At 44.8% G+C, this 576,716-nt stretch overlaps 5 protein-coding genes, 1 non-coding gene and 1 pseudogene across 29 annotated transcripts; 4 read left to right on the top strand and 3 right to left on the bottom strand.

Moving 5' to 3' along the window:
* Positions 1-8,045: 8,045 nt before the first annotated feature.
* Positions 8,046-27,505, bottom strand: P2RY2 (purinergic receptor P2Y2). 14 transcript variants are annotated; one of them, XM_038005493.2, is made up of 7 exons: positions 27,339-27,505; positions 26,346-26,551; positions 25,644-25,737; positions 25,172-25,306; positions 17,977-18,146; positions 15,985-16,173; positions 8,046-9,835 (listed from the first exon to the last, which is right to left on the bottom strand). In XM_038005493.2, exon 7 carries the CDS (start codon positions 9,829-9,831, stop codon positions 8,698-8,700), a length of 1,134 nt encoding a protein of 377 aa, XP_037861421.2. In that variant the 5' UTR covers positions 9,832-9,835; positions 15,985-16,173; positions 17,977-18,146; positions 25,172-25,306; positions 25,644-25,737; positions 26,346-26,551; positions 27,339-27,505; the 3' UTR covers positions 8,046-8,697. The 14 variants fall into 14 exon arrangements, with proteins under 14 accessions (XP_037861421.2, XP_072875326.1, XP_072875361.1 ...); XM_073019225.1 differs by having other exon boundaries at positions 25,644-26,551; XM_073019260.1 differs by having other exon boundaries at positions 15,985-16,078; positions 25,644-26,551.
* A 76,358-nt stretch (positions 27,506-103,863) lies between these two features.
* FCHSD2 (FCH and double SH3 domains 2) lies at positions 103,864-422,376 on the top strand. Of its 2 annotated transcripts, XM_008020056.3 has the most exons (20): positions 103,864-104,708; positions 106,433-106,530; positions 168,170-168,215; positions 241,489-241,565; positions 257,795-257,939; positions 265,993-266,126; positions 269,690-269,744; positions 270,602-270,730; positions 337,287-337,409; positions 354,818-354,913; positions 367,626-367,742; positions 369,760-369,864; positions 390,119-390,280; positions 408,139-408,273; positions 415,555-415,638; positions 415,758-415,935; positions 416,241-416,461; positions 417,490-417,619; positions 418,157-418,239; positions 420,248-422,376. In XM_008020056.3, the coding sequence occupies exons 1-20, from the start codon at positions 104,688-104,690 to the stop codon at positions 420,329-420,331; spliced, it is 2,223 nt and encodes a 740-aa protein (XP_008018247.1). In that variant the 5' UTR covers positions 103,864-104,687; the 3' UTR covers positions 420,332-422,376. The 2 variants fall into 2 exon arrangements, with proteins under 2 accessions (XP_008018247.1, XP_072875313.1); XM_073019212.1 differs by lacking the exons at positions 103,864-104,708; positions 241,489-241,565 and having other exon boundaries at positions 106,458-106,530.
* Positions 318,422-320,616, bottom strand: LOC103248008 (large ribosomal subunit protein eL15-like; annotated as a pseudogene).
* On the top strand, positions 388,468-388,574 carry LOC119626675 (U6 spliceosomal RNA). Its single transcript, XR_005242822.1, has one exon. It is a non-coding gene; the product is annotated as a U6 spliceosomal RNA (small nuclear RNA).
* A 7,351-nt stretch (positions 422,377-429,727) lies between the features above and the next one.
* Positions 429,728-443,714, bottom strand: ATG16L2 (autophagy related 16 like 2). 2 transcript variants are annotated; one of them, XM_008020050.3, is made up of 18 exons: positions 443,421-443,714; positions 441,160-441,259; positions 440,153-440,252; positions 437,517-437,590; positions 436,968-437,219; positions 436,721-436,786; positions 436,313-436,426; positions 435,160-435,222; positions 434,455-434,563; positions 433,910-434,015; positions 433,079-433,149; positions 432,732-432,803; positions 432,498-432,618; positions 432,034-432,139; positions 430,841-430,990; positions 430,578-430,625; positions 430,365-430,466; positions 429,728-430,047 (listed from the first exon to the last, which is right to left on the bottom strand). In XM_008020050.3, exons 1-18 carry the CDS (start codon positions 443,536-443,538, stop codon positions 429,960-429,962), a joined length of 1,860 nt encoding a protein of 619 aa, XP_008018241.2. In that variant the 5' UTR covers positions 443,539-443,714; the 3' UTR covers positions 429,728-429,959. The 2 variants fall into 2 exon arrangements, with proteins under 2 accessions (XP_008018241.2, XP_008018242.2); XM_008020051.3 differs by lacking the exon at positions 435,160-435,222.
* Positions 443,715-462,978: 19,264 nt separating this feature from the next.
* Positions 462,979-502,738, top strand: STARD10 (StAR related lipid transfer domain containing 10). Of its 3 annotated transcripts, none has more exons than XM_008020048.3 (7): positions 462,979-463,720; positions 475,491-475,810; positions 498,069-498,216; positions 498,824-498,927; positions 499,574-499,691; positions 501,702-501,754; positions 502,323-502,738. In XM_008020048.3, the coding sequence occupies exons 2-7, from the start codon at positions 475,604-475,606 to the stop codon at positions 502,566-502,568; spliced, it is 876 nt and encodes a 291-aa protein (XP_008018239.1). In that variant the 5' UTR covers positions 462,979-463,720; positions 475,491-475,603; the 3' UTR covers positions 502,569-502,738. The 3 variants fall into 3 exon arrangements, with proteins under 3 accessions (XP_008018239.1, XP_008018238.1, XP_072875285.1); XM_008020047.3 differs by lacking the exon at positions 462,979-463,720 and adding an exon at positions 474,992-475,134; XM_073019184.1 differs by lacking the exons at positions 462,979-463,720; positions 502,323-502,738 and having other exon boundaries at positions 475,501-475,810; positions 500,329-501,756.
* A 2,269-nt stretch (positions 502,739-505,007) lies between these two features.
* Positions 505,008-572,969, top strand: ARAP1 (ArfGAP with RhoGAP domain, ankyrin repeat and PH domain 1). 7 transcript variants are annotated; one of them, XM_008020032.3, is made up of 35 exons: positions 505,029-505,149; positions 525,219-525,301; positions 530,640-531,190; positions 543,846-544,012; positions 544,601-544,668; positions 545,264-545,394; positions 545,496-545,639; positions 546,358-546,427; positions 546,704-546,824; positions 547,306-547,508; positions 547,916-548,022; positions 550,485-550,684; positions 551,981-552,066; positions 553,541-553,723; positions 554,789-554,963; positions 556,083-556,217; positions 558,349-558,484; positions 558,794-558,896; positions 559,779-559,974; positions 560,236-560,287; positions 560,399-560,562; positions 560,691-560,903; positions 561,226-561,331; positions 562,015-562,162; positions 562,252-562,338; positions 562,425-562,493; positions 562,783-562,900; positions 564,120-564,233; positions 564,451-564,596; positions 565,140-565,172; positions 569,389-569,471; positions 570,204-570,254; positions 570,440-570,503; positions 571,745-571,894; positions 572,365-572,969. In XM_008020032.3, the coding sequence occupies exons 3-35, from the start codon at positions 530,682-530,684 to the stop codon at positions 572,380-572,382; spliced, it is 4,350 nt and encodes a 1,449-aa protein (XP_008018223.2). In that variant the 5' UTR covers positions 505,029-505,149; positions 525,219-525,301; positions 530,640-530,681; the 3' UTR covers positions 572,383-572,969. The 7 variants fall into 7 exon arrangements, with proteins under 7 accessions (XP_008018230.2, XP_008018223.2, XP_008018227.2 ...); XM_008020036.3 differs by lacking the exon at positions 565,140-565,172; XM_073019167.1 differs by lacking the exon at positions 525,219-525,301 and having other exon boundaries at positions 505,056-505,149.
* The last annotated feature ends 3,747 nt before the right edge of the window (positions 572,970-576,716 follow it).

The raw sequence follows: 576,716 nt of genomic DNA, 5'->3' as shown, positions 1-576,716 counted from the left end.
GAGAACTTTCATCCTAGCAAGGAGAAACAGCACAAATAAACTATGATGTGAGTATGATTATTACCACCCTCCTTTTTTTTTTTTTTTTTTAATTTGAGATAGAGTCTCGCTCTGTTGCCTAGGCTGCAGTGCAGTGGCGCAATCTCAGCTCACTGCAACCTCCACCTCCCACCTCCTAGGTTCAAGGAATTCTCTTGCCCCAGCCTCCCGGGTAGCTGGGATTACAGGCATATGCCACCATTGCCGGCTAATTTTTGTATTTTAGTAGAGATGGGGTTTCACCATGTTGGCAAGGCTGGTATCAAACTCCTGAGCTCAAATGATCCACCCGCCTCAATCTCCCAAAGTGCTGGGATTACAGGTGTAAGCTGCCATGCCTGGCTGGTTACCTCCTTTGTTTATGATGAGAAAACAGATACCCAAGGTCGCCTGATTGATGAGTGGCAGAGCTGGGACTCAAACGCAAGTCCCTCTGACTCTAGGGCTTGTGTGCTTTTTGTGCTGTGAATGAGGGCATCTGGGTTTATGTGGAGTAAAAGCTTGTGGGTGAGAGGTGTGCAGAGATCTGAGAGGACGGCTTAGGAGGCTGGCTGAGGCTTCCCATCTTACCTCTGCTTCTGGATCCACCCAAGGACCCCGAACTCAGGCCTTCCCTTCCACATGACTTCAACAGGAGTCAGACACATCTTACCTACAGACATGCTGGTGGGATCCAAATTACAGGCATCTAGGGTGTGGTGGATGAACCCGAACTTCTTCCCAGATGGAGTTCCTGGGATAACCGGCTGTGCTAGTCACACTCCTCCAGGGCATGGAGTGCAGTTATGGAGGCTGTCCTGTGAGAAGACAAGGACTTCTAGGGGCATTCAGAGGGCAGGGGTCTCTGGTGAGGGTGGGGTTACTGGAGTGGGGTAGAAGAAGGAGTTAGGGGTGCCCAGTCTTTGGAAAGGGCATGGTTATACCCCCCCATGCCCTTCCATGGCTGCCTTGGGCAGATGTGCTGTGTCCCTGAGGCTGAGCTGGTGAGGCCGAGGACCCTGTGAAAAGTGGTCTTCCACAGGAAAAGGGATTGCTCGGCAGGGAATGATCTCTACCCCTGGCTGGGGGTGCAGGAGACAGACATCATGGTTTGCGTCAGGCACCGTCACCTTGTTGGCAAGTCAGGGCATGTTGGCAAGTCACTGTGTGCAAATTGTGTTCTCTGTTTCCATTGTCAGCTCTCCCTGCCCTGGACCCTCATGGTCAACAGCCTGGCTGCAGCCGGATCATTTTCCTATCACCCCATAGGCAAAGGTCTGGATCCCAGCTCCCGTTTCCTGGCACTGCTGCCGGCTCTGGCCACCAGGGGGAAGCAGAACAGCACCAACCAACCTGGGGCCCGCCATAGACTAAACATCCAGGGCAGAGCACAGAGTGGACTGTCCCTGTCTGCCTCCCTTTGCTCCCAAGGATTCTGGGGACAGGGAGCAAAAGGGGAGGGTGATGGGGAGTGGGGAGGGAAAGGGAGTCAGAGTGGGAGGGAGGGAAGGAGGGGGGCGCCACAGAGCTGGTAGCTGGACCCTCTCTCCATTCGCATCTCTTCCTGCCATTACACTTCCATCTCCGGGTTTTAGTCTGACTCCTGGCGGCCCCTCGTTGCCCACCTGTGGCCTGGCTACCCACCTGCAGCCCTCCTGTCTCCGAGTGTCCACTTGGTACCTGCCAGGACTGCCCCTTGCCCCTCACTATCCTGCCTTGAACAGATGTGATCACTCAACACACACATAAACACACATGCAAACACACAGAGACAGCACGCACTGTGTGGACTAAGGTGGCAGGCTTTTAATTTCCTCCCCTACATTTTACAATTGCTTTGGTCACAAAGGCAGGTCTAACAGTTTCATTCCACAGCAGAGAGGAGGGGACTTTTCATGTGGCTGCTGATTTGGAATTTGTTTCCAGGACATAAATCTGAGGACACATGGGGTAAAATAGCCTGCTTTCTAAAGAAACTTGGAAACAACTGGGGTAAGACATGTTCTCAGGGTTCCTTACCCCAGCTGTCTACACACCCCAGCCTCACTCTACACACTGAACCCTGGGCTCCATGGATTCAAAGACATCTTTGCAGCTGTGAGATCTCAGCCAAGTGTGGGGTGTGCGGTGGGAGGGGGATAGGCTTCTACACCCCCAGCAGGGTGTGCAGGAAAATCACTCAGGGAGACCGGGGTATCAGTCAGAGTCCCAGCAGGAAAGTCGCTGCACACTCCAATCAGGTCATTTTGGGATAGCTTAGTGGAGAGACTATTTTTACAAAGGTATGGACTGATGTTTGGAGGGTTCTCTGCAGGGGGCACTGATGGCCCAGGAAGCAAGGTCAACAAGAGAGGGCTATAGCATCACCAGGAAAGACACATTGGTCCCTTTCCTCCCCAGCCTGCCCCAACACCTAGAGGAGAGAGGGACCCAGAAGAGGAGTGAGGAGGGTCCTCACAGCACAGGGGAAGAGGACAGGTGAGCGTTCCATTAAGCAGGTGATGGAAATTTTAAACCTGACTTTGTTACCCAAAAGTGACTCAAAAGTTTGGAGTTTGCCAAATGCACAGTTTATGGATGGGAAAGGAAAATCACATGTCACCGAGCAGGCAGCATGGGTGGGAGGAAAATCAAACAGTTGGGTGTTTATGCCTCACTGCATTGTTGCTGTCTAGTAAACTGGGAAAAGAGGTATCGGTATTACCAGTTCAATTTTCCAGATGAAGAAACTGAATTTGCAGTCCCAGAATTGGTGATGGCTGAACTGGGCCAGAACTCTGCTCCTGCTTCAGCTGCCCTATGGTCCCCACCCTCCCCTTTGCCCCAGAGCTGCTGCTCTGTCACCCTGAGTTCAGTCACAGTCAGTGTGGGCTGCTATAACAAAATGCCACAGACTGGGTGGATTTGAAACAAGAGACATTTATTTCTCACCATTCTGAAGACTGGAAGTCTGAGATTGGGGTGCCAGCATGGTTGGGATCTGGTGAGGGACCTCTTCCAGGCTGCAGACTGCCAGCTTCTCATTATATCCTCACATGGTGGAAAGAGGGTGAGGAGCTCTCTGGGGTCCCTTCTGTAAGGGCACTAAACCCATTCAGGAGGGCTGCACCCTTAGGACCTGGTTACCTCCCAAAGGCCCCACCTTCCAATACCATCACCTTGGCAGTTGGGATTTCAACATATGGATTTGCGGGGTAGGGGACACAAACATTCAGTTTCTAACAGTCACATTTGGTAAAAATGGAACTCAATGGGGAGAAAGGTTTTAAGGTCAGGCCCATGTACTGGGCTTACTCTAAGGTCAAAACCTGAGCTGCACCTCTCCACCCACACTATTCGGGCCCCAGGTGCCCATCCCAGGAAGCTCAGTGGCGAGCTCTCAGTTCCAGGAGGCACAGACTGGAGCTAATGAATTTGGCTGAGGCAGCGGGAGCAGTCAAAGAGCCCTGGGCTTATGTCTACGCTGCACACTGACTGCTGTGTGACTGCGTAAGGCACAGCCCTCTCTAGGCCACCAGTCCCACTAAGCAGCCAAACAATCCCTAGGGTCTCTGCCAGGAGGGAAAACTGATTCCAACTGGTTGTGTCTCCCAGGAGTCTCATGAGATGTTTCACAATGGCCTTCAGGAGTTAACAGCCCCAGGAAATGACATCAGGGTGGGGAGGTAAGGAGCAGGGCCAGGAGGCGAGGAGCAGGGCAGAGAGGCTTGGAAATCAGGGGCAGGAGATATTTTGGGGCAGGCGGGTCCCCCACGTCACTGCTGGACAATTGTCCAGGGCAGTCATTGTGCTGGGAGTGGAAAATCCTTTTCTGACTCCATCTGCAAGGGCTGAAAATAGTCCATGGCTATGGGTGGAGCCCCCAAGGACAGGGGGTAACTGGCCCTGCCTGGCCCATTGTTTCTGGCTGGGACAGGGCTGAGACTGACACCTGAGCTGGAGCCAACACAGAGGCAAGCCCAGGAATTCCCCCATTGGAGGAGGAGTGGCCAGGCAGAGCCAAGTCCTATCGAAGATGGGGAAAGTGAGGCCCAGAGAGGGGCAGTGACTCTCTGAAGTTGCACAGTGTATTAGGGCAGAGGAGGATGAGTTTGACTCGGGCTCAGTTCTCACCCCAACCCTTCACCCCCACAAGCACACCCCTCACCCTGGTCACTCCTGGCCAAGCCTCACCCTCCACCTTGCAGGAGGCAGGAGCCCCAGACATGGCACTGTGTGGCGGCAGCGGGGTCACTTCACTTCTCTGGTCACTTGATGCTGGGGAGAAACACTGCCTCCACCCTAGTCCTCAGAACCGGGGGCCTGGAGGGTCTTGGAAATGCCTGGGAGGTAGCTGTTGGTTGTGCCTTCACTGAGGTGGGGAAACTGGAACAGGGGAACAGGTCTCCAGGCCCCAGAGCGCAGTCCAAAGAAGGCAGGCAAGTGGCCTCAGGTCACACAGCAAAAACTCACCATTTACTGCCTGCCCTTGCCCAGCTCCAGACCAGTCCTCTGCTCCTAGATCTCTGGACTCTTAGTGAAGTGAGGGGTGGCTGCAGAGCACCATGGTGCATACCTCAGTCAGGGAGAAATGGCCACCCTGCTGCCGTGGGAGGGTAGGAGCTCTCTAGCCTGAAGTGGCAAGGTCCTGAAGCTTGCTATTAGGGGGGCCTTCTTCCTCCTCTCCATGCTACCCTCCCACAGCTGGGTACCTGGACAAGGTTCTGTAAACAGCACAGGCCCATGGTCCTGAAATCCACCCACTGCCAGGCAGGGCAGAGGTGGCCCCACACATTCCCCCAGGACAGACCTGCTTCCCTCCTCCCACATCCCACGGAGGGGGTCCCTGGAGACGTATGGCCCACTACTGCTCACTGGCCAGGCACACTGTCCTTTCCTTCAAAACATGTATCCCAGTGTGGTTACGTACTAAGTGATGTCAACTCCATGAGGGCAGGGCCCAGCTGGTTTGCCTCCGTAGCCTCCTGGCCTGGTGCCAGGCATATAAATGCTGAGCACACACCGGGCACTGTGAGGAGGACTTTGTGCATAATAACGTGGGGAAGCCCCACAGTGCCCTGCGTGGAAGGTGGCATCTCACTTAGAAATGGGAAAACAGGTACTGCAAGATTAGGTAACTTGCCCAAGAGACCCCAGCAAGGAAAGTGGGGACAATATTGACACTGAGGTGGTCTGGGTGGAGCATCTGTGTTCTGACATCCTTGCTACACCGCCTCTGTCATCTTGAATCATGCGAGGGGCCACTTAGAGAACCTTCTGCCCTGCGGGGTTGTGAGCATCGTGGGGCACTAGAAAGGGCATGATTCTGGCCATCGGGTGACCCTGGACTCACTCTGACTCACTCTGATGGCCTGGTTAACCTGGAGCAAGTCCTCACTTCTCACACCCTTCTGTTTCCTCATCTGCTAAATGGGATCATAACATCTACTTCACAGGGTTTCTGTGAAGCATCCACCATATAACAGAGATGAGAGGGTCCTGCAGAGTGCGTGGGACATGGGTCAATACACGACTTCCCTCCCCCATGTGCCTGATTCTAAACAGAGCAGCCCAAATCTGCCATGACAAGGGTGGCAGAGAGGTAGCTTTGGTGGCTTGACCTGGAGTAACCGTGTGTGGATAACATGCTGTTTAGGGCCTCTTCTAACCTCAGGGTGTGAAAGTGGGGATATCACCTGGGGTTCCCCCATCCCTCCCGGGCCCTGGAACACCTGTCACCCAGGGCAGAGACCACTGTGTGCCAGGGACCCTGCCCTGATGTCATGCAGTTCATTGAGAACAGCTGCTGCAGGCACATCAGCAGATGTTTACTCCCTGACACTCAACTCTCTACCCTCCCCTTCCTCCCATCCCTGCCCTGTCCCTGGCCTCAGCTCTATGGCTCCACCCCAGTCACCCTGGGCAGGAAGAGCTGGGCACGTGCCCTTTCACAGTGGCCTTCATGAGTCAACAGCCCAGGAAGTGATGTCAGGTTAGGGAGGTGTGAAGGGGGCAGGGAGTACTGGAGGGTAATAGGAGATATTTTGAGGGCAGGCAGGTTCCCCCACGTCACTGCTGGACAATGGTCTGGGGCCAGGAGTGGAAAATTATGGTCTTACTTGGGCTGAAAATAGCATGAGGCATCAGGGCAGGAATCTCACCCACAAGGCGAGTGGCCTGGGCCCTGAGCAGCAAGGTAGGATGTGCATACCAAGGGGCCATGCAGTTCAACTGGGTTCCAGAGGTGGGGCTCTGGGCCTGTCCCTGGTTCGCCCAGGGTCTCCAGTATCCACCCCGACCTGTGCCTGCCACAGGATTAGATGGTGAATAAGCCCCTCCTGTGTCCTTATGGAGTGGCTCAGGCCTGCAGGAAAGGCTGAAGGGTGGTTTGTAACAGGCAATCACTAAGAAAGCTCAAGAGGGGCCGGGTGCGATGGTTCATACCTGTAATCCCAGCACTTTGGGAGGCTGAAGCAGGTGGATCACTTGAAGTCAGGAGTTTGAGGCCAGCCTGGCCAACATGGCGAAACCCTGTCTCTATTAAAAATACAAAAATTAGCCGGGTGTGGTGGCGCATACCTGTAATCCCAGCTACTTGGGAAGCTGAGGCAGGAGAATTGCTTGAACCCGGGAGGCAGAGAGTTGCAGTGAGCCAAGACTGCGCCACTGCACTTCCAGCCTGGGTGACAGAACAAGACTTTGTCTCAAAAAGAAAAAAAAAAAAAAAAGCTCGGAAGGACATCGGCTACATTAACAGAAGTATAGAACCTAGAATGTGAGAGGTGAATAGCTCACACTATTCTGGGCAGGTCACCCACATGGCACAGTGCAATCATTTGGGTCATGGTCTGTGATGGGTCTCTGTCACATGAGGGCGCTGTGGAGTCAAACTCCAAATACAGCAAGCTTTGGAGATGCCCTACCTTTCACAAGGCAGAGTGGGAAAGGTGGAGAGGTCAGAGGAGGCAGGCAGAGTGGGCCCATAGAGCGAGGGCTCTCCCAGAGGGAGAGGAGTGAGTCCCTGTCCTTGAGATCAAGAATGAGACCTGTCAGCTTTGCCGTGTCCCCTTCCAAAGGCTAGGGCAGGGCCCTGTCCAGCTGAGCTCCACACATCAGCCCCGAGTGGTCCTGGCTAGACCCAGAACCTATCATAGGTGAAACCCATCTCCCCCATGCTAAGTCCTGACCCAGCCTGAGCAACACCCTGCCATTCTGGGATTTTCCCAGAAGGCAGAGGATGGACAGGAGGAGGAGTGAGTCTCTTTCATATTTATCCACAATGCAAAGGAAGCCTTAGGGTCAGGGCAAGGAGGGAGCCCTAACTTGGCCTCCTTGTGACCCAGCCCCAACCCTACCTTGAGCCTGGACCCAGCTGTCCAGCCTGCTTATGGCTCCTGCACACCCTGCCCTCTTGCCCCATGTCTTTGCCTGGGATGCATCCTGCATGTGGATTTTCTTCTGGTGAGATGCTTTTCTCAGAAGCTACAACTCAGGAGTCTCCTACTCCAGGAACCCTTCCCTGACCCCCTGGCTCACAGCCCCATCCACTTGGCATTATCCTGTGGTGTGCTAGAGTGACTTGTACCTGCTTCCAAGAACCAATTGTTAAATTTTCAGGAATTTTACAAGGAAGCAGACATCATGTTTATAGTTTGAATTCGGCCATAAGAGTTTTTGCATCATGAAACTGGGCAGTTCTACAAAGAAGGGGTTCCCAGTTAAATCAGAGCTCCAGTTAAATGGTTTAACATTTACCAGCACATGACTGGCCATCACCTAAACTGGGAAATCTCAAAGACTGGGACTGCACCTGACTTCTCTCTGTGCTCAGCACACAGTCAGGCACAGAAGCCAACTGGCTTTAAAGTGGGGTCTAGAGAGAGGATCTGGGGTCTAGAGAGAGGATCCCTGAAAGGAGACTACTCCTGAGACAGCTAGTGAGAAGGTAGGTGGCAGAAGGGAATGGGTTGGAGAAAGGACCCTTGTGTGGCTGGTGAAAGCTTCCCCACCATATCCTCATCCCCCAAGCACACAATAAGGCACAGCTCAGCAGGCAACACAACCTTTAGTATAAGTTACAGCCTCACACTGGCTCCTAGCCCATGGGAGCCTCCAGATGGGTCTATGACATTAGTCCCCAGATGTTCATCTCTTGGGCTGGGGGTACTCCTTAGAGCTGAGTCCACTGTGGCACCCAGTCCATTCCAGACCACTGTGCAAACTCAGCCCTCATTACTTACCAGGGTTTTCTGGCCAACCTGTGACTTGGCCGCCACCCCAGGTAGCTCAGCTACAGACTCTGGTATGTGACCTTGGTAAGCCACTTTCCTCTCTGGGCCTGTTTCTCCATTTGACTTGATTAGGCTAGACTCCAACCTAGGTACCTTGGCAGTACAGCCAGCTACTTGCGTGAGAGTCAGGCCAGGGGTGTCATTGACCTTAACTCTCGCCTTTCTTGAAACTTAATTCCCCCAATTCATACACACAAACGGTGACTAGGGGTTATGGGAACAGTTGACTCTGGACCACAGAGCGAATATCCTGAGCCCCTGTCAAATGACGGAGCATGGGGTCATGGCTTCCTTGGTCATCCAGCATGAGTCACTGATGGTCCATATCTGGGGAGACCGTACAATCTGCACAAGCCCTGGTCCCTGCAGCTTCCCAATATAAACCTGCGCAGGCTGAAGTGTTCTGCTCCTACAGCCTAATGTCTTTAGTGTTCTCGCTACCAGCCGGTGTGGACTCTGTCCGCCTAGAGTCCTCACTGCTGCCCAACCCATCTTCTATCCTCTGCATGTCAGTTCTGTCGGATCTGCGCAGGCCCAGCCTGCGGCGAGCCGGGGTGGCAGGGCTGGGGTCAGTGGGTGGCTTGGCATCTCGGGCAAAGCGTACGAGCCTCTGCCCAGCGAGGAAGTAGAGCACCGGGTCAAGGCAACTGTTAGCACTGGCCAGCGGCCGGGTGATCTTGTAGGCCATGTTGATGGCGTTGAGGGTGTGGCAGCTGAGGTCCAGCGAGCGGAAGGAGTAGTAGAGGGTGCGGGTGACATGGAAGGGCAGGAAGCAGAGGGCGAAGACCGCCAGCACTATGGCGATGGTGCGCACGGACTTGCGCTTGGCCCTAGGCAGGCCGCCCGAGGTCCCGTAGGCCGGCTTTAGCAGCCGCTGAGCCATGAGCATGTAACAGACAAGGATGATGGCAAAGGGTACCGCGAAGAGCAGGCCCAGCATGACTGAGCTGTAGGCCACGAAGCGGCTGAAGAGATCGGGCGCCGAGGTGTCGTGGCAGGTCACGCGGCCCCCACGTGCGCTGGTGGTGACAAAGTAGAGCACAGGGGCCTGGCAGGCCAGCACCAACACCCACACGGCCCCGGCCACCCGGCGAGCGTAGCGGGCCTGGCCCCAGCGCAGGGAGCGCAGAGGGCGTAAGACGCCCAGACACCGGTGCACGCTGATGCAGGTGAGGAAGAGGATGCTGCAGTAAAGATTGGTGTAGAAGAGGAAGCGCACCAGCTTGCAGAGCACGGTGCTAAAGGGCCAGTGGTCGCCGCGGGCGTAGTAATAGACCAGCAGCGGCAGGGAGGCCGCATACAGTGCATCAGACACAGCCAGGTGGAACATGTATGTGGTGGACGCATTCCAGGTCTTGAGGCGGCACAAGAAGATGTAGAGCGCCACGGCGTTCAGACACAGCCCAAGCACACACACCACGCCGTAGGACACAGGCAGCAGCACGTACTTGAAGTCCTCGTTGAAGCGGCACCTGTAGCCCAGCTCATCCCCATCCCAGGTGCCATTGATGGTGCCATTCCAGGGGCCCAGGTCTGCCGCCATCGCCCTGCAGGGAAGGGAGGGGTGAGGCCATCAGGGTTGTGGCTGGAGCGCCCCTAGGGGACCTGACACAGCCACCTGACCAGGGCTTCGTTGCCATCTGACTTGGATCTGGATCTGGAACCTCCAAGCTTTGGAACCTTGAGAATGCATGAGATCCATGAATATCAGGATCACACAATTGTCAAACTTGAGAACAGGGGTAGACGAACTATAGTACAAAAGCCAGATCCAGTCTGCTTTTGTAAATTCAGCTTTATTGGAACAAAACTGTACCCGTCTGTTTACAAAGAGTTGAGTAGTTGTGATAAAGAGCATATGGCCTGTGAAGTCTAAAATATTCACTATCTGACCTTCAAAAAAATTTAGCTCAAGCTGGGTGCAGTGGCTCATGCCTATAATCCTAGCTACTTGGGAGGCCAAGGCAGAAACCAGGTGCTTAAGCCCAGCCTAGGCAACAAAGTGAGACCCCATCTCTACAAAATTTGTTTTAAAAATTAGCCAGGCGTGCTGGCACTCACCTGTAGTCCCAGCTACTTGGCAGGCTGAGGTGGGAGGATCATTGGAGCCCAGGAGGTTGAGGCTGCAGTGAGATGTGGCCACACCACTGCACTCCAGCCTGGGTGATATAGCAAGATCCCATCTCTGGGAGAGGGGAGGGCGGGGGGGGAGGTGGTGGATAGTTTTCTTACCCCTCTCTAGAACCTCAGGATCAGAGTTTTAGATGTAGGATTCTGAGCCCTAGAATCTGAGGATCTGGGGGTGCCAGAGCAGGCAATTTTGAGTTCATGGGAAGGGGCCTTTGAGGCTGGCTGACCCCCCTGATGCCTGCAGAGGCATTTATGGCCGGTGGGCATCCAACAGCCCCCTGCAGGCATTACAGAGTTCTCCCCAGCTAGTTCTCCCACTCTGTGGGAGGCTCTGGGTGCACGCCTAGTGTTCTGGTATTTGAGCAAGTATTTCCAAAGATCTCCCTCTTCAGTTATTCCTTCACTTTTTCATCTTCCTCTATTCTGGCAATTTCTATATCTATCAACAGCCCCTGAGCCTGTGAGGCTACCAGGGAATCCCCCTGAAGTAACCCCCACTCCGAAGAGTCTAGGGAAATCTGGGGTGAAGATGGGGATAGGGGGCCAACGGGTCGTCTTCTGTGTGGTAAATGCAGCTTCTTCTATGCCTATCCAGTTTCTCTCTGCATACCATCAGTATCCCCCCCAACCTTGTCCCCACTGAGCATATAACACACCCATGGGGACTGACCATCCAACAGACAGTGAGTGCCTAGGGAGCAGCTTGTCCCCTCCCTCTCCTCCTCACCCCTACCCAGGTGACCAGTTAAGAGTTCTCTCGCAGCTGGGAGGTAGGGGACAGACATCCTGGCCTGGAAGACAAAGACGTGCCTAACATCCCAGGAGGCAGGTTGGAAATCATAGCAGGAGTCCTGGGTGGGCAAGTACGAGAAAAACACAAAGAAGCACTTTCTAGCAGTGTGAAGGGGAAGGAGGAGCTAACATTTTTCAAACCCTACTACTAAGCCTGCTTTATAAAAGTTATTCACTTAGGCCAGGCGTGGTGGCTCACACCTGTAATCCCAGCACTTTGGGAGGCTGAGGCGGGCGGATCACTTGAAGCCAGGAGTTCAAGACCAGCCTGGCCACCTTGGAGAAACCCTGTCTCTACTAAAAATATACACACACAAAATTAGCCAGGTGTGGTGGCAGGCGCCTGTAGTCCCAGCTACTCGGGAGGCTGAGGTGGGTGGATCACCTGGGCCCAAGAAGCGGAGGTTGCAGCGAGCCAGAATCACCCCACTGTACTCCAGCCTGGGCGACACAGCAAGACTCTGTCTCAGAAAAAAAAAAAAAGTGACTTCACTTTATCCTTACGATGTGTTCTGGGGGCCAAGTCACCATCCCCAGTTCTCCAATCACGAAGCTAAGACACAGATCATGTAAGTTATTTGGTCAAGGTCATGCCACTGGGGATGGGTTGCAATTCCTGTCCAGGTCCAGTCCCTGGAAGTGGCTGTGGGATGGTGGTAGTGAACTCCCTGTTTATGGGAGTATGCAAGTGACTCTCTAGCAGAGGACGCAGAAGGGCTTGTGCCTGTGTCGGGGTATGTCTGGGAGGATGGAAAGGGCAGATGAGATGTGGAGTCCTCTTCATCCTGAGAATCTGGGGCCATATAATTCCCTTCATTTTTATTTTATTTATTTATTTTTAATTTTTAATTTTTAGATGGAGTCCCCCTTTTTCACCAAGGCTGGAGTACAATGGCCTGATCTCGGCTCACTGCAACCTCTGCCGCCCAAGTTCAAGCGATTCTCCTGTCTCAGCCTCCCGAGTAGCTGGAGTTACAGGCACGTGCTACCACGCCTGGCTAATTTTTGTATTTTTAGTAGAGATGGGGTTTTATCATGTTGGCCAGGCTGCTCTCGAACTCCTGACCTCAAGTGATCTTCCCGCCTTGGTCTCTCAAAGTGCTGGGATTACAGGTGTGAGCCATCGTGCCCGTACTAATTCCCTTCATTTTAGATCCTGGAGTCCTGAGGGACTGGGGGACTCTGCAGGGCCTGCAACATCCACTCCCATAGACCCTGAGCTGCTTTTCCAGCCCTGGCTTCCCAGAGGCAGTTCAAGGCCCAGGAGGTTGAGATTAGGGGTGCTGGGGGTGTAGAGATCCTTCAATTTCCCTTCTTTTTTTCTTTCTTTTGTTTTTTTCTTTTTGAGACAGATTTTCACTCCATTGCCCAGGCTAGAATGCAGTGGCATGATCTCAGCTTCCTGCAACCTCTGTCTCCTGGGTTCAAGCAATTCTCATGTCTCAGCCTCCCAAGTAGCTGGGATTACAGGTGTGTGCCACCATGCCTAGCTAATGTTTTTGTATTTTTTAGTGGAGATGGGGTTTCACCATGTTGCCCAGGCTGGTCTCGAACTCCTGACCTCAAGTGATCCACCCACCTCAGCCTCCCAAAGTACTGGGATTACAGGTGTGGGCCACGGTGCCCAGCCAGTTTCCCTTCTTCCACCAAGACTCCCAGATCTTCTCTGTCTCCTGTTGTCAGCAAATGTGCACTCAGAAGCAAGTGGGCCTGCACCCTTGTTCCCCCTGCCATGGACACGGATGGCTCCCCAGGAGCCAGCACAAAACCAGGGCGATGAGGCCAGGAGAAGCTTATGTGGTACCAAGTTAAGAAGAGACAGGTAGAGGCTGGGGCTCTGGCAGGTCAAGTGGCTGAGACCCATCTTACCCAGGGTCAGGACAGTTCCTGCTGCCAGCTTAGTTCCAGGCTCTACCTCTTGTTGCTGGAACCACTGCACTGGCCTCCCTCCTCCAGCCCCAGTCCCACCCACCCACCCACCAAAATCCAGAGTGGCCTTTGTCAAATAAAGCATTCCTCTGTTTGGAATCCTCCTGCTGCTTCTACCCTCTCTCAGGAGAAAGCCCAGACCTCAAGTCTGGTACCTGAGGTTTTCATAACTGAGCCTCTGCCAACCTCACCCACCCCAACCCCTGTGACCTGCAGTTTCCTGGATGTGCCTAACACTCTCCCCTCCCAGCCTTAGTTGCTGCTGCTCCTTCTACCTGGAATTCATTCGTGGCCCTCATCTCCACCTGTTGAACTCACGGCTCTTTATCCCTCAGTGCAGAGAACACAGTGATTAAGAACCTGGGCGCTGGAGCCAGACTGCTTCTGCTTTCTCAGCTGTAAAATGGGACAGTTACTAGAATCTCCACCACAGGACTGCTGTGAAGGTCGAGTCATTTGTGTAAAATGCCTGGAATAGAGCCTGGCACATAGTAGGCACACGGTGGTGTTATGAGTGCCAAGGTTCAGCTAGTGGTGGCCTTTTCCAGAAACCTTTGGCCACAGTGGAGGTGGGACTGGAGGTCCTGACTGGAGGCTGTAGAGGTGAGTGTGGTGGGCCAGGGAAGTGACACTGAGACCCAAGAAGGGGAAGGCCTTGGGCCCTGTGAGGGGAGGGGCCCTGCAAGGGGAGAGATGTTTGCGAGGGAGGCTCTGGAGACTGTTCCCTGATGGAGGAATGGTGGGGAAGAGGAATTCAGTGTCAACCATGGCAAGTGTGGGGATGGGCACAGCCTGGGTCCATCAGGTCTGGAGCTTTGGAAGGCCAGCTGAGAGTCACTGACTCACAGAAGCTGCAGGACAAGCAAGGAGAGGCCCCTGTGTGAGACTGAGGAGCTATGGAGGAGCCACATTCCCTCCCAGGACAGAGCCCCACCTGGGTATCAGTAAGCCGAGGTTCGAGTCTAGCTCTGCCACAAAACATCAGGTGACATCAAGCATTTCATTCCTTCCTTCCTTCCCAAGTATCAGACACTAGTCAAATCCCCTAGCCTTGACAACTGCAGCCCCAAAATGTCCCTGGGAGGTCCTCTGCCCCACTTGGACAGGGAGGGGGCTTCCTCCATGATCTAGACACACATGCCCAGTCTTGCCTTCACTCCATTGCTCTGTTCCTGCCTCAGAGATGAGGCCTGACCTCCCTCCACAGTCAACATAAACATCTCATCACCCTGCATGAAGAGTTTCCTGTTAATCCGTAACGGTGGAATCTCTGACACTGAAATGACGGGTGGAGACTTCCCTGTCTCCCTTGAACTAAGGGAGCTGCCCCTTCCACCTGTTTTAAGACATCCTGGCCCCCACCCTCCCAAGCCAGCTGGGGACTCCATCACCATGGCCCTGGGCCAGACTCACCCCGCCCACCCTCTCGTTCTATAGGCTGGCTCACTAACCTGTGAGTACATCTTTCCTAGCCCTGCCTTAGAGGGACAGCCAACTTCCCAGCCCCCTCCCTTAAGTCTCCCTTCTGCCTCTCCTGATCCTGATGCCCCTGGGACGGATTCCCCTGGGAGCCCCAGGCTCCACCTGACTATCCAATGCGCACCAGCCCTGTTGCGCCCCAGTCTGGCTGGCCCTGCCCCAAGGAACTCCCAGTCTGGAGGGGAGATGTGAGCCTTTAAGGACCCTTCCAGGCTCCCCTGCCTGTGTTCATTCTGTTCTTTCTCACTGGAAAGCCTTCCCTGAACCCACCCACACTGCACTCCATCGTACGTCCCAAAGGATCTTCTAATCTCTGAAGCTCTCCCTTCCATCACCCCTTAGGATGTTTCTCAGCCAGTTGGTAATTTGTCCTTCCATCCTGTACCCCAACACATTTCAGGTGCTCTTTGAAGGCTGGGTCCATCTGATGCTTTTCTCTGTCCCTATCATCCAGCAGGAGGCCCGACCACAGGAGGATTACAGGAATGAGAGAATGAATGAATGAATGAATGAATGAATGAATGAATGAATCAAGCACAAGAGGCTATGGGGGCCCAGAGGAGGCACACACAGGCACAAGCCCTCTGCAGCTTCTGCACACTCCCATAAACAGGGAGTTCACTACCTCCCTCCTTCAGCCACTTCCACTGTGGGATGTACCTGAATAGGATTTGCAGCCCATCTCCAGCGGTGTAACCTGGATCAAATTACTTACAAATTACTTGCTTCTCTGAGGGCCTCTCAAGGACAAGAATGCTTAAAGGTTTCTTAGCTGCTGACCCTAAGTAACCAGGGGACAGCCCAGCCCCTCTAGGGGTCCTGGCCCACCTGGAACCTGCTTATGTCCCTAGACTGTCTCTCCTTCAACCGCCACAGGAGCCCGGGAGACTCTGCCTTTCTCTGGACAGGTCAGGGAAGTGCCAGCGGGAGGGGACTGCACATGGGCGCACTGGAGATGGGTTGGCTGTCTGAGACCTGCCACAGGTTTTTATCTGGCTCAGAACCTGGGTCAGTCTGATTAGGATTCTCCACCCACCCTGCTTTGTAGGGGCCAGACCTGGGCTGAGCAGCTTTCACACAGCATCGTCATCCCCCATCCCCACCCCTTGGTAGATATTGCCATAGAGGTTAAGCTATTTGTACAAGGTCACACTGCCAGGCATTGGAAAAATTAGACTTGACACCCAAAGCTATCTGACTTCAAAGCCTGAATTCATCACAGCCTGGGATGAGGGAGCAGAGCAGGGCACCTGCCTTTGGATCCCCTTGATCTAAGCCAGTTCAGGGCAGACACAGGCACAACAGCACATGCACCCGCCCTCACCTCCCAGCCAGCGCACCCGCCCCCCGCCCCCCACACACGTACCTGACCAGCCCCCACTCTCCAGGTCAGGATGCTCAGTGCCAGCTCGGGTTCCTCACTCATGAATGCACACGCCTGGACTGGGCTGCAGGGAACTCTGTGGGAAACAGGAAAAACAGGTCCCCAGGCCTGGGGCCACGCCTAGCCTCCAGCATTTTTCTGGGCAGGCAGTGCTGTTGCCGCAAGGGGCTCCTGCAGACAGAGGGAGGTAGAGAAAGCATGGTCTCAGGGTCATGGAAACCCAGCCAGGCCAATTCCCCCCAGGGCCACCTCCTCTGTGGTAACCGTAACCAGAAGGAGACAGAGAGGTGGCCTGGTGTTTGTCCTGGTCTGAGTGCCCTCTGTACACCCAAACTGCAGCTCATGTGTTCCAGGAATGGGTTATTCACAGCCCCTTTCCCCAGGCTGCCTTTCACAGAGTGGTGGCCCTGCCTGGAGGAAAGTCTCCCCCATGTCCCGTACAGCTGAGCCAAGCCTCCAAGCCTTCAGTGTCCCTTCCCTTGGTCCTGGTTCTGTGCTTTGGCCCCATAGTAGGAAAAGTCAATACCCTCTTTGCCCAGGGTGCATTGTATTGTCCTTCTGCCAACACACTTTTGCCTAAGTTACGTCTTTCTAGAAACCCCCTTCCTCCCCACTCCTACCTCTAAGCATTCCTCCGTAGGTGTTATAAACACACATATGCCACACCTGAACACACACTGGCACAGACACACCAAGACACATAGATACACAAAGGCATGCAGAGTCACACTCAGGTGTACATGCAGCGGACACATACGGATGCACACACACACACACACACACACACACACACACACAGAGTCTAGACCATCAGGGCCTAAAACTGCATTTAGAAATCTCCTGTGCCACATATACACCATGGAATACTATGCAGCCATAAAAAAGGATGAGTTCATGTCCTTTGCAGGGACATGGATGAAGCTGGAAACCATAATTCTCAGCAAACTATCACAAGATCAGAAAACTAAACACTGCATGTTCTCACCTATAAGTGGGAGTTGAACAATGAGAACACATGGACACCGGGGCCTGTTGGGGTTGCAGGGCTAGGGGAGGGGTAACATTAGGAGAAATACGTCATGTAGGTGACAGGTTGATGGGTACAGCAAACCACCAGGGCATGTGTATACCTATATAACAAAACTGCACGTTCTAAACATGTAACCCAGAACTTAAAGTGTATGTGTGTGTGTGTGTGTGTGTGTGTATGAAATCTCCTGTGCGAAACCCTCTTTCACAGAGGAGGAAACAGGCTCAAGCCTCACAGTAAGTCAGGGACAGAACCAAGACTAGAGCCCAGCCCTCCCGAATTCTGGCTGTGGTTTTTATCTCACCTTGGAGCCCCTTGTGCACACCAAGCACAGGGTTTCAGGGAGGGGACAGTTGCCTGGTGGAGGGGACCCTCTGTGTGGGCAGGTCTCACCCTCCACCAGCACCTCAGATACCTCAAAGGAGAAATAGAACATGCAACTCCTGAGTTTTTCTTTTTCCATCTTCATTTCCCTAGGATGGAGGAGTGGGCCTGTGACAGCTGAGCCCAGGTCCCCAAGCTGGAAGTGCAGTACAAGGGTGTGGGGATGTGGGAGAGGAGATGGGGGCACTGCAAGAATACCTTGGGGATAGGGCAGGGGTGTTCATGGGAAGTGCCTCTGGGCCACTGCTTACTGAGTGCACCTTGCCTGGTGGTCTCAGACTGACAAGGCCGGTGGGCTGGTAGCTCCCCGCTGATCTACTCTAGAGACTATGACAAGGTGAGGGAACGTCAACCTTTTCACCCTGCTGCACCCAGGTGCACGCCCTGTCTCCTCCTCCTTAGAAAATGCCTTGACTCAACAGGCTAAAGTGGAGAATATCACTTTCTCCAAGTGGTTCTCATTTCTGAGAAGGGCCCCCACTATCTTTCCAGGTTTCAAATCTCTGATACAGCCTGGGAAACCTCCCTCTTCTCCACCCTGCTAGAAGCCCACCACTCACCAAGTCCTGTTAGTTCAACCAGTGAAATTCCTCGGACATGCACCACATGGTCCCCACACTGCAGCCTGAGGCCTGTTTTCCGCAGTCCACAGCACCAGCCTCCTCACTGGCCTCCGTGCCTCCACCCCTGCCCTGTCTGTCCACCTTTCACACTGCGGTCATGTGGTTTCCTAAAACACAAATCCAACCACATATTGTTGAGTCATGTTCGTGGCTCCCTAGTGCCCTCAGGCGACTGTCCCAGCTCCTCAACCTGGCACTCAGGCCCTGGCTGATCTGGTCCCTGCTATCGCTCCAGAAAACCCATCCTCTCTGCCCTTGCCCTCATATTCCTGTCTCAGGCACAACAAAAGCAGTCCCATGGTCATATTGTTGCTCAGAGACAGCCTCCCTTATCATCTAACACCTATATCACCACAAGAGTTTAGTGCTGTCCCTGTGCCAAGTTCTGTGTTAGGTGACTTCATATACCTCTTCTCGTTGAATCCTGAGAGACTCAGAGAGGCTAAATAACCTCACAGCTCACAAAGCTAGCAAACGGCATAGCCACTCTGGGTTGTCTGACTTCAGAGGCTGTGCCCTTGACCACTACCTCCCACCCTGCAAGGCCCAGGCCCTCTCCCAGGAAGCTGCCTGACCATCCCTTTTTGGCCCCACAGCTCTCTGCCTGTCTGCTCAGTTCTCTGCCAGAGGAGTGGCAGGGCCCAGGATTTACTCTTTTCAGTACTTTTCAGTACTTCCTTTGTGTGAGGAGGTCATGGTGGTTATTGCATCCATCTCACAGGTAGAAAAACTAAGGCCAGACATACTGCCCAAGGTAATTTATAGATTCAATGCCATCCCCATCAAGCTACCAATGACTTTCTTCACAGAAGTGGAAAAAACTACTTTAAAGTTCATATGGAACCAAAAAAGAGCCTGCATTGCCAAGACAATCCTAAGCCAAAAGAACAAAGCTGGAGGCATCACACTACCTGACTTCAAACTATAGTACAAGGCTACAGTAATCAAAACAGCATGGTACTGGTACCAAAACAGAGATATAGACCAATAGAACAGAATAGAGCCCTCAGAAATAATACCACACATCTACAACCATGTGATCTTTGACAAACCTGACAAAAACAAGAAATGGAGAAAGGACTCCCTATTTAATAAATGGGACTGGTAAAACTGGCTAGCCATATGTAGAAAGCTGAAACTGGATCCCTTCCTTACACTTTATACAAAAATTAATTCAAGATGGATTAAAGACTTAAATGTCAGACCTAAAACCATAAAATCCCTAGAAGAAAACGTAGGCAATACCATTCAGGACATAGGCATAGGCAAGGACTTCATGTCTAAAACACCAAATGCAACGTCAACAGAAGCCAAAATTGGGAAATGGGATCTAATTAAACTAAAGAGCTTCTGCACAGCAAAAGAACCTACCATTAGAGTGAATAGGCAACCTACAGAGTGGGAGAAAATTTTTGCAATCTACCCATCTGACAAAAATCTGACAACTTTTACATTCTACCCATCTGACAAATATCCAGAATCTACCAAGAACTTAAACAAATTTACAAGAAAAAAATCAAACAACCCCATCAAAAAGTGGGCAAAGGATATGAACAGACACTTCTCAAAAGAAGACATTTATGCAGCAACAGACATATGAAAAAATGCTCATCATTACTGGCCATCAGAGAAATGCATATCAAAACCACAATGAGATACCATCTCACACCAGTTAGAATGGCAATCATTAAAAAGTCAGGAAACAACAGGTGCTGGAGAGAATGTTGAGAAATAGGAACACTTTTACACTGTTGGTGGGATTGTAAACTAGTTCAACCATTGTGGAAGACAGTATGGCGATTCCTCAAGGATCTAGAACTAGAAATACCATTTGATCCAGCCATCCCATTACTGGGTATATACCCAAAGGATTATAAATCATGCTGCTATAAAGACACATGCACACGTATGTTTATTGTGGCACTATTCACAATAGCAAAGACTTGGACCCAACCCAAATGTCCACCAATGAGAGACTGGATTATGAAAATGTGGCACATATACACCATGGAATATTATGCAGCCATAAAAAAGGAAGAGTTCATGTCCTTTGTAGGGACATGGATGAAGCTGGAAAACATAATTCTGAGCAAACTATAGCAAGGACAGAAAACCAAACACCACATTTTCTCACTCATAGGTGTGAACTGAACAATGAGAACACTTGGACAGAGGGTGGGGAACACCACACACCGGGGCCTGTCATAGGGTGGGGGTAGGGGGGAGGGATAGCATTAGGAGATATACCTAATGTAAATGACGAGTTAATGGGTGCAGCACACCAACATGGCACATGTATACATATGTAACAAACCTGCGTGTTGTGCACGTGTACCCTAGAACTTAAAGTATAGTTTTAAAAAAAGAAAGAAAGGAAAAACTAAGCCCAGAAAGGGGTAGCTCAAGGTCTCACCCAAGGTCACCACTGAGCCAAGGGCAGAGCCAAGCCTAGCGTGTAGACCTCTAACCCCCTGATCTGGTCCTGCCCCTAACCCAATCTGGGTCTTTCTCTTTGTGGTTCTAGGCTAGTGAGGCCAAAATCAGAAGGAGGAACTGGGTAGCTCCCAGGGCACTGTGGAATTTCCAGGGTGGTTGGATGACATTCCAGCTCCTCCACTAGAGTGGCTCTGGAATGTGCCTCCTTGGCTGGTGGCAGACCCTGTCTAGTCTGGTAGAGGAGAATGTCCTGTCACCTCTGTGGAGACCCCTGCTGCCTGTCTCCACCAGGGGTGGGGTGCTGTGAGGGAAAACAGAGGGCCTAGTCCCAGAACCTCATTAAGGGGGCAAGAGAGGGCACTAGGCAGGTGGGAAATCCCAGTTCTGCTCTTCCCAGTGGTAAGACAAGTCTCTTAACTCCAAAACCCAGAACTCAGTTTCCTCTCAATATCAGAACAGTACCTGCCTCAGAAGGTTGTTGAGCTGGTTAGATGATTTAGGCTCATTTTATGAAATAGTAAGAGAGAATATTTCAGCAGGTAAAGAAGGCATGGAGGGTGGGGGTATCTCAGAAAGACAAGAAGGGCAGGAAGCTTTGCAGGAATTATGGGCTGCAGGAAGGTCACAACCAGAATAACCACAGATCAGGTCTCCCACACTGAAGGCTGTCCTCAGGGGGAAGGCAGTCCAGGGATTCCCCAGCAGAAGCCAAATAGCCACCATACTCTTTCACTCACCCACCCTTCACAAAGGTTGTCACATCTATGCCCATCGCTGGGCAGGGCACCTGGGGACTCTGAGGTAGGTCAGATCTCAAGGAATTCACTGTCAATATCAGGGGAGGCACACTCAGAAATAGGCGATGATAACACAAGGTGATCAGGCCTGGAGGAAGCCAAGGAGGCTACCAACAGGATTGGAAGGGTGATGAGGGAAGGCTTCCTGGAGGAGAGGGCACCTGACTTGCATTTTGGAAGATGAGGAGTCAGGTGGTTGGAGAGACAGGATGAGCAGAGTGAGGATGAACAAGAGATGACATGACACGTTTGAGGAACTGCTCTTCATCTTGGTGGCTTGAGGGGAGTGGAGAGGGCAAGGCTGGAGTGCACAAGCTGAGGAGCTTAGAAGTCACCCTAGCCCCTCCTCAATGTCCTCCAAGGGGCTGAAGGCCAGCAGACCCCCTGCCTTGCCTGACCTGCTTCTGCACCGGGAGCACCAAAGCTGGTCTGAGGAAATGGCTAAGGGGTAACCTCAGATGCTATCAGCCGGTGCCGTTGTGGTGTAAGACCTCCCCTTCACACGGCCCTTGGGCTCTCTACCCCCTCCCAGATGCTCTCTCCTTCTTGGGAACCCCCCTAGGATCCTGGCTGTGGAGGCCACTCACCAGGGCTGAGCTCAGAGCAGCATCTGAGTGGGTAAATCTCAGATCAGCCAGGCTTACAGATCGGAAAGCCAAGACCTCTAAAGAGGAAGGGACTTACTCAAGGTCTGGTGTTCTAATTATTGTCAGTGTGGGTTTGACCACCTTACCTCCAACCCAGAGCAGGACCCCAAACCACCCATCTCACCTGGATCCCAGCACAGCCCAGAACAGGGCTACAGAGACATGCTGCTAGATTAAACAGGCTCAGAACCACAACATCCTGGACACCACCCCAACTTATCACAGCCAAATGCCTCCAGATTCAAGAGGCAAGAACCCTGAGTTCAGGCTCTAACTTGGAGCCACCTGTGTTGTGCAGTCTTGGTGAAGTCAGCCCCCCTCTCAGAGCCTCGGGTTCTTCAGTGGTCAGATGGGGAGAATCACTGCTGCATGGGACAGCCCATGAGGAATAAGACAAGGGGACAGATGGGTGCACCATGGCACTAGCAAATCATGAACTGTCCTAATGTGGAGGCTGTGTCTGCCTGTCACAACAGGGAGACACTGAAATTCAGGAGCCCACGACACTGCTCGGTAGGTAGGCCCTCCCAGGTGTCCCCAGCAGAGGGACAGAGGTCATGGTCAGAGCAGTCAGGCAAGGTCCCTGGAAGGGGAACTGTGATAAGATTTGAGGAGGAGCAGGAAGGGTCCAGCTTGGGAGGAAAGAAGGTGGATGGAGAATCCAAGGTGGAAAGGGGGATGAAAGCATCGACCAGGAACCACATGAGCCTGTGATTCTGAGATGGCCCCTCCAGGTGCCTCCAGGATTCTGAGTTCCCTGGTTCTCACAGTCTAATTCCAAGAGGCTCTGGTTCCGGGTGTGGGCTCAGTGTTTCTTCAATTCTATTACTCGTTGCTCCTGATAGCCTTTGCTTTTGAGATTCTCAGAGCCACAGGAGTCTGGATTCAGAGTAAGAAATCTTAAATCACATTCCCAGGAACCACAAAGTCCCAGCAAACACTTGCCAATGCTCTGGTGCACCCGGCCTCAGAGGGACCTCGGGAACTCAGACTCAGATCGCACTCTGCAGGACCTTTGAGGAATACCCAGTCAGGCTGGGGAAAAAGACACAGGAGGGACCAAATCCACTTGGGTGAATAAACCATACAAGGCAAGCCCAGGGGTTATGGAGCACACAGCAACTCCTACCTGGCCTGGGGGAGGTGGTCAGGGAGCACTTCTGCAGAGGAGGGGTCATCTGAGCTGGAAACTGATAGATGATTAGGAGTTTGTCAGGTGGGCAAAGAGGGAGGAGGGCTCTGAAGGCAGGAGAGGCATGAGCAAAGACTTGGTGGATGAAAGCGTGACCTGCTGGGAAAGGCCGGGAGGTCTTACATGGCTGCTGTGGAGGGTGAGGTGGCATGGAATGCATGGGAGCCTGAGGAACTCACATGAAAAGGCTCAAATGCCAGGCCGAAGAGCTTGGCCTCTATTCTGAGGCCAGTGAGGAGCCATGGAAGGCTTAAGAGGGGAAGGACATGGTGAGAGCCGATCTTTACAAAAATGGTGCCACATGGAAGGTAGATGGGACAGGGAGTCCGCAGGGAGGGAGACCAAGGAGGAGACGACAATATGGTGGCACCCTGAGAAGAGCAGGTCCCTTGGCCCTAGATTTCCTGCGACAGCCCAGCCATGGCAAGAGTCCCCCTCCTACAAGCCAGGGCTGGGGCATTCACCAGGAAGCCAGGTCCACACCCAGAGGCTCTCCTCAGACCTGGGGAGGGAAAGGCCACGTGAGCTCCAGAAGCCTGAGGGAGGTCCCTTTCCCTCACTCCAGCACCCAGACCTCTCACCCAGGAGCTAAAATGAGAGGGACAAGGTACCAGGGCAGAGGGCTAAGGAGTTGTTCCTCGGGGCCCAGGCTGCTCACCCTCCTACCAGAAACTCCTGCTACTCATCTTGGACCAGGAATGACTCAGGCCTAAGAGATGGAGTGATGGGGGTGGAGGAACTCCTCTGCTCCAGAACCAACTGTGGCGCTCCATGGAGAAAAGCCCCCCTTCTACTCCATGCCTACTCCCACCTCGCCACTCATTTCCCACATACCCACTGGCACCTGCCCTGAGCCCAACCTGGGTGTTGGGGACAGAGAGAGAAAGCAGGGATGGCTGAGCATAGTCCTACAACTGGCCTCTGGATGAGTACAGAGGTCACAGTGGCCCACACAGCCAGCCTACTCCTATCAGGGCCCAGTAATAAGGACAGGACAGGCCTGAGGACCCAAGGGCAACCAAGAGGAAGGTGTGGCCCAGAGGGTATACCAAGCAGGCCTACACGAAGCAGTCTGGGGAGAGGCAGTTTGGGCAGAAGGCTTGAGGGGCAACCCCCACTCCCCTCACCAGATTGACAAGGCATCTCTGGTCCTGTGGGCAGGTCTGGGCAGGCGTTATCTTATCAGCAGTTGGATAATCTGGCCACAGGAAAGCCCCAAACACAGGTTCCCAGGGCAGAATTCAAACTCCTCTCAGCCTGGAAGCCAGAGGACCAGGCCCGACCCCACAGGGCTCTGTCTCAGATGGGGAGGGCTAAGCTGGCACGTGGACTGGAGCCCCAGGTTTCACCTCAGCTTGATGACCCTGGGCAAGATACAATCCATGCCTCTATTTCCTGATCTGCAAAATGGAGATTCAATTCCTGCCTCACAGGTCTACAGGAAGACAAAATGGATTGTTGTAAATCATTACTAGTGAAGCCATCTCTGCAGAGCGGGTAGGGGAGGAAGGCATTCAGTAATTAAATTTCACTAACCAGCACAACCCCTTGCTATTGCGCCCATGTTCTCTTACAGTCTTCAAAATGAATTTCAGTCTATGAGTATCACATTCCTTCTCCAAGCACTGCAGTTGAAGGCTTATAAAGCTCTTCCCCGGTCACTATCTTAATCCTCGTAGCAACTTTGCCCTCAAAGAAGCAAGGATCACCATTCTCAATTTACAGATGGCAGAACTGACACCTAGAGAGGGACAATGGCCTCTCTAAAGACTATAGCCATTAAGTCAAAGCTCTCATGGGGTCACTCATGAGGCCCTGGTGATACCCTCACACCTTCTTAGAGCCTTATGCATCCAGGGCAGGAGGGAGACAGAAGCAGAGGAGCCACAGCCTCACTACACAGCCCAAGTTTGGTAGTCATTTCTGAGGGTTACCCACGGGGATACCTAACCCCTCTGACCAGACTCCAAGAAAGCCCAAGACAGGGAGAAAAGGAGAGAGTGACAATCCTTTTGTGCCAGGGCCTCCCCACACACATAGTCTCCCACGCAGGATCTTACTTGTTCTGGCCTCCTTTTAGAGCCTAGCAGGGCAGGAACCGGTCATCCAACAAGCTGGGAGCAGAGCTGGAATGAGATCAATTGCAGGTCCCCAGATTCCTCAGCAGGAGCATCTGAAGGCTCAGGGAAAAGTGTCTGGCCAACCGGCAAGGACTCAATTAGGGTTTAAACAACTCCTGGGACAGTTCTAGTGTTGACATCACAAATGCCCTGACCTTCCTGCACTTGGCACTACTTGATCCATTCTCCATCCTGCAGCCAGAGAGCTCTTTCTGAAATGCCACCTGACCATGAAACTCCTCTGCTCATAAATTTCCATGGCTCCTTATTGCCTTCAGGATAGAATCCAGGTCTTTAGCCTGGGCACTCTAGGTCCTGCAGTGTCCCAGATCACACTGTTCTGGCAAACTGTGCCACCCACTTTGATAACCATATTCTGGTTTGCCCTTCTTTGTAGTGACATGGAGCTCACCTGCAGCCAGGCCTTTACTGGAGAAGCTGGGGCCAGAAACAGGGGATGGGGGCTGCTGCTGCCCTCTCAGTTCAGCTCAGCCCTGTGCAGGATGCTGGCAACACAGAAATGAGTCAGACCTAGTTTCTGCCCTCCAGGACCCCCTAGACCTGAGAAGAGGAAAGGAGGAGACAGACATAGATCATGACGGTCCAGGTGGGACCAGGGCTGTCAGCACCAGGACTGTAGGGGCCTAGAAGAGGCTCCAACCCTGCTGTGGGGATCAAGGAAAGCTTTCCAGAGGAGGGGCCATCTGAGCTGGGTCCCAAGTCTGGGTAGTTCTCCAGCTGAGGAAGGTGCGAGTAGGAGGCTTATCAGGCAGGGAGTGTAGAATATGCAACAGGCCCGAGGCAAGAAATGAGAGACTCCAGACAGCTGCTGCGTGGTGAAGAATCAGGCGCGAGAGGTGGCTGGAAAGGCCGGCAGGCCCCAGTTATCAGAGACCTTAAGTCCCAGGCTACAGGGCTCAGGCTTGGTCCTGTGGAAGGCTTGTGCCCTAGGGAGGGGCACATGTGGGATTCTGGTTTTGGCAGGCTCCCTCCAGGGACTGACTTCCCATCCCCAAGCTGTGAGCCTGCCCATGGGGGGACACTGGTACTGAACATGACACACTCATCAGCTCCTCAACAGCCCTCAAATCCCGTATCATTAGTCCCTTCTTACAGACGAGGCCACCGAGGCTCAGAGAAAGGACGGCTTGCTCAGACCACACAGTGGCCAAGACAGGATTGGAACATAGATCTCTGAGTCTCCAGAGCTCTCTTGTGGACCTGTCTGCGCAGAGAATCTTCTTCCTCCCACTTCCACCAGCAGGTAATAAACTTGCCTGGGTCCTCATCCGGATCCTCAAAACTCATCATTATTTCAGCCTAGATCGAAAACAAACCAGGCAGATCAGGCTGTGGTCCCGGGGAAGCTGGCGATGCCATGCTGAAAGGAACAGCAGCCATGGACCCCACAGATCCCGAGCTGGCAGTGCTCGTCTCCAGCAGTCCCTGACCCTTGGGCTGCACTCCTGGAGGACCCCAAGAGGGCCACTGGCAGCCTTCGGGTTGCAGGGTGGGGTATCGCCTTTCTCCTGACTGACCCTTCCTACCACGGCATTTGCCAGATTTAAAGTCCTGAGACAGAGGCTTTACTGTCCTTCCTCCCTACTCCCTCCTCCCCCGCCCACTCCCTGCAACTGCCCCCTCAACCTTACCAATGGTAGGCGGCCACCCAGAGTGACCCTGGGGGCAGGACAGGGGGCAGGGGATCTTCAGGGGTTCATGTCTCTGGGCACCGCCCACCGCCCCATGCCACGGGGACGCTCACATCCGAGCACACACAGACAAGTTCCGCAGGCTGAGCCAGTCGCCCCGAGGGGCGCACACACTCACCCGCCAACACGCAGACTTCGCGCACAGTCTCCTCGCAACGGGGCGTCCATCTACACTCACCGAGACCGACGCTCCCGTGGAGACAAAGTTCAACCACGGACCCACAGGCGCGTTCAAGCCGCCCAGTTATGCGCTACACGCCGGCTCGCAACGGTGCCTCGGGGCGACAGCTGCTCCACAGCGCCCTCCCCTGCCCCGCGCCCAGTCGGCACCTGCGCCAGCGCCTGCCGCTTCCCCCGGCCTTTTGCAAGCGCCCTGTTCCCTCCAGGCACCGCACCTCTCGCCCCTGCGCTGCGCTTCTCCGCCCGGCGTGCCGTCGCCGCGGCTCCCGGGTGCCAGTGCCTGCGTCCAGCCGCCGCCGCAGAGACCCACGTGCCTGGGAGCCCAGCTACCCACCTCCCTGCGCTGTTCCCCACCCCCGAAGCCGGGCCAGGCAGGGGGCGGGGCGGACCTTTGACCAACCCTGGCACCGCCTTCAACCCGCCCGGGTAGATACCTCGCCACCCGCTCCGGGACGCCGCCCAGCGACACGGCCGCGGGGTCAGCGCGTCTGTACCGGTGCTGCAATGGGAGGGGCGGGCGGCGACGGTCCCACTGCCGGGCCAGAAGGAGGCCGCCCGGCTCCCTCACGCTAGAAGGGAGCGGGTGAGCAGAGGTTTTCAGAGACGCCCAAGTTTTGCCAGGTCAGCCCGGCGCCTGCGTGGCCCACTGCTGGACCTTTGCGCCCAGCCGCCGCGCCACCCTACCCCTGTTCCGCCCCGCCCCAGCCCGGCTGGCCAGGAAGGGACCTGCTCGGAGAGACCTGCTCGAAACCCCAGGCCGAGGACGCACCTCCCTTGCTTGAAAGTGGGGGTAGGGGATGCCTCTCCTCATTACCCTGGGAAGGAAAGCAGGGTACTCAGGATCCCACCTCTTCCGTGCTCCCCACTTTCCCTGCCTTAATCTTACCAGCAGCTCCCTGAACTCCCCACTCTCTGGCCCGTTATCTTGAGCTGCTTTAACTCTCTTCTCTGCCGTCCACGTCCACCCCACTCTAATGGCCTTCCCTGGTCGGGCTGCGTGTCTGACCCGTTCGGAGACTGTGAGCTCCCGAGGGCGGGAACCAGGTCTACCTTCTTCCTGCTGCTGTCCCAGGTGCTCAATCCTTGAAGGTGTGAATGGATGAACGAATGAGCGCCCCCCCCCCCCCATCATTTCTGGTCTAGGAATCAGGAATGTAGGTTCCTACCCAGCTTCAGCACCGACTCTGGGAGACCTTGACCCAGTTCCATTCTCTCTCAGGGTCTCCTTTCCTGTGAAGTGGAGTAAATCACTCGGGTGGCTGGACAAGTACAGAGGAGGCCTCTTCCTGTAGCCAAGGAACTTGCCCAGGGCCCTTGGGGCCTTGGGCCCTCTTGGGATCCATATCAGCTGACTGGGCCTGGCTGCCATGAAGGGTGCTGGCTGCAGCCGCACCGGGAGCAGGAACAGAGTGGACACGCAGCCCAGAGGGGCAGAGCCGCCTCTGCAGTCCCGCTGGGACCTTTGCTTGGGAGACACAAAGGCCCCTTGTCCAGCCTCCTCTGCCTATTGTCTCAGCTGGGCCGGGCACCTTCCAGGGACCTAAGTATCCTCATAGCCCAAGCTATAGGGCCTAGGCCTTCAGGTTCCAGTATGGGGAAGACCCTTTAGGCACTGGAACTCCAGCCAACCCCTTCTTTCTCTCCCCTCTTCCAGAACTTCAAACCTTATACTGTCATGCCCATTTAGCCCAGGAGAAACGAGTTTCTTTGACGCAAAGTTGAGGACCCAGCCTCGACCTTCGCCTTCAGCAGGCAAATCTGGTTGGTGGCCTGCCTAGGGCTCTGCCCCTGCTCTGGCCCAATTCCCTTACTTTACAGCTGAGGAAACTGCATCCCTGAGACATATGGCATTTCAGCTACCACACAGGTGGCTTAGTGAGGTCTTAGGAGCAGAGGAAGGGGTCTAGTCCTTGAACCCCATAGCCTTGGGTTTAGATTCCAGTCTTGCCTCACCTGTCCCATGACTCATCTCTGAGCCTGAGTTTCCTCTTTTGCAAAAGGGAGTAATACTAATATCTCACTTGCTGGCCTGTCTTAAGTTTTTTGAGAAAGGGCCTTGCTCTGTCACCCAGACCAGAGTGCAGTGGCATGATCACAGCACACTACAGTCTCTACCTCCCAGGCCCAAGGGATCCTCCTACCTCAGCCTCCCAAGTAGCTGAGACTACAGGCACATGCCACCATGCCGGACTAATTTTTAAATTTTTTTGTAGAGATGGGGTCTCCCTGTGTTGACCAGGCTGGTCTCAAACTCCTGGGTCCAAGCAATCCTCCTGCCTTGGCCTCCCAAAGTGCTGGAATTATAGGCATGAGCCCCAGCACCCTATCCTTAAATTCTTTTTTTTCATGGTTTTATTCATCATCCCAAGCTGTCTGGGCTCAAGGGGTTAGTATCCCATGTAATGAGGGGCTAGAAGTCTCGTCTCCTGACGTCCTCCCCAGGCACTCCCATCGCTGGGTTTTAGAGGTCATCAAGTCCTGCAGGCTTCGAATCTCCCAACAGAGTCCCGCTTACCTGGGGCTGCCTGGGGAACCCCCATCCCACTTCAACTTGAACACCTTTGCTTTTGTATTTTTATTTATTTATATTTCTTGGCAAGAATTTGTTGTAAACACATAGAAGATTTTGTGGCTGAAATAATGTAAAACCATTGATCAAACCGGAAATTGAGATACAGCCAGCATCACACAACAGGCTCATCTGAAAGGCTGGAATAGCATCGAGGGAGTCTCCCTGGAACCAAGCAGCCAAGGCCAGCTAATGGTAAAGGCCCAGGCACAGTAATGGTCCCCTGGAGGTGGGTAATGGAGCCATGGGGGCAGGAGGAGGGTTCCATTAGCAGTGGCAGGTCAGGAGGGGAAGGGCAAAGTTCCAGCCTCGGCTTCTCCCATGTATTAGGAGGCTTCCTGTCTCTCCAGCCCTGAGAAGGTATTTGGCTAATTCAGGCCTTTTCATCCTCCTCCTCTCATCGCCCCTGGGAAAACTTGCTCTGAAAATGCATGCTGGGGATGGAGCCCCTGCCCTGGCCCAAGCTCCAGTCCCCCCTTCCCAGGCTACAGTGGTGTCTCTGTTGCCCCTTGATGCCATACCCTGCCTTACACTCTCTGGTGGCTCTACCATCCACTGGATAAAGCCTAGCTCTCCAGCCTGCCACTCCAGCCTCCCTGTCTCTCTGCCTCACCTCTCACTTCTGACCAGCCTCCTGTTGCCGCTTACCCCTCCCTCTGCACCCCAGTGCCCTTGCTCCTGGCTCCCCACCATGGCTCCTCAAAGACCCAGGCTAGGTGCCCCACCACCTACCTTGCTGTTATCGCTATCACTGCCTGTCTCTCCTTCTAACAGGGATCTCTCTGAGAGCAGAGCCAGGGTCCATTCTGTTCACAATTAAATGACCAGCACCTAGCACTGCCTCTGAATTTTTTTTTTCTTGAGATGGAGTCCTGCTCTGTCACCCATGCTGGAGTGCAGTGGCATGATCTCAGCTCACTGCAACCTCTGCCTCCTGGGTTCAAGTAATTCTCCTGCCTCAGCCTCTCAAGTAGCTGGGATTACAAGTGTGCACCACCACACCCCGCTAATTTTTGTATTTTCAGTAGAGACAGGGTTTCACCATGTTGGCCAGGCTGGTCTTGAACTCCTGGCCTCAAGCAATCTGCCTGTCTTGGCCTCCCAAAGTGCTGGGATTACAGGTGTGAGCCACCGCACCTGACCCCTGTCCCTGAATACTTGTCACAACATATTTCTTATGAGTGAATGAATAAGAACTCTATTTAGTGGTCACCTTCTTTGTGCTAGTCATTAAGTTTAAGGTACCTCACTTAATCTTCTCCAGAACCTTGTGAGATAGGCATTATTTTATCTCATGTGACATGTAGAGAAACTGAGGTTCAGAAAGGGGAAGTGAATGTCGAAAGCCACACAGTGAATCTGCAGTGGTTCTCCTGGCCCCGGAACTGCAGCCTGATGGGATGGAAGGCCCTGCTGAGTTCCCAGAGTTAATGGCTGGGCCATGGCATTGGGACCCACACTGGCAGCTCCAGTTACACAGGGCTGGGCCGGCTCTAGCAGCCTTGTCTGCCTTGCTCCCTGAACTGCTGCATTGGCCTGCACCATCCTCCCTTCCCTTGCCAGCCGGGAACTGTGCTCCTCAGGTTTCCTGGGTAGGGTCCAGGGCTCTGATGCCAAATGCAGCCTGGAAACTCTGGCTTTCGGCATGCCAGGATGCAGGCACCCAAATGAGGCCGCCTAGGATGCAGGAAGTTTAGTCCAGGCCTGGGCATGCCTCTGTTCATTTCCCTTCAAGCAAGACCAGCTAGACCAGCTACTTAATCTGCAGGACCCAAGGCAAAATGAAAATCTGGGTCTCTCATTCAAAAATTAAGAATTTCCAACAAAAGAATGAAAAAATAAGAAAAAGTTAAGAATTTCAAGATGGTGATGGCAGAGTATTTAATGCTTCAAATCATGGCCCTCACTGTCCAGATCACATGCCCACGAAGTCAGCCCTCTCCTCAGGCCTTGGTTTCCTCATCTGTCAAGTGGGAGAATGGTAGCCACTGGCCAAAAGAGTGAGGATGAAAATGAGGTGGGAGCTGGTGGTAGGAGGTCCAGTGAACAGCATGAGGATCAGGTAAGGGTCTCCGAGTTCATGATTTGTCATCTGGGTCTCAGCAATGGGTGGCAGACCAAACTCCTTGCCAGGGCATTGATTGCTTACAACAGCTCTTTTTCACAGAACCAAAAAACTAAAAATTCATGAAGCAAAATAACTTGCTCAGGGTCACACAGAGACTCAGTGGGGGAAGCCAAGATCAGAGTTCTGTCCTGGCTCTTTGCGAAGCTGGTGCTTTTTGTGATCCAGACAGGAGAGAGAGAAGGGCAGGAGGGAGGTGGGATGGGGACAGGCTGCTCAGGACAAAGAGGGCCACTGTGCAGACACAAAGACCTGACCACAGAGGGCCCTGTGGGGGCTGGGACAGAAAAATGGATGGAACTGTGTGACTCTATCTGTGGTGACTGGGGCTGCTGCCAGGAGCTGCCTCCTAGACCCTCTCTGGTCGTGATGAGGGTTGGGGAGGGCGTTGGCCTACAGGAACCAGGAAATGGGTCAGGGAGGAGAAACAGACTCAGAGATGGGCCCCTTCCCCACTCCCCAGGCCTCTGACCCCATCTCCCCACTGGGCAGCCTGCCAGCTTATGGAATCTTCCACACACCTTCCACCACCCCACGTTCCCCTATCTCAGTGAGGGTGAGGCTCAGGCAACTAACTGTCTGGCAGTCCCAGCCTCACAATACTTCTGACCCTTCCCCATCACCGGTGGCAGGATGAAGCAAACACCCTCAGTGCTGTGTCCTTCAGGGCCCTGTGTGACCTGTCCTGCTGACCTTTCTTCACTCACCCGTCTCCACTCCTCCTCAGCCTCCCACGCTGCAGTCACATGGAACGTCCCACTATTCTCCAAACACTCTGTCCTTTCACACACGCGCCCCCGTGTTGGCTCATGCTTTTCCTTCTTCCTGGGGGGCTGTTTCCCCTGCTCCAGTAGGCTGAAATCTCATTTCTCCTCCATGAACCAGCTCAAATGCCACCTCCACTAGCCAGCTTTCCTTCATGCCCATCGTTGGGTTTAGCTTCACCCATCAACCTGTTAATCTACAAACGTTGGGTTCACCCACTCTAGCGGTGCTCCTCCCACACTGGCTTGTGTTGTAATTGTTCAAATCCGTAAAGCCTACCGAGAAGAAGAGGCCTTTGAGCTGGGCCTCACAGGGCAGGTGGACTTCACTAGTGAATGGCAATGGTAAGCAAGTGACAGGAGCTCAAAGAATCAGGGATATCAGCCCTATCTCCAAAATTGTATCTGCATCAACCAGGTTGCAGAGTTCAAATAGCAAGGAGTCTGTAGTTCAGAATGGCAAGAGTTGAGTGTGTAGGGACATTGTCAAGGGATGAAATTAAGAGGTTCACCAAGGCCAAGCCATGAAGGGTTTTATAATGCCATACTAAGGAATTTTTTTGCTTGCTTGTTTAAAACATACTTGAATTTATTTCTTAGCTCTATAGTTTACTAAGTAATTAAGTTCTGGCTTTTATCTTTACTATTTTCTCCCTTTTAGTTACCTTGGATAGCTTTTCTGTTCTTTTTCTACAAGCTTATTAAAGTGAATGCTTAGGCTGGGTGCAGTGGCTCACGCCTGTAATCCCAGCACTTTGGGAGGCTGAGATGGGTGGATCACTTGAGGGCCAAGAGTTTGACTGGCCTGGCCAACATGATGAAACCCCATCCCTACTAAAAATACAAAAATTAGCCGGGCATGGTGGCACATGCTTGTAATTCCAGCTTCTCAGGAGGCTGAGGCATGAGAACCACTTGAACCTAGGAGTTGGAGGTTGCAGTGAGCCAAGATCATGCCGCTCTACTCCAGCGTGGGAGATTGAGTGAGACTCTGTCTCAAAATAAATAAATAAATAAAGTGAATACCTATTTTGTTGTTATTCTTTTTCAATAATGTAAGCATTTTTAAGGCTCTCATTTCCCTCTGAATTCAGCTTTGTCTACATTTTGATATGTAAAGTTTTCTTTATCATTGTTTTATAACTAGTAGTAATTGAATCTGTAATTACTCTTTGACACAACCAAAAGTCTTTTAAGGGAAATATTTAGGTTTTGGAGTTCTTTTTATTGCCTAAACATGCTATGAGTTTCTAGTTTTGTTGCAGGTATATGGGGGAAGAAAGTTTAAATTAAAGTCTGTAAAGAAAGGGTAAAGTCTGTAGTTGGTGAATATTTTATTTTTTAGAATTTACTGTTCATGCATTTCATGGATATTTTTAAATGAGGTGTGTGTTTTCTTTTATAGATTCACCTCTTGATATTTTATTTGCCTAGTTGTACTACATACGTACTTAATACACATATATATTTGAAAATAATTTTCTCTATCTTTCTCCTTCCTTCCTCCCTTCTTTCCTTTCTTTCTTTTTTCTTTTCCTTTCTTTCTTCCTTCCTTCTTTCCTTCCTTCCTGTCTTTCTTTCTGTCTTTCTTTCTTCTTCTCCCTCCTTCCTTCTTTTTCTTTTCTTTTCTTTTTCTTTCCTTTCCTTCCCTTTCCTGTTCCCTTTTTCTTTCTTTCTTTCTTCTTCTCCCTCCTTCCTTCTTTTTCTTTTCTTTTCTTTTTCCTTTCCTTTCCTTCCCTTTCCCTTCCTTCCTTCCTTCCTTCCTTCCTTTCTTTCTTTCTTTCTTTCTTTCTTTCTTTCTTTCTTTCTTTCTTTCTTTCTTTCTTTCTTTCTTTCTTTCTTTCTTTCTTTCTTCTCTCTCTCTCTCTCTCTCTCTCTCTCTCTCCCCCCCCTTCCTTCCTTCCTTCCTTCTTTCCTTCTTTTCTTCCTTCCTTTCTTCCTTCCTTCCTTCCTTTCTTTTCTTTCATTTGCCCCTCTTTTTTGAGACAGGGTCTTGCCCAGCCCAGCTCATTGCAGCCTCGACTTCCCAGGCTCAGGTGATCCTCCAAGCTCAACCTCCCAACTGGAACTACAGGCTGGTACCACCACACTCCGCTAATTTTTTATATTTTTAGTAGAGATGGGGTTTCACCATATTGCCCAAGCTGGTCTCAAACTCCTAGGCTTAAGCAATCTGCTTGCCTCAGCCCCCTAAAGTGCTGGGATTACAGGCATGAGTCACTGCATCCAGCCTCAGTATTTCTTTTTTCCCTATATAACCCAGCAGGCTGAAAATGATGTGTCTCCCACTACTTTTTTGTTTATATCAATCTTCCCTTCTATTTCTATTTCATCTATTTTGGTGCTCTGTTATTCAATATATAAAAGTTCATCCTCACTATGGCTTACATATTTTTATAGATAGAAGTGCCCCCCTTTTGTCCCATCTAATGCTTTTAACCATATTTTAAAACATTTCTTACATCACTACTACCATCCCCTGCTTTATTTCATTCGCATTTACCTCACATAGCTTTGTCTGTGCTTCCAAATGTAAACTTGCTATGCTATTTAACTTTTTGTTTAAAATTTGGAATGAGTAATATGTGGTTCAAAAATTTTATAATATAGGAAAAAAAGATATTCAGAGAAATGTCTCCCTCCATCCCCCATCACTCAGTTGCCTGGTTTCCACTGCTCCCTTCACTCTTTACCTGGAAAGTGGTTTTGTTAGTTTATTGTGTATCCTTGAGTTCCTTTGTGTGAATACAAACGTTTCCAGTTATTTTCCTTTTTAATTTTTATTATTTTTTACTTTTTTTTAAATATAGAGTCTGGCTCTGTCACCCAGGCTGGAGTGCAGTGGCATGATCTTGGCTCCCTGCAGCCTCCACCCTCCAGGTTCAAGCGATTCTTGTGCCTCAGCCTCCCAAGCAGATGGGACTACAGGCTTGCACCACCATGCTTGGCTAATTTTTTGGATTTTTTTCTTAGTAGAGACGGGGTTTCACCATGTTGGCCAGGCTGGTTTCAAACTCCTGACCTCAAGTGATCCGCCTGCCTCAGCCTCCCTCATTTTCCTTTTTGAAAAAACACAAAAGAGTATCATAAAGATACACACTGACTCTTGCATGTTATCACTTAACAGTGTATTTTGGAGATCTTTTCAAATCAGTGCATTGGAAGCTTCTTCATTCTTTTTAAGGACTGCCTAGTATCCCATTGTATAGTCATACCATAATATATTTAACCAGTCCTCTGTCGGTGGACATTTGGGTTGTTGCCAATTTTTTGCTAGTACAAACAATGCTGCAATGAATAGCCTTGTACATATTTTTTTGCTTGGGTGTAAATATATGTAGGAAAATTTTACAGAAACATCATTACTCAATCAAAAGGATTGTGCTTTTGAAGATTTGGTAACTGTTGTCAAATTGTCAGCCACTGGGATTGTATCCATTTACCCTTCCACCAGCAATGTATGAGAGTGCCTGTATCTCCATAGCCTCACCAACATTGTGATATCAAAATTTTGGATTTTTGCCAATCTGATAGGTGAAAAGTCATGTCTCAGTATAGTTTTAATTTGTGGGTTTTTGTTTTGTTTTGTTTTGAGTGCATATATTCATAACAAAAGTATAATTTACGATCTATTTCCATTTCCTTTTCCATTACAGTTATGAGTTGGTTAAAGACTGGGATGCTTTCTGAGAAATGTGTCATTATGCTATTTCATCACTGTGTGAATGTGAACACAAACCCAGATGGTATAGCCCACTATGCACCTAGGCTATCTGGTATAGCCTATTGCTCCTAGGCCACAAACCTGTACCTGTACTGATTACTAGAGGCAATTATAACACAGTGGTAAGTATTCGTATATCTAGACATATCTACACATAGAAAAGGTACAGTAAAAACACAGTATTATAATCCTATGTTGTATATGCAGTTCATCATTGATCAAAACATCACTATGCAGTGCATGACTGTATATCCTTTAGCCATTTTTCTACTAAGTTGTTGGTCTTATTGATTCACATTAGCTTACTGTATTTTAGGAAGATTATTCATCCCTGTCTGTGACCTGAATTGAAAATAATTTTTCCTAGTCTGTCATTTGTCTTTAGGTTTTACTTAGTGTTTAGTCCATTTTCTGTTGCTGTGACTGAATACCACAAACAGGGTAATTAATGAAGAATAGAGATTTATTTAGCTCATGATCCTGGAGGCTGGGAAGTTCAAGAGCATGGTTCAGTCATCTGGTGAGGGCCTTCCTGCTGCAACATGACATGGTGAGAGGTATCGCATGGCAATACAGAGCAAGAATGCTAGCTCAGTTCTCTCTTCCTCCCCTTACAAAGCTACCAGTCCCATCCCGTGGGCCCCACCTTGATGACTTTATCTAACCTAATTACCTCCTGAAGGCCCCACCTCCAATCAACAATGAATTTAGGGATTGAGTTTCTAACACATGACATTTGGAGGACATGTTCAAATCATAGCACTTAAGTTTGTAACTTTTCTTAGCATAGAAGTTTTAATTTTTCTGTGGTTTAATTTATCAATCTTTTTTTTTTTTTAAATTCAGGGTCTCACATTGTCCCCCAGCCTGGGGTGCAGTGACATTTTCTCAGCTCACTGCAGCCTTGACCTCCCAGGCTCAAGCAATCCTCTCTCCTCAGACTCATGAGTACCTGGGACTATGGGTGTGCACCACGACACCTAGCTAATTTTGTTTTGTTTTTTGTAGAGACAAGGTCTCACTATGTTGACCAGGCTGGTCTCAAACTCCTGTAATCAAGTGATCCTCCTACCTCAGCTTCCCAAAGTGCTGAGATTACAGGTGTGAGCCATTGCACCTGGCCAATCTCTTCTTTTATGGCTTCTGGAGTTTGAGTCGTAATTAGAAAGGTTTTTCTACTCCAAGATTTCTTCCCCATGTGTTCTTTTAATACTCGTTTTTCTCTTTTTTCACATTTATCTTTAATACATATATTTGGATATTCTGTATTATTTTAAGTATTTCTTGTAAGAAGCATATTATGTAGTTGAATTTTGCTTTTAAACATGAGAAAATAAAAATATTGGCCTTCAATAACTTAGCTTAATTTATTTATTTATATTTCATAATAATGTGGCCTCATTTTACTTCATTTTTGTGCTTCCTTATTGCTTTATTTTTTGTTCTTTGCTATACATTTTAAGTTTTTCTTGCTTTTAGCTTCTATAGTGATTGTGAAGGTGAAGATCAAGTTTGTAATTCTTTAAACCTTTTTTTTTTTTTTTTTTTTTTTGAGACAGGGTCTCACTCTGTCAGCCAGGCTGGAGTGCAATAGAGGGATCTCAGCTCACTACAGCCTCCACCTCCCAGGTTCAAGCAATTCTTATGCTTCAGTCACCCGAGTAACTGGGATTACTGGCACATGCTGCCACACATGACTGATTTTTATATTTTTAGTAGAGATGGGATTTCACCATGTTAGCCAGGCTGGTCTCGAACTCCTGGCCTCAAGTTATCCACCTGCCTCGGCCTCCCAAGGTGCTGGGACTACAGGCGTGAGCCACTGTACCTGGCCTTTTTAAATCTTTACATTAGTCAACCACATATATTTAAATGTATATTTATCAAATTACCAAAGTCAGTAGAAGGTGCCGTTTTTTACACTGTACTGGCTGTTTTTAATGGATCTCTACTTTTGTCTGCATTGTACAGATGAGGAAACTAAAGCTCAGCAAGTTTAAGTAGTTTGCCCAAGGTCACCCTATATATATATATATACACACACACATATATATATATACACACACACACACACACATATATATATACACACACACATATATATATATATATATATATTTTTTTTTTTTTTTTTTGAGACAGATTCTTGCTCTGTCACCCAGGCTAGAGTACAGTGGTGCAATCTCGGGTCGCTGCAACCTCCACCTCCTGAGTTCAAGTGATTGTCTTGCCTCAGCCCACCGAGTAGCCGGGATTACAGGCACATACCACCAAACCCGGCTAGTTTTTGTATTTTTAGTAGAGACAGCGTTTCTCCATATTGGCTAGGTTGGTCTCGAACTCCTGACCTCAGGTAATCTGTCCACCTCAGCTTCCCAAAGTGCTGGGATTACAGGCATGAGCCACCGCGCCCAGCCTAATAATTTTTAATGATCTCTAGGTGATAAGAAATTAGCAAGCTTAAGCCAGGCAGGGCCACCCCAGGACTGGAGTGGAGGAAATCTCGGCTAAACAACAAGGCTGAAAATGAAGGAGGGGTGAATTCCTCAAAGTAAAATCCCCATGACCTCATAACCCTTCATATGGAACTCTTGGATTTTTGCCAGTCTGATAGGTGAGAAATCATAGCTCACTGTAGTTGTGGTTTGCATTTCTCTTATGAGTGAGACCAAGCATCTTTTCATATATTTGAAAGCCATTTGCATCTTCATTTCGATGAACTGCCTATTCATATCTTTTGCCCCCTTGGGAGGCACCTAGCAAATAACCACCATATCAAAGCTTCCCGGATTGTTTGTTTGTTTTGAGAATACCAAAAAGATGACTTCTAGAGTTTTATTGTTTCTTACAGAAAATCATTTCTGAGATAATAAGCTCTTCTTCTGAACCTTCAGGACAATTTTCTTCCTGCCGGTGCTATGAAATCTTCTCACAGATTCCATACTGATTGTTTTTGTTCACTCTCTCGATCAGGCAGAAATAAAGCCAGGCCAAGGATTGCTCCTTGATCCTTTCAACCTTATGCCATAAAGTTTAATAATTCTGGAAGTCTCAATTCCACCATTAGACAGCCAGTGTAGACACAGAAAAAGAAGCTGACCGGGGTCGATTAGGGGAATTTTCATCATCATTATCATCAATAATAGCTGGCACTTAAACACACTCTTTGTATGTAAATTCATTTATTTATGTGTGTGTATTTGTGTATATGTATACACTAAATACATATATGCTAAATTTAATCACACACATAAATTTAGTTCTCACAACATTCCTGTAAAATAGGTACTTTAACCATTTCCATTTTACAGATGACCAAGGTGAGGCACAGAGAGGTTATATAACTTGTACAAGCTCACACAGCTAAAATCTGGTGGAACCATAACTACCCACATGATCTGATCCCAGAATCCATGCCCTCAATCATTCTGACCAGCTTGGAAGAGAATTCTTGTGTTGTTAAGGTATGGCCAAACATCCATCTGGTCACTGCTGCCTCCGAGTCTCTGAGACTGGTGTAGGCAGTGGAGATTAGTCTCTCTTATTTACTTTGGGAGCTTCAGTTCTTTGTTCATTAATTCATTTAATCCTCTGATTCATTCAACGAATATTTACTGAGTGCCTACTATGTGTCAAGTCCTGTGCCAGGTGTCAAAGATACCAAGATAAATTAGATATGGTCTTTGTCCTTGAAGACCTTGCGGTAAAGAGGTAAAGAGAGGTGGGGGATAAGACATGGTCAGTTAACGACACAGATGACACATGCTGTTCTGGTTCCGAAGGGAGTAACTGGCAGTGTGTCGTCTAAGAATGGGTTTCTCAATCTGGCCTCATCTACCATCTAGTTAGCGCAATTTCTCCCTTGCACTTTATCCTGTGATGTTCTCTTATCTTTAGTTTCTAAAGCATCACTGCACGCTTTTGGATTTCTGCATATCTTCTTGAGCATTTTCACAGGGTATGGAGATTAGTCTCATCAGTTGTATCTGCTGTCATTTTTTTATTATCCCAGAAAAGTGGCCTGGTTCCTGCGAGTAATGGGAAGCCAGGGAAGGGTTCAGAGTAGGACAGATGGGCACTTTAGAAGGACCACTCCAGCTAGAATGTGGAAAATAGACTGAAAGGGGGAGGTGAGATAGGCAGCCCAGTCAGGAAACTGCTCCACTGTCCAGGTGGAATTATCTGAGCAAAGGCTGCGGCTGGAGGAGACAGGAGGGTATGGATTCAAGGAATATCAAGCAAATGGAATCAAGGGGACTTAGTGATTCAATCAACAATGTTTAATTAGCACCTATTAAGTGCCAGGCACTGTGTCAGGTGCCCAGAATACAGCAGGGAACAAGATAGACATAGCCCCTGCCTTCATTGCATCTAGATAGGGAAATGGACAATTGGAGCCTTTACAATAAAAGATGATAAACAATGAAACAGAGGACATCAGGGCACTGCAGGGAAACAGAAGGGAGCACATGACGGGGCATGAGGGAGGAGTCCAGGCTGATGCCTGGATTTCTGCCTTGGCTGCAGGAGTACATGGTGGTGCCATCGTCTGAGCCAGAGAATCCAGGAGCGCAGAACTCTATGGATGTCTCTCTGGCACCCCCCTCCAAGCCCAGGCCAGGGCAGGAGCAGGGGAGGTGGTGAGCAGAGACTGTTGAATGAATAAATGAATGTGGGCATGTGAATACTCCCCAGCCCCCAGCCTGACCCTGAAAGAGGAAGATGGGGAGTGGTCCTGAAAGAAACTAGACGTTTCAGGAAGCCCAGTGCTTACTCAACACCCACAAACCGTCAGCCTCTTCCCAGTTACCCAACAGGGCATATGAGGCAGTTGTGATGCTGCTGATGTCCAGCAAGGCGAGCTGGGCTGCCCATGACTCAGTGTATCTGGGGCCTGGACAGCAGGCAGATTCAGCATACCCCTGGCTATTCTGAGGCCACCAGCGTGGGCCCCAAAGGCTATTGGAGGCCTTCCTGGAACTGGCAGGGAAGGAAGAATTAGCGCTCCAAAGTCCCTGGGCATGTGTCCCTAGAGTTGGGACCCTTCCTCTGGCTCCTGCATTCCTGAAGTGTCCCCCTGCCTCATCACCAAGCTCCCTGGGATGGGGCTGGATTTGTTTGCTTCCATCCAAAAGCAGAAATTGATAATTATCTTCTGTGTGCCCAGTGCCCAGCTTGGACAACCCCTTTGCCCCAGCACATGATAGAAAATTTCTCCTCTTTGTCATTTTACTTTTTTTGTTTGTTTGTTTGTTTTGAGATAGGATCTCTCTCTGTCATCCAAGCTGGAGTACAGTGATGTGATAAAGCCTCACTGAAGCCTCAACCTCCTGGCCTCAAGTGATTCTCCCACCCCAGCCTCCCAAGTAGCTGGGACTACAGGCGTGCACCACCATGCCCAGCTAATTTTTCTATTTATTTTTTTGTAGAGATGGGTTTTTGCCATCTTGCTAGGCTGGTCTCAAATTCCTGGGTTCAAGCAGTCTGCCCCTCTCAGCATCCCTAAGTGCTGAAATCACAGGCATGAGCCTCTGTGCCCTGCCAGGAAATGTTTCTTTAGTTCAGAGAGAGCTGTACCCTAAGTCCGGGGACCAGGCTCCCCCACCCTCAGGAGAAGGAAGGTTCATCGAGAGCCACATAAACACCATGTCCTTGGCATGTGGCCAGGATGCCCATGGTTACACCGTGAATGGGTGGACCTAGGCTCTGACAGCCTCTGACCCAGGGTGGGGAAGGCACCAACCCACTGCTCCGCCTCTGCCCCTGTCCACTGTCCATATCTGAGTGTCCTGGAATGGGAGAATCTTTGAATCTAAAGGATAAAAAGGCCCTCTGTGGTCTTGGTGTCCACCTGCCCTTTTTTCCTGTCTTTCTAGTCCATTCGTTCTCCTTAATAATCATTTACCCTCCCTCAAAAAATTGTCTTCATTCCCATCTTCTCCCTCCCCTATGAAAAAGGGCATATGAGCTTCTGTACCCCATCAGGGGCTTGGGATTGCCACTCGGTAGTTCTCCCTCGTGCATATAAATGAATGTGTCTGCCTTTTCTCCTATTCATCTGCCTTTGGTCAGTTGATGTTTCAGCAAATATTCAGAGGGCAAAGGGGAAGTTTTCCCTTGGCCCCTAAAGTCACTAGCCAGGTGTCTGCTATCAGCATGGGGTTTACATGGAACTGGCAGGGAAAGACTTCTGTGGCATCTTTGGCTCCTGTCGCTGCTGGTAGGTTGCAAAAGGGCCTAATGCAGGTGCATTTGTGTGTGTGTGTGTGTGTGTGTGTGTGTGTGTGTTTAGCTTGTGTTTATTTTATCCATAGATGTTTATATTGGTATGTGTTACTCTATGTAATTACACATATACATACATAATAGCAAAATTTATAAGTATACATAAATGGATATTTTATGTGTATATGTGTGTGTGTATACTTTTTTTTTTTTTAGATAGGAGCCTCACTCTGTCACCTAGACTGCAGTGCAGTAGTGTGATCTCAGCTCACTGTAACCTCCACCTCCCAGGTTCAAGTGATTCTCCTGCCTCAGCCTCCTAAGTAGCTGGGATTACAGGCACACACCACCACGCCTGGCTAATTTTTGTATTTTTAATAGAGACAGGTTTCACCATGTTGGTCAGGCTGGTCTGGAACTCCTGACCTCATGAATTGCCCCCCTTGGCCTCCCAAAGTACTGGGCTTGCAGGTGTGAGCCATCATGCCCGGTCACATACATACATTTCTTTTTCTTCTCACATATATGAGGAAATGCCACCAGATTGGCAGACGGTGCTACAAATTTATATGTATAAATATCTAGATTTTAATTTTTATTTATCTATTGATGCATATAATTAAATATGTAACATATTTCTTATATACTTAAAAATAGAAATCTTTTATTTGTGAGTGTATATATATTTCTAGTTTTTGCCTTTCCTTGTGTCTGTACCATAAAACACTCAAGTGACAGGCAGTGCCACACCATTTCTTGAGAGCAGGTTCTGAAACCCTGAGTCCCCACTGACCCTTGTTCTTCTGGTCTCGTGTGAGGACACAGCTGTACACTGGACTCTAGATGTCAGAGCCATTGGTTCCCATGGTGTCTCCATGAGGTTGAGCCCCCACTCTAGGAGAAAACAGCTGTTTCTGGGTGAATGGGGGCAGCAAAACCCAGATGGAGCTGGTAGTATCAGGCGGTCTCACATTCAAGTCCTATCTGATTGCAACTTCTCCAAGCTTCTAAGAAGAGAAGGGAAGGGGCTCTTCTCGGCTTGTGCAGTCATACACTTGTCAGCCGAGGCTGTGACCTAAAGGCTGGTTCAAAAACTCACATTGCTCCTCCCTTCTGAAGAATCCAAACTGACCTGTTCAGGCTCTGATCATAATGCCCTCAGCAATGGGAACTCACCTTAACCTAGGACCTGAGACCAGCCTTCTTCCTGAGACCTGAGACCTGAGACCAGTTACTTCCCCAAGGGTCTACTTCCTATCTTCAAGGCCACAGAGCCTTATCTTTCCCCCACAGCCCAGAACAGCCCACGAGAGCCAGGGGAAGGGGTGGGGATGAGGCCCCTGCCATCCCTGAGAGATGAACAAGTGAGCAGTAGCTCCTTTCTCCATGGCCACAGTTAAAGTGTCATCACATGCAATCACTAAACTATCAGTGGGGCCACTGAAAGCCAAGAGACACTGAAAGGCAAGAGACAGGCCATTCTGCCAAGCAGGAAGCTGAAGACTGTTTCGAGGCAGTGTGGTTAAGAGCACCTCTGCTAGATACTAGCTGTGTGACCCTAGTCACACAGGGTGTGGATTTTCTTGCTGGTAAAATGGGGTAATGATGCCTGCCTGGTAGGTTAGTGTGTGGATTAAATGACTGTGTGTAAAGAAAGGGTCAGCCCAGTGCATACTAGGGAGGTGTTCAAGGAATCCATGCTTTCCCATGACAGCGTCAGAGGCTGTTGCCACAAAGCCACACACACCACATGGGCTCCCCAGGTCCCCTTCTAGGCAGCCCATGTTTCCTGCCCAGGCTAAATTCATCCAGGCTGATGGCCAAATGCAGCTCTGTTAGGAGGGGAGAGGCCCACTCCACCCTGGGGATTGCCCCATCACGTTGGCTGTGCCCATCTTGTGGGCTCCCCACACCTTCAGGTCTTTTCCACCTGAGAGTGAGCTAGGGCTCTACTTCCTGCCCTAGAATCATTTATTTGTATGACTCTTCAAGCAAGACGTCACGCGTTTACTGAAATTTCTCAACCACCTCCTGGGAACAAAGCCCTGGCAGGGAGATCCAGGGGCCCAGAAGAAACACAGAGAGTAGGGAGTGGGAGAGGGGCACACGGTTCAATTAGTTCTCAAGTATTAAACAAAGGATTTTGTTTTTTTCTGATACTAGAAATAACACCTCTTCATTGCAGAGTATTTGAAAAATACAGAAAAATATAAATCAGGAAATAAAAAATCCTGACAGTCCTGATTCACACAGGTAACTGACATTAAGATTTGTTGTGTTTGATACTAGGGTTTTCTAGGCATTTTAACCTAGTCATAATGTATAATACAATTGTGTATCCTGCTTTTTTTCATTCACCATAAAGGCACAAAACATTTTCCTGGGTTTTTACAAGCCAGCCAGTTAAATTATACCCTGTTGATTTCAGCTCATCATTCTGACAAAATTCCTTAACTTTCATTGGGATTTAGCTGTGTCTTCCTAGGATAGCACTGTGCTAGGTGCCAGCCTGGAGGAAAAGGAAGAGGGAGGAGAAAAGAGGAGATAAAACCAACGCCAAGGAGATTCTTGCTTTCTGCCCCTTTCCTCCTCTCATGCTAAATATGTTTTTCAGTATGGGAATGCCAGGGCAGCCACCTGACTCCCAGGATCACCTGGGCTCACCTGAGGTTCTGAATCGTTCTCCTGCTCGCTTTGCACACCCAACCCTAAAGTGAAGAGATCTCACTCCCTGCTAGGAAAAATGCCTTCCTCTGTGGGGGACAGCCCTGCAGACCCTAGGCAGCAAAGATTCTGCTCCAGCCACCCTGCTCCCACTCAGGTCCTCTGCCTACTTGTCACATGGCTTGGTTTTCAGGCCTCTGTAGCCTGGTCACCCTCTCTTGACTCAGCACATACCCCAAGGTGTCAGAAAGGTCCTAGAGTTCCAGTTGGGCCTGGCTGAGTTTGGAGCAGGGCAGGGCAGTCCCCTTCTCTGTTTTGGATGCTATGCCTCTGTTAATGCAGCCTCCATTTACATTTGTTTGTTTGGCAGCCTCTGCCTTAGCTTGTGTAGAGCTTGTGGTCAGCTCAAACTCTGAGTTCCTTTTTGTATCATTGTTGGTAAACCAGTTCTCCCATAGCCTGTGTTTGGACAATCTTTTGAAGAACCACATGCAAGCCTTGATATATTTCCCATTTTAAATATTTGCATTGATTTTGAGCACCCTTCCTGGCTTTTTGTCATGGGTGAACCTGATACATGTGCACCTTGTCTTTATCCAACTTGTTGGTGAAATAATTACCTCAACCTAGCCCAAGACAGAAACTCCCTTCTCACAGGCCCTGGCCCATAACCGGAGCCATAAGTTTGATCAGCTTCCTAAAAGCCTGTGAGGAAATACCACCTTCTTTAAAAATCCAGTCATGCATTAATATTAGCCCAAAATAATTGAAATCAGATACTCAGACCTAATACCTATACATGAATGCTCATAGTAGCACTATTCACAATAGCCAAAAGGTAGAAATAACATAAATGTCCATCAACAGATAAATGGATAACAGAATGTGGCATTCATACAATGCAACATTACTCAACCATAAGAGCAGTAAAGTTCTGATACTGCTACAACATGGACAAACGTCAAAAAAACATTGTGCTAAGTGAAAGAAGCCAGATACAAAAGTCACATATTATATGATTCTCTCAGAATAAATAAATCCACAGAGGCAGAAAGAAGATTGGCAGTTGCCAGGGGCTGAGGGGTAGGGGAAACAGAGTGACTGCTTAAGCAGGTTTTCTTTTGTGGTGATGAAAAGGTTTTAGATGGGCATAGTGGTTCACAGCTGTGATCCCAGCACTTTGTGAGGCTGAAGCTGGCAGATAGCTTGAGCCCAGGAATTTGAGACTAGCCTGGGCAACATGGTGAAAAATAATACATAAAAATATAAAAACTAGCTGGGCATGGTGGCGTGTGCCTGTAGTCCCAGCTAGTCAGGAGGCTGAGGTGGGAGGATCACCTGATCCTGGGAGGCGGAGGTTGCAGTGAGCCGAGATCACACCACTGCACTCCAGCTTGGGTGACAGAGACAGACCCTGTCTCAGGAAAAAAAACCAAAAACATATATACACACACACACACACACACATATATGAACTAGAGGTGGTGGTTGCACAACACTGTGAATGTGCTAAATGCCACTGAGATGTACGCTTTAAAACGGTTAATTGTATATTATGTGATTTTCACCTCAATAAAAAATGATTCGCAAAAGAAAACAAATTCAATTATACATTCAACCGACAACCTTGTGCTGGGTATTGAGAACATGGAAATGAATCAGAACTGGTTCCTGCCAGTGCTGGTCGAGCCCATAGCCTTAGATGCTGAGATGGGGCAGTTGAATCCAGAACTTGAACGCTGCCCTCTGAGATTTACCTGTCGGGTGGGTTCTCTCATGGGTTCCCACCATGCAGACTGCCAGGGGGTACTGCCCCTTCCACCTCAGTGATTGGAATGCATCCTTTGAGTAACTTTGCCATGGAGAAGTCTGACAATCACTCCCTCTGTCATGTGATCAAGCCTGTTATCAATGTGGTGAGTCATGCTGCTGGAATGTTCCCTTGATATAATGCAATGAGAGTGGCACTTCACCTCTGTGACCTTCCTCTCAAGAACTCAACCCAGTCTAATCATGAGAAAACCAACAGCAAAGCCCAAATCGACAGTCTGCACAGTACCTGATGATGAATACTCAAAACTGTCAAGATCATCAAAAACCAGGACAGTCTGAGCAACTCTCCCAGACCAGGAAGAAAGGATGGAGGCATGATGTTTAAGTGTAACATGGCATCTTGGATGGAATCCCGGGACAGAAAAAGGACATTAGGTAAAAACGAAGGAAATGTAAATAAAGTATGGATTTTAGTTAATAATTTACTAATACTGGTTCATTTGCTCTGGCAAATACAAGATGTTAGCAGTAGAGGAAAGTGGGTGAGGATATATGAGAATCCTCTGTACCAGCTTTGTGACTTTTCTGTGCATCAAAAACTATTCTTTTAAGAAGTTTCTCTACTTGTTCCAAAATTTTGTTTTAAATTATTATCCTTAAAAACTGCATCCTTAAAATGGCTGTAACAGGTTGTTCAGATAGAGATGACAATGGGGACATGAATGGGGTAGAGTGTGACCTACTAAACAGTTTGGTGTGTAAGGTATCATTTGTCCTCCGGGTGCTAACTGACTCCAGGGAGAAATATAGGGCCTTGCCTGATCTCCACCCTCCCCTTCTAGTTCCTGACCTGCCTCTTTTTGATAGGCTCCTGACTTGGGGGCATCCTTATAGACACCAATATCTTCAATATCTTCAAAAGTCCAGACTAAGAGAGTCAGGGTCTAGCTGGGCACAGTGGCTCATGCCTGTAATCCCAGCACTTTAGGAGGCCGAAATGGTGGATCACCTGAGTTCAGGAGTTCAACACCAGCCTGGCCAACATGATGAAACCCCGTCTCTACTAAAAATACAAAGATTAGCTGGGTGTGGTGGTATGTGCCTATAATCCCAGCTACCCAGGAGGCTGAGACAGGAGAATCACTGGAACCTGGGAGGCAGAGGTTGCATTGAGCCAAGATTGCCACTGTACTCCAGCCTGGGCAACAGAGTGAGACTCTGTCTCAAAAAGAAAAAAAAAAAAAAAGAGTCAGGGTCTCTCTTCTGTAGCCATAAGATCCCACAGCAGTTCTGCTTCCCACGTCCTGTACCACACATCTTCCCCAGGGCACTCACACCAGGAAGAACTTCAGATGAGCCATTTCACTGCCTTCCCACAGGGGTGTGGCCTCATGGCCCCATGGTTATGTTCTAAGTCAACAGTAGAATGACATCTTAATCCAGCATAATATCCACTGATGCTTCCACCCACTAGCCAGGGGCCATTTCCTCCTCTGCTGAGTAGAAAAGGTTGGTACATAAGGGTATCACAGACACCATCCATTTGCTCAGAAGGGCATCACCATGCCTTCAACTGGCAGGACAGTGGTTAAGAGGAATGATTTGGAATAGACAACCCTATATTCAAATCCTGATTCTATCACTTATTTATTCATTTAAACCCTATGACTCTCAGTTTTCAGAACTGTAAAATACAGGTAATAAGGGTCTGGAGTATTGAAGGTACTGGTAATTTGGAATGTCGCTGGCAGAGGGTCTAAAAGTCTCTCCTCTGTGGTTTCCATTGTTTACCTTTTGAAAGTTGAATCTCCAGGCTGGTACAGTGTCTCATGCCTGCAATCCCAACACTTTGGGAGGCTGAGGCAGGCAGATCACTTGAGGTCAGGAGTTCAAGACGAGCCTGGCCAATATCATGAAACCCTGTCTCTACTAAAAATACAAAAATTAGCTGAGTGTGGTGGTGCACGCCTATAATCCCAGCTACTCGGGAGGCTGAGGCAGGAGAATTGCTTGAACCCGGGAGGGGAGGTTGCAGTGAGACGAGATTGTGCCACTGCAGTCCAGCCTTGGTGACAGAGTGAGACTCTGCCCCCCCGCCCCCGCAAAAAAAGTTGAATTTCCAGTCTCCTGGTGTTTGTGTTCTCTGTGAGTCCTCGAAGCTCTCCGACTGGTTCTGTGAGCACAGTAGTGGGCTCCGCTGTGGTCAGGGGTGCAATTCAGCTCAAAACTCCTCTGGAGCAGCTGGGGGAAGGCCAGGAGGGTCTGATACTTGCCCATCCTGACATTTTCACCCCTAACCCTCTGTCAGTGACATTCCCTGTCATGTCATTTACCTGAAGGTTTGTGAACCTCTGGCAAGTTGCGGGGAGGCAGTGAGCAGGGGAAAGCAGCAGGGATTCACTGGCTCACCAGCCTCCCTTCTGTTCTAACAGTGACCAACAGTGGAAAGAGGAGGAAAGCTATCAATGCCATTTTGGGGAATCATATTTGAATGATTACCTTGTGCCAGGTACCTTGTGTCTCCCTTTCCCAAGCCCTTGACTCCCAGGTCAAGTGGGAGAAGTCTTATAATTCTTTTATGTCTCTGAATCTTGTCTCCATAATCAAACTAGAAATTACACATAGGACATATTTCCTTATCTTCTTGACTCTCTCTATCAAATGTTGACCTACACACCTATAAATATCCCCAGAGAGATATATATCATTCCCTGGGTAAGGAAAACTATCATTGCCATTGTCAGTAGTGAGACTCCATAATCACTATCAAGAATCACTACCTTTACCACACCATCAACCATCATAGCAAATCCTGCTCTCCTCACGATGCCTTTAATGATAATTGTAATTTATGGAGCACCTAGTATGTGTCAGATACTGAAACAAGGGCTTTCCATGTATATCTTAATAGAATTACCTAAAGTCCATGTTCTTAATAAACAACCCTGTTCCAGCCCTGGTCCAGGAGTGTAAAATCCTCCTTTTGCTGGGAGCATTTGCATCTGCTGTTGCTGTGTTTTTGCCACTGTGAACACTGCACACAGACAGGCCCTAGAAGATCATACCAGGGTGTGTGAGAGCCCCTGGGGTAGCAGCACAGACCTGGGAAACTGAGCTGGGCACCAAGCCTGCCAAAGGTCTCAGCTCTGCCTATGAGCTAAGGGCTGGCCATGACCTTGGAACCAGGAGCTGGCATAATCAGAAACTCAGTGAGACTCCACTAGAAGACCGGGACTTTAAAAAGTGCTTCAGTCTCCTGTCAAAACTCTTGGATGGAGCCGATGAGAAGTCCACAGGCTGCAGGGAAATGGCACCTGCTCCCAAAACCACAAGTCCATTAGTGATACAGAAGCCAGCAAAGAAAGAGAGAGAACTGGCTGGATCCTGAAGTCAGTTGGGGGAGAGGAAAGGATGACAAGGGATTTGCCTATGGCCAGACTTGACTCAGACAGGTACTGGTGAGGAGACTGTCACAGAGGAGCGCTCAAGGTCTTGCACATGCCTGTACCCAGCACTCCTTTATATTCTACAGGGCTGTCATCAGGTGACTCATCACTGAAACTACCCCATGCCTATCCCAGTGCAAACCTGCCTGGAATCAGGCACACACCTACAGAGGCCAGGGAGGTCCAGGAGGTCTAAGACATGAGTCAATGTGACACGAGCTCCTGGAGCCCCCCAGTGTGCCAGACATTAGCCCTTTCGTTGAAGGACTGTGAGGAGGCCCAGGCAGTACACCAAAGGGCAGCCGGGGTGCTGGAGCACTTGGAGGTCTCAGGGCCACTACAGCTGTGCCATTGTGTACTGACTGCACATCAGCCCCAATTATACCCTGGCACACAGCACTATGCCTAGTACATAGTAGGTGTTTATTGAGCACACAAATGAGAGGATGAAAGGTCCCTGCCCTATAGGCATTCACAGTCTAGCAGGGGAGACATGGCACACTGCAAACCCATGAAAAATCTTCCCCAGTGGTAGCCTTGGATTTTGGCCATTGGATACCTTGTGGTAGCGAAGTACTTCCAGGACCAGGTGGAGGGTGGTGCATGGTGGGTGGTGTGAGCACAGGCTGCAGGGGAATACTGTGTGCATGCATGCACAGGGCTCAGCTGACCCAGGAGATCTGGTGAACCACATGACTCAGGACAGGGCGGCAGGCTGAAGGAAGGGTGGGGTGACCTGGGAAAGTGCCAGTGAACCCACAGGGAGCCAGTCTCAAACCTGCCTTCCTGCTTCCCTCCCTCCATCCAGTTTACTGCTCCAGGCAAAGGCCGCTGCAGTTCACAGACAAGCAACAGCTTTGATGGCATCTGAAACTTAAGTCATAAAGATCAAAGTGGGATAAAGCTAGAGTAAGTTTCTGAGTACCAAAAATAAGTAACATCTCAGAGATTACGTTAAAAAGTAGAGGCAGCTCAGTGCAACAGAAGGAGCTTGAGCCTCAGCATTAGACAAATCTGAGCTACAATCCTCCCTTAGCCATTCTAGCACCTACGCTTCGCAAGCCTCAGTTTCTTCTTTAATCTGGGCGCTGGAGGTGGTGTGTGTAGGGGTCCTGGCTCATTTAGCCAGGGCTCAGTGAAGGGTAGGTAGGTGTGGCCCTGTCACAGTCACTGCACAGTCCTTGACCATAGCTGTGAAGGGCTCTGGACAACCAGATGCTAAATGCCACTGGGACCTGCATACAGGGAGAAAGTCACTCATCTCTTCTAATATTGGAGATTGTGACTACCTACTAAAATTGCCCCAAGCAACATTCTCTGCAGAGAAGAAAGAACAATGTGGTGTGACTGGTCCTTCCAGCCTCAGTGGAACAGCCACACAGTATTTCCCTCTATCAGCTCTCCTCCTGTATCAGGTTCTTGGCCAGGGCGAGAGGGAATGAGAGGAGAGGAAGATCCAGTCCCTGCACCCCCAGAAATGTAGAATCTTGCAGGGCCAGATTCTCATGAGCAATGGCATGCCATGATGCCAAGCCTCACCAGGTCCAGGCCACAGCCGGAGCTGCCGAGTTCAGGCTGTTTGTGTGGTGACCTCTCAGACTTAGTCACTGTCCCCACCACTCCCGGCTTTAGTTGCATCATTGCACTCTCACTTATGCCACTAATATTCACTGAAGCCTGCTCTGTGGTAGGGCCCAAATACAACAGAACGTGGCCTCCGCCTGCATGAAGCCTCAGTCACATGTACCAGTCGGTCCCAGTGAAAGGGCAATTCATTCTTTCCTGTTTTGTGATTGTGTGTCTGCCTCCCCACCAGACCATGTGCTCCATGGAGCAGGGGCTGTGTCTGTCCTGATCCCTGTCGGCTGTGTCCAGAGCCTGCTCCAAAGCCTCCTCCAGAGAGGGTGCTCCGTTGACTGAACAGCTCCCTGAGGAGGAGTGTGACTGACAGCACCCTGGGAACCCAGAGGAGGAAGTCACAACACTAAGGGATAGCCAAGAAAGGGCTCCTGGCAGAGGCTGTGGGTAGAGTCTGTACAGGACAGAAAGAGGCAGGGCTGGAACAAGCAAGGGTGTGGCAGTAGGAATGAGGCTGAGCTTTGCAGGAGTTCTGGGGAAGAGGGGTGGCAAGGTTAGCTGAGTGCAGGCCGGGAAGAGTTCAGGTGCTGCCTCTTGGGGTCTTGGGGTCTCTCTGCCTCTCTACATAGCTCTTAGTTTCCCCTAATCCCAGGGTTCTCACTTCCTCATCCCCTTACCTTCCAACAAATCATCAAGAAGTCCATGGATAAGGGACCCTGAGGGCAGCAAGGGAGGTGGCGAGAACTCTGGTTGTCTGAGTCTAAGACCTTCCTCTGATGAAGACCCAGCTCCAATTACCTTTCCCACCTAGCATGGCCAGAGAAAGTACAAGACGCCCAGTCAAATTTGAATTTCTGATAAACAGTGAATAATTCTTTAACATAACAGATATGTGGGACATATGCTTATACTAAAAAGTTATTCATTGCTAATCTGAAATTCAAATTTAACAACATATACTGTATTGACATTTGCTAAACCTTGCAAACCCTCCCCTTTTCAGTATCTGTCACTCACCCCTGCCCTGAACCCCCAGGAACAATCAGAGGTTGTGGGCCCCCTGAAACATACTCAGTGAAACAGAAATTCAGAGCTGTGAGGAACACTGAAGCTTATCTAGCCCCATTGCTCCCCACATAAGTGGACTAGGAGGCCGAGGCCCAGAGGGAGCAGGCACTGGCAGGTCCTTGGGCACCTCTCAACAACTTGACTGGAATTTGGGCCTCCATGACAGCAGGAGGACCCTCCGTTGTGGCCTTCTTAGGAAAGGCCAGGGACCTCCTGTTCATCATTCTGGGGCAAGGCAAGGCAAGGAGTCTCTAGGTTTCTGCCCTGACCCTGGGCTGTGGTTTCCTGGATCTTGACACCCCCAAGTGAGTCACCTCCACCTCCCAGGCTACATCTGACGCAGTGCCAAGGCCCTGGGACTCCTCAGCTCTTACCTGGCTCCCAGGCTGGAGAAGTCAAGTGGGCAGAGCTGGGGTGGCTCTTGGGCAGGACTTCGCGGGAGGGACTAGACCTCGTGGGAGGCTTATTTACCCGCAGTCCTCCTCAGGCCCCAGTAATGGCCCAGTCAAGGGCAGCCCTCAGACACCCAGTGGTGCAGCCAGGAGCAGTGGCTCCTGCCTGTAATCCCAGCACTTTGGGAGGCAGAAGTGGGCAGATCACTTGAGGTCAGGAGTTCAAGACGTGCTTGGCCAAAACGGTGAAACCCCGTCTCTACTAAAAATACAAAAATTATCTGGGTGTGGTGACGGGAGCCTGTAATCCTAGCTACTTGAGAGGCTGAGGCAGGAGAACTGCTTGAACTCGGGAGGTGGAGGTTGCAGTGAGCCGAGATCGCACCACTGCACTTGCACTTCAGCCTGGGTGACAGAGCAAGACTCCGTCTCAAACAAAAAAAAGGAGAAACTCCCAACGGTGCAGCTAGAGCTGAGGAGAAGGTGGAGTGCCTGGTGGCAGGGTGGGGTACATGGGTCATGGGGGGACGTAGACTTGATTAAAATCATTCAGCCCATCAGGCCTGCAGGGGTCTTCTGTCAAGCGGCCATTCCCCGCTCCCCACTGAAGGTGCCCATCCCTCTGGGCTCTGTTTCTTCATCTCATCTTTCCATCGTTATGTATTAGTTTGCTTATTGTCAATGTCTAGTTCAAACATAAATCCTGTTCACTGTTTCGAGATCATAGAACAGTACCTGGCTCAACAAGCTTTGTGGAAATTGCCCTTACTGCATTTCACCTTGTGTGGAACATGGCCCCTGATGCCACAGTCCCCCACCATCCCATGAGCATCTCAGCATCTGCCAGGAGACTGGCTGTGTGCAGAGCTTTGTGTTCCCCGAGTCCAGGCTCCGGTTCCCTCCTCTGATTACAGCCCAGCCTGGGTCCTGGGACTGAGAAAGTAACAGCACAGGGTTGGGATGAACTGATAGACAGTGGGTTTAGGGCGCTGCTCAGGGTGGGGCTCTCACCTGCCTGCCCCAGTGCTTCCACCTGAACCACACAAGCCCATAGCACCTAGGCGTGGCCCAGGAGCTCAATCCCAGGCCCACACTGAGCTGACCCCTCCCAGCCAATTGGGCTGAGGGTACAGCACTGAACCAGGAGCTGATGACCTATTTGCCTTGGCTTGTGACCTGCCACATCCCTAGGCCTTGCTGGGCCTGGCTCTGTCTGTCTGTACAGTGATGGCTCCGGGCTGACAGTCTCTGAGGCCTGCCAGCTCAGCCCACCCATGGCTTCTTCCTACCCCTTATCTACCTCTACACCTTTGTGCCAGCCATTCCTGCATTACCCTGGGGGTACTCCTGACCCAAGGACCTTAGACCCTCCCCTTCACCCTAGTCAGACCCTTTGCTGACCCTTCTCTGGGACCCAAGTCCTGGTCCTATCTGTCCTGGGGACCATGGACAGTTGGTGCCAAAGGGCTGTCCCCAGGATATTTGGGATACTTTAAAGTCATCCAGTAAAATGTCATTCAGGGAAAATCTATCCACATTTACCTGGCTCCAGCCCTCTAACCAATCCCAATAGCTCCTTTGGGATGTCTGCTCCCCTGACAGGTCCAAAGCTGAACTCTTTATCTTTCCCCAGACCTGCTCCTCCTGTCTCAACCTCAGCAAGAGCATCACCAACCAGCTGGTCACCTGAGCCAGGAACCCAGGAGTCACCAAGCCTCCTCTCACTTTCTGCCTGCCTTCCTTCCATCCTTAACTAAATCCTGGCCACCCCTCTGGGCTATCCTGGGGACTGTCCACCTCTCACCTTCCGCAGAACTGCCCAACTTCATCCTTCATCTTTTCCTCCTGAACCTCGAAAGCAGAGGGCTCTTTGACACCGCTGTCTGCCTTCAGTCCATGCTTCATGCAGCAACCAGAGAGGGACCCTGCTGGCAACACACCCAGCCTTGTCACTCCCCTGCTCAAAACCCTTCCATGGTTCCCACTGCCCTCTGGATAAGGTCCGGCTCCTTGGCCTGGCATTTGAGGCCTTCCAGGCTCTGGACCCTGCCAGCATTATCAGCTCATCTCATGTGGCTGTTCCACTGGTGGCCAAGCATCCTCCAGCTCTCAGCTGTGGCTCACGATGTTCCCTCCACCTAGGAGGCCTCTTTTCTTCCAAATCTTTAGGTTCCTCCACCCTGAATCATCTGGAGAGTACGCTGTGGGAATCAACTCCTTACTTAGGAAGGCTGGATAAACAAGGCTTTTCTCAGGGTGCATGTGTGTTTTTAGACTCAGTCAACATTTATCTATTTATTCAGGTACTCAGCCTTTCAAAAAGGATTTGAGGTGGGCTATTCAATATTGATTGCATGCCACCATGTGCAGCAAAGCCCAGTGTGTGCACACACACACTCATTCGCACACAAGGCCAGGGCACCATGAGAACCAGGAACCAGGCAGAAGCTTGCAAAGGCCTCATGGGGCCAGTGTGAGTTAGGATGAGGCACCTGGATTCAGAGGGAGGCCCGCCTGGCTCAGGGTAACACAGACAGATACGGGGTTGGGGGTTCAAATCTGGGGTTTTCTGAGCCCAGTTCACAGGGCTGCCCCTGGAGGACTGAAGCCCGGCCCTGTCTTTAAAAAGTTCCTTGGTTATATGTAGGCAGGGGCTCTGGAAAATTAAACAAAGCCCACCGGGCAGCTCACCTTCCCCCAGGGTGCTCAGTACCCCATCTTATTTAGCCCCCTAGGGTCAGGGAGGAAGCAGGACCTGGAGATGGGGGGAGATTCGGAAGGATAGGAGGTAGTAACAGAGGCAGCAAAGGTTGCCGGCTGGGGAAGTAGACCCATAGCTTCCCTCCATGGCCCCTGCTTGCATTTCCTTTCACTTTTGCCTATGTCAGCTTCAAGATCTGTTCCTCTTTTCTTCTGCAACATTGCTGGCTGGGGGCAGGCTGGGGCGAAGACTGTGGTAGTTGCTCAACCTCTAGGTTCTCATGGGAGAGAACCTAGGCCCCAGCCAAGTGGCAGCCCTGTGGGCACCACAGACTCCAGAGTTCCCAGCATGCTTTCCGGCCCTTTTCTCCTCCTCTGTACCCGCAGCTAGTCTGTGAGCAGGTATCACCACACGCTTTCCGCGGGGAGGAAACCAAGGACCAGAGCATTGGTGACAGAGCAAGGACTCCATCCCTTTGTTCTCAGAAGCTAAAATCCTCCCTCTAGAAAGTATCCCAGGTGTGGTTTGGCATGGTGGCTCACACCTGTAATCCCAGCACTTTGGGAGGCCGAGGCAGGCAGATTACCTGAAGTCAGACCAGCCTGGTCAACAAGGTGAAAACCCATTTCTACCAAAAATACAAAAGTACAAAATTAATAAAAATACAAAATTAGCTGGGTGTGGTGGTGGGTGCCTGTAATCCCAGCTACTTGGGAGGCTGAGGCGGGGAGAATTGCTTGAACCTGGGAGGCAGAGATTGCAGTGAACCGAGATCGCGCCATTGCACTCCAGCCTTGGCGACAGAGTGAGACTCGCCTCAAAAGAAAGAAAGAAAGTATCCCAGGTGCTATCTGCTTGTATTCTCTGATAGCCTGGCACAGTAACTGAGTTCAGAAATATGTGTTGGCATCAGAGAGGGCCGCTGAGAAGGGGCCTCACCTCTCTGCACCCTCCAGGCATGGAGGCACCAATACTCAGTCTTGACCTCCATGGGTTGTTTTAAATCCTGGGCTCCTCTGCAGTTTCACACATGGGGCATGGGACATGGAGGCCAGCTCGGTGGGACTCTCCAGGCAGTGGGGAGCATGGACGGGGACAAAGATTCTAGTTTCATCTTTTGCAGCCAAAAGGTGGGGCTGGCCTGGCCCACTTCTTGGTGACCCTAACTGACCCCAACACTGAGTGGCTGGGAACTGACCCAGGCTGAGCTGAGGCAGCTGTCAAAGCAGCCCTAAAATTAGCCCCAACAGGGATAGGGAGGGGGATCTGGCCCAGGCTTCAGGCTTCAAGATGGAAGAGATCAGCCAGAGTTTTGGCAGTGACCTACCTGGAGGCTGGGAGGGGAGATTCACAAGCTAGGATGAATATTGTTCAGAAGGGGGATCGACTGGCAGGAGGTGCCCCTGCTAGTTTCTTGGATCCTATGTGGCTCCCAGCCCCAAGCCCTTCAGAACCCTGAGAGGAACCAAGGAGAGACCTCACTATTTATGTTCTCCTAGAACAGGACTGAGGGGGCCAGCCTGTCCTCCCAAGGCTGAACTGGATAACCTCACACCTTAGCATCAGCTCCCAAGAGCAGAGGAGGAGCCAGGAGGCGCGTTAGCCTGATGGATAGAGGCGTGGATTGGAGACACCTGGGACAGGCTCAAAGCCTCATCCTGTCCAGGGATGCAGCTCCACCGACTTTCCTCTCCTTTGCCTCGGTGCTCTGAAAATCTTATTTAAAATGCAGAGCCTGGCTGTGTGGTACCTCATGCCTATAATCCGAGCACTTTGGGAGGCCAAGGAGGGAGGATCACTTGAAGCCGGGACTTTGAGATCAGTCCTGGCAATATAACAAGACCCCACCCCGTCTCTACAAAAAACTTAAAAAAAAATTAGTTGGATGTGGCGTCACGTGCCTATAGTCCCAGCTACTTGGGAGCCTGAGGCAGAAGCATTGCTTGATCCTGGGAGTTCGAGGCTGCAGTGCGCTATTGAGTATAATTGTACTACTGCACTGGAGCCTGTCACTGACAGAGCAAGACCCCATCTCTGAAAAAAAAAACAAACAAAATCAGGGCTAGTCGCAGTAGCTCATGCCTGTAATCCCAGCACTTTGGGAGGCCAAGGCGGGCGGATCATGAGGTCAGGAGATGGAGACCATCCTGGCTAACACGGTGAAACCCCGTTTCTACTTAAAAAAAAAAAGCCAGTCGTGGTGGTGGACGCCTATAGTCCCAGCTACTCAGGAGGCTGAGGCAGGAGAATGGCATGAACCAGGGAGGTGGAACTTGCAGTGAGCCAAGATCACGCCACTGCACTCCAGCCTGGGCGACAGAGCAAGACTCCGTTTCAAAAAAAAAAAAAAAAAAAAAAAAAAAAAAAAAAAAAAAAAACAGATCATGATTCAGAAGATCTGGGATCAGGTATGAGATTCTTCAAGATTCTAACAAGGTCCCAGATGGCCTGCAGATCACACTATGAACATGAAACTCATTTCCCGGGCAGCTTGGGTGGACCCCAAGGCCAGGGCCCCGTCTTCTCCTGTACACAGGTATCCCTACCACAGGTAACCCCAACTCCCATCTGCAGTACAGCATGGCATGAGCATATGGGCACCGAATATACTAGGTGGCTGGCTGCTTTATTGTAGGTTCCTGCATGGGCAGTAGGTGTGTGTGGTAGTCCCTGGACCTCTGTGTCTACTGCATGTCTCTTGTTACATGTGCAAAAAGTGTACAAAGATGCACGTATACAATAATGATGAAATAAAAATAGCTAAAGTTTAAAAAATAGCTAATCTTTATTGAGCACTATGCCCAGGGAAAGTACTAGGAATGTTACATTCAGTATCTTATTTAATTCTCATAACAACCCCTGTGAGATGAGAAAACTGAGGCTCAGAGAGGTTAAGTGACTTGCTCAAAGTCACACAGCTGTTAAGTGGTAGTCAGGACTGGAATATGCATGCACACCCGTGCACCCAGTGCACCCATCTTGGTGCCTGTGAGCTTGTGGGCATGTGTGCTGTTGAGTGGGCACAGGTGATGCAGGAGGTGAGCAGCAGCAAGGATGGGGTGGGTGGGGTAACAGCCATGCACGATGATTCAGAGTGTGAGCTTTCCATAGGTAGGGAGACAGGAGACCCAGGTGGAGGGAGACACAGGCAGGAGCCGGCAAGTCTGGGCTTGAGTCTTCATGCTGCAGGGTCAGCTTTGACTTCTTTCTTTGTGAAATGAGTGTGATAATATTTGCCTCATGAGGCTCTGCTATGAGGAAGAAATGCGATAGTAACACAAAGTGTGCCACGCGGGCCTGCCTGGCACAGAGTAGGCACTCAAGATGTGTAAGCTGGTCCTTCCTTCCCCTAGGGACTGAACTGCTTGGGAGTGACTTGTGCCCTGACTGGTAGCAGCCAGCTCACTGGATTAAAGGAGGCATCCTGGGGAGGGCTGGGGATGAGTGGTGCAAAGGCATGGAGGGTGGAGGGGGTTGCAGCTGAGGGAGCACCCAGAGAGGGACCGACATTGGAACACAGCTCAGAGCCTGGCCCACCACCTTTGCTTGGCAGAGACAGGAGAAGCTGCAAAGCTGGAGATGCCCCAACTGTGAAGATGCCCTCTCAGGAAAGCAAACACCCTGTCCCTTGACTCAGCCCTCAGCTATGCCAGACACATCAGCCCTCACGGTCTTGCAGGCCATGTCCACTGGACACCAGATCTCCTCTGGGCTGGGCCAGACAACATTTAGGCTGGGCCTTTGGAAGCGCCCAGTGACTCACTTACCCTTCCTCCACCCACAACCCGATCTTGCTCCTGGAGTTGGAGTCCCTCTGAGGCTGCCCACACATGGGTGGCTCCCAGAAGGCAGAGCCGTGAGGCATCACCAGGCAGACCCTTATCCCTCAACAAATCCACTGCCTAAGCCCCTCCTCGTGGGTGGTGAGCTGCCTCCTGCAGGGCTCTGTAACAAGCAGGTGGTTGCCTGGGTGAGTGTCAGTCTCACCTGGGACCCGGAGTGGAGGGGCACTTAGGTGGATCCCCCAGGCCATCCAGAAGCAGGTGCTGGGAGTGGAGCCCCAGGCACAAAGTTGCTGAGAACTGGCTTGCCATGGGAGGCTGGGTTAAAGTGCTGGAGGACCAGAAAGCTTACAGCATCCACCTCCTTCATCTTCCACGTGAGGAGTCTCAGCCCAAGAGAGGGCCATCACCAGGCTGGGATCATCTGCAGAAGGCACAGATCCCACCTCAGCCACCCATCCACGTTGCTGATGCGAGAACGTCCCAGAGGTAACTGTGGAAGGGTGGCTCTGGCGCCTCCGTGTGGCAGCAGGGGAGAAAGGCAGGGCTGGGCAGAGGTGGATGGGCATCTCTGGGTGGGGTGAGTCCAGTGTAAGATGCGCTTCCTGGGTAATAGGGTGAGGGCTTTCTCCACTTATACACCCTCCATCTCTACCGATCACTCCAATCCGGTATCCACCTCCCCCACCAGACCGGGAGCCGCCACCAGACCGGGTAGGGCAAGGTCAGATCCATCATATCACTACAGCATGCTGGGAGGGCATTGTGAGGGTTTGAGGAAGTGGTTTGAGTGGAATTGAATTCAGTATAAATGAAAGGAAACAGTGTGGAATGTGGACAAAGACAAACAAAATGTTCATCGAATCAATGTGTGTAAAAGCAGAAACTGTGTTGGTAATTGTTGAAGTGTGTGATGGGGGCACAGGGGTTCATTATACCGTTCAATTCATTTTTGTGTGTGTTTGAAATATTTTGAAATGAAAGAATTAATAGAAAACATAAAGGTCCAGCAATAGAAATCTAAATAAGTTGTGATGCAGCTGTGCAAAGGAATAATGTCTACAGATATTAAAAATGCTGCTGTTGTTTTTTTATGTTTAATTATTTATCACAACTTTATCGATATGTAATTTATATACTATACAATTCACCATTTAAAGTATACAATTCAGTGGCTTTTAGTAAATACACGAAGTTTTGAACCAGGACAGTCAATTTTATAGCATTTTCATCTCCCCCTAACAAAACTCCATGCCCATTAGCTGACAACTCTTCATTTCTCCCCAGACCTCCCCACACCCCCCAGCCTATACATTTACTTTCTGTCTCTATAGATTTGTCTATTCTGGATATTTTATATGAATGGAGTCATACAATATGTGATCTTCTGCATCTGGATTCTTTGATTTAGCATAATGTTTTTAAGGTCCATCTATGTTGTAGCATGTATCAGTACTTCATTTCTTTTTCTGACTGAATCATATTTCATTGTATGGATATATCACATTTTATTGATCCATTCATTCATTGGTGGACATTTAGGTTGTTTCAATTTTTTAAGCTATTATAAATAATGCTGCTGTGAACATTCATGTACAAGTTTTGTGTGTGGACACATGTTTTTATTTCTCTTGAATATATACCTAGCAGTGAAATTTCTGGGTCTTATGGTAACCTATGCTTACCCATTTGAGGAACTTCCAAACTGTTTTCCAAAGGTGCTGCACCATTTTACATTCCCACCAGCATTGTATGAAGGTTCCGATTCGCCACACTTTGTTATTATCTGTCTTCTTTATCCTAGCCTTCCCAATGGGTGTGGCACATGTAATTTTTAATGACATGGGGAAAATATCCATGGTATAATGTTAGATTTTTAAAAGCAGTCTTTAGAACTATTCATACAATGTAATCTCAACTCTGTAAAATTCATATGTCTACAGAAACCAGACTCAAAAAAAAATCTACCAAAATGTTAATATGATTATCTGTGACAATTTGGGGTGATTTTTATTCTTTCCTAAATTTTTTACAATTTGGACATGTATCGATGGCATAGAAAACCAATATTATAAAAGAAGGTAAAGAAAAATGATAAATATTAATAGAAAGGTAATGCAAGTAAATTAAGATAAACATGAAAATATATTAAATGAAGCTGATTAAGGATCTGTGTGCAGGACCACGGCCTGGGCACTTGGAGGAGTATGGTTGGAGAAGCAGAAGAGTCAGGCCATTGATTCTGGGGCATGAGGGTCTGCAGAAAAGGAGCAGTCACTCTCACTGGGAGTGAGGCAAGGCTTCATTGGAAGAGGCAACTCTACAACTGGCTGCATCTGAAACAAGTGGAGAGATGGGCAGGAGCTGGGGGCATCCCGAGTCCAGATATACCAGATGCAACCCTGATCTCTGTGCACACAAGCCACTGGGGTTGCAGCAAGGGCATCAATATCTCTAAAGGCACAGACAGGGGACTGAGTGAACCTGGCTCTGCCCTAACTTGAGGTGACTGACCTAGCCCTATGCATTGAGGATGAGTCTCCTTACCTTCAAAATGGCCCTGATAACCTCTCTTGAGGGTTGTTGTGAGGCTTGAGTGACATAGGACTGTGCAGGAGTTCCGGCACAGGCCTCTCCCACAACAGGTGAGTGATTTGCTGCAAGGATACAGGGAGAAACAAGCTAACTCTAATGCTGGGGTGATGTCAAGGGAGGTTTGGCGGGGAGCAACCCTGAGCTGGGCTTTGAAGGATGGAGGCTGGTAAAGGAGGAGCTATTCCAGGCAAAAGTATCTGGGATAGGCCTGCTTGGAGGTGGGGTGCTGGAGACGGGGGTGCCCAGCCTGTTCACAATAAGGAGTAACAACAGTAAAGATACAAATAGTCTCCTGGGAGAGAGGCCAAGCCACCTCGTTATCTACTTTACCAGCTAAGCCCAGAGAGGGTGGAGCAGGCCCAAGGTCGGCTGGGGAGATCCTGGCCTCAGCTTTCCAGCAGAGGGCTCTTCTGCAGAAAGTGAACCCAGGATAGGAGGCTGCCATGGGAGTCAGGGATTTGAACCCCAAATTTCAGGTGGTATCTGAGCTCTGTGTGTCCTTCCTACGCACCTCTCAGGGAAGTGGCTTTCCTGGTATCATGGAGTTGGAATAGAGGAAGGGAATAGTTTTATTTTCTTCTTTTGCTGCTCTGTTTTTCCCAGTCCTCTACACTGGGCAAGTACAAGCTTTGTTATTGCAGAAAATGGCACAGGCTGCTGTTGCTGTTTTTTAAAGAACATTTTCAGGATGAGTTTCCTAGACCTTGCAAAATGTCAGTGTTACAAAATCCTGCAATTTATTGTCAGACATTTCTGGATAAAGGTATCTGGAGAGATATAGCAAATATAGCAAGGTATTAACAATTGATGCTTGTAGGCAAAAAGTATGCCATTGCTCATGATACTACTCTTTCAATTTTCCATAGATTTAAAGTTTTTAATGTTTTTTTGGGAAAAAAAGCAACATATAAAACCATACACACAATGGGAACCAAAAATTGGAAAGAGAGAACACCAAACAATAAAACAAAATCTTTGTGACCTTGAGTTAGGCAAAGATTTTATAAATACAGTATCAGAAACATGATCTATAAAGGAAAAATATTTGTAAATTGGACTTCATCAAAATTAAGAACATTTTCCTTTTGAAAGAAACTATTGGGAGAATGAAAAGACATGCTACTAACTGGGAGAAACTATTGCAGTACACATATCCAAGAAAGATTTGTATCTACAATATAGAAAGAACTCTCAAAACTCAATAATAAGAAAACAAACCACCCAATTATAAAAAAAGAAAGGAGGCAAAATATTTGAACAGATATTTCACCAAGAAGGTGTATGGATAGTAAATAGGTACATGAAAAAATGTTCAAACATATCATTACCTACTAGGAAAATGAAAGTTAAAACCACAACGAGATACCACTACACATCTATTAGAGTGGCTAACATTAAAAAGACTGACCATACCAGGTGTTGGTGACAATCTGAAGCAACTGAAACTCTCACACACTGCTGGTGGGAATGCATAATGGGGGAATCACTTTGGAAAACAGTTTAGCAGCTTCTTAAAAATTAAAACACAAACCTTCCATATAATCCAGCCACTCCACTTCTAGATATTTACTCAAGATAAATCAAATCATATATCCAAAGACTTATACACAAATGTTCAAAGCAGCTTTATTTGTAAAGCAGCTTTATTTGTAATAGCCTCAAACAGGAAACAACCCAAATGTCCATCAACAGGTGAATCGATAAACAAATTGTGGCATAGACATGCAATGGAATACTACTGAGCAAAAAGTAATGAACTGGTCGATAACTTCTGGAATGGTGGCATGAGCAGCTCTGCAAACCTTCCAGACCTTCTCTCCAGCAGAACAAGTAAAACTGCTAAAAGTTATACATACATAATTATCTATTTATATCTATATTGATATCTATTTATATCTATATTGATATCAATATAGATGTATGTTCCTGGGAATTGTCCTAAGGGCATACAGCAGATGAAGAAACATTTATTCAAGAAAACCTACTAAATTTCAGTAAGAATAGTAAGACTCTGGGACATTTGAGCTACAACTCTCTCCTTCCCTGACCCCGTGCACCTCCAGCTCAGCATGATGGAAACTCCACTTCAGGCAGATGAAGCCAAGAATGCGGGGCTCCTTCTTCTCTGAGATCCCAATCCTCTCAGCTCTGTGTTGCTGGAAAAATTTGTTAGCCACCGGCAAAAGAACAAAGTTGAAATCTTACTTTATTCCATATGCAAAAATTAACTCAAAATGGATCAAAGACCTAAATGTAAAAGATAAAACTATAAAACTCTCAGAAGAAAACATAGGGGTAAATCTTCATGACCTTGGATTTGGCAATGTATTATTATTATTATTATTTTTTCTTTGAGACAGAGTCTTGCTCTGTTGCCCAGGCTGGAGTACAGTGGTGCAATCTCGGTTCACTACAACCTCCGCCTGCCAGGTTCAAGCGATTCTCATGTCTCAGCCTCCCAAGTAGCTGGGACTACAGGCATGTGCCACCACACCCAGCTAATTTTTGTATTTTTAGCAGAGACGAGGTTTCACCATGTTGGCCAGGCTGATCTTGAACTCCTGACCTCAAGTTATCCACCCACCTTGGTCTCCCGAAGTGCTGGGATTATAGGCATGAGCTCCCACACCTGGCCTGGCAATGTATTCTTAGAATACCAAAAGCACAATAAAGGCTGGGCGCAGTGGCTCAAGCCTGTAATCCCAGCACTTTGGGAGGCCCAGACGGGCGGATCACAAGGTCGGGAGATCGAAACCATCCTGGCTAACACGGTGAAACCCCGTCTCTACTAAAAAATACAAAAAATTAGCCGGGCGAGGCGGCGGGCGCCTGTAGTCCCAGCTACTCGGGAGGCTGAGGCAGGAGAATGGCGTGAACCCGGGAGGCGGAGCTTGCAGTGAGCCGAGATCGCACCACTGCACTCCAGCCTGGGTGACAGAGCAAAGACTCCGTCTCAAACAAACAAACAAACAAACAAACAAAAAACAAAAGCACAATCAACAACAAGAATGTGGGGAAATATTTGCCAATTATATATTGGATAAGGAATTTGTATCTAAAATATATAAAGCATGGTTATAGGCTGGGGGCTATGGCTCACAACTGTAATCCCAGCACTTTGGGAGGTCGAGGCAGATGGATCAATTGAGCCCAGGAAGTCAAGGCTGCAGTGAGTGATGACCATGCCACTGCACTCCAGCCTGATAAAGCAGAACCCTGTCTCTACATAAATAAATAAATAGAATAAAAAGACAAAGATACCAAGAACCAAATGTAATGAATGCACATTGACTGGATCTTGAATTCCTCCTCTATACTCCCCAAAACTCCCCAAAATAGCTGTAAAATCAATTTTGGGAAAGTTGGGAGAAATAGGAGTATGGGCTGGATATCAGATGATAGTACGGAATTATTGTTTTTCTTACTATTATGATCGTGGTTATGTATGGCAAATCTTTGGAGCTGCACACCCAGGTGTTGGGGGTCATCCAGTGTCATGGTATCTGTGACTGCTTTCAAATGGGTTCAATTTTTTTCTTTGAGACAGGGTCTCACTCTGTTGCCCCAGCTGTAGCGCAGTGGCGTGATCTTGGCTCACTGCAGCCTTGACCTCCCAGGCTCAGGTGATCCTCCTGCCTCAGCCTCCTGAGCAGCTGGGACCACCATGCCCAGCTAATTTTTGTATTTTTAGTAGAGACAGAGTTTCGCCACGTTGCCCAGGCTGGTCTTGAACACCTGGGCTCAAGCAATCTGCCTGTCTCAGCCTCCCAAAGTGCTGGGATTACAAGGATGAGCCACCACACCTGGCCCTAGTTCAAATTTTTAAAAATGACAAAGCAATGAAGCAAATAAGACAAAACATTAATTGTTGAGTCTAGAAGAACGTATGGGTGCTAACTTGCTTATTGTATACTTTTTTCCTTTGTATTTGAACATTTTATTTTTAAAAAAATCAAAGGGAGGCTGGGCACAGTGGCTCACGCCTGTAATCCCAGCACTTTGAGAGGCTGAGGTGGGTGGATCGTTTGAGGTCGGGAGTTTGAGACCAGCCTGGCCAACATGGTGAAACACCATCTCTACTAAAAATACAAAAATTAGCTGGGCATGATGGCGCGTGCTTGTAATCCCAGCTACACGGGAGGCTGAGGCAGGAGAATCGCTTGAGCCTGGAGGTGGAGGTTGCCGTGAGCCAAGATCACACCACTGCATTTCAGTCTGGGTGACTGAGTGAGGCCGTGTCTCAAAAAAAAAAAAAAAAAAAAAAAAAAATCAGAGGGAAACATGAAAAAACAATCACCTGCTGGGTACACAACAGAGCTTCTCTGGGTTCAGGAAATGTAGAAAGAAGCCTGAAGTTGGGGGGTGGGCAGCCCATGTGGGGCCAAAATCTGGAGCCCTTGAGCTTCCCCCTAGAAGGAATATGCCCAGGGTGACTGGCAATGGGGAGGACCCCCTTTACCTGGCATCAACCCATGCCAGCAAGGTGCAAATAAGTGGCTTTCTATGCATTTTCTCATTTAATCCTCACCACATCCCATGAGTCAGGTACCATTATTATCCCCATCAGCTGAGGAACCTGAGTCTAGAGTTAAATATCTACTTAAAGATCCTTCTCCAATCTAAGGGCTGTGCCTGGGCTTCTTGGAGGCCAGGGAAGTCATAGGTTTGTGTCCCCTCAGATCAGCCTGTGGACAACCTGACCTAGCTCCTGCCCTGGGGGAAGAGGGGAGACTTTCAGGAACCAGGACCTCCACTAGGTAACCAGACCCAGAGGGAATGGGGTTGGAGTTTGAGGCAGGGGCTTTGTACCTGCCCAGACATTGAAGGTCAAGAAAGGAGGTAGGTGCATGGCAGGGAAATTCACACAAGCTGTGTTGGCCACAGGTACCCAGGGTTGTGATCTTTCAGACCTCGTATTCTGGCACTTCCTCTGCTATCCCCCCTCCTCTCCACACCTGTCACCCTCAAGCTTATACACACAAGCTCACTCTTCCATGCCTTCGCATAGGCTGTTCCCTGAGCCTGGAATACCCATGGCTAACAAGATGAATTACTATCATTCTTCAAGACCCATCTCCAAGTCCCTGGCTCTGAGCTTCCTCCCCAACCCTACTTTTTTCTATTAGATTATAATTGATTCTTGAGGGTCCCCAGGCCTGCACAGGACCCGGCCTAGGAGACAATGAGTGTTATATTGATGGCAATGCCTGTCTTTCTTGGCCCTGCGGTACTCAGGGACCTCCCTCGGCCCCGGACTTTCTGCTGTCACAACCTCCACATCCTGAGTGGTCACTCTCTGTGGGTCTTCTCCCTTCACATCTGGGGTCACAATTTCTTCTATATTCCCAGTGCCCACCATGGGGTGGCTCAGAGGTCCCACAGCGAGTGAAGGTTTGTGGTTGCATCTCTAGAGGGACTCATGTCACACTGACTGGACACCAGGTGGCGATGTCAGCCCAAGTAAGGGTTGGGAAGCCCCAGGCCCTAAGCCTCTGGCTCTGGTACAGCCTGGCACACAGAGATGGGGCGGAGTTGTCAAAGCCCCAAATTCCAGAGCTGCTTCTCCTCACCCCATCCAGTGCGCTCATGCCTGATTTTAAAGCATAGGATGTCAGGGTTGGATTGACAGTAGGAAGCCTTCAGTCCCCAGATGCAGAGAGGAATAGCCACCTTCACGAGTCCACACAGCTGAATCAAGAGAACTCAGATCAGAGGGGTCTAGGTGGGCAAGTGGCCAGCTAAGCACCAGTCATTTCCTCCAGACTCTGCCACAAAGGACTGTGTAATGGGACAGCCCCTTCCCTTCTCTGAGTCTGCATCCTTCTGCCTCATGTTGGTAGTGAGAGCTGAGAAAGTGGCCAGAGTGCCAGGTTCTGGTCCTAATTCTGGTTCTCGTGTGCTGCTGTGGCCTGTGCTTACTCCCCTGAACCTAAGGGACCTTGACTGTGAAATGGGGGCTGGACCCAAGAGCTCTGAGCTGCCAGGACTCCAGGATCTTCACTGGGTAGGAGAGGCCTGCGTGTGGGGCCAGTCAGCATCTTGGCCAAGGACAGGCTACTCTGGGAGCTGCCAGACGGAAAACATTTTCCGGGAGCCGGAAGGGCTGACAGAGCCAAGGGCCAGGCTGAGCAACCACAATGGACCCTTGTGTAGAGGTTTAGCTTGGACGCACCCACAGGCCCAGCCCCTGGGCTGGGGTGGACACTGCTTTCTGATCTGCTTCCAAACTCAGCTCCTGAACAACCCAACCTAGGTCTAGAGACGGGAGCATAAGATGGGCTCATGGTCCAGCTCCAGAGTGATGCTCACAGGCTTGGTGCCAGTGTCTGAATCTCTGGCATCAGCCTTTCTGGAATCCTCTTGCCTAAATAACCTTACACAAAATTCAACACCCAGCTCTCCAACCAGAAAGGAGCTCCAAGACCGCAGGGAGCAAGTCTTCTCCTCAAGCCAACTTAGGGACAGTTGGACCAGCCTGGACAGACAGTTGGACCAGCCCGGTTTGCTGAAGATCCTTGGCTAGGTGGTCCATCTGGGACACCTGGGCTCTAGTCCTGGCAGAGCCTTAGTTTCCTCTTCTGCTCATGGGAGGGAAGGAAGATTTTAATACTCGTTTAAGGGGACACAGATACTGGGGCGGGGGGGCTTCAAAAACATCTACACAACCCACCCCGCCACCACTCCCCCGCCCTGCCTCAGGAAGGATTCCACCCAAACCAATCCAGGCAGACCTGACTCATCCTCCCCTCTTCCTGCTCCTCCTGGAGCCTGAGGCTCTGCGCTGCCTCTAAAGCAGCCCTTGGGAAGCCATTCCAGACACCCTGTGGGCTGCACCAGTTTCCCCTTCTCTGGCTCCATGGTCTTGTATTCATCGCTCCTCAGGGAATGGGGTCCTGCTGGCCTAATGCTCACAGTCATCTCAGAAGCTGCTGCTGGGGTCTGTGATATCACCAGGCTCCCCAGGGGATGCTACGTCAGCCACCTCTGTGAGGTTCAGCAAACTGTCCTAAGCATGGAAGGAGATGATGCACATGAAGGGCCTGCACGTAAACTCTACTGCACCATGTAAAGCACAGTACTAGGATGAAGTGCTAATATTTACAAGATGGAATTAAAAGAGAAATGCAAGACTTTGTACTTGGATGGAATAAAAAAAAAAGGTTGAGGTCTCAGATGAAACGAATCCAGTGGGATGTGGCCAGCACAAAGGTAGAATTGATGTCTGGATGCATTAGCAGAGGCAGAAAGCCTCTGGACTCACTCAAGCCTGCTTTCACACCCTCATGCCTGTCTCTAGAAGCAGCCCCTTCAGCTCTGAGACTACCTTTTGCACACTGAGCTAAGACCAGCCTTTCGGCCGGGCGCGGTGGCTCAAGCCTGTAATCCCAGCACTTTGGGAGGCCGAGACGGGCGGATCACGAGGTCAGGAGATCAAGACCATCCTGGCTAACACAGTGAAACCCCGTCTCTACTAAAAAATACAAAAAACTAGCCGGGCGAGGTGGCGGGCGCCTGTAGTCCCAGCTACTCGGGAGGCTGAGGCAGGAGAATGGCGTAAACCCGGGAGGCGGAGCTTGCAGTGAGCCGAGATCTGGCCACTGCACTCCAGCCTGGGCGACAGAGCGAGACTCCGCCTCAAAAAAAAAAAAAAAAAAGACCAGCCTTTCGTGACATCCACATAGTCTCCCTTGAGGCACAAAGGGAGCTGCCCCATGGTCTTGAGATTGCCCTATTAAGCTGGGAGGACAGTGGCTCTGTGTCTTCTCTGCTCTGGGTCTGACACCACCTGGGCAGGGCCTACAGCCCTGAAGCCATTCTTAAGAAATGTGAACAAAGGTCCAAAGAAGAGCCAGTTGGGAAGTCGTGGATTCCTCCACTGGTGGGGTGGACCAGAAGCCTAGGACACACCTCATGTCAGGGCTGTGAGAGTCTATAAATTTCTAAATTGATCTGACAATCTGACGTTCTGAAGCCTGAAACCACTTGGTGAGAAACTCAGCAAGCCAGGAGTCATGTTTTTTGTCCATCAGCTGTTTATTTTGTGTAGCTTTATTGCTGAGTGTGGATCAATAGACTTTAAAATAGAAAGAAAGAAAAAAAGAAAGAAAGAAAGAAAGAAAGAAAGAAAGAAAGAAAGAAAGAAAGAAAGAAAGAAAGAAAGAAAGAAAGAAAGAACCTTTCAGTGGGAGGCAGGGCTCTGCTGTCCAAGGTCACTTCTGTTTATTTTTGTCACTGGGACAACTGGGCGATTGGGAGCCAGGGCAGTGCCTGGAATTTACTCCTGGTTTCCTCCTCCCTACCACGTCCTTGCATTGTCAGCCCTGGGTCCTAAACCCAACCCAGCCTGGGTAAGAACAACAGCAACAGCACAGGCTGTAGAAGCGGGCAGACCTGGGCTGGAGTCCCTGCATTGTCATCTAATATCTGTGCAGCCTTCAGCAAACTGCTTCGCACTTCTAAACCTTTGTGCTCTGATTTACTAAATGTGAGCGAAAACATCTGCCTCCAAGACTGTTGTGGGGATTAGAAGGAAGGTGTGTCACATCAGGGCCCTGGTGCATAACAGGTGCTCAGTAAATGTGAGCTCCTTTCTCCTTCCCCTCCCCTCCCCTTCCCTCCCCTCCCCTCCCCTCCTCCTATCCCTCCCTCCTCCCTCCCTCCCTCCCTCCCTCCCTCCCTCCCTTCCTTCCTTCCTTCCTTCCTTCCTTCCTTCCTTCCTTCCTTCCTTCCTTCCTTCCTTCCTTCCTTCCTTCCTTCCTTCCCTTCTTTCTTTCTCAGCGTCTTGCTCTGTCACCCAGCCTGGAGTGCAGTGGCTGGATCCTGGCTCACTGCAGCCTCTACCTCCCTCCTCAGCCTCCCGAGTAGCTAGGACTGCAGGCACCTGCCATCATGCCTGGCTAATTTTTCTATTTTTGTAGAGACGGTTTTTCACCATGCTGGCAAGGCTGGTCTTGAATTTCTGACCTCAGGTGATCCTCTCGCCTCGGTCTCCCAAAGTGCTGGGATTACAGGCGTGAGCCACCACGTCCAACCTTCTCCTTGTTCTTTCCTCTCTTCGGGAGACAGTGATGCAGTGAGAAGTCCTAGACTGGGTGGGGGTCGGGACACCTGGGGCTGCTGGGAAGATTTTGCTCCCTGGCTTTGTGACCTAAGGCAAGTCCCTGCCTCTCTCTGATGCTCATTTCATTAGCTAAGAAATAAGGCAGGGGTACCAGATAGTCTCTCTAGGTGCCCTTCCCTTTCACAAGCCCTACATAGGGTACTGTCTGGCTGGGTTTTACTTACCTGAACATGGTTGGTAAATGATTTGGCGTGGAAGGCAGGACCCCTGCCCCTGACACACTGGGTGACCTAAAACATCTCCCCTTCTCCTCTAGACCTTGGTTTTCCCATCAGTGTAATGGATTGGATGCTGTGGGCTCTGCAGCCCCTTTGATTCTGATTATCCAGAATCCAGTGCTTCTCATGGGGTCAGGTAGGCCTAGTCAGGCCCCTGTTTCTGGGCTCCTCATCCATCCATGTACCTACAGCACAATCACAGGTTTTACATTCTCCAGGGTGGAATCCACCCTGTCTCCAACCTCATGGTCTTTCCTTCCACATCTTATCCGAGACCATGATTCCATTCCCCTCTCAGCTCTCAGTGTCCCACATGCCTCTGAGTCTCTTTAAGCCTTTCTTTTCTGAAATCCCGGGGTTTCCTCCAACAGGGAATCACCTTGACCCCTTCTGACTCATTTCACAAGAATAGAAAGAGTGCTTGCCTGAAGCAAGGTCCCCACATAATGGCACACATCTACACGTGCACCACCTGCCTTCCCACCACCACAGAGGCTTCCCTTTCCTTGAAGTTCTGTAGAAATGCATGGAGCAGGTTGAGCTGGAGGGCCAGAGGACTTCTGCGCAGTGCACATACTTGGAGAGGTCTCCAGGGCACTTAAGAGAGTCCTGTGCTTGGGCATCCTGAGCTCGAGCCCAGGAGGTAAGGCCCTCCTGGGTTGGTCTGGTCCTGGACAGCTGGCAGATGGCAGGTTCACACCATCACACCCATTGTGTGGGCTATAAAGGTCACCTGGGGTGGTGCATGGCATCATACCTGTTGGCAATGAGGCCTGTGAGCAGCGTCACTGAGGGGCTGTGCCCAGATACTGCCCTCTAGCTGGAAGAGACCTTCCAGGGTGGAAAGGCCCAGTTCACTCTGCCAGACCTGGAGGGGGCCTGCCCCATCCTGGATCTGATTCTCCTAGAGGGGCAGCCAGGGGTAGAACTCAGAGTTCTCCTCCCCACTGGGACTGCTGTTGGCTGCCCTGCTCACCAGGAAGCAGTGGGAGGAGGCTAGGGAGGTCTTGCCAGGGAGTCTCCCTAGAGGATAGGGGTCTCCTCTGGGCACCACTAGTTTGGACCCTGTTTATCATGGAGTAGCTCACCACATTGTGCATGGTGGTCAGCATACTCCTTGGACCAAATGCTCTTAGGGAAAGGGACTGGGTCATCCTGACCCCCAGGGCCCATTTAGGGCTTGGCACAAAATAGATGCATAAAAGCTTCTCCCATCTATGCCATGTTTTGAGTCTTCCCAGCACGGACCCATAAAGTCCCTAGCAAGGGACCTCCTTCCAACAGAAACAAAGAGGCCTTAGAGTGGGTAGTCCTTACTTCTGAAGGATGGAATGCTAATATTAGCCTAGGGACAGCTCCTAAGGGGAAGTAGGGCCTTTGGAGTGGGATGGAAATAGCCCATGGCATACCACCAATCCCTGATTATTTTGTTTGTTTCATGGTCCCAACCCACTCTCTGCGTGGATCCCAGTCCCCAGCCCACCTAGACAGGCTTCCTGTGAATGGCTGGGTTTCTAGGTGTTTCATTTCAGTGTGAGGCCTCTCATGATTTCCTCCTCCTGGGGGTGCTTTCTTCATCCCCTTCTCCCTGGAAACGCTCCTGACTCCAAAGTCCACTGACTGTGGGACACAAAAGTGACCTTTCCTCTCCAAGTTCCCCAACAATCCCAGTTTTTTTTTTACTTTTCAGCCTAGCCCCAGAGTTATTGGTGCTGTTTGTCTTATCTGTCTCAGGAGGTTTTTCTAACAGAAAGCAAATACCAGCCTTGGCAGCCTCAGTTTCTCCACCTGTAGAATGGAGATAGTGATTCCTACCCTTCCAGGTGGATGTAAGCATTAAATAAAATGAGTCAACTCAGAACCCAGCACCAAGTCATCTCAGTTGTCCACACACATGGCAGGTAGTAAGGCACAGCCAACCTGCACCAAGATGCAGGAGCCTCAGAGTTGGGGTTCTCAGCCCTGTAGAAAAGCTCCACTAAGCAGCTGAGCAACTCACCTCACTACCCAGGCACAGGGAGGAGTAGCCTGGGAATGTGAGAGACCCAGAGGAGGAGGCAGGCACATTATAAGGTGTCCAGCTAGGGGGGGATTGAAGACCCCTGACCTCCACTGGGGACCTGTTATGTGCCGCACCCTCTGCTAAGTGCATCACAGGCTATCACAGGCACTCACCCCTAGTTCTCAGGATCCTAGAGAAGTTACGGTCGAGACTGACTCTTTCCACTGCCCCTGTACTATACCAGTGATGTCAGTGTACCTAGAGGCAGATGAGTGTTCATTTATAGATATATCATCCCAGGTGTGGTGCTCTTTCATGCAGTAAAAGTGAATGTACACTGTAAGGTGATAGGGAGAACGTGACTTTAAAAATATACTTTATTTTGAATTTATTGATTGATTGATTGATTGATTGATTGATTTAATTTATTTGAGATGGAGTCTTGCTCTATCGCCCAGGATGGAGTGCAGTGGCATGATCTCAGCTCACTGTAACTTCCACCTCCCAGGTTCAAGTGATTCTCTTGTCACTTGAACAGCCTCTGGGGTAGCTGGGATTACAGGTGTCCGCCACTACGCTCCGCTAATTTTTGTATTTTTCATAGAAACGGGGTTTCACCATGTTGGCCGGGCTGGTCTTGAACTCCTGACCTCAAGTGATCCACCTGCCTCAGCCTCCCAAAGTGCTGGGATTACAGGCGTGAGCCACCACACCCGGCCTGAAATAATTTTAGATTTATTAGAAAAGTTGCAAAGGCTAGGGGCCTTCTCTGGGGACCTTCAGTTTTGGGCCCTGCTTCTCATAGACTAGACAGCCACACTGTGCGTAGCAGTCAGCATACTTCCCAGCCCAAGTGCTCCCAGGAAAAGGGGACTGAATCTTACACCATTATACCCCTCACCCAGTTAGCCTCTTAAATTACTATGCTATGTTTATTACAACTAAGAAACAGTAGCACATTAGTATTAACTAAACTCCACACTTTAATTGCATTTCATCCATTTTTCTAGTAACGTCCTCTTTCTGTTCCAAGATCCAATTCAGGGTACCACATTGCATTTAGTCATCATGTCTCCCCACTGTGGTCTGTGACAGGAGAAACTGACTTTTTAAGTGATGGCTTCCTATGGGATAAAGAAGAGAAGGCTTTTTTTTGTGTGTGGCTTCCTTCACTTTCACTTTCACGTCACAAAATTCCCATCAGACATGTGCTTTCCCTGGAACCACCCAGCCCTGTTCTTCCATCCTGATGCCCCACCCAGCCCTCAGGCCCTGAACACCCGTTAGGGACTCTCTGCTATCTCCTCTCTCTCCCTTGCTTCCTTTTCTTACTGGAGGATTTTAATTCTGCCCTATTACTCTGTATGCACCATTTAACACAGTCTTTAAGTATATCAAAGGCTATTATTCTAAGAATTATAAAACACCTGAAATTTTAGTTTTAGTCCCATTCTCTCCTGGAGGCAAAAACTTTATGCTCTCATGTGAGTGAATGGGGGTAAATCCCCAATTCAGTATTTCCCCACATTCATCCCCCTTCTCTCTTCCCTGCAGTTCTCTCATTTCTTTTGGGAGCACTGCGGTTCCAGGGAAGCCAACTCCAGTGGGGGGAAACATGACCTGGGCTTGACCAATCAGTGCATCCATCCTCCAGCCACAGTGATTGGGTAAGCTGTGGCCTTGTGACCCAAGATGATCCAATCAGAGTAAGTCTCAGGACTTTCGCAGGCACTCTGGTTCAGATGCTCTTTTCTCAGGTTCCTGGAGGCACTCCAGTAGAGATGGGAGGGCAGTGGCCACTGTGTTACTGCAACTGGTTGTTGAGGAATTTTTACTTGTTGAGGCAGACACATGGAACAATTCTGCCTTTTTTTTTTTTTTTTTTTTTTTGACAAGGTCTCACTCTGTTGCCCAGACTGGAGTACAGTGGCACTATCATAGCTCACTTGCAGCCTCAACCTCCTGAGCTCAAGTGATCCTCCCACTTCCGCCTCCCAAGTTGCTGGGACTACAGGTGTATGCCACCACACCTGGCTCATTTTTTATTTTTGTAGAGATGGGGCCTCACTATGTTGCTGAGGCTGGTCTCAAACTTCCAGGCTCAAGCAATCCTCCTGCCTCGGCCTCCCAAAGTGTTGGGATTACGGGTGTAAGCCACCATGCCTGCCTGCTTTTTTGCTTTTATTTTTTCTTGACACTTTCCTCTTTTTGTTAAACGTCATAGATAGAGGTTTTTCTTTTAAATAACTTCAATTATTTAATTGGAGTTCAATTATTAAAACTCAGACCAGTCTAGTTTAAAACTTCAATCTCCTATCCAGTTAATGGCATTCCTCCTACCTCAGCCAGGCTAGAATTGTGCTTGAAGGGCTTGCTGTGGAATGGGGAATGGCATGCCAGTTACACACTCTGCTGTCTTTTCTGGCCACTAGCCCCTGGGGGTGGAGAAGCAGCTTGGTGAGATCTCCTGCTGGCCTGACTTCACTCTGCAGGGGAAAGGGCTCCCTGGCTTTACTCTGGTTCTGTCTACCCTTTGTAGCGTCTGTGATGTGGTGGTCTCCACAGAGGTGATATGTATAGTTCTGGGGGGGTTCAATCCTACCTTGGCCCCCTCATTGCCCAGGACTCCCACAGATATGGGCAGCCTGGCCTTCCTTTACCCTGCCATCTATCTGTCCCCTAGCCCCTCCTTCAGGTCTGGGGGCCCACTCCTTGGCCCCATGGCTGCCGGCTGGCTCTCTGGTTCCTGCCCCTCCTTTAACCCCTATGCTCTTTCCCATGGAGCCATGCGAAGTATGAAGAACTGACGGGGTGCCTCTATTTTCCTCCCAAGCCCACCATACCCTGGTCTTGACAAGCTCTGCTGACCCAGGCCCCTCCATGGGGCTGCTACTTTCAGAACTCTCTGGTCCATTATTTATATTCACAAATGACCCCAGCCTCACAAGAACACAGGCCAGGTCCTCCCTGCTCACAGCCCTGCTTCCTCGCCACAACTTTATTTCCACAGCAGCACAGGATGAGCCTGCAGGGTTCGAGCTCAGTGAGCATGCCCGGAGAAGCTCCTCCCCTTCTTGCAGGCAACCCTCAGCCTCTTCAAGCATCCTCTTGGTTGCCTCCTCAGCCCCACATTTGGCTTTGACGAGGAAGAGAAACATGGAGATTTGGAACCACTGCTGGTTGAAATGTAGAAGCATCAGCATCCAAAGGGGCTAGGGGGGTGCTGGTGGAATTTTCCATCTGGACCCCTCTCTCACTTCCCCTGCCTTCAGAGACAAGTCCCGTCTCCACATCGTTGATCCTCCCAGCAGTAGGTTGGCCCCTGCCTGCCTCAGCTCTGAGATCCCCATCTCTTGTAAAGGGAAAACAATGATGCATTTACTGAGCTTCTTCAGAGGGCATCTGCCACAAGGTGGCCTTCCTGGTCATGATGAAAATGAGTGCCAGAAAGTTTCAAACTCCTGAGTCCTTGGTGTCCCTTAGTTTGTCCTTCAATCTGACCACATGTTCAGGGTCCTGTGAGGTGCCTGCAGGTGCCAATCCTCTTGCTGACCAGACTCTCCCAGTGGAAGGGAGTATCCCCAGGGCTTTAGCCCCCGGCTTCAGGCTGGCTCCAATAACCTTCTGTTAGTGCTGATCTCCTGCCTGCCCCACCCCCGTCCTGCAGGGTCTCAGATTCAGGAGGCTGAGTGGTGTCTGCATTCCCTCCAACTCCCCAGTTAGCACTGGCTCCTCCAGCCAGAACTCTGTAGTTCGCTTATATTCTCTGAGGACTGCCCAGCTCAGCCCCACCTTCCTCCTTTCAAATCACCTTACCTAATGGGGAGAATGTTGGGGTAGTATCATTCAGGATTCTGACGAAAACAGATGAAAATGGAAGGAGGTTTTATTTATGAAGGGAGTATTTACAAAGTGTAGGGGAACAGCAGAGTTGTCACCACCTTTAGGCTTGAATGGCCAAGAAGACAGAGCAGTTACCGGAATCTGGAATGAGAAAAAGTCACAGAAAATCTGCCACTTTGAGAGGGGCAGTTGAGTCCAGTTGAGGGACAGGGCCAGCCCAAGCGAGTATCACAAGAAAAAGCAGGAGTAAGTCCGGGCACAGGGGCTCACGCCTGTAATCCCAGCACTTTGAGAGGCCAAGGCGGGTGGATCACCTGAGGTCAGGAGTTCAAGACCAACCTGGCCAACATAGTGAAATCCCGTCTCTACTAAAAATACAAAATTAGCTGGGCATAGTGGCGCATGCCTGTAATCCCAGTTACTTGGGAGGCTGAGGCAGGAGAATCGCTTGAACCCAAGAGGCAGAGGTCACAGTGAGCCAAGACCATGCCATTGCACTCCAGCCTGGGCAACAAGAGCAAAACTCCATTTCAAAAAAAAAAAAAAAAAAAAAAAGCGGGAATAAATACCCTAATCTCCCTCTCCTCCCTTCCTCTCATCTCCAGCTGGGCCTCTCCATTGGCCAAACCCAACCCAAAGCCAGAAGCACAGACTGTTGTTAATTAAGGCTGTAGTGGTCATCTTCCTATAGAGAGCAGGGTGGGAAAGTGTAGGAAATGGAAGATATCCAGCACAGGACATCCAGTTTCCAGGGAATTCTGCTTTTTTTCAGAAAATGAGGTTTCCCTATAAATTACATCCACAGATATCTCTTCTAGCAGGACCAGATTCTCCATACTGTGGTCAAGCACATCTTATGGCTCATAGCACACATCTCTTCAATCTTAGTGCATATTGGGAGAACTTTTCTCCTTCCTGTTATCCTATGAATTTTGGCCTCTCCTTCTCACTGCATATTCCTTAAGTGGCACTGGTCATTCTTGTGTAGGAATTGAGGGATTGATTTGCGGCTCTCAATCCGTGTTTGATTCTTGCTGTCAGAGCCTAAAATCTCTTAATTTTTCCCACTTCTCTCCCTCTCTCCTACCACCATCCTGTAACATTACAGTAGGAAGCTCTAATCACAATTCAGCATCCTCTTTTTATCCCTGCGGCTGCATTCCTGCAAACGTTTCTCTGTTTTGGTAGTATGTGGCCTTGACTTAGGATTTCAGTGCTTGTCTGGTAGCCAGCCCTGCAGCAGCAGATCCAGCTCCAGGAAATCCTGTCTCTGTAGCTAAGGCCAAAAGGAGAGGGAGTGGGGACCCAAATCAGCCCAGGGTATCTGCCTCAGTCCACCTCACCCCTTCCTGGAGACACTGGTTTCTTAATAAATCATGTGTCCTTCAAGGCTGGATTAAATATCAGTTTCGAGCCTGGGTCACATAAGGAAGTTTGGGGTTTTTTTGACATCAGTCCCTGAGCTCACTGCACAGGGTACGTGTCCTCATTTTTCACTGACTGCTGTTTTGCCACTCTCATTTCTGCTATCAGCACCTTGATTTCCTTTGAGAGACTTTCCCATCTCTACTCTCAGTTCAAGGAGTTCGTACGTGGTAGACCCCACATTCCCAACTCCAGAGTTGGGAAAATAATCCAGTTACCTACATGAGACTGGTACTTTCCCCAGAACTATTGGGAAGGTCGACATTTTCTAGCAGGGCTGATGATGTCAAGATGCAACTCTTGGAAGTTACTTTTCTGCCACATGGGGAGAGTAACTTGAGAGGGAAGCCAACACAGAGGAACAGAGAGTGGTGAGATGGAGATAGATTCCTGGTGACTTAACCTGTGTGCCTGGATCTAGCCATACCTGAAGCTAGCCATACTCCTGGGTTTCATATTATGTGAGCCAATAATTCCAAAATCCCCTTTTATGTTTGGGCTTTATTTGATTTCCTTAACATACTAGAGGTGAATTTCCATGATTTGCAACCCAAAGAATCATAATTAATACACCTTCTGAAAAATTCATTCTTAGGTCAGAATGCTGACCTCAAAGATATAACTTCCCCCTGGCTTTGCAACACCAACTCTGTTTCAGCTGGATCAGCCTGCCCTGGTAATTTGGCAGTGATGGAGAGGGAGGCTCACATTTAGTTCTTTACATAGGGTAATGATTAATACCCAGTTTCAGCTGAGAATTGAATGGCCCATCAAAAAACTTGGGCAGGAACTGGGCACGGTGGGTCACACCTGTAATCCCATAACCCCAGCACTTTGGGAGGCTGAGGCAGGTGGATCACTTGAGGTCAGGAGTTCGAGACCAGCCTAGCCAACATGGTGAAACCCCGTCTCTACTAAAAATACAAAAAATAGCTGGGCGTGGTGGCACACGCCTGTAATCTACTTGAGAGGCTGAAGCACCAGAATGGCTTGAACCCCAGAGGCAGAGGTTGCAGTGAGCCGAGATTGCACCACTGCACTCCAACCTGGGTGACAGAGTGAGACTCTGTCTCAAAACAAAAAACAACAAAACCTTGGGCAGGATGCTAAAATGCAGTCGAGGTGTGTGCCTCCATTTACACCCCTCACCAAAGAGCAAGACTCAGCACTTCTCTTAGAACTGCCCCAAAATAAATCTTTACCTCAAGGCCTTAGTGAGGAATGGTTATTGTATTGTAGATTCCTGTCTAGAGATGGAGGAGTGTTTTACATCAAACAGTCCACAGCAACTCTCTCTCCTCTCAAGCAACCCCAGTCTCCTCTCCTCTCCAGTGACCCCCACCTCCACCTTTCCTGCCCTCTCCCCACACTACCTTTTTTTATGGCACAATTAGCTCTGGGGTTCTCTTCCTTACCCGTGATATATAAGGCTGTGATCTAGCATAGGAAAGGCCATCACCCTGACCCTGAACAAGACTTCGTTCTCAGCAAACCAAAACCCTGCAACCTACCTAGGTATATTTTCCTTAAAAGGCATGGAGGAAGTTGCAAATTTTCTTTTCATTATGGTAATATCATTATATAATTTCAGATCTGAATTTTTGTTATATATGAGAACAATGACTTGATTTTTAAATAATTGTACATGACATGGATGTCAAATTACAATATAAAATAATTTTTATATTGTAAAAATTATAAAATATACAATATAAAAATTACAAATATACAATATAAAAATATATAATTTTATATGGTAATATTTTTTATATTGTATGTATTTATAATTACAACATCAAATACTTTTTTAAAATTATGTACCCAGAAGGAGAAATATTAATTTGAAGCCATATTTTTTCCAGCTTTACTGAGGTATAATTGAGAAATAAAATGTGTATATAATCAAGGTGTACAATGTGATATTTTTACATAGGTACACATTGTGAAATGCTTACCACAATCAAGCTAATTAACATATTCATCACTTTACAGAATTACCTACATTTTCTGAAACATATTTTTTTCCTGTCATGTGTTATAATTCTTTAGAACCAAATATATAACACACTGCTAAATCACCCCCTTAACTGGAGATCAGTTTATGCAAATTACCTAGAGTCCTTTTAACACATTATTTTTCTGTTTAAATTCGTCATTTTGTGCTGTCACTTGCTCCCACAACTCTATAAATGCAGTGGATCCCTCCCGTCCCTTGCCCCAGCTCAGCTTTTGCTTTCTCATGGCCTGCACTGACTCAGGCACCTACCCACTCCCTCTTTTCTGAGTCTTCCTCCTTCATCTTCTGCTTCCAACAGCTTAGCTTCCTCCTCAGATCTCAGATTCAAATTCCTCAGAGGAATGAATGGCTGGCCCACTTAATCCCTGTCTTCCAGTTTGGGACCTGAGCTTTTTGGGTTGGACCAGCTCTGAAATCTCCAGCAAGTCCATAGTTTAGCTGCCCTGAGGCGTTCAGCTGTAGATAAGGGAGGTGGAGGCTTGTGGAACCGGGTGAGAGGAGAGCCCTTGAGCAAAATGGCTGGCATGACAAACACTCTGGAGCTTGGTCCATTCAGAACTGGGGGTGACTGTTCCCTTACCACATCACACTTAGAATGTGGGCTCCCATTCCAAATCCCAAACCAGGAGAAAGCCCTGGACTGAGTGGTACCTTCCTGACCAGAGGAGAGAGGCTAGAACAATAAGGGAACATCACCCATAGGGACAGGGGAGGGAGAGAAGGGGCTGCAGAGGACATAATCTCCATCTTTACCAGCAGACAAGGTCTCCAAGCACAGAAGCTGAGCTGTTACTAGTGGCCTGGAAGGAAGTATCAGAACCAGGTATGGATGTTACAAGGATAGCAGACTCCATTTCAGCTTTTAAAATACTTTTCTCACAGTCAGAGCTGCTCCATAACAGACCAGGCAACCTTTGAAGGTAATGAGCTATGTATTTTGGCAAGGTTGTAATGGACAGAATTCCTATAAGGTTGCAGTCGGTTGAACTTTGAGGTCTTTGAGGTCTCTTTCAGCCCTGAGCTTTGATATTTGGAATACTTAGTTGAATAAATGAAGAATGAATAACTACTTATTCTTTTGTTGGTTGAATGAAGGTTGATTTGTTAGAGAAAGTGAATGAATGAATGAAATTAGTAGTTCCAATTAATACAGAATGCTTGATTGAATGAAGACTGGTTCATTCACTCATTAGTTGAATGAAGGTTGATTGGTTGGTTGCAAGAAAGAATTCATAAATGTAGGTCATAGATGAGCAGGCTGCTTAAATGAAGGTTTGGTGGCTGATAGGATTCAGTTCCTTGGCACTTGCTGTCTTCTCTTATCTTGCCCTTTATCCTGCTTTTCTTTCTTTCTTTTTTTTTTTTTTTTTTTTTTTTGAGACGGAGTCTCGCTCTGTCGCCCAGGCTGGAGTGCAGTGGCCTGATCTCAGCTCACTGCAAGCTCCGCCTCCCGGGTTTACGCCATTCTCCTGCCTCAGCCTCCTGAGTAGCTGGGACTACAGGCGCCCGCCACCTCGCCCGGCTAGCTTTTTGTATTTTTTTTTAGTAGAGACGGTTTTTCACCGTGTTAGCCAGGATGGTCTTGATCTCCTGACCTCGTGATCCGCCCGTCTCGGCCTCCCAAAGTGCTGGGATTACAGGCTTGAGCCACTGCGCCCGGCCTGCTTTTCTTTCTTTTCCTTCCAAGTGTAGTCAAGAAGAAATGTTTTAATTTGTGTGCTGGGTGTGCAAAACATTGCAGACTAAAGATTCCTTTTGCATAACCAAGTTTGGTTGACCAGGCACATGCTTATGGTGACTGGTCTAACCTGCTTCTGAACTAATGGGTGATCTTAATTTAACCTCTTGGCCTAGGGAGTGGAACTGAAGGTCACAGCTGGAGCTGGGCCTCACGTAGGCTCCCTCATGTGTAGGCAGAAAATGCTGTCTTCTCTGTGGGTGAGCAAAGGTTGCCTATTTGCAAGAAACTATTTTCCCAAACATTCTTTCAAAGTGCCTAAAATTCCACCAGTAGAATTACACCTTCTTTGCACAACAGCGCTGAAAGGCTGTTGAAGCAGTACATTCCAGCAACCTTTTGCTCAGATTGTTGTGCCTTTGGAATAACTGTGATCGTTGGTGAAATGCGAATGGAGTCAGGGAAGGGTTGCATGAGAAGCCCTTAGTGGCTGGATTAACCAACTGTTGTCATCAGCTCCTTTGGTCAATTTGGTCTATTAGCTGAGCTCAGTGCTCCTAATGGGGAACGGAGGAACCTGGACCCAGGCTGGATAAGCTTGGTAGAGAGAGTGAACAGGAAATAGCCTGAGCATTTGAGTACTATCATGGGCTGTAGACCTAGGCAAGGGGCCATAGTGGAATCCCGAAGATGAGGCGCGGCTCCTGAAGGGGACCCACGAAGGAAACCTAAGTAAGTAAAGAGGCCCAGAGACTTTCCCTCCCATTTCCCAGGGTTGTCTTGAGCTGGCTTGGGTGCAAAAAGGAATAATATACTTTCCTGGTCCCTGTCACCCTGCCCCACCTCTGGAACTAGAGAACCAAATAACTTGAGAACTGCATGTAACTTGTGTGGTCCCTCCACCAGCTTAAGGTAAAAACTATGGTCAAGTTTTTTCCCCATTAATTGCATGAGCTCCACAAGATTTTATCAGCAGGAAGTCCAATATGGCCCTCTGGAGGCCTTCCCCCATCTCACAGGAGTGCTCAAAACCCACAGGGACTAGACTAACTCCTTTCCACCAAAGGCACTGTTGATCCCCAATCTTGCTCCATCTTACTGTTCAGAGCCCTAGCAGCCATGAACACAAGACCCCAAAATCCAAGCTCTCATTCACACTCCTGAGCTCTGGTAAGTTTCACCAGGAGGAAGGTCCAGAGGGGCTTCTAGGTCCTCAACCCCAGAGTTAAGCCTGGCCACAAGTCCAAGGCCCCCATCCTTGGAGGCTCAGGGGTTCTTTCCTTCTGACAAGTGGGGCTCACTGGGGATGGTCATCTTAGCAGCCAGATAACTTTGAACCTCACAAGGAAAGTGACTGGGCCTTCTTCCATTTGTGCCCTGGGGTTCCTTTGTCCATGTCCCACTCCTCCCAAATATGTTGCCTTTTTCTTCAGCTCTGCATCCCATTTGATATTGGGAGCGGTGGCCTTTGTTGGGTCACAAAAGGTCCTGTTTTGTTTTTCCAGGTGCTATTTATGTCTGATAAACTCAAGTGGTGGATAGAACAGAGAGGGCCTCCTCCAAGGTGACTTGCTAAGTCCTCCTCTAAGGACGAAAGAGAGAAGCTTCCTGCCCCTGTTACACATGGCCTCCTCCCGGTAAGTACCCCAGAAAGGAAGTGACTTCAGTGACCATTAGTCAGGGACTTTTATACTATGCCACTGGGTTCCTCAGAAAGGACCTCTGTGTGGGGCAAGACAGGGAGAGGGAGACCAAGAGAAAGTGCCCTCACACACACATGAGCACCCCCTCAACACACACATACATGCACAGTTATCAGCCCCATGCGACCTTACCTGCCCTTCTTGCCTCCAGTTAACCACTACCAGCTCCTCACCAAAGGCTTCATGTAGCCTTTGGGTAACTTTTCCTCTGATAAAAGAACCCTGTAGCTAAAATACAGTTTTTGTTTTGTTTTGCTTTGTTTTTTATTGAGAGACAGGGTCTTGCTCTGTCATCCAGGCTGGAGTGTAGTGGTGTAATCATAGCTTACTACAGCTTTGAACTTCTGGGCTCAAGTGGTCCTCCCATCTCAGCCTCCCAAGTAGCTGGGACTACAAGTGTGCACCACTGTGCCCAGCTAATTTTTTCTTAAATTATTATTTTTGTTGTTGTTGTATAGACAGGAGTCTGCTCAGGCTGGTATCGAACTCCTGCGCTAAAGCAATCCTCTGCCTTGGCCTCTCAAAGGGTTGGGATTATAGGCATGAACCACTGCACCTGGCCAAATATGCTTTTTGAAAAAAATAGCCAGGCCAACCACAATGAGATACCACTTCACACCCATTATGATGGATATAATTTTTTGTTCAAAGAAAAATTACAAATGTTGGCAAGGATGTAGGAAAATTGGAACCCTAGTGCACTGCTGGTAGAAATGTAAAATGGTGTAACCACTGTGGAAAACAGTTTGGTGGTTCCTTAAGAAGTGAAACAATGAGTTACCATGTTGATCCAGCAATTTCCTTTCTAGGTCTATACCCCCCAAAATTGAAAGGACACTTAAGCAGATACTTGTATACCCATGTTCACAGCAGGATTATTCTCAATAGCCAAAAAGTGGAAATAACCCAATTTTCCATCAACAGATGAATGGCTAAACAAAATGTATATCCATAAGGTGAAATATTATTCAGCCTTTAAAAAGGAATGCAGTACTGACACATGTACAACATGGATGAATCTTGAAAACATTGTGCTAAGTGAAAGAAGCCAGATACACACAAAAACAAGTATTGTATGATCCCACTTATATGAAGTACCTAGAAAAGGCAAATTCATAGACAGAAAGCAGAATAAGAGGATACTACGGGTAGGAGGAAGGGGAATGGGGAGTTAATGTGTAATAATTACAGTTTCTGTTTGGGATGATAAAAGGCTTTGGAAATGGGCTGGGCGCAGTGGCTCACACCTGTAATCCCAGCACTTTGGGAGGCTTAGGAGGGCAGATCACCTGAAGTCAGGAGTTCAAGATCAGCCTGGCCAACATGGTGAAACCCATCTCTACAAAAATACAAAATAATTAGAGGGGCATGATGGCAGGTGCCTGTAATTCCAGCTACTCAGGAGGCTGAGGCAGAAGAATTGCTTGAACCTGGGAGGCGGAGGTTGCAGTGAGCCAAGATCATGCCATTGCGTTCCAGCCTGGGCAACAGAGCAAGACTCCATCTCAAAAAAAAAAAAAAAAGCTTTGGAAATGGATAGTGGAGCATAACATTGTGTATGTACTTAATGACACTGCATTGTATATCACTGTACATCTAAAATAGTTAAAATTGTAATTTTTATATTCCACATATATTTTTATCACATATACAAAATATCCACGCCACCTTTCTCTGCCTCAAGCAGAGGGAAAGCTTTCCATGGAGCTTTTTCCCTCTTTGGCCAAGCAGTTAGATGGGACGAGAGGCATGGGAGCATCCAGCCAGCACCTGCACACAGGAGCAGTCTCTTCTACTTCATCTGCCTACAGACTGTCCTGACCAGACGAGCCCTTAGGGTTTACAGAGTCCACCTCTTCATTGTACAGATGGGAGTGTGATCTGCCCAAAGCCATACACTTTCGTGACTCACTGCCTCATGCTGTCTCTCCCCTGGGCTGGTATGCTGGGAACAGACAACTTTGGGGCAGGGCAGAGTTTCTCTGGGAGGTGATGACATATGACCTCCGGCCTCTGAAGGCTCCTCAACTGGGCTAGGGTGGGCACCAGGCCACTGAAACCTAGGATGGTCTCACACCCAGATGAAGACATAGCCACCTCCACCTAGATGTGATGGGGACACCTCACCTACTCCCCAAGCATTTCCTTAGTCCCATTCCTCCCTCCCATCCTGCCCTGTCCTCCCATGTGACATCACTCCTCTGGCCTGTGTCCCCAGAAGACTCTTTAGGGTAGAGAACGACAAGATAGGACAAACTGATAGGCCTGGATGTAGGGTGCCCAGATTCGTTTATCTGTTCAGCAAACTGTCCTTTGCAGGAAAAGCCTGCCCCCAGTGCTGCTGAGTGTTGACTTGGAGGGCAGGCATGTCTGAGCCCTGAGGTCAGGAGAAAACTTCCTACTACTCCAGGTGCTTTTCCAGGTCTAGAATTCCTTGGCCAAGGGACAGAGCTTCAAATCTTTTCCCAGCAAAGTGAGAAAGATGTCATCACCACAATGTCTGAATTAACAAAGGCAGCTGGGAGCCAGGAGGGAGAGATCAACAGAAAGTTAAGATGCATCAGTGCAGGGACAGAGGATAGTACAGATGGCAGGTTGGATAAAGGCCCTGAGCCTGCCTGGGATGGGGGATCTGGGAGAGCTTCCTGACAGAGGGAACTCCTAATCTGAATTCTAGGCAATCTATAGAAGTTGGGCAAGTCCAAAGGATGGGAGCTGAGGAAGGTCTAGTCTGTGAGGTGGTTCTGGCATTGTCTGGGGGCCCTATTCCCTGAGACCCCAGTGTGAGCTGGGATGGGGAAGGGGGTTATAGGAGAATGTTGCTCTAGGTTCCTGGCAGTGCTGTGGGGTAGGAGGGTGGATGGCTGACAGTGAATCTTAGAGGAGAATCCCACACAGGTGAGGGCTGGGTTCCCTGACCCCCCACTATCCTGGGAGGAGCCTTCCTGGCCTGGGGAGGAGGGTCTCAGCTGACAGCCTGGCTGGATCTAAGTACTCTCTTTGGCCTGGTGGCTTTCTTCCTGATGACCTTCAATCCCACTCAGGCCACCCCCTTTACATCTGCCTGACACCCGCCCTCCCGGAGGCTCTACTTTTCCACCCAGGAGCCCCCGGCAGCACTGGGCCTCAGTGGGGATGGTGTGGGGGTGTGGGGTGGGTGGGGGTGGCCGTGAGAGGGCAGCTCAATCACAATTTGGAATCCTGACATGTGAGAGCCAGAAGGGACCATAGGGATAGTCTAACTCATACTTCCCATTTTACAAATGAATAAACCGAGATCTAGAACGAGACACAGATAGGGAATTGTTCATGGCTATTCAGTGATTTGGAAGCAGAGACAAAATTAGAACCCATGTCTCTGATCCCAACTGAGATCCTTCTTTCTCTACCCAGGACCTTACAGGAAGGAAACAAGAATTTTAGCTAGAGCAATGAGTCTCAAACTTGATTAAGTCAGTTTGAGACATGGCATTGACGTTAAATGTGGTTCCCTTAGATTCTTTGGAACGAGTCTGCTGATAAATCCGGACATGGACACTGATGCTTAGAGCAGCCTCTTTCATAAGATGCTGTGCATTCCAGTCAAGCCAGAATATTTTCATATTAACGTGTTTAGATTATCATTAAAGTGAACGTACAAAACTTAAAAAATTCAGGTAGCATATCTGCAGACATCCATGAATAAGGCTGGAAACTCTCACGAAACTGAGGAGATCAGTTTGAGAAATCCTGGGCTGAAAGGTCAGTCAATCCCGGGGAGTGAGTGGGACAGATTGGGTTTAAGGTGCAGTGTCAATTGTGATGGGGTCCAGTGTGGGGCTGGACTCCTGCCCTCTGCCCACCCCATGCCCCAGCCCTCCTCCTCTGAAAGGCAGGCCTGGGAGCGTCCTTCCTGTGGTTTCGACCATCTGGGAATCTGCAGGTCACAGACAGCTCAGAGCTGACCTGGGCTGGACCTGCCTCTCTGGAACTTGAGTCTTTATCTGTAATATGATAGTGTGGATTTGCCTGGCGGGATTGGAAGGGATAGGATGGGGAGAAGGAGACAGAGACGGAGCTGTCAGTGCAAACTGGGCTGTCTTTTTCTGGTAGTTGATAAGTCAGCAGCTGAAAAGATATTCTTACTTTGTATTCTACTTCTGAGATGTTATCTTTCAGAAATCATGCTAAAGGAAAAGGCATGGCTCTAGAAAGGACTGATAATCACAGCTTAGTTATACCCTGAGCTGACCCCTAGCTGGCAGCTTACATTTTTGTCCGCAGATAATCAGCTGGTCCTTGTGGCAACCCTGGGAGATGGGGACCCTCTGAGCTCCCTCAGGCCCATACTTCCTCTTCTTCCAAAGTGATCTCAAGGTGTTATTACTGTCTGTGTTCCCATCTTCCCACCATCCCTCCCCCCACCCAACAGATCTGAGCCCCTCCAGGGTTGCCTCCTTTCTATTCTGTATCCCTAGAGCCCAGCAGCTCACCTGGACCATGGGAAGCACAGAAATAACTGGCTGAATGAATCAAGAGATCAAGTGCTCTCCCTGAGGCCCTGTAACATCTCTGCATCTGACTGCCCAGAAGGAAGCAGAAGTGAGTGATAAGTCTGGGGAACCAGAGCTTGCACACCATAGGCCGGAGCACTAGCCTCTGGGGAAAGGCAAGGCCAGCTGACCTTGGTGAAGTTAGGACCAGGGATGAGGCCACCTCTTCTGGTTCACCCTCTGCTGGCCTCCCAGCTTCTTTGGCTCAGCAACACCCAGGATTCCGGGCATGTTTGCCTCTGGCCTTCTAAAAATACCCAGGCCACCCAGCACCTCCCAGATGTCTGAGCGTTGAGTCTGTGATTTCCCTGCCAGTAATGGGACAGCCCTAGGGTGGGCAGGCGGGGGTGGCTCAAGCAGCTCAAGCCACTTCCTCTGCCTCCCATTCCCTAGCCTACCAGAAGCTGGACCCAGCCCTGCCTCCCATTCCTTGCAAGGAAAAGGAAGGTAGAGGCTTGACCGTCTGAACTAGCAGACCTCAGAGATTGTTGACTCCAGTCTCTTCTTGGGACAGATGGGAGATCTGAAGTCTAAGGATTGCTCATGGCACTTGTGCCATTAAGGTCCTCCTCACCCCACTCCCCAGCACTGTGTTCATGCCTGCTGCTGTCTCACTTCCCACATGCTACTTGGAGTCTAGGTCTTGGAGCCCAATCTGACTTCCCCCATGCAGCTGAAAGCTCCTGACAGCAGTGATGGGGAGGATCCCTGTGGTCTCCATGGTGCCTGGAAGAGTATTCAATGAAGAGCACACCATCAGTAAATGTAGATTGGATTGAACAATGTAGTGGCAGCTGGGGCAATGGGTGGAGCACTGGGCTGGAGGACAGAGCCTCTGAATTCTATCTAGCCCAGGGTCAGCCACTGTGATACTATGCATCCTCATCAATTTCCCTGGACAAACCTGTTTCCCGTGGGCTGGATAAGATGGTGTCTAAGGATTGAGCCAGCTCTGCTGACCTGAAGCTGCAAGCTGATGCCCTGCTGGATATTCCTGTCCCTTCTCTGCTCCACTATGTGTCTGGGAGAGATGGTACAACCCGTAGGTTCCATCAGCTCCAGGTTCTCAGCTTCTGCTCCTCCCTCCATGCTTCTGAACATTCCACCTCTTGTCCTAGCCCCTGAGGCCCAGCTCTTCCAATGGTGCCACTTCCGCCTCTGCTGCTGGGTACCCAGGGGTGAATGCATACCTACCCCCCTCACTAATCATGTGACCTTGCGTAAGGTATTGCCCTTTTCTGGGCCTCAGTTTTATCATATATAAAATGGAATAATAAGGCCTACCTTAAAGGAGTGTTATGAGGATGTAGGATATTCCATAGCTCAGATGTCAGGTTATATATTGCCTCCTGTAGAAATTCTCCCCTGTCCTCCCAAGGATGGCTCAGATAGCGTTTGTTGCTGGCTCCTCAGTTCTGACTTTCCTATGTCCACACTATGTGGTCATTGGCTTTCTATGCATCCATCCCCCACCAAGCTGTGGGCTCCTCAAGGCCAGGAGTCTCCAGGACCCAGTACAGGATCTTTACAGATGAAGTGCCTGGGAAAGTTTTTTGACAGGCAAAGTGGGTGAATAAAGTCTCAGAGAAAGGCAAGGGGTTGTGCAGAAGTCAGGGAGTCTGAGTAAGAAGTGGCCTGATTGACAGGGCAAGTTCTGGTGGTAGGAATATTGACAGCTGCTTGGAGCTCTTCTGCCACTTCCCTGCTTGGTGAATTCATCCTTCATGATCCCAGGAGAGCATCTCCTTCCCTGAGAAACTTGGTCATTCTCCCCTCTGGCACATTATACACTCCACTGTAGGGGTTCTTTACATGCCTTTCTCCCTTCTCAGATGTGAGTTCCCTGAAGGCAAGACCCTGTTGGATCTCACAGCACCAAGCACTGGATCTGGAAGAGTTAGTCAAGGTTCTGGAGCAGAAGGATGGATGGAGGAAATAATTTCTGAATTGAACTTGGAGTTGAACTGCCTGATCTTTAATGCCCTTTCCAGCCTTAGGGATGACAATGAATTACCAACATGAGAAAAATGGAGGGGCAAGTTGTTGTCGTCCTTCCAGAGGCACCCTCCAAGCGTGTGTGGGTGAAATGTGAGCTGGAGAGAGGATTGACAAAGAGCAGTGAAAACATATTCCTGGACCCCATTCTTTTTTTTCTTTTCTTTTTTTTTTTGAGATGGACTTTCCCTCTTGTCACCCAGGCTGAAGTGCAATAGCACAATCTTGGCTCACTGCAACCTCCGCCTCCCAGGTTCAAGCGATTCTTCTGCCTCAGCCTCTCGCGTAGCTGGGATTACAGGTGCACGCCACCATGCCCAGCTAATTTTTGTATTTTTAGTAGAGATGGGGTTTCACCATGTTGGCCAGGCTGGTCTTGAACTCCTGATCTCAGGTGATCCACCTGCCTCGGCCTCCCAAAGTGCTGGGATCATAGGCATGAGCCACTGTGCCTGGCCTGAATCCCATTTTTATGTCTAGATTTTTCTCTCTGTTGAAGAATTGCTGCAGAAACCAGATTCTAAGTATAAAAGGCCTCTAAGTATCTAAGATGATCCCCAAAACCTTGATGTGAATCCATTTACTCATACTTTACATTCTCACTTTACACTTTGAGCATGAAGCCCATGGTGATCTGGTTGTGAAAGGTTTAAAGGTTAATTGGCAGCCAATGTTGGGGGTGAGAAGTTGCTGCTGCAGACAGGCAGGTATTCACCAAGGCAGCAGAGAGAGGACGCATCTGCCAGGCTGGTAGAAAGGAAATAGAAAAAGAAAAGAGGCCAAGCGTGGAGGCTCAGGCCTCTAATCCCAGCACTATGGGAGGCCAAGGCGGGTGGATCGCTTGGTTGCAGTGAGCCAAGGTCATGCCACTGCACTCCAGCCTGGGTGACAGGGCGAGACTCCATGTAAAAAAAAATAATAATAAATAAAATAAAAATACAAAAATTATTCAGGTGTGGTTGTTCATGCTGTGGTCCCAGCTACTCGGGGGGCGAGGGAGGGGAATTGCTTGAACCTAGGAGGTGGAAGTTGTAGTAAGCTGAGGTCACACCCCTACACTCCAGGCTGGGTGACAGAGCGAGACTCCATCTAAGAAAGCAAGCAAGCAAGCAAGCAAGCAATTATATGGGCAAAAGCAATGAATGAATGAGAAAGAAAGAAAGAAAGAGAGAGAGAGAGAGGGAGGGAGGTAGGGAGGGAAGGAGGAAGGGAGGGAGGAAAGGAGAGAAGGAAAGAAATAAATTACATGGGCGAAAGCAACTAAAGGTAGCACGGATCAAAACCTTTAAGTTCAGCATTGGGTACATCACTGCGTATCTGCTCTTGGCAAATTCTTTTCTGGGCCTCAGTCTCCCCATCTGTAAAATGAACAGGTTACACCAAGGGCTCTGAGGGCTTATGATTCTCCAGGAGTTTCCTTATGTGAGGCCTTTCTGTCCCCAACCATACACATCAGATGAGGTATCATCAAGGTCAAGACTCCAGTTTCTAGGGTTTTTGGGTAATCAGGCTTTCCTGCCACAAACATTCCTGCCACAAACCTCCCCCTAAGGAGCCTGTCCCTAGGGGGAGTTCGCTACTGCAGCTGTCTGGGCTGAGCCCCCAGGGAGAAACAAAACTCTACAGGGTCTGGTGCAGAGGCTGTGGCCCGTGGTCTCCTTGCTGCCTAAGGAAGATATGAAAAGGAAGCCTGGTTCTGGGTGAAACGGAAGTGTCTGAGGTCTGACAGTTGCTCTCAGCGTGGTCTCTGCAGCCAGGAGGGAAGTAAAACTGTCTGGGCATCCGGTAGCTTTTACTGGGAGAGTCCATAGGACAGTGACAAGTGGGGCCTGGTGCAGGCCTGTTCTCTGGTCCAGAGCCCTAGCTTAGGCCAGGGACAGTCCTTGGAGAGAGGCTGGCCCAAAGATTTGGAGGGAGGGCAAAGGAAAATGCTCTGAAGCTGGTTCACGACCTTAGGCAAATTTCCGTGCCTCTTTGGGTCCAGTTTCTCCATTTGCAAAAATGGAGTTTGGGCTAAATTTGCCTGTGCAATAAGGGTTTCTGGAATGGTGGGCACTGGGGATACAGAGACAATTTGGTCACAGGGAACCTGGATTGTTACCCTGCTGGCAAGGGACTCACAGCCTGGTGGGACATAGTTACAGAATCATGGGTTAATTGTGATTATCAATGCATGTATAGGTGCCGAAAAGCTGCGGACATAGAGCACTAATTCAGCATTAATCCAGAGATCCAGGGAAGGATAAGCAACTTGCCCAAGGTCATATATCTATTAAGTGGTCTACCTGGGGCCAGAGTCTTGAAAGGAAGGGGAATTCAGAAGAGGACATGGCTAAATAGAAGTCTAGAAGACTGGTCTGCTTATGCTTGCTGCTATCACCAAGATCTGAACAAAGTTATAGAGACCCAGAGGAGTGGGGATTAATTCTCACTTAGGAGAAGGAGGAAGACCTCACAGAAGCAGGGGTTTTGAGCTGGGGTTTAAAGGGCAAATATGAGTTTATCAAGTAGAGAAAAGGTAAGGGAACAGCATATTCAGATGTATGATGTTGCTAAAAAGAGCCTGATGAGTTGCTGGAAAAGTTGTGTGTGTGTGTTTGTGTGTGTGTACATATATGCGGTATGTTAGGAACAAACAGTACCTAAAATGGGAGGACTGAGAGATGAGGTTGCATAGTCTGGCTGGAATCACACAGTAAAGGGCCTTGAATGTGTTTGAAGGGCAGTGGACAGCCATCAGAGGGTCTTGAGCCGTGGATGCATGGTCAAAATAGCCTATTAGCAGGCTTGCTCCGGCTGCTAGGAGGGCAGAGGACCAAAGTACAGGGCAGAAGCCAGGCAGAAACAACTGTAAAGAGGCAGTGGCAGAGGATTGAGGGTGTCAGGTGAGTGTCAGGCCTAGCCCCTGTCAAGAAATGGAAACTTTTCAAGAGACTACATAGGTGTGGATGAAACAAGAATTGAAACCTGAGCCCTGCTGTGGCTGTGGTCTGGGCAGGTGCGGTAAGCAAGGGAAGTGAAAGGGTTGGGGTGACTTCCAGTTGAAGGAAGGAGGGGGATGGCTTGTGGGGGATGCTAGGGGCCTGTCCTTAGGCTGGAGACCTGTTCCAGGACGGGGCAGGGTGAGGGGCTATGCCTGACCAAGCCCCTGCCTCTTGCTTCTGCCCTCAGAGATCCCACTTTCTTCTGCCAGGCCTTAACTCTTTCTCCTGAGATATTCCTTCCCTATTCCCCACCCCTCCCAATGTCCCATCCCATCGTTTCTAGCATCCCATGGATACTGCGCAGGTCTCGTAGGCCCTCCAGCGAGCCTGCCCCGAGCAGCTCAAGTTCCTTGGCTTCCCCTACACCGACCTGCACTGCTCATGCTGCCTGAGCAGTGGTCTGACCATGTTTTGCCTTGAGGCCTGATTTGTTCTGTAATGTTGGTTCACCAAAGTAGTCACTGTTACTTCACTGTCACCTCACTGTAGGTGCCCCTGTCTCATCTTACTCTGCCCCCAAGAGCTCTTGATAAGTCAGAATCAGACCCTCATGCGCCCAGAGAAGCTAGTATTGAGTATGCCTAACCAAGAGCATGAACATGGGGAGGGGCTGTTCATGGGCTACGCTGGTGGGTTCTTTGTTCTGGGGCAAGTCTTGATGTGATTATGTCTGTTTTTTTCATTTCTTTGTTTGTTTGAGACAGAGTCTTGCCTCATTTGGAGCTCCTGGGCGAAAATGATCCTCTCACCTTAGCCTTGTGAGTAGCTGGGGCCACAGGCATGTGCTGCCAAGCTTGGCTAATTTTTTATTTTTTGTAGGGGTTATGAACCATGAGGGGTGAATTACTTCCTGCTGGTCCCCAAATACCTGACCCTCCACCTGGATCTGCCCATTCAGATCAATCATCTCCAGGTGCAGGGTCAGGTATTTGGGGACCAGTAGGAAGCAGTTCACCCCTAAGAGACTTTAATGAGGGGACTACTGTACTGAGGTGTGGGCAGGGTAAGAGAACAAACAAAAGGACGCTGAGGCACCCGCCCAGAGGCTGGCAACAGTGGAAAAGTCTTACAGCCCAGCACTCAAAGGGGTCAGGAATCATGTCCAGACCCAAGTGGAAGCCAGATGGCAAGAAGGTCTGATGAGGCAGCCCACAGGGGTCTGCCTCCTGGGGCACAGTGCAGGGTGTGGGTGTAGGTGCAAATGGAGACTAACGGTCTCCAGATGTGGCTGAAAGATTCTCACCCAGATGGAATATCTGGAAGATGCCTCTGGCCTTGATGTAGTCACTTCTCTGTGATCAGTGCTGGTTTGGAGAAGGTTTTTCCAGTTGCCCCAGAGAGAAAAGGTGAAGCTTTACTTTCAGAGTCATTCGGCTACCATCTAGAAAGCACTTTCTGGTCTTGATGGTGACAGACTAGAGTCTGACAGAGGCACGTGGGCCTCAAGGGTACCGAATTATACCAACATACATAGTGACGCAGGCCTAGAGGGAGTCAGAGCTGTGCCAAGGGTAAACAGGCCCAGGGCAGAACATAGTAGAACATGGTGGAGGGGAGATGCCGTGAGCTGATGTTGGAGAGGTACACAGCATCCATATTATGGAGTTAAGGCCATACAGCTAGGGAGCAGCAGGGCCAAAGGTCCAACTGGTCAGTCTGAATTGGAACTTGACTCAAGCTCTTAACCAAGACCCTAAGCTGATCCTGCAGAGAAAAGAGAGAAGTGTGTTAAAAGCAGAGGGAACCGCATATTCAGATGTATGAAGTTGCTAAAGAGCCTGATGAGTTGCTGGAAAAGTTGTGTGTGTTGTTTGTGTGTGTGTACATACATGCTGTGTCTTTGGAACAAACGGTACCTAAAATGGCAGGACTGAGAGAAGAGGTTGTATAGGCTGGCTGAAGGGCCTTCACACAGTGAAGGGCCTTGAATGTCAGGTTAAAAAGCTTGGGCTAAATTTGGAGGGCAGTGGGCAGCCATAAAAGGGTCTTGAGCAGTGGGTGCATGGTCAAAATAGCCTATTAGCATGTGCTAATATGCTGATGTGCCTGTTTGTTTGTTTGAGATGTGCAGCTTCTAAGTGCACATCTACTTGGAAGCTGAGTGCCCAGCACGCAGACAGGAAAGGTACTAGAGTTAGTGTGACCAAGCCCAGGGTGTCTTGTCTTTCAGACACACCCCATCCTCTCCTTATGGACCACTCACTCACAAGCCTCCCCCGGGTCATAGGCTCAGCACAGCAGGTGCTGAATATAGGCTGAATATGAGCAAAGGTCAGGCCTGTGCAGGCCCTTAGGCACATCCTTCCTTAGGTTGCTGACTGGGTCTTGTATTCCATGACCTGGCTGCCCACTCTTAATGCTCCACTGTTGTTAAACCTCTGGGTCTTCAGACCTTCAAATCCATCCATCCAGTATGCCTGCTGGGTGCCATAAACAAGATCTTCTCCCAGAAGTCTAGGGGGATGCGGACATTGATAGGATGAGTGAGATAGCCAATATTTGTGCCCACTACAGAGTGTGATAAAACCATAAAAGACTACTGCTTTTTAAGATTGTGAGCAGGGCCAGGTGCGGTGGCTCATACTTGTAATCCCAGCACTTTGGGAGGTCAAGCTGGGTGAATTGCTTGAGTCCAGGAATTCGAGACCAGCCCGGGCAACATGGCAAAACCTTGTCTCTACAAAAAACAACCACGACCAAAAATTAGCTGGGTATGGTGGCATATACCTGAAGTCCCAATTACTCAGCAGGCTGAGGTGAGAGGACTGCTTGAGCCCAGGGGGTCAATACTGCAAGCAAGCAAACTGTGATCGCGCCACTGCATTCCAGCCTGGGTGAGAGAGCAAGACCCCATCTCCATCAAACAAACAAGAAAGTAAGACAGAAGGAAAGAAGGAAGGAAGGAGGAAATTGTGAGCAGACATTCAAGAGGGCCACCCAAGGCTATACCATCTACCTAATTTCACACGATTCTCTATCCAAGAGAGATATGGATAGAGCCATGTTTCCAAACATGGCTCAGGCCCATTCAGCTCGTGGTTTTTGCTCTCTCTGTCCCTCCATGGGAGTGCCTGCCTCCCATGCATCAAGGCCCACTTCCAATATAGCCCTTGTGGGCCCCTCCTTTAGACAGAAGCAGTATTCCCCCACTTGGAACAATGACAGCACTTTGATTTTGTGCTTTGGAATTACTCAGACTCAAACAATCATTAGGGAATTCTATATCTTGTCTCTCCATCTAGATTGAGGGTACCTATTAATTCAACTTTTTATTCTCCCCTCCTAAAATACTACAGGTACAGAAATCATTTGCTCAGTTAAACGGTGGCAGCCCAGTTCCCATGAGGAAGGGCTGTAGCCTACCTCTTACTAATTGTGTGATCTCAGGCAAGTGATTTAGCTCCCTTCTTACAATCAAGATAATTGAGTGTTGTGAGAATTAATGGGTTAACACAGTCAAAGCCCTCAGAGCTGTGCCTGGTATCCCCTAAGCATTCAAGAAATGTCAGCTATTATTATTACAGCTATTATTAGGAGCCAGCCGGGTATGCTTATAAACAATTTCCCACACCCAGCAAAGCTGGAGCAGACACACACACTGGCTTAACCCACAGCCACACTTGGAAATGGGGGAGGGTAGGGAGTTATAACTTTATTTTAGAGATGAGCAGAGGCTTAGAGAAGTCAGAAGCATTCATTCATTTTACAGGCATTTATGGTGTGATTTCCACATGTCAGGTGCTGCCTCTCCTCCCACTTCAAATTTAGTGAATCCTCAGAGCGGGGGCTGGAGGCTAAGGACAGAGGACTGTGTATTTTAAACAAGCACCCCCTGGTGATTCTCAGCTTAGGCAAGTTGGAAAGACGATTGGATTCTAAGGTACTAAGGCAAGCATCTCGTCATGTTCCAAGTTTGGACCTGGGTTTTATGGGGGATATCATCTTTTGGTGGCAGATTAGTTTAGCAGTTAACAGCACAGACCCTGTAGCCTGGATAATTGGGTATACATCTCAGTTTGCCACTGGCTGCATGACCATAGGCATACATAACTTATCTGTAAAATGAGGCTAGTAATAGTACCTAACTCAGAGTTGTGAGAATTACGTTAGTTTTTTTTTATGCGAAGTGCTTGGAAGGCTGTCTGCCACATAGTAACTATTATAAAGCATGAGCTATTATTATTAATGTACACAGTGTAGACAAGCATCAGACAGAGGGCCGGGGGTGGTAGATTTGACGCTTCCTACCCCACGATTGGCTCTGCCTGCAGCGTTGGCAGCGTCTGTCTCTTCAGGGAGGCTCGCCACCTGCTCCCTTCTGCTGGAAGAGCTTTCCTGAGCTGGGGAATTCCCTCCCATGGCGACCGACAGCAGCTCCTAGCATTCTGATGCCATGTGCTCTGCCCACAGCAGCATAGTGAGAATTAGATCATGTCCTGGGCCAAGGCTGGACTGGGAAGACAGGCAGGTGTAGGGGTTGGAGGTGTCCACTTAGGAAGACTGCAAATGGGAGGAAGAGTGCAGACCCTTGGGAGCCTCCTCTCCACAACCTAGGCCAGCTTTGGCTGAGGGTGGTACCTCAGACAGGGGAAGGGCAGATGCCCACGGAGGACAGGCAGGATGCCAGGGTGTCTGCCAGCCCTTCAGGACACTCATTTTGGCCTGCTGCCCTCAGGCATGGAGCAAGCAAGTGTATTTTGTTTTGGCATTAACTCAGCAGGCTGTGGGAAAACAGGCAGGCAGGCATCCCGAACGGGGCCTGCTCCCTTCACAGGCCCGCCCATGGTGGTGACAGAATTGCCACTTCTGAATCCTGCTGTCCCTCTCCCACAACTCTCCTCTCCCTCCCCTGATCCCCGCCTGGCCCTCCTTACCCAGTTCAGCCTGAAGGGTCCTCTCCCTGAAAGGGGCTCACAGACTTGGTAGCATCCTGTACCTCCCAGGCTAGGCCCTGGAGAAACTCCCTGGTGGAACTCCTGGTGTTACAGATGAGAAAACCTGGGCTGAGGGAGAGGCAGGGACTTCCCAGGTCCTCACAATGAGTAAGGAGCAGAACTAGGATTCTAGTGGGGCTCAATCTCCTCCATGGAAATTCCTCTTTTTATGTTTTATTTTTTAACTTAGAAATAAAGGCATAACAAAATGACGGGAAACTGAAGGAAAACTCAACAAAGGAAACACATTTGTGGGCTGACACAGTTGCAGGCACTTTACATAAACATTCCTATTTGATTCCCACTGCAACCCTGCAAAGAGCCATTATCTCCCTTCTAGACAAGGAAACTTGGCTGAAAAGAGGTTTCAAGACTTGATCAAAAACTCTAAGCTTGGCAGAAGAGGAATCAGACATCTAACCCAGGTTTGCTTGAGCTCAGACCCCTGTAACCTCACCCCTCCACCAAATGTATTTTACTCATTGTTGCCTAATTACAGCGCAGCTCATGGCGGAAGGTGCTGATCAGCGTTCAATACAGGCGGTCACTCAACCTTCCCTGATGTGTCCCAGGATCAGCAGTTACTTGTTTATGTGGCTCCTGAGCCCTTTGCAGTTCATATACCTGTTATTTCATTTAATCTGCACAGCCTTCCAAGAGGAAGACAGGACAGAATTTGTTATTCCCATTTTATAGATGTAGAAACCAACGTTGAGAGGACAGTGATGCGCTAGAGGTCACACTCAGTGAGTACCTGGCAAAGATAGAATTTGCAAGGTGGTTTCCTGCCTCCTAATGTCAAAACCATGTGCCTATCAGCTCCTATGATAGCCCTGGCACTGGCTGCTCATTCACCGTACACCCCCACCCCTGTCATCCAAAGTTGTAATATTCCCTGGCAGAGGCAACACTTGACAAGATAATTCCTGGTCCTAGTGCCTGCTTCTTGGGGACTTGCCTCTGGCCTTAGAAGATCTCTGCCACCACCTAGTAGGATCTGGGTCCCTATGACCCTCCTGGTCCTACATGTTTCACTGCTGTGACCTTGGTCTCTGTATTGAGATTGGGAGCTCCTGGTGGGCAGCTCCTCACCCCAGAGACCTGCTCATGACTAAGCCCAGGATAAGGGCTTGTTGAGTGACACTATGGAATTCAAAGCCTAGTACCTTGAACAAACTCACTGTGTGTCAAGGAGAGCCCCTGCTCTTTTCTGGACCAATCTTGAAGCCTCATTTACCTGTTCTGGGATTCTGTCCTAAGAACTGATAGTGGAAGAAACAGGCACGCTCTCACATCAGGCTGGCAGGAGGTTGGTGTTGAGGGAATTAGCTCAGGGAGCAAACGCATGGGTAGGGAAAGGTGACTGGGGTAGGAAGGAGATGAATGGGGATGGGGTCCATAGATCACGCTGTCTGCCACAGCATCCCCAGCTGGACTTGGTGGGGCTCAGGCAGGGAATAGCTGGCATCCAGACATGCTGACAAGCATTCCTGAGCAGCCTGTGTCAATGCAGGTGGGAGCTAATGACACAGAGGAAGACAGAGTAGAGAGGGCTGATGGACCCCAACTGCAGGAACGGTCAGGGATGCCTTGGTGCAGTGTGGGCAGGGGGACTGGCAGCTACTTTCTCTGAAGAAAGCCTTTGATGGAGTCAAACTGTCCTAGGTGTGTGCTCTGGACTGGGAGTAGTGTGCTACTCATATTCTGGCCATGCTAAAGGGCTGCTGTATACTTTGTCTCCCTGCCAGTTTTCCCAGGAGCCCTGGAATATCAGAACAGCTGATCTTCCAATACCCATTCATATACCTGCTCCAGGCCAGTTTTTGATCCTAGCTCTGACTTAACCTTAGAATCATATTCCTAACGAAATGGGAGACTGCACTGCAGCATGCTGGAGGGAGAGCACAGCTTTAGAGCCAGGGGCCAGGCCTCCCTTTCCTTCACTAGCTGTGTGACCTTGGGTCACTTCTGAGCTGCAGCCTGTGAAATGGGGTTATATTATGTATTATGAGGTTATATTATATATTATGTATCATTATATTATGTATTATGAGGAGTTGTTGTGAATGTTGGAAACAATGTAAATAACATGCCTATTTTAATGTCTGGAACATGGAAGAGGCAAAATAAATGGCAGCTGTTATTAATTTCTTTTCAGAGTGAGATCCCATCTGTGGCCTCTTTGATGGAAGGGAGCCAGAACCTGCTTGCACAGCCCCAGGGACAGGGAGCTCACTCCCTCCAGGGGCAGCTCTGCCTGGAAAAGCTCCTCCCTGAGATGCAGCTAAGACCTGTCCCAGTTTTGTCTCTGGGGCCATAGTGCATGCTGCTCTGCACCATTTCCCCAAAGAATCTCAAGCAATGTTACTGGCAACACAGCACGTCCCTGCATTGCATGAACAAGGCTCTGAAAGTCCCCAGCCCTGTTCAAAATGGTACATTTCAAGTCAGGCTTACATAAGTCACAGAAATCCCTTCCCCGGTCCCCTAGAGTCTGGAACATAATGGATTGTATCCTCCTGGGTCTGCTTATTTTCCTGGGTTAGGAACTCTCCCAATTCCCTTGAACATTCTTCATACAGGAACATTCCTCATCGAACAACTGGGTTATGGTCTCAAGTCTATCATGTCAGGGTAAGTCACTTATGTTCACTGAGCCTCCAGTTCCCCATCAGTAAAAATGAAGAAAATAATACTATCTCACAGGTAAAGATTAGCTTGGAAAAGTAATATGAAAGTTTAGGGTTTGGAAAAGGCACTTGGTAAGTATTAAAACAATTTTTTAAAAAAATCACATTTTTGAAATAGGAGTCAGTAGGTAAGCCCATCTGGTATTGCCCTTAGCTCTTTATAACACTTCCAAAGGAAATCATTCCAGAAAGTCAATGCCACTCCTGGCTTCAGAATGATGGCAAATCAGGTAGAGGATGCCCTCCTATATGCATAAACTAAATCCCCAGGGTCTGACTTCTTCTGTGAACAGCCTCCTAAGTTCTAGGCTCACTCACTTATCTTATTCTGCAGGCTGGCACCAAGGCCCAGAGAAAGCCCACTAGATCCATGGTAGAGGCTGGATCTCATGTCTCCCAACATCCAGCACCATTATACCCCAGTGCTCACTTCCTAAGAAGAGAGGTGAAGGGAGGATAATCTCTGGCCCAGACCAGTTGCACCCAAGACTAGGATTCAGCAAATCTTTGTTAAGCACTTGCTATGTGCATGACACTGCATCTGGGCCAAGTACTGTGTTACCCCTCTTCCACTAGCCAAGTGTCATTCAAGGAATGGTTGGTCTGGAACTCAATCTTGGTGAAGGCTGATTCTATCTTGCTCATCTCTAGAACCCCAGTGCCTGGCATAGGCTTGGAACAAAGCAGGACCTTAGCAAGTATTTTTTGAATGAATGATGAATCAATAAGCACTTACTAAGCACTACATGCCAGGCCCTGTGGTAGGAGAAATTCTATTTAATACAGCAAGCCTATGAGGTTAGCATTATACCTCCATTTTACAAGTGAGGAAACAAGGCTGAAATAAGTGAATTGACTAGCTCAAGCCTTCACAAAAAATTGGTGGTGGAGCTGAGACTGGAGCCCAGCCTAGGTTACTGTGGCCTGGGCTCTAGCTGCCGCCTCACAGCTGTCAGGGCCCTAGGCCTCTATCCACCTGTCCCCTTGCCCCAGGCCTTCCCTGATTTAATTAAGGATTCTGGTGAAGGGCTAACTTTTGAACCCAGAAATAGCAAGACTAGTCTCCTAGTTCATACACAGCTCTAGATTAATCTTACTCAAAACACAGCTCTATCACTTTTCTGTACAAGAATCTAGCCTAACTCAATGTAAACAACCTGGGTTTAAGTTCCACCTTTTCAATTTCTGGCCATGTGGTCACCTGGGAAGTTACTTGTCTCTCCAGGCCTCATTCACCTTCCTCTTAGGCCTGACTGCACTTCTGAGAACAGCTGTCTGGGATCTCAACTTCTGAAAAAACGGTGGAGTAATCCAGCTCAGCCTCCACACAGCCCCGTGACTCAAAAAAACTCCCTGGGCATGGGGAAGAGGTATTCCTCTTCTGAGGACCCCAAGGGAGGCCGATAACCCTCCCTGTAGATGGTCTGAACAGAGCAGGAAGGTTCATGTGTGGTGGTGGGGTGCACTGCTTAGATAAGCACCCTCACTGGCAGATAAGGAAGCCCGAGCTCACCTAGCCTGTTAGGGGTAGGCAAAGTGGACTGGCACCCAGAGATCCTGACTCCCAGACAAGGGCTTCCTCTATGGCCTCTCCTGCCTCCTCTACTTTTCCTCGTGCCTATTATCCTGCACCTGTTTCTTTTTTAAAATAACCCATAGAACCCTTCCTGACGCAGAGATTCTAGTCCTGCTGTGTAACCTTCAGAAAGACTTCCCTCTATGGGCACTTGCCTCCCCGTCTGTGAAATGGGGGCCTCGGCCTTAACGTTCTCTCGGCTCCCTCTCAGCGCAGAGTCAGTGATCTTTGACTTGAATGCCCTGCAGTAGAGTGCCGCCGTTTCCTTTGCAGAGCAATTGCCTTTCCGCCCTACAATCGCAATGGCCTGGCACCTGCGGCCAGCCGCAAAGCGACTTGTCCTTGCTCGTCCCTCTTGCGCACATCTAGCTGGTAGGGAGAGTGGGGTGTTGAGGGGCTGAGAGGAAGCAAACGCCAGAATTCTGTATCCCACAGGGATGCTGACCCCCTCCCCACTGCAAACATTTCCCTGCGAGCGTCACCCCCCGCCCCCCGACACATACACTAACACACTGCAGCCGCAAAGGCGGGCAGGAGACGGGGGCGGCCTCTGCGCGTGCGTCGGCGCCGAGCCCTCTCCCGCCCACGTGCGCGCCCCCGAGCGGAGACGCGCGCTGGGGCGAGCTGGCGGGAAAGCGCGCGGGAAGCCCCCGGCTGGCTCTCAGCGTGGGGGAGGGAGGCCAGGAGGCGTCTGGAACGTGCCACTCTCGGAGAGAAAGGGGGGATTTTCGCGTGGCGCTGGCGTTTCTACACCTCCCACCCGCCGACCAATCCGTTAGCTCCCCCCTTCCCCTGCCGCGGTACGAAGCCCTGTGCCGTGGCCTCGCTCCCTACCGGCAGCGCGGACCGGCCCCTCGAACCCCGCTCTGGACGGAGCGGTACCCTCAGCAGCCGGAGCGGGGCGCTGCGCCGCGCGGCGAGGCCGGAAATTCCCGCGGCCTGAGTGGTGGAGCCCTAGCCGGGAGCGCGGCACCACCTTCCTCCTCCCGGGTGGGCGGGGGCGTTAGGCCCAGCGAGGGCCGGGCCGCCTAAGTGGGTGGGGTGGGGGCCGTTGCGTCCGCCGGGAGCGGCCCAGCAGGCGGCGGACGGGGAGCGCGGACAATTCTGCTGCGGCTCACCCGCCGCCCGGCCGGTTGAGACCCTCGCGACCCCGCTCCCGGGGCCCCCGCCCCTTCGCCGTCTCCGCCTCCTTCCTCACACACCCCCGGGCCGCCCGGGCCCCAAGCCTTCCCGGCGCTCCTCCCCCTTTTCCTCACACTCGCTCTCTGGCTGGGGTCCTCCTGCCGCCCGCCGGCCTGCTCCCTTCGGGGCAAGTCCTGCTTCTTAGGCTCTCCTTTCACACACGCGCGCGCTCGCTGGGCCGTCCCCTCCTCTCCGGCCCTCCTCCTCCTGGTCCTTGCTAAGGCTGCCGTCGGGGAGGATTGATGTCCCTTCAGCATCATGCAGCCGCCGCCGAGGAAGGTAAGGGCGCAGTTGGTGGGCTTTGGGGTTCAGAGGGATGCGTACTGGGAACGCGGCTGGGGCGACCGCTGCGCCCCCTCCCCCTCCCGCAAGGGGCCGTGACCGCCCTCGCCTTGGGCTTGTCACCGACTTGCTGCCGGCTCCAGGTGGGGGGCGTGCTCGTGAGTTGCCTTTCCGACAGAGGGGCCGCCGGGGCTCGTCCCTCTTCTACGCAGGAGACCCCCAGACATTTCACAAGAGTTTCGGGTGTGCATTTGTGTGTGTGCGCGCGCATGGCAATGCTGCCCGCTGCAAAGTGCATTCTCCGGGCTGCACCGAGGGGGAGGCAGGGACGCCCCGGCAGCTTTGCAGAGCCTTGTGCGTGTGTGATTGTTTAGTCTGCACCAGCTTTGAGCCCTCCAGCCGCTTGTCGCCAGCCCCGCCCGTTTGCAAATTTGCGGGGGATTTGTTTCTAGCCTAGCCTTAGGGTTTGGCCTGCTTTTCCCACGGGGCGGCCGAAAAGAAGTTGGAATAGTCACCGCCTCCCCACCCCAAGGGAAAATAAATTAAGGATTGACGGGTCCTGCCTCGCTCCCGACTGAGGGGCGAGGAGGCTGTAGTGCTGTCTTCTGAAAAGCGAGGACCGGGCCCCGGAGGTGCGTGGCGTGTGCACTGCGATCCGGGGTTGGATGACCAGGGTGGGAGTGACGGATGCACCCTGCTTGTCATCAGCCTCCCCGCTGCGCCCTTCCCCAGCTTTCCCAGGGGTCGAGGCTGTGTCCTTGTCTTTTTAATCCTACAGATGGATACTGAATGTCTACTCTGGGCACTGGGTGGATGAGGCCGTTCTGTCCTCCCCTCGTGGGCAAACATTTGCCTAACGCCTAACTCACCCGTGTCTGCTGCCTCTGCTTTCTCTCTTTCCTAATCCGGGTTTCTCCATTTAAGTGAGTCATTTTCTTTCGAACATGTACCCCCACCCGTCCGAGTGGTCCCACTCCTAAGGCCGAGATTCCAGACCCACCGTAACTTCGCACCCTGGGGCCCGGCCTGGCGGGCGAGGCTCTCTGGCCAGCAGGCATTTGCTGTTCTCGCTGTTTGAAGTGGAGCCTCTACCGGGATCGGCTTGCCGGGGTAGTTTAAAAGCACTGCATATGCTGGAAGGTCACTTTTGCTTTCTCCTTTGTGAGAAAGAGATTGTGATTTGATGCGCTGTCAGCAAGTCGAGGGCATCATTCTGAGACAGTGTGCTTTTTCGCAGCCATTATGGAGTAATTTATGTAGTCGATTCATGCATATTATCATGATTGTGTAAATATTGGTCATTGGGTATCAGGCACTCTTAGGCTCCCAGCCCCCATCCACACTCTGCTCGCCTCTCCTGGTGGTTAAAGTCTTTGAATCTTTTTTAGAAATAGAAGACAGCCTCTTTTAAAACTCTAGGAAGACCTAGACATGGATTGAGCTTGTGTATGAAATGGAATGACTGGCAGTTTATTTTGCATGTCTTTAGTTTGTAATATTTATAGTCGTGTATTTTCATTAAACCTCTGTTCAGGCTATTTGGCTTTAATTTTTCATTAAGTAAGTATCTTCAGTAAATAAAACTAGATGGCGAATAATAGATTTATGGCCTTCAGGGGAGAGGCGAGCAAGAGACATATTCTGACAGATGTATTTTCCTTAAGCAATTTTTTTGGGTTAAATTTGTAAAAAGACCTTCATAAATATATGGTGTATTTTAGGTGAAAGTTACCCAAGAACTGAAAAACATTCAAGTTGAGCAGATGACAAAACTTCAAGCCAAACATCAAGCAGAATGTGATTTGCTTGAAGATATGAGGTAAGGCTATAGTAAATAGTTCAAGGACTTCTATTTCTCTGTTTCAAAGAAGCTTTGAGTTACCAAGCCCCAGGAACTGATGATGGAATTTCCTTTTGGATTTCCTGCTTTAAGGCTGTTAGAACTTTGACTCAGCTGGAAATTAGAACTGGAACTAACACAATACAAACTTTTTCCTTCAGTAGGGGACCTATAATGCACACATAGTATTTGGAAAAAAGGACCTTAAAAGTCTTATTAGTCAAATTATAATAATTAAAGATTCTTGTTTAAATAATCTTTCCATGGAACTGTAACAATCATTTTATTGACCTTAACAGTTTTACACAGTTAGATTTTTAAACCAACACTTGTGGTTAATGGTTAATATCTGGGGGTGAGCCAGTCAACCCCAGATGATTATATGCTCTCACTGGGTTAGAACATGACAAATACAACTTTGTCTTTGAGTGCCAAATTTAGTGAGAAGTGTGTTTATCATATTTTGTTTTATTATTGAGGTTACTCATATTCATAGTCAAGATAACTTTGAATAGCTAAGACATCTTGCTAATATTGTGAAAATCAGTATCTTTCTTCCTAGAGGGATGGATGACTTATTTTAATGAAAGAAATACCACTTATTTAACAGTCTTTTAATATAGACTGACAGTTCAACAAAGATATTTGTCTAGAATGGGAGATGATTTGCATGGTGAAACAAGAGTGGCTGCAATTCTTATTTCCCTTTTGTAATACATTTATCAAATTGGAATTGGGTCTGTAAGCCTTATCAGTTACCTAGTTTTCTGGTAGTACACTTCATGTTGGTTTCATGAAAAATATTAACTCGATGGTGTTATCATAAAATTATGTGTTTGGATTGCTGTTTGTAGCCCAAAGATTTTAGTTTTAAGAATTTCCTTTTTTTCCTCTCCTATATTTAGGCACTATAAGCATTTCTGTTGTATACATGTCGTTAGGGTTTCTGACTAAGGCATATAAATCTATTCTCATCCAATCTGGATATATCAAGATTGTTGTTTTCTGACTGAAAATTACAATTTTAATTCTGTATTTGTCTTTCCCCCCTTGTTATAACCATAAGAAAATATTTAGACTTAAAAATTCCTATGTGAGGCCATGCGTGGTGGCTCACACCTGTAATCCCAGCACTTTGGCAGGCTGAGGTAGGCAGATGACCTGAGGTCTGGAGTTTGAGACCAGCCTGGCCAACATGATGAAACACTGTCTCTACTAAAAATACAAAAATTAGCCAGGCATGGTGGCATGCGCCTGTAGTCCTAGCTACTCGGGAGGCTGAGGCAGAAGAATTGCTTGAACCCAGTAGGTGGAGGTTGCAGTGAGCCAAGATGGCAACACTGCACTCCAGCCTGGGCAACAGAGTGAGACCCTGTCTCAAAAGAAAAAAAAAAAAAAATTCCTGTGTGAGATAGCTGAAACTCTTGATGTGGTTAAAAGTTTAAGGTTTTTAACTTATTAAGCAAACTAAGAAATCTCTAGATGAAGAAAGTAATAAATTTTCAGAAGCAGTTCAGGAAGGCAGAATTAGTGTGTAAATGAAGATCCCGTGTGGGGTATCGGTGGTCAGTGGTTGTAATAACTCCTGTTGATTGTGTCTTCTAAAGACTTCTTGATTGCATTTTGTCTGCATTTTTCCCCTATTGTCTGTAGCTTGGTACAGGAGCTTATGGTAAAGAATATGGACACTGCAGTCAGACAGTCCTGAGTTTGTGTCCTGATATCTGTGCTGACTTGTGGAAAATGAATTAATCTTTATAAACTTAATTTTTCTCATTTGTAAAAAGAGGCAATAATGGCCTCTGTTCCCCAAGGTTGTATAGATCAAATCACAATGCATGTGAGATATGGCACACATCTAAGCTAAGTTGATATAGTCTCTTGCTCCTGTTCCTGTTGCTTAGTTTGTATTATTGCTGATCTGTCACATTTGGCTTGCATTATACTAGTATCCTAATTATTGTAGTGGTGTCCTTATATCTTCCATCTCCCATCTCTCCTTTTAAATATTTCTTCCACATTACCACCAGTTAGCTTTCTAAAAACATTATTATAGATAACTCCTCTGTGGCCTTCTAGATAAAGGCCAAACACCTTGTCATAGTATATATAGTTCTCTGCAACCCAGCTGCAAGCTTCCTTTCCTGGCTTGGTTGCTACCATTTCATGCCCATGCATCCTTCCTCTTTCTTCCCCCAGCTCTGGTCGCTCGGGACATCAGGTTGTCTAATTGTGCAGTCTACATTCATACCTCTGTGTATGCTGTTGTCTTTGCCTGTTGGTACCTTTCCTCCCACTTTTTCACCTGACAAATTCTTGATTACCAATAACTGCAAGTTCCTTGTTCTCTGTGATCTCAAAGGATTTTGATTTTTGCACATGCTTCTGGCATCCTCCCTCAGGTGAAGTCTTTGAAGTTATGGGCTATTACTCATTTTTGTATCTTTATACCTTGTCAAATGAATGTGACTGGCCATATTTAAATGTATCTTATTTTTTCTTGGGTGAGATACTGTATATACTCTGTAGGGGGCTATAGGGGCCTCTGTTGAGCTTGTGTTATATACTTTGGTTCATGTGATCACTTTAAATACACTATCCTGTTTGTTGTAGAGTATATAATATATAAAGGCAGAGATTGTTGGTGCTCCAAGGATTAACAGGTTATTTGTTTGAAGGAGTTAGTATGTTCTTCTATCTATATTAACTTAATGGAATGAATCCTTTCATTCCCATAGAGTTGTGAATAAGATACTGTATTACCTACTAAAACAAGGGTTTAGGTTTCTGATTTGCTTTTTTTTTTTTTTTTCAAAGATAATATTGAAAAAGTTGAAACTTGCCTTCTCTTGGTATTCATGATAACTTCAGTTGCCTAAGGAAGGAGGTGATCTGGCTTCTCTTGTCTGCTCTAGCAAGTGGAATGATTTTTTAAAAGTTCATTGGAAATCTCTGAACTTGGGTGTTTTTTGTTTGTTTTTGAGATGAAGTCTTGCTCTGTTGGCCAGGCTGGAGTGCAGTAGTGCAATCTCAGCTCACTGCAACCTCTGCCTCCTGGGTTCAAGCAATTCACCTGCCTCAGCCTCCCTAGTAGCTGCCACCACACCTGGCTAATTTTTTTGTATTGTTAGTAGAGGCTGAGTTTCACCATGTTGGCCAGGCTGCTTTTGAACTCCTGACCTAAGTGATCCTCCCGCCTCGACCTCCCAAAATGCTCGGATTACAGGCATGAGCCACTGCGCCTGGCCCCAACTTGGGTTTTTATATAAATTAAGTTGTAAAGGATCTTGCTTGCTTTTCCTCTTTTGAGATTAGTGCTCCTTCTCACCAGTGCCTCTTGCCAGTTTTATGCTCAATTTAAGTTAGTATGAATTCACTCAGAAATGTACCAATAGCTTTTTATTCTTAAAGAAATTAGTAGTAGATATATATATATATATATTTAATTTGAGGCAGAGTCTCACTCTGTTGCCTAAGCTGGAATGCAGTGGTGTGATCTCTGCTTACTGTAACCTCTCCTCCCAAGCTCAAGCGATCCTCCCATCTCATCCTCCAGGGTAGCTGAGACTCCAGGTGCGCGGCTAATTTTTGTATTTTTTGTAGAGATGGGGTCTCACCATGTTACTCAGACTGGTCTTAAACTTCTGGGCTCAAGTAATCCTACTGTCAAGCCACTGTGCTCAGCCTGAGAAAATATCAAAAGTTTTTATGACATTGAAAAAAGTTAAAAATAAAATACACAGCATATTAGACTGTAAATAGAATTTTATGCTGAATTTTATCTATTTCTTCCCCCTTACGTCCCTTCTTCTTCCTTTCTTTCATTTTTTTTTTCTTAAGAGACAAGAGTCTTGCTCTGTTGCCCAGGCTGGAATGCAGTGGTGTGATCTTAGCTCACTATGTCCTTGTCCTCCTGGGTTCAGGCGATCCTCCTGCCTTAGCCTCCTGAGTACCTAGGACTATAGGCATGTGCCGTCACAACTGGCTTATTTTAAAAACTGTGTAGAGACAGAGTTTGTTTGTTGCCCATGCTGGTCTTGAACTCCTGGGCTCAAGTGATTATCCCACCTCAGCCTCCCAAAGTGCTGGGATTACAGAAGTGAGCCACTACTGCTGCAACCCACCTCCAGGGTCCCCAGTTCTTATCTTTTGGAATTTCGAGGGGAGGAGACCAATTATGATACCGTTTTTCTCCTTTGTTCTCCTCCCCTTCTTCAGTTCATTTGTTCTGTGGATGGCATTTGGAAGCTAGTATTTTGGGAATGAAGTGTGAGATGAAAAGACAACTAATTTGTTGTTAATCGGGACTTTCCATGCTTTGGGGAGGTTTTATACTGATGTGTTTTCTGTTGACTTTTGCTATCAGCAGTAGACAAGTAGTCTACTTTCTTTTTAGTTTATTATTATATTTTTTTCTCTTTGCTTTTTAAGACCACTTACAATAAGTTTCTACATACTAGAGTCTGTGTACTTTTCTTCTTAGGATTGTTTATCCTATGCTGTGCTGAGTACAGTCAGTTAAGAAAATTTTTTGCAGTGACCCAGAATATAAAGAATTACCTTCTTAGAAGACATTTTAAGGAGGTCTATAATATGGAAAAATTATTGAATTTTAGTCAGGTGAATAATATGTATGTTCATTTTATAGATGAAAGTGGAAACTGAGGCACAGTGAAATGAAGTGAATTATATTTGTGAGGACTCTAAGCTATTTGTCCTGATTTCCATACTACCGTACTGTCCCATGTATCTGTGTTTCCCAAGCTTTTAACCAAGGAATTCATCATGAGTCCAGTTGTAAAAAATATTTTGCCTATCAAAAAGTGTAATATATTATCAGGAGTCTGGGTGCGGTGGCTCATGCCTGTGATCCCAGCACTTTGGGAGGCCGAGGCGGGTGGATCACTTGAGGTCAGGGGTTTGAGACCAGCCTGGCCAACATGGTGAAACCCTGTCTCTACTAAAAATACAAAAATTAGCTGGGCATGGTGGCACACACCTATAATCCTAGCTACTCTAGCTACTTGGGAGGCTGAGGCAGGAGAATCACTTGAACCTGGGACGTGGAGGTTGCAGTGAGCTGAGATAGTGCCACAGCACTCCATCCTGAGCGACAGAGCTAGACTCTGTCTCAAAAAAAACCCAAAAACCAAAAAACAACCCTCTCCCCAAAAAACAGTATATTATCAGGGAACAATTTGTTTTCTTATTTTTTTATACATTGAGCTGTCAGTCAGCTCTAAATCACTATTTTCAAACCGTTAATGTGAGTTTAGCCAAAGTCAAAGACACTTAAAAAACTTTACCCCAGAGAAGGCTGAATATGTGATTTCTTATAGATGTTCTGAAGAATTGAAACTGGCTCAAGAAGCACCTGTCCTGCCTTTGCAGACATCTGGTGGTCTAGAGACCTCAAATGAGGAATTACTGTACTGCGTGTTACTTTCTCTGAACTGTAGATTCCCAGGAGTCACGGGAGGTTGGATTCCGAGGTCTGTTTATGGATGTTCTGAGATTTTTTTTTTTTTTGGAGACAGGTTCTCATTCTGTCACCCAAGCTGGAGCGCAGTGGTGTGATCATGGCTCCCTGCAGTATCGATCTCCCAGACTTAAGTGATCCTTCTATCTCAGCCTCCTGAGTAGCTGGGACCACAGGCATGTACCACCATGCCTGGCTAATTTTGTATTTTTTGTAGAGACAGGGTTTCACTATGTTGCCCGAACTGCTCTTGAACTCCTGGGCTCAAGTGATCCTCCCACCTTGACCTCCCAAAGTGTTGGGGTTACAGGTACAAGCCACTGTGCGTGATGCTGAGACCCTTTTTCAGTGTCTCAGAGACTTAGAGGTAATCTAATCTGGTCTAGAGTTTTTTTTTTTTTTTTTTTTTTTTTTAAAGGCTTTATTTATATACAATGTACATACCATTAAGTTACCATGATGCGACTGCATATCGTAGATGATTACATATCCCATTTAAAGTATACCATTCAACTTTTTTTTTTTTTAATAGGGTTGTACAATCATCATGCCAATTTAAAATGTTTTAGTTCCCCCTAAAAGAAACTTGGTACCCGTTAGCAGTTGCTCCCCATCACCCTCTCCAGCCTTAAGCAACCACTTATCTACTTTCTGTCTCCACAGAAATGGAATCTATATAAATGGAATTCTGTAACATTGTAGTTTCTTGTGACTGGCTTATTTTGGCATAATGGGTTCTTTTTTTTTTTTTTTTTCTTTTCTTTGAGACAGAGTTTCTCTGTGTCACTCAGACTGGAGTGCAGTGGCCCAATCCCGGCTCACTACAACCTCCACCTCCCGGGTTCATGCAGTTCTCCTGTCTCAGCCTCCTGAGTAGCTGGGTTTACAGGTACCTGCCACCATGCTCAGCTGATTTTTGTATTTTTAGTAGAGATGGGGTTTTGCCATCTCAAAACCTCAGTGAGGTTTAGTAGAGATGGGGTTTTGCCATCTTTTGACCTCAAGTGATCCACCTGCCTTGGCCTCCCAAAGTGCTGGGATTATAGGCGTGAGCCACCACGCCCAGCCTGGCATAATGTTTTCAAGATTCGTCAGGTTGTAGTATCATTACTTCATTCCTTTTTATTGCCAAATAATATCCCATTGTATGGATATGACACATTTTATTAATCCCTTCATCAGTTGACAGAGATTTGGGTTGTTTCTACTTTTTACTATTATTAATAATGCTGCTGTGAACATTCATGTACAAGTTTTTGTATGGATATATGTTTTTCTCTTGGATATATACCTAAAAATGGAATGTCTGGGTCATATGATAACTCTGTTTAACTTTTTGAGGAACTTTCAAACTGTCTTGCAAAACAGCTGCTCCATTTTATATTCCCACCAGCAATAATACATGATGGTTCCTATTTCTCCACATCATGGCCAGTGCATGTTATTGTCTGTCTTTTTGATTATAGGCATTCTAGTGGATGTGAAGTGATATTGTAAGTGGCTTTGACTAGCATTTTTCCAACAGCTTATGATGGTGAGCATTTTTTCATATGCTTATTGGCCGTTTGTATATTTTCTTTGAAGAAATGTCTATTCAGATGCTTTGCCCATTAAAAAAATTGTTTTTATTGAATTTTAAGAGTTCTTTATAACTTACCAGATTTGCAAATATATGATTGGCAAATATATGCAGTATTTTTTTCCCATTCTATGGAAGGATCACCTGAGTTTCTTTTCTTTTCTTTTTTTTCTGATACAGTTTCATTCTGTCACCCAGACTGGAGTGCAGGGGCATGATCATGGCTCACTGCAATCTCCACCTTCTGGGATCAAGCAATCCTCTGACCCAGCCTCTGGAGTAGCTAGGACTACAGGTGCACACCACCATGCCCAGCTAATTTTTTTATATATATATATATATTTTTTTTTTGGTGGAGATGGGTTTTGCCATGTTGCCCAGGCTGGTCTCAAACTCCCGGGCTCAAGCAATCCACCTGTCTCAGCCTGCCAAAGTGCTGGGATTACAGGCATGAGCCACAGTGCCGGTCCTCACCTGAGTTTTTTATGTGCACTTAATTTTGAGAACCACTGGTAATGGAAAGAATAAGAACTTCGAAGGTAGGCCATAGATTGAAACCCAGCTCTGCTGCTTATTAGCTGAGTAATCTTGGACAAGTGGCTTAGCTTTTCTGAGCTTCAGTATTTTATATGTGTGAAACAAGATTAATATTGACCTTTTTGCTTTTCTGTGAAGTAAAATGAGACAGGTGAAATGCTAAGAATGGTAGGTATTTAGCATTGGTAGCTACTGTTATTAGTGGAAAACTGAAGTCCAGGAAAAATTTTGTCTTATTCAAGGCATAAAAGGAAGTTATTCTGTTTCATGAATTATAAGAAGCACATTTTTTTACATTCTTACATTTCTGAAATCAAGATGCATCTTATGGTTCTTTTAGGCTGTGATGCAGTTGTCATTGCCTCTTCATGCATGGAACTTGTGGGATGGGTATCAGCAGGCTTGTAAGAAAATCCCAGAGACAATGGTTGGAATACAAATGTTGGATCACCTGGGCTTTTTTGATAGCATGGAGGATGGTAATTTGTGGAAAAATATGGATATCAATGACTGGTTAAAAAAAATGATTCAGAAGAGTTCAACTCTGAATATGACCCATTTATGCACTAGTTTATTTCATTTATCTTTTTTTATTATGCATAGAAGTAATATATGCTAAACTCTGACTAAATAAGTTTAAAATAATTCTTTTAATAAGTATAAATAAAAATTCTAAGTGACAGGGTATTGTGTTAATTGGCAGCATTTTTTCTTAGCAGAATATAAAATAATGTGTCTTGCAGTTAATGGTGTTTTTATTTTTTAAACTCAAAAATTTTATTTTTTTTGGAGACACAGTCTTGGTTTGTTGCCTAGACTGGAGTGCAGTGGTGTGATCTTGGCTTACTGCAACCTCTGCCTTCCAGGCTCAAGCGATCCTTATGCCTCACCCTCCTGCATGCCCAGATAATTTTTGTGGTAATTTTTTTTTTTTTTTGAGACGGAGTCTCGCTCTGTTGCCCAGGCTGGAGTGCAGTGGCACTATCTCGGCTCACTGCAAGGTCCACCTTCTGGGTTCACGCCATTCTCCTGCCTCAGCCTCCTGAGTAGCTGGGACTACAGGTGCCCGCCACCACGCCTGACTAATATTTTTTTTTTGTATTTTTAGTTGAGACGGGATTTCACCATGTTAGCCAGGATGGTCTCGATCTCCTGACCTCGTGATCAGCCCACCTCGGCCTCCCAAAGTGCTGGGATTACAGGCGTGAGCCACGTCGCCTGGCCTAATTTTTGTAGTTTATATGAGATGGGGTTTCACTATGATGGTTAGGGCTGATCTCCAACTCCTGGCTTCAAGTGATCTGCCTGCCTCGAGCTCCCAAAGTGCTGGGATTACAGGCATGAGCCACCATGCCCAGCCCTCAGTGATGTTTTAGATATGATGAAAACTGGAAGTAGTAGATCAGGTACTGGACTCTGGTATTTAAAAATTCATTCAGCAATCATAATTGCTTCTCAATTAGTGTTCTTTCAAATTAGAACTTAAAATGTTGTAAATCTTGAGAGGGAGAATTTTTCAAAAACTGAGAGCTGCAAGAAAAAAGATCAAGTAGGGCTACACTTAAATAACGTTTCTTTGAGAGAAGAAAGAAAGAAAATTACCTGATTTTAAAATTAATAAAAGGTAATATGCAACTTCAAATGACTAAATAAAATTTAGGTTTAAATATATACTTCCATATTATTGTCAGTTATGTTGGGGGAGAATAAGAAGGAGATGCTAACTAGGCAGAGAAGGAAATATAGTTTGAGAGGGTCTATTTAATTAAACCTTTTTTGTCACAGACCACTGTGTACTTGAATTGAAAGAATTAGGGTTTTAGTAATACCTCTTCCTATTGGTGACTGTTGGTTTATTAGCTCATAAGCCATTATTCATAAATCTTTACCTGCTCCTAAAATTTAAAGATTCTGTTCTGAATGGGACAGCCATTGCAGCCCACTGCAGGTGAAGATATTTTATGATTCATAGACATGAATGGAGGATACTCTCCTGAACTTGATGGTATTAAACTAAGGACTAATAATGAAAGTTACTTATCTCTAGGGTTAAGAATAGAAATGTTACTCTGGCACCGTAACATGTGCCTGTAGTCCTCGCTAAGGCAAGAGGATCTGCTTGAGCCCAGGAGCTTAGGGCTGCAGTGAGCTATGATAGTACTTGTGAGTAGCCACTACACTCCAGCCTGGGCAAGTTAGCAAGACCCTATCTCTAAGAAAAAAGTATTGAATAATTTTTGTGTATACTTTACCTTCACCTGGTCTTTTTAGCCACACCCAAGTATATAAATATAAGAGATTATGAAGGTAATTTGTATGGTAGCATAGGTGTGATATACTGGAACAAGTGCTAGTTTAGAGCAGTGGTCCCCAACCCTTTTTGGCACCAGGGACTGGTTTCTTGGAACGCAGTTTTCCCATGGACTGCGGGCGGGGTCGGGGGGATGTTTTTGGGATGATTCAAGTGCATCACATTTATTGTACACTTTATTCCTATTGTTGTTACATTGTAATATATAAGGAAATAATTATGCAATCCAACATACTGTAGAATCAGTGGGAGCGCTGAGCTTGTTTTTCTGCAACTAGACGGTCTCATCTGGGGTTGTGGGAGATAGTGACAGATCATCAGGCATTAGATTCTCATAAGGATCATGCAACCTAGATTCCTTGCATGTGCAGTTCACAATAGGGTTCGTGCTATGAGAATCTAACGCTACTGCTGATCTGACAAGAGGCAGAGCTCAGGTGGCAATGTGAGCAATGGGGGGCGACTGTAAATACAGACGAAGCTTCGCCTGCTTGCTTGCCCGCCACTTACCTCCTGTTGTGTGCCCCAGTTTGTAACGGGACACGGACTGTTAGTGGTCCATGGCCTGGGAGTTGGGGACCCCTGGTTTAGAGGCATGCAACCTGGGTATCAATTCTAGTTCACAAATTATGGCGCCTGGCTGTAATTTGTTTTGTAATTGAGAACATCAATTTAGAAATTTACAGTCTCTGGCTGGGCGCAGTGGCTCACGCCGGTAATCCGAGCACTTTGGGAGGCTTAAGTGGGCAGATCAAGAAGTCAGGAGATCGAGACCATCCTGGCCAACATGGTGAAATCCCGTCTCTACTAAAAATACGAAAAATTAGCCAGGCGTGGTGGCATGTGCCTGTAGTCCCAGCTACTTGGGAGGCTGAGGCAGGAGAATCGCTTGCACCCAGGAGGCGGAGGTTGCAGTGAGCTGAGATCACACCACTGCACTGCAGCCTGGGCGACAGAGTGAGACTGTGTCTCAAAAAAAAAAAAAAAAAAATTATAGTCTGACTTATTCTTTAAAGAGTAACCTGTGGGTTGAAACCGGAAATTAACCTCAAAGATAAACTGCTCAAGTGATGTTACAGAATCTTTCACCACGGTTAGTAGTCCTAGGTACCTGCCATCTTTCTGTATGTTGGTAATAATTCTCCTCATGATTGCTGGATAGTTTCTGCAACTCCAAGTACTATATTTTCATATAACAACTTCAGGTAGAAGAAGAGGAGGATGGGACAATTTAGCCTTATGCAAATTTTTCCTACCTTTTTCCCTCCTTCCCCCATCTCTGTTTTCTTCCTTTTTTTTTTTGTTCCACTAGGGAAGAAATTTTTACAAAAAATTATCTCAATAGACTTTCCCTTATATTTCATTGTCTGTGTTTGCTTCGTATGCTTGAGCATGCCTAGCTGCAGAGGAGGCTGGGAATGTGATCTTGGAAGTGGGTCCTTGCCTACAAACAGAAAGGGTAGTGGTGGCAGTAATGTAGCTTTTGCCACATTATTGTTTTGCCTGATTTGCTGCAGGGACCCATTGCCAGTTTACTCCTAGAGGTTCCCATAAAAGTATTAAAAAATGCATCGGGGTTAGATTATGAGGGATATCACTGGAACTCCAGTTGTCCCAAGCCAACTGGTAATTAAAGGCTCCATAGAAATCATTTGTATTCCCCCTTCCCAACTCCTTTTGAATTAAATATGTGAGGTTAGGAGTAGATTTTTGTATTTTCCATAAATAGTGGGCCACTACGCCAGTGGCCTCTTAGGATTCTCCTCCCAATCTTACCACTTTCAGTCTTCTGATAATTTGGAGAAATGGTGGTCTAAGGGCCCTCAGGCAATTGTGTTCTTAGTGAACTCATTTTTTTTTTTTTTTGTTTTTTGAGATGGAGTCTTGCTCTGTCGCCCAGGCTGGAGTACAGTGGAGTGATCTTGACTCACTGTAACCTCTGCCTCCCGGGTTCAAGCAATTCTTCTGCCTTAGCCTCCCGAGTAGCTGGGATTACAGGTGCATGCCACAATGCCCGGCTAATTTTTTGTGTTTTTAGGAGAGATGGAGCTTCACTATGTTGGCCAGGCTGGTCTCGAACTCTTGACCTGAGGTGATTCCTCCCCCGCATTCTGTCTCGGCCTCCCAAAGTGTTGGGATTACAGGCTTGAGCCACTGCACCCAGCTGTGAACTTCTTTTTACTTCTCAGGTGAAAGCATTAGTGAAGTGACTAAATTGAAAAGAGGGAAGGCCATGTAAAGTGTTTTAATCACCCTTAGCTGAATAATTTGCCCCTTAATAATTGATGATTGACAATTTACTCTTGAGAGTATCAAGTCTGAAGCGGTTTATCTGAGGAGGCCCGAGGTGGTAAGTCAATGGTTTTCTTTTTTTTTTTTTTTTTTGAGAGGGGGTCTCACTCTGTCTCCCAGGCTGGAGTGCAGTGGCACGATCTTGGCTCATTGCAACTTACGCCTCCCGGGTTCCAGTGATTCTCCTGCCTCAGCCTCCCGAGTAGCTGGAATTACAGGTGTGTGCCCTACGCCCGGCTAATTTTTTTGTACTTTTAGTAGAGATGGGGCTTCATCATGTTGACCAGGCTGGTCTTGAACTCCTGACCTGAAGTGATCCGCCCACCTCGGCCTCCCAAAGTGCTGGGATTACAGGCGTGAGCCACCGCACCTGGCCAAGTCGATGGTTTTCTTTGTAAATTCTCCAGATGTTCATTTGAGCCCCACAGATGCCATTCCGTGTTGTTGGTATCAGTCTTCAGGGGTGATCTGATGCATAAGCAGGAGTTATTTTTCTAAGTCTGGTTTGTGATCTTGGCTTTTCAGTAACTAATTTGGGATCTAGGCACAGAAACTTGTAACCCTGTCCTTTGTCCCGCTGCTGCAGATATTCTGTCAGTGTTGGTCAGGAGTAATTTATGGAATCTTAGCTGGTATTTTTGTTAATTTCATTTTGTTGTGTCCTTCCAGTGTTCCTTGATCATGCTTTATTTTAACATTCCATTTGATCTTTTTGGCATTCATGTGGGAATCCTTTGTCATCCAGATGTTTTCTGTTTTGTGAGCTTTGAAATAATCCCAATTTAAAAAGAAAATGTTATTTCTGGTGTTATGAAAAGTGTTACCATGTCCACAGAAACAAGTTGGAGTATATAGTATGTATGTCTCCTGACTGTATTTTAGTGATAATTGTTTTTCCTCTTACTGGTGATTGGAGGATGGGAGCAAGGGACAGATACTTTTTTTTGTTGTTTGCTTTTGAAACAGAGTCTTATTCCATTGCCCAGGCTGGAGCACAGTGGTGCAACCTCGGCTCACGGCAACCTCTGCCTCCCATGTTCAAGAATTCTTGTGCCTCAGCCTCCTGAGTAGCTAGGATTACAGGTGTGCAGCATGATGCTCGGCTAATTTTTGTATTTTTCATAAAGATAGGGTTTTGCCTTGTTGGCCAGGCTTGTCTTGGACTTCTGGCCTCAAGTGATCCACCTGCCTTGGCCTCCCAAAGTGCTGGGATTACAGACGTGAGCCATTGCACCCAGTCTAAACTTTTTATTGTATATTACTTTTTGTGTGTTTTGAGTTTTAAACTGTGTGTATATTATGCTCAAAACTAAAATTCAATGATTCAGTAATACTGGTAAACATTTTATTGCATATCTGTTAAGCATAACAGATATTTAACAGATGTTGTAAAAGTTCATATTCGTTGATGCTAAAACGCCATTTTTGGCTTTTAATTAGTTTTTAGTGAAGCTATTTTCATTATTAATAGACTTTAAAATGTATTTCTAATATATAAAAGTATTAAGAATACTTGATTTACAAACTTTTCTTCATAAAATGATTGGTTTCCAGTTGGTTGTAGCACAAAGTTGGGAAAACAAGCTTTATGTACTACTGTGTTCCTTTCTTTCTGTATTGTGGAATTTTTTTTTTTTTTTAGAGGGAGTCTTGCCCTGTTGCCCAGGCTGGAGTGCAGTGGCATGATCTCAGCTCACTGCAACCTCTGCCTCCCAGGTTCAAGCGATTCTCTTGCCTCAGCCTCCCGAGTAGCTGGGATTACAGGTGCCCACGACTACAGACGGCTAATTTTTGTGTTTTTAGTAGAGATGGTAGAGATGGGGTTTTACCATGTTGGCCAGCCTGGTCTTGAACTTCTGACCTTGTGTTCCGCCCACCTCGGCCTCCCAAAGTGCTGGGATTACAGGTGTGAGCCACCGCACCTGGTCGTGGATTATTTTGTCTTGAAACAAGCAAACATGTTAGATAGTTAGAGTCTTGCCTAATCTCAAATTTCATTTTAGCTGCCTTTATCCAAAGGTTTTATATCATAGCCATCAATTTAAACATTGTTTCTGTTGTAAAATGTAGTTTTGCGTTAGCCAACTGTCTCTATGGAAGAATTGTTTGCTCTGTTTTACTAAAAGAAGTGTTTTATATAATAGTTTTTCTTAGTTACATTGAATCAGTTGAAATTGTTAGTATTCCATTTTATTTATTTCTTCTTTTTTTTTTTTTTTTTTTTTTTTTGCATTTGTTAGCTATTCCTCTGTTTTTAAAGTGGTCATTCTAAGATATGATATTATGTTTTTTGTTTTTATTTTTTTTGAGACAGGGTCTCACTCTGTTGTCTGGGCTAGATTATAGTGCTGTGATCATGGTTCACTGCAGCCTCAACTACTTAAGCTCAAACAATCCTCTTGCCTCAGCCTCCTGAGTAGCTCAGACTACAGATGTGTGCCACTATGCCTGGCTAATTTTTTAAATTCTTAGTAGAGACAGGGTCTTACTATGTCACCTAGGCTGGTCCTGAACTGTGGAGCTCAAGCAGTCCTCCTGCTTTGGCCTCCCAAAGTATTGGGATTATAGACATGAGCCACCACACTTGATCTACACCATGCATTCTTAATTTATCACTGTCTAGTTAGAGTTAATATTGTACCATTCCACATATGACCTTACAATGGTCTAATTACAGTTATTCCATCCCAGACTTTGTGCTGCATACTTTATAAACCTCATAATGTTAGTTTTCTTTAAACAGTGATCTTTTAATAAGATTAAGAGAAGGAAAAAAAGTCTTATATTTACTAATCCTGATCCTTCTTTCCTTCCTGAGACCAACATACAGGTTTGAGTTTCCATCTGTTGTCATTTCCTTTCAGCTTAAGGAACTTCCTTCAGCGTTTCTGGTGCAATTCTGCAGCTTTTGACAATTCTCTTAGCTTTCGTATATCTGAAAATGTCTTTATTTCACCCTCATTTTAGGAAGATATTTTTGCTGGATGTAGAATTCTGGGTTGGTCACTCCAGTGTCTTCTGGCTTTCATCATTTCTGATGAGAAGTTAGCTCTTACTTATAGACTTGTTCACATCTGTGGAATGTGCCTTTCCTTGCTCTAATAGCTTTTTTTCTCTTTATCTTTGGTTTCCTACAGTTTGAGTGTAATGTGACTAGTATAGTGTCTGTAATTATCTTGTTTGGGGTTCATCATTCAATGGTTGATGCTTTTTATGAAACCTGGGAAACTTCTGGCCATTATTTCCTATTTTTTTGAGATAGAGTCTTACTATGTCGCCCAGGCTGGAGTGCAATGGCATGATCTCAGCTCACTGCAACTTCTGCCCCCCTGGTTCAAGTGATTCTCCTGCCTCAGCCTTCCGAGTAGCTGGCATTACAGGCATGCGCCATCACGCCCAGCTACTTTTTGTATTTTTAGTAGAGGCGGGGTTTCACCATGTTGGCCAGGCTGGTCTCGAACTCCTGACCTCTGGTGATCCACCTGCCTCGGCCTCCCAAAGTGCTGGGATTACAGGTGTGAGCCCACTGCGCCCGGCCTGTTATTTCTTCAAATATTTTTTTTCTGCCCCATTCTCTCTTCTTCTTCTTCTTCTTTTTTTTTTAATTATTATTATTAGACTTTAAGTTCTAGGGTACATGTGTACAACGTGCAAGTTTGTTACATATGTATACATGTGCCATGTTGGTGTGCTGCACCTATTAGCTCGTCACTTACATTAGGCATTCCTCCTAATGCTATCCCTTCCCCTTCCCCCAACCCCACAACAGGCCCTGGTGTGTGATGTGCCCCATCCTGTGTCCAAGTGTTCTCATTGTTCAGTTCCCACCTATGAGTGAGAACGTGTGGTGTTTGGTTTTCTGTCCTTGCGATAGTTTACTGAGAATGATGGTTTCCAGCTTCATCCATGTCCCTACAAAGGACATGAACTCATCCTTTTTTATGGCTGCGTAGTATTCCATTGTGTATATGTGCCACATTTTCTTAATCCAGTCTATCATTGATGGACATTTGGGTTGCCATATGTAGAAAGCTGAAACTGGATCCCTTCCTTACACCTTGTACAAAAATTAATTCAAGATGGATTAAAGACTTAAATGTTAGACCTAAAACCATAAAAATCCTGGAAGAAAACCTAGGCAATACCATTCAGGACATAGGTATGGGCAAGGACTTCATGACTAAAACACCAAAAGCAATGGCAACAAAAGCCAAAATAGACAAATGGGATCTAATTAAACTAAAGAGCTTCTGCACAGCAAAAGAAACTACCATCAGAGTGATCAGGCAACCTACAGAATGGGAGAACATTTTCGCAATCTACGCATCTGACAAAGGGCTATTATCTAGAATCTACCAGGAACTTAAACAAATTTATAAGAAAAAATCAAACAGCCCCATCAAAAAGTGGACGAAGGATATGAACAGATACTTCTCAAAAGAAGACATTTATGCAGCCCACAGACACACGAAAAAATGCTCATCATCACTGGTCATCAGAGAAATGCAAATCAAACAACAGTGAGATACCATCTCACACCAGTTAGAATGGCAATCATTAAAAAGTCAGGAAACAACAGGTGCTGGAGAGGATGTTGAGAAATAGGAACACTTTTACACTGTTGGTGGGAGTGTAAACTAGTTCAACCATTATGGAAGATAGTATGGAGATTCCTTAAGGATCTAGAACTTGAAATACCATTTGACCCAGCCATCCCATTACTGGGTATATAACCAGAGGATTATAAATCATGCTGCTATAAAGACACATGCACACATGTTTATTGCAGCACTTTTCACAATAGCAAAGGCTTGGAACCAACCCAAGTGTTCTTTTTTTTTTTTTAATTTTAATTATACATATGTTAAACTGCTTGATAATGTTCTATGTTCTTCAGATTGGATAACTATATTGATCTGTTTTCTGGTTCATTGGCCCTTTCATCTGTAGTTTTCAATCTGTTGTTAAGTCCATCGAGTAAAGTTTTCATTTCTGATACTGTACCTTCAAGTGACCGAACATATTTACAATAGCTGTTTTAAAGCTCTTGTGTGCTATTTCCAACATTAGAATGATCTTGTCTTTTTTTGGTTGGCTGCTTTCCTCCCCTGATTTTGAATCATATATATCTATTATTTGCATATCTAGTAATTTTTCATTATTTGGACATTGTGATTGATATGTTATTGAATGTCTCATTGTGTTGTTTTTCTTTAAAGAGTGTTGAGTTTTGTTTTGGCAGAATGAAATTATTGATTCTTTCAAGATTGATTTTGTGTTGTGACAAGCCTAACTTTTGTCCTTTGTTCTAACACTGGGCCTTTACTCTAGTTTATGATTTTTCTGGGGTTTTCACTGAATGCCTGAGTGCCCAAGGCGTGTACAATGTCTCTCCATTCTGAATGGACTGGAATTCCAATGTCTCCCATCAGAGAGCAGCCTTTGGTATCTGTTCAGCTCTCAAGCCTATGACAGCAACTCTGCTAGGCCTCATGGAGTCCTGCCATGGCTTACATGTAGCCCAGTGCTCTGCCAAGGGCACTCAAGGAACCCCCATGCAGACTTCTGGGGCTACCTCTTCTGCATTGTTGCCTTCACTCCTGGACCCTGTCCTATAAATTCTAGCCACTTCCATATGCCAGGACCCTGATTCAGTGAGACCATCATGCTTGGGCTTAGGTTCCTCCTTCCTGTGGTGCAGTTGGGAAAGCGTCACAGGCAGAAAGCTGAAGTGAACATGGTACACACCTCCTGTGCTGCCTATTGTTTAGTTGCCTGAAAATACTAGAGTTGTATATATCTTGTCTAGTTTTATGGATGTTACCTGGGGAGGGCTAGTCTGGCATCAGTTATTTTATCATGGCTAGAAGTAGAAGTCTACTTCTTAAATGTATTGGAGGAACATTTTTAGCTGTCTTTAAATATATAATTAAGATGATGTATTTATACATACTTAATATTATATAATCTTAATCCTCTGCTTTTGGATACATGAGTTTGGATGTTCCATATACAACTGTAAGTATGCTGTACCACAGGAACTTTTTTTTTTGAGACAGGGCCTCACCGTATTGCCCAGGCTGGAGTGCAGTAGCATGATCATGGCTCACTGTAGCCTCAATCTGTTGGGCTCAAACAGTCCTCCTGCTTCAGCCTCTCAAAGAGCTGGGACCACAGGTGCATGTCACTATGCCTGACTAATTAAAAATTATTTTTTGTAGAGATAGGGTCTCACTGTGTTGTCCAGGCTGGTCTTGAACTCCTGGGCTCAAGCAGTCCTCCTACCTTGACCTCCAAAAGTGTTTGGCCTCCCAAATTGCTGGGATTATAGGCGTGAGACACCAGGCCTGGCCTTAGAGCATTTTTATTACCCCAGAAAGAAGCATTTTACCCCTTGGCTGTCACCCTTCCCGCTTTTTGTCCATTTGCCCAGGCCTAGCCAACCACAGATTTACTTTCTGATTCTATAAGTTTGCTTATTTTGGATATTTTATGTAAGTAGAATTATATATGTTTGTCTTTTTGAGGCCAAGGGTTTGAGACCAGCCTGGGCAACATAGGGAGACCTTGTCTCAAAAAAAAAAAAAAAAAAAGAAAGAAAAAAAACAGGGATTGGTGGCACTTGGTTGTAGTCCAGCTACTGGGGAGTCTGAAACGGGAGGATCACTTTAGCCCTGACGGAAGGACAAGGTTGCAGTGAGCTGTGAGTGTGGCACTGCGCTCCAGGCTGGGTGACAGAATGAGACCGTGTCTCAAAAAGAAAAAAGAAAAAGAAAAAGAAAGGAATCAAATGAAATTTTCATACTATTTCCAAGCAGTAAGAGTGCCTATTTAGACATTTATTTCCTCAGCCCTTATTAGATCCTGGGAGGAATCTATTGAACATAGAATCATCTTTCCCCTGGTTTTGATAGCTGTCCTCAATTTCCTTAAAAGTAGAAGACAGGTATCTTTCACTCAGGATTATTTTCGATAATTGGGGGCATAGCATTTTCAGTGCCCACCGTGTCCAAACACTGTGGCTGGAGTATGTAGTATCTTATATCAAGAACTACTACTAGAATAGGCTGGGCACGGTGGCTCAAGCTTGTAATCCCAGCACTTTGGGAGGCTGAGATGGGTGGATCACGAGGTCAGGAGATCCAGACCATCCTGGCTAACACGGTGAAACCCCGTCTCTACTAAAAAATACAAAAAAAAAAAAAAGCTGGGCGTGGTGGCGGGTGCCTGTAGTCCCAGCTACTCGGGAGGCTGAGGCAGGAGAATGGCGTAAACCCAGGAGGCGGAGCTTGCAGTGAGCTGAGATCCGGCCACTGCACTCCAGCCTGGGTGACAGAGCAAGATTCCATCTCAAAAAAAAAAAAAAAAAAAAAAGAACTACTACGAGAATAGATATCAAAGAAGAAGTGTAAGACTCAGTATCTCTGTGCATGTTTCAGTCTAGCTGATTAGTACTGGAGTGGAAGAAGGTACATGGACTGGAGCTTTCTGTTTTTTCATATCTGGGATTATTGAAAGATTCTGTGAAACACTGGACTATTAGAGATCTCTGATATTTATATCTGGGGTTTGGGTTATATTTGAGATATTTCCACAGTTAAAAATGCCTTGTCTGTCTTCTTTGTCTTAGGACCAGACAGTTTTATGGTGACTACCAAGGAAGGATATAAAGTTTCTGAATAGAACTAAAGTCTTGCTATGCAGCATGTTTTTTCTTTTCCTGGTGAAGTAATTATGTTTATTTTTAACTTTTTGGTAATGTACCTAAAATAAAATATATGCCACAGATAGCTTAGAATCAGCTCATATTGGGTAGTAGAAATGTATGTAATCTCATAATACTTTGTATTAGTTGGTAAACTCTCTAAGTAAAAATTTCTTTTTATATGTTTAAAAACAATAGGTTACAAAAGTTATTGAAATGCTTCTTACCTAGAAAATAAGTTGCTGTTAGTCAATTTTATTGTTTCACTTTACATAGTTATTTGCATGAGTATAAATATGCTTCTGAAGAGACACAATAATTCTAAGTTTACTTTCAGGAAAATAACCAGGTTTCCAAAGTTCCATTAGTTTATAGAATTTTTAAAATGGCTTTGACAATGACTTATTTTATTTTTGTGTCTTTTGTCATTGATCCAGATCTAATTTTGATATATTGTTATACATGTATTAAAATTAAGTCTTCAAACCTCCTATATGTTATACGTCAGCATTGTTTTAACAAAGGAGAAGGCAAGAGAAAAGACTTAAGTGCTTAATTTTATGTGAGTAACTCTGTCAGGCACAATGCTGTGAAAGATTTATGGTGTGTCTTTCAAATGTCTAATATAATTCAAAGATAAGATGTGTCTTGGACGCAAAATATTCATAAGAAATAATGTCTTTAACTTTCATAAAATACTCATATACAAATTACGTTAACTTTTATTTGTGTCTATACAAGTAGAAAAGTCATTTGATTAAAATGTTTGATTTGTGTCCTATGCCGTGATCTCAAAGGAATGTGTTTCACTTTAGTGAGGAATTATCTGACGAATGTCTCCCCCTTTTTTCCTGGAAAAGAAAACTAGGCATCTTAAACTGGGTCTTAAATGTGATATAGATGAGAACATTTAAAATCATGGTGTTCAAAGGTGAATTTGATTATATATCACTTGACAAGATTATTTTGGCAACTTGATTAATATTGGTGAATCTGAATGGAAAGTAATTTTTTTTTTACTTGAAAATGCAGTCTTAAAAAATATGCAGTCTTAGTTGGGGGTTTTAACCCTTTCTTCCCAGCTGTTTTTTTTTTTTGGTCCGTTAAGGTATTTTACTTGTAAGTATGTATTGCATCCCTAGGAAAAGAATCCCGGGATTTTCCCTCTTGTGTGTTTTTGTCTTGCGTCTTTGTGGTCTATGATGCCAACTGGTGTTATCAGTACAGTTAAACCAAACTGACAGGATGGGAGCAGATTATTCTGCCACTTTTCTAGATCTTTGAGTTGCACATCAAATCTGGGGCTGAGCACTCCAGTTTAACCTACCTGTGAGTTTCACAACATTTTTCCCAGCTGTGTGATCATCAGTGATTTCAGTTTCGCCGGTGTAACCATACTTTATCATCATAGTTAGAAACAGGACTCTGACTTTGGAGCACAGCCTAATAAGAACCTGCCTCTTTTTTTGGCATTGTTGATGCTCAGGAGAGCATCATTCAAGACATTCATGTGCCCCATTGTGGTAGTGCAGAATAATGGCAGAAAAAGCCCCCAGCTGTTTTTTGTGTTCCATGATATCAACACTTTTGAAAAATGAGAGGACATAGTAATCTTCTGTTGTCTTTCAATTTTTACTAAATTCACTTAAGCACTATGTAAAAAATGTTATAATAAAAAACACTGAAAGATTTCCATGACTCTCTTCATATTAAGGCCTGTTCATGACAAATTTAAACTTTAATTTCTTTATGATAAGATTATCTCTTTTCAGGTAACTCAGTTTGACCACCTTCTTTTGATTTATAGCGTATCAAGGGCTGAAAGGCAAAGAAGTTTAAAGATTCCATTTTATTTGAGTCAGTTGGCCAGCACCTGTAACTAGAGAAAAGGCAGCTCTGTTTAGACTGTGTTTGATCAGTCTGAGAGGTGATACACTCTCCAGCCTCTGTGATGTTTTCAAGTGGTGGAGGGGGATGGTTATGCAATTAAAAAGGTCGTATAGTTTATTCAAATTCCTGAATATTGCCATTACAGTATGATGACATTGTCTTTGAAATATTTTGAATTCCCAGAATTAAACATAGCTTATTCAAATGTAGATGCTAAGAACGCATTATAAAAGCAAGAGTCACCTGTGCACTTTACATTACAGATGCCTAGGCCCTAATCCTAAGATTCTCTGTTGGTAGATTTTGGGAGAGGCCCGGGCATATATTAAAAGCCATAGCAGGTGATTCTCACTTGTAATTAAGGATGAGCACTACTTTTCCAGGAGTTATCACCATTTAATATGCATTGTTTAATATGCATTTCAGATATTTTTCCTGACCTCAGGGATTCCAGGAAATACTGGCTTGGCTAGGAGATACTGCAGGAGAGGTGGAATTCCAAGATGTATAAAATTATCGATTGGATAGTCAACCTTGAATTTTCCATAGGTCAAAAATGTCAGTGAAATAATTGGTGATTTAACAAATTTATTTTATTGTGTACCCCAGTGGATGATAGATAAAGAGAGTGGTGGTTTGGCTTGTTTATAAGGTGTTTTTCTCCCTTCTTTAATGTGTATATAATTCAATTTAATTAATTGCAGATTTATCCTTCACCTATGTATCTTTTCAAATTAATTATTTTGAGTTTTTTTTTGATGAGACAAGGAAGGATGAGGTTACTTACAGCTTTATAAATGTTCAGTGTTTAAGATAAACTACGTGTACTCTAAATGTAACTGCGTTGTAGAGTATGAAAACATTCAGCAATGAGACTAAATGACATTTACTTAATCTGCATATCTTGTAGATTCTTTCTGCATGTAGTGGAACAGCCACACTATAAAGCTATTGTTTGTGCTCTTTCGAAAAATGTAATCCACTTTGGGATGGCAAATTCATTCTTTACGAATTTCACAGAGTCCAATAGAGACTTTTCTTCTAAGTGTCTAATAAGTACCGTCTCCAAGGCATCTGAGTAATATATATCCTAAATCTTGCCATGCCTTCATAGGACTGTATTCATCCTCTTAATAAACTATGCCTTTCTTTTTCCCTCATTAACACTAGTTTTCTACTTTTGCCTATTTGATTTAACAGAGGAAATTTAAGCCTCTATTCCTTAGCCATGCACCTCTACTTCAGGCCAGTTCTTACAAGTAGCCATTCCTGTGTTCTGAAGAGCAGATCAAGAAAGAAGATGGTTAAGTGGTGTTATCTCTGTGCAGGTTAGTGCAGTCTGCCACTGAGGGGATGCCTATATACCTGCTTTCCTTGTGGGGTGTTTTTCTCTGGGGCTATCAGGGTGTACTCAGCTGCAGCAGAGTCTATGTCTTGATGTTTCTTCTGATAGTCTGAGCCTCTAATATGGGGAGGTTTTTGTACCTGTAAGAGGTTGGAGGCATTTATCAGCATCATTATTTTTCTTTGATGAAAACATAAAATTTGATTCATTTTCTTACTTGATTTGGCTTTGAGCTACTTTTTTTTTTTTTGCCTTTTAAATTAACAACAACAACAACAACAACAACAACAACAACAACAACAAAAACTCTGCTATTAAGAAAACTTACAGGAAAAAACCCCACTCTCCTAAACAGATAACTGCTTCTTTCTTGGTTTTGCTTTAGATTTGTCTATATTGATTATGTATGTTTTTATGTCGTTGCAGTCATATTGTAGATAGCATTTTGTGTTGAATTTTTTAATGAAACATTATATCCTAAGTACTTTTCAGGTTAAGTACTATCATAATTATAATTGTGTGGTTTTCAAACTGTATTCCCTAGACCATTGGTATCAATACCATCTGGAACTTATTAAAAATGCAGTTTTGTAGGCTTGTCTCTCATTTCCTGCATCTGGAACTCTGGGAGTGGAACCCAGCAATCCATGTTTTAATAATCACTTTTAGGTGATTCTCATATATATTAAAGTTTGTGGACCACTGTTATAAATTGTAGCTGTTGTTTACAGTGGCATTTTTATTGTTTACTTACCTTACCTTGCAATATCTAGATGTAGACATTTTTTTTTGACCCTTAACAATTACTGATACTTTGTTAAGACTTTATTGTCTTAAGCTCTACAGGTTGTTTTTCTGTTTATAAAATGTTAAACATCTATTATTTCATTTAAATCTTAGCAACCCAAGAGGCAGATATTATTATTTACTTTGTATAGCTGAGGGAACTTAAGCCCAGAAGGATTTACTAATTTGTCTAAGATCACAACTTTTAATTTTTTATTCTTTTAAAGTTATATATTTATAATGCTTTAATCTATGAGGACTTTTCTGGTATCCTCCCTTCTCGTTTTCCTTTTTAAGTGTCCTTCATCTGTGTAGAGTTGAAATAATGGACTATCTGGTTTACTGGGGTGTGGACAAAACAGTATTTGAAATACGAGATGGGGATAAAATTGCATTCACCAGAGCTCCTTCCGGGATAAGTATGAGAGGAATAGGCAGAAGCAAATAATCTTCTTGGGAGGGGTGTGTGTGTGTGTGTGTGTGTATGTGTGTAAGAGACAGAGTGAGATCCCATAGGATATGCTTAATTGCTTTTTAAGGAAGTTGAGTAAATTAGGAATATATTTTTATAGGATATGCAGGTTTGGAGACAGAGCTAAATTGCTGAGAAAGAGAAGAGGTGTGAGCTTTCAACAAGTAGCTCTCTGCCTCTTGTCTAAACAAACATTGAACAATAACAAAAATATTGACTTGAAAGGTGCCAGATTAGATTTCGTGGGGAGCCTATGTTTTTGACTCTGCCTGTGTGTTCCCATAACATCCAGTGCTGTTAGAACATCCATCACATCATATGTTAATCATTTTTTTTGGTATATCTTCCTCTCCAGATTGTGAGCTTTTTGGGAGCAAGACTGTCTTTTATCTCCATATGTTTCTTTTTTAAATTTTTGTTTTATTATTATTTTTTTAGACGCAATTTTGCTGTTGTTGCCCAGGCTGGAGTGCAGTGGCATGATCTTGGCTCACTGCAGCCTCCGCCTTTGAAGTTCAAGTGATTCTCCAGCCTCAGCCTCCTGAGTAGCTGGGCTTATAGGCATGCACCACCACGTCCGGCTAATTTTTTTGTATTTTTAGTAGAGATGGGGTTTGACCATATTGGTCAGGCTGGTCTCGAACCCCTGACCTCAGGTGATCCGCCTGCCTTGGCTTCCCAAAGTGCTGGGATTATGGATGTGAGCCACTGCTCCCAGCCTATTTTCGTATGTTTCTGAGCCTGGTATAAGTTACTGAAGAAACGTTTGCTACTGAATGAGACATTGTTGACCAATTAATATTTAATAGACTTTTAAAATGTACATTGTTCTTAAAAGTCAAGTTTTATTTTCCTCTGTTTACATAAAGACCATATGCTACATTATAATATGTAATTTTCCATAGTTCTGTAAATATACAAGGATGTAAATAAGTGTCAGATATGGCTTGCATCTGTGTCCCCACCCAAATCTCATCTTGAATTATACTCCCATAATTCCCATGTGTTGTAGGAGGGACCCAGTGGGAGATAATTGAATCATGGGGGTGGTTTCTGCCATACTGTTCTTGTGGTAGTGATTAAATCTCATGAGATCTGATGGTTTTATCAGGGCTTTCCGCTTTTGCATCTTCCTCATTTCCTCTTTGCCTTCTGCCATCCATGTAAGATGGGACTTGTTCCTCCTTGGCATGATTATGAGGCTTCCCCAGCCACGTGGAACTGTAAGTCCAATTAAACTTCTTTCTTTTGTAAATTGCCCAGTCTTAGGTATGTCTTTGTCAGCAGCATGAAAACGGACTAATACAGTGTTCTTATTTACATCCTTGTATATTTATGGTACTAATTTTTAGGATAAATTAGGATAAATTTCTAGAAGTAGAATCGATGGGTCAAATATTGTATTCTGTTTAAATGGCTGTCTAGGCCAGGTATGCTGGTTTACACCTGTAATCCCAGCACTATGGGAGGCCAAGGTGGGAGGATCACTTGAAGACCAGCCTGGGCAACATAGTGAAATCCCATCTCTACAAAAAATAAAAAAAATTGGCCAGGTATGGTGGCATGTGCCTGTAGTCCCAGCTACTTGGGAGGCTGAGCCCAGGAGATTGAGGTTATAATGAGCTATAATTGTGCCACTGCCTTCCAGTTTAGGTGACAGAGCGAGACCCCATATCTATTAAAAAGCAAATCTGTCATCATAGGAGATTTTAACATACCTCTCTGAAGTGGATATATTAAGCACATAAAAATTTGAAAGTATATAGATTTGAATTTCATAATTAATACACTTAATGAGTTACATATATACAGAATTCTATATCCTATATTAGAGAATATGCCTTTTTTTTTTTTTTTTTTTTTTTTTTTTTGTGAGGCAGAGTCTTGCTCTGTTGTCCAGGCTGGATTGCAGTGGTGTGATCTTGACTCACTGCATCCTCTGCCTCCCAGACTCAAGCAATCTTCCCTCCTGAGTCTCCTGAGTAGCTGGGACTATAGGCATGTGCCACTGTGCCTGGCTAATTTTTGTATTTTGTGTAGAGACAGGATCTCATCATGTAGCCCAGCATAGTCCCGAACTCCTGAGCCTAAGTGATCCATCTGCCTTGGCTTCCCAAAGTGGTGGGATTACAGACATGAATCACCGTGCCTTGTCCTTTAGAGAATATGCATTCTTTTCAAACAGAAAATTTAATTATGTATATATTAGCCCATAAAAGGAGTCTCAAATAATTCTGTGGAATTGATATCATACATTTTGTGTAGTATGTGGCTAAGAGAGGGCTCAGGAACCAAATGTGGTTTTCCCCTAGCTGTATGACCTTGGGTAAGTTACTTAACTTACGTGCTTCAATTTTCTCATCTGTAAAACAGATATGGTAATAGTGGTCTCTCAGAGTTGTGAGGGCTAGCGTTCAGAACAATGCATTACACGCAGTAAGGGCTCAGTTAATGTTTGCCATCATCATTATAGTATCATCATATTCTCTGATCACATGCAATGAAAATAGAAATCAGTAATAAAGAGATAAAACATCCTCTTCCTCACACCAAAAAGAAAAACCTTCATATATACCATTCAGCAGTAAAAATGAGTGAATTATGGATGCACACATCAATGTGAGTGAATCTCAGAAACATTCTTAGTGAAAGAAGTCAGATACAAGAATATATACTGTATACTATATACTGAAAAGTTCTAAAACAGGCAGAACTAATTGGTAGTGGAGGAGAAATCAGTACAGTGGTTTCCTCTGGTGTTTAAGAGTAGGAATTGACTAAGATGGGGCATGAGGAAACTTTTTGGGATGATAGTGCCATTCTATGTCCTTTTTTTTTTTTTTTTTTTTTTTTGAGATGGAGTCTTACTCTATCACCCAGGCTGGAGTGCAGTGGCACAGCCTCAGTTCACTGCAGCCTCTGCCTCCTGGGTCCAAGCAATTCTCCTGCCTCAGCCTGCCAAGTAGCTGGGATTTCAGGCGCCTGCCATCACATCCGGCTAATTTTCGTGTTTTTAGTAGAGACAGGGTTTTACCATGTTGGCCAGGCTGGTCTCAGGAATGCCTGACTTCAAGTGACCTGCCCACCTTGGCCTCCCAAGGTGCTGGGATTACAGGTGTGAGCCACTGGGCCTGGCCCCATTGTATGTCTTGATAGGCATTTGGGTTACATAGGTATGTACATTTGTCAAAACTCAGAAAATGTATATATAATATGTATGCATAGTTTTACATAAAAAGACTAAGCAAATATTGGATGCTTGTTAACATTGAGCATGCTGAAATATTTAGTGGGAAGAGTATTATTGTTTACAATTTGCTTTAAAGACACCAAAAATGAGGTGGATTAATTAATGGCTAGGGAGATGGATAAATGGATAGATATATGTGATAAAGCAAGTCTAATAGAATGTTGTGGCAGAATCTAGTGGCAACTATATGGATGTTAGCTATAAAATTCTTTGCTATGTGATTGAAAAATTTCCCAATAATCTGTAGAAGTTTTCTTCCCATCCCCCTACTTGTGCTTGGAAACTAAAAACAAACAAAACCACTACTGACTGAGTTAAAGTAGAAATTATAATGAGAATTACTAAATACCACACAATGAAAATGAATGCCCTATATAAAAAAACTTGTAGGGTATGATTCAAAAGGAAATTTATAGCTCTTAATGAATTTGTTAGAAAATAGGAAAGATTGAAAGGTAGTGGGTTCATCTCAATAAATTAGAAAAAAACCCAAAATATGCCTAAAAACCTAATAGGATGGAAATAATAATAAAATATAAATCCTGGATTATTATGTAGTATTTAAGAATGTGGACCCCTTGTAGTTCCACTAAAATTTGTTTATATATGCACTAGTTGATATTTTTTCAATTTTTGCTTTTATGAATAAAGCTGCTATTAAAATTCATATGTAAAAACAACAAACAAAAAGAGTGTGGACTCTTGAACCAGATTGCCTGATTTCGAATTCTTAGTTCTCCACTTCCTACTTGTCCAAACTTGGTTACTTAACCCGTCTGGGTCTTCTTAGCTTCCTTTTCTACAAAATGAAGATAATGATAGAATCAAATTCCTAGGTTTGTGAAGATTGAATAAATTAATATGTTAGTACAATGTAGAATGTATTTGTTATAAGTGTCCAATAAATACCAGCTTCTGTTATTAATAAGTGGAAAGATAAATGGAAAACAAAAATATATAATCAATAGGCCAACAGCTAGTTTTTTGAAAAGACCAATATGATACAGAAAACTCAGAAAAGAAGAGTAATGAAAATCAGTATGCTAAAAATGAAATAGAGATATAACAATAGTGATTTTTTTGGGGAAAAATGGAAAGGTTTTACATGAAAAAATATAATTACTCTTACCAAAGAATAAAAGAGGAACTTGAATTGATCATGAAACAATTTGAATTCATAACTAAAAAAAGAAATATGGGCCAGGTGCTGTGGCTCATGTCTGTAATCCCTGCACTTTGAGAGGCTGAGTTGGGAGGATTGCTTGAGACCAGGAGTTTGAGACTAGCCTGGGCAACATGGCAAGATCCTATCCCTAATATACAAATAAAAAGTAATTAGCTGGGCACGGTGGTGTATGCCTGTAGTCCCAGCTACTTCGGAGGCTGAGACAGGAGTTTGTGCTCAGAATTTCAAGGCTTTAGTGAGTTATGACCACACACCTGCACTCCGGCATGGGTGACAGAGTAGTGGGACCCCATTTCAAAAAAAAAGAAAGAAAGAATTATGACTTTTGATAATGCACTATGCCCAGAAAAGACATTTTTGCAATTAAGTTTTATCAAGTCGGATAATACTTATTTTATGGAATGTGTCACAGAGTAAAAGAAGCACCCAGCTCATTTTATGAATCTTGTATAACTGTGATGTCACAATCATAACAGGACAGTACAAGCAATCAAATTATAGGCCAGTCTGCCTTAGGAGCATAAGTAAAACTATCCCCAACAAAAATTTACTAAATAGTATCTAATGGTATATAAGAAAATTAAGTAACAATGAAGTTGGGTTTTTATAAAAACTTCAAGGACAATTTAATATTAGAAAATCTAACATTAACAGATTGAAGGAGTAAAACCATAAGATCATCTCAGTAAAGATTCAGTATCCAATCAGAATAAAAACTCTTATTAGCAAACTAGAAATAGAAGGGAAAGTCTTCAGTCTGAAAAGAAGGCATTTATTAAAAAATCTGCAATCGTCATATTTAGAGGTGATGTTTTAGGGGTCTTCTCATTAAACTCATGGATAACACAATTATGCCCCCTGTGGTGGTTACTTTTATGTATCAACTTGCCTATGCTGTAGTACCCAGCTATTCAATCAAATGTTAATCTACATGTTGCCATGAAGGCATTTTGTGAATGTGGGTATCATCTACAGTCAACTGACTTTAAGTAAAGGAGGCTACCCTCAATAATGTGGATCTGCCTCACAATTAGTTGAAAGGCCTTAGGAATAAAACAGGTTTCTGGAAAAGGAAGAAATTTTGCTTCAAGACTGCAGCATCAACTCCTATCTCAGTTTGGCAGCCTGCTGGCCTGCCTTACAGATTTTGGACTTGTCAGCTCCTACAATTGCATGAACCAGTTTCTTAAAATAAATATCTTTATGTCTTTCTGTCTAGCTATCTGCCTTCTTTCTCGCATTTTCTCTCTTCCCTATTTTCTCTGTTTCTCTGAAGAACCTTGATGCATGCAACCTTCAGTGCCAGAAGACATGAAAATGACACGAGTATAGAGTTGGAGAAGAGATATAAGATTGTTTTCATTTAAAAACAGTGAGATATGGTGGACGTGGTGGCTCACAGCACTTTGGGAGGCCAAGGCAGGCGGATCACAAGGTCAGGAGAGCGAGACTATCCTGGCTAACACAGCAAAACCCCGTCTCTGCTAAAAATACAAAAGAGGTGCTGAAGAAGCTCTTCCATACCCTGGCACTGGCTGCATGGTGTGGAGATTCTGCGTATCAGGGAGGGAGAGTGCTGTGATTGTGAGACCTTCCACTAAACTAAGTGCTGTGTCAAAGGGGAAAGCAAAACTGGGCTAAACTTAGCCAATGACCACCCATGGAGGGAGCATTTAGACCAGCCATAGTCAGAGGGGAATCTCCCAGCCCAGTTGTTGGAACTTGAATTTCAGCATGCCTTGACACTGCAGGCTAAATTGCTCTAGGGCCTACATAAACTTGAAAGGCAGTCTAAGACACTAGGACTCCAATTCCTAGGCAAGTCTTTGTGCTGAGCTGGGCTCAGAGCCAGTGAACATGGCGGGGCACATGACCTAGTGAGACACCAGCCATGGCGGCCAAGGGAGTACTTGTGCCACCCCTCCCTCAGTTTCGGGCAGCACAGCTTGTAGCTTCAAAAGAGACCCCTTCCTTCCGCTTGAGAAGAGGAGAGATAAGAGTAAAGAGGACTTTGTCTTGCATCTTGGATACCGGCTCAACCACTGGAGGATAGGGCACTGGGCAGAGTCATCAGGCCCTTAGTCCAGGCCCTAACTTCTGGATGACATGCAGACACATCCTGAGCCAGAAGGGAAACTGCTGCCTTGAAGGGAAGGATCCAGTCCTGGTGGCATTCTTTACCTGCTGACTAAAGAGCCCTTGGGCCCTGAGGAAACAGCAGCAATACCTAGTTAGTACGCTGTGGGCCTTGGGTGAGCTTCTGTGATGTGCTGGCTTCAGGTGAGACCCAGCATATTTCCAGCTATGGTGGCTACAATGAGAGACTCCTGCTTGAGAAAAGGAGAGGGAAAAGTGAAGGAGACTTAGTTTTACACCTTAGGTATCAGCTTGGCTACAGTTGGGTAGAGTACCAAGCAGACTCTTGAGGTCCCTGATTCCAGGGTTTGGCCCTTGGACAGCGTTTCTGGACCTGCCCTGGGCCACATGGGAGCCTACTACACTGAAGGGTTAGTCCCAGGCCTGGAAGAATTCACCACAAGATGACTGAAAAGCACTTGAGCCTGAAGTGAACATTGGCAGTAGCCTTGCAGCACCCTCGGTGGTTCTGTAGTAGTGATGACCTTGGGGAGAAGCTCTTCTGCTTGTGGAAAGATAAGGGAAGAATAGGAAGGACTTTGTCTTATAGTTTGAGTGCCAGCTTAGCTGCAGTAGAATAGAGTATCAAGTAGATTTCAAAGGTTTTTGACTCCAGTACCTGGCTCCTGGCATCTCTGGACCTGCCCAGGGCATGGGGGAAATTGCTACCCTAAAGGGAAGGACACAGGCCCAGCTTGCTTTATCACCTGCTGATTGTAGAGCCCTAGGCCTTGAGCAAGGAGACCAAGTGCTGTGAGAAAGTAAGGGAAGAGAACAAGAATCTCTGCCTAGTAATATAGAAAATTCTCCTGGATCTTAACCAAGACCACCAAGGCAGTACCACTACAAGTTTTCAAGAAACATAGCATTACTGGGCTTGGGGTGCCCCCTAATGCAGATGTGGCTTAGATTACAACACCCAAATTTCTTCAAATACCTGGCAAACTTTCCCAAGAAGGATGGGTACAAACGGGTGTTTCTTCAGATGCCTGGAAAACTTTCCCAAGAAGGACGGGTACAAACAAGCCCAGACTATGACGACTACAATAAATACCAAACTCTTCAATGCCTGGACACTGACAAACATCCACAGGCATCAAGACCAAGTCTTGGCAACATGGCGAAACCCCGTTTCTACTAAAAATAGAAAAACTAGCTGGGCGTGGTGGCACATGCTTGTAGTCCCAGCTACTTAGGAGGCTGAGGTGGGAGGATCACTTAAGCCCAGGACGCGGAGGTTGCAGTGAGCCAAGATCACACCACTGCACTCCAACCTGGGTGACAGAGTGAGACTCTGTCTCAAAAAAAAAAAAAAAAAAAAAAAAGAAAAAAGACCAGCTTGGGAAACATGACCTCACCAAACAAACTAAATAAGGTACCAGGGACCAGTCCTGGAGAAACAGAGCTATGTGACCTTTCAGACAGATAATTTGAAATAGCTGTTTTGAGGAAACTCTTAAGAAATTAGAGATAACACAGAGAGGACTTCAGAATTCTATCAGATAAGCTTAGCAAAGAGATTGAAATACTTTCAAAGAATCAAGTAGAAATTCTGGAGTTGAACAGTGCATCATCATCTCGTAACAGCAGAATTGGTCAAGCAGAATAAAGAATTAGTGAGCTTGAAGATAAACTATTTGGAAATACACAGAGAAGACAGAAGAAAAAAGAATAAAAATGAAGCATGCCTACCAGATCTAGAAAGCAGCTGCAAAAGGGCATATCTGGCCAGGTGCGGTGGCTCATGCCTGTAATCCCAGCACTTTGGGAGGCCGAGACGGGCGGATCACGAGGTCAGGAGATCGAGACCATCCTGGCGAACACGGTGAAACCCCGTCTCTACTAAAAATACAAAAAACTAGCCGGGCGAGGTGGCGGGCGCCTGTAGTCCCAGCTACTCCGGAGGCTGAGGCAGGAGAATGGCGTAAACCCGGGAGGCGGAGCTTGCAGTGAGCTGAGATCCGGCCACTGCACTCCAGCCTGGGCGACAGAGCCAGACTCTGTCTCAAAAAAAAAAAAAAAAAAAAAAAATACAAAAAAAGAAAAGAAAAATTAGCCAGGCATGATAGCGTATGCCTGTAACCCCAGCTACTTGGGAGGCTGAGGCAGGAGAATTGCTTGAACCTGGGAGGCAGAGGTTGCAGTGAGCTGAGATCATGCCACTGCACTCCAGCCTGGGCGACAGAGCAAGACACCATCTCAACAACACCAACACCACCACCAACAACAAAAAGGCAAATCTAAGAGTTATTGGCCTTAAAGAGGAGGCAGGGAGAGAGATCAGAATAGAAAGCTTATTCACAGGGATAACAACAGAGAACTTCCCAAACCTAGGGAAAGCTATCAGTATTCAAGTATAAGAAGCATGTAAAACACCCAGCAGATTCAACCCAACGAAGACTACCTCAAGGCGTTTAATAATGAAACTCCCAAATGTCGAGGATAAAGAACAGATCCTAAAAGCAGCAAGAGAAGAGAAACAAAAACACATAATGGAGCTCCAATATGTCCAGCAGCAGACTTCTGTGGAAACCTTACAGATCAGGAAAGAGTGACATGACATATTTAAAGTGCCAAAGGGGAAATCTTTTACCCTAGAGTGGTATGTCTGGTGAAAATATCCTTCAAACATTAAGGAAAAGTGAAGACTTTTCCAGACAAACAAAAGCTGAGGAATTTCATCAACACCAGACCTGTCTTACAAGAAATGCTAAAGGGAGTTCTTTAATCAGAAAGAAAAGGACATTAGTGGGCAATAAGAAATTATCTAAAGATACAAAACTCACTGGTAGTAGTAAGTACACAGAAAAACAATATTGTAACACTGTAATTGTGATGTATAAATTATTCTTAAGTAGAAAGACTAAAAGATGAACAAATTAAAAATAATAACTTACAACAGCTTTTAAAGACATATCGAGTACAATATGATATAAATGGTAACAACCAAAAGTTAAAAATAGGGGGACAAAATTAAAAGTGTAGGTTTTTATTAGTTTTCTTTTTGCTTGTTTGTTTATGCAGTCAGTTTGTCCTCAGTTTAAAATAATTGGGTTTTACAATAGTATTTGCAAGCCTTGTGGTAACCTCAAATCAAAGGTCATATAACAGATACACAAAAAATAAAAAGCAGGAAATTAAAGCACCCCACCAGAGAAAATCACCCAAAATAAAATAACACCCCAAAATAAAATAACAGGAGTAAGTCTTTATCAGTAACAACATTGAATGTAAATAGACTAAACTCTTCAATCAAAAAAGACATAGAGTGGCTGACTGGATTGAAAAAAACAAGATCCAGTGATCTGTTGCCTACAGGAAACACACTTCACCTATAAAGACACACATAAACTGAAAAAAAAAAAAAAAAAAAAAAAAAAAAGGATGGAGAAAGATATTCCATGCTAATGGAAGCCAAAAAAGAGCAGAAGTAGCTATGCTTATATCAGACAGAAACTTTTAGAAGAGACAAAGAAGGTCATTATATAATGATAAAGGGGTCAATTTAGCAAGAAGATGTAACAGTTGTAAATATATATGCACCCAATAATGGAGCACCCAGGTATATAAAGCAAATATTAGAGCTAAAAAGAGAGATAAGGTCTTCCAGACAGAAAATCAGCAAAGAAACATCACTCTTAATCTGTACTATAGACCAAATGGACCTAGTAGTTATGGAACATTTCATCCAATGACTCCAGAATACACATTCCTTTCCTCAGTGCATGGATCATTCTCAAGCATAGACTGTCTGTTAGGTGACAAAGCAAGTCTTAAAACATTTAAAAAAAAAAAATAACAAAACCCTGAAATAATAGCATGCATCTTCTCTGATCACAATGGAATAAAACTAGAAATCAATAACCAGAAAAACTGTATAACCACATGGAAATTAAACAATATGCTGCTCAATGACTAGCAGGTTAATGAAGAAATTAAGGAGGAAATTTAAAAATTTATTAAAACAAATGATAATGGAAACATGACATACCAAAACCCATGAGATGTAACGACAGCAGTATGAAGTGGGAAGTTTGTAGTTATAAGTACCTACATCAAAAAAGAAAAAAAGTCTTCAAATAGATAACCTAAGGATGTACCTTATACAACTGACAAAGCAAGAGCAAACCAAACCCACAATTAGTAGAATAAAAGAAATAATAAGGTCAGAGCAGAAATAAATAAAATTGAAATGAAGAAAACAATACAAAAGACCAACAAAATGAAAAGTTGGTTTTTTGAAAAGATAATCAACAAACATTAGATAGACTCAGGAAAAAAAAAAAAAAAGACCCAAAATCAAAGATGAAAAAGGAGACACTACAGCTAATACTGCAAAAATTAAAAGGGTTATTCATTGGTACTGTGAACAACTGTATACCACTAAATTGAAAAATCTAGAAGGAATGCATAATTCATAGACACATACAACTTATCAAGATTGAACCATGAAGAAATCCAAAACCTGAACAAACCAATGACAAATAACAGGATTGAAGCCATAATAAAATATCTCCTAGCAAAGCCAAGCCCAGGACCCAATGGCTTTGCTGCAGAATTCCACCAAACACTTAAAGAAGAACTCATACCTCTCTTGTCAAACTATTCTGAAAAATAGAGGAGGAGGGAATATTCCTAAACTCATTCTGTGAGGCCAGTAGTACCGTGATACCAAAACCAAAGGTACATCAAAAAAAAAAAAAAAAAAAAAAACTACAGACCAGTATTCCTGATGAATACTGATGCAAAAATCCTCCACAAAATACTAGCAAACTGAACTCAGTAATACATTTTAAAAAAACATTCATCATGATCAAATGAGATATATCCCAGGGATGCATGGATGGTTCAACATATGCAAATCAGTCAGTGTGATACATCATATCAAGAATTTTGAAAAACCATATGATCATTTCAGTTGATGCTTAAAAAGCATTTAATAAAATTTAATATTCCTTCATGATAAAAACTGTCAATAAACTGCTTTTAGAAGGAACATACCTCAACACAATAAAAGCCATGTAAGATAGACCCACAGCTAGTATCACACTCAATGGGGAAAACTGAAAGCCATTCCTCTAAGATCTGGAACATGGCAAGGATGCCTACTGTCACTACTGTTATTCAGTGTATTACTGGAAGTCCTAGCAAGAGCAGTCAGACAAGAGAAAGAAAGAGCATCCAAAGTGGAAAGGAAAAAGTCAGATTATCCTCGTTTGCAGATGATTTGATCTTATATTTGGGGAAACGTAAAGACCCCACTAAAAAATGGTTAAATTCAGTAAATTTGCAGGATATGAAATTAACATACAAAAATCAGTAACATTTCTATATGCCAACAGTGAACAATCTGAAAAAGAAATTGAGAAAGTAATCTCATTTACAGTAGCTACAAATAAAATGCCTATGAATTAACTAATGAAGTGAAAGGTCTCTGCAATGAAAACTATAAAAGAAATTGAAGATGAAAGAAATTGAAGAGGACACAAACAAATGGAAAGATATTCCATGTTCATGGATTGGGAGAATCAATATTGTTAAAATATCCATAGTTTCTATAGCAGTATACAGATTAATTGCAATCTTTATCAAAATACCAATGACATTCTTCACAGAAATAGATAAAACATTTCTAAAATATATATGGAACCGTAAAAGACCCAGAATAGTTAGCCAAAGCTATCCTGAGCAAAAAGAACATAATTGAAGGAATCACATTACCTGGCTGCAAATTATACTACAAAACAGCATGTTACTGGCATAAAAACAGACACACAGGCCAATAGAACAGAATAGAGAACTCAAAAGCAAATCCATACATCTAGTGTGAACTCATTTTCGACAAAGGTGCGAATAACATACATTGAGGAAAGGACAGTCTCTTCAATAAATGGTGCTGGCAAAACTGAATATCCATATGCAGAAGAATGAAACTAGACCCATATCTCTTACCATATATAAAAACCAAATCAAATTATGTTAAAGACTTAAATCTAAGATCTCAGTCTGTGAAACTGCTAAAAGAAAACATTAGGGAACCTCTCCATGACATTGGACTGGGCAAAGATTTCTTGAGTAATACTCCAGAAGCACAGGCAACCATAGCAAAAGTGAACAAATGGGATCATATCAAGTGAAAAAGCTTATGTACAGCAAAGGAAACAATCAACAAAGTGAAGAGACAACCCACAGAATGGGAGAAGGTGCTTGCAAACTGTTGATCTTACCAGGGATTAATAACCAGAATATGTAATGAGCTAAAACAACTTCATAGGAAAAGATCTAATAATCTGATTTAAAAATGGGCAAAATATCTGAATGGACAGTTTTCGAAAGAAGTCATTGACATATAGGCATATGAACAGGTGCAACATCTTTGATCATCAGAAAAATGCAGATCAAAACTACAATGAGATGTTACCTCAGTTCAAAGGGCTTTTATCCTTGCCAGTGTTTGTAACAAACACTGGCAAGGATGTGCAGAAAAGGGGACCTTCATACAGTGTTGGTGGGAATGTAAATTAGTACAACTATGGAGAATAGTTTGGAGTTCCCTCAGAAAACTAAAGATACACTTGCCGTACAATCCCTCATCACAGTGCTAGTTATATATCCAAAAGATACCCATGTCGATTTCTGTACTGTTCATAGTAGCCAAGATTTGGAAGCAACCTAAGTGTCCATTAGCAGATAAATGGATAAAGAAAACATGGTACATATACATAGTGGAGTACTATTCAGCCATAAAAAAGAATGAGATTCTGTCCTTTGCAACAACATGGATGGCACTGGAGACCATTATGTTAGTATAATAAGCCAGACACAGAAAAGATAAACTTTGCATGTTGTCACTTATTTGTAGGAGCTAAAAATGAAAGCATTTGAACTCATGGAACTAGAGAGTAGAAGGAAGGTTACTGGAGGCTGGGAAGCATAGTAAAGGTGTGTGTTTGTGGGAAGTGAGGATGGTTAATGGGTACAAACAATTAGAATAAGAAGTAGTATTTGATAGCACAGTAGGGTGACAATTGGATTGTTTGTAACACAAAGCATAAATGCTTGAGGTGATGGATACCCCATTTACTCTAATGTGATTATTACACATTGCATGCCTGTATCAAAATATCTCATGTCCTCATGTATATATACACCTACTATGTACCCACAAAAATTAAAAATAAAAAAAATTATCCAGGTGTGGTAGCTCATGCCTGTAATCTCAGCACTTTGGGAGGCCGAGCTGGGCGGATCACCAGGTCAGGAGATCGAGACCATCCTGGCCAAAATGGTGAAACCCTGTCTCTACTAAAAATACAGAAATTAGCTGGGTATGGTGGCACATGCCTGTAATCCCAGCTACTTGGAAGGCTGAGGCTGAAGAATTGCTTGAGCCCAGGAGTCAGAGGTTGCAGTGAGCTGATACCACGCCACTGCATTGCAGCCTGGCGACAGTGAGATGCCATTTAAAAAAAAAAAAGAATATAGCTTTTCTAATAAAAAAAAAATAGAGATGTGAAGTGGACTATAAAAAGTTGACTCCAGGATATCTGGTGGTAGAGTTTTAATTTTCCACAGTACAGGTATGTGTTGCTTAATGTCAGGGATATATTCTGAGAAATGCATCATTAGGTAATTTCATCCTCGTATCAACATCTTAGAATGTACTTACACAAACTTAGAGTGCATAGCCTACTGCACATGGAGGCTCTGGTCAGTTGTTCCTAGGCTACAAACCTGTCCAGCATGTTACTGTACTGAATACTTTAGGCAACTGTGATACAATGGTAAGTTTTTGTGTATCTGAACATAGAAAAAGTACAGCATAAATATGGTATTCTAGTTTTTTGGGACCCCACTTGTATATGTGGTCCGTTGTTTATGGAAATGTTATGTTACTGTATTTATTTATCAATAAGTAAGTTTCATGACACTGCAACAATGTTAAATTCTTATCTACTGTTTTGCTTAAAATTGTAGTATTCTGACCTATTGCAGTGATTCTTTAACTTCCTATAACAGTTTGCACTTCAGGGTTCTTTAACAAGGAGAATACCGATTTAAGAGCCCAACTGGAGGAAATTCTTGTTTTTTTCTTCTTTTCTTTTCTTTTTCTTTTTCTTTCTTTCTTTTTTTTTTTTTTTTGGAGACAGTCTCACTCTGTCACCCAGGGTGTAGTGTAGTGGTGCCATCATAGCTCACTGCAGCCTCGATTTCATGGGCTCAAGCAATCCTGCCTCAGCCTCCCGAATAGCTGGGGATATAGGTTTATGCCACCATGTCCAGCTAATTCATGTGCTTTTTGTAGAGATGGGTTCCCACTATGTTGCCCAGGCTGGTCTTGAACTCCTTGACCAAAGCAATCCTTCTGCCTTGGCTTCCCAAGGATTGTTTTTTATGTTTCTCTCCTCAACTCCTCTGAGGTCCAATAAGGGAAATTTCAAGATTTTGTGAAATTATTTACTTTTGGCCTCACTTTTTCTGTGAACCACAGATGTTCTCCACACAATTTTTAAAGGTCATCCCAGTTCTCTGATTTTATGATTCTGAATACTTCTAGAAATCCTTGGATGCAAATATTAGCTTGTATAGAGGCCTGTGAAGATAGAGGCCTTGCTTCTACTAGGTATCTTCTATAGATATCTTATTTATCAGATACTTCATCAGATTTATTAGAGACCTGAAATACAATGCTTTTTCTTCATTCAGATTTAATAGATTCAAATATTATGGTTAATTCTGCCATAGACCATTTATTCAAATATTTTTAAATATAATTTTTTGTATGATTGTGTAAAACTTAAAAATAATTAATATAATTTGAATTTATTAACACAATTATGTAAGACACCTATTGTGAGTTTTTGTACCACATATTTGTAGCCTAATAATAAACATTTATTGAGTTCTTTACATTTTTCAAAGAACTTTTATATCCATTTATTTTACTTAATCTTCAGAACTACCTAGTAAGTTTATTTTGTAGATGTAAAAATTGAGGCTCAAAATGTTGTAAAGATACTTATCCAGTGTTAGGATTAGAAAGATTTAGGTTTTATGATTTCTTCTCTATTCCCTTTTCACTTCCCGAGTGTATCTTTCTTTTGGAGTTCTTCCCTAGGAAAGTAATGTTACCAAATAAAGAGCCTGGTAGATTCTGGGGCATGGCAGTGTCTTATATAGAGGGTGTATGGTAGACAGTGGAAGGGAAGGTAATAAAGCAGGGAGCTAATGTAAGTGATTATTATCCTGTTTCATGGTCCTTATTCTCTTTATCTTTGGCTTCATTTTTATCACCACCTTTTATAGCACATTATTGTGGAAAGAGTCTTAGACGAAATTGATTCTGGGTTCTTATTCCTAAGTCTTCGCCATACCTAACCAGATCTACTTAGTAGCAATTTTATGTGTGTCTTTTAATTGCCCTGATTTGTACTTTCCTCATTTATGGAATGGAAATAACCTATTCTGGTTACCTGATAGAGTTGTGAAGTCAGGTAGGATAAAATGGGAAAGGACTTTGAAAAACTTGAAGTACTTTACTCATGGGGATTATTATTGTTTTTACGTGACAGCCTCTGTGGCTTGGTCTGTTGATAGGCTGCTTTGAAATAAATGCATTCATTTAAACGTATAAAACTGTATTGTATAATATATAATTTCACCATTTGGTACTGTAGCTCTCTTGCTTTCAATTAGTAAAGTTTGCTGGGCGCGGTGACTCACGCCTGTAATCTCAGCACTTTGGGAGGCCGGATCACTTGAGGTCAGGAGTTCGAGACCAGCCTGGCCTGGTGAAACCCCGTCTCTACTAAAAATACAAAAATTAGCCAGGTGCAGTGGCATGCGCCTGTGGTCCCAGCTACTTGGGAGGCTGAGGCAGGAGAATGGCTTGAACCCGGGAGGTGAAGATTGCAGTGAGACGAGATTGTGCTACTGCACTCCAGCCTGGGTGACAGAGCAAGACTCTGTCTCAAAAATAAATAAGTAAAGTTTTGGCCAGGCATGGTGGCTCACGCCTGTAATCCCAACACTTTGGGAGGCTGGATCACTTGAGGTCAGGAGTTTGAGACCACCCTGGCCAACGTGGCGAAACCCCATCTCTACTGAAAATCCAAAAATTAGCCGGGCACGGTGGTGTGAGTCTGTAATCCCAGCTACTCTGGAGGAGGCTGAGGCAAGATAATTGCTTGAACCTGGGAGGCAGAGGTTGCAGTGAGCAGAGATTGCGCCACTGCACTCCAGTCTGGGCGACAGAGTAAGACTGTGTCTCCATAAATAAATAAATAAATAAAATTTGTACCATCTTTTCTGTTTAGGAGAAGCAAAGTAAATGATAGTATATGTGCTATTTAATTGTACCAGTTGCAGTGTGCTTAGTGTTTCTCACTAATGCCAAGTAGCAGGCCAAGTGAGCCAGACTGGAATTAACACTGTTGGCCGCTAGCAACTATATGATAGCCTGCATTTAAGATGAGTTCTGTGCACAGTGGGGAAGGCTGACATTCAGGTCCGTGGGAGGTGTTTAAAGGGTTTAATAACAGAAAACATTTATTTGTGTATTAGTATTTGCACCGGGAGTGTTTATTACGATGTTAGGTACCTTGTTTCAGACATTGCAAAAGAAAAGGATACAGGAGTGCTTTTAAAAAATTTAAAAGCTGGCCAGCTGCTTTGAAATAAATGCATTCATTTAAACGTATAAAACTGTATTGTATAATACATAATTTCACCATTTGGTACTGTAGCTCTCTTGCTTTCAATTAGTAAAGTTTGCTGGGCGCGGTGACTCACGCCTGTAATCCCAGCACTTTGGGAGGCCGAGACGGGCGGATCACGAGGTGAGGAGATCAAGACCATGCTGGCTAACATGGTGAAACCCCGTCTCTACTAAAAAACAAAAAACTAGCTGGGCGTGGTGGCGGGCGCCTGTAGTCCCAGCTACTCGGGAGGCTGAGGCAGGAGAATGGCATAAACCCAGGAGGCGGAGCTTGCAGTGAGCTGAGATCCGGCCACTGCACTCCAGCCTGGGCCACAGAGTGAGACTCTGTCTCAAAAAAAAAAAAAAAAAAAAAAATTTAAAAGCTGTTACAAAACTTCTCTGGAGGAGGGTTTGCTTGGTTCTTGGGACTTTTAGAAGAATACCACATAAAGTTAATGTGACTTGCTAATAATTAGATTTAATGAATATCTAGAAAAATTTACATAAATTTAAAATGACATGTAGAATGCTGATTGACAATCCTCTTTTCCTTTTTTTGCATTTCTTTTTTCTTGAAAGTACATATATTTTTTCACTTGGCAGTAATAATATCTGTATTGTATGTGTAGGTTTTATAGAGGTTCATTTTAGTTTAAATGAACTTCTATGTGTTGGCATAAAGCTAATGTTTGGGGCTACAGACGTGTTTGAGAAAGGTACAATTGTAGATATATTCAATGTACTATAGTTAGCAATAAGACAGATATGTGCTTTGAGAGTACAGAAGGCGGCAGATACTTGGTTCACCCTAGGGATTCAGGTAATGATTTCTGAAAGAGAGGATACCTAAACTAAGTCTAATTAAATCTTACAAAAATGGAAGCAGGTTAAGTTTTCAGAAACATTGAACTAATTTATTTTTTTCCGTGTTTTGCGGGTTCCGAAGTAGTAGTACTTAAAAGGATAATATTAATACTTGTAATTTGGGATTTACAACTTTTATTATGTTTTATTTTTTCTTAACCTTACTGAGACAATTTACATACAATAAAATCCATCTACTTTAAGTGTACAGAGTTGGATGCATTTTAGTAATTATATGTAGTTGAGTGAACACCACTACGTTTCCATCATCCTACAAAGTTTTCTTGTGCCCTTTGATGCTTCAGCCTCAAATAACTGCTGATTTATTTTCTGTGATTGTAGTTGTGTTTCCCAGAATTTCATATAAATGGAATCATACAGTGGATACACTTATGTTTGACATTTTCTACTTAATAGTGTAATTTGCTTTTTTAGTGTAATGTTTTTGAGATTCATTCATGTTGTGTATGTTAATATTTAATTTTCTTTTTTATTGCTAAATAGTTTTTCTTAATAAGAGTATGTCTTAGTCCACTTTGTGCTGCTGTAACAGAATACTTGAGACTGGATAATTTATAAAGAACAGAAATTTATTGGCTTATAGTTCTGAAGACTGGGAAGTTCAAAATCAAGGCACCAGCATCCGGTGAGGAAGCTCTTGATGCATTATCACGTAGCAGAAAGGCAGAAGGGCAAAAAGAAAGGGGAAAAAAGGGGGCTGAACCCACCCTTTTATAATGGCATTAATCTCACCTCTATGAGGGCAGAGCCCTCATGGCCTAATCATCGCTTAAAAGTCTCAGCTTGTAATACTGTTATAATGGCAGTTAAACTTCAACATGAGTTTTAGAGGAGACATTCAAACCATGGCAGAGTACAACGGCAATTTGTTTATTCATTCATCAGTTGATGGATGTTTCGTTTCATTGCTTTCAGTTTTTGGCTATTATAAATAATGCTGCTATATACATTTTGTACACATTTGCGTATGGATCCTTCTGTGGATATATGCTTTTATTTCTCTTGGATAAGTACTTAGGAGTGTAATTGCAGGGTCCTTTGACAAATGTGTGTTAAATTTAAAAGAAACTGCCAAAAATTTCCCCAAAGTATCTATATTATTTAGCATTCCTCTCAACAGTGTATGAGCATTTTACTTGTACCAAATCCTTATCAGCACTTGGAATTGTTAGTTTTCTTTTCTTTCCTTTTTTTTTTTTTTTTTGAGACAGAGTCTTGCTCTGTTGTCCAGACTGGAGTGCAGTGGCGTGATCTCGGGTCACTGCAAGCTCCACCTCCTGGGTTCATGCTATTCTCTTGCCTCAGCCTCCCGAGGAGCTGGGACTACAGGCACCCTTCACCACACCTGGCTAATTTTTTGTATTTTTAGTAGAGACGGGGTTTCACCATGTTAGCCAGGATGGTCTTGATCTCCTGACCTCATGATCCACCCGCCTCGGCCTCCCAAAGTGCTGGGATTACAGGTGTGAGCCACCGTGCCCGGCCTGGAATTGGTAATTTTCTTTAGTCATTCTAGTGGGTGTTCAGTGGTATCTCATTTAATTTGCATTTCCCTGATGACTAATGATGTTAAGCATCTTTTCATTGTTACAAACTATTTGGATAAGTTTTTAATGAAGTGCCAATTCAAATCTTTTGTTCATATTTAAAAATATGCTCTTCAGCCTGATGGCCTGCAAACTTGAATTGTAGCATTGGATTTTCTCTGGGTCTCCAGCTTCTGGCCTAATCTGCAGATTTTGGACTTGCCAGCCTTCATAATCTTGTGAACCAATTCCTTGAAAGCAAATCTGTTTCTATACATAGACACAATATATTGTTTTTCTGGAGAAACTTACTAATACATTGGCCTTTGGTGACTGGCTTCTTGTACTTAGTATAGTGTTTTTGAGGTTCATCTGTGTTGGAATAGGTATCAGTGTTTTTCTTTGTTTTGTTTTGTTTTGTAGTGTTGTGTTTTTTTGGGGGGGGGGGGCGGGTTGTGCAGTGGCTCACATTTGTAATCCTAGCACTTTGGGAGGCCAAAGTGGGAGGATCATTTGAAGTCAGGAGTTCCATACTACCCTGGGCAGCATAGTAAGACCCTGTCTTTACAAAAAATAAAAAAATTAGCTGGGCATGGTGTGTGCACCTGTAGTCCCAGCTACTCGGGAGGCTGAGGTGGGAGGATCTTGAGCCCAGGAGGTGGAGACTGTAGTGAGCCATGATCGTATCACTGCACTCCAGCCTGGGTGACAGAGTGAGACCCTGTCTCTAAAACAACAGCAACAAGAATATAGCCTTTACCTCCCTCAGTAGTTCCCACCTCAGTACAGAGTTATCACTCCTTTCTCTGAACTTAGATGTATAATATTTTAACTTTAACATTCTACAGATGAATAAACAGTCTAGCACTTATCTGATTTGTCCAAAGTTGCTCTTATGGAATTTATTTTCTGTGCAACTGAGATGGCATTTATCTGCTATTTTATGTGGCCTTTTTATGAATAAATGTCATGTTTCTTCTTCAGGTTGGAACTAAACCTCAGGGTTCTTTGAAACCCCAATTATCTCAAATGTTTGCTGGGAACAGGGATAATGATAATGAGCATCGTATTGAGGTAGAGGAAGGGGGCTGGTTAGTGGGTACTGGCTTAGGGTTACTTTTTAAAGAAAACATAAGCACATTTTGGACATGCAAAATATTAAGCTCAGAGCTTAGACACTTGGTAAAAAACAAGGGTCTGTGTGAGGAGAGCTCTGAGAAAAGGGTTATCAGACAGAAGCCGAATTTCTCAAGAAGGACCTCTAAACAGCATTAAGGGGGAAAAAAAGTCCCATGTAGAACCATCTAGAAAAAGAGCAATGCCCAGTATTTGGGAGAGAGAAACGAATGATAATAGCACCAGATTTAGAGTCAGCTACCCAGTAGATTCGAATTTCAGTGTTACCACATCTAACCTGCGTTGCCTTGGGCAAATTATTTAACTTTTCTGTGCCTCAGTTTTCTCATTTCTGCCTACCTAAGGACTGTCATAGGAAGATTAAATAAAATGCATGTAGGTGGAGCATGGTGGCTCACACCTGTAATTCCAGCACTTTGGGAGGCTGAGGTGGGCGGATCACCAGAGGTTGAGAGTTCCAGACCTGCCTGACCAACATGGAGAAACCCCGTCTCTACTAAAAATACAAAATTAGCTGGGCGTGGTGGCGCGTGCCTGTAATCCCAGCTACTCTGGAGGCTGAGGCAGGAGAATCGCTGGAACCCGGGAGATGGAGGTTGCAGTGAGCCGAGATCGCATCACTGTACTCCAGCTTGGGCAACAAGGGCGAAACTCCGTCTCAGAAAAACAACAACGGCAAAAATACCCCCAAAAACATAACAAAACAAAAAACAGAAAACGGGTAAAACGCTTAGGTCAGTGCCTTCCTCTTAAGGCACTCTTTTAATTGTTGTTATTAATATGAGAAGGGTTTTCTTGAGAAGGGAGGAAGGGACGCGAAGAGGAATGGTCCTTGGTACGTTTTGGTGACAAGGAGATGGGATTCTGAAACAGAGGGTGTGTTCACAAAGAGCTGGAGTGAGAAGGGTGGTGGGGGCAGCACATGTTTCCAGTGAGGAATCGCGGGGCGTCACAGCCACTGTAGGAAGCGGAAGGACTGAGAAGTGTCAGGCCAACAACATGCCTTCCAGGGTGCGTCAGGGAAGGCAGCCGTCGAAGATTAGCGCTTAAATGCTATGAGTGCTTTTATGACAAATGGCATATCTTCTGGGGAAACTTAGAGTTCGGGAAAGGCCTCATTAGTGGGGGACGGGGATGGGGCAGAGGCGGGTTCCGACAGCCCCCTCGGAGTGACCGAGAGGCCAGTGAAGGAAGATGAGGTGGGAAGAAAATGGTGGTGTCACCTCTCCCCCGGTTTCCCTTCGCTGTCTTTCTAGCCACAGCCCCGGCTGGATCAGCCACTCACTGGAAACCGCGGGGAAACAGCCTTTTTGGTCCGGCTTGACAGCCCCAACTGGACCGAGGGTGCAGAAGAGCCAGGGTGGCGAGCGCCGCAAAGCCCAACGACTGACTGCTCGGGGTGCCCGGGCCGTATCAGTGTTTGACAACTTTGTGACTGGATAATACTCGGTTGTATGTATATACCACATTTTATTTATCCATTCATCTGTTGATGGATGTTTGGTTTTGCTTTTTTCTCCCACTTTTTGACTGTTATGAGTAATGCTGTTATGAACATTTGTGTGCAAATTTTTGTTTAGCATTTGTTTTCTCTCGAGTATATACCTCGGGTTGGAATTGTTGTGTCATATAGTAATACAGTGTTTAACTTTTTGAGGAACTGCCAAGCTGTTTTCTGTAGCAGGTACATAATTTTATGTTCTCACCAGCAGTGCATGAGGGTTCTAATTTCTTCACATCCTGGCCCGTGCTTATTATTTTCTTTTTTGTTTGTTTGTTTGTTTGTTTTTGTTTTATAGCCATCCTAGTGGGTAGGAAGTAGTACCTCGTTGTGTGTTTATTTTTGGAAGCAGGGTCTTGCTCCATTGGCAAGGCTGGAGTGCAGTGGCACAATCATAGCTTACTGCAACCTTGAACTCCTGGGCTCAGTGATTCTTCCACCTCAGCCTCCTGAGTAGCTGGGCAATAGGCATGTACCACGACCTCCGGCTAATTAATTTTTTTATTTTGTAGAGATGGTGTCTCACTATGTGGCCGAGGCTGGTTTTGAACTCCTGGTCTCAGGTGATCCTCCTGCTTCAGTCTCCTGAAGTGTTGAGATTACAGGGGTGAGCCACTGGCACCTGGACTTAAATTTTGATGAAGTCCATTTTACCTGTTTTTTCTTTGTTGTTTGTGCTTTTGGTTTCCCATCTAGGAATGCATTGTAAAATCCAAGATCATGAAGAATCGCCCCTGTGTTTTCTTTTAAGAGTTTTATAGTTTTAGCTGTTACATTTAGATCTTTGAGCCATTTTAAATTTTATATTTGAAATGAGATAGGGATCCACTTTCATTTTTTGCATGTGGAAATCTTGTTTTCTTGGCACCATTTGTTGAAGAGACTATTCTTTCTCAATTTAGTGCTCTTGGCACCCTTGTTGAAAATTAGCTGATCATAGATGTTTATTTTTTTTTTTCTGGACTATCAATTCTGTTCCAATTAACCATACTGTAAACAAACTAGACCCAATAGTTACGTGTAGAACACTCCACCCAATGAAGTAGAGTGTATATTTTTCTCAAGTACACATAAAACATTTTCCAGGATAGATCATATGTTAGATTATAAGCAATTATCAGTTAATTTTAAAAGATCAAAATCTTATAAAGTATCTTCTTTACCTATAGTGGAATGAAGCTAGAAATCAATTAATAGAAGGAAATGGAAAATATGCAAATATGTAGAAATTAAACATACTCTTAAACAATGAGTAGGTTAAAAAAGTCATTAGGGAGATTAGAAAATACTTGGAGACAAACGAGAACAAAAAAATATACAATACCAAAACTTATGATATGCTGTGAAACTAGTATTCAGGGAAAACTTACGGCTGTAAATGCCTGTGTTAAAAAAGAAGAAAGATCTCAAGTTAACAACCTAGCTTTATACCCTAAGAATTAGAAAAAGAGTAAGCTAAACCCAAAAGGAAAAAATAATAAAGGTTAGATCAGAGAAAAATGATATAGAGTAGAAAAATGATGAAGAGAATCAATGAAACTAAAGATGGTACTTTGAAAAGATAACAAATTGACAAACCTTAGATTAAAAGAAGAGCTGGACACCATGGCCTATGCAAGTGTAGTCCTAGCTACTTGGAGGCCGAGGCAGGAGGATCACTTAAGTCCAGGAGTTTGAGCCTAACTGGGATAACATAGCAAGACTCTGTCTCTAAAATAGATAGACAGATAGATCGAGAGAGACAGTAAATGTGTACAAACAGAAAATACAGTGGGAATGCTACTACCTTACAGAAACCAAAAGGATTATAAGGGAATAACATGAATAATCTTCTTAAAAAATTAGATAATTTAGGTGAACTAGGTAAATCTTAGAAAAACACAAATTACTAAAACTAATTACAGAAAAAAATAGAAATTCTCAATAACAAGTGAAGAGATTGAATCAGTAATTAGGGGAAAAAAAAAACTTCACAAAAAATACTAGGACTAGATGGTTCCACTGGTGAATTCTACCAAACAGTTAATGATGAATTAACACCAATCCTACTAAAACTCTTCCAAAAAACAGAAGAAAAGGGAATGCTTCTAACATATTCTGTGAGGCTGTTTCTACCCTTATACAAAAATCAAACAGATACACCAGAAGAAAATTACAGACTACTATTTCTTGTGAAGAGAGATGCAAAAACAAAAACAAAAACAAAAACAAAAAAAACTAGGAAACTGAATCTAATAACAAATCATTAAAAGAATTATCTACCATGACCAAGTGGGATTACACGCCTGTAATCCCAGGGAGCCACCTGGGAGGCTGAGGCAGGTGCATGGCTTGAGCTCACAAGTTCAAGACCAGCCTGGGCAACGTGGTGAAACCCCATCTCTACAAAAAAATACAAAATTTAGCCAGACCTAGTGGTGCATACCTGTAGTTCTAGGTATTTGGGAGGCTGAGGTGAGAGGATTGCTTGAGCCCGGGAAGTCGAGGCTGCAGTGAGCTGAGATTGTGCCACTGTACTCCAGCCTGGATGACCAGAGTGAGACCCTGTCTCAAAAAAAAAAAAAAAAAAAAAAAAATTCTGTCAGTGAAATACATCACATTAATAAGAGGAAGGACAGAACCACATGATTATCTCAGTAGAGGCAGAAAAAGCATTTGACATAATTTAGCAGTCTTTCATGATAAAAAAGACTCAGAAAACTAGGAATGGAAGGAAACTCTGTACCCCAAGCTGGAGTGTAGTGACACAGTCTAGGCTGGAGAAACATCCTTTACATGTTAAAGGGCACATATGACAGGCCCACAGTAACATTGTACTCAGTGGTGAAAGACTGAACACTTTCCCTATAAGTTCAGGAAGAACACAAGGATACACCTTTTTACCATTGCTATTCTCTTATGGTTTGACTTTCTATAATTCTATCTGGAAGTGGTCTTTGCTTTCTTTTCTTTTCCTTTCTTTCCCTTTCCTTTCCTTTTTCTTTTTCTTTTTCTTTTTCTTTTTCTTTTTTTCTTTTCTTCTTTCTTTTTTTTTTTATTTTGAGATGGAGTCTTGCTCTGTCACCCAGGCTGGAGTGCAGCAGCGCAATCTCGGCTCACTGCAACGTCCGCCTCCCATGTTCAGGTGATTCTCCTGTCCCAGCCTTACGAGTAGCTGGAATTACAGGCGCCCACCACCATACCTGGCTAATTTTTTTGTATTTTTGGTAGAGGCGGGGTTTCATCATGTTGGCCAGGCTGGTCTCAAACTCCTGACCTCGAGTGATCCACCTGCCTCGGCCTCCCTAAGTGCTGGGATTACAGGCGTGAGCCACTGTGCCCTGCTTGCTTTCTTTTTTAAATACAAGAAGTTTAAAAATTCATTTTAAATATTTGGTTACGTATTATCTCTTTCATGGCAGCTTGTTGCTCATGAGTGTCCTTTCACTACCGTGTTTTTCCTGTTCTGTTTTTTTCTTCTCTTAAAAATTTTACATTTGTTTAGATATCTTATTCCTGCTTCCTTTATGGTGGTTTATTTTTGAATGAGAAGTTTTTTTCTTTTTCTATAACACTTTAGGATATTAGATATTGGTAGCTCAGGGTTGTGTCTTTCAAATTTACAGCAGTTTTCTTTGTGAGCAGGTTTAGTGCATAATTAAATTTTTTATTTTTAATTTATCCTCAGCCAGTCAGTGAAGATTGCTGCTGCAGGCTGTTCATAGTGTAGGCTCTCTCACTATCTTTTTGCCACACCAGCAACTCAGTTTCTGCCAGCGTGGCTTGTTTGTGTAATTCCTTATTTAGTTCTGTCTCCTCTACTTCTTCAAACTATGAACAGGAAAGCTTCCTCTGCAAGCCCATGTTCCCTGCTTTTGTTGTTGCAAATGCAGAATTTAAGTTTAATACCTCAGGAAGTATGCTTGTAGGAAGGTATTCCCACTTTGAGTTTTGGAGCCTTGTGCCTTACCTTTCCACTCTTGTTCCAGATTGTCTCTCCTTTTGGCATATCATTCCCTTATATGTCCATACATATGTTTCCTAGTTTTATTGGAGATCGTATTTCCAGTTATGTTTCTTACTCTCTTTGTTTCTTTTGGGTGATTTCTGACTGGAGGAGAGGGGAGATTCTGACTTTTCTTTGTTATTTGAGACGAGAAGGACTTAAAATGTATTTTTTGTTAGTGTTTTGCACATTCATTTACTGAAAATGTTAAAACTGAATTAGATTTCATATTTATAAGCTGTGGAATGTGATATTGTCACTTATTTAGCAAATATTTTTAATAGCATTTGCTGTGTGCCAAGTTTATCCCAAGTCCTTTATAAATATGTACTTAATTAATCCTCATAATGATACTATGAGGTAGGTTTTCTTTTTATTACCATTTTATTGATAGGAAACTGAAGCACAGTCAGGAAAGTTAACTTGCTCAAGATCACCTAATTAATGTGAAATAAGAAGACTTCTAGTTTTCATTCTGTAACTATAGCATTTGTGGGCCTTGGCGTCATCTGTTTATACTGTATTCAAATGAATACTTTGAGAGCAGGGTCTGTGTTTCATTCATCTTTATATTCTCAGTGCATATTTAGTAGAATACATGAAATCCAGAAGATATTCAATGGATGTTAGAGAAGTAATATTTTTTATTAGGAGCCAAATAATTTGCTTTCTGCCAGACTTACATGGCTTCAGTTGTTTGTTCTGCTTGTCTTGTTAAAAAAATTTTTTTGTTTGTATTCTCAGGTCATCATTTTAGTGCTATTGCAATATTTACTGTAATAATACCTTTACAAACAGCTACTGTATTCCAGAACAAAATTAAGAGATTTCTTTATGAAACAATTATCAATTTGCTGGTAATAAAAGCACTAGTTCCCTTACACAAGTTTGCTGCCCATGCTAAAAATATTTTTATATACTAATATTAGGTATATTTAAGCAGTGTCATTTATAAAAGTATTGTAGCAAAAATGAAGTGGTCATCTTGTTTGTTTGTTTTTGTTACTGAGCTTTACTCCATTTAAGAATAAATATGTTACTGTTTATCCATGATCCCATTGATGGACAACTGGACTGTTTTTGGCTATTTATGACTAAAGATGGTATAAATATTTTTGTACAAGTGTTTTTGTGGAAATGTTTTCATTTCCCTTGGTATATAACTAGTATTGGAATTGTTATATCAAAATAATTGTAAGTTTAATGTAAGACCAGACTTTTCCCCAAGTGGTTGTACCATTTTACATTTCCACCAACAACATGTTAGAGTTTCATTGCCCTTTATCCTCATTGCTATAGTTCAGTCTAATTTTTACCATTCTGGTAGATTTGTTTGTTCTTTCTTTCTTTTTTTTTTTTTTTTTTTTTGGTGCGGGGAGACAGAGTCTCGCTCTCTAGCCCAGGCTGGAGTGCATTGGTGCAGTCTTGGTTCATTGCAACCTCTGCCTCCGGGGTTCAAGTGATTCTCTTGCCTCAGCCTCCCGGGTAGCTGGGATTACAGATATGCGCCACCACACCTGGCTAATTTTTGTATTTTTAGTAGAGACAGGGTTTTGCCATGTTGGTCAGACTGGGCTTGAACTCCTGACCTCAGGTTGTCCGCCTGACTCAACCTCCCAAAGTGTTGGGATTACAGGCACGAGCCACCGCACCCAGTCCTATCTTTATTCTTAACATTCATCAGCCAGGTGTGGTGGCTCACGCCTGTAATCCTAGCACTTTGGGAAGCTGAGGCGGAAGAATCACTGGAAGCCAGAAGTTTGAGATCAGCCTCAGCAACATAGCAAGACCTCATCTCTACAAAAAAATTTTAAAAAATTAGCCGGGTGTGGTGATGTGCACCTGTAGTCCCAGCTATTTGGGAGGCTAAGGAGGGAGGATGACTTCATCTCATGTGTTAGAGTCTGCTGTGAGCTATGATTGCACCACTACACTCCAGCCTTAGTGATGGAGCAAGACCCTACCTCTAAAAAAGAAGATGCTGGAGGATCTCAGAGGAGGTATATCTGGATCACAAGTGGAATTCAGGAGGGCTTCTCAGATGAGATCATATTTTCAGCTAGGTTTTTTTGTTTTTGTTTTTGTTTGTTTTTTTGAGACTGAGTCTGTCGCTCAGGCTGGAGTGCAGTGACACAATTTCAGCTCTCTGCAACCTCCGCTTCCCAGGTTCAAACCATTCTCCTGCCTCAGCCTCTTGAGTAGCTGGGATTACAGGTGCACACCACCATGCCTGACTAATTTTTTGTATTTTTAGTAGAGATGGGGTTTCACCATGCTGACCAGGCTGGTCACGAACTCCTGACCTCAAGTCATCCACCTGCCTTGGCCTCCCTAAGTGCTGGGATTACAGGTGTGAGCCCCCACGCCCAGCCTCAGCTAGGTTTTAAAGAATGAGGAAGAGTTAGGCCAAGTAACAGGGGAGGAAATTCCAAGTGGAAAAGACCACATTTGCTAGAACATGAAATCATGAGCCTACTGGTCCTTTTAAGAAACTTAACTGGGGCATAACGTGTGAATGTGGTTTGACATTCTATAATTCTGCCTGGAGGTGGTATTTGCTTCCTTTTCTTTTCTTTTTTTTTTTTTTTTTTTGAGATGGGGTCTTGCTGTGTGGCCCAGGCTGGAGTGCAGTGGCACGATCTTGGCTCACTGCAGCCTCCACCTCCCGGGTTCAAGTGATTCTCCTGCTTTAGCCTCCCGTGTAGCTGGGATTACAGGCAACTGCCACTACACCTGGCTAATTTTTTTTTTTGTATTTTTAGTAGAGATGGGGTTTCACCATGTTGGCCAGGCTGGTCTCAAACTCCTGACCTCAAGTGATCTGCCCGCCTTGGCCTCCCGAAGTGCTGAGATTACAGGCGTGGGCCAGCGCGCCTGGCCTAAAAATGTATCTTTACATACAGATTTATACATGAATGTGGATAGCAGCATTTTTGTCCATAATACTCTAGATGTGGAAACCCAAATGTCTATCAATAAATGAATGAATAAACAAATTGTGGTATACCCATAAAATGGAACATTATTCAACCATAAAAAGAAATGAAGTATTGATATATACTACAACTTGTATAAACCTTACAAATGTATGCTGAGTGAATGAAGTCAGACACAAAAGGTCACATATAATTTCTTTCGTATGAAATATCCAGAATAGGCAAATTTGTAGAGACAAGAAATTAGATTAGTAGTTGACAAGGGAGGAGAAGAAAGGGGAATGAAGTGTGATTATTTAATGGGTCTGGAGTGTTCTGGGGTGATGAAAAAGTTTGAAATTAGGGAGAGATGGTAGTGATTGTACAACATTTGTGAATGCACTAAATGTCACTGAGTTGTTCACTTTAAAACAGTTGATTGTATATTATGTGAATTTCATCTCAATAAAAATATGCATTATACATATGCACATAGTTTACATTCAAATAGTACAAACAGGAATGTAGTAGAAGGTCTTCTACTGCTGCTGCCAGTTTCTTCATGTGGAGCCCTTGTTAGGCTAGTCTCATGTGTAATATTTTAGGGAGTTCTGTCACAGTGATTTCTAAGGGAACCAGAGTAGGCATTTTTGCACAGGATGGATTTTCACATGAGGAAATGCTGTAATTGAGAAGTATTATAATTACCATAAATATATGTGTGTAAACGTTTTTATTTGAAAAGATAGTATACATTATTCTGTACATTTTTTGTTTAACATTAGATCTTCCTATCAAGTTATCCCAACACAATTTACTGATAATGCATCTTTTTTTCCCTCAGAATTTTCAGTTACTAAATTTCTAGATACATTTAGATATATTCCTGATTCCTAACTTATGTTTTATTATCTCTGTCTACTTATGTTCCATTACCAAGCTATTTTAATTACTGTCACTTTAAAATTTTTAACATCTGGTAAGGGTAGGCTTTTTTTAAAAAATATTACTCTTTCTCAGAATTTTTGTGGCTCTTTTTACATGCTCATTTTTCTGTATGAAAATGTTTATCTAGTTAAAGAAAAATACTGTACTTTTGGATTAATGGCAAAGTTTTTCTCAGTCTCCCAGGCCTTGGCAATCACTAATTTACTTTTTGTCTCTCTGGATTTGCTCATTCTAGACACTTTGTATAAATGAAATTCTAAAATATTTGGCCTTTTGCATCCGTTTTCTTTCACTTATGTTATTGAGGTTCATCCATATTGTAGCATGTGTCAGTGCTTCATTCCTTCTTATGGCTGAATAACATTCCATTATATAAATATATCACATCTTGTTTATACATTCATCAGTTGATGGACATGAGGGTTGTTTGCACTGTTTGGATATTATGAATAATGCTGCTGTGAACATTCATTTACCAGTTTTTGTGTGGACATGTTTAAGTTTTCCTGGATAGACACCTAGGAATAGAATTGTTGAATCATATGCTAATGATGTGTTTAACCAGTTTGGGAATTCCCAGACTGTTTTCCACAGAACCTGCACCATTTACATTTCCACTAGCACTGTATGAGAGTTCTGATTTCTTCACATACTTGCCAATACTTGTTATTGTTTGTTTTGTTATAGCACCCATTAATATTTTTTAAAAGTTTTATGAGACATTGATTCAGAATTTTAGCAAATGCCTTTTCATCTTATATGGAGATTATCAGGTTTCTTTTGCTGTGCTGTCTTGATATATAATGATACATTATAATGAATAGATTTCCAAATATTTGTTATGTGAATTTTGAGTAGTTGGTATCCCAGATTTGTTTTTTTGCTTTAAAACAGGAAATTAGTTGGTAGACAAGTAACTTTTTACTAAAACTAAAAATGCTACTGAGAATATTTAAATTAGTTGATATGCACATCAAGGGTACAAAAGCTATTCCTTTTTCTTGTGGACTCATTTTAAATGTCCTTATTTTAAAATGAGTTATGTATAAACTTAAAAGGGTAATACATAATTTACATATTTCCTTTTGTCTTTTGTGAGATACAAAAAATCCAATCATCTACAATATATAGGTAGGATTTTTAGATCTTTTAAAAATGTTTAAATGGTAAAAATGTGAGCTAGTTCATTTTAATTAGTGTCTTTTGCTCGGGTATTTGTAGTGGGTAGCGAGATAACATTTGGTAGTGCTGGTCATAATTTCTTAGTCCAATTTTTTTTCATTTATTTATTTATTATAATACTTTAAGTTTTAGGGTACATGCGCACAATGTGCAGGTTTGTTACATATGCATACATGTACCATGTTGGTGTGCTGCACCCATTAACTCGTCATTTACATTAGATATATCTCCTAATGCTATCCCTCCCCTCTCCCCTTGCCCCCGACAGGCCCCGGTGTGTGATGTTCACCTTCCTGTGTCCAAGTATTCTCATTGTTCAATTCCTACCTATGAGTGAGAACATGCGGTGTTTGGTTTTCTGTCCTTGGGATAGTTTGCTGAGAATGATGGTTTCCAGCTTCATCTGTGTCTCTACAAAGGACATGAACTCATCCTTTTTTATGGCTGTGTAGTATTCCATGGTGTTTATGTGCGACATTTTCTTAATCCAGTCTATCCTTAATGGGCATTTGGGTTGGTTCCAAGTCTTTGCTATTGTGAATAGTGCTGCAGTAAACATACGTGTGCATGTGTCTTTATAGCAGCATGATTTATAATCCTTTGGATATATACCCAGTAATGGGATTGCTGGGTCAAATGGTATTTCTAGTTCTAGATCCTTGAGGAATTGCCACACTGTCTTCCACAATGGTTGAACTAGTTTACAGTCCCACCGACAGTGTAAAAGTGTTCCTATTTCTCCACATCCTCTCCAGCACCTGTTGTTTCCTGTTCTTAGTCTAATTATAGAAAAACAACATGAGTGTAAAAAAAGTATGTGTACATGTTTATGAATTTGCATTTTTTTGAATAAAGGACTTTATTTTTTCAAGCATTATGTGTTTACTAAAACACCAGAAATTATGGAAAGCAAAAGAAGAAAGAAAGCCTGTAATACCATGACCCAGTTTCATTACTATTTTAGTATACACACACACACGCACACACACACATATGTATATATACAATCATGCATTGCTTGATGATGGGGATACATTCTAAGAAGTGCATTGTTAGGCAATTTTGTCATTGTGTGAACATCATGGAGTACACTTACACAAACCATAGCCTACTACACATCTAAGCTATATGGTATAGCCTATTGCTCCTGGGCTACAAATCTGAACAGCATGTTACTGTACTGAATACCATAGGCAGCTGTAACACAATGGTAAGTATTTATATATCGAAACATATCTAACTATAAGAAAGATACAACAAAAATATGGTATGAAAGATTAAAAAATGGGCTGGGCAGTGTGGCTCATGCCTGTAATCCTAGCACTTTGAGAGGACAACGCAGGAGGATTGCTTGAGGCCAGGAATTCAGGACCAGCCTAGGGAACATAGCAAGGAATGGAACAATAACAACAATTAGCCACACCTGGTGGCATGTGCCTGTAGTCCTAGCTACTTAGGAGGCTGAGGTGAGAGGATCACTTGGGCACCGGAGTTCAAAGTTAGAGTAAGCTATGATTGCGCCACTGCACTCCAGCCTGGGAGACAGACGGAAAAAGATGAAAAATGGTATTACTGTGTAGGGCACTTGCCATGAATGGAGCTTATGAGACTGGAAGTTGCTCTGGGTGAGTCAGTGAGTGGCATGTGAATGTAAAGGCCTAGGAAACTAATGTACACTGCTGTAGACTATTTATTTGTTACACTGTACACTTTAGGCTGCACTAAATTTATTTTAAAAACTTTTTTTTTTTTTTTTTTGAGACAAAGCCTCACTCTGTTGCCCAGGCTGGAGTGCAGAGGCGCGAGCTTGGCCCACTGAAACCTCTGCAGTGGATTCAAGCAATTCTCCTGCCTCAGCCTTCCGAGTAGCTGGGACTACAGGCATGTGCCTGGCTAAATTTTGTATTTTTAGTAGAGAGGAGGTTTCACCATGTTGGCCAGGCTGGTCTCGAACTCCTGACCTCAAGTGATCCACCTGCCTTGGCCTCCCAAAGTGCTAGGATTACAGGGTGAGCCACCATGCCCGGCCCAAAAACTTTTCTTTCTTCAGTAATAAATAAATTAACCTTAGCTTACTATACCTTTTTTACTTTATAAACTTGTAAATTTAAAAAAAGCTTTTTGACTTTTGAAATAACACTTAGCTTAAAACACACATTGTACAACTATATAAAAATATTTTCTTTATATCTTTATAAGCTTTTGACTATTTTTACAAATTTTTATTTTTTTGTACTTTTAAAATTTTTTTGTCAAAAATAAAGATACATCTATATTAACCAAGGCCTACATAGAATCATCAATATTATTGTCTTCTGCCTTCACATCTTGTCCCATGGGAGGTCTTCAGGGGCAGTACCATGCATGGAGCTGTCATCTCCTATGATACAATGCCTTTTACTGCCTGAGGCTGTTTTACAGTTAACTGTAGGACTTTATATAATTGGAATCATACAATATTTGTGTTGTTTTGATTTACTTACTTCACTTTGCATAATATTCTTAAGGTTCATCCATATTGTAGCATATATCAGATTTGTCTTCCTTTTTAAAGCTGAATAGCATTTCATTGTATATAACACATTGTATTTATCCATTCATTTCTTGGACACTTGGATTACTTCCCTGTTTTCATTTAGGTTATCTAATTTGCTGGTGTACAGTTGCTTATAATATTCTTACAATCTTTTTACTTCTATAGAACAGTAGTAGTGTTTACCACTTTCATTTCTGATTTTGGTAATTAGTGTTTTCCCTTTTTTTCTATAAGTCCATCTAGGTAAAGTTTGTCAATTTTGTTGGTCTTTCTGAAGAACCAACTTTTGGTTTCATTGATTTTCTGTATTATTTTTCTACTATCTTCGTTTATCTCTTTTCTAATCTTTATTATTAATATTTCCTTCTTTCTGCTCACTTGGGGTTTAATTTGTTCTTTTTCTAGTTCCTTAAGCTGTAAAGTTAGGTTGTTGATTTGAGATTGATCTTTTGTGTTTTTTTTTTTGTTTGTTTTGAGATGGAGTCTTGCTCTCTTGCCCAGGCTGGAGTGCAGTGGTGCTGTCTTGGCTCACTGAAACCCCTGCCTCCCAGGCTCAAGCAATTCTTCTGCCTTAGCCTCCTGAGTAGCTGGGACTATAGGCATGCGCCACTTGCCCGGCTAATTTTTGTATTTTGAGTAAAGACGGAGTTTTGCCATGTTGGCCAAGCCTGTCTCCAACTCCTGGCCTCAAGTGATCCACCCACCTCTATCTCTCAAAATGCTGGGATTACAGGCGTGAGCCACTGCGCCCAGCCTCATCTTGTAAAATAATGTAGGTATTTGAAGCTATAAATTTCCCCCATAGCACTGCTTTCTTTTCATATTTACATTTTGCCCACACATAGTTTTCTTTAGTTTTACCATTTTGACCTTTAATTCTTTGAACATCTTTAAAACCATTGTTTTAGTATCTTTGTTTAGTAGATCTGCCATCAATTCTTTTTCAGGGACAATTTGTATTGGCTTATTTTTCCCTTTGAATGGGCCATACTTCTCTCCTTCTTAGCATGCCTTGTGATTTTTGTTGAAAAGTGGCGATTTGAATGTAATAATGTGGTAACTCTGCTCTCATTTTTTTTTTTTTCAAACATCAACTTGAACCAGAATACCGGAATTGTGGTAATTCTGCAAATTAGATTCCCCTCCTTGCCCAGAGATTTTTTTTTTTTTTTTTGATAGTTAAAAAGTTTTTAAATGTAGGTAGTCTGTACTGAGCTGTACCTGAGGTGTTAAAATCAGGTCTTCTGAAATCTTTTGTGAACCTGCACCTTCCCGTGGGCTTCTGTGGTGACTTTCCAATTTCTCCCTTAAATATGGTTGCTTTAGAATGTCTTCAAGATCTGGCTCTCAAAAGGGGAAAAAGAGAAAAATTAAGGGAGAAGGAAAAGGCGTCAGTTCTTTGAATCCTCTGAAAGTCACTTCAGTGAGAAGGAGAGGAACTTGCATCAATGCTGAGGGAAATGCAACAACAGTGGTCACCCCCTCTCTTTCTGCACCTCCATGATCAGAAGTGGTAATCTGAGGTCAGAGCACAGAGCCCCAATATTTTAAGTCAGGGTCCTTTTTGCCCACCCTTCCTGTGGTAGCTATTTGCAAGATGCTCCAGAAACATATGCATGATTGCCTGCCATGGTTTTAGGGGTGGGAGGTGGTGACTGCCACTGTGCTAAGGGCTGAAATTGGCCAAAATTAATCATAATTTATCATCCAAGGCTTCCCCTGGATGTTGCAAGCCTTCATGACTCCTAGTTCCAAAATGGTTACATGATTCATTCTGCGAGTGCAATTGTTACCTAGCCTGGGAGTCAGATTCCTGGTGTTGACTAAGCTGCCATCTTCCCAGAATCCTCTCTCATTTTTTAACCTTGAATCCACTGGAGACTTTTTTTTTTTAAATAAACATTTAAAAAGATAATATAGTCTTTGTTTTATTGTATTGGCCATTTGAAGCACCCTTGAATAAGCATGAATCTTTATGTTTAAAATGAGACTTCTTCCTTTTGTTATTTTGAAATTAAGAAATTAGTTATTTATTCAAAACAAATATAAGATCTTAAACAGTTATATTTTTATATAAGAAATCAAATCTTTTAGTGAATTTAAATGATTTTTAAGGTGAGAATTTTGGTTTCTTGCCTTTTTATTTCAGTGCTTTCCTTTTTTTTTTTTTTTCTACTTCTTACTCTCATGTCTTTGCGCTGGTGCAGTGATTTTAAGAGCACCGATTCCTGGCACATACTGGTAAAGTCTTTAAACTCAGGATATTCAAGGTAAATTGTTAGTAGTACCACATTTTGTTGACTCTACAATGCCTATGTTTGTAAGGCACACTGTTATTTTATATACCATTAAGATAGAGGAAAATACTGCTAATCGTCATTAAAAGATGCATTCCAGTATCATAAATGTTAATATAGGTAAAGGATGTACTGGCTAAGTGCATTGACTCATGCCAGTAATCCCAGTGCTTTGGGAGGCCAAGGCAGGAGTATTGCTTTGAGGCCAGGAGTTCAAGACCAGTCTGGGAAACCTAACAAGACTCCATCTCTACAAGAAGTATTTAAAAATTAGCCAGATGTGGTGGTGTGCACCTGTAGTCCCAGCCACTTCGGAGGCAGAGGTGGGAAGATCTCTTGAGCCAGGAATTAAAGGCTGCAGTGAGGTAGGACCTCATTTACTGCTGCACTTCAGCCTAGGCAACAGAACAAGACCCTGTCTCTAAAAAAACAAAACAAAACAAACAAACAAACAAAAAGGGTGTACTTTAGAATCTTTGAAATATAATACATATATGGAAAGTATGCTCTCATCATTCCACCATTTTGAGCATTTTTCATATTCAGAAGCCAATCAAATTTGATTTTCACCTTGTTTTCATTAGTTCCCTCTTACATTGGTTAAGTTCAGTAAACATCTTTAGTGCCTAATATATAGTAGCTATTCTTGTAACAGTAGCCAACATTTATATAGATTTTACCATGTGGTAGGCACTATTTTGAGTGCTTTATGTATTTCAAGTAACTAAATTTTATAATATCCTTATGAGGTGAGTACTGTTATTATCCCCATTTTAGCAAGGAGGAAACTGAGGAAGAGAGAAGTGAGGTGATTTGGCCAAGGTCATACAGCTAGTTGGTGGTAGAGCTGGGGTTTGAATGTAGATCCTCTGACTGTAGAGACCATGCTGTTAGCAGTATTCCTAAGGACATAAAAGTGAATAAAATATTGACCTTTCCCTCACATATCTTACCAGGCAGTATTTGAAGGTGTGTTGATAGATTTACATGAAATTATTAAGTTATCCTTCTGATAATTAATTTTTCTTTGTATTTTTAGGACATTCAGTCAGAAGAAGGCTGCTATTGAAAGAGAGTATGCACAGGTAAGGTTGGAATTGGAGGTCCCATTCTAGGTATACTTATTTTCTGTGGCTTAAGGACAGAAATGGTTGTTGGAGACAAGCCATAGTATCCCTATGCCTTCCTTTTCTTGTTTTTTTTTTTTTTTTCTGAGATGGAGTCTCGCTCTGTCGCCAGGCTAGAGTGCAGTGGCGCGATCTTGGCTCACTGCAACCTCCGCCTCGCAGGTTCAAGCAATTCTCCTGCCTCGGCCTCCTGAGTAGCTGGGACTACAGGCATGTGCCACCACGCCCAGCTAATTTTTGTATTTTTAGTAGAGACGGGGTTTCACCATGTTGGCCAGAACAGTCTCAATCTCTTGGCCTTGTGATCCGCCTGTCTTGGCCTCCCAAACTGTTGGGATTATAGGCATGAGCCACTGTGCCCAGCCCTTTTCTTGTTACTTCTCTCTCACTTTGATCCCCCACTTTGCTCTGTTTGAATCGTTATAAAGAAGGTTGTAAACCTGGAGGAGATATTATTTATAATATTTGTAAAGTATTTACAAGTATGAATATTGATACTTTTTACAAGTATGTTGATTTATTCTTTTTTATATGCCCCATTCTCTGCAGTTTATGGAAGGTTAATTTTTCATCAGGCATTTGGTTCTCATTATGACTGTGTTGATAAAGAGTAATAATGCTTTCAGTGGATGACATGGAGCTTTTCCTAGGAAAATTGAAGCATTTCCTTCTTTAATTTTACTTAGACCTTTAGTGCAGTCCAGATTACTAAATGTGACAAGAAAAAATTATGTTGATATATCATTTTGTGGTTGTGTAAGAATTAACAACTACTCTTTCATGTACAAAGATAATTTAATACAATTTGGAAATTTTGACCCTTTAAACAATTACTTTATCTGTGGGGTAGTATTCTAAAATTGTTACTTACTTCCGCAAATTGTAAAAGTTGTCTTTGTAGCAAAAATTTTAAAATATGGGAGATTGTTAGAAGGAAAAATTAACATAGAGTAAATTTTCTACATGGTAACCACTATTGCTGCTACTATTGTTATTCTCATTATAAATAATGAGAGATTGGGGCATGACTCTTTTAGGCTTTGTCAGATTTTTTAATAAAATTCTAATTTCATTATAGTTAATTTGGTAACTGTCTGCCTTTATTTTGGATTTGATAATCTTAGAAGAAAATCACCTATTCCTTGAAAGCTAGACAGAACTAATTAGTTCATTGGTTCAATCAGTAGTTGTTGAGTGCTTATTATGTATCAAGTGCTTTACATAATGAATAGCATCAGTTTTAATATTTCTGTTGAATGCTTTTTCTTTCTTTCTTTTTTTTTTTGAGATGGAGTCTCACTCTTTCGTTCAGGCTGGAGTGCAGTGCCGCGATCTTGGCTCACTGCATCTTCTGCCTCCTGGGTTCAAGAGATTCTCCTGCCTCAGCCTCCTGAGTAGCTGAGATTACAGGCACACACCACCATGCCCAGCTAATTTTTTTGTATTTTTAGTAGAGACAGGGTTTTACCATGTTGGCCAGGATGGTCTCAATCTCTTGACTGTGTGATCCGCCTGCCTCGGCCTCCCAAAGTGCTGGGATTACAGGCATGAGCCACCGCACCCAGCCGATTTTTGTATTTTTAATAGAGACGGGGTTTTGCCATGTTGGCCGGGCTGGTCTCGAACTCCTGACCTCAGGTGATCCACCCACCTCGGCCTCCCAGAGTGCTGAGATTACAGGCGTGAGTCACTGCACTCAGTATTGAATGCTTTTTCTATGCCTGTATAATAAATACTAGTAATGATAGCTGACATTTATTGAATCCTTTGTACCATGCTGTATTTTATGTATGTTATCTGGTTTGATCCTCTCAAACCTGTGAAATAGCAACAGTTATGATGCCCTTTACAAATACACTCTCATACGTGTAAACATACACTACATATATATTTATAAATTTGAGATGAAAGTCTATGATACACTATTTTAGCCAAGTGCAGTGGCACATGGTTGTAATCCCAGCTACTAGGGAGGCTGAGGCAGGAGAATTGCTCGAGCCCTGGAGCTGGAGATTGCAGTGAGCTGAGATAGTGCCATTGCACTGCAGCCTAGGCGATGGGAGTGAAACCCTGTCTAAAAATAAATAAATAAAAAGAAAGAAAAAAAGTCTATGATGTACTTTAAAAATTTTAATAGAAATCAAAACTTTTATATGATATAGTCTTCTGTAACAAGATTTAAAGTTTTTTTTTTTGTTTTTCTTTTTTGAGATGGAGTCTTCTTGCTCTGTCACCCAGGAAAAACCGGAGTGCAGTGGTGCAATCTTGGCTCACTGCAACTTCCGCCTCCTGGGTTCAAGCGATTCTCCTGCCTCAGCTGGGATTACAGGTGCCTGCATCACACCTGGCTAATTTTTGTCTTTTTAGTAGAGACAGAGTTTCACCATGTTGTCCAGGCTGATTTTGCACTCCTGACCTCAGGTGATCCGCCCACCTCAGCCTTCCAAACTGCTGGAATTACCATACCCAGCCTCTATATCTTTAAATAATATGCTTATAACTGACTCTTTATCAATTCTAAACATTATCACTTGATTACCTATAATAAATGAGAAACTTACTATGCTGTTCCTCTCCAGCCTACTTTTTTCAATATAATCGTGGCACTATTTTAGTACCTTTGTTACTTTTGTAACTCTAAATGATATATTTAAACTTGCTCTTTTTTTTTTTGGTCAAATACATATATGCACATAGATATTTATGCTATGTATCTGTGTGTAAATATGTATGTATGCAGGTACAGTGGAATTACATTTTACAGAGTGGTCAAAGTCAAATTTACTTGAAAATTTTCCTTTCTTTCTTTTTTTTTTGACACAGAGTCTTGCTCTATCACCCAGACTGGAATGCAGTGGTACAATCATAGCTTAGTGTAATCTTGAACTCCTGGGATCATGTGATCCTCCTGCCTCAGCCTCCTGAGTGGCTGGGACTACAGATGCGTGCCACCATGCCCATCTAGTATTTTTATTTTGTAGGGAAAGGGTCTTACTTTGTTGCCCAGGCTGGTCTCAAACTCTTGGGTTCAAGTAATTCTCCTGTCTTGGCCTCTCAGAGCACTGGGAATTAGAGGCATGAGCTACCACGCCTGGCTGAAAAATTTATTTAAATGTCTCTCACATAGAGTATAGCTGGTTTTGTTTATACAATCCTATATAATAATGTATGTAAACTATGTAAGGTATCTAATAATGCATTAAAAAATTTTTATAAAGTAATCATATGCAGAAATTAAAATGCTCCAGTGTGTCTCTGCTTGGGACAATCAAGCCCATTTATAGAGAGCCAGTTTACTGCCTGTTTTTGTTACTTATCACATTTGCCCTTTAGATGATCCTTCTCAGTTCTTACTCTTTAATGTTTTCCCAATTAATTTTCAACTTATTTCCTGAGTTATAGACACAGATATTTCTATCCTCTTTCTTTGGTTGTGTAAACATTGTTTTTACTTCTGGTCAATAGTAGAGAAACCTCTGAAATAATTAACATATTCTTTCTGTAGATTTTGCCAGTATACATTGATTATTTCAGGCTTATTTGCATTTCCTGTATGAGGGCAGGATGTGGTCAGAGAGGACAGTTGCATTATTTAAATTATTTACTTCTAGACCAGGCGCAGTGGCTCACACCTGTAATCCCAGCACTTTGGGAGGCTGAGGTGAGCGGATCACGAGGTCAGGAGTTCGAGACCAGTCTGGCCAACATGGTGAAACTCTGCCTCTACTAAAAATACAAAAAAAAATTAGCTGGGCGTGGTGATGGGCACCTATAGTCCCAGCTACTCGGGAGGCTGAGGCAGAAGAATCACTTGAAACGGAAGGCGGAGGTTTCAGTGAGCCGAGATGGCACCACCGCACTCCAGCCTGGGCAACAGAGCAAGACTGTCTCAAAAAAAAAGAAAAAAAAAATTATTTATTTCTCTTACCTCTTTTGGCTTAGTGTAGAGTTAAAATTTTGGGGGATAAATTTTAAAAAGTTGAAATATAGCCTATTTGTAGTAAGATGGAGAAGTCCTTAGTACACTGATAAATTTTTGTGAACACACTCATGTAACTGTTATCCAGATTAAGATATAGAACATTACCAGCAGGCCAGGCGCAGTAGCTTATGCCTGTAATCTCAACACTTGGTGAGGCCAGAGCAGATTGATCACTTTAGACCAGGAGTTTCAGACCAGCCTGGACAACATAGTGAGACCCCATCTCTATACAAAATAAAAAAAAATTAGCCAGGCGAGGTGGTGCATGCCTGTAGTCCTAACTACTTGGAGACTGAAGCAGGAAGATCACTTGAGTCCAGGATTTCAAGGGTGCGGCTGTGATGGTACCACTGCACTCCAGACTCAGTGATAGAGTGAGACCTTGTCTCTAAAAAAGAACAATCCCCTATCCCCCAAGAACATTATCAGGGCCCCAGAAGCAGTTAATATTCATACCTTTCAATGGCAACTGGTACTTTTTTTTTTTTTTAATCAGAATAGTTGTTATTTTTTGGATTTCTGATTCTTGAACTTAAGTGGTGTCATAGAATATGTACCCTTCTGTGTCTGATTTCTTTCATTCAGTATTCAGCTTTTAAGCTTCATGCATGTTGTTGCATGTAGTAGTAGTTCATTCTTCTTTACTTTATTGTGTCCACTGAATGAATATATCACGATTTATACTGGTGAAGAAAATTCCTATTGTTTTTGTTTTGTATGAGTTTTGACTAGGGCTTCTAAGCAAAGGTTTTATACATGTCTTTAGGTGGACATATGAACATATCTCTCTTTGGTATATGTCTATGAGTAGAACTGCTGGGTCATTGGGCATGTGGTATGTTCTACTTTAGTAGATACAGCCAGTTTTCCTAAGTGACTGTACCAGTTTACGTCCAGCAATGTATGAGAGTTCCAGTTGCTTCATATCTTTGCTAAAGTTTAGTATTCTCTAAAATTAAAAAGACTGACATTTTGATGAGTATATAGTAGTATCTCATTTTCTTTTTAATAAGCCTTAACAAAATTGACATATACATACAGAGAAGTGTACAGGTCATAATTATGTAGCTTCAGGAATTTTCAAAGCAAACGCATCCATATAACTAGCACCCAGGTCAAGAAACACATTAACAGCATCCCAGAAATTCCTCTTGTTCCCTACTTTTACTGCCCTCACTCTTATTCAAGGAATCTACTATACTGACTTAAAAAATAGCTTTATTGTTATGTAACTGATACACAATAAGCCACACAATTTATAATTTGATAAATTTTGGCATGAATATATATACCTGTGAAACTAGCATCACAAGCAGGATAATGAACACATCTGTAAGCCCCCAAAGTTTTCTTGTGTATCCTTATAATCCCTCTCTCCCTGCTGGCTTCTTCATTTAGCATTAACTATTTTGTACTTTATGTTGCTGTGTGCATCAGTATTTCATTTCTTTTTATTGCTGTGTAGTATTCCATTGTATGTATGGATATACCACAGTTTATCCATTTTCCTGTTGATGGACCTGTGAGTTATTTCTGCTTTTTTGGATATTATAAATAAAGTTGCTATAAACATTTGTGTATGGTTAAGTGGTTTCATTCCTCTTGGGTAAGTGGAGTGGAATGGCTGAATCATTTTTAACTTTTTAAATAACTGCCAAACTGTATTCCAAGGAGTTTGTTCCCACCAGCTGTATATGTGAGTTCTAGGTGCACCACATCCTCCTCAACAATTAGGTATAGTTAGTCTTCTTAGTTTTGATATTATGGTAGATGTGTAATAGTATTTATTGTGGTTTTAATTTGTATTTACCCAATATCTAATGATGCTAAGCATCATTTTCATGTGTTTATTTGCCATCTGTAGTCTGTGGTGAGATGTTTATTCAAATATTTTACTGATTTTTTTAAAAATTGGGTTTTCTTAATTTTTAAAGAAACATTATTAAAGTTTTCAAACATGTGAAAGTAGAAAGAATTAGCATAATGAACTCTTTTTTTTTTTTTTTTTTGAGACAGAGTCTCGCTCTGTTGCCCAGGCTGGAGTGCAGTGGCACGATCTTGGCTCACTGTAAGCTCCGCCTCCCAGGTTCATGCCGTTCTCCTGCCTCAGCCTCCCAAGTAGCTGGGACTACAGGTGCCCACCACCATGCCCGGCTAATTTTTTGTATTTTTAGTAGAGGTGGGGTTTCACTGTGTTAGCCAGGATGGTCTTGATCTCCTGACCTCGTGATCCGCCCGCCTCAGCCTCCCAAAGTGCTGGGATTACAGGTGTGAGCCACTGCGCAGGGCCTAGCATAACAAACTCTTATTAGCTATTACCCAGCTTCTACTAGTATCAGTACATTACGAAATTTGTTTCATTTATAGCTTCCCACCTGCTATCCCTTGCTGGTTACTTTAAAAAATACTTTTGGGAGGCCGAGGTGGGTGGATCATGAGGTCAGGAGATTGAGACCATCTTGGCTAACACGGTGAAACCCTGTCTCTACTAAAAATACAAAAAATTAGCCGGGCGTGGTGGCGGGCGCCTGTAGTCCCAGCTACTCGGGAGGCTGAGGCAGGAGAATGGCGTGAACCCGGGAGGTGGAGCTTGCAGTGAGCCGAGATTGCGCCACTGCACTCCAGCCTGGGGGACAGAGCGAGACTCCGTCTCAAAAAAAAAAAAAAAAGAAAAAATGTTATGTATACTTTTAATTTACATATCATTAATGATTCATCTATCTTAAGTATATAATTAAGTGATTTTTAGCAAACATACAGTTATGCCATAATCAGCACAATTCAGTTTTAGAACATTGCCATTATTCCAGTTCATTTCCTGTGCCTGTTTGAAGCCGGTCTCTACTTTTATCCTGAGCCCAAGGTAACCATCAGCTTTATGTCCTATAAAATTGCCTCTTCTGGACATACCATACAAATGTAATCATATGGTATGTCTCCTTCCTTGTCTTCTTTCACTTAGCAAATTTTTTTGAGGTTCTTACATGTTTTACCATGCATCATTAATTTATTCCTTTTTATTGGTGACTAGTGTTTCTTGGCACGGATATATAACATTTTGTTTATCCATTCACCAACTGGTGAGCATTAGATTGCTTCCCATTTTCCCATGTTTCAAATTTGGTTAGGTGTAATGCTGCCTAATAACCATATTAGTCTTTATTTAGACATGTTTTCATATTTCATATTCTAGTCTTTATTTAGACATGTTTTCATATTTCTTGGGTATGTACTAAGAGTAGAATTGTCAGGCCATTTGGTGATTTTATGTTTAACATTTTTTTGTTTGTTTTTGAGACGGGTTCTCACTCTGTTGCCCAGGCTGGAGTAAAGTGGTATGATCATGGCTCACTGCAGCCTTGACCTCCCCGGGCTCAGGTGATTCTCCTGTGTCAGGCTCCCAAGTAGCTGAGACTACAGGTGTGCACCACCATGCGTGGCTAATTTTTGTATTTTTAGTAGAGATAGATTTTGCCATATTGCCCAGGCTGGTCTCGAACTCCTGGACTCAAACGATCCGCCCACTTCAGCCTCCCATTGTGATGGGATTACAGGTGTGAGCCACCATGCCTGGCCCCCATGTTTAACAACTTTTTCTTTGTTGATTTTATTTATTATTGTTTTTTGAGACAGTCTTGTCAGTGGTGTGATCTTGGCTTACTGCAAACTTCTGCCCCCTGGGTTCAAGAGATTCTCATGCCTCAGTCTCCTGAGTAGCTGGGATTACAGGCATGCACCACCACTCCCAGCTAATTTTTGTATTTTTAGTAGAGTTAGGTTTCGCTATGTTGGTCAGGCTGGTCTTGAACTCCTGACCTCAAGTGATCCGTCCCCCTTGGCCTCCCACCATGTTTAACTTTTTAACAAATGATCAAACTATTTTCCAAATTGACTGTATCATTTTGCATTACCCCTTTGCATTGTGTTTGCGTTCTTGTTTTGCAATGCATGAAGGTTCTAGTTGTAGTAATGTCCTAGCTAATACCTGTCATTGTCTGTTGTTTCTGATTATAACAATCATAGTGGCTATAATCAATCATTATGAATGGTGCCACTGTGAGCATTCTTATATGTATCTTTTGGTGACTATATGAATGTGTTCTATTGGGTATTTATCTAAGGAATGGAATTATTGTGTCATAGGTTATGTGTTGTTCAGCTTTAGGAAATACCATGAAATGGTTTTCTAAGGTGATTATTGCAATTTACAATCCTGTGAGCAGTGAATGAGAGTTGTTATTGCTTTAAATCCTCACCTACACTTGGTTTTGTCTGTGGTTTTCGTTTTAGCCTTTCTCGTGAATATATGATGGTAAAGAATTGTGGGTTTGATTTACACTTTCCTGATGATTAATGAAGTAGAGAAACTTTTAATATCTTGACTGGGCATTTAAATATTTTGTGTTATTAAGTGCCTGTTAAAGTCTCTTCTTGGCTTTTCTCTTACTGATTTATGGTCTTTCTTTCCCTGCCTTCCTCCCTCCCCACTGTCCGTCCATCCATCCTTGGGACAGGGCCTCACTCTGTCACCTAGGCTGGAGTGCAGTGGCGTGATCCTAGTTCACTACAACCTTGAACTCCTAAGCTCAGGTGATCTTCCTACCTCAGCCTCCCAAAGTGCCAGGATTACAGGCATGAGCCATTGTGCCTGGCCAGTTTATACTATCTCTTTGTACTTTCCAAATTTGACTCCTGTGTCAGATGTATGTATTACACATACCTCTGTAATTTCATGTGGAAATGTTTTGTTTGGTAGCTTTTTATCTGTTAATGGTTTCTTTTGATGAAAACGAGTTTTTAATTTTAAGGAAATATGTTTTTTTCTTTTATATTCAGTGCTCTCTTTATGTCCTACTTAAGGATATATTGCTGTCCTAAAGTCCACCCTAAGTGTATTACGCAGTATTATGGAATTTTTATTGTTTAATATTTCACATTTAGTTCTATGGTCTTTCTGAAGTGAATTTTCATATATGGTATTGTATTGGGGTGAGGATTTCATTTTCTATATGGATATTCAGTTGAGGAATCATATTTCATGCTTGCACATATTTTATACTTGCACACATAAGTCCTTGCACATACAGAGTTTTATTCTATGATTTTATGTAGTCTTGCAAGCATATTTTATGCTTCCTCAACTGAAAATCCATATAGAAAAGTTTATTTCCCCTGAGTGCACTCCAGCACTGTATTGAAGTGATATTTTGTGGCACATTAGTTAACTGTGTATGTAAGTCTGTTTCTGGACTTTTTATTCTAGTCTACTGACCTATCTTTGAAATATTTTTTTCCCAGTATGACATTGTTTTAAGTACTGTGTCTTTATAACAATAAATCTTGATATCTGTTAGTTTAAGATCCTATACTATTATTGTCTTTGTATTTTCTTATACATTTTATAATCAGTTTGTTGATTTCCCCCATATGCTGCCTGATATTTTGATTGGACTTGGTTTGAATCTTTAAGTCAATTTAGGGGGAACTGACATCTTAACAATAACAAGTCTAGGGACTGTGGATGTAGCAATACTCAAAAAAGAAAAAAAAAAAAATCCTTGCATATATAGGGTTTTTATTCTTTGATTTTATGTGGTCTTCCGGTTAAATACATTAACTTCTTTCTCTTCAAAGCCACTTATATGGCATTATGGCCAACTGGAAAAGAATGACTTTTATAGAAAAAGATCAACTTTATAGAATTATTATGAGGGGTATATGTTGTTATCCTCTATGCAAAGGATTGACTGACTAAAAAGATTGAGTATTTGTGAGGTTTACAGATACAGGTGAGCCGTCCCAATAGAAAAATGTTATGAAGGAAATTAAAGTGAGATTGATCGTATGACAGCAATTTGAAAAATTTTACCTCAAGCACATGGAAAGTAAACTTGTATTACCTCTTTAGGGCAATGTTAGAAGAAAGAAAGAAAATAATATTGCAAAACCTTACTTGTATAAGTGGAGGGATTCAAGCAGTGAACTTTTTCAAGTTGCTTGGCAGTTTCAGTTTCCTACAAGAGTATTAATGTTTTATTTTTAAGTATGGTTTGTGAAGTTCACTTTGTAATTCTCCAGAAGTAACAGATGTATTGCATATCTGTTTCTACAAATAACAAATGTATCTGTGAAAACAGAAGTCATATAAGAATAACTGAGCAACATTAAATATTAGGAAAGAATCAAGTCTGGCTTCTGACTGCAATTAGCTAACCACTGAGATGTTGGTAAAATCATTTGCAGTACTCAAACTGAAATTGCTACAGGCAAGTTCTGTGTATTAAAGTACTTCCTGTAGTCTTTGGCAGAATGCTGCTAGTGAAGGAAGGATACAAAAGGTTACTGTGGCTGGAGAGAAGGAGCAGGAAAACATTGTGGACTTTCAGGGCGGCTCCTTGCTTAAGGACAAACACAGAGTAAACATAGACATGTTGGCAAATACCCTGTGGTATTTATACTGTTGCACCTAAAATTTGTTGCTATTTTTATTCTTTTAAGAAATAAAATTATGAAGACTTGGGCATACTGTACAAGAAGTTAGTGTTATGTGCATGTGGTGGGGGTTCTTTTTTGGTGAATTTCATCTGCTTAGAATCTTAAAAATGTAGCTTAATTTAGCTGCGTGTGGTTAGCTTTCTGTCTAATGCTATTAGAGATTAATGGTGAATATATTTGGAGCTTTTCTTTCTGCCAGTCTTCTTCTATAGAACAAATAAGGTGACAGGATAACTATCACGGTAGAAAGTCCACCAGCGCAAAATTGAGTATTATTTTCTGTGTCCTGTTTTGTAAATTACTTTTAAAAATCTTATTATTTTTATTTTATTTTTCCTTAGCTTATAACAGTGTTTAGAAATTCATATAGAAAGAAGAACAGATGGATTCCTCTCTCAAAATGTTGGTACAGTTTGATTTTTAAGATCTTAAAAACATCATTGAAGGAAGAAATGGTAGCTATAATTAAATGTTAGTGCTCTTGAGGACATAGATTTGCTAGTAAGTTTCACCTTTTCATGGCTGTTCTGTGGCACTTCTTGTAAAGGTGTTGAGAGGAAATCATTGTTGATGCTGATCCCCATTATCCTCCCCTAACCGTCTGTTTCTGTGTTTGAATTTAGTGGTTAGGCCAGGATAAAATGGGGTGGAGAGAGGGGAGCATTCAAACTAGATCTATGACTTTGAACCTTTTGTGTGTGAACATGCCTGTTTTTATTTTGGCTCCTTTTATACAGGACATATTAGTCTGCATATGCCTTCACTCATTTGTTGTTTACCTGGTCCCACTGGTTGAGTTTGAGTCCCCTGCCCTGACCACTGATCAAAAAATATGATTTTTTAAAGGCACCTCTGGCTTAACCTCTCTATATGAGTTTATGCTGTGGACTCTTTCTCTGTGTTATGGGTTAAAGAACATGTATTAAGATCGTGTGTTAGGCACTGTTCTAAGCACTTTACATAGATTAACTCATTTATGTTTTCCCAGTAACCTTTTCGGGATACAGTAGTTACTGTTATTCCTATTCTACAATTGTGGACACCAAGGCAAGTAACTTAGAGTCTTCCTGTGTTTCACTCCATCCATTTCCCTCCCTTCAAATAATCTACTACTGGACACTTTTTTTTTTTTTTTTTTTGAGATGGAGTCTCATTCTGTCACGAGGCTGAAGTGCAGTGATGTGATCTCGGCTTGCTGCAACCCCCGCCTCTCGGGTTCAAACGATTCTCCTGCCTCAGCCTCCCGAGTAGTTGGGACTACAGGCGCGCACCACCATGCCCAGCTAATTTTATCTTGTATTTTTAGTAGAGACACGGTTTCACCATGTTGGCCAGGATGGCCTCAAGCTCCTGACCTCGTGATCTGCCTGCCTCGGCCTCTCGAAGTGCTGGGATTACAGGCGTGAGCCACCGCGCCCAGCTCTGGACACATTTTAAGAGAGACATTGGCAGTCTGAAGTGCATCCAAAAGAAGATGACCAAAGATGGTGGGTGGGTTGAAAATGATGCTGTTTGGGAAATCGAAGAAACTGCATATTTTCAACAGCCTCCATTATAGATTTCATGCGTATGCATGTGAATTGAGTTTGACTAGTTTTTTGTAAATCTGAAGTGCAAAACTAGGAAGGGGGAGTAGAGAGATCAGGATGACAAAAGGTATTATCTAGTTAGAGCAGCTCCAGAATGGAAGGGACTGTGTCTTCCAAAAGTGTTCCAGTAAAATAATTGGTAGACCATCTTTTAGTAATACGGTAGGAGGCATTTATGTAAAACATTTTTCTCCTTAAAGGTTTTTGTTTAGGTGTTTCCAATTGTTTATGGTATTATAGGACAAATAAAACGTGTGAAGGCCCTTCCCATCTGAAGGATGCCAGTTCGCAACTTCTGCTTTAATTGTTCTAGGTTTTACTTCTGAATCAAACTAAATTCTTAGTTTTCAGACCACATTATTTTCTCTCCCAGCAGACTGCTTTTACTGAGGTATACTTAAACCTCACTTAACTGACCACTGAGGTGTTAGTTAGTTATTAAGTGAATGGTGACTCTCTGAGGTCACCATTCAATACTGTATATGTACATTCTAACTTTCTACCTGGTCTTGATCTATTACTCTCTGAGGTCACCATTCACTTAATAACTTGTTCAATTTCATGGTTTTTTAAAAAAATTTGACATTTAGTCTGGGCATGGTGGCTCACCCCTGTAATCCCAGCACTTTGGGAGGCCAAGGTGGGCAGATCACTTGAGGCCAGGGGTTCGAGATCAGCCTGGCCAGCATGGTGAAACCCCATCTCTACTAAAAATACAAAAAAATTAGACAGACACGGTGGTGGGCACCTGTAATCCTAGCTACTCAGGAGGCTGAGGCAGGAGAATCGCTTGAACCTGGGAGGTGGAGGTTGCAGGGAGGTGGAGGTTGCACTCCAGCCTGGGTGACAGAGCGAGACTCTATCTCAAAAAAAATAAAAATAAAAAACCCTGACATTTATCAAGTATCTACTTTATGACTGGCATGATGCTAGGTGCTAGGGATGTCAAGAGAAGGTTGGGATATATAGGCTGTTTAGTGCTAGAATGTTATCAGTAAAACAGAGTGGTATGAGATGAAACTGAGGAGCAGACAGGACCTGTGCCATGTAAGAGGCTTGTAAGAATTAGCCTTATGAAATAGGCTACACTTATAGGGATATTGTTCTGGAGTTGCTTTCCATGTCATTAATAGACCATTATATGAAAGCTAGGAACATCTTTGTTTACCCTATATTTTCTTCTTGGGACAATGAAATTCTTGTTACTGATAACTGTCCCTTTTTACTTTCGCCACCTGGAGATTCAGTTGAATATTCAAACCCGTATATGTACATTCTAACTTTCTACCTGGTCTTGATCTATTACTTTATGTAATTTTCTGTGACTCTATTTTTTTACATATTTATGTTATTGTTTTATATATAATCTGGTAAGTTATTTAGATTCTTTGTGGAATGAGACCAATATATCAATTATGAATCTACATGTTTTGTTTACCTTGCTGGTACCCAGAGTCATTTGTCATTTGTTAATCTGGATGTCTTGCCTTTCTTCGGTTCTGGAAAGAATTTAGTCATTATTTCTGCAAATATTGCTTTTTCAACATTATTTGTATCTATCTCTTTAAAGTTTTAATTGTTACATCTTGGGTCCTCTTAATATGTTTTCCATGTCTCTTGTTTTTTTCACATATTTTTAATTCTTTGCTCTTGGTGCTATGTTCTGGATGAATTAACCAGTTTGAACTTCCAACTCACAAATTGTCTATTTAACTGTGTCTGTTTGAGGGTTTTATCTTATCCATTGCTTTGTTAGTGATCATATTCCTTCTAGGATTTTTGATTAGTTCTTTTTAGATATGCGTGTATGTATGTATATATGTATGTGCTTATACCAGTTTTTGTTTCAGTTCTTTGTGTTTTTGTAATTTCTTATTCTTTTAAAAGTATAAATTATTTTTAAATTTCTCTTTGGATACTTATTTTGTAGTCTTTTATTTTTGAGACAGAGTTTTGCTCTGTCAGGCTGGAGTGCAGTGGTGTGATCTCTGCTCACAGCAACCTCTGCCTCCAGGGTTCAAGTGATTTTCCTGCTGCAGCCTCCCAAGTGGCTGGGATTACAGGTGCGTGCCACCACGCCTGGCTAATTTTTGTATTTTTAGTAGAGATGGGTTTTCACCATTTTGGCCAGACTGGCCTCAAACTCCTGACCTCAGGTGATTCGCCCACCTTGGCTTCCTAAAATTCTGGGATTACAGGTGTGAGCCACCATGCCTAGCTTTTTTTTTTTTTTTTTTTTTTTTGAGACGGTTTTGTTCTGTCATCAAGCTAGAGTGCAGTGGTGAAGTCATGACTTATTGCAGCCTTGACCTTCTTTACTTAAGCCATCCTCCTTCCTCAGTCTCCCAAGTAGCTGGGACTACAGGCACATGCCTGGCTCTTATATAGAGAGGTTAAGACAGAGGTGCCTTTAAAAAAACCTTTTTTTTTTAATTTTTTTTTTTTGTACTTTCTGTAGAGATGAGGTCTCACTATGTTGCCCAGGCTGGTTTTGAACTCCTGGGCCCAAGCAGTCCTCTTGCCTCCGCCTCCCAAAGTGTTGGGATTAGAGGCATGAGCCAGTGCACCTGGCCTGAAGTCTTTATAAGAGTTTTATGTATCATTAATTTCATCTGTACCAAATGTGTGTTCCAATTGTTAATTTTGTTAACTGTATAAAAACTGATAAAGCTTTAAACCAAACATATATAAAGGAATCTAATTTTAGTTCAGCTTGTGTTTTCATAATAACTTACAACTTTTTTTTTCTCAACTTTTTTTTTTAAGTTCAGGGGTATATATGCAAGATGTGCAGGTTTGTTACATAGGTAAATTCTGTGTGCCATAGTGGTTTACTGCACAGATCACCCAGGTATTAAACTCAGCAGCCATTAGTTATTCTTCCTGATGCTCTTCCTCTGCACCCCCCCACACCCCCCACCACACAGGTGTTCAGTGTGTGGTGTTCCCCCACCGTGTGCTTTCATTGATCAACTTCCCACTCACAAGCGAGAACATGCGCATAATAGCATATTTTTAAAGAAGAAATTATTTCTTCATTCATTTATTTTGGGTACTGATATGGTTTGCCTGTGCCCCCATGCAAATTTCATCTTGAATTGTAGTTCCTACAATTCCCATGTGTTGTGCAAGGGACCCGGTAGGAGTTAACTGAATCATGGGGGCAGTTTCTTCCATACTGTTCTCATGGTAGTGAGTAAGTCTCACAAGATCTGATGGTTTTATAAGGTGAAACCCCTTTCAGTTGGTTCTCATTCTCTTGTGTCTGCCACCATGTAAGACATGCTTTTAACCTTCTGCCATTGTTGTGAGCCCTCCCCAGCCATGTGGAACTGGCAGTCTGTTAAACCTCTTTTTCTTTATAAATTACCCAGTCTTGGGTATGTCTTGTCAGCAGTGTGAAAATGGACTAATACAGGTACCTCATAAAGGTCCTTGTAAGACTGTTCTAAATGATTTCATGTGAAATGATTTTGTAATTTCAATTGCTGGAATATTGCTTTAAAGCCTCATTTTGAGAGGTAGAGTTTTTTTTTTTTCATTCCGCTCATTTTCTCTATGCTTATCCTTCTCTGTCTGATGGTTTTGCACCTGTCCCTTTTCAGGTCCTAAGTCTTCAACGAAGAACCAGGTCTTATAACAACGCTTCAGGCATCTTGAACATGATGATATTGGGGATATGGCAGACCTACCACTGAACCAGTGGGGAAGTTCAGTTGTTTTTTATTCAATTTAAGGGCATGCATATTTCCTTCCTTCCTTCCTTCCTTCCTTCCTTCCTTCCTTCCTTCCTTCCTTCCTTCCTTCCTTCCTTCCTTCCTTCCTTCCTTCCCTCCCTCCCTCCCTCCCTCCCTTCCTCCTTTCCTTCCTTCCTTCCTTTCCTTCCCTCCCTCCCTCCTTTTTATTATACTTTAAGTTCTGGGATACATGTACAGAACATGCAGTTTTGTTACATAGGTATAATGTGCCATGGTGGTTTGTTGCACCCATCGACCTGTCACCTATGTTAGGTATTTCTCCTAATGTTATCCCCCACCAGCCCCCCACCCCCGACAGGGCCCCGATGTGTGAGGTTCCCCTCCCTATGTCTTTGAGTTCTCATTGTTCAACTCCCACTTATGAGTGAGAACATGTGGTTTTCTGTTCTTGTGATAGTTTTCTGAGAATGGTAGTTTCCAGCTTCATCCATATCCCTGCAAAGGACATGAAGTCATCCTTTTTTTATGGCTGCATGGTATTCCATGGTGTATATGTGCCACATTTTCTTTATCCAGTCTATTATTGATAGACATTTGGGTTAGTTCCAAGTCTTTGCTATTGTGAGTAGTGCTGCAATAAACATACGTGTGCATGTGTTTTTATAGCAGAATGGTTTATAATCCTTTGGGTATATACCTGGTAATGGGATCTCTGGGTGAAATGATATTTCTGGTTCTAGATCCTTGAGGAATCGCCCCACTGTCTTCACAATGGTTGAACTAATTTACACTCCCACCAACAGTGTAAAAGGTTCCTATTTCTCCACATCTTCTCCAGTATCTGTTGTTTCCTGACTTTTTAATGATCGCCATTCTAACTGGCGTGAGATGATATCTCATTGTGGTTTTGATTTGCATTTCTCTAATGACCAGTGATGAGGAGCATTTTTTCATATGTCTGTTGGCTGCATAAATGTCTTCTTTTGAGAAGTGTCTGTTCATATCTTTGGCCCACTTTTTGATGGGGTTGTTTTTTTTTCTTGTAAATTTGTTTGAGTTCTTTGTAGATTCTGGATATTAGCCCTTTGTCAGATGCGTAGATTGCAAAAATTTTCTCCCATTCTGTAGGTTGCCTGTTCACTCTGATGGTAGTTTCTTTTGCTGTGCAAAAGCTCTTTAGTTTAATTAGATCCCATTTGTCAGTTTTGGCTTTTGTTGCCATTATTACTTTTGGTGTTTTAGACATGAAGTCTTTGCCCATGCCTATGTCCTGAATGGTATTCCCTAGGTTTTCTTCTAGGATTTTTATGGTCCTAGGTCTTATGTTTAAGTCTTTGATCCATCTTGAGTTGATTTTTATACAAGATGTAGGGAAGAGATCCAGTTTCAGTTTTCTACATATGGCTAGCCAGTTTTCCCAACAACATTTATTAAATAGGGAATCTTTTCCCCATTGCTTGTTTGTCTCAGGTTTGTCAAAGATCAGTTGGTTGTAGATGTGTGGTGTTATTTCTGAGGCTTCTGTTCTGTTCCATTGGTCTATATATCTGTTTTGGTACCAGTACCATGCTGTTTTGATTACTGTAACTTTGTAGTATAGTTTGAAGTCAGGTAGCGTGATACCTCCAGCTTTGTTCTTCTTGCCTAGGATTGTTTTGGCAATGCGGGCTCTTTTTTGGTTCCATATGAACATTAAAGTAGTTTTTTTCCAATTCTGTGAAGAAAGTCGGTGGTAGCTTGATGGGGATAGCATTGAATCTATAAATTACTTTGGGTGGTATGGCCATTTTCATGATACTGAATCTTCCTATCCATGCGCGTGGAATACTTTTCCATTTGTTTGTGTCCTCTCTTATTTCCTTGTGCAGTGGTTTATAGTTCTCCTTGAAGAGGTCCTTCACATCCCTTTAAGTTGGATTCCTAGGTGTTTTATTCTCTTTGTAGCAATTGTGAATGGGAGTTCACTCATGGTTTTTCTCTCTTTGTCTGTTATTGGTGTATAGGAATGCTTGTGATTTTTGCACATTGATTTTTTGGCTCCTGAGACTTTGTTGAAGTTGCTTACTAGCTTAAGGAGATTTTGGACTGAGATGATGGAGTTTTCTAAATATACAAGCGTGTCATCTGCAAACAGAGACAATTTAACTTCCTCTTTTCCTATTTGAATACCTTTTATTTCTTTCTCTTTCCTGATTGCCCTGGCCAGAACTTCCAATACTATGTTAAATAGGAGTGGTGAGAGAGGGCATCCTTGTCTTGTGCCGGTTTTCAAAGGGAATATTTCTAGTTTTTGCCCATTCAGTATGATATTGGCTGTGGGTTTGTCATAAATAGCTCTTATTATTTTGAGATACATTCCATCGATACCCAGTTTATTGAGAGTTTTTAGCATGAAGCGCTGTTGAATTTTGTCAGAGGCCTTTTCTGCATCTAATGAGATAATCGTGTGTTTTTTTGGTGATTGATTCTGTTTATGTGATGGATTATGTTTATTGATTTGCGTGTGTTGAACCAGCCTTACATCCCAGGTATAAAGCCGACTTGATCGTAGTGGATAAGGTTTTTGATGTGCTGCTGAAATCCAGCATTTTATTGAGGATTTTCGCATTGATGTTCATCAGGGATATTGGCCTGAAATTTTCTTTTTTTGTTGTCTCTCTGCCACGCTTTGGTATCAGGATGATGCTGGCCTCATAAAATGAGTTAGGGAGGATTCCCTCTTTTTCTATTGTTTGGAATAGTTTCAGAAGGAATGGTACCAGCTCATCTTTGTACCCCTGGTAGAATTTGGCTGTGAGTCCATCTGGTCCTGGACTCTTTTTGGTTGGTAGGCTATCACTGCCTCAAATTCAGAACTTGTTATTGGTTTATTCAGGGATTCGACTTCTTTCTGGTTTAGACTTGGGAGGGTGTATGTGTCCAGGACTTTATCCATTTCTTCTAGATTTTCTAGTTTATTTGCATACAGGTATTTATAGTATTCTCTGATGGTAGTTTGTATTTCTGTGGGATCAGTGATATCCCTTATATCATTTTTTATTGCATCTATTTGCTTCTTCTCTCTTTTCTTCTTTATTAGTCTGGCAGGCAATCTATCTATTTTGTTGATCTTCTCAAAAAAACATCTCCCGAATTCATTGATTTTTTTTCTGAAGGGTTTTTCGTGTCTCTGTCTCCTTCAGTTCTGCTCTGATCTTAGTTATTTCTTGTCTTCTGCTAGATTTTGAATTTGTTTGCTGTTGCTTCTCTAGTTCTTTTAGCTTTGATGTTAGGGTATCAATTTTAGATCTTTCCTGCTTTCTCTTGTGGGCATTTAGTGCTATAAATTTCCCTCTACACACTACTTTAAATGTATCCCAGAGATTCTGGTACATTATGTCTTTGTTCGCATTGGTTTCAAAGAACATCTTTATTTCTGCCTTCATTTTGTTATTTACCCAGTAATCATTTAGGAGCAGGTTGTTCAATTTCCATGTAGTTGTGTGGTTTTGAGTCAGTTTCTTAGTCCTGAGTTCTAGTTTGACTGCACTGTAGTCTGAGAGACTGTTATGATTTCCATTCTTTTGCATTTGCTGAGGAGTATTTTACTTTCAATTATGTGGTCAGTTTTAGAGTAAGTGTGATGTAGTGCTGAGAAGAATGTATATTCTGTTGATTTGGGGTGGAGAGTTCTGTAGATGCCTATTAAGTCTGCTTGGTCCAGAGCTGAGTTCAAGTCTTGAATATCCTTATTAATTTTCTATCTCCTTAATCTGTGGAATATTGACAGTGGGGTGTTAAAGTCTCCCACTATTATTGTGTGGGAGTCTAAATCTCTTTGTAGCTCTCTAAGAACTTGCTTTATGAATCTGGGTGCTCCTGTATTGAGTGCATATATATTTAGGATAGTTAGTTCTTCTTGCTGCATTGATTGTTTTATCATTATGTAATACCATTCTTTGTCTCTTTTGATCTTTGTTTTTTTAAAGTCTGTTTTATCAGAGACTAGGATTGCAACTCCTGCTTTTTTTTTTGCTTTCCATTTGCTTGTTAAATATTCCTCCATCCCTTTATTGTGAACCTGTGTGTGTCTTTGCACATGAGATGGGTCTCCTGAATACAGCACACTGATGGGTCTTGACTCTATCCAATTTGCCAGTCTGTGTCTTTTAATTGGGGCAATTAGCCCATTTGCATTTAAGGTTAATGTTGTTATGTGTGAATTTGATCCTGTCATTATGATGCTAGCTGGTTGTTTTGACCATTAATTGACGCAGTTTCTTCATAGTGTTGATGTTCTTTACAATTTGGTATGTTTTTGCAGTGACTGATACTGGTTGTTCCTTTCCATGTTTAGTGCTTCCTTCAGGAGCTCTTGTAAGGCAGGCCTGGTGGTGACGAAATCTCTCAGCATTTGCTTGTCTGTAAAGGATTTTATTTCTCCTTTGCTTATGAAGCTTAGTTTGGCTGGATATGAAATTCTGGGTTGAAAATTCTTTTCTTTAAGAATGTTGAATATTGGCCCCCACTCTCTTCTGGTTTGTAGGGTTTCTGCCAAGAGATGCACTGTTAGTCCAATGGGCTTCCCTTTGTGGGTAACCTGACCTTTCTTTCTGGCTGCGCTTAACATTTTTTCCTTTATTTCAACCTTGGTGAATCTGACGATTATGTGTCTTGCGGTTACTCTTCTCAAGGAGTACCTTTGCAGTGGTCTCTGTATTTCCTGAATTTGAATGTTGGCTTATCTTGCTAGGTTGGGGAAGTTCTCCTGGATAATACCCTGAAGAGTGTTTTCCAACTTGGTTCCATTCTCCTCCTCACTTTCAGGTACACCAATCAAACGTAGATTTTGTCTTTTCACATAGTCCCATGTTTCTTGGAGGCCTTGTTCATCCTTTTTATTCTTTTTTCTGTAATCTTGTCTTCTCTCTTTATTTCATTAAATTTATCTTCAATCACTGATATCCTTTCTTCCTCTTGATCAGTTTGGCTATTGAAACGTGTGTATGCTTCATGAAGTTCTCGTGCTGTGTTTTTCAGCTCCATCAGGTCATTTATGTTCTCCTCTACACTGGTTATTCTAGTTAGCAATTCATCTAATGTGTTTTCAAGGTTCTTAGCTTCCTTGCATTGGATTAGAACATGCTCCTTTAGCTTGGAGGTGTTTGTTATTACCCACCTTTTGAAGCCTACTTCTGTCAATTTGTCAAACTCGCTCTCCGTCCAATTTTGTTCCCTTGCTGGTGAGGAGTTGTGATCCTTTGGAGGATAAGAGACATTCTGGTTTTTGGAATTTTCAGCCTTTTTGCGCTGGTTTCTCCCCATCTTTGTGGATTTATGTACCTTTGGTCTTTGATGTTGGTGACCTTCGGATGGGATCTTTGAGTGGACATGCTATTGCTTTCTGTTTCTTAGTTTTCCTTCTGACAGGCCCCTCTGCTGCAGGTCTGCTGGAGTTTGCTGGAGGTCAATGCCTGACCCCGTTTGCCTGGGTATCATCAGCGGAGGTTGCAGAACATCAAAGATTGCTGCCAATCTTTTCTCTGGAAGCTTCGTCCCAGAGAGGCACCTGCCAGATGCCAGCCAGAGCTCTTCTGTATGAGGTGTCTGTTGGCCCCTACTGGGAGGTGTCTCCCAGTCAGGAGGAAGAGGGGTCAGGGACCCACTTGAGGAGGCAGTCTGACCCTTTGCAGAGCTCGAACGCTGCGCTGGGAGGTCCGCTGCTCTTTTCAGAGCCATCAGGCAGAGACGTTTAAGTCTACTGAAGCTGCATCCACAGTTGCCCCTTTCCCCAGGTGCTCTGTCCCAGGGAAATGGGAGTTTTATCTATAAACCCCTGACTGGGGCTGCTGCCTTTTTTTCAGAGATGCCCTGTCCAGAGAAGGGAAATCTGGCAGTCTGGTCACAGCAGCCTTACTGAGCTGCAGTGGGCTCCACCCAGTTTGAACTTCCCACTGGCTTTGTTTACACTGTGAGCATAAAACTACCTACTCAAGCCTCAGCAATGGTGGATGCCCCTCCCCACACCATGCTCGAGCATCCCAGGTCAATCTCAGACTGCTGCTGTGCTGGCAGCGAGAATTTCAAGCCAGTAGATCTTAGTGTGCTGGGCTCCGTGGGGGTGGGACCTGCAGAGCCATACCACTTGGCTCCCTGGATTCAGCACCCCTTTCCAGGGGAAGCGAATGATTGTGTCTCACTGGTGTTCCAGGTGCCACTGGGGTATGGAAAAAAAGAACTCCTGCAGCTAGTTTGGTGTCTGCCCAAATGGCGGCCCATTTTGTGCTTGAAACCCAGAGCCCTGGTGGGGTAGGCGCTGGAGGGAATCTCCTGGTCTGCAGGTTGCAAAAACTGTGGGACAAGCGCAGTATCTGTTCTGGAGTTCCTTGGGCTCAATCCCTTATGGCTTCCCTTGGGTAGGGGGAAACATTCCCCGACCCCTTGCACTTCCCAGGTAAGGTGACGCCCCACCCTGCTTCGGCTCGCCTTCCGTAGGCTGCACCCACTGTCCAACCAGTCCCAATGAGCTGAACCAGGTACCTCAGTTGGAAATGCAGAAATCATCTGCCTTCTGCGAGGATCTCGCTGGGAGCAGTAGACCAGAGCTGTTCATATTTGGCCATCTTGCTAGCAATCCTCGCCTATTTTCTTTTACTTCTATTTATCAACAGTTCTGTGTAAGTTCTTGTTCCTGGCAGCTGTTGGTAGCATTTTTTCAGCCTCCCTTCATGAGCACGGGACTCTCACTATAGTGCCTGATTTCAAGCTATGAACCTGACTCCTGATCCCTGTCCCCCACTGTGAGCCCTTTTAGTTTCCTTTACTTTGCAGGAGCCGAACTTTCCATTACCTTCTTCTTAACCTTGAGTTTAGTGTATTTCTAATACTTCAGTCTTGCCCACAGCTTTGCTTTTCTGGTCCAGGGGAAATAGTTATCTTATTTTCATGCCCATTTTTGTCTTATAGTTTTTTCCTTTTTATTTTTTAAATCTCTCATTCATAAGTGTTTTCAGTTGGATGGGTGGACAATCCATCAAAGCATGAAGTAATTACATGGTCTTCATGCAAAGTCTTTCTTAGATAGCCTTTATGGCTCCTTCTGGCTCTGACATTGTATGATATACTGTTGATTATTTCCCCTAGAAAACTTTCTGACTGTAATGTGTTCCTTCATTGCCTGTGAGAAGGAGCCCAAGACAAATAAAACTTTTATTTATCCTGGTATTTTTCCACGCTCCTGATATTAGAATGTTTGAAATGAAGTTATACAAAATGTCTTCAGATAAATTATGAGTTCTTGGGAAATTATGTTTGAATTTGCTGGTGACAGATAATAGTAAGAAGAAGGTAGAAATGAAGATATGAATAATGCTTCAATTTCCTAAATGCCAAAATATGGTACAGTTAGACATTTGTTTAAACTTCCTTGTATGGGTGTTACTTTCCTGAGGTTTAACTTTAAATTAGGGGCTACATTTGCATTCATTCAGTGAATCTGTTGGGTGACTTAACTCCTTATACAACAGAGTCACAGAGGTTAGGGCTAGGCTTCTAGAGGTGTTAGTCATCTCTGATAGCAGTATGTTCTACCTAGCTTTTAAAAAGAACCTTTTAGTAAGGATAGGAGGTATACGGTAGAGGACTATATAATTTGCTTTTGTAACAGGAATACCTGAGAATGTACTGATGACCATGTAAACAAGGTACAGTTTAGGGTAGGATTTCTGCAGATATAAGCAAAGTTTTGGTACAACAAATGGTTAATTTATCAAGTGTTCTATTAGTCAAGGATTGTTTGAGAGTATGTTAAAACTGTTGTCTGTTCCTTAACTGTGGATTTTCATTGTCTTGGGAGGAGAATCCCTGCTTTCAGATTGCCAGAATTTTGAAAGTGTTGACAGCGAGGAGGGGAAGAAAAACCTCACAGAACATTTTTAGTAAAATTCATTATTAGCCGGTTTCTCAGGACTTCATTTAGTACCAGGATGCATAAAACTTGAATTTTCATAGACTAATTTTGCTTTTCCTCTTACCATAGAAAGAAGATTAGAAATATTGGTTGACCTTCAGCAAAATAAACTTAGTACAAGGCAGAAGAAGTTAGAGTGAAGGGTAGGGAGCATTCCTCGTTTTTAGGGATAGTCACATCTGACATTTATGTTTATGATTTATGAACTCTTTGAAGTGCAGTGTGATGGCTCACACTTATCTGACACAATGTTTTCTATAGCCTGTCCAACAACTTCTTAATCCTAGAAAACCTAGAAATTAATTTTTAAAATTCCTTTTTTAAAAAGGAAATAACTTTATAATGTAAAAATCCTTTTCTGTTATGGGGGTTAAAAAAAAAAACCCATGGAGGGTAAATAAACTATAGGTCACACAGTATAATGTAAAGTCTTCAACCATTGTCAACAGACTCTCTATTTTGAAATCATGTTGCTTTCATCCCAAGTGGTTTGCTTTTCAGTATTTGAGCTAGACTTATCTTATGAATTATAGTGTGCATTGTCACTGAAAGTAGTCTTATTTTCTTGTTTAAGTTTATATCCATGTTTGTTGAATTGAGTACAGTTCAGCAATGGTATAGTTTCTTAGCTTAAAAACTAAAATGGGATTATTTATTGAGTCTATTTCACCTTATTTTATAGAGGGTAGCCTATCAGTGTAAGGACTGTGGAAACTCATATGCAATTATATTTCTGATTGGTAATTGATCCAAAAAAAATGTAAAAGATTATTTATCCTGTTAGAAAATGAGATAGAGGCTGGATGGGATGGCTCACATGTGTAATCCCAGCACTTTGGGATGCTGAGGCAGGCAGATCACCTGAGGTCAGGAGTTCAAGATCAGCCTGATCAACATGGTAAAACCCCATCTTGACTAAAAATACAAAAATTAGCTGGGTGGGTGGTGTGCGCCTGTAATCCCAGCTACTTGGGAGGCTGCAGCAGGAGAATTGCTTGAACATGGGAGACAGAGGTTGCAGTGAGCCAAGATCGCACCACTGCACTCCAGCCTGGGCGACAGAGCAAGACTCTGTCTTAAAAAAAAAAAAAAAGACAATGAAATAAACCTAAAAAACAAGTAATCGTTATCAGGGAATGATTATATAGCCAAGAAGTTTTGTTAAAAATAAAGATCTTGAAGCCTGTTCCTAATTGTACTATGTGTCTAATTTTCTATCATGTGCTATACTAGTAGTATTCAAATCAAGAAATTAGTCAGTTTGTTGTTTAGATAATTGATGGGCAAATTGTGGTGACAATTTAGCCATATGCATGTCACATTGAGTATGTTACAACTGGGATTTTCCTTTGTTGATGGAATGTTGATATATATACTATACCATTTAATGTCTGATTTTCATATCTCTTTATGCTGTAATAACCTCAGGTGTTAATGCCAGGTTGCTGTGGCATCAGCCTGGCTAATTTTATGACATAAAACAATAATGGTCCCAAACCTTTAAAGAATACAAAATTGGCCAGGCGTGGTGGCTCACGCCTGTAATCCCAGCACTTTGGGAGGCTGAGGCAGGCGGATCCAAGGTCAGGAGATCGAGATCATCCTGGCTAACACAGTGAAACCCCATCTCTACTAAAAAATACAAAAAATTAGCCAGGCGTGGTGGTGGGCCTCTGTAGTCCCAGCTACTCGGGAGGCTGAGGCAGGAGGATGGCATGAACCTGGAAGGCAGAGCTTGCAGTAAGCCGAGATCATGCTACTGCACTCCAGCCTGGGCGAGAGAGCAAGACTGTCTCAAAAAAAAAAAAAAAAAAAAAAAAAAAAAAAAAAACAGAATTGGCAGTCCTGGAGGCTTATGTGTCCCAGGCTCCTCTTAGATCCCTCAAGAACTGAGGAGAACCCACTCCCTATATAGCTGTGGGGCATGATACATTGTTTGGGAAGCTCTTATTTAAAGGCTTAGGGATTGAGCTTGATTAGTAGATGTACAGAACCATTTGAGAATAAGGGTTTTGTTGATGATGAATAAACTGGGAGTTTTGACATGTCTTGTGGTGACTGATGTAGAAAGGGAAATGGACCCTAATGGAATAGTCCTGATGGTCACATAGAAGGAGGTAGAATATTCCCTATTTAGATGTTTTCTCCTCCCTCCATCCCTTCCTCCCTTCTTCCCTTCTGTCCTTTCCATTCACCTATATCCTTTTTAATACAGTTTTCTGGAGAAGGCCTACCTCCATTGACTGTGAGGACAGGAAGCAGACAAGTAAGCTGGAAACCCCCATAATTACCACAGTAAGGAAATCCTGGTGGAATGCTTTAAGTTTCTCTTCTGAAGGAGATTACCTGGCTGTTTTTTTTCTTCCTTGTGATTCTCCAGCTTCTGTTTTGCTTCTCCTAGTGGCCTCAGTGCCCATGCTTCGAACTTGTATACTGTGTGCTAGGTACTATGCCAGTCACTTAAAGACATGATTTCATTTAATTTTTTTAAAGTTTTTAATTTTTTATTATTATTATACTTTAAGTTCTAGGGTACATGTGCATAACGCACAGGTTCGTTACATATGTATACTTGTGCCATGTTGGTGTGCTGCACCCATCAACTCGTCAGCACCCATCAGCTCGTCCTTTACATCAGGTATAACTCCCAATGCAATCCCTCCCCCCGCCCCCTTCCCCTTAATAGGCCCCGGTGTGTGATGTTCCCTTTCCCGAGTCCAAGTGATCTCATTGTTCAGTTCCCACCTATGAGTGAGAACACACGGTGTTTGGTTTTCTGTTCTTGCGACAGTTTGCTGAGAATGATGGTTTCCAGCTGCATCCATGTCCCTACAAAGGACATAAACTCATCCTTTTTTATGGCTGCATAGTATTCTATGGTGTATATGTGCCACATTTTCTTAATCCAGTCTGTCACTGATGGACATTTGGGTTGATTCCAAGTCTTTGCTATTGTGAATAGTGCTGCAATGAACATACGTGTGCGTGTGTCTTTATAGCAGCATGATTTATAATCCTTTGGGTATATACCCAGTAATGGGATGGCTGGGTCATATGGTATTTCTAGTTCTAGATCCTTGAGGAATGGCCATACTGTTTTCCATAATGGTTGAACTAGTTTACAATCCCACCAACAGTGTAAAAGTGTTCCTATTTCTCCACATCCTCTCCAGCATCTGTTGTTTCCTGACTTTTTAATGATTGCCATTCTAACTGGTGTGAGATGGTATCTCATTGTGGTTTTGATTTGCATTTCTCTGATGGCCAGTGATGACGAGCATTTTTTCATGTGTCTGTTGGCTGTATGAATGTCTTCTTTTGAGAAATGTCTGTTCATATCCTTTGTCCACTTTTTGATGGGGTTGTTTGTTTTTTTCTTGTAAATTTGTTTGAGTTCTTTGAAGGTTCTGGGTATTAGCCCTTTGTCAGATGAGTAGATTGCAAAAATTTTCTCCCATTCTGTAGGTTGCCTGTTCACTCTGATGGTAGTTTCTTTTGCTGTGCAGAAGCTCTTTAGTTTAAGTAGATCCCATTTGTCAATTTTGGCTTTTGTTGCCATTGCTTTTGGTGTTTTAGGCATGAAGTCCTTGTGCATACCTATGCCCTAAATGGTATTCCCTAGGTTTTCTTCTAGGGTTTTTATGGTTTTAGGTCTAACATTTCAGCCTCTAATCCATCTTGAATTAATTTTTGTATAAGGAGTAAGGAAAGGATCCAGTTTCAGCTTTCTACTTATGGCTAGCCAATTTTCCCAGCACCATTTATTAAATAGGGAATTCTTTCCCCATTTCTTGTTTTTCTCATGTTTGTCAAAGATCAGATGGCTGTAGATATGTGGTATTATTTCTGAGGACTCTGTTCTGTTCCATTGGTCTATATCTCTGTTTTGGTACCAGTACCATGCTGTTTTGGTTACTGTATCCTTGTAGTATAGTTTGAAATCAGGTAGCATGATGCCTCCAGCTTTGTTCTTTTGACTTAGGATTGTCTTGGAGATGCGGGCTCTTTTTTGGTCCCATATGAACTTTGAAGTAGTTTTTTCCAATTCTGTGAAGAAACTCATTGGTAGCTTGATGGAGATGGCATTGAATCTATAAATTACCTTGGGCAGTATGGCCATTTTCACAATATTGATTCTTCCTATCCATGAGCATGGTATATTCTTCCATTTGTTTATGTCTTCTTTTATTTCACGGAGCAGTGGTTTGTAGTTCTCCTATGAAGAGGTCCTTTACATCCCTTGTAAGTTGGATTCCTAGGTATTTTATTCTCTTTGAAGCAATTGTGAATGGGAGTTTATTCATGATTTGGCTCTCTGTTTGTCTGTCACTGGTGTATAAGAATGCTTGTGATTTTTGCACATTAATTTTGTATCCTGAGACTTTGCTGAAGTTGCTTATCAGCTTAAGGAGATTTTGGGCTGAGATGATGGGGTTTTCTAAATATACAATCATGTCATCTGCAAAGAGGGACAATTTGACTTCTTTTCCTAACTGAATACCCTTGATTTCTTTCTCTTGCCTGATTGCCCTAGCCAGAACTTCCAACACTATGTTGAATAGGAGTGGTGAGAGAGGGCATCCCTGTCTTGTGCCAGTTTTCAAAGGGAATTTTTCCAGTTTTTGCCCATTCAGTATGATATTGGCTGTGGGTTTGTCATAAATAGCTCTTACGATTTTGAGATACGTTCCATCAATACCAAATTTATTGAGAGTTTTTAGCATGAAGGGCTGTTGAATTTTGTCAAAGGCTTTTTCTGCATCTATTGAAATAATCATGTGGTTTTTGTCTTTGGTTCTGTTTATATGCTGGATTATGTTTATTGATTTGCGTATGTTGAACCAGCCTTGCATCCCAGGGATGAAGCCTGCTTGATCATGGTGGATAAGCCTTTTGATGTGCTGCTGGATTCGGTTTGCCAGTATTTTATTGAGGATTTTTACATCGATATTCATCATGGATATTGGTCTAAAATTCTCTTTTTTTGTTGTGTCTCTGCCAGGCTTTGGTATCAGGATGATGTTGGTCTCATAAAATGAGTTAGGGAGGATTCCCTCTTTTTCTGTTGATTGGAATAGTTTCAGAAAGAATGGTACCAGCTCCTCCTTGTACCTCTGGTAGAATGCAGCTGTGACTCCATCCGGTCCTGGAGTTTTTTTGGTTGGTAGGCTATTATTGCCTCAATTTCAGAGCCTGCTATTGGTCTATTCAGGGATTCAACTTCTTCCTGGTTTAGTCTTGGGAGAGTGTCAGTGTCCAGGAAATTATTAATTTCTTCTAGATTTTCTAGTTTATTTGCATAGAGGTGTTTATAGTATTCTCTGATGGTAGTTGTATTTGTGTGGGGTCGGTGGTGATATCCCCTTTATCATTTTTTATTGTGTCTATTTGATTCTTCTCTCTTCTTTATTAGTCTTGCTAGTGGTCTATCAATTTTGTTGATCTTTTCAAAAAACCAACTCCTGGATTCATTGATTTTTTGGGGGGTTTTTTGTGTCTCTATCTCCTTCAGTTCTGTTCTGATCTTAGTTATTTCTTGCCTTCTGCTAGCTTTTGAATGTGTTTGCTCTTGCTTCTCTAGTTCTTTTACTTGTGATGTTAGAGTGTCGATTTTAGATCTTTCCTGCTTTCTCTTGTGGGCATTTAGTGCTATAAATTTCCCTCTACACACCACTTTAAATGTGTCCCAGAGATTCTGGTATGTTGTATCTTTGTTCTCATTGGTTTCAAAGAACATCTTTATTTCTGCCTTCATTTCGTTATGTACCCAGTAGTCATTCAGGAGCAGGTTGTTCAGTTTCCATGTAGTTGAGCGGTTTTGATTGAGTTTCTTAGTCCTGAGTTCTAGTTTGATTGCATTGTGGTCTGAGAGACAGTTTGTTATAATTTCTGTTCTTGTACATTTGCTGAGGAGTGCTTTACTTCCAATTATGTGGTCAATTTTGGAATAAGTGTGATGTGGTGCTGAGAAGAATGTATATTCTGTTGATTTGGGATGGAGAGTTCGGTAGATGTCTATTAGTTCGCTTGGTGCAGAGATGAGTTCAATTCCTGGATATCCTTGTTAACTTTCTGTCTCGTTGATCTGTCTGATGTTGACAGTGGAGTGTTGAAGTCTCCCATTATTATTGTATGGGAGTGTAAGTCTCTTTGTAAGTCTCTAAGGACTTGCTTTATGAATCTGGGTGCTCCTGTATTGGGTGCATATATATTTAGGATAGTTAGCTCTTCCTGATGAATTGATCCCTTTACCATTATGTAATGGCCTCCTTTGCCTCTTTTGATCTTTGATGGTTTAAAGTCTGTTTTATCAGAGACTAGGATTGCAACCCCTGCTTTTTTTTGTTCTCCATTTGCTTGATAGCTCTTCCTCCATCCCTTTATTTTGAGCCTATGTCTGTCTCTGCATGTGAGATGGGTCTCCTGAATACAGCAAACTGATGGGTCTTGACTCTTTATCCAGTTTGCCAGTCTGTGTCTTTTAATTGGAGCATTTAGTCCATTTACATTTAAGGTTATTATTGTTATGTGTGAACTTGTTCCTGTCATTATGATATTAACTGGTTATTTTGCTCGTTAGTTGATGCAGTTTATTCCTAGCATCGATGGTCTTTACATTTTGGCATGTTTTTGCAATGTCTGGTACCGGTTGTTCCTTTCCATGTTTAGTGCTTCGTTCCGGGTCTCTTGTAAGGCAGGCCTAGTGGTGACAAAATCTCTAAGCATTTGCTTATCTGTAAAGGATTTTATTTTCCTTCACTTATGAAACTTAGTTTGGCTGGATATAAAATTCTGGGTTGAAAATTATTTTCTTTAAGAATGTTGAATATCGGCCCCCACTCTCTTCTGGCTTGTAGAGTTTCTGCCGAGAGATCTGCTGTTAGTCTGATGGGCTTCTCTTTGTGGGTAACCCGACCTTTCTCTCTGGCTGCCCTTAACATTTTTTCCTTCGTTTCAACTTTGGTGAATCTGACAATTATGTGTCTTGGAGTTGCTCTTCTCGAGGAGTATCTTTGTGGCGTTCTCTGCATTTCCTGAATTTGAATGTTGGCCTTCCTTACTAGGTTGGGGAAGTTCTCCTGGATGATATCCTGAAGAGTGTTTTCCAACTTGGTTCCATTTTCCCCCTCACTTTCAGACACCCCAATCAGACGTAGATTTGGTCTTTTCACGTAATCCCATACTTCTTGAAGGCTTTGTTCATTTCTTTTTCCTCTTTTTTCTTTAGATTTCTCTTCTTGCTTCATTTCATTCATTTGATCCTCAATCGCTGATATCTTTCTTTGAGTTGATTAAGTCGGTTACTGAAGCTTGTGCATTTGTCATGTATTTCTCCTGTCATGGTTTTTATCTCTGTCAGTTCGTTTATGGCTTCTCTGCATTGATTATTCTAGTTATCCATTCTTCCATTCTTTTTTCAAGATTTTTAGTTTCTTTGCGCTGGGTACATAATTCCTCCTTTAGCTCTGAGAATTTTGATGGACTGAAGCCTTCTTCTCTCAACTCGTCAAAGTCATTCTCCGTCCAGCTTTGATCCGTTGATGGCGACGACCTGCATTCCTTTGGAGGGGGAGATGCACTCTGATTTTTTGAATTTCCAGCTTTTCTGCCCTGCTTTTTCCCCATCTTTGTGGTCTTATCTGCCTTTGGTCTTTGATGATGGTGATGTACTGATGGGATTTTGGTGTGGGTGTCCTTTCTGTTTGTTAGTTTTCCCTCTAACCATCAGGACCCTCAGCTGTAGGTCTGTTGGAGATTGCTTGAGGTCCACTCCAGACCCTGTTTGCCTGGGTATCAGCAGCAGAGGCTGCAGAAGATAGAATATTGCTCAACAGCGAGTGTACCTGTCTGATTCTTGCTTTGGAAGCTTCGTCTCAGGGCTGTACCCTGCTGTGTGAGGTGTGGGGTGTCAGTCTGCCCCTAGTGGGGGATGTCTCCCAGTTAGGCTACTCAGGGGTCACAGACCCACTTGAGCAGGCAGTCTCTCCATTCTCAGATCTCAACCTCCGTGTTGGGAGATCCACTGCTCTCTTCAAAGCTGTCAGACAGGGTCGTTTGTGTCTGCAGAGGTTTCTGCTGCTTTTTTGTGTTTGTTTGTTTAGCTGTGCCCTGTCCCCAGAGGTGGAGTCTACAGACACAGGCAGGCCTCCTTGAGCTGCTGTGGGCTCCACCCAGTTCGAGCTTCTCAGCGGCTTTGTTTACCTACTTAAGCCTCAGCAATGGCCGGTGCGCCTCCCCCAGCCTTGCTGCTGCCTTGCCGTTAGATCGCAGACTGCTGTGCTAGCAATGAGGGAGGCTCCGTGGGCGTGGGACCCTCCCGGCCAGGTGTGGGATATAATCTCCTGATGTGCCCGTTTGCTTAAAGCGCAGTATTGGGGTGGGAGTTACCCGATTTTCCAGGTGTTGTGTGTCTCAGTTCACCTGGCTAGGAAAAGGGATTCCCTTCCCCCTTGCGCTTCCCAGGTGAGGCGATGCCTTGCCCTGCTTCAGCTCTGGCTGGTGGGGCTGCAGCAGCTGACCAGCACAGATTGTCCGGCACTCCCTAGTGAGATGAACCCGGTACCTCAGTTGAAAATGCAGAAATCACCGGTCTTTTGTGTCGCTGGCGCTGGGAGTTGGAGACTGGAGCTGTTCCTATTTGGCCATCTTGCTCCGCCCCCTAAAACCTCTTTTTATAAACTACCCAGTCTTGAGTACGTATTTATTAGCAGCGTGAGAACACACTAATACAACGGCCCACCGCAGCTTCAATCTCTTGGGCTCAAGCAGTCCTCCCACTTCAGCCTCTCCAGTAACTGAGATTACAGGCACTTGCCACCACGCCCACATGTCTGTGGTCCTAGCTACTCTAGAGGTTGAGGTGGGGGGATCACTTAAGACCAGGAGGTCAAGGCTGCAGTGAGCCATGATTGTGCCACTGCACTTCAGTCTGGGTGACAAAGCCAAGACTCTGTCTGAAAAAAAAAAAAAAAAAAAAATATATATATATATATATATATATAAAAAACCAAGAAAAGATCCTTTCTCTCTCTCCTCCACCCCCTCTGTTTATTTCCCCTGCCTCTGTCCCTCCCTTCCCTCCTGTAGTTGGAATACTCGTTATGTGCCTGGGATTCTTGAGGGTTTTCCAGATTTAGTGCTTCTTCCCCTATCTGGATCAGGCTATACTTTGATTCTTTTTAAATCCAAAATAGACAGGAATTTTAGGATACCAAGAGACAGAGACTACATTGAGGGGTTTACATGCCCATCATTCGCTATCAAAGGAAATACCTAAATGGTATTTAAATTTCTTTTTTTTTTTTTTCTAGCTCCCTGTCTGCATGTTGGAATGTTTAATCATTTTAAGGGTCTGGGCAGTGCTGTCTTTGCTTACTGAATGACTGGGGAAGGAAAATAGAGAAGTAATCCCAGTGGGTTATGTTCAACCATCTAGAGCAGAGATTGGCAAACCTTTTTTTTTTTTTTTTTTTTGCAAAGGATCAGATAGTATTTTATGCTTTGAGGGCCATATGATCTCTGTCAAATTTACCAGCATTGCTGTTGTAGAGTGAAAGCAGCCATAGACAATTGGCAAACAAATGGATGTGACTGTGTTCCAGTCAAACTTTATTTAGTGAAACAGATGGCAGGCTAGAATTTGCCAACCTATGCTCTCAAACTATCTGTTGTGAGGACTCTTCCCCGCTCTTCCCTTAAACTTTATAGATGGACATTTTTGTAAAATACAATAAAAGTGAATTATTGGATGAATAAAAACATACATGGTTAAATTTTTATATTACAGCCAACAAATTACATTTCAACATATAATCATGTATGTATGACATAGGGAGAAGGAAAACAATTAGAAGAACTATAAATGTTATTACTTGAAGGTATCTTCTATCCTATTAATATAGAGAATTGCTGCTATAGCCATAACTTTTTTGTCATTCTGTAATACTAACTAAACACAAAGTCGAGCAAAATTGCAGCTCTCCATTTATTAAATGGCTATACTGTAAACAAACATTGTATATATGGATATTTAACAATTTTAATATGACATAAATTTGCTTTTTGCTGTCACTTTATCTGATCTAGGTTGGATTGATGACAGTACTACTTACAAGAGATAACGTATTTGTATACTGCTCCTATATTTTGTTTTAACAATACTCAGATTAGAGAAACCAGATTTAAAAATATGTTGCTGCGAACTGAAGATATTTAGATTTAAAAGAAATTTTAGCAAGCTCAGGATATTCATGTCTAACTTTTTTCCAAGGTGAAGCAAGTGATTTTTTTCAGAATTCATTTTCTATCTTTCATTAGTAGTCAATTCCAATAATTTATCCTGTGGAATTATAGTTAAATTTAAATTATCTCTCAATGAATAGGTTTTAGATCCACAAATTTCTTTTATATGAATCTTCTTTTGGTGGAAAAAAATTAAAAATGTTTTGATCAAATTTGTAAGGTTAGTGATAATTTTTCAACAAATATACAATACCTGATTATACCTACTTCATTGAAAATTATGGAAAAAAAAAAAAAAAAAGAAAAAGGCTGGGTGTGGTGGCTCACGCCTGTAATCCCAGCACTTTGGGAGGCGGAGGCGGGCGGATCACTTGAGGCCGGGAGTTCGAGACTAGCCTGGCCAACATGGTGAAATCGCATCTTACTAAAAATATAAAAATTAGCCAGGTGTGGTGGTGGGCATCTGTAATCCCAGCTACTTGGCGGGCTGAGGCAGGAGAATCACTTGAACCTAGGAGGCGGAGGTTGCAGTGAGCTGACAGCATGCCACTGCTCTCCAGTCTGGGTGGCAGAGTGAGACTCCATCTCAAAAAAAAAAAAGAAAATTATAGAATATGTCCTAAATATCTGTTGAAACTCTGATCTTTTCATGCTGTTAGCATCTTTTTTTTGCCCTTTGATCTTATTGGTCATTGAGAAATACTTGTATGGCTTTCTTACAAGCAGGTATGAAGATTATTAAAAATACTGAATATATAAGACAAATAAATCCGACTGTCCAATTCACATCTTTAAAATATTAGGACCAAACTCTTTTATCTTTTAGAAACACTAAGAATTCGTTTCATTGTTCATTTTCAACTGTGTTTCTCCTTGACAACCATGGAACTTCAGTTTGTAGTAACAGCAGTGAACAATTAGTTTCGTATCCTCTCTCAGTGAAGAGAATACTCTCTAATACATTGCATTAGCCTTTAAGTAATTCACAATTACACTATTAATTGTCACTAAACGTACTGTTTAGACAGGTGTTTTTTAAAAAAAAAAATACCAGGAGTTTTCCAATGAAGGAAACAATGCATTGATTTACACTCTGAAGTAAACGACTTAATCTGGATAACTGCTCCAGAATACTTTCTTGTCATTACAATTGCACCATCAGAATATACTGTTACATAAAATTTAAACTCCAAATCATGTTTATTGACTTATAATTTTTCATAGATTTGTACAGTTTGGAAATCATTATGTCTGACAGTGAAGCGGAAAAATAATTCTTCCTTCACAGCACCATCATGTTCAGATCACACATATACCAAGGAAATGCCATACTCTCTTTACATTTATTAAGTTTCAATTAAAAACACGTCACTAAATTTCTTTGTTCTATGAATTGGTCTTCCATGTCATTAACCAGTTCCTGAATTCGTCAAACTATGGTGTCATTGGAAATTGGTTCTTTGTTGCAGATTCACTGAATATTTCCAAGCAAACATCTTTGGTGGAATTTTTCTTTAATGTCTGTGTGTGTGTGTGTGTGTGTGTGTGTATACTGTATTAGCATCCTGAAGAGCTATTGTATAAAAAAGCCTGAAAACACTAATACTTACGTGAAATAACAAACATTTGCTTCTGTTGGCTTTGCAATTCACTACTTTTTATTTCAAATTATTTTTTTGTTTTGAACGTCTGTATGTTTTTTGCATAAATGCTACTTGGGTTTTGTTGGTTTTATAGTTTCATAACCAGTACATCTCTGCAAATAACCCATAGTGGTTTTAAACTTTGCTGCCAATCATACTTTTGTGTAAAATAGTATAAAGTCATTGGTCTTTAGTTATTTGAAATTACTTTCATTGTTGTTTGGTTTACTACCTCTGCCTCATTTAGAGACGTTTTATCTTTTTTTGCCAAAGAAAGCCCATTAAGCTTTTCCTGATTGTAAATTAGGTGTAAAAATACCTATTTACTTTCTTAATGTAGCTAAAAATGTTAAATTATAAATTATAGGCTGATTAAAATTTAAATGATGACACAATGACAGATTATGAAAATATGCTTACATTTTCTCAGATTTAAATTTTTTATTTTTTTATTTTTTAGAGCTGGAGTCTTACTCTGTCACCCAGTCTGAAGTGCAGTAGTACAGTCTTGGCTCACTGCAGCCTCAATCCCCTGGACTCAAGTGATTTTCCCTCCTCAGCATGCAACACCACTGGCGGCACCATGTGTGACACCATGTCCTGCTAATTTTTAAATTTTTGTAGAGACAAAGTCTCACTTTGTTGCCCAGGCTGGTCTTAAACTCTTGGATTCAAGTGATCCTCCCACTGTGGCCTCCCAAAATGTTGGGATTACAGGCATAAGCCACTGTGCCCACCAAGATTTTTAAAATATTTCCATTTTAGCTGACAAACTAACTGATGTCAGATTGCTTAAAACTATCTAAATGCTTACTCTCAATTTCTGTACTTGCCTGTTATGTATCAGTAACAATCAGTTGGCGGACCTTTGTTCTAATCTAGAGACTAATAGAAGGCCATTGTAGCAAGAAGGGGTGTTCTGACTCTTATGTTACTTTTCTTAGAGTAGATATTCTGGGCCTTTGGTAAAACCTAATTATAGTTTTCATTTGCTGTATTTGAGGTTCAGTGGGACAGTTTTTTCCTCATATTTGCGAATGGAGACATAATGATCAACAAATATAAAGGGACTTTAAGCAGGCAATTTGCAGATGTACCCATTATCTCCCCATGTGGATACGGAAAGGCTTGTTTAAGGACAGCAGCCTTAGTTTATGTCTTATTTGTTCACCTGATACTGAAAAACCATTATGGGGGCCTGGGTTCGTATGTCTATTTTATGATTACTCCAGTGTTCTCCCACAAAAGGAATTATTTAAGAGCCTTATATATTCAGCAGCTATAGTTCAAATCCGTTGTAATAAAGGTGACCCATCCCCTATATGTTTATAGTAATCTTTCTTTTTTTGTTTTTTGAGACGGAGTCTCGCTCTGTCGCCCAGGCTGGAGTGCAGTGGCCGGATCTCAGCTCACTGCAAGCTCCGCCTCCCGCGTTTACGCCATTCTCCTGCCTCAGCCTCCCGAGTAGCTGGGACTACAGGCACCCGCCACCTCGCCCGGCTAGTTTTTTGTATTTTTAGTAGAGACGGGGTTTCACCGTGTTAGCCAAGATGGTCTCGATCTCCTGACCTCGTGATCCGCCCGTCTCAGCCTCCCAAAGTGCTGGGATTACAGGGTTGAGCCACCGTGCCCAGCCTATAGTAATCTTTCTATATGGTTTATAAATGTACATATATGTCTGTATATATCTCTATATCAATCTAAATATATCTTTTTCACTTATTTCTACATATCATTGAATTGCTTAATGACTTTTTATGGAACCTTGGAGCTAGAAGTGGAGTGAAGGTCATATGGTCCAGCCCTCTTTTTAATATAGAGGCTGGCAAACTAGGGCTGTCTTGCCTGACACTTGTTTTTGTAAGTAAAGTTTTGTTGGACCATGACCACACCTGTTTGTTTACATATTGTCTATGGCTGCCTTCTCACTATAATAGTATATTAGGGTAGTTACCATGGAGATCTTATGGCCTGCAAAGCCAAAAATATTTACTCTCTGGCCTTTTACAGAAAAGTTTACTGACTTCTTTTTTTTTTTTTTTTTAATTTATTTATTATTATTAAACTTCAAGTTGTAGGGTACATGTGCACAACGTGCAGGTTTGCTACATATGTATACTTGTGTCATGTTGGTGTGCTGCACCCATCAACTCGTCATTTACATCAGGTATAACTCCCAATGCAATCCCTCCCCCCTCCCCCCTCCCCATGATAGGCCCCGGTGTGTGATGTTCCCCTTCCCGAGTCCAAGTGATCTCATTGTTCAGTTCCCACCTACGAGTGAGAACATGCGGTGTTTGGTTTTCTGTTCTTGTGATAGTTTGCTAAGAATGATGGTTTCCAGCTGCATCCATGTCCCTACAAAGGACACAAACTCATCCTTTTTTATGGCTGCATAGTATTCCATGGTGTATATGTGCCACATTTTCTTAATCCAATCTGTCACTGATGGACATTTGGGTTGATTCCAAGTCTTTGCTATTGTGAATAGTGCTGCAATAAACATACGTGTGCATGTGTCCTTATAGCAGCATAATTTATAATCCTTTGGGTATATACCCAGTAATGGGATGGCTGGGTCATATGGTACATCTAGTTCTAGATCCTTGAGGAATCGCCATACTGTTTTCCATAATGGTTGAACTAGTTTACAATCCCACCAACAGTGTAAAAGTGTTCCTATTTCTCCACATCCTCTCCAGCACCTGTTGTTTCCTGACTTTTGAATGATCGCCATTCTAACTGGTGTGAGATGGTATCTCATTGTGGTTTTGATTTGCATTTCTCTGATGGCCAGTGATGATGAGCATTTTTTCATGTGTCTGTTGGCTGTATGAATGTCTTCTTTTGAGAAATGTCTGTTCATATCCTTTGCCCACTTTTGGATGGGGTTGTTTGTTTTTTTCTTGTAAATTTGTTTGAGTTCTTTGTAGGTTCTGGATATTAGCCCTTTGTCAGATGAGTAGATTGCAAAAATTTTCTCCCATTCTGTAGGTTGCCTGCTCACTCTGATGGTAGTTTCTTTTGCTGTGCAGAAGCTCTTTAGTTTGATGAGATCCCATTTGTCAATTTTGGCTTTTGTTGCCGTTGCTTTTGGTGTTTTAGACATGAAGTCTTTGCCCATGCCTATGTCCTGAATGGTACTACCTAGGTTTTCCTCTAGGATTTTTATGGTATTAGGTCTAACATTTAAGTCTCTAATCCATCTTGAATTAATTTTCGTATAAGGAGTAAGGAAAGGATCCAGTTTCAGCTTTCTACTTATGGCTAGCCAGTTTTCCCAGCACCATTTATTAAATAGGGAATCCTTTCCCCATTTCTTGTTTCTCTCAGGTTTGTCAAAGATCAGATGGCTGTAGATGTGTGGTATTATTTCTGAGGACTCTGTTCTGTTCCATTGGTCTATATCTCTGTTTTGGTACCAGTACCATACTGACTTCTTATATAGAGAGGCCTGGCAACTTCTACCTGAATTCATTCAGTGACAGTATTTCACTGTCTCTCAAAGCATTCAGCTTATAGTTAGTTTCTGTTTATCTTGAGCAAAACTTTTTAAAGAAACCTTCCTTGCATAAATGATAGTCTTTCAGGAATTTGAAGACAACTTTTATACTTCTTATCTCTTTCTAGTAGTCTACATCCCGTTCCCAGTCTTTCCAATCCTAAAAATTTGCAGTTTATTCAGTTCACACTTGAATGTCCTATGAAACTCAGTTTTAAACCAAAAGGTTTAAATTTACCTATCTTGTTTCCTGTCATTATTCTTCAGACATTGGTACAGAAATCAGAACCCAATTATTATTGTTGTGGGTATGAGACAGTTTCTTTCATGTTGTAATTTTTTCCTTAAAGTTTTACTATGTACTTCATATATACTGGGCACTCAACTGTGTTATTATTACTTTAAATATGTGCTAAGTTGCATTATCTTTTAGACAGTGTTATCACATTAATGGTTCTTAATGAGCTCAAGCTCAAAAACCACTAAGTCTTTTTACATATCTTGCTATTAAATCAGATCTTCACTATCTTATGCTGAACCCATGGCAGGACTTTTACTTCTTTGAGATTCTGTTGTATTAGGTTTATTCCATTGTGTCAGTATGTTGAGAAGTTTTAGCATCTTGATTCTGTTATTTAAATATTTACTGTTCTTAGCTCTTTTTCATGTGAGAATTTGATAGCAATGAGTTACTCAATCAACATCTTGCTATGTTTGTGTGGTCGTTATTGAATCCAAGTGAAATTGTTCTGGGAATTTTTCTTAGAGTTTATGGTAGATTGAATTATTGCTCAGCAAATACTCATTTCCCACCCTTTCTCTTGAGGTGAAGTATACATACATCCCTGTCTTACCGACTTTAGACTTGGTCATATGGCTTGCTTGGACTAGTAGAATGGAGATGGAATTAACTGTAAAGCCATTTCTAAAATGAGGCTTTAAGAGGCATGGCAAGTTATTTCCAGCTGTTTTGTACTTCTAGCACTTACTGTAAGAAGAACTTGACCCAGGTAACTATTTCAGATGGGGTCCCAGAATGAAAGATATGTGAAGGAGACCTGAACTTGACCTGCAACATGAAGCAGAGATGCTCTAGCCAACCTGCAGATTCATGAGCAGAAGTTAGCATTTATTGTTTTAATCCATTTGCTTTTTTTGAATTGTTACAGAGCATTGATTCAGCAATAGCTAGCCCATACACAGCTAACCAAGGCATTCTGTTTTGCAGGAATTATCTCTGAAATGCCTAGTACCCATAAATAACAAGTTAAGCCAGTACTAGACTATCATGAACCTTGGCTTAAGGGAGATCAGAGGTAACTTTTGGGTCCCATATGTGTGTCAGTACATGGCATGAGCTGAGGGATCCTGCTGAAGAAAGGAACTACAATTGGCTAAACAGGATATACAGAAATACCCTGCTGCTCTAGCTATGCCTCAAAGGCTTTGGGTCAGGTTTTTACTTTTTGCAGTTTGATTTGCTACCATTGTCAAGTTTTTCTGTTACTTTCTGTTCTGTTTTCTTGTTCCTCCTTGTGTGTGTGTGTTTTTTTTAACTTCCTACCTTTTTAGAAATAACTCATGTTTTCACAGACAGTATGTACTACATAAAGAAATAACATAGAATAAGACCATTAGCATTCTAATTCTGGCTCCACCATTTGTTAACATAATCACCCTACATAAATTACTTAAGCCATTTCCCCTTCTACATAGTGGGGTTAATAAGTAACTCACAGTTGTTGCTAAGCTTAAATGAGATAACAAAGTCATTAGCTCACCATCATTTGTATATACAGTCATTAGCAAATATTTACTGAGTAAATTCTGAGGGATACAGTGCTTTGCACATTATAAAAAAGTCAATACATTTTATAGCATTTTGATAGTCCTAGACCTAGAAAGTACTTGTTGGGGTCACATTGATGCCAAATGAAAGGAAAAGAGAAGGGGGTTCTAATCCCATTTCTGGAATAAAGAGCATAAATATTTGCCGTCAGAAATCATGGAACAGTTTTTAGATGTTTTTTATGTTATTTGATAGGTTAATATTTTGTTTCAGGATTTTTTTGCATTATCCTTGGCAGTGGCTAGGTACTGTCAATGACCAGTATTTTTTGTTCTATCTGGAGATGTGCATCCAAAACAAAGGATAGAATTGCTTGTGCTCTGTTTTTCTCTCTGTTAATTTTCTCAAAATATAATCCCAAGTACAAATCATGCCATTGAGTATTATGGAGGATCATATTCTTTTCTTATAACCTTGAATAAGATGCAGTAAAAACAATGAAGCTGACCACTTTTCTTCCCTATCATTTAGGTATGTAGCTTCTACCAGATATTTTGACATCCTGTTTCATAAGAATCTTTTTCTTTAATTAAAACAAAAATGGTGGTTTTAACAATTCAAATAATATGGGTGGTACATGAAATAAAATTAATTGCCTTGTTTTATTTTTTTTTTAATTTACCCTCATTGTTGGTGTAAATCTTTTCCTTTTATGAGTACTCATTTAATAAGTAGTTTTTCCTTTATAAAAAAGTAGAATTATATTCACATTTATTCTGCATCTTGTCTTTTAATAGTATTTTTATCATTGATAAAAGTATCATTGATATTTTCCCAAAGTAAATACAGAAAAACCTCATTTTATTGACAGCATCATAGTTCATATTGTGAATATAAATTGTTTAACATCCACATATTTTGATCTACATCCTATTGATTTAAGTTGTTTAAAACAATACTGTGACTGGGCATGTGGTAGCTTATGATTGTAATCTCAAGACTTTGGGAGGCAGAGTTCAAGACCAGCCTGGGCAACATGGTGAAATCCCCGTCTTAATCAGTCAGTCAATAAACAAACAAATATACATACTACAATAAACGTACTTATTTATCTTGTTATACTTGTGCTTTTATTTTAGCAATTCTGAAAATGGCTTCGTTGTAAGCGAAGTCTATCTGTATTTAAAAATTTAATAGTTATTAGTAGGTAAAAACATTTTTAAAAACTTGATTACTAATGGATAAAAATTTAAAATGCTATACCAATTTATATTTCTACTAATAATTTATAGTAATGTGGTGAATCCTATCTTACCAGGAGTGGATACTGCGAGTCATTAAATTTTTGCCAACCTGGACCAAAAATGATATCTAATTTTGTTTCCTTTCTGTGAAAATTGATATTCAGGTATATTCCAATGTTTGTAGCAATTTACAATATATTTTTGCTGTATTGGCCATTCATATCTTTTTTATTATTAATTTCTTTTTAAAATCAATTCATAAGGCTTTTCAAAAATTCTTGTAGAGGCTGGAGATGGTGGCTTACACCTGTAATCCCAGTACTTTGGGAGGCCAAGGTGAGAGAATTGCTTTAGCACAGGAATTCAATTATAGCCTGGTCAAGATGGCGAGACCCCTGTCTTTACAAAAAAATTAAAAAATCAGCATGGCGTGGTGGTGTGTGTCTTTAGTCCCAGCTACTTCAGAGGCTGAGGCAACAGTATCCCTTGAGTCGAGTAGTTCAAAGTGGCATTAAGCTATGATCCTGCCACTGCACTTCAGCCTGGGTGACAAAGTGAGACCCTGTTTCTTAAAAAAAAAAAAAAATTACTGAAATTATTGTAGAAATATAAGCAAGAGATGTTTTTTGCTTTCCTTCCATTCTTTTCTTTTTTTTTTTTTTTTTTGAGATGGAGTCTTGCTCTGTGGCCCAGGCTGGAGTTCAGTGGCGCGATCTCGGCTCGCTGCAACCTCCACCTCCCAGGTGGAAGCGATTCTCTTGCCTTAGCCTGCTGAGTAGCTGGGATTACAGGCACATGCCACCACGCCTGGCTAATTTTTTATATTTTTAGTAGAGACGGGCTTTCACCGTGTTAGCCAGGATGGTCTCAATCTCCTCACCTCATGATCCGCCTGCCTCGGCCTCCCAAGGTACTAGGATTACAGGTGTGAGCCACCGTGCCCAGCCCCATCCTTAGTGTTAGATGATTTTTATATAACATGCTAGAATGTTAAATGGATTATTTTTGCATGTACTATGTGCATTGTTTTCTATATAATATTTACCCAGCATTTGCCTAATTTTAACGCTGTATCTAGCACATGTATTCTTAATCTTTTAAGGACAGTGTTTGAATTCTGTTATTGTAGATTAATAGAATTAAGATTTACGAGTGCCTTTTTTAAGGGACTGGGGTCTCACTCTGTCACCCAGGCTGGAGTGCAGTGGCATGATCATAGCTCGCTGCAGCCTCAAACTCCTGGGCACAAGTGATCTCACTTCAGCCTCCTGAGTAGCTAGGACTATAGGTGTGTGCCACCATGCCCGTCTAATTTTTAAATTTTGTGTAGAGATAGAGGGTCTCATTGTGTTGCCCAGGTTGGTCTCGAACTCCTGGGCTCAAGCGATACTCCTACCTTGGCTTCCCAAAGTGTTGGGATTACAGATTTAAGACACCACACCCAGCCTTTGACTTTGGAAATATTTGTAAGTTTTTTTTAATTGATGAATTCAGCATTAATAAGTGAGGCAATAATCATAGAATTTTACAGTTCAGTTTAAGAGTAAAATGTATCTATTAAAATGGTCTCTTTGTTTGATTTATACAAAGGTAATATATAGGATAGTGGCAGGCCTTGGATGTATCAGTCAGTGGTAACACATTTGGAATCCGTTATAAATACAGGATCTCACTGGTAAATGTTCTGTGTTCATTAGGATAGGCTAATTGCTTTAACCAACAACTCCCAAGTCACCAAGACTTATAAAAAGAAATTTATTTCTCACTCACCTAATACTTTGTTGCCAAAATTGGTGAATGGCCTTCCAAATGATGATTCAATGATCCAGGCTCCTTTAATCTTGAGGTTCCTAGATCCTTTAGTCCAGGATCCTTTAATCTTGAGGTTTCTAGATCCTTTAGGGCCTCAAGTCCTCGACTGGATCCTCTACATTTAGCTAGCAGAGGGGAAGAAGAAAAAAAGATGGTACCTGGGAGGTTATGGTGGATCAGAACTGAATGTAACACATATCACATCTCTTAATATTCCCTTGGCCAAAACTCTGTCACATAGTCACATCTAATTTTAAAGGAGGCTGGAAAATTTCATGTATGTATATACCTTGAAAAAGAGGAGAATGGGGATACCGGTAAACCTAGCTATCTCTGACATATATTTAATTTAAAAGTACAGAAATGAGTTTTTAAATCTGAAAATATTTTATCTATACTGTGTACATTGGTTCAATTTTTAAAGACAGCAATAAAAGTCGTATGTAATTTAACTTATTAATTCCTTTAATTACACAAATGGTTGGTGGATCTGCTTACCAAAATGGAAAAGAACAATTAAGCAAATAGAAAATTTAAATTATACATTACTTGACAGGTTGCCCAGAGAAGTGGATAGGATGATAAATGCTTGCTTATGGAAACTGATAATATGTATCTTCAGTACTTGACCAGGGCTTTTAGTGATTTAATCTGTGATGAAGAGAAGTAAAGATTCCTTCATGATAAAGTCTCTCAACAGACTGGGCATAGAAAGAACATACCTCAGCATAGTAAAGGCTATATATGACAGATGCACAACTAAATTCATACTGAATGGGGAAAAGTTGAAAGCCTTTCTGTTAAGAAGTGGAATAAGGCAAGGATGCCCACTTTCACCAATCTTATTCAGCATTGGGGCGGAAGTTCTAGCCAGAGCATCAGGCAAGAGAAAGACATTCAAGGCATCTAAATAGGAAAAGAGAAAGTCAAATTGTCCTTCTTTGCAGATGACATGACCTCATATATAGAAAAACCTAAAAATTCCAACAAAAAACTCTTAGAACTGAAAAATGAATTCAGTAGAATTGCAGGATACAAAATCAACATACAAAAATCAGTAGCATTTCTATACACCAATAATGAACTAGGAGAAAAAGAAATCAAGAAAGCCTCAAATTTATAATAGCTAGGAAAAAAGTAAAATTCCTAGAAATAAATTTAACCAAGGAGATGAAAGACCTACATACAACAAAAAAAAACCGCAAAACACTGATGAAAAAAATTAAAGACAACACACAAAATGGAAACGTATCTCATGTTTATGGATTGGAAGAATGAACATTGTTAACATGACTGTTCTACCCAAAGCAATCGACAGATTCAGTGCAGTCTCTTATCAAGATACTAGTGACATTCTTCACAGAAATAGAAAAAACAATTCTCAAAATTGTATGGAACCACAGAAGACCTCAAATAGCCAAAGCAGTCCTGAGCAAAAAGAACAAAGCTGGAATCATCACAGTACCTGACTTCAAAATATACTACAAAGCTATTGTAACTAAAACAGCATGGTATTGATATAAATACAGACACATAGACCAATGGGACAGAATAAGGAACCTAGAAATAAACTCACATATTTACTGCCAACTGATTTTTGACAAAGGTGCCAACAACTTATATTGGGGAAAGGATACCATCTTTAATAATGCTGCTGGGAAAACTGAATATCCATATGCAGAAGAATGACCCCTGTCTTTCACCAGAAACAAAAATAATCTCAGCCGGGTGGGGTGGCTCATGCCTGTAGCCCCAACACTTTGGGGGGCTGAGGTGGGTGGATCACCTGAGGTCAGGAGTTCAAGATCAGCCTGGCCAATATGGTGAAACCCCGTCTCTACTAAAAATACAAAAATTAGTCGGCTGTGGTGGTAGGCACCTGTAATCCCAGCTACTTGGGAGGCTGAGGCAGGAGAATCACTTGAACCCAGGAAGCAGAGGTTGCAGTGAGCTGAGATCGTGCCACTACACTCCAGCCTGGGTGACAAGCAAGACTACTTCTCAAAAACATAAATAAATAATAATCTCAAAATGGATTAGACTTAAACCTAGGACCCAAAACTCTAAAACTACTAAAATAACACATAGAGGAAACACTCCGGGGCATTGGCCTAGGCAAAAATTTTATGGCTAAAACCTCAAAAGCGCCGGGCGCGGTGGCTCAAGCCTGTAATGCCAGCACTTTGGGAGGCCGAGACGGGCGGATCACGAGGTCAGGAGATCGAGACCATCCTGGCTAACACGGTGAAACCCCGTCTCTACTAAAAATTACAAAAAACTAGCCGGGCGAGGTGGCGGGTGCCTGTAGTCCCAGCTACTCGGGAGGCTGAGGCAGGAGAATGGCGTGAACCTGGGAGGCGGAGCTTGCAGTGAGCTGAGATCCGGCCACTGCACTCCAGGCTAGGCGACAGAGCGAGACTCCGTCTAAAAAAAAAAAAAAAAAAAAAAAAAAAAAAAAAAACCTCAAAAGCATGGACAACAAACCAAAACACGAAATTGAAAAGTGGGACTATATTAAACTAGAAAGTTTCTGCACATCAAAGAAACAGTCAACGTAGTGAAGAGACAACCTGTAGAATGGGAGAAGGTATTTGCAAGTATTCATTTAATAAAGGACCAATATCCAGAATATACAAGAAACTCAACAGCAAACAAACAACAACAAAAAAAAACTCCACAAATTATCCCATTAACAAGTTGGCAAAGGATCTGAATAGACATTTCTCAAAAGAAGACATACACATGGCCAGTAGATATATGAAAAAATGCTCAGCATCACTAATCATCAGGGAAATGAAAATCAAAACCACAATGAGATACCATCTTACCTTAATCAGAATGGTGATTATTAAAAAGAACAACAACAAAACACTGTTGGCAAGGATGCGGAGAAAAGGTAACTCTTATATATTGTTGATAAGAATGTAAATTAGTATAGCTACTATGGAAAACAGTATGGAAGTTTCTCAAAAAACTAAAAATAGAACTACCATACGATCCAGCAATCCCATTACTGGATATTTATCCAAAGAAAGGAAGTCAGTTTATCAAAGGGATATCTGCACCCCCATGTTTGTTGCAGCACTATTCATGGTAGCCAAGTTATGGAATCAACCTAAGTGTCCATCAACAGATGAATGAACAAAGAAAATATGGTTTGTATACACAATGGAATACTATTTGGCCACAAAAAAGAATGAAGTTCTGTCATTTACAGCAACATGGATGGAACTGGAGGTCATTATGTTAAGCTAAATAAGCCAGGCACAGAAAGACAAATATCACATGTTCTCACTCACTGATATGTGGGAGCTAAAAAAGTTGCTGTCATGGAGATTGAGAGTAGAACAATAGTTACCAAAGCAGGGGGGAACAGTTTGTGGGAAGATTGAAGAGAAGATTGGTTAATGGGCACAAATATACAGTTAAATAGAAGGAATACGTTTTAGTATTTTATAGCACAGTCGGATTACTGTAATCAACAACAATATATCTTCCAAAATATTTAGAATACATGATTTGAAATGTTTGCAATATGAAGAAATGATAAATGTTTGAGATGATAAATTTCCTAAATATCTTGATTTGATCATTACATATTGAATATGTTTGTCAAAATATGTGTACCCCTTAAATGTGTACAATTATTATGTAACAATAAAAAATTATAAAACCAAACGTTTATTCATTTCTGTTTATATCTTATTGACAAGGGAAGGCATCACCAACAGAATAGACTTGATATTGATAAGAAGGTAGATCTGCTCAACAAGGAGACTTGGGAAGGAGGGTGGAATAAACTGTGTATGGTGTTTGAGAAATATACACCAGACACATACAAATGTGTATCTGTGTGTATGTGTTTATGCATCTCACATGTATTGTAATAGTGCCCTTAATGAAAACACACTGCCTCTGGCAAAAAACAAAAAACAAAACACCTTATCTTCTTGTTTTTCCACATGACTGTGAAACAATTACAGCTTCTACTAGGAGCGCTTCTGCTGTTCCTGGGAAAAGAGCTGGGTTGGCTGGCATTTGCATAATCATCTTTAGGGCCATTGTGGGTGGGTTTGGGCTGCTGACACAGAGCTGCAGACTGGCCACCTGTCCAAAACAAATGAACTCAGCCTTTGTGTAACATTATGTGGTTCTCCACAGTGTTATTTCTGAGTAATGGATAATTTGGTTAAAATAATATGAAACTATTATTTAGCAAATATTTGTGTTCAACGTAAGTCCTCCATTTTGCTGGGAGAAAAATGTTTTTCTTTTTCCACTGGCACAACTATGTATTTCCATACCCTCTTTAGTATAGTTTTATAACTGCTTTTGTGATATTGTCCTCATGAATATTAATTACGGATATGAAAATTTAAAAAGAAACTTCAAAATGATTTGTATTCATTCTTCTATAAATTATAAATTAATTGTTGTCTAACTTTTTCTAGCAGTCTGTTTTACTTATGTGGTGTAATTAAACACTTAAAGTCATCAAAAAAGAAGACACATCTAAGATCTTGATATAATAACTAGTCCTACGTCATTCGTTATTCTTGATAACGAATCCAGTGACTCGCATGTGAATTTAGAAAGTTTTTTGTCCTAATAATGCACATATTGCTGTGTTGAGTAATTTTATTAATCATCTACATTTAGCCTATGATGAATATATACTTCTACATTTTTAAATTCACCTGTGACAAACTTACATGTGACATATTAATATTTCTTTTCTTTTCTTTCCTTTTTTTTTTTTGGAGATGGAGTCTCGCTCTGTCGCCCAGGCTGGAATGCAATGGCACGTCTCAGCTCACTGCCACCTCTGTCTCCCGGAGTCAGGCAATCTCGCCTCTGCCTCTGGAGTAACTAGGACTACAGGCACGCCCCACCATGCCCAGCTAATTTTCGTATTTTAGTAGAGATGGGTTTTCACCATTTTGGCCAGGCTGGTCTTGAACTCCTGACCTCAAGTGATCTGCCCACCTCTGCCTCCCAAAGTGCTGGGATTATAGATGTGAGCCACCACGCCCTGCAGAAAGTTAGGTTCTGTTATAGATTTAAGTTCACGAGAAATCCTAAAGGAATTGCTTACTCCCAGTGAGACAGTCTTGAACTAGACCCTGAGGAATAGATAGGATTTGGAGTACACAGATCTCACAGTCTGAAATTGGTTGCAGATAAAAATAAACAGTGATTCTGCAATTATTATGGAGACTTAAGTAATATTAGAAAGAAGTAAGGAGATACACTTGGAATATACTAAGTTGATAACACTTGATAGAACATTATGAATGCTAGGCTGGGGGTCATTACAGAAGTCAAGCCAAAAAAAATATGTACTGGGAAAATAACACTGAAGTGGGAGTCGTGTCATACTTTATATGGATATTGGCCTTATTACTTGGTGAGGGATCTTTTTTTTTCAACTTTTATTTTAGAATCAGGGGAATACACGTACAGGTTTGTTACCAAGATATATTGCACGATGCCGAGGTTTGAAGTATAAATAAATCCATCCCCCAGGTAGTGAGCGTGCCTAATAGGTATTTTTTCAACCCTTGCCCCTGCCTCACTCCCTGCTCTTATATTCCCTAGTGTTTGTTATTCCCATGTTTATGTCCATTTGTATTCAATGTTTAGCTCCCACTTAGATGTGAGAACATGTGGTATTTGGTTTTCTGTTTCTGTGTTAGTCCGCTTAGGATAATCGTTGCCAGCTACATTCATGTTGCTACAAAGGACAGGATTTCATTCTTTTCATGGCTGCATAGTATCCACACTGTATATGTACCACAGCTGCCCATCAGTGGTGAGGGATCTTGAGTCACTGCCCAGTTTTCTTGATCTGAGAGGGTTCAACTGGATAAACTGTAAGGTCCCTTTAAGAATCCATCAATCATCAGAATTTCGGCCGGGCGCGGTGGCTCACGCCTGTAATCCCAGCACTTTGAGAGGCCGAGGTGGGCGGATCACAAGGTCAGGAGATCGAGACCATGGTGAAACCCCGTCTCTACTAAAAATAGAAAAAATTAGCCGGGCGCAGTGGCGGGCGCCTGTAGTCCCAGCTACTCGGGAGGCTGAGGCAGGAGAATGGTGTGAACCCGGGAGGCGGAGCTTGCAGTGAGCCGAGATTGCGCCACTGCACTCCAGCCTGGGCGACAGAGCGAGACTCCGTCTCAAAAAAAAAAAAAAAAAAAAAAAAAAATCATCAGAATTTCTTTTCTTTTTTTTCTTTTTTCTTAAAGAGACAGGGTCTTACTATGTCACCCAAGCTGGAGTGCAGTGACACAATCATAGTTCACTGCAGCTTCAAACTCCTGGGCTCAAGCCATCTTCCCATCTCAGCCTCTGAGTATTTGCGACTAGAGGCATACACTACTACACCCAGCTAATTTTTAATTTTTTTAGTAGAGATGGATCTCCTTGTTGCCTAGGCTTGGCTTGAACTCCTGGCCTTAAGCAATCTTTCTACCTCATCATAAGATTTTTTTAGTGATAGATGGTTTTGTTTTTAATATTTCAGCTGGAAAACTATTTTAGCATCTAGCAGAAGACTTGTTTGTGGAAAAAGCTTGACTTGGTCAATCTTTTTGTCAGAGTAATCCCTATGTTTCACATAGCTATTTCATATAAAAACAAAATAAATTTCCCACTCTTCAGTGTGAAATTGGTGAGGGATTGGATATAAAAGGTTATGCTCTGGATATCCCAGAGAACTGCCGCCTTCTTTTCCTAAAGTCATCCACTATGTTTGAGGTTCTGCTCTGTGCATAAAAAGTGTGTTTGCTTTTGCATGGTTACAAGGTAATGAGGACTCCTATATTCAGAATGTAAAATCCAATTGACAAAGTAAGATAGGTATGCATAAAAGTTACAAATATGTACTATCAATAGGGCTATATCTGATTTACATGAATAAATGCCACATTCATAATATAATCAGTGTGGACCCCAAGTTTTTAGGAAGACATGGTAAGTGGGATTAGAATATATAGAGAAGACAAGAATATTGTGTGGATATGGAGAAGGAACGCATTCTATACCAGAGAAAGGCTGGTATCAAAAACTCAGAGGCAAAAAATAATTGTGGGCATAATTATGAGATAGTGAAAAGATCAGTAGTTGTCAGAAGTTGGGGATGGGAGGGGAAGGGACAAATAGCAGAGCACAGGGCATTTTTAGGGCAGTGAAAATACTCCATATGATACTGTAATGATGGATATATGTCAGTATACGTTTGTCCAAATACATAGACTGTATAGCACTAAGAATCCTAATGTAAACCATGGACTTTGGGTGACTGTGTTATATGTCAGTGTAAGTTCATCCATTGTAAATGTACCACTGTGGAGGGGAATGTTGTTAATGGGGAGGCTGTGCATGTGTTGGGGCAAGTGATATTTGGGAACTCTCTGTACCTTTCAATTTTGCCATGAACCTAAAACTGTTCTAAAAAATTTGAAGTCTTTAATTTTTTAAAAATGTAAGTATCAAGGGAAGAATGTAATAGAATTCTATAAATGTCTTCCAGGTGATGAATATGCTCAAAGTCATATGCTCTTGAATTGATATCAGTATTTGACATTCCCTATCTGTGTGAAGACGTTTGCAAAGATAAAATATTTAAAATCTAATTACAGATCTGCATTAACAGATGAACATTTGTAATTGATTTTGATGGTAGGGAACACTAACTTTGAACTTCAATTAAGCAGAATATGTATATTATAGAAAATTGTACTCAGTTTTTAAAATTTTATCAATAAAAAGTTTGAGGAAAAAATTGTGAGTGAACACAATATTTGTGGAGGAAGACTTCTTGAAGGTTGAAATGTTAGTACCTTGTATATAGTAGAAGTTAGGCTTTGTTACATGGATGAATAAATACACAAATAAAATTACCTATTACTCATTGGACTCAGGAGGATACTCAGAGTAGAACTAAAATTTATAAACTTTATTCTACATTTAATAATGACATTGAAGTTTTTAATCACAATAATCATGATTATAATTTATCAGGGACTTGCTGTATGCTAGTCATTGTTCTGATCATTAGACTTAGGTTTCATTATTATGCCCATTTTACAGTTGAGGAAACTAAAGCTCAGAGTGACTAATGAAATTATTTTCAGTGTCAATTTATAAATAAATAGTAGAGCTTGGATTTGAACCCACATTTGTTTGACTCCAAAGACCGATATAATGTTGTGAAATATTGTACAAAATAGTGATTATGACGCTTTTTTTTTTTTTTGTCTTTTATTTCCTATACTTCTTTGGTTGTTTCTTACACTTCACACATTTCAAAATTATTATGTTGGCTCTAATACTTCAATGTTTCTAATTGTATATTTTTCTTTAAAACCTGCCCGGGGCCGGGCACAGTGGCTCACGCCTGTAATCCCAGCACTTTGGGAGGCCAAGGCGGGTGGATCACGAGGTCAGGAGATCGAGACCATCCTGGCTAACATGGTGAAACCCCGTGTCTACTAAAAAAAATACAAAAAATTAGCCGGGCGTGGTGGCGGGCGCCTGTAGTCCCAGCTACTCAGGAGGCTGAGGCAGGAGAATGGCGTGAACCTGAGAGGCAGAGCTTGCAGTGAGCCGAGATCATGCCACTGCACCTCCAGCCTAGGCAGCAGAGCGAGACTCCGTCTCAAAAAAAATAAAAAATAAAAAATAAATAAATAAAAACCTACCCAGAAGTCAGCTCCCCTGGGAAGCTTGGAAGTCAAATGACCTGTGTTCTAATCCCAGTTCTACTACTGGTTCACTTTGAGCTCTGACCAAGCCAGTCTACTCCTTAGCCTTTAGTTTTTTCAACTAAAAGGTAGAAGTTTGCTTAAATATTTGATCATTTTTGTTTTAACAGCATTAATAAAAACTGGGCTGTGGTGGCTCACACTTGTAATCCCAGCACTTTGGGAGGCTGAGGTGGGCAGATCACAAGCTCAAGAGATCGAGACCATCCTGGCCAACGTGGTGAAACCCCGTCTGTATTAAAAATACAAAAATTAGCTGGGTATGGTTGTACATGCCTGTAATCTCAGCTACTTTGGAGGCTGAGGCAGGAGAATCACTTGAACCCAGGAGTCAGAGGTTGCAGTGAGCCGAGATTGCGCCACTGTACTCCAGCCTGGTGACAGAGCGAGACTCCATCTCAAAAATAAATAAATAAATAAATAAATGAAAACTGAACATTTCAATAGTGTTCAGTACTTAAAATAGCATTTGGCATATAGTAGAAAATTCTCAGTAAATACTTATGGAATGGATGAAGTTATTAAGCACTTAATGTATGCCATAAATTGGGCTGAGTGCTTTATAAACACTGACTTATTTGCTTATCTCAGCAACAGTGAAGTAGGTACTATTACTATCTTTATTTTTGAGATGAGGACATCCGAGATAAAAACAAGTTAATGGCCAGGTGCAGTGGCTCACGCCTGTAATCCCAGCATTTTAGGAGGCCAAGGTGGGTGGATTGCTTAAGCTTAGGAGTTCAAGACCAGCCTGGGAAACTTGATGAGACCCCCGTCTCTATAAAAAACACAAGCTGGGAGTGTTGGTGTGTGCCTGTAGTCCCAGCCACTCGCTTGAGCCTGGTGGGTGTGGAGATTGCAAGTGAGCCAAGATCGCACCACTGCACTTCAACCTGGGTGACAGAGTGAGATCTTGTCTCAATAAATACATACATACATAAAAATAAAAACTAAAAACAAGTTAAATAACTTGTCAAGGTCCAGGAGTTAAACCCGAGAATGTGTGTCTGTGCTCTTAACCAATATACTAGTTGTTCCCAGTAGTGGCTGCATATCAGAATCACCTGTGAAGTTTGTTAAACTATCAATGTCTCAGCCCCACCTCTAGAGTCTGACTCAGCAGGTGACATTTATCCTGTAGTACTTTAGCTGCCTGTGGAGTGACCTTTTTAAAGGTACCACTTTGCACCCAGAAGATTTTCAGTTGTGTTATTGACTGACAGATTGACTTGGTTCTTTTGACTTTTAGTCCTTCTATAATTTATTTTCTTTTGCTACTTAGAAGTTCTGGTCAAAATTTACCTGATCCTTAATAAGTAAATTGCAATACTCTATTTACTTTTAATTTAAAATTTGCAAGTTATTCTGTGCAAATAAGTTTATTGAAGTTGAAAAAGATTGGAAAACTTCAGCAGTGTAGGTGATGTAGTATCAAGAATTAAAGCTTACTTTGACTGACTTTTTCTCTACTATGAGTATAAATTTGCTGAGTTCTGAGTATTGTGTTTTATTGATATGGTTCCTAACTTGAGATGTTTTCACAAGAGTGGAAACTTTGATCTCTGTTTCCTTAATACAGGCTCAGCCTCTGGTACTGAATCTTAACATTAGTAACAGTGTCTGGTGTGTAATCATTTATGTTTTAAGTTAGACAGCTGGAAATTGCTTCTTTCAGGAAGAGGAATGTTTGCATGTTTGTGTGCTACCAAAGTCAAATTAGACAAGCTATATGAGAATTTCTAGCTTCATGTTTTGAAGTAGGTGTGAGTACTTGGTCTTAAAAGGCTTTTTAAAAATTCAGCTTTAACATATCTGTAAATATAGTTAAAGAAAAACCTTAAAGGGGAGGGAGAGCATTAGGACAAATACCTAATGCATGCAGGCTTAAAACCTAGATGATGAGTAGATGGGTGCAGCAAACCACCATGGCACATGTATACCTATGTAACAAACGTCCACATTCTGCACATGTATCCCAGAACTTAAAGTATAATAAAAATAATTTTTTAAAAAGAAAAACTTTAGAAAGAAAAAAAGCAACTCTTAAAATGATGATATATTTGCTATCAGTATTAAAATTGTTATATTTTCATGATTTCTATTTGTAATAGTTACATGATAAATACAATTTCTTTAAAACAACTAATGTTTCTGTGTTATAAGCATTGTTCACCATCATGTTTAAACTTCAAGTCATGTCATCAAATAGGTAAATACAGTATACTAGTTTTTAACTGGAAGGCGGGAAAAAACCTACCTAACTTTGTTAGCTTGGTGTCTTATCCAAGGATACTCATAACTAATTCACAGCAATGGCAGTACAGTACTCAAACTGAAGTGTTGACTCCAAAGTCCTGGTCTTTTTACTATTGTCAATAACCATGAATTATATAAATTTGTATAGAATTCCATAGTTTGAGTATTTAATTAACATAGTTTTATCTTGAGTTGGGAGTGTGGGTATGCTTGTAGTTGCTTAATATCTTTTAATGTTGGAGAAATATTCCTGTGGAAGATGTCTTGTGTAGCACCCTGTAATTCCTCCATTTCTGTGCTACATCTATCTAGTAGATCTAAAAGGTGAGGGGTCTGAATGTGTTTGTAAGTGGAGACCTTAGAGATTACCTGTTTCTATCTCTGTTTCTGTCTCTTCAATTCATAAAAATTCTTTGCACTAAAACTTGTCCCATTTACATCTCTTTGCCTCTATACTATGCGCATCATCAGGACTAGAGTGGTAGCCTCCTATGGGTCTCCCTGACTGTAGTCTAACTACCCTTTTTTTTCTTTTTTTTTTTTTTTTTTTTTTGAGATGAAGTCTCGCTCTGTCACCCAGGCTGGAGTGCAGTGGCGTGATCTCGGCTCACTGCAACCTCCCTGCCTCCCAGGTTGATGCCATTCTCCTGCCTCAGCCTCCCAAGTAGCTGGAACTACAGGCGCCCGCCACCACGCCCGGCTAATTTTTCTATTTTTTTGTGGAGACGGGGTTTCACCATGTTAGTCGGGATGGTCTCAATCTCCTGATCTCATGATCCGCACACCTCCGCCTCCCAAAGTGCTGGGATTACAGGCATGAGCCACCACGCCCAGCCAGTCTAACTACTCTTAATCCATGTTTCCCGTACTGCAGCTAGAATGATTTTTAAATCACATTTTAATCTGATAATGGCACCGCGCTGCTTGCAATCTTGACTTCCTGTTGTCTTAAGGTAGTCCAAATATGAATCCTTGTGTGATATAGCCCTTATTTACTTATTCAGCCTCACCTTTAAGCCATTCTGCCTTTTACAAGCTTCATACCAGCTTGTATGCAGTTTCTTAAAGGGGCTCTGTTCCCACTTGCACCTCACCTTTTTTTTTTAGATGTCAATTTTCATTTTCTTTGGGAAGCCTTCCCTGACTCCATCTCTCTGCTTTATCTTCCCATATACTTTCCTGTTGTAATACTTACACCAAGTGGTGACTTCTTGGTTTTTCCTCTTTGTTGTGCTTTTTTTTTTTTTTTCAGTTATGTGGTAATAAACATTTGCTTTAAAAATTCTGAGCAATTAAGTGGTATAAATAGGCCAGACATGGTGGCTCACACCTGTAATCCTAGCACTTTGGGATGCCAAGTCAGGAGAATCACTTAAGGCTGGGAATTCGAGACCAACCTTGGCGATAAAGCAAGACCTTGTCTCTATTTTAAAAATTAAAAAATTAACCAGGCAGTACACACCTGTAATATTAGTTTCTTGGGAAGCTGAGGTGGGAAGATCGCTTAAGCCCAGGTGTTTGAGGCTGCGGTGAACTATGATTGTGCCGTTGTACTCCAGCCTGGGCAACAGAGCCAGATCCCATCTCTTAAAATAAGAAACATTGAACAATCCAGTGGTATAAAGAATAAAAACTAAAAGCTCTTACTTTTGAACCCTGTTTCCAAGTTCATATGTATCCTAGAGTATATATGCTTACATGTTTTTTAAATTAAAATAGGATCATGCTATTCATTTTTCTGCAGCTTATATTTTCATTAAATATTTGAGACTATATAGCACATTCTCTTTAGTAATTATGTAACATTGCAGCATATCGATGACCCTAATTTGGTTAATAGTTCCTCTTGGTGGATTTTAATTTCTTAAATTCATCCCTGGCAGAATATACATACCAGAAGAGCATTGATAATACCCATAATGTTTACTGTTATTCCCCCAGCATCTAATACAGTGCTACAGTGCTTTCCCTATAGAAAGCACTTAATAAAACTTGCTAAGCAATGCATGTGCCTTTTCCAGGTGAAAAGTCTGCTGTGCCAGCTCTTACCCGATTTGTGTTGGTTACCTGTAATATATCAGTTCATATCAATGGTGAGAAATAGAATAACGGGAGTGTGGACTGGCCTTGGAGTCAGAAGGCTTGGGTTGGATTCCTGGGGATAAGCAATGTTAGTTAGTATGGTCCTTTGTTGGTTAGATTCTAATAGGATACTTACTACATTCAGTTTAAGTGAAGATCAAACAACATAATGCATATACAAATACTTTATAAGTGTAACACCCAGTACAAATGTTGGCATTACTGTCCCCCTCCCCATTCCTGGTAACCACTGCTTTGTTTTCTCTCTCTCCCTCTTTCTCTTTCTTTTTTTTTTTTTGGAGACAGGGTCTTGTTCTGTCACCCAGGCTGGAGTACAGTAGACACAGCTCAGTGCAGCCTCCGCCTCCCGCCCTCAAGTGAACTTCCCACCTCAGCCTTCCGAGTACCTGGGACTACAGGCACACACCACCACACCTGGCTAATTTTTATAATTTTTGGTAGACACAGAGTTTCATCATGTTGCCCAGGCTGGTCTCAAACTTGGCTCTAGCAATCCACCCGCCTCAGCCTCCTAAAGTGCTGGAATTACAGATGTGAGCCACCGTGCCTGGCCTTTATTCTCTGTCTCTATGTATTCAACTTTTTTTGTTTTTTTAGATTCCATATATAACAGATCAAATAGTAGTAGTCTTCTTTCTATCTGGCTTATTTCACTTAACATAATCTGGATGAACCCATCCAGATTCATCCATGTTGTGACAAATAGCAGGATCTCCCTTTTTTTAAGGCTGAATGATATTTCTGGAGGTGTGTGTGAATGTGTGTGTGTATAACTACAGTTTCTTTGGTCTAATAATAAAAAATAGCAGAAATTCAGGATGCACAAGTATGGAGATCTAATGTATACCATGAGGACCTTAGTTAATAATATTGTATTCAGGATTTCTTGCTGAAAGAGTAGGCTTTACGTGCTCTAAGCACACATACACAAAAAGGGATAGCAATGTGAAATGATGGATATGTTAAATTTGCTTGACTGTGGTAACCATTTCACTATCAATATGTATAGCAAAATTTCATGTTGTACATGTTAAATATATACAGTATTTTTAAAAATGTCAGTACTATTAATATATTTTTCTTTGTTGGTTTTGTGGATTGATTTGTAACTCCAACGAGGTTTTTACATAGTTTAAAGTCTTGACCACTACCATCTTTACAAAGTTAAGGTCATCGGGTAAGAGACCTTATAAGAATGCCCGGGAAGCCGTAACAATATTCTTGAATGTTACTCTGTGTTTAGGGCTCTGGAGACATATACAATCCATCCCTATTGCTTTTCCTGGTTGATGTAAAAACCATATACTCACTTGGATACATTTATGTATGGTAAATTAAGTTTTGTATATTTAGTTGTGAAAATTTCAAGTCCTACTTTTTTTGTGTGTGTGTTTAGCGTAATCTCTCTATTGCATCAGCTCTTGAAGAACAAGACAGGAACTTTCTCTTATACATACTTCTAGAATCTGTGCTAGTACCTAGCAGAAGTGCACGTCTTCCAACAAGTATCTTGACTTTTGGACAAGATATTGTGATTACCCACACACACACACACATATATTTAGGAACTAAGCAATCAGTTATGAGGTTATGGGTTGTGTGGGATTGTGGGGGTACTGCTATCATGTAGCAGTTTTATAACTGTAGGCAAAAATATTTTCAAACTAGTGGCATTCCCTTGGATATTTCTTACCTATTTCTTTGTATGCTTTGTGATTTTTATTGTTGTTGTTGTTAAAAACTGGCCATTTGAATCTAATAATTTGCATCTAATAATGTGGTGACTCTGGACATCAGATTCTCCTTGTTTCTGAGGTTTTACTAATTTGTTTTTGTTTTGTTTTTGATTATCATAAGTAGTCTCCATGCTGAGGATCAACCTGAGATGTAAACTTAAGGTCTTCTCAGGAATTTTCTGAGCCTGTGCCTTTCTCTGTATATTGTGATGACTTACTAATTTCTCTCAAATATGCAGTTGCCCTTCAATGTCCTAATTTTCAATGTGTGGTTCTCAAAAGGTGGGAAAATGAAGACAGGAAAAAATGATGCTGTCCCTTTAAGTTCCCTGGAAGTCACTTCAGCCTGAGGGGGAGGGGCTTGTAGCAACAGGGAAAGGGTGCTGCAATGGCTTCCTCCCTCTGTGTCTGCACCTCCACAGTCATAAGCAGGAGTCAGTGATCATAGCACAGGATAGGGTCCCATTTGCCCATCCTGGCTCCCGTAAGGAGCATAGGAGTTGTTCCAGGAACATATGCATGGCTGCCTGCCAATGGGCCGGGGATAAAGATGGGTAGCCACAGCTGAGGTAAGAGCTGAAATTGACCAAAATTAACTGTAATTTACTCTCCAAATCTTCCTCTGGGAGTTGCAAGTCCTCAATGGCTTCTAGAATTCTAAAGTAATTGCATCAAACAGATCTTGCCACAGTATGATTGTTGTCTAGGTTGGGAGACAAGATTCCTGGTCCTTTCTGCTCTGCTTTCTTCTCAGAATTTGCTCCTATAATAGTCTTATAAGTGGTTTCCATATCTTTTGTTTTCCCCCAAAGTTGTTTCCTACATAGCTGTGAAAATGACCTTTTAAAAATGCAAGTTGATTTTTATCTCCTTATTTAAAAGTTTTCAATGGCATTTTATCATTTTTAGTGTACACCGTTATATTTATGGTGCCCTTTCTGGTCTTCATAGTTTGTCTCTTGACTACTCTCATTGCTGTATGTCATGCTTCCTGTGTTGGTATGTATTCACACTGCTATGAAGAACTACCTGAAACTGGGTAATTTATAAAGAAAAGAGGTTTCATGGACTCACAGTTTCACGTGGCTTGGGAGACCTCAGGAAACTTACAATCATGGCAGAAGGCAAAGGGGAAGCAAGGCATCTCTTACATGGTGGCAGGAGAGACAGAACAAAAGAGGAAGCGCTAAACTTTTAAACCATCAGATCTTATGAGAACTCACTCACTATCATGAGAACAGCATGAGAAAAATCTGCCCTCATGATCCAATCTCCTCCCACAAGGTTTCTCCCCTGACACATGGGGATTACAATTCTGGTTGCGAATTGGGTGGGGACACAGAGCCAAACCATATCATTCCACCCCTGGACCTCCCAAATCTCATGTCCTTCTCACATTTCAAAATACAATCATGCCTTCTTAACAGTCCCCCAAAGTCTTATGCCAACATTAACCTGGAAGTCCAAGTCCAAAGTCTCATCTGAGACAAGGAAGTCCCTTCTGCCTATGAGCTTGTAAAATCAAAAGCAAGTTAGTTACTTCCAATATACAATGGGGGTACAGGCATTTGGTAAATGCTGCCATTCAAAATGGGGGAAATTGGCCAAAACAATGGGACTGCAGTCCCCATGCAAGTCTGAAATGTAACAGGACAGTCATTAAATACTAAGAGCTCCAAAATAATCTCCTTTGACTCCATGTCTCACATCCAGGGCATGCTGATGCAAGATGTGGGCTCCCAAGGCCTTGAGCAGCTCTGTCCTTGTGGCTGTGCAGGGTACACCCGCTGCAGCTACTTTCCCAGGCTGCCATTGAGTGCCTGTGGCTTTTCCAGGTACACGGTATGAGATTTTCTGGGGTCTAGAGGATGGTGCCTCTCTTCTCACACCTCCAGTAGGCAGTGCCCCAGTGAGCATTCCGTGTGGGGGCTCCAACCCCACATTTCCCCTCTGTAGTGCCCTAGAAGAGGTTCTCCATGAGGGCTCTTCCCCGGCAGCAGACTTCTGCCTGGACATCCAGGTGTTTCCATACATTCTCTGAAATCTAGGCAGAGGTTTCCAAACCTCAGTTCTTATTTTCTGCACAACTACAGGCATAATACCATGTGGAAGCCACCAAGGTTCGGAGCTTACACCCTGTGAAGCAACAGCTCAAGCTGTACCTTCGCCCCCTTTAGCCACGGCTGGAGCTGCAGCAGCTGGGGTGCAGGGCTCCATGTCCCAAGGTTGCACAGAGCAGCAGGGCCCTGGTCCTGGGCTACGAAACCATTTTTCCTTCCTAGGCCTCCCGGGCCTGTAATGGCAGGGAGTGTGGTGAACATCTCTGAAATGCCCTGGAGGCATAACATTTGGCTTCTTTTTACTCATGCAAATTTCTGCAGCCCACTTGAATTTCTCTTTGGAAAATTGGTTTTTCTTTTCTACCTCATGGTCAGGCTGCAAATTTTTCAAACTTTTACACTCTACTTCCCTTTTAAACATAAGTTCCAATTTTAGACCGTGTCTTTATGACTGGATATGACTGTACACTTTCAGAAAAAGCCAGGTTACATTTTGAATGCTTTGCTGCTTAGAAATTTCTTCTGCCAGATACCCTAAATCATCTCTCTCAAGTTCAAAATTCCACAGATCTCTAGGGCAGAGGCAACATGCTGCCAGTCTCTCTGTTAAAGCGCAGCAAGAGTGACCTTTGCTCTAGTTCTCAGTAAGTTCCTCTTCTCCCTCTGAGACATCCTCAGCCTGGATTTCATTGTCCATATCACTATCAGTGATCAATGGTTTTGGTCAGAACCATTCAACAGGTCTCCAGGAAGTTCCAAACTTTCCGACATCCCCCTGTCTTCTTCTGAGCCCTCCAAACTGTCCTCTGCCTGCTACCCGGTTCCAAGTTTGCTTCCACATTTTCAGGTATCTTTATAGAAATACACCATGTCTCTCGGTACCAATTTTCTGTATTAGTCCATTTTCACACTGCTGTAAAGAACTAGCTGAGACTGGGTAATTTATAAAGGAAGAGGTTTAATTGATTTACAGGTTTACATGGTTGGGGAGCCTTCAGGTAACTTAAAATCACGGTAGAAGGCAGAGGGAAAGCAAGGCATGTCTTATATGGTGGCAGGAGAGAGAGCAAGAGAGAGGGGCAAAGGAGGAAGTGCCAAACTTTTAAACCATTAGATCTTGTGAGAACTCACTTGCTATCATGAGAACAGCATGGGGAAAATCTGCCCCTATGATCCAATCACCTCCTAGCAGGTCCCTCCCCTGACACATGGGGATTACAATTCAAGATGAGATTTGGCTGGGGACACAGAGCCAAACCATATAACTTCCCTTAGACAGTTAACTCTCATTTGTCCTTCTGATCTTTAATCATATGTAGTTCTCAATTAAGTCTATTTGGATATACAAACCACCTCCCCCTATCTTTATACTTTCTTAGAGCACTGTATATCTGTTTTACATATTCTACATTATTTTTATACTCAGTTTCTTTTATTTTAAAATAAATTTTGTTGGCCGGGCGCGGTGGCTCACGCCTGTAATCCCAGCACTTTGGGAGGCCGAGACGGGCGGATCACAAGGTCAGGAGATCGAGACCATCCTGGCTAACACGGTGAAACCCCGTCTCTACTAAAAGTACAAAAAACTAGCCGGGCGAGGTGGCGGGCGCCTGTAGTCCCAGCTACTCAGGAGGCTGAGGCAGGAGAATGGCTTAAACCCAGGAGGCGGAGCCTGTAGTGAGCCGAGTTCGTGCCACTGCACTCCAGCCTGGGCGACAGAGCAAAGACTCCGTCTCAAAAAAATAAAAAAATAAAAAAATAAAAAAATAAATTTTGTTGCATATATTTAAGGTATATGATATGATGTTATAAGCTATGGTGTAAAATGGTCACTGTAGTGGAACAAATATAGCATCCATCGTCTCACGGTCAGTCATGTTGCCCCCAGTGGCAAGAGCACCTGTAATTATGCATTTAGCAAAATCCTGAATACAGTACACTATTAACTATAGTCCTCATGCTCAATATTTCATTTATTTGTGTAGGCTGGGTGCAGTGTCTTATGCCTGTAACCCCAGCACTTGGGAGCCCAAGGCAGGTGGACTGCTTGAGCCCAGGAATTTGAAACCATCCTGGGCAACATGGTAAAACCTCATCTCTATCAAAAACAAAATAAAAAAATGAGCTGGGTGCGGTGGCACACACCTGTAGTCCCAACTGCTCTAGAGTCTGAAATGGGAGGATCAATTGAGCCTGGGAACAGAGTGAGACTCTATGTCAAAATACGTACACACATACATACATACATAAAATAAATCTCTATAATTCTTTAGTCAAAACATGGATCATATCTGTGTTTTTTAGTCGAAACATGGAGCATATCAGTAGTTATATATACCACACATACCTACTGGTATATGTGGATGGTTACGGGATAGCAGAAGGATGTTACTCAGTTGGTACATCATTTAGCATAACACATTAAGATTTGGTTTTTGTGTGAAATAATATGTAGCTTTAAAAAATTCTTAGTCATAAGGATATACCAATTTAGAGATATAGTTTTGTCACAAGTATACAGATTATAATTCTACAAACTAATTCCAAGGAGATTTAAAAAATTTTTTAAATTCTATTTATTTTATTTTTAAGCTTTTATTTTAAGTTCAGGGGTACAAGTGCAGGTTTGTTACATAGGTAAACTTGTGTCATGGGGGGTTGTGGTACAGATTGTTTTATCACCAAGGTATTAAGCCTAGTACCCATTAGTTATTTTTTCTGATTCTCTTCCTCCTGCCACCCTCCACCCTCCAAAAGGCCTCAGTGCCTGTTGTTCCCCTCTATGTGTCCATGTGGTCTCATCATTTAGCTTCCACTTATAAGTGAGAATATGTGGTATTTGGTTTTCTTTTCCTGCATTAGTTTACGAAGGATAATGGCCTCCAGCTCCATCCATATTCCTGCAGAAGATATTACCTCATTCTTTTTTTGTAGCTGCCTAGTATTCCATGGTATATATGTACACATTTTCTTTATCCAGTCCATCACTGATGGGCAGTTATGTTGATTCTGTGTCTTTTCTACTGTGAATAGTGCTGCAGTGAACATGTGTGTGCATGTATCTTTATAATAGAATGATTTATATTCCTCTGGGTATGTACCCAGTAATGGAATTGATGGGTTGAACGCTATTTCTGTCTTTAGTTCTTTGAGGAATCGTGACAGTCTTCCACAATGGCTGAGCTAATTTACACTTCCACAAACAGTATATAAGTGTTTTTTCTCCACAACCTTGCCAACTTCTGTTATTTTTTGACTTTTTAATAATAACCATTTGGACTGGTGTTACATGGTATCTCATTGTGATTTTGATTTGCATTTTTCTAATGATCAGTGATGTTGAGCTTTCTTTCATTTGATTGTTGGCTGCACGTATGTCTGTTTTGAAAAGGGTCTGTTCATGTCCTTTGCTTGTTTCTTAATGGGGTTGTTGTTTTTTTCCCTGTAAACTCGTTAAATTTCCTTATAGATGCTGGATATTAGACCTTTGTGGGATGCATAATTTGCAGTATTTTCTCCCATTCTGTAGGGTGTCTGTTTACTCTGTTGATAGTTTCTTTTGATGTGCAGAAGCTCTTAAGTGTAATTAGATCCCATTTGTCAATGTTTGATTTTGTTGCAGTTGCAACAAAATATATGTTGAACTAGATGTCTCTGACTCTAATTCACCCTCATGTAATTCATTCTCATTTCCCTTTCTGATTTCTAAGTCCCACTCCAACATTGAGCAATTTGGCTTCTACCTTCTACCATCTGTTTACGTATTTGTTTAATCCTAGTAATATTTACCGCTTTTCAGAATTTTTTACCTGTGCCCCGTGAGAAACAACTGTATCAACTAGTGTACAATGTTTCTATACAGGTTTTTGTTTTTGTTGTTTTTTTTTTTGTCTTTAGTCGTACAGTTTTTAGCTAAAATACTTTATACAAAGTTTCTTGGACCAATTTATAAACCCATTATTTTGCAGAATTATAAAATTTGCCCCTTCATTCCCTATACCCACTTATGAGGTTATTACATTTTGTAATACAATTGGATTTGTTTGTCACAGTCTGCATTCTATCCTGTGTTCCCCTAAACCACTGGTAGATTTTTTTAAATTTACATATATTGAGAGTCATTCTTTGTCTCTTGTCAAAGGTCTGTGGGTATTGTCAAAGTTCTGTGGGTTTTGACAAATATATAGTGTTGCAGATCCACTACAACAGTGGATGTATATGTATATTAGTTCACCACCTACAGTGGTGATGTATATTAGTTCACCACCCTTAAAATTCTTCCACTAGCAAATACTTCCTTCTCCCCAGACCCCTCAAAATCACTGATCTGTTTTCTCTATCAGTTGGTCTTTCCCAGAATGTCATATGAATGGAATAATACAGTGTGTAACCTTTTTAATTTGGCTTCTTTGACTTAACAAAATGCATTTTAAGATTCATTCAAGTTATGTGAATTAATAGTTTGTTTCTTTTAATTACTAAACACTATTCCTTTATAATTATGTACCACAGTTTGTTTATCCATTCACCTACTGAAGGACATCTTTGTTGCCAAGTTTATCAATAAAGCTGCTAGAAGCATTTGTGCTCAGGGTTTTGTGTGAACCTGAGTTTTCAGTTGGCCCAATACCTAGAACATGGTTGTGGAAGTCTCTGTTGTAAGAAATTTCAAAACTGTCTTTCCAAGTGGCCGTACTATTTTGCATTCCCACCAATGTTGAAGGAGTACTCTGTAACTCTGCCGCCTCATTAGCGTTTCTTGCTGTTAATTTTTTGGATTTAGCTTTCTAATAGGTGTGTAGTGGTACCACATTATTTTTAGTTTGCATTTCCATAATGACAAGTAGATGCTGAACTTCTTTTCATATGCTTGTTTGCTATTCTTATATCTTCTTTGATGAAGTATCTTTTCAGATCCTTTGCCCATTTTAAAAATGTTGATTTTTTTCTTACTGTTGAATTTTAGGAATTCTTTATATATTTGGACTTCCTTTATCAGATATATGATTTGCAAATATTTTTTCCTAGTCTGCAGCTTGTCTTTTTATTCTCTTTGTAGTACCTTTCCCAGAAGAAAGAGTTTAATTCTGATAAGGTCCAATTTATCATTTTTCTTTCATGTGTCTTGGTTCTGGTGTTTTATGTTAAAACTTTTTACCAAAGGTCAAGGAGATTTTCTTCTCTGTTCTTCTAAATGTTTCATAGTTGTATGCTTTATATTGAGGTCTATGAATCATTTGAGTTAATTTTTGTGTAACTTGTGAGGTGTGTGTCAAGGGTTTTTGTTGTTGTTGTTGTTGTTTATGGTCATTCAATTGTTCTAGCATCACTTGTTGATTGAGACTATCCTGTCTCCATTGAACTGTCATTGCCCCTTTGTGAAAAATCAGTTTACTATATTTGTATGGGTCTACTTCTGGGATCTGTCTTTTGTTCCACTGATCTATCTGTCCATTCTTTTGCCAACATCATGCTATCTTGATTCCTGCAAACTTCAAGGTATACCTTGAAGTCAGGTAATGAGAGTGTTCTGATTTTTTCCTTATTTTTCTGAATTTTGGCTATTCTAGTACCTTTAGCTTTCTGGACTATTGATTGAGATTGCCTTGAATGTATAGATCATATTGGGAACAAATGAGATCTTAACAATATGAAGTCCCAAGTCATTAACATGGAATCTCTCTCCATTCATTTAGATTCTTTTATTCTTTTCTTTCTTTCATTAGTATTACGGACTTTTCCACATACAGATCCTGCAAATATTTTGTTGGATTTATACCTAAGTGTACTTCATTTAAAAAAAATTTCAAATTCCAGTTGTCCATTGCATGTATATAGGAGAGCAGTTAACTTTGGAATGTTGACGTTGTATCGTGCAACTTTGCTAAACTCAGTTATTAGTTTCATGAGGTTTTTTGTAGATTCTTCAGGTTTGTTACATAGACAATCATGTCATCTGTGAATAAAGATAGCTTTATTTCTTCCTTTCCCATCTGTATGCCTTTTATTTCTTTTTCTTGCCTTATTGTACTAGGTAGGGCTTCCAGTACAATGTTGAAAAGAACTGTAATAGAGAACATCTTTGCCTTATCTCTGTCTTAAGGGAAAAGCATTTGCTTGCCATTAAAAGTATGTTGTTAACTTTAGTTTTTTTTGTGTTGTTTAGTTTTGGTTTTTATTTTTTGCTTTTTTTCTTTGTTAAGACAGTCTCACTCTGTTGCCCAGACTGGAGTGCAGTGGTGCAATCGTGGCTCACTGCAGCCTTAACATCCTGGGCTCAAGTGATCCTCCCATCTCATCCTCTCTCCCTCTCCCACCATGTACAAAAGTAGCTAGGACCACAGGTATGCACCACCAGGCCTGGGAAATTTTTTTTATTATTTACAGAGACAGGGGTTCTCCTTGTGCTGCCTGGACTCAAGTGGTCCTCATGACTCCACCTCCCAAAGTGTTGGGATTACAGGTGTGAGCCACTGTGCCCAGCCAGTTTTTTGTATATATCCGTTACTAGGTTAAGGAAGTTTTCTTCTGCATCTAGTTTTTTTAGAATTCTGTGATGAATGAGCATTTTTTTTTTAAGTTTTAAGTTCAGGGGTACATGTGCAGATTTGTTACATAGGTAAACTCATGTCACGGGGGTTTGTTGTACAGAATATTTTGTCACCCAGGTATTAAGCCTAGTACCCATTAATTGTTTTTCCTGACCCTCTCCTTCCTCCTAGCCTCCATCCTCCAAAAGGCTCCACTGTCTGTTGTTCTCCTCTGTGTGTTCATGTGTTCTCATCATTTAGCTCCTATTTATAAGTAAGAACATACATTATTTAGTTTTCTGTTCCTGCATTAGTTTGCCAAGGTTAATAGCCTCTAGCTCCATCCATGCCCCCACAAAGGATGTGATCTCATTCTTTTTTATGGCTGCATAGTATTTCATGGTGTATATGTACCATATTTTCTTTATCCACTTTACCGTTGATGGCCTTTTAGGTTGATTCCATGTCTTTGCTATTGCTCATGGTGCTGCAGTGAACATACGTGTGTCTGTTTGTTTGTTTGTTTGTTTTATTCTGTGTTTGGTCTTTAAATCAAATAGGATAGGTCATTTGTAATGTCAGTAGATAGGCCAGACATGGTGGCCTACACCTTTAATCCCAGCACTTTGGGAGGCAAAGCTGGGAGCATTACTTGAGGCCAGGAGTTCAGATCAACCTGGGCAACACAGTGAGATCCCATCTCTAGAAAAAATTTTTAAACTTAGCTGGGCACAGTGGCATGAACCTGCAGTCCCAGCTACTCTGGAGGCTGAGAGGCAGGAGGATCACTTGAGCCCAGGAGTTCAAGACTTCACTGAGCTATGATGATGCCGCTGCCTTCCAGCCTGGGTGGCAGAGCAAGGCCCTGTCTCAATGTAAATAAAATGTCAATAGATCTTATTTCTTACATATACTTAATTTAAATAAAATTAATCTTTATTTTTATAAATGGGAAAAGGCTAAAAGATACCTTTAGTGTTTAATATGTATAAGGTATTATTATATGAGATTAATATTTCATCATGAAATTAATGGAAAAGTAAATAAAGACAATTTATGTAATTTAAAATAATATCCTGTTTTTTTAAATCTTACATAATCATATACCACACAGAACAATGAAGAATATTTTAAAACTTTCCTTTAGGATGGGAGTGAAGTTCTGTATTACTTTTAAAGTGATTTGAGAATATAGTAAAGGTAATAATTGCATAATTTGCATTAGTTTAAGAAATATCCAACTTATGCAGTGAACTTGTTCATTGTTAGAAGATCATTTGCATAATGCCGGGAATTTCATGACAAAGTGGTATAGTATATAAAGAATATGGCTTCCAAAATTTTTAAAGAGCCATCTAATGGCAAACCCTTAGTAAAATTTAAATGTTAGTTTCTCTATATGCTGAGGGATGAAATGAATACAGAATTACCTGTGCCAGAGCCATAGAGCACTGTTCTACTCAGCTTGCTGTGATAAATTGGCCAAAGGTTAAGCCATCAGTTCATTTCCTAATGTCTACTCAACAGTGGCTCTCTTTGTGTTTCTTCACTTGTTAAAGCAATACAGCAAGTGTTATTGAGAGGTAAAACAAAGCAAGCCTAACATCAGACACGGATGGCTTTTTAAAAAGTTGGAATCGGATGTTATTGCATGTTTCAAAGAGCATATTGATAGTACATCTTTATGGAAGCCACTGCTCTAGAGTGAACTGAATTGCAAATCAACTCAGCATTATGCATCAGTGATGCTCAGGTAAATATAAATAAATATTATGTTTAGTGGACCAATTTTAGATAGTAGTGCTGTGGGCTTGGGAAATGATTTGAAAAAAATTTTTTTAAAAACCCTTTAAAACATTGCAAGACATAGGTTTATTTTCCTTAGCAAATTAATTAGAGTGGATTTTGTTTTCTATGTAAGTAAACCTTTTATTCATCAAATGTAGCTTTAAATATAATGTATAGAGGAAACCAGTTAAACATATAATGCTTTCAGAAACATGCAATATTATTTAGGACCTTTACTATAATAGTGCCAGAGTATGTCTGAGCATCCATGCAGATTAGATCTTGAACAGCTGCATGGAGTACACAGAAGTCATGATTCCTGCCTCTGCGAACTAACTTGAATAAAGTCTTTCATCTAGAGATCTCACTGTCTATTTTATGAATCCCTCATCTCATCTCTGAAGGGCTCATTCAGTTTAATACAGTTCAGTTTTGTGGTTTAGAGCTCTAGAAATCGCTATTGTAATTTATAAATCACAAAGTTAACGAATTAATTTAAAAAAATAGATAAAGTCCACTCTAAAATGATTTCTTTTACAAAGACGTAGTAACTTTGGATTCTAGTTCACATTTAACTAGTTATGAACTGTATGATTTGAAGTATTTATGCTTTTAATGTCCAATTTCTCTGTGGTGATAACAAAGCCTAACACAGAATTAAGAGAAATAAACGTGTGAAAGTGCTTAAGTTCATTTGTTCCTGCATAAATTTAGAGTGCTGTCATTCTGCCTTCTGTCCTAATCCTGCTCATGAACTGAGGCTCATGTCATATTCTATGTTCTGTGTGATGTGTTCTGTAAACACTTTAACAGTGATTAAACTGAAAAAGTCACTCTCATGTCATTTAGATGTGATTTGAGAAAATACCAGATGATCTTTTCCTCATTTGGGTACTTATGTCACATTTTGCCACTTGTTTGGCAGTAACCCATGTGTTGCCTGGCATATTATGTTCTATACTTGTTATTCTTCTCTACAGATAATGAGTCATTTTAATTCTGAGATCTTGACTTAATTGAACCCTCATAAAAATTAATGTGTAGTGCTTTCTAGGTATGGAATAAACTTCTATTATTTTTAAAAACTGCTTTGGAATACCCACACACATTTCTCTTAAAATAGTGAAGATGGTCAAATTTGACTGTAATTTTACCAAGGAATTTATTATATTAAAGCCACCTGGTCATAATCTCAGGAATCTGATAAACAGTGTTTTAAAAATTTGAGTACATGAACATTAGGAACCAGAGAAGTTTTTATTCAAACACTTCTGACACAGAGTGGCAAAAACATAAATGGAGATGGGCACTATGCATTAGAAACTGAAGGTGGCATTTATCCATGCAATCAGTGGATCTTATTGGTATCAACTAAATTCCAGGTGATCTGCTATAGTCTGGGGATATAATGATTTAAAAAAAAGACAAGATTTGTACCTGATGGAGTTTATAGTGAGTAAACAGACAAATATTTAAACCAGACAGTAACAATGTGTAAGGATTATGCATAAATATAGTTATGTGAGAGGGCCAGAGGCGAAGATACTTTGCATACAGTGATTAGAAAAGGCCTTTTAGAGAAAGATGCAAATAGTAAGACCCAAAGAATGAGAACTTGCCTAGATTGTGGTCTCTGGTTTCTCTCTGAAAGCAATCAGAATTCCTTGGAGAACTAGCTTATTGCAAGTCTGGGCCAGGAACTGTAAAACAACAATAACAGCAACAACAACAACAAAGAAGCATTCAAAGTCTATTTGAGTTCGTGATATGGGAGCCAACTTGGAGAGGCTCTGACAGACCACAGATGTGACAATTTGAGCATCAGAAGAAAGCAACTGTAATTAATTGGAATGCCTCCATTATTTAAAATACATGAGTTTATAATGTTACTTTAAAAATTCGTTGTTCATCTTTGGACCCAAATATTGGACAATCAAATATTTATCCTGTCTTTCCTCCAAGAACTTTATCTCAGTATAACCAAATAGTTCATGAGGGATAATTCTTTATAGAATTATAGCTAATAAATGTAGAAAGAATAAGCTTATTATACTTTAATGAAATGAAAATAAGTACTTAGGCAATGACACTTTTCACATTTTCCTATATATACTTGTGATTGTTTATGTTAGGAAATTTAAGTATCAAATTCAAAGGGAGGGGTAAGAATTTAGCAAGTAGGAATAGGAGTGGTTAGAAGATATTTTCATGCAATGGGAACAGTATGAACAAGGTGCAGAGGTGAAAAACTACCATACATATTCAGAGAAGACATAGTATTTGGAGTTCCCAAAGTACAAGATATGTTAAGTGGAACTATTACGGATATGTAGTTGCATACAAGTTCTCAGAATACACAATACTTAGAAATAGTGAAACCAAATTGTTGCCAAGTTCAGGAGGAACTTGAGATTCAAGCTAATTTGACAACAGACCTTAATAGAAAGGTACCATGTAGAGTGTAGTGTTGATTTTACTTGAGTAATTTTTGCCTAGAGCAGGCAGTTGATTAATAAATGTGATTGTTCTTCATTTCAGCATTGTGTTCTTTTTAGTTACGTGTATAGAAATAAGTATCTCAATGTTAATGATTTCTATAACCATTACATTAGGCCCTGTTACAGTGTTAGGGGACCACATATATTCCTATCCAAAAGTAATGCATTGGCCAGGTTTGGTGACTCACACTTGTAATCCCAGCACTTTGGGAGGACAAGGCAGGTGGCTTGCTTGAGTCCAGGAATTGAGCCATGGGCAACATGGCGAAATACTGTCTCTACTACAAATACAAAAAATTAGCCGGGCTCAGTGGCACATGCCTGTAGTCCCAGCTACTTGGGAGGCTGAGGTGGAAGGATTATTTGAGCCCAGGAAGTTGAGGCTGCATTGAGCCATGATCGCGCCACTGCACTCTAGCCTGGGCATTGGAATGAGGCCTGTCTCAAACAAACAAAAACAAACAAGCAAAAAACCAAACATAATACATTGTATCATTGGAATGAGCAGTTTAAAATCAGTTCTTAACAAAATGGTCTTCTCAATTCAAATCCCTGTACCTCTCCCTGACACCTATTTTAGATAAACATTCTGTTTTATCCAGATTTGTGTTGTGTAGATAATAATAAGTGGGCAAATTTCTTTGTAAAACAATTTTTTTTGTTGTTTGAAGTGACTTGTGTCATGGTATCGTTTAAAAAGAAAAGACCCTTAAAATCTGTCTTGAGAATTAATAGTATGGAACAGCACCAAAATTTGTTTATTAATTTTACATACCAGTATATATCTGTCTACTTCAAATGGAATTTGTTTTTCTCTTTCCTGGTATATAAGAGTTTGGCTGCTGAGATTTAGAAAGCTATGTGATCAGAGTTCTGTGAAGATGGACAGCTGTGTTCCCTGTGACATGCCAAAGGTGGTTTGTTTTTATGGCTAGTCAGATAGTTAAAAGTGAAAGGCATATCAATGAAGTTTCAACTTTCTCATCCTTATACTCACCCTTTTCCTAAAAGTGGAGACAAGAGAGGACTGGACAATAATGAAAGAAGGTTGTAGTGTTCTACCATTTATCATTGGTTTTTTTGTTTGTTTGTTTGGTTGGTTGGTTGGTTTGTTAATTGGGTTTTCTTTTTGGAGACAGAGCCTCGCTCTATCACCCAGGCTGGAGTGCTGCGGCACATTCTTGGCTCACTGCAGCCTCCGCCCCTGGATTCAAGTGTTTCTCCTGCCTCAGCCCCCCAAGTAGCTGGGACTACAGGCGCATGCTACCACACCCAGCTAATTTTTGTATTTTTGGTAGAGATAGATATTCACCATGTTGGCCAAGCTGGTCTCAAACTCTTGACCTCAAGTAATCTGTCTGCCTTGGCCTCCGAAAGTGCTGGAATTATAGGTATGAGCCACCACGTGCAGCCTGTCATTGTTTTTTTTTCACTTCTGAATTAAATTTACATTTGGAAAAATGAGATTTCTAAGTCATGTATTTTAAGGAAAAGAGCTTCCTTTACGGCATAATACTTATTTTAGAAAAAATACGTATTTTTTAACAGGGTATCCAGAAGTTGGCTAGTCAATACCTGAAGAGAGATTGGCCTGGAGTAAAAGCTGATGATCGGAATGATTACAGGTAACTTAGTAGTTTTTGCCTATTTTCTTTAGAAATGGTTTTACTTAAAGCTGTGTCACATATAGATAATGTAACACTTTAGTTTTTAAAAGAATCACTTCTTTCCTCTGTCTGCTATGTTTTTGGATATAATTTCAAAATTATCAAAATTTTAATGTTTTATAACATTAAACAATCTATATAAAATAGATTGTAATCTATATAAAATAGATCATTTTCATGTCTTTATATATAAGCCAAGATTATATTTTATATAATTAATTATACCCCCAATTGAAACTTAAAGAAGGCAGGTGACAATGGAACACAAATTGCTGAGTGACCTATGATGGAACACATTATTGTGATGGTGATGAAACAAGATTGTGTATGTTCTGCCATCTTCATTGATACTTCTGAAATAAATTCTAAATACGGAAAGATGGGGTTTTTGTGAGACTTGGGGGGAAAACTTTCTAAGTAATGTAAGGAAAAGAGCTTCTTTTTAGCACAATACTTAATTTAGAAATATATATGTGTGTTTGTATATTTGAATATAAACAAAAGATTTAGATGTGGCCAGTTAAAATACCACATATGAATACGAAGTGTAATGAAGGTGGATGAGAATGGCATACAGATAATGTCCTTAGTGACCTACCGATATCTTAAAAGTATAAGTTTGTTTAGAATTTGGTTTCTTTGGCCAGGCGCAGTGGCTCACGCCTGTAATCCCAGCACTTTGGGAGGCCAAGGCAGGCGGATCACCTGAGATCAGGAGTTCGAGACCAGCCTGGCCAACATGGAGAAACCCTGTCTTGACTAAAGTAGAAAAATTAGCCAGGTGTGGTGGCAAGCGCCTGTAATCCCAGCTACTCGGGAGACTGAGGCAGGATGATTGCTTAAACCTAGGAGGCAGAGGTTGCAGTGAGCCGAGATTGCGCCACTGCACTCCAGTCTGGGCGACAGAGTGAGACTCTGGCTCAAAAAAAAAAAAAAAAAAAAAAAAAAAAGATTTTGATTTCTTTTTTGAGGTCAGTTTGGAAGTATTTATTGTCTTTTATGCTCAGGAGTTGTCCTTTGTGTTGAAGGACCCAGAAGTCAGTGACCTCAGAGCTTGCAGTCTGGTTATGATTATGATCAAATACCATTGAAACAATAGCAGAGAATCCAGGGTAGTTAAGAACTTAGTATTGAAGTGTATGGTTTAGAGTCTGAATACGAAATTGAGCTGTTGAATTGTCAGTGATGATTGACATCAGATAATTTCTTAAGAATGTGGCAGTTTCTTTTGCTGTGCAGAAGCTCTTTAGTTTAATGAGATCCCATTTGTCAATTTTGGCTTTTGCTGCCGTTGCTTTTGGTGTTTTAGACATGAAGTCTTTGCCCATGCCTATGTCCTGAATGGTACTACCTAGGTTTTCCTCTAGGATTTTTATGGTATTAGGTCTAACATTTAAGTCTCTAATCCATCTTGAATTAATTTTCGTATAAGGAGTAAGGAAAGGATCCAGTTTCAGCTTTCTACTTATGGCTAGCCAATTTTCCCAGCACCATTTATTAAATAGGGAATCCTTTCCCCATTTCTTGTTTCTCTCAGGTTTGTCAAAGATCAGATGGCTGTAGATGTGTGGTATTATTTCTGAGGACTCTGTTCTGTTCCATTGGTCTATATCTCTGTTTTGGTACCAGTACCATGCTGTTTTGGTTACTGTAGCCTTGTAGTATAGTTTGAAGTCAGGTAGCGTGATGCCTCCAGCTTTGTTCTTTTGACTTAGGATTGTCTTGGAGATGCGGGCTCTTTTTTGGTTCCATATGAACTTTAAAGCAGTTTTTTCCAATTCTGTGAAGAAGCTCATTGGTAGCTTGATGGGGATGGCATTGAATCTATAAATTACCTTGGGCAGTATGGCCATTTTCACGATATTGATTCTTCCTATCCATGAGCATGGTATGTTCTTCCATTTGTTTGTGTCCTCTTTTATTTCACTGAGCAGTGGTTTGTAGTTCTTCTGCACAGCAAAAGAAACTACCATCAGAGTGAGCAGGCAACCTACAGAATGGGAGAAAATTTTTGCAATCTACTCATCTGACAAAGGGCTAATATCCAGAACCTACAAAGAACTCAAACAAATTTACAAGAAAAAAACAAACAACCCCATCCAAAAGTGGGCAAAGGATATGAACAGACATTTCTCAAAAGAAGACATTCATACAGCCAACAGACACATGAAAAAATGCTCATCATCACTGGCCATCAGAGAAATGCAAATCAAAACCACAATGAGATACCATCTCACACCAGTTAGAATGGCGATCATTCAAAAGTCAGGAAACAACAGGTGCTGGAGAGGATGTGGAGAAATAGGAACACTTTTACACTGTTGGTGGGAGTGTAAACTAGTTCAACCATTATGGAAAACAGTATGGCGATTCCTCAAGGATCTAGAACTAGATGTACCATATGACCCAGCCATCCCATTACTGGGTATATACCCAAAGGATTATAAATTATGCTGCTATAAAGACACATGCACACGTATGTTTATTGCAGCACTATTCACAATAGCAAAGACTTGGAATCAACCCAAATGTCCATCAGTGACAGATTGGATTAAGAAAATGTGGCACATATACACCATGGAATACTATGCAGCCATAAAAAAGGATGAGTTTGTGTCCTTTGTAGGGACATGGATGCAGCTGGAAACCATCATTCTCAGCAAACTATCACAAGAACAGAAAACCAAACACCGCATGTTCTCAATCATAGGCGGGAACTGAACAATGAGATCACTTGGACTCGGGAAGGGGAACATCACACACCGGGGCCTATCATGGGGAGGGGGGAGGGGGGAGGGATTGCATTGGGAGTTATACCTGATGTAAATGACGAGTTGATGGGTGCAGCACACCAACATGGCACAAGTATACATATGTAGCAAACCTGCACGTTGTGCACATGTACCCTACAACTTGAAGTTTAATAATAATAAATTTAAAAAAAAAAAAAAAAAAAAAAAGAATGTGGCAATGGAGCTAGAAAACTGAAGGATATATGATAAGAAACCCTAATAGTTCTTCACAGTTGCCTACCAATAATCATGGAAGGTGCTGTGAGGGCTATAAATAATAGAACAGTATGATTGCAATATTAAAGCAAAACAGGAAATAAAAATATTAATAGATTTTCTTCATGCCTGTAATCCTAGCACTTTGGGAGGCCGAAGTGGAAGAATCACTTGAGGCTAGTAGTTCAAGACTAGCCTGGGCAGTATAATGAGACTCCATCTCTACAAAAAAATACAAACATTAGCTGGGTGTGGTGGTATGTGCCTGTAGTCCCAGCTACTCAGGAGGCTAAGGCAGGAGGATTGCTTGAGCCCAGAAGTTCAAGGCTGCAGTGAGCTATGAATGCACTAGTCCCCTCCAGCCTGGGTGACAGAGTGAGACTCTGTCTCTCAAAAAAAAAACCAAAACAAAACAAACAAACAAACAAAAGACAAACACAAATTTTCCTAAGGATTTTCTGTATCTGCAAAATTCAGCTAAGGAGGAAGAGAGGAGAGATGAAATTCTAGGCAAGAGAGACAAGTAGAACAAAACCTCGAGGTGACAGTGAGCATGGGATGTTCTGTGTTGCTGGTATAAGGAAATTATCCTAAGAAGAAGATTGCTTGCAGTAAAGAAGGATCCAGCTTATAGATAGCTAGGCTGGGCATGGTGGCTCATGCCTGCAATCCCAGTGCTTTGGGAGGCTGAAATGGGAGGATTGCTTGAGGCCAGGAGTTATATTCCAAGTTCGTTTAAAATTCAGAATTCAGGTTACCAAAGAAATAAGGATTAAAAAGCTGTGCTCCTAGGCTAGCTTATAAACTCTAATTTAAAGAAGTATTGCAAGCCAACATATACCAAATATTTAATATGTGACAGGCACTGTGCTAGGAACTCATCTCCCATGATTATCAGAACAGCTCTGTGAGGTAGATATAATTATATAATTATTCTCGTTTTATACACAAGGAAACCAGGTGTCAGGTTATATTTCTTACTCAAGGTCAGATAGCTATTTAAAGACACATTCATTATTTCTTTCATATTCATAGGCTACATATGAAATACCTACTACATGTCAGCAGTTAAAGTAGACCTTAGGATTACAGAGACTAGAAGATATGCTGTCTATCCTTTGTAAGCATACAGGAGATAGCCACTATAAACAGTTGCAGAATTGGGTAATAGGAGAGGGACACTGGAGCCATAGAAGAAAACCTAGGCTTGTAGAGCCAGGTCTTAAAGAATGTGCAGGAGTTTTCCAGGCAGAAGGTTTGGTAAAAGGAATTCTAAGTGAAAATAACCCCTTCAAGGCATGGAGCATGAGAAAATGTGACTGTTAGGTAACAGTTCAGTAGGGTTGCTGTGAAGTATGTGCGTTAGAGGTTAACTGGAGTGGTGGAGATGAAGGATACATCATAGGTAGGCATCATAAAAGGACTTTACATATCACAGTATAGAGTTGGCTTTTTTATTCAGAACGTAATGGAGGTGTTGAAGTGTTTCCATGAGAGGAATTACATTATCATCTTTACTTTAGTGATAGTATAAAGGTGGATCAGAGGGTTGTGAGGAAGAATTCAGAAAGGATAGAATGGCAGGAATTTAATTCCTCATCATCTCATATTTGAACCAAGGAAATTGTAGCAGAAATCAAGTAGTAGGGAAGATTTCAGAGGTGTTTAGAAGACTGAAGCCAGAGGACTTGCAAGTGATTTGGCAGTTTTGTTTTTTGTGTTTGTCAAATTTGTTCTGAGACAGTCTACATATATAAACAGTTTTCTTCATATTTAAAATAGCTCTTGCAACATAGAAGGCACTTGATAAATATTTACTGACTAAATGAATGAAGCAGGAGGAGAGAGATGAAGAATTATACAGTGACTCCCAGGTGTTTTCATTTAGGCAACTGAGAGAATGGTGGTGCTATTGTGGAAGAAGACAATAGAAAGATCAGGATTGAGACTGAGAACTACAATTGCCAATGTTTTTGTTTATTTGGAGCTTATTTTAGTTTTAGTCATTTAAAATTTTCCATTTAACTTTTTTGTATTTATATTTGCATTGGTAGTTTTAAAATTCTTTTCCAAGTAATACGTGTTTTTTATCAAGTAGATAAACAGTACAAGAGTATAAAGAATATAATTTCCCAAACACCTTCCATTCACATTTCTACTCCCCTAGGGTAATTGCTATTACAAGTGTGTGGTCTTTTCTTTTACATTTTTTTCTGTGTGATTCACACATGGACTTATATAGTTTTGTTATTTCTAACAGAACTGCAATTATTATATGCATGCACTGTGTAACACCCCTGCTCCCCCCCACACACACTAAGGAGTCTATTTTAGAAATCCCTTCATGTCAGTATGTTCTGGTCCCTCATTCTTTTTAATGCCTGCTTTAGTGCCATAGTATTGATGAACTATACTTTTGTTATCCATGTCCCTATTTGTAGTTATTTAGTTTATTAGTGTTTCAAATAATGCTGCAGTGAATAAGTTCTGTATGAACATAAGTATATTTTTGTACACTGAAAGTTTATCTGTAGGGTAAATTCTTAGAGGGGGTAATGCTGGATCAAAGGGTTTATACATTTAAAATGTTGATATTGGAGGGAGGGGCTTCAAGGTAGCTGACAATTCTGCCAATGGCCTAGGGATCAGCCTGCCCCTGCCTACCATGGCTGGCACCTGCACACACTGTTAAGAGCCTGAGGACAAGCCAGCCCAGCCTGGCTTCATATCCCTACTCCATGCCAGAGCACACAGACTAGGGTCCAAGAGATTGCCCAGCACATTCTACCACCATTGGCACCTGAATACTCTTCTAGGGGGCCTGAGGTTGGTTCTACCCACCCCTGCCACTACAATCACAACTGACACCTACCTGCACATACCACCTGCAGGCTTGGAGACTGAGCCGCCCACTCCATCACAGCCACCACCAACACCAGCATACACTGCTCAAGACCCAGAAGGTGATCCCACCACTGCCACTGCTTGTTTTATGCCAGCTGCCCAGAGGCCCAAGAATCCGCCTTCCCACCCAGCTCACTGCTGCAACTTCCAGCATCTGAGTAAGCCACCTGGAGGCCGAGAATTGGCCCACCTGGACTATTGGTGCCAACTCACCACTGTCTCTACTGGGGCTCCAAGATTGGCCTACCTGGTGTCCCAACCCTCAGCAAAACTTTACCACAGGCCTCACTAATAACTGCACCTGAAACCACCGAAGAAATTACAAACACCACTGACACTATTTATAGCCAAAGAAATCATACAGATATTGTACCACTGTAAGCACCCAGAATCAAGGCCAAAGGGCCCTATCCAAGCAACACCATAGATCTATCTTCAGGAAAACTTTCCCTACATAAGCAAATTTTAAAAATTGGAAGAAGTGACTATTACATCAGATGTGCAGTTATCAATGTAGGAAACATGAAAAAGCAAGGAAATATAACTCCAAAGGAATGAAATAATTCTCTAGTAACAGATCCCAATCAAAAACAAATCTACAAAATCCTGGAAAAAGAATTCAAAATTTTGATATTAAAGAAACTCAATGAGATATAAGAAAATTCTGAAAAACAGTACAGAGAAATCAGAAAAACAATTCAGGATATGAATGAGAAATTTACCAAAGAGATGGATATAAAAAAGAACCAAACAGAAATTCTATAGTGGAAGAATTCATTGAATGAAATACAAAATACATTTGAAAGCTTCAACAGTAGACTAGATCAAGCAAAAGAGAGGACCTCAAAACTTGAAGACAGGTCCTATGAAATAACCCAAGCAGACAAAAAGAAGAAAAATAAGAAAGAATTAACAAAGCCTTTGTGTTATATGGGACAACATAAAGTGACCAAATACACACATTATTGGTTTCCCAGATGGTAAAGAGGGAAGGGAAGGGTTAGAAAATCCATTTGATGAAATAATAGACAAAAACTTCCCAAGTCTGACAAGAGATTTAGACATCCAGATACTGGAGGCTCTGAGACCCCCCAAGCAAATGAAATGCAAAAAGGCATTATCCATGGTACATTATAGTCAAACTATGTAACATCAAAGACAAAGAGAGAATTCAAAAAACAGCAAGAAAAAAGCATGCAGTCACCTGTCAAGGAACTGCTGTAAGACTAATAGCAGATTTCTCAGCAGAAACCTTTACAGGCCAAGAGAGAATGGGGTGATATATTCAAAGTGCTGAAAGAAAAAAAAAAAAACAAACCTGCCAACCAAGGATACTGTGTTCAGCAAAGTTATCCTTTATAAATGAAGGAGAAGTAAATTCTTTCCCAGACAAGCAAAAGGTTAGGGAATTCATCACTACTAGACTGGCCCTAAAATATTAATATTGGAAGTTGTTCTCCATAAACTGTATAAATATATTTAATTTTTTCTAGTATGACTTTGTTTTTTGAGATAGTTTTCACTCCATCACCCAGGCTGGAGTGTGGTGGCATGATCTTGGTTCACTGCAACCTCCACCCACCTGCCGGGTTCAAGTGATTCTCATGCCTCAGCCTCCTGAGCAACTGGGATTACAGGTGCACATCACCACACTGAGCTAATTTTTGTCTTTTTAGTAGAGATGGAGTTTTGCTATATTGGCCAGGCTGATCTCGAACTCCTGACCTCAAGTGATCAGCCCACCTCAGCCTCCCAGACTGCTGGGATTACAGGCATAAGCCACCACACCCAGCCTGTAGTATGATTTTAAATTGTCCCTTTGTTTTTATTTTTTACCAACAGTGCGTGTAATCAGTCTTTTAAATTGTTTTCCTATCTGATGATACATGCAGCATTTAATGTCATTAAACAGCCTCAATTTGCATTAGACTTTTGTAACACCACTTTCTCTTGGACTTTTTTTTTTTTTTAATTTGAGGACAGGTTTTCATTCCTTTCTATGTAAATGTGTCTCAAAAGTCTCTCAACTCTCTAATGACTCTTTTAAGTAAGCTTATTTATATTCCTACCTTTAAATCTTGTCTAGGAACTGGTAATAATAATATATTTTTATTAACTTTTCAACTTTGGAAACAAAAAACTGCCTCTAATTTTACCTTCTTTGTAGATCTCCTCATATCTGGAATGTTAAGTAGCTGCTTGTTTGCATGTGATCTCTCTCTTTCACAATTCCATCTGCTATAATGACACAAACTATATCTTTATGTCTTTGTAAAATAGACCTACTGTCACTCCCCTGTGTGAAAATCTTCTATTGTTTCTCCTTGCCAATGGGATAAATTTAAATTTCTTTTTATGATATTCAAAACCATGAAGAAAGCTGGCACCAAATTATCTCTCTACTTATCTCTGGCCATTTATCCTTTCATCCTTGGTTTTCTAACCCTTGGGCACCTCAGTTTGTAGTTGTATTTCAGTTCTTATCAACACCTCAACTGGACTAAAAGCAGTCTTTTTCCCTGCCTTTATTTCTGTTACCCAGAAGTATTCTCCCTTTCTACTACCAATAACAACTGTATATAAACATTTATTAAAACACTATTCTTCTTGTTATTAGTTGCTATATAAATTATTCTTAGGTTATGAACTTAATCACATTTTCTTTTCTTTGTTTTGAGACAGTCTCGCGGTCGCCCAGGCTGGAGTGCAGTGGTGCAGTCTTGGCCCACTGCAACGTCTGCCTCCCGGGCTCAAGCAATTCTTGCGCCTCAGCCTCCTGAGTAGCTGGGATTGCAGGTGTGCACCACCATGCCCTGCTAATTTTTGTATTTTTAGTAGAGACGGGGTTTTACCATGTTGGCCAGGCTGGTAGCAAACTCCTGGCCTCAAGTGATCTGCCTGCCTCAGCCTCTCCAAGTGCTGGAATTACAGGCTTGAGGCACTGCACCCAGCCATTAATCACATTTTCCTGAGTTGTCTTGAGATGTGATGCTAGTAGAAAGATGTATTTCTAAGCCTAGGGAAGACCTGTGGTTTTGTTTGTTATATCTTAAACACTTTTTACTTTGAGATAATTGTAGCTACACATGCAGTCGTCAGAAATAATAAATACCAAGAGTGCTCTTACATTCCCCACCCAGTTCACCCAGTGGTAGTATCTTGCATAACTGTAGTACATTATCACAACCAAGAAATTGATACTGATACAGTCATCCAGCCTAATTCAGAATTTGTTAGTTTTATACACATTCATTTATGTGTATATAAGTGTGTGCACATTGATTTCTGTGCAGTTTTACCACATTTGTAGCTTTGTGTGACCTCTTCCACACTTAAGATCTTGCTAAGAATTTAACAGTTAAGAATTTCTTGATTTCTTTCTTTTCTTTTTCTTTCCTTCCCCCCCGCCCTTTTCTTTCTTCTTTCTTTCAAAACAGGGTCTCACTTTTGCACCCAAGCTGGAGTGAAGTGGCTCACTGTAGCCTCAAACTCTTGGGTCCAAGTGGTCCTTCCACGTCACCTCCTGCGTAGCCACCACTACCACCATGCCTGGCTAATTTTAAAATTTTTTTGTAGAGATGAGGTTTTGTTATATTGCCCAGGCTGGTCTCAAACTCCTGGCCCGAAGTGATCCTTCTGCCTCAGCCTCTCAAAATGCTGGGATTACATATGTGAGCCACTGTGCCTAGCCTTGATTTATTTCTTAATGAGAAATTTCTTCTGGTAAAGTTTTCTAGGTTTTCCTAGACAACTTGTATGATATTCATATAAGAAATAGTTCACAGCGTGAACTTAGGTGGTATATGGATGAATGGTTTTGTATTTTACTAGTTATAACCTAATTATTATGGCAAGTATTTTTCAGTTAGAATAGTTATATAAAGTCGTAAGATATGTATATTTTAGTTTAAAAGGTTAATCATTTTAACAAAAATGATAAGTAAATAATGGTACAGAAGATAGGAGACAAAAATAGTAGAGGATATATACCAAGGACTTAGGATACATAAGTCTTGGTATAAACTATTTCAGAATGAAGAGACCCTTTTTAATGTTCAGCATTGTTACTGAGACTAAGAACAATCTTATGTCAGCAAAAGAACAGAGGTTTGGGAGTCAGACACATTTGGGTTCAAATCTAGGCTCCATCATTCCCTCCTCTCCTCCTCCAGTAAATATGTATTGAGTGCCTGCTATGCCGTACTCTGTGCCAAACATACAGCAGTAAATGAAACAAAGCTTCTGCTGCATGGAGCCTACATTCTAATGAGGGAAGACAAACAGTAAACAGGTGAATAATTAAACATATATGCCAATTGGCGATAAGAACAGTAAGCATAGTAGGGAGACTACAGAGGGCCAAGAAGTGATTGCACAGCAGTTGCTGTACTGTGCAGAGCACAGGTGTTGTGGGACAAGGCAGAAGCAGAGAGGGCAGGTAGGAGACTGTTGTAGTAATCTAGGCATAAGGTAAGGGTGGCTCAAAACAGGGTAGTCACAGTGGAGGAGACTGGCAGTAATTAAATTCCTTGGTATTTTTTAAGTCTAGCAAACAGGATTTATATATATACACACACACACATATATATATGTACACACACTTTAAGTTCTAGGGTACATGTGCACAACGTGCAGATTTGTTACACATGTATACATGTACCATGTCGCTGTGCTGCACCCATTAACTTGTCATTTGCATTAGGTGTATCTCCTAATACTATCCCTCCCCATTCCCCCCGCGCCACGACAGGCCCCAGTGTGTGTTCCCCACCCTGTGTCTAAGTGTTCTCATTGTTTGATTCCCACCTGTGAGTGAGAACATGCGGTGTTTGGTTTTCTGTCCTTGCAATAGTTTGCTCAGAATGATGGTTTCCAGCTTCATCCATGTCCCTACGAAGGACATGAACTCATCCTTTTTTATGGCTGCATAGTATTCCGTGGTATGTATGTGCCACATTTTCTTAATCCACTCTATCATTGATGGACATTTGGGTTGGTTCCAAGTCTTTGCTGTTGTGAATGGTGCCACAATAAACATACGTGTGCATGTGTCTTTATAGCAGCATGATTTATAATCCTTTGGGTATATACGCAGTAATGGGATTGCTGGGTCAAATGGCATTTCTAGTTCTAGATCCTTGAGGAATTGCCACACTGTCTTCCACAATGGTTGAACTAGTTTACAATCCCACCAACAGTGTAAAAGTGTTCCTGTTTCTCCACATCCTCTCCAGCACGCAAACAGGATTTCTTGATGGAGCAGATATGAGAGAGAAATGAGGAATCAGTGCTGATTCCAGGGCTTTGGGTTTGAGCCAACTACTAGAAGGTTTGAGTTACTGTCAATGAGATGAAATAGATAGATTGCCAGATCAGGTTTTAGGGAAATCAAGAATTTAGTTTTATACATATTAGGTGTAAGATACCTACTAAATAAATATCCAAGTTGGATATGTTGAACAGGCAGTTAGGGTTTAGGGAAGGTGTCTGGGCAGGAATTAAAAATTCAGGAATTGAGCTGAGAGTAGTGGTTCATGCATGTAATCCCAGAACTTTGGGAGGCTAAGGCAGGAGGATAGCTCAAAGCCAGGAGTTCAAGATGCAGATTAAGCAACAAAGTGAGATACCGTTTCTATTAAAAAAAGGAAAATACCAGATGCAGTGGCACATGCCTGTAGGCCCAGTTACTTGGGAAGCTGAGGCAGGAGGACCACTTGAGCTCAGGAATTTGAGGCTGTAGTAAGCTGTGCTCATGCCAGTGCACTCCAGCGTGAGCAACAGAACAAGACCCTGCCTCTTTTAAAAAAAGAAAAGAAAAAAAGCTTTAGGAATAGCATATTGATACTCTGTAAAGCCATGAGACGGGATGTCTTTAAAGCCATCTATAGAGTGAGATCATCTAAAGAGTGAATGTAGGCCTGGTGCAGTGGCTCACACCTGAAATTCTAGCACTTTGGAAGGCTGAGGTGGGAGGATTGCTTAAGCCCAGGAGTTTGAGACTACAGTCAGCTATGACTGTGCCACTGCACTACCACCTGAGTGACAGAGCAAGACCTTATCTTTAAAAAGAAATAACAAAATAAAAATTTAAAAACAATTTTCAACAGAGTGAATGTAGTTAGAGAAGAGAAGAAGCCTGGGGTCTGACTTGAGGGCACTCCAGTATTTATGGGGCAATGAGATGAAGAGGAACTGGCAAAGAAGACTAAAGAATGGCCGGTGAGGTAGGAGTAGACCAAGGGAGAGTGATGTCCTGTAGCCAAGTGAAGAAAACATTTCAAGAAGGATAAAGTAGGTCAGTGTTGCTGATAGGTCGAGTAATAGAATCAAGACTTGAACTATTTGGACTAGCCATAGGAAGATCTTTGATGACTTTGGCAAGCAATTTCAGAAAAGTGGTAGACACTGAAGTCTGATTTGGATAGAACTGAGAGACCCAGAGGAGAGAAAGTAGAAACACTAATTTTAGACAATTCTTTCAAGGTGTTTTTCTGTAAAAGAGAGCAGACATTAGGGTGGTAGCTGGAGAGAAATGGAGGTTTGATGGAGATTTTTCAAATGGAGATATTATAGCGTATTTGCTCACAAGAATGCTCCAGTAGAGAGGGAAAAACTGACATTGTAGAGTTTTGAATTGATATTCTTAAGTGAGAGGTTGTATAATATAGTGTAAATTTGAGGAGTTGGCCTTCAGAGCATGGGTAGTTCATGGAAGTAATAGGAGGATTGGCAGAATGTATGGGTGCAGAAACAAGGAGTTTGGCAGATGTGGTGGGAACATATGGACATTGTCCTCTGATACTGCCACTGTTGGCTACAAGTGTGTTCGTATTAGAGGTTTGAGAAGAGAGAAGTTGGGAAATAATTGTGTAAGGGTGGTTGAATGAATGGATTAAGGAAATATAGTACCCTTGCTGGGTATCACTAGTTACTAGCATTCATTTGACATCAATTTAAAATGCGACCAGGCAACGTAATTATCTTTTTCTTCAGCCACATTCTTCTGTATACTTTGGTATAATCTTAGCAGTTTTAGATTTAACCAAGGTAGGAGCTTATAGGTTATAAAGGTGGAAAGAGAAAGAGGCAAGGGTAATAAGGGCATACATAAGGGAGTGATTATAAGGGTAGACCATGAAACCTAGGCTGGGTAATGAACTGAAAAGGGAGATCATGAGAGGGGCAAGAGACAATGGAAAGGGGGTAGGACCAAATGGATTGTGGGTTCTTATAGGATTGAGTAATTGTTGGACTCAGAATTCTAAAGGATATGAGTAGAATCAGGAGGTGTTGGTCAGAAATCAGAAGATTGAACTTGGGATGAGAGCAAAGCAGTAGTTATTAGTAATGGCAAAGTCTAGGTTATGACCATGGAGGTGCTATTTCCTGTTGAGTAGCCTTAGAAAAATTTCATAACCTCTCTGAGCCTCACTTTTCTCCTCTGTAAAATGGGAATAATACCTATCTTACAGAGTTATGATGAGGATTAAATGATATGATAAATGTAAAATACATAACATAGTGCTTACCATGAGATATGTAGAATGGCAAAGTACCGTGTATGCTTGATACTTTTTTTTTTTTTTGGAGATGGAGTCTCACTCTGTTGCCCAGGCTGGAGTGCAATGATGCCATCTTGGCTCACTGCAACCTCCGCCTTCCAGGTTCAAGCGATTCTCCTGTCTCAGCCTCCTGAGTAGCTGGTGGGGTTATAGGCACCAGCCACAATGTCTGGCTAATTTTTGTATTTTTAGTAGAGACGGGATTTCGCCATGTTGGCCAGGCTGGTCACGAACTCCTGGCCTCAGACAGTCCGCCTACCTCGACCTCCCAGAGTGCTAGGATTACAGGCATGAGCCACCACGCTGGCTGATACTTTTCTTATCCTTCAAAATTGCTTCATATGAAACCTGGTGCCTGGTGAAATAAAAATTTTTTAAAAATCACTCTATGACCCGTGATTATTTTTCCTTAATTGGAATGAAAAACACCACTACCATTGGGAATACCACTATTATGTTAACAAGAAGTGCTTCTATTTCTGTTACAATTCTGCTACTGTTACTATTTATTCATTTAAAAGAATCTGTGTATCGTGAATTTTCATATCATTTGCATTTAATTTTTAAAATAACCCTGTGAGGTAAGTGGTGCAGGAATATTTGTTATTTCTCCATTTGCCAGTTGAGGAAATGAAAGTATAGTGAAGTGTGCTGCTTATGATTATTTTGTTAAAACTAGAACTTGAACTTAGGTCTTCTGGCTGGTGACTGAATTCTGTGCTTTTCATGGTATATCAGTGTTCAGGATATGTTTCCCTGCTATAAATCTGCTAAACTCTGAAGGTCTCTTTTTAAACTATCTTTTTAATGAAAGGATTTGTCTTTTTATTGTACAGTCTTCATAGTTAATACATTCATCCATTCATTTATTTACTCATTCAACACATATTATTGTAATCATTCTTTATTTGCTAGACCCTAGGAATGCAATAGGAAGACATACACTCCTGCCTTCATGGCGCTTTCACTATAGTGAGAGGGACAGATGTTAATATTATAATTGAAAGAAAAGTGCTGGAGCTGTGAACAAATGACAAAGAGTAACTTAATTGAGTTTGGGGGTTGGCTTGGTGGTGATCATGAAAGACTTCCTAGAGGAAGTTACATTTAAACTGAGATTGGAAGGGCGAACAGCTATTACCTAGGAGAAGGGATAAAGAGAAGAGGGTGTTAACACTGAGAGAAGAACATGGATGAATGGTCTCTCCCTTCCTCTCTTTCTTCCTATCACAATTCATAATAGTTCTTTTTCATTGTCTTCATTATTTTAAAATATATTTTAAGTATAAATTAGTAGTTACAAATCGTAGTACTGAATTTTTATCTCAGTACATTCTTCAAGTAAATCAATTGTTGGAACTGCTTAGAAGGGAGAGCCTGCGGTGAGTTTATGTTGCAAGTTCCATTGGTTGTCATGCAGTGAGGCCATGGAGGGCGTTCATTTTGCTGTTCTTAACTTCATCAGTGCTTTTATGCTGACAGTTTTTGCTGGTGCAACACACTGAATCTTTCCAAAGGGATAGTGATACACCTCTGCCTAAATAATGACTATTTCCATCTAAACTGATTCATCTGGTACGTTACATGAACTAATTTGTAAGACTCCATGGTTGAAAACCATAGTTTATCAAGTTTTTTTCTTTACTTCTAAATAAGATAGGGACTCAGGCAATTTTTCCTTTTCTTCTACACTGTCATCTGTTGACCACAGTGAGCATTCTGTATAGCATGTGGTCCCACATTTTGCTGTGGTTGAAAATCTATATGGATTTCCCACAAAAGGGAAATCTCAGGAGAGGAATATTATAATATATCAGAATTTCACTTTAAGGACTCATTTTAAAAAATAAAGCACTACCATTGTTATAAGTTATTGATTGTGTTTATAAATAGTGTAGGAGCATGCTAGAATTGACTAAGGCATTTAGCAAGTAGGAAAGAAGGTTGAAGAGGAAATTGGCTAGAAAAAGCAAAGGATTAATAATTCCTTGACTTGACTGAGATTGCTGAGCACATTTATCAAGCAAAGGAGATGGGACTTGCTTAGAATGAATCCAAAGCACAGTGTGATGCTAAGCATTGTTATAACAGGAAGACAGATGTAGAGCAAACAATATTATAGATTTATTTTGTCAGACAGAATAGACTGCATGCACATAAACAGTTGTTCATGATATATTTTTCCAGCCGCGTCAGTTTGAGTAATATGATGTCATTTAAAGACAATATACTATATATAGAGGTACCCAATCTTTGTCTTGTATCTCAGTAGTGCCACCTTCTTTTTATGTGGCCTAAAGTGATACTTTAAAATCTCTCTGGGCCTCACTTACCTTATTAGTAAAATTAGGAAAATACCTTAATGAAGTAATAAAACTTGATATTCATAATTATGACCTTGTGACAGCAAAAGACTTGGAGAGTCTGAAATATTCACTGATTTTTATAGTGTGAGCTTTGTAATTCTTGTAGCACTTTACTCCATTGTTAAGAATAGCTAATGAATCAAAACTCTCTATTGCTGAGCTATAAAAGGAATAGAGTATATGCCACGTTGCTTCTTACGTGTGCTGAAATATTGCCTATAAGCCAGTATAAAAACATTAAAGAAAACATTCATGTATTCTGTCAGTGCTACCCTGTGAGCGAAAGGTTAGCCAACTTTTTCTTACTGTTCCCTGCCTAATGCTTTTCTATCCCTCTTTGAATTTAGGAGCATGTATCCCGTTTGGAAATCTTTTCTCGAGGGAACAATGCAGGTAGCCCAGTCTCGGATGAATATATGTGAAAACTATAAAAACTTCATTTCTGAGCCTGCAAGGACAGTGAGAAGCTTAAAAGAACAGCAACTAAAAAGGGTATTGTTTTTATTTCTGCTCTTATATGCATTTTAATATCTCAGCGCTACATTTGTAATCTGTAAGATTATGCTAAATCTTATTTAAAACTTTATATGGTCCTGTATGTTTTCTAGTTGACATTTTACTAGGATTTTCTGATTTCAACATGTTCTCATTAAGTACTATGTTTTATTAACTACTAAAAGTGAATATAATTCAAATCCGTGAACATTCAAGAAGCTCAGTAAATATTTTTTAGAAATACCACTTTTCGGCATAATTCATGTACATAGATCTACTTAGTTTCACAATATCGGTATAGTTTGGTGTATATTAGAATAGTTACAAGGTTATTAATCCCACTGATTCTTCAAAAAAGTTAACATTAATTTGTCTTACTTTCAACTTGACCCATTTTGTATAATTAAAGGAAATTGACACATTTTGACTAAATATAAAAAACTTATTTTAAAAACCCTGTTGGACTCTAAACTTTATATGGGTTACACATGAGTAAATGTTTTCAAATGGATGTATTTTATTACACAGAAATAAAACATTCATAGGAAAATGGCATTGCTTAATGTGACTTTTTAGAAAAAGTTGGCTGTTGAAAATAGGTGATTGAATTGCGTTCTTTTGGAAATAGAGTTACAAAAATTGAGATTATCATTATACCTAATAAGTAATTAAAAGTTTTTGTGGAAGTATTAATACTTTAGAAAATATTAAAGTAAAAGAAAGAAAATATTAAAGTAATTATTTAGGGAAATAATATTTTAGAAGCCATCCAGTGTTTTGATTCTAATTGTAATTTGGATTTTCAGAACATTTTTACAAACACCTTTCCCACCCAAAACCCCTCAATTTTCCATTTGCCAAAGATGATTCTAGTGGCTTGAAATCAGTATGTTAAATGTATATGTGTCTTTATGTAAAACATTAATTTCTTTAGAGCACTCACGTAATATTAGTCAGTTAACATATTTGTATAAAAATGCTTGTGTTTTATCTTTGCCAAAAAATATCTCTTTCAAAACAAACATAGTGAGTAACCTATGTGGTCACTGGCCAGTGATTTTGAGTTGGAAGAAAGTTGTGTGTGTGTGTGTGTGTGTGATTGTGCAGAAAGTGGGTGGAAGGTAGGGGCAGAGAATTAATACTAGTATAACTTCCCAACCAGGAGGAAATACTGCATTTCAAATTTCCGGTGCATTCATCACATTTAATTGAATTACTGGAAAGTTCCACCTCACTCAGTATCAGAATATTCCGAGAGTTTAACTACCTCTGGTTCTTTTCTCTTCCATTGATGAAGTAGTCTTAGACTTGAATTTAATTGACATTCCTGGGCAAAGAATGTTTGGTAAGGCCGGGTGCAGTGGCTCACACCTGTAATCCCAGCACTTTGGATGACCAAGCCGGGTGGATCACCTGAGGTCAGGAATTCAAGACCAGCCTGACCAATTTGGTGAAACCCCATCTCTACTAAAAATACAAAAATTAGCTAGGCATGGTGGCATGTGCCTGTAGTCCCAGCTACTTGGGAGGCTGAGACTAGAGAATTGCTTGAACCCGGGAGGTGGAGGTTGCAGTGAGCAGAGATTGTGCCACTGCACTCCAGCCTGGGCGACAGTGAGACTGTCTAAAAAAAAAAGAAAAAAAAAATCTTTGGTAAGATTCAACAAATGCTCATGTCTGTGAATTAACTTGTTTTATATTATAGCTGATAATGTATTTATGTTACATCTAAGCAATTGTTAAATATTCAGTACATATTGGGTAAATCTGTCAGGACTCTGAGATAGCAAATGACAGAAACCTCCTTCAAACTGTTTAAGCCAAGAAGGGAATGTATCTGCTTGTATAACTGAAAATTGAAGGACTTCAAGCATGGATGGATCTAGGGGTTCAAATGATGGTATTAGAATTCAGACTTTCTTTCCATCCATTAGCTCTGCTTTTCTGAACGGCTTCACTCACTAACAACTCTCTCCACATGGTAATCCCCAATGTGCCAGATTTATAAATCTTACAGGTAGCAATCCCAGATTTTTCATTTTCCCGAATGACCAGAGTTGTTTTGCATAGCACCTGCATCATTTGGCATTCCCACCAACAGTGCACAAGGGCTCCAATTTCTCTACAGCCTTGCCAACATTTGTTATCTTTTTTTAAAAAAATAGCTTCCTAACAGGTGTGAGGTAATTAATATTTTACTGTGGCTTTGATCTATATTTCACTGATGGTTAATGATATTAAGCAATCTAATATTCTTTCATATCAATTTTTCCCTCCACTATTAGCTTCTTACTTTCTAAATCCTATATTCTTTTAGTAATTACCTTAGAGAATCTAATATGCCTCCCTAACTTATTACATTACCTTGAATCATTAATTTTACTATTCCCCAAACTTTGTTCCAAATTAACTTTTTTTTTTTGAGACGGAGTCTCGCCTTGTCACCCAGGCTAGAGTGCAGTGGCGTGATCTCACTGACTGCAGCCTCTGCCTCTCAGGCTCAGGTGATCCTCCCACCCCAGTCTCCTGAGTGGTTGGGATTACAGGCGTGTACCACCACGCCTGGCTAATTTTATTGTGTTTTAGTAGAGACAGGGTTTCACCACGTTGGCCAGGCTGGTCCTGAACTCCTGACCTCATGTGATCTGCCCACCTCAGCCTCCCAAAGTGCAGGTTTTACAGGCATGAGCCACCTCGCCTGGTTCAAATTAACTTATTACAGTCTACCTTGAATTAGTATTTTACCACCTCATGAACAATATAAAAATCTTCTTGCAAGATAATTCTATTTAACTCCCATTTATGACTTTTTGGCTGTTAGACCTTTTGCCTCTGTTCATATGTCTTTTCTACTTTTTTAGCATTTTCTGTTTTCCACCCTTTTTTCTCTGTGTACTTCAATCTGAATATTTAACAAGTTTGTTAATATACTGTTCTACTATTTTGAATCTGCTTTAAAAACTCATATTTTGGGGACAGGAGTGGTGGCTCACACCTGTAATTTCAGCACTTTGAGAGGTCGAGGTGGGAGGATCATTTCAGTTCAAGATCAGCCTGGCCAACATGGTGAAATCCTGTCTCTACAAAAAATGCAAAAATTAGCCAGGTGTGGTGGTTCATGCCTGTAGTCCCAGCTACTTGGGAGGTTGAGGCAGGAGGATCACTTAAGCCCAGGAGGTAGAGATTACAGTAAGTCGAGATCATGCCACTGCACTCCAGCTTGGGTGACAGAGGGAGACCCTTTCTCAAAAACAAAACAGAAAAACCTCATCTTTTGGAATCTTAATGTACTTTTCAGTTCCAGGATTTTTATTTGACTTTTAAATAATACATTCCATGTTTCTGGTACAGTTCTCCATGTTTTTCCTTTATCCTCTTAAACATGTTACTACTAATCTCTGTTGTATAATTTCACTATCTTAATTGCCTGTAGGTCTCTTTTAACTGCCTGCGGTTTTTCTTGATTTTTGGTTATTTGGATCTTCTGTTTGATTATGACTCACAATGTTGGACATTATGGATAAAAATTATAGAGGCTCTGGAAGATGTTATTTCCAAAGAGGGTTAAGCTTTCTTCTGGCAGGCAGATAGAATGCTATTAGATCACCTTGGTTCTCCGTTAGGATCTCTGGTTTTAGGCTTTTTAGGGCTATTCTGTTTCACTTACTCCTAGAGTTTTAACTGAAAGGTTAAACTAGGTTGCTTACCAAGACCCTTCTACTTTGATAAGACTTGAACTCTAACCTTTGTCTTCTCAATGTCATGTAGCTGCTCTGATACTCTGATCTCTGCTCACTCTTTAGCCTCTCGGCTACTGTTCTCCACTGGATTTCTTGGCATTTCACCCAACACCTGCTTTTTAGAAGTTGTCTGTTAACCGAAGGGGAAATTGCATACAGACTTTTGGACTTGCTTTTCTGCAGTACCCCTCTTTCTAGACCCTTACCTCTCAAGTTCCTGTTCTTTTGGCGTCCCTAAACTCCAACCTCTGTCTCCCCAGTCTAGTAAGAATGCCACTTTCTGTTTCTGTCCTATTTCTTTATACCGTGATTCAACAAATGCCCTGAGAAAAAAGCCAAGTTGAATTTAAGACTTACCTTGGTGTATTCCTCTTCTCCCATGTGTCTTAGTCCTTTAAGTCCAGTGTATGGTTGTGGTCTTTAATGCTGGCAGTTTTTAAAAAACGCATTTTGTCCAACTTTTACACTTTCCAGACTAGAGAAAGGTAGTCTGATCCAAGTTGTTCTGTCATGATCAGAACCAATCTGACTTAAAATTCTTCCTCTGTAACATTTTAAAGTTCATGTTCTTTTTAAGATTTTCTCTAATTTGGCTATTTTTTAATGCTTGAAGGATAAACACAGTTATATTACAATTCTGAAGAGCCCCAGTTTATAATGAGGATTATGAGAATTATTACATTTTTCAATATTATTTTCTATATGTTGACATTTACTTAAAAATTAGAACAAGAGCCATAATAATTTAAGGCTCTTTGCCATTCTTATGTTTACTTAACCATACTTTTGTCCGTATCTTTCTCATTTATACTAGAGTTTACTTACCTTCCTTGAAATATTGTGGTTCACATTTATGTAACACTTTAGAGTTTGCAGACTGCTACTATATCCATTATAGTCTCATTTGATTTTTATACAACCCTGATAGTATTTAAGTATTATAATTTTACAAATGATAAAATTAAAGCTAAAAATATTAAAGAGACTTAGGTAGTAAATAACAGAGTGGGAACTTGAATATACTACTACTTCCTAATTCCAAATCCTATACAATGCTTTTAAAACAAAGCTTAATATTGAAACAGGTTTATAGAAAAATACATGTAAATGCCTTCACCATAGTAGACTACTTAATTATCTTACTCCTTTTATCTTCATTCTCTCAGTTTCCTAATTTTTCATGTTTCTACATAACCTTTATGTTTATTATTTTTTATTATTTTGTGAATTTTTCCATTCTGGTTTCTTTAATCTTACATCTGGTTTTGGACATTACCCTTAAGTCTACAGTAAAAATTAACTTTTTATATTTTTTTCTTAGGATAAATTTCCAGGGCATTATTACTGGGTTAGAGAACCTAATCATTTATAGGACTTTGATGTGTTGGCCCAGGTTACTTTTATTTTTATTCTTATATTCAAGTTATTAGCAAGTTTATTATTGTGTCTGTGTCATACTCAGAGACTATACTTTTAACTTCTTTTTTTTTTTTTTTTTTTGAGACAGAATTTTTCTCTGCTCTGTCACCCATGCTAGAGTGCAGTGGCATGAACATGGCTCACTGCAGCCTCAATCTCCAGGGCTCAAGTGATCCTTCCACCCCAGCCTCCCAAGTAGTTGGGACTACATGTGCTTGCCACCACACCTGGCTAATTTTTGTACTTTTTTTGTAGAGATGAGATTTCACTATGTTGTCTCGAACTCCAGGGCTCAGGATATCTCACTTTCTCAGCCTCCCAAAGTGCTAAGATTACAGGTGTAAGCCACCGTACCTGGCCCAGTTTTTGGTTCTTAATATCGAATTGTAGCCATGAAGCCTGCTTTTAGCTCTTCACACCTGCAAACACAGTGTTATTAGGATGTTCAGCACTTCTTTATGGGAGTGTCAGGTTGTCATCATATCATTTATTAAACAAAAGCTTTGTATTTGATAAGTACTATTACAATTTAGGGGGAAAGACAACTTTTCTTTCTGCAAGATAAAAGCTTACTTTTAGTTTATATATAACGAAATACTATTCAGTGATAAAAAGGAATGAAGTACTGATACCTGCTACAACTTGAATGAACCCTAAAAATGTTTTGTAAGTGAAAGAAGTGAGACACATAAGGCCACATATTATGTGATTCCATTTGTACTAAATATCCCAAATAGGAACTCCATAGAGACAAAAAGTAGATTAATTGTTGTTGGAGGTGGGGAGAAATGAGGAGTGACAGCTAATGGATACAGAGTTTCTTTTGGGGGTAAGAAAATGTTTTGGAATTCAAGGAGAGTGATGGTTGAACAACCTTGTCACCACTGAATTGTATACTTTAAAAAGGTGAATTTTGTTGTATGTGAACTATATGTCAGTTTTTTTAAAGCTTACTTTTAAGATAAACTGTGTCTATAAGAGACCTTTAAAACATGGTCATCACAGAACTAGGGTACACACTTTAATGGGTTGCATGGTAAATGGTATCACATCCTTGCTGTGTGACTCGGAATAAATTATTTAACATCTGAGTCTATTTTCTCATCTTAATGGGATCACTACTACTACTACTACTACTACTACTACTACTACTACTACCACCACCACCACCTTTTCCATAGAGTTGTTTCAAGGACTAAATGTGATAATGCCAGTAAAGTGCGAAACATAGCACTGTGCAGTGCCCACAAGGGGTCTTTTTAGAAGTAATAAGCATTCAGACTCCCGTGGCTGTCATAGGCCACACCTGACAAGAGGTTTACTGAGAAGGACAGAGTACAGGGAACCAATGTGTCAGTAGGGAAGCATCTAGCATTAATGGGATTAATTCTCCCACTATTGTATGTCTCAGTCCACGTAGCCAACCAGTCATTCTGTTTGGTCCTCCAAGTGGCAGGTCTAGGACAAGTGAGTAAGACTCACATTTGCAGGGCCAGCTTTAGCCCCTAAAGGAGACTAAAATTTTTTTACAACAACTCTATAGACAGAGCTTCCAAGGTCCCTGTAAGGGACATGTTCAGATACACCATACTCACAGAAGCCCAAAGCCATGGCTTTTCTATCAGATATTTATAGTTAATTTTTAGCTTATCCCAAATTGATGCAGTTTGCCTACCAGGGTTTGTAAGCAATGTTGCCTAACAACACAGCTGACATTGTGTCTTCTCATCAGGTTTCTATTGAAACACAGATCTAGAAAGTTGAGCAAAGGCCCAGTTTCATGCAGAGGGGAAAAGTTTTGTTTTATTTTGTGTTTTTTTTTTAACCTTTTCCTTCACAGACTAACACTTATTAAGTGCTTAATAAATATGAGTGGTTATTTTGCTTTTATCTGTCCATGCAGAATCTTCTAGATCTCTCATCCCCTGTAGACCTTTCTTAACACCTAGCAGTTTCTGGGAAAGTCTAGCCTGTATGTCATATGGTTAAGTTTATCCTTTTTTTATCCTGGTTCTTCTGATATCCTTGCCCTCCTCCACACTATTCACCCTTGCACAATAATCCCTCACCAGTGTGTCCTTCTGTTTTGCTGAGCTTTTGTCAGTCTCTGCCAGTGCTGTATCAGGCTTAGAAGTTTTTAGATGTGACTGCTCTAAGCTGGCCTCAGGCTGGTGAAACTTCTCAGTCGTTTGTTTCAAAGTGGGGTCAATCTCCTTTGGATACTCAGAAGGGTCCTGAAGCAGTATTGCTTTGGCCCCAATGTGTTTTAAGAGTTAATTGACTAAACATTGTTTTAGTTGTTACGTCCATCCCTTTTCCTCGAATGTATATGTGTATCCAAGGAGTTGGGCAGGGGATGGTTTTGAGTAATAATTGTTATGTGGTACCCAGATTTCCTGCTTCTCTTGTTCACCTTGGACTTACCAAGTCAGACTACTCAGGTGTCACTCCCTCTTGTCTAAGGGGTGAATTCTTCAGTACCCCTTGCACTATCAGTTACCCAAACATAGAGACTTTATTAAGATGATGGGGAAATACAGAATTACCTTATTCTTTTGCTTTTATTATCATGGTATCTCCAACAGTAAGAACATGTTTTGTAGTTGCTCTTCCATGTCTTACCTTAATGTCAGTCATCAGCAGCACTCGGGTTATTTCTCAATGTATGGTTGTTAGGCAAACTGTGACACTGTTTGATGTGTAGTACTTGAGATGGAAATACCAGGATTTTAAATCACAGGATTTTAATTTGCAACTTGAAGGACACTGAAAGTACTGACTTTTCTCCTGGGTTTCCATCCTGAAGGCATAGTGTATAGTCCTTAGGATGAAGCCATTTTCTGTAAGCCTGAAAACTAAAATCATAATGATTGTACTTTTGTATTTTATAGTGTGTGGACCAGTTGACAAAGATCCAAACTGAATTACAAGAGACAGTGAAAGATTTAGCTAAAGGCAAAAAGAAATACTTTGAGACTGAACAGATGGCTCATGCAGTACGAGAGAAAGCTGACATCGAGGCAAAGTATGTGTTTTAACATTTCTGAGAAAATAATTATGCAAATAAATGTTATTGTTGCTAATAGTTTGTTCTCTATTAGTAGTGAGCATGGACCTATTCTCAGGTAGTGGTGGTTTCATTTGACCTACATATGTTATATACTTTAGGTCACTTTTTTTAATTGGCTGATTTTTATCTGAATTAATATAGCAAAATGGGAATATTAGATTAGTCAGTTTTTCACATTAAATTGAATTTTGAAAAAGAAGGTAAATGAACATTATATTTACAGACTTGAAAGCTTATCAAAAGCCTAAAGTCACTGCTGTGGTGTCTGAATATCAGGGTTTAAGAGCCTCATTTTTCTCATGCTGGACTCTCAATCAGTTGTAGTTGGAAATCCCTGTGATCCTCAAGATGCCACTGAAGGTCCATGAACACATCAAGTGAACAAGAGCACTGACCTCCATGTAGAAACCCTGCCCCAGGCACTGTTTTTTTCTTTTACACAAAAATCTAGTGTATATATACATAATTTTTCATGTATGCTTTAGCAATTGTATGAATTTCCCTTTCAATGTATGTGAATTATAAGACCTTTTTTTTTAAAGAATAAGTAGGAAAAGAAGGAACTGGCAACTGGTAATAGAAGGTGATATAAAGCAAGCAGTGTAATAGAGATTTTTGCAATGACAATTTAAGGCAAGATAAAAAGTTGATGAGAAAAAGCATGTTATAGAACTGGACTCTGAAGAGGTCTGTGAGAAGGAGAGCTGAGACTCTGGTTCAGTGTGCTGACTGATGCAAAATCTAGGAGTCTGAACTCCTAGTCGTAAACTCAGAAAGTCTTTGAACACTTGTACAAACAGACCAGCAAGGAAGGGGGTGTCTTTCTAATACGGTTTTTATCCACAAGAAATGTAAGCAAGCTTATAAGCAACTTGTGAAAATTCAGGGGCTCCCTGGTTTATCAAGGGCTAGTGAGTATTCATGAAGGACTTGATGTTATAGGAAAGCACATTTAATATTTCCCTAGTTTATTTTACTGTATTTATTGTTTTATTCTTTGAACATACAAATATTTCCTGTACTTTTATAGAATCAATGAACCCATCTTCTCAATAAGACCTGAAGTTTTTATATTAGATCTCCATTGGGAATATACTGTCATAGTCATTTTTAGAAACTTGTTTTCTTAAACTTTCAGAGATCCTAGAACAGAGAATTGACAGATTTGTAAAGAATGTATAAACACCTAATTTAGCCACAGCCCACAGGATGAACATGAGCACAGTGGAGGGCTGTTTCTGAGAAATGGGGATTTGATAGGGTCTAGTTCATAGAGCTGATCACAAGGAATTGCCTTCTAACGTGACCCAAATTCGGAGGGGATACAGCAAGCTAGACACACTAATGTTAACTTTTCAACTATAGAGTAAGGAATGCCTCTTTATCTTCATTTATTCGCTCTTTGTTGAATACTTTATATTGGGTACAGTGAGTACAGAGATGAGTAAGGTAAGCTTTGTGCCCTCAAGGAATTTAAGGCCTAGAATTAGAAACTAAAAGAAATTGTCTAAAGTCACTTAATATTAACTATTAACTTATTTGCAGTAGTGATGTGAAAACACTCTTAGGAAAGCATAGAAAATATAGAGGTTAATTTTGCCGAATGATAAAGGAAAGCTTTATATAAGAGGTGATGTTTGGATAGAATCTTGAGGAATGAGTATAAATTTTCTAAGTAGAGTTGAGGAGGAAGATCAGGAAGGGGAAGTTAAACTGTACTACCTATAGTTTTGATAGATGATTTGACAGATGGTGTGGAGATGCACGCATTAGGAGAGACCATAGAAGGAAGAGGGATACAATTTGAAGGAGATGATGAATTTCATTTTGGATATGTTTATTCTGAAGAGCGTGGGAAACACTGGGGTGAATATGTTTGGAAGGTAGTCAAATATCTGGCACTTAAATGAGAATTTGGGCCTCAAGATCTTGCTTTGAGGGTCAGTTGCCTATCAGATGGTAGTTACAAGAAGAAAATTATGTATAGAATAGATGAGAAGTTGAGTTCGGAACCCCAAGGGACATAAATTTTGAAGGGTAGGTGGTAAAGAGTAGCATACGGTGTAGTTCATTATTTGTGTAGTGTTTGAGTGTAAAAATCCTGCCTTATTTTTTCTAGATTGCAATCTTTGAGAACAGGTACTATCTTATTCTATCTATCACTAATACCTACCTTAATACTGCACAAGAAGTATATTAGGATTAGGAAATAAAGCAGAAGCCAGAAACTTAAAACCTTATATTGGAAGATCTACATGCAACTCAGCCCATTTGGATAATGACTAAAAAAAGGAGAACTGGGAATATCTCCAAACACAATCTTACTCTGAAAAGGCTTTCTCAGAGATTTGAGTTTGTGGCCTTTACTTTTCTACATAAAATGAACAAGAATATGATTAATAAAAAAAAATTATGAGATATGACTATGACAAGGTAAAAAATAACAGGGATCTTTTAAACCCAATTTTTTTAATAGTTGGGGAAGTAGTTGGGCTGCATATGTGTTCAACCCTGAATGTTTTCTCTTGTTAGAAAAATGAGACTGCTTTTCCTATCCTCTTCACACTGGCTTTGCAAAGACTAACTGCTCCATCATCCAGTCCCAAACTGGCCAGCAACTTTACTTCATGAGGCACGGCTGCCAGCACATGTATTGAATTCTGCCATGGAAATCACCGTGACACTAAAGTCAAGACAAACATTGCAGCTTTAAAAAAAAAATCACTGGTCCTGGGAGTGTTGCTTGTTCCCTAGCATTTGTCTGTTGACTTTCTCCATATGGTTTTCTCTAGCTGTTTGGGTAAAATCAACATGTTTGTACTACTGATTGTTAGATTATGGTTATTCTCCCAAACTGAAAAAGGATCAAGGGAGATAAGAACACAGAGTGGGAGAAGATTACATCATACAGAGCAGGGAGTCCCAGGACTTTCTCAGTAAGTTCAGAATACCCTTTTAGAGCAGAGGAGGCACACAGGCAGGTACCCAAACAAGAAGTACTTTTAATGGGGGAAATAATAGAAGTAAGGACTTCATAGAGCCTGTTGATTGGATTATTGCATTCCTGGTCTTGTTAGAGTCTTTCACACACAGCCCCGAAAGTTTGCTGACGCTTGCGTCCATAGGTTGGTTGTCCCTGGGTCTCTCTAACCTTTGCAGGAACTAAAGTGTGTGAAGTTGTATGGTACTGAGAGAATAGTCTATAGTTTGCTGGCTTTTGTTTATTAGGAGACAACAATATATTTTGATTTTTTTTTGTCAAGTTTTTTTTTGGGGGGGTCATTCTGGTTATTTTTCTTATATTAATCCCAATATTTCCTGTTTTACCATAATATTAAATTCTTCCTGTAGTAAAATAAAGGAAAATAATAATTACTCTTGGTTTTCCATTTTTTCATTCTTTTTTAGAACAGTATCTTCAAAAAAGATTATTTTAAAAATTTAATAATATAGTTAATAATTTTATTGTGATATAATTAGATGATTTTATTAAACACACTTTTCTATTTTTATTATAGATCTAAACTTAGTCTTTTTCAATCAAGAATCAGTTTACAGAAGGCAAGTGTAAAGGTAAGTTTTCACTAAGTATATTTCACAACTGAGAAACCTCTTAGCTTGTAAAACAGAGGATTGGATCTTTGAGGGTGGAGGTGAATTATTTCTACCTTAGAGAAGCATTTTAAAGTCACTGACTCAGGGAGGAACTTTCCCTCCCAGTTCATGGGGGTTTTTCACTCAGTTGTCAACACCTTGGACACACTTGCTTTTCAAGACTGCATTAGGGATAAGTTTCTATACCTTACCTGCTTAGGTAGCCTGTTGTCTTTAGCTCTTAGTCCAAGAAACTTAACCCGGGGGCTTTGGAAAGCTCTACAAAATCTATTTCATTTAGATTTAGACCCTTGGGTGATATTCTGGGCCAGATGTGAGTGAGTTTTTCCTTCGAAAACTTCACACTGTAGAATGCCTGATTAAGTAAGCTTAGAGACCTGGCTGTGGCTGCCAGGCTTCAAACTAGCATGCAGTTCATCTGGCACATTAGGAGTGCTGATTTTTAGAAAACTATTTTCTAACTCTACTAGATTTACCCATACCTTTGAAGATAAGGTACTTAATTTCAGAACCTTTATTTACTCATTTAAATAAAATGGGCAAAATATTTTTAAGTTATTTACAAAGCTTTAGAAGTATGTTAAGCAAATATTTGAAATTGTTCGTACCCTGTATAACAGTTCTAGTCACTGTTTCATTCCTCAGTAGTGATGAATAATTTTTATATACATATAAATGTTTTCCCCACATGGTTACCTTTATTCTTGTTGGGAAGCCATTAATTGCAAACTAAGAGTAGGATTCATGTGTTTTGCAGTACAATATCAATTTGCACTGATTGTTATTATTATATTATTTTTTTTGCTATGTTTTAGTTAAAAGCCCGGCGATCTGAGTGTAATTCCAAAGCTACCCACGCAAGGAATGATTATCTTCTTACCCTAGCGGCAGCAAATGCACATCAGGATCGCTACTATCAAACAGATTTAGTTAACATTATGAAGGTAATACAGCTTTTGTATCTATGGTAATTTTACTTCATTAAAAACATAAACAACTCGAGTTGGATGTTGGGTTTATGGGATTGAATCTATAGAAGAGTAACCAGGCTATGTTGCATCTCTTTGGAATATACTTGTTATTGTTTGGATAGCATCTGTTTCAGATAATTTAGAATTAATTTTTAGTTCAGAAAATGTTTACAGAGAAGTCACAGTAAAGGATTATAATACTCCCTAGGTGCGGCAAACATTTGTTATTTAGTGGTTATTGATATAGAAGATACAAGAGTGATATAAGAAATAAAATAATAACTCAAACTGGGAAAATACTTCTGAGCTATTTTATAAGACTCATGTCATGGTTTCAATAAATTATTGAAGCTAGGCAGAATCTTCAGGTATCTTCAGAATCAGAGAAAGACTGATATTTTAGCATAATTTTTGTTAGATTGTATCTGTATTTTTTGAAAAATGTTTGTAAGAAAAGTTTTAGCAAAAGAATATTTCTATTAAAATGTATTTTTATAGTGTATCTCTTAGCCCGAAGTTTTTATTAACTAGAATTTTGGCCACAACTATGTCTAATGATAATTATGAAGCTTTTTTTAATTTTAATTTTTTAGAGACAGGGTCTCACTCTGTTGTCCAGACTGGAGTGCAATGATGATCACAGCTCACTGCAGTCTTGAACTCCTAGGCTCAAGAGATCCTCCCACCTCATCTTCCTGAGTAGTTGGGATCCAGGCGCATGCTACCATGCCTGGCTCCTTTTTTTTATTTTTAGAAACAAGAGTCTTGCTATGTTGGCCAGGCTGGCATCAAACTGGCTTCAAGTAATCCTCCCTCCTAAGCTTCCCAAAATGCTGGGATTACAGGTGTGAGCCTGCTTGGCTATTTTTTATTTCTAAAAAACTTAGATTTTTAAAAAATTTCATTAAGTTTATCCTGAATTTATAGGTAAATTGCACATTACTATTTGATGATTTTGAGCTGCGTATGGGACAAACAAAAGAATATGTTCAGTAGCTATCTGAAGATGTCCTCTGGGTATTACTCTGAAATGCAGATAGATTAGATTACAGTTTGTGTACCCAAACTTGATCTAGCCTTTCCCTGTTTATACCACCTATGATGTGTCTTTAACTTTCACTAAAGTAAAGAGAAGAGGGTAGAGGAAAAGGAAACCTTTTAATCTATTGCCAGGTTTCTCCCTTGTTGCTGGCAGACAAGCTCTGCTTTGGATTGTATCTGTCATTCTTTCCTGTTTTCCCAAAACCCAGACATTTTGTCATTTTCTTTTTTCTTTTATTTTCAACCCATCCCCCTCAAATGTATTGTTCTTAATGACTGACAAACACACACATTGCTGTAGTTGAATTGCTTAATTTACACATCAGCAATTGTGAATGGAGATGCAGCCAGAGCAGGTGCTCTTTTTTCTATAATAGCTCTGGGAAGGAGGTCAACTCTGGACAGAAACTGCAAGTTCTTTCCTTGAAAGTAGAGATGGGACAGTTCCTGGAACCTTCAGGCAAAAACAAGAGTGCTGTAGGGAGTCAAATTGGACTAAGAAGTATCCTATTGCAAAACATTTTTTTCTTTCCTTTTTGTTCACTGCCTGAAATCCCCTTTTCCTAGCTTCTGTTGTGACTTCTTATTAGAATACAGGTTAGAAAATACAGAGACAAGGAACTGTTTTGTCATCTCTCATGAGAACTCTGCATATATTTTCCATAAAGTATTAGACCTAGAGGTTTAGGTGTTTTAGTATATATATTTTTTGAGACACGTTCTCACTCTGTCATACAGACTGGAGTGCAGTGGCTTGAACATGGCACACTGCATCCTGAACCTCCTGGTCTCAGGGATCCTCTTGCCTCAGCCTCCTATGTAGCCAGGACCACAGGTGCCTGCCACCATACCAAGCTAATTTTTTTTTTTTTTTTTTTTTTGTAGAGACGGGGTCTCACTCTGTTGCCCAGGCTAGTCTTCAACTCCTGGGCTTAAGAGATCCTCCCACCTCAGCCTCCCCAAATACTGAAATTATAGGGGTGAGCTGCTTGGCCTGGCCGGTTTTAATATCATATTAGGTATTACATAGTGCTTCAGACTTAAAAGGACCAACAGTTTCAAAGAACGCATTTACTAAAGATGATTTTTAGCACCGCTTGCACTTAAGGTTGTAATTCACTATATCCTATATATGTCTACTATTGTATCAAAGCTGTATATTTTTCCCTATGAATATTTTAAAATGAACATTATATTAGCTTAAGCAACAGCAAAAATCAAATCCTTTTTTTTTTCCAATTGCATCTACAGCCAAAAAAGAATGGCCTTTAATAAACCAGGGAAGGTACATTCTTATTTGGGGGATCTGCTCTCTGCCTAAAGCAGAGAGGAAGTTAAAGGGCTGGCCAGCTCACAGATTAGTATGTGTTATTGAACTTACTTTGAAGTCTTTATGCATATATTTGATCAGCATTGGGTAGGTTGTACTTTGGAGTATTCATTTAATGAAACATTGTGGGGTACTAAACTGATTAAAAATAGAGGCAGGGATTGGTCCCTCCTGCCCCTTAAAAATGAGAAAACATATTTTCAGTTTTCATGTACTGTGCATTAACTGATTTTCTTCCTCATGCTAATTCTGTAGTCTATAGTACTGGAAAATTCCTATCAATCATGCTATTAGCTGCTTAGTAAATTTCTACCATTGAATTGACAGTGGCCCTTAGATGCCTTTCTTGAAAATACCTGTTTTTCTGAATGAATGTTAAGGAGATATCTATTTTTCTGAATTAATGTTAAGGTGATAATGCCCTATATGGGTAGCTTAAAGGCAGGGTATTTTATTTGTTGTTTTAATCATACACATTTAAGAGCCTCTTACAGCGTGCTAACTACTGAGTTAGGCTTTAGGAAGAGACAAAGATGAGTAAGACACACTGCTCATCCTCAAAGAGCTTGTTATGGTAGAAGAGAGCAAGAGAGAGATACATTTATATAGATGATTGCAAATTAGAGTGATGGAAATCACTTACCGCTGGAGGACTGTGGTTAGTTAATAATAATAGCTATCTTTTTTATTGCTTAATATTGCCTTGGCATTATCCTAACCACTTAATACATATTATCCTTTCTCATTTTCTTCATTATCCTTGTTAAAGTTCATAGCTCATTATTTAAATAATTCTCTAACTTATATTCTTATCTTTGCCCTTCTCCAAATGAAATGAAGTGGTAACTCTGACGAGCCCCCGTAACTGGATAATCTGTATCTAAACAGCCAAGTACTGCTGAAGAAAAGTTTTGACAGAGCAGATTCATGATCATAAATTAATAGGGGAACCAGTGCAGCAGTCTCAACACTGCTTAGATAGCCTACTGTTTTTCCCTAGTTAACTTTTCCTACTATTTTTAACGGTTATTTCAACCACCTCTTTTATGCTTAGCAAGTGGGTTTTCTTCCTAATTTACAGAGACGGTGGAAAACGTTGGAAGGCAGCTTCATTATTGTCCACTATCTGACTTCATCTGTGTTAAAGACTCTTCCAGAGTCTCAGTAGCAGTTGTTCGTGTCTAAAGGTGATCTTTTCACCTCAGCTTTGGATTATATCTCATCCCCTCCTGCCTTCTTAGGGAACAGAACAACTATTTTATGTTCTCTTCGTATTTCCTGGACATTCTTTCTTACATTAGCAGTTGTTATCTTAGTGATAACAACCATCATTATAACTGTCTTTTGAGTTACATTCTTCTGATCTGGACTAGTTGCCCTCTGTGTCAGATGCAAGTATTTATCCTGAGATCTTCCTGTATGTCTCTGTTGTGTTAGATTTTCAGTTTTCTTTATGATATGTCTTATTTTTTCTTTATTTACACTGTCCTTTGGTAGAGCACATCTTCCAGTACCTTCTTGAGAAAGTAGGCATGGGAAGTAAGTTTTTTGAGATACTATGTTTAGAAAATGGCATATTCTGTGCTTGTACTTGGATATAGAATTAAAGCTTGAAAACTCTTGTCATTCAAATATTGGAGTCTATACCTCATTGTTTTCTTGTTTACTGTGTAAGTATTGAGAATCCAAAGTCATCCTAGTTCTTGATTATTCATATCTGATCTAATTGTTTGTTTTTTCTTTTTTAGAAGTTTATGGAATATTCTCAGTGTACCCTTTGATTTCTTGGATTAATTTTTGCCTTTTGTTTTCTCTTTCTGAAACTTCCCATTATTAAGATATGATGTCTCCTAGCCTGCTTCTTTACATTTCATTTCTTTCTTATTTTCTGTCCTTGTCATTGTGTTCTACTTTTTGGGCGACTTCTTCAACTTTACAGTTCATTTCTTTTATTGGACTTGTAATTTTTCCATAGTAGTTTTAATGCATGAGGGTTCTGTTTTCTCCACATCCTTACCAGCATGTTTTATTGCCTGTTGTATTAGTTCGTTTTCACACTGCTTTAAAGAACTACCTGCGGCCAGGCGTGGTAAGTGGCGCAAGCCTGTAATCCCAGCACCTTGGGAAGCCAAGGTGGGCGGATCACCTGAGGTCAGGAGTTTGAGACCGGCCTGCCAACATGGTGAAACTCCATCTCTACTGAAAATACAGAATATTAGCTGGGCGTGGAGGCGTGCACGTGTAGTCCCAGCTACTCAGGGGGGCTGAGGCATGAGAATCGCTTGAACCTGAGAGGTAGGTGGAGGTTGCAGTGAGCCAAGATCACACCACTGTACTCCAGCTTGGGCGACAGAGTGAGACTTCATCTCAAAAAAAAACAAAAGAAAAAAAAAAAAAGAAAAGAACTACCTGAGACTGGGTAGTTTATGAAGAAGAAAAGTTTAATTGACTCACAGTTCCGCATGGCTGCAGAGGCCTCAGGAAACTTACAATCATGGTAGAAAGTAAAGGAGAATCAAGTACCTTCTTCACATGAGGGTAGGAGAGAGAAAGCAAAGGGGGAAATGCCACTTTTAAACCATCAGATATCATGAGAACTCAGTCACAATCATGAGAACAGCATCGGGGAAATCACCCCCATAAGCCAGTCACCTCCCACCAGGACCCTCCCCCGACACATGGGGATTACAATTTGAGATGAGATTTGGGTGGGGACACAGAGCCAAACATATCACCTGTGTTTTGGATAAAAGTCATTTGAACTGGGATGACATGCTATCTAATTATAGTTTTGATTTGCATTTCTCTGATGATCAGTTGATGTTGAGCGCCTTTTTATATGCCTGCTTGCCGTTTATGTGACTTCTTTTGCGAAATGTCTATTTAGATCTTTTGCTCATTTTTATTTTTTATTTTTATTTTTTTATTTTTCTTTTTTTATTATACTTTAGGTTCTGGGGTACATGTGCACAATGTGCAGGTTTGTTACATATGTATATATGTACCATGTTGGTGGGCTGCACCCGTTAACTCGTCGTTTACGTTAGGTATATCTCCTAATGCTATCCCTCCCTACTCCCTCCACCCCATGACAGGGCCCTGTGTGTGGTGTTCCTCACCCTGTGTCCAAGTGTTCTCATTGTTTAATTCCCACCTGTGAGTGAGAACATGCGGTGTTTGGTTTTCTGCGCTTGTGATAGTTCGCTCAGAATGATGTTTTCCAGCTACATCCATGTCCTTACTAAGGACATGAACTCATCCTTTTTTGTGGCTGCATAGTATTCCGTGGTGTATATGTGCCACATTTTTTTAATCCACTCTATCATTGATGGACATTTGGGTTGGCTCCAAGTCTTTGCTATTGTGAATAGTGCTGCAGTAAACAGACGTGTGCATGTGTCTTTATAGCAGCATGATTTATAATCCTTTGGGTATATACCCAGTAATGGGGGATGGCTGGGTCAAATGGTATTTCTAGTTCTAGATCCTTCAGGAATCACCACACTGTCTTTCACAATGGTTGAACTAGTTTACAGTCCCACCAATGGTGTAAAAGTGTTCCTGTTTCTCAACATCCTCTCCAGCAGCTTTTGTTTCCTGACTTTTTAATGATCACCATTCTAAGTGGTGTGAGATGGTATCTCATTGTGGTTTTGATTTGCATTTCTTTGATGGCCAGTGATGATGCTTCTGCTCATTTTAAAAATCAGATTATTAGATTTTTTTTCCTATAGAATTGTTTGCGCTCCATATATTTTCTGGTTATTAATCCCTTGTCAGCTAGTTTACAAAATTTTTTTTCCCATTCCATGGGCTGTCTCTTCATTTTGTTGATTATTTACTTTGCTGTGTAGAAGTTTTTTAACTTGATGTGATCCCATTTGTCCATTTTTGCTTTGGTTGCTATAAGAGATGTCTTGTAGCACTATTCACAATAGCTAAGATGTAGAATCAACCTAAGTGTCCATCAGTGAATAAATGGATAAATAAAATGTAGTATATATACACATTGAAATATTATTCAACCAAAAATATCTTGAGTAATATCCCTGTGCTTACAGGATATTACTCAAGAAATCTTTGCCCAGTCCAGTGTCTTGGAGAATTTCCCCCAGTGCTTTATTTTCATAGTTTTGGGCTGGGTGTGGTGGCTCATGCCTGTAATCCCAGCACTTTGGGAGGCTGAGGCGGGCATATCATAAGGTTAGGAGTTCAAGACCACCCTGGCCAATATGATGAAACCCTGTCTCTACTAAAAATACAAAAATTAGCTGGGTGTGGTGGCGAGCACCCATAGTCCCAGCTACTCGGGAGGCTGAGGCAGGAGAATCGCTTGAACCAGGAAGTGGAGGTTGCAGTGTGCCGAGATCATGCCACTGCACTCCAGCCTGGGTGATAGAGCAAGACTCTGTCTCAAAAACAAAAACAAACAAACAAACAAAAATTCATAGTTTGAGGTCTTAGATTTAAGTCTTTAATTCATTTTTATTTGATTTTTGTATATAGTGAGAGATAGGGGTCTAGTTTCATTCTTCTACATATGGATATCCAGTTTTCCCAGCACTTTTCCCCGAATGTATCTTCTTGGCATCATTGTTGAAAATGAGTTCACTGTAGATGTGTGGATTTGATTCTGGGTTCTGTCTTCTGTTCCATTGGTCTGTGTGTCTGTTTTTATGCCAGTACCATACTGTTTTGGTTACTATGGCTCTGTAATATAATTTGAAGTCAGGTAATGTGATTCCTCCAGTTTTATTTTCCCCTAGCCTAATTAAAATTTCCCCTAGCCTAATTATTCTGAAGAATAAGATCAGGCCAGGCACAGTGGCTTATGCCTGTATTCCCAGCACTTTGGGAGGCTGAGGTGGGAGGATCTCTTGAGTCCAAGAGTTTGAGACCAGCTTGGGCAGCATAGTGAGACTGTGTCTCTACAAAAAAATTTAAAAATTAGCTGGGTGTGGTGGCATGTGCCTGTAGTCCCAGCTACTCAGAAGGCTGAAGTGGGAAGATAACTTGAGCCCAGGAGTTTAAGGCTACAGTTAACTGTGATCATGCCACAGCACTCCAGCCTGGGTGACAAAGTGAGACCTCATCTCTTAAAAAAAGGAAATAAAAATAGTAAGTTCATGTTGGTATCTAAATACAAGTATTTGGACAGATTCCCCAAGAAATATTATTTATTTCTTATGCCAGTAGTGATTAGAGCAGATACTGAATATATCATTCTGTGTCTGTATATCATCGGGCAGATTTCTTTAAAATCTAAACTAAAGCAAACAAACAAAAAACTATTGCTAGACCCTGCAAATCAGATAACTGATTTCATCAAATCTATAGAAACCAACTCACCTGGTTTGAGATAATTTGTTCCTCACATGTTCCTTTTTCATAGCATGTTCTTGTGCAATATACGAACTAACATTTTTTAGAAGCTTGTGAAATATTTTCTTTGTGGTTTAGATGAGGAAGACTGAGATACAATGTGTCATAGTAGAAAAGAGAACAAACGCCAATTTAATGAAAGATTTTTTAAAAGCTTAGTAATTCTTAATAGGACTTTATTTCTAGACAAATATTTCTTCAGTGGAAGCCAAACATAAATGGGCTAGTTGATAATTTGGTGAGGTAACAAAAGATAAACATGTTTCTGTATGGCAGAAATCTAGAAAATATAATTTGACTTATCTTTTGCAGACTTTTTTTCATCAAATGAAGAGAAAAACATTAATATACAAATCCTTTCTAAAATTGATACATAATAACTATATATTTACAGTGTATGTGTGATATTTTGATACATGCGTACAATGTGTAAGGATCAAATGGGAGTAATTGAGATATCCATAACCTCAAATATTTATTGTATATCGTGGAGTGTTGAGAACATTTCCAAATCTTTTCTCTTACCTATTTTGGAATATACAATAAATTATTGTTAACTATAGGCACCCTGCTGTGCTATTAAACAATAGGATGTATTCCTTCTATCTGACTGTAATTTTGTACCCCTTAACCAACCTCTCATTGTTCCCACCTTCCTACCCTTCCCAACCTCTGGTAACCACCATTCTACTCTCTACTGCTGGATATATATCCAAATGAATGGAAATCAGTATATTGAAGAGATGTCTTATAGCACTATTCACAATAGCTAAGATGTGGAATCAACCTCAGTGTCTATCAGGGGATAAATGGATAAAGAAAATGTAGTATATATACACAATGAAATATTATTCAGCCATAAAAAAGATTGAAATCCTGTCTTTTGCAATAACATGGATGCCCCTAGAGGACATTATGTTAAGTGAAATAAGCCAAGAACAGAAAGCCAAGTTTTTTTTTGGCTTTTCTGGCTAAACATTAATTCCAAAAATCTTCCTCATTCATATGTAGGTATATATAACTCATCATTTTTATTGTGAGTTGTGGCTTTTCTGGTTTCTCTGTCATCTCTAGCTCTTGCACCTCTGATTCACCTAATGTCTATTCACTTAATCAATTAGCACGGAAGTCTTCAATTCTATTAAATTCTGCTTAATTCTGCTTTAATTCTGTTAAATCTCTGCTTCTGTTGCTTTATATCCTTTTTTTTTTAATGCCCTCTTTCTTGGAGAGAGTAATCATTTGACTCAATTCCCATAAATACCATCTGATTCTCAAATCTATCTGCAGCCTGCCCTTTAATTATCCATATTTGTGCCTTTACCATTGGTACATGTAACTACTTAAAGTAACTAAGAATAAATACATTTTAAAATTCTGTTTCTCAGTCCCAGTAGCTGTATTTCAAATGCCTAAAGGCCACATGTGGCTGGTGTCTACCATGTTGGACAGTGCAGATATAGAACATTTTTGCCATCTTAGAAAATTCTATTGAACAGCAGTGCTCTAAAGCTTATTTTGTTTTTACTTGTTATGGTTTGAATGTGTCCTCTAAAGTTCTTGTGTTGGAAACCTAATTCCCAGTGCAACAATACTGAAAGGTGGGACTTTTAAGAGGTCATTAGGTCATGAGGGTAGAGCCCTCATGAATGGATTATTGCCATTGTTGTGAGAGTGAGTTATTTATTACAGGAGTGGGTTCCTGATAAAAGGAGAAGTTTGGCCCCTTTCCACTTTCCCTCTTGTGTTCTCTTGCTCTTCTGCTTTCTACCATGGAATGATACATCATGAAGGCCCTTGCCAGATACAGGCCCCTACACCTGGACTTCTCAGCCCCGAGAACCATGAACCAAATAAAGTCTGTTGTTTATAATTACCCAGTCTGTGGTATTCTGTTATAGCAACAGAAAATGGACCAAAACATTTGTTTTCTTCCATCCCGCTCCCCCCACCCCCCTTGTCTGTCTGTTATCAACTCTGCTGGTCATTTTTCCCAGTAACCATGTCCATGGTTATATTCAGTTATTTCACAATTGCTCCTTAATTTGCACTCTAGGTCTTTACTTATATCTTGTTAAAGAACAGAGGTAGGCAAACATTTCCTGTAAAGGGACAGATAATAAATATTTTAGGCTTCTATGTTGTGGTTACTCAGTTCAGCTGTTGGAATACAGCCATGAATGTGACTATGTTCCAGTAAAACTTTACTTACAAAACTGGGTGATGGACTGGATTTGGCCTATAGGCCTTAGTTTGCCCACCCTTGGTATAGAACTTTAAAAGCTGTGTTATGAATGTTCTAACTATATAAATATGCTGAAGATAATAAAATGAGTACCCATTTACCCAACCACCAAGCTTCAAAAATGAAACACTCTCAGTACAGTGGAAACCTCCTAGGTGACCACTCCCAAAACACCTCCGTTATGTTCAACACATTGTAACTACCACTCTGACAATATATAGTGTTGTCTTAGGTGGTATCATGCCCTATGATATTGTGCAACTTGCATTTTTCCCACTCAACATTATATTTGTTGAGATTCATTTGTATGGATTTTTAACTTTCTTTGTTATCTTTTCTATATAGTATTTCATTGTGTGTGTGTGTGTATATATATATATATATCATAAATAACTTACCCATTTTCTTTTTTTTTTTTTTTTTTGAGATGGAGCTTTGCTCTTGTTGCCCAGCCTGGAGTGCAATGGCACAATCTCGTCTCACCGCAACCTCTGCCTCCTGGGTTCAAGCGATTCTCCTGCCTCAGCCTCCCAAGTAGCTGGGATTACAGGCACATGCCACCACACCCAGCTAATTTTGTGTTTTTAATAGAAACGGGGTTTCTCCATGTTGGTCAGGCTGGTCTCAAACTCCTGACCTCAGGTTGAGCTTGTTATAATCATACCCCATACGAATAATATGAGGAAGGGATAAGCTATATATTCTGTTAAAGGATTGAGAATAGAAGTAAGTCGTATTATGCCGTAGCCACCTAGTTTTAGGAGTACTGCAGCAAGGACTATTGATCCGGCAGTGGGGACTTCAACATGGGCTTTGGGGAGTCATTGGTGTAGGCCATATAGGGATATTTTCACTGTAAAGGCTATCATGCATGCTAGTCATATGAGATTATGGGATCAGGTGATCTTTAGTTTTTGGGCGGTGAGTGTTAGTAGTAGTATGTTTAGTGAGCCTAGGATATTGTAGGTATAGATTAGTAGAATAAGCAGGGGGAGGGAGCTGGCTAGTGTATAGAATAGAAAATATGTGCTTGCATTGAGGCATTCTGCTTGGTTACCCCATCGGGTAATAATAATTAGGGTTGGGATGAGAGTAGTTTCGAATAGGATATAGAATATAATTAGTTCTGTGGCTATAAATGTTAGAATTAGGGAGATTTGTAGGGAGATCTTTATGGAGAGGTAGAGTTTTTTCCGTGAGGTGGGTTCATTGTGCAGATGATATTGGCTTGCTATTATTATGAGAGGTAAGAGTCAGGCTGTTAGTATTAGGAGGGGTGGTGTTAGTGGATCAGAAAATGAAGAGGTTGAATGGTTGAAGAGATTGTTACTAATTTGGTTGAATAATAATAGAGGAATGAGGCTAATAATTAGGCTGTGCATGGTTTTGTTGACTCAGATTATATTGTTTTTGGAGAATCATGTTGTTAGTAGTAGTATGATTATAGGAATAATTGTTTTTAACATTGGAGTAAGTTTAGGTTGTGGATGTGATCTAGGCCATATGTATTAGAGAGTGAGATTAGTAAGGCAAGGCCTACTGCTGCCTCCCGAGCAGCGAACACTAATAGAGCAATGGGTATGATGTTGGCTAAGGAGAAATGTATGTTTAAAGTTGTGAGGGTACTTATGATAAAAAGTGATAGTATTATTCCTTCTAGGCATAGTAAGGAGGATATTAAATGTGAATGGTAGGTTAATACGCCTAAGAGTGAAATAGTAAATGCTAGCATAATGTTTATGTAGATGGAAGGCATTTGGTGAGTATGATTATCATAATCTAATGAGTCAAAATCATTTATTTTATTTAAACTACTTACCAATTCAGTTCAATCTAGGCCTTTTTGGGTTCATTCATAGGCTAGACTAAGAATTAGAATGATAATTAGCATAATGGAAGGTTTAGTTATTAGTGGAAGATTGGTTGTTTGAAGGGCTCATGGTAGGGGAAGTAGTTGGGCAATTTCTAAGTCAAATAGTAGAAAGGTAATGGCAACTAGGAAAAATTTTATGGAGAAAGGAATATGAGCGGAGCTTAATGGGTCAAAGCCGCACTCATAGGGGTTGGATTTTTCTATATAAGTATTGAGTTGAGGTAGTCAGAATGTAATAGTTATTAGTAGTAGGGCTAGTAGGGTATTAATTGTTAAGGCTAGTACTAGGTTGATCATTCTTTTTCAAATGTTATCGAAACTAGTTGATTGGAAGTCAGCTGTACTGATTATACTAAAAGAATAGGATCCTCATCAGTAGATAGAAATATATAGGAATAACCAGACTACATCAACGAAGTGTCAATACCAGGTGGCGGCGGCTTCAAAGCCGAAATGGTGGTTGGATGTAAAGTGATGCAGTAGTTGGCGGATAAGGCAGATAATGAGGAATGTTGATCCAATAATGATGTGGAGTCCGTGGAAGCCTGTGGCAACAAAGAATGTCAAGTTGTCCCTGTTTGCAGATGACATGATTGTATATTTAGAAAACCCCATCATCTCAGCCCAAAATCTCCTTAAGCTGATAAGCAACTTCGGCAAAGTCTCAGGATACAAAATTAATGTGCAAAAATCACAAGCATTCTTATACACCAGTGACAGACAAACAGAGAGCCAAATCATGAATTAACTCCCATTCACAATTGCTTCAAAGAGAATAAAATACCTAGGAATCCAACTTACAAGGGATGTAAAGGACCTCTTCAAGGAGAACTACAAACCACTGCTCCGTGAAATAAAAGAGTACATAAACAAATGGAAGAACATACCATGCTCATGGATAGGAAGAATCAATATTGTGAAAATGGCCATACTGCCCAAGGTAATTTATAGATTCAATGTCATCTCCATCAAACTACCAATGACTTTCTTCACAGATTTGAAAAAAACTGTTTTAAAGTTCATATGGGACCAAAAAAGAGCCCACATCGCCAAGACAATCCTAAGTCAAAAGAACAAAGCTGGAGGGATCACACTACCTAACTTCAAACTATACTACAAGGCTACAGTAACCAAAACAGCATGGTACTGGTACCAAAACAGAGATATAGACCAATGGAACAGAACAGAGTCCTCAGAAATAATACCACACATCTACAGCCATCTGATCTTTGACAAACCTGAGAAAAACAAGAAATGGGGAAAGGATTCCCTATTTAATAAATGGTGCTGGGAAAATTGGCTAGCCATAAGTAGAAAGCTGAAACTGGATCCTTTCCTTACTCCTTATACAAAAATTAATTCAAGATGGATTAGAGACTTTAATGTTAGACCTAATACCGTAAAAACCCTAGAAGAAAACCTAGAGAATACCATTCAGGACATAGGCATGCGCAAGGACTTCATGTCTAAAACACCAAAAGCAATGGCAACAAAAGCCAAAATTGACAAATGGGATCTCATTAAACTAAAGAGCTTCTGCACAGCAAAAGAAACTACCATCAGAGTGAACAGGCAACCTACAGAATGGGAGAAAATTTTTGCAATCTACTCATCTGACAAAGGGCTAATATCCAGAACCTACAAAGAACTCAAACAAATTTACAAGAAAAAAACAACCCCATCAAAAAGTGGGCAAGGGATATGAACAGACATTTCTCAAAAGAAGACATGCATACAGCCAACAGACACATGAAAAAATGCTCGTCATCACTGGCCATCAGAGAAATGCAAATCAAAACCACAATGAGATACCATCTCACACCAGTTAGAATGGCAATCATTAAAAAGTCAGGAAACAACAGGTGCTGGAGAGGATGTGGAGAAATAGGAACACTTTTACACTGTTGATGGGATTGTAAACTAGTTCAACCGTTGTGGAAAACAGTATGGCGATTCCTTAAGGATCTAGAACTAGAAATACCATATGACCCAGCCATCCCATTACTGGGTATATACCCAAAGGATTATAAATCATGCTGCTATAAAGACACATGCACACATATGTTTATTGCGGCACTATTCACAATAGCAAAGACTTGGAATCAACCCAAATGTCCATCAGTGACAGACTGGATTAAGAAAATGTGGCACATATACACCATAGAATACTATGCAGCCATAAAAAAGGATGAGTGTGTGTCCTTTGTAGGGACATGGATGCAGCTGGAAACCATCATTCTCAGCAATCTTTTGCAAGAACAGAAAACCAAACACTGCATGTTCTCACTCATAGGTGGGAATTGAACAGTGAGATCACTTGGACTCAGGAAGGGGAACATCACACACCGGGGCCTATTATGGGGAGGGGGGAGGGATGGCATTGGGTGTTGTACCTGATGTAAATGACGAGTTGATGGGTGCTGACGAGTTGATGGGTGCAGCACACCAACATGGCACAAGTATACATATGTAACAAACCTGCACGTTGTGCACATGTACCGTAGAACTAACTTAAAGTATAATAATAAAAAAAAACAACACCCAACTAAAAAAAGAAAAAAAAAGAATGTCACACCGTAGACACCATCAGAAATAGTAAAAGATGATTCGAAGTACCCTGAGGTTTGTAGGAGGGTGAAGTAAATGCCTAGCAGGATTGTAATGAGAAGTGCTTGAATTATTTGTTTTCGGTTATTTTCTGTTAGACTATGATGGGCTCAAGTGATTGTGACTCCTGATGCAAGTAGTACGGACGTATTTAAAAGTGGTGCTTCTAGAAGGTTTAGGGGAATAATGCCTGTTGGTGGCCAGTGTCCTCCTAATTGCGGGGTAGGGGCGAGGCTGGAGTGGTAAAATGCTCAGTAGAAACCGGTGAAGAAGAAGACTTCTGAAATGGTAAATAGTACTATTCCGTAGCAGAGGCCTTTTTGGACGGATGTTGTGTGATGGCCTTGGTAAGTACTTTCTCGAACAATGTCACGTCATCATTGATATATAGTTAATATATTAGTTAGTAGGCCTAGTGTTAACAGGGTGTTAAAATAAAAGTGAAATCATATAATTAAGCCAGATGTTGTTAGGAGGGCTGAGAGGACTCCTGTTAGTGGTCAGTGGCTGGGTTTAAGTATGTGGTAGGCATGGGATTGGTGGGTCATTAGGTGTTGTCGTGTAGGTAGAGGCTAACTAAGAGTGTGAAAACGTAGGCTTGAATCAGGGCGACGGTGATTTCGAGAATGGTTAGTAGTACTAGGAGTATGAAGATAATTGAGGTGGTAGGGGGGCTAATAGTTGATAATGCTAATGCAGTACTTCCAATTAGGTGTATGAGTAAATGGCCTGCCGTGATGTTAGCAGTTAAGCGTACAGCTAAGGCCACTGGTTGAATAAATAAGCTAATGGTTTCAGTGATTACTAGTATGGGGATAAGGGGTGTGGGCGTACCTTGTGGTAGAAAGTGAGCTAGAGAGTTTTTAGTTTTAAAGCGAAGTCCTGTAATTACTGTGCCTGCTCATAGGGGGATTGTTATAGCTAAATTTATGGATAGTTGGGTGGTTGGTGTAAATGAGTGAGGTAGAAGTCCAAGAAGGTTGGTTATGGTAATAAAGATAATTAGGGACATTAGTATGAGGGATCAGGTTTGCCCTTTGGTATTGTGAATTGCTGTTATTTGTTTTAGGGCAAGTTAAGTTAGTTTTTGTTGAATGGTAATTAGCCGGTTGTTAATAAGGTGGTTGGAAGTTGGAAATAGTAAGGAGGGAAATAGAATGATAGGTACTGCAGCAGTCAGGTTTAGAATTGTTGGGGCGATGAATGGAGTAAAGATTTTCGTTCATTTTGATTGTCAAGGGCTGTTGTAGTTTTGTGTGTTAAAAATTTTTTGTGAGGGGGATAAGTGGTAACTTGTGTTTAGTAATTTTAGTTGTATGATGAGATGTAGTGTGAGGAGTATGGATGTGATGATAGTCGGTCATGTAGATGTATTAGTTGGGCATTTCACTGTAGAGAGGGGTTGCTTCTCTCGGTCTTTAACTTAAAAGGTTAATGCTGGAGCAGCTGTACAGTGGATCTGTAGAGATATTTTGTAAAGATTTATGGGGTAGAGGTGTGTTAGAAGCATAGAGTAGGGTGTGGTGAGTCTATAGAACAAATACGGGTCCTATTTCAAAAATTTTTAGTGGAATTAGTTCTACAATGACGGGTATAAAGCTGTGGTTGGCGCCGCAGATTTCTGAGCATTGTCTGTAGTAGACGCCTGATCATATGGTGGTAAATGTAGTTTGGTTTAAGCATCCGGGGACTGCATCTGTTTTTTAACCCTAGTGTGGGAATGGTTCATGAGTGTAAGACGTCCTGAGATGTAATTATTATACGAACGGGGGCTTCAATTGGAAGAACTACTCGGTTGTCAACTTCGAGAAGCCAAAGGTCTCCTGGGTTTAAAAATAATGGTGGAAGTATATAAGAGTTAAAGATTAACCCCCCGTAATCTGTGTATTCGTAGGTTCAGTATCATTGGTGTCCGGTTGATTTGATAGTAAAAGAGGGGTTGTTGATTTCATCTGTCAAATATAGGATGCGTAAAGATGGGAGAGCGATTAAGACTACAATGATAGCAGATAAGGTGGTTCAAATGGTTTCCATTTCTTGGGCATCTGTGATATTGGTATTGGTTAGTTTTGTTGTGAGTGTTAGGGAGAGGACATATAAAACTAGGAAGCTGATTAAGAAAATGATTATGAGAGCATGATCGTGAAAGGCGATTAGTTCCTCTATAATAGGGGATGTGGCATCTTGGAGACCTAGTTGAACTAGGTGAGCCATTAAGATATATAGGATTTAACCTATGAGTTAACTTTGACAAAGTTATGAAGTAGTTTTTCTAATATCTTATTGAAAAAGATATAGGGGTTATAGGGTTGGCTTGAAACCAGTTTTAGGAGGTTCGATTCCTTCCTTTTTCGTCTAGATTTTATGTAGGTTGGCTCTTCAAATGTATGGTAGGGTGGGGGGCAGCCATACAACCTCTCTAAATTAGTACAGGGTTGTTCGATTTGTAGAACTTTACATTTTGAGGCAAAAGCTTCTCAGGTTATATAAATTATTAATATCACTGCTACTAGGGAAATGAAGGAGCCTATGGATGATAGAATATTTCATGTGGTATACGCATCAGGGTAGTCGGAAAGCGTCGGGGTGTTCCATATAAGCCGAGAAAATGCTGTGGAAAGAAGGTTAAATTTACACCTATAAATATAATGGCAAATTGGGCTTTGCCATAAGCTTGGTCTAGTGTGTAGCCTGAGAATAAGGGGAATCAGTGAATAAAACCTCCTATAATAGTGAACACAGCGCCTATTGATAGGACATAGTGAAAGTGGGCTACAACATAGTACGTGTCGTGTAATACAATGTCTAATGATGAATTTGCTAATACAATGCCGGTTAAGCCCCCCACTGTGAAGAGAAAAATAAAGCCTAGGGCCCAAAGTATTGCGGGGGATCATTTGGTATTGCTTCCGTGGAGTGTAGCAAGTCAGCTAAAAACCTTAACACCGGTGGGAATAGCAATAATTATAGCGGCAGAGGTGAAGGGGGCTCGTGTATCTAAGTGTATACTCACTGTAAACATGTGATGGGCTCATACAATAAAGCCTAAGACCCCAATTGATATCATGGCTCAGACTATACCTATATACCCAAATGGTTCTTTTTTTCCAGAGTAATATGTTACAATATGAGAGATTATTCCAAATCCCGGGAGGATAAGAATATAGACTTCGAGGTGACCAAAGAATCAGAATAGGTGTTGATATAAGGTGGGATCACCCCTTCCAGCTGGATCAAAGAAAGTGGTATTGAGGTTACGGTCTGTTAGTAGTATAGTGATGCCAGTGGCTAGGACTGGTAGAGAGAGGAGGAGGAGAACTGCTGTAATTAGGACTGATCAGACAAATAGGGGGGTTTAGTACTGAGATATGGCAGGGGTTTTGTATTAATAATAGTGGTGATGACCTTGGCCTCCCAAAGTTCTGGGATTTACAGGCGTGAGCCACTGCACCCGGCCATAACTTACCCATTTTCTTAACGGAAATTTTAGTTGTTTATTGTTTTACTGTTATAAACAATGCTGTTACCAACAGTCTTCTGGTTCTCTTGTGCAAGAGATTCTCCCTGGTTCACTTGTGCAAGAGATTCTTAAGGGAATATACCTAGAAGTGGTATGTATTAGAAGCTGTACAAAAGAGTGCCAGCTTACAATCCTTTTATTGTACCTTTCAGCGTCGTTTGCATATCATTTTAAGCTTGGGAAGCATTTGAGTTTGTACTAGGTGATAGGTACTTGGTGATACAGAGATGAATTGCATGTGATCCATACTGTCATTGAGCCAGAAACAAGGTTATTCTCTGTCCCCAAAGGGCTTATGGAATATGGGGTTATAGATTGTTTCCCTGCTACATTGGTTGTATTATGATTGGTTCCCTGTGACTTAAAGAGATAAAATTAGGATGCTTCTTGTAAGTCTTTACCAAACTTCTAAAGTAATTATTTTGAAATATTTTTAGCAGTTGAACAACTTTTTAAAACAAACTCCTACATGGAATCTTTATGTATAAAGCAGATAAAAGGAAAGTTATTTGGTTAAAGCTTGTGAGCCTGTTTCCTTTGTGTGTTTTCCCTACTCTCCATACCTGCCTGTGACATCCTCTACTTTCTCATGGTTCCTAAGGCATCAGGCTGAATACTAGGGCACCTTGAAATATAGTTTGGAAACAAATGTTCTAAGACAGGATTTTCCAACTACTAAATTTCTTATAGAGGTCTAAGCTTTACCTAGATGATCTTAATTTTAGACTTTTTTGAGGTAATCTCATAAAGATATAAATCAGAACATGGTAATCAGTTCACATCCTTCAGTGGACCAGTCTAACAGGTAATTGAATATTCTCATTTCAGAGTTTAATGTCTTGGGCTGGAGAATCAACAATAGATGAGGGGTACCGAAGCAGAGAATACATAAAACTATTAACGAGAGCATTGTATAGAGTGACAAGAGGCATAAGAAGAAAATTTTAAAGAGGTTAACTCTTTTTAAATCATTTTTATTGAGGTACAATTAATATACAATAAGAAGCATCTATTTTAAAATAGGGTTGGTTGAGTTTTGACAAAAGCGTATAACCATGTAGTCATTATCATAATTGCAATCAATATCTAGAATATTTCCATCCTTCCAAACTTTCCCTCTTGTTCCTTTGCAGTTATATTTGATTTCCATTGCTATGTAACAAATCACCACAAACTTAAAGGTTTTAAACTACCCCCATTTATTATCTCACAGTTCTGTAGGTCAGAAGTCCAAGTAGGCTTAGCCAGGTTCTCTGCTTAGGGTTTCACAAGGCCAAAATCAAAATGTCACCTTGGCTGCATTCTTTTTTTTTTTTTTTTTTTTTTTTTTAATTTTAAATGTATAGTTTTTTTTTTTTTTTAATTTATTTATTATTATTATACTTTAAGTTGTAGGGTACATGTGCATAACGTGCAGGTTTGTTACATATGTATACTTGTGCCATGTTGGTGTGCTGCACCCATCAACTCGTCATTTACATCAGGTATAACTCCCAATGCAATCCCTCCCCCCTCCCCCCTCCCCATGATAGGCCCCAGTGTGTGATGTTCCCCTTCCCGAGTCCAAGTGATCTCATTGTTCAGTTCCCACCTATGAGTGAGAACATGCGGTGTTTGGTTTTCTGTTCTTGTGATAGTTTGCTAAGAATGATGGTTTCCAGCTGCATCCATGTCCCTACAAAGGACACAAACTCATCCTTTTTTATGGCTGCATAGGCTGCATTCTTATCTGGAGATTCTGAGGAAGAATTTCCTTCCAGAGTCACTCAGGTTGTTGGCAAAACCCAGTTCCTTCTGGTTGTAGGACTTAACCCTGTTTTCTTGCTGGCTGTAGGCTGGGGTCATTCGCAGCTCCTAGAGGTGCTCTCAGGTCCTTTGCATATAATTCTCCATTACCAAGCTAGCAGTAGTGTGTTCAATCCTGTTCATGTTTTGAATTTCTGACTTTTTTGCTACTCGCTAGAGAAAACTCTGCTTTTAAAGATTCATGTGATTAGGTAATCACAGATGATCTCCCTTTTGTCATTTAATGTAGCATAATCACAAGAGTGATTATGTTCTACTGACACTCAAAGGAAAGGGGATTATACAAGGGCAAGGGTCATTGGGATCATTTTATAGTTCTGTTTACCTCAGCAGTCTTCACATATTTTGTTAAATTTATTCCTAAGTATTTCATATTTCTCAGTGTTACTGTAACTTTTAGATTTTAATTTTACCTTTCAATTATTTGTATTCATATATAAACATATGATTGATTTTCATATTTTACATAAAATATAAAATATATTTTATTTTATATTTTAAGTAACACAGTTACTTAACAAACAGTGTTACTCTGTGTTACTTACAGTGTTACTCTGTGTAACAAATGACTATAAGACTTAGTGGCTTAAAACAACAGCATTTGGTTTCCCTCAAATCTATACTTTGGGCAGGGGGGGCAGTAGGGATAACTTATCTCCGTACCACTCACATCAGCTAGAGAAACAAGTGTGAAGGTTCAATTCTGAGGGCTTTCTTTCTCACATGTCTCATTAATGCTGGCTATTGACTCAGACCTTCCTGAGGCTGTCAGCTGGAGCTTCTACACTTGGCTCCTTGGTATTGCCTGGACTTTATCAGAGTGTTGTGGTTGGGTTCCAAAGGCAAATAAGAGGGCAGTAGGGGTTAGGGGTATGTTTTGTCTCATTTTGTATACCTGGCCCCAAAATCGGTGTTGAATGAGTGAGAAAGGAGAGGTTCAGTTGCCTTTTCTTCATGGAAGTCTTTTCTTCACAGAGGAATTCGCATCTCACCAGGGGCTTTGTATGTGAGTGGGATGTCGGCAGGCTGTGGCAGCAGACAGCGGCATTTCACAGGGATGGACTTTTATGAGAAGGGGAGTGAAAGTGATGCACAGAAGAAACCAGTAGCTCTGGAGAGAGCCAGGAGAGTTCTAGCAATAGTTTTTAAGTGAGGTTAAAAAAAATTTGACCTTGAGGAAAGAATTCTAAAATGCCACTAAAGTAGCTTTGATTTTTTAAAACCAACCAAGTTAAAATGTGAACACATGATTATTTGTTATCTTAGTTTTAAATGCAGTTTTCTATAACACATTATGTTTTTCCATTATATTTTATTGTAGGACTTTTAAATAAAAGACAATTTTCATACATTAGAATTGTCAAAGTATTTTTAATCACTAGATTGTAGACTGTTAGGTTTTGGTAGTCTTCTTAGATTCTATAATATTTATTGTTGGTTAACAACTTGAGGTGGTGAGCACTGTTAGCATTAATTTTGGGGTTAAGAAAGGAAATGGCATATGGATTATCTGTTCAATATTCTTAGCCATTTGTGGCTTTCGTTGAGTTTTCTTGGTTTATCAGTCATTTATCAAGTATCTCCCTTTAGTTTTCTTTTTTAAACCATTTTGAAACGGCAAGTTGGATTCATTTTACTGGTATTCTGATGACTGTTGATTGTGGTTCTCAGGCTGATGTAATCATGTCACAAAATACAATAGAGATTATATTCCATCACTGAGGTGCTTAGTCACAGATTAAAATAGTCCCTGGCTACAGACAAGTCTTTTTCTGAGCCCAGTCCCCTATTCCTGTAATAACGAGGGTCGGGTCTCACTTGTGTGCATTTGGTCATGTTTTATCTAGCATAACCAATGTGTGTTTAAACTTCATACAATAAAGCACTTAAGCCTAAGAATTTTGCTTCTTTATCACAAATAACATAGTGTGAAGTTTGCTGAACTCTATTTTCAGACACAGCTTTATAGTTTCTGACTTAATTGCAAGTTAAGCCATTTTATTTGTTTTCTTATTAAATTAACTAGTCAAAACATACCATAATTCATTGATTCTAACATTTGGGTTTTTTTCTAATCTTTTAATGTTTTTTATATCTTCAATGCTTCTCGTATTCTGTGGTATCTTAAAGAAAGGAGGATAATTTTGCCTAAAGTTCCACTTTGTACAAAGCACAGAAAGAAGTAAGGAAATGGGACAAACACTCTCTAACCTCAAAAGATTAAGACAAAGATTGATCTTTTTGTCTCTGTCTCTCTCTGTGTTTTTCTCTTTTCTTTCTCAGACACATACTCTAAAAAATTAACTGAGGTGGCAAAACCTAAATGCCAACTAGCTTTTCTGCACAATTCTAATCCAATTTTTATTCCTGATATAAATAACTCAAAGCCAAGTAAAATTAAATGAAACCATTCTAACATGATCCAAGAGGGAGAAAGTCTGTAGGTGAAGATAATAAACATTGGAGTGCAGCTCCTTCTCTCATAAGGTTTTTGAAGGGAGTAGGTAGACTGTTAACACTGATTTTGACATGCTACACTGGGCAGTTCAAGTATTAACTTAGCCCTGACAGTGAGGAGGAGACATCTGGGGTCTGAGAAGACCAGCCACCTAAGTGATACCCCAGGTATACTATTTTAAATTGATTTCAAAGAAAATCTATATAAAAGGTAGTAGCATATGTATATATGTGTGTATATCATTAAAACCATGTTTTTCATTTAAGATGAATCACTGGACAAAGCCTTACCTATCAGTTTTGAAGGGAAGGATAACTGGGTTTTGTTTTGTTTTTGTTTGTTTGTTTGTTTACCAATTTATAGAAATATCTTTTAACATTGCTATAATAAAACCATTAAAGCACCAAGGAAAAGTGTTGGTCAAAGGTTGAACCTTGGGTACACAGAAGCACTGCTGGTCTCTGGAGTGAGGATGACTGGTCAGAGCATCCTGACTTCTGTAAGCAGGCCTTATGTTTGTGGGGTATATAGTTCATAGCCTTTAACCCTGCCAAGAACAGAGAAAGTTTGCAGGGCTTCTGAAATTCCATACCAGCACTATCATTTTGGAAATCAGAATAACCCTCCATTTATGGATATTGTAATTTGTCATCTGTCAGCATAATTGGAGATATGTATTATTTGGCAAGAAGAGTTCCTCTTCAGGGCTCTCCACTAAGATATGTGTGCCACAGTTATTCTGATCCTGTGTATGGGAATCCCAGCCCTGGTTAGTCCTCATGGATTATCTTTCAATGAGACATCAAGACATAACTACAGGTAAGATAGCACATCTGAAAGGTAGCCTCTGGAGAGGAGTAACCCTTTCTGAAGAAAAGCTTAGGTCAACCTGAAGGTATTTTCTAGGAAACAGAATGATAAATTATAGTTTCAAATTAAAAGGCAAAGATCTATCAGTCTTAAGGACAGAGTACTAGGGTTATTTATCTGTAATTATTTTCATTTGTTCAGAAAGTAATTTTGGAGCATCTACATTGTACCCTACATAAAACCTTCAGTGGCTTCTTACCGCTCTTAGGATAAAATTGGAAAACCTCAAGATAGTTTCAAAGGCCCTGTGTGCTCTGTTCTCTGCCCACTTTTTTTTTTTTTTTTTTTTTTTTTTTTGAGACAAAGTCTTGCTCTGTTGCCCAGGCTGGAGTGCAATGGTGCGATCTTGGCTTACTGCAAGCTCCCCATCCCGGGTTCACGCCATTCTCCTGCCTCAGCCTCCTGAATAGCTGAGACTACAGGCGCCCACCACCACGCCTGGCTAATTTTTTGTGTTTTTAGTAGAGATGGGGTTTCACCACGTTAGCCAGGATGGTCTCAATCTCCTGACCTCGTGATCTGCACGCCTCACCCTCCAAAGTGCTGGGATTACAGGCGTGAGCCACCGCGCCTTGGCCTCTCTACCCACTTCTTTTAAAAAAAAAAAAAAAAATTAGATATAATTCATGTACCATAAAACTCACCATTTAAAATGTAAAATTCAGTGGTTTTATTATATTTACTAAGTTGTACAACTATCACCACTATCTCATTCCAGAACATTTCTGTTACCCCCAAAAAAGCTCTATACCCCATTGGCAGTCATTTTCTGTTCTCCCTAGTTCCTGGCAACCACTAATCTGCTTTCTGTCTCTGTGAATTTTCCTCTTAATGGTCATTTCCTATAAATGGAATCATATAATATGTGGCCATTTGTGTCTAGACTCTTTCACTTTGCATGTTTTCAAGGTTCATTCATGTTGTAGCATATATTAGTAATAGTACTTTATTGTTTTTTATACCTGAATAATAGTCATATTGATATGGATGTATCACAGTTTGTTTACCCATTCATAAGTTGATGGGCATTTGAGTTGTTTCCACTTTTCAACTGTTACCAGCCTATCTCTTTATTCTCATCTATTTCCCCCACTACACCACGGTCTTTACATATTGCTCTTACTGCCTAAAACAATCCCTGTCTTCACTATCCTCATTTACTTTCTTAACTCTTTGTTTTGGTGTGTGTGTGTGTGGTTTTTTTGTTTTTTGTTTTTTTTTTTTTTTTTGAGGCAGAGTCTTGCCCTGCTGCCCAGGCTGGAGTGCAGTGGTGTTATCCCGGCTCACTGCAAGCTCCATCTCCTGGGTTCATGCCATTCTCCTGCTTCATCCTCCCAAGTAGCTGGGACCACAGGCACCCACCACCATGCCTGGCTAATTTTTTGTAGTGTTTTAGTAGAGACGGGCTTTCACCATGTTGGCCAGGATGATCTCGATCTCCTGACCTCGTAATCCGCCCCCCCTTGGCCTCCCAAAGTGCTGGGATTACAGGCGTAAGCCACCGCGCCCGGCCACTTTCTTAACTCTTAATCAGGGTTCACATCCCAGTCCAAATCTATTTCTTTAGGGAATCCTTCCTCAAACTGTATCATATTCCTCTATTATATGTTCTTGTAGCATCAGGTTTTTTTCCTTCAAAATAATCCTTGTAATTTATAATTACATACCTGATTGTATTGTCTCTTTGCCTTTTCCTCCTACCCTTAGTATGCTATAAACTTCATGAAAGCAAAATTGTGTTTTCTGTTCACAATTGTATCCCTGAAATCTAGCACAGTAACTGACATATATATCTGTTGAATGTATTCATGCAGGAATCTGTTTGCATCATTGAGTACTAGGGACACAAAAATGAAAAACCAGTCTCTGTTTGCAGGGAGCTTGCAGTGAAGCTATGCAGGCAAGTAAGTATTTTGTAAGAATAAATGCTATAATTCCTATATTAGTATAACAAACTAATATGCTCAGTTTAGGCTGGATGTGGTGGCTCACACCTGTAATCCCAGCACTTTGGGAGGCCGAAGCAGGAGGATCACTTGAGGTCAGGAGTTCAAGACCAGCCTGGCCAACATGGTGAAACCCTGTCTCTGCTAAAAATGCAAAAATTAGCTGAGTGCGGTGGCGGGCATCTGTAATCCCAGCTACTCAGGAGGCTGAGACAGGAGAATCACATGAACCCGGGAGGCACAGGTTGCAGTGAGCTGACATGGCACCACTGCACTCCTTCCTGGGCAACAGAGTGAGACCAACTCAAAAAAAAAAGCTCAGTTCAAAGAATAATAATAAAGTGAACATCCTCCTTCTTGCCCTGTAGATGTATCCATCACCCTGGTAGTTACATTAAATGTTCCCATGCTTTTCTTTATTGTTTTATTACACAGGAATTTATCCATAAACAATGTTGTTTATCTTTTTCTCTTGCCTCATTGTTACTTTATGTGAATAGAGTCATGTTTCCTGCCGATGTTTATATTTTTGAGATTGTATCTATATTGATACATAGAACTGTAGTTCATTCATTTCCCCTCCAGTATTGTATTCTGTTTTATGACTGTATTACACAAAGCATGGATTAATCCTGGTCATGAGGTAGAGCAGCAGAATCTTATCGCAAGAGATGACATACTGTGTGATTCCATTTCTATACTTAAGAACATGCAAAACTAATCTGTGGTAATAGAAGTCAGAACAGTGGTTATTTTGGGTGAGGAGTGTACATAGAATGGGAAAGAGTGCCTTCTGAGGTGTTGGAAATGCTCTAAATCTTGATCTGGATGGTAATTACCCAAGTATAATCACATTGAAGACTTATGAAGAGTCACATTTACATGTTATACTTTAACAAAAAGTTTCAAAAATAAATACGTGAAAATATTGAGTTTTAAAACAAAATACTATAATGGCAGTATGTACAAATGTAATTAGAACATAGGAAATAGAAGGAAAGTCACAAAAGGCTTTATAGAAGTAACTTTTTTTAAGTTAAGACTTATTTTGTCTCACCGGGTAGAATGTATGGCGTTGAAAGGAGGAAATGTGTATTGTTTCCTACTGTGTTTTAGTGCGTAGAAGAGTGGCTCAGTAAAAATTCATAGAATTGAATCAAATTTAGTTTTCCTGGAAGACAGGCAAATGGAGAACTTTCCAAGTATGGAGGCAATAATAATTCTGGGCTACAGATAGAGATAGTTCAGTATTTCTACAGTGTAATGTACAGCTGGAGTGTGGCAGGAGATGAGACTGGATTCTAGGAAGTTATATGAATGGGCTTGTATCCACTGCTAAGAATTGTTCTACAGGCAATAGGGATCTATCAGAGACCTTTGAATTAAGAAGTAAAATGATCGGCCAGGCGTGGTGGCTCACGCCTGTAATCCCAGCACTTTGGGAGGCCAAGGCGGGCGGATCACAAGGTCAGGAAATCGAGACCATCCTGGCTAACACAGTGAAACCCCGTCTCTACTAAAAATACAAAAATTAGCTGAGCGTGGTAGCGGGCACCTGTAGTCCCAGCTACTTGGGTGGCTCAGGCAGGAGAATGCCGTGAACCCAGGAGGCAGAGCCTGCAGTGAGCCGAGGTCACGCCACTGCACTCCAGCCTGGGCGACAGAGCAGGACTCCATCTCAAAAAAAAAAAAAAAAGAAGAAGAAGTGAAATGAACAAATTTGCATGTTTGGAAGGATTACTCTGGCAGCAATATGAAAGGCAGATACTAATAGCAAGAATACCAGTAAGGCTATTACCATAAAGACCTGGGGCTGTGGGTTGTAAAGGAGAAAGATAGATTCAGAAGTTAACGCAGAAGATTCTGCTGCTGATGATGATGATAGAAGTTAACATGAAGAGAATGCTTACTGTGTGTCAGGAACTCTGCTAGACTCCAGATGAAAAGGCAACAAAAACACAGCGCTTGCCCTTGAGGAATGAAGAAGACAGATGTGTACTGTTAGAGGCATGTACACAATATGATAGGAGCACAAAGGGGAAGGAATAAGCAACCTCAGAGAGTAAAGACTTCTCACACATGGTTACATTTGTGTTGGGTCTTAAAGGATGGATGGTATAATGACGTCAAAGAAGAGTTATAATGACATCTTAAGCATGGGGAAGAGCCAGTGCAAAGATACGAATAGTACATGATTCAATGTGGTGGGAACATAAGATTGGAACCATCAACCAGTTGTTCATTTTTCTGTACATATTCCACTGATTTTTTATAGTCAGGATATATTTGTTTTTGTTTCTTTAAAAGTAATTCTCTTGATTTCTGTTACATCATTTCAGTCTTTAGAGAAATATTTGAATGCTGATTGTGTCATCCATAATATTAACTGTATTATCCATGTTTATATCATCCATAAATTTGATAGGCTTTCCTACTATTTATTCCTTCAGGGATTAGTTAGTCATTGAAATGGATAGAGCCCTGTGGTTACTTGGTAAGTAAAGATCTGCTTCCAAGTTTTACCCATCTATTAATTAGCCATTGTTATTCAACTGTGAAATCTATTCATGACAGAGTTGTCATCTAATCCAGGGGTCCCCAGCCCTGGGGCCATGGACCTCAGCGGTCCATGGCCTGTTAGGAACCAGGTTGCACAGCAGGAGGTGAGCCGAGGGCCAGTGAGCTTTACTGCCTGAGCTCCACCTCCTGTCAGATGGACAGCAGAATTAGATTATCACAGGGGTAAGAACCCTATTGTGAACTGCGCATGTGAAGAATCTAAGTTGCACACTCCCTACGAGAATCTAATGCCTGATCATCTAAGGTGGAACAGTTTCATCCCAAAACCACCCCCACCCTACCCATCTGTGGAAAAATTATCTTCCACAAAACTGGTCCCTGGTGCCAAAAAAGTTGGGGACTGCTGATCCAATCCACATTTTCATAATCACAGACATTATAGTGGCTAAAGAAGAGAAGGTTTTTTGAGCAAAGCAAATTTGGTTTGACTCCTGGTTTCACTACTTACCAGTTTTGCAGCCTTGGGAAAATTATTTCCTTTCTGTAAGCCTCACTTAACTCATCTGTAATGTGAGGCTGCTAGTAAGTATCCCAGATTGCTTTAGGAAATCTAAATGGGATAGTGTATAGTAAATGCTCACTACTTTGCCAAGTATATAGTAAGCACATAGTAAATGGAAAAGTAGTCATCATCATTATTACTATTAACAAGATGTTATTTAATTTTAAATTTTTTATTGAGGGTCTACTCTGGGCCTAATACTGTTCTGGATATTTGAAATACATCAGTGAAACAAAGACAATATTTTTTTTTAAACATATGTAAAGTACTGAGTATATGCTAGGCACTGATCTAAATAATTTACTTTCATTAGCCTACCAACTCTCTATAGTAGGTGCTATTACTATCCCTATTTTACCAAAGAGGTAACCAAGTCACAAAGAGGTAACTTGCCAGCTCACACAGGTAGGCAGTTAAGTGTTAGAACTGGAGTTTGAACTCAACCAGTCTGGCTCCAGTGTGCCTTCTCTTAACCACTGTGTAATACTGTCACTCATCCAGAGTCACTTCCACTGATGCCTGCTGAAATCAAGATATTTAACTTTTGTGGCAGTTCTGTAATCTATTAACTCTAATTACGTAAAAACGTACATTAGGAGGGACCGTTATGATATCATTTTCGTGTGATTTTTTTTTTCGTTTCAACCTGTGCTGGCTCCTGGTGATTATTGGTATTTTTTAAATTACAAAGCTATTTGTTTAACCATCTTTTCCAGAATTTGATAGGAAATCACATTAAACTTGCCTCTCTCTCATTTGTTTTACATAAAGAACATTCTTAGTTTAAAAACAAAAAAGAAAGAAAAGAATAAAAAAGGAGGGAACTTAGTTAATATCTTAGTTGACAATGGTTGAAGAAAAACATCTCAAAAATCACTTAGTTTATATAAAGTATATTTTGTAAACTCATATTCTTTTTACAGTGAATATCAATAGCTTATACCAGGGGTTCTCAAATGTTTTTGTCTCAGGACCTCTTTACACTCTTAAAAATTATTGAGGAATCAAAGAGCTTTTGTTGATGTGGGTTATACTTATTGGTATTTAATGTATTTGAAATTTAAACTGAGAGAATTTAGAGACACAAGAATGCCAAAGTACAGATTTCATTAGCTATCAGAGCGATTGCATCATCACGTTACTCAGCCTCTAGAAAACTATACCACATAACTTGTGAAAGAGTGGGAGTTAAAAGGGCAGTCTCAGTATTATAAAAATAACTTTGACCCCACAGGTCCCCTAAAAGGGTCTCAGAGATTCCCCCCAGTGGTCCCTTGATCTTACCTTGAGAACCTCTGCCATATACTAAATAAACTTATTACTGTCAAGTTAGAAGAAACTCTAAGACTAAAATTGAAGATCTAGAATTGAATATTTCAATGGAATTCTTAGGTTTCAATAACAATACTTATTAAGGGTTATCTAAATGTATTAGATACTTTCAGGGATGCAGAGATGAAACAAATACAACTTCTTTTCTCCAAAAGCTTTCTCATTAGGAAATGTGGCATTTACACATTGAGTTGAAATACAGTGAAAAGGGGTGACATGTTGTCATAGTAAATAAACTACATACCACTGGACTCACCTTTGCAATTTATAAACTAAGTTACGTAATTCTGTAAAATATGTTTGACTGTTGATGATTCTCTTGACATGTGATTAACTGTAAACAAAAATGACACCAAATTTAGATATTGTTGCATTTTGCTTTAGCCTAGTGTATTTAATAACTTGCTCTGAAAGATTTGGGCAAACAAAAAGTAGGGAATTGCTGTCTTCAAGTCACTTTAGATTCATTTCTCAAAAATATCCATTTCTGAACTACACATACTTCCATATTTAAAACAGTATGAAGCCAGATGTGGTGGTTCACGCCTATAATCATAGCACTTTAGGAGGCCAAGATGGGAGAATCACTTGAGGCCAGGAGTTCAAGATCAGCCTGGGCAACATAGTGAGACCCCCATCTATTAAAAACAAACAAAATAAAATAAAATAAAACTTAAAAATAAGCCAGGCATGATGGTACACATCTGTAGTCCTAACTGCTTGGAAGTCTGAGGTGGGAGGATTGCTCGATCCCAGGAGTTCGAAGCTGTAGTGAGCTGTGATCCCACTCCAGCCTGGGCAACAGAGTGAAACTCTGTCTCAGAAAACAAACAAAAAGTACTAAATACAGAGAAATACAATTCAAAATGACCTAGAAACACCTGGATCTGATATACTTGTAGAGCAGCTAAGAATTGGGAGGGCAGATACCACATTTTAAAACGGAATATTAAACAATAAAAACAGGGTCAAAAGTTACAATATTGGCAATGGAAAGTATTAGGTTTGAACAGTGCTAAGGCAGCCTCACATGTGTGCTACCTCCCCATTCCTAGGTCACCATTATCTATTTACCCCACTCTGCAACCACTAAAAAGTGCTTTAGATCAAAAGTAGGAAAACATAGTAAGTGAGAGGTATGTGTACCTCTTTCCCTAAGCATAATTTGCTCTCTGTGTCTTCACCGGCGAACTTCTGGCTCAGCCTTCTTATCTACAACTTCGGAATTCTTTTTATTAAAGCCTTTCTTTACCTGTATTCTTATTATCAGAGTATATTTCACACCCTGGGATTCTTTATTATGCCCTGTCCCTTACCCCATACCCTTTCCCCACGTCAACTCCCAACATTATCAAAGCAGAGAGAACTTTCTGGTGGCTAACAGAATGGATACTATTTTACTAGAAATCTTTGTAACTTTAAAGGAATGGGGATGGCAAATAGGTTTCAGTTTATGTGTCAGTTGTAAGAAATTAATAGCAGCTGCATGGAATACCGGACCAAGAAGTATTATAAAACTGCTAGGCTCAAGTGCCATAATCCATTATCAGTCACAGGTGTGAGAAGAGTGAATGACAGCACATGGACTCCATATTTGAAGCCCCCTGACCTAGCAGATCTCTGCCTTTGAATCCATTTAAATCCAAAGGAGCAGCAGACTGGAGCATATCTTCCATATGATATAGTTTGGATATTTGTTTCCTCCAAATTGCATGTTGAAATGTGATCCCCAGTGTTGGAGGTGGGGTCTAGTGGGAAGTGTTTGGGTCATGAGGGTGGATCCCTCTTGAATTGCTTAGTGCCCGCCCCGCGGTAATGAGTGAGTTCACGTGAGACTGGCCATGGCACCTTCCCTCCCACCTGGCTCACTTGTGACACGCCTGCTGTGCCTTTGCCTTCCACTATGACTGTAAGCTTCCAGAAGCCTCACCAGAAGTAGATCCTGGCACTGTGCTTTTTGTACAGTCTGCAGAACTGTGAGGCAAACAAACCTTTTTTCTTCGTAGACTACCCAGCCTTACATATTCCTTTATAGCAGTGTAGAACAGATTAATACCCTATATTAGTATGTGTTTGAAGTGTGTGGGTTTCTTCCTATATATCTGTGCTTTTAAAAATATCTTCCTCAAAGTTAGACTGAGGAAGTGCATTGAAATATCTGAGGTATATTGATATCTCTCTCTCTCTCTCTCTCTCACACACACACACACACACACACACACACACTAGAAACTTAAAATCAGAGAAATCTGAAGTATAGTTCTACCTCTACTAATCAGCATATAATTTACATGATCTGTCTTGATCTCAGTTGGACCAGTGCCTGACATACAATATTAAATACTTCTGTTGCATCCTTTCAGTAAACACATAGAAAGCTACTGGGAGAAGATGCATTGAAATGTCTATCTTAGCAGTTTATTGAAACCAAGCCCACATTGTGTGCAGACTTGTTATTTAATGCGGTACCTCACTGACTGTAGAAGCAACCCTAAATTGACAGTCTCAGAGTAGACTGAGCCTTTCTGACTTTTTAAAAAGACTGCGGAGCCAGGCACGGTGGCTCACGTCTGTAATCCCAGCACTTTGGGAGGCCAAGGCGGGTGGATCACAAGGTCAGGAGATCAAGACCATCCTGGCTAACATGGTGAAACCCCCGTCTCTACTAAAAATACAAAAAAAAAATTAGCTGGGCATAGTGGTGGGCGCCTGTAGTCCCAGCTGCTTGGAAGGCTGAGGCAGGAGAATGGCACGAACCCAGGAGGCGAAGCTTGCAGTGAGCCAAGATCGCGCCACTGCACTCCAGCTTGGGCGACAGAGCGAGATTCCATCTCAAAAAAAATAAAATTAAAAAAAGGCCGCAGAATATGTGAAGTGGAAGAGAAAGAGTAACAGTGAAACCAGGATTGAAATTTCTAAAGTAGGTAAAGAGTATTGACAGAATCATAGAGACCATTAAGCCTGTGAGTCTTAAGTGGCTTATCTCTCCTCCTGTCCTCCCAAGATTCTGATATGTAAGGAGATGCATATCCCATGCACATATGCATGTACATACACATACACATACACACACACACACACACACACATCTTACTGATGAGTATATGTAATATCCTGTAGGAGCCCTGAAGCAAGAAAATAATTGAGAGACTTATCTATTCCAGTGCTCCTGTTTCCATAGATGGAAACGGGTAAATTGTTCTGGCAGACTGGAATGTCCTTTTATGAAACAAGAGTCTGAATTTTTTGTTATTGTTTATTTTTTTCAACTTTTAAAAGGATTATTTCTTAGGGAGATTTGGTTAAAATAACTTTTTTTTCTTAAATCTGATCACTTTTAAGTGACTATAGATAAAACTTGGGAAGGAGATAAGAGACCTTTCTCTGAAGGTAGATTTTTAATAAAAGGGGAAAGTGGAGTTGGTGAACTTGAGGTCGAAACTGATGGATCAGTATAGGAAAATATTGAAATACTCAGTTATTAGATTTTGTTCCATGGTGTTTACATAGAGTCCAACAACTGTTTTTTGTTGTTGTTTTGTTTTGCTTTCTTGAGACAGAGCATCGCTCTGTTGCCCAGCTGGAGTGCAGTGGTGCGATCTCAGCTCACTGCAGCCTCCGCCTCCTGGGTTCCAGTGATTCTCCTGCCTCAGCTTCCCAAGTAGGTGGTACTACAAGTCAGCACCACCACGCCCAACTAATTTTTATGTTTTTGGGAGAGACAGGGTTTCATCATGTTGGCCAGGCTGGTCTCGAACTCCTGACCTCAAGTGATCCACCTGCCTCAGCCTTCCAAAGTGCTAGGATTACAGGTGTGAGCCACTGCACCTGACCAGAACTTGTCACTTTTTCACTCTAGTCCTTAGCATCAAAGGTTTTCCTCTAACTTGATTTAAAGCAAGCCATCTTTCGCCTTTATAAAATAGTGGGAACATTTATTGCTGAGGTTTTCATGTGAAATGAAGTCAAAATCTTTTAAGATTACAACAGAGTACTTTAAAGTAGTTAAATGGTGAGGTAAGAGTCGTGTGTGTTTAGATATATACATATCTGTAGATTCAGATATTGTATACATTTATCATTCAATAGAAATGAAGAATAGGTTTATTTTTATGTTAACTTTTAAAAATAATTTATGTTTATATAATTCCAAACTTGTAGAAAAATTGCAAGAAAGTACAAACTCCTATATGCCCCAGTTAACATTTTGTTCTATTTGTTCCCTCTCCCTCACTATATACTTGTTTATGTGCTTATGTATATATAAATATCTATATCCATTATCATTATTCTTTTTCTGATCCATTTGAGAGCAAGTCGTGAACATAATGCCTCCTCACTTCTCAATACTTCAGAATTTATATCCCCCATGCAAGATTACTCTCTTACCTAACCATCCAAATCAGGAAATCAACATCAGTAGATACTGCCATCCAATCCACAGACCCAATACACATTTTTACGAGGTGTTCCAAAAATATCTTTTTTATTTCTGACTTGAGATCCAATCCAGGATCATTTATTACATTTGGTTGCCATGTCTCTTTAGTCTCCTTCAATCTAGAAGAGTTCCTCATTTTTTTCCTGTCTTTTATGACTTTGGCAGTTTTAAAGAGTAGAGTCCTTTGATTCTGTTGGATGTCTGTCAGATCATGCATTCTGGGCAGAAATGCCTTAGAAATGATGCTGTGTCTTCTCTGTATATCATATGAAGAAGTGTATGATGTCAAACTGTCTCACCCCTGGTGATGTTAATATTGGTCACCTAGTCAGTTTGGTGTCTTCTGGGTTTTTTTTGTTTTTTTTTCCCCCACTATGAAATCATTTTTTTCCCCTATGCAATAGTGCTATGGTCTGAAGTTTCCCCAAAATTCATATGTTGAGGTCCTGACCCCCAAGGGGATAGTAGTAGGAGGTGGGGTCTTTGGTTAAGGCATGAGGGCAAAACCCTCATTGTTGGGATCAGTGCCCTTATAAAAGAAGTCCAAGAGAGACCTCTTGCCCTTTCCGCCATGTGAGAAGGCACTGTCCATGATCCAGGAAGTGGGCCCTCACCAGACACCAAATCTGCTGGCGCCTTGATCTTGGACCTCTCAGTCTCCAGAAGTAAGAGAAATTAATGCTGTTGATTATAAGTCACAGTTGATTATAATCACCTGTTGATTATAAGTCACACTTTATGGTATTTCTTGTATCAGCCTCAACAGATTGAGACACATAGTATTTTGTGGGGAGTCTCTGCCAATATCCTGTTCCTTGTCAGACCTCCACTCACCAGCCTTAGCATACTTTGATGAAACCCTACTGAATCAACCACCTTTATGATGGTTGCCAAATGGTGGTTTTTTATTTTCATCATTTTTTCTACTTTTCTTAGTTGGCAATCTAATGAAAGAAGAAGTTTCTATTCTCTGCCATTTATGTACTTGTTTGTTTATTTATATCATTATGTCCATGGATTTCTATTTTATTCAATGGATTGAAATTTATTATTCTTATTATTTATTTTTATGCTCAAATTGCTCCATACTTGACTGATAGGAGTATGTCCCCATCGTTCTCTGAGCACTTCCTTTCTGGTTGGTGCAGGATGTTCCAGGCTTATCTTGTACTTTCTTCACCCCAATTCTGGAATCAACTATTTCCCCAAGAACCCCTGTTTCCTTTTAGTGGAAGATGTTATTTAAAAACTAAGCACTTTGTGTGCTCGTTGCTTCTGAGTGCTGTTACTTCTAGTCCTTCTTAGTGGGCAGAACTAGGAAATACATGTATGTACACACTGTAATATTATAATTTGAAATACATGTTTGGTCTCTGCCCCCAAGTTCCTGGCACAGAGCTCCTAAAGCCCTTGTAGATAAGGGGCACTAAGAGAATCTTTTGTTCGTATATTTGGTCTTTGACCCCAGTTCCTGTCACAGAGCTGCTAAGACCTTTCTAATTTCCTGAATGACAGGAGTGTGTGACACAGAGTTTCTAAATCCCTTGGAGTTTCCTGGGTCATAGGAGAATCTTGTTTTAATGAAGTGACTCTTAGTGGGCTCTTGAATACCGTCAGGATGGGGGCTGGTTGCCAAGGGATCCAAACATGATTAAAGGGTTGGAACTTTTAGCTCCACCCCACCTACCTACTTCAGAGAGGAGCTAAAGGTTGACTTGATCACCATTAGCCAGTGGTGTAATCAATTATGCCCATGTAATGAAGCCTCCATGAAAAACCCAGGACAGGGTTTGGGGAGCTTCCTGGAGGTTAGCCCACCCAGAGAGGGCGTATAAGCCTCACATGCCTTCTTCCATACCTTGCCCTATGCATTTCTTCTATCTGGCTGTTCATCTGTATCTTTGTAATAATCTTTTATAATAAATGAGTAAGTATAAATAAAATGTTTCCTTGGGTTCTGTGGCCCACTATAGCAAACTAATCAACCCTAAGAAAGGGGTCATAGGAACGCCAATTTTTAGCTGGTTGGTCAGAAGTACAGGTCACAACCCGAGACTTCCAATTAGCCTCTGAAGTGGGGAGCAGTCTTGTGGGTTAGCAGTCTGTGAGACCTGATGCCGTCCAGGAAGAGTGTCAGAATTGGATTGGAGGATGCCCAGCTGGTGTCTGCCAGGGAATTGCTTGGCATGTAGGAAAAAGTCCCCACACATCTGAAGTCAGAAGTATTGTGTTGAGTGGTGAGTGAGAGTAGAAAAAACACTTCAGTTTTTTCCCATCTCTATTACATACACATACAGCCAGATCTGTTTCTGTATCTTATCTGTGTGTGTGTTTGTGTATGTATAGATATCAGTTCACATTGAGGTGGCTGATGGCCAGTTCAGTACTTCAGGATTCTTTGTGGCCTTCCCCCTTTCTATATTTGTATGTAATTATCTTCCTTACCATTGATAAATTTGGCTTTCATCATATTCAATATATTTTCTTTATCTCTTTGTACATTACTCATCTCCTAACCAGCCTGGTTACCTACTCAGCCTTTGACTTTTCCCTCCCAAACTTGCTACTCTTTTGATCTTCCCAATTTCAGTAATGACAACTATATTCTTGCAATTACTCAAGCTAAAAGTTTTAGTGTCATCCGTCTTGCCCCACTCCAAACCCCACATTCATCCCATTAATAATTCCTTTAAATAGAATGATTTTTTGGCCAGTTGTGGTAGCTCACACCTGTAATCCCAACACTTTGGGAGGCTGAAGGGGATGGATCACTTGAGCCCAGGAGTTTGTGATCACCCTGAGCAATGTGAGACCCCATCTCTACAAAAAATAAAATACTTAGCCAGGCATGGTGGCATGCACTTGTGGTCCCAGCTACTCAGGAGGCTGAGTTGAGAGGATTGCATGAGCCCAGTTATTTGAGGCTTGTGGTGAGCTGCCATGTTGTGCCACTGCACTCCAGCATAGGTGACAGAGTGAGACCCTGTCTCAAAAAAAAAAAAAAAAAAAAAAAAAAAATTCCCCACATTCACTGCTAATATTCTAATAATCTAAGCCACCATTATTATCTTTGCATGTACTTTAGCAAGATTCTTCTAATTGGCTTTCTGCTCCCACCCCCACCTTTATGTCTGTTCTCTGCATAATAGCCAAAGTGATCCTTTTATAACCTAAGTCAGATTATGCCATTTCTTTGGGCAGAGCCTACTAGTGGTTTCTATTCTCACTAAATTTAAAATTCAGAATTCTTATCAAAGTCCTAGGTCATCTGCTATCCTTTCCCTCACTGTAATTTAACCATATTTGCCTTTTACTGTTCCATACCAAGCACACTGTCACCTCTGGACTTTTACACATGATGTTTCCTCAAGCAAGCTCTTCTGCCAGATAGCCACAGAACTTGATACTCCCTCACTGCATTCAAGTCTTTGCTCAAATGTGACTCTAACAGTGAGGCCTTCCCTGACTACACAATATAAGGCGGCATCTTTTCTTCATTCTCTATTTCTTTACTTTGTTTATGTTTATTGTATTTATTACATCTTGCCATAACATTTAAGAGCAAGAGTTTTTGTGGGTTTTTTTTCTTCCCATGCAGTGTCTCCAGTACCTGGAATAATGTCTGACAAATAGTAGACTCTTGATAAATATTTGTTGAGTGACTTTTTATGGATTCGTGTTTAATAAATTCATGTGGTTGAAATTGATTTAGGTGATATATTAGCAGTATCTTTTATATAGCTGTAAATTAGATGATGTTTTACAAGGAATATTAGTGTCAAATAAGCTCTCAACTGGCCTTAAGAAAGAGAATTTATGTTCCAAAGTAGATATTTCAGAAGACAGAATTAGAGATTAAGGATTTTTTGAAAAAGAAATTGTGAAAAAGGAATTTTGAAAAAGGAATTGATGGGAAGTATACTTATCATCAGCAGTATGTTTCTGGAGATCTAAGATCTGGAGTTTACCTCACTGCCTTAGTGTCTGATGCTTATCATGCTTTCTCAAGACCATTTCTCAAAGAATGTTCCTCTTCTCTGACTATACTTTTTCTTTCTGATCCAGCACTGTCAGGCGTCTCATGTTTTCTGGCCTGTTTTACTTTTCTTAATATCTAATACTGTGTTTATTTTATTTTCTATTGGAGCACAGTAACTTCATAAGTATCTCTTATTCTTTGCACTTTCCATAACAAAATTTTTTCAAGTCAAAATCTACCAGCACCATAGAGGAGTAGTTGTGTTTGCTTCAGGATTGTCTGAGGCTTTAAAGAGGGTGAACTGCTGACCTTGAGGAAAAGCAGATAATTCTATCAAGAAAGCCTCCCTCCAGGAGTAGGCTTTTATTGCTTTATTATATATCTTAAACTGTGAGATCCTGTTTCTTCACCTATGGAAATAAGGTGAACAATATCCTTTTCATGAATTGTAAATATGTGTAAGTGGCTGGCACATAGTAGGTGTTCTGTAAGTATTCATTTATCTTTCTTCTTTTCCTTATCTTCCACTAATCCATGTAACTTAATGTCTCGTTTCTACCAATAAGCTCTTACGTGTCTTAACTAAATTTTCTTACCAAAATAGTTAAACAGGTCGGGCATAGTGGCTCATATCTGTAACTGCAGCACCTTGAGAGGCCAAGGCCGGTAGATCACTTGAGGTCAGGAGTTCAAGACCAGCCTGGCCAACATGGTGAAACCTTGTCTCTACTAAAAATACAAAAATTAGCTGGGCATGGTGACACATGCCTGTAATCCCAGCTACTCAGAAGACTGAGGCAAGAGAATCACTTGAACCTGGGAGATGGAAGTTGCAGTGAGCTGAAAGAGTGCCACTGCACTCCACACTAGGTCAGAGTGAGATCCTGTCTTTAAAAAAAAAAAAAAAAAAAAAAAGATAGGCAAACTTGGTGAACACAAGCAAACAAAAAAGTGTATGGAGTTGTTTTTGCTCTAAAAATACTAAAGACTAACATTAGATTAGTGTTTTCCTTTATAGGACATATATATCTTTCTGGTATTAAGATAGAGAAGAGAGAGTTGCCTCATCTGAGTAACCAAGCAAGACCAGTATAAGTTAAAGTGCACAGGGAGTTTCCAAGCATTAAACTCATGGGTGTTCTTCCTGTCTAACCTTGTCTTCATTTGGTAAGACATGTGCAGACCTACCATGAAGCTTCAGGGAATTTTTGATTCTTGCCAAAAATAAAAATGCCCTAAAGTATGTCTGTTGAAAATGCCAACAACATGCAGATTCTGAAAGTTATCTTGTAAGTGAAAGAAAGAGTACAGCTGTTACAGTGTTCTTATCAAATAGGATTTCACCTAAGTTTTATGGGAGTAAGTACTTTGCGATACTGAACCCTAGCCTCATTTCCTCAGCAAGCATGATTGATCTCAGTTAGATATTAAGAATTTATAAAGAGATTGTAAAAGGGTAAACCTCAAATCAGTGGGAAAATAACAGATTATAATAGTCATGACGTTGAGACTCTTAGGAAGAAAAATTTTGTTTCTTCCATCATATCAGACCAAAGTAAGTTATAGGTTTGTTAAAGATAAATGTAATAGAGAAAAACATGTGAGAATGTTTATCTGATCTTAGTGTAAGGGTGAGATTTTTAAGGATTCTAGCAAAGGCAAGCACTATATGGGAAAATGATGATAAATTTTATAATCCCACAGTTCAGAAATGTATACTAATAACACCAACACAAACATTTATTGAGCTAAATGCCAAGCCTTGTAGTAAGTGCTTTACATATAAGTCACAGTGCCAAGGTTGAGAAACTCTGCCCTAGACCTGCATGATCTGTAGCTCTCGTCCGCTGTGTTATCATATGCCAGATATTTTGTCATGGTGTAACAAGATTTACCAGCTTCCCAATCTGCAGCATCTGTTTCTTCAGTATTTGCAACTCTGCCACTTAACAGATGCCACCTATATTAGTTTTTTTCTTATAGCAATGTCCTACACCAGATACTAATCCTGTATTAATTAGGATAAAGGCTAAATAATTAAAATAGGGAGACCCAAAATGCAGTGGTTCACACAAGACTGATGTTAATTATTTCTCATGCAATGGTTCAGAGTAGATAGGTAGCATTTGCCTCATGAAGTTATTTAAAGACTCAGATAGCAGGGTAGCTCCATCACTTTCTCTCATGCCTGGCTGAACCTGTGTCATTGATTTATTTGAGTTCTAGCCAGTGGATAGGGGAAAGAGAGCATGGAGAAGACACACCTGTTCTCTTAAGATCTAGTCCTTAAAGGAGCCTATGTTACTCTGTTCACATTGAATTAGAGAGAACTTAGTCACGTGGTCAGTCTCACAGCAGGTATGGGGGCTAGGAAGTGTAGTCCCACAGCGTGTGCCCAGGAAGAAAGGGATAACAGATGTTGGCAGACAACAACAAATAGTTTCCACTACAACCACTACCTGTGCTGCCTCTAAATATCTGAGAAGCCAAATGATAATGTGGGTGTTAAGTATTCTAAAAATGAAAAATTAAAATATCCTAAAAGAAATAAGGAAAAGCTACAAACTCAGTTTTAAAAAGGGAAATACAAAAGACTGGTAACCATACATCAGTAGCTGATTGTCAACAGAGGTACTAAAGCAATTCAGTGGAGGAAAGAATAGTCTTTCAACAAATGGTACTGGCACAACTGAATATCCACATGCAAAAAGAATGAAGTTGGACCTCTACCTCACAGCATATATAAAAATTAATTCAAAATGAATCAAAGACTTAAGAGCTAAAACTATATAAAACTCTTTGAGGGGGGAAAGAAAAACACAAGTCTGTGTAAACTAGAATAGGCAACAGTTTCCCAGATATCACGAAAAACACAAGCAACCAAAGAAAGAATAGACAAATTGCAGAAATAAAAACTTTTGTGCATCAAAGGAATCTATGAAGAAAGTGAAGACACCCCACAGAATGGGAGAAAATACTTGAGAATTACATATCTGAAAAGGATTTAATATTTAGAATATATAAAGAAGCTTTACAATTCAATAAAAAGACAAATAACTCAGTTTTTTTTTTAAAGGGCAAGGACTTTAGTAGACTTTTTTCCCAAAGATGAGTAATACCATTATTCATTAGAAATGTGCAAATCAAAATCACAATGAAATACCACTTCACATCCACTAGGATGACTAAAATTTTTAAAAACAAAATAAGAAGTGTTGGTGAGGAGATGGAGAAATTGGGTGAGAATGTAAAATGGAACAGCCGTTGTGGAAAAACAGTGATGTGAACATTAACATTTGGTGGTTTCTCAAAATATTCAACAGAATTGTCATATGACCCCGAAACTCCACTCTTAGATATATACCCAAGAGAATTGAAAACAGGTGTTCAAGCAAAAAGTTGTGTACACAAATGTTTGTAGCAGCATTATTCATAGTAATCCAAAGGTGGAAACAACCCAAATGTCCATCAACTAGTGAATGGATAGACAAAATGTGGTATACCCATACAATGGAATATTATCAACCATAAAATTGAATGTAGTACTGATTTATGCTACAATATGGATAGACTTTGAAAACTCTGTGTTAAGTGAAAGAAGACAGACACAAAAGGCTGTATTTATTGTATGATTCCATTTCATTTGTCCAGAATAGGCAAATCCATAAATGTAGAAAGTAGATTAGTGGTTGCCAGGCACTGGGGGAGAGGGCACTGACTACTTAATGGGTATAAAGTTTCTTTTTCTTTTCTTTTCTTTTTTCTTTTCTTTCTTCCTTCCTTCTCTGTCTCTCTCTCTCTCTTTCTTTCTCTCTTTCTCTCTGTTTCTTTCTCTCCCTTTCGCTCTCTCTCTCTCTGTCTTTCTGTCTTTCTCTCTCTCTCTGTCTTTCTCTCCCTCCCTCCCTCCCTCCCTCTCTCCCTCCCTTCCTTCCTTTCCTTCCTTCCTTCCTTTCCTTCCTTCCTTCCTTTCCTTCCTCCCTCCCTCCCTCCCTTCCTCCCTTCCTTCTTTCTTTCCCCCTCCCCTCCCCTCTCCTCCCCTCCCCTCTCCTCCCCTCCCCTCTCCTCCCCTCCTCCCCTCCCCTCTCCTCCCCTCCCCTCCCCTCCTCTCCCCTCCCCTCTCCTCCCCTCCCCTCCCCTCCCCTCCCTTCTCCTCCCCTCCCCTCCCCTCCCCTCCCCTCTCCTCCCCTCCCCTCCCCTCCCCTCTCCTCCCCTCCCCTCCCCTCCCCTCCCTTCTACTCCCCTCCCCTCCCCTCCCCTCTACTCCCCTCCCCTCCCCTCCCCTCCCCTCCCCTCCCCTCTCCTCCCCTCCCCTCCCCTCTCCTCCCCTCCCCTCCCCTCTCCTCCCCTCCCCTCTCCTCCCCTCCCCTCCCCTCTCCTCCCCTCCCCTCCCCTCTCCTCTCCTCTGATGGAGTTTTGCTGTTTGTTGCCCAGGCTAGAGTTCTCAGCCTCCCAAGTAGCTATAATTACAGGCACCCACCACCACACCCGGCCAATTTTTGTGTTTTTAGTAGAGACGGGGTTTCACCATGTTGGCCAGGCTGGCCTTCAACTCCTGACCTCAGGTGATCTGCCCACCATGGGCCTCCCAAAGTGCTGCAATTACAGGCGTGAGCCATCACACCTGGCCAGGTTTCTTTTTGTGGAGATAAAAATGTTCTGGAATTAGATAATAGTGATGGTTGCATAACTTTGTGAATATACTAAAAGCCACTGCATTGTGTACTTTAAAACGATGAACTTAATGGTGTGTGACTAATATCGCAATAAAAAATAAGACTAGTGACTGAAAATCTAGCACCCCCGCCAATAATCAAAGAAATGAAAATTATAACAATGTTAATCTTAATTGTATCCATTAAAATGGTAAGTTAAAATTTTGTTAATGCATTCATATTCTATTGATAATGTAAATTGATACAGTTGTTTTGGAGGATTATTGGTAATATGTGTCAAATGCCTAAAAATAAACTATACTTTTTGTCTCAGAAATTATATTGTAAGAATTTATTCTAAGGATGTAATAAACATCTATTATGATATTTATCTACATCCTTGATGATTACAATGAGATTAAAAGTGGAAAGCAACTAAAATGTTGAAAAATGAAACATTCAGTAATTTTGAAGTAATTGAAATGTTTCATAATAAGCAGCCAATAATTTATGATATCCAGTGGCTGGGCGCGGTGGCTCATGCTTGTAATCCCAGCACTTTGGGAGGCTGAGGTGGGTGGATTGCTTGAGTCCAGGAGTTCAAGACCAGCCTGGCCCACATGGCAAAACCCCATCTCTACTAAAAATACAAAAATTAGCCAGGCCTGGTGGCACACACCTGTAATCCCAGCTAATCAGGAGGCTGAGGCAGAAGAATTGCTTGAAACTGGGAGGTGGAGGTTGCAGTGAGCTGAGATCACACCACTGCACTCCATCCTGGGCGACAGAGTAAGACTTCATCTCAAAAAAACAAAACAAAACAAACAAAAAATGTATAATATCCAAACGATGTCATAAAAATTATATGTTGTATAGATTATACCATTATAGTGCCATGGAAAATGTTAACACTGTATTAACTAATTAAAATGAGAATCATAAATAATATGTAAAATATAGTCCTGAATTTATTTTTAAAGTCTGTTTTATAAGTTAATGTTCCCATATTTATGTGCGATTACCTGTGATTTTTGTTTTCTTTGGATTTTTCTGTATTTAACGTTCTTTATTGAGCATGTATTCTGTAATCAGAAAATTATGTTTTCAGTGTGTTTTTTTAACTAATGATTTTAGCACACTGTAATTTATACTCAGAGAAATCTGTGGACTAACTTTTGGGACATTTAAAGTAAGGGCTATTCCAACAGAATATGCTGGAGGATGGGAGTTCCTACACATCCCTAGGACCAGCGGTATAGTGGTGTGGCTATTAATCTTTTATTATAATATACCCATTTCTTGCTAGACTTGGTGACTCTGGTTGATTAGTTCATTGCTTAGAATAAGATCTTGTGGTCAATTCCTATGTGAGTCAAGTAAACACTGACTTTGGCTTTAATTCTAGTCAGACAGCTTGTAAGTGTGTATCACAAGTCAGAGGGGACACTAAATGGGAGAGGGTAAGCGGATTTTTGTAGATCAACCATTGTTGTGGGAAAACCTCTTCAGTTCTGCTCCTCTTGGCCAGACGTGGGCCTGAGTGTGAGTCTGGAAGAGAAGAATTCAAGCTTCTCTTGTGACGCACTGAATTTCTTACCCAAGGGAAGTTTAAATAAACTTGAACATAAACCTAGGTCTTCCACTTGGTTTAAAGCCCTTAATGAGGCATAAGATATATTGGAAAATGCTTTGTACCTATAACATTGTTGTTAAGAGATGTTGGCCCCATGGGGCATGCAGCTGTTAAACTAGAGTGACTCCCAGATCCACTGATGTGAGTCCCATTTTCTTGGACCTGAATCTCACCTGGGGCCTGGGAAAGTGGGCTGGGACACAAGGAGAATAGCTCTTGGGTAGCTGGGTGAGCTATTGCATAGATGGCTGCAAAGACTAGTCCCACAAAGAGGAGCACCTGGTGCTGCCTTGTTGGCAGGCAGTCATTTTTGTCCTACATCCTTCTGAGTAGTCTTGTGAATATGAATGTTACTTAAGCTTGAAAACTTTCCCTGGGCATTATACTTAACATCTTGGGACTCAGGTTCCTGCTCTGTAAAATGAAAATGTTGTCTACCTTAAGGGTGGTTGTAAAAAGTACAGTTACTGCACAAAGCTCCTGGAATATAATAGATTTTCTGTAAATGGTAGCTATTACTCTGTTTATACCATCGTATTTTAAAGGTAAAATATGCTAGATACTTCCACAATACCAATTTTACAGACTTGCGTTAGAGGATATTGGCAGGTATTGACATTTTGAGCATTGTAATTATTGACCATGTAATTATCTAGTTTTAACTCCATGTCATGCAATAGAAGTTAAAGTTGGCAGCATCACAATGAATAGTGATTAAAGTGTGAGTATTTAATATTCAGTTTATCTTCATATGTTCTTAGTGTAGTGGTTTACAATATTTTTACATGCCTTAGAACAAATATTTAATTATAGATGTGCTAACTGAAACTTCTTGCAGTTAATGAACTAATAAAATATCAAAATATAATGTTAATGTATCTTATTCAGCAAATATTTCTTGAATAAATACTAAGTGTGAGGTATCATTCTGAGTGCCTGAGTCAGTGAACAGAACAGCCAATATAATTTTATATTTTAAATATGTAAAACACTTAAAACATATATGTTCAAAAGTCAAATAGACTGACCCAGGGAATTCTCATTTCCATCTCTGTGCCCTTCATCTCCTCACCTGTCAGTCTCTTCAATTTCCTTCCCTTTCATTAAAGCTATTAATAAATAACCAAGGTAATGTGAATTTCACATCTACTGTTTTCCCATAATCCATGCTGTTCTGTGCTGCCTTTTTCCTGATTCAGTGTCTCACTAATCCTTTCCTACCCAAACCTCTCCATCAAGCATCTTGGAATTCTATTCAGTAGTCCTCAGTTAATCCTAACTATAGTTGAATTACGTAGGTTGAAGTTGAAAGAAGTGTTAAATGTGGATAGTAAATATAAAAGTCAGGGCCAGGCAAGGTGGCTCATGCCTGTAATCCCAGCACTTTGGGAGGTAGAGGTGGGCAGATCACCTGAGGTCAGGAGTTCGAGACCAGCCGAGCTAACGTGGGGAAACCCCATTTCTACTAAAAATACAAAAAATTAGCCGGGCATGGTGGTACGTGCCTGTAATCCTAGCTACCCGGGAGGCTAAGGAAGGAGAATTGCTTGAACCTGGGAGGCAGAGGTTGCAGTGAGCTGAGATCGCACCATTGCACTCCAGCGTGAGCAACAAGAGCGAAACTCCATCTCAAAGAAAAAGGAAAGTCAGTATTAATGAATCTGTGATTTAGCCAGGCATGGTGGCTCACACCTATAATCCCAGCACTTCTGGAAGTATGCACCTGTAGTCCTAACTATTTGGAAGCCTGAGGTGGGAGGATTGCTTAAGTCCAAGAGTTTGAAGCTGCAGAGAACTATGATCAAACCACTGCACTCCAGCCTGGGTCATAGAGCGAGACCCTGTGTCTAAAAACAAAACAATGAGATATGACTTCACACCCTCTAGGATAGCCATAATAAAAATAAAATAAAATGAATAGCATAGCATATACCATAGCATTCTATAGCATGTTTGTCAGTACTTTTTAATTTTTATAAAGTATGTATTTTCTGTTTGATTACCAAAGTACCAAAATAAAATTTGAAAAGTACAGAAAACCTAAAGATAAATTTAAAATAACTTCACATTGTAAGAGTAAACCACTCTTACTGTAATCTTGGCATATCCTTCTAATCTTTCCTATGCATATATTGCATATACATGTTTCAAAATTGTTACATACCTAAGTCCTTTCCTTTTTTCACATTAAATACATTCTGAGCTATTCCTGCGTGTGTTAGCCCATTTGCATTGCTTTAAAGAAATACATGAGGCTGGGTAATATAAAGAAAAGAGGTTTATTTTGGCTTACAGTCCTGCAGACTGTACAGAGAGCATGGTGCTGGCATCTGCTTCTGGTAAGGCCTCAGGAAGCTTACAATCATGGCAGAAGGCAAAGTGGAGGACCGCATGGTATATGGCAAGAGAGGAGCAAGAGAGGAGGGAGCTGCCAGGCTCTTTTAAACAGCCAGCTCTAGCATGAACTCATAGAGTGAGAATGCTCTCATTACTGTGAGGACAGCAGCCAGCCATTCATGAGGGATCTGCCCCATGACACAGACACCCCCTACTAGGCCCACCTCCAACCTTGGAGATCACATTTCAACATGAGATGTTGAGGGGACAAAAAATTTAAACTGTATCACTGCCTTTACACGTTACTTGAAAATGTGATTTTAATAACTGCATAGTATTTGATCATATTAATATGCCATTAATTTTCTTACTCTTTTTTATGCTTTTATAAAGCTTTTTTTATGGTTTTTAGTGAAGGTTCTTTTTTACAAATCTTTATACACCTCTTTGATAACTTCCTTAAGATATCTTTTTTAAAAGCTGCATTCCCTGGTCAAAAACAAAGATTGGTTAATACTTTTCATTTGGCTAACTGATTCAAAAAGATTATCTCAATATATGCTTCTGAAAGCAGTGTATGAAAGTGCCTATCCTTGCACCCTTGTCAAAACTGTGTTTTGTATTTAAACAAATGTACATATGTGAGCAACCATCTGGATGAAGGTAAAAAATTCTTAATTTTTAATTTTTTGCTTACTAACAAATTGAACATTATTTCATGTTGTTTAAACAACTCTTCTGACTAGTAAAAATGAGTTAAAGGATAGATCAATAAAAGAACAAAACAATTAATGATAAAGTAATAAGTAATAATATATTAATAGAGTTGGAGTCTATATTTTATACTAAGCAAATTGACATCCAACATAATTTATAATTTATATTTTTATAAATATAAAAATTATATAAATTATAATTTAAGTATAGTTTTTATATCCTCTTAGATACTATTTTGGACATGTGGGATTCAGTGACTGTTAGCAAAGGTTTTTATTTGAGGCCATTCATTAATTCATAATTTAACAAATATTTACTGTCATTCTATGTGTCATTTACTGGGGACACATAGTGAACAAGACTCATGTGGCCTCTGGTCCCTTGAAGGAGAATAAAAATATTAAAATAGCTTATTTATTTATTTTTTTGACTGTCCTAAATTGTTTATTAGGTATGAATTTTACAAACTTTACTTATATTAGTGGTAACGGTGGAGCTGGAGAGTATTGCGCCTTCTCTAAGCTGCCCGGTGAGAACCACCAATAGCGTGGTGGAACTTAATGGCCCTTTCCAAGCCCATGGCTCTTTTGGCCTGTAGATGTCAGCCCATGCATTTCCCTGTGCTTGTGGACTGGTTTGGTGATTCATTGGGTGTCAGGATTTCTTCTGATAGCTTTATGGAATGGATCAATGAGGATAACCTCAAAAAATTTGTGTGTGGAATCTTCACCATCCCAGTAAGAATTCAGGACTCTCAGAGCCCCACAGTGGTGTCCAGCTCACTCCTCTGCAACGAACTGAAGGCTTCAGACAAACTTTAGCTGGTTAACACCATGATGAACAGGCTTGCCGTTAGTCACACCCTTAGGAACTGGGCGTTTTCGGCCACCACGGAGAACACGAATCCTATATATAACGTAACCTTGCTTGGCCTTGCAGCCCGGGCAGCACACTTTATCAGGCTGGGTGGGGTGGGGAGCCCTGTGGAGAGCAGAGAGCTGGTGGTACTGCCGGCAGCTGACCCTCAGAAGAAAGCGCATGATGTGAGACTGCTTCTTTCTCCATAGCTCCTGGATGTGCGGGTATGCACCCATCTTGGCTTACCTGATGGCTACCGCCAGACAGAAAGGAAAATAACTTATTTACTGACTATTTATTGCCACATATTATACTAACCTCCTTACATATATTATTTCCTTTAATATTAAAAAAATACTTGGTAACTGCATTTTAGAGACTAGCATGTTTCTAGTCAAACCTATTTACATCAACTAAAATACTAACATGCTTTATAAAAGGCCCTTCAGTATTGAAAGTGTGATGCATTTGTGGTAAGCATAATATAAACACACAAAGCCCCATTTAGATATTGTGAGGCTTTCGGTATTTAGAATCTTGTTAGTGATGAGTTTAAAAGGCTAAGGATGATGGCAAAGCTGATTCCAACTTGGGGCTGAATTTTATTTGTCCTGCTTCTATGAAATTAGACCCAAGAGTCACCTATGATAGGCCATAAATGCCTTTTCAATTTGGATTTGCTTGCATTTTCTACACAGGCTATATAGCACTGCCGCATAAAACACTAGGGGCTCTTGCCGGAGAGAGGGGACTGTACAAGCAGATGTTCTCGAAGAAATTCCCTGGAACGTTACTACTTGGTTATAGAAAGAGCCATCAAGGCCAGGCATGGTAGCTCACGCCTGTAATCCCAACACTTGAGAGGCCAAGGTGGGCAGATCACTTGAGGTCAGGAGTTCAAGACCAGCCTGACAAATATGGTGAAACCCCATCTCTACTAAAAATACAAAAATTAGCTGAGTGTCTTGGTGGGCATCTGTAATCCCAGCTGCTTGAGAGGCTGAGGCATGAGAATCACTTGAACCCAGGAGGCAGGGATTGCAGTGAGCCTAGATTGTACCACTGCACTCCAGCCTGGGTGACAGAGCAAGACCCTATCTCAAAAAGAAAAAAGGAAAAGAAAGAGCCATCAACTGTCTTCAAAGATTTCCTATAAGCCAGAGAATTTTCTCAGTGATCAAATTCTAACTGAGAAACTGAAATGTATTCATCAAACAGGCAGCTTTTAACATCTGAATAAATCTCTATAACTCTCTAGAGAAAATTAAGTTATAATTGTAGATACCATTAAACTGTGGAACATGGAAGTTGAAACTTAATTTTTGTTTAATAATTAAAAAGCCATTCCTTAGAAAGGTTTGTGAGACCCAATTTGTTGCCACCACAATCTTACTGACTGGGGGGAAAATGCTTGGTTATAATTTTTAGGGGGGAATTACTGTCATGCTGCTGAGAAGTGAATCCTGTCTTTCTTGACCTTCCTTCCTTCCTGAATGTCCTCTGCTAATGTTTTTTTCTGTGATTCAACTATTGCTGAGCACAGCACAAGTTTTTGCTGGAATTGACTTTAGAATGGACATGTGAGTGTTTATAATAAGGAAACAGATTCTTTTTTTCATAGGCTCTGTTCTTGAAAGATTTGATATTCTGAATAACCATATACCCCCAAAAAAGTACAGTTTGGCTACTGTATTAAAATTTGAAAATATCCCGCATTGTTTGTTTAGTAGCTCAGAGGCCACTTTTATTATGTAAAGACCAAAACTTCTGTGACTTTATCCTTATTATATTTTTTTAGAAAATATTTATAATCTTAAATCAGCTTTAGAGTGCAATTCAGAAACCATTTTAAAACCAAATGAATTAATTAAGAAAACAAAAATCAAAATGATAAATTAGTCTTGGATTAGCTTGATAACGATTTTTTTCAGTAGTTTAGAACTGAACTATTCTGTTTTTTTGTTTTTTTGTTTTTTTTTCCGAGACAGAGTCTCGCTCTGTCGCCCAGGTTGGAGTGCAGTGGCCGGATCTCAGCTCACTGCAAGCTCCGCCTCCCGGGTTCACGCCATTCTCCTGCCTCAGCCTCCCAAGTAGCTGGGACTACAGGCGCCCACCACTTCGCCCGGCTAATTTTTTGTATTTTTTAGTGGAGACGGGGTTTCACCGTGTTAGCCAGGATGGTCTCGATCTCCTGACCTCGTGATCCGCCCGTCTCGGCCTCCCAAAGTGCTGGGATTACAGGCTTGAGCCACCGCGCCCGGCAAACTATTCTGTTAATGAAAACTGTGACTAATGTAATTCTGAAGGACTTTCAAGACAGGTTCCTTTCCACTGTTTCTGTAGAATACAAGTAAAAGAATGATGAAAATTGACCCTCTCCGGACAAACCTGTAGAGACTTCCACCACTTGCTAGAAGATGCCTAAGCTTCTCCATCTGGTGAGATGCTATGATCTGCTCGCCTCTCATTCTGTCTGGAAAAGGACACCCTGCAAATCCCTGACTTGTTTTGCTGGCTGTGGGCATACCTAGACACCAGCAAGGAAGAGAATAGAAGGCAAATTCTCCCCAAACCGGCTACTGCTTTGAATACCTTTAACTATCCTAGACCCTTCTTGTCTCGATCTTTGAAACTTTCTCAGTTCTTCTAGCTATGCCAGGTTTCTTGAACTTCTGCTAATAGCCTTGTCTAATAGTCTCAACTGGCTGACATAAAATTCAAGTATAAATCTTGGAATTCAAACTCGAGAATCACTTGAACCCGGGAGACAGAGGTTGCAGTAAGCTGAGATCGCGCCATTGCACTCCAGTCTGGGCAACAAGAGCAAAACTCCATCTCAAAAAAAAAAACCAAAAAACTCCTTCGTAATCTGGATAATACTGCCCCAGTCTTACCTTCAGCACTCTTCATTTATTTACTGCAGGTAACTAAATTCTGCCATTGAGGGTGCTGGGGATGTATTTTCCTACCTGGAATGCTCTCCTCCTATCTCAATTCATGTCATACTCCTTAGACATACTCCTTAGAGACAGACTCCCTGAAAACTCCAGCCAGCATTATTCTGTTGTTTCCCTTAACATTCAGACATAACGCTTACTCTTATTTTAAATTATATTAACAGCTACATTATTCTTTAATTGTTTCACGTATTTTATCTTATGTTCTGTATTTCCCATGGTGCCTAGCATAATTGGTTGCACTCAGATATTATTTCCTATAGAAAATCATTTTTAAACCCTCATGTTTGTCTAGGTGCCTCTCTTCTAGCACCCTGTATAATTGAAATTATCCTGTGTTACATTTTTGTTTCCACTGCTTGCCCAGGTTCTCATGGTTATGTATTCAAAAGCACATAGACAAACAGAGTTAATGCTTAGCATAGTTCTTGGCACGGAGTAGGTTCTAAAAACATATTTTGGCCAGGCACAGTGGCTCACGCCTGTAATCCCAGCACTTTGGGAGGCCGAGGTGGGCGGATCACGAGGTCAGGAGATCAAGACCATCCTGGCTAAAATGGTGAAACGCCATCTCTACTAAAAATACAAAAAATTATCCAGGCGTGGTGGCAGGCACCTGTAGTCCCAGCTACTCGGGAGGCTGAGGCAGGAGAATGGTGTGAACCTGGGAGGTGGAGCTTGCTGTGAGCCAAGATTGTGCCACTGCACTCCAGCCTGGGTGACAGCGAGACTCTGTCTCCAAAAAAAAAAAAAAAAAAAAAAAAAAAAAAAAAAAAAAATATATATATATATATATATATATATATACACACACACATATATATATCAAACTGAATTTTTGAATATAATTATTATTGTGCTTATCATAAGGTTTTTTTGTCATAATATCCTGAGTTGCATAGATAAGGCAGGTGCAAAGAAATTTAGCTGTCAGGCTGGGCGCTGTGGCTCATGCCTGTAGTCCTAGAACTTTGAGAGGCCAAGGCAGGCGTTGAGCTTAGGAGTTCGAGACCAGCTTGGGCAGCATGGTGAAACCTTGTCTTTAAAAAAATAAGATAAGGCCAGGCTCAGTGGCTCACGCCGATAATCCCAGCACTTTGGGAGGCCGAGGCAGGCGGATCACAAGGTGAAGCGATTGAGACCATCCTGACCAACATGGTGAAACCCCATCTCTACTAAAAATACAAAAATTAGCTGGGCATGGTGGCGCGCGCCTGTAGTCCCAGCTACTCGGGAGGCTGAGGCAGGAGAATCACTTGAACCCAGGACGCAGAGGTTGCAGTGAGCCAAGATGGCGCCACTGCACTCCAGCCTGGCAACAGAGCAAGACTCCAATCTCAAAAATAAAATAAAATAAAATAAATTTAAAAAGAAATTTAGCTATCATTTGTGAGTATACCATACATGTGAGATTGTTCCAGTTAGAGGCTGTCTTGGGGCTGTAAAGGATCACGCCGTGTTTAATGCAACTGCCAGTTGTTATTTTAGAAGAGAGCAATGGAAACATCTAAAGAGATCAGATCTTGCCTTTCCGTTAATGGTCCCATATGTCCATGAAATGTATATTAACTCTCCCCTAAAATGTCAATGTAAGGAATACTTGAATTGGCCAGCATCAGAGATATTGTCTCCTGAACTAACACTAAGACTTTATATTTCTTCGTGCTAAATGCTTTCTGTCAGTTCAATACTTTGATGTCAAAAATGCACATACAAGAGACCATTTAAATAATATGGCCAAAAGATGAATATAGGAAAATTCTCAGACTAAACTGAAATGCCAAGAATTTTTTTATTTGCAGCAATCATATTTACTGTCTAATATATACGTTTTTCTGATTTAGATACCTAAATATCTAAACTTCTATTTTAGTTTCCCCAAAAGCCTTGAGAGTTCCTTCATCAAGCCTTTGGTCCTCTGGCTCTGTCTGCCTCCAGCTATGCAACTGTGTTCATATTCTGTTCTTTATCAGGACCACAGCTAAGGAAGAACTCCTCTTTGCTATCGGATGGCATGGTTGGAGAGCAGAAATCTGCTATTTAAATGTTTAATTTTTAACAAGATTATGAAGCATGTAAAGAAATGGGAATATATAGCCCATACACAGGAAAAAAAGGAGACAAGGGAAACTGTCTCCAAGGAAGTTCATACATTGGACTTACTAGACAAAGATTTTAAATTGCCGATTTTTAATATATATCAAAGAGCTAAGGAAACCATGTCTGAAGAACTGAAGGAAAGTATGAGAATGATATCTCACCAAGTAAAGAATATCATCAAAGAGATACAAATTATGAAAAGGAATCAAATAGAAATTCTGGAGTTAAAAATACAATAACTGAAATAAAGATATACTAAAAGTGTTCAGCAGCAAAGTTAAGTTGGCAGAAGGGAGAATCTGAATTTAAAGGTCAGTCAATTGAGATTCTTTTTTAAAAATTATTATTTCTTTTCTAAATTAGAGATGGAATCTTGCTATGTTGACCAGGCTGGTCTCCAACTCCTGGCCTCAAGCAAGCCTCCCATCTTGGGCTTCCAAAGTACTGGGATTACAGGCATGAGCCATGGCGCCTGGTCAAGATTCTTGAGTTTGACAAAATCACACTGATAATTCCCAGGCAACCATGCCAAAATATATAGTAAAAGAAACAAGGGAATTAAAATGGTACATAGAAAAAATTGATTTAACAGACCTCTTAAGAAGATGCTATGTTTTAATTATTTTATAGTTAAGGTAACAGACTTAGAGCATTTCTACTGCTCAAGTACATAATAGAGTCAGACTCAAAAACCAAGTCTGTAACCAAAATTCCTTACTATAGTCTTACAAGGGAGATAGATGAAATTCTCTGGTAGAATATAGAAATGCTTAAGCCCTATTATTTTAATAACCACCATTTACACATACCATACTCTTATGATTCTGTCAGATAAGGAATGGAAAGCTCAAGAATGGTCAGTGTCTTCCCAGAGTGATGGTTGCTAGTGAGTGGTAGAACTGGGGTTTGAATGAAAGTATATATCGTTCAAGGTTTTCTACTGCCCATACTGTTTTGAGATGGCAACCTAAACATTATGTGGTTTTAGCACACTCACAACTAGGTGAGCATAAGTAGTACAGCAGACCTTTTTCAGGCATCTGACTTATCTTGCATGCTAGTAGTAATGCAAGAGGATAACACAAACTTTACAGAAAAACAGCATTGAAATTTTCCTTTCCTGGTTTTGTAATTTACAGACATAAACTTCCTTATTTGTTTCCTCTTTCACAGAACCTGAAGTAACCTAAAGTAACTCAGTGCTTTTAAATAAAACAACCACATAAAAAATTAGGTGATATGTTTCAGATTTTACTTTATATCAATTGACAAATTCAACTACATATGAAGATATTTACAGTAATGTAAATACAGCCCAGTACTTGTTTCGATTTCTTTAAATTTGTAGAAAGCTCCTTTCTCTTTTTAACCTGATTAGGTGTAGCTTGGGGTCTTCTGAAAAAGATGAACAAAAGCAAGAGGCAATCAGTGTTTTCTTCCAATATCAGCAAAGAAAGACTGTAGAATTTCATGATTTAATTTTAAGACAACTCACATTTACCATCATCTTCATATTTATATCCTTGACGTTTACCAAAGGCTATTTTAGAAATGCCCATTGCTCTCAGAAAAGAAGAGTTTGTTTTTCTAGGCTGCATTAAGGAAACTCAAGGGATTTCAGCATAACTTTATTGCTAAAGAATCTGTGCCCTTCCTGGATCTAAATAAGGAGGGGACTGTTTAAAGTTCTTCCTTTAGGGGAAATTACATCAAATGCTTAGGAAAATGACCCATTTTCCCTCCTAATTCATCATCATCTTCTTCTTCAAACAAGTTCTGGGACATTTACACTTTGCTGTAAAATACATGTTCGGTGGAGCATTCCAGATTTCTAAGTTTTTGAATTTGTCCTTAGAATATTCCTTTTTTTTTTTTTCTTCACTATTTTGAGTATTTAACATTATGAGTTTGGGAGTTGGGGTTCCGAACTCAACTGATTTTAGGGATCAAGTAGGTCAAATGAATAAGGAGGGCAGAGGTAATGTGTAAGGGACTGTGTGGCCTAATAGCTACCTGGAAAGAACGTGGCTGCTTAAAGGCATTCAAATTCAATTGTTTAAAAACATTGCTGGGTCATTAAAACATATGGCTGGTCAAAGGTCCCATGGTTTCTCAGTTTCTCAATTATTACAGAATTATTCCCCTAAAAATTTGTATCAAATAGTCAAAAAGTTTGGCTATTTTTTTAAAGTATATTTGGATAAATTACCTACCAAGTTTTTGCATATTGGAGACCACCAAGGAGTTCATACTGCCGGATTAACTCACATTTATATAAACCTTGAAAGAATGCTTATCCTGCCATTTCTGAGCATACATATGTGAATTCTATCATTGATTAAGAAATTTACGGCCAAGGGCAGCAGCTCATGCCTATGATCCCAGCACTTTGGGAGGCCGAGGCAAGTGGATTACCTGAGGTCAGGAGTTTGAGACCAGCCTGGCCAACATAGTGAAACCTCGTCTCTACTTTAAAAAAATACAATAATTAGCCAGGTGTGGTGGTGTGCACCTGTAATCCCAGCTACTCAGGAGGCTGAGCCAGGAGAATCTCTTGAACCTGGGAGGTGGAGGTTGTAGTGAGCCGAGATGGTGCCACTGCACACCAGCCTGAGCGACAGAGTAAGACTCCGTCTCACAAACAAACAAACAAACAAAAAAGCATGGCTCTTCACACAGGTCTCTTTGAATTGAAATTTGTGCATATCTGTTCACTTAAACAAACAAGTGTACTTTAAGAACATTATTGTGCTTTGCTCATTTAAATGTAAAATGCTAGGCAAGATACAGATGCATCTTCATAATATGTGCCCTTCTCAAACTGTTATTGTTATGATACTTTTATGATTTGTTGTAAGCTTTAAATAGCTCTTTTTTTTTTCTTTTTTTTTTTTTGAGACAGCATCTTACTCTGTTGCCCAGGCTGGAGTGCAGTGGCATGATCATGGCTCACTGCAGCCTCAACCTCCTGGGCTCAGGCAGTCCTCCTACCTCAACCTCCTGAATAGCTGGGACTACAGCCACATACCACCACACCTGGCTAATTTTTGTATTCTTTGTAGAGATGGAGTCTTGCTATGTTGCCCAAGTTAGTCTTGAACTCCTGGGCTCAAGTGATACACCCACTTAAGCCTCCAAAAGTGTTGAAATTACAGGCATGAGCCACTGTACCTGGCAATAAATAGTTTTTACTTTACTTTAAATTTGTAAGAAATGTATGCAACTTTTGGGTTGTATTTGCAATTCAGCTTTGACATGAAAATTGTCTACTTTAAGCTTTGAGATCTATTTAATTGAAGAGAACCAGGAATAGTAAGGCAAGCAATTGAATTATTATTACTTGCAATTAATTGTCCATGTGAGTCAACTTTTTTTCCTTACAATGCAACCAAAAGACACAATTTGGATATGGCTAATATAAGTTGGGTATCATTTATTACTCTTTAGTAAAAAGTCTTTTGATTGCAAATAACAATGACCCAATCAAAGTAGCTTAGGCAAAACAGAGGAATTTGTTGGCTCAGGTAACCAGATCACAGAAAGGATGAGATGGTGCTTGCTCAAGAACTACCCAATTCAAGGACACTGCCCCTGTCCTCTGTCCACCATTCCTATCTTCACTTTGCCAAATTTCTCATCACTGCTTTTCTCTGTGAGTTGGTTCAATTCTTTCCCACTACAGATAGGCACTATCTGCTTGCTAGGAAGAATAACCATTTGGTGGGAAGGAGAGGCCATTTTGGACTAATCTTTCAGCGTCTATCCCAGGGATGACCTAATTTAGGTCAAGGGACCACCTCTGCCCAGTAATTAGGGGCAGAGGACAGTGGTTGGAGGTTGTGTCTTGCATATCTACCTACCCTGCAAGTTTATCCCTGAGGTCAGGAGAGCAGGATCTGTTGCTAGAAGAAAGAAGGCTTACAAGGTTATATATATTTTATGTCTTGGAATTCCATATAAAAAGATGCCACTACTGAAAATATTTGAAAATTACTGAATTAGAGTTTTGTGAAATCAGTTACTCCTTTAACTTGTATACAGTTTTATAGATGTTAGGTAATATCATTAGATTTCTCAGTCATGGGGCTCAAGTATAGGTTTATTCATTTTTTGTAATCATGTGAATTCCGATTGGTGTTATTTATTGAACAGATATTTATTGAGCACTACCAGTATGCCAAACTCTATACTCAACACAGAAGATGGAATGGTAAACAGACCTGATGCCTCCCTTTATGGAACTTAAACAAAAAGAGGGACATACAAACAAATATCACCAGCATGAGGTTGTATGCTATGATCAGGAATTATGAAGCAAAAAGACAACAGAGATATCCAAGTAGATGATTAAGTGAAGATACTAAGACTAATAAGAGTGAACCAGACCACAGGAGAGAAAGCAGAGAGTAGTCAAGGCAGAAGAAAAGAATGTGTGAAAGCACAGAGGCAAAAAAGGAATATTGGAGAAGCCAAAAACTGTGCATTGTAGAGAAAGTGTAATAGGGAAGGAGAATGGGGAGTGAGTAATAAGTGAAGCAGCTGAAGAGGTATGCCAAGTGCAGATAATGTGGTCCATAATGATTTTTTTAAAAGCCTTTTCCTAGATGTGATGGGTAGCCAGTGAACAGTGTAGAGCAGTCAAGTAAAATACACAATTTAGAAACATCCTCCTAGCTTGCAGTGTGGAAATTAGTTGGTTAAGAGGGAGAGTTGGATGCAGGGCAACAGGAGATTGCTGCAATAATCCGGATGAGACAGGATGACCAGAGGGGAGTAGCTGTGGAGATCAGGAGGAGGGGATGGGTTTGGTTAATATTTAAGAAGTGGAATCAGTAAGATTTAGTAATTAACAGTATGTGGGGGATAAGACAGAGGGAAAAGTAAATCTTGACTTCCAGGTTTCTGCCACAGGCAGGCAAGTGAATAGTGGCATCACACACTGAGGAACCCAAAAAGAAAAGCAGGTGGAAAAGAGAATGATTCAGTCTAAGAGGCAGTTTGATGCACAGGTTTGAAAGTCAGAGGAGGGAAGTAGCGTCTAGTCAAAATATAAGTCAGTCTGATAAAAATTTAAAACAACAATGAAACAAGAACGTTGACCCAGAACGCTATTGCAAGATCTTGTGAAGAATATACGCATAGCCACCTGATCTTGTCTGTTTGTCTGTGCAATTCTATTTGATAGCCGTTTGTTGAATACTGTTATGCAAGATGTAAGAAGAGTTTTTTGTTTTTTTGAGACAGAGTCTTGCTCTGTCACCCAGACTAGAGTGCAGTGGCGCGATCTCGGCTCAGTGCAAGCTCCACCTCCCGAGTTCAAGCAATTCTCCTAACTCAACCTCCCGAGTAGCTGGGATTACAGGTGCCTGCCACTGCACCTGGCTAATTTTTGTATTTTTAGTAGAGATGGGGTTTCACCATCTTGGCCAGGCTGGTCTCGAGCTCCTGACCTCATGATCCACCCACCTCGGCCTCCAGAAGTGCTGGGATTATGGGCGTGAGCCACCATGCATGGCCAGAAGATTTTTAAAAATTAGAAATTATTTTTTTAAATTGTTTTTTAAATTTTTTATTTTATTAAAAAAAAAAATTAAAGGCCGGGCATGGTGGCTCACACCTGTAGTCCCAGCACTTTAGGAGGCTGAGGCAGATGGATCACTTGAGGTCTGGAGCTCGAGACCAGCCTGACCCATGAATATGGTGAAACCTCATCTCTACTAAAAAAATAAATAAATAAAAATTAAAAAAATAAATAAATTAGTTGTGCGTGGTGGTGCAAGCCTATAATACCAGCTATTCAGGAGGCTGAGACAGGAGAATCACTTGAATCTGGGAGGCAGAGGTTGCAGTGAGCCCTGATTGCACCACTGCACTCCAGTCTAGGCGACACAGCGAGACTCCCTTTCAAAAAAAAAAATTAATTTTTGTGGGTACATAGTAGGTGTATATATGTATATTTGTGAGGCACATGAGATGTTTTGATACAGGCATGCAGTGTGAAATAAGCACATCATGGGGAGTGGGGTATCCATCCCCTCAAGCATTTGTCACTTGAGTTACAATCAAATTACACTCTAAGTTATTTTAAAATGTACAATTATGATTGACTATAGTCACCCTATTATGCTATCAAATAGTAGGTCTTATTCTATAATTTCTTTCATACCCTTTAGCCATCCCTCCCTCCTCCTCAACCCCTGCTACCCTTTAAAAATTAAAAAGTTGTGTCAGTCTGAATAGTTACATTTTGTTGTTTTGTTTTTGAGACAGAGTCTCGCTCTGTCACCCAGGCTGGAGTGCAGTGGCACGATCTTGGCTTACTGTAGCCTCCCTCCCAGGTTCTAGCAATTCTCATGCGTCAGCCTCCCAAATAGTTGGGAGTATGGATGGGCACCACCACGCCCAGCTAATTCTTGTATTGTAGAGATAGGGTTTTACCTTGTTGGTGAGGCTGGTTACAAACTCCTGTCCTTAGGTGATCCGCCTGATCCCAAACTGCTGGGATTACAGGTGTGAGCCACCACGCCCAGCCAATGACATTGTTGAAGTCAAAGAAAATACAGAGATGAATCTCTAAATAAAAAATGTTTTATTTGGAAAACAAGAGTTGCATTTTGGGACATGCACACAGATTGGGTGATCTTCATTATGTCCAAAGAACAAAGAGAAGGTTGACACTAGTAAAGTTTTGGGGAGCTGGCAAGCTCTGATTGGTGAGAGACAGAAGTGGGTAGTCTTAGAGTCACAACAGATTGTTTCAGTAGCTATTAGATAATACTGGTTTCAGGTTACCACAGGCAGTTTCAGCAGTGGGCTTGCAGAGAATTACATTCATAAAGCAACATTATATGCCCTAAGTGCTTTTTCCTCCTGGCCTCTCAGTTGATTTAGTTGGATATGACAAGAATGACCCAGTTTTTATAATCAACTTTCACAACATATTATTTTTTTCATCATAATAAAAGTGACCCAGTTAAGATAAATGCCTCATTCTCTACTTCACTCTCAAAATCTTTCTTTGGTACTTTCCCTCTTATACAACTGGGGTCTGCTTTTGTAGCCCAGACCCTTCTCAGTTTGATTCATTTCAATAATCATTTATTAGAGGCCTTCTCTGCTAAGGATAGGATAAAGGGAAGAAAGTGCTGCCTGTTCTTAAGGAATTAAGGGTCTTTTGGGAAAATCTGACATGTGTATAAACGGTTTTAATGTAGTGTTTTAAATATTATGATGGGGAGTTTGTAAAAAGCATTTTCAAGCTCTTTGGTTCTATTTTTGGTACTATTTTTATTCTAATCATTGGCTTTTTAATCAAATTGCATATAAATATTTATGCAATCTGCCTTCTAATCACAAACCATGTTGAGACAGTACTATCCAGAATTGCTTTGAACTTCATCTCTAGATGCTGTCATTGGTTCAGACAATTGCAGTTTAAGGCAGGGGGCTGGAGCAAATCATAGGGTTTTCATCCACTTCCTGTGCTTTGAATTCCAGCTGTTTCTTAATTTTTGTATCTCCTGCATTAACTCTATGCACACTAGCAGTAATCCACCCAGGCCAGAAGGCCTCCAGCTATCTTACCCACCAGAAAATGAGTTCATGTGCAGGTTAATGAGTATCACAGCCTTGCAAAGGTGGTAATTAAAATTCAGGGAATTCTGGGTGTTGAATAGCTGAAAAAGATATTTTAAGATTAATCTCCGTTGAAAAAGGTTTCTGATCACTTGGGCCTCCTCTCACCTACTTAAATAAGATTCAATCCATGATTTGCAATAATACCCATATAGCACATAGAAGAACATTGTGAGAACGCTAAGGAAGAGCTAGTTGAGTCAGTTTTGTAAAGCACTGGGAACTCGGTAAGCCATTAATAAATGTTAGTTGCCTGTGTTAACCATCGTTATTATTATCATTTAAGTATTTAAGTGGAAGAGAATGGGGGAAGGACATTCTAGGCCAAGAGAGTAACTTCATTGGAAACATGAAAGTGAATGTCATTTTCCAAAATGACTCAGTATAGTTGGGATGTAGAGTATAATGCAGAGAACAGTGATGAGAGATGGTGCTAATGAGAGAGAGTTATGTTGGGACCAGATTGTAAAGAATCTTCAATGCCTGCTGAAGAATTTCTACTTTGCAAAATATACAGTGGGAGCCACTGAAAAAAATTTTGTGGAATTTTTTCCCTAATATGATATTCAGGTTTTCTTTATGCTTTTTTATGAAAAATTTCCAACATACACTGAAGAAAAAAAAAAGGCAGTATAATGACTCCCATGTACTCATTACCCAGCTTTAACCATTATCAATATGTGGCCAATGCACTGATTATTTTAAAGCAAGGCAAGAAAGACTAACATTGTACCACATTCTTTACCTTATTTAATCTTCACTATGTCCTGTAGAGTATGTGGTACTCCCACTTTCCCTAATTATAAATGAGAAGACCATCAACATGATAAAGTAAGTAAAAGCTCTGGGATTCTAACCTACATCCAACTGATTTCAGAGCTCAAGCTCTTTCCTGTCTGGCATTTGAAGTAGAGCATGATTCCCAGTTGAAAACAGCTGCTGATCCATCTACAATAACAGTACCTATTGGTGCTCTTGACCCTATTCAGGATGGTAGGCTTCTCTGCCTGCAGCTACTCTACTTCCAGAGGGTCACCAGAATCTAAGTCCACATAAATGCTCAACCTAGTCAGCTAAAGTAACTGTGCAGTCCAGTAATTTTCAAAGTATGGTTCCAGGCCAGTGGCAAGTTGTTAGAAAATGCAGACTCTTAGGGCCCACCTTCAGCCTGCTGAATCAGAGATTCTGGGTGGGGCCCAGCAATTTGTGTTTCTGTTTTTTTAAGCAGGCTTTATTGTTTAGAGCAGTTTTAGTTCCACAGCAAAATTCAACAGAAGGTACAGAGATTTCCCTTACACTCCCTTCCCCTACATACAATTCCTCCCACTATCAACATCCCCCATCAGAGTGGCATATTTATTACAATTGATGAACATACATTGACACCATCATCATCACCCCAAATTCATAGTTTACATTAGGGTTCATTCTTTGTACATTATCAGTTTAGACAAATGTATAATGACATGTATCCACCATTGTAGTATCATACAGAATAGCCTCACTGCTCTGAAACATATCTGTGCTTTTATAAGCTCTGCAGTGATTCTTAGGCATACTTAAAGTTGGGAACATCTGGTTTAGTTAGACCTTAGAAAATGGAAGGCAGCTCATATCTGAAGGATCTTCCTTACTCTTAAAGGCTTACAGAGTTTTTTGCCTACCCAGAAAAGAAGAGAGGGCAGGACTGAAATACATTTGTGCTTGTGAACTGTTAAGATAGTAAAAACTAGGATTTATTACTATTAAGTAGGGATTTACCTTTTTTAAAAGAATGTTTCAAATCCCTGTTGGAAGTAAATCTTTTTCATATAAGTAGTTAGGTACTACTAGTGCACCAAGTTGCCATTTTTTAACTCTTTTATATTAAATAATGCACATCTGTATAATTCTGGTTGATATTCTGCCAATGTAAGTGAAGAAAGATGCTTCTACATCAAATTCAAAACTATCAACAAAAGTTCAGTATATCTAATCAACCTCCTTTTGTTACGGGATCTCTGGGGTACCAGTTTTTCTGGCTAGAAACCTCTGTGGCCATGGCGCCTTTGCCCGAGTTCTTGTCCTGTGTCCAGGAAGTATGAGGTAGGCAGACAAGTGAAGGGTAAAGAAGAAGAGTTTTATTTACTGTTAGAACAGCTCAGAGAAGTGGGTAGCTCCTCCCTGTAGGCATATCGTCCCTTGGAGTGTCAGGTCTCAGCAGAGAGGAGGCCCTGGAGAGGGTGGCTTTTCTCCACAGGCAAGTCATTCGGATGTCTGCAGGTCTCTGAAGCTCTCAGCAGAGAGAGTAGCTCCTCTCTGCTGGCAGGTTGTCTCTGCAGCTTTCAGTGGAGAGAGTGCTCCTCTCTGCAGCTGGCCTTCCCATCGTCTCCAGCTATTAGCAGAGAGAATACTCCTCTCTGCAACTGATCGTCCCCTCCTCTCTCTGCCCTCTTCTTCCTCTGGCCATCCTCTGCCTTGCTCTGGCTGAGCCCAGGGCTTTTATGGACCTCAAAATGGGGGAAGTGTATGCAGATTGGTCTATGGGCAGCCATGGGAAGGCCCAGAAGAGGGACCACCAGTCCCCACTCTGGTCTGCCGGACTGGCAGTCCAACCCCCAGTCTTCAGGCCCTCCCTGGCTTGAAGGTGGGGCCTTACTGGGAACCCACCCTCTTCTGCCCAGGACTCTGCCTCCCGCTGCTATTCAAGGCCCTAGGGCTCAGTTTCAACCCCGCTAATCGGAGTGGGCTGCAGGAGAAGAGAGAGGCCAGGCAGCGGGAACAGACATCCCCAAGCCAGCAAGGGACAGGGGCAGGGGACCCTTCCTGGCCCTCCTCTGGGAACACAGGGAAGCTCGGATCCACAGCTGCAGTTTGGGCAGCTGTGGCCCCTCTCAGGAGGGTGGGGCTCCTGCCTGCTCCGTAGACCAGGAGGCCAGGGTCTGCAGCTGCAGTTTGGGCAACTGCAGTGGTACCTGGGGAGCTCCCATCCCAACTCAGAAGGGGCAGGGCCCCGGAGCCACTGGCTCCATGGAGTGTGCAGCCCCAGCAGTACTTCCCTGCTGTAGCCAGCATGATGGCAGCAGCCACTGCCATCACTTTGGTAAGGCTTTGGCAGCCATTTCAATAATCGTGTCTACTGGTGGACCCTGGAATACATGCGTCAGTTATTATCTCATGATGAGATAATGTATGTTTTATTGCTGAAGTGAAATATACTATAACAACAAATTACTTCTTAAATGTCTTTATAAAGTGTTTAGAAATTTATTTATTTATTTATTTATTTTAAAGACAGGCTCCCGCTCTGTTGCCCAGACTGGGGTGCAGTGGCATGATAATAGATCACTGCAGATTCAAACTCTTGGGCTCAAACAGTCTTCCTGCCTCAGCCTCCCAAGTAGCTGAGATCATAGGCACATGTCACGGTACCCAGCTAGATTTTTTTAAGTAGGATTTAAGAAGCTGAGTGAAAGTATAATTCCTGATTTCTGATATACTTCTATCAAAATTAATAGTACATTGCCTTTAGTGAGAAATATCTATAATCAGAAATAATCCTGATTATAGTAAGGTCAAAAACAGAAGTACCAGCAGAACTTTGGTACTTTTTTTTTCAACTTTTTTCCTCCCTCTCACTCAGACCCATACAGCTAGCACAGAGCCCGGGCACAGTGGATACTGTTTATATTTTACTGAGATAATAGAAACTGTGTGGGTATTTGGTTCACCTTAAAATTCATGCCTTTTTTTTTTTTTTTTGAGCTCATGATGCCTGTATTACCATTTGCTGTACTCAAATAAAATACTCCAGTGGTTTCCTGCCAAAGCATAATCTTGTTATGATTGTCCACCAAGACCATTTCTAAGGCAGAAACCTTATATCAGAAGATGTTATATGTTTCTTTCTCTAAACAAGTTCAGGAAAAGTATGTCCTGATGTAGGAAATTTATTCAGACTTAACACCAGCAGTGTCTCTGGTGATGTTACATAATTACATGGAAATCATAGTAAAAATATTTGCAATGCCTAAATTTGAAGTACTCCATGGTGTCATCTAGTGGTGTAAGCACTATAGAAGGTGCAGCTTTATTACTCAGTGCTTTTGGGACAGAATTTGTGTATTTAAAAAACAAAAACAAAAACAAACAAACAAACAAAAAACATAGTAAAAGTTTAATGGGACAGCCAAACATAAGATACAATGGAAGACTTCCATTGAGGATTCTTAGATATAATACCAACACAGAAGCAACAAAAGAAAAATAGCTGGGCCAGGTGTGGTGGCTCACGTCTGTAATCCCAGCACTTTGGGAGGCCAAGGTGGGTGAATCACGAGGTCAGGAGATCAAGACCATCCTGGCTAACACAGTGAAACCCCATCTCTACTAAAAATACAAAAATACAAACAAACAAACAAAAAGCCAGGCGTGGTGGCAGGCACCTGTAGTCCCAGCTACTCGGGAGACTGAGGCAGGAGAATGGTGTGAACCCGGGAGGCAGAGCTTGCAGTGAGCCGAGATGGCGCCACTGCACTCCAGCCTAGGGGACAGAGTAAGACTGTCTCAAGAAAAGAAAAAAAAAAGAAAAATAGCTAAGTTAGACTGCATCAAAATTTAAAACTTATAAGCCGGATGCAGCGGTGAGTGCCTATGGTCCTGGTGAGTGCCTATGGTCCCAGCTATTTGGGAGGCTGAGACAGACGGATTACTGGAGCCCAGAAGTTTGAGTCCAACCTTGGAAACATGACAAGACCTTATCTCATTTTTTTTAAGTAAAACTTTTGTACATCAAAAGAAACTTTCAAGAAAGTGAAAAGACAGCCCATAAAATGGGAGAAAATATTTGTAAATAATACATGTTGTAAGAATCTAGTATCCAGAATATGTAAAGGAGTCTTACAACCCAACAACAAAAAGACAACCTTATTTATTTATTTATTTATTTACTTACTTACTTATTTACTTATTTACCAAGACTGAGTCTTGCTCTGTCACCTAGAGCTGGAGTTCAGTGGCACAAACTCAGCTCACTGCAACCTCCGCCTCCCGGGTTCAAGCAGTTCTCCTGCCTGAGCCTCCCGAGAAGCTGGGACTACAGGCGCCTGCCACCATGCCTGGCTAATTCTTTTGTATTTTTAGTAGAGACGGGGTTTCACCATGTTCACCAGGATGGTCTCGATCTCCTGACCTTGTGATCCGCCCGCCTCGGCCTCCCAAAGTGCTGGGATTACAGGCGTGAGCCACCGCGCCCGGCCCCACTTTTCTTTTTTTTAATATTTCTATTGTGTTTTTTCTGTCACTGCTGTTTAGTAAATATACATATACCAATGTATAATCCTACCAATAATGATAGGGGGAAAACGGAGGAAATTTATATTATAGAGTGTCTACTCTTTTCCAGGCACTGCACCTGCATCCTTTCACATTTATTATTTCACTTAACTCCTACACCTAAGCAGATGAGCAAAGATCAGAACCCACGCATTTTGTCTCTAAGTTGTGTCCTGTTTTCCCACAGCTTTACCAATATTGGATCTTACCTCTTTTAGTTCCTGTTTATTAGAGAGAGTCAACATTTTCTCAAGTGATTGTTAACTGTTCATATTTACTTACAATCTATATCTTTTGTCCATTTATTATTAATAATAGATTTTAAACTGAACATACCTACTTTTCTCATAGACAGAAGGTATCATGTGTCAAAGCTTTACTATAATTTTTTTTGCTTTTATTTACTCCATTACAGGCTCTTGATGGAAATGTGTATGATCATCTCAAGGATTATTTAATAGCCTTCAGCCGGACTGAGCTAGAAACATGTCAAGCTGTACAGAACACATTCCAGTTTTTATTAGAAAACTCCAGCAAGGTAAGTTACCTTTGGTGCAATGTGTAGTGTTATCCAACTTAGGAGCTAAAGTATTTCTGCATACAAAGAAAATGAAGGTACCAGTGATATTAGAAGAATGCATTAACAGACAAATTTCCTGGTAACAGCATTCCTTCTAACAAAGTTGGAGGAGATTCTGTTCTCCTTGGTGATGACTTGGTGAAGATGGCACCAAGGGCAAAAGGAGAGGTGATGATACAAGGTAGCTTAGAACATTGGCCCATTGCCATGTGCATTGCCTTTCAGAAAGGTTTAAACGTTTTATATTCTGCTCAAAGTTTAAATGCACTCTGCTCACATGGGGGAAACAACAGGTCATGTGTCAGTACAAAGAGTATTAAAAGAGCACAAAGGGAAAAGGAGCGTTTTGTAATTGTTATAAAAACAACAAGGTCTTGGTTTGTTTTTTTTGTTGTTTGTTTTTCAAATTAAGCCCTATTATCTATATGCTGTAATTCTTTGATAGCAGTCTTTTCATTTAAAAGTGTTGAGATCCATCAAGTTTGCTGACATGTCACATTGTATGCAGAGAAAATAAATGTAATGACTTTTCTTCAAGATTCGATAGATTAAAATGTTTTGCAGTTGTGAAACTATCCATTGGAAGATAAATTGTTCCTGTGGTTAGTAAATGTTTTTTGTCTGACAAATTAAATGCACAATAAATGTTTCCTGACTAAAGGAATGCATTTTTTAAAAATATGCATTTCATAGCTGCTACTTTAAAAGATCCAGTTCAATTCTTTTTTTTTTTTTTCTTTTTTTCTTTTTTTTTTTTTGTCAGGGAGAGTGAGGACTGGCTAATACTTTTAGGAGAGGGATCAGGATATCCATTTTCACATGACAGTGTCCAAAGACAGGAAGGAAAAGCACAGACTCTTCATCCTGAATGCCTCTTGTGTATATATTCTCGTTTTCACTGTACCAGAGCTCTCAATTCTGTGTTTAGAAAAGTGTTAAAAATGCTAGGTTGATATGGAAATACAAAAATCACTAGCTTGGTGCTTTGAAGTCCTGTCATATATCTGTTTTCTTATATTGTTACCCCCCAAAATCTAAGAAAAAAAGGAAAATGTAAAATGTTGATTGGAGAATCTATATAGTATGTATATAAGTATTTACTGTATAATTTGTTTGATTTTAATGCATATATATTTGAATTTTTCAGAAAAGAATTTTGGGGGAAAAGTCTATGAAAAACATCTTTGTTCCTTCTATAAAGTGGTTGATTTTTGACTAGTGAACAATTTTGTTGTTGTTGTTATTGTTGTTATTTTTAGTAGAGACAAGGTTTCACCATATTGGTCAGGCTAGTCTTGAAGTCCTGGCCTCAATTGGTCCACCTTCCTCACCTCCCAAAGTGCTGGGATTACAGGCATGAACCACCATGCCCAGCCGTGATTTAATTTTTTATGTTTATTTGTCCATTTAGGTTTTCTGTTTCTTTTTCAGTATGTTTGGGTGACTTACATTTTCCTAGACCATTATCCATTTCATTAAAATGTCCAATTTTCCTAGACAATTGTCCATTTATCAGATTTGATGTCATAAACTTGTTTGCTTCTAGAATTGTCTCTGTTTTTGTTTTTAATATTGTTTGTGCTGTCCGTCTTATTTTGATCAGACTCACCGGTCTATTTTATTAATCTTTGCCAAGAACCAGATAAAATGACCTTTATTGTGCTTCTCAGTGTTGTTTCTATTTCCTTAATTTTTGCCTTTATATTCATTATTTCTTTCTACTTTCTTATAGTTTGTTATTGTTCTTTCTCAAACTTCTTTTTCTATTTAGATCCTATATTTTCAGCCTTTCTTGTTTTTAAGTAAATTTGTTTAAACCTTAAAAAAAAAAAAAAAGGGATTTTCTGCTTGAACTGCATTCTGTGATATGTAGGGCTTTTGTTATTATTTTTGTTTTTTTCTCCTTATTAACCCATGATTATTTAGAAATGAGTTTTGCAGTTTCCGTTCAGTTGGAATATGTGGTAGGGTGGTAGGGTGACATTTTTATTTCTAATTTTATTATAAACTGTATTTTTAATCCAATTACATTTATTCTAATTTTATCAGAGAGGTTATCTTCTAGCAAAATTCTTTGAAACGTTTTTTTCCAAGAATAAGTTGGACTGGATACACTACCCTTAGTTTATAAAACAGGAAACATAGTCATAACAGATAGCTAATATTTTACACACACTTAACAATTTAAGACTTTTAGCATGGGGTATATTTTGAATCCCATGAGGTTGCCATTACCGTGTTCATTTTATATGGAGGAAATTAGACTCAGAAGTTTATGTGGCTTGGCCTGAGGTTACACACTCACACATAGTGCTTTCCATGCTCTTCTACTATATTCTCTTTAGCTTGTATTATTTTAATAGAAAATGAATTAAGAATTTATGAACTAGTTTGGACACATAAAGAGATAACCTTTCATTTTCTGCATTCACTCATATGAGTATCTCACTCCCCAGAAATGAGAAATAAATGAGATGCTCTTACATTTAAATTGAAAGTGGTAGGAATAAAAATTTAATAAGAATAATGTGTCTAGGAGATGTGCCCTTTCGTTCTGACTTGTACCGGAGGAGGCCTACAAGTTTTATACCATGTGCTTTTCTGTTACGAAGAGCTTGTTATGCTGCTCTTGCTATGCTGCTGAAAGCAACCTAAAGGGAAGTTTGACACTTTTTAGATTTTTTTATTTTATATCATTATTACCTTGTTCAAAATGTGACATATTCCCAAAGATATTTTGGTGGTAATTCATCCAACATACTGTAAATGTTAAAGTGCTTTCTATATTATTCATCCCCTAAATGGGAACAGATGGCCCTAGGAGCTTTTGTTAAACTTTAATTATTTATGAAGCTTACTTTTCTTCTTAATATTTTATGAAATGCTTTGCATATGTAACTGAAGCAGATGTTGTCATAGGTATTTTCTCTAGGATAGTAACTCCAAAGATAGCTCTACTGGCCTTTATAATCTGTTTGTGTGTGCTTGCTTTTTGTCTCGATAAGGAAACCAATTAATAACAAAGTTCATTTAAGAATTCAGAAAATAAATTTAAAAAAAGAATTCAGAAAATTACAATGTTATTCTACATTTATTTGAAAATTAAATTGTCTAATGTTACTGTTCTTAATACCTTGAAGTCTAACCCAAAAAAAGTAGATAAAAGGAAGGAAAAAACTTCATGATCATTTCAATAGATACAGAAAAAGACTTGACAAAATTCAGTACTTTTTTGTGATAAGCACTCAGCAAACTAGAATAGAAGGGAACCTACATAACAGGATAGCATTTGTGAAAACCCCACAACCAATATCGTATTCAATAATGAAAGACTGAAAGTTTCCCCTGCTGGTATCAGGAACAAGACAAGGATACCCATTTTCACCGCTGCTATTAACCATTGTACTGGAAGTCCTAGCCAGAGCAATTCAGTGAGAAAAAGAAATAAAAGGCATCCAAATTGAAAAAGAAGAATTAAAATTACCTGTCTTTGCAGATGACATGATTATATTCATAAACTCTCAGAGAATCCATTAAAAGAAAACTAATAGACTTAATACACTTAGCAACATATAAGATAAAAGCACAAAAATCAGTTGCATCTCTATATTCCATCAATGAATGATCCAAAAAGAAAATTAAGAAAATAATTCCAACTACAATAATACTCAAAGAATAAACTATGTAGGAATAAATTTAACCAAAGGATTTAAAGACCTGTACATTGAAAACTATAAAACATTGCTGAAAGAAATAAAAGACATAAATGCATATAATAAATGTTCATGGATTGGGAGATTTTATGTTGCTAATATTGTAATATTCCCCAAAATGATCTACAGATTCAGTGTAGTCCCTATCAAAATTCCAATGGCCTTTTTTGCAGAAATGGAAAAGCTGGTCCTCAATTATTTTTTTTTTTTTTAAATTTGAGACAGGGTCTCACTGTGTCACCCAGGCTAGACATGAGCTCAGCTCACTGCAACCTCCACCTCCCGGGTTCAAGCGATTCTCCTGCCTCAGCCTCCCAAGTAGCTAGAATTACAGGCATATGCCACCATGCCTGGCTAATTTTTTTGTATTTTTAGTCAAGATGGGGTTTCGTCGTGTTAGCCAGGCTGGTCTTGAACTCCTGATGTCAAGTGATCTGCCCTCCTTGGCCTGCCAAACTGCTGGGATTACAGGCTTGAGCCACCGCACCCAGCCCAATCCTCGAATTAATATGGAACTACAAGGGACCGTGAATAGTCTAAATAATATTGAAAAGGAAAAATAAAGTTGGAGGACTCACACTTCCCAATTTCATAACTTACTGTAAAGTTACAGTAGTAAAGATAGTGTGATATAGACATAAGTATAGACATATAGACCAATGAAATAGAATTGAGAGTTCAGAAATAAACCTGAACATCTATGGTCAATTGATTTGCAACAAAGGTGCCATGACTATTCAGTAGAGAAAGAATATTCTCTTCAGAAAAAGGTTTTGGGACCGCTGGATAGCCACCTGCAAAAGAATGAAGTTCAGGCCAGACGTGGTGGCTCACACCTGTAATCCCAACACTTTGAGAGGCCGAGGTGGGTGGATCATGAGATCAGGAGTTCCAGACCAGCCTGGCCAATATGGTGAAACCCTGTCTCTACTAAAAATACAAAAATTGGCTGGGCGTGGTGGTGGACACCTGTAGTCCCAGCTGCTTGGGAGGCTGAGGCAGGAGAATCACTTGAACCCAAAAGGTGGAGGTTGCAGTGAGCTGAGATTGTACCACTGCACTCCAGCCTGGGCGACAGAGCAAGACTCTGTTTCAAAAAAAAAAGAATGAAGTTCAATGAAATTGTGAACCCTTACCTCACAAAATTAACTCAAAATGGATCAATGATCTAACTTATAAGAGAAGACATAGAGGTAGATCTTTATGACCTTGATTTGGCAGTGCGTTCTCAGATTTGACATTGAAAGCACAAGTAACAAAGGAAAACATAGATAATTAGACTGTATCAAATTAAAAGCTTTTGTGCATCAAAGGATATTATTAAGAATGTGAAATCAACCCAAATGATGAGAGAAGATATTTGCACATCGTATATCTGATAAAAATTTCATATTCAGAATATACAAAGAACTCTTACAAGTCAACATCAGAGACAACCCAATTTAAAAGTGAACAAAGGAGGCTGGGCACAGTGGCTGATGCTTGTAATCCCAATACTTTGGAAGGCCAAGGTGGGGGGATTGCTTGAGGTAAGGAGTTCAAGAGCAGCCTAGGCAACATAGCAAGACCCTATCTCTACAAAAAAAATTTAAAAATTAGCCAGGCATGGTGGTGCATACCTGTTGTCCCCGCTACTCGGGAGGCCGAGGCGGAAGAATTACTTGAGCCCAGGCATTGGAGGCTACAGCAGGCTATGATCATGCTACTGTACTCCAGCCTGGGCGACAGAGCGAGAGCTTGTCTCTTTAAAAAGAACAAAAAACAAAAGTTGTGTACCAAAAGGTCAATGAAATGAAAAGCTAGTTTCTTGAAAAGATTAACAAAATTGATAAACCTTTTTTTCCCTTTAATTTTAATTTCAGGGGTACATTTGCAGGATGTGCAGATTACTAGGTAAACTTGTGTCATGGAGGGTTTGGTACACATTATTTCATCACCCACATATTAAGCCTAGCACCCATTAGTTATTTTTCCTGATTCTCTCCCTCCTCCCACCCTCTACCCTCCACCCTCTGGTAGGCCCCAGTGTGCTTTGTTCCCATGTGTTCTCATAATTTAGCTCCCACTTATAAATGAGAACCTGTGGTATTTGCTTTTCTGTTCCTACATTAGTTTGCTAAGGATAATGGCCTCCATCTCCATTTATGTTCCTGCAAAAGACATGATCTCATTCTTTTTTTATGGCTGCATAGTGTTCTGTGGTGTATATATACCACATTTTCTTTTCTTTTCTCTTTTTTTTTTTTTTGTTTTTTGTTTTTTGCTTTTTGTTTTTGAGGCAGAGTCTTGCTCTGTCACCCAGGCTGGAGTGCAATGGCATGATCTTGGCTCAGTGCAACCTCCGCCTCCCGGGTTCAAGCGATTCTCCTGCCTCAGCCTCCCAAGTAGCTGGGATTATAGGCGTCCACCACTGCACCCAGCTAATTTTTGTATTTTTGTAGAGATGGGGTTTTGCCTTGTTGGCCAGGCTGGTTTCAAACTCCTGACCTCAGGTGACCCGCCCACCTTGGCCAAGGTGCTAGGATTACAGGCATGAGCCACCACGCCCAGACATGTGCCACATTTTCTATATCCAGTCTATCATTGGTGGGCATTTAGGTTTATTCCATGTCTCTGCTATTGTGAATGGTGCTACAGTGAACATAAGCAAGCATATGTCTTTATAACAGAACAATTTATATTCCTTTGGGGATATACTCAGTAATGGAATTGCTGGGTCAAATGGTTTTTCTGTCTCTAGGTCTTTGAGGAATTGCCACCTTGTCTTCCATGAAGGTTGAACTAATTTACACTCCCACCAACAGTGCAAAACTGTTCCTTTTTCTCCACAACTTTGACAGCATCCCTTGTTTTTTAATTTTTTATTGATAGCCATTCTTATTGGTGTGAGATGGTATCTCATTGTGGTTTTGATTTGCATTTCTGTAATGATCAGTGATGTTGAGTTTTTTTCATATGATTGCTGGCTGTATGTATATCTTATTTTCAAAAGTGTCTGTTCATGTCCTTTGCCCACTTTTTCATATCCTTTGCCCACTTCTGAATGTCCTTTCTTGTAAACTTATTTAAGTTCTTTATAGATGCTGGGTATTAGACCTTTGTCAGATGCTTAGTTTGAAAAAAAAAAAAAAATCCCATTCTGTAGGATGCGTTTTTACTCTGTTGATAGTTTATTTTGCTGTGCAGAAGCTCTTAAGTTTTATTAGATCCCATTTGTCAATTTTTACTTCTGCTGCAATTGCTTTTGGCATCTTCATCATGAAATCTTTGCCCATGCCTATATTCTGAATGGTATTGCCTAGGTTTTCCTCTAGGGTTTTTATAGTTTTGGGTTTTACATTTAAGTCTTTAGTCTATCTTGAGTTAACTTTTGTATGTGGTGTAAGGAAGGGGTCCAGTTTCAATTTTCTGCATATGGCTAGCCACTTATCCCAGCACCATTTATTAAATAGGGAATCCTTTCCCCTTTGCTTTTTGTCAGGTTTGTTGAAGATTAGGTGGTTTTAGGGGTGCAGTCTTATTTCTGGGTTCTCTATTCTGTTTCATTGGTCTATGTGTCTGATCTTGTACTAGTACCATGCTGTTTGGTTGCAATGGCCCTGTGATATAGTTTGAAGTTGAGTAGTGTGATGCCTCTAGCTTTGTTCTTTTTGCCTAGGATTGCCTTGGCTATTCAGACTCTTTTTTGGTTTCATATGAATTTTAAAATAGTTTTTTCTAGTTCTGCAAAGAATGTCGATGGTAGTTTAATGGGAATAGCATTGAATCTATAAATTGCTTAGGGCAGGCTGGGCACCTGACTCACACCTGTAATCCCAGCACTTTGGGAGGCCAAGATGGACAGATCACTTGAGGTCAGGAGTTCAAGATCAGCCTGGCCAACATGGTAAAACCCCATCTTTACTAAAAATACAAAAATTAGTCGGCTCATGCCTGTAGTCCCAGCTACTCAGGAGGCTGAGGCAGGAGAATCACTTGAACCCAGGAAGCGCAGGTTGCAGTGAGCTGAGATTGTGCCACTGCACTCTAGCCTGGGCGACAGAGTGAGACTCCTTCTGAAAATAAATAAATAAATAAATAAATAAATAAATAAATAAATAAATAGCTTAGGGCAGTATGGCCATTTTTATGATATTGATTCTTCTTATCCATGAGCATAGAATGTTTTTTCATTTGTTTGTATCATCTCTAATTTATTTGAGCAGCAGTGATTTGTAGTTCTCCTTTTAGAGGTCTTTCACTTCCCTCGTTAGCTATATTTCTAGGTTTTTGTTTTTTGGGTTTGTTTGTTTGTTTGTTTGTCAGTTGTGAAAGGGAGTCCATTCGTGATTTGGCTCTCGGCTTGACTGTTGAAAATCAGCAAACCTTTAGCCAGACTAGTGAGGAAAAAAAGAGAGAATAACCAAATAAATAAAATCAGAAGTGAAAAAGGAGACATTACAACCAATACCATAGAAATTCAGAGGATCATTAGAGGCTACTATGAACAATACATGCCAATAAATTGGAAAACCCAGAAGAAATGGATAAATAGGGCTGGGTGCGATGGCTCACACATGTAATCACAGCACTTTAGGAGGCCAAGGTGGGTGGATCACTTGAGGCCAGGAGTTTGAGATCAGCCTGGCCAACATGGAAAAACCCTGTCTCTACTATACAAAAATTATCCGAGTGTAGTGGCACATGCCTGAAATCACAGCTGCTCAGGAGGCTGAGGTGTGAGAATCATTTGATCCAGGAAGGCAGAGGTTGCAGTGAGCCAAGATTGCACTACTGCACTTTATCCTGGGCGACAGACTGAGACTCTGTCTCAAAAAAAAAAAAAAAAAAAAAAGGATAAATTCCTAGATGCATGCAACCTACCAATGTGGTTTGGATTTGTGTCCCCACCCAAATCTCATCAAATTATAATAATCCCCAATGTTGGAGGAGGGACCAGTGGGAGGTAATTGGATCACAGGGGTGGACTTCCCCCTTGCTGTTCTCTTGGTAGTGAGTGAGTCCTCATGAGATCTGGTTGTTTAAAAGTGTGTAGCACCTCCCCCTTCTCTCTCTTCCTCCTGCTCCTGCCATGTAAGACTAAGCTGCTTCCCTTTTGCCTTCTGCCATAATTGTAAGTTTCCAGAAGCCTCCGCAGCCATGCTTCCTGTACAGCCTGCAGAACCATGGGTCAATTAAGCTGCTTTTCTTTATAAATTACCCAGTCTCAGGTAGTTCATTATAGCATTGTGAGAATGGACACTTACCAAGATTGAGCCATGAAGAAATTCAAAACCTGAAGAGACAAAAAAACAAGTAACAAAATCAAAGCTGTAATAGAAAGTCTCTGAGCAAGGAAAAGCCTGGGACTGGGTGGCTTTGTGGTGAAATTTTACCAAATATTTAAAGAAGAACTAATACCAATTTTACTCAAACAATTCCAAAAAATAGAGGAGGAGGGAATACTTCCCATCTTATTCTCTGAGGCCAGCATTACCCTGATACCAACATCAGACAAAGACACATCAAAAAATAAAAACAAGCCAGTATCCCTGATGAACATTAATGCAAAAATCCTCAATAAAATACTAGCAAACTGAATTCAACAACACATTAAAAAGATTATTCATCATGACCAAGTGGAATGTATCCCAAGAATGCAAGGATGGTTCAACATACACACATCACTCTGCATGATACATCGTATCAACAGAATGAAGGGCAAAAACTGTATGATCATTTCAATTGATGCTGAAAAAGCATTTGATAAAATTTAACATTCCCTTATGATAAAACCCTTCAATAAGCTGGGTATAGAGGAAACATATCTCAACACAATAAAAGCCATGTATAACAGACCCACGATGAGTATCATACTGAATGGAGAAAAACTGAATGCCTTTCCTCTAAGATCTGGAACATGACAAGGATGCCCACTTTTACCACTGTTGTTCAACATAATACTAGAAGTCCTAGCTACAGCAGTCAGATGAAAGAAAGAAAGAGCATCCAAAGTGGAAAGAAAGAAGTCAAATTATTCTTCTTTGCAGATGATATAGGCTTATATTTTGAAAAACCTGAAGACTCCACCAAAATATTCAAACTGATAAACACCTTTAGTAAAGTTGCAGGATACAAAATCAACATTCAAAAATCAGTAGCATTTCTATATGCCAGCAGCAAGATTCTGAAAAATAAATCAAGAAAGTAATGTCATTTACAATAGCTACAAATACATTAAAATACATAGGAATTAACCAAAGAAGCGAAAGATCTCTTACAATGACAGAAATTAGGAAGTTGAGACAGGAGAATCACTTGAATTCAAGAGATGGAGGTTGCAGTGAGCCAGGATCATGCCACTGCACTCCAGCCTAGGCAACAAAAGCGAAACAAAACTCCATCAAAAAAATAAAAGGAAGGAAGGAAGGAAGGAATAAATTGAAGAGGACACAAACAGATGGAAAGATATTCCATGTTGTTGGATTGGGAGAATCAATATTCTTAAAATGTCTATACTGCCCAAAGCAATCTACAGATTCAATGCAGTCTCTATCAAAATACCAGTGGCATTCTTCATGGAAATAGAAAAAACAATCCTAAAATTTTTATAGAACCACAAAAGACCCAGAATAACCAAAGCTTTCCAGCTATCCTGAACAAAAAGAACAAAACTGAAGGAATCCTATTATGTGACTTCTAATTATACTACAAAGCTATAGTAACCAAAACAGCATGGTACTGGCATAAAAGCAAATACCAGTGGAACAGAATAGAGAACCCAGAGTCAAATCCACCCATCTGCAGTGAACTCATTTTTGACAAAGTTGCCAAGAACATACATTGGAGAAAGGACAGTCGCTTTAATAAATGATGCTGGAGAAACTGGATATTTATATTCATATGCAGAAGAATTAAGACCCCTATCTCTTGCCATATACAAAAATTAAAGTGGATTAAAGGCTTAAATCTAAGACCTCAAACTATGAAACTACTAAAAGAAAACATTAGGAAACTCTCTAAGACATAGGACTAGGTAAAGATTTCTTGAGTAATACCCTGCAAACACAGGCAACCAAAGCAAAAATGGACAAGTGGGATCACATCAAGTTAAAAAGTTTCTGCACAGCAAAGGAAACAATCAACAAAGTGAAGCAACAACCCACAGAATGGGAGGAAATATTTGCAAAATATCCATCTAACAAAGGATTAATAATGAGAATATATAAGGAGCTCAAATAACTCTATAGGAAAAATATTTAATAATTCGATTTAAAAATAGGCAAAAGATCTAAATAGACATTTCTCAAAAAAAAGACATATAAAAAGCAGACAGGGCAAGGTGCAATGGCTCACGCCTGTAATCCCACACTGTGGGACACCAAGGTGGGCGGATCGCTTGAGCCCAGGAGTTAGAGACCAGCCTGCATAACATGGTGAAACCCCATCTCTACAAAAATTACAAAACTATAGCAGGGCATGTGGCATATGTCTGTAGGAGGCTGATGTGGGAGGATCTCTTCAGCCAGGGAGGCAGAGGGTGCAGTGAGCTGAGATTGCACCACTGCACTCTAGCCTGGGTGAGACCCTGTCTCAAAAAATAATAATAAAAATAAATGGCAGACAGGCATATGAAAAGGTACTCAACATCATTGATCATCAGAGAAATGCAAATCAAAACTACAGTAAGATAGTATATCACCCTAGTTCAAGTGGCTTTTATCCAAAAGACAGGCAGTAACACAGACACTGGTGAGGATTTGGAGAAAAGGGAGCCCTTGTAAACTGTTGCTGGGAATGTAAATTAGTACAACCACTATGGAAAACAGTTTGGCAGTTCCTCAACAACTAAAAATAGAACTTCCGTATGATTCAGCAATCTCACTGCTAGGTATACACCCCAAAGAAAGGAAATCAATATATCAAAGAGATATCTGCACTCTCATGTTGATTGCAGCACTATTCACAATAGCCAAGATTTGGAAGCAACCTAAGTGTCCATTAACAGATGAACAGATAAAGAAAACTTGGTATATATACACAATGGAGTATTATTCAGCCATGAAAAAGAATGAGATCCTGTCATTTACAACAACATAGATAAAACTGGAGGTCATTATGTTAAGTGAAACAAACTAGGCACAGAAAGACAAATTTCACATGTTCTCACTTATGTGTGAAAGTTAAAAAAGTAAAACAACTTGAACTCATGGAGATAAAGAGTAGAAAGATGTTTACCAGAATCTGGGAAGGGTAGTCAGGTGTGGGGGGAGCCAGGATGGTTAATGGGTACAAAAAATATAGTTAGATAGAATGAATAAGATCTAGTATTCAATGACACAATGAGGTGACCACATCAACAATAGTTTATTATACATTTAAAAATAACAAAACCGGCCGGGCATGGTGGCTCACGCCTGTAATCCCAGCACTTTGGGAGGCCAAGTTGGGTGGATCATGAGGTCAGGAGATCGAGACCATCCTGGCTAACACGGTGAAACCCCATCTCTACTAGAAATACAAAAAATTAGCCGGGCACAGTGGCAGACACCTGTAGTCCCAGCTACTCGGGAGGCTGAGGCAGGAGAATGGCGTGAACCCAGGAGACGGAGCTTGCAGTGAACCAAGATCGCACCACTGCACTCCAGCCTGGGAGACAGAGTGAGACTCCATCTCAAAAAAAAAACAAAAACACATGATTATTTCAATAGATGTAGAAAAGGGCTTCAACAAAATTCAACAGCCCTTCGTGCTAAAAACTCTCAATAAACTAGATATTGATGGAACATATCTCAAAATAATAAGAGCTATTTATGACAGACTCACAGCCAATATTATACTGAATGGGCAAAAACTGGAAGCATTCCCTTTGAAAACTGGCACAAGACAAGGATGCCCACTCTCACCACTTGTATTCAACATAGTGTTGGAAGTTCTGGCTAGGGCAGTCAGGCAAGAGAAAGAAATAAAGGGTAGTCAGTTAAGAAAAGAGGAAGTCAAATTGTGTCTGTTTGCAGATGACATGATTATATATTTAGAAAACTCCATTGTCTCAGCCCAAAATCTCCTTAAGCTGGTAAGCAACTTCAGCAAAGTCTCAGAATCCAATATTAATGTGCAGAAATCACACGCATTCCACCAATAATAGACAGACAGCCAAATCATAAGTGAACTCCCATTCACAATTACTACAAAGCGAATAAAATATCTAGGAATCCAACTTACAAGGGATGTGAAGGACCTCTTCAAGAACTACAGACCAGTGCTCAACGAAATAAAAGAGGACACAAACAAATGGAATCAATATCGTGAAAATGGCCATACTGCCCAAGGTAATTTATGGATTCATTGCTATCCCCATCAAGCTACCACTGACTTTTCCACAGAATTGGAAAAAACTACTTTAAAGTTCATATGGAACCAAAAAGGAGCCTGCATAGCCAAGATAATCGTAAGCAAAAAGAACAAAGCTGGAGGCATCGTGCTACCTGACTTCAAACTATACTACAAGGCTACAGTAACCAAAACAGCATGGTACTGGTACCAAAACAGATATGTAGACCAGTGGAACAGAAGAAGGGCCTCAGAAATAACACCACACACCTACAACCATCTGACTTTTGATAAACCTGACAAAAACAAGCAATGGAGAAAGGATTCCTTATTTAATAAATGGTGCTGGGAAAACTGGCTAGCTATTTGCAGAAAGCTTAAATTGGATCTCTTCCTTATACCTTATACTCAAGATGGATTAAAGATTTAAATCTAAGACCTAACACAATAAAAACCCTAGAAGAAAACCTAGGCAGTACCCTTCAGGACATAGGCATGGGCAAAGACTTCATGACTAAAACACCAAAAGCAATGGCAACAAAAGCCAAAATAGACAAATAGGATCTAATTAAACTAAAGAGCTTCTGCATAGCAAAAGAAACTATCATCAGAGTGAACAGGCAACCTACTGAATGGGAGAAAATCTTTCCAATCTACCCATCTGACAAATGGCTAGTATCTAAAATCTACAAAGAACTTAAACAAATTTTCAAGAAAAAAACAACCCCATTCAAAAGTGGGCAAAGGATATGAACAGAGACTTCTTAAAAGAAGACATTTATGCAGCCAACAGACATATGAAAAAATGCTCATCATCACTGATCATCAGTGAAATGCAAATCAAAACCACAATGAGATACTATCTCACAACAGAATGGCAATCATTAAAAAGTCAGGAAACAACAGATGCTGGAGAGGATGTGGAGAAATAGGAATGCTTTTACACTGTTGGTGGGAGCGTAAATTAGTTCAACCATTGTGGAAGACAGTGTGGCAACTCCTCAAGGATCTAGAACTAGAAATACCATTTGACCCAGCAATCCCATTACTGGGTATATACCCAAAGGATTATAAATCATTCTACTATAAAGACACATGCACACATATGTTTATTGCAGCACTATTCACAATAGCAAAGACTTGGAACCAACCCAAATGTCCATCAGTGATAGAGTGGATTAAGAAAATGTGGCACATACACACCATGGAATACTATGCAGCCATTAAAAAGGGTGAGTTCAAGTCCTCTGCAGGGACATGGATGCAGCTGGAAACCATCATTCTAAGCAAACTATCACAAGGACAGAAAACCAAACACTGCATGTTCTCACTCATAGGTGGGAGCCAAACAATGAGAACACATGGACACAGGGTAGGGGACATCACACACTGGGGCCTGTTGGGGTGGGGGGCTAGGGGAGGGATAGCATTAGGAGAAATTCCTAATGTAAATGATGAGTTGATGGGTGCAGCAAACCAACGTGGCACATGTATACCTATGTAACAAACCTGTACATTGTGCACATGTACCCTAGAACTTAAAGTATAATAAAAATAAAAAAGTATAATTGGATTGTTTGTAATACAAAGAATAATGCTTGAGGTGGTGGATACCCCCATTTACCTTGATATGATTATTATACGTTGTAGTCCTGTATCAAAATATCTTATGTACCCCATAAATATAAATACCTACTATATACCCACAAAAATTAAAAATTAAAACTTTTTGGAAAAAAAAGGAGAATGGGACACAAACAGGCACAGGGAGAAGATCACATGAAGATACCAGAAGAAAATGGCCAACTACAAGCTGACAATAATTACCCTCAGAAGAAATCAAACTGTCAACACTTGATCTTGGACTTCTACAAAGCCACTTTTGCCAAATGAAGTGACATTCACAGGTTTTGGGAATTAGGACATGAACATATCTTTTGAGACGCTACCATTCAGCCCACTACAGCTGTTTGTAAAAAGAAGCAAGCCTCCTGATGGAAGTAAATGTTACCTTCTCGAGAAAATAAATAAACAAACAAGACAAAAAGCACCCATTCCAATGTATAGGAAATACTGGAAACAGAATACTACAAGGATGTAATAAAAATTACATCTTTGTCATTTTTTTCCCAGACTGCAGGAAACTCTACAGAACAAAAACCTAGTTTCTTCAACAATTAAATTGCAAGAGGGAGAAAAGCAGAGATAGATGAAGAAACGTGTATAGGAAAGGAAACCTAAACAGCATCGTGCAGTTGCACTGTGGGGGCTATATTTGTATCCTGATTTGAAAAACTTTTTTGTAATAAAGGAAACAATCAGGGAAATTTGAGAACTTGTTGCTTTATAAGTACTTACTGTAAATTGTAATGTGGATATATTTTCTTAAAAGAATCCTTATCTTTTAGATGTACTGAAATATTTATAAATTAAATGATATGTCTGGAACTTGTTTCAATATAATTAGGAGTAGAAGAGGTAGATGGGCTTAAAGATGAAAGAATATTGGTCATAAGGGGATGTTTTGGAAACGGGGTGATGAAGACATGAGGATACATTCCACTGTTGTCTTTACTTACATGTGTATTTGAAATTTTCCGTAACAAAGAGTTTAAAATTTTAAAAGGTTGAAACCTCTTCCTCAAGAGAAACAAAACAAAAAGATTAATAGTGCTTGAGGACAGGTTTGGCAGCTAGAGAGGTGATCCTCTTAACTTTTCTGCATGGTGATTAGAGAGGCTCTGAGGGCTGTGTAATGAGCTTTCACAGCTATTCTAGCTTAAAGCTGGAATCCAAGAAGAGAACAAAGTACATTTCTCTTTGAGAATATGTTTATTCAGCCAGCCTTCCCAGACCATATTCTAACGACTCCTCACCTCATCTCACCCCATCATCGGCCTGGATTAAATATCACCTTGTTCTCTTCCCATACCCTCTACACACTCTGTGGTGTATTTTAATTATGTAGTGTGTTTGGTTCACCCAGTTTCCATATTATAAATTCTTTGAAGATACTAACCTTGTTTGTTCATCTTATTCATCTATATATCCCCCTCATCCCTGGGTTTCATGTTGGACCTGGTAAACTCTCTCAATAAATGGTTGGTAGAGTGAGGGGGTGGGAAGCAATAGAGAACTGGGATTGCACTGGTAAACAAAATGCAATATACACCTACTATTTTTTGTATCTCCTCAATTATCCCTTTTCCCAGGACTACTAAATTAGAGCTACAGAGTTACTTTGAACTTTTTTTTTCTTCTGCCCATCTTCTAGCAGAGGTGCTAATGGGCTATAATATACTGCAAATGAAAGATAAGTAAGGGGTAAGCCATGTGTTAGCAAAATAGAAAGTGGGGTGCCCCATCAGATGCTGATTTCCACTCTTTCCCAAGGTATGTAAATACAATGAATTTTTTTCAGATGGCTGCCTTTCTGTGCTATTTGTTCTTCTGCTTTCTGTGTATCAGAATTCTTCTTTTATAGAAATTCCAGGCTGGGCGCAGTGGCTCATGCCTGTAATCCCAGCACTTTGGGAGGCCAAAGCGGGCGGATCACGAGGTCAGGAGATCAAGACCACACTGGCTAACACGGTGAAACCCCGTCTCTACTAAAAAAGTACAAAAAAATTAGCAGGGCGCAGTGGCGGGCGCCTGTAGTCCCAACTACTCGGGAGGCTGAGGCAGGAGAATGGCATGAACCTGGGAGGCAGAGCTTGTGGTGAGCTGAGGTTGGGCCACTGTACTCCAGCCCAGGCAACAGAGCAAGATGCCATCTCAAAAAAAGAGAGAAAAAAGAAATTCCTTTCTAGCCTGTCTTCTTGGTATGCTGTAAGATGGTAATTAGTGTGTAACCTCCTCAAGAAGGTGCTGAGAAATACTCTACAAACACTATTTGGTGCTGTGGATAGGATTATCTGGCAGTTTCCTAGTGGATGGCAATGGCCATGAAACAGACTTTAAGAGGCCCATAAAATTTTAGAGCTGGGAGAGATGGAAAAGACCAATGTGCTTCCTTATGTGCACCCTGTTCTGTATTACACAGAATAGATTTTTGTGTAAAAACTATCTTCTTGCCTTCTTAAGGTTTTGTATATTGTCCAGTTCCCAAATCTGATCTAGTTTCTAAACTATCACTTTCCAAATTTATTTTTGAGAAAATAGTACAGATAAATAATAACAATTGTCTAAAATGAAAAAATGTGTAACGTCATTTCTTTCTTACCACAGTGTTGGATGATTTCTCATTTGTATAGAAAACAGCAGAATAAATCTTAAACTTAATAATGTAATTGGACATTTTAACCTCATTAAAGACCTAAAGATATTTTATTTTCTCTTTAGGTGGTACGGGACTACAATCTTCAACTGTTTTTGCAAGAGAATGCTGTATTTCACAAACCCCAGCCCTTCCAGTTCCAGCCTTGTGACAGTGATACTGTAAGGGAATTACAGATTTTCATTTCATGTGTTGTTCAGTTGTGTTTGTGCTCAAGTAACAGTTATCCTTGGTGTAGACAGATGGAAAAAACTTGAGTGTATCTCATCAATTTTATAACAAAACTGTAAGGATGCAGAATAATGACGACTTTTTTCTGAATTGTGGCCAAGAAACTCAGTGTCTTCATGCTAACAACCTTCTACCAAATGAGGTTAAGTTATAAGACAAGTTTCTGAAACCTGAAAACATCTGAGGGAAGAAGAAAAATATTCAATACGTTTACTCAAATTAAATTATATTTTCCCTGAAACTCTTTTTTTTTTTTTTTTTTGACAGAGTTTTGCTCTGTCACCCAGGCTGGAGTGCTGTTTTCAATCTCGGCTCACTGCAAGCTCTGCCTCCCGGGTTCACGCCTTTCTCCTGCCTCAGCCTCCCCAGTAGCTGGGATTACAGGCGCCCACCAACAGGCCTGGTTAATTTTTTGTATTTTTAGTAGAGACAGGGTTTCACCATGTTAGCCAGGATGGTCTCAATCTCCCGACCTTGTGATCCGCCCGCCTCGGCCTCCCAAAGTGCTGGGATTACAGGCGTGAGCCACTGCGTCCGGCCTCCCTGAAACTCTTTATGTTGTACCCCTCCAAAGAAATCAGTAGTTAAATTTTAACCAGAATAGGCCAGGCACTGTGGCTCACGCCTGTAATCCCAACCCTTTGGGAGGCCGAGGCAGGTGGATCTCCTGAGGTCAGGAGTTCAAGACCAGCCTGGCCAACATGACGAAACCCTATCTCTACTAAAAATACAAAAATTAGCTGGTCGTGGTGGTGGGCACCTATAATCCCAGCTACTTGGGAGGCTAAAGCAGGAGAATCACTTGAACCTGGGAGGCGGAGGTTACAGTGAGCCGACCCCACCACTGCATTCCAGCCTGGATGACAGCGTGAGATTCCATCTCAAAAAAAAAAATTTAACCAGAATAGAATTAATAAATGGAATAATGAACATGTGTATGAAATATTTTGGTGGGTCTTATAAAAGATTATAGGCTTTTTACAATTCCTTTCGGATTTCTTAGAATATTAAACCTCAAATTAGCAATTTCTTTTAATGCCTCTACGTCGCTGCCATTTTTTTTATTGTAGCAGAATACACATAACACAAAAATTACCATTTTAACCATAGTTAAAGTGTAAGATTGATTCACTGTCACTACATTTCCAATGCTGTGCACTGTCATCACTTTGTAGTTCCACAACATTTCATCACTTTAAAAAGAAATCCTGACCCCATTAAGCAGGCACTCTCCCTATGCCCCTCACCTCAGCCTGTGACATCATTAATCTACTTTCTGTCTGTAGATTCTAACTGGCAATTTTTGTTTTTATTTTCACTTATTTTTTATTATTATTATTTATTTATTTATTATTATTATTTTATTTTTGAGACAGGGTCTCACTGTCACCAGGGCTGGAGTGCAGTAGTGTGATCTCAGCTCACTGCAACCTCCCTCTCTTGGGCTCAAGTGATCCTCCCACGTCAGCCTCCTGATTAGCTGGGACCACAGGCAGACACCACTATGCCTGGCTATTTTCTTTGTATTTTCAATAGAGATGGGGGGTCTCACCATGTTGCCCAGGCTGGTCTCAAACTCCTGAGTTCAAGCGACCCACCCACTTTAGTCTCCCAAAGTGCTGGGATTACGGGTGTGAGCCACAATGCCCGGCCCCAGTTGGCAGTTGTTTAAAAGCATACAGTAATTGTCCTTGAGTTTATGGGAAATGTTTGCCATTATTTAAATTTTTAAAAAAGAACAAAAATGCTAATTTGGTAACATAGAAATGAAATTTAACTTCTGCAAAATGAGAAGGCACATGTTGGCATTATTAGCACATTCTCTCAATGTAGGCAAGCCAAAAGGAAAGTCAAATTATATTCATAAAGTATTTTGATAAATTTAGAACCAGAACCAGGGGAGTTTGTGATATAGTTCCAGAGTTTAATGGTATCAGTTTAATAGAAACACATTTGCCAGAGGTATCTTCATTACTTTTCTTACACTTGTAAGTAGCTCTGTTAGCAGCTATATAAAGAAATGTAGGAAATCAGCATTTCCCTCTATATTACAACGTTTGCCCTTTGTCATAGTGCTTTTTTTAAATAAAATCAGCCTTTGCCAATGACTTATTCACATTCTCCTGGGATTTGATTTCTTCGAAGCCTGGGAGGGATGAAGCAGAGCATTAGAAGATACAGGGTAGAGACAAGTTTGTCAAGCTTGACTTAAAATTATGACTAATTTGATGTTATTTTATCACTGCTATTTTCCACAGAAAAATAACAGTGACTCTCATCTCACTTTTTCCCAGCCCAACTACAGCCCTAAATCCTTTGTTTCTAAACACTGTGCTAAATGTTCTTAGGTGTTGTGTCCTTGTTTGCCTTACATTTCTAACTCTATGCTATGTTTTTTGTCCTTGTGCAATCTTTACTGGGCAGAGTTTAAAAGCCGCCCAACTGGTGGATATTGAGCTCTCCCCTGTCAGTGCTCTGAGAATGACCATAGCTGAGGTATATGGGGTGTGGGTCAAGGGCGGGAGGGATGGGACGTGTGGGTTTGCATGTTAATGAAGGGTGGGACCTGGTGTTGGGATGAAAGTTATGTATATACATATATAAGAGGCTCCTAATGCACCAACTGTGTTTTCTCTTATAAATTAAGAATTTCCTTCCCTGTTTATAGTGAAGAAATTGAGCTTCTCATTTTTCATCTTGTGTGAAGCACCTTAATTTTCTTCAGTGGGTGTGCTGGAGAGAACCTTATAGTTAATCTTGTCTTTATTAAAGGGGAAACTGTAGCCTAATAAGGGAGACTTGTCCAGAGTCATATGGTAAATTAATGACATGTTACTATTGTGATTGCAATAGTAATGTTATTTCTGCTCTGCTATTCTGTCTTCTAAGAAGAAATGTGCAGGACTTGGGAAGCAATTAGTTTTTTCATAATGGAAAAAGATAAATGCCTATGATTTTAAAAAATCATTCCATACCTTCAATCATTTAAAAAGCCTTTTTTTTTTAAGACAGGGTCTTCTTACTCTGTCTCCCAGGCCAAAGTGCAGTGGCATAATCACGGCTCACTGCAGCCTCAACCTCCTTGGCTCAAGCAGTCCTCCCACCTTAGCTTCCCAAGTAACTGGGACTACAGCTAATTTTTATTTTATTTTTATTTTTAGTAGAGAGGGGATGTCACCATGTTGCTTAGGCTGTCCTTGAACTTCTGGGCTCAAAAGATCCTCCTGCCTCAGCCAGACATTTATTATTGTCTGGCTCTGATTATAATCATCCTAGTGGATATGAAATAGTATCTTGTGGTTCTGGTTTGCATTTCCCTAATGACTAATGATGTTGAGTATCTTCATGAGTGTATTAGCCACTCATATATCTTCTTTGGTAAAATGTCTATTCAAACCTTGTTTCTATTTTTTTATTGGATTGTGTCTACTTGTTATGGATTAGATCTTGAAGATGAATTGCAGTTTATGCAAAGAGGGAGAAACAACATGCCAGGAAGCGAAAACAAAAATTGAAAAGAATAAAAATAATAGGTGACATTCATTGAACATTTATTTCATGCTAGACAATTTTCTAATGGCATTACCTGTATTAATTTATCTCACAACAACTCTATATTGTAGGTGCTATTTTTAATCCTTCTTTTACAGTTAAGGAAACTAAAGTTAAGAAATCTGGCTGGGTGCAGAGGCTCACGCCTGTAATCCCAACACTTTGGGAGGCCAAAGTGGGTGCATTGCTTGAGCCCAGGAGTTTGAGACTCGGGCAACATGGCGAAACCCTGTCTCTAAGAAAAAAAAAAAAAAATACAGAAAACTAGCTGGGCATGGTAGAACACACCTGTAGTCCCAGCTACTCAGGAAGCTGAAGTGGGAGGATCACTTGAGCCCGGGAGGTGGAGGTTGCAATGAGCCGTGATCGTGCCACTGCACTCCATCCTGGGTGACAGAGCAAGACCCTGTCTAAAAAAAAAAAATTGAAAGAAAGAAAAGCAATTTGCTTTCCTCAAGATCACTCAGCTAATAAGCATTAGAGTCAGAAAAGTTTGAAAGTACATAACTGTACCTGAAATAGCACGTAGACTTGGTGATGAAAGTGGGATGCAACCAGGTGTTATTTTTGAGTTTTATATATGATGGTAAATGGAGAACTATGTATTCAGGTAAGATAGTAATAGGATGAGACCCATTGCAGGGGCAGGACAGTATTGTTCTTTTATTTTGAATTTTATAGTTTGAGTTAGGGATTTTGAACTGCTTATGGGTTTAAAACATTTATTTTTCATTTACTAAGCACTTACATATACTTTGCATATGCCTTTAAGGCCTTACAGACAAGAGAATTCAGCAAATGTTTTATCTAAATTTACATAAGATATAGTTAGGAAAGTTCTAGGACTTTTAAAAGTTACCACTGTGATAAAATGTAACTCTTATTTCCTTCTGATTTTCATAAACTGTCTTAAAATTTTTTTAACTTTTTAATATAACCCCTTTCAAACTAAACTGTTTTCCCTACAAAAGTCCAAGGCACCCAGTTGAATATGTATAGTCACAGTATTATTATGGTAATTTAATTTTAGGGCTTTTTTGGGTAGAATTTTAGTATTAACCAAAAGATGACTACAAGTGACGGTGACCAATGGCAAGCTTTGTCTTATGTAGTAACTTAATAGCTGTCTCATGGTTAATACTGAAGGATTTTCTTATCTATATTTCCATAAGAGAGTTACTGATTTCTAAAGTGTTCTTTCTTTATATCTTCAATTAGCATTTCTCAGATGATACCAGAAAGCCAGAGCTCTTTCTAGAAAAAGTAAAATACATCTTTTTTTGCTGAAATGACTTTTTAATGCAGAATTATTCTGAGGAGGATATGGAATGTGCCTTTAAATCTTCCTCTCTATAATAAGGATATTCTGTGAGAGAGAACTGATAAACACATTTATTAGGATCTCAATGTTAAAGTCATTCAGCTGACACATGGATCACACTGGGGTTAGTGATTCATACAGGTGGTGTACAATGGAGAAAACATGAGTTTGGGTGTCTCAACTAGCAGTTTATTTACATATATTTCACTTTTGTGATTCAGCTTCCTCATGTGTAAAATAACAACAGTTTTCCCTTGGTATCCATGGGGGATTGATTCTAGGAACCTCTTCGTGTACCAAAATTCACAGACGTTCAGGTCTGCTATATAAGATGATGTAATATTTGCATATAACCTGTGCACATCCTTCATATACTGTAAATCATCACTAGATTATAATCCCTAATACAATGTAAATACTCTGCTAATAATGGTCCTATTACATTGTCTAGGGAATAAGACAAGGAAAAAAAGTCTGTACATGTTCAGTACAAACACAACAATCCTTTTTTTTTTTTGTTCTTTTTAAAAAATATTTTTGATCCACAGTTGGTTGAATCCACAGATACAGAACTCACAGATATGGAAGAACAACTGTATCTTATTTGTTTGAAAATTAAATAAGATACTAAGCATTTGACTCAATCTCTGGCATACTGAGTCAGAATAGATGTTGACTGACTTCAGCATTTTTTGGTTTTTTTTTTTTTCTTTTTTTGTTTTTTTTTAGTATTTTCCCCCTAATTGCTACAGGAAATACCAAATATCAAACGTAGAAGACATTACAAATCTTGAAATACTTGCAATACTTTTGCAGTCATGATCCCTAGCTCTCAACTCCCTCATTGGATTGATCACTGAGAGTCCCTTGGGACTTTTGTTCTCCTACTTATTCCACAAAGAGGATCTCATCAACGTCCTTCTTGGCAGTTTGTACATCTGAAAGGCAATCTGTTTGGACTAATTTTAAGTACATGACTTGTACTTTTTAACACCTCTGCCCTACATACATCTCAGTGACCCATCCCTTCATTACCAGAACTAGTGATGAGTGCCATCAGGGGCATTTTCTCACATCCTGTGAAAAAGGACAAAGTGAAGCTGGGATGGGAAATAATATGGGAAACATACATGTCCACAAAACTTGGGTAAGTATGATCTATATAGGCAGGAAAAACAAGGAAACTTTCTCAAGTTTCCCAGTCGAGATGAGAATACCCTTTCCCCTTTACCTTCCTTGAACTGCAAATAACAAGATCTTCACAGATAATGATAGTAAAAAGCTGACACTAAATTTCTGATGTATGATCTTTCCCTGTTATTCTAGATGCTATTTCTGATATTTAATTCTGCCTTCTATAGATGAACAATTATAGTAAGTAAGATGTCCACTTGCTATAGTTGAGGATTTTTACACATTAAAGTTTTACGTAAGGGGAGTGATTTATGCATCTATTAAAAATAAATATTTGGCAAAAATTTCCCTTGTCTATAAAAGACTACATGGGGTTAATATACTGTGCGGGAAATGTACCTGAAAATTCGCTATGTTATGGGTGGCTCTTTCTGCTTGTAGAAATTTTGTATTGCATATAGCGTTGTCTCATAAACATGAAAAAGGCTGTGATAGGATTTGTGGGAAATCCTCCTATTGAGTAAACAGGTACCATCCTCTTACAGATATGCTTGGCACAGTATCCAAAAATGAGAGGCTTTGACTAAAGACATGAGTGTTGCATTTTAGAATTAGCAATACTGACAGTTAAGTGTTCATAGTGGTTGTCCTAATTTCTTCAGCATTTCACAAAAGGCTTTTTGTAAAAAGTCCACCATCTATATGATAGGCCCTCTACTGGTTTAGTCACCTTTCTTCCTGATCTGTTTCCTTGTCTAACCATCCAGAGTAACTAGATCTTTGCATAGATGCATTAGTTATGTGCTGACACATAGGAGCCTGGAAGTTCCCCTATCTAGCTTGTGATTATAGTTCTTAAAGCAAAATCTCTGTAAGAGCTACCAAAATAAAGGCATACTCTTTATAAGGCTGTTCATTTAACCATGCTTATAGGTATGTTTTCGAAAGTGTTAGACACAATGTTTTTATTGCCATTTTTGTTTTACTTTTATGTCATTACTCAGGGACATATTTTTTGCTAAGGTTTGCGTTTGATACTCTAACCCAAGACAAAAGTATAGCTCCTTTCAGAGTTCTCATCATTTCTTCACCCCAGCCTTATTGGGTATATTCCTTTTCCCCAGATGTCCAAGGCTCAGTCCACACCAGTTCTTCTCCAGCGTACTTTCCTGAGAGACCAGGCACACTCAACAATTATCTAGATGAGTTCCCACTTCTTTCCAAGTGAAGGTTCTGCTATCCTAGCATAGTCAGAATAAATTAAATTATGTCTCTTAAGAGGCAGTGTTCCACTCCTCTTCAAGGTGTGTGGCATATTTGAAATATGTGACTTAGAAGTCTACAGTCTCTTACCAAAAGCCTTGGGCCAAATATATTTCAAAACTCAGAATTTTCCAGATTTTAGAAAAGTGACCCATATACCATACATTGCATAAAATCCTGAGCATTGTATGGGGAAGCACCCTGTGATCAAACATAGTATTTTTGCAGTGAAATGTATGAATATTTTCATTCATATATGTACATATGAAAGAAAAAAACTATAAATAACCTCTTATTAGTTCAAATCACATTTTGGCTCAAGTGAGTTTCGGCTCCAAACTTACCAAAAAATACTTATTCTTTTTCAGAGCATTTTGAATTTCAGAATTGTGGGATTGTGAACCTGTACAAACGTGTGGTTGGAATACAATAACCTACAGAGATCCAGATGCTTTTTACTTGAAGAAGTCCTTTTGAGAACAAATAATTAATAACTTTATTGAAATAATTAACCATATATTAATATACTTCATAAAGAATAAGATGGATCCAATATTTAACTCAATATATTAATATATATTTTTTGAGAAGCTCTTTCACCCAGGCTGGAGGGCACAGTCATAGCTCCTGGCAGCCTTGATCTCCTGGGCTCAAACAGTCCTTCTGCCTCAGCCTCCCATAGATAGGACTACAGTTATGCGCTATTTTTTTTTTTTTAAGAGCTGGGGTCTAGCTATGTTGCCCAGGCTGGTGTCAAACTCCTGGCCTCAAGCAGTTTTTCTGCCTTGGCCTACCAGAGCCCTGGGATTGTAAGTGTGAGCTACTGTGCCCAGCCCCAATATATTTCTTGTCTCTCAGTAAACTGAAAAATGTAAGTAGTACAAATTCCCTGAATGAGGGTTAATTAGCATGTTATACCATTGGCCTAACAACCCCAACACTATCTTTTTTTGAAATGGGTTGGAATGCTAGTATTCTACTATGTTGGTGATTTTCATTCATCATACATGACCATCTCTTTTTCTCTCCTTGAAATGGTTATATTTTAGTTATAGAGTTAAAAAACAATTATTGTTTTCTTCTGTGAAGTCAGCTTTTCTTGCTCTGCTCACTCCACTCAGATATCTGAGCCTTCTATGCATTTGTATTAACCTTAAAGTAAACCAAAATCATATCTTGAGAGAGTATCTAAGGACAAAATAGTTAAGATGACTTATAAAGACTAATATATGAAGAATATTGGAATGCTGATTTCCTTAATTTAGTTCCTTAAAGTTATTTAACAACTTTATGACTGTTGAAAAGGCTTTAATATTTTATTCTAAAGGGACTAGGGATTTTTATTTATTTATTTATTTATTTATTTATTTATTTATTTTGAGACAGAGTCTCCCTCTGTAGCCCAGGCCGGAGTGCAGTGCCATGATCTCGGCTCACTGCAACCCTCTGGTGCCACCACGCCTGGCTAATTTTTGTATCAAATACAGGAAAAATGTTGGACTGGGCATGGTGGCTTATGCCTATAATCCCAGCACTTTGGGAGGTCAAAGCAGGAGGATCATTTGAGGCCAGGAGTTTGAGACGGCCTTTAGTAGAGATCTCATCTCTACTAAAAGTCAAAAAAATTATCTGAGTGTGATGGCATATGCTGTGGTCTCAACTACTTGGGATGCTGAGGTGGGAGGATTGCTTGAGCTCAGGAGGTCAAGGCTGCAGCGAGCCATGATTGCACCACTGCACTCCAGCCTGGGCAACAGAGTGAGACCCTGTCTTCCAAAAAAAGGAAAAATGTTACAAGAATGAAATAGGCCAGGCGTGGTGGCTCATGCCTGTAATTCCAGCACTTTGGGAGGCCAAGGACAGGTGGATCACTTGAGGACAGGAGTTCAAGACCAGCCTGGCCAACATAGCGAAACCCCATCTCTACTAAAAATACAAACAATTAGCTGGGCATGGTGGTACATCTGTAATCCCAGTTACTCCAGAGGCTGAGGAATGAGAATCTCTTGAACCCGAGAGACAGAGGTTGCAGTGAGCTAAGATTGTGCCACTGCACTCCAGCCTGGGTGACAGGGTGAGACTCTGTCTCAAAAAATAAAAACTAAAGATAAAATAAATTTGCCAGTGTTTTAAAAAGAAGCAGTCATTATGATTTCTTTGTTAGAATCAACCACTGCTAATACCACTGTCTAATTATCGGCCACGCACAGTGGCTCACACCTGTAATCCAAGCTGAGACTATAGTCACGTGCCACCACGCCCAGCTAATTTTTTGTATTTTTAGTAGAGACAGGGTTTCACCATGTTGACCAGGATGGTCTCGATCTCTTGACCTTGTGATCCACCCGCCTCGGCCTCCCAACTTGAACGGGGGAGGCGGAGGTTGCACTGAACCAAGATCACGCCACTGCACTCCAGCTTGGCCAACAGAGTGAGACTCCGTCTCAAAAAACAAAACAAACAAAAACATAATTATCTATACTAGATCCTGATTTATACTGATCTTTGATAGTGAAGGTGGTATTGGAACATTTCTCTGTGTATTGTTTAATACCCTGGGCTGTATTCACCTTGTATGAAATTCTCAGTTGTCAAGACCTGTGTCTCAGGAGCTTCCACATGTATTCCATGGCTTGATTTCAGAATTCATGAAAAGGATAAATTAATTTGAATTTTAGTTTTGTGTCATTCCCTACCCAAAGGATCTCAAAGTCACATCTTCCAATCAGTGACATTAGTTATCTGTCCTGATCATTGGACTCCCAAGTCTTAGTAAACACATAAAAAATAAGGGAAAAGCTCTATCTTGAGCGCAGTGAATACTCAATAAGAAGGTATAAATTCTGTAAGGCAAATTGGGTTTTGGCCCATCTGCAGCCAGCACACAATGTAAACCCCTTTACCTATTCCTAAAATGCTGCTCAGTAATAAATGTCTCTGGCCGGGCGCGGTGGCTCAAGCCTGTAATCCCAGCACTTTGGGAGGCCGAGACGGGCGGATCACGAGGTCAGGAGATCAAGACCATCCTGGCTGACACGGTGAAACCCCGTCTCTACTAAAAAATACAAAAATCTAGCCGGGCGAGGTGGCGGACGCCTGTAGTCCCAGCTACTCGGGAGGCTGAGGCAGGAGAATGGCGTAAACCTGGGAGGCGGAGCTTGTAGTGAGCTGAGATCCGGCCACTGCGCTCCAGCCTGGGCGACAGAGCGAGACTCCGTCTCAAAAAAAAAAAAAAAAATTAAATGTCTCTATCAGTTGCTTCCTTTCTCATCCAGCTACTCCCTACAAATTCATTCTCTTTGAGATCTGCCTTAATCTTTCCATATATCTTCAATCTTTGTTTTGGATTCATTGTTTACGCTATTAAGAACCTAGGAATTATCTGGATTTTCTTATGAACAGTAATGAGAAAATTTTTGTTTCAAGTAATTTTCAATTGGGCTTTTAACATTAGCAGTTACCATTACTGGATGCCTAAGATATTATGTAGATACTATACCAGAATGTTTAAAATATGACTTCATTATAACCTACCAACCCTACGGAGATAGGTGACATTTTCACTAGTTTTCAGATGTAGCTACAACTCAGATAATTAACATGCCTGAGATCATAAAGCTAGTAGTACCATAAAATGGCATACAGTGGATTCAAACTAAGTCTATCTGACTCAAAAACCTATTCTTGGACTCTTCAGAATTTATCTTTCTACTTTTACAGATCACTTCCTCTGACTTTTGTATATTTCATTTGTATCTATGTCTAGAGTTAACATTTTAATGTTCCTGACTTTGAGAACAGATGTAAATTGAATGCCCAGACTCATTTGCAAAGCAAAATATAATAATAAAGTTCATTCCCATTAGAATATAAAATGTGAATGTAAAGATGGTTAGGTTTGAATTTTGATTATTTTGCTCTATTTCAATTCATTTGTCACTGTTATAATCTAGCTTTAGCTGAAATATCTGTATAGAACAAAAATTTTTAAACTCTGCCCCATCACAATTCCCCCAACAAAAATATTAATTTTTAAAATCCAGTTTATCAATTTCTACTTACTCTATCAATTTTGAGCTATGAGACCTTGCAAAAGAATTACTAGGCCAGGTGTAGTGGCTCATCCCTGGCATTTCAACACTTTGGAAGGCCAGGGTGGGAGGATTACTTGAGTCGAGGAGTTCAAGACAAGCCTGGGCAACATAGAGAGACCTTATCTCTAGAAGGAAAAAAAAAAAAATTAGCTGGGTATGGTGGCACACACCTGTAGTTCCAGCTACTCAGGAGGCCGAAGTGGAAGAGTCACTTGATCCCGGAGGTCAACGCTGCAGTGAGCCATGATCAGAATTTCTAAAATTCTTTTCATTCTACAATTTTGCTTCTTTCTATATGAAAAGCCTCTTTGGGTGATTCATATTTTTTTTAAATAAATTCCTAATTATCTCAGTAAAGTTTGTTTTTCAGGGGTCTTTAAGAATTTAGAGAGAATTAAAATAGTTTTGTGTTTAATGGCTCTGATTCTGTAATCAGACAATTAAGGTTGTAACATTTAATATCTAGGACATCCAAGAAAAATTAACCTCTCTGAGCCTTTGTTTTCTTTTCTATAAAATGGTGTGGGACCCACGTCATAAGGTTGTTTAAAAAAAAAGTTATATGAATCACTTTCCATAGTACCTTGCACAATAGGAGTTAGCTATTAATATTTTTATTTAGATTTTGTGGTTTGTTCTTTGTAGATCAGAATCATAGCATACAGCTAGAAGAAACCCTTGGTGATCATTTGATCTAGCACCCTTATATTTCATATGAAGCCTGGAGAAAGGGCAAAAGCTGACTTTTAAGGTTTGGTGGCAAGTTGATGATGGACCTCTAATGAGTTCCATCTGCCTTGGGGCAGCAGGAGGGGTGCAAAATTGTGTTGCTGTTATTGTATTGTTTTGTTCTTATCTTTAATGATTCTTTACTCACATTGAAACTATTAAGTTGTTTCCATTTTTATTTATGCAATGATTTTATCACCATAGTAGGTTGGCATGAATACATTTTCTTCTTTGCTTACCTTAGCTAGCTTCCTTCTCACTCGGAAAGATAAGTCCGTCACACCCAAAAAGATAAGTCTGCAATATTAGAGATGATGCTTTTGTGTTCAGCACTGTAAGACAAAAAGTTTATGGTCTTTAATGGTTTTATACTCATCTTACTCTTCTGGTAACTTTCTGTGACGATAAGACATTGTTTCCAGCAGTAGTGGAGTGTGCCTTATTGTTTTGAGTGCTGATTAAGTGAAGGCCTTCTGATCCATCTACAAAGCAGTGGTGGTTGCAATAAGGATAGCAATATTTTTATCTCTGTTCTGTCTTGTGTTGTAGAGCCGACAATTAGAATCAGAAACTGGGACCACAGAGGAGCACAGTCTAAATAAGGAAGCTCGAAAATGGGCCACACGTGTGGCACGTGAGCATAAAAACATTGTTCATCAACAACGGGTAAGTATAAGAGAAAGTCCTAGTTACATTCACCTTAAGCCAAATGTCAAACAGTTTAAGGAGCTGAGTTTTATTAATGTGAAAAATATCCTATATGTGTTGTTTTGTTTTGTTTTGTTTGAGACAAGAGGCTTGCTCTGTCACCCAGGTTGAAGGGCAGTGGTGTGAACATAGCTTACTGCAGCTTCAACCTCCTGGGCTGAAGCAATCCTCCCACTTCAGCCTCCCAAGTAGCTGGGACCACAGGCACACACCACCATGCCTGGCTAATTTTTTTTAGGTTTTTTGTAGAGATAGGGTCTTGCCATGTTTCCCAGGCTGGTCTCAAACTCCTTTGCTCGAGCATTGTATGTGTTTTTTCTGTACTTTCTCAACACTCAGCAGTGTGCTGTCAGCTATCTACTCATGTTGTAATTTCCTTAAGCCCTCCATCAGCAATACATTAATTCACCTGTTTACCATAAAATTGCCAAAGAAAAGCTGTGATAGTGTGTTACGGCCAGGGGAAGAGACATATGTTGAATTAATACAGGTTTTCATCCCTCAAGACATATTTTTTAAAGACACAATTATAGGTTTCATGAAAATATATGTTTGGCTGGGCACAGTGGGTCATGCTTGTAATCCCAGAACTTTGGGAGGCTGAGGCAGATCGATTGCTTGAGCCAGGAGTTTGAGACCAGCCTGAGCAACATGGCAAAAAACCCAGTCTCTACAAAAAATTCAAAAATTAATCGGACATGGTGGCGCACACCTATCTTCCCACCTATTCGGGAGGCTAAGGTTGGGGAGAAATGCATGAGCCCAGGAGGTGGAGGTTACATTGAGGTAAGATCATGCCACTGCACTCCAGCCTGGGTGACAGGGCAAGACACTGTCTCGAAAGAAAAGAAAAGAAAGGGAAGGAGAAAGGGAAGGAGGACAGGAAGAAGGATGGGAAAGAGGAAGGGAAGGAGGAAGGGAAGGAAGAAGGGAGAAAATATATCTCAAAGACTAAACTCTAAGCACAAAGAAATTATTTTGAGTATAGTACTTTTTTTCTCAATTTCATTTATTGATACCTATATCCTTCTCATTCTTCGCTTTCACATCCTACTTCTTAAAAGAATTGCCTATGCTTATTATCTATAGAATCTCACCTCCCACTTACTTTTTAGCCCATTACATTTGAGCTTTCCTTTCCTTTCCTTCCCCCTGTATCACTTCATAGTCTAAGCTTACCAAAATCACCAATGATGTCTGTGTTGCTAACTTCAAAATGGACAGTTTGATTTCTCATTTTTCTTAATCTGTCAGCAATTTCATCACAATTGACAACTCCCTTTGTCTTAAAATGTTATCTTCTCTAGTCATCCACGATTCAACATTGTCCTGGCTTTCCTTCTGCCTTTCTGGCTATTCCTAGATTTTTTCATAGGTTCCTCTTTCTCCAGCCCACAATTAAATATTCATTTTCTCAGATTGTTTGGCTATCTTGTTTTTTTATTCTTTATCCTCATATAGGCATTCTCAATCACTTCCATGGTTTTACTTTACCACCAAATCATAAATTATTATCTTCAACATTGGGCCTAGCTTCTACTGTGTATCCATATAACCTTTTTCCTGTTTTGACATCTTTTCGCTATCTCATGGGCATCTCAGATTCAATGTTCTACTTATGTAATGTTGCTTAACAAACCACCTCAAACTTAATGCCGTAGAACAAGAGGGTTTTTACATTATCTCTCACTAATCTGAGTATTAGGTGGTCTCAGCTTAGCAGTTTCCCTTGGGGTCTCTCATGTGGCGTCAATCAGATAGTGGCTGGTCCTGGCTTCCCCACTGAAGGGACTCTCTGTAGTAAGTTTATTACTAGTAAGTCTATAATTATTTCAAAATGTTCAAAAAATAAATAAATGAAAAAAATCGTGGCTACTAGTCACTAAAGCCTTTTGAATTATGTAAATACTCTAATCACTTAAGGAAGATAAAAAGTAAAAAACAGTCATCATTATTGTCCCATTTTTTTTAATAGGTTCTAGATGATCTGGAGTGTCATGGACCTACTGTATCAGAACAAAGCCGAGCAGAGCTGGAACAGAAAATAGATGAAGCTAGAGAAAATATTCGTAAAGCAGAGGTAAGGTGGCAGCTAACTGTGGCATTTTGCCCAGGTCTAATGACACTGTCGCAACTGTGATATGCACCTTTAAAACTGAGTTTCTACACACGCTGAGATGAAGGTGATTCACCGTCTTCATTCGTGTCCACAGTAGGATTTTTTTTTTTTTTTTTTGAGATGGAATCTCGCTCTGCTGCCCAGGCTGGAGGTACAGTGGCACGATCTTGGCTTACTGCAAGCTCCACCTCCCAGGTTCATGCCATTCTCCTGCCTCAGCCTCCCGAGTAGCTGGGACTACAGGCGCCTACCACCACGCCCAGCTAATTTTTTTTTGTATCTTTTTAGTAGAGACGGGGTTTCACCATGTTAGCCAGGATAGTCTCTATCTCCTGACCTCATGATCCACCTGCCTTGGCCTCCTAAAGTGCTAGGATTACAGGCGTGAGCCACTACACCCGGCCATCCACAGTAGTATTTGTTAAGTACCTGCTCTGTGGAAGGCAGTACCTATAACAAAAAGATGCTGTAAAGTTTACAGTCATGAAACATTAAATACAAAAGATTTAAGTCACAATGAAGATACTAATTTTAAAATTTCTACAAGGTACATAATAAACCACAGAGATTAATGGTAGAAAAATCGATGTATGTGTATCAGTTTAGATATATATATCAACTTAGATATATATATCTCCTTATATATCGATATATATGGAGATATATATACATATATATTCATACATATATATTCAGAGCTTAGGAAATCTCCCCCATATGGAAGGTTCCCTGGATCCAGGGACATGAGCTGGGCTTTTAAGAATAGGGAAGATTTGGTTAAGCAAAGATGGGAAAAAATTTATAATAGTGGATTTTAATTTTTTATGGAGTCTTGAGACCTTTGAGAGTTGTGTGAAAGCTGTGAAACATTCTCTCCTACATACAAAAATGTACATTTTGTGTACGGTGTTTAGACTTCATATGCCTGAGGCTAATACTCTCTGCTCTAGATGGGGAGAGGTTGGGATAGGAAACAAGAAAGCATTAGCAAATGAGGAAGACACAGGGTATAATTTGGTAGCTGGATAGATTAGAGTGGAGGATTTTTGTGAGGAAATGTGATAGAAAATAAGTAAACTTGTTGTGGTTAGGACCAGTTCATGGAGGACCCATGCACACACTATCTACTCAGCAGCAACATGATGAAGGGGTATAGAGATAGACATTTATAAAAGACTGACACCATCCAGCCATCAAAAGATTATGTTCTTGTTAGAAAGGCATAAAGAATGCCAAAAATAACTAAGATGGTAAAGCATAAGTGCCGAGGAGTGGTGCATTAAGTGTAGTTGAAGAACCCAGAGGACACAGAAATCACTCTGGGAGGGATTGTTTTGGGTGTAACACAGAAGAAGACTTAAGATGAATACTGGCAGATGAATAGTATTTGATTAGTCAGATAAAAGGGGATAGCACAGACTTATGCCATGTAACTTCAAGAGGTAGAACTTGAACCAAAAGATGAAGGTAGGAAAGAAGTAGATGTGAGTTTAGTATTGGGAAATACTTTCTAGTAGTCAGATCTTCCCAAAGACAGAATAAGCACCCGTGAGACATAGTGTAGCCCTGTAAGTATGTAAGAAAATTGTGGGCAAGCATCTTTCAGGGACCCAATGCAAGGAACCCCTGCATTGGTTTAGGGTTAATCTAAACTAGTGGTTTTCTAGCACCCCCTTAGAACTCTAGAAGTTTTGAGGAAGTGCTTCACTGGTTGTGGCGTGAAGCGAGAGGCAGCATAGGCAAGCAAGATAATATGGGCATGTTTTTGGCACAGCCCCATGGAAGTGATCTGAATCAGAACAGGCTTGCCATCTGCCTGGGCTGGAGAAACCCCAGTAACCCCACCTCCACTTCATTCCTGTTCACAGTCTAATTGGCAGCCTCCATAGTGAGGAGGGCAGGGTGTACAATGAATAGTCATTTTTCTCTTTGAATTCAGGGTCGTGTCTAAACTACTATCTTAGGGTGCTGGCCAAGTAGTGTTGGCAAGCCCTCCCCTACTCTAAAGAAACACTGGCATGTGGTAGAAGAGTTATTCCTGTTGTTTGTTTCTCTGCACTCTAGATGAAGCCAGTTTTTCAGAGCCTTGGTGGAACAGGAGTAATTATTTTGAGACAAGTCTCAGAGGTTTTCTGAAGGGTATTTTGTGTCTTTTCCATTTCCAGACTCCATGTGTGGTGTCACCAACTGGTACCTTAACTCCACAAAACCTCCCACCATCCCCAGTAGTAGCAGCAGTAGGTATCAGGCACACACAGTCTTCATTTAGGCCAAATGACCTATTATTTCCATAGTATGCCAAACTAGACTGTGTTTGTTAGTTTCAAACTAAAAATATGAAGTGAAATTCTCATACCACGATGTCTCACCTTTTCTGATGCAAGTATTTAAGTCTACATTCTCAAAGATAGTGTTCTTATCAAGAATGTTGAATATAGTATGCTGAAACCATGACAGCAGATCCATTTTCTCAATTTGGAATATCTGTAGCATTTAATTAATTTTAGTGTTAGCATAAAATAATCTCTCACTTGGTTTCCACTTATCAGATACAAAAAATAACCTAAGTAAAATTAGCCAGCAAATATAAGGGCATATTTATTGGGGTAGTACTTACAGGATTGTCATAATAAAATTTTTGGATAGACTGGACCATGAGTCTTCAAAGGAATTAACAATAATGGTTTCTGCACATACCCTTTTCCTTTCTTCTGCCTGTATGTCATTTGCATTGGTTTTTCTCTTTCATTCGATACTTTATTTATTATAAATACCTATACAAAAGAGAGAACATTGGTTATATAAAATGTGAGACCTCATTACTGCAAAGTTAATGAAGAGAATGACCCTGATATTAAAACAAAATGTTTAGGCCGGGTGCGGTGGTTCATGCCTCTAATTCCATCACTTTGGGAGACTGAGGTGGGAAGATCTCTTGAGCTCAGGAGTTTGAGAGCAGCCTGGGCAACAGATGAGACCTCATCTCTATTAAAAATGAAAAGAAATTAGCTGGGTATGGTGATACATGCCTATAGTCTCAGCTACTTGGGAGGCAGAGGCTTAATCCTGGAAGGTTGCTCTGCAGTGAGCCATGATTGGGCCACTGCACTCCAGCTTGGGCAACAGAGCAAGACTTGGGCAACAGAGCAAGACTCTTGTATACTATCTTGTATACAAGATCATATATATACACACACACATATATATTTCATATATATATATTTCTAATCACATTATTTCCAAATTTACATTACCTCTGGGCCTGTTACTCTGAGGTTTCACTGTATTCATGCTATGTTAGCAGACCTCTTGACTGATCGCTTTTATTTTTTACTGAAAATATTCAAACATACAGAAAATATGAAGATATTAAACATATATTTCCTAACATCTAGATTCAACTATTATATTTTGCAATACTGGCTTTATGTGTTTGTTAGATTGACCCATTAATTATGTTCTATAAAATGGAAGTTAGGTCTTAAGGCCTGATTAGAGGCAGGTTAGTGTTTTAGGCAGAAATACTTCATAGATGATGTGATGTTTTTCATCACATAAAGAATCATTATACCAAGTTGTCCTGCTATTAATGATACTAAGAGTGGTCACTTAATAAGGTGGTGTGCTACCAGATCTTTCCATGATAAAGATTCTTTCTTTCCTCTTTGCAATTACCAAGTGCTAGTCACCTCCAGTGGTGGTGAATGGGTATTTTTTTTCTTGGGTATTATTATGACCTCATTTAAAAAAAAATTTTTTTTTGAGACAGGGTCTCACTTTGTCACCCAGGCTGGAGTGCAGTATCACGATCTCAACTCACTGCAGCCCCAACCTCCTGGGCTCAAGCGATTCTCCCACCTCAGCTTCCCAAGTAGCTGGGACTACAGGCACACTCCCCCATGCCCGGCTAATTTTCCATTTTTTTGTACAGATGGGGTTTCGCCATCTTGCCCAGGCTGATCTCAAACTTGTGGGTCAAGCAATCTGCCTGCCTTCGCCTCCCAGAGTGTTGGGATTACAGGCGTGAGCCACTGCCCCCAACTTGGCAGTCATTTTAAACTTAGCCATTTGAGTGTGTGTGTAATGGTATCTCACTGTGGTTTTGAATTGCATTGACTACAGACTCGTGACATTAACTAACTATGCTGAGCATCTTTTTATAAGTTTTTTGGCCATTCATATATCCCCCTTAGTAAAGTATCTGTTAATATCTTTTGCCCAAATTTGGATTGGTCTTATTACTGAGTTATAACAATTCTTTATGTTTTCTGGATACTAGTCATTTTTTAGGTACATGTATTGCTAGTATTTTCTCCAGTCTTTGGCTTGCCTTTTCATTTTCTAAATTAGAAACTTTTCATTTTGATGAGATTAATTTATGAATTTTATCCTTTATGATTAGTGTTTTTTGTGTTCTAAGAAATTTTTGCCTGATCAAGGTTGTGATATGTTCACTCATGTTTTCTTCTAGAAGTGTTATAGTTCAAGCTTAATTCCTTATGGACTGTGATCCTAAACATTTCTAGTTAAATTGTTGAGGTCTGGTATGAGTTAAGGGTCATGTTTGATTTTTTTTGGTTGTTGTTATTGTTCTTTCTTTGTTTCTCCTATACAGAAAGCCAGTTGTTCCACCATCACATTTGAAAGAATATGCTTTTCCCATTACCTTTGCACCTGTATTGAAAACAACTTATCATATATGTGTGAATATTTTCAATTTTATTCAGTTCCATTGGTCTATATGTCTGTACTTATGCCAGTATCACAGTCTTAATGACACTGTAAGTCTTGAAATCAGATAGTATAATTCCTCCAACACTATTCTTGTTTTAGAATTATTTGGACTATTCTCATTGCCATCAGCTTCTACAAAAAAAAAACTGAGGGCATTTGGATTGGGATTACATTGAATCCACAAATAATTTGAGGAGAATTGACTTCTCAACAATATTGAGTCTTCTAATTCATGAACATGATGTCTTTCTCCATTTATTTAGGCACTCTTTGTTTCCTTTTTTGGCTTCTTAATTTTTTTATTGATACAAAATAACTGTACATATTTATGAGATGCATGTGATATTTTGATACATCCATACAGTGTATAATCAAATTAGAGTAATTAAGATATCTATCACCTCAGACATTTATAATTTCTTTGTATTTAGAACATTTCAAATCTTATAGTTATTTTGAATTATTAACTATAGTCACCCTGCTAAGCTATCAAACACCAGAACTTATCCCGTCTGTCTGTCTGCTTCTTTCTACTGCCCAATCTCTCTTCTTCTTCCCCACAATCCTTCCCAGCTTCTGATAACCATCATTCTACTCTGTACTTTTTTTTTTTTTTTTTTTTTTTTTTTTTTTGAGATGGGGTCTAGCTTAGTCGCCCAGGCTGGAGTGCAGTGGCGTGCAACACCACGCCCAGCTAATTTTTTAAATTTTAATAGAGTTGGGGTTTCACCATGTTGGCCAAGCTGGTCTCAAACTCCTGACCTCGTGATCCACCCACCTTGTCTTCCCAAAGTGCTGGGATTACAGGCATGAGCCACTGCGCCCAGCCTCTACTCTCTTTTTTTTTTTTTTTTTTTTTTTTTTTTGAGACGGAGTCTTGGCTGTCGCCCAGGCTGGAGTGCAATGGCGAGATTTCCGCTCACTGCAAGCTCCGCCTCCCAGGTTCACGCCATTCTCCTGCCTCAGCCTCCCAACTAGCTGGGACTACAGGCGCCTGCCACCACGCCCAGCTAATTTTGTTTTTGTATTTTTAGTAGAGACAGGGTTTCAGCGTCTTAGCCAGGATGGTCTCAATCTCCTGACCTCATGATCCGCCCGCCTTGTCCTCCCAAAGTGCTGGGATTGCAGGCGTGAGCCGCCGCGCCCGGCCCCGGCCTCTACTGTCTACTTCTTTGGTTAATATTTTTTAGCTCCAGCACATGCGTGAGAAGATGTGATATTTATCTTTCTGTGCCTAGCTTATTTCACTTAACATAATGGCCTCCAGTTCCATTCATATTGCTGCAAATGACAAGATTTCATTTTTTTTTTAATGACTGAATAGTATTCCATTGTGTGTATATATCACATTTTCTTAATCCATTGATAGACACTTAGGTTGATTCCACTTCTTGGCCACTGTGAATAGTGCTGTAATAAACATGGGATGAGGGTATGACTTTGATACACTGATTTCCTTTCCTTTGGATAAATATCCAAAAGAGGGATTGCTGGATCATATAGTAGTTCTATTTTTAGTCTTTTGAGAAACCTCCGTGCTGTTTTCCATAATGACTGTCCTAATTTACATTCCCATCAACACTGTATAACAGTTCCCTTTTATCTACATCTTCACTAGCACTTGTTATTTTTTGTCTTTTTGATAAATAGCGATTCTAACTGGGGTAAGATGATATCTGATTTTGGTTTTGGTATCTGGTTTTGATTTGCATTTTACTGATGATAAGTAATGTTGAGTATTTTTTCATATACCTGTTGACCATTATGTCTTCTTTTGAGAAAAGTAGTTACAGATCCTGTGCCCTCTTTTTAATGAGATTACATGGTATTTTGCTATTGAGTTGTTTGAGTTCGTGTATATTCTGGATATTAGTCCCTTGTTGCATGAATAGTTTGCAAGTATTTTCTTCCATTCTGTAGGTCGTCTGTTAACTCTGTTGATTATTTCCTTTGCTGCATAGAGTTTTTAATTCAATATAGTCCTGTTTGTCTATTTTTTGTTTTGTTGCCTGTAGCATTAAAGTCTCAGCCATAGGCCGGGCGCGGTGGCTCAAGCCTGTAATCCCAGCACTTTGGGAGGCCGAGGTGGGTGGATCACGAGGTCAGGAGATCGAGACCATCCTGGCTAACACGGTGAAACCCCATCTCTACTAAAAATACAAAAAAATTAGCCGGGCGTGGTGGCAGGCGCCTGTAGTCCCAGCTACTCGGGAGGCTGAGGCAGGAGAATGGCGTGAACCCAGGAGGCGGAGCTTGCAGTGAGCCGAGATAGTGCCACTGCACTCCAGCCTGGGCGACAGAGCAAGACTCCGCCTCAAAATAAATAAATAAATAAATAAATAAATAAAATAAAGTCTCAGCCATAAAAATCTGCCTTGACCAATATCCAGAAGCATTTACCCTATGTTTTCTTGTAGTAGTTCTATAGTATGGGTTTTTTGTTGTTGTTGTTTTGTTTTTGTTTGTTTGTTTGTTTGTTTTGAGACAAAGTATCTGTTGCCCAGGCTGGAGTACAGTGGCGTGATCACAACTCACTTCTGCCTTGGCCTCCCCAGGCGCAGGTGATCCTCCCACCTGAGTTTTTATATTTTTAGTAAGATGGGGTTTCACAATGTTGCCCAGGCTGGTCTCGAACTCCTGGGCTCAAGCGATCCACCTGCCTCAGCCTCTCAAAGTGCTAAGATTACAGGCGTGAGCCACTGTGCCCAGCCATAATATTGGGTTTTATTTTTAAAGTCTTTAATCATTTTGAGCCGACTTTTATATATGGTAAGAGACAGGGATCTAGTTTCATTCTTTGACAGGTGGATATTCAGTTTTCCCAGCAGCATTTTTGAAGAAGGTGTCCTTTCCCCATTGCAAATTCTTAGTACCTTTGTGAAAAATTGGTTGGCTGTAAGCACATTATTTCTGGGATCTCTATTCTGTTGCATTGGTCTGTGTGTCTGTATTTATGACAATACCATCCTGTTTTGGTTACTAAAGTCAGGTAGTGTATTACCTCCAGCTTTATTATTTTTGCTGAGAATTGCTTTGGCTATTCAGGGACTTTTGTGGTTTCATATGAATTTTAGAATTTTTTTTTCTATTTCTGTGAAGAATGTCATTGATTTTGATAGCAATTGCACATGGATTCGTTTGTGTCCTCTTCAATTTCTTTCATCAGTGTTTTGTAGTTTTCCTTGTAGAGATCTTTCGCCTCCTTGGTTAAATTTATTCCTGGGGTTGTGGTTTTTGTTTTTTTTGGTTTTTTTTTGTTGTTATTGTTGTTTTTGTCTTGTTTTGTTTTGGTTTTGGTAGCTATTGTAAATAGGATTACTTTCTTTTTTTTCTTTTCTTTTTTTTTTTTTTGAGACAGAATTTCACTTTTGTTGCCCAGGCTGGAGTGTGGTGGTGCGATCTCAGCTTACAGCAAGCTCCGCCTCCTGGGTTCAACTGATTTTTCTACCTCAGTCTCCCAAGTAGCTGGGATTACAGGCATGAGCCACTGAGCCTGGCCCATTATGCCTTGATATATGCTTTCTGTCCTCTTCTATGCTTTCAATTACATGACTATTAAATCACTTGATATTATCCTACATGTCATGTGCAAAGCTCATTCCACACATTTTTATAAGGCTTTATTTTTTATCTCAGTCTCAGTTTGATGAGTTACTATTAGTGTCTATTAAAACCTATGGATATTTCCTCTCTGGTGTATAAACTACCGTTAAGGCCATCTTGTGAATTTTTATTTCAAATGTTATATTTTTAGCTCTATAAGTTCTGTTTGGTTCTTCTTTTATCTTCCAGTTCATTCCTATTTATCTTCATGTTTTTCTTTAAACCTCTAGTATATTTATAATAGCAATTTAAAAGTTCTTGTCTACTCATTCCATCATCTCTGTCATTTCATTCTTTCTATTGACTGATTTTTCTCTTGCTTCATGTTTTTCTGCTTTTCAAATACCTACTAAGTTTTTACCGAATCTAGACATGGTGACTGTTTGGTTATTAAGTTTCTAGATTCTATTTTCTTCTTATAAAGACATTGAGTTTTGTTTGGGCTGCCAGATCAGTTAACTTGCAGATCAATTGGATCATTTTGAAGATTGTTTTTAAGCTTTGTTTGGGTTAATGTAGAGATAAATTAGAAATTAGCCCTATACTGATGCTGTGGGTTTCCACCAAGTTCTCTCAACTCTGGCTGGATAGAGTTGTAATCTATTTATTTATTTATTTATTTATTTTATTTTATTTTATTTTTTTAGACAGAGTCGCACTCTGTCGTGCAGGCTTAAGTGCAGTGGTAATGATCTCAGCTAACTGCAACCTCTGCCTCCTGGGTTCAAACAGTTCTCCTGCCTCAGCTTCCCAAGTAGCTGGGATTACAGGTGCCCGCCACCACAACCAGCTAATTTTTTTTTGTATTTTTAGTAGCAACGGGGTTTCACCGTGTTGACCAGGCTGGTCTCGAACTCCTGACCTCAGGTGATCTGCCCACCTCGGCCTCCCAAAGTACTGGGATTACAGGCATGAGCCACCACAGAGTTGTAATATCTTCCAACCCTGTACAAGCTCTAGGAATTTTTCAGTTCATAGCTCTACTGTAGATATTCTTTCTTAGTAGTTATTGTTTGCCTCTCCTTCGGGAGTTCCACCTGACATCATTTCAACTTATTATAGATTTTTATCTATTTAGTATATTATCAATTCCAGTTGTCATTATATTATCAATTCTAGTTGTCATTTTAAGTTCCATATTATCTAAAACTGGGAGTCCATTCAACTGACTTATGTGTACTTTTGACATTACCCCCATTAGTCCTTGAATACTTTCTTCCTAGCACAACAAGCTATCACAGGTTCACCTTATATTTTTCCTGCCCAGACTTAGAATTAGCTGTTTCTCCAAGAAGCTCTGATTCTGTTAATAGAAAATGGTATTTTCTATTAAAGAAATACCACACTAAGGCCTGGACTGTGAAGATGCTTATTGTTCTCAGTATCACTTTCTTTTTTAAATATTTTCTTTGTTGTTAGAGCTAGGGATAACTTTTTTTAAATCATGAGTTCATGTTGATATTTCCAATTAACATGGACAATTAGAGGGATTTTATTTATTTTTAGAGACAGGGTCTCAATATATTTCCCAGGCTGGAATGCAATGGCTATTCACGGGCACGATCATAGTGTACTATAGCCTTGAAATCCTGGACTCAAATGATCCTCCTGCCTCAGCCTCCAAAATCACTGTGACTACAAGTGCATGCCAGTATGCCCAGCTAGAGGGATTTTATTGAACTTATTTGATTTCTTTGATTTTACATTTATGTATATCCTTTTTTCCTCTTATACTAAAAAGTTTTATTCCTAATCATATTATCATAATATTTTATGTGCTTTATATATTTAAAAAAATTTTTTTTGAGACAGAGTCTCTGTCACCCAGGCTGGAGTGCAGTGGCACTCATTGCAGCCTCCACCTCCCAGGTTCAAGCAATCCTCCCACCTCCATTTCCCGAATAGCTGGGACTACAGACATGTGCCACCATACCCAGCTAATTTTTGCATTTTTTGCAGAGACAGGGTTTCCCCATGTTTCTCAGACTGGTCTTGAGCTCCTGGGATCAGGCATTCTACCTGCCTCAGCCTCCAAAGTGTTGAGATTATAGTGTGCCCAGCCTGCTTTGTATATTATAGAACAATAACTGCAGTATATATTAAGCTCTTTCAGAACTACAACATGAATATTGCTATTAATAGTAAACTATTGAGTGAAAGTTTTAGATTTCTTTATAATTCTCTCTGAATGTAGAATAAATGTATCTCTAAGAGATTTTCTGCTTCTTGTAATAGGTTACTAGCTTATATAAGATTACTTTAGATTACAATATTAATCTGGGATAAAAATATTAAAACAAAAATTATTTAATAGAACTGGAAAATGACCCAAAGCATGTAAAACCTGGAGAGGAATTTCTCCTTGAAAGAACAGGACTAGACTTAGTGACATTTCCATTATATAGCTCTGCATCTGTAAGGAGCAGCACAACCAGAATTTAAGCAGAACCTCCATCTTACTGGCCTGAAGGTGGATGTCATTTGGAAAGCCCTTCCAAATCCTTGGCTGATACCTGAGTACACATGTGGAACAGAGACTCCAAGGAGCTTGGCAGGAAACAATAACTGAAAGACAAAAAAATCCAGGAGAAATTTTAGCTGTTGCTTATCACAGGAGAACAAACACTAATCATTAAAAAACTGAGGTGGCAAAACCCCGTCTCTACAAAAAATATAAAAATTAGCCGGGCATGGTGATGCACGCCTGTAGTCCCAGCTACTCAGGAGGCTTCGGTGAGGTAGGAGGATGAGCCCTGGAGATTGAGGCTGCACTGAGCCGTGATCACACCACTGCACTGCAGCCTGGACAACAAAGTCCAGACCCTGTCTAACAAAAAAAATGAAGTGATTATATTAATGTTAGACAAAATACGTTTTAGGACAAGGAATATTAAGAAGGATAATACATAATGATTTTTTAAAGATATTTCATCAAGAATATATTTCAGTCCTAGATGTATATATAATAATAAAGTTACAAAATACATAAAGCAGAAACTGGCAGAACTGAAAGAAGAAATAGACAAATCTACAATTGTAGTTGGAGACTTCAGCATCCCTCTTTCAGTAATTGATAGAACAAGAAGATAGAGAATCAGTAAGGATATAGAAAATGAACATCATTAACCAACTTTACCTAATTGGCATTCATCGAACTCTCCACTGCATATGAGTAGAAAATATGTTCTTTTAAAGTACACATAGAACATTCAACAAGACCATACACTGGACCATAAACCTGTTTCAATAAGTTTAAAAGGATTGATATTATACATAGTAAGTTCTTGATTAATTAGACTTATATTAAAAATCCATAATAGAAAGATGGCTAGAAAACACCCAAATACTTGGAGATTATGCTGTTCAAACACAGTAATCTGTTGCTGCATTTGAAAACCACCCCACACTTTATGGCAAAAACAACAGTGGTTTATTATCTGTTGCCTTTCTGGGTGCTGACTGTGCATTTCCTTTTATTCTTTTATTTTCTTTTGAGACCATCTCACTCTGTCCTGCAGGCTGGACTGCAGTGGCACAACTCACTGCAGCCTCAACCTCCTGGCCTCAAGCAATCCTCCCACCTCAGCCTCCCAAATAGCTGGGACTACAGGCATGTACCCCCAAACCCAGCTAATATTTTATTTTTATTCTTTATAGAGACAGGGTCTCGCTATTTTGCCCAGACTGGTCTCAAACCTCGAATTCGTGGGCTCAGCAATCCTCCAACCTCGGCCTCCCAAAATGTGGGGAATCACAGGTGTGAGCCACTGTGCCAGGCCAACTAGTCATTTCTTTTGCTGGTTTTGCCTGAGATTACTCAAGCAATTACACTCAGCTAGATGATCGGCCAGAGGGCTAGGCTCAGCTGCGATGGCTGGGCCTTTTGCCCCTGTGGTCTTTCATCAGCTTATGGGTTAAACTGGACTTCCCCAGCATGGTGACAGCATATTTCAAGAAGTCAAGTCGAAATAGCACTTACTGAGGGTCATCTGCTTCCATTAAATTGGCAAATGCCCCACTAGCCAATGCAAATCACATGGACAAGCCCAGAATCATGGTGGGAGTAGACTACATGGATACCAGGAAGCATGATTATTTGGGAACCTTTAATATAACGGGTTACCACAGTTGGTATGACCGTGATTAAATCATTTTTCTCATCTATAAAATGGAGTTTAGGGTCTAGGCATGGTGGCTAACACTTCTAATTCCAGCATTTTGGGAGGCCAGGGCAGGAGGATCATTTGAGGCCAGGAGTTTGGTACCAACCAGGCAACATAGCAAGACCCCATCTCTACAAAAAACTTTAACGTTAGCTAGGTGTGGTGGCACCTGCCTCTGGTCCCAACCACTCAGGAGAAATTGAAGGTTACAGTGAGCTATTATTGCACCACTGCACTCCAGCCTGGGCAGCAGAGCGTGACCCTGTCAAATAAACAATAGCTAGATAGATTTTATCCTACAAGTAAAGCACTGTCCTAAATAGTAATATAATACTCACAGTCCTTGTCCTTAAAGAAGAGATATGTTGAAGGCAAATGAATTAAGTCCAAATTAGATTTACAGACTTGAAATTCAACTATAGCTTTACACTTATATGTGCTTATGTTAAATTTTGTGTTAAAATCTAGGTAATTGACTGTGTTTATAAACCAAGATTATGTATCCTAAAATATCTGGACTTTTTAAATATTATTTTTAAAAGTTCTACCTCTTTAAAGGTTCTAAAAATGATTTGGTCAAGTAGTATCTGGAATGCCATCAAGTTTACAGAGAGCTATGCTCTGAAATTTTTTAATCAGTTGGCAAATCATGAAAATTCATTTGAGAACACTAGAAAGTTCTGCTTTTAGACAATTTTTAACTTATAAGCAACTGAAACCCTAAAGGGAAGATAACAGTGTTTAATTCTGGAACTGCAGTCAATCTGAGTTGGCAAATACCATGTTTATCTGTTGTTTGGTAAAATACTGACAAAATAAATCTTATAAAAACTAGATTACTTGAATAACTTCTTTGAGAAAATAGAATGTACTGAATACTTCTCTCTTTTCTGCTTCCACAATTAAATGTCTTGCATATGTGATTTCTAAGAAAGAGCTTGTTGGTTCACTTTTAAAAAACAAAAATAAAAACATTATTTTAAAATGAATAAAGAAATGAGGTCAGGCACAGTGGCTCACACCTGTAATCCCAGCATTTTGGGAGACTAAGTCAGGAGGATCACTTGAAGCCAGAAGTTCAAGATCAGCCTAGGCAACATAGTGAGATGGCTGTCTCTACAAAAAAATTTAAAAATTAGCCAGGCATGGTGGCATGCACCTGTAGTCCTAGCTACTGGGAAGGCTACAGTGGGAGGATCACTTGAGCCCAGCAGTTCGAGGCTACAGTGAGCTATCATCATACCACTGCATTCCAGCTTGGGCAACAGTGAGACCCTGTCTCTTAAAAAAGCAAACGCATACTAGAATGGTGGTAGGGCAAGTGGATATCCATATGCAAAAGAATGAAGTTTGACTCTGTTAAAAGATAAACTTAGGCACATTAAATTGTTTTTTATTTGAGAAAATAGCAATAATTACTTGGGCAGCACCAGATCATATGCAGTTCAGAGTTCCACCAATGGAACACCAGAGGAATGCTTTTATAGGGTGAACTCAGAAGCAAAACAAAGCAAATATTTGATTGGTTAAAGTGGCATAGTAGTAGCCTTTTTTGGATCATTCCGGTGGAAAGTTTCTAGTTAGAAGGTAGTTGGCAGTTTTTGATTGGTTAAGCTTCAGTTTTGTTTTACCATTTATACTGAGTTGAGTTTTGGTTTGCTTACATAGGAAGCCGGGATGCTGGAGCTGCCTCAGTTTAATGAATTTCCAGTTAATTATCTTAACAACCCCACTTCACATCATATATACAAACTAACTCACAATGAACACCTAAATGTAACTGCGAAAGCTAATAAACTTACAAAAAAAAAAAAAAAAAAAAAACACAGGGGTAAGTCTTTGTGGCTTTGGATTAGTTTCTTAGATATAACACCAAAGCCTAAGCAGCAAAAGAAAAACTAGATAAATTAGACATCATCAAAATTTAAAACTTTCATGTTTCAAAGGACGCTATCAAGAAAATGAAAGACAGCCCACAGAATGGGGGAAAATATTTGCAAATCATGTATCTGATAGAAACTTGCTTCTAGAATATATTAAAACTCGTAATAATAAAAAGGCAAAGAAAAATACTCAACTTAAAAATGGGAAAAGGATCTGAATAGACATTTCTCCAAAGAAGATGTACGAATGACCAATAAATAACTACATGAAAAGATTCTCTTTTTTTTTTTTTTGAAACCGAATCTCATACTGTGGCCCAGGCTGGAGTGCAATGGCCTGATCTCAGTTCACTGCAACCTCCACCTCCCGGGTTCAAGCAATTCTCCTGCCTCAGCCTCCTGAGTAGCTGGAATTACAGGCACTCGCCACCACGCCCAGCTAATTTTGTGTATTTTTAGTAGAGACAGGGTTTCACTGTGTTGGCCAAGCTGGTCTCAAACTCCTGACCTCGTGATCCACCCACCTCAGCCTCCCAGAGTGCTGGGATTATAGGCATGAGCCACCGTGCCTGGCCTAAGATTCCTAACATTAATAGTTATCCAGGAAAATGCAAACAACAGTAAGATACCACTTTATACACACTAGCATGGCTAGAATCAAAAGGCAGACATTAACAAGCGATTACCAGAACGTGGAGAAACCCTCATACCCTACTGGTGGAATCAAATGATAGAGCCACGTTCAAAAACAGTCTAGTATTTCCCCAGATGGTTAAACTTAGCATTACTTCATGATCCAGCAATGCCAGCCCTATGTATAAACCCAAAAGAAGTGAAAACATGTCCACACTAAAACTTGTACACACACGTTTATAGCAATATTATTCATAATAGCCAAGAAATAGAAACAACCTAAATGACTACCAACTGACAAATGGATAAACATTCTAATGTATATCCACACAATAGAATGTTATTTGGTCATTAAAAGGAATGAAATACTGATACATATTACAACATAGATGAATCTTGAAAATATTATGCAAAGTGAGAGAAGTTAGTCATAAAAGACCATGTATTATTTGATATGTGTTAAATGTCTGGAATAGACAAATCTATATAGACAGAAAGTAGAATAGCAGTTGTCAAGACTGCAAGGAATAGGGGGCTGGAGAGCAATAGGTAAATGGTTCATGATTTCTTTTGGAGGTTATAAAATATTTTAAAATTGACTGTGGTGATGGTTGCATGTGCTGTGAATATACTATAAGCCATTGAATCTCAGACTTGAGTGAATTGTATGGTCCTAAAAAAAAAAAAAAGGGTTGTGTGCCAAAAGGTCTTTGTCACCTGAGCTATATGTCAATAAATTTTTACCAAAAAGAGAAAATTATGAAAATAAGCCGATTTTTGCAAGAGTATTTACCAAATGGCATGCCTCTAAGCCAAAAATTCCAATTATCTTATATAAAGATGTATGTGATACCCCAAACCATTGTATTATATACTTTAAAATGGTTCATACAGTAAATTTTATGTAATGTTTTACCTCAATTTTTATAAAAGTCTATTTGCTTAAAAACATTAATATAAAAAAATTAATTCAGCAAAGAAAGCCCAGTAAAACAAGTCAGAACACAAATTGTTTTTGATATCAACTCGCCAAGCAGAGAATTCGGAGGGAAATCAAAATTATGTACCTGCTGGGCACAGCAGTTCACACCTGTAATCCCAACACTTTTGCAGGCCAAGGTAGGAAGATTGCTTGAGCTCAGGAGTTCGAGACCAGCCTGGGCAAGAGCAACCACTCTGGCTCTTAAAAAAAAAAAAAAAAAATGTGTACCAAAAGTATTTGTCACTGGAGTGCAATGACTACGTATTCAGAGGCATGATCATAGCTCACTGTAGCCTCAAACTCCTGGACTCAAGTGAGCCTCCCTCCTCAGTCTTCTGAGTAGCTTGGACTACTACAAACAAGTCCAAGAGTCCCACAGAAAGCCACCAAATGAGAGTCCTCAAAATTAACTTAGTGGAACCTTAAATGTTAAGGAGAGATCACCACTTGCATATGTGAAACAATGAAGCTGGATGCATTACTTGCTATGCAAAAGAGGCTGAATGTATTACTTGCTAAGAAAAGAGAATGACACGAAACACATTCACTCTGAACAAAGCAAGAGTTGATATATATACGGTTTTGAGAAGGTTGAATGTCAGGGATTGGCAGATTTTCAAAACTAGGAATGTTTTAAGGAGTTGACTCACTTTTAGCCATGGTGTTTAGAGTTTGGAGGACTAGTAGAAGCAGAAGCTGTCACAGATTAGCCGACTTTCAGAGGCATGGCTGTTGGAGCAAAGCAGCAGTTACTTTCTTTTTTTTTTTTTTTTTTTTGAGACGGAGTCTCTGTCGTCCAGGCTGGAGTGCAGAGGCACGATCTCGGCTCACTGCAAGCTCCGCCTCCTGGGTCCACGCCATTCTCCTGCCTCAGCCTCCCGAGTAGCTGGGACTGCAGGCGTCCGCCACCACGCCCAGCTAAATTTTTGTATTTTCACTAGAGACGGGGTTTCACCGTGTTAACCAGGATGGTCTCGATCTCTTGACCTAGTGATCTGCTCACCTTGGCCTCCCAAAGTGCTGGGATTACAGGCGTGAGCCGTTGCACCCGGCCGGCAGTTACTTTCTGATCAGAAGGGATTTAAAACTGGTTCTGTGGCTACTCGTTTATGGTTTATGGAACAAGGGCTAAAGAATAAACAGTTATTCCCTTTCCTGAATTTGGAGAATAGGAACTTTTTATTCTCAATCTCTGCTATTTCTGCCAGCCACATCATAAATTTAGTTTAAAAGCAAAGATATTACTGTTAGTTGACAAACAAGTTAATCAATAAAGGCAGCCAAGTCAACAAGTCAAAGGGGGAATTCTTTTTTTTTTTTTTTTCCCCCGAGACGGAGTCTCACACTGTCACCCAGGCTGGAGTACAGTGGCACGATTTTGGTTCACTGCAAACTCCGCCTCCCAGGTTCGTGCCATTCTCCTGCCTCAGCCTCCGTAGTAGCTGGTACTACAGGCACCTGCCACCACACCGAGCTAGTTTTTTGTATTTTTAGTAGAGACAGGATTTCAACGTGTTAGCCAGGATGGTCTCGATCTCCTGACCTCGTGATCTGCCCCCCTCAGCTTCCCGAAGTGCTGAGATTACAGGCGTGAGCCACCATGCCCGACCCAAAAGGGGAATTCTTTAAGCTTGTGCTGAAGAATGTTAGAATTGTTACAGAGAAGTTCTTTAATATTAAAAATTATTGTTATTAAAGAGACACAGTAGTTTGTAACTCAGTATCATTGAATGGCAGTCTTTCAAGATTGGTAGAGCCAATCTTGAAAGAATTGGTAGAGCCCATTCAGTCTTTTCTTGGAAAAGTAGAAGCACAGTTATATAGGATATTTATTCAAAAAAGGTTACTGAACACGTAACAGGAGAATAACGCTGAATGTCAATGCTCAAGTCTTAAAGGAGCCCCCAGTTATATCAAACAGTCATACTTAGTTAAATAGCTAAGTATAATTTAGTGCCTATCACATTGTAATTAGATCTATATGGAGTGCTTTAGGAGCAGAGAAAAAGGAGTTATTAACTGCCTGAGGAAGGTGGAAAAATACTTAGAAAAATCTTTGTGGAAAGGGTAATATTTGAACAGACTGTCAAAAGATAAGCCACTCACCAGGCATCAAAAAGCAATGAGAAGGCACACAGGCACGCAAGCACATGATGGATCAGAGGAATAGCAAGTGGGACAGTGGAGTGGGAGCATGGGGGTGGGGGGGTGTGGAAAGAAGCAGTAGAAGGAAATAACTCAGCCAAACTGTGAAAGATATTTTTTATTCCTAGTTAAGAATTAGTTAATTCTTTACTCAGTAGGTAATCAGGAGTTATGAAAGTTTTTTAACAGGGGAACAACATGATGAGGTCATTCACAGACTGTAAAAGACGGATTACAGAGGAGAATACAAAGTCCAGGAGACGGGTTAGAAGGCTACTGAAAATGCTGGATTTCAGGATGTTCTGAGGCATAGCCTTATGAACAGGAAAAGGAAGCAGACTTTATCACTCTTGATCTCTTCCTCTTCACAAGTTATATTTGATCTATCATCAATACTGTGCCCTTGATGCAATGCAAGTATGTGTTCACTTCAGTATCACATATACTAAAATTGGAACGATACAGAGAAGATTAGCATGGCTCCTATGCAAAGATGACACTTAAATTCATGAAGCATTCCATACTTTTATTTAAAAAAAAAAAAAAAGCAAGTATTTCATTGTTAGGACACCCTGATTCTTTTCTTTTGTTCCTGATCTCTGTCTCTCTGCCTCTGTCTCTCTCTCTCTCTCTCTTCTTCCCTCCACCCCCTCCACCCTCTCTTTCCCTTCTTCACTATCTCCCCTCTCTCTCCCCTTCTCTTGCCCTGCTCCAAGTGAAAAATCAGCATCTGTGCCAGGGAAGAGTTGCTAGTAAATATCAAGATTGTTCTAATTAATCGATTAGGAAGAACTTGATTAATTTGAAGGGGAAAAAGGCTTGATTTCCTTTTTTTGATAGGGATATAAACAAGAAGTTTATAATAAATGGTAACTTGTCTGGGTGAGGTGGCTCACGCCTGCAATCCCAGCACTTTGGGAGGCTGAAGCAGGTGGATCACCTGAGGTCAGGAGTTCGACACCAGCCTGGCCAACTTGGCAAAACCCCGACTCTACTAAAAATACAGAAATTAGCCAGATGTGGTGGCACACACCTGTAATCCCAGCTACTTGGGAGGCCGAGGCAGGAGAATTGTTTGAACCTGGGAGGCAGAGGTTGCAATGAGCCAAGATCACACCACTGCACTCCAGCCTGGGTGACAGAGTGAGACTCCACCTCAAAAAAATTAAAAATTAAAAATTAAAAAAAAAATGGTAACTTAAAAAATAAAAGCTACATTGCTACAAAGAATACAGTTGTGCAAAAATATGTCTGCATGTGGACAAAGCCTTGAGAATATTTGCCGTGTAAGACTGATAGGATCATGTATGATTCTTTTCCTTTTAAGTAATTTCCTTTCATAACAGTTGTATACTTTCTAGGGTTTTTTATTTGTTTGTTTGTTTGTTTGTTTTGTTTTATTTTTTTAAATAGAGTCTTGTTCTGTCACCCAGGCTGGAGTGCAGTGGTGTGATCTCCGCTCACTGCAACTTCCCCTTCCTGGGTTCAAGTGATCCTCCCACCTTAGCCTCCCAAGTAGCTGGGACTACAGGCCCGTGATACCATGCCTAGCTAATTTTTTTTTTTCAGCACTTAAGTTCCAGGATGCATGTGCAGAATGTGCAGGTTTGTTATTAGGGTGGAGCAAAAGTAATACTGGAATATGTGTCATGGTGGTTTGCTGCACAGATCAACCCATCACCTAGCTATTAAGCCCAGCTCCATTAGCTGTTCTTCTTAATGCTCTCTTTCCCCACCCATGATCCCCTCACAGGCCCCAGTGTGTGTTGTTCTCCCCCACTCATGTGTCCATATGTTCTCATTGTTCAGCTCCCACTTATAAGTGAGAGCATGCAGTGTTTGGTTTTCTGTTCCTGTCTTAGTTTGCTGAGGATAATGGCATGCAGTTCCATCCATGGCCCTGCAAAGCACGTGATCTCTGTCCTTTTTATGGCTGCATAGTATTCTATGGTGTATATGTACCACATTTTCTTTATCCATTTGATCATTGATGGTAATTTGGGTTGATTCCTTATCTTTGCTATTGTGAATAATAAAAGCCTTGACTTCTGACCATTTTCTTCGTTCTGTAGATAATTAAATTGAAAGCTGAAGCTCGGCTGGACCTGCTAAAGCAGATCGGTGTTTCTGTGGACACATGGCTAAAGAGTGCCATGAGCCAAGTAATGGAAGAACTGGAAAATGAGCGATGGGCCCGCCCTTCTGCAGTGACCAGTAATGGCACTTTACACTCGGTATGATTTCTTTTCTTGGATATGATAAGTTGATTTTCATTGAAGGATGCTTTGACTCTATAGCCAAACTTATTAATAGCCAAAATTTTTTAAAAAGATAATAGTTTGCTAGTGGTTTAGGTTTTATTCTTCAGCCTATCACTAATTGATTTAAAATTATTGCAGGAAATGAAAGAGAGGAAAAAAATGAGTGTATTTTTTAATGTATGATGAAGAATATGTTATCACTATTTGGGTTATCAATGCCTATCTACCAAACTCATCCCATTCATAGGGTAAATATGCTTCATGTCTGGAAGTAATAGAATAGAAAACAATTTAGTGTCTCTGAAGTTCTCGGAGGTCATCTTTAGTGAAAATGAAAATAAACATCCAGAGATTTGCACACAATCTTAAGTGAAAGGAATGCTCTTCTTAGTGTGTGGGCTTAGTCTGAGGTGACTTCAACTCTTAACAGCTTTCATATTCTCCTTACATAGAGAGAGTGTAGGTGAGTTTGTTTACAGGCAAGGCCAGGACACAGCTTAAGTTTCCTTACTTCAAGTCCAGGGCTTTTTCCACTCTGATGTCATTTGGTTCAACCTTAGTTTTTCATGTTGGAGATCTAAGTACTAGAAAAGTTCATTTGCCTGATATTACATAGGTGGATACGTGATGCCTTGCTAGTCAGACTAATGTAATTCCTACTGTCACCTCCCCACCCATTACTCTCTGTCATCCTGTTTATTTCCTCAATGGTATTTATTATAGTTTGAACTTGCCTTCTTTATTTGTTTTCTTTTGTTTATTGTTTTCCTCTCTAGAATGTAATTGCCATATCTTCCTGGTTCCCTGCTCTGCACAGCAAAGTGCCTGACACATAGTAGGTACTTAAATATTTTTTGAAGGAAGGAGTGAATGGCTGGATGGCTGAGTAGGTAGTTGGAATACTAGCAAACTAAAAGCTAAACTTCTAACCTCCCAACTTCCCACTATCTTCATAGTGCCTCTTTAAATGTTGTGCTCTTCAGATATCAGGCAGGCTTGCTAGAGAAACTGGCCAAAATTTTAAAACATTCCTGAAGTTTTTTTACATAGCATTCTGATTTTCTAATGAGAATACACTTGCACATTTAAAAAGGATTATGTGTGGGTCTACATTTTAAGGAAAAACAATCTATTGAAGCTTTATTTTCGTTTAACTATTAATGTTAATCCAGCTGGAGGGAAAAAGAAACATCACCCACTTGACTTTGGGGTTACAAGCGCTTCCCCAGTTGTTATTAGAACAGAGTTGCTCCGGCCGGGCGTGGTGGCTCACACATGTAATCCCAGCACTTTGGGAGGCTGAGGCAGATGGATCACCTGAGGTCAGGAGTTCGAGACCAGCCTGGCCAACATGGTGAAACACTGTCTCTACTGAAAATACAAAAATTAGCCAGGCATGGTGGCGGACATCCATAATCCCAGCTACTCGGGAGGCTGAGACAGAAGAATTGCTTGAACCCATGAGGCAGAGGTTGTAGGGAGCTGAAATCATGCCATTGCACTCCAGCCTGGGTGACAAGAGTGAAACTCCATCTCCAAAAAAAGAAAAACAGAACAGAGTTGCTCCATCTCATGGAGTATCTCCTACTATTGCGCTTTCTAAAAGTCATAATGCTCATCTACTTCAGATTGTTGTAGAGTTTTTGATGACAACAAATTCCAGGCCCACTTGCTTTGGGCTTCTACAGCAGGACTGTTTCCAACCAATCAAACCCATGATTTTCCTTCAACTAGCACCTTTTCTAACCAAATCAATTGAGCAGGCACATACCATCTGACTTTGAACTGAGCAGGCGCATACCACCTAACTTTGTACTTACTTCCTGGGCAAACTGAAGATGAACAAAACTTGGTCTCCTTCCTCATAGAGTTTACAAGCTAGGAGACCAGACAGACCTTTATAGATCTTAGTGATACATGGCAGTGTATGACTGGGCTACTGTGTAGCAAACTTGGAATTGCTTACTTCTAACTCATCTGCACACCTTGGAAAAAGTCACTTCTCTTGTGTTTCCGAAAGAAAGATTAAAAGACTCTCAGATTCCCACCATCCCCCCCACCAACCAACTCCAGAATCTTGTGATTCTTTGAAATACTGTCAGAAAAGCTCAATATCAGCTAGAATAGGGAAGAAAGTGTGCCCCATGGAGGATATGTCATTTGGAATAGTCCTTGAAGAATTTTAACGGGAGATAAAGAAGGGCTGTTCTCGTTGTGAAGGAAGGAAATGAAGGAGTTGTGCCTAGTACAGTAGTAGTAAGCATTGAGACCTGTCCAGAGAAATCACTCATCTAGAGGCATATCATATCCTCTGTGAAGGGAGCATTTTGCATTCCCGTCCCATGTTGTTCTTCTCCCTAGTCAATCTTATGAACCTGCATCTTTCAACTGAGAGATGACATTTTGTGGAAGATTTAATAATATAAATAAAGGAGAGACATAGGCACAAAATAGCTTAATGAGGACCCATATTTATTTAATCTGCTTTTAAATAACAGCACTGAAATTATTTAGAGGGGGCTGTATCTCTTCATACTGACAGCTAGCTGGCTAAGGAACATGAAGCAGAAATACACATTCTAGAGGCTAAATTATTTCTTCCATTACAGGTGCCAACAAAACCATTCGTCATCTGGAAAACATGATTAATACTACTGTTAGACATTAATAGTAGTGCAACTGAAAATGCCTTGTGGAAGATAAATGTTTTAAAAAGACACAGGCTACTCCCTTATAGAATAAGGAAGGAACTATACTTACTTGGGTATTAACTCTGCCTTCTGTATCATGTTAAGGTACAGAATGTAAGATTGGAAGAAAGGAATTCCAGAGTATAGCAACATTGTTTTTAAAGGAGAACAGTCCACTGACACAGTTCCTCAGCTGCAGGTGGCCAGAGCCTGCGTGCTGCTTCCCCTGTTAGATTGCTGCCAGTGACCCCATCAGCCTGTGTCACTCGGCCTCCCTTCTCTTGTTGTCGGGTTTCTCTTACTCAAAAGCCATACCAAGATGACAACCTGACTTTTGAAATTATATTAATTCTACAATAGAAAAAGTTATGTAAGCAGATTACTAAAAAATTGGAAAATACAATAAAGAAGAAAATGATTAATAGCTCCATCCTTATAACAGTACAGCTAGCAATTCAGTGTATTTACTTTTTTATTTATTTATTTTTTAATTTGCAAAAAATTGTATATATTTATAGCATACAACATAATGTGTATTTTTGTTTGTTTGTGTGGAGACAGTCTTGCTCTATCACCCAGGCTGAAGTGCAGTGGTGCTGTCGATGGCTCACTGCAGCCTCAACCTTTGGGGCTCAATGAATCCTCCTGCCTCAGCCTCCTGAGTAGCTGGGACTACAGGCTCATGCCCCCATGCCCAGCTAATTTTTGTATTTTCACCATGTTGCCCAGGCTAGTCTCATACTCCTAGGCTCAAGCAGTCCACCCACATTGGCCTCCCAAAGTGCTGGTATTACAGGCATGAGCCACCACACCCAGCCCATATCTTTATTCTTTCTATTCTTTTATTTGTGAGCCACTACACCCACCCTGTTCTTTTATTTCTTGCATTTTCAAACTATAGCCCACAGTCTTAACATCACTTCCCTGTTTTCAGCCACTTTCCCCAACTAATGTACAAAGGCAAACTGCCAGTCTACTCTGTTGTACAGCCTCCCTTAGAGTATGAACATCTGCAGAGTTGCATATAAATAAATTCTGACTCTGGTCTTTGTGAGGACCATGCTCAATAACGATGTTGGAGATAAGGGTAAGATAAGGAGTTCCTAAAACTGCTAAGATCATATGCTGTGGCTGGGTCATACAATAGGTATTTATTTAACATTTTAAGAAACTGACAAACTGTTTTCCAAAGTGGTTATACCATTTTACAGTCCCATCAATAGGGTACTAGTGTTTCAGTTATTCCACAATCTTGGCAACACTTAGTATAGTCAGTCTTTTTAACTTTAGACATTCTAATAGGTGTGATGTTGTAAATCATTGTCATTTTAATTTCCATTTCCCTGATAATGTTGAGCATCTTTTCATGTGTTTGTTTGCATCTGTATATTTTCTTTGGTGAAGTGTCTGTTCAAATCTTTGTTTATTTTTTATTAGGTTTGTTTTCTTTTTATTGCATTTTAAGAGTTTATACTCTGAATACAAATCCTTTATCAGATATTTTGATTTATGTAATTTTCTTCTAGTCTGTGGCTTATTTTTTTATTTCCTTAATATCTTTCAAAGGGCACAAATGTTTAATTTTAATGAAGTCCAACCTACCAATTTTTCTTTTATGGATCGTATTTTTGGTGTGGTAGCTAAGAAATCTTTGCCTAAAACCAAGGTCATAAAGATTTTCTCCTAGGTTTTCTTCTAGAAGTTTTATAGTTTTAGGTTTTACATTTAAATCTGTAATTCAGCATGAGCTCATCTTTGATTATGGTAAACAGAGTAAGTCAGAGTTCTTTGTCCCTTTTTGGAACTTTTTTTTAACTGTCCTTTCTCCACTGAATTGCCTTTGCATCACTGTCAAAAATCAGTTATTCAGGCCCACCTGTATTCCCAACACATTGGGCTAAGTGGGAGGATCTCTTCTGGCCAGGAGTTTGAGATCAGCCTGAGCAACACAGTAGACCCTGTCTCTAAAAAAAGAAAAAAAAAAAATTTCAACTAGCCAGGCACTGTGGTACATTCTGGCAGTCTTAGCTACTCAGGAGGCTAAGGCAAGAAGATATCTTGAACCCAGAAGTTCAAAGTTACAGTGAACTATGATTATGCCACAGAATTCCAACTTGGGAAGCTGAGCAAGACTTTGTCTCTTTAAAAAAAAAAATTAATCATATATGTATGGGTCTGTTTCTTGACATTTTATTCTGTTCCATTGATCTATTTGTCCAGCTTGATGCCAGTACTACACTGCCTTAATTACTGTAATTTTAGAATAAGTCATGACCTCAGGTGGTGTAAGTCCTCCAACTTTCTTCTTTATCAAAGTTGTTTTGGGTATTCTAGGTCCTTTGCATTTCCATATGAATTTAAAATTGGTTTTCTACCCCAAAAAGCCTATCAGGATTTTTATTAGGATTATGATGACTGTATAGATCAACTGGAAGATAACATTGCCATGTTAACAATATTTAGTTTTCCAATCCATCAATCCATGAACATAATATACTTCTCCATTTATTTAGGACTTTAATTTCTCTCAGCAATGTTTTGTACAAGTTTTCAGTAGATAGATCTTTCACATCCTGTGTCAGACTTATCCCTATTTCATAATTTTGATGCTATTGTAAATGATTTTTTAAATTTCAATTTCCAGTTGTTCATTGCTAATCTGTAAAAATACAGTTGGTTGTTGTATATTGATCTTGTGTCCTGCAATCTTGCTAAACACACTTACTAGTTCTAACAGCTCTTTTGTAAATTCCATGGGATTTTCTGTATAACCATGTCACCTGCAAATAAAGACAGTTTTACTTATTCTTTTCCTATTTGTATTCCTTTTTCCTTCTTACTATAAAATTGCTGAGTAGAAGTGGTGAGAGTCAGCAGAAATCCTTGCCTTGTTCTTGAACTTTTAGCAAGAATGCATTCAGTCTGTCACCATTAAGTATAAAGTTAGCAGTAGGGTTTTTGTAGATGCCCTTTATCATGTTAAAGAAGTTTCTTCTGTTTCTATTTTGTTTGCTAATAGAAATGGATGTTGGATCTTGTCAAATGGTTCTTTTTTAGTCTGCTAATATGATTTAATTGTATTGATGATTTTTCAGATATTAAACCAGCTTCACATTCCTGGTAAACCCCACTTGGGTAATGATATATTATCCTTTTTTTATTTTTATTTTTATTTTTATTTTTTTTGGAGACGGCATTTCACTCTTATTGCCCAGGTTGGAGTGTAATGGCGTTATCTCGGCTCACCACAACCTCTGCCTCCCAGGTTCAAGCGATTCTTCTGCCTCAGCCTCCCAAGTAGCTGAGATTATAGGCATATGCCACCATGCCTGGCTAATTTTGTATTTTTTTTAGTAGAGATAGGGTTTCTCTGTGTTGGTCAGGTTGGTCTTGAACTCCCGACCTCAGTTGATCCACCCGCCTCGGCCTCCCAAAGTGCTAGGATTATAGGCATGAGCTACCGCGCCCACCGTATCCTTTGTATATATTGATTGGAACTGGTTTGCTAGGACTCTGATAAGCATGCTTCCATCTCCATTCATTTCCTTGTAGTATTCTTGTCTGATTTTGTTATAATGCTTGTCTCCAAATGATTTGAAAAGTATCCTCTCCTCTTCAAGTTTCTGGAAGCCTTGTGTAGAATTGTGTGGAATTTTGTCTTCCTGAAATGTTTGGTAGAATTTACCAGGGCTGTTATCTGGTCCCGGAGTTTTCTTTTGGAAGTTTTTAAATAACAGACTCAATTTCTTTAGTAGATACAGGCTTATTAAGGTTATTCTTCTTGAGTGAACTTTGGTAAGTTGTCTCTTTTAAGGAATTTGTCCATTCCATCTAAGTGGTCAGATTTATTGGCACAAAGTTGTTTATAATATTCCCTTATGCTTTGATTATCTGGAACATTAGTAGTGATATCACCTCATTCCTGATATTGGTGGTGTCTCCTCTCTTCTGATCATTCTGCTAGATGTTTATTAATTAGATGGATCTCTACGAAGAAACAGCTTTTGATTTTATTGATCTTTCCCTCTTGTTTTTCTCTTTTCTATTTTCTTGATTTCTGCTCAGGATTTTATTATTTCCTTTCTTCTGTTCAATTTGGATTTAATTTTCTCCTTTCTAATTTGTAAGGTAGAAACCGAGGTCATTGATTTGAGACTTTTCTTCTTTTTGAATATTGGCATTAAGTGCTAAACATTTCCCTGTAAGTATTGCTTTAGGGTCCATTGCACAAATTCTGATGTGTTGTGTTATCGTTTTTATCCACTTCAAAATATTTTCCAATTTACTTTTTTTTTTAAACAGAGTCTTACTCTGTCACCCAGGCTGGAGTGCAGTGACGCAATCTCAGCTGATGGCAACCTCCTCCTCCCGGGTGATTTCTCATGCCTCAGCCTCTCAGCACCACCACGCCCAGCTAATTTTTTGTATTTTTAGTAGAGATGGGGTCACACTATGTTGCCCAGGCTGGTCTTGAACTCCTGAGCTCTAGCAATTCACCCACCTCAGCCTCCCAAAGTGCTAGGATTATAGGAGTGAGCCACTGCACCGGGCCTCTAATTTATGTTTTAATTTCTTCTTTTGACTGATGGGTAATTAAAAGTGTGTTACTGAATTTCCAAATATTTGGAGATTTTTCCAGATAGCTTTTTGTTTATTTGTAGTTTATTTCCATTGTAGTCAAATAACATACTTGAATCCTTTTAAACTTTTTAAGCTTTGTTTTGTGACTCAGTATAAAGGTATATCTTGGTAACTGTTACATGTGTTCTTAAAAAAAAAAAAGAATGTATATTTTGCTATTGTTAGGGGTTACATTCTATACATGTCAATTAAGTCAAGTTGGTTATAGTATTGTTCTAGTCTTCTAGACTGGAACAAACCTTTTACCGGTCCGTGGCCTGTTAGGAACTGAACCACACAGCAGGAGGTGAGTGGCCTCAGAGGGAGCATTACTGCTTGAGCTCCACCTCCTGTCAGATCAGCAGCAGCATTAGATTCTCAGAGAAGCATAAACCTTATTGTGAACTTCACATGTGAGGGATCTAGATTGGACCCTCCTTATGAGAATCTAATACCTGCTAATCTGAGATGGAACAGTTTCATCCTGAAACCTTCCCTCATGGTGCCCCAAGGGTCTGGTCCATGGAAAAACTGTCTTCTGTGAAACTGGTTCCTGGTGCCTAAAAGACTGGGGACAGCTGTTCTGTATCCTTACTAATCTTAATACTCTACTGGGTGCCCTGTGCTTTATGAGGTTTTTACTCTTTTAGGAGGGAGCGGGAGTTATTCTCAGACCTGTGTGAGTTCTGAGGATTATTTTTTCTAATCCTTTTTAGTGCTTCTAGCCCTAGCTTTGGGTAATTTCTTCACATATATGTACTGACCAGTACTCAGCCAAAGTCTTGAGGAGGACCCTCTACAGATTTCCTAAATTCTGTGCATCTCTCTCTTCTTCATTACAGTCCCCCCTTATCTGTGGGGGATACATTTCAAGACCTCCAGTGCGTGCCTGAAATCGCAGATAGTACCGAACCCTATGTATACTGTGTTTTTCCCTATACATACATAGCTATCATAAAGTGAATTTATAAATGAGGCACAGTAAGAGATTAACAACACTAACTAGTAATAAAATAGAATACTATAACAATATGCCAGCAGCACTACTCTGGTGCTTTGGGGCCAGTATTAAGTAAAATAAGGGCTACTTGAACACAAGCACTGTGGTATGGTGACAGTCAATCGGGATAACCGAGATGGCCACTAAATGACTAATGGGTAAGTAGCTTACATAGTTTGCATATACTTGACAAAGGGGTGATTCACATCTGGGGAGACAGAGTGAATCACTGTAAAATTTCATCAAGCTGCTCAGAATGGCACACAATTCAAAACGTATGACTTGTTTATTTCTGGAACTTTCCACTTAATATTTTTGCATCATGGTTGACTGGGTAACTGGCACCATGGAAAGCCAAACCACGGATAAGGGGAGACTGCTGTATTCCACATCCTGAGCTGTCTCCACTTTGGCTTTACTAAATTCCCAGTTTCATCTCCTCTGTTCAGGGAGATCACGATCATGTGCCTGAGTTTCTTCTCCCTATGTCATAGCCTAGAAACGTTCTTCATACAGTATGTTGTGGGAGTTGTTTGTTTCCCATCCCCCAGGGATCACTGTCCTTCATGAGTGATGCCCAGTGTCTTGAAATCTGTTCTTTCATATATTTTGAACAGTTTTTCAGTTGTTTCTGACAGGAGGTTAAATCTGATCCCTGATACTCTATCTTGCCTGGAAGCACAAATCCATTTTCCTGATATTTTTAGCATCATCTTTTTCTTAATTTTTATTTTAAGTTCAGGGATATAATTGCAGGTTTGTTACATAGGTAAACTTGTGTTTTGGGGGGGTTGTACAGATTATTTCATCACCCAGGTATTAAGTCTCATACCCATTAGTTATTTTTCCTGATCCTCTCCCTCCTTCCACCCTCCACCCTCTGAAAGGCCCCAGTGTCTGTTGATCCCCTCTATGTGTCCATATTCTAATCATTTAGCTTCCACTTCAAGTGAGAACATGCAGTGTTTGGTCTTCTGTTCCTGTGTTAGTTTGCTAAGGATAATGGCCTCCAGCTCCATCCATGTCCTTCCAAAGGACATGGTCTCATTCTTTTTTATGGCTGCATAGTATTCCACGGTGTATATGTACCACATTTTCCTTATCCAGTCTACCATTGATGGGCATTTAGGTTGATTTCATGTCTTTGCTATCGTGAACAATGCTGCAGTGAACACACGTGTGTATGTGTCTTTATAATAGAATGATTTATATTCCTTTGGTTAACATCATCTTTGATAACTTACTCATGTTGTATTTGGAGTAATGTCCACTGTGATCACTTCTCTGTCCAATGGAGATGAGAGGTTCTATTAGTAAATATTGAGGGAGCTGCCTTCCTCTGTGTTAGGTATTACCAGATTCTTTATCTGGATTCTCCCTTCCTCGTAAAAACAAAAGCTAATGCTTTATTAAGTACCTCCTATGCACCAAACACGTGTTAGGATTTTAAATATTTTACTTCATTTAATCTTTATGCTAACCCTGTAAAGAAGTAATTGTCTTCATTAGAGAGACAAGGTCACTGAAATTGAGGAGTTTAATAATTTGCCCAAGGTCACACAACAAGTGACACAGTCAGCATTCAAACCCAAGTTGGCCAGACCCCAAGACTCTGCTTTCTACCTCATGATTGTGCCATGAAGCTGAGCCCCTCAGAGGTGTTTTTGCTAAGTACAAGAAGATGGCTCCCAAAATCAACTCAAAAAGATCATCTTGCCTGCCTCTGCAATAAGAGTAAGCATTTTGGTCGGGCACGGTGGCTCACGCCTGTAATCCAAGCACTTTGGGAGGCCAAGGCAGGTGGATCATCTGAGGTCAGGAGTTCAAGACCAGCCTGGCCAACATAGTGAAACCCCATCTCTACTTAAAAAAAAAAAAAATTAGCTGGGCGTGGTGGCGCACACCTGTAGTCCTAGCTACTCGGGAGACTGAGGCAGGAGGATAATTTGAACCCGAGAGGCAGAGGTTGCAGTGAGCCAAGATCACACCATTACACTCCAGCCTGGGTGACAAGAGTGAAACTCCATCTCAAAAAAAAAAAAGTAACCATTTTACATCTAAGAAAGGAAAAATGTTAGTATGACTAAAAAGAATAGTTTTGATTGAAGTTCTGTCAAGGGACAGGAAGAAAAGGGGAAAGGAAGAAAGTTCTGTCAAGGGACAGGAAGAAAAGGGGATGAGAGAGCAGTCCTTAAGAGACAGAGGAAGCGTGTGATTTTAGAAATGCTGGGTCAAGAAAACAGTGTAACAGTTCAGTTAAGAGAGTGGAATTGGAAAAAGGAAGAAATTATTCTGAGATGACATGCTTTGGAAAGCAGCTAGAGCAACACAGAAGCATATGACAGTGACCCCTATTGCTGGCACTGCAACCTTATTGCCTTCCATGGGAATCCAAAAATCAACTCCAAATAAAGGAGGAAAAAAGGAATGTTTAGTATCAACCAGGTTGCCAAGATAAAATGTTTTGGATTGATTCCCAGTGCCAAAGCACAGTACATGTATATTTTTGGAAACTTGTTCTACTCACATTTTTATAAATGTATGGGTGTTTTGTTTTGTTTTGATTTTGTAGTACCCACTGTTTTTTTTTAAATGCCTGTAACCTTCCCTAGAATATGAAGGCAATGTCTTCTAAGTATATATAATATGTTTAAAGTTAATTTTATGACAGTTTCTAGCATGATTCTTTTATGTGGCACAATGCCCTGTTGGAAAACAATAGAATCATAAGTCTGTAATTTTGAATATTTTGCTCCTATTCAGTGGCAAAAGACTCAATATGATGTGAGACTGTTTTGCCACCGACCTGACTGATGATAGATGAATAATTTGTAAGACATAGCACAGGAGCAAGCTGTGGAGAATTTTCAATAAAGTTATCAATGAGAATATTTCAGCAGCTTTGAAATGGTGGCAATAATATGTCAGGAAAAATGTATAATTTCTTATCCTGGAACGCTCCACAATTCTGTAGAATTTTTTCCCTTTATTTTTAGTTGACATAATATTTATACTTATTTATGGGATACAGAAGGGCATTTTGATACATGTATACAGTGCTATAGAATTTTATTAGGGAAACAGTGGTTAAGAGGAGAGTCACTTTCAAAACTTTAGTGATAGTTACTCAAGAGAAAGCCCTTTAATTCATGAAAAAGTAAAACTTGACAGCTAGGCAGCCTGTACTTTTAGACTCATCGTATCCCGGGAAGTCTTCCCTGACTCCTTTCCAGTGGCCTCTTCCGCATTCCCAGGGCCATGCGCTTGGCCTCTCCTTTTAGTATCCCTCACTCTGGATTGTGAACCACTGGAAGGAGACACTGTGTCCTTCGTTTTCTATCTTCGTCAAAGAGGCTAGCATAGTTTTCTACATACAGTAGATATTTGATACTTTAATTAATTTAATGGCTGTTCTATGAAGGCCAATCCTGCCTGTCCATTCTTTGTAACCTTAAATGTGTAAACATTGGTGTTTTTGTATGTTTGAATATGGGAAAAAGCAGCCAAATAAGTGCTTGTGTGCAGCAAGCAAGAAACAAATATTTGAGGCTGTTTGTCTCTTCTTTATTAGGTTTTTAATTTAAAAAGTAAAATATGTATTCTAATAATTCAGAGAGTATAGATGTATATAAAAAGTAAGTCAGTCATTTCCTTGATTTTCCAGTCTTTATTCTTCTCATTCTGCCTTCCCCTGTCAGATATGTATGCTGATATAAATATTATTTATATTCAATATATCACAGACAGTGCTCTAAGTGCCTATGGATCTAACTCATTTTTTACACTCAATGCCATTTCAATTAATAGATGCCTTTTAGCTATGATGGGTAATATACCTTGAAACTGGATTAAAAAATTATTTTCCTTGTGTTACATTTCAGAAGGGAGTGTGCCTTTCATGTTTGTTCATGTGTATGGTAAAATATACAAACATACCATTTTAAGTATAAGTTTAGTGGCATTAAGTACATTCACATGGTTGTGGAACCATCCCCACCATCCATCCATCTCCAGAACTCTTTTTTTTTTTGAGACGGAGTCTCACCCTGTCACCCAGGCTGGAGTACAGTGAAAGTGGCATGATCTTGGCTCACTGCAACCCCCACCTCCTGGGTTCAGGTGATTCTCCTGCCTCAGCCTCCTGAGCAGCTGGGATTATAGGCACCTGCCACCACACCCAGCAAATTTTGGTCTCTCTTTTTTTTTTTTTTTTTGAGACAGAGTTTCGCTCTTGTTGCCCAGGCAAGATGGAATGCAATGGCACGATCTCAGCTCACCGCAACCTCCGCCTCCCAGGTTCAAGCGATTCTCCTGCCTCAGCCTCCCGAGTAGCTGGGATTATAGGCATGTGCCACCACACCAGGCTAATTTTGTATTTTTAGTAGAGATGGGGTTTCTCCATGTTGGTTAGACTGGTCTCGAACTCCCGACCTCAGGTGGACTGCCTGCCTCAGCCTCCCAAAGTGCGGGGATTACAGGTGTGAGCCACCGTGCCTGGCCTAATTTTTGTATTTTTAGGAGAGATAGGGTTTCACCATGTTGACCAGGCTGGTCTCGAACTCCTGACCTTACGTGATCTGCCTGCCTCAGCCTCCCAAAGTGCTGGGATTATAGGCATGATCTACCCCGCCTGACCCATCTCCAGGATTCTTTTCATCTATTTAAAGTAAAACTCTCTGCCCATTAAGCAATAACTCCCCATCATGCAGCCTCTGACAATCACCATTCTGCTTTCTGTCTCTATGAATTTGACTACTCTAGGAACCTCAAATAAGTGAAATCAGAGTATTTTATCTTTTTGTGACTGGCTTATTCCACTTAGCATAATGGCCTCAAAGATCACCCATGTTCTGTGTAGCATGTGTCAAAATTTCCCTCCTTTTTAAGACTGAATAAACTGGGCATGGTGGCATGTGCCTGTAGTCCCAGCTACTTGGGGGGCTGAAGTAGGAGGATCCCTTGCATCCAGGAGTTCAAAGCTGCAATGAGCTATGATCGCACCATTGCACTCCAGCTTGGGCAGCAGAGTGAGACCCTGTCTCTAACCAGATAGATAGATAGACAGACAGAAAATAATATTCCATTGTATGTATATATGCCACATTTTTATTTGGTTTGTGATATATACCTACATTTTACTTATCCATTCATCTCTCAATGGACACTTGAGTTGCTTCTACCTTTTGTGAATAATGTGGCCGTGAACATTGGTTTACAAATATCTGTTCAGGTCTGTGCTTTCTGTTCTTTTGGGTATATACCCAAAATGGCATTGCTGAATTATGTGGTAATTCTGTGTTTAATTTATTGAAGAAACATGTTATTGTTTTTCCATAGCAGCTGTACCATTTTACATGCCCACCAGCAGTGTATAAAGGTTCCAGTTTTTCCACATCCTTGTCAACACTTGTTATTTTCTCTGTGTGTGTGTGTGTGTGTGTGTGTGTGTGTGTGTGTGTGTATCTATATATATATGAGATAGCATCCTAATGGGTATGAAATGGTATCTCATTGTGGTTTTGATTTGCATTTCCCTAATCATTAGTGATGTTGAGCTATTTTCATGTGGTTATTGGCTATTTATATATCTTCTTTGGAAAGATATCTCTTCAAACCTTTTGCCCATTTTTAATTGGATTATTTGTTTTTGGTGGTCAGTTTTAGGGATTCTTTATATATTCTGGATATTAATCCCTTTTAAGATATATGACTTGCAAATACCTTATCCCATTCTGTGGGTTGCCTTTTCACTCTATTGTTCTTTGATGCATACATATTTTTTATTTTGATAAGGTTCAATGTGTCTGTTTTTTTCTTTTGTTGCCTATGCTTTTGGCATCATATTTTAAAAAATCATTGAGGTCGGGGGTGGGGATTGCCTGAGCTCAGGAGTTCGAGACCAGCCTGAGCAACACTGTAAAACCCCGTCTCTACTAAAATACAAAAGACTAGCTGGGTGTGGCGGTGTGCGCCTATAGTCCCAGCTACTTGGGAGGCTGAGGCAAGAGAATTGCTTGAACCCAGTAAGCAGAGGTTGCAGTGAGTCAAGATCGCGCCACTACACTCCAGCCTGGGCAACAGAGCAAGACTCTGTCTCCAAAAAAATCATTGCCAAATCCAGCGTCATAAAGTGTTTACCCTATGTTTTCTTTTAAAGTTTCATAGGTTTAGGTCTTTGATCCATTTAATTTTTTCTGTGTATTATATAAGGTGAGATTTCAACTTCATTCTTTTGCATATGGATATCCAATTTTTCCAGCAACATTTGTTGAAAAACTGTCCTTTCCTCCACTGAGTGGTTTTGGCATCCTTGTTGAAAATTATTTAATCATGTACGTGAAGGTTTATTTCTGGTTTTTCTAGTCTCGAACTCATTTTTTAAAAAACTTCTAAGTGCAAGGGTACATGGGCAGATTTGTTACATAGGTAAACTCGTGTCATGGGGGTTTGTTTTACAAATTGTTTCACTACCCAGGTACTAAGCCTAGTACCCAATAGTTATTTTTTCTAATCCTCTCCTTCCTCCTACCTTCTGCCTTCAAGTAGGCCTCAGTGTCTGTTGTTCCCCTCTTTGTGTCCATGAGTGCCCATCATTTAGCTCCCACTTACTAGTGAGAACATGCAGTATTTGGTTTTCTGTTCCTGTATTAGTTTGTTAAGGATAATGGCCACCAGTTCCATCCATGTTCCTGCAGAAGACATCATTCTTTTTTGTGGCTGCATAGTATTTCATGGTATATATGTACCACATTTTCTTTATTCAACTTGTCATTAATGAGTATTTAGGTTGATTCCATGTCTTTGCTAGTATAAATAGTGCTTCAATGAATATACGCGTGCATGTGTGCATGTGTCTTTTTTTTTTTTTTTTAAGACAGTCTTGCTCTGTTGCCCAGGCTGCAGTGCACTGGCACAATCTTGACTCACTGCAACCTTCGCCTCACAGTTTCAAGCAATTCTCGTGCCTCAGCCTCCTGAACAGCTGGGATTACAGGCACACACCACCAGGCCTGGTTAATTTTTGTATTTTTAGTAGAGACAGGGTTTCGCCATTTTGGCACCACCCACTTTAGCCTCCCAAAGTGCTGGGATTACAGGCATGAGCCACCACTCCTGCCTATTCATCTTTATAGTAGAATGATTTATATACCTTTGGGTATATGCCCAGTAATGGGATTGCTGGGTTGAATGGTAGTTCTGTTTTTAGCTCTTTGAGGAATCGCCACACTGCTTTCCACAGTGGCTGAACTAATTTATACTCCCACCAGCAGTGTGTAAGTGTTCCTTTTTTCCATAACCTCACCAGCATCTGTTATTTTTTGACTTTTTAAATAATAGCCATTCTCAGCTAGGCATGATGGCTCACTCCTATAATGATAGCACTTTGGGAGGCCAAGGCGGGAGGATCACTTGAACCCAGGAGTTCAAGACCAGCCTAAGCAACATGATGAAACCCCTTATCTACCAAAACAAAAACAAAAATTAGCCAGGCATGGTGGTGCACCCCTATAGTCCCATCTATTCAGGAGTCTGGAGCAGGAAGATTGCTTGAGCCCAGGAGGTCAACACTGCAATGAACTGTGATTGTTTCACTGCACTCCAGCCTGGGTAACAGAACAAGACCCTATCTCAAAAAAAAAAAAAAAAAAGACCACTCTGATTGGTGTGAAATGGTATCTCATTGTGATTTTGATTTGCATTTCTCTAATGATATTGAGTGTTTTTTCACATACTTGGCGAACTTTTTTTTTTTTTTTCTTGTTTTTTGTTTTGTTTTGATTCAGAGTCTTGCTCTGTCACCAGGCTGGAGTGCAGCGGCGCCATCTCGGCTCACTGCAAGCTCCGCCTCCCGGGTTCAAGCAATTCTCCTGCCTCAGTCTCCCGAGTAGCTGGGACTACAGGCGCATGCCACCACACCCAGCTAATTTTTTGTATTATTTTAATAGAGATGGAGTTTCACCGTGTTAACCAGGATGGTCTCGATCTCCTGACCTCATGATCCACCCACCTCAGCCTCCCAAAGTGCTGGGATTACAGGCATGAGCCATGACACCTGGCCGGCGAACTTTATTTTTAATGAGTGTTATTAATCTATAATATGGATACATCAGAGTGCATTCAAACATTCCCCTGTTGATGGATATATCGATTGTATCCAGGCGTTTGTCACTACAGGCAGTGCTGCAGTAAACATCTTAAAATACATAGTCTTACATCCTGGTGCTTTTATTTTCTCATGATGTATTCATAAAAGTGGAATTGCTAGATCAAGTGGTTTGTTTAGTTTTGTTCTTTTTTTTTTTTTTTTTTGAGGCAGAGTCACACTCTGTCGCCCCAGTTGTAGTGCAGTGGTGCGATCTTGGCTCACTTAGCCTCCGCCTCCTGGGTTCAAGCAATTCTCCTGCATCAGCCTTCCCAGTAGCTGGGACTTCAGGCATGTACCACCATGCTTGGCTATATTTTTTTTCTCTACATTTTTAGTAGAGATGGGGTTAGGTTTCACCATGTTGGCCAGGCTGGTCTCAAACTCCTGACCTCAAGTGATCCACCTACCTTCACCTCCCAAAGTGCTTGGATTACATGCATGAGCCACCACACCTGGCCTGAAACCTTTTTAATGTTCGCTAACAGGATCAGTTAAAATTTAGAGGCCTTTGTCAGTCAGTACTTAACAGTGAAAAGTGAAAGGATACTGATAAATATTTCCTATGTATTTGACAGAAACTTACTTCTTGATTTAAAAAAAGTCTCTGTCCTGGCCGAGCGCGGTGGCTCACACCTGTAATCCCAGCACTTTGGGAGGCCGAGGTGGACAGATCATGAGGTCAGGAGATCAAGACCATCCTGGCTAACAAAGTGAAACCCCGTCTCTACTAAAAATACAAAAAATTCGCCGGGTGTGGTGGCGGGCACCTGTAGTCCCAGCTACTTGGGAGGCTGAGGAGGCGGAGCTTGCAGTGAGCCGAGATCGCGCCACTGCACTCCAGCCTACGCAACAGAGCAAGACTCTGTCTCAAAAAAAATAAATTTTTTTTTAAATCTCTGTCCTAGACCTGGTGCGGCGGCTCACACCTATAATAATACCAGTACTTTGGGAGGTGGGTGGATCACTGGAGGCCAGGAGTTCAAGACCAGCCTGGCCAACATGGTGAAACCCCATCTCTACTAAAAATACAAAACAATTAGCCAGGTGTGGTGGTGGGTGCCTGTAACCCCAGCTGTTTGAGAGATTGAGGCATGAGCATTGCTTGAACCTGGGAGGCAGAGGTTACAGTGAGCCAAGATCACGCCACTGCACTCCAGCCCGGGTGACAAGAGCAAAACTCCCATCTCAAAAAAAAAAAAAAAAAAACCTCTCTTCTTTCATAACATGAAAAATGTAAGTGCGAAAGATAGTCATTTCTATGCAGAGTTAAAAGGCAAATTAACATTTTGAAACAATCAGGTTTTAAGTGTTTTTCTGGCTTTCAACCATTTTCTTGAAGTAAGGAAACTAGCCAATGGTTTCTGATTTTTCTTAGCTTAATGCAGATACCGAAAGAGAAGAAGGAGAAGAGTTTGAAGATAACATGGATGTTTTTGATGACAGCAGTTCCAGCCCTTCTGGCACCTTAAGAAATTATCCACTCACCTGCAAAGTTGTTTATTCCTACAAGGTTTGTTTTTCTCCAACATACTGTTATTTAATTCTGATTAACTCTGAAGATACACATGACTGTATCCATCCAGTCTCTCAAGCTGTACTTAGCATAAAATTGTTATTAGGTTAATATTGGGGCAACATAGCAGAATGGTGATGAGTTTAGGCTCTGACTTGACGTCTTTCACTTGCTACTCCGTCTGCCTAGAACTCTTTTTTTCCCCAGATCTCAGTTGGTTGCCCCCTGCTCCTCACCGAAGCTCAGCTCAAATAGTTCCTCCTTAAGGTCACCCATAACCACCTAAATAAATAACCAACTCCTCAGTCACTACTTGTTATCCCATTGCCTCTTTTATTTATTACATAGCACTTCTGCCAAGCAAAACTTAATCTTATTTATTTTCATATTTCTTTGACTCTCCACTAAAGGTCCATGAAGGCAGAAATTTTGTCTGTGTATGTGTACCTTGTCTGTGTGTCTTCAGCCCCAAGGACGATGGCCAGCCATAGTGGGTCATCAGTAAATAATTGTGGGATGAATACATGAATGTTGGAAGGGAGGCGTGAATACATGAATCTTCTCTTGCCCCGTTCTGGCGGAGGCATGTGTGAGAAGGGGCAATGCAGAAGGCTGTCAGAAGGGAAGGTCCTGGAGAGAGAATCCACCTATCATGCACCAGATGCACTCCCACCGCCACATCCCTGTGTAGCCAAAAGGTGGCAGTGTTTACTCCTCAATATCAGTGATTCCCAGACTTGTTTTGAGTTTAACATCCTTTCATTTTATATTTAAATTCATAATACTTCCTGTTCATTGAAAGTGTTAGCATTTTTTTTCCAATATAAATCGTTTTGATAATCTTTTGAAAATTTAAAATCATCTTCTCAGATACTTGGAAAGGTATTACAGGGTATTATAAAACTAGCGTTGGAATTGTTTCCTGATACCACCTCCATTATGTTTACTTGAACGTCCCAGAACTAAAATTTAAGGTCCTTTATTAAATAGAGAGATTCCTAAGTGTCCGAGTGATTTTAAACAGTTCACATTCATTCAACATTCCCGCTGTTGGCATATCCCAGGCACATCCCTGGGTTAAATAGACTATGAACATCTATTTAGTCAGTTAATCATTGAATAAACATATAGAGTACCCAATGTGTGATACACTGAGGGGATGCCAGAATGAATATGACACTATCTCTCCCCTCTAGGAATGGACAATCTACGAAGGGATAAATATTAAAATGGAAAATAGAACAAGTGTGAAAAGATTTATAGTAAAGGTAGAGCCACTAATTCTATCTGTGATCGTTGGGGGAAATTTTACAGATGAGGTGGCATTTAAATTAGGTCATGATTTAAGACCTTTCTAGATGCAGTGAGAAGGCAGGGAGAGGAAAGAGCCTTCTAAGCAAAGAGAAGAGCAGGTATAGAGGTAGAGTGTGATGAGAGTGTGTGGTGTTCAGGAAATGTTAAATTCGATGGTGTAGAAGCATCTGCAGGAGAACAGAGGGGCTGTGCATAAAGGTGTTTGTTGTCAGATAGTAAAGGACCTTGTATACCAGACTTAGAGGTTTGGTTTTTATCTTGGCTAGGAAAATCCTTAGATGGCCTGAAATCCGATTGGATTTTTAAGAAGGTAACCTGGTCATGGTATAGATATTCTAGGGGACAGATTAGGATACAGAAGGACTGACTTTAAGCCTAATGATAATTATTGTAGTCCAGACCAAAAAGGAGGCCTCGAATAATCTGGGGAAAACAAAGAAAGCTATATTTAATGGTTATATAGCTTACAGTTGGTTAGAGTTGGCCAGGCACAGTGGCTCACGCCTGTAATCCCAACACTTTGGGAAAATGAGGCAGGTGGATCACTGAGGTTAGGAGTTCGAGACTGGTCTGACCAACATGGTGAAACCCCGTCTCTACTAAAAATACAAAACTTAGCTGGGCGTGGTGACGGGCACCTGTAATTCAGCTACTAGGGAGGCTGAGGCAGGAGAATCACTTGAACCCAGGAGGAGGAGGTTGCAGTGAGCTGAGATGGCACCATTGCACTCCAGCCTGGGTGACAGAAAAAATAATAATAATAAACGTTAGAGTCAAAGCCTTAAGAATGTTCACAACTTTTGACCCTATTAGCATCCATCCTAAAGAAATAAATCATAATATAGAAACATTTTGGACACAAAAATGTCCTTTCATATAGTACTGCTTTGTAATATATGGCACTTCTGTCCAGCCAAACTTAATCTTAGTTTTTGTGTTTCTTTGTCTGACTCCCCACTAAAGGCCCATGAAGGGAGAAGTTTTGTCTCTGTATGTTTACCTTGTCTGTGTGTCTTCAGCCCCTAGGACAATGCCCAGCATGTAGTAGGTCATTAGTAAATATTTGTGGAATGAATACTTGAATGATAGAAGGAAGGCATGAACAAATGAATCCTTCTCTTGCCCTCATTCTGTTAGAGACATCAGTGAGGATAATGGAGCTCATGACTAGACGCAATGGCTCATGCCTGTAATCCCAACACTTTGTGGGACGAAAGTGGGAAGATCACTTGAAGCCAGGAGTTCGAGACCAGCCTGGGCAACAAAGCAAAACCTGGTCTCTACAAAAAAATTTTAAAATTAGCTAGGCATGGTGGCACATGCCTATAGTCCTAGCTATTTGGGAGGCTGAGGCAGGAGGATCACTGGAGCCCAGGAGATCGAGGCTGCAGTGAGCCATGATTATACCACTGCACTCCAGCCTGGGTGACAGAGTGAGACCCTGCCTCTAAAAAATAAATTTAAAAAAAAATTAAAATTGGCAGTTCAATGAGAATAATTAAACTAGACATTCATATACTACAGCCATAACGTATCATATTATAAAGATTATTGAAATTTACATTAGAGTTTTTCTGTATAAGAAGAAACCCTTTGTAGGGTCCAGCCCCACAGGGTCGGTGGGTTTTTCTCCCCGTGTGTGGAGACGAGAGACTGTAGGAATAAAGACACAAGACAAAGAGATAAAAGAAAAAACAGCTGGGCCTGGGGGACCACTACCACCAAGACGTGGAGACTGGTAGTGGCCCCGAATGCCAGACTGCACTGATATTTATTGGATACAAGACAAAGGGGCAGGGTAAGGAGTGTGAGCCACCTCCAATGATAGGTCACATAGGTCACATGTCCACTGGACAGGGGGCCCTTCCCTGCCTGGCAGCTGAGGCAGAGAGAAAGAGAGGAGAGAGAGAGACAGCTTAAGCCATTATTTCTGCATATCAGAGACTTTTAGTACTTTCACTAATTTGCTACTGTTATCTAAAAGGCAGAGCCAGGTGTACAGGATGGAACATGAAGGCAGACTAGGAGCATGACTACTGAAGCACAGCATCACAGGGAGACGGGTAGGCCTCTGGATAACTGCAGACGGGCCTGACTGATGTCAGGCCCGCCACAAGAGGTGGAGGAGTAAAGTCTTCTCTGAACTCCTCTGGGCAAAGGCAGACTCCCTTTCCTGGTCTGCTAAGTAGCGGGTGTTTTTCCTTGACACTGACGCTACCGCTAGACCACTGTCCACTTGGCAACGGGCATCTTCCCAGACGCTGGCATTACCGCTAGACCAAGGAGCCCTCTGGTGGCCCTGTCCGGGCTTGACAGAAGGCTCGCACTCTTGTCTTCTGGTCACTTCTCACTATGTCCCCTCAGCTCCTATCTCTGTATGGCCTGCTTTTTCCTAGGTTATAATTGTAGAGCAAGGATTATTATAATATTGGAGTAAAGAGTAATTGCTACAAACTAATGATTAATGATATTCATATATAATCATATCTATTATCTATACCTAGTATAACTATTCTTATTTTATATATTTTATTATACTGGAACAGCTCGTGCCCTCGATCTCTTGCCTCGGCACCTGGGTGGCTTGCTGCCTATACCCTTATGTCCTAATAATAAATTAAAAGGTAGGATACCAAATTGTATGTACCGTAAGATCTCAATTATACCTATTTTCCAGCTTTTCTACAATGAACATGTATGATATGATCAGGAAAAACATTGTTTTAAAAGAAATACAGGAAATTTGGAGAGATACTGGTAGAAACAGAGCTCTGGTTGTCACCGGATACTAGGACTTAAGGAGACAGTATGAGAGTATGTGTGTATTTAATAACTATTTACTGCTCACTGTCTTTAGTTGGGGTAAGTGAGAAGAAATATAGTCCCTGTCTAATTGTTTCTAGTAGGACGCTCACAAAGACAAATTCATTAGAGCATCATGGTAGTCAGTGTTATGGGGACGCTCAGAGCCTTTTAAGAATAAAAGGAGGGCCGGGCGCAGTGGCTCATGCCTGTAATCCCAGCACTTTGGGAGGCCAGCGTGGGCGGATCGCAAGGTCAGGAGTTCGAGACCAGCCTAACCAACACGGTGAAACCCCATCTCTACTAAAAATAGAAAAAATTAGCCAGGCATGGTAGCATTCACCTGTATTCCCAGCTACTTGGGAGGCTGAGGCAGGAGAATTGCTTGAACCCAGGAGGAGGTTGCAGTGAGCCGAGATGGCACCACTGCACTCCAGCCTGGGCAACACTGTGAGACTCTGTCTCAAAAAAAAAAAAAAAGAACAAAAGGAGGAGCAGCTTACTCATCATGAGTAGTCTGGGAAAACATATGCGCTCAGTCTCAAATCAAAATAATCATAACTACTATCTATCTATCCATTTATTTATTTGTAATCCCTTCAGTAACCCTATGAGGAAGATATTATCAAGCACCCCATTCATTCAACAAACAGTGCTTGAGCACTTTCCGTGTATCAGTGCTGTGGGCTTTTCTAGGCTCTGGGATATAGCATTGATCAAAATAGACAAAAATCTCTGCCCTCATGGAGCTTATATTCTAACAGGAAAAAAGAAAACTGAGGTTCAAAGGTATCTTACAGTCACTTGCCCATAAAAACATACTGAAGCCGGACTTAAACCCACAGTAATCTGAGTCTGCTCATCAGATAGGAAAGAGCGAACAGAGCCTGCTGGATGGAAGAACACTTGATAAAAGCACAGAGGCAAGGAAGAACATGGTATGCTCAGAGAATAGGAATAGTGTGCAGGGACCAAAGTGTCTAGAGGCCCACTTTGGCCCACAGGGACCAAACTGCAGGGTCGTGATTGCCACACAAACAACTTCCACCTTGTTAGGTGGAAGAATTGGTCATCACTGCTTTAGGATGGGATGATCAAGCTAGTGTCTGCTTACATTGGACAACTAGTGCTGCAGTGTTGAAAAACTTGCACTGACCTCCATGGCCCTTTTTTTTTTTTTTTTTTTTTTTTTTTGAGACAGGGTCTTGCTCTGTTGCCCAGGCTAGAGTGCAGTGGTGTGATCTTGGCTCACTGCAACCTCTGCCTCCCTGATTCAAGTGATCCTCCCACCTCAGCCTCCCAAATAGCTGGGATTACAGGCGGATGCCGCAACACCCACCTAATTTTTTGTATTTTTCATAGAGACAGGGTTTTTCCATGTTGCCCAGGCCGGTCTCAAACTCCTGGCCTCAAGTGATCCACCCACCTTGGCCTCCCAAAGTGCTGGGATTACAGGCGTGAGCCACCTCACTCAGCCTCTCCATAGGTTTTTATAAGGGCAGCAGTTTATTTGAAAGTGTACTACCTCCCTAGTTTGCTATCACATACATTAACGTCTGGTTGTGTTGATACTTTTTAGGTCTTGCCATGGAAAACATTTTTATTACAAAAGTGCCTTTTGCTGGCATATCCAAGGCATAGTGTAGTTTCAGAGTAGTGAAGGAATTCCATTGGAAAAGCTATCAAGGGTAAATGAGTGGGGTTTTTTCCTTGTTTTGAGATAAGAGTTAATTTAAAATCTGGCCTTCGAGTATTCTGTGACTGGTCAGCCATCCTCAATATTATTTTTCTGTCTCAGGGAGCTATGGCAACATCCAGAATCTGGATTTTGATGAAATATTTTAATGTTAATAAAATGGGAAATTGATCTTGAAAATGACCCCCTTTTTTTGCCTTATTTTTGTGTAACTTGGAGTTAATTTTACACTTTGAGATTGTGAGATTTTAAAAACTTTATGGTTTTAAGTGATGGTTCTAACCCATCTTGGGACTTGAGAAAAGCTTTTAAGACTGTTTTCTAGAGAGCCAGAAGACAGCAAGCCTCTGCCTATTACACGTGACAGGCAAGGCTGTTAGGAAGCAAAGCCACATGGACTTTCCAGCCCCTCTGTGGAGCCTCAGAGCATTTACAGATTTGGCAGTCTCAAGGGCAACATGTGGGTGGCTGATGCTGGTGGACTGCTATTGTCAGGGATAAAAAAGAAAACCATTATGGTTAGCAGCTTGTGCAGTAGCATGCAAGTGGATCAGCTCAGTCTCCACACAATTAAGTTGGAGCATAAGAAATCCAAACCATGACTGATCTCAATCATTTCCTTTCCTACAATTTTCTTCTTTTAGCCACTGCTTTACAGTGTTTCCAGATCAATCCTAGGCACTGCACCCACTGTCATCAAATTCATGTACATAGTTCTTTGCATTTTCACAGCATGCTTGTCCATGGGAGCCCTCTGGTAGCAGTTCCAACTCAGTGCCTTCTCCTTTGCTTTTGCTTCCCAAATCATCACACTTCTGTGCTTATTCATCCCACATTGACTCACATCCTCCAGAAAATGGCAGGATTGTCATTTCAAAGAAATGGAGGCATCAAGTTGAATAACTTGATACAAAAGCTGGAGTTGGAACCCAGGTCCTCTACTTCCAGGAAGTGCTCTCTTTTTTTGTTTGTTTGTTTTTTTAGAGACAGGGTCTCGCTCTGTTGCCCAGGCTGGAGTGCAGTGGCATGCTTATGGCTCACTGCAGCCTCAACCTCCCAGGCTCAAGCGATCCTCCCACCTCAGCCTCCCGAGTAGCTGTGACGACAGGCACATTCCACCATGTCTGACTAATTTTATTTATTTATTTATTTATTTATTTATTTATTTATTTATTGGTAGAGGTGGGGATCTCGCTGTGTTGCCCAGGCTCACATGTTCTGTTCATTGAACCTCATTGCCTCTTGAGGATTCAGTTTCTTCGGTTTTTGTTACGGTTTTATTCTGTTTAGTTTTTTAAAGTAAAACTTCACCTCATTATGAAGGTTTTACAGCATTTAAATTTTTATGTTCAACATGTTTCTCAATATCATTTCAATATTTTGATCCCCAGTTTTTGTCATGATCAGCTCACATCTGCTCCTTATCTAACCTTTTTAATTTTGTCCATGACCATCCTACATTGCAGGCTTCTCAACCAGATGAGTTGACCATTGAGGAACATGAGGTGTTAGAAGTGATTGAAGATGGAGATATGGAAGACTGGGTAAAGGTATATTCCTTTGCTCATATCGCCCCTTGTGACATTTTTAGGAGTTCGTTTTGGTCTTTGTTGTGCCCTGTCTAAATTGTGTGTGTGTAAACTTGTTTTGTCACATGTCTTTTACCCAGGCTCGAAATAAAGTTGGCCAAGTGGGTTATGTGCCAGAAAAGTACCTACAGTTTCCCACCTCAAACAGCCTCCTGAGCATGCTGCAGTCCCTGGCCACTTTGGACAGTCGGTCACACACGTCCAGCAATTCCACGGAAGCAGAACTCATTTCAGGCAGCCTCAACGGAGATGCCAGTGGTAAAGACTGAAACAAGGCACTCTTTATTTGGTCACATTTGACCTAAACTGTATTGCCCTGGAGTAAGCCTTCACTAGGATAAAAAGCACAACTTTCCCCCTGTCCTATAATATGCTCTTCTTTATATGGTCACATTTGTCCTGCACAGTAGAACCCTAAAATTAATCATCAGTGAGTAAAAAAATTACAACTTTAATCCTATTCTGTATGATGCTGTTTTAGTTGTCATGTGAGCATAGGGGTGGTTGCAGAAGCAACCGGCTGTTAATTATCTTACCAGATTTGTTTTTCTCTTGCTCCCTAGTCTGTTTTGTGAAAGCACTTTATGATTATGAGGGCCAGACAGATGATGAGTTATCTTTTCCTGAGGGAGCAATAATCCGTATCTTGAACAAAGAAAACCAAGACGACGATGGCTTCTGGGAAGGGGAATTCAATGGGCGTATTGGAGTTTTCCCATCCGTGCTAGTGGAAGAACTTTCAGCCTCAGAAAATGGTGACACTCCATGGATGAGAGAGATTCAGGTACCTAAGAGGGGAGCTGGTTGAATTAAAAGATGTTTAAAGAAAATTGCTCCCAAGGGGTCTGTGAATTCACACAAAAGTGGGCTGCAGTCTCTGCCTTACCCTCACCGGTCCTTGGTTGCCAGTGTCTGCACAACTGAATTTGGGAAACCAGAGACTTCTCAGTCAGTCCCTTGTGGAATATGGCCATCCTCCCACACCTCCATCTTCCCACATTCTCTTCCCTGAATCGGTTAACCAAAATGCCAAATTATATGTGACATATCAAAGATCATTTAGGTGGAGAAAAACAAACCGAAGAGGGAAGGCATTGCTCTGTGGTTAATTTACGTAGTAAAACTCTTAGCTGGCTCTCTCTCTCCCTCACTGTCAGAGCCTCCTTGCCTAGTCCAGGTCCTGCCAATCTATTTCAGAGAACTAATGAGCCTGCCAGAGCCCCCAATCCCCACTCAAGTGATCCTAGACTTAGTTTATCACGGGGAAACAGCCTTTAAAGGAACCTCTAATTCAGTCAGAGTTCAGCTTGTCCCCTCAGGGATCTATCATTGCAGGCCAGACAGGTAGAGGAAGAAGGAACATGTTTGCCAATTTTGTTTGCATGGTGATTGTGACCCTTAGCCTAACATGCACAAAACCTGGGGAAGTCAGAAATTCATCAAGGTATTTTATCTTCACCCCAAAAAATCCAATTTGTTCCTTTTGTTGTTGGTGTTCTTTGCTAAGTTTACTGAATTGACTAATTTGGTACATTTTCAATAGAACCCTAGAGAGTGGCTTCACTTGATAACTGTTTAAGACAAACTAAAATCAGTAATGTGATGAGATCTGTAAGAGGAAAAAGTGAAGTGCAATGCAAAATTGGGGCTTGAGGTGGTTATTTAATGCTCAGTTGCTTCTAATGAGGTTGACAAGTTTCAGTAGTCAGCTTAGCTTCAGAGAAAAGGGATGTATACAGAGCAGTCAAAGAAGCAGCCAGGCTGTCCTTCCTGGGCAGAAGCACCAGGTAACCTCACTTCCCTTTGCTGCAGATCTCTCCTTCCCCCAAGCCACACGCCTCCCTGCCTCCACTGCCGTTGTATGACCAGCCTCCCAGCAGCCCCTACCCCAGCCCAGATAAGAGGAGCTCCCTGTACTTTCCCCGGTCTCCTTCAGCAAACGGTAAGGGTTCTCCTGGGCATGGATCTAAATGCATTTTCACTTCAGAAATCTACATATTCGCCTGAAGGGCAAACAAAACTGCATTTGCTTTTTTTTATTTTTTTGGAGACAGAGTCTCACTCTGTCACCCAGGCTGGACACCCAGGCTGGAGTTCAGTGGCATGAGTTCAGGCTGGACACCCAGGCTGGAGTTCAGTAGGCTCACAGCTTAACCAAGTGGCTCAAGTGATAACTAACTCCTAGGCTCAAGTGATCCTCTGCCTCAGCCTCCCTAGTAGCTAGGAGTACAGGCATGCACTACCACACACAGCTAATTTTTGTATTTTTTGTGGAGAAAGGGTATTATTCTGTCACCCAGCCTGGAGTGCAGTGGCGGGATCATAGCTCACTGCAGCCTTGAACTCCTGGCCTCAAGTAATCCTCCTGCCTCTATCCCAAAGTGCTGGGATTACAGGCTCGAACCACCATGCCAGCCTTGCATCAGCATTTTTATTCAACAACTCAAGTAAAATGAGCTTCTTTGGTTTTCTCCCGTAGAAAACAGCCTTCATGCTGAGTCACCAGGATTCTCTCAGGCATCAAGGCATACGCCTGAGACCTCACATGGCAAACTGCGACCTGTAAGTCTCTTATCTTGCAGGATTATAGAATGCATAATTCTTCCAAATTGAAAGGAAGGAATTAATGTTTCCCCGTGGCCTCTATATTGTCACTGACTCTGCCAAACAAGGATGAACTGGGTTTGGGAGGGTAAAAAGAGCTATTGAAAAGGAAGGCCATAGAAATCAACTCATCTTGGAACATTTAATCTACACTGGAACTTTTTTCACTGAGCCACAGTGAGATTGCAAGATGATGGCTATGAAAGTGTATTTAGATTAGAACAAGCTTCATGAGCATTAAAGTGGGCTAATTGTGAAACACTTTCTTCAGTAAACATTTAATTTTCCAGGCCTCTGTTTGCCTCTTTGAGGAATACTGAGATGAAATAATAAGCTAACTTCATAGCCTTAAAGAGCGTTTATTCTCCGGGTTGAATATATTATAGCAAAGTTACCTCTCTCTTCACCCTTCACTCTACTGCCATCTGCATTCCACCCACCACTGTACTCCAAGATCATGACTTGCACATTGGTAATCCAGTTGGATACTTTGCAATTTTATTTTCCTTGACCCCATTAGCTTTTGATACCATTCCTTTACCACTGGCTTCCTTTGGCTTCATTCATTCAGCAAATATGTATTGAGTGCCTTCTTAAGGACTTGAGTCTTTATCCCAAATGAGATAGGAAGCCATTGTAAAGTGGTAAGCTGGACAGTCTTGTGGCTGGTGCATTTTTATAGCATCGCTATGGCAGCTAAGTGGAGGATGGATGGAGGCTGGCAGAAAGGACCTAGAGAGCAATTAGGAGACCGGGGCAGCATTGAAGAAAGAGGTGGTGGCAGCATGGACTGGTGGGTAAGAGTAGGAACAGAGAGCAGTGGACTGATGTGCTTCTCTACCACATTTGCCTCGTTTGCTTTCTTCCTCTCTGGTCCTACCTTTCTGTGGACCTTTGCAGCCTTGCCTCCACCTGTCTCTGCTGATACTTCTCATTGTTCTGTCCCTGGGCTGCTTCTCTTGAAGTTGTTGAAAGCACTCTTACCAAATGACCTCATCTACTTCCACAGCTATGATAACCATTTATATACCAGCAAGTTTCAGATTTGTAACTGCCAATCCGATCTCTTCACTGAGCTTCAGATTTGTGGATGTCTCCGTTTATATGTCCCAGATCCCCAAAACTCAGCAAAAATGAGTTGTGTTCCCTCCCAGACATGTTCCTTTTTCCATATTGCCTATCTTGGTAAATGGAACCCCCATCCTACTGGTGTTCTGGCATCATTCTTAATACCTCCCACCCCTGCCTCCCACAGTCATTCCCAAATCCTGCCAGATATACCTTGCAGACAGCGCGCACATCTTTACACTTCTCTACTTCCCCTACTGCCAGTACCCTCGTTTGGGCTATTGTCAACTCTCATTCAGAGGACTACAAAAGTCTCCTAAGTTGCCTTCTTACCTGGACTCTTGCTTGCCTCTGATCTTTTCTCTAATTGTTACCTGAGTCATCTTTTCACAGATCTGATATTGCTTAAAATCCATCAAAAACTCTTTTGCCTACAGAATAAAGCACAGATTTTTTTCTTCTTAAAGCAGATGTTTAAACATGGTTTAACAAGGCCCTTCACGACTTAACCCCAGCCTACCTTTCTAGCCTTACCTTTTGTAACTCTCTTCCCAAGATATGCTGAAATGTTTCATTTCTCTAAGCATTGCTCTCCCTTGCTTCCAACCAGACCTTTGCTTTGGAGGATGTGCTACGATCTTAGTCATGCGACTCTTGTGCCGCCCATGAGGTTTTTAGCCTAGACAAGAAGCTGATTTGTGGGCTTGATATTTCACTGAGAACAACTGCTTCTCAGTGTAGGAAATAGTGAAGACTAGGTTGAAAGCATGTGCTCACAACATTTCTGAGACCCCTAGGGTGCCCACGTCCTTGGACAGATGAGTGATTAGGTTTTGGGGATGCTTCAGATACTGAGTCAGGAACTGACTGACAATCTACCTAACTGTTTCCTGCTCAGGTCCGGGCAGCTCCCCCTCCACCTATGCAGAATCACCGAAGGCCAGCAGAGAAGATTGAAGACGTGGAAATCACACTGGTGTGATGATGGGCTTGCCCATCCATTACTGCTACAATCAAGGCCAGGCTTGGAGTTTGGCCAGTCTTGTTTTTAGGCACCTTTGCATGATGATGACTCTTGAACAGAGCAAAAACAAGGATTATTTGTGACTGGGTGACCTGGTAGACTCCTCCCACGTTTTGAATATTTCGTGCCTTTTTTTTGTTGTCATTTTCTATGTCATCTTTCCTACCATAGCACAAATCCTAGCGGACCCTAGGAGCAAAGAGGGGGGCAGCCCTCATGCCTAACAGTGGTCTGTTTTTATATGAGACTCAAGACCAGGCCTCATTCCAGGGCACAGTCCCTAAATTACTGATCATGTGCACTCGTACAGTATATTACTGTGACCGCAAGGATGTGGCAAAGATTCTCATCTTTCTTCAAGTGGGTTTTGCTCATCTGATTGAGAATTAATCAGATCATGTTGGCTACATAAGGAAACAGAAGGAGGGATTTCAGGAGAGGCTGGCTCCTCCCCAAGGTTAGTCCCCAGACTGAGAAAGTGAAACCTTATTGGGAAAAATTGGACTGCCCTGAATTTAGCACCAATTGCATTAACGCATATCTCTTCCACAACTAACAGACTTAAAATAACAGTGTCCTTCGTATTAATATCTGTGCCATTCATTTAGAATTAGCGGAGCTAATATGGAGGGGCTGAACTAGTAGCCACATCTTGTCCATCACATAGACTAATAGAAAGGAGGCTATGGCTAAAGCAGAAATGGAGCTTCCGGATCTGAAATTAGCCAATATAATGTTCTTTTGTATTTGGGTATTTTTCATCTTAATTTTTACAGCATATACTCTTCTTACCAGTATCCTTAGAATCTGAATGTCTAGATAAGTTGAGGACACATACCTGCATTGTTGAGCTTCTCTACTGGGGAGGCCCCTGGCATTATTTTATTCCCAAGCCAGCAGACCGGCCCAGCCAGCCAGGCTGTGGCTATCCCAGACCAACTGCTACGGTGGAAAATGGAGCTTCCAGGTCCCACTACCCTGACATTTCCTTGGAAGGAAGAACCTGGGGGCCCGTGGAGGAAACCAGCTTCCTGTGACAAAGGACTGAAGGATTACACACCCTGCACAAGTACAGATTGACCAGGAAAAGACAAGTGTCTTCTGTGTGTCACAGGGAAAACCAGGAGTGGCCTTCTTTGCAGGCCAGCAAGCCTACAACAGCAGGTGCCCCCGAGTCAGGTACTGACTCTCCGCTGTCCGCTGCTGTAGAAGGTAGGGAGCGCAATACCTGGGGACTATGGGATGTTTGCTGGTTGTGGTTTTGTTTTTTGTTTTCTAGGTTAAGAAATCAAATTTGCAGAATTTAATCTAAAAGTTGCATTATGCTTTGAAAACTCCATCCCTCCTAAGAATCTTAAAAAACTTGAAATGCTCACCAAATGTCCCCATGGGATTTTTGACCAAAAGTAAGGTCATAACTGAAGAAATTTTTAGTTCTTTGATCACTTCAGTGACAATACCCATTGATGAATCTTCTTCATGATTTGGGATTTTTTGTTGTTGTTGTTTTTTACACTTCTTAACCTGTTGATCTATTTGAGGTCTTTTGTGTTTATCAAACTTATTCTTAAGTTTAAAAAAGAAATTAAAAGGGTGGTTTTTTTTTAAGATTTTAAAGTTTGCTAACATATTAAAAAATCTTCAAATGCTTATTAAATAGAGCAGTTCTTGCCACCCAGTCTTCTTGTATTCTCTCTTTAGCTAGCCAAATTGTCCTTGAATTTGGGTTTTCCACAACCTCAGAGGGTTATTTGAAATCTTTTGTTGTATTTTAAAATATTTTTTGGAAGAGCTGCTAATTTTATTTTTAAAAACAAAGTTGTGAAAATATGCCTCCTTTTTAAAAAATAACCCCTCCATCCCGGACATGGAATCCAGCACCACAGTGCACAGGTCAGGGCTCGGAGGGAGCCTCTGTGCAGATGTGTTTTCTTTACAGTGGCTGTAAAAAGTTTGTATTTATTATGTATAAAATGTTGAATAATTAAAAAAATGGAATTATATTTTCTAAGATTTAATATAGAAAGACTTGGGTAAACAGACCTTTCCAAAAAGCCCATGCTTCTTATAAAGACATTCCTGGGCCCTCCTTTAAACCAGCTAACAGACAGAGAGAGGAGAAAGTAAATTAATCCATCCATGATACAGTCCCTGAAGCCACCCATGTGCTAGGTGTAATATCCTGGGTACTAGAGATGGTAGTAAATAGGTTACGGTCTTTGCTTTTCCCATGGGAAAAGAAAAAGAAATACGTGAGGACAGTACTGTGGGACATGTGCTAGAAGGGAGGGGCAGATAGCATAGAGGCAGCTGAGGAGGGAGCTCTGATTCTGCTGCTGGAGGGGTGAGAGGAAGGTCATTGAAGTCCCCTTGCCGGATGTGACCGCTGGCTTCCAGGAAGTGGGCATTCTGAATGCCTCTCCCCTTTCCTAAACCTCCACCCTAAGGAGTAATGAATTGTGTGAAAGGAGATTTTCTCAGTCTCATGGGTGGATGGAGCATTCTTAGTTAAAGGCTAAGTCCCTCTGGCTTCCAGCCAGCCACACCGAGAACCAGGACACAGCCTGTTTGGGGAAGGGCTCCACAAGCTCTCCTCTTTCCCGGAGCAGAGGACGTGCAGTAAGTATTTTTCCAGACATTTTCCTGTGCATAAGACTCTTAAGTGTACACATTGCTTGTTTACATAAAAATGTGTTCAGCCAGGCACAGTGGGTCATGCCTGTAATCCCAGCACTTTGAGAGGCCAAGGTGGGCAGATCGCCTGAGGTCAAAAGTTTGAGACCAGCCTAACCAACATGGAGAAACCCCGTCTCTACCAAAAATACAAAATCGGCCAGGCATGGTGGCTCGTGCCTGTAATCCCAGCTACTCGAGAGGCTGAGGCAGGAGAATCGCTTGAACGTGGGAGGCAGAGGTTGCGGTGAGCTGAGATTGCACCATTGCACTCCAATCTGGGGAACAAGAGTGAAATTCTGTCTCAAAAAAAAAAAAAAAAAAAAATGTGGTCCAGTATAAATGTTGGGCAGATTCCTAAGTGTGGATTTTGAGAGTCAAAAAGGTATGTATTTAATTGTGTTAGATTTTGCCCAAATTGGCCTCCTATAAGGACTATATCCATTTATACTCCCACCAACTGCATATGGACTTGGGAGCCAGGAGGTCTGGGTTAAATCCTGGCCCTGGCACTTGACAGCCATGGGGACTGAGCCTGTGTCCTCATCTGGAACCTGAGAATAAGACTGTGGCTCCAGGAAGCCATATAAAGTGTGTGGCACAGGCTGGTCACCACAAACTCTTCTTACTACCACCTCTCCTGCCTCTTCTCAGTGTCCTTCCCTTCAGAACTAAGGTTCTTGATAGTCTTCCAGGCCCACAGTAACACACAGGGTGTCATAAGGCCCAAGGGAAAGAATGTGTGTGAAGTACTCTACCAAAAATGTTGAGAAGGGCTGTCAGGACACAAAATGTCATTTCCATCTTCTGACTTCGCTGCCAGTGAAAGCTGCTTTCGGTACTGGAAGCTCCATCTGTGACCAAGGGCAAAGCTTAGCTAACTGCTTCACCCCAGCGTCATAGCTAAATTTTGGTCTCCATGACAGGAACTGACTTGATGCATGATGCAGTCAGGCCACAGGTTCTCAGCACACCAACTAGTTCCCCTTCCTCTCTGACCTACCACCCCAGCCACATTCACAAGCCAGAGACCCAGTGGGAGGGCATCATCTGGCCTTAGCCCTGCCACTGCTTGATGGAAGACCTTTCTCTCTAAGGTACCACATCCTCAATTTTGAAAGGAATGGAATGATGGTTGGGCACAGTGGCTCACACCTGTAATCCCAGCACTTTGGAAGGCCAAGGCTGGTGGATCACCTGAGGTCAGGAGTTTGACACCAGCCTGACCAACGTAGTGAAACCCCGTCTATACTGAACATACAAAAATTAGCCAGGCGTGGTGGCAGGTGCCTGTAATCCCAGCTACTAGGGAGGCTGAGGCAGGAGAATTGCTGGAACCAGGGAGGCAGAGGTAGTGAGCCAAGAGCATACCACTGCACTCTAGACTGGGTGACAGAGCAAGACTCTGTCTCAAAAAAAAAAAAAAAAAAAAAGGAATGGAATGAGGTGATCTCCAAGGGCTTATCTAATTCGCATGCCCTGGATGAGTTCAGTTTCTAGACACAGAGAACATCACACAAAAAAGGTCACAATATTTGAAATCAGACTTACTAATACACAGACTTCTTTGGATGGCAAGAAATTGAAAAGAAAACAGCCACTGGACTCTCCCACTGGGAACTCGGACAAAATAAACCGCTATCCTCTAGGTTGCAACTGCATTCCAGGCTGCTGTATCCACTCACTGCCTGAAGAACCCAGCCGCAGCTTTTGGTTTTGTGGCCAATGACTGCCCAGCCCTCTCCCAGTGGCCTTAGGATGAAATCCAGCTGCTCTGAATCTTCGCATGTATTTTGTTCATTGTGAAGTTGTTTTCCATGACAGAAATATAACTAAATTACAGAAATTTTAGGTCAGAAGGGGGAGGATTGTAATTTATCCCCAAATCCTGTAACTTTTAAGTTTCCTCCTAGAATCTTCCTGTGTTTGCCTTGTTACTGCTCGATCTGCCAAGAACCAAATGAATGCCAAAGAGCATCTTGTTCCTAGACTGTTTTCCCTCAGTCCCAGAGGCCAAAAAACACACTCTTGCCATGTCTGTTTCTGAGAGCTCTGGTCTGGGAATCTTTTCCTGAAAAACTTTTTTTTTTGAGACGGAGTTTCGCTCGTCACCCAGGCTGGTGTGCGACGGCGCAATCTCGGCTCACTGCAACCTCTGCCTCCTGGGTTCAAGTGATTCTCCTGGGTTCAAGCGATTCTCCTGCCTCAGCTTCTCAGGTAGCTGGGATTACAGGCATGTGCCACCACACCCGGCTAATTTTTTTGTATTATTAGTAGAGACGGGGTTTCACCATGTTGGCCAGGCTGGTCTCGAACTCCTGACCTCAGGTGATCCACCTGCCCCGCCCTCCCAAAGTGCTGGAATTACAGGCATAAGCCACTGCTCCCAGCCTTTCCTGGAATGTTTTATGCTGAAACATAACAGAAATGAACCCAGGGACAGGGCTCACAGCCCTTCTACACTGCGCATAGAACTCACTCTTCACCACTTGCTCCTGTGAGGAACAGAAAAGAGCACAGCCAAAGGAAATGTATTCCAATCCCCAGCCCACCTCAGATTAGCTGTGACTTCAGGCTCATCCCTTCACCTTCTGGACCCTGCTTTCCTCATCTGTAAAGTAGGAACAAGTAGATAGTACAAACTTCTAAGATCCAGGAGGGTGAAATAGGGTAATGTACAGATAAGCTGAAAATGTTTGTGATGAGTGAATGTGCCTCCAGTGGAAAAGCCTATATGCAGGCATGGATATGTCTGAATCTCACAGATGGGTCCACATCTGATGGTGTCAGATCTCTCCAGAGACCACCTCTATTCAATTCAGCAAACATGCTGCTGCAGGTCACGTTCAGATCTCTGGAGCCTTGTCACTGAGGGGCTTGCATCTGGCAGGAGAGATTCAGGGCAACAGCAGAATGAAGCCAGAGACTGAAAGATGACCAAGGGGCAGTAGGAGCACAGGATAAGGGCATCTGTCATTTCTCCCTCCCTGGGGTCTCAGGCTCACTAAGACCTGAGATTGGGCAGGGCAGGCAGAGGCCATGGTCCTCATGCCTACAGAACAGCTCTGCAGAAGAGCCGTGTCGCCTTTGGGGAGGCTTGGGGCAGGAAGTTTCACAGGTGGGGAATATGAGAGCCTGCCCAAGATCTCCCAGGAAGACAGAACTGGAGAGCCCAGAACTAGGCCTCCAGAAGCCCTGGTCAGCCTCTTTGAAGAATCTGAATCCAGTTTTTAGAAAAGTGGGCATCAGAGGCCTGGGTTCTTACCCAGCTCTGCTATGTGAGCCAAGGGAGCTGCCCCATTTCTGGGCCTCAGTTTTTATACCCATGAGTGCGGGCCATTCCAGATTTGACCTAGGCACCCGAATTCAGGCAGGCAGCCCCTGAGCACCAGAGTCCTGAAAACCTGAGCACTGACTGCTGAGAGCCTGGAGGAGCTGTCAGCATCCATTTCCACCCCTCTGCTGAACGGGACTGAAGAGACTGGAGGGAGGAACAGCCTTCCTGCTGACATGACCCTCTGAACTCCTCTGCTCAGTCTGTGAGCTCCTCTTCCTCCTGCCTACCGGGAACTCCTTGGCCTGTTTCTGGCCTTACGGACTTGTTCCTCCAGGAATCACCCCGTCCTACTGGGAGGGGGACCTCCAAGCAAGTTAAGGTGAACATGTGCTCCTTGAGAGAGGCAACTCCACCCGACAGCAGCTGCGTGTGTGGTAAGATTGACGCCCCTAAGGTATAAGGGAAGGCTTTGGTGGAGCCGAGGGATCACCGTCCCAGAGATCAGTCAGACCATTTCCTGAGCACCTCCTCTGGGCTCTCTAAGCACAGTCTCCACTGCAACCCTGTGAAATGGGGGAGAAACACAATGGCACAGCTGGCCTCCCAGGATTCAAGTTCCCTCACTCCCGTGTCCCTGCATGTCCCTCACTTCAAGGGATACTAACTGTCCAGGCTCAGGACCCAGAATAGAAAAGGGCAAAGATGCAGGGAGGGAGTCAGGTTAGACACAAGGCTAGCATCACACCTCTACCCCCGTGGTGTCAGGCAGGGGGCATGCCCTGGGGGAGGGGGCATGCCCTGCAGCCCTGCCTAATTGGGAATCTGAACACCTTGCTTTAAAAAGAGTGTGTGTAATGCAGCCACAGTCCAGCTGCAGGGCCTCTCTGAGCTCAGTTTTCTCACCTGGGAAACATGGTATCTACATGGCAATGCAGTTGGGAGGAACAAATAACGCTGCAAAAAGGGTGCAGGGCAGGGCCTGGCATCTCCTAAGGGCTCAGTCACGGTGGCTGTAGGAGTGTCGGTCTCCCCAGCTGTGTGTCCCTGGAAATTGGAATGGCCACAGTAAACTAGGCAGCTGGTGACCCCTGGTGGCTACTGGGAGCCAGGGCATGAGGGCTGGGGCAGAGTAGAAGTCTCAGTATTGAAGAATGTTGGAACCCAAGACTCTTAGACTGTTAGACTGGCTGAGTCCTTGAATAAGAGAAGGTTGCTGAGATGGAGTTTCACTCTTGTTGCCCAGGCTAGAGTGCAATGGCTCATTCTCGGCTCACTGCAACTTCCTCCTCTGGGTTCGTGATTCTCCTGCCTCAGCCTCACAAGTATCTGGGATTACAGGCATGTGCCACCATGCCCAACTAATTTTGTATTTTTAGTAGAGACAAGATTTCACTATGTTGCTCAGGCTGGCCTCGAACTCCTGACCTCAGGTGATCCGTCCTCCTCGGCCTCCCAAAGTGCTGGGATTACAGGTGTGATCCCACCACGCCCAGCCTGAATAAGAAAATTTAACCACTTAATAAACATTTCCTGAGTCATTCTCTTGTGCCAGGCGTGATCCCAGGGAATAAATCTATTCCTATCCTGGCCTCTTCCAAGAATTTCTTGGCTTAAAATGGAGGGAGGCAGATACAAAAGGGGAGCTCAGAGACAGAGGAGGCCTCTACCCAGCTTGGCAGGCAAAGGAAGGGGAATCCTGAAAGAAAAATTTGAATTGGGGGCTGGGAGGGAAGGAGAACATTCTGGGAAGAAAGAAAAGCATGTCTGAGACGCACTCATGATAGCAAGGAATAGCCAGGCACGGTGGCATGCACCTGTAGGCCCAGCTACTGGGGAGGCTAAGGCAGGAGGATCGCTTGAGCACAGGAGTTTGAGACCAGCCTGGGCAACATAGTGAGACCTCATCTCTAAATGAGTAAATGAATGAGTGAATAGCAAGGAAATAAGGCAGCTGAGAGGCCAGCAGAGTCACATCCCAGGGGCTCCAAATTTCTTTTTTTTTTTTTTTTTTTTTTTTTTTTTTTTTTTTTTTTGAGACGGAGTCTTGCTCTGTAGCCCGGGCTGGAGTGCAGTGGCCGGATCTCAGCTCACTGCAAGCTCCGCCTCCCGGGTTCACGCCATTCTCCTGCCTCAGCCTCCGGAGTAGCTGGGACTACAGGCGCCCGCCACCTCGCCCGGCTAGTTTTTTGTATTTTTAGTAGAGACGGGGTTTCACTGTGTTAGCCAGGATGGTCTCGATCTCCTGACCTCGTGATCCGCCCGTCTCGGCCTCCCTAAGTGCTGGGATTACAGGCTTGAGCCACCGCGCCCGGCCAGGGGCTCCAAATTTCATGCTGGGGTTGGGGGTGGTCTCTAAAGGCAGCAGGGGAACTCCAAAGGATTGGACTTGTGACCACGACACCCTAGAAAGTCACCCTGTTGGGCCAAGCATGGTGCTGTGCACCTGTAATCCCAGCCCTTTGGGAGGACCAGGTGGAAGGCTTACTTAAACCCAGGGGTTTAAGGCTGCAGGGGTTTGAGGCTGCAGTGAGGTTTTTTGTGTGTCTCAAAAGCAACAACAACAAAAAAAGTAAGGGAAAGGATTGGATGGGGAGACTGCAAGTCCAGAAGGTGGCCCACAGTGGCAGGAGGGATGGAGGAATACTAGATCCAGCAGCACAAGGTCCCAGGGACATGGGGTGCAGGAGGAACAGATCACTTGCAGGGGAGATGATGGCCAGGAGGCAGCTGAACCAAAAGTAGTGAATGGTCTGGGAGTCAACAGAGTATAGGTGTTGCCATTTAACCAACACTGTCTGTCTCCACAGGCCTGTGCCCAGTCCTAGGTGTGAAGGAAGTTGGTTTGCCCCAATTCTGCCCTGTGGGCTCTGCCTTGTAAGCAAAGCCCCAGGCCCAGGTCTGGCCCACAGCTGCCCTCCCCCAGGCACAGACACATAGAGGCCCTACTCTGCCCCACCCTGGGCACTACCTCTGGAGGAAGAACGCAGACCCAGTCTAAGGGAGGCCCCATGGACCAAGGACTTTGATATCACTACCTGGGTTTTTAGGATCTTCCCACCAGGACCCCTCTGGGTTGCCTCCCTGCCCCTTCCTCAGAGCTCCCCCAGCCCCTCCTCAGCTTCAGTCTACCCTGGGTGCCTGAAGCAGGTGGGCCTAACATGTTGCTTAGGCCTCAGGACCAGGTTGGACCAGGAGTCACATCCATGGCTCTTTGCCACCTCAGGGCCTTTCTTCCTGCTGTTTCCATGGTTAGACTTGAGCAGCACCTGTCTCCGCAGGCAGAGACTGGGCTGGCTGCCCCAGCTCTGTATGGAAGGAGGAAGGGGGCCAAACCTGGGTCTCCCAGAGCCCACTAGCCCAAAGAGACGTCTCCATATCATGAATGCTGCAAAGAGGCAGGCAGACGCAGTTTAGATATCATTTTTTTTCTACTTGGGGAGAAAAAGTGAGGAGATAGAGATAAAAATACAAAGAAAAACTAGCTTCATTTTTAAACAAACAGGCCAGGTCCTGCCAGGCCTTCTTCCCCATTAAATCCCAAGGCCATCTCCAGTCCCAACCCCAACCCCCGCACGGCGCCGAGGGAAGCTTCAGGCTTCGGGCAAGAGCTCCAGCCCAGGCAGGGAAGTCGTGGCCCTAGTGCCAGAGCACAACCTTCCTGCCCTGGTCCACGCTCACCACGTGGCTCCCGGAGTAGCACCAGGCCACAGCGTTGACAGCAGTGCTGGGGAAAGGGAGGGGCAGGCTTCAGGGGGGCTTTGGGAACTATGCCTGCAACCTGGCTCTGCCCCGACTGCTGGACCTGGGTAGTTTGAGGCCCTCTCTTGAGCCTGTTTCCTCATCTGTAAAGTGAGCTCACAGAGCTATGGAAAGGACAGACCCAGTGTGTGTGGAAAGTACCTTGTGAACTGCAAAGGGCTCTGGTCGGGTGCAGGGTGGAGGGACAAGGGCTGGAGACTCCAGAGTCCCAGTATGTCAGAACCTGGAATCAGCCTGGCAGGACTGGGGCCAGGCAGGTGGCCAGGTGGAGGCCATGCTCACCAATGAGGTCCCTGAAGTCTGCTTTCCAGTTTCCCGGTGTCCACATCCCAGATGTAAAGGGCCCCATCATAGGAGCCTGCCAGTGCATAGCTTCTGTCCGGGCTGTAGTGGCCACAGCAGAGCAAAAAAAGTGGGGGTGGGGTCAGAGAGGAGGGCACACACAGGGTCCGGCAGGGCACACTTGGACACAGGCATATGCTCTCACAGACATACCTGAATACAGCTTTGGTCCAGTCAGAACCGCACTTGAAGCCATCAGCCCTGAGGACAGACAGGGCTGGGGTCAGAACAGAGGTTACCACTAGTCCCTCTGCAGGGAGCTTCCAGAGCTTCCACTCTGTCAAGGGGTTTGGTACCTCAGTAGGACCTGGTCTGAAGGGGCCTCCAGGGAGGGTCCCAAGAGGGTCTATTACAGGAGAAGAGAGGCTCAGCTGTCCCAGCAAAGGCCACAGGGTCAGCAGGCATGAGGCTGGTACCTGAACACCTGGCGGATGTTGCTGACACGCAGGTCGATGACCTTGAGTGTGTTGTCTCGGGAACAGCTGAGCAGGTGCAGCTGGTCGTGGCTGAGGCTCAGGGAGGTGACCCGGCCCTGCACAGGGATGACCTGGGTGCAGTGGGGCCCCCTGAGGAACAAGGACAGAGACAGGGATGAGGAACAGCCCAGCCAGGCCACTCCTGACAGGAAGGGGCCAGACGCAGCAGCCTTCCCAGCTAACCAAGTCCAGAGGAACCCCAGGGCCCTGGATCCCTGGGGTAAAGGCTGCCCGTGACTCATCTCCCTTCTCCCCACTGCAGCCAGCTGCCTCCATCGAGGAACCTAGACTTTGATTTGAAAGCCAGAGCCCTTGAAACCTTTGGGTCACTAAAATAAGCACCATATCATCTGAGCAATGAAGTCTTGTCTTTAAAAAATGTAAGAGAGAGAAGAAAGGGTTGCAAAAAGTAGTTGATGGAGATCAGTCAGTAAAGGCTTGAGGCAGGCCTAGCACTGGCTCTAGCTTTGCTTTTTTTTTTTTTTTTTTTTTTTGAGGTGGAGTCTGGCTCTCTTGCCCAGGCTGGAGTGCAGTGGCTGGATCTCAGTTCACTGCAAGCTCCGCCTCCTGGGTTCAAGCGATTCTCCTGCCTCAGCCTCCTGAGTACCTGGGATTACAGGGATCTGCCACCACACTCAGCTAATATTTTTAGTAGAGACAGGGTTTCTCCATGTTGGCCAGGCTGGTCTCGAACTCCTGACCTCAGGTGATCCGCCCACTTCGGCCTCCCAAAAAGCTGGGATTACAGGTGTGAGCCACCATGCCCGGCCTCTAGCTTTGCTCTTACAAACAATTCAAGCCCGAAGTTAGGATCTTTCATTTAAAAAACAACTACAATAATTTTTTTCCTTTTGATATAAAAGTGGTAACTAAATGGAAAAAGGTACATCTCCATCTTGGTTGCAAGGTCCAGGTGGAGTCCAGCATTGGACCAAGAGCCATGAAGACAATGGCACAGCTTCCTGGGGGAGCTGAGCCCAGCCAAGAGGCGCTAGCTGGCAGTGCCAGCCCCACAGCCTTGCCTGCCCAAAGTGCCACCAAAACTCGTCCTGCCATGGTGAGAGAAAGGAACAAGAACTTGGGAGCCCTGTCCCCAGCCCTCCCCCAGTCCTCCCCCAGCCTGCGCCTGTCACCTGCTGTCCCAGAACCGGATCTTCTGGTCATTATGGCCACTAATGATGATATGGTCCCCACACACCACGTCATTACAGTAGGAAAGGACATTGATGGTCCTGGAGCCTGGGGACCAAGCAGCAGACCCCAGGGCCTCAGAGGAGGGTTGTCAGGAGCCACCCCACAGGACACATGGAGAAGCTGAGGCCCAGAACGCAGTGTCCTCCCAAGACTAGAACCCAGGTCTTCTGCTTCCCAGCCCAGGGCTCACCCACGTCCTTTTCCCACCCACAGCCTGTGGACACCAAGAAACCAGGCAGAAAACACCATTAGGGGATACCATTGGGGGACTGGAGGGCCTTGAGAGGTTTCACCCCCAAATGCCTATGAATCTCAGAGCCACTCCCAGAGAGCAGGTGAGGTCCCTCGTACCCTGGCCTGGGGCTCCTGGCTGGTGGGGAGGGGAGGTGGGGTTGGGGCTCACAGTAGGCACGGCCGAGGTCCCACTCCTTCACTGTCCGGTCACGGCTCCCAGTCACTGCCTGGTGCCTTGTCAGCTTGAATTTGGCAGCTGTCACCTTATCTTTGTGTCCAGACAGTGTCTCCTGTACCCCAGCCCCAGGTGCGGATCAAGAGTTTGGCCAAGACCCCGTAACAGGCCCCCTAGTCCTGAGGTATGACCCCTGACCCCCAGGCAGCCTCCCCAGTCAGGCCTCACCTTGGACTGTGCCTCCCCCACCTTCCAGAGCTGGGCAGCCTGGTTGTAAGTTGCTGCTAAAACCTGGTAGCCCTGGAGAAATGGGAGAGGAAAATGAGAGGTGCTAAGCCGTAGGCAACATCCTTCGGGCCAGAGAATGAGGCTAGGGGCTGCCCCAGAGCTTCCCACGGCCCAGGTCTCCAAGGCAGGCAGAGGAGCCTCCGGCCCAGGGATGAGGATCTGTGTAAGAGCCCAAGGGCCTGGTTCTAAGGTATCCATGCTGTGCCCTCAGGTCCCAGAGCCCCCACCTGTCCAGTGTGGAGATCAGAGGGGGCGCAATCCCATGCCACTGGGGCAAAGTTCCTCACCGAGGGGTCAAAGTCCACACTGGTGATGCTGCCACCAGCTCCCTCCAGGGTCTGGTTGACCTCTAGGCGACCTGGGAGGACCAGGAGAAGGGACAGTTGAAATGAGATCCTAACCTCACAAAATGGAGGAATTGGGATTGAGAGCAAAGATCAGTCCCCATTGCCCCCCCCCCCCACCCCCACAGGTTAGAAGACAGAATCACTGGGTCTGTTCTGTGGCCTGGGCTGGAGACTACACCTCCCCTAACTGCTGGCAGTGGGTCCCAGGGACAGCTAGTCATTTCACAGACCAGGCTAGAGAGGACCAGGGAGAAGGGACTATCTGTGGGTCACGCAGCAAGCCAGGATCAGGCCAGCCAGAAACTTGCCTTTTTTAGGAAGCCCCCAGGAACCAGCTCTGACTCCCTAGGACACCCCTTCTCCAGAGCACAGAGCTTGGGACAAGGCCAACAGTTCATACTTGTCCCTTACCTGAGTTCTGAGAGCTTAAGTGATGCTACAAGAGGGTCACCTGGTAGACTCAGGGACCTGCTCTTCAAGGGCCTGTCCCTGTAGGACCTTATGATAGGGGACCCCCACCCACCCCCATCAGGGACCATCTGAACTCAGCCTTCCCCATTCTGCAAATCTGGACCCTAGGAGCCAGGAGGCTCCACCCTTCTTCAGAGCAGCGAGCCCCGAGTGTCACTCTTTCCAAGGCATTGTCTAGTCACTGCCCACAGAATATTCCAGATGGAGAAACACAAAGAGATCCAAGACCTCTGCCCAAGTGAAATGAGGAGCGGGTCTGGAGAGAAGCCCCGAGTTGGCCTGCAGGGGAGGGCTCCTTACTTCCCACAACATTCCAGAGGTGGATCAGGCGGTCAGCCCCTCCAGTGGCCAGGAGGCTGCTGTTGGGGCCAAAGCGAACAGCATTGACCTCAGAGAGGTGGGCATCCTGTGGGGAAAGAGGAGATTGGTGCCCCAGCCCTCCCCACACATATCTCTGTGAGTGCTCACAGGCCTCACTGGTGCCTGTGCAGACACAGCCTGCTGCAGACTTAGTATCCCCATCCCCGCTTTCTCTGTCTACACTTTTGAGTTTCAAACCCGGCCCCACCAGGTGTTCTCACCTCTGCCAGGACTCCTGCAGCAGCCTCCGTGCTATGCTACTCTACTCTCCCGCCTGGCCTCCTGGCCTCCCAACCTCCTCTCTCTCCCTCCCTGGCCCATTCCCCCATCATAACATGCGTAAGTGACTCCCACCACAGGCTGTGGGAGGCAGCCTCCTGCTCCTGCTGAGGAGCCCAGCCTTGCTTCCCTAGCCTCCTGGGACCACCCCTGTGCCTGCACTCCCTCACCACTGCCCCACCCATATGGCTCAGCTCCTCCCTTACCAGCACATCCTGAGCCTGGGTAGGAAGTCGGGTGGCCACACATACAGGGATGATCTGGTATCGCTGCTCAGGGGCTCCCCCAATTGAGTGACCTCTCCTCTTCTTAAAACTGGGCATAAGGTGGGTTGGGGTCAGGAGGGCATTCAGCAAGGCCTTCTCAGGTGGGAGCCTTCAGCTCCCCTGAGGCATCAACCATAGGAAGCAGATGGGGCAGGAGGCAGAACATGGCCCCAAGAAGCAGCGAGCGCATTCCTCAACCCAGCCTTTACCCCAGGGGTCAGTGTGGAGAGCACACAGAGGCAGGCACAGGAGCAGGGTAGGGTTGGTAGGTGCAAAGAAACCTCAGGGCTGGGGTTTCAATCCCAGTCTTGCCACTTCTTGGCTCTGTGACTCTGAATGAAAAATGCTCATTCAGAGCATTTTTCCCAATTGAGTAGGAGCTCCTGCCCTGCCTGAGGCTGGAGCTCTTGGTCCCCTGGGAGGACCTTGGATGAAGACAGACCCTTGTGATGACAGAACCTGGAAGACAGCTGAGCAGGGGCTGGGGCTGAGGCCATTCACCTGGCTCCTGTCTCCAGGGCCCAACAGACTCACGCAGACAGCTGCGCACCACAAGGATGGGCAGGTCGAGGCGCAGACACAGACCAAGCCTGGGCTGGGGAACCTGACACACACGTGGGTGCACACAGGCACACACACACTTACTCCAGAAGCCCCTTCACCACATCCACACAGTGGGACAGCGTCAGGGAGGTGGCTGAGGCAGACCTGAGACAAAACCGAGAGAGATGTGCTAAGGGACTGGCTGGTGTGTGTACAAATGGCTGTCCATCATCTCCACACTTTGCCAGAGACCTGGAGGCTCGTAACCTCTCAAGTCTGGGACAAGAACTTGACTTCTCCAAGACCAGGAGACTAGGATGACCCAGACCAGTCCCAGGAAGGTCAGGGCAGCAATGGATTTGGTAATGAAAGTCTCCCAAGGTCTCCTTCATGATGAGAAGAACTGCCTCACCCTACAAGTACCCACCAACAAAAGTTCCTCGGAAGCTGAGCTGGGGCCTACAGAGAGAAGAGGCGCTGAAGGTTCCCCCAGGGTGGGGAGAGGAGGAGGGGGAAGCCTAGGCTTGCTGGGTGACCTCAGCAATGCCCAGGAGAGGGTGTGTCCTGCAATTACTTGGCCCACAAGGGCTCCCAAGGACTTTGGGGACCAGCATCTCATGCCCCTCCCCACGGTTTCTTCACTGCCCCAAGGCCTGGACACTGGGGACCTGCAAGGAAAGACTGAGAAGAGGCGTTAGGCTGGGGAATGGGGCCCGGAGAGGGGCAGCCTCAATGACAGGCAAATCAAGAGGGGAGACCCTGCGGAGGGGTACCCAAGGTCTGAAGCCCCAGTCAGGTCCCACAAGTGTTAGCGCACATCTACACATGCTCATACGTTCACACACAGACAGGCTTAGTCAAGTTGGTACACACCTGTGTCTCATGTCCCTGTGGATGCACATGCTTGTACACCTATGGCTGCACACACATGCCTGGCATGACTGGGCTCTGGGCTTTACCCACAGGTTCCCTCCTGGTGACAGCTATTCACAAGCCTGACACCCCACCCCCAGAGCTCTGATCCCAAGAAGGAGGGAAAGGGTTGAGGGTAGGGGTTGGGGTGGGTGAGATGGAACTGACCACAAGTGGCTCCAGACAATGGAGGTCAGACTAGCCCTGGGAGATCTGGGCTTTCCGGCCTCTCCTCAAGCTCCCTCCCAATCCAAGAGCTGACTCCAAGGTCCAGAGGAAGACCCTGGCAGCCTCTGGGGTGGGGCTGAGCTCAGAGCTCTGAGACCACCACCTGGGTCCTCACCTGAAGGGCCTCTTCCACTTCTCACAAGCTTCATTCTCCAGGGGCTCTGGCTCAGGGACTAGATCCAGAGTCTTGATACTCTCCCTCATCCCATCGCCTAGGGTGTCCGGACCCCTAGGAGGAGAAATGAAGCTCAGAAACGCCAAGGGACCAAGCCCGACTCCAGCACAGGACACGCTGAAGACAGGAATTCTCAGTGATGAGGGTTCTGTGTGGGTACACGTGCAGCGGGCACGCATGCAGGCTCCTACGACCACACGGTCGTCTGCAGGTGTCCCGTGGGCCCCGACTACTTGGGGTCCTCGGGACGCGGCTATGCACAACTACAGTCGGCGGCCTGGGTCGCCGCAGGCAGGCGGGGCCGGGAGGCAGAACACAAGGGTCGGACCGGCCCATCCCCACTCTTACTCGCTGATGCTCACGGTCCGCTTGGCAGCCTTCTTCAGCTCCTGGGACACCCGCGCCTGCTTGGCCCTTGTTGGGTAAAAAGCATCCTGAGAGCCTGGCGCGGCGCCTCGCACGCAGGCGCGGCGCGACCCGGTCCCTTTGTCCAGTGGGCGGCTGCTGCCCGCCTCCCTTCCAGACACAAGCGAGGCCCGACTCTCCCTTCAGAGGCGGGGCCTTTCCTCAGAAGGGGCGGGGACTGCTCCCTCACCGCTCCCGGCGCTCGTTGCGCAGGTTGCGCTCAGCTGCGGCGCGCGCCTTGCGCTGCACGAGCCTCTCCAGCAGGTCGCGCGCCTCCTCCTGGAGCCTGCGCAGTGCCGCCTCCCGGAGCCCGACGTGCGCGCGCAGCGCCTCGTAGGCTGCCCGCTGCACAGCGTTCTGCGCCCGCCGCTCTTCCACCTGCTGGGCCTGCTGCGCCCGTGCCTCTCGCAGCTGCGCCACGCGGACCTTCAGGGTTGCCAGCCTGGAGGATGGAAAGAGCGGATAGCGGGTCCCGAGCCTCCCCCGTCACTGCCCAGTGGGAATCTGCCTCGGAGCAGAGACCGACCTGCCCATGCCAAACGCGGCTAGCCGGTGGCTAAGCCAGGTCTCTCCCAAGACTTCGCCCTCAGATGAGGCCCAGCCGTTCGGTCCTCTGGCACCAACCGATAGGCTCAGGGGCACGTGGGGAAAGCTCTTGGCCCGCGCCATTCTCCCGCATGGTTGGCCCTGGGCCTCCCCGAGGTGGGCGCGGTCCCTCCCGCCCCCGCCCGCGCCTCACCTGCTTTGCAGCTCCTGCAGCTCCGACTCCAAGGCGCCCAGGGCCACGCTCTTCTCCACCACCTGGTAGGCCATCTGGGGGCGGACAGGTGAGCACAGCGGCGCTGAGGCCCCTCCAGGCCTCTAGTCCCTCCCGGGCCGAAGGCGCTAAGGGACAGTTGGCTGCTCCCCTGCCCGCCCCCTTCCTGAAAAACAAGCCGAGCCCCACACAGGTTTGGGACCTTGCAGAGGGACGCGCTGCTGTTTGTGGAGCAGTGGAAGGCCCTCGGGCTCTGGAGTCAGCCCTGGGTCCCAGTCCTCGCTGTGCTGCTTCCTTTCTCTGCGACCCTACTAGGAACCTCTCTGGCAAGAGCAACCCGCTACGCTGCCTCGCCTGAAGAGTGAAAAGACATCGCTCCGCTCCCAGCGCCATGCAGAACCACTGCGAGGACTCCTAGCGCAGAGGCTGCTAAATGCCCATCAGGCCCTCGGGCGCCATGATGTTCCCAGCAGGCTACATGCTCTTTCCATCCTCACCACACCGGGAGGCTGGTACTGCCACTCTTACTTCACAGACGAGGACACCGACAGAGAGGTTTAAGTGTCTTGCCCAAAGTCACGTAGCTAAGAGATTTGAGTCCAAGTCACCTAACTGCATCACCCTCCAGGCTGGTTAGGGGAATGTGAGTTCTGTTCCCCACCTCTCCCTGGGGCCTTCCTGGCTTCACTCAACCCAGGCCTGCCCAAGCACAGGTCTCAGCAGCGAGGAGCCCTGCACAGAGGCACACAAGGCTAAAATCAGGCATGGACTCGGGGAGCCAGGGCCCAGACTCAATATGGGAACAGCCCTGGCAGCCTAGGAGAGGCAGTGAGGGTCATTTCATCTGCACCCCCACCTCACTCGACATGCCTTCAACTCAGAGCCAAGCAGGGTCTGTGGGAGAGACAGACCCCAGGCAAGGCAGCTCCCACCAGTGTGACAAAAGAACATGAGGGCCAGAGGCGCCTCTGGCCCAGGCCAAGGCTGGGGGCTCTTATTGCTAATCTGTTCCTGTGTTCTCACGTGGGCCTGGTGAGGACAGACTGAGGAGCAAGGTTGGCGCTGCCACCTGCACTGATGCCCTATGTGAGTGAGTCTGCGGAGAGGGAATCTGCACATGCGGGTTGGGGCACCTTTATTCATAGTTGGCCCCATTTATAACATAATTGTTTTCACCGCTGAGTAATCTGATCACCACCTCCACTTTCTCACCTGTTACTTGCTTTCATTTATGTTGTACCATTATGTTATACCATTCAATATTTTATTGTATGCCTTTCAAAATTCAAGTAGTAGAGGTGGAAAACAGATTAGTAGTTGCCAGGGGTAAGGGATGGTTGAGGGGAGAGGGGTGAATGTGACTAAAAAGGGGTAGCAAGAAAGAGATCTTTGTGGTGGTGAAACAGTGCCATATCTTGATGGTCACACAAATCTACACGTGATAAAATGATAAAGGACATATACACACTTCATACCAATCCCAGTTTCCTGGTTGTGGGTACTATAGTTATGTAAGATGTAGCCAGTGGGAGATGCTGGGGGAAGGGGATGCAGAAACTCTCTGGACTATCCTTGCAACTTCCTGTGAATCTATAATTATTTTAAAATAAAAAGTTTAATAATAATGATAAATGCTTGTGATGTGTGGAACTACTAGAGAAATTTTTACAAAAGAAAAGAAAAAGCCTCCCCACTGCCCCCATCCACTGGTGCATCCAATGGGTACTGGCTGGTGTGTGTCCAGGGAAGGAATGCTGGGGGCCAGGGAAAGCATCCCAGGCAAAGGGAGCCGGGAGCTCAGAGATGAGAGTGGCAGGAAATGCAACAGGAGCCTGGTGAGCTCAACGGGGGAGCCAGGCTAGGAGCTTTGGAAGATCTACAGCACACTAACCATGGAGAGAGGTAGTAAGATGGGCCTTTAGTTTTTACTCTATGGCTTCTATTCTCTTGAGTTGTTTACAAGCATGTTTTGTGTACTGCTTGCCTTTAATGGAGATCTTTTTTTTAATTAAAATATGTCACTCTGAAAGCTGTATGGAGAAGGGACAGGGAGTGCTGAAGAAGTGTTCCAGGGTAGGATGAAAGTTACTTGTACCATGTCAGATATGGTACAAGAAACAGACATTGATGGATTTGGAGATAGTCAACATGACCTTGTGACCAGCTCAGGATGGAGGGCTGGGAAGAGTCAGAGGCGCCCCGGCATTTCCAGCCTGTGTGAGAACCACTGGGGGGCAGTCACAGGAAGGACAGCCCACCTCATTCATAGCTTAGTCTACAAATAGTCCTTAATGGTGCGAGGCCTTGGGGATGGCTGGGCGAGGATTAGCCATGGAGTAGTGAGCAGAGTAGGCTAAACAATGTGGAAGGGAAATGGGCTGCCAGGCCCTTGCACACCTAACTCCCTCCAGCTGCTGTTGGAGCCCACTTCATTGTGGGCTGCCCGGGGCACTCTGACCCCTGCTCAGCTTCAGGTCAGGGCCTGGCACACACTAGGGCTCACTCAATGCTTGCAGCACTGGGCTTGGAGAATGCAGCAAACACAGGAGTACCCCTCACTGGCTGGCTCCCTTGGACCACATCTCTCTACACCATTTTCAGACCCCTTCCCAACTTACCTCACCACAGACCAGCCGGAGCCCCTCCTCCTCCTCCTGCCACTTCACCCTCAGTGTGGCCAGTGATGGGACTTGGTCTGAGTCAAGCCCTGACTCCTCCCTGCCAACCAATCAGAGTGGTGCTCAATGTCCCCCAGTTCACCCAGGTGCCCAAAGGCACCCAAGGGATGCTACATGAAAAGCCTAAAACAAGAGCCATTAACTTCCTCCTGGGAAGATGGAAGCTAGCAAGCCAGTAAAGGAAAAGGCAAGTCTCTAGAAATGAGCTGTCCATGACTCCTCTGCTCCAAGATTCCCCTAGGCCTTGGCCAAGGACCCTTCTCAAGAGGCACCTCCCAGCCGGGTGCGGTGGCTCACGCTGTAACCCCAGCACTTTGGGAGGCCGAGGTGGGCGGATCACAAGGTCAAGAGATGGAGACCATCCTGGCCAACATGGTGAAACCCCGTCTTTAATGAAAATACAAAAATTAGCCAGGGGTGGTGGTGTACGCACCAGGAGGCTGAGGCAGGAGAATTGGTTGAACCCAGGAGGCGGAGGTTGCAGTGAGCTGAGATCAGGCCACTACACTCCAGCCTGGCTGACAGAGCCAGACTCCGTTTCAAAAAAAAAAAAGAAAATAAAAAAAAAAGAAGCACCTCCCAACTCTGATTCCCAACCTATTCCTGGTTCTCATCTTTACTCCCTCTTTGGAATAGGTACCAAGACCCTTTCTTTAGGCATCAGGCAAGGAACAGGGAAATAGAAAAAGACTGAGAAAGGGAAAAGACGTTAAGTGTAGGGGTGGGAAGGGAAGGGGATGGGACAAATGCAGAAAGATGGACAAAGAAAGTTGGAGGGGAAAGAGATTCTGAACAGCTATCCTGTGGGAAGGCCAAGGGCCTGCCTCCCCCACCACCCCCACCACCCCCACCACCCCTGGGCAGCAGCCAGGGGCTGATGAGGCGCTAGGGAGAGAATGAACCCAGCACAGGCAGCTCTTTGTGACCACAGACACACATGCACTCACCAGGGGCCCTGGTGGGTGGTGGGAGTGACACTGTTTGGCTCCGGCTGCAGCTTCTTTGAGAACTTGTCCAGCAGCTCAGCCTTCTCTAAGAGATGGTTATCTGGAGGGTGCAAAAGAGTGAGCTTGGGGCAGAGACAGATACCCAGCAGCCCCCTGGCATGCAAGTTATCTCCAGCTAGGATGGCTGCAGGAGCCCAGAGATGCTAGGCATGGGGAAGCTTCTGGCAGGCTGGCCTCTGCCCCGTGCCTGAGGGGCGTCTGTGCAGCTCTACAGGACCTTCAGCCCTAGCAGCGTCCTCATAGCACCGGTCCCCAGGTCCACCGGGAAGAGGACCTGCTCTCCCAGGGACAGAAGGATGACCACTGTGGGGTACTGCCTGCTGAGGGTCCTGAGGGAAGGAAGGGGCCTGGAATTGATTCATCCCTGCCTCAGAGCAAGGCTTAGCCCCAGAAAGTGATAAACCGAGCTCTACCTGTCAATGGCCTTTGGCAAGTCACTTCCCCTCCAAGGGCTCTAGCTTTCTGCACTTAAAAATAATCCCCGGCCAGGCGTGGTGGCTCATGCCTGAATTCCCAGCACTTTGGGAGGCCAAGGTGGGTGGATCACAAGGTCAGGAGATTGAGACCATCCTGGCTAACACGGTGAAACCCCGTCTCTACTAAAAATTACAAAAAATTAGCCAGGCGTGGTGGCAGGCGCCTGTAGTCACAGCTACTCTGGAGGCTGAGAAGGGAGGCTGGTGTGAACCCGGGAGGCGGAGCTTGCAGTGAATGGAGATCCCGCCACTGCACTCCAGCCTGGGCAACAGAGAGAGACTCCCTCTCATAAAAAAAATAAATAAATAAATAAATAATCCCAACTTCCCCAGCCCAGGTGTAAGGTACCCCCAGGCTAGAATAGAAAGTCCTTAAGCAATTATTCAGCAGACATTCTGGAGGTTTTGACCCTGGAACACACTCCCTCCCCCATCAACAGTCACTTCCTCTTTTCTCACCAGTTCCAGGGGAGGGCGGGGTAGTAAGCCCAGGCCTAGCTCCCTCCTCATCAACTTCCTTCCCACACTACTTCCCACCTGTCTTGTCACCTTGACTGAGGCCCCTGGGCCTGGCCTAGTTCTCACGAAAACCCCACCTCAGCCCCCAGGGTACTGCACCCCCCAGCAAACCTAAAGAAGGTCTCTATACCCAATTAACAAGTAAGAAGACTGAGGTTAATACTAACAAGTAAGAAGACTGACCTGCCCAAAGTCTCAAGACTGGCCCTTCGGTCTGAATTTCAGCCCTCCAGGTCTCTCCAGTCCCTCAGACTCACAGCTCCCTGGGGGGGGCGGTGACCCCCACCCCTCAAACTGGACGGTTCCATTGTCCATCTGAGCAGTGGAGAAGTGTGGCTGCTGGAGGTGGGGGCTGGCCTCGAAACCCTGAAGGCAGAGGACCAGCAGCCTGGAAGCTTGCAGAGAAATTTCCCTGGCTAAGAGCAAATTTGATTGTGGGGGTTTGGCCAAGATTAGCCCCAGTGAGAGAGCCTCAGGGACTGTGATTAGACTTCCAACAGCAGACATACAATCGCAGGTGGCCAGAGGCGCGACACACAGGCACACCTGTTTATCCCGTCTTGAACTGCCACACCCCATCCTGACCAGCTGCCCAGAAACAATTCTGAGAGTCCGACTTCGCTGGACTCAGCCGGCATTCGCCAGCAGCCTGGGGCCCCCTGATGCCCCCTCAGGTTGGGTAGGCTGACGGGGAGGTGTTCCATAAGCCTGCGCCAGCGTCGCCTGTCGGCTGCAGAGCCTGAGATGCACAGCCCCCTCCTTAGAGGTTCCGAGTGTCGCCCCTCTCCGGATGGGCCAATAAGTGGCTGCTCTGGACAAGTCCCGCGTTCTTTCATTGCGCTACCGAGGCTACGTGCACTAATCAAGCCCCTACCCCGGGGACTGCCCGGAAGGGGAGGCACAAGAGACCCTTCAAAACCAACACCCGGGGACGCACTTGCGTCTCGGAAGCCCAGCTCGTGGGAGGCAGAGCCCGTCCTGAAGGGCGACGAGGGCGGGGGGGCAGGAGGGGCTTGTCCAGGTTCTAAGCAGAGCCTGGATGTCAAGGGGCGGAGTCCTGGCAGTCGGGGTGGGCGTAACGCACAGGCTCAAGGCATAAGGCACAGCGCACTCGGGTCACAAGCGGAGGAGCCAGTCAAACCCTCTCCCCGCGCCCGTAGCCGCGTCCCCTCAGCGACCATCCTCTCAGCCCCGGGGCGCACTCACAGGCCGGCACCAGCTCCAGGAAGAGCGCCTTTTGCGTACGGTCCCGAAGACGCAGCTGCCACACAATGTGGCGTTTCCATCGGGCTACGGGGGCGCCGGGGACGCCGGGCCCAGCCATGGCCGCGCTCTGCCGCCTCTCGGCGCGTTCCTCCCGCCCAGGACGGCGCCAGGCCCGGGCGGGGCCTTGCGCGGACTCCGTTACGCCAGGGGGCGGGCGGTGGCGGGGAATCCCCGGCTTGTCCCAAGAGCGGTCTGGTTGGGAGGACCGAAGGCCGACGCCGGGAGGAGCCGCCTCCGGTAGGAGCCGCCTCCGGGTCTGAACCGCCGGGGTCCCGTCCGAAATGTTCACCTAAGTGGGGGCTCTTGTGGCTGTGAGGGTCATAAGCAGGAGCGAGGTCGGAGCCTCCGGGGCGGCTTCCCCCACGCGGGTGGAGCGCTCCGGAGGTGGGGCCCTCAAGGTCCGGGTCCCTTAACCCCGTCGCGCCCGGGCTGAGTCCTACAGCTGCTGATGCTCCCCATGCCGCTGCGGTCCCGGCCGCGCGCCCAGTCAGGGACCCGGAGGCCCTCAGCCCCGGGCTCTGCGCGTACACTGAGGGCGCGCGCAGCAGGACAGCGAGATAAGGAAGCAGAGACCGAAGGGAGGAATCCCAGCTTTCCGGGGATGATGACGTTCGAGTTGGGTCTGTGAGGGATGAAATAGGAGTTGGCCAGAGGGAGAGAGAGGGACTCTAGGTCTCGAGAAGAGCACGTGCAGAGGTTCCGTGACACGAAAACGCCAGGTAGGTGTGGGGTTGGGAGGACAGGAGGCAGAAGGGTTTATGGCTCCACATGGTCGCCGAAATTTTAGGTCCCTGAGAGTAAAGGGGTGCAGCTGATTTCATCTGGAAAGCCCCTGGCCGGGAGGAGAGAAGGGACTTGCTTGCCTGGGGTTGCAAGGGAGTGGGTGGCTGAGATGGCCAGCACCCCAGCATCCTGACTCAGGGCCGGATGCTTCATCCCACTGGGTGGAGCAGACACATCTCTTGTGGATACCCTTGAAAGTGAACCATGGGTCGCAGGGCACTGGTCAAACCGTCTCTAGCTAGGTGCTAGAGAGCCACCTCTGCAGGCTCAGGCTCCTGTGACACACGAAAGGAGGGACTCGCTGGGCCCAGCCTCACCCTAGGGCATGCCAGCAGGCCCTGCCCTCTGAGTGCTGGCAGACCTGGCCTTCCCTAGGAAATGAGAGAAATTGGGCAACCTTGGGAGAGCAGTGCAGGCCCTGGAGGTGACGAGTCTGTTGAGATTCTGATGGGGACGGGTCAGAGGATGTAGAAAGCAGCGAAGGCCCAGTCGCCCCCAGGTCAGTGTAGCCTGCCCTGCTTTCACAGTGAGCTGGGCTCAGTCTCTCATATGTCACTGTCTTAGACGCCCATGGCCTTTGCACAGGCCAAGCCTGATGTTTGGAACACCATCCCCTCTAGCGGGCCTGGCTCCTAATCATGCATCACCTCCTCCAGGAGTACTTTCCTGCCCCTACACTAAGTTCAAGCTTCTCAGATACCAGCCCCAGTTGAGTTCGAGTTATAACTGTTGCCAGTTATCACACCATCCTGTAATCTGTGCAGTGCCCCTTAGGGCAGGGCCTGGGTCCCAGATGTCTCTGTACCTCTAGCCCAAGCCCAGGCCTGGCCTGTCTCTTGAAGGAGTATTTCTGTTGAAGATGGGTGGTAACATTCAGCAAAAGGCATGCCCAGGAGACAGACACAGTGCCCATGGAGACCCAGGGCCAGCTGATGACAGTGATGAATTCCCTTTAGAACTGGCTGACTCTTGGGTGCTTGGAGACACTATATAAATAAGGAAATCTGGCTGTGTGCATTGGAGAGGATATTAACAGGGCTTGGCCTGGCTGTGAGGTGCAGAGATGCTGTTTCTCTCAGGTAAGGAGTCATATTGGGGCAGGGTTTCCTAATCCTTTTTTGACTCACAAAATACACCTAGGAAATGTTAAATAAATTGTCATTTTTGAGTAGTATATGATAAAGAAGTGATTGATTTTGACTAAAAATATTCATGTTCTATTTTTAGAATATGAAAGACTGTATTACAAAGATCACTTGAAATAAAATTTTAGATAACATAATATATGGAGACAAATTTCTGCTTTTTACATTTAACTTGCTGTTTAATGTATCTCAAATTAATTATGTAAGAGAAATATGATTTGACCAATAAATATAAAAAAGTGTTATACCATGATCTGGGGACCTAATGTACTTTACTTTTTTTGTTCTGTTTTGTTTTTGAGACAGGGTCTCTCTCTGTTGCCCAGGCTGGAATGTGATGACACAATCATGGCTCACTGCAGCCTCATTCTCCTGGGATTAAATGATCCTTCCACCTCAGTCTCCTGAGTAGCTGAGACTACAGGCACATGCCACTATACCTGGCTCTTTTTTTGTTTGTTTTTGAGGCAGAGTCTCACTCTGTCACCCGGGCTGGAGTGCAGTGGTAAATCTCGGCTCATTGCAACCTCCACCTCCGGGGTTCAAGCGATTCTCATGCATCCGCCTTTCGAATAGGTGGGATTACAGGCACGCGTCGCCACACCCAGCTAATTTTTGTACTTTTAGTAGAAATGGGGTTTCACCATGTTGGCCAGGCTGGTCTCCAGCTCCTGACCTCAAGTGATCCACCCACCTCAGTTTCCCAAACTGCTGGGATTACAGGCGTGAGTCACCATGCCTGGCCACCCAGTTCATTTTAAATTTTTCTTTAAAGACAGGGTCTCACTATGTTGCCCAGGCTGGTCTTGAACTCCTGGGCTCAAACATTCCTCCTGTCTTGGCCTCCCAAGTGCTAGCATTACAGGCATGAGCTACTGCACCTGACCCTAAAGTACTTTAGAATGTAGTTTAAAACTTGCACCTGACTGGGCGCAGTGGCTCACAACTGTAATTCCAGCATTTTGGGAGGCCGAGGTGGGCAGATCATGAGGTCAGGAGATTGAGACCACAGTGAAACCCCGTATCTACTAAAAGTACAAAAAAATTAGCCGGGTGCAGTGGCAGGCCCCTGTAGTCCCAGCTACTCAGGAATCTGAGGCAGGAGAATGGTGTGAACCCGGGAGGTGGAGCTTGCAGTGAGCCGAGATCGCGCCACTACACTCCAGCCTGGGGGACAGAGCGAGACTCCATCTCAAAAAAACAAAAAAAAACTTGCACTTGGGAGGCCAGACATGGTGACTCACACCTGTAATCCCAGCACTTTGGGAAGCTGAGGCAGGTGGATCACAAGGTCAGGAGTTCAAGACCAGCCTGGCCAGAATGGTGAAACCCCATTTCTACTAAAAATACCAAAAAAAAAAAAAAAAAAAAGCAGCCAGGCTTGGTGGCTGGTGCCTGTAATCCCAACTACTTGGGAGGCTAAGGCAGAGAACTGCTTGAACCTGGGAGGCAGAAGTTGCAGTGAGCCAAGATCGCGCCACTGCACTCCAGCCTGGCGACAGAGCGAGACTCCATCTCAAAAAAAAAAAAAAAAAAAAACCTTGCACCTGGGTTAGGCATCTGCCAGAAGCCACAGTGATTGTTCAAAAACTTAAATCAGGCTGGGCACAGTGGCTCACGCCTGTAATCCCAGCACTTTGGGAGGCCGAGGTGGGCAGGTCACCTGAGGTCCGGAGTTTAGGACCAGCCTGACCAACATGGAGAAACCTCATCTCTACTAAAAATACAAAAATTATCCAAGTGTGGTGGCGCACGCCTGTAATCCCAGCTACTCGGGAGGCTGAGGTAGGAGAATGGCTTGAACCCAGGAGGCAGAGGTTGCAGTGAGCTGAGATTTTGCCACTGCACTCCAGCCTGAGCAACAGGACAAGACTCCGTCTCAAAACAACAAAAACAAAACCTTAAATCATCTCAAGTTCCTCTTGCTTAAAACCCTTGAAAGGCTCTCCAGCATAGTCAAAGCAAATGCCAAACCCTTTACCATGGCCTTCAAGGCCCTGCTTGATCTAGCCCCTGCCCACATCACTGATCTTACCTCTTCCTACTCTTTAGCCTTATTCACTGCACTGAAATCCCACTGCCAAGCTTAATCCCACCTTGGAGGCTTGCCCTGGCTGCACCCCCTTCCTAGTGCTCTTCCTCCACAACCTTTAGGGGTTAGCTCCTACGTACCAGGCGGACCTTTCCTGTCACCCATTCTGAAAAAGCTCCCATCCCAATAAGCATCTATCACATCACCCTTGTTCTTCCTTTCAGAGCACCTAATACTCCCAGAAAGAATCACATTTCTGTGTTTGCTAGCTGTTTATTATGTCTCTTCTACAGACAGGCTGGTCTGTGGTTACAGTGATTTCTTTCTTTTTTTTTTTTTCTGGAGACGGAATCTCGCTCTGTCGCCCAGGCTGGAGTGCAGTGGCATGATCTTGGCTCACTGCAACCTCCGCCTCCCGGATTCAAGCATTTCTCCTGCCTCAGCCTCCCGAGTAGCTGGGACTACAGGCACATGCTGCCACGCCTGGCTAATTTTTTGTATTTTAGTAGAGACAGGGTTTTACCACGTTGCCCAGGCTGGTCTCGAACTCCTGAGCTCAGGCAGTCTGCTTGCCTCGGCCTCCCAAAGTGCTAGGATACAGGCGTGAGCCACCGCACCTGGCAGTAGAGTGATTTATAATATTGCCCATGACTCTGTTGGCTGAACTCAGCTGGTGATTCTCACTTTGAGTGGCTTATGTGACTGCGATCACACCAGGACTGGAGTTACCTGAAGACTCAGCTGGGCGGGTTGCTGTTGATGGCTTGCTCATTTGGCTGGCAGGAGATGCCATCCATTGGTTAGAGGGTCGGAGCTGCAAACCAAAGCACCTACATATGGCCCCTTCACATGGCTTAGCTTTCTCAGAGCATGGTGGCTAGATTCTGAGAGGGAGCATCCCAAAACATGCATCCAACAGTACGAAAGCTGTCAGTCTCTTATGATTTGACCCTGAAATTAGAACACATCACTTCCTCTGCATTCTATTGACCAAAGCAGTCACAGACCAGCTCAAATTGAAGGAGAGGGGACATAGGCCCCAGCTTTCAATGAAAGGAATGTCAAGCCAGGCACAGTGGCTCACACCTGTAATCCCAGCACTTTGGGAGGTCAAGGCGGGCGAATCACGAGGTCAGGAGTTTGAGACCAGCCTGACCAACATGGTGAAACCCCGTCTCTACTAAAAATGCAAAAATTAGCTGGGTGTGGTGGCACACGCCTGTAATCCCAGCTACTCAGGAGGCGGAGGCAGGAGAATTGCTTGAACTCCGGAGGTGGAGGTTGCAGTGAGCCAAGATTGCACCATTGCACTCCAGCCTGGGCAACAGAACAAGACTCCATCTCAAAAAAACAAGAAAAAAAAAAAAGGAATGTCAAAAAATGTCTGGCCATCTTTAATCCACCACATATGATACTAAATAAAACTCCAAATCTCAGTCGCTTAACACAACAAAGACTTACTTCTTACTCATCCCACATTAGACAATGATGGTGTGTACTGTTCTCCCCCAGCAGTGACTTAAAACCAGAGTGTGTCCTTCTGACATCACCATAATCTCAGTTATTTGATTTCAACTGCTCAGATCGGGGTAGGGGAGAGGGAAAAGACTGAGATTAACACTTAATTGCCTTGGACTGAAGTGACACATTCTTCTGCCCAATTCCAATTGGTGACATCACATCTACTAGGAAGGCTGAGAAATGTAGTCTTTCCATATTTCCTGGAAAAGAGAAATGGGTGTGGATACATCACTGTGGTTAACACACACCAGTTTCCCAGTCTCCTCCTCTAAAAGCATCACCACTAACACTACATAGTGTATACTTCCAGAAACATTTGTGCATATACAACACATAAAACACAAAGGGGGCCAGGCACGGTGGCTTACGCCTGTAATCCCCGAGCAGATCACTTGAGTCCAGGAGTCTGAGACTAGCCTGGGCAACATGACGAAACCCTGTCTCTTCTAAAAATACAAAAATTAGCCAGGCATGGTGGCACGTGCCTGTAGTCCCAGCTACTCCAGAGGCTGAGGTGGGAGGATCACTTGAGCCCAGGAGGCAGAGGTTGCATTGAGCTGTTATCATGCCACTGCACTCAGCCTGGGTGACAGAGTGAGACCTTGTCTAAAAAAAAAAAAAGAAAAAAAAAAAACCCCACAGAAAACACAAAGGGTAGCATTTACAGACTTCCACACTTTGCTTCTTCCTCTTTTTTTTTTTTATGGCAGAGCCTTACTCTGCTGTCCAGGGTAGAGTGCAATGGCACAATCATAGCTCATTGTAACCTCAAACTCCTGGGCTCATATAATCCTCCCACCTCAGCCTCCTGAGACTAAGGATATGAGCCACCACACCTGGCCAAGCAAAGGATTTAAATAGACGTTTCTTCAGGCCAGGCATGGTGGCTCACGCCTATAATCCCAGCACTTTGGAAGGCCAAGGCGGGCGGATCACCTGAGGTCAGGAGTTCAAGACCAGTGTGGCCAACATAGTGAAACCCCGTATCTACTAAAAATACCAAAATTAGCTGGGTATGGTGGCGCTTACCTGTAGTCTCAGCTACTTAGGAGGCTGAGGCAGAAGAATCGCTTGAACCCGGAAGGCAGAGGTTGCAGTGAACAGAGATCGCACCACTGCACTCCAGCCTGGGCGATGGAGTGAGACACCATCTCAAAAATAAATAAATAGACATTTATTCAAAGAAAATGTACAAATGGCCAATAAGCATGTGAAAAATTGCTCAACATCATCAGTAGGGAAGTGCAAATAAAAAACCACAATGAGATAGCACTTTATATCTACTAAGACAGCTACAATTTTTTAAAAAGAAACTAACAGTGTCAGGGAGGAAGCGGAGAAAATAGAACCCTCATGCATTGCTGGTGGGAATGGCGGTGGCGCAGCTGATGTGGAAAATAGTTTGGAAGTTTCTCAAAAGGTTAAACGTGCCGGGCGCGGTGGCTCACGCCTGTAATCCCAGCACTTTGGGAGGCCGAGGCGGGCGGATCACAAGGTCAAGAGATCGAGACCATCCTGGCTAACACGGTGAAACCCCGTCTCTACTAAAAATACAAAAAAAATTAGCCGGGCGCAGTGGCGGGTGCCTGTAGTCCCAGCTACTTGGGAGGCTGAGGCAGGAGAATGGCGTAAACCCGGGAGGCGGAGCTTGCAGTGAGCTGAGATCTGGCCACTGCACTCCAGCCTGGACGACAGAGCGAGACTCCGTCTCAAAAAAAAAAAAAAAAAAAAAAAAGTACAACCATCACATGATCCAGCAATTCCATTCCTGGGTTCATATCCACAAGATCAAAAGAATCGAAAACAGGGACTTGAACAGAGATTTGTGTGCTGCTATAGTTTGGATGTTTGTTCACAGCAAATCTCATGTTGAAATTGGATCCCCAGTGTTGGAGAGGCCTAATGGGAGGTGCTTGGGTCATGGGGGCAGAAACCTCATGAAGACATAATGCCCTCCCTAGGTGGGCAGGAGTGGTGAGTTCTTCCTTTATCAGTTCCCAAAGAACTGGTTGTTTAAAAAGGGCCTGGAGGCCCGGAGCAGTGGCTCACTCCTATAATCCCAGCATTTTGGGAGGCTGAGATGGGCGGATCACTTGAGGTCAGGAGTTCAAGACCAGCCTGGCCAACATGGTGAAACCCCATCTCTACTAAAAATACAAAAATAAATTAAAAAAAAAAAAATCAGCCCAGCATGGAGGCGAATGCATGTAGTCCCAGCTACTTGGGAGGCTGAGGCATGAGAATCACTTGAACCCAGGAGGTGGAGGTTACAGTGAGTCAAGATCACACTACTGTACTCCAGCCTGGGTGACAAAGTGAGACTCTGTCTCAGAAAAAAACAAAAAAAAAGGGCCTGGACTTCCCATCTCACTCTCTGTTGCTTCCCCTCTTACCACGTGATCTCTGCATACCCTGGCCCCTCTTCACCTTCCATGGTGAGTGAAGTAGCCTGAGGCCTCACCAGAAGCAGATGCTAGTGGCATGCTTCTTGTACAACCTGCAGAACTGTGAATCAAATAAACCTCTTTTCTTTATAAATTACTCAGCCTCAGGAATCAGAGTGAGACATACACCCATGTTCCTAGCAGCATTATTCACAACATCCAAAAGTGGAAACATTGTAAGTGTCCATCAACAGATGAACTGATAAGCAAAATGAGGTGTGTATACAAAGAACAGAATATTATTCAGCCATGAAAAAGAATGAAATTCTGATACATACTACAACATGGATGAAACCTGAAAACATGCTAAGTGAAATAAGCCAGACATAAAAGGACAGATCTATAAATCCACTTATATAAAATATACAGAATAGCCAGGCTTGGTGGCTCACGCCTGTTATTCCAACACTTTGGGAGGCTGAGGCGGGTGGATCACCTGAGGTCAGGAGTTCAAGATCAGCCTGGCCAACATGGTGAAACCTCATTTTGGATCACCTGAACCCATGAGTTTGAGAGCAACCTGGGCAACACAGGAAAACCCCATATCTACAAAATATGTAAAAAGTAGTGGGGTGTGGTGGCATGCGCCTGTCGTCCCAGCTACTTGAGAGGCTGAAGCAGGAGAATCACTTGAGCCCAGGAGGTCGAGTCTGCAGTGAGCCATGACTGTACTACTGTACTCTAGCCTGGGTGACAGAGTGAGACCCAGTCTCTTAAAAATAAAAAATTAAAGTATGGTTAAAATGGCAATTTTTGTGTTACTTATGTTTTACCACAATTTTAAAACAAAAACAAAACCTCACTCAAAAAAGAATGACATCAGGAGGCCGGGCGTGATGGCTCACACCTGTAATCCCAGTACTTTGAGGTCAGGAGTTCAAGACCAGCCTGGCCAACATGGTGAAAGCCCGTCTCTACTAAAAATACAAAAATTAACCGGGCGTGGTGGTGCGCTCCTGTAATCCCAGCTACTCGGGAGGCTGAGGCAGGAGAATTGCTTAAATCCAGGAGGCGAAGGTTGCAGTGAGCCGAGATTGCACCACGGCACTCCAGCCTGAGCAACAAGAGCAAGACTCTGTCTCAAAAAAGAAAAACAAAAAAAAACAAAGTAGTAAAATCCAGAAAATAGAACTTCTACAAATCAACCAAACTGAAAACCCAATATAAAAATAAGCAATAACTTTCATCATCAGAAGAGAAAGAAAACTCACTGATCTTGCATGCCCTCCAAAAAAGAAAGGAAAATAAAAGTTATCCACAAAAATTATAATGTAAGTTAAAGTACAAATGAGGGGTCATTTTTTTTACTCAACATATTGGCAAAAGTTAAGAAATTGCAAGATACAGTCATGCACTGCATAAGGATATTTTAGTCAACAACAGACTGCAGATAAGACAGCAGTCCCATAAGATTATAAGACTGTATTTTTACTGTACCTTTTCTATGTTAAAATACACAAATACAAACCATTGTGTTACAGTTGCCTACAGTATTCAGTGTAGTACACGCTGTACAGGTTTACAGCCTGGGAGCAAAAAGTTATATAATATAGCCAAGGTGTGTGTGGTGGGCTCTACCCTCTGTTTGTGTAAGTACACTATGATGTTCACACAAGGATGAAATCACCTAACAATGCATTTCTCAGAGTGTATCCTGCTTGTTAAGTGATGCATACCTATATTCAGAGTTGGTGAGAGCGTGGGGGAAATGGAGTCCATTGTTCTTTGCTGGTGGGAGTGTCAATTGGTTTAATCTCTTACGAGGACAATTTGGCTGTCTACACACTGATATATATGCACATCCTTGGACCCAGCAGCTGCACTCCAGTGTGCAACAGGATGAATGGTTACAGATATCATGGTACATTCATAAGACAGAATCTGATGCAATTCAAAGAAGGAGCTGGACCTATGTGTCCCGACATTGGAAGTATATGCCTGAAATACTTCATAATACTTCTTCAAACCCAACGGGTTTATTTTTTGTTTCTAATGTTATATTCTGTTTCTGTTTCTTTTTTTTTTTTTTTTTTTTTTTTTGAGACGGAGTCTCGCTCTGTCGCCCAGGCTGGCTGGAGTGGTGTGGCATGATCTCAGCTCACTGCAACCTCTGCCTCCCAGGTTCAAGCGATTCTCCTGCCTCAGCCTCCCAAGTAGCTGGGATTACAGGTGTGCACTACCATGCCCAGCTAATTTTTGTATTTTTTAGTAGAGACAGGGTTTCACCATGTTGGCCAGGATGGTCTCGATCTCCTGACCTTGTGATCCGCCTGCCTTGGCCTCCCAAAGTGCTGGGATTACAGGCGTGAGCCACTGTGCCAGGCCTTCTTTTTCTTTTTTAATTGAGACAGGGTCTCTCTGTCACCCAGGATCGAGTGCAGTGGTGCGCTCATAGCTCACTGTAGCCTTGACCTCCCAGACTCTAGTGATCCTCTTGCCTCAGTCTTCCAAGTAGCTGGTTCTGCAGGGGCACGCCACCACACCAAGCTTTTTATTTATTTATTTAGAGACAAGGCCTCCCAGGTGGGAGTGCAGTAGTATGATCTCTGCTCACTGCAACCTCCACCTCCCAGGCTCAAGCAATCCTCCCATTTCAGCCTCCCATGTAGCTAGGACCACAGGCAAGCATGTGCCACCACACCCTGCTAAGATATTTTGTTTGTTTGTTTTTTGATTTTTTTGTAGAGAAAGGTTTTTGCCATATTGTCCAGATTGGTCTCAAATTCCTGGACTCAAGCAATCTGCCCACCTTGGCCTCCCAAACCACCGGGATTACAAGTGTGAACCACCTCAACCGGCCGTATTCTGTTTCTATTATAAATGATGAGATTAAACGTTCGGATGGCTGTTTGCAAACAGTTTTCATAAATGACACCTTTAGGGGTAGGTTGGTTTTTTTCTCGGTACATGAAAAACCAAATGAGATATGATCATCGTGTCTATTATTTTTTCCTTCCAGCCGTGGAATTGCAGCCTTAGTGACATCTGGATATGAGTTTTGAGCAGATAAATGCAAGAATCTGATAACAATCATCTTGAGGCAAATTTGCAGGTTTATTTTTATGCTTCTTTTAAATTAGTTATTTATGTCCATAACCAATAGCCCAACTAAAGATGATAATTAACTAATATATTAATAGAATTAAAAACTAAACAGGTCAGGTGTGGTGGCTCATGCCTGTAATCCCAAACACTTTGGGAGGCTGAGGCAGGAGGATCACTTGAGCCCAGGAGTCCGAGACAAGCCTGGGCAACATGGCAAAAACCCATCTCTACTAAAGGTTAAAAAATAAACAGTTTAAAAGTCTGAAATGGTTAAAAAACATCCATGGTATGGGGAAAGTGGGTTCAGCTGTAGCTGTGTTAGTCTTTTTTTTTTTTGAGATGGAGTCTTGCTCTGTTGCCCAGGCTGGAGTACAGTGGCACCATCTTGGCTCACTGCAAGCTCCGCCTCCCGGGTTCACACCATTCTCCTGCCCCAGCCTCCCAAGTAGCTGGGACTACAGGTGCCCACCACCAAGCCCGGCTAATTTTTTGTATTTTTAGCAGAGACGGGGTTTCACCATGTTAGCCAGGATGGTCTCGATCTCCTGACCTTGTGATCCACCTGCCTTGGCCTCCCAAAGTGCTCAGATTACAGGCATGAGCCACCGCGCCCCGCCGCTGTCTTAGTCTTTTGGGGCTACTATAATAAAACACCCTAGAGTGGGTAATTTATAAACAAGAGAAATTTATTGCTCACATTTCTGGAGGCTGGGAAGTCCAAGATCAAGACAACAACAGATTCGGTGTCTGGTGAGGGCTGCTCTCTGCTTCAAAGACGATGCTTTCTCTCTCCATTCCCACATGGTAGAAGAGGCCTGGGAAGCTCCCTCAAGCCTCTTTTATAAGGGCACTAATTCCATTCATGAGGGTGGAGCCCTCATGATTTAATCACTCCCTCAAACCCCACATCTGAATACTATCACATTGGGTATCAGATTCCACACTGGGTATGGATTTTGGGGTGATACCAACATTCAGATAGCAGTTGCTAATGGGGTCTCAGCACTCCCTGACGTTGTGTGCATACCACATGTGTTACTATTCACTATTATTTTATGAAAGTCGCCAGAATCAAAATGGAGTCACATGACCCAGAGCAGTGGGTCACACCTGTAATCCCAGCACTTTGGGAGGCTGAGGTGGGCGGATCACTTGAGCCCAGGAGGAGGTTGAGGCTGCAGTGAGCCCTGATCATGCCACTGCACTCCAGCCTGGGCAACAGAGGGAAACCCTGTCTCGAAAAAAAAAACAAAAAACAACGCCGGGCGCAGTGGTTCACGCCTGTAATCCCAGCACTTTGGGAAGCTGAGGCGGGCGAATCACAAGGTCAGGAGATCTAGACTATCCTGGCTAACATGGTGAAACCCCTTCTCTACTAAAAATACAAAAAAAAAAAAAAAAATTAGCGGGGCATGGTGGCGGGCGCCTGTAGTCCCAGTTACTCAGGAGGCTGAGGCAGGAGAATGGCGTGAACCCGGGAGGCAGAGCTTGCAGTGAGCGGAGATCGCACCACGGCACTCCAACATGGGTGACAGAGCAAGACTCCGTCTCAAAAAAAAAACAAAACAAAACAGCAACAATAACAACACAACAACAACAACAACAAAACGGAGTCACTAGTATTTAAAAAAAAAAAAAAAAAAACAAGGCTGGGTGTGGTGGCTCACACTTGCAGTCCCAGAAGTTTAGGAGGCCGAGGTGGGAGGATTACTTGAGCCCAGGAGTGCAAGACAAGTCTGGGCAATATGGCAAGACCCTGTCTCTACAAAAAATTGTAAAATTAGCCAGGCATGGTGGCGCACACCTGTAGTCCCAGCTGCTCAGGAGGCTAAGGAGGAGGATCACTTGAGCCCAGGCAGTAGAGGTTGCAGTGAGCCAAGATCGTGCCACTGCTCTCCAGTCTGGGCGACAGAGTGAGACCCTATCTTCAAAAAAATAATTAATCAATTAATTTTAATAATTTATTTTAACACAAATTACCTGGAACTTAGCAGCTTAATTAATTAATTAACTTTAAAAAATCCCTGACAACTACAGTCAGGGAAGGATATGAAGAGAGAATTGTCATGCTTGTATGCCTCCTAAGAAAAGCAATCACAGGCCAGGCGCGATGGCTCACACCTGTAATCCCAGCACTTTGGGAGGCTGAGGCAGGTGGATCACTTGAGGTCAGGAGTTCGAGATTAGCCTGGCCAAAATGGTGAAACCCTGTCTCTACTAAAAATACAAAAAAATTAGCCAGGTGTAGTGCCACACACCTGTAGTCCCAGCTACTTGGGAGGCTGAGGCAGGAGAATCACTTGAACCCAAGTGAGCCGATCGTGCCATTACACTCCAGCCTGGGCGACAAGAGCAAAACTCCATCTCAAAAAAAAAGAGAAAAAGAAAAATAATCACAGGTCGGGCACAGTGGCTCACACCTGTTATCCCAGCACTTTGGGAGGCCAAGACAGGAGGATCATTTGAGGTCAGGAGTTCGAAACCAGCCTGGCCAACATGGCGAAACCCTGTCTCCACCAAAAATACAAAAATTAGCCAGGCGTGGTCACACACGCCTGTAACACGAGCTACTCAGGAGGTTGATGCAGGAGAATCGCTTGAACCCTGGAGGTGGAGGTTGCAGTGAACTGAGATCGCACTACTGTACTCTAGCCTGGGTGACAGAGCCAGACTCTGTCTCAAAAAAAAAAAAAAAAGCAAAGAAAAACAATCACAAACGACTATAAAAACCACAACCTGGTACAAAAGCCACTGCAACCTTCCACCAAAAAAAAAAAAAAAAAAAAACCTTCTGTGAGGAAATCTGCCCAGCAACTGCCTGGCCAACCCCAGACTGGTGTTACTTGATCTCTGTAGCCAAGCATAATTATTTCAAAACAATTATATAGTCCTCCTCATTTTTTCCCTTTGAAAACATTTGTCTTCCTTTACCTCCCTGAATACGCACTGGTTTCTATGGCATGTGTATTCCCATTGTAATGTTCTATTCCCAAATAAACGTCATTTTCTTTTAAAGAGCCTCTCTATTATTTAGGTTGACATCTTAAAGGGAAAACAGTGTTTGGGATGGAGTGAACTGAAATTATACCTTTCTTCCCTCCAAGAGAAGAATCAAGCATCATTCAATATTGGCTAATGTGGAAAATGCTTTGAAATGGGCTAGAGAGGCCAGGCGCAATGGTTCATGCCAGTACTTTGGGAGGCCAAGGCAGGTGGATCATTTGAGGTCAGGAGTTCAAGACCAGCTGGGTCAACATGGTGAAACCCCTTCTTTACTAAAAATACAAAAAATTAGCCAGACATGGCGGTGCATGCCTGTAGTCCCAGCTACTCGTGAGGCTGAGGCAGGAGAATCACTTGTACCTGGGAGGCTGGGGTTACAATGAGCCCAGATTGTGCCACTGCATCTGCATGGGTGACAGAGCAAAACTCCATTTCAAAATAAAAAAAGGGCAAGAGAGAGGAGGATGACCCCATAATATTTTAAAAGACACCGGGTCAAAGTTATGTGAATAAAAGGAATACAAATTTCTTTGGTATGAGACGTGGCAGAGGTGGATTGGGATGAAGTGGCAAGAGGATCACCTCACAAAGAAGTTAGACCCTTTATTGAAGTGTGTTTGGTTTCAGAAGTGTTAGAAGGAAAACCAGGCACAGCCACAGGGAAACTTCCTGTCACAGTACTCCCCCTCCCAGCGCAGACAGGCCACAGCCTGCCCCTCTGCAGAGATCTCAGCTGACCCCAGGAGAAAGCCACCAGGATCTAGGAAGAGAGGTGGCTGTGAAATTCCCAAGACACAAGAAGGGATTGAGACTGAAGGGGGTGGGGAAACTGACTAGAAGGTCTTCAAGGTAGGAGACCATGAGAGCTCAGCTCAGGAGAAGGGGTAGAAAGGCGGGACCTCCTCTGCAGCCTCCACCTTGAGGCCCAAACCCTTGTCAAGAGACAGGGATTAGGGGCGGAACAAATCAGGCCCAGTTTCTACCTTACCCCACCCTAAAATCCTCCTAGCTTTCTAAGGTTTTAGGATATTGATCTATGTGAAAAACAGTCGATTCAATGTGACACAGTTTGTGGGCAGTGGGTGAAGAGGAACCTGGTCCAGTGAGGAGTAGCTGCCCTCCAACCAAAGAGTCAGCAAAAAAAAAAAAAAAAAAAGTCAGTTTTGAACACACCAAGTTTAAGGAACTTGTGAGTCGACCAGAGGGAGATGTCCTAGAGGCAGGAGGAAGGCCTGAGCTGGAGGTTTGGGGGCTATAAGCTTATGGTTGGAAGTGAATGAGGTCATCCCAAAAAAGAGTGCAGAGTGAAGAGAGGGCCTGTCGCAGACCTGGAGGACACCAGTATTTCAGGCTGTCCTAGCCCGATCAGCCAAGACCACTAAAGGACAAACCCATGGTATGATGAAGTCAGGTTTCTTGTCCCCTTGTAATAAGACAGCACACTGGAGAAACCGAGGAGTGTCCCACTAAGCACAAACGAAGACAGTTTTACAGGGCTTGGGAGCGGGTAAAGATGAGGTGAAATTTAAATGAAGCAATATTTTGATAGGCTCAAAGCAAAGCAGAGCTGTGTATAAAGGGACTGGCATCAGTTCTGGACTGCCACAGGACCTACAGTACTGTTTCTTTGGAAAAAATAAGATAGATGTGGAATACTGTGTTCAAAACTTCCTTACCTGGATCTCTGTACCTGCATTATAAACCCTGTCCACTTAGTGACTTAGATCTTTCAGGCAAGAGTTTCTTTTTCTTTCTTTTTTTTTTTTTTTTTTTTTTTTTTTTTGAGATGGAGTTTCACTCTATCACCATCTATACAGTGTACTTCACTCTGTACAATGGCACAATCTCAGCTACTGCAACCTCTGCCTCCCGGGTTCAAGTGATTCTCCTGCCTCAGCCTTGAGTAGCTGGGACTACAGGCATGAGCCACCATGCCCAGCTAATTTTTGTATTTTTAGTAGAGACAGGGTTTCGCTATGTTGGCCAGGCTGGTCTCGAACTCCTGACCTCAAGTGACCTGCCCATCTCAGCCTCCCAAAGCGCTGGGATTACAGGCGTGAGCCACAGCACCCGGCCTCATTCTTATTCATATATATATTTTTTTCTTTTTTTTTTTGACAGAGTCTTGCTCTGTTGCCCAGGCCAGAGGGCAGTGGCACAGTCTCGACACACTGCAACCTCCACCTCCCAGGCTCGAGCAATTCTCCTGCCTCAGCCTCCCGAGTAGCTGGAATTACAGGCGCACACCACAACGCCTGACTAATTTTTGTATTTTGGGTAGAGACAGGTTTTCGCCATGTTGGCCAGGCTGGTCTCAAACTCTTGGCCTCAAGAGATGCCCATGCCTTGGCCTCTGAAAGTGTTGGAATTACAAGCGTGAGCCACTGCACCCGGCCTATTAATACAATTTTGTAAACCAAAAAGTACCTAAGGCAGGTCCCTATCAGTTTAGAGGTTAATTTTGCCAGAGTTGAGGACGAACCTGGGAAAGAGACAACAGCCATGGTAGAATCTGTGGCCCATACTTTTTTTTTTTTTTTTTTTTTTTTTGAGACGGAGTCTCGCTCTGTCGCCCAGGCTGGAGTGCAGTGGCCGGATCTCAGCTCACTGCAAGCTCCGCCTCCCGGGTTCACGCCATTCTCCTGCCTCAGCCTCCCGAGTAGCTGGGACTACAGGCGTCCGCCACATCGCCCGGCTAGTTTTTTTTTTTTTGTATTTTTTAGTAGAGACGGGGTTTCATCGTGTTAGCCAGGATGGTCTCGATCTCCTGAACTCGTGATCCACCCGTCTCGGCCTCCCAAAGTGCTGGGATTACAGGCTTGAGCCACCGCGCCCGGCCACTTTTTTTCCAAAGAGGAGTTTGAGGCCAGGTGGGGTGGCTCACGCCTGTAATCCCAGCACTTTGGGAGCCAAGGCAGGAGGATCCCTTGAACTGAAGAGTTTGAGACCAGTCTGGGCAACATGGCATAACCCTGTCTCTACAAAAATTACAAAAAATTAGGCTGGGCATGGTGGCTTACACCTGTAATCCCGGCACTTTGGGAGGCCAAGGCAGGTGGATCACCTGAGGTCAGGAGTTTGAGACCAGCCTGGCCACCATGGTGAAACCCCATCTCTACTAAAAATACAAAAATTAGGCCAGGCATGGTGGCTCACACCTGTAATCCCAGCACTTGGGGAGGCCGAGGTGGGTGGATCATGAGGTCAGGAGTTCGAGACCAGCCTGACCAACAGCATGAAACCCAGCTCTAAAAAAATACAAAAAAAAAAAAAAATAGCTGGGCGTGGTGGCGAGTGCCTGTAATTCCAGCTACTCAGGAAGCTGAGGTGGGAGAATCTCTTGAACCCGGGAGGCAGAGGTTGCAGTGAGCTGAGATCACGACACTGCACTCCAGCCTGAGCAACAGAGCAAGACTCCCTCTCAAAAAAAAAAAAAAAAAAAAAAATTAGCTGGACGTGGTGGTGTGCACCTGTAATCTCAGCTACTTGGGAGGCTGAAGTAGAAGAATCGCTTGAACCCGGGAGGCAGAGGTTGCAGTGAGCCAAGATCGTGCCACTGCACTCCAGCCAGGGTGACAGAATGAGACTCCATCTAAAAAAACAAACAAAAAAAGGCAAAACATTATTAAAGTTAGAATTAAAAAAAAAAAAAATGAGCCAGGTGTAGTGGTGTGTGCCTATAATCACAGCTACTCAGGAGGTTGAGGTGGGAGAATAGATTGAGCCCAGGAGGTCCAGGCTGCAGGGAACAATGGTCTTGCCTCCAGCCTGGGTGACAGAACGAGACCCTGTCTCAAAAAAACAAAAACAAACGAACAGCCCCTGCCCTCTCCCAAAAAAAGACAAACAGTATCTCACACACAGGTGACCCCTGTGAATATAGTCTCTGAGGAGTGATGGAAGAGGAAGCCATGTGAGAGGTGCAGACTGCTGCCCTCTAGAACACCAGGATGCCTAAACAGTAGAAGGCAGTTTCATTAGCGACATCAGTTTGCAAACTGAGAAGAGACACTTTCCTGCATGTACCAAAGGTGCTCTCTCTTCGTATAGGGAAAGGGCAGGCTGGTTTTTATGACTCATAGGGTCTGTATTTCACAATAATCATACATATTCAGCAGGTTTGGGGGGAAAGCTATACATATTTATGAGGGGATATGAGTGCATGCGCAGTGGGTAAACACATGTAACACACATTCCATGTTCACTTTGTGATGGGGTTTTTGCGTGAAAATTAGGTGGAATTTGGTTCTTTGCATCAAAAGGTGAACTATAGGACACAAACACAGTTTGCGTGCAGTCTCTGTGAGCTTGCTGAAACTGGCTTGAGGTCTGCAGTTGCTTATCAGGAAAGAATGTTTGTAAGACCTGTCCTTTGTCGATCAGCGTTGTAGTGGTTTGAGTTGTAAATCCCAGTAAAAAAAGAGTCTGACAATTTGCCTGATAGCTCCTATTGCTAGGGGTTTAGTAAGAGTGTGGTTTTTCTGGTAGCAGTAGAAATTTAAGAAGTTGCCATGCCATCTGAGCCCTGAGGTTGGCAACGTTTGTTTCCTTAACCTTAACCTTAAGGTCCATCGGAGTTGATAAAAGGGCATCTGGCCAGACCTGATGGCTCATGCCTGTAATCCCAGCACTTCGGGAGGGTGAGGCGGGAGGCCAGCAGTTCTGGGGCCACTGCACTCCAGCCTGAGAGACAGAGAGAGACATTGTCTCAAAAAATAAATAAATAAGATAAAGGGGCATTTGTCTTGATCGCTCAGATCACACAACTAATAAGTAGTATTCTTTCTAAAAGCCACAACAATGCTATTCCGCTCTTACAAGAGCTACTGTGTAACTCCTGCCCAACTCAAACCCACAGGCCCAGGCTCAGAACACTTGGCTCCGTTGCTTAACTGTTTCCTTGCCAGCACGAACCCCCAAACTCCATCTCCCAACATGCCGCGGGCGCCCTGTCTGTCAGCCTGACTCTTGAGCTCCTGAGAAATGTAGTTTTTCCAGCAGCCCAGCCCCAGAAAGGGCCTAGCCGTGAACTACAGTTCCCATGTGGCAATGCGCGTGCCATTCCGGTGGAATTCACCGCAGTCTCCAGTTTGCCGTGATGGATGCCAGAACCTGCACCTGGGGCTTGGTGACGCGGTGACTGAGATGCTGGAGTCCCCGGTGAGAAGGACGATGCCGAGCGCCCGTATTTTCTCCTGCCTGTCCTCAGACCGCCGCCGCTGTTGGGCTGTGGAGACGTCTCAACCAAAGTGGAGCCGACAGAGGCCCCGGGAGCCGTGGTGACAGCGGCGACAACCACTAGGAGGCGCGAGGCAGCGGTTCCCTTAGTCCGCCCCTAGTCCGGGACCTCTAGGCGGTCCCGGGCGAGAAGCGCACGCGCAAACGCGGGGCTTCGCAGCCTCTGTAAACACCAAAGAGCGCCTGCGCAAGCCGAGAGTCTCGGGATCGACACGTGGGGGCGCCTTAGTGAAGATAACCGTAATAAATAGTAACCTAACGGTCCAGTCGTCGTTCTGTGGTCCTTTCTTTTATGATTCACAAGGAATGACCCTCTTCATCGCCTCTCCTAATTCAGTCCTCACAACAGCCCTTTTACAAATGGGACAACAGGTTAGAGGAAGTCAGGCAGAGTCCCAGCATCATAGAGGGTAAACGGCCAGGGAAGGATCAGGATTCAAGGACTGCACCCAGGCTCTGCTTCCAGCTTGCTGTGTGACTGGGTAATTTTGTTCCCTTAGGGACCTGAGCTTTCTCATTTGTAAATGGGAACAGGCTGTTGGGAGGATCAAATGAGATCCAGGGGTGAAAACAGCTTAGTTACTTTCGGGAATTTACCCACGCTGTATATAAAGGCAAAATATTATTATAGTCAGGTGATTGTAGATTGAGGAACCCATTTCCTCATTCTGCAGATTGCAAACCTGAGGGCCCCAAGAGGGACAGGGGCTTCCCCCAGGTCTCGGCAGGCTGTGAGCAGGAGCTAAAGCCTAATCCTCCTGCCCTTGGGCCTGGAGCCCTTCCTTGTACCCCAGGGGTCAGTGTCTTTGTTGGATACAGGCTTAGATTGACTGACTGTACCCTGAGAACCTAGGGGAGTCCCTGTTCCCAATTCTTCTTCTACCCCCACCTTGGCCTGATGGAGGAAGACCCTGCTGTGTCGAGATGACCACAAGAGGCAGGAAGCTGAGGAGGATCTGGAAAATTCTGGAGGAAGAGGAGAGTGTTGCTGGAGCTGTACAGACCCTGCTTCTCAGGACAGTAGCCCAGGTAAGGGAAAGAGCCCAGGCGTGACAGATGAGGGGGCAGCACTAAGGGGGCAGACTCTGAATGGGTAGGAGTGGGAAGGCAGTGGACTCTGTTTCTGAGCTTAGGAGGAATCGGGTACTCAGGTGACTCCATCTGGGGGCATTGGAGCTGGAGGTGATACCTGGGCTGGCCTGGGTGATGAGAAAGGGAAGTGATGCACATTGAGCTGAGGCGGTAGTAGCCACTCCCCAGCCAGGTGAAGCGAGGTGGCACCTAGGCACACGGTGGCACCTGCAGGATTATGCAGCTACCCCCAGGGAAGGGGACTTTTCTCTGTCCCTTGGAGAGGTGGAGCTGGACTGTATGCAACTGATTCTCTCTAGATTGCTCTTAGAGGTTTTGGGGGTAGGTTGGGGGAAGGGCTGGGAGACTCTGAGGTCTTGTTACAGATTGGGACTCCCCAGGCAAGTCATGAAAGGCAGGTATTTGTAGAAATAGAAATCCAAGATCCTTCAACATATCCCATGTAGGCCAGGCACGGTGGCTCACGCCTGTAATCTCAGCACTTTGGGAGGCTGATGCGGGCGGATCACCTGAGGTTGGGAGTTCGAGATCAGCCTGACCAACATGGAGAAACCCCGTCTCTACTAAAAATACAAAAAAAATAAAAATAAAAATTAGGGTGGTGGTGGGCGCCTGTAGTCCCAGCTACTCAGGAGGCTGAGGCAGGAGAATGGTGTGATCCTGGGAGGCGCAGCTTGCAGTGAACCGAGATCATGCCACTGCACTCCAGCCTGGGTGACAGAGGGAGATTCTGTCTCAAAAAAAAAAAAAAAAAAAAAAAAATGAGCCAGGCGTGGTGGCGCATGCCTATAATCCTAGCTATTTGGGAGGCCGAGGCAGAAGAATCGCTTGAACCGGGGAGGCAGAGGTTGTCGTAATCCCAGATAGTTCCATTGCACTCCAGCCTGGGCAACAAGAGCAAAACTCTGTCTCAAAACAAAACAAAACAAAACAAAAACAAAAACAAAAAGATATCCAAGATAATTTGATGGAATTATCTGGAGGTGGATCTTGGATTCACCTCCAAGCATTTCATTATTTGGGCCTTCACTTATCATTTCTGTTTTTCAGCCCGAGAAACTGAGGCTGAAGAAGGAAAAGGACTCTTTTTTGTTTTGTTTTGTTGTTGTTGTTGTTGTTGTTGTTTTTGAGACGGAGTTTCGCTCTTGTTGCCCAGGCTGGAGTGCAAGGGTGCAATCTTGGCTCACTGCAACCTCCACCTCCTGGGTTCGAGCAATTCTCCTGCCTCAGCCTGCTGAGTAGCTGGGATTACAGGTGCCCGCCACCACGCCTGGCTCATTTTTTGTATTTTTAGTAGGGACACAGTTTCACCATGTTGACCAGGCTGGTCTCAAACTCCTGACCTCAGGTGATCTGTTCGTGGCTTTCCAGAGTGCTGTGATTACAGGCATGAGCCACCACACCCTGCCAGAAAAAGACTCTCTTAAGGACACACAAGGAGTTGGGGTAGAACTGGACTAGGACAGGGATCTTTCCATCACATGGCAGTAGTCAAACATCTTCATCAAACATTTATTTTAGTGTCTAATGTATGCTCCGAGAAGGACTAACTTGGGGTAGCAAATAGAAGCCAGGATTGTCCTCAGACCTGGCTTTTAACCAGCCCTCCCAGTGACTTAAGACTGTGATCCCGGGTGAGTCCCTGTCCCACTCTGAGCCTCAAATTGTCTGTAAAGTGGGGATGCTAAGCCTTGGGACTGTCTCAAGGTTTACCTGTAAATTAAATGAGTTAAGACCTGTTAAGTGCATAGACCAGCACCAGGCCCATGGTAAGCATTCAGTAACTGTTAGCCACTGTTGTTACTTGTGAACACAAGTGGAGGCAGGCCACAGATGGGGTTCTCCTAGAGTCATGCAGGGGCAGAGAAGCAGCAGCCCCAGGTCTGACCATCTCCAGATACCTCCACACCCTGCCCTGGGTGCCTGCATTTCTGGAAGTCAAGGAGGGGATCCCATCTCCTCCTCCAGTTCTGGGAACCTGGCAGGGGAGAAACGTCTTGAGCGTTTACACCTGCACATGCACATGATTCTCTTCCCCACAACCTGAGGCCAAGAGTGAATTTGGTTTTTACTCAAAGCTACACATTACAGCTCTGGAGAGTCAGACCAGAATAAGACCCTGGGCTCTTTCTGGCCTCTTCAAGGTGTGGGGTTGTGCATGAGCTTCCTGCTTGCACGGCAGAAGTCCATGAACGCTAACAGCAGGTTCTTGGTCCTCCTTTCCCCTCATGGAGCAGGAGCTGGGGGAAGAAGGGCGCCTGGTGGGAGACAGGGCCTGACATCAGATACCACCCCCCTGCCCACCTTGTTAGTAGTTGGAGGCCTGGCCCTGTGCTCACTTCAGCTCTGTTTCAAGTCTCCCTAATGGAAGTCTGGTTCAAACTCCTTATTTATAGAGGAGGAAAGAGAAGCCCAGAGAGGCCAAGAACTCACCAAGAGCCCCACAGTGAGGTAAGCGTGAGTCTGGTCCAGAACTCAAGCCTCCTGATTTCAGGTGAGGGCTCTGCCACAGCCATGCTGGAGGGGGCAGGGCTTGATTCCTCTCCTCCCCCGACTACCCTCATAGTCATGCTTGGAGCCAGCTCCCAGTGTGGCCACCTGGGTGGGCTGTGGTTTGCAGGGAGGGTTGGGAAGATGGAGAGGTAAGGGAAGGATAGTACAGGGCCTGGTTGGGAGAAGCCCAGGGCTGGCCTGGAGTCAGTGGGTCTGGGAGCTCTCCTTGGTGTGTGTGTGGCTGCTGCAGGATTGTGGGGCCTTCATCAGTCTGAGGCAGCAGAGGATGCAGATCCCGTGGGAGCACATTCCCGGAGGAGGGGAGCAAAGCAGGCTCAGGAGTGAGTCATGGAGCCCAAGCCCTAAATTTAGAAGGTGCTGAAAGAGGCAGTCTTCCCCCGGGAAGCCTGTGGAGATACCTGCTGACCCAGGACACCAGGGACTCACAGCAGGAAGCAGTGGTTGGCAGGAGTCCCCGGACAGCAGTGCCCATGGAAGCTGAGCCTGCTGCAGGCCTGTTCCAGGTGTGGGTTTGGAACCCAGGGTGAACCTTGACCCAGGGCAGAGCCTTCAGCACCATTCTCAGACAGAGCCCCTAGAGAATTGTGCCCACACCAGTCCTCATGCGCTCCTGGGAGCCAGCTCCTGGAACGTGGAGGGCCATGCTGCCCTCTGGCTAGATATGGCCAGACCCCCTGTGCCTCGCTGCTGTCCCAGCATGCAGCTGTCAGATATTGAGGAGGGGCTGTGTGGGTGCAAGGAGCAAATGCCATTGACACCAGGCCTTTCGCAGCTCTGCTTGGATTGAAGGTTAGGGAGGGGGACAAGATGTCATTTCAGCTACCTCTCTTCCCTCTCAACCCTCCAGGCTCTAGGTTAACCCCACTCAGGAAAAAGAAATCATTGCCTCCAGATTGAGGAACAAAGATGTAGGACAGAGGCCAGGCCTCGGAGACAGATGCCAGACCTAGGGGAAGGAAGCTCAGGAACTGAGAACTGATGGCAGCTGTGGCATTTATTGAGCACTCACTGTGTGCCAGACACTGTGCTAAGCATTCCACAGGATTTACTCACTTCATCCTCATTGTCATGACAGAAATTCTAGTAGTCCACCCAACTTAGATGGAACAACTGAGGTCAGACACAATGGCTCACACCTATAATCCCAGCACTTTGGGAGGCCAAGGCAGGAGGATTACTTGAGGCCAGAAGTTAGAGACCAGCCTGGGGAGACCCCATCTCTACAAAAAATTAAAAAGTTAGCTGGGTGTGGTGGTGTACACCTGTGGTCCCAGCTACTTAGGAGGTTGAGGAGAGAGGACCACTTGAGTCCCAGATTTCAAGGCTGCAATGTGCTATGATTGCACCACTGTACTCCAACCTGGGCAACAGAACAAGATCCTATCTTTAAAAAAAAAAAGGGCCGGGAGTAGGGGCTCACGCCTGTAATCCCAGTACTTTAGGAGGCTAAGTCAGGAAGATCACGAGGTCAAGAGTTCAAGACCAGCCTAGCCAACATAGTGAAACCCCATCTCTACTAAAAATACAAAAATTAGCCAGGCGTGGTGGTACATGCCTGTAGTCCCAGCTACTTGGGAGGCTGAGGCAGGAGAATCACTTGAACCTGGGAGGTGGCAGTGAGCCGAGATCACGCCACTGCACTCTAGCCTGGGCAACAGAATAAGATGCCATCCAAAAAAAAAAAGCTGAATTTTACAGAAGGAACAAATATATTTTTACTATAAGTACATCCCAAATATTTGCTAAATCTGGTAATCTTACACCCAAGGCACTGCCTCACCCACACTGAGAAACCTTGAAGTGCCACACAGTCACACCCCAGCTCCTACACAGGCCTCAGTCACTCGTGCTCCTGGGGAACGTGCACACCAGCACCGAGGTCACAGAGGTCTGTAGGTTGTCACTCACACATGGCTCTGCACACCCTCTCTAAGGAGGGGCACTGGGCCACAGTAGGTGCCTTTCACACTTGGTCTCACCTTCACAACCCCTTCAGGCAGAAGGTCAGGCAGGGACTGCTAGCCCCATTGGACAGATGAGGAAAATAAGGTCCAGTGGGAGAACTTACCCCAGATGTCCCAGTGTATGGTCCCTGGGTATAGAAGTTGGGCTATACCTGGGGCCATGCTACGTCCCTGGGTAGGTCCAGGCTCCCCAAGCAGGCCCACAGCACTCTGGCCACAAAGCCTCCCAGAGGAGCCCCTTCCCTCAGGAACAGTAACAGTCTAGGCTAGGCTTTGGGGCTGCCCCCGCCCCGCCAACCTCTCCTATCACCCAAAGGGTGACCCTGAGCCCTCCCCAGAAGCCCCACCAGTTCCAGGAGGTGGAAACTGTCCCGAGTCAGGACACTGAGGCCCCAACTTTGAGATAAAAAAGAAGAATAAACCAAAAGAAGGAAGTTGTGTGGGTTGCCAGAAAAGGAGCTGTGGTTCCAGGGCTGGAGTTCTTGCCCACCTTGGTGGAGGAAGGCCTAGACAACCTTATCCTTCCTGAAGACACAAGACACTGATGCCTCCACCCCTACCCAGCCTGAGCACAGAGCTGAAGGGAGGGCCTGGGGACAGGCAGATGGATCAGGCGCCTCTGACAGGAAACTCCAGGGCTTTTGGAAGGATGCATCGACCCCGAAATCGAACTGAGTTCCTACAGGTGGCAATGCCCAATAGACATCAACAGTGGGAGGGCCCAGCAGGCAGAGCGGGGTGTGGCCATCTGTGCCTGGGAACCCTCTGGAAGGGGAATCCACCTGGTTCTGCTCCAGGCCCTGCCCACCTCAGACAAGCCTCTGGCCCTCTCTAGGCCTGTTCTCCAGTCAAGAGGCCTCCCCGCCTGCTGGGGACTCTGTCAACTGTATGGTGGTGGCGGGAGGGATGGCAACTAGGGGGGAACCTGGGGGAGGCAGCAGCCCCTGCAAGGCCCAGAGGGCAGCTCCCAGGGTTCAGAGGTGCAGGGATCAGAGGATGGGGTGGGGAGAAGGATGGAAGAGGAAGCAGGACAGATGCCACAAAGTTCCCTGCTCGGTGGTCTTGTATAATGGCTTGGGCTAGGCAGCCAGGCCATCTGGGTTGAAACTGCTTACTTAGTGGTGTGTGGTCTAGAACAAGTTACTTAGCCTCTCTGTGTCTTAGCTGTCCCATTTCCTTTTTTTTTTTTTTGACACAGGATCTCACTCTGTCACCCAGGCTAGAGTGCAGTAGTACGATCATAGCTCGCTACAGCCTGGAACTCCTGGGCTCAAGTGATCCTCCCACCTCAGGCTCCTACTTAGTAGCTGGGACTACCAGCGTGTGCCACCATGCCCAGCTAAGTTTTACCTTTTTTGTAGAGACAGCATCTCACTATGTTCCCCAGGCTGGTCTCGAACTACTGGCCTCAAGCAGTCTTCCCACCTTAGCATCTCAAAGCACTGGAATTATAGGTGTGATTACAGGTGTGAGCCACTGCGCTCAGCTGTTGTCCTGTATTTTATTTGGCAACCCCACTTTGGTGCCGTGTGTGGCCTGGCATAACAAAGTGTGTGTAGCTGTGCAGGTCTGGCCCTGTGTAATAGCAAGGTGAAGTGTTTCTGTGTGGGACTGTGACGGGACATCAGGAGAACTGCAGGTGGGGGTGACCCTAACCTGCACTGACTTTGAGGCTGCGCACTACAGTGTGGCTCCCTGAGGCTCCAGCAGCTCCCTAAGGGCAGGTGTGAGCTGTTTGCTCAGTGAGGCCCAGCAAGGTGTGAGACCCACCCTGGGCAAACACTTAGATCCGGCTCCAGGTGGGACTGGGATGGAACACCTATTGCCACTGTGAAGGACACGTCCCTCTCAAGGCCAACCCAGCCCTAGGGGCCTCAGAGTTCTTGGTGCTGAACCTTTTTTTTTTTTTTAACTGGAGATGATGGTGTGGCACCATCTCAGCTCACTGCAGCCTTGACCTTCCAGGCTCAAGCCATCCTCTTGCCTTAGCCTTCTGAGTAGCTGGGACCTCAGGTGTGCACCACCACGCCCAGCTAATTTTTTAATTTTTAGTAGAGATGGGGTTTCACCATGTTGCCCAGTCAGGTCCTGAGCTCTTGGACTTGTGCAGTCTGCCTGCTTTGGCCTCCCTAAGTGCTGGGATTACAGGTGTGAGCCACCGCGTCCAGCCTGCTGCACCTTTCTGAGGGTCTCTGGAACCCCTCCTCCATGCCACTGCTTCCTGGTGACGTCACACAGGTCACTGCCCAATCTTCTAGAACAGTGCCAGGACACTGCCTTGTTGCCCTGGACAACCTGGGAATTTGCTCCACCAAAACTGGCAGGCAGGGTTACCCCGAGGAGGGGGTGGGGGAGAAGAGGTAGGGGTGGGTCCCTATCATCTCCCAGAGGGGAGATCAAGGCAGCCATCACCTGTCTAACTAGATGGTGAGTAGGGGTGGGCATCCTGGAGCAAGGCTAGACTTTCAGGCCCCTCATTGTCCAGGACACTGGGCAGGTTGCAGGGCACCAAGGGAGGCTGACTCTTGAGGCTGAGAGAGGGCAGTGACTGTGTCAGGGTCACTGGCAGGCAAGTGGAAGGTGTGGTATGTCATAGGGGGTGGGAGGAGCAGGAGCCTCAGGTTAGGAGCTGAGAGACCTAGGTTTTCTTTCCTGTTTTTTTTGAGACAGAGACTCCATCACCCAGGCTAGAGTGCAGTGGCCCAATCTCTGCTCACTGCAACCTCCACCTCCCAGGTTCAAGCTATTCTCCTGCCTCAGTCTCCTGAGTAGCCTCCCAGGCGCATGCCACCACACCTGGCTAATTTTTGTATTTTTAGTAGAGATGAGGTTTCACCATGTTGGCCAGGCTGGTCTTGAACTCCTGACCTCAGGTGATCTGCCCGTGTCAGCCTCCCAAAGTGCTGGGATCACAGGTGTGAGCCATCGCACCTGGCCCCTAGGTTCTTATTTCTACTTCGTCCCTGCTAGTAGGATCTTTGTTTCTCTATCTGTACAGGGAGGGGGTGGGGCCAGATGCCCTTAGTCTGAGGGGTCTTTAGTTCTGCTGTGGGGAGTTCAGGAGAGTGTTAGGGACCAGGTCATGGGGTGGCTGGCTACAGGCAGGTGCCCTGACCCCTCCTCCAACAGCCATTAGGGGGTAGTGAGCAAAAAGTCTGGTGGGACTCTTTCCAAGTGCCCCCTTCCTCAGTTCCAGGAGTCTAGGTCAGTCCTGAGTTACTGGAGTCCCCTTAGGGCTTCTGACTTGCTGTGTGATGCAGGGGCACCCCGTGCTCCCCACAACCTCAACTGCTCTGTCTGCGAGGGGCACGTATGAGATCCAGGCCTGCCCAGTGCCCTGTGTAATGATGCCTCACATTCCCACGCTGTTTCTCAGTTTGTCAAGCGCCTTCTCGTACACAGTCTCACCTTCTATACCCACTCTGGCTCCTGCTCTGTGATGCCCCATTCTGGAACTGGGACCCAGAGAGTAGCCAGACCTGGACTCTAGCCTGGGGGCTCAGAGAGGCACCTCAATTCACTTCCTGGGCAGGGGACCAGATCTGGGGCAGGGGACTGCAGTGGGCAGAGCAGCGGCATGCTTTGCCAAAACTGTTTTCATTGTTTGATCTTCCATGAGACTCAAAACTTGCCAAACCATCATGTCAAGATGGTTGGAACTGTGCATTTTTGGACAGTGTATTCCTCCCTGCCCCACTCACCCCCACCAGTTTTATTTTTAGTTATTTATCTGGGGGTGAAACTGGCACATATACAACTCTTTTCCCTGCCATAATTCTCAGAGGATAGGTATTATTATTCCAGATGAGGAAACTGGGGCTCAGAGAAGGCCTGTCACTGGCTTCTGGTAACACAGCTAGGAAATCAGAGGTCCAGGATTTGAACTCAGCTCCACAGGCCCTTTGTGCTGCTAGGTTGTGGGTCCTCCCCAGACTCCTCTCCCCGAGCCCCTCCAGCCCTCCTGGGCTCATTCTTCTGCTCTGGAGCAGATGGGGTCCTTCTTGGCTGCTTAGAGGTGTTCTGAGAAGGATATGAATCGGCTTTGTCATGTTTGAGAGGTTTTCATGAGACCCAGATCCAGAGATACTGAAATTCCTGGGAGGGGTAGCATTTGCAAGGGCAAATTAACGATGAGTAGAATGAGATGATACCCTTCTACCCACCTGCTGGCGAGGTAGCCTAGCCTAAACCTAGGACCCAGGGATGAGCCCAGGGCCTGGCTGCCTGAGCCCTCAGGTGCCACGTCACCCACCTTTACCGACCCAAGGTCCAAAAGATTCTTGGTTCTTCTGTGTTTTGATCTGAGTGATGGTTTGGTTCTTTTTTTTTTTTTTTTTTGAGACAGAGTTTCGCTCTTTTTGCCCAGGCTGGAGTGCAATGGCGCGATCTCGGCTCACCGCAACCTCCGCCTCCCGGGTTCAAGCGATTCTCCTGCCTCAGCCTCCCGAGTAGCTGGGATTACAGGCATGTGCCACCACCCCGGCTAATTTTGTATTTTTAGTAGAGACAGGGTTTCTCCATGTTGGTCAGGCTGGTCTTGAACTCCCGACCTCAGGTGATCCACCTGCCTTGGCCTCCCAAAGTGCTGGGATTACAAGCGTGAGCCACTGCGCCCGGCGATGGTTTAGTTCTTGCCATCTGCACCTCCCTGAGTTTTTCTCTCTCTGGCAGCTCTCTAGGGTGGGGAAGTCCTTCTGTCAGTCTGCCCTCACTGCTACCTCCTGTCACCTGGCCTTGTCTTTTTTGCCCTGGACTGGATGGTGGGTGTGAGAGGTTTGCTGCCCTGGTGCCTGCTATCTGCTGAGGTGTGTTTTATTGGGGTCCTAAAAAGGCAGGAGCCACCAGGCCTGTGCTGCCACCTCTTTTCCTCATGGCACATCCAAGAGGATACAGTTCACAAAGCAAAGCAGGCTTTGGCTCTACTGGGGTCCCCTTTGGGTTTTATCTGAGACCCACACTGCCTGAGTGTCCCACCCAGGCAGTGTGGGTATCAGGTAAAACTGCTGAGGCCTGGGGAGGGGCAGTGACCTGCCTAGAGTTAGAGGCAGAGGAGGTAGATAGCACAGAGTCAGAGCCTGGGCATCCTGAGCCCAGAGCCAGCCCCCTGCCACCCACTCATTCCCAGACACTTTTCAGGAGTGTGGTTTAGAAGGGATGGGTGATTATCTGACTGTGCCTCCCACACTGCAGATGGGAGGCCTGGAGATCTAAGGTCATTCACACAGGCTTCATGAGGACCTGCAGCACATTGTCCAGGATTCACTTTGCAGGAAGCCCTTTGGGGTCACTTGCTATCATAGCTCCCCGCTCACCCCCACTCATTTTTAAAATGTGGCCTAATTTACAAACATCTCGGCGCTTTAAGCACTTCAGGAAGAAACACCTCTATTTGTGAAGCACCGTGACAAATCCTCGACTCCTCGTTTTTTTTCTTAGCACATTTAAGAAAAGCTGTTCCATCCTAGAGCTCTAGGCTGGTGAGGCTAGGAGGCACCTTAGGGTTATCCATTCTGATTCCCTTTTTCTGTAAATGGAAAACTAAGGGCCAGAGAGGAGGAGGCAGCGCGGCACAGACAGGAACGGAGGTGGGAGGAGGCTGACATCTGCATGCTGGTCAGGATGATTGTGGCAGGTTCTTGTTGGGCCCTGTTAGTTGCTCATCCAGAGGAGCTCACCACAGTGGCTGGGACAGACTGCCACACTCACCCTGGCCTGGCCTCAGACAAGTTGAGCTACTGGACTCAGTTCACACCGAGCAGATGGAGGAAGAGCTGGCACTAGGACCCAGGGGGCTGGGGGGAGCCTCCCGAGCTGGAAGGGATGGCAGGAGCCCTGGTGCAGGTAGCTATGGAGCTCTGGCCAACTCTGCCTGGGGAGGTAAGAGAGCCCAGAGCCCTGGGCCAGATGCTCTTGAGAGCCTAGTCTAGTCCATAGGAGGTGTGCGTGTATGCGTGCATGTTTGTGTGTGTGTACACGCACGTGTGTGCATGCTGAGAAGGTGGTGCTGGTAGACAAGGGCCAGAGTGTGGGGCTGGAGGGAGTCCCGGTTCAAGCTCCCAGGTACGAGTGAGACGGGGGTGGAGATTTTGCCTACGTCTGGCCAGCTTGTGAACCTTGAGCCTTGTGGGTTGGATCGGCTTCCTGCTGGGTTTGCACTGCCCGGTGGGAATGGGGTTGGGTGTGTGTAGGCTTGGTGTGCCTCTAGCTTGGTGGGGGAATGCAAGCTGTGGGCATCTCTGAGCTGCTGTGGGGCTGTCATCCCTGCGAGTTAGTCTCTTGATTGTCATGGGGGTGTGTGCCCATCTTTGGATCTCTGGGGTATTGAGTGGGGGCGTCTCTGGGTTGTTCTGGGGACAGCGTGCCTGTGTGTAAATACTGTAGGTTGTTGCAGAGGTGTGTACCTGTGAGTATGGGAGGTGGTGGAGAGAAGGGGTTCACAGTCAACTTCCAGAATTCCTCTTCTTGCACCTCGTGGCCCTTCCTCGCAAAGCCCACTCTGTCTTGGCCTCTCCTCACCCCGTCCCCGGTCTCCGCTGGGGACTGGCCGCACGCGCGCCAGGTCCCCTCCCGGGGCCGGCGGGGGCGGGCGCTAGGACCCTGCGGGGCGGGGCGGGGCGGGGCTCGCAGCTCAGTCAGCTTCACCTCCGCAGCCTGGAAAATCCCGAGCCGCGGCCGCGGAGCCCCCGAGCCCCCAGCCTAGCCGGGAGGGGCGCGCGGGGCGGGGGCCCGGGGCGGGGGCCCGGGGCGGCGCCGGGCGGCGGGACCCACTGCTCTTTCCCCAGAGCCCCCGCGCGGCCCCGGGTCGCCCGGGCAGCTGCGGCGGCGGCGCTCGCACCCCAGCCCCGGCGGGCCCCAGCGGAGCGGCGGGCACAGGTGAGCAGCCTGGCCCGGAGGGCGCCCCTCCCGCCCCGCCACCCGCCCCGCGCCCGCCCGGCGTCGCCGCGAGTTAGTTAAGCAGGTTCCCCGCACCGTCCCTCCCCTCGGGTCCCGGCCGGTCCCTGGGTCCCGACGGGCGCCCGCCGGCCACCGCGTCCCATACGCAGTCTCCACACCGGCCCCAAAGGGTCTGGGGCGCTCCTCGGGAGGGGGCCTCCGAGGCTGTCCAGCGCCCGTCCGCCCTTCCCCGGGGCCAGCCCCTGCCTCTCTCTAGCTCCCCACCCGCCAGGACCCCGAACAGCCCCACCCGCGCCCCCAGCGCGCTGATTCCCGTCCCCAAACCGGTCTTGCAGGTCCCAGGAAGGTGGCGTCAGCATCTGCAACCGCGTCTACGTTGTCGGAGCCTCCGCGGAGGACCCAGGAGAGCCGGACTAGGGCCAGGGCCCTGGGCCTCCCCACACTCCCTATGGAGAAGCCGGCGGCCTCCACAGAGCCCCAAGGGCCTCGGCCGGTCCTGGGCCGTGAGAGTGTCCAGGTGCCCGATGACCAAGACTTTCGCAGCTTCCGGTCAGAGTGTGAGGCCGAGGTGGGCTGGAACCTGACCTACAGCAAGGCCGGGGTGTCTGTCTGGGTGCAGGCTCTGGAGATGGATCGGACGCTGCACAAGATCAAGGTAGGATTGCCCACTATCACTTCAGCCTCCACTGCACCCTTACTGCCTCTCTTCCGGAGTCTCCTGGTCCTCAGACACCTGACTATGTATCTGGGCCCAGAGAGAGTCTCCTGCCAGGGACCGGGAGGAGGCCAAGCCCCATCACACAGATGGGCCAACCGAGGCCTGGAGAGCAGGAGTGACTCAACCTGCCTCTCTCAGCTGGAACCCAGGCTTCTGCATGCCCCTGCCTGCTCCAGGGAGCTGGGCTGCTGCCAGGCCCTTCTAGGAGAGTGGTCTCCCTCAGGGACCCCTCTGCTTGGGAAGCCTGCACCTGGTTCCTGACTTGAGTTACTCCAGTTGGGAGACTGGGCCCTTCTCTCCTTGATTCCTGGTTCTCTCAGCCTGAACGGGGTCTCCTTCCCTGCTTTTTGCACCCTGCGGTGCCCAGAACCTGAGTCCTTCCTGCCTGATGCCCTGCTCTTGCTCTTTCCCTTCCCTCCCTCCGTGGCTGCTCCCTCAGTCTTCTGCAGGGACTCAGGATTGTGGCTGGCAGATCCTGAAGGCAGGGCTCTGATACCCCTGCCTTGCACAGAGCCAGGCTGCAGGTGGGCTGGGGGAGGAAGGGGCCTGGGGTCAAGGGAAGCCAACATAGGGAGCAGTTGCAGACACATCAGTCGCTCACAGTCATCTCCCCTGCTCCTCCCAACCCCACAATTCTCCTCTCTTTGCCTTGCAGGGCAGGCTTGGGGTTTGGGACCTTGGGAACCCACCTCCCCCAGAGGACCAGATGGGGGGGGTGGTGAAGACTCTGGTTTAAGGGCCTCGATAGCTGCCCCCAATACATCTGGTGTTGCTGTGGGTGCTGCATTTCCAGGGTTCTTAGGTCTCCCTGCAGTGGGCTTTGGCAGTAGGCTGTGCCCTTCGCCTCCCTCTTCCTTGCCTTCTCCCTTCTGCTATCCTCCTGGAAATGTGGAGGAGTCCACCCTCCCCTTCTGCCTAGTCTCAGACTTAGCTCGGGCATGTATCTTGGCCTCTTACCAAGGCCTGAGATGTCTGATCTTTCCCCTCTGACCCTAAGCCCTTCTGCCTCACTTTGTCTTAGTCATTTACATATACTTCTGTCCTTCCCCACAGGATTATCTGCTTCTCACTTTCTGCCTCCCCTTCTCTTCTCTGACTCTGTCTGCACCTTGGCCATCTGACTGTCTTTCCCTCTGGGTTTCCATGTGTGTCTCCCACTTTGGGATTCGCTGCCCAGGGCCAGAGGACCTTGACCTGTGTCTGAGCCTGAGGAGCAGGGAAGGGGAAGGCGGTTGGCATGTCCCCGCTGGTTGTTCCCTGAGAGCAGGGACAGGTCCTATCCTCTTTTTTTTTTTTTTTTTTTTTTGAGAAGCCTCACTCTGTCACCCAGGCTGAAGTGCAGTAGCAGGATCTCAGCTCACTGCAGCCTCCACCTCCCAGGTTCAAGTGATTCTTCTGCCTCAGCCTCCTGAGTAGCTGGGACTGCTAGTGCACACCACCACACTCAGCTAATTTTTGTATTTGTAGTAGAGATGGGGTTTCACCATATTGGCCAGGCTGGTCTTGAACTCCTGACCTCAAGTGATCCACCCGCCTCAGCCTCCCAGGTTCTGTCCTCTTTGCGTCCCCAGCATCCAACACAGTTAGAGCAGGGATATTGGTGGAAGAGAGAGGGAAGGAAAGAATGAAGGAACAAATTGAATGAAAGGTGAGAAGGGAATTCACAAGAGCCTGACTGTGACCTGGGAAAACCTTCAGGTGGGCAGTGCACACTGGGGGAGAAGTGTAGTTTCCCTACCAAGCTGGCACTCCAGAAAGTCAGGGGAGGAGGGGTCTGAACTGAGGCCAGTACTCCCACCCTCTATGTCAATAGGGCAGAGCTACCTCCTCATCTGGCTTGGTTAATGAACAAACCCTGCCCAGCCCAGGCCTGGAATTGGTGGGTCTGGGGCCCAGGCTGACTGCAACAGACCACTTGTGGCCAGAACAGGCTTGTCAGGTGGCCTTCCTGGTGGGTGGCGGAGACTTGGAAACCTGGGGTGTTATAGGCTTCTGGACAGGCATACACCCTTCTGGGCAGCCAGGACCCTACCCTCCTTTTCTTTCAGACTGAACAGATGTTGGAGATGCTGAAGGGCCCTTAGTAATCCCTATGTCATACCCTTCCTGCCCCTGGATGCAGGTGAGGATATTGGGGCTCAGAGAGGGGCAGGGACCTGCCTAGAGTCACACAGCTGTCTCAGCAGAGCTGGGTCTGGAACCCAGATCTACAGCATCTTGGCTAGTGCTCCTTCCTTGCTTCTCCTTGCAGGCTGCCTCCCCAGCTTTGCTCCCCACAATGGAGAGAGGGTGGGGAGAGGAGGTGAGCAGAGCCCAGACCCAGGAAGGAGGCTGGGACCCTGGTTATGGGCACCCCAAGGTGCCAGCTCCCTGCTCCTCATCCTCTCAGCACAGCTAGTTGGCGCTCTGGGAGAGATGGACAGAGGCCTGTGATCTTCCCATCCCCAAGATTCCAGGACTCCCAGGTTCCATGCAGATAATCCCATTTCTGATAAATGAGAGCCCCTGCTCTGAGCCAAGCATTTCTCCCCCTCATCTAATTTGCTCTGAGGCTAGTCTGGGGCAGTAGTAGTCTTGTCTGCATGTTACAAACAAAGAAACTGAGGCTGAGCGAGGTAATGTTATTTGCCTAAGGTCATGCCACAGCTGAGGCAAGAGTGGAACCATGCCAGCCTGGCTCCAGAGCCCCTGCCCCTCTCCGCATGGGCTCGCATCTTAGTCAACACTGTGACCTTTAACCCCATCCATAACTCTTTGAAGGCCTAGAGGACGCTGTGTTCTTATCATCCTATTCTTGTTTGATGGATGAGAAAGCCGAGGCCCACAAAGGGGAGTGGCTTGCCAAGGTCACCCAGCAGGTCTGGAGCCAGAATCTCTGGCAATGACTGGGTCACTCCAGGAGGCTGGGACTCAACTACAGGTGTTTGCTGAACTTCTGCCCCCCTTTCCCCCTCCCCTCTCCTGCCCCAGCCTGCTCTGGGCCTGTCCCCAGAGCTGGGAAAGCCAGCTGCCCCCTGGACATGCCCGGTGCTCCTGATCCCAGGGTGGGGGTGGGACTCCACCTAGCTATCTACCTGATTCATTTCCTCCTCCTCATCTCCCTTCCCCTTCCCCGGGTCCAGAGGTCCCTGGAAGCCACTGTGGCTCAGGGCCCAGTAGTTGGAGCCAGGACAAAGGGAAAGGGGCTGTTGGAGGCCACCTCCACCCCTTCCCTCCCTCCTGGCCTCCAGCCTGACCGGGCCCCAGGGCTGCACTGTGCTCTGAATACTGGAGAGGAGGCAGATACCACCTCCTGAGAGTTCAGACCCTGTCCCAGGGACAGATGCTGAACATGGATCCTGGGTACAAGGCAGGAGGCAGCTTGGAGGCTGGACTCAGGTCTCTCAAAGCCCAGGTTAGCTTCCCCATGGCACCTGTATTGGTGTGAGAAACGGGAGACCAAGAGCTTCTGTCAGTCATTCAACCAGGGCCAGCTGGGGTCCAGTCCTGGCTGTTGCATGTGACCTTGGGCACATTCCTGCCCCTCTCTGGGCTGCTTGCCCATCTGTGCAATTGGTCCCTCTTGGCTCCAAGAGTCTCTGAACTCAGCACCCGGGCTGGGGCCCTGGGGGAGAGATTAGGAGCAGGCAGACAGCAGAGGACGTGGCCTGTGAGGCCCTGGCCTGGGTACACACATGCTCTGTTCTCCTGAGGCCTGCCGCGTGAGAGGCAGGGGAGACCTGCGTATCTCCTCAGTGGTCTTCAGACCCTGGTGAAGAGAGGACAGACAGTTCCAGGTGACCTTCCACCCACTGCACAAGCAGCCTGGGGGCAGGAATGAGGCCTGAGAGGAGCCTGGGCCCATGACAGGAGAGACCTGACCCTGGAGCAGGTGTGGGAGGGGGTGTGGCTGAGAGCCTGAGGCTCTGCTGGCCACAGGAAGCTGGGCAGTGGGGACCTGTCTCCTCTGACTTCCTGTCCTGCTGCTCCTCCCCTTCCCCTTTGGGAAAAGCTCTGGGGGCCCCTCCCAGCCCTGTCTCACTGTCTACCTAACCCACACCACAGGCCACCTGGGTTCCAGACTCCAAAGCCAGTGCTCAGCTCGTGACCCCTCAGCACCTCACCCTCTCACCTGGTAAAATGCCAGATGGCTCAGGGGTCTCCAAGGCCCTTTCCACCCTTACCAGTCTCTGGGACTCAAAAGGGTCATGGGGAAGGTGGGGTCAGGGCTGTGTGTGGGACAGGTCTCCTTAATCCCATCAAGCAGATGTGGAAACTGAGGCTCAAGGCAGGTTCACTTGTGCACAGCCAAACAGCCAGACATGGCTGAAGCTAGATCAGGACCTAGGTCCTTGACTCGCCAAGGCTGAGATCTCGCAACTCCGTTGGACCGGGTTATTAACATGATTGGACTCATGGGTCTCCCTGTGCTGTGTCACTGTGGAAGGGCACCTTAGAGGGGACGCAGCTGGGCAAGAGTCCAGTGCTCACTGTGTGACTTTGGGGGTCATTTCACCTTTCTGGGTCAGTCTTATTGGCAGTGGCAGGGGCACGAGTTCATCTAGTTTTAGGGCCTTGGACTGGGTCAGTTCAGGCTCTAGCTTGGCTCTGCCTGCTATGGGGCACAGTTTCCCCGTACAGGAAGTTGCTGGGCAGGTGGTCTGTAGAGGCTGTCCTAACCTTAGGGGAGGCTGCCCTGCTGGAGACAGAGTGAGGATGGTGGCTGAGGTCTTGCCAGTCTGTACCATCAGAGAGGTCCCTAGAAGGGGATCCTGAATCCGGGGTTAGGCCCTGAGCTGCCTGGTTCCAGCTCCGACTTGGCATGGGGGGAACTGGAAGAAGTAGTTCCAGAGCTGTCCTCAGGGAACAGGCTCCCAGAGAGCATGACCCCAGTTAGTTAGTGTCTAGACTTTGGGTTGGAGGTGCTCAGAGAAGGGAAAGATCAGAGGTGGCTGGAGGTGTGAGGGAAGTCTTCCTGGAGGAGGTGCCTGGGTTGGGTTGAGGATGCTGGGGAAAGAGCACCAGGATCCAGAGTCCTGGCTGTGTGCCCCTGGGCAAGTTGTCTATGCCTGGGATTCAGCTTCCTTATCTGCCCTGCCTGTCTTTAGAGACTTCATTCATTCACACATTCAGCAAGCATCCATCGTTAGCCTCTTTCTGCTTGGCTCTGTGTTGGAGGTGGGGGACAGAGAGGGCAAGCAGATCCAAGCCCTGCCCTCAAGGAGCCCCCAGCTGGGTGCTGAGACACACACTTGTCACAGGAGCTCTGGAAATCTAGAGAGGGCATCTGAATTAGCCTTGGGGGTCAGGGAAGGAACTGCACAGAGGAATGTTCAGGTGATCCTTTTGGAATTGGGTGGGGAGTGAAGATTACAAATTTGATCACATTGGAAGCATTCCATACAGAGCAGCAGCTGTGCAAAGGCCCAGAGGCGGATCATGGGGTGCTCTGCAAAGGCCCAGAGGCGGATCATTTGGAGAATGGGAGGTGGTTCAGTGTGGGCTCGGAACTCAGGGGGCTGGAGGTGATTAGAGAGCTAGACCGAGGCCCCATGCCTTGAGTCTTAGAGGCTCTGGGGTGCCAGGGGAGGGTCTTAGACAGGGAAGCTGGTAAGAGGGCGCTGCTGCTCTGTTTGTCTGGGCAGAGGTGCGGAGGTCCACCTTAAAGCCAGGTTGTGGGGAATGGAACAAAGGATGGAATCCAGAGAGCCTTAGGAGTGATCATGGACAGGATATGATGGTTACAGCATAACTCTTCGATGTGCGCACTGTGAAGTGTTGTGCAGGCTGGGATGCAGGGCGGCACGGACGTACAGCCCCCTCAGTGCCTGCGCTAAGCAGGAACCCTTATGAGCCAGAGTGGAGTGGAGGGTGCCTCCAGGCTGTGTCCCTGCTGGGACTAGAGGAGCCCTCAGCCCCCAGGCTGGCTCTGTGCTCTCCACACCCAGCTCCCCAGGCTCCGGCTTTTAAACTTTAAAGAGCCCCAGCTCAGTTTCCAGCCGAGAGTCTTTAAAGTTTCAGGAGATGAGAGAAAGGGAGTCCTGGAGACAGATGGGTTTTCTTTCTTCCCCCGCATCTCCATGCCTGGCCGGGCCACCTGGAGCCAGGGCTGTGGGTGCCATGACCCCAGTGCTCTGTGGGGCTCCGGGGCCTCGGCGGGCTGTTCCAGCTTGTTCCCGAGGAGCAGGAGACCTGGCCTGGGTGCCAGGTTGCCACTGAGGATAGATGGGAATAGAAACCTTATTTCAACCCTGACCCCTCATCTTTGCCCCTGACTGGGCAGATGGTGGTGCTCTGGCAACAGGTGGGGGAAAGCAACTCAGACCACATGTCAGGCTTGAGACAGCACCCTCCTGGTGCCTCCCTTCATCCCCTCTGGCATGCTTGGACTGGCCTTGATGCCCTGGGGTCCCTGGAGACTCAAAAGCATGGGCAGCAGAGGGTCCCATGCCAATCACAGTAGATTCTTGTCACCTATCTTTGATTAAAGAGAGCCTGGGGCAGGTGGCACAGGGCAGCTGGAGCTATTCTCTGGGGCTTTAGCATACCCATTGCCTTCCTGCCCCTCAGCCTGGGCTCCCTGAAGGCAGGTACTTGCCACCTCTGATGCTTCTCTGGAATCCTATGTCCTGGGGCCAGTGAGCAATATCTGCACATATATACTGCCTCCTGCTGCCCAATAGGATATAGGGGGTGACCGCCACCTCTGCTCTCCCCTCTGGTGCCTGAGCCATTTACTCATCCTTGGGGTTTGTGTTACCACCTCCATCTGCCCCTGGCTTCCCGAGATCCCCTCCATCATCTCCTGCCCGTGCCTGCCATCTTTGGACCCTACCAGAGTGGCTGGGGCCTAGTACTTTGCCAGGGAGGTGACGAGTCTTGAGGTAGAGGCCTGCCTGATAGCCAGAAGGATGGAGTTCCCTTGTGTGTCTCCACTTGCATACATGCATGCATTCATTCATTGCTTCAGTATGTTTATTGAGCACATACTATGTTCCAAGGATTTTGTCATATCTAGGAATTTAGGGGCAAACCACACAGATCAGACCCTGCTGTCGTGGGTTTCACATCCTGAAGGGGTGACAAGCAAAATAGAAGCAAACAACTAAATAAGATACCAGATGATGGTTGTGCATAAGGATGAGATAATGTGATAGGGATTGAGGATTCTGTTGGAGCCTTCGTGTGTGGAGCTGAATTGTGGGTGACTGTGTGTGTGATGTGGCCCTTAGTCTGGCAGACACTGAGCTCCTCAGGGGCAGGTGCTGGGTTTCCCGTCTCCCCCTTCCTACCCACGTGACAGCCCTGGGACAGGGACCTGACAGGGTCAGTCAATCTGTGTTGAAGGTATGTGCGCCTGTGCCTCTGAGTGTGAGACTCTCTGTGTGTTTCTGTGTCTGGTGTTACTCTGTGTGTGTGAGTCACACCCCCTCACTGCAGAAGCAGAGTTGTCTGTGATCCAATTATGTCTCCTCAGCTGTCTCCTGGCAGCTCCTGCCCCTGGCTCAGCTCTGACTGTGCTGTGGTTTCCCCTTCTGAAGCTCCCTGTCCTGCCTCCAGGGGCCCCAGGGCATCAAGGCCAGTTCAAGCATGCCAGAGGGGATAGAGGGAGGCACCAAGAGGGGTGCATCTGCCTCAAGCCTGTCTCTGGGACTCAAGGTCTTCCCTTTGAGGTGTGTTTTCTATCTATCTCTGTTCCCCTGTCCCTGAATGGTTACTGGCAGTGTCCTTAATGTCTCTCCTGGTCACTTCATTCCTGTGTCTTAAGGTTACTCTGTCCTTAATGTCTCTACTGGTCATGTTGTTCCTGTCCCAGCTGTTTATTCACTCAACAAACCTCTTCTCATGCCTCCCACCCATCCTGCCAGCCACCTGGAGATACCAGATCTGGGTCCTGCTCTTAAGAGACTCGAGTCCTCATGGGGAGACACATGGAGACAGTGACAGCCTTTTGTGAGCAGTGTGGGGACAGAGACATATACTCAGGCTGAGTGAGGCCAGTGACTGGCAGCATGGTGGGGGGATGGTACAGGGGCTTCTCCAGGAGGTGGTGTTTGGATGGGGCCTCGGGGACCCAGCAGGATAAGGCAACAAACTGAGATAGTCTTGGTGAGTTGGTCAGGGAGATAGGCTCCCCCTGTGGCAGGAGTTCAGGGCTAACAGTGAGGAAGAGAAGAGCCAGAACCAGGGTGGGGAGGACATTTTGGAGTTTAGATTTTATCCTGATGGCAGAGAAAGAGAGAGAGAGAGAGAGAAACAGACAGACAGACAGACAGACAGACAGACAACAGAAGCTTTCAGGCTGGGAAGGGCCATTATCAGCTCTGGATTTTAAAAAGCTCCCTGGCCACAGGGGACAGAGTGACCTGGAAGTCAGGAAGCCAGAGAAGAGGATGTGGCTACAGGGGTCCAAGCAAGGATGGTGAGGCCTATCTGGGCTGGTGAAGAGGAGCTTCTGGGAAGGTTGTGGCCGAGTGGAATCCAAGGGGCAGAGTTGGCTAGAGGTTGAGAGTAAGACCATAAGGGACAAGTCCAGAACCATACCCCCTATGACAGCGCTGGGCACAGGGAGAACCATGCCCCCTATGGCAGCACCAGGCACAGGAAGAACCATGCCCACTATGGTGGTGCCAGGCACAGGGAGAACCATGCCCCCTATGGCAGTGCCGGGCACAGGAAGAACCGTGTCCACTATGGTGGTGCCAGGCACAGGGAAAACCGTGCCCACTATGGCAGCACTGGGCACAGGGAGAGCCATGCCCACTATGGCTATGGCAGTGCTGGGCACAGGGAGAACTGTGCCTGCTATGGCAGCGCTGAGCATGGGGAGGGGGAGACGTCTATGGGCTGCCCAGGGTGTGGTGCTCCAGAGGCCGTTAGGGATGAAGCCTGGAACTTTACTGCAGAAAGTTCTGGGGGCGTCAGTCCACTGGTGGTCCGGGAAGCCCTGGGAGGCTTTTTCCCTCTTTGTCTTTGCCTGTCTTGATGTCTGGAAGTCAGCCCTGGCCTCTGTGTTGTCCCACTGGCCTCCCCTACCCCTTCCCTTTTCTTCTAGGCCCTCCACTCTCTGCCTCCCTTTCTCAGCTCTCCCTTCTCTGCCTGGCTCCCCCTCGCCCCCTAGGATAGAAGTGGAGAGGTACAGTGCAGGAAGCCAGCCTCTGCGGTGTCATTCATCACTGCTGCAGAGCTGGGCCTGCTGCTCTGGAGCCTGGAGGTGGAGGTGGGGGTGGAGGTCCAGGGAGGCTGCTGGGGACTAGGGAGGGAAGGGGGAAGGAGGCAGAGCAGGGATGAGTCACTCAGCCCTGGATGGAGAGTGGCAGAGAAGGCCTAGCTCAGTCTGCTCAGGGAGCTCTGTCTAGGTGAGACATGGTAACATTTCTACTCTCCACTACAGTCTCGGGGGGCTCCACTTTTGGGGAGAAGATGAGTTGGAGGTAGCTGCTGCCAGATCCCCTTCACTTCACAGGAGAGGGCCATAGGGATTGTCTGGTCATTTTGCAGGTGGGAATACTGAGTTCAAAGATGGGGAAAGAAGACCCTGCATTGGGCCCACACCACTGTGCTCTGTGTCCTTCCAACCCCCATGCCAGCTCTAGGCAAGCCAGCCCCAACATCCCCCCAACTCCACACACACCCTCAAAAGCCCCAGCTCCCAGCATGGACCTGTCAGCATTGTCCTCCTCTGGCCAGGTGCTGGCCCACCTGATTCCTTGGGTCCTACACAGAACAGAGCCTCGTTCTCAGGCAATAGTCTCAGGGATGGACTTTTGATCGTGCTGGGTTCCAACCTGGTTCCTCCACTTCACTTTTCTGAGCCACCGTTTACCAATGGGCATAATTGTCCCTCCTCCCAGGTAGTTGAGAGGATGGAATTCAGTGAATTTATTATACCAACCTCCTAGCACAGAGCCCGGCACAGAGCCACACACCATCCACATTTGCTGAGAATGGATGAATGAATGAACAGGTCCCTAAAGGACAGTTCCATTTCCCACCTTTGTCCTTGTTCACCCGGGTTTCCTTGTGGCACTGAGTTGATCTCTCTCCTTCCCCCAACCAGTCCAGGCCTTTTATAGTTCTCAGGCCATCACCTCTTCTGGGAGCCCCTTCCCCCTCCCTTTCATCTGGGTGCCGTCTCTTCTCCTGGTCATCTTTTAGGGCCCAGCTTAGATACCGCTTCCTCTACCTGCATTTCTGGCTTCCCTTTGTCCCTTCCTTGAACCTCAAGAGTTGTCATTGTCTGTGCCTGCAAGCCCTGCCAGACAACGCAGTGTTCCCAGGTTAACTCAGTATCAGACGGGTAGTCTCAGGCCCCAACCAGCTGAGTCACAGCTTTCAGGTCTGGGGAGCAAGGACTTGGGGTTCTGGGCAATGCTTTTAATTAGGAAGAAAAAAAAGTAAGGCTGGGTGTGGTGGCTCACGCCTGTAATCCCAACACTTTGGGAGGTTGAAGCAGGTGGATCACTTGAGACCAGGAGTTCGAGACCATTCTGGCAAACGTGGTGAAGCCCCATCTCTACTAAAAATACAAAAATTAGCTGGGCGCGCTGGCACACGCCTGTAATCCCAGCTACTCAGGAGGCTGAGGTACGAGAATCCTTGAGCCTGGGAGGCAGAGGTTGCAGTGAGCCGAGATAGTGCCACTGCACTCCAGCCTGGGTGACAAAGCCAAACTCTGTCTCAAGAAAAAATACTTTTCTTAAAAAGTGATTTTTATCTCTTGTATAAACGATATTGTAGCACCAGTAACAAGAATCCAAAAAAGAAAAATAAATATAAATCACCCGGAGCCTCAGTTCCCTGAGTAGAACTTTTCCTTGGTTCCTTCCAGCTCTCATTCAAAGGTGTAGAGTTTGTTAATAGTTTAAACCATGGCACAGGTACTAGTTTGTATCCTGTTTTATTCATTTAATCTTGCTCTGTAGAAGTTTCTCATATTGGCCGGGTGCGGTGGCTCATGCCTGCAATCCCAGCACTTTGGGAGGCCGAGACGAGCGGATCACGAGGTCAGGAGATCGAGACCATCCTGGCTAACACGGTGAAACCCTGTCTCTACTGAAAATACAAAAAATTAGCTGGGCGTGGTGGCGGGCGCCTGTGGTCCCAGCTACTCTGGAGGCTGAGGCAGGAGAATGGCATGAACCTGGGAGGCGGAGCTTGCAGTGAGCCAAGATTGCGCCACCGCACTCCAGCCTGGGCGATGAGTGAGACTCCGTCTCAAAAAAAAAAAAAAAAATTATCATATTGCTACAGAATTATTAATTCAGGAACATTTCTGGCAACTGCTCCCTATAGGCCTGTCTGGGTTCTGAAGGTGCAGAGCTAGCTCAGTGGCCGCCCCTGCTCGGGGGAACCCTCCGCCCTCCGTGGTGTGCAGTCATCGTTAGGGTGATGTGTCACTCTTACCCAAACTGGGGCTGCTGGTGGTGGTATTCAGGTTGTTCTCCAGTATAATTTGCTAATTGCAGATTCAATAATATACTCATGAATATTGTAACATAACATTTTTTCTTATTTTATATTTTTTTCCTGAGTATAAATTTGTAGTCCTGGGATTTTGGGAACTGAATTGAAAAATAGATTTTTGGTGGGGTGCAGTGGCTCACAACTGCAATCCCAGCACTTTGAGAGGCTGAGGTGGGAGGATCACTTAAGCCCAGAAATTTGTAACCAGCTCGGGCAACATGACGAAACCCCATCTCTACAAAAAATACAAAAATTAGCCAGGCGTGGTGGTGCACACCTGTAGTCCCAGCTCCTGGGACAGTGAACTGTGATCACTGCAGTGAACCAAGAAAGAAAGAAAGATAAATTTCTTTTTAAATCATTTTTATGATTTAAAAAGTATTTGCCAAATTATTTTCTAGAATAATGGAACCAATTTTTGCTGCCACTGTGTAACAGTTTTACCATATCTTCATAAGCAGTGAGTACCTGATAAGCAGTGAGTATTTTATATATTTTTGGTAATTTACTGAGCATAAATTGGTACCTCAGTACAATTTTACTTTACTTTTCTTTGACTGTCAGGACTATCAAAGATCTTAAAGCAAGTCCCAGAATCTCCCCTGCACCTGTCTCTTGGTATTTCTGAAGGCTCATGCCTCCACCCCCCAGCCCTTTACCCCTTTTTAAGAGGACGATGGCAGAAGTAGTAATAGTAGTTGTCCTTGTGTTATAGAGATCTACAAGAGTTCAGGGATTTTCATGGCTGCACCTCCTTGGGAATTATACAGATGCACGGAGGGCCACGGACCAGGGCTCCAGCATTCTAAAAGTCAGAGAAGCCCACACAGGCTCAGCCTCTTTGTTGGCTTACCTGCCTATCCCTCCATTCAGGAACAGCTCCTTACTCAGCGCTTGCTATAGGCCAGGCCCCCTGCAAGGCATGGAGGATGCCAAGATGAGCAAGGGGCCACAGCATTACAGGCAAATGAATGCATGACAATGCGAGCTGAGAAGGGAGCTGCTGGAGGTCTAGGAGACAAGGAAGGGTGGCCTCCAGCCCATCCTGGAGAGTTTAGGGATAGGGCAGGCTGCCTGGACAGGGAGCAGCCGGGCTGAAGTTTGAAGACATATTGAAGACATAATAGGAAGGGAGCCAGTGAGAGAAAGTCCTGGGAAAGCATTCTGGGCAGCGCTGGAGGAGGAGGTGCCTCAGCATCCCTCATGACAGCACCGAGCAGACCTCTCTCCTTCCCCTCTTCCCCTGAACCCTCAGGTCTATGCCCTGGAACAGCTCTTGGGATTTTTTGGGGGCCGGGGGAGTGTAAGGTGAAGGGTCTTGGGGGTCTCCATTTTGGGGACCCCAGAAACCCAGAGGCAAGGGGCAGGTGCTCCATTAGCTTGGCCTGATGCTTGCCTTGTGGGGACCTCAGGGAAGGGCACAGTGGAGGGCCCCGAAGCCAGCAGGTGGTGAGTGGGTACTGGGAGGAGAAGCGGTAACAGAAAGGGCAGAGGGGCACTGGCGCTGGGGCTCAGACCTGCTGTGTGCTGTGGGCCAGGCTTTGCATCTCAGAGCCTCCTCTCCTGGTCCAGCATGGTGAGGGCAGGGCCTGGCTGTGGGCTGTGAGGGTGAAGGGGGCATCTGTGCGGGGCCCTGGTGTAAGAGAGCTGCCCACCCCCTCCCTGTGCACTCATGCTGTGGAGGAATTTTGGCATTTTTATTATTTTAAACTTTGTTCCTTGTTGTCCCTGTATGTCCTGTCCTTTGGGGGTTAGTGGGAGGTGTTCCCCCAGGGCAGGGCCTGAGAAATCAGGGAAAGTTGCTGGGGCCTGGGGCTGGAGGAGGGGCAGCTACTGCCAAGGGCTTTAGGGACCAGTCTCATCTAATCCTTACAGGACCACTCTGAGGAAAGGATTATCCCTGCTTGACAGATGAGATGCTGGGGCTCAGAGTCCTTTGCCCAAGCCAAGTCCACAGAGCTGGGACATGGCAGGGCAGAGGTCTGTCTGACACAGATGGACCAGCACTGCTGTATGAACTCTGGGCCTGCAGGCAACAGGGGCTTCAGGTTTGGAGCCCCAGCACTGGGTTCTGGAAAATCTAGAGCTTGGGTCAGGAACTTTGGAGGAAGAATCTGTGGGCTCTACCTCCCTGGTCAGCAAGGCCTCTGAGTCCAGTGCACTGCATTATAACCATCAACTAAGGCAGCCTCCAGTTGCCAGGGTGTTTTGTTTTAGCTGGGCCAGTCCTGCCCCTTGGTGAAGGTGGCAGAAAGTCTTGACACTGTAGGGTCAGTCACACCTGGACTCTGGTTCTCTGCTTCACTACTGTTAGCTGTGTGGATTGTACCTCCCTGGGCCTCAGTTTCAGCATCTGTAAAATGGGGGCAATGCTTCCCTCTGGGGTGTTGGAAGGGTCAGAGGCAATATCTGCAAAGGATGCAGCTCTGTGCCCTTGACAGCTGGCAGAGGTTGTTTGAGCTAAATTTCAGCCCCTGTGGGGTCCATGGTCCAGGTGCTCCTGTCTCCTTTGCAGAGTGCTGAATGGTCAGTGATTTGGAGCAATGGTAATGGTTATTGAGGTTGGGACTATTGTTCAGGGCTGTGATTGATTTGATACTTTGTGCTCCACCCCATCAGGAACTCTTCCTCTCATTTGAATACGGTTCTGTTGGGAAAGGGTGATTTGCTTAACAGTTACTCCTGTCACAAAACTATCTGCTGAAATGCAGTGTATGGAGAAGTTAGCACAGCCTGTAGGATATTTCAGAGCCCAGCTGAAGCCAGATTTCCCCAATGGTCACCTGAAGGGTTCTGAGTGAATAGATCATTTCCTGGGTTCCTAGGACTTTGGGATAATCTGTGTGCCCCACATATTCCGTGGGCAAGGATATTGGTGTCCTGCTATGTAAGGTCTTGGAGGGAGGACTAGCCTTGGGTCTACCTGTCTGTGTGTCTGTTTGCTTGTAACTGCCTGGGCCTTTGGCTCTCAAGGCCAGGACACAGCTCCATGGAGGGGACCTGACTTCCTTTCCCATCTCAGGTCAACCATCTCCCTGGGTCTTGGGAGAGACTGCTGCCCCTCCCTGGAGTGGAGAGTCCACCTTCTCTAATGCTCAGCACTGGCAAGGCATCCCAGAGAACACAGGCAAGGGGTGGGAGAGAGGTGAGGGGTAGAGTGAGACACAGCTTGGGCACTGGACCCTGGACTGTACTTGTTTGTTTAACCCTCCAGGCCTTTGCACCACTGGTCCCCCTGCTGAAATGCACTTCCCTGCCCCTCAGTGGCTCAGGGCCTTATCCTTTTGGGCTTAGGTGCACTCTACCATGCAGTTCATGTGCATTCGCCTCTCCTAGCCCTGCTCATGCTATCTTGAGGTTTTGTGTCCCTGTCCCTTACCACTCTACTTGGTGGGACCTCTTTGGGGCAGGGCTCAGGTCCAGTTCACCTCTGGTCTCCCACCACCCAGTTGCACACAGGTCTGGCACACAGCAGGCTTCAGAGAATGGTGAAAGGATGAATGGAAGGGCAGGGCAGGGTGAGGCGTGGGAGGCACCCAGGGTGCACAGTATCAGCAGACAGCTGCAAGTGCAGCCTAGTCCTGGCCATGTGGAAGGGTGCATGGCTACTCACGGAAACCCGCTGGAGTAATAATAGCTACTTTTTTTTTTTTTTTTAAAGACTAGTCAAATGCAGTAGTGAGAAGGGGGAAAACAGTAGAATAAGGAGTTCGATCTGTAACTTGCTGTGAATAATCAATTGAGATCACTCACTACATTTGGACCAGCCAATAGCTACTTTTCTTTTCTTTTCTTTTTTTTTTGAGACAGTCTCACTCTGTCACCCAGGCTGGAGTGCAGTGATGCAATCTCAGCTTACTGAAGCCTTCTCCTTCTGGGTTTAAGTGATTCTCATGTCTCAGCCTTCCGAGTAGCTGGGATTACAGGTGTGTGCCACCACGCCTGGCTAATTTTTTTTTTTTTTTTTTTTTTTTTTTGTATTTTTAGTAGAGACAGGTTTTCACCATGTTGGTCAGGCTGGTCTTGAACTCCTGACCTCAAATGATCTGCCCGCCTCGGCCTCCCAAAGTGCTGGGATTACAGGTGTGAACCACTGTGCCCGGCCTATTTTTGAGTATTTACTGTGCACTAGGCATATTACATGTGTTATCTCATTTAATCACAACATCCCCACAAGATAGCTGCTATTATTATTTCCATTTTTCACATGAGGAAATGAAGACTCCTAAGCGTTAACTCTCGTGCCCAGGAGACAGAGCTGGGATTGAGCCTGGGATTGCCAGCCTCAAAGCCTGTGTGGGTCTTTCCTGCTCCTTGCTTGTCCAGTCCCTTCTGACCATGGCTTCATGGGAATTGGGGAGCTGTGGAGTGTAGTGCTGGCCCCAGAGGTTCTGGGCAATCCTGGTTTTTCACCTTGAGAACTTGAGGGGGTTTGGAGAGTGGAGTGCCGGGGACATAGCCTGTAGTTTCTCTGGCGTCACTTGCTCCCCCGGCCTCAGTTTTCTTTTCTTTTCTTTTCTTTTTTTTGTTTTTGAGACAGAGTTCCGCTGTTGTTGCCCAGGCTGGAGTGCAGTGGCACAATTTCGGCTCACTGCAACCTCCACCTCCTGGGTTCAAGCGATTCTCCTGCCTCAGCCTCCTGAGTAGCCGGGATTACAAGCATGTGCTACTACCCCGGCTATTTTTGTATTTTTAGTAGAGACAGGGTTTCTTCATGTTGGTCTGGCTGGTCTTGAACTCCCGACCTCAGGTGATCTGCCTGCCTCGGCCTCCCAAAGTATTGGGATTACAGGCGTGAGCCACTGCGCCCGGCTGGTCTCAGTTTTCTCAACTGTAATACCGCTGAATGTCGGGGTCCCTGCTGTCACCAGGTTTTAAATGCACTCAAGCCCAGCATGGCTCCTTGGTGGAGCAACCTCCCTTGGGTTCCTGTTTCCGGGGGGAGTTTATCAGCGGGGGGGCGAGCCAAGATGGCCTACCAGGCAACACCTGACAGGCAACACCTGGTGTGGACACTCACTCACCCAGGGCCTAATAGCTGTGGGCCCGCCCACCTGCTCTCCAGAGACTCAGCCCTACCCCACCACCTGTCCCTTCCCAAGCCTCTTAGAATTACACCTTTGAGGCGTGGCCACCACCACCAGCAGGAACAATGATGGATGTAATTTCTTCTGCTTAGCGCAGCAGTGCTGCCTGCTGGGGGCTGTGGAAAAGGCATGAGCCAGGCCGGGGGGAGGGGGGACGCCTGTAGACACTTGCCTGACCCCCACGACCCGGCCTGCCTCAGTTTCTTCACCTGTGCTGCCACAGCAAAGGTTCTTACCCTCTGGGCGGCAGCCTTCCTCCACAGGAGTCTGCCACTAGCCTGGGAAACCTTTGAAGTTTCTCTTTATAAGATAAAGTGCTACTCAGAGTTTACACTGAGCAACTAGTCTGTTTCGTGGCTCTGCATGCTCCGCCCACTGTCCTCTGTCCCAGAGGTGGGTCTTTGGCCTATGGAGCCACAACAGCCCTGCTCTGGAAGGAAGATGGGGCAGCATGGGTCCCTTCACAGTGTGCATTCAGCTGCTTTGCAGCTGGGCCTTGGGGGCACTGAGCCTGGCTGGGGAAGAGGCAGTCCCAGGTTGGATTCTAACCCAGGAAGCAGAGTTTTGTTGTCACTGCCCCTCCATACACTCATGGTCCAGGATACCATGTTTGAAGATTTGCAAAGCCAACTAGCATCCAGATTTGGATTTAGAGAAATTCTGGTTTCCTCAGAAGCCATGCTTGAGTGCTCTTTGATGGTTAAGAGGACAGGAAGATCCGATTTTGAGTCCCTGCTGGGCTGCTTTCAGGCTCTATGATCTGGGCAAGTTGCTGAATCTCCCAAGCTTCAGTTTTCTATGGTGCAGTGCAGGAATGATAACAGCGACCACCAGCTAGGTTTGGGGTGAAGAATGAGCACGTGTTGAATGTCTGGGGCAGTGCCTGGAGCTCCCTGTGGCCGCTGACGAGGCTGTTTGGATGCTAGTGATGATGCCGGATCCAGCCTCTGTCTTCTTCAACCCCTTTTCTCACCATCGCGTTCCTCCCATCACTCTGTTCTTTCATTCAGTCACTCAGTTACTCACATCTCATTAGTGTCCTCAGGCTAATGTAGTTCTCTCTGTGACTCTCATGATCCTGACCCTTACAGGCCAATTATTTTGTAAAATGAGACAAGCCCTCATTCTGGGTTTGTCTGAGGTTCCCTTGTGATTCTATTTATGTTATGTCTCTGTGGCAGAGGTAGCACAGAAGTGATATCTGTATTCCCCTTACTGCATCCTACCAGGCAACACCTGATGGCAACTTGTCCTGTGATTCATGATATTCCCTTTGATCACTTGATTAAGTTGCTATCTGCCAGGCTTCTCTACTATGAAGTGACTCATTTTCCCTTTGTAATTAATAAGTATTTTGATGGGAAGTTACTTTGAAACTATGTAAATCCCCCATTCCTCATCAAACATTCCATTTATTTGTTTAGTCATACCTGTATAGACTTTGATTTCCTATTTTAGTCAATGGAATATCATCGGTTATGGTCATTATTGAGTTTAATACACAGCTTATCTCAGGTTGAGCCCGTGGTAGGGTGACCAACTGTCCTAGCTTGCCTGGGACTGAGGGATTTCCCAGGATGTGAGACTTTGCAGTGGTAAAACTGGGGAAGTCCTAGGTCAACCTTGAAGAGTTGGCCACTCTGCCAGGGGCAGAGCCCTTCAAGCTGGTTCCGGTGTCCAAAATCTCTATCAGTAAGTATGTGCTTACTTCCTGGCACAAGAAGATGTTCCATGCTCATCTTATACTTTCTCTGACCCAGCCCTGGAATCACCTGTTTTTCCAAGAAGACCTAAACCCAGGGACCTTTTGAGTCATAGGCTATACCACACCGTGGAGACTGAGCCAGATGGAACTCATTCACTGCCCACAGGCCACACTCTCGCCTCCCTCTGCACCTTGGCTGGCTGTTCTGTCTGCCAGGGGCACTTGGCAAACATCTACCTCCTGCACTGAGATTCTCCATGAAGCCTAATCCTCCTACCCAGCCCGTGGAGATGATCTCCTTCTTATGCCCCCACTGAGCACTTTAGGGCACCTCCCCATTTCCAAGGTGGGCTCCTCCTTTCACTGCAGACCTCTCAAAGACAGGCCTCCGACTCATCTCTGACTCTTCCAGGCTCAGTACAGGGCTGGAGCTGGGGGCTGCTGATTAAATCGTTGGATCTAGTCCTGCCCCATTATACAGCAGAAAGGTAAATGGGGTAGAGAAGGAAAGTGAATTGTTTAGGGTCACACAAACAGTATTGCAGTCTCGAGTCTGTCCTTGAACCTTGGTTTTCCTAATTCTATAATGGGGCCAATATCCCAGAGTGCTGCTGTAAGAATAAAATAATATGTATAAAACACTTAGTATAGTACCTGGCACATGGTGGGTGTACCTGTCAGTATTGCTGGGGGACCTTTTGAAATTGTTTTCATTATTTCAGAAGCAGTACTATACATGTTAGATAATAAGAAATACAGACAAGTGGCCAGGCACGGTGACTCATGCCTGTAATCCCAGCACTTTGGGAGGCCGAGGCAGGTGGATCACCTGAGGTCAGGAGTTTGAGACCAGCCTGGCCAACATGGTGAAACCCTGTCTGTACTAAAAATACAAAAATTAGCTGGGCGTGATGGCAGGTGCCTATAATCCTAGCTGCTCAGGAGGCTGAGGCAGAAGAATCACTTGAACCCGGGAGGCGGAGGTTGCGGTGAACCAAGATCGCCCCATTGCACTCCAGCCTGGGCAACAAAAGCGAAACTCCGTCTTAAAAAAAAAAAAAAAAGAAAAAAAGAAAAGAAAATGAAAGAAAAGAAAAAGAAGAAGATACAGATAAGCAAAATGAAACCATCACATTCCTATCATTTAGAGATCTCCACTGTTAACACCTTAGCAATTGTGCCTCCTGAGCTTCCTCTATGCATATATTTTTTTCCCCCAGTTGGTTTATGCTGCCTTTTTTTTTTTTTTTTTGAGATGCAGTCTTGCTCTGTCACCCAGGCTGGAGTGCAACAGCATGATCTCAGCTCATTGACACCTCCACCTCCCTGGTTCAGGCAATTCTCCTGCCTCAGCCTCCTGAGTAGCTGGGATTACAGTTGTGTGCCACCACGCCCAGCTAATTTTTGTATTTTTAGTAGAGATGGGGTTTTACCATGTTGGCCAGGCTGGTCTCAAACTCCTGACCCCAAGTGATCTGCCTGTCTCAGCCTCCCAAAGTGCTGGGATTACAGTTATGAGCCACTGTGCCCGACCTATTTTGTAACCTTTTTTTAGGCAGCAGTTTCTACCATTTTGTTTCAGTGCACCTGATACTCTGATCACGTTCACATTTCTCCAGTTGTCCCAAAAATCCCCTTTATAGATGCTGCGTCTAAATCAGTTTGCAATCCAGAGACACACTTTACATGTGGTTGTTATCTCCTGCAAGTCAGTCCCACCAAGCCCCTTCATTGATGTTGACTGGTAGAAGAACTTGGGCCAGTAGCCCCACAGAATGATTCACTATCTGGCTCTGTCTGGTTGCATTCTCATGTGGTGTCACTTAGCTCGTTCCTCTGTCCTCTGTATTTTCTGTAAACTGAAGTTATATCCAAGGCTTGATGGGTTTCTTGGTGCCTAGCCAGCCGGCATTGGTGTGTCCTTCCTGTGGCATCCCACCACCATTAGTGGGGCTAAGGCCTATTCTGGGATGAGGGGGAAGACAATGTGACCTCTCCCTCATATGTTTGCTTGTCTCCTCTTGTGAGTGGAAAGTATTATGTGAGGGTTCTCTTGGCACTGTCTAAATGCCATTTCTGGGAGATCTTTTTAAACTAAACAAGAAAACTTGTCCATTTGCTGAGAGGAACTTGATCTTGGGGATAGGGCACTTGAGGAAAAAAAAAAATCACGGAACAAGGACATTGAGTTTCATCTCACTGAGTGCAAACCTAGGGAAACCTGTTCTGTTTTTACTTGCTTTCCAGATATGTGATCTGGGTTAAATCCTAGCTCTGTTACTTACCAGCTGAGTGACATTGGGCGAGTTACTTAACCTCTTTGAACCTCAAGTTCCTCCTTGAATTTCTTATCTGGCAGAGTTGTTGTGGGGGGGTTAAATAAAACAAGGTGCCCTTGGCCATCTTCTACCCGGATGGAAAGCTCTTTGAGGGCAAGGCTAATACATAGTAAGAAATCCAGGCTGGGCGCAGTGGCTCATGCCTGTAATCCCAGCAATTTGGGAGGCCGAGGCGGGTGGATCACGAGGTCAGGAGTTAGAGACCAGCCTGGCCAACATGGTGAAACCCCGTGTCTACTAAAAATACAAAAAATTAGCCAGGAGTGGTGGCGGGTGCCTATAATCCCAGCTACTCGGGAGCCCGAGGCAGGAGAATCCTTTGAAACCGGAAGGCAGAGGTTGCAGTGAGCTGAGATCATGCCACTGTACTCCAGCCTGAGCAACAAGAGCAAAACTCCATCTCAATGAAAGAAAGAAAGAGAGAGGGCAGGGCAGGGCAGGGCGGGGAGGGCAGGGCAGGGGAGGGGAGGGGAGGGGAGAGAAATCCAGGCCGGGCATGGTGGCTGACACCTGTAACCCCAGAACTTTGGGAGGCCAAGGCAGGTGGATCACAAGGTCGAGAGATTGAGACCATTCTGGCCAACATGGTGAAACCCCGTCTCTACTAAAAATACAAAAATTAGCTGGGCACATGCCTGTAATCCCAGCTACTCCGGAGGCTGAGGTAGGAGAATCACTTGAATCCGGGAGGCAGAGGTTGCAGTGAGCTGAGATCACGCCATTGCACTCAAGCCTGGGTGACAGGAACAAAACTCCATCTCAAAAAAAATAAAAATAAAAAAAGAAATCCAAAGATGTTTGTTGAAGGAAAACAAACCAACCTACAAATAGGAGGACAGGTGGTATGGCCGGGTGATAAGTACCAAGGAGGAAACAAATCATCCATTGGGCATTTGATTTTTTTTTTTTTTTTTTTTTTTTTTTGAGACGGAGTCTCGGTCTGCCGCCCAGGCTGGAGTACAGTGGCCGGATCTCAGCTCACTGCAAGCTCCGCCTCCCGGGTTCCCGCCATTCTCCTGTCTCAGCCTCCCGAGTAGCTGGGACTACAGGCACCCGCCGCCTCGCCCGGCTAGTTTTTTGTATTTTTAGTAGAGACGGGGTTTCACCGTGTTAGCCAGGATGGCCTCGATCTCCTGACCTCGTGATCCGCCCGTCTCGGCCTCCCAAAGTGCTGGGATTACAGGCTTGAGCCACCGCGCCCGGCCGGCATTTGATTTTCATTTATGCTTTTTCATTTAACGTGTAGCCATTCCAGGCTCCATGCTGAAGCAACCATGAGCCTCTGCCCACGAGGAGCTCACAGGGGTCTGGGAGGGCACAGACATAGAGATTCATTGTGTGGGAGCCCAGAAGGTCTGGCTGGGAAGGCTTCCTGGAGGAGGAGACTGGACTGAGTTAGGGGAGATGGTCTCTGGATACAGAGGCTGTCTCCTGGCACAGGTGGCTTTTTGGTGAACTGGACAGGGCTTGTGGCAAGAAGGAAGTCCAGGCTGGCTTCAGAGGCCCCTGTTCTTCGCTGTCCTCTTTCTCTTCTTCCCCCTCTGCCTGTCTGCCTTCTGGTCCCCTGGCCAAGGCTCTGAGCCCTATATGATCCTGACAACCCATATATCTGTCTGCAGTGCCGGATGGAGTGCCGTGATGTGCCAGCCGAGACACTCTACGACGTCCTACACGACATTGAGTACCGCAAGAAATGGGACAGCAACGTCATTGAGACTTTTGACATCGCCCGCTTGACAGTCAACGCTGACGTGGGCTATTACTCCTGTGAGCAGGCGTAGCACGCTGATCCCAGTCCCCCTGGCCTCCATCCAGGCCTCCCACCAAGCCTCCTCCTCCCTCCTCCCTCCTCCCTCCTGTGGTCACTCACATGACCAAGCTGCTCGGAGACTTGAGTGCTGAGAGATAGAACTGACCTCCCTGTCCACTCCTAGACCCTTAGGCACACACCCATACACTTACAAATACATATGCACTCACATGTTCATGTATATACACACACACATACGCATACACTCAATCAGGTACACAAGCCCCACCCACATGCCACATAGTCCCGGGCACACATTTTCATGCACACTTACACTGTTTTTCTCTTGTACACTCACGTTCACATAAACAAACCAGCCAGGCCAACAAGGTAAGGGCTATGTGAGGTTGTGAGGAGCAGGGCTGGCTGGAGACACTAGGGACAGGTCTTGCCCTGTCTTTTTTCTGGCTCCAGCTGTGGGACTGTGGTCTGGGAGGGAGGTGCATCTTTGCACTGGAGAGCTGGCAGTTAATTAGGCATCCCTGCATCTCTGGCCTCTGCCACACCCTCCCTTGTAGGCAGATGGGCCAGTGGTCTGGCTGAACTGTCCCTTGCCCTCCACAGGGAGGTGTCCTAAGCCCCTGAAGAACCGTGATGTCATCACCCTCCGCTCCTGGCTCCCCATGGGCGCTGATTACATCATTATGAACTACTCAGTCAAACATCCCGTGAGTCAACCTGCCTTCCCTGTGGCGGAGCAGGGGAGAGGGTCAGGCAGCGCAAGGCTGAGGCTGCCACCGTGACTTCCATGTGACTTCGGGCAGGCGTGGGCCTACTGGCCCTCAGTTTCCTTCCTGTACAGTGAGGATAATGGCTCCTGTCTCCCTGCTGCGTCTCTTGAGCAGATCAGGAGAGGACAGTGTGGCCACCTCTGTGGCGAGTGGGTGGGATGGGCTGACTTCGATTGGTTGGGCTCTGGGACAGGGAAATGAGGAACAAGAGGTGAGAGGCAGGGTCCTCTGGTCCTCCCTGAGGCTGAGCCACCTTGATCTCCCCGGGCAAGGACAGGCAGGTATAGCTGGCCTGGGCAAGGGTGAGTGTGTGTGTCTGTGAGTGCCCATATGTGCTCATGCGCCCTGACCCCAGACTGGGAGCTTTTCTGAGGGGAACACGGAAAGCTTCAAGAGGGGCTAGGATGACCTAATCTGATTCTTCCCTTTCTCTGCACCCAGAATCAGGCCTGATCTGGAACAGATGTCATGGCATGTGAATTAACTGTGTGTGTGTGTGCATGCGTGCATGTTTGTGTATACTCACAAAAACATCTTCTTTGCCCCTACCCTGAGTCTCACCTCCCTGTGCCTTTGTCCCCAGAAATACCCACCTCGGAAAGACTTGGTCCGAGCTGTGTCCATCCAGACGGGCTACCTCATCCAGAGCACGGGGCCCAAGAGCTGCGTCATCACTTACCTGGCCCAGGTGGACCCCAAAGGTGAGGGCTTGGCCCTGGCAGCTTATCATGGGATCCTTCCCTATACTACAGGGGTGGGGCCTGATCTACTAGGGATCCAGAAGGGCATCTGTTAGGAGCTGTTTTGCATTTTGGGGCATCTCCATCCAAAGCCTTCATTGAACCAAGGCTTGGGACTTTACAGTAGTTTGAAAAGAGTGGGCCAGGGAGGTGCCACTGCCCCACTGATGAAGCTGGGAGCACTCTTCCTGGGCTCTGCCATCCCCATGCTTTTCCTTGTTCCCTGCTCACTGGCTGTTCCCTCTGCCTGTCCTGGGGGCCTGGGTTTTCCAGGCCTCAGTCAGAATTCTCTCCCTGGGGATGGCTGAGCTACTCCTGTGGCTTCTGTCACAAGGTGGCCACGTCTCTCTCAGCTGAGATTCAGATCCCTGTGGCCATCGGCCACCTGGACATCTCCCTTTGGATGTCTTCTAGGCACCTGAGCCTCATTGTGTCCAGTGGGGGACTTGCCATCTTTCCTCCTAACCCGCCCCTTGCCCTAAGTCTCCACTTTTCAGTCATCTATGCCCAGAACCTGCTGTCATTTGGGGTCACTCCCTCTTCCTCAGCCAAATCCAGCCACTGATTTTTTTTTTTTTTTTTTTTTTTTTTTTTTGAGGTGGAGTTTTGCTCTTGTTTCCCAGGCTGGAGTGCAATGGTGCAATCTCAGCTTACTGCGTCCTCTGCCTCCTGGATTCAAATGATTCTCCTGCCCCAGCCTCCCGAGCTGCGATTACAGGCACCTGTCACCACCCCCAGCTAATTTTTTGTATTTTTAGTAGAGATGGGATTTCACAATGTTGGCCAGCCTGGTCTCGAACACCTGACCTTGTGATCCACCCACCTCGGCCTCCCAAAGTGCTGGGATTACAGGCGTGAGCCACCACGCCCAGCCCCAGTCACTGATTCTTACTGATTCTGCCTTCTCAGCAGCTCCTGAGTCTGGCATTTCTCTCCATACCAACTACCTTGTCTGTATGTAACAGCGGCCAGAGGAATTTCTCTAAAACACTTATCTCCACATGACTGTCATCTGCTTGAATTTACTCTGTGGCTCTCCATTGCCCTCCAAGAAAAGCCTAAGCCCCATCCCAGGTCTCCTGGTGTCTCTCACACTTCACCCATCCCCACTCCTGTGCCCAGGCAGCCCTTCCCCACAGCCTCCCCTCCTCACCCCTCTAGGGGTGCTGCAGGTGTCACCTCCTGATCCCTGATACTCAGGGGAGTCACTGGCTTGCTGTTCTGTGGTCCATTCCCCTCTAGTAGAACATTCGGCTCCTGTTGGGCCCCCAGTGAGTTCCTCTCTGGGTCCCCAGGGCTGACCCAGGGTGGGTGTCACAGTGAACATGGAGTGAGTGAGTGAGTGAATGACTAGAGGATGGGGAAGCCTTGAACATCCTTGCCTGGAAATGCCCCAAGCCCGGGAGCACACAGTGGTCCAGGCCTAGCACTCCCCCGGCACCTCATTGTGTTGGGTGTCAGAGGTAGAGTGGACACTTGGGAATGAAACAGGGTGGAGAGCTGGGCAGTGGATTCCGGGTCAGGCCAGGATGGGGTGCTCAGCCAGAGGCCTGTGTGGTCAGGGGAGGGCTTGGAAGGACAGGCATAGGAGAGGCTGAGCGTCAGGGGCATTCCTGGGAGGGAGGTTAGGTTGAGAAGGGATGTCAGTGTGATTGAGGGAGGCAGCAGGTGCAGCGGGGTGGGTCAGAGTTTCCACCCATGTGTAGCCTGTGCTCACCTAGGATCCTGTGGTTTTCTTCCATGTAGTCTTTGAGGCTGGGCAGAGGGAAGTAGGGGACAGAACTAAACCTGAGGACCTTAGTCTGAGGTGGAAGGAGTGAGGGTAAAGTCTTGTAGGACTTGCCTCACACACCCGCTCCTCATGGGGAAGACAGTGGCCTCCCTGGAAGCTCTGGGCAGAGGGTGGGGCTTTTGTGGGGGGGAGGGGCTGGGTCCCTGAGGCTGCTTCTCCTCCCTTCCCTGCCCTCACAGGCTCCTTACCCAAGTGGGTGGTGAATAAATCTTCTCAGTTCCTGGCTCCCAAGGTGAGTGGCCTTGGGATTTTGGGGGGTGTTGGAGGCTGGAGAGAGGACTATGGGATGAGGTGGGTGGTGGAGTCAAGCATGAAGCCTGAGGGCCAGGCGTGGTAGCCCATGCCTGTAATCCCAGGACTTTAGGAGGCCTTGGTGGGTGGATCACCTGAGGTTGGGAGTTCGAGACCAGCCTGGCTAACATGGCGAAACCCTGTCTCTACTAAAAATAAAAAATTAGCCAGGTGTGATGGTGGGCGCCTGTAATCCCAGCTACTTGGGAGGCTGAGGCAGGAGAATCTCTTGAACTCGGAAGGCAGAGGTTGCAGTGAGCCAAGATCGGGCCACTGCACTCCAGCCTGGGCCACACAGTGAGACTCCATCTCAAAAAAAAAAAAAAAAGAAAGAATGGAGGATGGAGCCTAGGGCTCAGAGAGGATAAGTAGGGCTGAGGGACGAGTTTTGAAAGGGAGCTAGTCAGAATGCTGGGGGCTGAGCCGCTGGAGGGCGCTGGAGGGGGCGTGGAGAAGACCTGGACCCGCGCCCCGGCCACCCCCTGACCCGCGGGGCGGCGGGCCCACAGGCCATGAAGAAGATGTACAAGGCGTGCCTCAAGTACCCCGAGTGGAAGCAGAAGCACCTGCCTCACTTCAAGCCGTGGCTGCACCCGGAGCAGAGCCCGTTGCCGAGCCTGGCGCTGTCGGAGCTGTCGGTGCAGCATGCGGACTCACTGGAGAACATCGACGAGAGCGCGGTGGCCGAGAGCCGAGAGGAGCGGATGGGCGGCGCGGGCGGCGAGGGCAGCGACGACGACACCTCGCTCACCTGAGCGCCGTACCGCTTCAGGGACGGAGACAGGACCGGGCGAGCCCTGGGGCGGCGGCTACTCCTGCACTTTCTCCCCTCCCCCACCTGGCGCCTCCTGGTGGCACTGGGCCGGGCCCAGGCGGGCGCTGCAGCCTGGCTGGACACAGCCCCAATAAACGATCCCCAGCCTCAGCCGGCTCATCACTGTGCCTGCTTCCCACCTGCCTCATGGCTGCTGCCGCGGTCCCCTGCGTCTGCCCTTAATTTTGTTAAGCTTACTGATCAAACGGCCTTTGATCCTTCCAGCATCTCCTCATTTCCCGTTGTGTAGTGGGGAGGAGACGGGGTTTATCACTGCCCCCCTCTTGTCCGTACTCTGTTCCATTCTCTGCCCATGTCTATCCAGCTGTCCTTGTTGAGTGGTCATTTTGGCATTCACACCAGGATATTTGCTTTATTTTCACTGCTTTAAGGCAGCAGTCCCTAACCTTTTTGGCACCAGGGACCAGTTGCGTGCAAGACAAATTTTCCATGGATCAGGATTGGGGGAGGATTGGTTTTGGGATGATTCAAGTGCATCACATTTATCATTAGATTCTAGTAAGGAGCTCACAACCTAGATCCCTCGCTTCGCAGTTCACAATAGGGTTCTCGGTCCTATGAGAATCCAGTGCCGCTGCAGATCTGACAGGAGGCGGTAATGCTAGCTCAGCCTCTGCTTACCTCCTGCTGTGCAGCCTGGTTCCTAACAGGTTCCTGATAGGACCAGTACCAGTCTGTGGCCCAGGGGTTGGAGACCTCTGCTCTAAGGGAAGGAGCAGTCCTGGACAGAGACCCTGGGTCAGGAATCAGAGGGTGAGGATCTACTCTGTGTCCATCGGCCCAAGGCCCTTTGGGTCCAACCCAAAGGACTGGGGGTCTGACACTCCTGTCATCCCAGAAGGGAGGTGGAAGGGTCCGTGGGTCTCAAGCCACAGGGCTGTGGGCCTCAGAGCTAAGGCTGGGGCAGCATACCCTGGAGGGAGGTTGGGGGTGCAGGTGAGGGGCGTCAGATTCCAGTGCAGTTGGCAGGGACCAGGCTTGGTGATTCACGCCCTCCCTAGGTCATTTCGAAGACCTCAGGACTGTGTTAACAGAAATGGTAAGGTCCCCAGACTCCCCATCCCCTTGCCAGTGGTCAGATGCCAGCCCTCTCACCCTGTGCTGTACCTCGCTGGTCTGAAGTCTAGAGGGATGCCTGGGCCTCCCCTGTGATCTGTGGCCCCCAGGTGCCCTCTGCTGCCCAAGGGACACCCCTGCTGCCAGGTCCAGAGGAGGGGCCTATGCTCTGCTCCTCTGCAATGTTTTTGACCCCATATGAACTTGAGGCCCAGAAGTTCTCCCCAAGGTCTGGCCCTGTTCTCCCCTCCCGGAAAGCTCCTTTGCCTTAGCCCTACCACCGGAAGACACGGTCTACTCAGAGTCAACTCTTTCCCAGAGGGACAGGGTGAATGGCCAGTGGGGGGCAGGCAGGAGATTCTACAACTCACAAAAGTGGGTTGCTTCCCAACTTTGCCCAACACTGGCTTTGTAACTTTGGGCAAGCCCTCAGACTTCTTGGAGCCTTATTTCCTAACCCATAACCTGGAATGATAATTTTTGCCATCAAGCAGAATGTGAGGATTGAGATAAAAGGAATAAATTGCCCAGCACTGGGACTGGCATGTAGTAGGTGCTCTGATTAATGACACTTTCCTCTTCTCAGGGGGTAAACCCACATCCCCCGCAATGTGAGATCTGTTCTTCCGAATATACTCTTTGTGCATATGCAGAAATGGAAGCCTAGAGAAGGTTTCTGGTGTGGCTGGCCCCAGAGGTGTTCTGGACACAGGACCCAGAAATGCCTGCCAAACCTGGTACCCTCATGTGTGTATGTGCTTCGAGGATGGGTGGGAATCTCCTGTTCTCTAGGTGTGGGTGCTGGAACCTCAGGCTGCAGCCTTCCGCTGAGGGATCCTTGGGAGGTGTGGCTGGGTGGGTAGCTTCCCCACAACCCTGTCTGTGGGCACCCGGGGAGGGAAGTGAGATACCCTTGAAGAATATGGTGGAGGAAGGATTTCCTGGAGGAGGTGGTCAGGAACCACGGACGGCCTTCAACTGCCTCCTGTCCTCCTGGGGGTGTGGCCTCCTTAGGGGTGGGGTGTGTGTCAGGGCAGACTCACCAGAAGAGGGATGGCGAGAGCAGGGAGACTCAGGGAGAGGTGGACTCAGCGGGCGAGGTGGCAGGGGTTAGACTGAGCCTCAGGAGACAGTCGGAAGACCCGCAAGCAGCTAGAGGGGCAGGAGAGAGACACAGACCGATGGGTCCGGCGGGCGGGCCAGGCCAGCCAACTCTAGGACTGTGACTAGGCGGGGGGCGGGGCCGAGGGGGGCGGGGCCCGGCCCTGCCCTGCCCTGCCCCAGCCCCAGCCCCACCTTCCCCTCCCGGGGAGTCACGTGGGGCGGGCGGAAGCGCCCGGAGGGGTGGGCGCGCCTGGCCCCTTGCTGCGATTTGGCGGCGGCGGTGTAAGTCGGTGGTGGCGCCGGTACGCTTGGTCCTCGCGTGGAGTCTTTACTCAAAACAGGTCAGTGCGGCTGCCGAAGCCTCCCCGTCTGCAGCCCCCTCGCCACATTGGCCTGCAGTTTCCCCATTCTGCAGAAAGGAACGCCGAGGCCGCGGGCTGCGTCTGATTCCCCGGGTCATCTTCTATTTACCTTTTTGGGCGTGGTGGTGGGGGTCGCCTCCTGAGGTGGGGGTCTGGCCTCTCTGGCGGGCCAGAGACGGTAGGGAGGAGGGTGAACCAGCGGGACCCGGGGCTTCCAGCCCGTAGCCCTTTGGCATGAAGGTCTCCGAAGTCAGCCGTCCTCGGGCGCCCTGGGGTTCCCATCTGTGAAGTGAAGGCTCCCACCTCGTTGGCCGCTGAGACCCTTACATTTCTGGAGATCTGTACGACCCTACGCCCTGGGCCTGGGGCTCCAGTGACCTTGGGCAGGCTACTTCCGGTCTCTGCATCTCAATTCCCCACCAGCAAATGGGGCATGGCTTCCCCAGAGCCCCTACCTGGCCCAGTTGCTGGTAAAAGGAAGTATGTGTTCAGGGAATGGGGTCACGCTGGGACTGGGGTGGTTGGGCCTGGAGAGAGCAGGCTTGGGGTGCAGCCTGGGAACAGGGGATGGGTGTTTGGTGCAGGGCCGCGGGGGAGGGGGGGAATCTGACCAGGAGCCATCACACTGTGGTTTCTGCTATATACATTCCCTTCCCCCACATCCCATGTCCTGGGGAGCCTTCCCTGATCCCAGATAGGTGGGAGGGGGGTGCTTCAGGGCCAGACACCTGGGGGTACTCAGAAGGATTTGACTCTCTGGTGGGTCCCAGGGTCCCAGACTGAGGCACTTGTGAAAGCTATTCGTGTAGAGTACCCAGTGGCCAGGCTGGGAGAGACCACCCAGCAAGATCATCACAGGGTAAAAGGAGCCCAGCAGAGCTGTGAAGACAGGTGTGGACAGGTGCAGGCCCCAGGGGAGGAGATGACTGGAATGGGCTTGGCAGTTAAGTGGCAATTTACAAGGATAAGGACCCTCCAAAGGCGGGGGTGTAGCTTGTGCAAAGTCAGGAATTTGGGTGGTGTGTCTGAGGAATGGCAGAAAGATGGGTGTGGCTGGCAGAGGTGCAGAGAGAACTCATCCTGTGTCCCATGCCTGGCTGGGGATTGTCGGGACCAGGCCTGGGGACCCTGCCTCCCCACTGGCTACTTGCATATTGGAATAGTTTAGGAAGGGGTGTCCCAGGCAGAGTACCGGTAACTGATGAGGTGGAGTGGGCAGAGGCCACCAGGGCCCCGATTGCCTCCAGGTTTTGTTTTGCTTTCAGGCCTCCCACTCAACCCCAGCTTTATGCCCCCACCACCTGGGCTCCAGCCATGCTTCACACATCCAGCCTCAGCTTTTTGTGCAGATTGTTAATCCTCCTCCCAACCCTCTAGAAGCTTCATCCCCATTCAATTCCCCAGGTCCTTTGGGACTTCAGGTTTCAGAGATGGGGTGCTGTTGCCCCTTCTTCCTGCCCAGCCTTCAGTCCTGTGTAATGGCACAGCTTAGGAAGGGTCTCCTTGGAGCTCTGTGGGGTTGGGGCCTGCACAGCCATGGGGCTCTCTGGGACCTGGGGCCCCGAATCCTTGTGCAGCCACCAATCACTATGTGACTCTACAAGTCCCCAAATTCCTCAGAGCCTCCATTTCCCCATCTGCAGGATGGGGTGATCAGCCCTGGCCTCATGCCCCAAAGAGAGACGGTGCTGGGGCAATAGTCAGGCCTATCTGCTAAGTCCTACCTTCAGCATTGAGTGTTATGAATGAAAGAAAGAGAACCCAGGGGAAGGGGTCAGTTTAGAGGGGTTGGGTGGGGGGTATCTGAGAGTACCGGGATCTAGTGGTGGACCAGGCCTAGGGCATCGGCTGGAGGTGGGGAGTCCCTTCCATTTTCCGGAGCCCTCTCTCCTTCCCACCCAACTCTCCCTTGGCTGAGCTCAAAGCCACCCGCCACTGCCCAAACAAGTGGCCTCTGTTCCCAGGGTGGGGGGAGGGGAGGCAGGCCCTGGGCTCCAGGCCCGCCTGTCCAGCACTGACCCTGGCCCCCCACCCCTCACTCTGGGTCTTAACCCTTGGGGGCCTGGACCAGGCCCTGGGCTCCTTGAGGGCTGGTGATTCTTATTCACCAGCTGTCTGCTCTACCCCGCTTCAGGCTCCCAAAGGTTCTGTCACATCAGGAGGGGATGCAGTAGGAAATGGGGAAGGAAGGAGGGAACAAGAGTGGGATAGGCTGGAGCAGATATGGCCATGGACACTTAGAGACCACTTGTCCCAGAAGCTTCTTTCACAGATGGGGAGACTGAGGCCAAGAGCTAGACATCAGGGTAGGATCACACAGAGACCCGTGGTGGGGGTCAGTTCAAGTTCTGTCTCCTAGTCTGGCCTCTCTGGGAGAAAGGGGAGGGAGGGAGAGGGAACATTTTTTTTTTTTTTTTTTGAGATCGAGTCTTGCTCTGTTGCCTAGGCTGGAGTGCAGTGGCCCAATCTCTGCTCACTGCAAGCTCCGCCTCCCGGGTTCATGCCATTCTCCTGCCTCAGCCTCCTGAGTAGCTGGGACTACAGGCGCCCGCCACCACACCCGGCTAATTTTTGTATTTTTCATAGAGACGGGGTTTCACCTTGTTAGCCAGGATGGTCTCCATCTCCTGACCTCGTGATCCGCCTGCCTCGGCCTCCCAAAGTGCTGGGATTATAGGCGTGAGCCACCGCACCTGGCTGGGAGAGGGAATATTCTTTGTTGAGTACCTGCTATGGGCTGGACGCTGCACATTTGTCATCTAACGATTTATATAGTTGCATTAGAGTGTAAGAAGAGCATCACCCTCCAATATCATAGTGGAAGAAACAGCCTTAGAGAAAGCTGAGTAATAACATCAGCGAGAATGAGGTCAGCAAACATGCCTATAGCACTGTTGTAAACACTTTTATGCACATTAACCAATTTCATCCTGCCAATAACCCAAGAAATTAGGTAACATTCTACAGATAAGGAAACTGAGGCACAGAGAGGTTAAGTAACTTGGGCAAGATTAAATTGGGAGGGTGGTAGAGAGACAGGGTCAGGACCCAGGTGTTCATTGCCTCCTTTGTCTGACTTCACTTTGATCTTAACTCTTTGAGCACCTCCCAGGGCTGAGTGAGGTGCTTTCCCTGGGTGGTGACCGAGGCAGCCTTGAACAGAGTGTGACCCCAGCTAAGCTGACCCAGCCCCTCCCTCTGGAGCAGAGTCCAGTCCCTTGGGCAGCTCTTCTTATTCCCTTCTCTGGTCTTGGGCAGGTTAGAGTCAGCACCCTCCACAGCCCTGTGCAGAGAGGTGTTATGTTTTAGAAAGGAGTTCTGTGCTAAGGGTGGCCACTCCAGGGGTCTGAACAGCATAAGGATTTGGTGGGTGGAGAGACATGCCCGTCCAATGTACGTGCCCCACAAAACTCGGGGCTGCCGCTGAATCAAAGCCAGTGTCCCCAGCTCTGATCAGAGATAACAGTTTTTCCACCTCCCCCCACCCCTGGCCAGGCCCCCAAACCATATGTACATTCCAATCAGTGATCTGAGGAGGACAGTCCCAGCTGGAGGCAGATGACCCCAGATGTGAGAGATGGTGGGGGGCAATGCATGGATTGTCTTCCCCATGGCCTTCCTGTGGAATGTCTCTCTTTCTTATCCTTAGGCCATAGTACAGAGGGGAAGAGCCTGTCCCATAATTAGGTCATCTGTCCTAGACCATTGGGACAGTCAGAGAGTGGCTGGGAGGGGACGTGGAGTTAAGTGACCAGTTCAATAACAAATCTTTTTTTTTTTTTTTTTTTTTTTTGAGACAGAGTCTTGCACTGTAGCCCAGGCTCAAGTGCAGTGGTGTGATCTCGGCTCACTGCAACCTCCGCCTCTCGGGTTCAAACGATTCTCCTGCCTCAGCCTCCCGAGTAGCTGGGATTACAGGCAGGTGCCACCATACCCAGCTAATTTTTGTATTTTTAGTAGAGACAGGGTTTCACCATGTTGGCCAGGATAGTCTTGAACTCCTGACCTCGTGATCCGCCCACCTTGGCCTCCCAAAGTAGTGGGATTACAGACGTGAGCCACTGGGCCCGGCCAACATATCATTATTTAATAGTAGTAATAATAGTAGCAGTAGCTGTTGTTTCTTGGAAGCTTACTATGTGCCAGGCAGTGTGGTAAGCACTTTATATACTGAATTCATTTAATCCTCAAAATAGTCTTGTGAGGTAGGCACCATTCCCATTTTATACATGAGGAAACTGAGGTCCCAAGAAGTTAAGTGATTTGTCCAAGATCATCCATTACATAGATAGCTGGGAATCTACATTTCCATTGCTTCACAGTAAAAACCGCAAGCACTGGGAGGCACTGCAGACAGAGGAGATCTAAACCCAGTCCTACCCTGGGAATGCCTAGTCAGTGACAGGCAGAGACTAGAGGACCAACTGGTCAGGTGACATTGTTGGTGACCAACTGTGGATCTGGGATGCCCTCAAGGGTACAGGGGTATCCTGCTTGCAGACTGGACTAATTGCTGTCAAATCCTGAGCCCCCATGGCCCTGGCCCTGGGATGAGTGTCTTGTGGAGGTCTAGTTTCTGCTGTTGTCCTATCCACCTTGGCTCTTGTTTATACAGTGGTTCTCCCAGACCCCATTTTGCTGATGAGACTAAGGCCAGTAAAAGATGGTGACTTGCTTGCAGTCTCCCAGCCAAGGAAAGCAAGAGCAGGCACTGGAACCCCGGCATGGCTCTCTGAGGCCTGCACTCTACCACTCTGCCTGAGGCCTGGTTGGGGCTTCCTGAAGCATTGAGCTTCCTTCAGACCCTGCCCACACTGCCTTGTTACAAGGTCCAAGTCTTTTCTCCCTGACCAAACCAGGAACCTGATCCTGTTGGGGTGCTGGGGCTTTGCTACAGCAGGTGTCAGTAACTGAACAACCCTGGAAACATAGTTCCAGAGCCCAGAGACAGGGACCACCTGTGGTCCAGTGTGTGGGGCTCAGCGTCAGAGGGGCCTAGAGGAAGATTCAGGCATCAGAGAGGCCTCCCTGAGGGAGTGTGTTAAAATCTCCCTCCTGTCCTTATCTTCATTGTTGTGAGGGCAAAGTTAAAGGCAGGAGGGTGGGAGAAGATCAGGAGGGCCACTCCTCTGTCCCCATTCTCAGAGCGGAACCAGGGGCCACACCTGGAATCTTGGCTGTCAGTGGTCCTGGGAGAGCTTGGGCTGGCCCTGCCTCCTTCTGGCCAAGCCAGTGCTGAGGTGGCTTAACCCCCAGGACAGAAGACCAGGAGCAAGGCTGAGCTGCCACTGCATTTTGGCTTTCCAGGTGCCAAGGTCTCCCCTGCCAGCTTTCCTACTGGCCCACTGAGCACTGCCCTACCCTGGGCATCCCCCTCTCTCCTCCGCAACCCATAATGCATAGGGCAGGGGTCTCCCTATAGTCAGGCACAGAGTCAGGAACCCAGGGTCTGCCTCAGGCCTCTAGCTCAGTGAGACCTTTGGCTGGGCATTTATCTTCACTGGATTCAACTTCCCTGGAGCTTCAGGGAGGGGCAGTAAGGAGGAGCTCTGGGGACACTTACCAGCCCCCAGGTGTGAATAGCACAGGACAGAAACCAACCAAATTGGGCAGGTGAGAAGGGGAGGGAACCAGGGGGAGGGGGCTGTTTCACTCCTCTCCATTCCCTTCTATTCTCCACACTGAGCAGCTAGAATTTTAAGATTCTGAGTCTGAGATTCTACGCTGGTAAGATTCGAGGGTTTTAGGGTTTTGTGTGCCTATGAGTCCCAGCTTCTGAATTTCTGAAATTCTAGGTTCCGAGAACCTAAAAAGCCTCGAGTTAGGCTGGGCCACCCCCGAGTTGAGGCTGAGGCATGTGCCATGCTTCATCCAGGTCGGTGCAGACAGCTGAGGTCTGGAGAGTTTCTCAGTGCTGGCTGGTGGGTCAGAGGCACAGCTGGTCTCCAGGTGCCAGGTGCTCCCTGCACCTACCACCCCCAGCACACACCCAGCTGCCTCCCTTTCAAGAAATCTGGGAACCCTACAGACTAGGTGGTAGCAGAGGGGCAGTCAGTTATCTTGGCAGTGGGGAGAGATGGACCAGGCCCCCTCTGCATTCACGGGTGATAGTGCAGCTGTTCCAGTGGACACCAGGGCGGGGTTGTGGAGAGGCTTGGGGAGGGCTGGTGGCTGGCTAATTCAAAGAGCAAGGTCAGGGTCACACTGCTGGCCATCGGGGCTCAGCAGACCCAGGTCAAGCATTGAAGGATCAGAGCCAGGCTCAGGAGCCTCTGCAGAAAGTGGTAGACATAGATCAGGAGCCTGAGGAGAGGTATTGCCCTGCCTTACGGTACAGAAGGCTGGGCTTGGCTAAGGGACTTAGGAGCTACCAACCCCAGCTGTTTCCGGTGCTGTCTGGGCCTATGGACACAGCAGCTGCACTCAAGAGGCCACAGGTCAGGAGCAGCTCTGCCCCTCAGAGAAGCACAACCCAGCCAGGAGCCCGACCAGGCAGTCATCCAGGAGAAGGGCACTGACGGCCAGGATTCCAGGTGTGGCCCCTGGTCCTGTCCACCTTTGGGACACAGGAATGTCCTCCTGGAAGACTGCCTGGCCAGGCTCCTGGCTGGGTCGTGCTTCCCAGCCCCGGCCTGCAGCACATCCCTCCAGTAGGTACTCCATGCGGGTATGGTCATCATTCCTCATGGGTTGGGGTAGGGGGGGCCCAGTTCTGCACCCCTTGATGTGTGAGCTGGGCAAGGCTTTCACCCACTTGAAACTTGGTCTCTTGGGTGACGAGGCACGGTGGCTCACGCCTGTAATGCCAGCACTTTGGGAAGCTGAGGTGGGCGGATCACGAGGTCAGGAGATTGAGACCATCCTGGCTAACACGGTGAAACCCCGTCTCTACTAAAAATAAAAAATTAAAAAAAATTAGCCAGGTGTGATGGTGGACACCTGTAGTCCCAGCTACTCTGGAGGCTGAGGCAGGAGAATGGCATGAACCCGGGAGGCGGAGCTTGCAGTGAGCCGAGATCGTGCCACTGCACTCCAGCCTGGGTGAGAGAGCGAGACTCCGTCTCAAAAAAAAAAAAAGCAGCTTAGTCTCTCGGTCTCTGGGGACCTTTATCCAGGTGGACTGCTGTGTGGGTTTGCAGCTTAAATGCAAGTTTGTTCCCAGTGACCACAGTGTGCCCGGTAGGGAGAATGGGCCACCCCTCCCCACTCCAGGAGCAGAGTTGGAGACTGACACTTTTCCAGGTGATAACAGGACAGCTCTGGGGCAGCGGCTCCCGTGCTTGGTGAAGGGGTACCAGAGCCTTGGCTAAAAGTTTCCCTCTCCTGCTCCGCCTGGGGCTGCTCTCTTCCTTCTGTGTCTTTCTCGGCTCTCAAGATGGACATGCTAAGCCTAGGGAGTCTGAAGATCCAGGGGGTGTCCAGTGGTTCTGTTCCAGTTTCTGTTCCACAGACATGAACCAGGACACTCATTTGCCTCTACTGCCTGTGGCCTGAAAACCCACATTTCTAAGTGCAGAACTGGCTTAGCTCACTTGGAGGTATGTGGGGGGTGGGGGAGGGAGGTTGCTCCAGTATCTCTAAGGTTGCCTAAGAGACAGGCCCCCTCCCCATCTCTTCCAAGGAACAGGCTGCTGGAGATATCTGAGCTCAGGCTGGAAGGCCAAGGTCTGAGTCATGGTCCTGACTTGCTGTGTGGCCCTGTCTAGGTTCTTGCCCCTTCTGAGACTGGGACTTACTTTCATTTCTAGAAATGCGGAAGGTTGATTTGGTGGTTCCTAAGTGCCTAAGGAGGAGGTGGTTGGGTTGTGTGGTCCTGGTTGAGAAGGCAGGGCTGGGGTCTGGCTAGTAGAACTGTAACTGGGTGGGACTGGGTGGAATGGGAGACACCTTATGCTGGGAGGCTAGAGGCTGGGTTCTGGCCACACTTTGGCCACTGATTTGCAGTGGGCAAGTTGTCATTTGCCTGGTTCTCCATGTGTAGAATTGGGAAATGTTCATTCAGTCAACAGATACTCACTGTGTGCCACCTTTGGGATACAAGTATCCCTGGTCTTGCCTTGAGAAACCTTGCACCCAGCCAGGGTTGGGGGTGAGATAGTATGTATGTGACAGACACAGTCACAGATGTGACATCTGGTGTGATCAGGGCTGTGACCGTGGGAGTTAGAGACTGCTTCCTCGAGCAGGTGGCACTTGAGCTTGCAGGGTGAGGTAGAGAAAGATGTTCCAGGCAAAGGGAACCATGTCAGCAAAGGCCTGGTGGTGAAGTGCTGGTGTTGGAGCATGAGTGTGGAGGAAATGAGACCAGAGGGGAGGGTCAGGTGGCAGGAGCCAGTGGGTGGCAGCCTCATGAGCCCCACTGGGTAATGGGGAGGTCAGGGAACGGGTAGGTGGGCAGGAGAGGCAGCCCCTGCCTCAGGACTGGGGGTTGGTCTCAGAGACTCCTAGAAGTCTGGGGTGGTTCTGCCCTGCTCTGGGGAATGGCTGAGGGGGTTTGAGAGTCATACTTCCCCCTGTGTGGGTGAGGGCATCCCCAGCAGTGTTTAAGGGGCCTGCCCAGCAGGAAGTGCTGGGGCAGCCTCAGAGGTCAAAAGAAGGGACAGGCCTTGCCATGGAGGGTGCCAGGGAGCCTCAGAGTCAATCTCCAACTCCTAGATCTCCCGGCTGAACCTTGGCACCTGCTTCCTCCAACTCTCCCTCGCTCTGCCCATCTCTCCAGGCAGCTCCATGTCCCAAGCCTCCTGAGCTGGGTGAGCTGGGCTCAAACCCTGACCGAAGGCCTCCCAGTCCAGCCCTCTGCAGACCCTGCCCCTGGCCACCCTCTTCTTGACTCTGTTGTGTGCCCAGCCCCAGCTGCTGTGGCTCAGGAGGCTTCCTGGGGAGGGATTTGAGGTGGGGGTGGGGGTGGGGGTGAGGGCACTTCAGAAGGGTGAGCAGCAAAGGCTGAAAACACTGGAAGGTGCCACATATTGAGTGCCTGCTCAATATGCCTGCAAACCAGGCCTTTGTAGATTTCCATTCATATATTTCACAAATATTATTGATTGAGCATTTTCTAGACGCTGTCCTAGCCACGGAGGATACAACTGTGAATAAGACAAGGTCTGTGCCTCTCAGCTGAAGAGTCTGACTTTAACAAATATCCATACAAGGCAGTGTCTGGTAGTGATAAGTGGGATGCTGAAAAAGGAAACAGAGTAAGGAGATGGAGGCTAATGGGGTGCTTTTTAGGATAGAGTGGTCAGGGAAGAAAGGCCTTCCATTTGAGGAGGTGCCCAAATGGGTATGAGGAGTCATGCAGATGCCTGGGCAAGAACATTCTGGCCAGAAGGAGCTCGGGGCCCAACAGTTGAGTGGGGGCATGCAGGGACAGGTTGCACAGGCCTGGCAGGCCGGCTGCTGGCTTTGGCTTTTACTTTGAGTGAGGTGGCAAGTCACTGGGGAGTGAGAACTGATCAGATTTGGGATCTGCTTCATCCCTTCCTCACAAGCCTGCAAGGTGGAGCTATCCTAATTCCATTACACAGATGAGGAAACTGAGGCTCAGAGAAGTTAGAATAATTCCCAAATCCCAAAGCAGGAGGAACCCCTGCCTGCTGCCTCTCCATCACCAGAGCACCCTGCTGTCCTCCATGACTTCCTGTTGTCTGGACAGTAAGGACCAGGGTCTTAGCATGGCCTTCAAGGCCCTTCTCGGTCGCACTCAGCCTCCCTCTCCCTCTATCACTTGACCTCCCCTTCTCCTTCCTGGGCCCTACCTGTCTCCATGCTGTTCCCTTGAGAGGACCCTTGATTCAGATTCTGGCTCCTGAGTGACTATGAGCCAGTTACTTAACCTCTCTGAGGCTGTTTCCTAATCTGTAACATGGCCTGAAGCCACCTGCTTGCTAGGTTGTTGGAAGGATTTTATGAGGCAATCCATGTGATATGTTTAGTGTGGTGCCGGGTAGACAGTAAGCACTGCATAAGCGCCACCTTTTGTTGCTGCAAGCAGGGGTGGCTGGATCAAGTGATCAAGTTCCAGTGTTCCCTGTGGCCCTGCTGGAGAATGGGTTGGAGAGGGAGACTGAGTCAGGAAGTCTTCCCTGGCTGTTGTCTGATTATATAGTCAGGGAGACTGAGGTCACACATCCAATTGGAGGCCAAAGCCTGTGGGGCTGGTCCCTCTGTCTCCCTCTCTCCCTTCTGGCCCTAGTCCCGGCCCCACCCACGTGGTCACCCTCCCCAGCCAACACAGGCAGCTTCCCCTTTCACGTGCCAGCAGGAAGGGACCCCCTTATCTTCTGTCTTCTGTATTCCAGGGGCCATCTAGAGACTAGGCAGGTCTGGGTCCCTGTTCCCCTGGGCTCCTACTTCTGGGGTGCAGAGGAGCCCACCAAGTCCCTCCTCCTCGGTGGGCAGGAGCTTTAGGTTCCCAGTGAGCTCACAGAGGAGTCAGTTGGCGTCCTCCCTTTCCTTCTTGGGACAGGGTGGGTGCTGGCCCTTGGCCCCCAGGGCACATGGTGAGGGTCTGTAGCTTGAGCACTGGTGCCACTGGGTCTGTCCACTTCTGCTGCCTGTGATTCTGTGGTCATCCCTGTGCACTCCCACCCTGCTGTGGTCAGCCCCATCTCTTCCTGTTTCTGCCTCATTTATGGTATTCGGAGTCCCCCTCCTGCTCCCCCTGGGGGCAGCGGTCACAGGAGGATCTTCCAGGAGTCATCCTGTGGCTCCTCGGGCTGCCCCTTGCCCTCTATGGGAGGAGGTGCCATGGGAAGTCCCCAACCCCCGTAGAGTGTGTCTGTGCCTGAGGGCCAGGGAGCCAGGCCAGAGCCCCATCTTGCTGGTGGTGGGAGCGCCCCAGGTCTCTGTAGGCGTAGGGCTGATTGGGTCACCTTTCTGGGTGGGAAGGGACTGAGCTAGGCCGAGGGTGAGGACTGGGAGAGTGGGGAGGGTCCTGGGGTAGGGCTGTGGAGGGTTGAGGTCAGGAGCTACGCCATGTATCAGGTGAGCCCAGTGGGCTAGAGTGGGCCCTGGTTGCAGGGGGCAGAGGCAGGAGGCAGTGGTGAGGGCCCAGAAGTCCAGGCAATCTGAGAAGGCTAGGGTGAATGGGGGCAGCATGGATGCAGGGCAAAGGTGTGCCCAAAACATGGTAAACAGGAAGGAGTTGGGGGAAGGGGCAGTGGTCCCCAGACCCATTTGGGGCCAGGGGTATGTGGTGCGGCCAGAGGGGCACAGTATGTGATAGACTTTTTGACAAGGCCTAAAACCAAACCATTTAACTTTCAGCTACATGTATTTGCAAGTGAGGTACGTTAGACATTCCTGAGTCATCCCACACCTCCTTCCCTACCTGACCGTCTTTTGGGGTCTTGGGCATGAGGGGCCCCTGGGTGAGGCTTAAGGTGTGGTGGATGAGAGTCAGGGCCAGGGTGGGGTCTGATGGTGTCTGGAGGACAAACCTCCGGGACCCTGGCGTCTGGAGTTTATTAGTGAGCCTCAGTCCATTTCCCACGTGAAAGTCCGAGGGCTGCGCTCTGTGCTGCTGGCCACTAGTGCCTGGGAGGGAGACCTTATTTGATTAGCTTTGTCTTAGACCCTTGGGAGGGTAAGGCAGGGGCAGGGAGGGGGCTTTGGGTCTCAGTCTCTTATTTTTCAAGCAGACAGCCTAGGAAATTAGCAATTTCACTTGTAATAGTTCTGTTAGTAATCTATGCATGTTACACTTAAATCATAAAGCTACCTTATAATGATGGTTTTGGGGAGCAAACTGGAATAAACTCAATTCTAATGACTTAAAACATTTATCATTTTTTTCTGATTATAAAAATGGTACTCAATTGTGAAAACTTGAAACAGTGCCGACTTGAAGGTTGTAGAAAGTGAAAGTCTTTCAAGATTGGGGTTGGAGTTAGTGTGAGGCCTGAAAGTGGGGTCAGCAATGCCTACTGTCCCTTAGTCTTTCATGTCCCTTAGTCATTAATAAAACTGTGGCTTAGCATTTTATTAGGGTGATGCTGGTAGGGTTGCTGCAAGAAGGTTGTTAAAAGGTCCTGCCTCCCGCCAGGTCCACTGTGTGTGGGTGGGCGTGTTGTGTACTGCTCAGAGGTGCCTGGCAGGTGTGTGGAAGTGAGGGAGAAGGAGGACTGAAACCCAGCCTGTCCTCTTCTTGCTCAGCTGCTTCCCCTGGTGTGGGGCTCCCGGAAGAAGAGGAATCTTTTTCTTTGCCTAACGGCCACACCTGGGTTGGAGACAGCTCTTCTCCCCCGGCTCCCCACATTCCCCAAGGGGAGCTGTTGAGTTCATTGTATGATGGGAGTGTGCCGTGCGGGGCGTTCCAGGCAGAGGTCCAGAATGCCGTGGAGTCAGGTCTGGTCTGGAGCTCTGCAGGGGGACATGGCTGGAGGTAGGCGTGGTAGCGGGATGCGGAGGGAGTGGAGGGAGTCTAGCCTCGGGATGCGGAGGGAGTCTAGCCCAGAGCCTGACTACAAGCCTAGCACCCAGGGTCAGGACTAGGCAAGACCTTGGGGCTAGGGACAGGAAGTGACTGCCTGGCGGCAGAGGAGTGAGCAGAAGAGCAAGCTGACCTCCAGTACACACGCGGTGGCGTGTCATGGTCATCTGGGTGCCAGGCTCTAGGAGGCAGGGGGTGACAGCTCTACTTTGTGGAGGGGATACTGAAGCTCAGAACGTGATGTGACTTGCCCCGGGCTTCAGACAAGAAATGGTGGAGCCAGGACTGGAACCAGAGTTGTCTTGCACCCTAGGTGGGGAGGGGACCCAGGCCTGAAGCCCAGGGACGTTGCTGATAGACCCTGAGCTCCCCACCAGCTAGCTGAGGCAGCTCTTCATTCCCCCAGGCCCTGGGGTCCCACTCAGTCCTCACTGCCCTGAGGGGCTGCTCCCCATCAGCCACCAGCACTGCGGAGACCCCAGAAGACAGGCCACACCACACATGGGCCAGGACAGGAATCTCCTGGTGCCAGGGAGAGTTATAGGGCAGAGATGTGGCCTGGGGTGGGACAGGAGGCCCCAGTGTGCCTTCCTGGGACTGTTATGTGGTGGCCGCCAGTCCCCAAGAGATGGAAAATAGGCTGCTTGGCCCAGGAATCAGTCAGTTTGCCCACTTACCTGCTGCCTTTCCTGGCAGGGCTGGAGGGAGGTGGCTTCTGCAGGGGTGTGGGGGGCCACTTCTGCAGCCTCTGGGCTGGGAACCCAGCCCCCACTAGTTCCTCATATCTACGGAAGTGTCTCTAAGACTCTTGCCTGAGTGAGCGGAGCCTGGAGAAAGCCCAGGAGGGCAGCAGAGCGAAGGGGCCCTACGCAGAGGTATCACCTGGTGCCTGGGCTAGGGAGGGCTGAGGGTGGAGTTCTGGGCTGTGGGGTCGTTGAGCACGGTTGAATTGCTAGTAGGGAGTTGTGTGTGGTGGAGAAGAGCAGATCTGAGGTGTGGTCATTGGGTGGGGTGGTAGGTGTGTGTGGCCCTGGGAGATGTGCGGCCTTTGAGGTAGTGTGAGGTGTGCATTTGTGGTACCGGTGGGGTGTGGTTTGTAGACCCAGACCTGGCCAGAACTGCCTGTATATGTTCTTGGTTCCTGTTGAGGAGTTCCGAGGAGTTTCCTGAGGTCTGGATGCTGGGGTCCCTGCCCTGCTTGCCTGTGCTGGGACAGCTGGGCCCAGGGTAGAGGATGAGGCTGTATAAGGGAGGTGTTGGTGGACAAGCTGAGGCCTCAGTCAGGACCCCTAGCCTGCCTTCCTCCCCTCCTGGCTCCCCGTAGGGCTAGGTCTTTCCTTGAACCCAGGGCAGAGCCCTGTGCGGAGGGGAGCTGAGGATGCAATCGGGGGAGGCGACTTGGCCAAGAGGACTCCAGAGCTGGGTGTGGAAAGGGTTAGGGCCTTTAAGGCTGCCCTGATCCAGGGCTGACTCATGCAAATCAGAATGCAAAACAGGCTCAGGGAGGCTTCAAGAGAGGGCCACACCCACACAGTCAGCAGACTGCAGGTGACCGAGGGCCAGCCATTGAGCCTCTCTAAACATCTTCTGTTCCTACCCCACTGACATCTCCTGTTGCCAAATTCACCAGGTCCTTTTCTGTCCCTGGGCCTTGCACACCCAGTCCCCTTTGCCGGGAATGGCTTCTACCTGACTACCTCCTGGTAGAAGGTAGTCTTCTAGAAGAAGGATACCTACTTATCCTTCAAGGCCCAAGTCAGGGGTTCCTTCTAGAAGCCTCCCTTACTTCACCAGACAGAAGCAGTCACATCCTCTGAAGGCCCCGTGAGCTACAGCAGGTGACCTGGTGAGCTTCTACCTCACACAGCTTCCATGACATGAAGAAGAATCCCAGTCCTTAGGGTTGTTATAAGAACGAATGAGGGGCCGGGTGCAGTGGCTCACGCCTGTACTTCTAGTACTTTGGGAGGCCAAGAGAGGAAGCTTGCATGAACTCAGGAGTTTGAGACCAGCCTGGGCAACGTGGCAAAACCCCATCTCTACAAAAAGTACAAATATTAGCCAGGCATGGTGCATGTGCCTCTAGTCCAGCTATTCTGGAGAAGCTGAGGTAGGAAGATCACTTGAGCCCAGGAGGCTGAGGTTGCAGTGAGCTGAGATCACACCACTGCACTCCAGCCTGGGTGGCAGAGTGACCCTGTTTCAAAAAAAAAAAAAAAAAAAAAAAAAGAACAAATGAGATGGAGAAAATCTACCAGGGGCTGGGCACATGGTTGCCAAATGGTGTACATTTAGGGAAAGAAGGAAGCTGGAGGATGCCTGTCTTTGGCTAAGGCTCTGGGTCATCTTCTTGCTGGGCTGGTGAAACAGGTCGCTAGTCAGTAGTGGGTAGAGATATTATCAGGGAGTTGGTGGGCTGGGACAGAGAAGGGGTGATGAGATTTGAACTCTGACCTTGGGGTTGAAATGGTAGGTAGAGAACAGAAGGGCAAAAGTGTTGGTTCCAGCAAGAGGGACTCAAGCCAGACGTGAAGGACTGGCTGGCAAGGATTAGAGATTCCAGGAAACCTTTACCTCTGGACTGGGACCGAGTGTACCTGTGAGCCCAGCCAGGTCCTGGGTACCACTGTGGATGGCAGAGGAGATAAGAAAGGGTATGGACTCTCAGGATACTCCAGGATACATGGGGGATTGGGTGGAGGTGGACCCCCACAAAATGAGCAACCAAAGAGAGAGCAGAAGCAGTGCCGAGATGTGGGGCTCAGCCTTAGAGGACTAGGAGCTTGAGGGGGCAGTCAGGGTGGACTTTTTGGAGGAGGTGGCCTGGAGCCACCTGAAGATGGGAGGATGTGGTTTACTCATTCATTGTCAGCAGACAGTTTCGGGGGCTGCCTGTTTGCCAGGCCAGTGCCTAGTGTGAGAAGTGACATGGAGGAAGTCATGGACAGGGCCAGCCCAGCCTGGCTGGGGGTTGGGGTGTCACTGACAACTTGAGCAAGTCACTTCCTCCCTGGGGGTGTGTGTTTCTTCATCTGTAAACGTCAGAACTGAATGAAGTTGAATGACGGACCAAGGAGTGCTTGAAGGCACTGGGAACCATGGAAAGGCTTTGAATGGGGATGGGACCGTAGTTGGCATAGCAGAGAGACGCTGGAGGGACACGAGAGAGAAGGAGAGTCAGGATAGGGGTGTGGGGTGCTGAGGCCTGACTGGGCCCTTGGGGTGGAGAGGAGGGAAATCCCTCAGCTCTTGGCTGTGCTGTCGCAACAGGATGACTCTCCCCTCTGCCATGTCCCTGCCTTCCTGAGGATGAGGACTCAGTGATGTGTCATAGCAGCTGAGGGGCTTAAACCTCCAAACTAGGACTTGGATTAGGGTAGAGCAAGTGAGGCGCTTGCCTCTGTTGCAGAATTTGAGGGGGTACCAAAAAACTCAGTAATTAGCTGGGTTTGGTCACGAGATCCTGTGGTCCCCGCTACTGGAGGGGGGAGGTAGGAGGATCACTTGAGCCCAGGAGGTTGAGGCTGCAGTGAGCCATGATCATGCCACTGCACTCCAGCCTGGGCAACAAAGCGAGACCCTCCCTGTCTCAAGAACAAACAAACAAAAGATACCTAAAATTTAAAAGCAATAGCTATTTATTTAAAAAAGGTCAGTAATCGAGGTATATAATATTTAATGCCATTTAAAAATAAAAATTAATGCCAGAAATCCATGATGAGCAAAATATAAAACATTTAACATTTTAAATAAAAAGAGGACCAGTACTGATGATTCTGTCTTTGCCTCAGGCTGCAGTGTGGCTTAGCAGGGCACTGCTCTGAACTTCTTTTTCCAATTTGCTGCTTTCTCCAGGAAGCTTTCCCTGACCCCAGCCTGGTTGAGGGCCCCCTAGGCTGTTTTCACTGGATGATAGTATCTGATCCCTTCCAGCCTGAGATTCCTGGAGGGCCAGTCCAGGTCTGAGGTCTGGTTCATGCTTGCAGTGCCTTGAACAGGGCTGTTCCAAAGGGGTATCAGTGCCCAGTTACCATGTCTTTGAACTTAGCCAGATGCCTTTAGTGCAGGAATAGGAACTTGAGAGAGGCCCAGTAGGGAGCCAGGCTTTTCTCAGGGAGAGAAGTAGTTTCCTGTTTCCCAGACCTTGTCATTCCAGTGGGGGTGGTTGGGACCATCATCTATCCATCTGTGTTAAACCCTTAGCACAGTGCCTGGCCTATATATAGCAGGTGCTCAGGTTTTTTTGTTTGTTTTGTTTCATTTTTGAGCCAGAGTCTCACTCTGTCACCCAGGCTGGAATGCAATGGCGTGTTCTCGGCTCACTGCAACCTCTGCATTTCAGGTTCAAGCGATTCTCCTGCTTCAGCTTCCTGAGTAGCTGGGCTTACAGGCACCCACCACCATGCCCAGCTAAGTTTTTGTATTTTTAGTAGAGACGGGAGTTCACCATGTTGGTCAGGCTGGTCTCAAACTCCTGACCTCAAGTGATCCACCTGCGTCGGCCTCCCAGAGTGCTGGGATTACAGTCGTGAGCCACTGCACCCGGCCCTCAGGTTGTGTTTTGAGAGGCCATGAAGAGTGGTTAAGAGTTGATGGCCAGGCTGGTGGCTCACACCTGTAATCCCAGCACTTTGGGAGGCGGAGGCGGGTAGATCACTTGAGCCCAGGAGCTCAAGACCAGCCTGGGCAACATGGCAAAACCCCATCTCTACCAAAAAAAATGGAAAAATTAGCCGGGCGTGGTGGCGCAAGCCTGTAGTCCTAGGTACTTGGGAGGCTGAGGTGGGAGAATTGCTCGGGCCTAAGAGGCAGAGGTTGCGGTGAGCAGAGATTGTGCCACTGCACTCCAGCCTGGGTGACAGAGCGAGACCCTGTCTAAAAAATAAAGTTGAGAGCTACAGTCTCCAGTATGAATAGAGTGTAAGCCACAATGCAATTTTAACTGTCCAAGTGAAATTAATGTTAATAATATATTTCATCATGTAAACAATAGGGAGATTATTGAGATATTTTGCACTTTTTTTTTTTTTTTTTTGGTGCTCAGTCTTCAAAATCCACTGTGTTCAAAATCTAGCACATCATATTCCAGGGACCACATTTCAAATGTCCAACAGCCATATGAGGCTACTGCTGGCTGCTATTGGACAGCACAGGGCTAGACTATATTCATACTGCCTCCTTCTTAGGTGTGTGGCTTTGAAAAGTTATTTAACCTCCCTTTATCTCAGTTTCTTCATCTGTAAACAGGGATAGCAATCATATGTACCTCCCAGGGCTGCTGTGAGGCTTTAGTGAGTTAATATAAAGTGCTTGGATACCTGGCATGCAGTAAGCACTGTTTATGTGGTCTCCTTTTCTTTTTATTTTTCTTTTTTTTTTTTTTTTGAGACGGAGTCTCGCTCGGTGGCCCAGGCTAGAATGCAGTGGCCAGATCTCAGCTCACTGCAAGCTCCGCCTCCCGGGTTTACGCCATTCTCCTGCCTCAGCCTCCCGAGTAGCTGGGACTACAGGCCCCCGCCACCTCGCCCGGCTAGTTTTTTTGTATTTTTTAGTAGAGACGGGGTTTCACCGTGTTCTCCAGGATGGTCTCGATCTCCTGACCTTGTGATCCGCCCGTCTCGGCCTCCCAAAGTGCTGGGATTACAGGCTTGAGCCACCGCTCCCGGCCGGTCTCCTTTTCTTGTTTTAAATTGTTGCTTGAGTAGCACTGCCATTTTTGCCAACGCTTTCATCTGAAGTGCTAGCTACTTAAAGGTTGTTTTTTAAATACTCACTTTTGGGCTGGGTGCAGTGGCTTATGCCTACAATCTTAGCACTTTGGGAGGTCAAAGTGGGAGGATTGCTTGAGACCAGGAGTTTGAGACCAGCCTGGGCAACATAACAAGACCCTGTCTTTACACAAAATAACACAATTAGCTGGGCACTGTGGCATGTACGTGTAGTTCCAGCTACTTGGGAGGCTGAGGCAGGAAGATTGCTTGAGCCTGGGAGTTGGAGATTGCAGTAAGCTATGATTGCACTACTACACTCCAGCCTGGGCAACAGAGCAAGACCCTGTCTCAAAAATAAAATAAGGCTGGGTGCAGTGGCTCACACCTGTAATTCTAGCAGTTGGGGTGGCTGAGGTGGGTGGATCACTTGAGGTCAGGAGTTCAAGACCAGCCTGGCCAATGTGGCAAAACCATGTCTCTACTAAAAATACAAAAATTAGCTGGGCATGGTGGTGCGCACCTGTAGTCCCAGCTACTCGGGAGGCTGAGGCAGGAGAATCGTGCTTGAACTTGGGAGGTGGAGGCGGCAGTGAGCCAAGATTGCGCTACTGCACTCTAGCTGGGGCGACAGAGTGAGACTCTGTCTCAAAATAAATAAAATAAAATACTTAAAAAATATATACCTGTTTTAGCCCTGTCCTAGGAAGTGATAATCATGGAGTTTACTTAAGATAAATACCTGTTTATGTGATTGTAAGATGTAAAATGTTCATGAATACCTGCTGAAGCCGTTATGCAGAGCACAGCAGTTTTGAAGTTAACCCTAGTGTTGGCAGACCTGACTGCTCTAGGCCCTGGGGAGGGAGACCTGTCTATGTCACCCCACTGGTCACTAGCCCCACAGAGCCCTGGCCATCTGCATAGCGAGGGTGGTGGCCTGCTTAGGGGTGTCCTATTCTTTCTCCTTCTACCTGGAAGCATCCGCTTTTGGTCTGTTTTCCTCAACCTCCCCTACATGTTTAGGGGCAGGGCCCTGGGGTCTCATGCCCCTGACTCAGTTATCCCACTTGTTCCCTTAGGCCACTTCATGGTCCCCAGGCTTAGTGGAGAGGGTCCTGTGTCCCTGGGTCCTCTAAGGTCCCCCACCTCTCCTGACAGGCTCTGTGTCAAGGAGAGTTCTTTAGTCGTGGGGCTGCATGGTCCCTTCCTCACCCTTCCTGGGGCTGTCCCTTCCACAGTCTGCCCCTATACACATCCCAGCACTGGTCTTGCGGGGCCAGACAGTAGGGAAGTCCTGACTCCTCTTTACCACCTGTGCGGCCCCCACATCTGGACAGGCCTGTCTGTCTGTCTTCTCCCTCCAGGAAGGCCTTCCTCTGGTCTGACTTCTGTTGCCAGCTTCTATGAACATGAGGTTCCCTGAATCCTTTCCTCTTCCCTCTTCCTTCTCTTCCTCTTCTTCCACCTCTTCCCCATCTCTTCTTTTTTCTTTTCTTTTTTTTTTTTTTTTGAGTCAGGGTCTGGCTCTGTCACCCAGGCTGGCATGCAGTGACTCAATTACAGCTCACTGCAGCCTCCACCTCCTGGGCTCAAGTGATTCTCCCACCTCAGCCTCCTAAGTTCCTGGGACTACAGGCACACACTACCATAGCTGGCTAATTTTTGTATTTTTGTCATACAGATGGGGTCTCCTTATGTTGCCCAGGCTGGTCTTGAACTCATAGACTCAAAGAATTCACCTGCCTCAGCCTCCCAAAGTGCTGGGATTATAGGCGTGAGCTACTGTGCCTGGCGCCCATTTCTTCTTTCGTTTTCCCTGTCCCTCTCCCTCTTCCCCTCTCCTTCTCTGGCATCTCATAGTGGCCTTGCCTCATGGGCTTTCTCCTCCATCCCTGTCCTTGCAGCTTCTGCCTCAGGCCAAGATGAGGAGCCCTTCAGAATAGCTGCTGTCTCTGGGAGGACCCAGGCGTCCTTGGCAGCCCAGCTGGTGAGTCAGGAGATGGAGTGGTGGGAACAGGGCTGGCTGTGGCATGCTAGGCCTTAACATTGAGGTGGGGGGAGGCTTGAAGGAGGCTGACACCTGATAGCCCATTTTCCATTTTGAGAACTGAGCTTGAGAGGCAGAGGGTGAGGCCCAAAGAGCTTGCTACGAGCCTCCCAGCAGGCCTTGGAACCTTGGAACGGGGAGGGGGTATGGGACAAAGGGACAAGGCAGGGGCCAGCAGGCTGAATTTTGAGGGTCAGTGTGTATGTTATCTCCTCATTGGATTCCCCTCTCTGCCTGGCAAGTTTTGTTCCCTTTCTCATTCTCAGGCTCTATTCATGGTTATCACATTCCCTTTTAATTTTTATTTAGTTTTTACAAAATTAAAAAGATACAGAAGGGTATAGTGTCTCCTGTCTTCCCAGCTGTCAATTCCCCTCCCCAAACTCAGTCATATATATCCGTACAGTTTTCTTTGTTTATATTTGCGTATATATATAACATGTATATTTTTTCTTTTTCTTTAACCAAGATGGTTACATAACATTGTTCTGCATCTTGCTTTTCCACTTAACACATCTTTAATATCATTTTATATGAACTTTAGAATCTGCTGGTCTCAACAAATTCCAGTTGGTAATTTTAGTTAGGATGGTGTTAAAGTTTTAGCTTAACCCTGGAGGAACTGACATCTTTATCATGTTGAAGTGAAAAGTCTCTCTCTCCTCAGAGGTGCATTTCCAGGGAAGCTGGAGTTTGAGGTGCAGGGCTCCTTCCAGGATGTAAAGAGGGGCCCGAACAGTGTGTGCATGTGGTCATGTGTTTTTGTGAATTTTGCAAAAGTGAGATGCTCTTAAGGAGAGTGTGTTAGTCTGTTTTGCATTGCAATCAAGGAATATCCTGAGTAATTTGTAAAGAAAAGAGGTTTATTTGGCTCATGGCTCTGCAGGCTGTACAAGCATGGCACCAGCACCTGCTCAGCTTCTGGTGAGGCCTCAGGGAGCTTTTAGTCAGGGCAGAAAGCGAAGCGGGAGCAGGCGTGTCACATGGCGAGAGAGGGAGCAAGAGAGAAGCCGGGCTCTTTTAACCAGCTAGCTCTTATGTGAACAAATAGAGTGAGAACTCACTTGTTACTGTGGGGAGGGCACCAAGCTATTCATGAGGGATCTGTCCCTGTGACCCCAAACACCTCCCACTAGGTCCATCTCCAACATTGGGGGTCACATTTCAGCATGAAATGTGGAGGGGACAAACATCCAAACCACATCATAGGGCACCTAAATTGTGTAAGCTTCAGGCTTCATGAACTTCAGGCCCTATGAACTCTGGATCTTCCACTGTTCCCTCCTGTCCCTTCAGGCCTTAGTTTTCTTCCTAGGAGGAAGCTGGTAACTGTTGTCACCTTGCCCCCATGTGTCTTTTCAGAGATGCTTTGTTCACCTACCGGTAGCTACACACTGCTCCATGCTCTCCTTTGTTTTTTTTTCACAGAGAGAAAATGTTATACAAACTGTTCTGCACTTTTCTTTACTCGTTTAACAGTGTATCTTGTAGATCATCCCATGCCAATATGTAAGGAGTTTCCTCATTCTTATGGCTGCTCAGTATTCTTTTGCACAACTATACCATAATTTAGTTAACCAATCTCCCATTGGTGGCCATTTTGGTTATTTCCATTCTTTTGCTATTAAACAGAGGCACTGCAGCCAGTAACCTTCTATATATGTCAGTTCTGGTGGGTGCCAGTAAAAGTGCAGGCTAAGTGCCTATGGGTGACTAGGTCAACCATCTGCATCTCTTTTTTTTTTTTTTTTTTGCTGGGAGGACAAAGTCTCTGCCACCCAGGCTGGAGTGCAATGGTGCAATCTCGGCTCACTGCAACCTCCACATCCTGGGTTCAAGCGATTCTCCTGCACCTCAGACTCCCGAGTAGCTGGGATTACAAGTGTCTGCCACCATGCCCGGCTAACTTTTTGTATTTTTAGTAGAGAAGAGGTTTTACCATGTTGACCAGGCTGGTCTCAAATTCCTGACCTCAAGTGCTGGGATTACAGGTGTGAGCCACCGTGCCCAGCCCAGACATCTGCATCTCTTAGGGCTTTCATGCCTAGAGGCATTCCACAGCCAGGGAAGGGATGCCCTACCCCATTACCAGTGCCTGTATTTTCCAACTTTATTGCTCTTTGACAGTCTGATAGGTAGAAAGCAGTATTTCAGAATATTTTACATTCATATTTCCTAGTATGGGGGAGGTTAAGTTCCTTTTCAGATATTTAAGAGCCATTTATATTTTCCTTTCTGTAAATTTTTTCATTCATACTCTTTGCCCATTTTTCTGTTAGATGATTGATCTGTTTCTTATTTCTGCATGCTTTTCAGCTTTGAGGAAACTGAGCCCTTTGTGTGGAATATGAGTGGCAGATATCCCCTAGTTTGTTGTTTAGCTCTTGGCTTTGCTTATGGTGCTTTTTACCATGCAAGAATGCTTGATTTTTGTAGAGTTGAATATTTCAGTCTTTTCTGTGTACCTTCTGGATTTGTTTCATTTTCAAAAGGCTTTTGACTCTCTGAAATGATTTATTATTATTATTATTATTATTTTTAGAGACAGTCTCACTCTGTTGCCCAGGGTGGAGTGCAGTGGTGTGCAGTGGTGTGATCATAGCTCACTGCAGCCTCGAACTCCTAGGCTCAAGCAATTCTCCCACCTCATCTTCGCAAGTAGCTGAGACCACAAGTGTACAACTGGCTAATTTTCAGGGTTTTGTTTTTTTTTTTTTTTTTGGTAGAGACAGAGTCTTTCTGTGTTGCCCAGGCTGGTCTTAAACTCTTGGCCTCAAGCAGTCCTCTTGCTTTAGCCTACCAAAGTGTTGGGATTACAGGCATGAGCCACCATACCCAGCCCTAAGATGGTTTTGTCAATCCTTTCATTTTTTATTTTTTATTTGTTTTTCTGAAATGGAGTCTCTCTCTGTTGCCCAGGCTGGAGTGCAGTGATTTCAGCTCACTGCAGCCTCCACTCCTGGGTTCAAGCGATTCTTCTGCCTTAGCCTCCTGAGTAGCTGAGATTACAGGTACTTGCCACCACGCCCGGCTAATTTTTTGTATTTTTAGTAGAGACAAGGGTTTGCTATGTTGGCCAAGCTGGTCAAACTCCTGACCTCAGGGGATCTGCCTGCCTTGGCATCCCTAAGTGCTGGGATTATAGGTGTGAGCCACCTCACCTGGCCATGGTTTTTTAAAATACTGAAATCTTTGATCCAGCTGTAATTTTTCTTGTTGTAAAGTGTGAGATAGGGATCCACATTAGTTTTTTTTGAGAGCGCTCTACAGCTGTCCCAGCAACTTAATAACTGCTTGTTTCCCCACGAGTTTGAGAGGCTACTTTTAGTGTATCCTAAATTTGTATATGTATTTGGGTCTACTTTTGAACTTTCTGTTCTGTTTAATTGTTCTGTTCACGCACTGTAACCATATACTGTTTTAATCATTATGGCTTTATAATATGTTTTAACATGTGGTGAGGTTGACTCCCACTGTTTACCCTCCCCACCCTCCACCCCTGCTTCCAGAATTTTCCTGACTCTTCCTGCTTGTTTATTTTTCCATATGAACTTTCAAATCAGCTTGTTTAGCTTCAAAAAAATTATGTGTACATATTTAATTGGATTGTGTACATTTATAAAGTAACTTAGACATCATTAATCTCTTTATGTCGTCTTCTATCCAGAACTTACTATGCTCTGCCATTTGTCCAGGTCTTCTTTTTGTCCCTCAGTAACACTCCCAATTTTTCTTCCTATTGCTGCTGTTTATCTCCTAGGAAGTTTATTCTTGGTGTTTTCTATTTTGTGATGCTCTTGTAAATGGAGTCTTTCATCCTGGTTTCTACCTGTTTATTGCCTATAAATGTTGATTTCTGTTATGTTAATTTTGTTTGTTTTTTGTTTTGTTTTGTTTTGGAGACGGAGACTTGCTATGTTGCCCAGGCTGGGGTGCAGTGGCATGATCTCGGCTTCTGGCAACCTTTGCCTCCTGGGGTCAAGCAGTTTTCCTGCCTCCGCCTCCCAAGTAGCTGGGGCTATAAGCGCCTGCCACCACACCTGGCTAATTTTTTGTATTTTAGTAGAGATGGGGTTTCACTGTATTGCCCAGGCTGGTCTCAAACTCCTGAGCTCAGGCAATCCACCCGCCTCGGCCTCCCAAAGTGCTAGGATTACAGGCGTGCCCGGCCAGTCTGTTATATTAATTTTGAACCCAACTATCTGGTTGTTATAGTTTCTCAGTTGAGCTTCTTGGGCTTTCGAACTCAACACTCATATTATTGGCAACAAATGGATAGTTTATCTCTTCCTTTCTGATTTTAATACCTCTTGTTTATTTTTGTTGTCCAGAGCTTTCAGGGCAATGTGAGGAATAATAATAACAACAGTAAAATGGATATCCTTTTCTCATTTAAGAAGGTATCAGTTTATTTCTGTTTTAGTAAGATTTTTGTTTAAGTAAGCTGGATATTGAGTTTTATCACATGCCTCTTTAGTGTCTGTGGAGATGATCAGATGACTTTTCCCTTTGATCTGCTAATCATCTCTTCTGGTCACCTTCTCTTCATATCACCTCTTGACTCCCACCAGGCCAGGAGCTCTTGATTACAGGGTGCAGGGGTAGAGCCTGAGTCCCCATTGCCTAGTGCCAGGCTATTTTGGAAGAACAAATGGATGAATGACCTTAGTGGGAGGGTTTACCCAATTCCAGGGTCAGGCCCCCAGAGGCCATGTGATGCTGGGTTTACTCACCTCTCACAGCATTTCACTTCCTCCAGGGGCATGGAGGTAGGGGGAGGCTAGTCTCAGCTCCCGGACTGGGCTTGCAGGAGGGACCAGCAGTGGTATACTTCAATGCTCATTAAGCCCTTGGCCTGGCCCTCACTGGGAACTGGTGCCTCAGAGGGACTTGGCCCTGCCCTGGGTCTTGCAGAGGGCAGTGGGGAGGAGGTACGAGACACAGCACCAATCATGCCACTGGCCATTCTCGCGGCAGTGGCCAAGGCTGTGTGTTGGGGTGTGGGGTGGTACCAACCCCAGAGATCATGGAAGGTTTCCTAGAGAAGTAAACGTGAGCTGGATGCTGGGATAGCACAGGGGAAGGGTTGGCGAGATTCAGGGGGAGAGAAGAGCCTGTGTGTTCAGCAGTACCTGGCCTTGTTAGCACATGGAGCACAGGGGAGGAAGCTCCAGGACAGAACTTGAATCTATGGCTTGAGAGAGCCATGCAGACTGCTGGTGAGGGGACCGCTCCTCGGCAGCCTTGCCTCTGACCTATGCCTGTCTGTCTATTCTAGCTCTGGACAGTCAGGCCAGTTGGGCCTCCGCTGGCAGGAACCATGGCAGAGGCTGGGGATGCTGCGCTGTCGGTGGCCGAGTGGCTGCGGGCATTGCACCTGGAGCAGTACACGGGGCTCTTTGAGCAGCATGGCCTGGTGTGGGCCACTGAGTGCCAAGGTCTCAGCGACGCCCGCCTGATGGACATGGGCATGCTACTCCCTGGCCACCGCCGCCGCATCCTGGCTGGCCTGCTCCGTGCCCATACCCCACCGGCCCCTGCACCCCGCCCCACCCCACGGCCTGTGCCCATGAAGCGCCACATCTTCCGCTCACCACCTGCACCCGCCACTCCACCCGAGCCGCTGCCCACTGCTACAGAGGATGAGGGGCTCCCCACTGCCCCACCCATCCCACCCCGGAGGAGCTGCCTTCCGCCCACCTGCTTCACCACTCCGTCCACAGCTGCCCCAGACCCTGTGCTGCCCCCACTGCCGGCTAAGCGGCATTTGGCAGAGCTGAGTGTTCCACCCGTGCCGCCCCGCACCGGACCCCCCCGCCTGCTGTTGAGGTGAGTGGATGCCACCCAGGGTGGGAGGCACACAAGCAGAGGATCCCAGAGGGTAGATGGAGTTTGTGGCCTTTGGTGCTGGGGTAAGAAAGGCGCTTCGGAATGCCAGGGGAACAGCGTGTGCAAAGCTTGGAGGATGGGAGAGCTGCCCGGTGACTCGGGAGGAGGGGAGAGCTGTCCAGGTGCTCAGTGCAGTGCCTGGGCTGCTGGGCGTGTGCCAGTGAGGCCTCCAGGTTTCTGTCTTGGGTGGCTGGGTGGACAGTCATGCCATCACTGATCCAGAGACCCCAGGACAGAAGTGAATTTGAGAGGAAGTCGAGTTCAGCTTGGGGCCTGGCAAGTGTGAGATACTGCTGGGCATCAGGGTGCATTTGGACATCAAGAGGCAACATGTGGAGGAAACAGAAAACTGTGGGGTGGGGTTGGGGGTGAGGGGACTGCCCAGGTCCTGGTGCTGTGCTCTTTCACACCCTTTCTCCTTCTCCCACTACCAAATGTCACCAAATCCTGGGACACTCTCAGGCCTCATCCGGCATGCCCTCCCTCCTCAGACCTGTTTCCCCTCCGGGGCTTCTGGTACCCTGTGTTTTCTTGAGTTTCCCCTGTCTCCTGTGGATGTTCCATGTTAATCTCCTTCACAGACGCCCTCCCTTCCTGGCATCTGCTGGGGTGCCCGGCTGTCAGGGAGCATCCGCAGACAGGGTAGATATGTGTTTGGGGTGAGGGAGATTTGGTGGAACACTTGGGCGAAGTCAGGCTAATCTTGGAAGGCTTCTTGGAGGAGGAAGGGTTGTGTGGAGAGAGGTCTCCTGGCCCCTGTTTGTTTATTGCTGGGCACTCTGCTGGGCTCTGTGCTTCCATGGTCTCCATGATCCCTGCAGCAGACCTTCTGGGAGATTTGTGTGCTGGCTTCATGCAGGACATGAACGAATCAGAGGGAGAGCAGGGAGGGGGCCCTGGCTGGATTGATACCAAGGACATACTCAGGGGGCCTTATGGGGAGGGTCTGGGAGATTCTTCCCACCCAGGGAGGAGCATTAAGTCAGGGGGCCTTGAAGGCCAAGCTAGTGCTGTGGTGTTTTGAGGGTTGATTGGTGGAAGCACAAAAAGACTACATGCTCTTCTGGGTTCACACAACTGATAACAGGTATAGGGTCTCTCCAGGAACCTGGATGGAAGCTCAGATAGAAGTTTCCTGGTGCCCTTGCGCCCTCTAGTGACCATGCTTCTGCATGCAGGAGCGTTTTCTATTCCAACCCCTTTAGCTTCGGGGAAAGAGAAAGAGACAGAGATAGAGAGAGGATAGAGGAGAGAAGAGGATAGAGGAGAGAAAGTCTGTCTGTCTGTCTCTGGGGTTGGAAGTGGGTGAACAAAGGGAAGAAGCAGGGCCCTGGCCAGGTCCCCTCTCAGGCCCTTCCTGTGACTCCCGGACAGGAACTGGAGGCCTGGATTCCTGCTTGGGAGGCAGGATGCCTGGGTCGGGCCCAGCTAGCTTTGTGACTCTGATGAGGACCTGCTCCTCTGGGCCTGTTTCCCCATCAGGTGCCCTCTGTGGTCCTCCACAGCCTTCTGGGCCCTCCTGGCACTGACATCTGAGTTCAGGAGGCTAGCTGGGTAGGAGGAAGTTCTGTCCACACCCCAGGGTCCCAGGGTACCAGCCCCTACTCTCAGAGCCTGTCTGAACGTAGCCATTTAGGCCACATGAAGAGGACGCCAGGCCCCATGGTCAGGAAGAGGTCTAGCCCCTTGTAGTTCGAGTACCCAAAATCTGTTCTGTGCTATGAGAATTGGAAGAAAATTATTCCCTGCAATTTGGGACTATTCCTTACAACAGCAGAGTATGGTAGCAGGTAAGCTACCAAGCCTGGCTTCCTGTGTCCTGGGGTCTTTGGCAGTTGGAGTCATGGGCATCTGCAGTCCTCAGCTTTGTACACACTCAACTCAGAGAGTGTATGGTCTTCAAAGCCCTGTGGTAGAAAAAACTCACAGCAGATAGAGCCTCATGTGTGTATACCAGGCCAAGACTGGGTACTGTAGTGATCAGGGTGGGGGCCAACACGGACCCTGACTGGCCACCCTGTCCCCTCTCAGTCCCTTCCTGTGACCCCCAGCTCCATGGCATGTAGACGAACACTGCTCCTGCCCACTCCCGCCTTGTGGGAGTCCCACCACAGTGTCTTACGACATGGCCTTCCTACCCCTGCTTGCAACCCCTTGTGATGGGGAACTCACTCTCTCAGCCTTAGGGCCTTTCACACAAGGTCATGTGGTGGCTGAGGCCAGTCATCTCCAGGCTCCCCAGTGGAGTTTGGGGGTGGATGCGTGTGCATGTATGTACTCTCAGGGTCTTGAGTCCGTATGAGGCATGTCTGGGCCAGTCTGTGTGTGCACCCATACGGATGGGTGTGGGTGGTAGTGCAAGCTGTCAGGGTGGTAGAATGTCTGTGCATTTACACAGACAGGTTCTGAGGGTGTGTGCTACTAAGATGTGGAAGCATGTAAGGATTTGTGTAGTTTCAGTGGTGACATGGAGTGGTGTGTATGTGAGTTTATTGGAACCTTCGTGCTCACATTACTGCTGTGGTGGGGACCCCAATAGTGTGTGAGTACATCTGTGGGTGTGCATGTGCTGTTTGAGCAGTACATGGCATTTGTGTTATTTGTGCACTGTCTTGAGCCAGTGTGTGCACGTGTGTGTACATGTGCTGCCAAGAGGGTGAGCCCATTAGGATGGCAGCTCCACTGGGGCCAGGATCCTAGTTGATTTTGTTTGCTGCAGAATCCCCAACATCTAGAACAGTAGTGGGTGCCTAATAGGCCCTTGGGAAGTATATCGTGTGGGTGAGTCGATGAATGCCAACGTGAGCCTGTGTACTGGCATGTGCTGAGCTTGGGGTGCATGTGGGTAAACATGCATGTGACTCAGCACCCAGTGAGTGCCCTCAGCACAGCTGGGCCATAGGGCCCTGAGCTCACTGCCCCAGCTCCCTGTCCCCCATCCCACGACCCAACCTATGTCATCCCAGATGTTTTAGGAAGGGAGAGGTCTTCAGAGGAGACAGGTGGGAAGAACGAGGCTGCAGTAGGGTTCTAGGCCGCAGACCAAGGTTTAGGCAAATCAGAAACAAGCAAGGATGGAGTTTCCTCCTCCCAGCCCTGGCACAGCCCAGGACTCTCAGAATCAGTCTCATCATTCTGCCTGGCCTGGGGGGACTCTACATCACCCCCAGAGTCTGCACCCCCTGCACCACCTGCCATTATTATTATCGTCATTATTATTAATAGAGACTAGGTCTCACTCTGTTGCCCAGGCTGGAGTGCAGTGGTGCCATGATAGCTCACTGTAGCCTTGAACTCCTGGGCTCAAGCAATCCTCCCACCTCAGCCTCCCAAGTAGCTGGGACTACAAGTGTGTGCTACCACACCTGGCTAATTTTTAAATCTTTTGTAAAGCCGAGGTCTCCCTTTGTTGCCCAGGCTGGTCTTGAACTCCTGGGCTCAAGCAATCCTCCTGCCTCAACCTCCCAAAGCACTGGGATTACAGGTGTGAGCCACCGCACTCGGCCCCCTACCATTAATTTAAGCTCGTGGTGGGGAACTTGCTGAGGTTTCCAGAGATGCTGAGAAACTTGTCCAGAGTCACCCAGCCCGGCAGAGGGGAAGCCAGTGTCCAGACCCTGCCTCCTGGCTTCAGGTCAGGTCTACTCAGCTCTAAGTGCCGCAGACATGAGCCCTGTGAACTAGCTTCCCTGAGGGTGGCAGAGGGGTCATTTCTGATGTGAGGTTCCAGGGTCATGCTGCAGATCCCCTCCCAGCTTGCTCCGGCCTTTGGTGTCCCTCTCTGATACCTGGATGCCTGGAGGCACCTCAGGAGGTGGGAGTGTGTGCCCAGAAGGCAGCTGCCCAGCTGGAGCCACACTGCCAGGCTTCCCTCCTGTGCCCTTGACTGCCCCGCAGTCCAGCCAATCCCTGGTCTTCCTGGAGGCTGATCACTTGTTGCCAGGCCAGAACTTGTGCCCTTCAAAGAGCCTCTTTCCTAGCCTCTCTGTGTCTCCTTATGTGGGTGGAGTGGTGGAGAGGCCACTGCCAGGACTTGTCAGTCAGGACTTCCTGGGCCTCCACCCTGTGAGGGCCTGCAAGACCAGTGGACACTGTCGGTTGTCTCATCCCAGCTTGGGTGGGGGTGCAGGCTGGGGGCGGGGAGGAAGTGTCTGCCCCGGGGGATTCTGGGTGACTTTTCGCTTTCTCAGTGTTTTCAGGAAGTGTGTGTGTTGGCCACGGCTATAGGGGGTGGAGGAGACAGAAAGCAGGAAGCCTCTAGGAGACCAGAGCTGGGTACAGACATACACACACACATACACACAGACACACACACATACACAGACCGACACACACACACTCTCTCTCTCTCTCTCTCTCTCTCTCTCCCCTCTCTCTCTCTTTCTCTCTCTTTCTCTGTCCTCTTCCCTCCTGGACAGATCCACAGTTATACACAGAAACACACACGCACGACATAAAACTTGAAGACATAAATCACAGGTGCAAAGCCACACCTGGGCCCCAAAACCTCCAAGAGAACGCAGCCTCAGACCCACCCAGCGACCAGGGCCCAGGCTGTTTGGGAGACCAGCCCAGGCGGGACCCAGGCTTCCACAGGCAGGTCCACGACATTCTTGGGCATACGCAACCCGCCTGGCCAGAGCTGTGGGAGTCCTCAGCCCTAAGACCCAGCAGGCATCTGAGGGTAAGCGAGGGGCTGCCGTTGTTGTTGTTGCTGTCGGGCAGGTAGGAGGGAGGCCCTGGGAGGGCTGAAGTACCTGTCTGTCACCTCTGGCCTGGTTTTCTGTGCTACTCTCCTCCCCTTCTCTTTTTTTCTCTTAGAGTTTTGTCTTCTTTTACTTTCCCCACTTCTTCTCTTTTTCTCCTGCCTTTTCCTTTTCTCCCCTTGTCTCACCCGTCCCTCTCCCCTGGGCTTTCTAGGTCTCCACCTCCCCATATGCCTCTCCTGAGTCCACCAGGAGCCCACGGTGCCTGTTTTCTGGGGTTTTCTCAGACTCTGCCCCAAAGAATGCTCCTCTTTGGGGTTCTTGCCCCTTGGGGGCCTGGCGCTGATCGCCTCACTTCTCTGCTCCCAGCTCCCTGCACCCCTCTGGGGGTTCCCTCGGGGAGGCTTAGTTTGGCTTATTTCACTGTCAAGTTCAAGGGTGCTGTGATTCTGAACCTCCCACCCCCAGATCGGGGTGATGGGGAGATGGTGTGCTTCTTAGCCCTCCTCCCCGGGACTGGTGCTGTAGTGGGTGCTTATGGAGTGTGGGGGCTGGTCTCCCCTTTCCTCAGTTACCGTAGATTCCTAATGAACTCAACAATCCTGTGCTCGGGTTACTGGGGACATAGACCTCTAACCAAGTCCTATCCACACACCTGGCGCTCTCTAGCCCTGCCCTGTGCCCCTGGCTCATCTTTTCCATAGGGCCCAGCAGATACCTGCACCTGCTCTTTCTGCCAGGCCAGGCCTGGGCTGGACCCAGGAAGGGCTCAGTACTTCTGTGAGCTCCCTGAGGACTAAACTTCCTCCCGCTGCTGCCCTCAGGAGCCAGCATAGGGCCAGGCCTGGGAAGTGCTTAGAGCTGCCATGGGAAGGGGACCTCTGCCACCTCCTGCCCAGACAGCAGGGCTGGCCAGTGGGGAAGCTGAGTGTAGGTCTGGTTGTGGAAGGCCAAACAGGTTGTGTGGGCTTAGAGGAGGGAGCAGTTTGATGGACTTCCTGGAGGAGGAGGCATGTCCTGAGCACAATGGAGTTAATAATCCCGGGTCATTATGTGGAAAAAAAGCCCCCAGCAGAATGCTTGGTACATAGTGAGTGCTTAGCGAGTGGTAGCTGTTGTCCCAGGGAGAAGTGCTGAGAGCTGGGTGAAGGCACAGTTGTGAGGATGGGCTCCAGGTTAACTGGGCGCTGCCGTGTGGAGAGGTTGGGGAGCTACTGACCTCCAGTGATGAGGATGCGAGTAGGGTGGTGGCCATTCAGTACACACTTACTGAAAGTCCCCTCTGTGCTGGGAACTGCTGGTGGCATGGAGAGGACTGGCCCTAGGGGCTCCCGGCTTGTGCAGAAGTTAAGAGAGGCAGACTGTGGACATCCCATTCTAGCAAGTGAGACCCTAGGAAGGGCTGTCTATGCTGGGGGCTTGGCAGAAGTGAGCAGAGCAGAACCAGGAGAGTGCTGGAGGGGATGACCTTTGAGTTCATGATGGAGGAGGAAGGACGAAGCCACAGAGGAAGCAGGAGGCATAGGACTGAGGCCTGGGCCCCTGAGAGTCCAGAGCATGATTGAGGAAGCGGGCAGCCAGGACAGTTTACCCCTGTGGAAAGGGGACATCAGGGTGGGACACAGGTGTCCCCAGATCACTGGACCCGCAGCCCTGATGATGAGAGTCCAGGGGCTGGGATTGGGCCAGGTCCCCCCAAGACCTGTGTGACATCTTGTGGGGAGGTGGTGACTGTAGGATGGGGTTAGGTCTGGGTCCTCAGTCCTCTGAGGCAGTTCAGTGAAGCACACATTGACTGATATGACCATATTGAGTGATCGGAATTGTGGGGAGCCCCAGGGAGGCCCCATATCAGCCTGCGATGTGAGGGGAGGCCTGCAATAGTGGAGAGGATGGATGTATGATTTGGGCTTTTTGTAGGAGGAGTAGGAGTTGGCCAGGCAGGGGAGGGTGTTCCAGGTGGAAGGAACAGGGTATCAAAGGCCTGTAAGTATGCATTGATAGACTGCAGCTCAGTCAAGGAGGGCTGGAGTGTGAGTATCAGGGTGAGTCCAGGGTCAGCCTGAGATATGCAGACTGCTCCACTCTGTGGCCTTCCTTCTGTCACATTGAGACCTGGTTCTTTCGGCCAGAGATTGGTGTAGATAGAAAGATAGGAAGGGGTCAGGGTGAAGGAAAAGGAGACGGCATCAGAGGCTGCTAAGGCTATGAAGCTGGTTCCTGGCTCAGCCTGTAGGGCCTGGGTCTCCTTCAAGTTGAAGAGGTTCTGCTGATGCCATGTGCAAGTGGCCCTCCTTTACTGAATTATCAGTAAGCCTGGAGACAGATTAGCGAGGAAACTGAGGCTCAGAAAGGAAGGGACTTATTCAAGGTCCCAAACCAATGAGTGGTTGAGCTGGGTTCAAGCCCAGGTCTGCCTGGCTCCAAAGCCCTGTCTCTGGTTAATTGAGTAATCACATATCTCATTTGACCTGGGACAGGCCCTGTTTATGCCTGCTGCCCTGACATATTTATTAATAGTGCCTCTTTTAACTCTTAGAAGTGTTTCTGGTTTATACAATGAACTATGTGGTCATGGGTAAGAGGAGGGTGACCGTGGGCAGGGCTGTGATGTGTTCCCTCTCAGATGGGTCCTGAGACCTGGTGGCCCGTGGGAGGAGGCTGGCCTCAGAGAAGCCTTGGGACCGTGGCATGGCCTTGTTTGTTCGGCTGTGGTGCTGGGCTGCCAGGGTTCAAATCCCAGCTGTGGCATCAAAAACAAATAACCCAACAGCCCTGTGCCTCCGTTTCCTCCTCTGTAAAGTGGAATCATGACGAGCCTTACCTTACAGAGCTCTGTGAGTAGATGAATGAAGAATCCATGCCAAGTGCTCAAAAAATGCGTGGGAACACACACACATAGACACGCACACACACAGTTAATGAATCCAGGTGTTTGTAAGCCCCTGCTGAGTGCTGGAGATACCCCAGTGAGGATGGGAGGTCCATGGTCTGCCTCTCGACTTCTGCACAAGCTGCACCCTCCTCTTACCCATTCTGCATTCTGCATTCTGCATTCTGCATACCCCCCATGTCCCCTAACCCCCAGGCATGAGGTCTGCTGTGTGTATTTTCTCTGATTCTATAAAATAGATTTAAGCTGAGGGCCCGGGCTGGGGTGAACCAGCCCCTTAGCTGCCCGGGTGCCTAGTCTCTTGGGAATAGTGGGTAAGCACGTGGGTTCACATGCCCCTTGGGTAGAGGAGAGAAGACTGAAGGAGCAGGGAGCTGCGGTGCAGGGTGAGTGGGGAGCAGCTCTGTGGGAGAATCTTGGAGGTTGCCTAGAGGAGGAGGCTGGCTGAGCTGCATTTTGAGGTGGAGGTGGGCTTCTGTGGGCTTTGGGAGGGAGAGGGCAGAAGAGGATGAAACTGTGTGAAGGCTTGGAGGTGTTGCCATTGAGGACGTGGTCCAGTGGGTGACAAGTCAGTGGGTGACATCCAAGCCAGGCCTCGGCTGGACCTCGGGATTGGAACGGGGCCTACTCTTAGGGGTGCAAGCAGTAAGAGGCTGGGACTTGGGCTATGGTGGGGGCATTCTCTGGGCCCTGTTCTCGGTAGGGGGGTCACTGCCTTTTCCCTGGGGTTTTCCCACATGTTGTGCCTTCCTGAAAGCACTTCTCCTTTCCTGGGCTCCGTCCTGACTCAGCAGTGCCCTGATACCCTGTGGTAAGCAGGCAGTCAGAGAGCAGCCAGGAGACTTCCTGGAGAAGGTGGCTAGAATTTCCCAGATGCTTCTGAGAGGTCCCTTTGTTCCACCTTCATCAGACACGGCCCCTTCCCTGTGGAAGCTCTGCTGGGAGAGGAGCCCTATGCATCGGTTTCCCTCTGCCTTCTTGCCGTGGCAGGGCAGTGATGTGTTCCCTCTCAGATGGGTCCTGAGACCTGGCTGCCCATGGGAGGAGGCTGGCCTCAGAGGAGCCCTGGGACCCTGGCATGGCCTCGTTTGCTCAGCTCTGGTTCTGGGCTGCCAGGGTTCAAATCCCAGCTGTGGCATCAAGAACAAATAACCTAGCATCCCTGTGCCTTGGTTTCCTCCTCTGTAAAGTGGAATCATGACGAGCCTTACCTGACAGAGCGCTGTGAGTAGATGAATGAAGAATCCATGTCAAGTGCTGAGAAGATGACTGAGAACATACACACGTAGACACACATACACACAGTTAATGAATCCAGGTGTTTGTAAGTCCCTGCTGCATGCTGGAGATACCCCAATGAGGAAGGAGGGTGTGGAGCTTGCTTCAGGGAACCCGCCTGCTACCCGAGATGGGTAGACCCCTCGCAGCTGATCAGGACAGTGATGGGAGATGCACTGTGGTGCCAGAGGAAGGGGGCTGATGCTGCCGGACCCCAGGGATGAGGACAAGCAGGTGGGCAGTTTTTATTTATGGCTACCACCTTCCCCTCAGCTCTGGCCCTCAGACCTGGGGGAGCTTTGGGAGCCAGGCTCCCTCAATCCTGCTTGGCATTGGAGGGATGGCACCCATCGCCATCTCCTTGGACTGAGGTCTGACTGGCCCTGGCCTGACAGCTTGGAATTCTGCTCTCTGCCGATCCCAGGCTGGGTTTCCAAGGCCCCTTCCTCTTGGGCTCTGGGAGGTAGCAGTGATGGTTTGATCTGCCCGTCAAGAAGTCTCTAAGGGAGGCCAGGCACGGTGGCTCAAGCCTGTAATCCCAGCACTTTGGGAGGCCGAGACGGGCGGATCACGAGGTCAGGAGATCGAGACCATCCTGGATAACATGGTGAAACCCCGTCTCTACTAAAAAAAAGAATACAAAAAACTAGCCGGGCGAGGTGGCAGGCGCCTGTAGTCCCAGGCTGAGGCAGGAGAATGGTGTAAACCCAGGAAGTGGAGCTTGCAGTGAGCTGAGATTCGGCCACTGCACTCCAGTGTGGGCAACAGAGCGAGACTCCGTCTCAAAAAAAAAAAAAAAGTCTCTAAGGGAATCGCAGGTGACCAGCTGGGGCCAGCACCCCAGGTCATGCTCTTGGGCCTTCAGGCACTCCCCTCAGTCACCTGGTCATCGTTCACCCCTTCTGTTGCCTTCCCTTCCACCTGCCATCTACCTGCCCACCTGTCCACCCACCTTGCCCGCATGCTCTTGCTACTGACTGGGCGGGGGTACCAAGTCAGATGCTGCCCGTGCCCCAAAGGGACTCAGGTCATGTAGGAGAGACAGCCTGGTGCAGTGTCCACCGGGGGGTCTTCATAGGTCCAGCTGTGAGAGTATATTCCAACTCAAGACTCCCGCAGGCCCACCCCTTGGCCCCAGATTCCCAGAGAGGCCCATTGGATGGGGAGCAGCTTGCTGCCAGGACAGAGGCAGGCCTTCATCTGCCATGGGGTCTTTGAAGCAATCCGAGCCATAGCCCACGCAGTTGTCCAGGAGCCATTCTCTGTGACCCTCCAAGTGACATTTCAGGAGTGAAGGACTGGGTCTCACAGCGGATAGTGACTCACAGGGAGCCAACCTGTCTTTGAAAGCTCTTGCCTAAGGGGCCGGTCTTCTGACATCCACACAGGTGTGGCTTCAACTCCCTATGTGGGATGTGCCCAGTTTGCAAGTCACCACACTGAGCGAAGCAAAGCTCCGGTTTCTCTACCAAGTATAGAATCTGCTTATAGTTTCTCTCCATCCGGACACTGTTCCTGTGCAGGTCGTGCTGCCAAAGGCAGTGGTGGCCTGGTAACATGGCTGACACGCCACTGTTTGCAGGTTTCTAGGGGAACAGAGCTAGAAACCTAGTTAAAGGCCAGCTCTTCACACAGAAGAGGAAAGGGATTGATTAACTTTTATCTATACCTGGAGAAGAGACAAGTATAGTAGAAGGTGATGTGGAAGCAGCCAAGTGTCCTAAGAAGCTCATAAACTTTGGAGTCAGGGTTCATATCTTGGCACAAAGGAGATACTTTGAAAAATGTCATTTAGAATAATTTGTATGAAGGTCTTTTTTTTTTTTTTTTTTTTTGAGACAGAATCTCGCTCTGTCCCCCAGGCTGGAGTGCAGTGGCGCCATCTCGGCTCACTGCAAGCTCCATCTCCCGGGTTCACGCCATTCTCCTGCCTCAACCTCCTGAGTAGCTGGGACTATAGGCGCCTGCCACTGTGTCCGGCTAATTTTCTGTATTTTCAGTAGAGACAGGGTTTCACCATGTTAGCCAGGATGGTCTTGATCTCCTGACCTCGTGATCCACCCACCTCGGCCTCCCAAAGTGCTGGGATTACAGGCATGAGCCACCGCACCCAGCCATTTGTATGAAGGTCTTAATGGACAGCAGCATAAAGGAGGGTCAAGGAAGACTTTCAGATAAGGGAAATGTGGTTTTAGAGTTAAAGGATTGCTTTGGGAAGCTGAGGTGGGAGGATTGCTTGATGCCAGGAGTTCAAAACCAGCCTGGGCAACATAACAAGACCCAGTCTCTACAAAAAATTTAAAAATTAGCCAGGCATGGTAGCGCTTACCTTGAGACCCACCTACTTGGGAGGCTGAAGTCAGAGGATCACTTGAGTTCGGGAGTTTGAGGCTGCAGTGAGCTGTGATTGTGCCATTGCACTCCAATCTGCCACAGAGTAAGACCCAGTCTCTTAAAAAAAAGAAGTTAAAAAACGAATGGATGTTCCCAGGCAGAGAACAGGGAGAAGGGTGTTACTGGTGGAGGCAACAGCAGGAGGAAAGGCCTGGCATCATGACCACACCCCAGGCAGACCCTGTCACTTCCTCCCAGCCCCTCCTTGCTTTCATGGTAGCCCCACACCGTCAGCCATTGCCAGGAACACTGGGGCAGCAGACAAGGCCAAAAATAACCCAGGGGGAAGTTGCCCGTCCACCCTGATTCTCCTCCTTGGCCCCTGCAGGACAGTGGCAGAGACAGCTGGTGGGGCCAGGCCTCCAGGGCTCAGGCACCTTGTTTCAGCCTATGGTCCCTGCACATCCTGTGTGCTGGCACATGACACATCCTGTCTTGGTTAATCCTTCTAGCACCCTGCCAGGTCAGTGATATAGCCCCCGTTTTACAGAAGAGGAAACTGAGGCTCAGAGGGGCTAGGTGCTCAGCCCAGGACACACAAGAACTAAGAAACTAAGGCCAGATTCAAATTCATGTCCTTGATGCCAAAGCCCTTCAGAAGACAGCCTGCCAGGAGCAATGTGATCTGTACTGAGACAGATGGGAACACTGTGTGGCTGTGAGAGCCCAGGAGGCCCTGAACCTGGCCTTGGAGAATCAGGGGAGGGTTCCTCGGGGAGTGGTAGCAGAGGTGAGGTGCTGGTGTTGTGGGAGATGCGTCTGGTGGGATCAGGTGAGTTTGAGGAGTCTGAGGGCACCAGGAGGTAGTGAATATCCAAATCTGGGCAAGAGCAAGGTGATCTCGAGACAAGAGACCCACAATTCAGGGCCTTAGGAATTGGTTTCTGAGGCTCTAGTCTGTGCCTTGGGCTTTGCAGCTCATTTCAATCCTATTCCTTCTCTTTGCTGTCAATGCCTTCTTATCCTTAAAAGCTCAGGTCAAGCATCACCTTCTCCACGAAGCCTTCCCTGACTCCCCATTCTGATCTTTATCCCTCCTTCAATGTGGAGACCCAGTGGATACATGTGACCAAAAGCTAGAGCATTGGGGATAGGTGACCACCTCATTCAGGTCAAAGAGGGTGCCTGCTTCCTTTAGGCTTCAGGGAACCAGGAACTCATCTTCTGGGAGATGAGTTGAGGGGGGCTGTGTGCGGGAGGGCTCCTGTCTGCGTGTATTTGTGTAGTGCCTGAGTTTTGCTGCAGTTCGGGTGAGCTGGGGGCTCAGTATGTTTCAGTCTTGGCTCTGTTGCTTAGTGATGCCCAACTTTTGTTCTGTTCCCAGCCTGCCCACCAAGGAGGAGGAGTCACTGCTGCCGTTGTCATCCCTTCCCCAGCCAGAGCCTGAGGATCCCCTGTCCGCCCTCCCCCAGGGGCCTCCCCAGCCCCCCTCTCCACCTCCCTGCCCCCCAGAGATACCTCCAAAGCCAGTACGCCTGTTCCCGGAGTTCGGTGAGTGCTGCAGCAGGGGATGTGGCTCTGGGTGGATGGCCTGGGATCCCTGGGATCAGGCCTCTGGAGGGTATGCAAGGATCACACTCCTTTCTGTGCAACCCTGCCACCAGCCCATTCTGTGGCCCTGGGCAGGTCACAGCCTTCCTGAGCCCTATTCTCTTCATCCTCACAATGGAGACAGTGCCCACCTGTCTGGCCTCCTGACTGTTAAGTGTGGGGCCATGGCCAGCTTTGCCAGTTACCAATGGTCTGATTCTCCATGGTGTTGGGTGGTTTGCTTTTCCTGGGGTTGGCGATATTTCTTGATTCATGTTGCCTTTGACAGTCCTTACCCCGATCCCCAGGCTCACCACTGGCTCAGACCTCCCTGTGGTGTCCCAGCCTCTCCTCTGCCACCCTTTAGTGCTGTCCTGAGGCCTGAGGGTATAAATCACACTTCCTATCCCCTGTGCCTTTTTTTGAAAGCCAGAGAGAAGTGGGGGTGGGGGTCTTGGCATGGGGGAGGCTTTGTGAAGCCCAGTGTGGTGCCCCAGGAGAGGAGGCCAGGCCCCTTGCCCTGAGTCCCCCCAACCCCTCTCTCACCAGATGACTCTGACTACGATGAGGTCCCAGAGGAGGGGCCAGGGGCCCCAGCCAGAGTGATGACCAAGAAGGTGGGGCCAGGCATGGGACTGTCTGCCTGTCAGTGTGTTGGGGGGGTACCCAGCTGCCTGTCAGATCCTGGGGACCAGCATACAGAGAGTGGGCAGCCATTTCTTGGGAGGCTTCCCCTTTCCCCACCTCACTTGCCATACAGGGGTCAGGGGTCAGGAGTCACGTGTAGCCATAGCACCTTGGGCCAGGGGTCGGGGCCCAGGCCCTGGCTGCATGTGTGTGGGCATGTGGCCTCCCCCCACCCTCTGTGTTAGGAGCTCGTGTCTTATCCCAGAGCGTCTGTCTCTCTTTCACTTCTTGCGTTCCCGTGTCTGTCTGTCTTGCCTCCCTAGCCTGCAGTCCTTTTCTCTGTCCCTTTATCTTTCTGTTTTTGTCTGTGTCCTAGGTCAGTGTCTGCCACTGGCTCTCCTGTCCCTGTGATCTGGGTCCCTGTGTGGTCTCTGCTGGCAGGGGGAGGGGAGTGTGAGGAAACAGAACTAAAAGTGCTGGGCTGTGTGGGTCGGGGCTGTGTGGACAGAGGGGGTGTGGCAGCCCCGGGTGGGTGTGATCTGTGGTTTGAAGGAAAGGATGACGCTGAGTGGGTCTCGGGGGCAGGAGGAGCCCCCACTGAGCCGAGTCCCACGGGCCGTGCGTGTGGCCAGTCTGCTGAGCGAGGGAGAGGAACTGTCTGGGGATGACCAAGAGGATGAGGATGAGGATGACCACGCCTATGAGGGTGTCCCCAAGTGAGTGTCCAGCCACCCTCCTTCCTACTGCTCAGCCCAACCCCAGCCTGCCCCCTCTTCGCCTCCTCAGCCCATCCCCCCATCCCCTCATCTCTCACTAGTGGCGGATGGCACACCAGCAGCCTGAGCTTGTCCTTGCCCAGCACAATTGCTGCGCCACACCCCATGGACGGGCCGCCTGGGGGCTCCACCCCCATCACACCAGTCATCAAGGCTGGCTGGCTGGACAAGAACCCACCGCAGGGGTGAGTGAGTCCTCTTGGGTCCTGCCGTGCTCTGCATGGGGGAGCGGGAGGCAGTGTCCAGGACCCCAGGACGCTGGTATCACAGATCTGAAAGCCAGAAGGGCCTGAGATGATTTGCACAGGTCTCCCTCCAGGCAGACTGCGACCACCGATGATGCCCTCCAGACCCATTTTATTGCCCTGAAAATTGGGAGCTCGCTGGGCATGGTGGCTTACACCTGTAATCTCAGCACTTGAGATGCTGAGGTGGGAGGTTTGCTTGAGGCCAGGAATTTGAGACCACTCTGGGCAACATAGCGAGACCTTGTCTTTACAAATAAATTTTAAAATTAGCCAGGTGCGGTGGCTCATGCCTGTAGTTCTAGCTACCTGGGAGACTGAGGTGGGAGAAGCACTTGAGCCCAGGCATCTGAGGCTGTAGTGAGCTAGGCCTGTACTACTGCCTTCCAGCCTGTGTGGCAGAGTGAGACCCTGTCTCAAAATAAATAAAATAAGATAAGATAAGATAAGATAAAATAAAATATAGATGTGCTACTTTGAGTCTGACTTCAGTCACTTTTGCTGTAAAATCCATCTTCTTGCCAATGGCCATTTGGGATACTTCCTCCCTAGAACCTGGCTGATCCTCACTCTGAGTGTGGCTTCTGAGGGCTGGAGTAGTCCTGGAACGTGTCCTCCCACCCCCAGTCATTTGCCTGTTGTCCCTCTCCCTCTCCAGATCTTACATCTATCAGAAACGATGGGTGAGACTGGATGCTGATCACCTGCGATACTTTGACAGTAACAAGGTGAGGCCTGCCTCAGTCCTGACGCGACCCTGCTGTAGCCTAGGCTGGCCCCAACACTGGAACGAGGTGGCGTCCCTCCCCAGAGGAGTCCTCGCCAGAGCTCTAAGTCTGACCCCTTAACCCATGTCCTCCTGGCCCTCTGCTGCAGTCAGGGTCAGCACAGGGTCTTGTCTCTGACCAGCTGCAGGAGACAGGGCTGCAGCCTTCATTTCGGCTGAGGCTGGGGGAGTCAGTGAGGTGCTGGGTCCCATAATACAGCTCCTGTCTCTCCCCCAGGACGCTTACTCTAAGCGCTTTATCTCTGTGGCCTGCATCTCCCGCGTGGCTGCCATCGGGGACCAGAAGTTTGAAGTGATTACAAACAACCGGACCTTTGCCTTCCGGGCAGAGAGTGATGGTGGGGAGTGTGGAGTGTTTTGTGTGTGTGTGTGTGTGTGTGTGTGTGTGTGTGTGTGTGTGTGTGTGTATGTAAGTGGGTAGAGAAGACTGGAAGTTTGGGCAGAGGAGGGGGAAGAGAAGCATGGCGCATCTGTCCTCTCACATCACATCCAGGGAGGCGTGGTCCCTTTGTGAGGTGGGTGGAGGAAGGGGGCACCCTCTGTGACCAGCTCTGTGCTTGGCACGGTCACTGACTCTTCAGAACCACACAATCAGCGGGAGCAGGCGTGGAGGGGTGAGGTCACTTACCCAGCATCAGTGGCAAAGCTGGGATTGAGCCTGAGCTCGTTCAAGTCAGAGAAGTCAAGCAAAATGATAGGGGGGCAATCTGGGTGGGCTTTCTAGAGGAGATGTTGCCTGAGGAGCCTAGGGCCAGGAGACCCCTGAGGGGCTCCCTGCCAGGCCGACCTTGGGCTTACTCCTCCACCCTTCTCCTGTAGTGGAGCGGAAGGAGTGGATGCAGGCCCTGCAGCAGGCCATGGCTGAGCAGCGTGCCCGGGCCCGGCTCTCTAGCGCTTATCTGCTGGGAGTTCCAGGCTCAGAGCAACCTGACCGCGCTGGCAGCCTGGAGCTTCGTGGCTTCAAGAATAAGCTGTATGTGGCCGTGGTCGGGGACAAAGTGCAGCTCTACAAGAATCTAGAGGTGCTAAGGGGTCACAGAACCTCTCCCCTGCCCATGCCTGCCTACCCTGCCCCAGGCTCACCTAGGACCTTAGCTCTGCCTTTTCTATTCCCTCTTTTCCTGCACTGAGCCCAGCCCTTTGCCTGTATGTGTCCTCGCTTTCCCCAGTTCTGACCACTTCCCCCAAGCTCTGAGCATCACCCTCCAGTCCCTGCCCTGGCCCCTGCGCCCCCGCACCTCTGCTCATTGCTGTGTGGGCCCTGAACCTGCAGCCCCTTGCCCCGCCCAGCTTCCCGTGTCCCCCGCTGTCTCCCTCCTGGGTACACCCCCAGTCCCTGAGTTGCACTACCTTCCCTTCCTCTCCCCGTCCCAAGCCTCATGCCCTGCCCCTAAAGCCTTGCCCTCATCCCGTCCCATCCGCCCTCCAGGAGTACCACCTGGGCATTGGCATCACCTTCATCGACATGAGCGTGGGCAACGTGAAGGAAGTGGACCGGCGCAGCTTCGACCTCACTACGCCCTACCGCATCTTCAGGTGACCCTCCATCCTCTTGGCTCACCGGCATCCTCACTCCTTCCTAATGTTTTCCTTTTGCTCAACGTGGGAGGCTGCCCCTTCCTGTGGGATTGGTTCCCTCACCCTGCCCCGCCCTGCCCCACCTGTGGAGCCCCTCTCCCGTCACTTGCTAACTCACTCTGATCTCCCTTCCTCCTAAGAGGTCTCACTCTCCCCTGTGCCGCTTGGCCACTGCTGTCCTCCCCTGCCTGCCATGCTGCTCAGGGGTTGCCCATGCTGGCCTCCTGCACCCAGTGCCCCTACGCCTACACCACCCCTGGAGAGTGCTCTTGTCTCTCATGAGGCTGCTCCTCAGTCATTGTCTCTGGGCCACCAAGGCTCTGCCGTCTTGGTTTCCTCTAACCTTAGCTGTCCCTTGGTGTCTTTCTCTGTCCTCTGCCCTCTCCTTGGGCAGCCTTGCCCACTCCCAGGCCTTCAACCGCTACCTGTGATGTACTGAACTATGCCTGGGTTCAAATCCTGGGTCCATCACTGACTAGCTGTGTGACCTGGGAAATCACTTGGCCTCTGTGTGCCTCAGTTTCCTGGGGAAGTGTTTGTAATACTGGTAGTAACTGGTCAATAAACACTAGCATCACCCCCAACCCTCCCACTTCTCTGCTCTTAGCCCAGGTGTCTATCTCCAGCGGGATCTTTCTGCTGAGCTCTGTCCTGCATGTCTGACGGCTGTAGTCACCTCCCGCTTTCAGCTCCCTATTCTTCCCAGGGGCCTGTCTCTCCAACCAAGAGGGAAGGACTCATGCCTTTCCTTTTTTTTTCTTTTTGAGACAGAGTTTTGCTCTGTCTCCCAGGCTGGAGTGCAGTGGCACAATCTCGGCTCACTGCAACCTCTGCCTCCAGGTTCAAGTGATTCTCCTGCTTCGGCCTCCCCAAGTAGCCGCGATTACAGGTGCACGTCACCACGCTAATTTTTGTATTTTTAGTAGAGATCGGGTTTTGCCATGTTGGTCAAACTGGTCTTGAACTCCTGACCTCAGGTGATCCACCCACCTCGGGCTCCCAAAGCGCTGGGATTACAGGGGTGAGCCACTGCACCTGGCCCGTGCCTTTCCTTTTTACAACATCTGGTCCCATCCCTCTGCTGTCACCCTTCTGGCCCGGGCCTGGTGGACCCTTGGCCCCAGCGCCTGCCTCCTCACTCTTAGGCCACCCGTGCCTGTCAGCCTCTTTACTCCAACTGCTTTGACTGCTGGGGGGGCCTTATTTTTGAGAGATAAGTTTTTATTTGCTCATTTCTTGCATTTGAAGTTCTCTTTGATGACATCCTTGGCCTGAGATTCTTTGCCATAGACCTTAACTACCACACAGCTACAGCCCCACCTGACGGGCGTTCTCTGATTGTCAGTCTGAGAGGCCTGCCCATTCCCGGGTTTCTTGTTGTCATCAACCCTAAAGAGGTAGACTTGGTGTTCTACACGAAGGGCCTCCTCCAGCTGGCATGCGTGGCTCATTGCATTTGGGCGCAAGCACAGGAAGGTGAGCTTGGCGTCTTGGCTCCACCTTTGGCAGCTTTGCAAATTGCACGTGCTAGGTTGTGGAGGAGGAGGTCTCCAGGACCTCCATAAGATGGCATTAACGGCCATCACACCTCCAGCAGCGATGCCTTCCTTGGTTGTGGCAATGGGTTATGGGTGGAGTAGACTCATGGTCACATGTGTGACTCGGTGGTGGCAGGGAAAGAGCCAGAAGGGTCTTTTTAAAACTAAATTTTTTCAGGGACAGTCATCATTTATTGTTCAACCAGGGCCTCCCACCCTGAAGAGCAGGGCATGCTATGGCAGCCACAGGTGTCTGGGTATGCTGGGCCAATGGAGTGCTTTGTGGGGTGAGGCCATGGAGCATGTCACAGTTGGGGCTGGGATAGGAATGAGGATGGGGATGGTGGAGGAGTCTTTTAAAGACATCTCTGTACCTTCCGCTCCTTTCCACTTAAACCCTCTGTGGATTCTCCATCGTCCTCAGGGTGCGCTTTGACTTCCTCTGCCTGATGCAGGCCTGTCCTGTCCGTCTTCCAGCCTCTTCTCTGCCAGTCTGCCCTCCTGTCTCCTGGAATGCCCCCTGTGCCATCCTGCCCCTTTGCACACGCTGTTCCCTCTGTCTAGACTGCCCTTTCACCTCTTCACCTGGCTCAGCCCTTCTGATCTGTCAAACCTTAGCTCAGGCATCATTTTCTTCCCAGCAGCCTTCATTCCGCAGGCTGGGCAGAGCCCCCCACTGGGCTTCCCTGCCCCCATACGCTGTTGGGTTCCTGGTGTCCTTGCCTTTGTCCACACCTACTTTCCCTACCAGAATGGGATGCCTCACTCTTTCGCCTAAGCGCTCCCAACACCTTGTCCCCCACTTCATTCTGTGCCTCTTCGTGCTGCTCCCAAATCCCTCTGAGTCAATCCCCACCAACCTCCCCACCCCTGTGTCCCCAGCTTCTCTGCTGACTCAGAGCTAGAGAAGGAGCAGTGGCTGGAGGCCATGCAGGGAGCTGTCGCGGAGGCCCTGTCTACCTCGGAGGTGGCCGAGCGCGTCTGGGCTGCAGCCCCCAACAGGTTCTGTGCTGACTGCGGGGCTCCCCAGCCTGACTGGGCCTCCATCAACCTCTGTGTCGTCATCTGCAAGCGCTGTGCAGGTGTGTGTGCTGGGGTTGGGGCACCAGGCAGAGGTGTGGTGGGGTTGGCCATTTGGGATGCCAGGTGTCCTATCTGGAGGAGGGCCTGGAGTGGAGACAGCAGTCAGAGAGCTGCTATTGATGAGGCTTCTCCTGCACGCCAGGCCCTTCCCCTGTGATTAGCCTTGAGTCCTTACATTGCCAGGCGGGGGTTCAACTTCTCCCATCACAGGTGGGGACTCGGAGGCACAGGGAGAGGAAATGGCTTATTCAGGGTCACCTGGCAAGTAAGTGAGCCCAGATTTGAGCCCAGGCTTGTTGGGGTCCGGTGTTCCTCTCATTACAGAAGAATAGGGGAGGCCGGGCAAGAGGAATTGGCAGGAACCCGGCAGGGCTTTGCATGCAGAGGGAGGAGCTGGTGTTTTGTCTGGGGGGCAACGGGAGGCAGGGACGTGGTCAGATTTGTGGGTCAGACTCTGGTTGGTGGGTGGAAACTGAATTAGAGGGGCAAGACTAGAGACCAGTGAGGAGACTGCCATAGGATCCAGGAGAGGGAGGAGGAGGAAGCCTGGCCTGGGGAAGCTGTGAGCATTTGAGGGCTATTGAGGATCTATGGTGGAAAACTCTCAATGACTGGATGAGGAAGATGAAATGCAAGATAGTCGAGCCCAGGGTTCATTCATCTGCTCAATCAAGGCCACTCAATCTGGCCACTGTGTGCCAGATGCTGGGGATTCTGTCCTCCTGGGAGCTGACATAGCCCAGGCGGTGGCTGTGGGCTGCTGGAGGTGGGGATCCAGGTGGAGGAGCAAGTCTTGGGAAGTGTGCTGGGGAGGCCCTCTGTGAGGAGGTGACATGCCCGCTGAGATCTGAATGGCAAGAAGGAGTGGCCATGAGGACATGGGCGATGACAGTCTGGGTAGAAAGATGATGGAGGGGAAGCAGGAAAGGAGTTGTGATCTAATTCTGGGAGCCACTGGAGGGTGAAAGCAGGGATTAGAAGTCAGGGATTTGCATTTTAAAGAGATCACCTCTGGCAGGGCTGTGTTAAGAGTGGCCTGCAAGAGGCCAAGCATGGTTCCAGGGAGCCAGTTGCGGGGGACTGGTACAGGAGCCCAGGCGAGGATTACAGGGCTCAGTCCTGCCCTGTGGGGAGCAAGAGAGCATGGCTGGATTCCAGAGCTGCCAGCAGGCCTACCCCCTGGTGCCTGCCTGTGGCCTGTCATCCCTGCCTGTCCCAGTGGACACTGGGGGTGGGTAAGTGATTCCGTGAAGGGGAGGGCACAGGTGATTCTGGATCTGGTCCTGTGTCTACAGGGGAGCACCGTGGCCTGGGCGCTGGCGTCTCCAAGGTGCGGAGCCTGAAGATGGACAGGAAGGTGTGGACAGAAACACTTATCGAGGTGGGGATGCCCCTGCTTGCCACTGATACTTGGACTCTGCCCCATTCAACAGCTGTCTGGGTCTCCCAGCTCCCCCCATCTCAGTGACCACAGCACCTTGGAGCTAGAAGAGACCCTTAATGATAATCTAGTGGGTGGGAATTTCGGAAAAGCAATTTTTGGCAAAGTCAGCAAACTGGCCAGTGAGCTAAGAATGTTTTTATAGTTTTAAAGCGTTATATTAAAAAAAAAAAAAAAAAAAAGGAAGAAAATGCAGCAGAGACTGTATGTGTTCTGTAAAACCTAAAATATTTACTGTTTGGCCCTTTAGAGAAAGAATTTGCTAACTCCTGATCTTATTTCACTTTCATCCATTGAATAGATGTGTAAACTGAGGTCCTGGGCAGGGCTGTAATCTGTCTGAGATTACCCTGTAAATGCACATTGACCACCACCCCTGCCTCTTTGCATCCCACTTCTGGCTGACCCAGGGCCTTCTCCCCTACCTTGCATACCCTCTCAGAGGCCCTCAGCCTTCATTTCATCTGAACTCACGTGCACCAGTGGGTATATGTATGTATGCTGCGTGTGCATACATGTGTACATTTGTGTCCCTGTACTGGAAACTCCCAGGTACCCATATGTGGTCGATACAGGGGAGAACCTGCAATGGGAGGCTAGGCCCAGGCTGCAGACTCCAGAGCACTTGGAGTGTCACATCCCTTTCTCACCTCCCCACAGTGTTTGGCACATCAGTGCTAAGGATTTTGCATATGTTAATTAACTGACTTTCAGAACAAGCCAGGAGTTAGGATTAGAATAACCAGTTTACAGCCTTGAAGCCTGGGGAGAGAAAATAACTTGCTGGAAGACACAGAGTGAATCTGTAGTGGCAGGCACTGTTATGCTTTGTTCTATGCTGTGACCCCAGCACCCCATACAGGACCTGACAAAGAGGCAAGGTGGGGGGGCCTAGGAAATGGCTGTGGAAGGAGGAGCCGGATGAAGGAAGGAACTGATTCCCGAATGCTGGATTCCTGCACTCACCCAGAATCTACCCCTATCCCTCTTGCCTAGAGAGGAATGTCAGGGATAGGAGAGGTTTCCAAAATCCCTGCCTACCCCATTGGCTGACAGGTTAGGCACCCACCCCCGGCTATCATAGTCTCAGGAATGCAGAGCTCTAGATGTGGAACTGGGTGGGGCAGCAGCAAGGCCCCTGGGACCAGGCGCAGGGCCTGAGGTGTCCACCTGTCAGGCTGCTGACCCCCTGTCCTGTCACTGAGCCTGAGACCTAGACTCAGAGCCCAGCTCTGGTGGCAGGAGCATCCCCAGCCGCCAGCAGGCCAGGCTGTCCTCACCTCCCCCATTGGGAAAGTGGGCAGATGGCCTGGCTCTCCCAGCCCCTTGCCTAACAACCTCAGAAACCAAGTTTCTGCCCGGCACAGCCCCTGGCTGTCAGCTGGCCCGTCTGACCTCCTACACACCCCTGCAGCTCTTCTTACAGCTTGGGAATGGCACTGGGAACCGCTTCTGGGCAGCCAATGTGCCCCCCAGTGAGGCCCTGCAGCCCAGCAGCAGCCCCAGCACCCGGCGGTGCCACCTGGAGGCCAAGTACCGTGAGGGCAAGTACCGCCGCTACCACCCACTCTTTGGCAACCAGGAGGAGCTGGACAAGGTCAGGATACTGCAGCTCTGGGGCCCCTTGGGACCACCCTTGTCTTTCTGCTGCCCTGTTCCTTACACTGTCTTAACCCATCTCGTCTACCAGCTCAGGGAGATGCCTTGGTGTATGGGGAAACTGATGTTTGGAGGGCAGAAGCGCACTGCCTAAGCCATATGAAAAGTTCTGGCCATGCAGGGAGGAGCCAGGCCTGACCCTTGGGCCAAGGCCACGTCCCCAGCATCTGTCTGTCTCTCTCCCGATTCCTCAGTCTCTTGCACCCCGTCCTGTTGCTTCTGAATCCTGCCAAAAGGAGTGAACTTGATGGGGATGCTATTTCCTGTCAGGCTCATGAAAAACAGCTGGGCTGCTCTAACCCACCCCCATCCACACCCAACTCAAGATGAGGCCCCGTATGGGCCCCAGGCCCTGACAGGCTGGGAGCCAAGTCTCAGGCCCTGATCTGGCTCCGCCTGAGCGGGAGGCAGCCAGCTCTGAGGCAGGGGTATGCCATTTGTGACCTCTGGTTGGCCTTCAGCCCCTCCCCCAAACTGCCCCTCCCAGGCAGACTCAGTCCAGCTAGAAGCCCGCTGGGAGTCAGGCCTCCACCTCCCAGGGACCCAGGCGTCCTGCTCCCAGCCCAACCCAGTCTAGCCTGCAAGCCAGGAGGGCGGCAACTCCCATTGGTTGGGAGTGCTGGGCAGGCAGTGAGGAATTCAAATGTGGGAGGAATTAGCTACAAAGCACCCCCCCCACCGCTCTTCCACAAGGCAGAAGGAGCTTGAGATCCTCTGGAGGCTCTGTGGCTGACTGGGCAGCTGTGTCCAGGCCGCCAGCAGGGGTGAGGCCCCGGGCAGCTGGGATCCCCTGGCCTCCGCTAGGCAGCCCCTGCTCGCCCCTCCTCCCCTTGGCCTCTCTCTTCCCTCTCCTTCCTTCCTTCCTGTTCTCTCTTTCAGTCTGAGGATGGACGGCTCCAGGCCTGGGTGACTCCATCCTCTTCTTTCCTCTCCTCCCCCATACCCTCTTTCCCTGTGGGCCCCCCACTCCTCCTTGGGCTGACCCTCCCTTGCCTCTTCCTAGGCCCTGTGTGCTGCAGTCACCACCACAGACCTGGCTGAGACTCAGGCGCTCCTGGGCTGTGGGGCCGGGATCAACTGCTTCTCGGGGGACCCCGAGGCCCCCACGCCCCTGGCTCTTGCAGAGCAGGCGGGGCAGACACTGCAGATGGAATTCCTTCGGAACAATCGGACCACAGGTGAGCGTGGGGTGGGGGTCCACCAGGCTGTGCAGTGCCCAGTGGGGTTTGATTTACGTGCTGCTCTCAGGCCGTGATCGCAGCTCCTCAAGGGCCCTTGGTAAATTGTGTGTGAGCTGGGGTGTGCTTGGGTTTGCACGTCAGTGTGTATTTGTGCTGCGTATGCATGTTCCTCTGTGTCTCTGTCTCTGTGACTCTGTTGATGACTTCCCTGACTCGCAGTGTGGGTCCCTCAGGATGGCTGGCAGCTGTGCTGGTGTTTGTGCACCTCTGAACCCCTGGGTCTGTGTTTGTGGGGATGTTGAGAGCTTTGGAGTGAATGTGTGTGCAGAGTGTATTTGTGTTGCTGTGTGAGGGATGCTGTGTTACATTTCTCCATGTGTGGGTCACCCACCATGGCAGCCCTGTCTACTGCCCTGCTTGGGTGGAGCTCAGTCCTGAACCTGGTTTGGGTACCATTGGCTCCCCTTTGGGGTGGGTGAGGAGGGGTCAGTGTGCTGAGCAGTGCAGCTCGTGGCCCAGGCCTGGCCTCTGGGGCCACATCCTAGGACTGAGGGTGGAGCTCAAGGCTGGGGCTCCGGGCTCAGGGCCATGGGTGGGCGGGGCACACTGGGCTGGAGAGAGCCCAGGTGTCTAGGGAGACACAGGAGACCACCCAACTGGCTTGGGCTTGGGGGCAGAACCGCCCCTCCCCCCCGCCATTGCTGACCATGGGGAGCAGAGCTGTAGTCAGGCTGCCACCTTGAGCTTCCTGCCATCTGGGAAAATCCTTTTTCCAGGGATTATTATTGAGTTTGCCCAATGCCCCCCGATGCCAGTGTGCCTGGCCTGTGCTTCCAACCTGGAGAGTGGGGTGGGCCAGGAGTCAGGGAGGCTTCCTGGAAGGGGCAGTGCTGGAACTGGGCCTTGGGAATGGAGTGAATTTCCACAAGTGCGGAGAGGTGGAGAAACAGCCTTGGCAAGACCCTGCAGATAGGAGGGGGAGCTTGAGGCTGCCAGTTAGGGAGCTGGGGCTGATGATTCGAAAGTGAGCCTGGATGCCCAGGCCAGGTGGGAGTGAGGTGGGGACACCCTCTTGAGTGGCCAGCATGACCTGCCATCCTTTCCCCACCTCCAAAGAGGTGCCTCGGCTGGACTCGATGAAGCCCCTGGAAAAGCACTACTCAGTTATCCTGCCGACCGTGAGCCACAGTGGCTTCCTCTACAAGACCGCCTCTGCCGGCAAGCTGCTGCAGGACCGCCGGGCCCGGGAAGGTGGGTGCCACCCCAGACCCTGCCCTGGCCCATGGCATCTGGGCATGGCTGCAGGTCTAGGGAAGCCAGGGCTGGCCAGACTGGTGAACCCATGAGGCAGCCAAGTGGATTCTGGCAGAGTCACCCTAGAGGGCTTCCTGGATATAGTTTGTGGTACGCAGAAGGTGCTTCCTAAATGATCCTGGTGGGAGTGGAGATAGGGGATGGCGCTGCAGAGCAGGTCACTGCCAGAGTTTCTTTGGACTAAATGAGCCTTTAATGAGCCCCTACTGGGTATGGGCTCTGCTGAGCATCTGGTAGTTAGAGCCTGTGGCTGGTAGGGAGTTTGAGGACTGAACGGAAAGCCCTGTCCCTCTCTGATCTCAGCCTTCCATTCACTCCCCAAATCAGAAGAAAACCCACAAGAGCCCGCACAGTTGGCCACCACTCCCTTTACCTCTCTGAACCACCCCCCTAATCACTCTGCTTCTCTCCTCACTGTTTCTCAGACATGTTGTCACCTACCAGGATCTTTGCCCGTGCTGTTCCCTCTGCCTGAAATGCTTTCCCCCAGGTATCTGCATGGCCAATCCCTCACTTTCCTCAGGTCTCTGTTTCAGTATCACTCCTGCAGAGATGTCATCTCTGACTACCTTATGCAAAATAGCACCCCCCATCTCTCCCTTTACTCTGCATTTCCTTTTCTTTTTTGAGATGGAGTTTCGCTCTTGTTGTCCAGACTGGAGTGCAATGGCTCAATGTTGGCTCACCGCAACCTCTGCCTCCTGGGTTCAAGCGATTCTCCTGCCTCAGCCTCCCGAGTAGCTGGGATTACAGGCATGCGCCATCATGCCTCGCTAATTTAGTTAGTAGAGATGGGGTTTCACCATGTTGGTCAGGCTGGTCTCAAACTCCCGACCTCAGGTGATCTGCCCGCCTCGGCCTCCCAAAGTGCTGGAATTACAGGCGTGAGTCACCGCGCCTGGCTACCCTGCATTTTCTTCACATCACTTACCTGGTACTCATTTGTCCATTAATGTACTTATCTATAGATTCTCTGTACCCCACTGGGACATAAACTCCTTTTGGCCACCACTGCCTGTAGCCCTCAGATCCTAGAACAGTGGCTAGCACACAGTGGGCACTTGGCAAATATCTGCAGAATGAAGGATGACTCAGGCAGAGCTGGTGCTCCTGGAGGGAGCCCATCCACAGGGTCAGACCTGAGGAAACATTGACCTCAGAGAGCAAATGTCAGGCCCTCACAGACAGGATGAGAGGCAGAGTCTGCTGTGGGAACATTGTGAGGTCATTGCTGACAACATCCCTCAGCACCTCCTGCATGCTCTCCTATGGGGACGAAGCCCTTCGACTCCCAAAGAGATTTCTTTGGAACTCCATGCTGTTCACAACCTCATTGCCCCAGGTCTGCCTCCCTCTGCCTGATAATGTCATTTATGTAACAACTGCCTGAGTCATCCTTTTTGCCTTGGATGCCAGGAAGCTCTGAGCCACTGTAAAGCTCAGTGCTGTGAACTGTATAAGCCTGCATGGCCATGACAGCCTATCTTTTCCATTACCTTTCCTGGTCCAGATTCTCCTTTCTATTTCTTTTGTGGGACCTTGTCAGTCTCTCAAAGCCATTGTAGCAGGAGGCAGAGTAGAGAGTGATGGGTGCTTCTAGAAAAGGAGGTTGGGGCATAGAAGTTTTCCTGTGACATTCAGGTGGTGGGTGGAGGGGACAGGGTTTGCAAAAGCTGGGAGTGCTGGGTGGGGATATGTGTGTCCAGGAGTGACAGAGGCAGCTGGAGAGACAGGCAGGGGTAGACCTGGCAGGGCCTTGAATGGCAGGCTGAGGGGTGCAGAGTCTGTCCTGAAGACCATGGAATGGTTTTGGTTAGAGGAAGGATGTGGTCTGATTTTAGCTAGATCACTCTGGGATTTTGGAAGGGCTGCCTTAGAGGCCTGGGGGAGAGGATGACTTGTGGGCTGGCTGGCATGGTGGGGATGCAGAGGTGGATGGATTTGGGGGAAACTTGAGAGAATGAAGAGCACATGGGTCAGATGGGAGTGGGAGCCTTGGGAGGATGCAGAGGTGGTTTTCAGGTGGTGGGGGGCTCCCTGATGGCTCCCCTGCCGAAATTCTCCCCAGAGTTCAGCCGGCGCTGGTGTGTCCTTAGTGACGGGGTCCTGAGCTACTATGAGAATGAGCGGGCAGTGACCCCCAACGGAGAGATTCGGGCCAGCGAGATTGTGTGCCTGGCAGTGCCCCTTCCTGATACCCATGGGTGAGCACCCCTGGGCAAATCAGACTGTGGTTGCTATAAGGTACAGTCCCCCACTGGGGAGACAGGGAAATAGGCCCAGAGAAGGGGAGGACCTCCCCAGGGTCACACAGCAAACGGAGGCTGCATAAGGGCCAACCCCGGTCTTTTGAGGCCCCAGCCCAAGACTTTTCCACCACCTCTTAGGGGACCAGAGTAAGGACAAGCGCCAAGGCAGTGTGGAGGGGGCAGAGGATGGCGGTTGATGGTGCAGGTTGGGGGTGGGCCAGTGCTGGATGAAGTGGGCCTGAGTCCTGGCCTGTGTATTTGCAGCTTTGAGCACACCTTTGAGGTGTACACAGAGGGAGAACGGCTGTACCTGTTTGGGCTGGAGAGCATGGAGCAGGCTCATGAGTGGGTCAAGTGTATTGCTAAGGTGGGCCTGGGTAGCAGGGCGGGTGTAAGGGTGTCTGACGGGGGAGGGTGGGGCCTCCTGACCAATCCCATGTATCCCAGCTCCCCCATCTAGAGAGCAGCAGCTAGATGGAGGGCAGCAGACATGGAGCAGGCCTGTCCCGCCAAGGGCCTACTGTAATCTGCAGCCCTCTGCAGGGTTGGTCAGACCTGTCTTAGCTCTGCAGAAGAAGGGCTGTGGCCTTGTACTCCACGGGTGCTCAATAAGTGAATGACAGTCAGAGCCATCTTAGGATGGACAGTGCCGCCTCCAGGGGAGTGTGCTCCTTGTTCCTGGAGGCGAGCAAGCAGAGGCTGGAGGGAAGAGGCAGGGAGGCCACGGGGAGAGCTCTGCCTCGGGAACTAGAGCCAGGTGCCTGTGGGGTCCCCTGTGCTGTGAGAGCCTGTGACTTTTTATCATTCACTTGTCCATTGATCAGTTGTCTTGTGTGCCTCTTGAGAGTCAGCCCTCAGAGACCTGGGGACCCAGATGAACCAGGCTTAGTCCTAGCCCTTCAGTAGCTCCCATGTGGGTGTGGAAGACAGCTCCCCTGCGGGTGGGGTTCAGGCGGCAGCAACAGTGTAACCAGTGCCACAACAGAGGGCAAGAATGCTTTGGTGCTGTGGGGGCCCAGAGAAGGGCCCTCCAGAAGGTGTCTGGGAAGGCTTTCCAGAGGTGGGCACATCTGAGTGGGTATGAAGTGGGACATGGTACCCAAGTTCCATCTGTGGGCTTAGTTCTGCCTTGGGGAAGAGAAGGCCGCTGGGTGGGAAGAGGGCACCTGCCTGTAAGCCAAGAAGCTGGGGCATTGGGGCAGGCAGTGCTGTTGGCTGATGCTGTCTCCCCCGGCTGCCTCTCTGCCAGGCATTCGTGCCTCCCCTGGCTGAGGATCTGCTGGCCCGGGATTTTGAGCGGCTCGGACGCCTACCCTACAAAGCTGGCCTGAGCCTACAGCGGGCCCAGGAGGGCTGGTTCTCTCTCAGTGGCTCGGAGCTCCGCGCTGTCTTCCCGGAGGGGCCCTGCGAAGAGCCGCTGCAACTACGGAAACTGCAGGAGCTTTGTGCGTGGACCAGACCTGGGCCCCTAGCCTCCAGGGCACCCTATCCTGGGCTCCCAGGCCCCCAGCCCTTGCCTGGAAGTCTGAGCTCTGCCTGGCTTGGCCAGAGCTGCCGTCCTGCCCTCTCACGTCCTTGGAGTGCATCTCAGCCACCCCATACATTGGCGGGCGGGTCCTAAGGATGTGTGTGTGCTCAGAGAGGGAGGGAGCAGGTTGGGGATCAGGAACAAGACCTGGGCCTCACCTTGACTAACCCCTCCACAGCCATCCAGGGGGACAGTGAGAACCAGGTGCTGGTGCTGGTGGAGCGAAGGAGGTGAGCCACGGCCTCCCTGAGGGGCTCTGAGAAGCCTGGAGCAGTCTGATGGGCCTGGGGACAGGGTGGGATAGGTGTAGGCCCCTCAGTGACTGAGTGTCCCTGGTCCAGGACACTGTACATACAGGGCGAGCGGCGGCTGGACTTCATGGGTTGGCTGGGGGCCATCCAGAAAGCAGCCGCCAGCATGGGGGACACGCTGTCGGAGCAGCAGCTTGGGGACTCGGATATCCCGGTGATCGTGTACCGCTGTGTGGACTACATCACGCAGTGCGGTGAGCCCTGCCCCTGGGGTGCCGGCCCCGCCCCCTCCCGGAGAGCCGCCTCCCGTCCCAGAGCTGCGTGGCCCCGCCCCATGACGCAATGCCTCAGGCCCCAAACGCTTGGCCCCGCCCCTCCCTAGGCCTGACCTCCGAGGGCATCTACCGCAAGTGTGGGCAGACATCGAAGACGCAGCGGCTGCTGGAGAGCCTGCGGCAGGATGCGCGCTCTGTGCACCTCAAGGAGGGCGAGCAGCACGTGGATGATGTTTCCTCGGCGCTCAAGCGCTTCCTGCGCGACCTGCCCGATGGGCTCTTCACTCGTGCCCAGCGCCTAGCCTGGCTGGAGGCCTCAGGTGGGCCCTGCAGCCCGTGCCCAGCCTCCTCCACTCCTCCCTCCGGACTCCTGCACCCTTCCCTTCTGGCACTTGCACTAGGCTCACCCTAACCGACAGGCTCCAGTTGCCCGCCTCTGCTTGTCATTCCCATCGCCACTCCATACGGCGCCCGGGGCCCTGGAAGACCCAGAGTTCCTTACCCTGGTTGAGTGCCTGGCCTGCATTGACTTGGAGGGCACAGGGACTGCTGTCACCCACCATGAGAAGCAGGACAGCCCGGGCAGGATGAGGAGATGATAATTACAGGGGGTTTCTGACCTGATTTTTCTTTCCCACCCAGAGATTGAGGATGAGGAGGAGAAGGTCTCCAGGTACCGAGAGCTCCTGGTGCGGCTGCCGCCTGTCAACCGGGCCACGGTGAAGGCCCTTATCAGCCACCTGTACTGGTGAGGGAGGATACCATTGTGAGACTCTGGGGGGATGGGGTGAAGGTTCTTCTACCCCCACCCTGGCTGACTGCCCTCCCCTGGGAGCTAGCTGGGCTTCTGCACCAAGTGCTGACTGTGATCTGCCCTAACATTGAACATTTGTAGAGCAGGGGTCCCCAACCCCCAGGCCACAGACCAGTACAGGTTTGTGGCCTGTCAGGAACCAGGCTGCACAGCAGGAGGTGAGTGGTGGGTGAACAGGCGTTACTGCCTGAGCTCTGCCTCCTGTCAGATCAGCCGCAACGTTAGATTCTCAAAGGATCGGAACTCTATTGTGAACTGCGCATGGGAGGTGGCGCACTCCTTATGAGAATCTAATGCCTCTGAAACCATCCCCTGCCCCCATCATCCTGTCCTTGGAAAAATTGTCTTCCATGAAACCAATCCCTGGTGCCAGAACTGTTGGGGCCACTGTTATAGAGGAGTTTTCCACTTGGGACCAGGTTACTTTGGCTGGATCTCCCAGCTTCCCAGTCCTACTCCTACCAGGACCCAAGATATGGCCAGAAAAACTGTTCCTACCCCATTAAATATTGGTCCCCTCTGATCAGACCAGTCTTGGACCTGTCGGAAATTAACAGGGAGAGATGGGAAGCTCTGGCCTGACTCCTCACTCAAGGCCCTCCTCCGCCTCTCTCCAGTGTCCAGTGCTTCTCAGACACGAACCAGATGAATGTGCACAACCTGGCAATTGTGTTTGGGCCCACGCTCTTCCAGACAGATGGGCAGGACTACAAGGCTGGCCGTGTGGTGGAAGACCTCATTAACCACTATGTGGTGGTGTTTAGTGTGCGTCCCTGGTCAGTGGGCAGTGGAGGGCAGGGATGAGCCTTCCAGATGGCGGTGACCACCAGTCCTTGCCCCTCGCCCCTTCCCAGGTGGATGAGGAAGAGCTCAGGAAGCAGCGGGAGGAGATCACTGCCATTGTGAAGATGCGTGTGGCTGGCACTGCCAGTGGGACCCAGGTGAAGTCTGGAGCCTGGGTGGGGAGCTTGGGCCTACCACCTGCGCCCATTTTCTAGGCCCCCAGCTGAGCCCTGTCTCCCTGCAGCATGCCGGTGACTTCATCTGCACAGTGTATCTGGAGGAGAAGAAGGCAGAGACCGAGCAGCATGTCAAGGTAGGTGCTGGGACCTAGAAGCCAAGGGACCAGAGAGTCAGGCTGGGCCAGGCACAGGCTCAGATGGCCAGGGGAGCAGTGCTTCCATCCCAAGGAGAGGACCAGTTTGGGACCTGTATCTGGCTGGTGCTGGGGCCTGCTCCTAAGAACTACTCAGAAATACCCCTCTGTATCCCAGGACTCCAGAAGGGCCTGAGAAGGATGGGCTCAGGCTCTGAATCACGTAGCAAGGTTATGGTAGAGCAGGGGCCAGGCACAGGTAGGCTAATCTTCTCCTTGGTCCTTGCAGATCCCAGCATCCATGACTGCTGAGGAGCTCACCCTGGAGATCCTGGATCGCCGGAATGTGGGCATCAGGGAGAAGGATTATTGGACCTGCTTTGAGGTTAACGAGAGGGAGGAGGCAGGTGGGTGACCCTGGGCTTGTGCAGGGTGTGGTATGGCTTGTCTCAGCTGTAGCCCCAGTCTGTCCTCCCCTACCCTGCACATGAGGATGGGTGGTGAAAAGGACTTTGATGACGTGTTGCTGTCACACTGATCTCTGTGACGGTGGTGATAGGGTGCTGGCAGGGATTGAGGTTATGCCTGTCATGTGGCTGATAGAAGGGACAGTGAAGGGGTAGATGGTGTTGACTGTGATGGTGCTTTCTTAGGTGTCAGTGACAATGGTGATGGTTGAGGGGAGAAAGGTAATTTATGGTAAAGGTAATCTTGATGGCAGTGGAGGATGAGGCTGTATGTGTTCATTTGTTTTACTATCCTTGTTGAGTGCCAGGCACTGGGCTGGGGAGCCACACACATAGTCCCTATCCTCGTTGGGGTTAGTCTGGTAGGGGATGGAGGCATTAGTCTAATGATCACACCAATAAATATTCAACTACAGTTGCATTAACTGCTGTGGAGGAAAGACCCATGGCATCACCAGATCTTTCCCGAGCCAGGATGGGAAGGAAGAGTAGGGGTTATTTGGTGAAGAAGGCAAAAGCCCTGTGGTGGGCAGAGGCACAGTCCTTTCAAGGAGACGAGGGCAGTGAGGGGATGGTGACATGGGTGGGGCTGGAGATCAAGGCAGAGGCAGCCACGCAGGGCCTAGCAGCAATGCAAGACCATCGGAGGGTTAGTGAGTAAGAGTTTAAGAAGATTGCTACTCGCTGCTGGGTGGGGAGAGGGAAATTAGAGCACACTTTGAAGGCCATGGTTTAGTCTGAGGAGAAGGCAGTAATGTGGGCTGCGGTGGCAGTGGTGGAGATGGACAGAGCAGAGAGATTCGACATGTGGATCAGGAGAGGGAGGAGAGGTTTGTTTCTGGATGGAGCAGCCTGGTGGGTGGTGGTGGTAGTGTTTCCCTGATGGGGGCCACGGGGAGGGCGGGAAGGGAGGCAGGGGGTAGAGATCACAGGCATGGTTTTGCACATGTTGAATTGGAGCAGCTTTGGTCACAGCCAGGTGTGTCAAGCCTGAAGCTTGGTCATGGGAAGGGTGGTCGTGATGGTGATGTTTTGTGTCATGGCACTTGCAGATGGTTGGAGTGGACTGGGGATGTGTAGGTGATATGTGCCCATCTGCCAGCCCTTGGTGGTATCGGGCCATATGGTCCCAGTGACGGTAGGTGTGACCTCTCCCCAGAGCGCCCCCTGCACTTTGCGGAGAAGGTGCTGCCCATCTTGCACGGGCTGGGCACGGACAGCCACCTGGTGGTGAAGAAGCACCAGGCCATGGAGGCCATGCTGCTGTACCTAGGTAGGTGGTGCCTGCAGGGTGGCCAGGCTCCGGGCGTTCCCCTCTTCCAGAGCCAGGGTGGGACCTGGTGGTGCCAGGTAGGAGCAGCTGAGGCAGAGGGCACCAGGTGGGTGGGCCTCTGTGGAGAGGCTGGGGCAGGATGGGGCAGCTTCCTTCGTCCTGGGACCCAGCCCCAGCTGGGTTGGTGCAGCCTGTACCCACTCCAGTCCCCCCTCAGCCAGCCGTGTCAGTGACACCAAGCATGGCATGATGAAGTTCCGTGAGGACCGCAGCCTCCTGGGCCTGGGCCTGCCCTCAGGCGGCTTCCACGATCGCTACTTCATCCTCAACAGCAGCTGCCTGCGGCTCTACAAGGAGGTCCGGGTAAGTGGCCCCACTGGGTTCGGCCTCAGGTGGTGCACCTGCACCCCTGAATGTGCTCAGAGATTCCCCTTGGTCTGCAAGTAGAAATATTCCTGTTGCAGGCTCTCAGGATAGCACAGCAGTGGGGGAGAACTGTAGACTCTCAAGGCCCCTCCTGCTGTGGCCTTGGATGTCCACTCTACTGTGCCCTGTAGCCCCACTAGGCCCTGGCACCCGGATGCCATCACACCACTCCATGCCCATGCTCTGTCTTACTGTGCCTGGTGCCTTATCACTGCACCCACAGGAACCTGTTACTTGATGACAGCCCCAAGTTGTGGCCCATGCATGCCTTGTCACATCGTACATCATACACCTCCCGAGCCACCCTCCTCACTCATTTTGTCCACATGCAGGTGTTCTCCCAACCCAGACTCCACTTGGCACCCTCCACCTTCTGCACATACATGCCACACACACACCCCAACCCCACACATCACTGCACATGCTGTCCTGGCTCTAGACCTGGGACTTCTTCCATAACCCTGATCCTCTATCAAACAGAGCCAGAGGCCGTGGAGCGGGGCCCCTGAGACCGTGAGTAGCTGTGGGCTGACTGCCAGCTGCCTTACACCACCTGGGGGCCAAATGAGCTGGGTAGGAGCATGGGGACACAGCCAGGGCTCCTGGCCATCTACAGGCATGGTTCCCTGCCCGCTTGCCGGTCGGCACTAGCCCCTATCCTGGGCCTAAGCTCCTCCCCTTTATCCCTAATCCTGTCCCAGGGTCCTTTCCCCAAGATAGGGTTCCCTATCAGTGCAATGCTCTAGAATTTTCCAAAGGACTCTGTGTGGAAGTTAAAGATCCAGTAATGATGGCACCTAGGTTTGAATTAGAGCTCTGATCTTCTTCTCCTGTCATCCTTGCAGCCTCCTTATTTCTAACCCTGGACAGTGTTCCAGGACTGTCAGAACATTCTTACTACTGCCCTTATCCTGACATGCCAGGGTGGGATGAGAGAGGCTTGTGGGATATCCCCCACCTGGGGTAGGAGTCTCTCTGAGGCCTCCCTGGCTGGCTGTTTCCACTCTGCACAGTCCTAGGAGAGAGGGCTCATCCCCTCTGCCCTTGGGGCTACCCTATTCCTAGGGGGATACTTCTGTCTGAGAGAAGGTCCTTGCTCAGGTTCTGCTGAGAATCTGCATCTCATGATGCCCCTGTGGGTCCCAGCTATGCCTTGGGGGCCACAGAGCATAGATGCCCCTGCAGCAGGGATTCCCAGCTGTTAGGAACAGGGCCATGCAACAGGAGGTGAGCATCGGGCGAGTGAACATTACTGCCTGAGCTCTGCCTCCTGTTAGGTCAGCAGCGGCATTAGATTCTCCTAAGAGTGTGAACCCTACTGTGAACTGTGCAAGCAAGGGATCTAGGTTGTGTGTTTCTTATGAGAATCTAATGTCTGAAGATCTGAGGTTTTACAGTTTCATCCCAAAACCATCCCTCCACCCATGGAAAAATTATTGTCTGCAAAACTGGTCCCTGGCACCAAAAAGATTGGGGACTGCTGCCCTGCAAGATGGGCAGCAGAGACATGGTTCTAAGCCTGGTGGTCTAGCCTGAGCTCCCACAGCTACCCGCCACCGCACCCCCAGTGTCTTCAGCCTCTTCCTGCCCCTTGCATTTCCTGAGGTTGTCTGAATAGGCTTGGCTGCCATGGCAGGAGCAGAGCCGATAGAACAGGACCTCATCTCCTTCTCTTTGCATTTTGTGCCTCTTCTAACGCATCCCGGGCTCCTGCTAACCCTGTGGGAAACGCCGTCTCTTCTGTCCTTTGCCCTCTTCTGTGATCACATCCTCACTTCTGAGCCTCTCCACCCGTCGTCAATCCCCCTTGGTTCTGGGATGCTATCTCCCTGGCCCCCTACCTCTAGGAGTGCTTAGAACCCTTGCCGTGGGCAGAAGGGAGGGAGGGTGGCTGAGGCACCTGGAAAGGCAGCTGTGGATCCCTGGGCATGGAAGGAAGGAGGCAGAAGAGCTCGAAAAAGGGATGAGATCTAATGTTCCGTAAGGAACCAGACTTAGTGCTGGCCCCTCACATACTGAGACATGGAATCCTTACTACTGTTCTCTGAGGAAGAGGGCTGTCCCCACTTCCAGGTGAGAAAACAGGCTTTGTGTGACTTGCCCAAGGCCATCTGTAAGTGTAGACTGGGACTCGTGTAGACTGGCACCCAGGTTTCTTAGTGTGGAAACACAAGCTTATATTCCTGGAAGTCTCGGACTTGAGGACTCAGCAGGGAGGAGTGCTCAGCACAGAGTAGGTGGTGCTCTCCACACCCCAGTGACAGCCAACACCTCTGGCCTGGCAGAAGCTCTGAGCAGATGTGGGCTGGTTACCACGGGGTTATCAATTCTGGCATTTGTTGGTTTATGCAGCAGTAGGACATAATATTTGAAATTGGAACAATCTCAGGTGATTCAGCAGGATACGTAGCCACTTGTGCCTTATCCTGGGGGTCTCCTCTTATTAAAAACCCTGAGGCACCTGGAAAAGGCACATGCTAGAAAGATCTTGGTTCCAGCAGAGATCGTTAAGCATCAAGAGTAAACTTTGTTGTCTGCCCATGGCCCTGTGCCTTGGAGATACTGGAAACATGAGCTGTCCGATTAGAAATGAAGTCCTTGGGCCAGGTGCAGTGGCTCATGCCTGTAATCTCAGCACTTTGAGAGGCCGAGGTGGGAGGATTGCTTGAGTCCAGGAGTTTGAGACCAGCCTGGACAACATGGTGAAACCCTGTCTCTATAAAAATTAGCTGGACATGGTGGTACATGCCTGCAGTCCCAGCTACTCAGGAGGCTGAAGTGGGAGAATGGCTTGATCGCATGAGGTAGGGTTGCAGTAAGCTGAGATTGCACCACTGCACTCCAACTTGGGGGATTCATTCTCAAAAGGAGATTGCATTGACTGACATCCTTCCCTCCCAAGACCCCCTTTTGCAGACTTCCTGTCTCAGCCACCCTTACATCACACATGTGCCATGCACATCAGACCCCAGGGAATCGGAGGCCTGAGGGTTGTGTTTTCATTCTTGGAGCCACAGCCTGGTTTGAATACCTTGATTCCTGCAGTTGTCTCTGCACCTGACTGGGCCTGTCGTGTTCACCCTCGACTCACTTGACTGCTTGCTTCTAGTTCTGTTCCCCTCCCACCCACAGCCTGACTTCTTCCAAACCCACAGCCTGTTTTCCATCCCCTCAGCCCAATTCCTCCTGTACCTGGAGTCCAGTTTCCCCCACATCCTTCCTCCCTCATGCCCAGAGCCTTGTGTTTACTGTGCCTGCAGCCGAATCTTTTTTACAGCCTCTGTCTCAAGTCTTTCCATTTCTGCCATCAGCTGTCTTCCAGTTTGCAGGCCGATTGCTAGTGCTCCCAGCCTTGCTTCTTCTGTATGTGCATACAGGTTTCTTCCTTGTATTCCCCCACATCTTGTTTCTTCCATGTCCGAAGCCTGATTTCCTTCCGCTTGCCTAATTTCCTCCCTTTCTGTGACCCTGATTGTCCCATGCCTGCAGTTGGTACCAGGCCCTCCTGGGCACTATGCCCATAATCAGGTTAGGTGCTGTCTGTAGAAGACATGAGGCTTTCCAATCAGCAGGTATCGGGGTGAAAGCAGAGTGAAAAGTCCTTACTAAGGCCCTCCTAAGCCACATCCCTGTGAGAGCACAGAGGTCTCCTCCAGTCCCTAGGCAACCCATCCTTTTGTGATATCACAGGAAGTCCACCAGTTCCCAAAACTTCCCTCTCCCCTGGTTGTCCCTTCTCTGGCCCCTGCTGAGGAGCCATGCCTGGAGGTGGCTGGCAGCAATGGTGGGGAACAGGGGGGAGGTAGCTCAGTCTTTGACCCCCAGTTTTGGTTGTAAGTGAATCCCCCTCCCGTGCCATTCACCCTGGTGCCCCTGTGGGCTCCAGGGGTGCTTGGTAGGGGTAGGGCTTCAAGCACGTGGCTCACAGAGCAGGAGGAAGCCTCATTAGCTTGACCTTCCTTGGGGGTCATTGCCCCCATCCCTCTGCCTCCGAGCCAGCCTGCTCCTTCCAAGCCCAGACCCATATGCAGAGGTGGGGGCCAGAGGTGAACATTTTGGCAATCTGGTGCCCCTCCCCAGTACATTGGTCTCTCGCTTCCTGACCTAGACCATTGGGAAGTTCTTCCTGTGGTCTATTGAATAGCTGTTCTGCTTAAGCTTGAGTCATTAGCCTTCTTGTGGAACCAAAGAGCTAGTAACTGCTGGTCCCTCAAGCCTTCTGTTCACACGGTCAACCCTGGAGCCTCCGTGGGGCAGGGAGGGCTGAGAAATGAATAATCTGAGATGAACATAGACACGAGCAGCCAACCGAGGCTCTCTGATCACACCTGCTTGTTCCAGCTTGGTGCTGGGGGAGGATGTGCAGTTCTCCCTCCACATACAATCTGATTCAGGCTGATGCTTCACGTCCTCCAGTTTGCAGGGCATCAGGGTGGTGCTGGGATTTGCTGTTACAGATGTCCCAGTTGGGACGGCTGCCTCAGAGACTGAGGGTTGACTGTCTGATACTGCTGCAGGGAGACAGGCCTTGGGGGCCTAGGGCTGGGAGGTTGGTTGGGCTGGATTGTGAACAGGGAGGGCTTTATAAGGAAGGCTTCTTGGAGGAGGTGCTCTGTGCTGGGATGCAAAGAGGGCTGGGGAGTGGGAAGAGGGAGGTGCCCAGTCAGGAGAGCAGCCCCAGTGCCCTTTCTGCAGACTAAAGTGCCCTCTTCTCCTCGCCCTACCCCAGAGTCACCGGCCTGAGAAGGAGTGGCCCGTCAAGAGTCTCAAAGTCTACCTGGGAGTGAAGAAGAAACTCAGGCCACCCACCTGGTAAGCTGGGACTGGGCAGATAGGCCTGCTGCTGGGGCCTGTAGGGGCTCAGAACTGATGGGGGAGGCATAGCTGGGGTTTTTAATTTGACAGAGGTCAGTACAGGGGCTCTGATGGTGTGGTCCCCAGACCAGCAGCATCACCTGGACACACTTTCAACACAAATTCTCGGCCAAGTGCAATGGCTCGTATCTGTAATCTCAGTACTTGGGGAAGCCGAGTCAGGCTGATTGCTTGAACCCAGGAGTTCGAAACCAGCCTGGGCAACATGGCGAGACCCTGTCTCTGCAAAAAGAATACAAAAATTAACTGGGTTTGGTGGCGCGCTACTCAGGAGGCTTTGGTGGGAGGATCACTTGAGCCTGGGAGTTTGAGTCTGCAGTGATCCGTGGTCACGACACTGCACTCCAGCCTGGGCAACAGAATGAGACCCTATCTCAAAACAAAACAAAAAAAAAAAATAAGAAAAGAAAAGAAAAAAGAAACACAAATTCTCAGCTGTCACCCCATTCCTACTGAATCACAGATTCTGAGGGTAGGGCTGGGGCTTAGGGGTGTCAAGGGCCTGGAAGGCTGGTGGGGGCTGAGAGAGGAAGAGGCCAGGACGTGTCACTCTTGTGAGAAGGCTCTGAACTCGCTCTGGCCGTGGCTTCTGGGTTCTGTCCTGGGAACCGGGGCGTTGAGCCTCTATGGCCTGTCAAACACCCCGCTCTCTCCCCTCTTCCTCTGCAGCTGGGGCTTCACAGTGGTGCATGAAACAGAGAAACATGAGAAACAGCAGTGGTGAGTGAGCACCTCATCCTGAGACCCCAGGCTGAGGAAAGTTGGTGGCACATCGCCCTTGATTGGGTCCCTCATCACTGCCCAGATCTGTGTCCACTAGCAGACCCTGGGCTGGGGAGGCAGACACGGTGTTCCCTGCTCAGTCAGGCCTTTGGCATCATGCAGGTCCGTGTCCCACCCTGCAGGTACCTCTGCTGTGACACACAGATGGAGCTTCGGGAGTGGTTTGCTACCTTCCTGTTCGTGCAGGTACCAGGTGCAGAGTGTGGGGTGTGGGGTGGGTCCCTGGAGGCTTCCATTATGGAGAATGGGGACATTGGCTTCTGTGCTATTCAGCCCACCCCTTGATTCAAGGAGATTTTGAGTTGCTTTTAATTGATTTGCTAGTTTATTCAATAAACCCTTCCTAGCACCTACTGTTAGTCTAGCTCCAAGCCAGGGATGCTAGGGACAGACAGGACACAGACCCTGCCCTTGGGGCACCCCTCATGTGAACAGGAAAACAGACCCAGAAGTGGCCAGTTATAGCCCAGTGTGATCAGTGCTGTGGTGGCAGTGGAGAGCCTAGGGGATCTGAGTTTTAGGAAATGTGGGAGAATTCAAGCAATGAGGGGAATGGCTTCTAGGCAGAGGGAATGGTTTAGGCAAAGGTCCAGAGATATGCAAGAGAAGCACAGATTGTTAAAGTGGAATGTGAGGGGAGAAGCCAGGAGTCCTGGAAGTTAACACAGGAAAGGGAGTGAGAAGCAGAATCTCAAAGAGCCTTGTAGGCCATGCCAGGGAAACTTAACTCGACACAGAGGTCAGTGGGGAACCACTGGCGGGGGGTGGGGGTGGCATTTGGGCAGAGTGTGGTGCAGGCTTGAGTCTTCGAGGGCTCACTCTGGGTGCAGCGTCAGAAAGAGGGACGGAGGGTAGAGCCCAGAGGTGAGCAGGCCAGTGAGGCAGTGGCTGTGGTAGCCCAGGCAGGGACATGGTGGGGATGACTCCTGAGCCAGAGCAGGGCCAGAGGCTGGGTTAGACTTAAAACAGATGAGTTAAGACAAAGAGTTTTTAAAGTGAGAGCTCATAAGTATTTAGGGAAAAGAGAGACAAAATGACCAGGGTGCTGGGCTGAGTTCTTTCTTGGAGCTCTGTTCTTTTAGCCCTGAGTTTCGTGGTAAGCAAAGCCTAAAGGGAAACGGTGGATTCTGTAGTTCCTGGTTCCTAAGATGGGGCACAGACATGTTCCTCTAAGAGAAATGTTTTCTTGGTTCTTGGAGGGGTTTGTGGATCTGGAGATTGGAGTTGACTAACAGAACTGGCCGTGTTTTGCCAGAGATGCAGTCATGTTCTCCCCACAGCTGCTTCTCATATCGGCTGGGATCAAAGCTGAGGGCGTCGTCTCAGATCACAGCTGGAGGCATTTCTGGGAAGGGTGGGCAGATCTGAGGCTGAATGTCTGGGTGAGCTGAAGCTGAGCCCAGCCCCTTCCTCTCTCTGCTCCCCAGCACGACGGCCTGGTGTGGCCCTCAGAACCCTCACGCGTGTCCCGGGCGGTGCCTGAGGTCCGGCTGGGCAGCGTGTCACTGATCCCCCTTCGAGGTAGTGAAAATGAAATGCGCCGGAGTGTGGCTGCCTTCACCACGGACCCTCTCTCTGTGAGTGGCTCTGCATGCCTTTGGGCAGGGGACTGGGGGCCTGGCTGGGTGCCTGCCTTCTACTCCACAGTAGATGATTGCCCTGATTGCCCTCCCCTATTGCCCTCTGGCCTCCTCCGTCCAGCCTCAGTGGGGGCCCTCATAGGCCCCTTTGGTTCACACCATTCAAAGGAGCCCCTTCTGCCTGGCCCTGGGAGCTGGGAGTCTCCTCTGCCTGGCCCTGGGAGCTGGGACTCCCTTCTGCCTGGCCCTGGGAGCTGGGAGTCCCCTCTGCCTGGCCCTGGGAGCTGGGAGTCCCCTCTGCCTGGCCCTGGGAGCTGGGACTCCCCTCTGCCTGGCCCTGGGAGCTGGGAGCCTGGCTGACTGGAGTGCTCCCCACTGGCAGTGGAGGGTGGCTGCAGCAGCTTCAGCGGGGCGCTGACCCCTCTGGGCCTTCACAAAATATCTGTGGGCCTGTTCCCCTCCTGCAGCTCCTGCGAAATGTTTGAGCACAGGAGCCCATCCTTGGCTCTAGGATTCCACCGCTGGAAGCCTGTTCAGACACCCCTTATGCTCCAAGGCCTGGTGTGAGCCAGTAGGGGGTGCTTGGGAAACTGCACCCCACACCCCACATCCTCCATCCTGACTGCAGCATGGGGTTCCCTGGCAGGGGTGGGAGGCAGCAGGGTCAGCCTGGGCGGGAACCTCTCCCAACTCTGTTCAGGTGTTCAGACCTCTTGGCCCAACCTGCTCACCCCCGCCAGGTTCACTGTCCCTGTGGTGCTGGAGAGATGGGCATAAGTCAGGAACTTGGGAGGACCACCACCCTTTCAGGGGCATGAGGCCCTGGGGCCTCCGCCGGAAAGGAGCCCCCTGCTACCCCCAGCAAACTCCAGAACAGCAGAAATCGGGTGCTCTAGAGGAGCACTCAGCTCAGGGGGAGGGAGCTTTTGGCTGAGCTTCTACAGGGCTGAGAGCTGCGCTTTGGGGACTTCAGCCTCCCTTCCAGTATGGGCTGACTGGGGGGTCCAGACTACCTGATGCCCCTTCCCCCATTTGGGGTTTTTTGATAACATAAACATATCTGTATATTTTACCCTATGGTGCTGAGACCTGTGATTGGTTAAAGCGATTGGGCGTCATGGGGTAGGTGGGACAGGAGGTCGGGAAGCCCAGGGGTGAGTGCCTAGTGCCTGAAGCTGAGAACCTAGGCCTTGCTTTCTCCAGGCCCTGAGTTATTCAGATGACCCACTTCCCCAAGCAGAGCCCTGGCCTGTCTCCATGCCTTCCCTATTGTACTATTGTGCAGTCAGGCTGGAAATGCCGGTCCTTTCCTGTCCAGCACTGACTCTGGCTGGACATGAGCCCCTGTCCTGCTGCAGTCCCAGCTGGGGCCTGGGTGTAGTATGTCAGTGACTCAGGCCTGGTACCCTTGCAGCAGTCCCCTGCTGGAGACGCAAGGTCAGAGCCACAGGATCCTGAGCAAATTAGGAAGAAGCACCTTCGGGTCACCTGTGGCCCCAGTGCCTACCCCTCCAGAGGTGGGGCCTGTCATGCACTATGGGGCTGCCCTTGCTGGGCACTGCCTGGCTATCTCCTCTAAGACTAGGCCCTGGCCTGCAGGGGAGATAATGAACTGCTCAGAGATGGGTTTGGGACTCCCTGGGGAGGTGCCAGACACCACATTCCTGCCTCTCCCTAGAGCCTCATTACCACCCACTCTTCGGGGGCTCAGCGGGCGGACAGGCTGACTTCCAGTCCTTAGCCTCAGCCAGTGGGGCTGGGCAGAGTGGGTCGGGATGGGCCATGTGACCTCCGACTCAGACATCCAGCTCTGGGGAGCCTGGGGTCCAGCGGAAGACTTGGGGAGCTGGACTTCAGGTTCCCTCTCGCTGTCTCAGGAATTGGAGGTGTATGGCAGGAGACTGGAACCGGTTCCCTGAGTCCTGCTGACCTGTTTCACAGGCTGGGGCCAAGCCCCTTGAGTCTCCCAGATCCACAGGTTGCTCTGGCCAGATCCACAGGTCGAATGTCTGACCCTTCTGCCTCCAGCCAGGATAGGGCTAGTGGACCCCCTTATCCAAGTGCTCGGGGGCCGGAATCTGCTCCTGGATCTGACCTTGCACTGCCCAGCCGGCCCTGAGGCCCACCCGAGTGGGTGAGACTGGAGGCACCCCCTGCTCTGCTACGGCCACTGCCCCAGCTCAGGGCACTGGCTGCAGTCCTGCGCTGGGCCACAAGGTGGCAGCCACGGACCACTCATCATTGCTGGAATCAAAGCAGGGTCTGGAGGACGCCCTGATGGTGCTCCTGGAACAGGTCTTTCTCTGCTGGGGTGTGAAGTGGGACCCAGTTCTGTTTTAGACCGTCAGGCTGGTGACATTCTGAAAGGCAGCACCATACAGGAATGTGCTTTGGAGTCCTGGGCTCTGGGAACCAGGAAGAGGTGGGAACAGCCTTCTACCAAGTACCTGCTATGAATCGGCCCCTGTGCCTCCTGCACTGTCTGCTCTTGGCAAGGGCGAGCTAGGACCAGAGAAGGGAGGCAACTTTCCCAAGGTCACACCATGCTCGTGAAGCAGGCCTGAGGTCCATTCCCACTGCCCTACTTTGGTGGGGTCTCCCTCTTTGACTCCCCACCTGATTCTAACCTTTTCCTCCTCTTACAAATGGCCTGAGGCAGGGGGTCTGAACTGCCAGGAGTTAGTGATGGCTTAAAGTGCTTTCCCTCTGGTAGGGGGTAGGGGTGACATCCCAACAGGAGCCTCAGGGCCTCAACCAGAATGAAATATGCCTGTGACAATAGTGCTGGATGGGGTTAGGGGCAGGAGACTCTGCTCGTCCTTGCCACAAGGATTCCTAAAAATGGGGCCTATTGGGACCCTGGATGGTTTGCTCATTCACATATTATTTGAGGTCGGGTTGCTAGGGATGAGTTGAAGACCCCAGACCTGGACCTGCAGTGGGGCCAGGAGTAGCTCTTGGAAAGGGAGGGGTTTCCTGGACAAGGAGGTGCTCCTGAGCCAGCCTCGAAGACCTGAGGCCTTGCCAGATATGGTTGGAGTAGAGGTTAAAATACTGAAATACTGGGGGAGGAGGACAGGGCTTCAAGGACCAACCCAAATCCAGGCCTAGCCCCTGGGGAATACAGGGTGCCTGGCGAGAGAAGACCGAGGCATGTCAGAGCCTGGATGGTAAAGGCATTGCAGGTGGAGGGGAGGCCAAGGGCAGAGGGGAGAGGGGCAAGGAGGTGGGGTGGGATGTCTGCCTCTCTCCTGCCTCCTTCCAGCACAACCTTCCTACCCTGCAGAGTTCTGAGGAGTCCTGGGGCCTCTGGAGAAGGAAATCAGTGGGGCGGGGAAGGGCGGGAGCTGGGACTTCTTTCCTGGCCCCACGCTCTGGTGGCCTCCAAGCCACCTGCCCATGGCCCGCTGTCTTGGAAAGCACGCATGTGGGTGCCAGTGGTCCTGTTCACAAGCTGTGTGACTTTGCCTGAATTACTTAGGTCTCTGATCCTCAATGTTGTCATCTGTACTTTGTGGGTATTGATAGTAGCTACCCGCTAGTGGTTTGGGGAATTAAATGAACTAGTAAGTGTGAAATGTCTAGCACTGCTAATCCCCTTCCCAAATGTCTGAGAAGATATCATGGCATATTCTAGTCCCAATATATTTGCACTCAACAAGCACTTATTGAACACCGACTGTATGCAGAGCTTTACTGAACACCAAGGGGGAGCAGATGAGTGAGTGGTGTGGAGGAAGGTGGAGACCTGGTGGGGGATATTATCAGGAAAGATTGGAGGAGGTGAGTCTGGAAGGAGAGGCAGTTCTCCGCAGGTGGAGGAGAGGAAGTGGTCTGAGCACAAGACAAGGGGATGTGACCCTGCAGTGAGCGGCCTGCTGTGGCTGGGGCACAGTGCCCCATAGCACCCTAGGGCCTGTCCCCCATGCCCCTGCCTCTGAGATATGAGATATGACCACATCCCAGTCCAGTGGGTTCCTTGGGATCATCCCCCATCAGAACAAGGAACGGTTCCTATTCTCTTAGCCAGCTCTGTGACCTAAGTGACCCTGACCCTGCTCTGGGGGCCGTCTCTCACATAAGTGCAGTGGCCTGAACCTCCCAGCCCTTCCTCCAGTATGACACCTCCTTCAGGAAGCTCTTCTGGGTTGCTCTTCCTTCCCTCTGTGCCTACTTACGGTATGTGTATGTGCCCAGGTCACCACACCTAGTCAGGGATTTCCCTGGTCAGCCAGGGTTGGCCCAGCCATAGCATGTCCCTTCTCCCATACCACTTCCAGCCTATGGAAATTTCCATACTTTCTCTGCCCTGGTTACAGCTCCTACTGCTGCATTTATCACCCTGGAGACACAGTGGCACAGGCACACACATGCCACACACACACTCGGGCCTGCACACACGTGTCTGCACACCTCAGCCTGCTTCTCCAGATCTGTGAGTGCATGCTGCGCGCACACACACACATGGCACGTGGATGAACACACACACACACACGGCACGTGGATGAACACCCACCCACACAGAGCTCTCTAGGAAAATTGCTCTCTCTCCCTCCTGCTCCTCCTCCTCCACCCTGTCCTCCCACCACTACCCACTTCCAAACGCTGAGACCAAAGAGATGAGCCGGACGGTGCCTCCCACCACTTGTCAGCCTGGGACGCCCTCCTCCCTTTGTGACTGTGGCATGCCCTCCTCCCCCTGCCCGTCTGCCTCCCCAGCTCTCCCTGCCTCCCCATCACCCTGCCACCTCCCTGCGTTCCTGTGTATCTGCCCTCCACACAAGTCATTCTGAGGCCTCTTTGTTACTCTTTCAACTCT

Source organism: Chlorocebus sabaeus, chromosome 1, assembly GCF_047675955.1.
Source record: "Chlorocebus sabaeus isolate Y175 chromosome 1, mChlSab1.0.hap1, whole genome shotgun sequence".
NCBI lineage: Eukaryota > Metazoa > Chordata > Mammalia > Primates > Cercopithecidae > Chlorocebus > Chlorocebus sabaeus.
Note: the sequence above shows the minus strand (reverse complement) of the source record. Positions and strands in the feature narration are given on the sequence as shown.

Coding starts and splice junctions, on each gene's coding strand:
- ATG16L2 (XM_008020050.3), bottom strand. CDS start 443,538: ATGGCTGGGCCCGGCGTCCCCGGCGCCCCCGTAGCCCGATGGAAACGC. Junction 430,467..430,577: donor TGGACCAAAGCTGTATTCAG/GTATGTCTGTGA, acceptor TGGCCACTACAG/CCCGGACAGAAGCTATGCAC. Junction 430,048..430,364: donor AGACTTCAGGGACCTCATTG/GTGAGCATGGCC, acceptor CCCTTTCCCCAG/CACTGCTGTCAACGCTGTGG.
- STARD10 (XM_008020048.3), top strand. CDS start 475,604: ATGGAGAAGCCGGCGGCCTCCACAGAGCCCCAAGGGCCTCGGCCGGTC. Junction 475,811..498,068: donor GGACGCTGCACAAGATCAAG/GTAGGATTGCCC, acceptor ATCTGTCTGCAG/TGCCGGATGGAGTGCCGTGA. Junction 498,928..499,573: donor ACTACTCAGTCAAACATCCC/GTGAGTCAACCT, acceptor CTTTGTCCCCAG/AAATACCCACCTCGGAAAGA.
- P2RY2 (XM_073019225.1), bottom strand. CDS start 9,831: ATGGCGGCAGACCTGGGCCCCTGGAATGGCACCATCAATGGCACCTGG.
- FCHSD2 (XM_008020056.3), top strand. CDS start 104,688: ATGCAGCCGCCGCCGAGGAAG. Junction 104,709..106,432: donor TGCAGCCGCCGCCGAGGAAG/GTAAGGGCGCAG, acceptor GGTGTATTTTAG/GTGAAAGTTACCCAAGAACT. Junction 418,240..420,247: donor CACATGGCAAACTGCGACCT/GTAAGTCTCTTA, acceptor TTTCCTGCTCAG/GTCCGGGCAGCTCCCCCTCC.
- ARAP1 (XM_008020032.3), top strand. CDS start 530,682: ATGGCAGAGGCTGGGGATGCTGCGCTGTCGGTGGCCGAGTGGCTGCGG. Junction 545,395..545,495: donor GCCTATGAGGGTGTCCCCAA/GTGAGTGTCCAG, acceptor ATCTCTCACTAG/TGGCGGATGGCACACCAGCA. Junction 562,901..564,119: donor TAACGAGAGGGAGGAGGCAG/GTGGGTGACCCT, acceptor ACCTCTCCCCAG/AGCGCCCCCTGCACTTTGCG.